The sequence below is a fragment of the Mus musculus genome, chromosome 16 (assembly GCF_000001635.26).
Source record: "Mus musculus strain C57BL/6J chromosome 16, GRCm38.p6 C57BL/6J".
Taxonomy (NCBI): domain Eukaryota; kingdom Metazoa; phylum Chordata; class Mammalia; order Rodentia; family Muridae; genus Mus; species Mus musculus.
The window spans coordinates 9521949-10098664 of record NC_000082.6 but is presented as its reverse complement, the minus strand read 5'-3'; the positions used below and the strand labels follow the sequence as shown (position 1 = coordinate 10098664).

The 576716-nt window shown below is 43.9% G+C and overlaps 1 protein-coding gene, 1 long non-coding RNA gene and 3 pseudogenes across 4 annotated transcripts; 3 read left to right on the top strand and 2 right to left on the bottom strand.

Moving 5' to 3' along the window:
* Gm3890 (predicted gene 3890) lies at nucleotides 52650-52908 on the top strand (annotated as a pseudogene).
* Nucleotides 52912-53706, bottom strand: Gm7572 (predicted gene 7572; annotated as a pseudogene).
* Gm30668 lies at nucleotides 92677-101456 on the top strand. Of its 2 annotated transcripts, none has more exons than XR_384651.2 (3): nucleotides 92677-92751; nucleotides 93679-94512; nucleotides 101215-101456. It is a non-coding gene; the product is annotated as a predicted gene, 30668 (long non-coding RNA). The 2 variants fall into 2 exon arrangements; XR_875899.1 differs by lacking the exon at nucleotides 101215-101456 and having other exon boundaries at nucleotides 93679-93811; nucleotides 94331-94705.
* A 1125-nt stretch (nucleotides 101457-102581) lies between these two features.
* Nucleotides 102582-530764, top strand: Grin2a (glutamate receptor, ionotropic, NMDA2A (epsilon 1)). 2 transcript variants are annotated; one of them, NM_008170.4, is made up of 14 exons: nucleotides 102852-103842; nucleotides 104416-104606; nucleotides 106114-106545; nucleotides 336682-337274; nucleotides 390947-391061; nucleotides 428755-428960; nucleotides 435058-435226; nucleotides 435331-435484; nucleotides 440866-440991; nucleotides 445040-445269; nucleotides 454406-454566; nucleotides 485908-486095; nucleotides 513401-513639; nucleotides 519039-530764. In NM_008170.4, exons 3-14 carry the CDS (start codon nucleotides 106132-106134, stop codon nucleotides 520836-520838), a joined length of 4395 nt encoding a protein of 1464 aa, NP_032196.2. In that variant the 5' UTR covers nucleotides 102852-103842; nucleotides 104416-104606; nucleotides 106114-106131; the 3' UTR covers nucleotides 520839-530764. The 2 variants fall into 2 exon arrangements, with proteins under 2 accessions (XP_006521858.1, NP_032196.2); XM_006521795.4 differs by lacking the exons at nucleotides 485908-486095; nucleotides 513401-513639; nucleotides 519039-530764 and adding an exon at nucleotides 472778-477390 and having other exon boundaries at nucleotides 102582-103842.
* Gm19143 (predicted gene, 19143) lies at nucleotides 278097-278772 on the bottom strand (annotated as a pseudogene).
* Nucleotides 530765-576716: the final 45952 nt, after the last annotated feature.

The window sequence follows — 576716 nt, the reverse complement described above, 5'->3', positions numbered from 1 at the left end:
GGGAACTTCTGCCCGTCCCTCTGTGCGTGCTGGCTTGGGGCAGTGGAACAGGCAGCATCCCTGCCCCTTAGCTGCTTGCTGCAGGAATCACAGACTTCTACCACGTGAGCTGTGCTGCCCTAGTCCAACCTGTGAGACTAGCTTCTGCCGGGCCCACACCAACCACTCAGTTCCACGTTTCCATTTACCAGTTCACTAAAATTCTCAAACAAACACCAGCACTTTGATTGTTAACGTCGGTCAGCACAAGGGCTCTTAATTTCCCAGACAGGGCCTGGCCAGCTTTTTTTTGGTTGCTAAGGGGTTGGCACTTTACAGCCATGCCTCCCAGCTGACTTATGAGTTAGGACATTGACCCTTTGGGTAACCATAATCCTTGAAAATGGCTCTCGTTCCCCTCCCCCTCTGGGCTCTTGCAGCCACTTAAGGAATCCCTGGGCCCAGGGTAGAGCCCTTTCTATGTAAGTCCGGGACTTAAGGTGTAGCCTCTAGGGCACCCTAGTGATGACTTGGGCCTCCTTCCTCTTGGACACTGGGGCTATTTATTTGGTCTTGATGGAGTTTTGGGAACTCAATTCTACTTCTCGTCTTCATATTGTCGGAGTAGGAGGACAGCCTTACTTTTCTCACCAGACCCCACCACTTAGTTGCATTTTTAGGGGGGGAACCTCTCACCCATTCCTTTTTGATAGCGACAACATGCCCTGTCCCTTTATTGGGAAGGCATCTTCTAGCTAGGCCAGGAGCATCTATTTCCTTTGCTCCCCTCATTTGCCTAAACCCAAGCTCGCCAGCAGTTCCTCTGCTCCTTCTAGCCAGCCAACTACTAACACTACCATGTTATTTCCTTTACCAGCTTCTCAGGTCGATCCCTGAGTCTGGGATGTTCAGAACACCTCTGTTGCTAAACACCATTCTCCTTTAGTCATCCAATTTTTGGACTCTACCAGGTACATAACCCAAGCTCAATATCCTTTCTCTCTCCAGAGCCTCTGGGGACTTAAGCCTATAATTTCTGACTTCTTGAGAAAAAAACTCCTTCGCCCCACCTCTTCCCTCTTTAACACTCCTATACTAGCAGTTAAGAAACCTAATGGTACCTATCACCTGTTTCAAGACCTCAGGCACATTAATTCTGCAGTGGTTCCTCTCCATCCTGTTGTGGCAAACCCTTACACACTTCTTTCCACTATCCCCTCAGGGACTTCCCATTTCTCAGTCCTAGATCTCAAAGATGCATTCTTCTCTATCTCTCTAGATGCTCTGTCACAGAACGTATTTCCTTTACCTGGACAGATCCTGTTACCCACTTTTCTACCCAACTTACCTGGAATGTTCTACCTCAGGGATTCTGGGACAGCCCACACCTATTTGGTCAGGCCCTGGCTTCGGACTTACTATCTCTGTCTCTCCTTAAATCTAAGATTATACTTTATGTAGATGATGTCCTACTCTGTAGCCACTCTCTAGAAATTAGCCAAGCTGACACCTCTGCTCTTCTAAATTTTCTCTCCAGTTGAGGCTACAGGGTCTCACCTTCTAAAGTCCAACTGTCCACCCCTCAGGTCACCTATGTGGGACTAACAATTACCCCAACTCACAAGGCTATTATTACCTTAGAAAGAATCTGATTCAGTCTCTAACTGTTCCTTCTACAAAGGAAGAGACTTTATCATTCCTAGGCATAGCTAGTGTTTAATGTTCCTGGGTTCCTTCCTTTCCCCCCTTTCTCGTCCCTTATATGAATCAGCATTAGGCCCCACCCATGAACCTCTTCTCAAACCTATTCCATGCCCTTTCGAAGGCTCCAGCAGGCTCTCCTTAAGGCCCCAGCTTTACATCTCCCTGACCTGACTTATCCTTTTTCCCTCCACATAACTGAAAAAGAGGGATTTGCCCTTGGAGTCTTAGGTCATCAACTGGGACTCTCTTTTGCACCCATAGCATACTTGTTGAAAAAAAAACTAGATCTACCCATCCAGGGATGGGCACCTTATATCCGTACATTAGCAGCCACTGAACTTCTTATTTGAGAGTCAAAAAACCAAACCTTTAGGTCTCCTATAACTGTCCTCCCTTCTCATAACTTGTCACAGCTCCTTTTTACATGACGGGGCCAGAAGAGCTGGCTATGCCATAGTGTCAGACACTGAGGTGGTGGAGGCACAGGCCCTTCCTGCTCATACCACCAATTAACAGGCTGAACTAATAGCCCTTACTGCTGCCTTTCAACTAGCACAGGGAAAATCCATCAATATCTACACAGATTCCAAATGTGCTTTCCATATCCTCCTGCCCTGTGCTGCTATCTGGAAGGAGCTCAGGGTTCTAACCACAAAAGGAGGATCAGTAACTAATGCAAACCAAATTATGACTATGCTAAAGGCCTCCCATCTCCCACACAGCTATTGGGATTTGTTGGGAGAGATTCTGTTTGAATGTTAACTGACTTGTCAGCCATAAGTGCTTACTTACAAAGTCTTGGCCTTAGTGGAAAAGTACTAGCTTAGTTGAGATTTCTGTGGGGAAAGTTGAGACCTCTGTAGGAAAGTACTAACCCCAGTTAAGAACAAATAGCTATAGATCTTGTGGGCAGGTACCTAGCAACCCACTCTGTTCTGTTCCTCCTGCTGAACTTTTTACCTAGCCAATATCCTGCTTTGGGGAACAGGTGCATTCCTCCAGAAACAAAGCAATTCTGTGTCATCCCCCTCCCCATATCCTGCTTCTATGGGAATTAAACCTGCCTGGGAAAAATAAAATTTGCCAGCTTGATCAGAATTTTTTGACTTGCTGTACGCTCTTTGTGTTTCTTGTCCCCCATTCTTTCCACAGGTGTTCCTCAGACCCTGTTTGACTGTTCTGCGGGTTGGGACAGGGATTGTCCACTGCAGATCCCACCAGACAGATGATTCCATTGTCTCCAAGGGAAACAACTGAGCTGATGAGGCAGCTTGAGCTGCGGCCCTCAGGGGCCTGGACTTGTCTCATCCTCCCCAGGACACTCTTACACTACAACCTACATCTCCACCTTCACCCCCTGACACCCGCCAAACTCTGCCCTATCTTCACCAACTCTTTCATCCTAACAGCCAAGCACTGTCCTCTTTTAAGACCCACCTACAGCCTACTCCAGAGGACTTACACTTCTTAAAATTTATCACTGCTTCTTGCAAAATCTGTTAGATGTCAGACTTCAACTTGAGGTATCATAGCATCCCTTTTCCTATCCATCAGGCTAGAGGTTCACTTCCTGGAACTGCCTGGCAACTTGACTTTACCCACATGCCCATTGTCAGATGTGCCAAGGACCTCCTGGTCTTGGTGGACACCTTCTCTGGGTGGGTAGAGGCATTTCCCACAACTAACAAAAGGGCTCAGACAGTCTCTGATTGCCTCCTCTGAGAGATCATCCCTCGATTTGGTGTCTCAGCTTCCCTCCAATCAGACAATGGTCTTGAATTTACTTCCCAAGTTTCTCAAATTCTATCTAAGGCCCTAGACATCCCCTGGCATTTTCATATTCCCTACCACCCTCAATCTTCATGTAAGGTAGAAAGAACTAGGCGTTCTTTTAAAACCACTCTTGTTAAGCTGTCACAAGAACTTCACCTTGATTGGGTAAAACTCCTACCTCCGGCTCTTTTCAGGCTATGAGCTCTCCCCAAGCCACCTCTTCTCATTTCATCCTTTGAACTCATGTATGGATGTCCAGTCCTAACTCCTGGTCTTTCACACAAATGCTCTCCCCTCCCAGACCATCTACTCACCCTATTACTTTGCCACCTCCGTTCTCTCCTATGGAACTTTGCTGACCACCATCTACCACAGCCACACACTGTCACCTGTCCATTGCCTGTCAATATTGAAGACTGATGGTTTGTATATTCTTGGACCAGGGAGTGGCACCATCTGGAGGTGTGGCTTTGTTGGAATAGGTGTGACCTGGTTGTAATAGGTGTGTCACTGTGGGTGTGGGCTTAAGACTCTCACCCTAGTTGCCTGGAAGTCAGTCTTCCACTAGCAGCCTTTGGATGAAGACATAGAACTCTCAGCTCTGTCTGTGCCATGACAGCCTGGATACTGCCATGCTCCCACCTTGATGATAAGGGACTGAACCTCTGAACCTGTAAACCAGCCCCAATTAAATGTTGTTTTTTATAAGACTTGCCTTGGTCATGGTGTCTGTTCACAGCAGTAAAACCCTAACTAAGACAAAGACCAAGTCCTTCTATCTCCTCCAGATCATCAGTCCTTACCCCACCCTCCCAAATGGCAGGGCCCTTTTAAGGTAATCCTCGTGACCCCTACAGCTGGTAAACTCCATGGACTCTCTCATTGGGTCCATCTGTCTCACCTCAAACCTTTCATCCCTCCACCTAAAAATGACTCTTCTTCATACACATCGACCGTAACAGGACTGTGTTCTGTTAAGCTCCAAAAGACATCGAGACTGCCCACCTTTCCTACTCTCTCATCTGTGAGATTTTAGTGTATCCTGTTTTATGTGGAGGTCTTTGATCCACTTGGGCTTGAGCTCTGGGCAAGATGATAAATATGGATCTATTTGCATTCTTCTACATGACACTGCCAGTTAGACCAGCACTACTTGTTGAAGATGTTTTTCCCCCATTGTATGGTTTTGGGTTCTTTATAAAATGTTGGGGTCTAGTCTTGGCACAGGATCAGAGTTCTCAACTGGAAGCAGGGATACCTGGAAGGTGCATAATAAATAGACACAGACTATTTTCAGGTACAACCTGACAGGCAAATTTTCAAGGCTTAAAGTTGCTTTCTCTCTTTTCTCTTCTCTCTTCTCTCTTCTCTCTTCTCTCTTCTCTCTTCTCTCTCCTCTCTCCTCTCTCCTCTCTCCTCTGTCCTCTCTCCTCTCTCCTCTCTCCTCTCTCCTCTCTCCTCTCTCTCTCTCTCTCTCTCTCTCTCTCTCTCTCTCTCACACACACACACACACACACACACACACACACACACACACACTTCTCCTCACACTCTCTCACTTACTCTACACTCACCTTACACACACATTGTGCACACCTCACTCTCTCTCCACTCACTTTCTCGCCTTTTTCTTGCCCCCAGCCTTTTACTGTTACTCCAAAAGCAGGTAGAAAAAAAGGAGACATTGTATAATTATTCCCAAATCAAATTCAAAAGAATAACCACATCCCTCAAAGAGTCAAGATTTACAATTGTCCCACAAATTTTCCAGCTTCCCCTATTCCCAGGCCTGTGGTCAAAATAATAATAATAATAATAATAATAATAATAATAATAATAATAATAGAAAACTTATCATTATTTAAACTTTAACTTTTGACTTATTGTACTTCAGAGCTCAGAGCTCCGAGGTCAGCTACTTGCATTTTCCTGTGAATTTCTAATGACGAATGACATGGGCAAAGCTGCCAGGCAGTGGCCAGAAAGAATCAAGTTAACCCTTAACTCAGCAGTTCTGCTAGCTTTCTGCTTCTGCACATTGCACACAATGACTCTCCTAAGAGTCCTAAGAGTGCTTTGACTTAGTTTCACTAATATATAATTTTGTGTATTCTATACTTGCTTATCCACAATCCATTCTCAAATGTTGTACAAAACTTATTCATAACTTCAGTAGCTTTTTCCTTTCTTGGTGTCCCAATGTTGGCTTTATTTTATTTTCTAATAATTTCTCAAAACTTTCTTTGCAAGTCAAACATTAATCCTGAACTACCATTGTGCAGTTATTACATTGTTTCCAAGATGAGAACACACAGCGTGCACCTGGGCCATAAGGACTATGCTGTACTGTGCCCTATGCCTCAATTTTTAATTGTTTAAGAATCATTCCATCCAGGAACATCTAGTTTCACAGAATTCACTAGAGCAGAAGGAGAAAGAAATAGGAACGTCAGATATAATAGAATAATTATGCACACCAAGGCCAACTGAAAAGCAATCATGCACAAATGAAATCTACACAGCTGTTGTCCATGGCTAAGGTTAGGAGAAATGGGAACAACTGTTTTTTACAAAGAGCTTCCACCGGCTTCTAAGATGTCTCCATCCCAGCCTGCTGCAGGCAGTCCCTGTATGCTGTACTCAGCAATAAAAAAAAACCAAGTGTCCATAGGTGTGTGGGTTTATTTCTGGGTCTTTGATTTGATTCCATTAATCAACCTGCCTGTACCAATACCATGCAGTTATTATTACTATTACTCTGTAGTATAGCTTGAGGTCAGGGATGGTAATTCCTCCAGAAGTTCTTTTATTGTTCAGGATTGTTTTGGCTATCCTGGGTTTTTTGTTTTGTTTTGTATTATTTTATTTTGTTTTTTTCCCTATGAAGTTGAGAATTGCTCTTTCAAGGTCTGTATAAAAACCATGTTGGAATTTTGATGGTGTACTGGCTGGTTTTGTGTCAACTTGACATAGGCTGGAGTTATCACAGAGAAAGGAGCTTCAGTTGAGGAAATGCCTCTATGAGATCCAGCTGTAAGGCATTTTCTCAGTTAGTGATCAAGGGGGAAGATCCCATTGTGGGTGGTGCCATCTCTGGGCTGGTAGTCTTGGTTCTATAAGAGAGCAGGCTGAGCAAGCCAGTAAGGAACATCCCTCCATGGCCTCTGCATCAGCTCCTGCTTCCTGACCTGCTTGAGTTCCAGTCCTGACATCCTTTGGTGATCAACAGCAATGTGGAAAGTGTAAAGTGAATAAACCCTTTCCTCCCCAACTTGCTCCTTGGTCATGATGTTTGTGAAGGAATAGAAACCCTGTCTAAGACAGATGATAACTTTATTGAATCTTTAGATTTCTTTTTTGATAAAATGACCATTTTCTCATGAAACTCAAGAAGAACGAAGACCAAAAAAGTGTGGACACTTTCCCCCTTCTTAGAATTGGGAACAAAACACCCATGGAAAGAGTTACAGAGACAAAGTTTGGAGCTGAGATTAAAGGATGGACCATCTAGAGACTGCCCTGGGGATCCACCCCATAATCAGCCTCCAAACGCTGACACCATTGCATACACTAGCAAGATTTTGCTGAAGGACCCTGATATAGTTGTCTCTTGTGAGGCTATGCCAGTGCCTGGCAAACACAGAAGTGGATGCTCACAGTCAGCTATTGGATGGAACACAGGGCCCCCAATGGAGGAGCAAGAGAAAGTATCCAAGGAGCTAAAGGGGTCTGCAACCCTATAGGTAGAACAATGGTATGAACTAACCAGTACCCCTAGAGCTCCTGTCTCTAGCTGCATATGTAGCAGAAGATGGCCTAGTTGGCCACCATTGGGAAGAGAGGCCCCTTGGTCTTGCAAACTTTATATGCCTCAGTACAGGGGAACGCCAAGGCCAAGAATTGGGAGTGGGTGGGTAGGGGAGTGGGAGGGGAGGGTATGGGGGACTTTTGGGATAGCATTTGAAATGTAAATAAAGAAAATACCTAATTAAGAAAAGAAAGAAAGAAAGAAAGAAAGAAAGAAAGAAAGAAAGAAAGAAAGAAAGAAAAATGGCCATTTTCACTATGTTAATCCTACCTATCCATGAGCTTGGGAGATTTTTCCATCTTCTGATATCTTTCTTCAGGGCCTTGAAGTTTTTGTCATACAGGTCTTTCACTTGTTTGGTTAGAGTTATACCAAGATATTTTATATTATTTGTGGCTATTGTGAAGGGTGTTGTCTACCTAATTTCTTTCTCAGCCCATTTATCCTTTATATAAAGGAAGGCTACTGATTTGTTTGAGGTAATTTTATATTCAGCCACTTTGCTGAAGGTCTTTATCAGCTGTAGGAGTTCTCTGGTAGAATTTTTGGGGTTTTATATATATGTATATGTTATCATTTCATTCACAAATAGCAATACTTTGACTTCTTTTCCAGTTTGACCTCCTTTTGTTGTGTAATTGCTCTGGCTACGACTTTGAGTACTAAATTGAACAGATAGTGAGAGAGTGGGCAGCCTTGTTTTGTCCCTGATTTTAGTGGAATTGCTTTAAGTTTCTCTCCATTTAGATTGATGTTGGCTATTGGATTGATGTATATTATTTTTATTACTTTTAGGTATGTGCCTCGTGTCCCTGGTCTCTCTAATGCTTTTGACATGAAGGGATATTTTGTTGAAGGTATTCTGAGCATCTAATGAGATGATTGTGTGATTTTTTTTCTTTCCATTTGTTTATATGGTAGATTACATTGATGGCTTTTTGTATATCAAACCATCCCTGAATCCTTGGAATGAAGCCTACTTGATCCTGATGGATGATGTTTTTGATGTGTTCCTGGATTCGGTTTGGGAGTATTTTATTAAGTATTTTTGTATCAATGTTCATAAGAGAAATTGGTCTGAAGTTCTTTTTCTTCCTTTTAAACTTTCAAACCTGTTTTTTTCTATTAAAAAACCTGTCCTAAGAACAGATTGGCACTGAGCAGTGGTGGCAATTGCCTTTAATCCCAGCACTTGGGAGGCAGAGGCAGGTGGATTTCTGAGTTCAAGGCCAACCTGGTCTACAGAGTGAGTTCCAGGACAGCCAGGGCTACACAGAGAAACCCTGTCTTGAAAAACCAAACCAAACCAAGCCAAACCAAACCAAACCAAACCAAACCAAACCAAACCAAACCAAACCAGACCAAACCAAACCAAAAGAACAGATTGGCATCACAGTTTGGCTCCTGAGTATTCTGTGATCCTGACTGATCAGTCTTGGGGTGTGTATTCAATAAACTATTCTTGATTAGCTGAGACCAGTGTTTGTATGGTTTGTGTGGCTATTCCTGAACCCCCCAAATGGTTGTTATTTAAAAACATTTGTTTTCCTAGTAGATCTATATCTTTCTGTCTATCAATTTTTAATGAGTTGCATCTATGTTATATGCACATATACCCTAAACAATAGTTGGATCACATATACAGTTATCCATGTATAGATAGATTTTTTAATGATAACCTTTTTGTTATAAGTTGAAAGCCAAATTTTGTTGCAGATTATATAGATCTTAAACTATATCCAAGGAGAAACTTACAAATCCTTAGATAAGAGTTTACACCACAGTCTAAAATATTTTCTATTTTCTTTTAGAGAGCAGATTAAAAAGAAATTAGAGATAAAAGATTTGAGAGTGGGGATGCAGAACCCTCAGGGCTGAGTGAGTTTAGATATGAAATATTTCAGAATCATTTGTCCGTGGCAGTGGGAATTTGGAAACCAGGTGTGCCAGTTTCTGGCCTTAGAATGGCACCAAGACTGATGTAATAAAATCCAAGTTCATGAAGGAAGAGAGAGCATGCTTAGTTTAGTGCAGTCTGGCTGCAGAAAGCCAATCACATGGTACACGTGGTAGGCTATAAGAGCCAGTGCCACTTGTAGGTCACAGCAGGCTACAGAACTAGTCTCTAGAACTTGGAATCAAATTCACAGACAAATGCTTCATACATATCTCAGGAGTGGTTAGATTAAGGACTTGGTCGGAGCAGCCATTAAGGTGGGGCACAGGTGTGTGTGTTTCGTACAAGCAGATAGAAGGTTTGGGAGCCAAGTCTTCGGAGACAAGGAGATCTCTTAGCATGACCATCCCTGCTAGTAGTACTTGAGCTATAGAATATTGATTCTGAGCAAAGGAACAGGAGCGTGGTCCCCCCCCCCCCAAAAAAAAAACCGGAAATAAGGAAGTTCAGATTAATTGCCTGTACTCCGGTAGGAATTTTCAGGATCAGGGGGCATATTGAAGTCTAGAGTGCCCTCTGGTGGCCATTTAGACTACCTACTGAGGCCAGGCTACGGAACAAAGGAAAATCAGGCATTATGGGCACAAGGTCTGGGACAGCCACAATTTGAATAAATTTTGCTGCAGGTACCCCAGGGGCGTCTGAGGATTGGGGTTTACACTCAGTGGTGACCATTTTCCCAGCATGTACTAGAGACCCAAACGATGGCGTTCTATGTGACAGCCTTGTATCAGTTGTCTCTGGATCCAAAGGTTCCCCGGAACATAGATTGTCTTTGTTCTGGAACTGGCTTGCTCTGGCAAGGTTGGGGATTGGCAGGGGATCGACCCAGAAGTTATCTGGTATTTCTAGGCAATGGCTAGGAAAGAATGGGGAGCGGAAAGGCTTATCCCGTTGAAAGTCGATCACATCAGACAGAGAGAAAAAGGGGTGGGGGGCGCGCCACATGGCTGGGTTGGCCTGGCTACTGGGCTAGGGGCTCAACATCTCCCAGGACTTCAACACCAAGAAAATAGGTTTTCTCTGCTGACGAAGTAAGCCAGTTCAAGCTAGATTGAAAGCATAAAAGCAGGTGTATTGAGGAGCAGCTCTTTGTACGAGTTCACTCGTCCCCAGGAATTGGGCAGGGGCAGAAAGAGAAGAGAGATTACCCGAAAGAGAGAATGGAGAGGGAGGGAGGGAAAGAGGGAGAAAGAGAAAGAGACAGACAGACAGACAGACAGACAGACAGACAGAGACAGAGAGACACACAGAGAGACATAGAGAGACACACACACAGAAACACACAGAGAGATACACACAGAGAGACACACAGAGAGAGACACACACAGAGAGATACACACACAGAGACACATACAGAGAGAGACACACACCAAAAGAGAGACACACAGAGACACACAGGGAGAGAGACACAGAGAGAGACACACAGAGAGAGACACAGAGAGACAGAGAGAGAGAAAAGGACAGAGGGAGAGAGGGAGGGAGGGAGGGAGGGAGGGAGGGAGGGAAGGGGGAAGATCTAGCAGCACATACTAGGCACACCAATTGGTGACAGGTGATAGAATTAGCAATTGCTAACTAATTTCAGTGGAATTGCCTATATATTAATAGGGTTAATAGGGTTTGAAATCCAACATGAACCACCATCTCTGACTATAAAATTATGTTTGTTAGTTTGAGACAGGATTTCTCTGTGTAGCCCTGGGTGTCCTGGAACTTGCTAGCCTTGAAACAGAGATCCACCTGCCTTCAGAGTGCTGGGATTAAAGGTGTGCTGGGCTATGAAATTTTGTTTTGTCGCATTATTAAGGATCTGGCTTTATCTGAATGGTAGCCCCTGAATGGTGGTGGGCCTCCTTGGGGCACTAGTGTTGGGGTTTGGCTGGGTCTTCCTCCTGTAATTGACAATACAGTTTGTTGTGTTTCATTTACTTTTTCATCTTTAAAAAATATAGATATAATTCTAACAATATCTCACTGAAAGAAATTGGAGCTGGGTGTCCAGTGTTTGCACAGTAACCCTGGCACTGAGCTGGGTGTCCAGTGTCTGCACTGTAACCCTGACACTGAGCTGGGCGTCCAGTGTCTGCACTGTAACCCTGACACTGAGCTGGGCGTCCAGTGTCTGCACTGTAACCCTGACACTGAGCTGGGCGTCCAGTGTCTGCACTGTAACCCTGACACTGAGCTGGGCGTCCAGTGTCTGCACTGTAACCCTGACACTGAGCTGGGCGTCCAGTGTCTGCACTGTAACCCTGACACTGAGCTGGGCGTCCAGTGTCTGCACTGTAACCCTGACACTGAGCTGGGCGTCCAGTGTCTGCACTGTAACCCTGACACTGAGCTGGGCGTCCAGTGTCTGCACTGTAACCCTGACACTGAGCTGGGCGTCCAGTGTCTGCACTGTAACCCTGACACTGAGCTGGGTGTCCAGTGTCTGCACTGTAACCCTGACACTGAGCTGGGCGTCCAGTGTCTGCACTGTAACCCTGACACTGAGGAGGTTAAGGAAGCAGGATTGTCTCATGCTCAGGGTTATCCTAGGTTGCAGAGTAAGACATACTACTGAAGTAAAGAAAATCAAAAAGAAACTCAAAACTACCCTTTGACATTTACCAGCAAAGGACTGAAGCTGGGACTGCTTGCAGTTATGTAAATATTATGATATAGTTCATAATGAACTCTTTTGGGTGCCCCCCATTATCAAAGCAAGTTCAGGATTATTGAATAAAACGTACACCAAACAGAATATTCCATCTAGGCTGATTGCAAAAGAGAAAGAAACTCTATAGTCATCACTGACTTGCTAATCAGCAGCACAGCAGGAGTTCTTCAGCTCCACAGCCAAATGTCAGAGCAGAGCTTGGAAGAGGAGGTCTCTGCAAAGGATGCCTGAGACTCAGAGTCACCCTCATCCACCCTGACTGAGGCATCCACCCTGACTGAGGCTCACAGTCACCCTCATCCACCCTGACTGAGGCTCACAGAGTCACCCTCATCCACCCTGACTGAGGCTCACAGAGTCCCCCTCATCCACCCTGACTGAGGCTCAGAGTCACCCTCATCTGCCCCAGGGTGATGCCCATAAGGCTGGGAGCTCTCAGCTGCTTATTCCCAACCCTTGAACAATTATGTACCTCGGAATTAACCACTGCCCATCCCCAGACTCCCCCCAAAAGCTTCTCAGATGAAAGCTGAGAACAGCACTAATCTATAGCTCTCAATGTAAAGATTTAGGAGGCAGTTTGATAGAATGAGCACTTAGTGAAACAGCAGGCATGGATGCCCTGGAGGACCACAGCCAGGGTTTACAGTGGCAAGCAGGAATTCCTTCCCATGGAGAAGGCCTCAGATCTAGTGAGAAGCCAGTTGGTGGCCCCCATAAAAACCATGGCACTGTTTCACCCAAGGGCGTGCCTGGCAGGTTGGTGTTACCTGTGACATGCAGGCCCCAGCCCTGGGTAATACTGTTGCTGACTTTTCTCCTTATCTCACTAGCCCATGAATAAATTCTGTTGGAGTTAGTTAACCAGAGCCTGGATGCTAGAGATAAAACAGGAATTTAAAAGTGCTTAGACTCCTTCCAGTTTTTAGACATTTTGCCTCTCTTTGTTCAAGGGTTAATTAATTAAGATCATCATCACATCAATACTAAAACAAATAAAACAGGAAGTGATAGCTTGGGCTACCAGAGATAGCTTGAGTTTACAATGAATGTCACAGAGACTCCTCCGGTTTGGTTCTCCCCTTTTGTGTAATACATTATCTACATGACACCTACGTGTGTGCATTTATATCCTGTGTGTGATTTAAAACACAAAACGGGATTGTGGCAGGCAGACGAGTCAGCTACTCTTTCCGTCCTCAGCTTGGGTTATGAAGAACTTCCTTTAACTCCTTTCCAATTCTATTTTTTTCCATTTCTGACTCAACCATATTCTCTGTATAGTCTGAGTTTACTCACTGTTATAAGGGAAACACATCTGTATGACACTTCACAGAAGAGGGACATCCATGCTTCAAGGCCTCCTTTCTCTTTGCAGTATGGTGCGTTCTCCAGGTGTGGTTCCAGGAATTAAACCTTCAGCATCCAGTACACTGTGCAGACAGCTGTCACTAGACTCTGTTGTCACTTTTGCATTGATTCTTTCTTCTACGCTAGGAGGGAACTGACTTCCTGTACACCAGGCAAGCTCTCCATCCCTGAGCTGCAGACCCAGCCTTAAACATCTTATTTTTCTGGTATGTGCATACATGTGTGTGCAGGCGTGCATGCCTGAAGATGCTGAATGCCCTGCCCTATCACCCTTCAGTATATCCCCTTGAGGTAGGCCTCTCCCTGAATGTCGAGCCTGCCAGTTTCTTGATAAATTTAACTCAGGTGGGAAGACCTTCTCTAAAAGTGAGTGGCACCTTCAGTGACAGCCTAAATAAAAGAAGGGCCAGGAAAGAAAAGCTTTTGCCTTTTGCCTTCCTGTTGTGCATGCAAATTCATCTACTCTGCTGCTGCTGCCGCTGCTCTGGATGTGCCACAGTCATCCTGTGATGCCACCAGAACCAGCTTCCAACATGGGCCGAGGCCTGGGGACTCCAGGAGTCCTTGAGGCCTACAGCACTGGTCTGGCAGTGCTGAGGTATCTAGCCTGAGGGACTCAGCAGCCACCAGGTTCTTGGCTACTCCAACCAAGACAGCCACTGTTGGGTTGTCCAGACACTATTGTGTAAGTCAGTCTGATATCTCCCCTTTTAATATACACTCATTCTCTTTCTCTAGAGAAACCTGACCAACAAAGGCATGTTGACTGTCATGTGCTCCTTCCTAGGAAACATCTAAAAGTCAGGGTGGCTTGCTGCTATGTACGCACCCTGTCAGACTGTTGTGTGTTTCTTGTTGTTGTTGATTGTGGTGGTGGTGGTAGTGGTGGTGGTTTCTGAGACAACACCTTACTGTGAGGACCTGTATTTTTTTTTTATGTACATTGGTATTTTGCCTGCATGTATGTCTGTGTTGGGGTATCAGATTCTAGAGTTACAGACAGTTGTGAGCTACTATGTGGATGCTGGGATTTAAATATTGTAACACAGTATTTGAAGTGCTGTGGACCCTGGGCAGGGCTTTTAATGAACCTATTGAGAAGCTGGTACTTCCTGGGGCATAATGAGTGAACATACACATACACACATAGATGCATATACACATGCACACATACATATACACATAGACATACACATGCATAATAAATGCACACACATACATACATTTACACATAAACATAAACACACATATAATACATAAATAGATGCATGTATACACATACATACATAGATGTATATACACATACATATATACAGACACGTACACATATACATGCATACACACATATACATACATACATACATACATACATACATACATACATACATAGACACACAACCCCCAATCCCTGCTGCATATTTGTGTGTTCTGCACAAAACACATTAAGTAATTGCTGAGAGCTGATGGCCAAGCAGAGTGGAAAGAGAACATTAATAACAGAGCAGAGAAAGTGCAGAAAAGAACAAACTGTAGACTGGGGGCCCCTCTCAGGCTGCCAGAACACTTAGACTTGGCTCAGCAGATGCCCCTCGGAGACCACTGGAGAGAGATTCAGGGACGGTGTAGGAGGAGACAGAGTCATGGCCAGCAAAGGCCAACCCAGCAACCCAGCAACGTTTCACATTGCCAAGTAATGACAGACAAATCTTGCACTGGAAATCCTACACTGATACCGGCAATAAACTCTATCCTGGAGGTAGCTATCTCCTTCCCAAGAGGTCCTAAAGTCTGTCTGGTTATTCAGTGTTCTCCAGAAGTTTACTGCCCAGTTTCTGAGAGAGAGAGAGAGAGAGAGAGAGAGAGAGAGAGAGAGAGAGAGAGAGAGAGAAAGAGCAGTGTACCCCATGCTCCTCAGTTTGATCTTACTGTAATGAGTATCCAAGGGAACAACTTACCAAGATAAAAAGCTAACTGTGGCTCACACAAGTGATCACCATTGAGGCATCATAGCATGTCAGGGTGGGAGTCTGTGGTTGGGGGGGGGGCATTTGTTTCATTTTAGTAGAAAGCAAAGAAGAGGAGGGTTGGGGTCTCAGTGACCTTTCAAGAGCATGCCCCCAGGACCTCTTTCTTCCAAAGGCCCACCTCTTTTTTATTAAGAGGTCCCACGACCTGTCTTTTATAAGTTATTTTTATTTTATGTGTATGGATGCTTTGCCTGCATATACGTCTATGTACCATGCGTGTACCTGGTGCTTGAGTAGGCTGGAAGAGGATCCCCTGGAAATGGAGTTTCAGAGAGTTGTAAGCTGCCAAGTAAGTGCTAGGAATTGAACCCAGGCTCTCTGGAACCAGTGCTCTCAACCAGTGAGCTATCACTACAACCCCTCTACTGCCTCTTCTTTTTCCCTTTAGTCTTCTCTGATACAATACATCCCAACTGTAGCCTCCCCTCCTGCTAGTGCCCCTCCCCACCCCAGAGCCACTGCTCCTCCATTTTCCTTCAGAAAAGAGCAGGCCTCCCAGGGATAGCAACAGAACATGCACAACAAGATGCAGCAAGATTAGGCATAAACCCTTATTATCAAGTCTGGACAAGGCAACTCAGTCAGAGGTAAAAGGTCTGTCCCATTACAGACAAAGAGCTGGAGACTCCCCACCTCCACAAAAAACCCAAGCTAAACAACCATAGCAATGCACGCAGAGGTCCTAGTGCTCCTTGATTGCTACTTCAGTCTCTGTGAGCCCCTATGAACACTGTGTAGCTGATTCTGTGAGGTCTGCTGGTGTCCTCAAGCCCCCTGGTTTCTACAGCCCTTCATCCCCCTCTTTGCTGGGTTTCCTGAGCTCCACCTAATGTCTGGCTGTGGGTCTCTGCACCTGCTCCCAACAGCTGCTGGAGGAAGCCTCTATGATGACGACGGAGCTAGGCACTGATCCTATGAGTATAGCAGAATATCCCCTCCACCACCTCTTAATAATGCCAGCGCAGGGCTTGTGAGCCTTTGAGAGACATGTGCACAGTGTATATTATTATGCTAGTACCGTAATAACACATGGCAGATGATCAAAAATATTTATTAGATGAAAAGCCTGAAATATTGTCACTATTAGTTCACTTTCATTGTCTGTCTGTCTGTCTGCTCTGTGTGCGTGTGCGTGCACACACATGTTATGTCCACACACATAGGACTGTGTGTGCATATTGAGGCTGAAGAACAACCTGGGGTATCATTCCTGGGGTGTTTGTTTTTGAAACAGCATCTCTCAGTGGCCTGAACTCATCAGATAGACTTGACTGCTCTGGCCACTGAGCCCTAGAGATCCATCTTTTTCTGCCTGTCTCTGCCTCCCAGATGCTGAGACTATAAGCAAGAGCTTCCACATCTGACTTCCGGTGGTGAAACTCATGGATGCAATGCAAGCAGTTTCCGACAGAGGTGTCTTCCTAGCCACTGGGTTCAATCTCCAGCTGTGCAAACTGGCTGTATGGAATTCAGGAGGAGGAGACTAATAGGGTCAAAAGCTTAAGGTCAGCCTTAGCTACACAGTGAGATTGAGGCCAGCATGGTGTGCTTAAGACTGTCTGAAAAATAAAATAAAATAAAATAAAATAAAATAAAATAAAATAAAATAAAATCAAGCTGGGAAAAGTTCTCTTTGCCCGGGGGAGTCATTGTGGGCCATGCCTGCCATCCGATGTCAGAGGCAGCGGGGCTGAGGAGAGGCAAGGCTGTGTGCTACTGCCTGCTACACCTGAGGGACTCTCTTCAGAGATCTCTGCTCAGGTGAAACTGAGATCCCTGACTTTGCCACAGAAAAGCGTTTCAGGATGAGCTGGTGTGAAGCAGAGCCGGAATTTATCAGGAAGAGTTTTGAGTACAGGTTGAAGCAAGAAGCTCGTCAGAGCAGCGCAGGGGAAAGAGTCCAGGAAGTTGGGCGTGGGTGCGCGCTTCTCCAGAGTCTTCACAGCATACGGGCGCTTTAGTGGCTCCAGAGGCTTTGCTTGATAAACTGGAGCCTAGCGTGGTCCAGAGGAGCTTGCAGACGGTTATGTGGCTCAGGAGGTCACTGGGGCTTTGGCTGTAAGTGGGGCTTCTTGTGAGATTCCTAGAAAGTTTCAGGTTTACAGCATTCCTAGAAAGTTTCAGGTTTACAGCTGGGAAAGGACAAAGCTATGTGTGGTCCTGTACACTCAGGCCGTTGAGCGTAGACCATTGCTATTTTAACATTGTATCTGAACAACTCAGGTAAAAGAAATACTGTTCCTATAAAGGGACCATCTGCTGCCAATGGTAGTTATGTTTGCATTCATTATTCTCAGGTGGCAAAAAGCTTCAAAGCTTCAACCAGATGCCAGGACGAGGAACTTTTTTCTCTCCCTACACTACCCCCTCTCCCAGTTTTCTTTGTCTCTCTAGCTGGCTTCATTAAGATGCGCGGAAGTTCAAGGTCATCTTCAGCTACATTAACAAACTCAAGAGCAGTCTGGGCTTCATAAAACTCTATCTTTAAAAGGTAGAAAACAGTTCTCGGGTCATTAGGATGGCTTATGAGTAAGGAAGTTTGCTGCCAAGCTTGATAACTTCGGTTCGAGTCCCAGGATGCAAACAGTGCAAGAGAGCTGTGATTCAGGCAAGGCGTCTTCCGACCTCTACGTCTGTGTGATAAATCACAAAGGTCTCCCTGCCTCCAATAAATGTAACTTAAAAAAAGTTCTCTATCACTTTCAAAAAATTTCAAGTAGGTTTCATGGGGCATGTGTGTGTGATATTTCCTTCAAAAACTTTCTTGGCACAGAGAGTTGCCTTGTCAAGTTTAACTTGTGAAACACTAAACTGAACCTACAAACAGAATTGAAAAGCATATGTAAGACACAAACTTGCATCCTGTTATAGAAGAGCCGGGTCTGTCAGATGGAGCTGCCTAATTGCTCAGAGTTAGTTTTGGATTGATCAACGAATTCCCAATGATGGGTGTGAGTCATCACCTCCTGGAGCAGTCAGTTTGGGGCTTGAATCTTCCCGTTTTTATCCTCTAATTACATAGACTGAAACAAATATCTCCATGGTGCCTTCTCCATTCCCAAACACTTTAGGTAGGCCAGGTAGATTCTACTGAACGCGTTTTAGATGCGGAGCCCCTGGTGACTTGATGCTGGCTTTCAGAGTCTGGTGGAAACATTCCCTTCCAGCTTTACTTTGGTTGAGAGGCAGTGAGTCACGGCTTTTATAACTTTTCTTCCCATAAGCCATCTGGAAAGAACAAAATGTAATATACAGGAGAGGGCGGGGATTACCATATTTTTTATAATGATTGTTCAAATGCAATTCTCAAAATGTTATGAAGCATACTTTTATACAAAGGCACCATAATTGTGCCAGAATTCCATTTGACTTATTAATGAGGGAAGCAGGAAGATGCAGAAAGCTGGTCCAAAGGAATATACAAAAGACTGGGCAATCTGGGGGTGTGCCTGAGGCTTTCAGAGACTGCAAAGCCTGTGACCCTACACTGAGGAGTGGCCAAGCAGGTGTGGGATGTCCCCAGCCTGAACCAGAGAGGAATGAGGGAGGCTCGTGAATGAAGAAGTCAGCCATACGTACTTGGTGTTCAAAGCCCAGGGAGTGGCACTATTTGGAGGTGTGGCCTTGTTAGAATAGGTGTGTTACTGTGGGCATGAGCTTTAAGACCCTCATTGTACCTGCCTGGAAGTCAGTCTTCCATTAGCAGCCTTCAGGTAAAGATGTAGAACTCTCTCATCTCTTCCTGCACCCTGCCTGCCTGGATGCTGCCATGCTCCTGCTTTAATGATAGTGTACTGAACCTCTGAACCTGTAAGCCAGTCCCAATTAAATGTTGTCCTTAAGACTTGACTTCATCAAATGGTGTCTGTTCACAGCAGTAAAACCATAACTAAGACAACCTATTAGTAGTAACTTTTGAGAAGTCTTTCTTAGTTTGAAGAAATGTGGATTCTGAGCACCAAACATGGATTCTAATGCTTGTGTGGCAAGCATGTTACCAGCCATTGCCTCAAGACCACTTTCTAATGATTTTGATTGACCTCTCATCTCATTAGATGACTCTGCCCCTAGACACTATGGAATTGGACCCCTTGCCTTGAATACGTTTGATCTCAAGCAATTTATACTCGGAGCTCTACGGAGGGGTGATGCCCTATGAGATTGTGAGTGCAGCTACAGGAGGTTGGGTGATCCTGGTCCCTATGAGGAAATGCATCTTTGGGACAATGTTGTCTTCTCAGCTCATCAATAGATCTCCAGTTCCCTAAATAACAAGTGACCTGCAGGAGCTGTGCTAGTCAGGCTTCTTGATCCTGTGATGCGATATCCAGGGGGGGGCAGCTTAAAGGAGGAAGGTTTTATTTTTCCTTAAGACAACTTAAGGAAGAATGAGTTTGGCTGGGCTTACAGTTTCAGAGGGAGAATCCATATGGCAGAGCAAGGTGAATATTGCAGCAGGTGTCAGGGCAGGAGGCTGAGAGGCCCCATTTACTCAGAGCACAGAACAGAGAGCAAACCATAAACACTCAAGGCCAACCCCAGTGACATACTTCCTCCAGCAAGGCAGCATGCTGCAAAGGTTCCAATTAAATGTTGTGTCTGAGTGTCCAAAACCTGAACAAATGGGGGTTTCTCATTCAAACCACCACAGTGTGTGAATGGTTTGAATATTCTTGGCCCAGGGAGTAGCACTATTAGGAAGTATGGCCTTGTTGGAATAGGTATGACCTTGTTGGGGGAAGAATGTCACTGTGGGGGATGGGCCTTGAAAGCTTCTTAGCCACATGGAAGCCAGTCTTCTGTTTGCCTTTGGAACAAGATATATAACTCGCAGCTCCTCCCACACCATGCCTGCCTGGATGCTGCCATGCTCCCACCTTGATGATAATGAACTGAGTCTTTGAAACTGTAAATGTTGTCCTTTGTAAGAGATGCCTTGGTTTCCTTACAGCAATGGAAACTCAAAGGCAATGTGCCTTCTCCTTTGTTACCTTTTGTCCCCTCTGGACTTCCCAACCTATGGGATGTAGCCACCCACACCCATGCAGCTCTCTCTCCCTTACTTAATCCTCCCTGGAAAGGTCCTGAGACACACACGGATGTGCGCTTTATTAGTCTCCTAGGCACTTCTTGGTCCAATCAAGGGAAGAATCAAGATGACGCACCATGGGAGCTATAAGAATGTGTTGAATAGATGCAAAATAGAACGATGAACTCTCTGGATATGGGGCACCATGCATCTGCGTGCGCTCGGAGGATCCAGTGAGTGCAAATGTTAATTTTCTTGCTTTTGGAAAGTGAGTTCCCTTTGATATCAGGGAATTAAAGAGACGTATTTTATTTTATCTGTATGAGTGTTTTGCCTGCATATATGTCGCTGTATCTTGTGCCACAGACAGCATTGATTCCTCTGGAACTGAAGCTGCAGATGGTTATGATCCACCACATCTGCGCCGGGAATTGAAACCAGGTCCTCCGGAAGAGCAACTCCTTAACCGCTGAGCCATCTCTCCAGCCCAACATACCAGAGAATTTTGCATGTTCTGGATTTTTCTGAGACTTTCCATAGGATGAGTCCTGTTCCATGCCATTGATTTTCTTTCTCTTCCTCTGTCTCTCCCTCCATGTCTGTCTGTCTCTCTTTCTCTTTCTCAGAGAGAAGGTCTCACTGTGTAACCGTCTCTGACCTACAACTCATTTTGTATACTAGGCTGGGCTTGAATTCACAGAGATCTGTCTGCTTTTGCCTCCCAAGTGCTGAAATTTAAAGCACGTGCCACGGGCCTGGCCTTCCTTTTTTGAAACAAGGCCTCATGTACTTCAGGCTCCTCTTGAACTACCTAAGTAATTGAGGATGACTTTGGAATTCTGATCTCCCTACCAGCCGGCACCTTTCAGTGCTGGGTTCACAGATGTATACACCTCCATGCTAAGTTCAGACCCAGGACCTCTTGCATGATAGGTAAACACTCTGCCAGCTGAGTGACATGCTTAGCCTGTGTCATTGCTTCTATCAGTATAATGTTGTTTATCACTTTTTGGTTCAGAAAAGATGGCCACTGAACTGTACCTTAGGTAGCTCATCCATAAAACAGGAATACTGATGTAAACTTTTCAGGGTCCTTGGGTGCACTCAAGATTGCCCACGGCATTTGATGTTTGGCTCACATCAGGCAGTGGCTAATGAACATGTAAACAAAGATGGAACTTGCACAAATCAATGCTCTTCAGTTTAGCTGATATTTGTTAATTTGTTAATGGTCTACAAATTGTTCTTGTACTTGCTTTAAAAGTCAGTTTGCTAAATTGTTTATCCTATTTATTATAGTCAGCTGTTCTTGGAGATCCTGATTAGTCAACAGGGTGATCCACAGGTGTTTGACAACTCTAGAGGCTTTGGAGGTTTCTGGATCCCTTAAAAGCGTTTCTTAAGACCAGCTCCAGCTGCCAGTTACTCACCACAGTGAAAGGGAGAATTCATGCTTTCAGATTAGAAATATTCTTACTTGTTCTTGCAGGGGAAATCATGCTATGTAGAACTTCTGTAATGAACACTCTGTATGACAGAGAAGTAAGTTTGCTCCATGTGACACACTCACCAAATTCCAACAAGATATGTCTTAGGGAGACCAGGGAGGTGGCTCAGTGGGTCAATGTGCTTGCTGAACAAGCATGAGAAACTGAGTTCTAATCCTCAGCATCAGGAAAAAGCTGGGAGTGACAGCACACCCCGTACTCCACCTCTGTGGGAGCAGGCACAGGAGGCCATTGGACTTTCTGGCTGCCAGACTAGCTTCGGGTTCAGTGAGAGACTCTGTTGAGGGAATAAGGGAGAGAGTGACAGAGCAGGACATCCAGCCTGTGCATGTCACATGTGAACACTAACACATACACAGAGCAGGACATCCAGCCTGGGCATGTCACATGTGAACACTAACACATACACAGAGCAGGGCATCCAGCCTGTGCATGTCACATGTGAACACTAACACATACACAGAGCAGGACATCCAACATGTGAATGTCACATGTGAACACTAACACATACACAGAGCAGGACATCCAGCCTGTGCATGTCACATGTGAACACTAACACATACACAGAGCAGGACATCCAGCCTGTGAATGTCACATGTGAACACTAACACATACACAGAGCAGGGCATCCAGCCTGTGCATGTCATATGTGAACACTAACACATACACAGAGCAGGACATCCAGCCTGTGCATGTCACATGTGAACACTAACACATACACAGAGCAGGACATCCAACATGTGAATGTCACATGTGAACACTAACACATACACAGAGCAGGACATCTAGCCTGTGCATGTCATATGTGAACACTAACACATACACAGAGCAGGACATTCAACATGTGAATGTCACATGTGAACACTAACACATACACAGAGAAGGACATCCAGCCTGTGCATGTCACATGTGAACACTAACACATACACAGAGCAGGGCATCCAGCCTGTGAATGTCACATGTGAACACTAACACATAGAGTGAAAGAAAGATGAAATTTCAAGACCTGTAAGTCATATAAAGTACTCAGAAATTGCTGGTTGTTTGTGAGCCTAGAGGCTGCCTGGGGCTGAGAAAAGAGAAAAACAAACCTGGGTATGCCTCGTAGTTAAAACATTCCTGGGAACATCTTGACCATAAGATAAAGGGGACTGTGAAGACATAGCAGGGCTATATTATCTGAGTCAACACCATCTGGCCGGAACCTCCCCTCTGTCTATTGCCCCTTGGCGCCGGGTAAAAGTCATACATCAACTGGTTGCTATGTGAACAAAGATAAGCCCCCAGCCCACAGGAACAAAGTCCTGATGCACTGTGTTCTTTCTGTTAATGTTTGAATAAGCCAATAGTGTGTCACTATGCTGAATTCCACATCCCTAAGCCCCTCACCCCATAAAAGCCCCTGGCTTTTGAGCCTCGTGGCCGACATCCATTATCTCCTGTGTGGGATGCATGTCGGCCCGGAGCTCCGTAATTAAACGTCCTCATGTAATTACAGCGAGTGGGTCCTCGTGTTTCTTTGGGTGCTCTCACACTCCCGAGACTAGAGTGGGGGTCCCCGAAAGGGGGTCTTACAAGAGCAGCCCTGTGCATGTCACATATGAACACTAACACATAGAGCAGGGCATCTAACCTGTGAATGTCACATGTGAACACTAACACATAGAGCAGCCCTGTGCATGTCACATATGAATACTAACACATAGAGCAGGGCATCCAACATGTGAATGTCACATGTGAACATAACACAGATACAACAGCAACCAACTAAACAAACAAAACAAGTCAAGGTGGATGGATGAGTCACAGTTCCCAGAAAGCAGGACCTCTAATTTAATAACACCTAGACTATTTTCAGTTCCTCTGAGATCTGTCTTTCATCCCTGGCTTCCCTCTCTAAGGTTAGTTGGAGGGATTTTTCTGGTAATTCCACCTTCCAATGTGTGAGGCAGTAGATCCTGGAGTTCTGAAGTGGAGGCAGGACATTTAGATTTTTCACTGTGTCCTTTATTTGTGACATTGGCCTCAGTCCACTGCTCTATAAAATGGTGGCAGATGCCTGCTTTTCTGTTAAGGCCAGTGGAGAACTCACATTTGAAGTTCATAGTCCTGCATTTGTGAAGGATCAAGGAACTTATTTTAATTTTCCTTTTGTTATGTGTGTTTTGCTGTATTTGTGTGTGTGTGTGTGTGTGTGTGTGTGTGTGTGTGTGTGAGTCACCGAGGACCCGTCCACTTTATTTTGTTGAGACAGTCTTTCACTGAACCTGGAGCTTACTGATATTGTGTTAGTGACGCTGTCTGTCCATCGAGCCCCAGGCTCTTCCTGTCTCTACCTCCTCACACCAGTGTTACAAGTGTGGGCCACCCTATCCAGTTTTTAAAGATTGTCTATTTAAAAAAAATCTACCCACCCGTCTATTTATTTAATATGTATTAATAATATTTGTATTAATAAAATATAATACTACTTAGAAAAATAAGAAGCAGTTCACTAAAATCAAGCCTTTGGGTTTACCAACTGAAAACGAAGGCCACATGCTCATTCCTTTAAACGGTCTTGGGTTGCCAGGGAGGAAGCCACACCTGTGTCCAGATTCACCAAGGCTGACAGAGTCAGGTTCCTGTGATTGCCAAAAGCTGGAAAGGTGTGTGTTGGAGACAAATCGTCTTGGGCTGTCATAGGTATTCCTTGGCCACTTCTGTGTTCAATCCAACGTTGGTCTTATGGCTCCTAGGCAAATCCAGTTGAAATGTATGACCCCCTAGGTTCCACCAACCCAGAGGCTAAGAATGTCTTCAGAAGGTGTCTGAGGTCGATAACATAACCTGCCCACCCAATGCTCCCACCAAATACAGTCAATACCTGGCAGTTGTTCAGTAAGAGAACCAGGCACAGAGGAGGGCCTTGTCTGCTCCAGGTCCCCTATTTGGGAAGTGGAGCACCACCGCAGCCTTAGCCCGGCAGTTTTGCATCCCAGGGAACACTGGCAATCTCGGGAGACATTTTGCTTGCTTGTTGAGATGGGAGAGAGCTACTGGTCTCGCGTGGGTGCTGCACCACATGCCAAGGACGCTCCACAATGTCCTAGGCCATGCAGAACTCATCTGCTCAAATATGAGCGGCTCTGAGGCTGGAAAGTGCCGCTTTAGCCAGTGCGTTTTACATGGGTTCACCCCTTCAGAGCAGTGGTTCTCAACCTTCCTAAAGCTGTGACCCTTCCCTTTAATACCTCATAGTGTGGTGACTGCAATCATAAAATTATTTTGTTGCTCACATGCATATATGCACACATGCACGCATGCACATACAGGATAAAAAGCACGTGAATTTTTCTTATGGGTCCCATTCAGGCCTTCCTATCTCTTTATAAACCCTTATTGTCACAGAAGCCTTCTAAGTCACTCAGGGCCATTTTCTGCAGTTCCCAGCCTTGACTCTATCGCCCCCTTGTGGCCATGAGAGAAACTTCGGCCTCCTCAGAGATCCTGGGAAGAGGCCCTACACCTCCATCTGCCAGAGGCTGTCAGAGTTCCTGATCGCTTTTGTCCCCAATTGGGCTCCTCCTCATTTTTCTTTTGTGTTGTAAATTCTACTTACTATTTTAGAGGATGCTTAAAGCCTTTCTCCTCCCTAATCCCTTCCTAGCTTTCTCAGAAAAGCGAATTTTAGGTCTTGGCTTCTGTTTCCCTGGGCCTAGTTCTGAGAGTTTTTTACGGATTTTTTTTTAATGATATTTCATTTCTCTTATTTTCCCTCACTCTGGTGTTTGAACCCAGGGCCTTGTGAGGGCTGGACCAAGTGACACACACACACACCAGCTCTCATGATTAGTGTTAGTTCTGTGCAGAGCACATCCTGCCATCTGATTCCTTTCTGTGTTTCCTTTTTCTTCCTTTTTTTCTGGTTTCCTTTGTCTTGACCCAGGGTCTTGCTGTATGACTCGGGCTGGTCTCACGCTAGCAGCCACCCTCCAACCCCTTGAGTTGTGAACCACCATGCCTGGCCGTGTTTCTTGTCTCTTTGGACAGTCAGTAGGGATGTTGAGTAGCATGAGAGAGTGTGTAGGTTCTAGCTGGGAATGTGGCTCAACTGTGTGCTTGCCTGGCATGCTCAAGATTTTGGATTCAATTCCCACTACTATCCCAACCAACTAACAAACAACAAAACCAACAAAATTGACAATATCAAAACAGGAGAAAGCAAGCTGATGGGGACCTCAGCCCACCCCTGACCAGCTGAGGAGTTTGGTTAATTTGTTTGACAACTCCAGACCTCAACTACCCAGTCTGTGAAAGTTATAGCCACACTTAAGACATACAAAGTGCTTAGCGACGTGGCAGGAGTGTACAGACCTGTTGTGTACATGTGGGAAGAGTGTTTACTGAAGTATATGCTATGTGGGGCAAAGGCTATGACTACTGATGTCACTGCTCTGCTCCCAAGTCCTTGAACCACACTTGGCTTATGGTAGCGCTTGTCCAATAGTTCCCTCACAGGTAAGGGATTGACAGGAGGATAGGTGAGTGAGTGGATGGATCAATGGACGGATGGATGGATGGGTGGCCATATGGGTCTGTGGGTAGGATGGATGGATGGATAGATGGATGGGAGGGCAGATGGGTAGGTAGATGGATGGGTAGATGAGGAATGAAGAGGGAGATGGATCGATGGGTGGGCAGACATACAAGTGGATGGATGAGTGGATGGGTTAGTGGAGGAACTAGACATGACTGTGAAGCCTTGGAGCAGGACACTGTGACCCGTGCATTTTTTTCTGTCGATGCGGTAGTACTGGAGATTGAACTCAGGGTCTCACACATTCTAGGTTAGCACTTTCTAGTCATAGCTTGTGAGCTATCTCCTTATAAGTAGCTAGTATTGAGCAGCCCAGAGTAAGTATTTAGGATGTCTACTAGGGCCTTTGTTTGTTTGTTTTGTTTTTAGGACAATGTTTCTCAGTATAGCTCTGACAATCCTGGAACTCACTCTTAGACCAGGCTGGCCTTGAACTCAGAGATCCACCTGCCTCTGCTTCTCCAGTGCTGGGATTAAAGGTTGTGTGCTACCAGTGCCCAACAGGAAGGACACGTCTATTGAATGAGTATATGAATCCATGACTGGGCCAGCAGAACCTTGGGGGTCTGGTGGAGAACTCAGGGCTTGTTTCTTCAGGGAGTGTCTGCCTGAGCTCTGCATTCACTCTGGGATTGCGCTGTGAGGTCTGGCCTGGCGCTGTGTGCTACTGTGCAGCTTGGGTCTATTGAAGTTGGTCCCTGTTTTCTGTAGTATTATAGGCAAGGTTGATGAGATGGTCCAGGCTGGCCTCAAACGCTCTAGAGTCTCCCACCTCTGTCCCTACTGCTAGGATTATAGGTGCAAGAAACCACCACACAGGGTTTGAAGAGGCCATTCTCATGTAGAGGAGTCACTAAGGGGATTTCTTCTGGAGGAGTCAGGAAAGGAGGGGAAGAGAGGGGATGTGAAGGGAAAGGGAGGGGAGGGGAAGGGAGGGGAGGGGAGGGGAAGGGAGGGGAGGCATTGAGATTGTCTCTCAGCAGTCAGCCATTGTCCACTTGTCCACGAGGAGGAGTCTCCCAGGCATGTCCAGGCAAGGCAGCTGAGGATAAGCCTCTGTAGTGGCCTGCTGGTGTGCCCCGTTGGGTTTGTGAGTCCCCAGCCTGGTGACACTGTCCCCTAATGGTCAGGTAAGGTCTCCTGGAGGAGAGACCTGACAGCTTCTTTCTCCCAATAGGCAGATGGAGACAAAGCTAGCTGTCCCACACAGGGGACAGGATGACAACAGTGCTCCAGCAGGAGTGTGCTTGGTGTGTTTTCTATTAAAATTTAAATCACATTATTTAATTGAATGTGTTAAATCATTTACTACTTTAATTAATAGCTGAAATTAATATTTAATTTTAAAGAAAGCAGTGTGGTTGGAGTTTTCCGAGCCAAGGGAATCCCAGCTCAGCAGGGCTGCTCGGGGCTCAGAAACAATGGTGATGAGCACTGGGGATTGTCAGAGTGGTTTTCGTGGAGTGGGTTTCGTCGTCGTTGTCGTTGCTGTTAGTTTTGAGGCAGTGTCTCAAGATATAGTGCACGCTGGCCTGGAACTCAGTCTCCTGCCTTGGTCCTGTTCCCCCCCCCCCCCCCCCCCCCCGTGCTGGGATTCCACATGTGGACCTACTGCACCAGGCTTTGGGAGGAGTTTCAGGAGAGAAATTGCTACGATTCAACTATGATTCCATTCATTTATTTGTCTGTTAGTTTGTTCATTTTGGGGTCAGATTCTCGTGTAGCCCAGGCTAGACTCTTACTAGCAGTGTAGCTCAAGGTGAATTTGATCCTCTTGCTCCCACGTTGGAAGTGCTGAGATTACAGGCCTGGCCCTCGCTCAGTGCTGGGGACTGAACCCTAGGCTTCTGGATGCACTCCACTCATTCAGCTACAGCGTGCGTTTCTCTGCTGCAGTTTGCTTGCAGAAGAAAACAGATAGGATGAGAAAACAGCTGAGGGAGACGTCACAAGTGAGCACTGTGTGAACTCTGCTGTTTTTATCTCATCTGAGTGAGGTGATTGACTGGCTACAGCCAGGAGACTCGGCCCAGTCTGTCACTGGACGAAGTCAGGGCATAGTCATAGTATAAGGGACAGTCGAATACAAAGCACACACCCTAACTCCTTTGTGGCTATTTTCAGTCATGGTCTCACATGTAGCCCAGGCTGGCTTTGGGCCATCATGGGGTCTCTAGATGTCTTTTCAGTCCCATTGCTTTCTCCAAAGAAACATTCGTTATTTTTCATTTACCAACGTTGAAAACTTCTTACATGTATACAATGTATTTTGGTCATATTCATCCCCCTTTCTCTCTATTCCACTTCTCCCAGGATCCCCCACAGCCTCCCAAGTTCATAGCCCACTGAGTCCAGTTAGTGCTGCCCCTATACTTAGGTGTGTGGGCATCCACTCGAGCATGGGCAGCCCAGAAAGGCCACATGGGAGAGTACTGTCTCCCCCTGTCCCAGCAACCATCAAGTACTAAAAGCACCGGATCGAGGGGTGGGGCTCTGAGCCCTTCCTCCTGGAATGTTGGCCTGGCTTGATGTAGTGCAGGTGATGCAGCAGCCTCTGGTTCAGGGGATTGACAGAAGCAGTCTCATTAAAGTGGGGACACTTGCCTAGGAGCAGACAGACAGATGCTCAACTCCATTCCACAGGACTTGGCTTTCTTTCTCTTTAGGTGGCTTGGAACTTGATGTATAGACTAGGCTGGCCTCAAATTCAGAGATCCCCCTTTCTCTCATTGCAAGTACTGGAATTAAAGGCACACACCACCTACCACATTCAGCTTCAGCTTCTGCAAAGAGAGGGTATAAAGAACTCTCATTCAATCAGTCAGTCACGTTTGCTTGTCTCGGTTTTGGGTCAGGGTCTCACATAGCTCAGCCTGTCCTTGAACTCCCCGACCCTCCTCCTTCCACCTGTCAAGTGCTGGTATTGTGGGAGCACAGCACCATGGCAAGTTTATATAGTGCCTAGGCTCTAACCCAGCTTCCTGTATGCCAGGCAAGCATCCTACCAATTGAGCCGGCCACAGCCCCTAGCCGTGTTCACTTACTCTTCATTCTTCTGATAGAGCACTCAGTCTGGCCCATACAGCATATCTGTCTGTGATATCATGTAGCTTAATTCTGGTGGAGAGATGGACTATGAGTGAATACTTCCATAGCTCTGCATCATGAAGTAGACAACAGAAAGAAGATAATGCAGAGTATGGAGAGAGAGAGAGAGAAAGCAGGTGGCTAGGGACCTTTGCAAATGTGTGGCTTGTAGATGTTCCCATATTTGCCCCCAAAGAGAACAATTATGGAACTTCAGCCTTAATACACCTGGATGATGGGGATCCAGTCCAAAAGTGGCTGCAAGCACTGGGCTGTTGCTTACTGGTTGGGTATTTGTCTGACAGGTATAAGGCCCTGGCTCCATTCACAAGCAGAAGGAACAAACAAGAGGGTACTTAGAAGTTTGGGATACAATGCCCCTCTTTCTCACTGGTTATATGATATAATGAAACAGAGGCTCAGAGAGGTTCAGTAAGCCTGAACTCACAGAGCTGGGAAACAATAGGACTGGGATTTGAACCTGGACAACTGCATTTAGGCACCTGTAGCTGTCACTACTGGGCTCCCACACTCTGTTAAGATGTTAGGGCTGGAGATGTAACTCAGTATTAGAATGCTTGCCTAGTGTGCATGAAACCTGGGTTAGTGCTTCAAAACTACATGAGGCATGGTGGCACAGACCTGTAATCCTAACACTCAGGAGGTTGAGGCAGGAGGATCGTAAGATCAAGGCCATCCTCAGGCCCATAGTCAGCTTGAGGTTGGCCAAGGATACATGAGATCTTGTTTCAAACCAAAACCAAACAAAAACAAAGGCAGTATCAGTAACTGTTTTGTGGATGTCAGAATATGGAGGGTACTTTGTGTAAAGTCCAGAGAGGTGATGTCCCTCCCAAGGTCACACAGCCAGGCGGCCATAGAACAGGATCCCAAATGGGAAGACAGATGCTTCTAAGAGGGTATGACCCTGTCTGTCTCCAGCCCGGGGCTCAATGAAGGTGGCTCTTGTCAGCTGATGTCTCCACCTAGCAGCTGGCCTCTATGGGTGCAGACATTTTTTATGCCCTTTATCCAGGCAAAACTCATTCCAGAATCTGAGTAACTCTGCACCTGGGGACACACTTCACAGAGCCCCAGGCGGCTCAGTTGGCTCACACTGGGTAAGGATGAGTCACTTTTATTGAGTCTCTTTCGAGCCTGTGCCCGCTTTGGATAACCTTGCAGGAGGCTGCAGCTGTCCTGGAAGATGTCAGTGGTTTTCCCATGCCCACCTCACGGCCTACAGCAGAAGTCATGTGCCACTCTTCTCCTCTGCCATCTCCCCTCTGCCCACCTTTCCTTCCAGTTTCCGAAATCTGTTCCCTTGGGGAAAGGAAACCTGCCACCATTTGGGCCAGGTGAATAATTGATTCTTAGAAGCAAAACAAGGTGCAGAACGTGTTCACATGCCTGCCTGAATTAGGCTGGCATTCTTTCTGAGCCGAATTTCATGTGGCCCCAGTGTTCCAACTTGTTTTCTCAAGCGTCCGCTTCCACAGTGCTCCCTAAGCTGGGAGCAAGTCATCCATTCTGGAATCTGAGTAACTTTACACCGGAGGACACACTCCTTGGCTTTGGAGCACAAAAGGGTGAAGCTAAACAGGCGGTGAGAAAGATGACTCGGAAGTATGGAAATGATGCCACCTGGGTGTCAGCCATCCTCCAGGCACCTCAAAAGCCAGCACCCCGGTTCCTGGTTCTCGTAGTGTGGTCATCACAGATAGTGGGCTCTTCATCTGACAAGTCACATCTCCTCTTACTGCAATGGGCATGACTCCCAGTGTCCAGTCAAACTCTGGGACAATTCTAATTGTCATGGAATCACAGTCACACCAGGCACCATGCTGAACACTGGGGCGTGCAAAAACTGCAACCCAGCCTGAGGGGTCATCATCCGGACTGCTCCTGTACCTCTTGGGGATGCACCCCTCCCCCTCCCAGCCTTCCTTAAGAGGAGAGCGAGATGAGCTTACAGTGTGGCGGATGCAGCTTCATCTGCTGCCTAGTGGCTGAGCCTGAGAAGTGGTCGCGGTTCTTTCCTGCAAGGGTTTATAACTTGTTCTGGAATGTGCTTGGTCCTCAGAGGAATGGAAGATAGCAGTGCTCTGGCACAGGTTATCATTATTATCATTCCCCTCACCTTTCCATGTACTACTTCTTCTTCTCTCTGTATAGTTATAGTTATAGTTATAGTTATAGTTAAAGTTAATTTTTGTCCATCCATCCATCTATCCATCCATCTATCCATCCATCCACCCAGCCAGCCAGCTACCTAACTAACCATCTGTCTTAGGGTTTCTATTACTGGGATAAAGCATAATGACCAAAAGCAATTTGAGGAAGAAAAGTTTATTTGGCTTAACTTCCACATCAGAGACCATTATTGGAGGAAGTCAGGGTAGGAAATCAAGGGCAGGAACCTGGAAGCAGGAACTGAAGCAAAGGCCGTGAAAGAACTCTCCTTACTAGCTTGCTCCCCATGGCTTGCTCAGATGCCTTCTCCTTCCCCTCCCCCCTTCTTCCCCTTCCCTTTCCCCTTTCCCCTCTCCTTCCTCCTCCTCTTCCTCTCCTTTTCCTCCTCCCCCTTCCCCCTTAACCTCCCTTTCCCCTCCTCCCTCTCTCATTTTTTTTTTTTTTGAGATAGGGTTTCTCTGTGTAGCCCTGGCTGTCCTGGAACTCACTTTGTAGACCAGGCTGGCCTTGAACTCAGAAATCCACCTGCCTCTGCCTCCCGAGTGCTGGGATTAAAGGTGTGCACCACCACGCCTGGCTTCTCAGTTTTTGAGATAGGATTTCTCTGTGCAGTCCTGGAACCCCCTGTGTAGACAAGTCTGGCTTCAAACTCACAGAGATTCACTGGCCTCTGCCTCCCAAGTGCTGGGATTAAAGGCAAGAGCCACCATGCCTGGCACTCAGCCTTCTTTATCCTAAACTACCTGCCCAGGGGTGGCACTGTCCACAGTGAGCCGGACACTTCCATATCAATAACTAATCAACAAAATGCCCCACAGGCCAATATGATGGGACACTTTCTCAATCAAGTTTCCCTCTTCTCAAATGACCCTAGGTTGTATCGAGTTGAAAAAACTAGTTACAGCACCATTAATCCATCTGCCTACCCACTCATGGGTCAACCACTCACCCACCCGTTCCTTCACTATCTACCCATCTATTAAGTCAGTCACTTGTTTCTTCCTTCTTCTACCCTATTGCAGTTTTTTTAAAAGTAAGTGTGTGTGTGTGTGTGTGTGTGTGTGTGTGCGTGCGTGCACGCGCGCACGCACACATGCGCTCCTGTAAATGCCAGAGGATCTTGAGAGTCAGTTCTCTTCTTTCTCCGTGTGGGTTCCAGGGATTGAACTCAGGTCCTCAATCTTGGCAGAAGTGCCATTATCTGCTGAGCCATCTGGCTAGTTCCCTTTAGCCCACTAAAAACAACAGACAAACAGCCCCTAAACCTACATGCCTTTGGACTGTAATCCATGGTTTTTCAGACAGGACTACTGCCATCAGAGTCAGATAAGTCTTTGTCACTCGAGAGGGTCCTATGCATTATAGAATATGAGCCCCACCCCAGGGATCCGCCCACCATATCTGTCTCCCACACCAGCGTGATGAACAAAAGATGCCTAAGACTTGGCCAGTCTAGGGTCCAGGAGAGACGGCTTCCTCTCCCAAAGCCTGCCTCCTGCACACTCATCTCTGTGACCTTCCTGCCGCTGAGTTTCCTGATTGGCCTCTACTATATAGTCCCCCCCCCCCCCAATCTCAATCTCCTCTTGTTCTTTCATAGACCCTGAGGTTCAAAAGATGTTTTATTTTGGGCTAGAGGTTCCTGGGGTGAGCTGACCCTTGGGCTGGCCTGGCTCAGTGGTGCACACTGAGACTCCAGAGAGTCACATGTATCTGAGAGCTTCCCAGCAGGTGTTTGCCCAGCTCTCTTCCAGCCCCATCTTTCCCCTTCTCCAGGGACCATACTGCTTCTCAGCTTCCCACACTCCTTAGAAATCCATGTGACACTGGAGATTTCCCAATTTTTAAGGGAGCTTTTGTGACTACAGGAAGTCCTTGATACAAAGTTATTTGTTCTATTAGATTCTCAGGGAGCTTGATGGGATGTGGAAAAGAAAGGCATATGCCATGAAGATAGGGAAGAGCTTTGTTTGGGGCTTGTGTTAGTCACTTCCAGTTCCTTAACAAAATACTTGAGGAAATCAGCTAAAGGGGGAGGGGAATTTATTCTGTCATGGTTGCAGTCCATGGTCACTTAGCTCTGTCATTCCTGGGTTGTGTATGGCACTGAAGATGCTTTCCTTATGAGGGACAGGAGACACACAGACAGATAGGAAAAGGTCAGGTACAAGTTAAATCCTTCAAAGTTGTACCCCAGGAAACCTACTTCCAGGCCTCACTTCCTGTTCGTCACACCTTCTAATAATGCCACCGGACTATGAATTCATCTATGGATTATTCCTTTAATTAGGTCAGAGCCCTCATGGGTCAGTTGGCTCTCAGTGACTGGACTTGATCAGCAAGAGTCCAACTCTTCTGCACAGGAGTGTTGGGTGGTCACTTAATAGCCCAATTGAAAACTGCCAGATCTTAACACTGCTCTTTCCTGGGTCCCCGTTCAGCATCCAGCTCCCCACTTCCACTGCCTTTCTCTCAACATACAGTTACCTTCAAGCATGAGTCTGGCCTGCCAGGCTCGGCTTCAAACCCTTTCGTTAATTGTACATTGTGATTGTCATTATTGAGTTTAAATTGTTCCTCCTCCTCCTCTTGCTCCTTTTCCTTCCCCTCCTTTTTGTCTTCCTGCTCTACTTCCCTTCTCTTCCTCTTCCTGTTCTTCTTGTTCTCCTCCTTCTCCTCCTCCTCCTCCTCCTCCTCCTCCTCCTCCTCCTCCTCCTCCTCCTCCTCCTCCTCCTCCTCCTCCTCCTCCCCTCCTCCTTCTTGAAACCAGGTTCTCTTGTAGTCTAGGCTGGACTCTCCCTCACTAGTTAAGGAGGACCTTGAACTTTGGATCCTCCTGCCTCTACCTTCCAAGTGCTGGGATTACAGGCATCTGCCACCACATTTGGACTATGAGTTTCTAGGGACGGGACCAAGGGCTTCAAGTATGCCAGGCAAGCACTCTGCCAACCGAGCCATGTCCTCAGCCTTGGTTGTTCTGTGAGTCTGTGGATCTTTATAGAGCCTACTGGAGCTTTGCTTTGCTCATCTGCATAAATGGGAATAATAACAGTACCATCAGAGGTCGGCTGAGCTGGGATGGAGTAGCTGCTCAGACCAAGTGAGGTAGCTGGTGCTGATGTTACAAAGGCTCCCTGTGATCATGGCTGCAGAGCTTTTCCTCCTCAGGGGCCTGCTGTTGGGCAGAGCAGGGAGGCTTCCTTCCGCCTCCCTGAACTCCCTCTCTCCATCAGTTCGCAATTCTTCAGCACTTGTTCTGTTCTGGAAACTTGGCAGGTAGCGTGTGCAGTTATTTTCAGAGGAACGAGTGGGTAAGTCAGCAGCGTTTCCCCCGGAATGTCTGTGCCCAGGGATTAGGAGTTGATGGTGCATCTGCTTTGTGTATAAAAGACTTCTCCCTCCCCCAGACAGCACCACCTCTGCCTCCGAGGCAGGAAAGCCGGGATCCAGCTTTTGCCTGGTTCTCCCTTCCCTTCTCAGGGGTGTGTTTGCTGATGGGCTAACTTGGTCAATAGCAAGAAGATTGCTTTCCTTCTAAGTGTCTGCAGGAGAGAGGGAAGAAGAGGCCATTTCTGGGGCCAAACACTTTGGATTGGGGTTCAGAAGTTTTTTCATTCTGTGATCCAGCTTGAGATGATAGTGATGATGGCAGTGGAAAGGTGGCCCTTGCTCGCCTCTGTCTCAGCTGAGAATCCCCAGACCTCATATAGGGTGGGGTCTTTCTCATTGCCCGCCTTGGTGTCCAGGGTTTGCTTTGGATCTTCCGTCTGTCTGGGTGATGAGGTCATGCAGCTAAGAAGGCAGTCTGCTTGTGTGTCTGTGTTTGGTGCCCTACCTACTGTACCAGCAGGCATGTGCCATATTACCTGAGCTACACCTCACTCCTGGCAAGTAGTCTTGGTGCAGCTACACAGATTGAAGACCTCCATCTGGGCAGAGGCTACTCCTGCCTGAGACAATTAACTGAGGAGGGTGCTGGGCAGGGCAACCTCTGGCCAGCAGAGGCCTTGGCTGTCTCTCTATCATTCCCTCCCCTTTCAACTGGGCACTGGTTCTACTATAATGCTGCTCTGGGCTCAAGGCCCCTCATGGCGTGTCCTCCCTCACTGTTTCTTCAGCCTGGCTCCCCTACCATGTGTCATCCTGTCCCCCTCATTCCCAGGTCCACATACCATTCTTGTCTGAGCACTAATAACAGAATCTAGGAAACTGACATAGAGCCATAGAAAGAGTATCCCTGTTCCCCAAAGGGGAGAGAAGGTCCAACCTGTTCTTTCTGAACCTCAGAGCTCTTCGTAACCACCAGGCAAAGATCCTCACTTAAGTCTATATTCAGGTCAACTTCTTCATTTTGTGGGGGAGGAGACAGAAACTCAAAGCGGAAGCTAGCTTGTGTAGGTTGGTACACCCCGACTAGACAGACACAGTTGGGTTTTGATTCTCATGTTTGTATGTTTTTGGGTGTTTGGAGGCTAGAGGTCTCTGCTGGGTATCATCTAAGTTTTTAGAGTTGACTTTTCTTTCTATCCTTCCTTTCTTTTTTCCTTTTGAGGCAGGACCTCACATGGCTCAAGCTGGCCTAGAATTTGCTATGCAACCAAGATTGACCTTGAACTTCTGATCCTCCTGCTTCCACCTTTAGAGTGCTGGGATTGCAGGCATGCACCAGCACAGGGGATCGAGCCCAGGCCCTCAGGCATGTTAGGCAAGCATCCTGTCAACCTCTGAATCCCCCGTCTCTCACGGAACCCAAACTTGCTGATTCTGCTAGGCTGGCTGGACAGTGTGTCCTAACGATCTTCCTGGTTCTGTCTGCTGTGATGTAGGCTGCCACATCTGGCTATTTTACATCAGTTCTGGGGGTCAAACTCAGGACCTGATGCTTGTGCAGCCAGCAAGTTGAGCCATCTCTTGAGGAATCAAATAGACACTGGCAATCTGATGCCAAGTTCTATGTCTTTAACCAGTCTATTCCCACTCCCTTGTGACCTTGGACGAGGCAGCCTGTCCATTCCCTTAGTTTCTTCCATGGCTCCAGGAGATTATATGTGCATCAGGACAGTGACACTGGTAGTAATAACACTGGTTGTGTTGGCAGAGGCATGCATGTTGCTTCCTGTTTGTCCCTTTCTCGGCAGCTTCTCCGTGTTGACAAAACAGTCCTGTGATTGGGTAAAGATGGCAGATAGCAGGACTTTAGGGTGGTGCTGAGTGCCCAGCACTTGACGCAGGTGGACCCAGCATCACTGTGATTAGTAGAGACCTGAGACTGAGCCAGTCTTGGGCTTGAAAGGTCTCACATAAGCACTGCCTTCCGCAACTCAAGCTTCTGCCTTTTGGAAGCTTTTCTAGCACATTCTCTCCAGTTCGGCTCTTGCTTTCTTGGCATCTTCTAAAACCTAGGCAGTTGTAGACAGCAGAGATTCTTTTTCTCTTTAAAGGGCTCAGCTCTCCTCTTGGCCAGAGTTGCATTTCCCTGCCTGCATTGGATAACAGAGCCTCTGAGGGCAGCATGAATCTGGGGCACTGATGGATTCATACTTCTTAGTGGAGGAGCCAGGAAGAGAGCATATTCTGGGATAGAGGAGCACACTTAGGGATCCAGTACCCGCTTCAGGTCATACAAGTGACCAAAGAGTGGGAAGCTAAGTAAGGCCCCTTCTTCCCTGGAGCTGCTGTGACCTCCTGCATCATTGACCCCCTCCTGCAGGGAAATGCTGGCATGCTAAGCCTGAAGCTGCATCTCACTGGTTTCTGAGCACCAGCTGGTGCACTGGGACCAGCTACAAAACTTCAGTTCTTATTTCCTTAGGATGGGGTGGGAGGGAATCTGGGCCTTCAGCAACATGGGTGGGAATAATAATGGTGACCTCAACAACAATAACAGCAGCAGCCACTCTCACTTAATGAGTTCTACCGCTTGCCAGGCATTACAGCCATTATCAGGTTGGATCCTCAGCAGCTTCAAGAAGTTGGGATTGTTCTTCCCATTTCACAGATAGGGAAATATGAAGTATGGAACAGAGACTGTAGCTTAGTTGTTGGAGTGCTTGCCTAGCATGCATAAATCCATGGGCTCCATCCCCAGCACCTCAGAAACCTGGGCAAGGTGGTGCTGTAATCTCAGGAGGTAGAGGCAGGAGAAGCTCAGGGTCATCCTGGGCTACATAGTGAGTTTGAGGCCAGCCAGGGCTACAGGAGACGCTATCTCAGAAACACAGAACAAGGCTGGGCATGGTGGCACATTCCTTTAATCTGCACTCTGGAGGCAGAGGCAAGAGAGTTCTGTAAGTTTGAGGCTAGCTGGGACTTCATACAGCAGCGGCTTCAAGGTCTGGGGAGATAGCTCAGAGGGTAAAGTACTTGTACAAGCATGAGGGCATGTGTTCAGATCCCCAGAGTTCAGGCAAAAAGCTGGGTGTGGTTGTGTGAGTCTGTAACTTCAAGGGAGTGGAGCTGAGACGGCTTGTTGGTCAGCCAGCTCTACTGATGTGGCAAACTTCAGGTTCAATGAAGAAAGTGATTGAAAAAAAAGAGTGACCTCAAACTCTGGCCTCCACAAGTACATGTCTATGCATATACATGTATAAAACAGCAGTGTGTGTGCACACACACAAACACATGTTCAGATAGACATGCATGCTGTCCTGTGTACCAGAGGCTTTCCACGGAGATCTCTGGCCCGGCCTGGTGCAAGAGTTCCAGGGAGGGGAAGTCGCTTCTGCTGCTGCTGCTACAGTCTCTGCAGTGCCTACTCCATGCTGCCCTGCATTGAGTCAGGTCAAGCTGGGCTGATTAGCCAGTGAGGAGTGCGGCCGAGCTTCAGGGAGAGCAGACCTCTTCCCGCATGTTACAGCTCTTAAGACAGAAGGCTTGGCCGACGGAGTAGCTCTCCCACACCTTTAATCCTGGATAGGATTCTTACATACAGTTTTGGGGATAATTCGGGGTTTGGCAGCAGGTACTTCTCATTGGTTTGGTCTGAGAGCTTTGGGGAAACCTTATTTGCATGTGGGAGGGCTTGGTGCTGCTCCTATGTGACTGATGGCCACAGACCTCTCTGCATGGGGCTGTGGGAGGCTGTGGGAGTCTATAACAGGGACCCAGGAGGCGGTAGCAGAACACCTGCTGTTCCATGCAGGTGGAAGACACTACCCACAAGGTCTCCAGGGTTCCAGACCTTTGCTCGACCGGGAACCAGGCTGTCTGTGCACAGCCCACTCCCCACCCCTCACATACACATACACAGACACACACAGACATACACACATACATAGACACACAGACACAGACACACACATGCACACACACACACCAACACACACACACACACACACACACACACACACACACACACACACATATACACACAGAGACACACAAACAAAAGCAACCCAGAGACTGGAAGTAGAAGCTTAGGGAGTCTCTAAGACCAGTACCAAGGCCACACAGCTGTGGAATCTCCGGTGAGGTTCTGCCCAGGTCTAACAGGGTTCATTGTTTCATCACACCAGCACAGGTGTGCATGGTGGCCATGCTGTGTAGGGTCTGGGTGCAGATCAGCTCACTCGCCCCTTCTGCTGTGTGACTGGGCAGGTCATAAAGCTGAGCTCCAGCCTCCTCATCAGCTGCCATACTGAGGGACAGTGAGGGTAAGCATAGCGCTTCACTCATGTTATCCCAAGCATTAAATCAAAGTTAAAACTCCCTGCCTTGGTACAACTTCTCCTTCTGTGTTACTAATATTCCAGGTAAGATGCTTCCCTGTCAGCATATGTGTTTACACGTGCCCACGTGCACAAGGAAAACGCATGCGTGGAGGCCAGAGAACGACGTTGGGAGTTGGTGCTCTGCTTTTACCATGTGGGGTTCAGAGACAGAAGCCAAGTTGTCAGGCTTGGTGGTGAGTGCCTATACCCGATGAGCTGTCTTGCTGGGTGATTATTTAATGCACGGGGCCACCTTACACTGTAGCACCCGTGATGTGGATTAGCAAAATGAACAGGTTCGTGTGTGGGAACACTTGGCTCCTAGATGGTGGCACTGTTTTGGGAGATTGTGGAACATTTTACTTTAAAATTTTAATTTAATTTAGTGTGTATAGTATAGCCTATTTGTGTAGGGGTGGTTGCCTGTGACTGTGCATCAGAACTCAATGTTGGTGTCTTCCCATAGTGCCATTCCACCATATTATTTTACCATTTGAAGGACAAGTAGATAGACTCTCCTTCAGAGGCAGGACAATGACTCCACAAATTAGGGAGGGTCTTGAAAATCAGCTGCCTTCAGTGAACCTGGTTATCACTGTTCTGGCTAAACTGGCTGGCCAGGGAGCCCCGTGGATCTGCCACTTCTATAAAATGAAGTAAAGAACGTGTCCAGCCCTCAGAATGTTCATAGGTTGGGAAGGCAGCGAGGATGAGGATGAAGATGGCCCCAGAGCAGTGTGGTGGGAGACTGAGAGCATCTGAGTAAGGAAGAACAGCTCCTAACGGGAGGCTGAGCCAGCCTCACGGATGGTGACAGAAGGGGCGGTGCTGGGTGTACTCCATGGATTGAATGTTTGGAATCCTAATGTCCAGAGACAGAAGAGTGCAGCATATGTATGGCAAACTCAGACACATCCAGGACAAGAGTGTGTGATGAGGAGCATTGGGGGATGGTGCTGGGCTAGACTCTAAAGACACCAAGGGGAAGAGCTAGCCAGAGACCCACAGGCACCACTGGAGGAGCTGGGCAGTCAGCCAGCCTTTAGTTCTTGTGACATCTCCTGGGGAGTGGATGGCAGAAACAAATGAAAGTTACATATGTTAGGTTGGAGGATGGAAAACAGCCACTGTCCTTGGAAAGTTAACTGAAACGTTATAGAAGGAGCTGAGATGAAGTCAGGATACTTGCTTTGTTAGGCGGGGCTGTGCTTTATCTGTGCGGCCCAAACTCAGAACCGTGTGTGTGTGTGTGTGTGTGTGTGTGTGTGTGTGTGTGTGTGTGTGTGTGTGTGTGTGTCTATGTGTATGTGTCCCATATTCACAATTCTCCTTGTGTGTGTGTACTGTGCTCACATATAGAAGCTAGAGGACAACCTTTGGTGTCATCTTCAGAGATGCTATCTACTTGGCTTGAAGCTCACTAGATTAGCTAGCCAGTGAGGCCCAGGGGTCTTCCTGCTCCCTCCCAGTGCTGATTGCAGGCCTGTGAAGCCATGATTGGCAGGTTCTGGGGGTGGAACTCAGACCATCATGCTTGCTTGGCTGAGCCCTGTCCTCAGCCCTGTGTCGTCACTTCTGATAGCTTCTAGTGACTACAATGTTCTTGGAGTGTCAATAATATATCCAAATTTTAGATTTTACTTAATTAAAAATAAAAACGTATCGAACTGAGGATGTATCTCAGTTGGTAGACATCTTATCTAGTGTGCCTGAAGCCCTGGATCTGGTATAAACTGCACATGGTGGCACACACCTTTAATCCCAGCCCTTGGATATGAAGACAGGAGGAGCAAGAATTCAAAGTCAATTACATAAATTTGAATTTCAGCTTCAATTGCTGCCTGTGTTTAGAGGCGTTCACTTGGACAGTGTGTCCCTGGGGTATCACAGTGCCCAGTCTGTCACAGTATGCTTCAGAACATGGTTATTTTTCTTTGTGTCACTGGAACAAATTAACAGGCAGCTCAAAGATAATTAATGGTTTGACTGATGCAAAAAAGCCAGAAGCAACCAACTAACAAGCCAAACAACAAACAAACTCAAATGATCCGTCATTGAGAAACTTGTCACTCCTGAAGGTGGTGGAGGTGGAGAGGGGACCCTGTGGCTAACTATACAGGAACATCTGCCAAGTCCTGTATCTGACTCCCACTCCGTGCAAACATCTTTCAACTAAGGTGAAGACTGTTTGCAAATGGTGCGAATGTCCTCTTAACCATTGTGCTATTTCTCCATATTTTTATGTTCTTTTAGACACACACAGGGAGATCTTCGTAGAGGAACACACAAATGCCTGTATGAGCAATCTTATTATACAAGCCCTAACTTCTACACGATTTAGTTCAACATTGTATGTAACAGTATTTCATTACATCCTTAAATGTTGCCTCAGAATATGAATTTTAGCAGCTGCATACTAATATTCTATGGTAGAACTGTAATGTGTTATATCTAATGGTTCCTTTCTTCTGGATATTTCAATTCTCTGCAATTTGTTATTGTTACAAATGGTCTGCTGTATTCTTCTCTGCCCATAACTCTAAGTGTGGCTTTGTGATTACTCCCCAAGGCTGTGTTCCTAGTAGTAAAATTCCTTGGTAAGAGGCTCTACGCAATTTAAATAAGGTGTTTCCAAGTTGTCCCCAGGAAGGGTAATTTAGAGTCCCACCACAGGAATAGGAAAGAGGCAGATATTGCCATTCACCCAGAGGCACACTGGGGAGATATCAAGCCAGCCAGGCAGGGTTGGAGTCTCCTTAATTGTGGTTAGCACAGGTTCATGAACTCACAGTTGTATAATCCCATTAAACATGATGTTAAGGCCTTAGGAGGTAGCTCACTATAGTGCTTTTATCCACAGAACCCATAATAATAATAACAATAACAAATGATAATAATAGTAGTCGCTAAAATAGTAAGTATATAATAATAGCCGAGTGTGGTGGTGTAGTTGTATAATCTCAGTGTTGACAAGCAGCCTAGCCTGTACTTGATGAGTTCCAGGCCAGTGAGATGGATGACTCCTAAAGAATGACACAGTTGTCCTTTGGTCTGCACATGCGTGTGAAAGACACACACACACACACACACACACACACACACACAGAGCTAACATTGGGAGGTGACCTAGCAAAGAACTGGGGGATGTCTTTGATCCTTGTTTTCACTGACAGACCCCATTGCTTCTCACTGTGCAATTTCTAAGTCTTAGTATGGTCATTATTTTTCAACTGGTAATAAAACGAATGGCATCAAGCATTTGAGACACACACTCTGACTATAGCCTCAGGTCCATGTTCTGCCTTTGGTAGAATTGTGTAAAGAAAAGAGTGGATATGATCTTATTGCTTGAGGGTATGGCACAGCAGAAGTCTTGTTTGACAGTGCTGGCCTCTATGGACCATCCAAGTCACTGAAGGGCATTCTAGGCCCATTGCTTTTGGGTTATAAAATTTTGCCAATGAGGTTAAAAGTGTAATTTTTTTTTCTGTCTACATAGTGAGTTCCAGGCCAGCCATGACTATATACAAACAAAACAAAACAAAACAGAACAGAACAGAACAAAAACTAACTAACACCTATGTTCAGTCCCCAGCATCCATTTTGGGTGACTGGAATCTACAGCTTCAGGCTATCTATCACACACCCTCTCTGGCATCCACAAGCACCTGCACTTATAGATGTACACTTCTCCTTGTGGACACAGTCAAAAGTAAAGCGAATCTTAAAAAAATCAAAGGAAACAAAAACCAAACCAAAACATAAACCACACACAATAAAACCCTATACTATAACATTCTCAACAGCTGGGATATAATTCAACATTCCTCAAGCTGTGACCTATTCCTGAAGGAAAACCACACACTCAGCTTGTCAGGTTTGTGCTACGAGCCAGCATTTTACCACTGAACCATCTTGCTGGCATAGGCAGTGTTTTTTTGAGCAGTTATTTTTAATGAGGTGATATAAAGCAAGGCATGCTTACCATAAATGAAAATATAACACACCTTGGCCAAAATGTCAAAAATAAGAATGAAGCAAATAGAAATTTTGGATTGAAAGCATATAATATCTAAAATGAAATGCTCATAGGAGAGTTAACAGAGCAAAGAAAAACCGAGGAATGGCTCAGTGACTTGAGGATAAGTCGATGATGCTTTGTACGATATCAGCTGCTATACTCCTCCCACCCCCTCAGCCTATCCTCTCTCTATACCGACCTAAACAGATGCCTGTGCAACCTCAGGGCACAGAAGAGGTAGGATAAAGCTCAACAGAAGCCCGGTGTGGTGGCACATGAAGATAAAGGAAGATGAATTACAAGGTTAAGATCTCAACTTGGATCAAAATTGAGGGTTGAAAACAGTGAGGTGATTCAGTGGGCAAAGGCACTTCTGCCAAGTCTGACAACCTGGATTTGGTCTCTGAAACTTACAGGGTTGAGGTAGAGAAGCAGCTCCTGCAAATTGTCTTCTGACCTCCCCATACACACATACCATGTCCCTCCAGTAAATAAATGAATGTTTAAGAAACTCGGGCCTGGCCGGGCGGTGGTGGTGCATGCCTTTAATCCCAGCACTTGGGAGGCAGAGGCAGGCGGATTTCTGAGTTCGAGGCCAGCCTGGTCTACAAAGTGAGTTCCAGGACAGCCAGGGCTACACAGAGAAACCCTGTCTCGAAAAACCAAAAAAAAAAAAAAAAAAAAAAAAAAAAAAGAAAGAAAGAAACTCTGGCCTGGGGTATGGCTCATTGGTCACATGCTTGTATAGCATGTGGAAGACCCAGAGGCTGATCTTTCAACACCTCCAGTAGACAAAAGCCAGAGAACATCTGTAAGTGCTTGCTTCTGGTGTCCCAGAGCCCAAGCCCTTGGGGAAATTAAAGAGAGATTCTCAAATAGTTTGAGTTTGGAAAGAGTGGGCTTCTCTCTACATGGAGGGCTAAGGGAGGGGGCATTAAGCAGAAGCAACAAAGACAAAACATTCTGGACAAGCGATGTCTGGTCTTTCTTGTTATTATATACTCTTAAGCGACACAGCTCACTCCGCTTACATTCACTGGGCAGAACTTGTCAAATGGTCTTCGGCTTCATTACAAGAGGGCCAGGCAGCACTACCCCAGCACGAGTCTAGAGAAGCAGATAGTGATGATAACTGCAGTGAGCACCGTTCCAAGGCTTCCTTCGCTGGAATTGCTGACCATGCCTCTTTTATTGACTTAACTGATTCATATTTTGAAATACCAGCTCCCACTGTGGCCAGAGATAAGAATTGGGGAGGTAATTAAAGTTAGATGGGTTCTTGGGAGTGGGGTCCCCAAGATGGGATCAGTGTCTTTGTAAGTAGAGATATTTGAGAGCTTGCCATCTCTGCTGTGTGAAGGCATAATGAGAGGCAGCCATGCCTGAAGCTGGAGAGAGGTCCTCACCAGACCCCAACCATGCTGGGTCTTGATCTTGGACTTCCAGCCTCCAGAATGGGGAATGGACACAAATCTATTATTTAATAGACCTGGTCTATGGCCCAAACTGAGAAATATACGACCTATAGGGGGTCAGTGTCTCCATCTCCTGAGTGCTAAGCCATTGTCAGTTTAATTAGCCAAACAGACCAGCTAATTCTCAGTAAGCGATTAGGATCTAAACCTCATTAGATCTTTAAGAAGTGTTTTTGAGATGAGCTCTTCCTATGCAGAGCTCAGGCCTGGAACTTATACTCTTCCTACAACAGCTTCCTGAGTGATTACATGTGTGCCCCATCATGCCTGATTCTGTGACAGGTACCTTTATTTATCAACTTTATATTATCTAGACTCATCTGGACAGAAAGTCTCAATGAGGGACTGTCTTTGTTAGCCTATGTCATGTCTGTGAAGGATTATCTTAACTAAGTCAATTGATTTGGGAAGATGAAGATGAAGCCCATTGTTGATGATACCATTGCCTAGTGTGGGGACGAGAGTCCTGAATTTATACAAGAATGGAGAAATCCAGCTGAATGCAAGCAAGCAAGCAAGCAAGCAAGCAAGCAAGCAAGCAAGCAAGCAAGCAAGCAAGCAAGCAAGCATTCACATCTCTGTTTTTGACTGTGGCTGTGATCTGTCTCAAGTTCCTGCATTTGTAACTTCCCTGAAGTAACTTCCTGGAATTGTGAGATAATTGAACCTTTACCCTGAGTTGTTTTTTGTCAAGATATTTCATTACAGTAACAGAAATGAAACCAGAACACGCCTGTTTGTTTGGGTTTTGTTTAGATTCCTCCCTCTAGGGTGATGGGCTGCTGGTCCCACGGATCCAGACTTAATGCTGAGTGCAATTCACTGTTGCAAACAGTTATCCACTCTTCCTGTATCTTTTGCCTTTTTGACATACGAAGGTTCCCTCTCATTGGCAGCTACAAGAATCTTCCCTTGTCCCTCCCACTCTGTCTCCTTTCTTTCCTAGCTCAGTGTTGTGCATACCAAGGAGAACTGGAGGGGTCTGCCTAGTGAATAGGGTAAAGAGTAGGTAACGAACAGCCACCTAAGCGTCCTATCTCCCTGCACCTCCTGCCTTATCTCATTTTTTGGGGGGGGGGGTAGACATATTTTGTTGGTACACACGGTCTTCCAAGTGCACCGTGTCTTCTAACTTTGCAACACCCCCCTCCTCCCTGGCAGGTTTTCTCTAATCAGTTCACCAAAAATATTTACTGAATACTTACTGGGTGCTTGAACCAGCCTAAGTATTGAGGATGAGGATATAGTCTCTGTTCCCATGGATGTAGTCCAGTGGGGAAGCCAGACTTTAAATAGAGAATTCTCCAAAAGTTGGTTCTAAGAATGGCTGAAATGGAATACTAGAGAGAGGACTGGGCTCAGGTCCCTGATAAACAGCCCAAGATGGTCTCGGATATTCCCATGGTTCTATACTTCCTCCTGGCTGGGATGGTGACTGCTATCTCATGCCTATCTGTACCCCTCTCCAGTTTTAACACTACACCATTCCTTATTGCTATCTTGCTCAGTAAGGTCACACACACAGCTGTGAAAGCCTGGCTTGTCTGACTTAGAATAGCGTCTAGACACTTCTAACTTCATGTGGAGCTCAGACTGGCTTCCGTATGGAGCACATATTGCTTTCTAGTGTCCCACATCAGCTTCCTGCCTTTCTGTCCTGCACTTGACTTTGTACACATGTATGTCTATAATCCCAGCTACACGAGGTGCCAGGAGGCATAACTTTTGGGGAAGTCACCAACTGTTCCTTGGCTTGGTGGCTTCATTTGTGCAATGAGGGTGTTGATCTTAATTTCCAGCTTTCTGCAGTGGAAATGTAACCCCCACCCCCATTGTGAACACCTTTAAATTAACCATTTTTGGGGGATGGGGTGGGGCACAGGGTTGCTGCTAGCTTTGATGAGATTTTTCTGGCTGGGCAGCCCCTCCCCTTGCCCTGATTTTCTCAACTCCAGCTGCTTCTGCAACTTTGGGGAGTCTTGTATTCTCTGAGCCCACTCCCCTCATTCCACAGGGGGCTGCCTCCCAGATCATTCCGCTTAGCTTGTTGTTTACAAAATGCTAAGTCAATCACTGCTCTCTTTCCTATCGGGTTGATATCACAGTTTGCCCTCACTTAAATCACACGGTTTTAGCTCACCTTCCGCAATTATTTCCATGCACCCTTAGGCTCATGAATAGTTGTTCCAAGTGGTGTGCACCTATTTTAAGAACTTAATTTGTTTGTAACGCACAGATCAGCTTTGTGATTTGTTTTTTTATTGTAATTAACTTTTAAGCTAATATCAATCCCCCACCAAAGATGAAACTCAAGGCAAAGTTGGTGAGATTAATCTCCTTGCTGCAGTCAGATGTTCTGACATCTTCCTTGGACTCAGCAAGGTTGCTTATGTGTGTTTCCTTCCATGCCCACCTGTCATCTTTCTGATCTTGGAACCAATGCATCTGTTAGTGGGCTTGACTCTGATGCCTTTGGTTTCCGTACCAAGACAGGCAGACCTTTCCTCCAAACCCTCTCACCCTTTGCAACTGGTCTTTCCTTGGGAGAACCCCTGGGTGTGAAGGCAGCATGAATCAGGAGTCATGAGCCTGTTGTGTTGGGCCTCATGGCTTCCCTTAGCCCTGTAGCAGTCAGCTGCTAATTTTCAAGGTCTGCTATGATTGTAAAGTTTGAAGGGAGTGCATGTGTCCAGAAATGAGCTCATAGCATACTTTCTGACAATGAGATAAAATTCAAGCTGTGGTGGTGCGGATAGGTATGGTCCCCAGAGATTCATGTGCCCATAAGGAGTGGCACTATTAGAGGAAGTGTGTCACTATGGGGCAGGCTTTGAGGGCTCCTATGCTCAAGCTACTCCTGGTGTGGCACATAGTCTTCTGCTGCCTACGATCAAGATGTAGAACTCTCTGCTCCTCCAGCACCATGTCTGTCTGCACACTGCCATGCTTCCCGATATGATGATAATGGACTGAACCCCTGAGCTGTAAGCCAGCCCCGAGTAAATGTTTGCCTTTGTAATAGTCGCCTGTCTCTTCAGAGCAATAGAAACCCTAACTTAGAAACCAGTATTCCTCAGGAACTTGTGAAACAAGAGCTGTCTAACAAAAGGAGTAATTTTCCTTGCCTCTGGCAGAAGGGACATATAGCTCTCCATTGATTTATATATCAGTGGTTGCATATCAAAGCCCATGCTGGCCTCCAGGCTCTCTCAGTCCCTGTACATATGCACTTGTTATGCATTTCAAAGCCCACACTAGCATCCTGGCACTTCTCACCTTTTCTTCTACCCTAACGTCCTGGTCTGCTCCAGTTCACTGCTACCCCTGCCCCAACACACACACACACACACACACACACACACACACACACACACACACACACACACACACACACACCATCCCAGGACCTCAGCTTCTTTATAACCTCCATAAGTTTCCATACCCCACTTCTCTAGCCCTAGCCATGTCCAGTCTGTTTCTTTTTCTCTCAGCTCTGGACTCTTCCAGAGGCCTCTGGATGTTCCTGCTCTCTTATCCACAGTAAAAACCACCTCCTTCCAATTATGGAGTGGCCATCTTGGCTATTTCTTTACTGTGCCCCCTCACAGTCAGTGGGGGGAAGTGATCAGATGAATATAGATATCGTCATCTCATTTAGTGTGTGTGTGTGTGTGTGTGTGTGTATGTGTGTGTGTGTGTGAGAGAGAGAGAGAGAGAGAGAGAGAGAGAGAGAGAGAGAGAGAGAGAGAGAGAGAGAGAGAATACAGGAACCGTGCATCTTGTTTTGGGAGACAGAGTCTCTCTTTGTATAATCCTGGCCTGGCCTGGCCTTGAACTCTGAATCTTTCTACTGCATCCTCTTGTGTGTACTAGGTGTGTGCCACCTCACCTGTTTCAGAGAATCTGTGAGTTGAAAAACTCAAACCCAAACAAGACTAATTTGCTGACCCAGGTTTACACTGTGAAAAGTAGGCTCTGGGTTGACAGCCTCAGGAAGCCTGGAACTGCTTCTGCCTTTATTTTGATTGGCCTGATGACTGAATGCAGGATGCTCAGAACTGTAGATGACACAACTGGAATGAGCTTGTGGAAATGAGATATCTTCCTGCATAGTCTCCACATTAGCAAAAATGGAAAAAGTAGTAGTGATTTTATATTTTCCCAATTAGGAAAGGCTAGATGTCACATGCAGATGTTTCTTTTGCATATATATAGGGTGTGGGGTACACACACACACACACACACACACACACACACACACATTTCACTTTTGGAGAAGAATTTATAGTAACACACTGCTCCTCACCAAGCCTCCCTTCTAAGTATAGCCTGCCTCCTTCCATCGGAAAGGCCTGCTGCACAGAACCTTGTAATGCAGAATTCCTTATTCCTGTTGAAAATCCTCACAATTGATGGCTTCCCTGCAAAATCTCTGACTTTCCTGGTTCCTCCTGCTGTCAGATTTCAGCAGGGAAGGAGCCGATTAAAGGCTGACTTACTTCCTGCAATCCTCCTCTTGGATACCTTGATGCTTCTGTTATTATTTTTAAATTATTACTGTTGTGTGTGTACATGGTGTGCATGCACATGGTGGTGTGTGTATGTGTATATGTGTGTATGTGTGTTGTGTGTATGTGTGTGTGTGTGTGTGTGTGTGTGTGTGTGTGTACATGTCAAGGCACATGTATGGGGTCAGAGGACAACTTTGTGGAGCTGACGTTTTCTTTCCTCTTTTCTTGGGTTCTGGCACTGGAACTCAGGTTGCTAGACCTTTACACACCAAGCCATCTCAGTGGCCCTCCATCATTTTAAGAATGTTTTCATTAGCACATATTGATTATACTTAATAATGGGTTTCATTATGACATTTTATAAATACATATAACACATATCAATCTTTTTAAAAATTAATTTCTTTATTTACATCCCAAGTGCTGCATCCCTTCCAGGTCCTCCCTCCCAGAATCCCGTTCTCCTCCCCTTTGGCTCTGAGAGGGTGGAGCCCCTCTGGGTATTCTCCCACCCTCATGCATCATGTCTCTGCAGGGTTAGGCTCATCCTCTCCCACTGAGGCAGGACGAGGCAGCTCTCTGCTGCATGTGCTGGGGCCTTGGTCTAACACATGTAAAGCATTTTCATCTTATTTATTCTTCATCATCCTTTCCTGTCCCAGTCCCTGCCCCTTGTTGATCACATGCTCCTTACCTAACAAGCCCTCTGTTATTTTTTAAGTACAGTGGATGTGTTGATATAAAAAATATATTTATTTGTTTATTCTTGTATATATGTGTGTATATGTTTGTGTGTGAGGGTGCATTCATGCCACAGTGCATACGTAGAAACCACAGGACACTCTGTGTTTTGGTCTTCCTCTTCCACCTTGTTTTTGAGTCAGGGTCTCTCTGGTTTGCTGTTGTGCTGGATACTCTAGGCAGCTAAGGCATTTTTCTGCTGCCATCTCTTTCTACACAGACACACTCCACTGCCTCCTGCTTTTATCTGCATTTCTCATACCTGAAAGCAGGTTGTCAGGCTTGCATCTCTCTGACCCAGGTTGGAGTAACTCTTGATGAGGTCATAATCTTAAACACGCATACACACCCACACATTCAAGCACACACACATGTGCATACACACTCAGTAGTTTGTAAGGCACAGACATGCAGTCTTTCTAATAAGGATGTCAGAAAGAGGCAAAGGAGTGACATATTTTGGCAATTTAAAGACAGATGTCATCTAGCTTAAGATGGCCCTAAATTTGGCTATGTAGCCAAGGCTAGCTTCAACTCTTGGTCTTCCTGCATAAACCTCCCTAGTTAGTGCTGGGATCACAGGTGTGTGCCACGAAGCCTGAAGGGCAGAATAGGGTGAGTCTCTTCTATGGTAGGTAGTGAGTATATTGCTGCCTCCCCTACCCCCATTCTGGGACTCTTATGGACCCCTGGGGGATGCAGGCCCCCTCCCTGTGGATATGATTCACATGGAGAGGCAGAGCTGAGGAGGCCTCCTGGCTAGGTCATGGGAGTTACACCCCATAAACACATCCTGAGCCAGGGTTTATGTATTTAGTTTTTGTTATTTTGTTTTTTGAGACAGGATCTTACTATGTAGATCAGGCTGGCCTGGAACACACAGAAATTCTACAGACTTTACATTCTGAGTGCTGTAATGTAGGTTGTGTGTTACCATGCCCAGCCTCAGAGGTGTCCCCCTCTCCCAGGGTAGGGTAGGGTAGGGTGGGGCTATTTATCCAGCACATAAACACACATGCAAGTCATAGAACATATGTATAAGTTCTTGCCTTCTACCTTGTTTGAGGCAAGATCTCTCTTGTTTGTGCTGAGAACTTTAGGCCATTATCCTTTCTGCCTCCCTCTCATCATAGGAAAGCTGGGGCTGCATATTTGTGCCACCCAATTGGGCTACTTTCTGTAGGTCTCTGGTGTGTCAGGTCTGCTTGTCAAGAGCTTTTGCCTGCCAAGCCACCTCCCTGGTCTAGTGGCTGTTAGTAATCAGGAGCTCTCCCAGCCTGTCCCTAGCCATTCAGTGCCTGCAACATGTTATCACCAGCTGCCAAATGGGACAGACATACCCTTTAAAAGGTCCCCATCATTGCAGCCTGCTCTCTCCTCTCTATCCATCTGTCTGTCTGTCTGTCTGTCTGTCTGTCTGTCTGTCTGTCTGTCTGTCTTGTCCCTGCTCTGAGGCAGCCTTTCACCTGTCCCTAATACATCTTTCATGTGAGAACTGTTGCATTGTGTGCTCTTTGCCACATACCTTGGCTTCAATCTGCCAAGGTTGTCTCACCACAAAGCCCCTATCATTGACAGTCTTAGCTTCCCCATGCTTCACTGTCTCAAACAGTGTGCCCAGGGGTCCTTTGGAGACCTTGTTCAAAGGCAGATCTGAGTCCAGAAGTCTACAGTAAAGCTGTGGCTACTTCCCCACTGTGGGCACTTGGATGATGCTGGTGCTGTAGATTGCTGAGTTCTCGAACCCTTTGGATCTCACCTTCAGCAGTATCTGGAATTGCCTGGGAAGCTTCACAAAGCTTGTTTTCCTCAGCTCAGACTAGATGCTCTGACTTAACTGCAGCTGACTGGGCATCGTGAGTTGTAAAAGCTTCTTGGGTGACACACACACAAAACAGAGCAGAGGACATGGCATTAATAATTGTCTAAGGGTTCATCTGTCCTAGGGATTCGTCCCTGGGACCCCAACCCAGCTGCAAATCAGCTCATCCTCTTTTGTCAAGGAAAACCAGACAAGGGAATACTTTGGCTTCACTTTACTTCTACCCTGTCCTTAGCCAGCTCTTGGACCCAAGGAATTCGGGTACCATGCAGTGTGGAGCAGGCAGGCATAGGCTGAATCTGTCAGGGAACCAGGAGAAAAGGAGGGGAGGTCTCCCTTGGCTAGGGTGGGGGGGCTCTAGACACAGCTACTCTTTCCTAAAAGCTCCCTCTGCTAAGTAGAAAATCGCTCCCACATTGCTGAGGAGGCTTCCAGGGGTTCCCTTACTGCTGGGTCAGTGTAGACCACCAAGTTTTAGGCAGGTCAGTAGCAATGGAATGCTGTGTAAGGAGAAGGTTGTCATGCTGATTCAGAGCTTCTCAACCCATCACAGGCTCATGGTGTGAAAATTCACGATGACCATGAATTTTCCATGACACGTGTGGGTTTCACTGGTGAGGTTGTAACAAATTTCCATACTCAGAGGAGCTTAAGGAACAGATGTAGGGGCTCTCTGCTCCTCCCTGTTCCAGAGACAGCCATACCTTCTTGTGCAGTGCCAGCCTCATCTTGTAGACAAGATGGTGAAGGTCGGTGTGAACAGATTTGGCCGTATTGGGCGCCTGGTTACCAGGGCTGCCTTCTGCTCTGCACTTGGCAAAGTGGAGATTGTTGCCATCAACAATTCCTTCATTGACCTCAACTACATGGTCTACATGTTCCAGTCTGACTCCACCCACGGCCAATTCAACAGCACTGTCAAGGTTGAGAATGGGAAGCTTGTCATCAAGCTTGGGGTGGGTGGTCCAGGGTTTCTCAGTCCTTGGAGGCCATATAGGCCATGAGGTCTACCACCCTGTTGCTGTATGTAGCCATATTTATTGTCATACCAGGAAATGAGCTTTACAAAGTTGTCATTGAGAGCAACGCCAGCCCCAGCATCAAAAGTAGAGGAGTGGGAGTTGCTGTTGAAGTCACAGGAGACACCCTGGTCCTCTGTGTAGCCCAGGATGCCCTTTAGTGGGCCCTCAGATGCCTGCTTCACCACCTTCTTGATGTTATCATACTTGGCAGGTTTCTCCAGGCAACATGTCAGATCCACAATGGATATCCACTGGGGGTAGGAACACGGAAGGTCATGCCAGTGAGCTTCCCGTTCAGCTCCTTGCCCACAGCCTTGGCAGCACCAGTGGATGCATGTTCTGGGAAGTCCCATGGCCACCATACCACAGCTTTCCAGAGGGATCATCCACAGTCTTCTGAGTACAGTGATGGCATAGACTGTGGTCATGAACCCTTTCACACTGCCAAAGTGTGCTTAGATGACCTTGGCCAGGGGGGGCTAAGCAGTTGGTGGTGCAGGATGCATTGCTGACAATCTTGAGTGAGTTGTCATATTTCTCATGGTTCACACCCATCACAAACACGGGGGTAGAGATGATGACCCTTTTGGCTCCACCCTTCAAGTGGGCCCTGGCCTTCTCCATGGTGGTGAAGATGCAAGTAGACTTCACAACATACTCACCACTAGCATCACCCCACTTGATGTTAGCAGGATCTGGCTCCTGGAAGATGGTGATGGGCCTCCAAGGACTAAGAAACCCTGGACCACCCACCCCAGCAAGGTCACTGAGAGCAAGAGAGAGGCCCTTAGTTGCTGAGGAGTCCCTGTCCCAACTCGGCCCCCAACACTGAGCATCTCCTTCACAATTTCCATCCCAGATCTTCATAATAACAGGGGGGGCCTAGGAGGCCCTCCTTACTCTCTTGAATACCATCAATAAAAGTTCACTGCACACCCCTTCCCCCCAAAAGAAAGAAATGTAGGCCAGGTGTCTAGTGCTAGGCTCCCGGCACTTGAGGCAGAGACAGACTTGTCTCTGAATTCAAGGTCAGTCTCATTTACACAGGTGCTCCAGACCATCAGTGGCTCCATAGTGAGACTATCTCAAATGAGGAGGGGAGGGTAGAAAAGAAACCCATTATCCTAAATTCTGGAGGTTGAAAGTTGGGCTCAGGTGCTAATAGAACTGAAATTGAGGTATTGCTTTTTTTCCAGAGACTTTACAGGAGTCCATTTTCCTTGTCCCCCTTTATTTAGCTCCTAGAGGCTGCCTACAGACCTTCATTTGTGGATTGAGTTACATCACATCACATCACATCAAATTGACCTTTTCTACCTTCCTCTTTCAATTTTAAAGACTTTTCTGATTAGCCTAACCTCAACCAGATAATCCAGGGTCATTTCCCTATTTTTCACATTTGTCAATTAGCCAGGCCTAGTGGTTCATATACTTGTACTTCTCAGGCAGAAGGTCAACCTGGGCTACCAGTCTCAGATACCCTCCCCTCAATCTATAGTAAATTACCTGAAACCTTATTCTCCTTTCTAGATAACAACCTACTTCTATGTTCTGGGGGTTGTATCAGGACATAAGTGGGGGACATGAGGGTCATGTTATATTTTGAGTGAGAAGTATATTTCATAGTCTCCTGTGTTTGAATGCTTGGGTTTGATCTCCAGCTATGTGAACTCTGGGAAACCCTGGAGTCACTATTATATGGGGGCTTAGCTGGAGAAAGTGGGCCATTGGGCATATGGGTCTTAGGATAGTTATTCTGTGGCTCAGTTCCAGCCTGATCTTCTGTTTTCCTTCCTTCCTGTGGAGATGTGAGCTGGTGAGTCCCCATGTACAAGCTCCCGTCACTGAGGAGTCCCAGGGACCTGCCTGTCTCTGCTCCACCCCCTCCTTTGTCCCCCAGTGCTGGAGTTAAGTGTGTGTCACCACACTTAACTTTTTATTTAAACGTGGGTTCTGGAGACTGAACTCAGGGAAGCATTTTACCAACTGAGCTGTCCCCTCATCTGTCAAAGTCCCCCACCCACACTTCCTGGTCTTGTTCATTCTAGTTGAAATAGGATCCTTCTTAGGCCAGCAACAAAATCACTGCTTGCCTGACCTTATCCTGAAAAACAAACAAACAAATAACAAACAAACAAACAAACACCACCACCATCAAACCAAGAGAACCAGGCTTAGCCCTCCAGCCCCACTTCACAGAGACTCTCAGAGTCAGAGGTGAAAGGGACAACTCTACAGTGTCCAGGCATGTGGGCACATGGGCTTTCCTTTCCTGTGTCTCTCCCTGACAGCTGTTCTGTCAAATCCAGGCATGGACTCCTTAACTGAGGAGTCCTCACTCCAGAGACATCACCAAGCGCCATGTCTCTTCACCTCAGTTTCCTCTGGGAGGTTCTGCCTTTCTTCCCGAAGTGCTGGAGGAGTCTGTAAATAGTTCCCTGAGATGCTGGAAGCCTTGGGTGGAGAAACTCACTATAAATACCAGACATTTATAATTAGTCTTCCTGGGGCTCAGCAACACATATGGAGGAGGCAAACACCTGCAGGGTAGAAAGTCAAGACTCAGGGCCACAGGGCTCTCAGGAGCTGCCTCTAGGCGAGAGGTGAAAAGTGACCCATGGGGAGACAAACAGGGATGAGGCCATCTTGCTGCAGCCTCATAGACAGTGGGGGCTGGTAGGGTATGCATTCCATTGCTTCCTGTTGGTGAGGCCTCTGCCAAGGAGTGTGATGCCCTGAGCCTCCACATCTAGGGTTATAGAGTGATGTCATATACTGTAAGAGACTCAAGGAAGCTATAAGATTAGTGACAATCAGGTGTGGTACTACACATTTGTGATCCAGGTACTCAGGAAGTAGAAGCAGGAAGATCAGAAGATAAAACTCATCTTTGGTTCCCTGATTAGTTTGAGGCCAGCCCGGGATAAATGAGACTGTGTCTTTAAAAAAGGGGGGATGGGGAGAAGGCTCAGTCTGTGAATTGTGTGTGCATGAGGATCTGAGTTCAGATCAGTGTAAAAGGCAACACTCACCTATGACCTCTGAGAGGACAGAGACAGGAACCTGACCTAGCTGGGATTTCTTTTGTTGTGACAAAAACTCCATGACCCCAAAAGCAAGTTGGAGAGGAAAGGTTTATTCAATTTACACTTCTAGGTCATAGTCCATCATTGAAGGAAGTCAGGACGGGAACTCAAGCAGGGTTGGAACCTGGAGGCAGGAGCTGATGCAGAGGCCACAGAGGGGTGCTGCTTACTGGTTTGCTTCCCATGGCTTGCTCAGCCTGCTTTCTTCTAGAACCTAGGACCACCAGCCTAGGGATGGCATCACCCACAATGGGCTGGACCCTCCCCATGGAACACTGATTGAGAAAATGCCTTACAGTTGGATTTCATGGAGTCATTTCCTCAATATAGGCTCCTCCTCTGATGACTCTAGCTTGTGTCAAGTTGACACAAAACCAGCCAGCACAGAAGCCCCGAGGCTTGTTAGATAGCTGGTCTAGAACAATTGAATTGTCACACACACACACACACACACACAGAAGAGAGAGAGAGAGAGAGAGAGAGAGAGAGAGAGAGAGAGAGAGAGAGAGAGAGAGAGAGAGCCATCATGCAGTCTCTCAGGCTTTCTGTAGAACTGCCCTCTGTGTCACTGAGTAGTCTTAGACGACTTCCAGAAGATGGGGCTACATCCAGAAGATGGTGCTGCCTCTGCATAGATTCAGCCTTCAGAACCCTTCCAACACAGCTCACCAGGATGGATTCATTTCTATTTAGGACAGAAGCCCCAGAATGTACTCAGGTATAGAAACAGGAGCCCTCGTCCTCACAAAACCTTTGAACATATTTTCTGAATGGAGACCTGTAATCACACAATTTTCTGGCCCCCTAAAGCGTGCCTGGTCCACACCTCCTGTCTCCTCCCTGTATGCATCTTTCGTGGTGCTGCCAGAAGAAACGCTTCATCCTCAGGTGGTGCCTGAGGTTCATCTCTAGGATGAACTGAAACTAATGGGTGAAGGATCTCCCAGGGAAGCTGGCTAGGAGTGGGAGTGGATCTCCTGAGCCGTGTGCTGGGAAGTCTTGCTGGGGAGTACTTAGGTCCTGGTATTGGGGCATGGGGAGTCTTATTCCCTCTCTGTGCACAGCTGAGCAGATGTCATCTACATATTTTAGAAAATAGCCCACCAAGTCCATTTAGTGCTTCTGTATGTATGCACAGGAGCCCACATATGGGGGTCATCTGCTGGGTCATGGGGAGCCACGCAATGGCAACAGCTCAGAGAACTGACTCTACCTTTCCCTGTCGGGCCCCAACACAGAGTGGGTCTCAGGAGCCTCTCCCCCATCCATGCTGGACTTTCCTACAGGCTTGACCTTGAGCAGGTCTTGGTTACCTGCTTCTCCCTTTCCTAGGGACTGCTGATCACTCCCTGGACTCCTTGGCTGCTTTGAGTTCATGAGTATAGCAGCCACGTGTGGTGTCCAGAGACAACATTTCACAGTATCCCATCCCCCAGCTCTTACATTCTTCCTGCTCCCTCTCCCATGATGCTCTCTGGGCCTTGGGGTGGGTATTATATAGATGTTCCATCTATGGGTGAACAACCACACTTGCTTATTCTTTGCACTTTGAGTAGTAGTAAGTTGTGAATTTCATCTAACTTGCAATCAGATGGGCCTCTTTTACCTGAAGACTGTCAGAGGCTCCCCACTGGTAGCAAAGCTTTCTACACCTCAATGTTGATGTCTGACTCTTGCAACCCTCTTCTGAGCTGAGGCTCAACTTTCTATTACAGTGGCCACTACTAGAGCATGTTTGCCATATTTCTGCTTTTGTGCCCTGAATCTTTCTCAGATGTAGCTTGAACTTGGTCAGCCTGTGCAAAAGTGAATTCCAGAAATGACAGTTTAGCCATCCAGGGAGTGATCAGCAGTCACTAGGAAAGGGAGGTGCAGATAAATGTCCTGTGGCTTCCTCCTCAGAATGGAAGGTTCAAGGCAGCTTCATGAACATTTCTGGGAAAGTCCTAGCAGCATTGCCTGCCTCGCATCCAGTGTGGTGGTTCCAATGATGAACCCCCTGAATACATTTCCTTTCCTTTGTTCTCTCTTCTCAAAATAACCTCCTGAATGATTAACTACACCCAAATCCTTGTCTCAGGCTCTGTTTTTGGAAATCCCAATCACTTGGAGTCAAATCCAAACTGACTTTGCATGATGCCCTCCTGTTGCCCTGACTTCACCAGCCCTCACTTTCCTCTCCACCATGTCTGCCATCTTCCAGCCATACAGCCTTGACCCAGTTCTCCTAACTTGCCAGGCCTTTCCTCCCTCTGGACTTTTGCACCGTCACTCCCTCTGACTAGACAGCTCTTCCTCTTGACCTCTGTGCCATCATCTTACAGTCTCAGCTTCTATTAGAGAATGCTACTTCCTCTTGGGATTTTCTTAATTAGTGATTGATATGGGAGGGCTCAGCCCATTGTGGATGGGGTCATCTCTGGGCTGGTGGTCCTGGGTTCTGTAAGAAAGCAGAGCATGAGCAAGCCATGAGGAACAAGCCAATACGCAGCACACTCAACGGCCTCTGCATCATCAGTTCCTGCCTTCAGGTTCCTGCCCTGCTTCAGTTCCTGTCCTGACAGGATGATGACCAGGTGGAGCTGGAGACGTGACCCAGACTCTTTGGAGGAGCTGGGTCCCAAGCTTGACACTGTGAATCCTAAACTTTGGACATTGAAAAATTTCCCCCACAGTTGGTGTTTTGCTTTGATCTGTTTGTGACTGCCCTGGTTTCTCTTTCTTGAGGTATTTAACTTACTTCTTATTTTATAGAAGCCTGCAGTTGAGTGACTTTGGATTTTCTAAAGGAGCTTTTAACTTAAATGTTTGAATTTTTAAAGACGGTGGGCGTTTTAAAACTTGGAATATTTAATATTATCGTCATATTAATGTGTGATCTTGGCAATGAACAGGAAAGGACTGGTTATGGCTTAACAGTGAAATGTGTGTGTCAAATTGACGAGGGATCAAATTGGGCTGGATATTTTTATGTCAATTTGGCACCTATAGTCATCTGAGAGGAGGGATCCTCAACTGAGAAAATACCTCCAACATATTGGGCTGAAGGCAAGTGTATAGGACATTGTCTTAATTAGTGATTGATGGGGGAGGGCCCAGCCATTGTGTGTGGGACCACTCCTGGGCTGGTGGTGCTGGGTTCTATAAGAAAGCAGTCTAAGCAAGCTGTGATGAGCAAGCCAGTAAGCAGCACCCCTCTGTGGCCTCTGCATCGGTTCCTGCCTTCAGGCTCCTGCCCTGTTTGACTTCCTGCCCTGACTTTTCCTTCAGTTATGTACTATGATGTGCAAGTATAAGTCAAACAAACCCTTTCCTCTCCAAGTTGTTTTTGGTTATGATGTTTTGTTGCAGCAATAGAAACCTCATCAGGACAGCTTGCATATATAGTTGTGTGTGCAGTGTGTCCATGTGTGTGTGTGTGTGTGTGTGTGTGTGTGTGTGTACAGTGCCAAGAGTCTAGAAGAGAGTGCCAGATTCCCCTGGAACTAAAGTTCCAGACAGTTGTAAGTTGCCATGTGGGTCCTGGGAATGGAATCTGCATCCTTTACAAGAATAACAGGTGCTCTTAACTGCTAATAAATCACCCTTTAATTAATTAACTAATTAACTTTAAAAAAAAAAACAAGGCTTCACTAAATTTAGAATTTGCCATAAGGGATAGAGTTCTTGGCCAGCAAACTCCAGGATCCCTCTTGTCTCCATCTCCCAGACCTGGGATTTGAGCAGTTTGCTACCATATTCAGATTTTATAAGGATGCTGTGGATCAAAACTCAGGTCCTCATGTTAGTGCTTAAGGAATTTTACTGATTGAGCTGTTTCCCCAGCTCCTGTTTGTTTATTTCTTAATGATCTGTCTCTCACTGGTCTTTAACCACCCCATGACTGAGGATATCCTCTGTCTACTTCCTGAGGTACAGAGCACCCTGAAAGCTCCTGATATGTGGGACACAAACATTTATTGAATGAAGGTGAAATTCCTGTTGGCTTGTTCTTCCTGCCTCCCATTCTGTACTCTGCATTGCCAGGCTGTGGACTCTGGCAGAAGGCTTGTGTAGAGTAGGAAGCGAGATGACTCAGGCATGAGAAAAGTGGAAAAAACATGCCCCAGTTTGACCTTCCCCTTCCCCACTCTGGGATCAGAGCATCAGTGGTCCCTGGGTGAGACATGCTGGGAGGATGAGCCAGGGAACTTCCTCCAGCCCTAGAGAGGTGTCCTACATACCTGGCACCCAAGCTTTGAGATACTAAGATTCTAGGCAGTTGCCTGAAGTGACCCTGAGGGAGCATGGCTGATCTCCCACTAGCCTCTTTGGGCAAAGAGCCATCCATGTTGTAGCCTAACTATGCAGTCAACTCTAAGGTGCCAGAACCATGGTCCTGCCCAAGATCGGATGGGATGTACTGATCTATGATTTGTGACAGGCTCCATCACTGCCTGGAGATGCCTTGAGCCAAGTTGCTACATGGTTTACTGGGGAAACGGGTATATGGGTTGCACCTGGTTGCAGTTGTTTATGCCTGGTTACTAAAGCCAACTGGCTTTGGCTCTGTGAGTGGTGGCAAAGAAACCGAACAAACTTGCATCCTTGTGTCAGTGAGGCCCAGCCCCCTCCAACCATCTCTGTGTTTCAAGGCCTGAGGCCAAGCAAAGCCCCTTGGGACTGAGGGGTTGATTTGGTGCCTGCTTATGGATGTTGTAGATCTTTCTGAAGTCTCTCTGGCTTCTCTACTCTTATCCTTCCATGTCCTCTGCTTGTGATAAACTTTGTATGATTTTTCTGGAGCCTTGTGAGGTCTCAGAAGGATCTGGTTCAGTGTAGCTGTAATCCTCTCTGGAACCCAGTTGTTGGCTCCTGGCAGTTAAAACAGATAATCCAAGATGCCTCAGTCCTAGCAGCTTCTTCTCAGGAGAAGAAAGGAGGAGAAGAAGAAGATGATGATGTAGCTCACATATCCTAAAGAAGCAGAGACATAGCCAGAAGGGCTAAAATTCCCATGGCTGCAGAGACCCTGACTGACTGAGTTAGGTGCTCAAAGATGCAGAAACTCAGCCTGAAGGTATGAGATATCCAGAGCTGCAGAGACCCAACCAGAAGGGCTAAGGTGCCCATAGTCACTAAAATCAATATCAATTGCAGTCCGTTACCTATGGGATAGGTGTATGTGGGTGTATATGTACGCACAGTTGAGTTATACTGAATAAACCATGTATATTCTCTTTTACCTCATCAGTACATTATATGCGTTGATTGATAATCTTTTGAAGGATTCAATTTCCTTGTTTGTAAAATGGGAATTACAATGATAACTCTGATGTTGATAAAGCCTACATGGACCTACATTACAGGGTTATTGTGGGGATTAAATGAGATAAAAAGCACACAAAAAGCTTTTAGCTCAGTATGTGGTATAGTCTAAGAAACAAAAATTATTATTTTAATAAAACTCCTTAAAGTTGCAAATGGATGTAAGTACCATATGAATGGCTGTAGATCACCACCTGGAATGCCTGTAAATACCACATTGAATGGCTATAGATCAGCATTCTGAATGACTGTAGAATACCACACTGAATGATTGTAGAATACCATATTGAATGGCTGTAGAGTACCATATTGAATTGCTGTAGAGTGTCATATTGAATGGCTGTAGAGTATCATAATGAATGGCTGTAGAGTACCACACTGAATGACTATAGAGTACCATATTGAATGGCTGTAGAGTGCCACACTGAATGGCTGTAGAGTATCACATTGAACGGCTGTAGAGTACCATATTGAATGACTGTAGAGTACCATATGGCATACAATCCCAGCATGCAAGAGATGGAGGTGGTAGGATCAAAAGTTCAAGGTTATTCTAGGTTACAAAGTGGAGTTGATGTCAGTAGGGGCTATGTGAAACTGTCTCAAAATACACAAAAATCAGCAAGCAATCTAGGTATTTTAGTTCTCAAGTCTGGGTTTTCCTATAAGGGCCTATATTATTGTCTAGAGACATAAAATGTCAATGTAGAAGTTTCTTGAACTCATGTACTTGCTTTACAATAATAACAGCAATGAAAGGGGGGATGGGTGGAGTGCAGGGTTCCCAGCCCCTTGTGACTGAGAGACAGTACAGGTCTACACACCTTTCTCACTCAAGATGTGAAACTGGATGGGCCACTGCACAGATTTTGTTAGCAGAGGAGGGGAGATAAGATCAAGGTGTCTGGGAAGAAGGTCAACGATGACATTCTGAGTGAGGAACTGAGATTGGGGGGGGGGTCACTAGGCACATGGCCTAGTGCAAGATACAGCAGGTAGAGTGGATCTCAAAACAATGAGGGACCCAGTAGATGGTGTTAAAAAGTGTGGCAACTGGTTCTTTGTGCTTCTAGAAACCATGGAGATCAACTAGAACAGGCTTCAGAACAGGCCTCTCCACGGGTTGACGAGTGAAGGTTGCCTAGGGAAGAACTCTGCAATCCCAAACTGCCCTGAGTGTGGACACTAAAAATGGGATTCCACAGTTCTGGGAAATATCCCAGGAGAAATGGGGAAGGACAGGAGGGCTGAGGAGGAACCGTGGCTATGATGTTTCCTGACTCAGCACAAACCTTCAGTCAAGTGGGAAGGCCAAGGAAAGTGAGAGTGGTCAGAGATTGGGTTCGTAAACTGAGTGATTGGTGCTGCAGAGCCTAGCCTCTCAGTTCATGGCTTCCCTGAGCTCAGAAGTGTTCCTTTCACATCTGTAAATCTGCCTTGCTTCACTTACTTCCTGCTTCCTCATCTGTGAGGCTAAAAGGAGGTGCAGAGCAGCTGCCCACGGCCAGAGAGAAATGCTCGGGAAGCTACACAGATTCTTGGCAGCCCAATCCACTCCATTCCTTTCAGGCTAGACAGTGCTCTCAGGGAACATTTCTCCTTCCCTCACTTTCGCACCCTTGATCCTTGCCCTGTGCTCATTAGCCTGCACCATTTGGGAGCCCCAGACAGGCTAGATTATTTACTGCATTGGGTGGTCCAAAATGGAATACCCTCTGTGTAGGTATGTGCCTGTGTGTGTGTGTGTGTGTGTGTGTGTGTGTGTGTGTGTGTGTGTATTTATGCATGTATGTTTGTATGCATGCATATACCATGTGCTACTGTGTTCATCTGTGTGCGGAGGCCAGGGGTCAGCCTTAACAGTTCTTCCTCACGAGCTCCCCACCTTATTATTATTATTTTTTTGATATAGGATCTCCCACTCAGATCTGGGGCTTATCAATTAAGCTAGACTGGCTGGCTAGGGAGTTGCAAGGACCCTGCCTCCATCTCGTCAGCACTAACATCACATGCATTTGCCACAATGCCCAGCTTTTATGTGGGGATTGAGCTCTGGTCCTCATGTTTGCAAGGCTAGCTCTTTACTTATTAAGGCACCTGCCCAACTTTTAACCCTACCCCAATCCTCTATCAGAGAAGTAGCTGATGCCTTTTTTTTTTTTTTTTTTTTTGCTGGAAAGTGGGGCCCAAGTGAGGTGCTCACCTTGTCTTGTTGATTCTTATAGCTGTTCTCCGTGCTGAGGTCTCCTAACACACAGTTCTCTGAGGAAATGGAGGCCTAGGCTGTACCATTTTCTATAACTGGACTTCAGTCCTTGGCCACTCTGTGTGCACTTCTTGAACAGATGCTGAAGGGGCTGCCTCCAGTTTCTTCTTGTAGTTTCAATGAAGAAGACTGGTACTTGGTCATCTTACTGACTGGCTTGGTATGGAGGAGGTGCCAGCTTTAAGCGTAGGAAAATGACAACCAAAGTAACAGTTGTAACTACTGTGCTCTGAGTGACCTCTATTCCCACTGGACAGATGAGGGAGCCTGGGACCAGAGCGGTGGAGGTGTGGGCAGCAGGGTTGGAACTCAGGTTATTTGATTGCAAAGCTCACAAGATTGCTGCTAGCATTTATTGGGTACTGTCTTCAGGGTGGTCAGGAACAAGGATCAAACAGTTTGTTTTCCTTTCCCTTCCCTCTTTTCCCTTCCTTCCCCCGACCTCTCCCTGCTTCTCTTTTGAGGCAGGGTCCTATGCAGTACAAGCTGGTCTCGAACTTACTATGTAGCTAAGCATGACTTTGAACTCCCGATCCTCCTGCTTCCTACTTTCTGAGTTCTGGAATTACAGGCATGCGGTTGCATGCCTGGTTTATGCAGTGCTGAGGATGGAACCCAGGCGTCAGGCATACTAGGCAAATGCTCTGCCAACTGACCAATGTGCCCCAACCCCAGCTGTTTTATTGATGTTGAAGTGTGTGCTCTGACTCGGTGATGCACCAGGCAATATTGTTAGCCATCTTGACACAGGGAGCAAGAAGGGGCTATGGTCACAAGTGACTCTCATAAGCTCTGGGCTGTGAAAGTGATAAAGGAACTAGAGCTGTTTGAACCAAGTGTAACCAGCATATTCCTTAGAAGGAAACACATTGGCAGGGCCCTGGACCCACCACCAGCTTACTTCCACCCTCAAACTTAAGTATAGTCACTTTCAGGGTAGGGAAACTGAGGCCAGGAGAAATATCCAAAAGTCTAAGATCCCACCACTATTTATGGTATCCCAGGGAGAGACCCTCTGTCCCCTGGTGCTCTGCAACACACACACATAGGAGACTGCCTACCTACAAGTCAGGAGCTTCCGGGGAGATTCCGGGACCCATGGCTCCTCTCCCCACCCCTGCCATGACTGTAGTCTGCTCCCCCTCAGTTCTGCTCTGTGACTAAGAGAACTCCTGAGGCCCCATTTCTGTGAGGCCCTATTTCTGCCCAGCCCCCAGCCACCCCCTTGCTTTGGGAGCCCCCAGGCTTGTGAGCCATGGTTCCTAAGACAAGCAGGGCCGTGGGTGGGGTATGTGGGATAATTATAATCTTGGATGGCTTGACTCTGAGGCTGAGAGGCAGGGAGGCAGTTACTCCTGCAGGCTCAGGGAGTTGAGTCTGAGTCAGAAACCAGATTCCCCCAGCCCCTCCCCTTGAGGGTCTGGACCAGCGGTCTTATCTTGCCCATCTACCCTCTGGCCTGTGGTATGTTAGTTTCATCATGCTTGGCAAGGTTTTCTGAGATGCTGGCTACTTACTGATGCCTGTACTGATGCCTGGGCATAGAGATTTTGGGGTGTAGATGGGGCAGAGCTGGCAGGGCCTAGAGTGGTTAGCTCATCCTGTCAGCCAAGCTCTAACTTGGAGTCACCATTAGCTGCAGCACAGCCTTCCCCACATCCTTGGAACATGTTGTGCTTTCCTTTCCTCATCTGAGAGGCGATTATGATAAACATAACGTTCTCTTGTAAGATAAAGGAGGAAACGCCCCATTGAACTTCACTACCTTGAAGTATGTTAGGTTGTTGCTGTTGTGGTTGACATTTTAACGCTATTCAAGAGATGCAAGGGCCACTCTGGAAATCCTCACCACCCAGTCAGGGGACAGCAAGGGATTTTATCCCATATGGCAATGCCTGATTGACAGAAACTGCTTCGAGCACTGTATCAGGTAAAAGGAAGCTAGACCTGCTGATGCAGGCCTGTCTTTCTGGCTACTAGGAAGGTTGAAGCAGGAGGATTGCAAGTTAAGAGCTGTCTGGGCTATGAAGTGAGTTCAAGACTAGCCTGCATAACCAAGTGACATTGTATCAAAGTAAAGACTTAAAGGAGGGCTAGGGAATATAAGGACGTGGCAGAGCTCTTGCCCAGTGTGCGCCAGGCACTAGATTCAGTCCTCAACATTTCAAAAAGGGTCGAAAGAAAGAGGAAGGAAGGAAGAAAGAGAGGATAGAAGAAAGGAAGGAATGAGGAAAGGAAGAAAGGAAGAAAGGAAGGAAGAAAGGAAGAAAGGAAGGAAGGAAGAAAGAAAGAAAGAAAGAAAGAAAGAAAGAAGGAAAGAAAGAAAGAAGGAAAGAAAGAAGGAAGGAAAGAAAGAAGGAAGGAAAGAAACAAAGATTGATTGATTCTGAGCTTTGCTCTAGACTCACAGGAAAAGGAGCAGTGGTCATTTGCATCATGTTCTGGAGGAGAGAGAGGGGGAACCTGCTGTCTCCTGTCTTGAATTCAAGTTAGCTGTAGAGAGGAAACAGGGTGGAGAGGAACAAGGTGAGAGGGCATGGCAGAAATGATGGAGGCAGTTGGACTCAGCATGTCAGGCCCCCAGGCTCATGCTACAGGCACAGCTGTCCTATGGTAATCTGTCAGCATCCAGGGGATAAGGATGACTGTCACAACAGAATGACAGGAATTTTCCAGAAGTTGCAAATATATGTCCTGACTCTCATGCTGCAGGTTCTGCAGCTCTGGGCAGGCAAATCCCCAGACCTTGATTTCCCAGTCTGTTCTCATTTGCTTTCTATTGCTGTGATAAATACTGTGATCAAAAGTAACTAGGAGAGAGTTTATTTTATCTTTCAGCTTGATCCAGTTCACCAGGGGAAGTCAAGGCAGGAACTGAAGCAGATGCCATGGGGGAGTATTGTTCACTGGCTTGCTTCTCATGCTTTCTCTGTCTGCTTTCTCATAGAACCCAGGACCATCTGGCCAGGGGCAGCACAGCCCACATGGAACTGGGCCCTCCCCCATCAATCATTAACCAAAATGTGCTCATAGGCCATTTGGATGGAGGCAATTTTTCAATTGAGGTTTCTCTTTTCCAGATGACTCTAGCTTGTGTCAAGTTGTCAAAAAATTAAGCATCACACTATGTGAACCTCCATGCCACCTTGAATTTGGGTGAGAATTAAAGGAACTCATAGAGATGGAGAACTAGATTCAGCAAAGAAGCAGTCAACAGAAGGACCAGGCAATCTGTATCATGAGAGAAAATATTTGCGAAGCATGTCGTCAATCCTTGGTATTTTCTGGTTCCACAAACGTGAACTCAATAAACCTTGGATTGAAAATTGAGAATGTATGGATTTTTTATAACTATTCTTTAAATAATACAACTATTTATATTTTATTTACTTTGTGTTAGGAATTAAAAGTAACCCAGAGATTTTTTCTTATTAGATATTTTCTTTATTTACATTTCAAATGTTATTCCCTTTCCTAGTTTCCCCTCTGAAAATCCCCTATCCTATTCCCCCTCTCCCTGCTCCCTAACCCACCCACTCCCACTTCCTGGCCCATGCCTCCCCTATAATGTGGCATAGAACCTCCACAGGACCAAGGGCCTCTCCTCCCATTGATGACTGACTAGGCCATCCTCTGCTACATATGCAGCTAGAGCCACGAGTCCCTCCGTGTGTTTTCTTTGGTGGTTTAGTCCCAGGGAGCTCTGGGGTTACTGGTTAGTTCATATTGTTGTTCCTCCAAGGGGGCTGCAAACCCCTTCAGCTCCTCTGGTAGTTTCTCTAGCTCCTTCATTGGGGACCCTGTGCTCCATCTAATGGATGACTGTGAGCATCCATTTCTGTATTAGTCAGGCACTGGCAGAGCCTCTTAGGAGACAGCTATATCAGGCTCCTGTCAACAAGCTCTTGTTGGCATCTGCAATAGTGTCTGGGTTTGGTGGTTGTTTATGGGATGGATCCCCACCTGGGGGATTTGGTGACCCATTCAGCAGGTCCAGTTATTCGAGGGTCTCGAGGGGACCTTCTCCTAAGAACCAAATGGGGGAAGGGAGAGACGGAAACCATGTGCAAGAACGACATGGAAGCAGTTTGAGTAGCATCAAGGTCTCTCTGTATTCAGCAAGGCTCAAGGCTTAAATGGACAAGCAAAAGGGGAAGTACTTCTCAGCAGGAGGAATGGGGCAGTGGAAATGCACAAGCAAAGGAGGAAGTACTTCTCAGCAGGAGGGATGGGGCAGTGGAAATTTTTCTTTTGGCAACTACACGGGGAAGCAGGAACTTGGTGGTATTAGGGTATATCTTGTGGTCAGGACATCTGGCGCTGACTTAGGGCTGGAACATTCTTTGGTTGTTCTTGGGATGGTGCGTCGGTGGCCCACTTTTGACCCCCTTTTCTTCTCCGGGGGAGAGGCCCAATTCGGAGATCAAGACAATAGAGTTGTCTTAATAGCTCCCAACAATTTGGATGGTCATTCCTTTAACCCAGAGATTATGAAAGTACAATGGAAAGATGAGCATATTATAAAAGGCAAATAACATATCATTTTATTTACTTATTTACTGGGTAAGATCTCATGTGGCTCAGGCTAACTCAGCCTTGAACTCATTATGTAGCTGAGGATGACTTTGAACTTCTGACCTTCCTGCCTCCACCTCTGTAGGGCTGGGGTTATAGACCTGCATCAATCTGCCTGGTTTACAAGATTCTGGGAATGAAATCTAGTACTTTGTGCTTGCTACAAGTATTCTACCAACTGAGTTGTGTTCCCAGGTAATGTGTCACTTTACATAAGACACTTGAGCATCTGCAGGCTTGGGGACCTTTGGGAGGTACTGAGGCAAATCTCCCAGGCTCACTAGGGAATGACTGCATTTGATAAGGGAATAACATGTATAATCTATAAAAATATTCCAACTTAAAAATTATAAACTCCCCAGTAACCTGATTTTTAAAATGGACAAAGGACTAGACTAGACATTTATCAAAGAAAATATTTAAATAGTTAACAGTATTTGATAACTTAGTCAATATTACTAATCACTAAAAAAATTAGAATCAAATCTATACTATCACCTCACATGTGTAATGATAACACATATATCTTTATGTTTATCCCATTGTATAACTATCCACTTATCTCTATTATCTACCTATTTATCACTTATCTGCCTAGATAGCCATCCATTTATTGCCTAGCTGTCATCTATCAATCAATCAATAAATCAATCTATCTATTCACCCATATATCATGTATCTGTCTATCATTCCACCCATCTATTTATCTCTTTTTCATCCCTCTCTCTATCATCTATCAGCATTTGGGAAACTGAGGCAGGAGAATTATGAATTTGAGGCCAGCCTAGATGACAAATGAGTTCCTCTCTCAAAAACAAAAACAGAATAAAAACCAAAACAAAATAAAAGGAAAACAACAATATCAGAAGAGAAAAAAGAAGCAGTCACTAGTGGGATGTGGGAGAATTAAAAAGCCTGGAGCATTGTGGGCAGGATTGTAAAACGATTCATATGCTATCAAAAACAGGGTAGAGATTCCTCAAAAATTAGTCATAAATGACCAGCTGTTGTAGCAATCCACTGCCACACAAATGCCCTAAAGAACTCGGCTGATGAACATCGGAGTGAGTACCACAATCGTCGTGGAGCCTACAGTAGGAGCTACACCCATGGACTCCACTATGGAAGGAAAGAACCGATCCATGAAAGCTGTCCTCTGATATATCTGATATGCCTACAACATCCCCCCCCATAATAATAATAAATAAATAAATAATTCCAAAAGAACCAAATACAGGTCTCAGAGGAAGACATTTATACCGGTGTTCTTTGCAGGTTTGTTCCCAGTGGTAAAAAAGTAGAAGAAACCTAAATGTTGACTGAGGGGTTAATGGCCAAAGAAAGTATGGCAGAGAGTGCAGTGGAGTGATATCCCACTTTTAAAAAGAGATTCCCTTCATGCTACAACATGGGTAAGCCTTGAGGGCAGTGTACAAAGTGAGACAAGCCAGTCACCAAAAGGCAAATTCTGCATGCTTGTACCTACAGGAGTGTTATAAAATAGTCAGGCTCCTGGAGCAGATAGAGCAGGCACAGTGGCACATGCCTATAATCCCAGCACTCAGGAGCGGAGGCAGGGGGATCTCAAGGCCAGCGGAGTGAGACCTTGTCTCAAGAGAAAATGTGTCATTGGGGCTGGAGAGGGAGAAAAGGGGAACCACATGACACTTTACACCTTTCTAAGAGGAAGGTTCTAGATATGCCCAGGGACTGTCTGGCCATAGGTGTTATGTATACAGTTATGGTGTGGAGCTGACAATCTGCACATGGTAATTCTGTCAGCCCTGGTCAGGCTTTTTGACACTAGGCACGGATTTGAGAGCACAAACCATTTAGAAAGGAAAAACTTGTATTACCCGAGACTTTAAAGGCTTCAGCCCATCCTGCGGGGGAAAGCGTGTGATAGAGTAGATAGAGTGGAGCAGAAAGACAAAGCAAGAGACATGCGGGGGAGGGAAGGAAGGGGACAAGGGGGAAGGGGGAGGGGGAAAGGGGAGAAGGAGAGGGAGAGAGAAAGATGCAGTTTTCCTCTACCCCTTGGGTCCAATAGTGGGACATACCCACACACCCTCAGGGAACGTCTCCTTAGTTACTCCTCCCTAAAAGACCCTGACAGACACTCCAGAAATGACTTCCCTAGTCTCTGAGACATTGCTCGAGTCAATCAACTTGACAATCAAAGTTAACTGTCATATTCCATAGTTGAAAGGAAAAATCAGAAAGATGTCGCCACACAGTAAGCACTCAGAACCTGGAAGTGACTATTTGATTTGCCCTCAAGAGTGAGGAGGTGGAGTACAGGGCTACACCAGGGCCAGGAAGCAGGAGTGGGTGGGTTGGGGAGCAGGGCGGGGGGAGGGTATAGGGGACTTTCGGGGTAGTATTTGAAATGTAAATGAGGAAAATATCTAATAAAATTGTTTAATAATAAAAAAAAGAGTGAGGAGGTGGGAGGATTTCCCCTTGTAGTCCACTCTCAGCCACGTGGTTCTCCTCTGCAGGGGAGGAAGAAAGCAAGCAAGGATTCACTGGAACAAAGTGTTTTTAAAACTAATGGATTATGTGGAAAGAGCTTACAGTTAAAATACTTGGTGAATGCTCGAGTTGTGGCAAGGAAAACATTGTGTAAAACAGTGCCCCCCCTTCTTCTTATTTAATGACAAATGATTCCTTTGAGACCAGAAACAGGTTTGGGACTTGAACACTTTGACCTTGGCAATGATGATTCTCAGTTGTGAGTTGTGAGCATGTCTGAAAGAGGATGAAGATGAGCAAGAAAGCAGGATGCTCAGAGGACACTGAGGTGCTGTGGTCCTCGGCGAACAGCTCAGCGTCCACTCATGGGCTTCCCTGGAACCTGGACTCCCTTGCCACCAGCCAACCGGAGAGCTCCAGCTTGCAAGGAGTCGTTGTTCCGGAGGTCGCACCGACAGACTTGTAGCCACCATGACTCTTGGATGTGGCTAGCCCAGCTCTTTACACTTGACAGAAGCCCAAGAAAGAGAATTCGTAGAACTCTTTGCTGACAGTTCTAAATCGTGCACAAATGAATTTGTTCAACTTTGACTCTCCTCTCAGCCTGAAGCATTCAACAGCGGCGTATACCTTCTTAGTCCAGTTCACGGTGGTCCATACTCTCAGGAGAGAGGGCTCGATGCTCTACGTGGTCCTTCTCACTGCAGTGAGATCTCCCCATCGTCATTGAGGACTGATTCCTTCCAGCCTTGGTTTCTTTTCACAGACAGCTGTGCGATGACTGTCTGTTCACCTCAGATATGGTACTGATTCCAGCCCAAAGAAACAATCCCATTCCAGTCTAGCTCGGTGACCTAGTGGCTTTCCTTGGGTTATTTACAGGAGCATGAGGAATTCAGAAACACCCCTGTCTCCAAAAAGCCCACTCCAGCACGGGTGCAGCACATCACTGAAACTCCCTACGCAACTTAAAGGCTGCTCTGGCTGATTAGTGGCCTCTTCCTGGTCATTGTTTACTGCTTTGTTACAATGGGGGCGGGGCTTGTGTATTCTGTAACTTCCTGAGTCTTGTGAGTATCCTGATTCTGTGCCCATCTTCCCTCCGGGAATGTCGGGACTTGGAGGAAATTGTTGAGACCCAGCTATTACCTAGATCATTAGACCTTTGTTGTATCTTGTAGGCAGGAGCTTCTAGCACAGAAGGATTCTGAAAGGTAGAGACTCCAAGTTGAAGTATAGATGGGACTTCACAGGCATGGATTGAATGGGGGAAGAGAGAAGGCCAAGGCTGCTCTGTGACTGAGATGCGTCAAGACAGGACAGGGCTGCCTTTCCTATCATGTCAGTGATAGACCAAGCACACGCATTCCCAAACCCACATGGTGCTCAAACACCTCCACTTTGGGTTTCATGAGCAATGGCTGCTCTCGATTAGTTACAAATTAAACTCCCCGTCCTTCTTCCTGTTCTCCCCTGACCTCCTTCCCTTTCTTTGCTTTTGCCTTTCTTCTTAGCTAACTTTTATAAAGATATCCTGTCACTACCACCACCAAAACCACAATCATTGCCATCACCATCATCATTATTACCACCACCACCACCACCACCACCAAGTCATAGTGCTGGTTTGAGGACTAGATGAGACCAGGGCTAGCAGTCAGTAAATGTTGGCAGTGTCCTATGGTGTAACCCTTTCTCCAAGTTCAAATGAAGAAGAACTTTAAGCCCCTCTCATGCAGTCTTTCTGGACTGGCTGGGGCGTGGTGGTCCTTGGATCCTTCACAGCCCTCTTTCTCTCCGGCTATGACACTCCATATCTGTTTAATATGTTTCCCCCACTGGACTGAGAGCATACTAAGAAGCAGTACTGTCCAGGCTTGAAGGGTTGTCTCCTGCTGGAGTAACAAAGCTCCCACCCCAAACAGGTTGTCGCCTCTTCCTCCAGTTGCAGCCCGTTGAAGGCTGGCAGTGGCTCTGCTCTTTTCATAGTCACTCTGGGATATGGCAGATGGTCCAGTCATTAAAAGGAAAAACTGCATTCCTGTAGCATACAGAAGAGAGGGCAGGGAGGAATTGCTGACTGTTGAATAGACTGAGAAGGGACATGGGTCTGAGAAGGGCCATGTGTCTGAAAAGTGACAAGTGTCAGTTCCTTTCATGGTCAAAGCAAGTCAGGTGACCAATGCTGAGTTCCACAGATGGAGACCTCCAGAACATCCTCTAGATGTTAAATCAAACATGGAGACTTTAAATGATCCTTTTTAATAACAACAAGGTTAATAGTTGCAGAACCATAGGAGGAGAGCTGAGCTCATCATCGTACAACCCTGGGAGTAAGGAACTTTATTTTACAGACAGGGAAACTGAGGCACCATGTTAGAATCTCAGGCTCAGATTCTAGCTTCATAGCCGCTGTGATAGGAACAGAGTAAGGACCAAAAGGATTCAATGGGGCTGGAGAGGTGGCTCAACCGTTAAGAACACGGGTTGCTTTTTCAGGGAATCACAGTTTGGTTCCCAGCACCTAGGTTGGGCAGCCCACAGCTACCTGTAACTCTAGCCTCAGGAGATTCACCACGGGCATCCATACACACGTAGAAATAAATAAGTTTAAAAAACGGAAAAAAGAAAGTCTCCATAGCACCAAATTCTGAGTTCCAGGTAGAACCATGGAGCTTTGCTTACCTCGGCCTTGCCCAGTGACTTTGCTCTGTGTGCAGAGGTTTACATGGCCATCCAAAACCCTCATTCTTATACAGCTTCCCAGCTGAAAATCTAGTGTCTCAGGCCTGCTGAACACCATAAAAATGTCAATTAAGTTGATTTAAAATGTTCTCAATCTCATTAACAACAAACCGTTGGCTCTGGTGCAGCCAGACTGGGCTAAGAATAAATAAGATGAATATTAAAAGGCTCCTGGTGTCATTAATATGTCAATAGTATTTTACCCCACCACCAGGGAAGCTTCTTTTCCTAACAGAAGAGTCTTTAGGAGAAGTCTGAGGTCTAGCTTGTCATCTGCTGTGTTGAAGGGAGGAACACATGCACTGCAAACTCACGCTTAAGGTACCCAGCCCCTGCAACCTCTTGCCTGAGTGCGCTGTCTTTAGTAGTCCTATAGCAGTGAGACTCTGACCCAGGGAAGCATCTGGCCACTGATGAGTGAGAGATTCAGCTTATGTTTATGCCTCACAGTAGAGTATGTGCCTGTGGTTCTGCTGCCTGCAGATGTGTCACCCTGCATGTACCACTTGATATCTCTGAGCATCAACTTTTCCTGTGGATGATAATACAGTGACTACTGAGGCTGAGGCCAGGGCACAGGGCTCATGGATAAAAGCACCCATTGAGCAGCCCGGATGCCCCGAGTTCACTCCCTAGAACTTGTGAAAAGAAAATCAAATGTAGTGACTGTCTCTGTAATCCCAGGTCCAGCTCTACAGTGAGACTGGAGGGTAGAGACAGGAGGATTGGGTGGGGGCTTCTATAAGCAAAGTAGAGCAGGAATTATTAGAGACACCATCTCAGAAACAATGTGGGAGGGAAAAACCAACTCCAGAAAGCTGTCCTCTGGCCTTCAAGCAAACAACGAGCTGATGTGCCTGTTCCTGCATCTACACTCACCCAGCCACGGACACATTAACCCATACATCTGAACACAGACAATAAGCAATAAAAGGTCGAAAATTCACAGGTTGCAGATATTCAAAGAGATGCTCCAGGCTGAGTGTGGTGGTGCACACAGGAGGCAGAGGCAGGAAGATCTCTGTGAATTCTGCCAGCCTGGTCTACATAGTAAGTTCTAAGGCCAGCCAGGGCTGTACAGTGAGACACCCTGGAGGTGTGTATTCCTGGGATGGATTAGGACTGTCAGCCTTGGTGGCAAGCATCTTTACCCGCAGAGCCACTTTGCTGGCCTCAGAATGTTTTCTAACTATAGCTCAGGCTAACTTGGAACTCACCATGTAGCCCAGGCTGTCCTTAAGCTGGATCTTTTTGCTTTAGCTTTTGGGATGCTAGGCTTGCATTTGTGAGTCACCATGTTTGGCTGAGGTTTTTAGGGGAAAAAGTCAATGGCTTCAGTGAATATTCTAAACTTCTATCTTTGCCCCCTTTTTTGCCCTTGACTGTTTTGGGGGATGTATCTTACTATGTTGCCTGGTTTGGCCTTGATCTCCTGAGTTCAAGTGATGCTCCTGTCCAGCCTGCTGAGGAGCCAGGAGTGTGGGTGTGTGCCCTGGTGCCAGTTTACTAACATGAAATTAGTTTTGTTTCATAATATGAAATATGTTTTCCTAATATGAAAATAAATCTGATGAAAGATAACTCTTGGGCTATGGGTGCTGCTTACTTGTGAGAAAGAGAGAAGGAGAGGGAGAATGGGAGAGGGGAAGGGAAAGGGAGAGGGAGAGAGAAGAGAGGAGAAAAAAAGAGAGGAGAGGAGAAAGAAGAGAGAGGACAGAGGAGAGAAGAGAGACAGAGACAGAGCACTTTGCTAGCATGCCTGAAGCTCTGGGTTTGATTCTCAGTGCCCCATAAAACCAGACATAGTGGCTTATGCATGTAATCCAGCACTTGGGAAGGGGAGGCAGGAGGATCAGAAGTTCAAGGTCATTTTAAGTATATAGCGAGTTCAAAACCAGCAGTTTAGCTGCACCAGACTCTTGTCATGAAAATCAGCCAAGCCCCAGAAGAAAGAAAATGAAAGGAACTCCCTCCTAGAGCTCCTAGCCCCTCTCTCAGCTGCATAGGCCATGTAATAACCACACTCTGAAGAGTACTTTACTACCTTGCTTAATTCTCACAACAACGATATAAATATTCTAATCAGTGATAGGAACAAAGCACAGAAGTAGAGTAATTTGTTAATGAAGGATGGGAAAGAGATGCTGTAAACAGCACAGGAAAGGGAGGAGTCGCTGCCTTCCTGTGATGCTCAGTGAGGCCAGAGAAGAGTTCCTACAAGGAGGAGAGGGCTAAGGGAGGCCTGGACGCTGTTGGTGAACAGTTACATCTGCCAGAGCTCGTAGCCATCTCAAGCTTCCCCTGCCTCAGATTCGATCATTCTCAGTCAGGTACAAGGATCCCTAAGGAACATGTGCTTCACTCTGGCTGGGTATGACAGCCCCAAGTTTGCTGTTACAGGCTAGAGGGAGACCTCACTTACAGAGATCCCTCTGTAAAGGACCTTGCTTGAATGCTTCAGCAGCCACAGGGTGGGCACACATGGACTCCCCAGTGATTATACACTCAGGTCTTCATCCATGGACTTTTGGGGAAAACCAGGCACAGACATTATATATTTAGGTAATGGACCTTGGTAATGCCTCACTTCCCTCACTTTTTAGCTTGACCGGCCTCTGTCCCAGGCAGGCTGTGTATTTTTGGTCACACGCTATAGGAAAAAAAAAAGTGTAGGAGAATCCAAAGGTAGAAGGTATAGAGAGACTGAAAAAAGAGTCAGAATAAGTCAGTACATACAAAGTATATACATACATATTATTTTATGTGTATGGGTATGCACCATGTGTGTACCTGGTGCCAGCAGAGGCCAGAAGGTGTCAGATGGCCCAGATCTGGACTTATAGATAGTTATGAGCCACCATGTTCATCCTGAGATTTGAAACCAGGTCCTTAGGAAGAGTAGTCGATGCTCTTAACCACTGACCCAACTCTCCAGTCCCCTCCGCCAATATATTTTATCAGGGACTCACAAACAGAAGTGCATCATAGTCAGTAAGACAGGAGGATCCCCCACATTAAAGGCAGAAGGAAAGAAGTCATATGCAGAGCTAGCAATGGTAGACCACAGCCAGTTGAAATGTACCTAGGCTTTTAAAAAAAATCTAACATGCTGTATTAGTTACTTATTGCTATGATCAATACTTAAGGGGCAGGGGAGGGCTTATTTTGGATTATAGTGTAAAGATATATAGTCCCTCATTGAGGGCATGGCACGTTGACAGGCAGCTTACATGGTAGCTGTAGTGTACAGCTGGGAAACAGTGTGTGGGAATAGGGTGGGTGAGCCTGCTTTCTCTGACCCACTTCCTCTGACCAGGCTCCATCTCCTAAACATCCCACAATCTCTTCCAAACAGTGTCGACAGCTAGAGACTGTGTGTTCACACATGAACCTGTATGAGACTCAACCATAAGCCAAGCCAAGCATCAGTGGGGAGGTAGTCCTTTCAGTTAGCAGCCAGCCATGTGATGGCTAGTTTTAGTTATTCACTTGACACAGTCTACAACCCCCTGGGAAGAGAGTCTCAGTGAGAAGATTGGCTGGAACAGGTTGGCCCTGTGGGCGTGTCTTTGGGGGGTGTTTTTTTGTGGGGGTTGCTTTATTGATGTGGGAAAGCCCAGGCTGAAAGTGGTCAGCCCCATTCCTTGGTTTGGGGCCCTGGATTGTGTGACAAAGCTAGGCAGGCATGTGTTCCTTTCTCGATGCTCTTGATTGTAGATGTGATGTGTCCAGCTGTTTTAAGTCTGTGATGCTTTGACTACCTGGCTACGATGAACTGTAACCTGAATTGTGACCTAAAATGAACCCTTTCTCCTCTCAGTTGCTTTTTGTCATGGCAGTTTATTGCAGCAACAGAAGTGAAGTTAGAACAGTAAGAATAGCTAATATGGTTGCCATTAGGTCAAATTCAGCTCCTGCTTCAACGCTTTCCCAGGCCACGTGCCTTTCTGTATTGCATCGGATCTAAGGCAATCAGTGTTGTTCCCATTGTGAGTTCATAATAAGATTATATGAGGGCAAGAGTGTTTTTTAAAACAACCACAGAGGAAAAAGACCTGCTCTGTAAGCTGTTCTGCCAGACTTGTGAGTTCAGAAGTATGGCCTGGTGAGGTGGTGAGAGCTATCAAGGTCCAACATGACTTCCTCCAAAGCCACTTGGCCTTGTTAGTCAAAGAGTTGGCAACTGATCCACAGGGCCAGTGAATTTCTGCCCTGAGAACTCAGGACTTGGGAAGGCAGGGAAGCCAGTCACTCTCCCTCACCTCTTGTTGGGTCAAAGTTTAAATTGCAAATGGGAAACATTGGATGAACATTCTGACTATGGAGGAAGTCAGTTGAATGAGTGAGGGTGACTGCTAGTATCATCTGCAGGGGGGGTGGGGAGGGAGGGAGAGAAGAAGGGGGAATAGAGGGAGGGAAAGAGGGAGGAAGGGAGAGAGAAAGAAGGAAGAGGGAGGGGAGGAGGGAAGGAGGGAAGAAGGGAAGGAGGGAAGGAGGGAAGGAGGGAAGGAGGAAAGGGGGAAGGAGGGAAGGAGGGAAGAAGGGAAGGAGGGAAGGAGGGAAGGAGGGAAGAAGGGAAGGAGGGAAGGAGGGAAGGAGGGAAGGAGGGAAGGAGGGAAGGAGGGAAGGAGGGAAGGAGGGAAGGAGGGAAGGAGGTAGAAACCATGGAGAAGAGTCCAGTTGTCGTTAGATCAAGCTGGATCCACCATGGAGTGATGAGTCATTTTGGTGATCAACAATTTGTGTCTGGGAAGAGGGACCCCCCAACTGAAGAGTTGCCTCCATCAGCCGGATATGGGAATGTATACCTTTAATCCAAGAACTAAAGAGATAGAGACAGATGTGTCTATGTGAGTTTGAGGCCAGCCTCATCTCCATAGTGAGCTCAAGGCCAGCCAAGGCTATGTAGTAAGACTCTACTTTAAAAAAAAAAAAAGCCTCCTTCAGATATGTCTGTGAGGCATTATTTTGTTTGCCAGTTGATACAGGAGTGACCAGCCCACTATGGGCAGTAGCATCCCTAGGCAAATGGACCTGGGCTATATAAGACCATCTGAATATGAGCCTGGGAGCAAGCCAATACACAGTGTTCTTCTGTAGTTTCTGCTTCAAACTCCTGCCTTTGTTTCCCTTGATTAGACTGTAACCTGTAAAAAGAAATCTCTCCCCCACTGAGCTGCTTTTTTTTTTCTTCTTCCATGATTTTGTCACAGCAACAGAAACCTAACTAGGACACTGGGCTTGATTGCCTAACCCCAGGTTTGGATTCTTCGAGTCAGCTATTTCTCTTATCTTGGCAGAGGTTCTCTTGGGACTTGTTTCTGCAGTCCACTGCTAAGTGCTTCTGGTAGACTAGGCAATAGAATCCTTAGCAATCCGAAGAAGGGAGGCGGAGAGGCTCTCTGAGTCCCCCAACAGCTGAAAAGTCCAATATCATCAAGCACCTTGCTTCAGGTAACCAAGAAAGTACGTGGCAAAACTCAAGTGACACCCAGAACTCATGGTTCTTCACTCCCGTCTCCAGGCCCTTCTCATCTCTAACTTTCCTCTTTTATAACCCAGGCAGTGTATAATAATAAAAACACATTGAAGGCCAGCAACATTTCTGCTTATTAACCATATACTTAGCTCTTCCTGTACAAAGTCTCTATTACATTATCTATTAATTAAAAGTTGATTAGAAATGATGTGTGTGTGTGTGTGTGTGTGTGAGAGAGAGAGAGAGAGAGAGAGAGAGAGAGAGAGAGAGAGAGAGAGAGTCTCTGTGTCTGTGTGCACGTGTGTGCATATGCCTTTGTGCTAGAGCCTGTGTAGAGGCTGACGGGCAGTTCTCCTACCCTGTGGTAGGACTGGAACCCAGGCAATCAGGCTGGCAATAAATGCCTTTACCCACTGAACCATCTCACCAGCCCAGCTGTCTTGTTTCAAGAGGCTCTCAATCTCCTGCACAGTGAGAAACTGGAGTTCAGAAAGTTTTAATCAGCTCGCTGAAATACATGTAATAAGTCACTGTCAAGAATGAAGCTCAAGGTATCTAGGTCATGAATGCTCAGATTTGATAAGGTTACCCAACCCCACCTTTGTATCCTGCTCTTCCTAAAGCTACAGTACCCACATGCCATGAGGCAGTGCCTGGCTGTTGTTTTCTGCACTGTGGCTATTGGTCTGGGAATAACGTTCTTGGACTTATGTTATTTACCCAAGAATTTGCTAGGCTGCTTTTTGCTTAGGTAGCAAATAACCTCTGCAAATATGGATGGGAAATTGGATTTGCTTATCTCAAAGTGGGGAGAGACATTCTGGAAAAGGAGCTGATGAGGCCATGTTGGGTAACAAATCATGCTCTGAGATTCACTCTGGATGTGTGTGTGTGTGTGTGTGTGTGTGTGTGTGTGCGCGCACATGCATGTGAACGTTTGTGCACATGCATATGGAGGTCAGAGGACAACTTCAGATACTTCCGCTTTTCTGCTTTTTTAAGCCAGAGTTCCTTACCGGCCTGAAAGCACACAGGCTAGGCTGTCTGCCCAGAGTTCCTGGATTCTCCTTTCTTCACCTTTCCAGTGCTGGGATTATAAACATGTCCACCATGCTTGGTGTTTTTACACAGGTTCTAGGGTTGAATTCAGGTCTTCATGCTCTCAAGGCAAGCCCTTTACTGACCCAGAGAACTCCTCAGTCCTGGGTTTCACTTATTAACCTAAAGAGAGAGAAAGCTTTCTCCACTTCCTCTTCTTCCTCCTCCTCTTCCTCCTCTTCTTCCTCCTCCTCTTCTTCCTCCTCCTCTTCTTCCTTCTCCTCCTCTTTTTTTTTCTTCTTTTGTTTTTTTCCCACCTTTGTTTGTTTGATTGTTTTTTGTTTTTTGAGACAGGATTTCTCTGTGTAGCTGTCTCTGGCTGTCTGGCTGTCCAGGAACTCACTCTGTAGACAAGGCTGGCCTGAAACCCACATTGATCCCCCTGCCTCTACCTCCTGAGTGCTGGAATTAAAAGTGTGGCCACCACACCCATTCTTTTTAAAAATTGGCTTTATCAATATATAAGTACATGTTTAATGTACGTAATTTGATCCATTTGGGTATATACACATATCTTCAATATTATCACCATAATAAAACAATAAAAATCTGTGGAAAGAATTTTTACTTTTTGATATGCACGGGGTCTTGTGACAGACTTGGTGAGTGCTCTAGTATGGAGCTGTGTCCATCCTTGGCCTAGGGGCTTTCAAGGTCTTGTCACCACTGTGGATGAACAGAGCTTCCAGGGAGCTATCCTCCAAGGATAGTAAACTAATCTTTCCTCCAAGTTCACAAAGAGGTCAAAGAAGAGTCAGTCCTAAAGTTCCCACTGGGATCAGCCTTAGTGGTGTTGCTTGGGGAGGCTTCTTGAAATGCTGTGTACCTAGTGGGAATGCAGGCAGTGAGTGAGCTGTGGCACGGACCTTCAGTTCCAGAACTAGGAAGGCAGAGGCAGGCAGAAATCTGGGAGTTTGAGGCCAGCCTGGTATACAAAGCAAGCTTCAGGAAAGCCAAGGCTACACAGAGAAACACTGTCTTGAAAAATAAAACAAGAAAGCAAAGCAAAACAAAACAATGCAGTGCACACATTGTCTACCCACGTGTGACAGTCTCAGTAGCGTCAAAACAGCAACCACTTCCTTATGGAATCTTTAATTTTTTAATAAATAATTTCCTTTATTTTAAAATTCTGTGTATTTTAAACGTGTATCTGCATATATGTGCACATGTACATAGGTGCCCTTGGAGCCCAGAAGAGAACATCTGATCTCCTAGAACTAGAATTCCAGGTGGTTGTGAGTTGGCCCAACTTGGCTGCTAGGAGCTGAACTGCAGTTCCCAAGCACAGTCCTCTATCCCGGAGCCATCTATCACTCCAGTTCCGGAACTCACTCTGGAGATGACTCATTTATATAGCTGGGATGTTCCATGGTTTATCTTGACTGTTGATGTGAGGGACTTGGAATCACCTAAAAGACAAACTTTTGGGCCTGTCTGTGAAGGTGTTCCCAGAGAAAGAAGACACGTTCTGAACATGGGTGCACCATTGCACGCTCTGGAGTCCCAGACTGAATGAAGAGGAGAAAGCAAGAGAAACTCCAGCGTTCATCTCTCAGCTTCCTGCCTGTGGATGGAATGTGACGGGCCACCTCGGTCTTCCCCTCCATGATGCACTGTATCCCCTTGAACCATGAACCAAGACAGACTTCTGTTATATATGTGCCTGGGGCCTCAGTCCAGCCTGTGTATGCTCTTTGGTTGGTGGCTCAGTCTCTAAGAGCTCCCAAGGGTCCAGGTAAGTTGTCTCTGTAGGTCTTCCTGTAGAGTTTCTATCACTTTTGGGGCCCTCAATTCTCCCCCCACCAACTTTTCCATAAGAGTCCCCGAGCTCCATTTAATGTTTGGCTGTGGGTCTCTGCATCTGTTTTAGTCAGCTGCTGGGTGGGGCCTCTCACAGGACAGTCATGCTAGGCTCCTGTCTGTAAGCATAACAGAGTATCATTAGTAGTGTCAGGGATTGGTGCTTGCTCACGGGATAGGGTCTCAAGTTGGGGCAGTTGTTGGTTGGCCATTCCTTTAGTCTCTGGTCCATCTTTGTCCCTCCATTCCTTTTAGACAGGACAAATTTTGGGTTGAAAGTTTTGTGGGTGAGTTGGTGTACTTAGCACTCCACTGGGGACCCTGCCTGGCTACAGGAGATGGTCTCTTCTTCCATGTCCCCACTGTTAGGCATCTCAGCTAAGGTCATTCACTTTGACTCCTGGGAACCTCCTGCATCCCAGGTCTCTGGGACTTCCTAGGGATTCCTCCCTACCCCTCACCCCGGGCAGCTGCAGATTTTCGTTAATTTTCCTGGCCTCAGGCCCTGTCTCTCTCCACACCTGATCCTGAACACCCCCATTCCTCTGCCCATCCCCTCTCTCACCCAGTTCCTTCTCTCCCACTGCCTCCCCTTCTAAGTGAGATTCAAGCATCCTCACTTGTGCCTTCCATCTTGTTTAGCTTCTTTAGGTCTATGGAGTGTAACATGAGTATGCTGTATTTTATGGCTAATATCCACCTATTAGTGAGTATATACTATGCATGTACTTTTGGATCTAGGTCACCTCACTCAGGATGATATTTTCTAGTTCCATCCATTTGCCTGCAAAATTCACTATCTCCTTGTTTTTAAAAGGTGAATAGTATTCCATTGTGTAAACGAACCACATTTTCTGTATCTATTCTCCAGTTTCTGGCTACTACTGATAAAGCTGCTATGAACATACTGGATCACATGTCCTTGTGGTATGGTAGAGCATCTTTTGGGTATATGCTTAAGAGCAGTATAGTTCAGACTGGTGGTAGAACTATTTCCAATTTTCTGAGAAACTGCCAGATTTATTTCCAGAGTGGTTGTCCAAGTTTACAAACTCACCAGCAATGGAAGAGTGTTCCTCTTTCTCCACATCCTCACCAGCATCTTGAGTTTTTGTCTTATCCATTCTGACTGGTGTAAGATGGAATCTCGTGGTCATTTTAATTTGTATTTCTCTGATGACTAAGGATGTTGAACATTTCTTTAAGTGTTTCTTGGTCATTAGTGGTTCCTTTGCTGAGAACTCTCTGTTAAGCTCAGAACACCATTTTGTAACTGGATTATTTAGTTTGTTGGAGTCAAACTTCTTGAGTTCTTTATTTATTTTGGATAAGCCCTCTGTCAGACATGGGGTTAGTAAAGATATTTTCCCAATTTGTAGGCTGCTGTTTTGTCCTATTGACAATGTCCTTTGCCTTTCAGAAGCTTTTCAGTTTCATGAGGTCCCATTTATCAGCCATTGGTGTTCTGTTCAGGAAATTTTCTCTGATACCAATGCATTCAAGGATATTTCTCACTTTTTCTTCTATGAGATTTAGTGCATCCAGGTTTTATGTTGAAATCCTTGGTCTGCTTAGGCTTGAGTTTTGTGTAGGGATAAATATGGATCTGTTTTCATTCTTCTACATGCAGATATCCAGTTTGACCTACACCATTTGTTGAGGATGCTTTCTTTTTCCATTGTATAGTTTTGGGTTCTTTGTCAAAAATCAAGTGTCCATAGGTGTGTGGGTTTATTTTTGTGTCTTTGGGTTGATTCCATTGTTTAACCTCTTTGATTTTGTATTGATACCATGTCGTTTTCATAATTATTGCTCTGTAGTACAGCTTGAGGTCAGGAATGGTGATACTTCCAGAAGTTCTTTATTGTTTGGAATTGTTTTTGCTATCCTGGGTTTTTTTGTTTTTCTGTATGAAATTGAGAATTGATCTTTTCAGGTCTGTAAAAAAATGTGTTTTAATTTTGATGGGAATTGCATTGAATCTGTAGATTGCTTTTGGGAAGATGGCCATTTTTTTTTACTATGTTAATCCTACCAATCTATGAGCATGGGAGATCTTTCCATCCTCTGATATCTTCTTCAATTTCTTTCTTCAGAGACTTGAAGTTCTTGTAGACTTTTCACTTGTTTGGTTAGAGTTACACCAAGACATTTTATATTATTTGTGGTTGTTGTGAAGGGTGTTTTTTTACCTAATTTCTTTCTCAGCCTGTTTATCATTTATACTAAGGAGGGTTTGAGTTTATTTTATATCCATCTACGTTACCGAATGTCTTTATCAGGTATAGAAGTTCTCTGGTAAAATTTTAGGATTCTCTGGATAAATAATCAAGTACTATATTGAATAGATAGGGGGAGAGTGGGCATCCTTGTCCCTGATTTTAGTGGGATTGCTCTAATTTTTCTCCATTTAATTTGATGTTGGCTATTGGCTTGCTGTATATTGCTTTTATCATGTTTAGGTATGGGCCTTGATCTCTCCAAGATGTTTAACATGAAGGGGTGCTGAATTTTGTTGAAGGCATTTATGGCATCTGTTTTATTGAGTATTTTTTGCATTGATGCAAAATTGGTCTGAAATTCTTTTTGTTGAGTCTTTGTGTGGTCTAGGCATCAGGGTGAATTAGGAAGTGTTCCTTCTGTTTCTGTTTTGTGGAATAGTTTGAGGAGTGTTGGTATTAGCTCTTGTTTAAAATTTGGTAGATTTCTGTGCTTAAACCCTCTGACCCTAGGTTTATTTTGGTTGGGAGACTTTCAATGACTTCTTCTGCTTCCTTAGGCATTATGGTACTATTTAGATCACTTACCTGATTTTAATTTAACTTTGGTAGTGGTATATGTCTAGAAAATCATCCATTTCATTTAGATTTTCTAGTTTTGTGGAGTACAGACTTTTGAAGTAAGATCTAATTATTATTATTATTTTTTAATTTCCTTAGTTTCTTCTGATTTTCGTAATTTGGATACTGTCTTTGTGCCTTTTAGTTAGTTTGGATAAGGGTTTGTTTATCTTATTGATTTTCTCAAAATAAAACAAAAAAACCCAGCTCTTGGTTTTGTTGATTCTTTGTATCTTTCTCTTTGTTTGTAATTGATTGAATTCAGCCTTGAGTTTACCTATTTCCTTTTGTCTATTCCTCTTGGGTGTGCTTGCTTCGTTTTGTTCTAGAGCTTTCAGGTATTCTATTAAGTTACTAGAAAGAGATCTCTCCAATTTCTTTATGAAGGCACATAGTGCTATGAATTTTTCTCTTAGCACTGCTTTCATTTTGTCCCATTAACTTTGGGTATGTTGTGCCTTCATTTTCATTGAGTTATTGAAAGTCTTTAATTTCTTTCTTTATTCCTTTCCTAATCAAGTGAACATTGAGTAGAGAGTTGTTCATTTTCCATGAGTATGTGGGATTTCTGTTGTTTCTGATATTGTTGAAGTCCAACCTTAGTCCATGGTGACCTGATAAGATGCAAGGGTTTATTTCAATCTTCTTGTATCTATTGAAGCTTGCTTTGAGCCTAATTATATGGTAAATTTTGGAGAAGTGCTAAGAAGAAGGTGTATTATTTTGTTTTGCAGTGAAAGATATCTAATCTGTTAGGTCCATTTGGTTCATAACATCTGTTAGTTTTATTGTTTCTCTGTGTATTTTCTGCTTTGATGATCTGTCTATTGATGGAAGTGGAGTGGTGAAGTCTCTCAGAATTATTGTATGATGTGCAACATGTGATTTGTGCTTTAGTAAAGTTTCTTTTACAAATGTGGGTGCACTTGTATTTGGGGCATTAAATGTTCAGAATTGAGATGTCATGTTGCTGGATTTTTCCTTTGACCAGTATAAAGCATCCTTTCTTATCTCTTATTATTACTTTTTGTTGAAAGTCTATTTTATTAGATATTAGAATGGATACTCTAGCTTGTTTCATGGGTTTGTTTGCTTGGAAAACCTTCCAACCTTTTTCTGCCAAGGTAGTGGCTATCTTTGTTGCTGAGGTATGTTTCTTGTGTGCAGCAGAATGATAGATCCTGTTTACATATCTAATATGTTAGCCTGTGTCTTTTTATTAGTGAGTCCATTGATTTTTGAGCGATATTAGTGGCCAATGATTGCTATTTCCTGTTATTTTGATGTTGTTGGTGGTGCTGTGTATGTGATTCTCTTCTTCTGGGTTTGTTGTGAGGTGATGAATCCCTTGTGATTTCTTGGGTGTAGTTACAATCCTTGATTTGAAGTTTTCCTTCTAGTATTTCTGTAGGGCTGGCTGGTTTTGTCATAGAATATTTTGGTTTCTCCATTTATGGTGATTGAAAGTTTTCCTGGGTACAGTAGCCTGGGCTGGCATCTGTGGTCTCTTAGGGTCTGCAAGACATCTGTCCAGGATCTTCTGGCTTTTAGAGTCTCTGTTGAGAAGTTAGATGTTACTCTGATACTTCTGCCTTTATATGTTACTTGGCCCCCCCTTTTTTTAATAGCTTTTAATATTCTTTCTTTGTTTTGTACATTTAGTGTTTTGATTATTATGTGGTGGGAGGATTTTCATTTTTGATTCAATCTATTTGGTGTTTTGTAAACTTCTTATACATTTATAGTCATCCCTTTCTTTAGGTTAGGGAAGTTTTCTTCTATGATTTTGTTGAAGATAATTTCTAGCCCTTTGAGCCGAGAATCTTCATTTTCTTCTATTCCTATTATCCTTAGGTTTGGTCTTCTCATTGTGTCCCAAATTTCCTGCATGTTTTGAGTTAGAAACTTTTTACTTTTGCTGTTTTCTTTGACTGGTGCATCAGTTTCTTCTATGGTATCTATGGTATCTTCTATGCCTGAGATTCTCTCTTCCATCTCTTGTATTCTGTTGGTGATGCTTGTGTCTGTAGTTTCTGTTGTCTTTCCTAGGTTTTCCATCTCCAGGGTTGCCTTCATCTGTGTTTTCTTTATTGTTTCTTTTTCCATTTTTAGATCTTGGACCATTTTATTCATGTCCTTCACCTTTTGATTGTATTCTCCTGTATTTCTTTAAGGGATTTATTTGTTTCCTCTTTAAGAGCTTCTACCTATTTGATTGTATTTTCCTGTATTTCTTTAAGAGGTTTATTTATATCATTTTTTGAAGATCTCTAACATCTTCATGAGGTGAGATTTAAGGTCACAGTCTTGCTCTTCAGGTGTGTTAGGATATCCAGGCCTTGCTATAGTAGGAGAGCTGGGTTCTGATGGTGCCAAATTATACTTGCTTCTGTTGATTATGTTCTTGGACTTGCCTTTCGCCATCTGCATGTCTCTGGTGTTGACTGGTCCAGTAGTCTCTGGCTGTCCTGGGGACTGTCTGTACCTTTAATAGGGAGGGTCAGAGCTCAAGGCTGCTGGGCTTGCTGGGGTCCCAGCAGACAGGGAGATTGTGGTGTGGCTATCTCACCTGGGTATCCCAGATTGGAGCAGGCTTTCTGGGAGGCAGGCAGAGTGAGTAACCTGCCCAATTTTAAGAGCTCATGATTTCAATCTTATGTGTGCTCTATATATGCATATTCACATGAGCATACTCACAGGACTCAGAGAACAATGTTGGGTGCTTTCTTTCTCTCTCTCCATTTTACTCCCCCGAAGACAGCATTTCTCACTGTCTCTGCCCCAGTCCAACAATACTGACATGACAGGCATATGTATGGCCATGCCTGGCTTTTTACATGGGCACTGGAAACATGAACCCAGGTGCCCTTGATTGCCTGGCAGTCATTCTTACTCACTGAATCACCTCCCTAGGCTACACTCATAAACTCTTCTTTCCCTTTTCCTTCTTTCTTTCTCTTTCTTTCTTTCTTTCTTTCTTTCTTTCTTTCTTTCTTTCTTCCTTCCTTCCTTCCTTCCTTCCTTCCTTCCTTCCTTCCTTCCTTCCTTTTCTCCTCCTCCTCCTCCTCCTCCTCCTCCTCCTCCTCCTCCTCCTCCTCCTCCTTCTCCTTCTTTTATTGTTTTGAGACAGGGTTTCTCTGTTTAGTCCTGACAGTCCTGACCAGGCTGTTCTTGAACTCACTCAATTTCCTGAGTGCTCAGCCTACCTCTGTTTCCTGAGTGCTTGGACTAAACTCTTGCATGGACAAGTGATAGGATAGTGAGTGGGCTGGGTGCTGCCATTTCCCCTTCCACAGCCTTGGAAGGTCAGTCTGCTAAATACAAATTCTCAGATCCCACTGCCTGGGCAGAGTTTGTAGAGACCAAGCCAAAATCTGCATTTCATTGTTTTGCCCTTTACAGCTTCTTTGGCGTCTGGAGTTTGAGAGTAGCTGTGTTGTCTGTAAGATACAGGAACAGAGCAGGTGGAGGAGCTGGCCAGCAGCTAGGAAACAGGTTTTTGTGCTGGCTATGCAACTGGTTTCTTGGGTGACTTTGGCAAGTGATTTACTATTTCTGGGTTTATTCTTCTTGGTGGTAATAATTATGCACAACTCAAAGAACTATTCTGAGGTCTGGGTGGCAGAAAGCAAATGACGTGTATAGCTGGGTACCTGGTGCAGTTAGCATTCAAGAGGTGTTGTCATTACTGCAGAAGTCTTTGTAAAGAAATCCATCAACTTTCTTGCAGTAGTCAGAGCTACAGTTATAGTCCTCCCTCAACAAGGCCAATTGTTATTTGGAATTTATGAGTTTTAACAGTTCTGTTTCACTGAGGAGGAAACCAAGGTTCAAAGCTTACCTATCTTGTCCGAGGGTTCATTGTGACTTGCTTATGAAACCTCTGTCCACCACACCATACTGTTCCCAGATATAGAAAATTCTGGTTGTCTTGTTTGCTAAATTGAATCTTCTCGCAGTTTACCTTTAAAACCAGGTTCCTAATATCTTATTTGCTCAAAATCTGGCACCTTGGTTTGTTATTTTAAGTGTTTGGGTTCTGGATGCTGCCCTCTACCAGTCATGATGGGAATTGCAATACTAGGAGCTGGGCTAATATACTTTGTAGTCAAAAGGGTCAGGTCCATTTGCCAAAACCAGCACCACCATCTTCCTGAGGAAGAGTAGCTTTCTGCTGATCAGTGTCTCTGAGGCTCACTGGCTCACCCTCAAATATAAGCTCTATTCACATGTGGACCCTGGGTAATTACCAGGGAGACCCCTGACACTGCTTGGAGCATCCACGTTCACAAACACAACATGAAGATGCCTACTCCAATCTGTGCATTTGCTTTCAGTTTTCACTGAACTCAGGCAATACAGGCATCGGCTAAAATATTCTGTACATGGAGAGCTGGGATGTCCTTACCATCACCCAGAGCCTCGGCCCTTTCAGATAGGTTGACTCTTTTCATTTGGAGAGATGGAACAAGGAAGGCTGCTCAGTATCCTCCAAAGAACCCAGAGGCATGGACAAATTATAACCCAAGACCTTGCCTTGGCTCTCGAGGCCAAGAAATATTATATTCCTTCCTTCCTTCCTTCCTTCCTTCCTTCCTTCCTTCCTTCCTTCCTTCCTTCCTTCTTTCCTTCCTCCTTTCCTTCCTTCTTTCCTCCCTCCCTCCCTTCCTCCCTCCCTCCCTCTCTCACTCCCTTCCTTTCTTCCTTCACCCATTCATTCATACATGTAGTCCAGACTTGATCATGTAGCTGAGGACATTGAAATTCAATCTTCACGACTCTACCTTCAAAGTGCTGGGAATTACAGGTATGTGCTACCATGTCCCTTTCATTCAATCTCTGAACCTGAGGCTGTGTATATGACAGGGACCCTAGCAACTGAGCTTCCCCCATTTGCTTTTTGTTGGATTCACTTAAAATACTGGACCATATAGTCAACACTTGTGAACATACCCACCTCCTTCTCCCTGTCTTTACTTATTCCTCAAGCAAGCTATTATACATCATGTCAAAGCCAGATTGAGCCCCACAGTGAGGCATGATTCTCTCACCCTGCTGTCTGTCTGATGCCCTTCACCCCATCCTCTGTACCTCAGCTACCTGTTGTCCCTATTTCCAGATAGCCACTGTTACCAGTTCCTTTGGGGTCTCCCAGAAACATTCAATATATATATATATTGAAGGAAGGCTGCTCAGTATCCTCCAAAGAACCCAGAGGCATGGACAAATTATAACCCAAGACCTTGCCTTGGCTCTCGAGGCCAAGATATATATATACACCCTTCTAGAATCATTTGCATTTTCCTTTCTGTTATTTTATTTCTTTAAATTTGTATTTATTGTGCATGGTGTGTGTGTGTGTGTGTGTGTGTGTGTGTGTGTGTGTGTGTATGTGTGTGTGTGTGTGTGTGTGTAGAGTGCCTTCTAGAATCATTTGCATTTTCCTTTCTGTTATTTTATTTCTTTAAATTTGTATTTATTGTGCATGGTGTGTGTGTGTGTGTATGTGTGTGTGTGTGTGTGTGTGTGTGTGTGTGTGTGTGTGCGTGCGTGTGAGACCATGGTGCACATATGGAAGTGAGAGGACAACCTCGGGAAGTCAATTCCCTCTTTCCTTGTGGAATGAAACAGGCCATCAGGCTTGCAGAGCCAGCACTTTTGCTCGCCGAGCCATCTCTCTGGCCCTAGTTCTTTTTTAAAAAATAAATTCCTAAGGTAGCAACTTATACGACTCAGGGACAGTTGTTAAAAATGAGAAATGAGCAGTGTTACATTGTTTGCTAACCAAAGTCCAGGCTAGGAGCCTAGGGATGCAACTTAGTGGGTAGGATGTTCATCTAGGATGCACAGGGCCCTGGGTTCAATCCCCAGCCCACTGTGAATCAGGTAAGATGGCATGTACCTATTACCCCAGCACTTGGAAGTTGAAGCAGGAGGAGTAGAAGTTCAAAGCTATCCTTGGCAACATAGCTGGTTCAAGACCAACTTGGGCTTTATGAGAACCCATCTCAAAACCAAACCAACCAACCAACCAAAAAACTTCAAGCTTTGTTCTGATGTACAGGATTTCCCATCAGTACCCTGCTGGAGGATTCAACTCCCAATTCTATTTCTTAATTCATATATATCTTCCCTCCCTTCCTTCCTCCTTCCCTCCCTCCTTCTCTTCCTCATTCCCTCCCTTCCTCCCTTCCCCACTCCTTCCCTTTCTATCTGGTTTTCAAGACACAGTCTGGATACAGCCTAGATTTGAACTCACAACCCTCCTGTCCCCCCTCCTGAGAGCTGTATTTGAGGCATACATCACTGTGCCAGGCAGCTGGTATGGTTTTACTTAGATTGAGAACATACCCAAAGAAGACCATTTGTTACTTTTAAAGACCAAAACAAAAAATACAAACCAAAAATACTATGGCAGTGAGCCCACAAAACCCATACCCAACAAAGAAAACCATGAAGTCAAATACTACTTATTATTTGTTGAATTACTTATAAAACTCTGGTGGACATATGCCATACACTTCAGTTTGCATGGCAGACCCATGGTTGCAGATGGAGAGACTAAGGCTTGGGAAGGCAGGTGACTAACCTGGCATTGCTCAGCTAGAAAGGAGGTGTGTACTTGGAGTTCCAGCCTGTTGACCCCATCAGGGTGTTGAACCTAAAAGCTGCTTTCTTTCTCTGTAGCAACCAAATCCTTGAGCAGCTTTGTCTAATGACCAGAAACATTCTTTATGTGATTTGGATTGGACTATAGGCCTCAGTGACAATTTATTTTGTGACTTCCTGATATAAATGGAGTTCTTTTTTATAGGAACCAGGGCTCTCAAAGTGCAGATCCAGGGATTTTAATTGGGTAAGAGAGAGCATCAGATAGCAGAGTATGTACTGAATAGAGTCAGTAAGCACCTGCTTCAATCCTGATCGGCTTTGGAAACAATCCCAGCACCCATTAACAACAGCAATCACCTCAATTTAGTGACCTCTTATCCTGTGGCAGGTGCTGCCCAACTTAAGCTAATCTTTTTGCAGTATGATGCTAAGTCACAAACAACATGCCCATTTTATTGCTGAGAAGACAAAAGTTCTATGCACCAAGCAACTCGACTTGCTCAAGAACATACAGCTAGGTATAAAACTTTCCTTGTGTGTGTTTGTGTGTGCACGTGCATGTGTTGTTTTTTATGGTGCTAAAAGTCTAACATAGGGGCTTTCACATGCTAGGCAAGGGAACTACCACTGAGCTATCATCTTATCTCCTATATTCCAAATTTGAACCTGGATGGAAAATTCCAAAACCTGTATTGTTTAAACTGTATTGTTATACTATTTGCAAATACAAATATATCAGGAATGCGTGAAGTGGCTAATATTTATTTTCTATGTAGCATACACTATTCCAATTTCTGTGTGCAATTATTAAATCCCATGATGATTTTGTGAAGTCAATATAGTCGTCCCTTGGTATTCATGGTGGGAGTGGAGTTAGATGTAGGATACCTGTAATACTAAACTCTGAGGATGCTGTAGCCCCTTGGTATCTATGGATGGTTGGGTTCAGTATGCTCATGATTTCAAATTCTGAGGATACTTTTATCTTTATGCAAAATGGCATGGTGCCCCACCCTACACAACTCTCCTGTATGCTTTGAGTTGTTTGTGTGCTGAGTGTAATGCAGGTGCTAGGTAAATAACAGTATGCAGTCCTGCTGAGGGGAGGATGGCAAGAATGAAGGTGGTACGTGGTGAGTATAGTCAGTTTTCCCCCTCAGATAGTCTTTCTTTGCCAAGAGTTCAGTCTGCAGATATGGGTCTGGTGGATTGAGAGGGCTGACTATTATCAATCAAAACTTCCATTGTCCAGATGGACAAACTGATCAGGGAAAGACCCATTTCCTTTTGGCTCTGTGCTGTGTTCCAAGAGCACACAGTTTCAGAGGAAGGACTATGACACACGTAGACTCAGGGGTGACTAGCCTATGTACCTCTCAAGCTTTGGCATCTCTTTTCTCTAGGAAAGAGGCTACAAGAGCATCATAAGCTTGCGGTTGGATAAATGCCTCCTCTGGGCATCCTCTGGAGGTTGGAGGTCTAGGGTAAGTTCCTGGGATCAGCCATGCCTGTCTTCCATAGGCCCTGGCAGGGCAGCCTGCCTCCTCGGGAGAACAGGCTGCAGCCTCAGGCTTCTGAGCACCGTGTAGCTCTGTAAACTGAGCAAGGAAAGGAGGCTTGCCAATGTGTCACAGGCCAGCACCCCCGTGGGCACCATCTGGAACCCAGTGAACTGAAGAGCCAGCATCGTCCAATGGCTGTCTCTTCCACCTTCCTGAGTGCACACCAGATCACTTGGCCTAGCAAAGCTGTCAGAGTACTGGGGGACAAAAATGTCTCTGTGGAACCTCTTTAAGCTCCGAGAGGCTATGGGGCAAGCACCAGCCTATTAACATCCTTCTCATGTTCCATGCTTACTTTGACCGGACACTATGCTAAGCGATCTGTGCAAACCGTGCCAGCCGATTAGTTCCACCCTGGCATGTAAAGTAGTGGTAACATTATTGGGAAACATTATAATAAGCACATTATCTCTGTTTTATGGCAAGAGATTTAGCTGGGATCATGAGGTCAACACCTTTCAGAGCCAAGGTCAGAGCCTAGGTTTTCACATCTGGTGAGTGGTCTTTTCTGGAGTCTAATCTCTGTTCATTGTTTCGATGATTCTCTTCAGTCACTTGCTCTTTGTGGTCCCCAGTAGCAGGACTGGCCCGTAAGTTCCAAATACACTCATTAGAATTTCTAGGGTCACACCATGAGCTGTGGTGCAGGAAGAATGGACAAGAAGAAAAGATGAGGAAGAAAGTGGGGGTATCAGACTCCTGCCATCTTACCTCCAACCTGAGCTCAAGCCGCCGAGTTTAGCTGCTCCCTGTGTTAATGAATGAGAGTTGGCTTGCAAAAAGGGGTCCTGCTGCTTAAAGACAAGTCTGAACACCAGGAATTATAATTTGACATTCTTCAATCCACAGGGAAGGAAAATGAACCTCAGAGAGATCACCTGTCTAAAGAGGCAAAGTCATGACCAGTACAGGCCTGGTAATGTACCATTTCTGGTGCTTGCAGGCGGACATCTGTAGATTCAGATCTGAACCTGGAACCTGGGTAAGCTTCAGGAATCTGCCTGTCTCTGCCCTTCCCTTCCCCCATGCTGGGACTGCGGTGCTCTGACACCATACCTGGCTTATTTTTATATGTGTGCTAAGCATTCAACTCATGCCCTCATGCTTCCAAAGACAGCTTGTTATCTGCTGGGCCATGTCCTGGGCCTCTTCTTCTCCAGTTGTTTCACTTGGTGTTTGTTACAGTGACACCAAGTCCAGGGTACTCTCCCTGAAGTAAACATTTTTAGTCGTTTTCTATTTGGCACCATCTTCTGGAATTGAAGTGCAAGGGAGGAGTCTGTTCTCTGAACAGGGACAGGGTAGCCTTCTGACAAGACAATGCAAACAGAAGGTTGTGTGTTACTCTTAGCAGCTGGGTGACCTCATTTCACAGCTCCCGACTTCACTTCAGAGAGTGGCCTTAGGGTTTTGATGATCCCCAAATGCCTCTGAAACTTCAAGGTGGCAATCTCTGACAACCTTGGACACCAGAAAATAAGATTATGTCCTTGGCATCCAGACATTTCCCCAGAAAGTCCTCTCTGCACAGACCCATGAATCAGACAGAGTCATCGCTCGCTGCTTCTGCTGGCTGACTGATGAGACTCTGGAACACTCCCGGCCCTGGGAAACTGGTCTGCTAAGACCTGACACCAGAGCCAACCATCCTGACCCAGTCATGGCAGAGCCAGAGAGCCTCAGGTAAGCCAGGGTCTATATGGTAAAGGGTAAACCCTATTAGGAGACAGTTCCCAGCAGAGGCTACTCTTCAGTCATGACTGTGAACAAAGCATCCATGGTACTTGCTGGTGGCAGCAGCTTAGCTGAAACGGGTTCTGAAGCGACCCCTCCATGTCCTTGTCACTGGATGAACAGCTACTAATTTGGTAGGTCAGAGCGCAGAATGCTGACAGTCACATTTTAAAAATTAATTTTATTTTAAAATCATTTATTTGTGTGTGTGTGTGCGTGTGTGTTTGCGCATGCGTGCACATGTGTGCCATGGCTCAAATGTTGGAATCAGACGACAACATTGGTTTTCTCCTTCTACCATGTAGATTCTAGGGTTGGAACTGAGGTCCCCAGTCTTGATGATAAATGTTTTTATCTACAGGGCTAATTTGCTGGCCCAATTTAAGTATTTGTAAGTGTGTGCACATGTCTCTGTGTGCACAGGTGCAGCCACATGCTTGTATATGTGGAGGGAGAACTTTGGATGACTCTCCAGATACCATCTACGAAAAACAGACTTTAAGACAGAGCCTCCCAAAGGCTTGATTAATCTGTGCTGGCTGCCCAGGGAGCCCTACAAATCTGCATGTCTCAGCCCCAACACTGCTGGGATTACCTTGTCTTTTGTTGTTGTTGTTTTTTTAAAGGTAGGTTCTAGGGGCTGAAGTCAGGAACTCAAATTTGCAAGCCTTTTTCTGCCTGAGCCATCACTCCAGCCCCAGGGTCCTGATTAGCAGCCCCATGCAAACAACCAACTCCCCTGCTTGACAGTGAAGCCTTAGGGGTAGAAGACAAGGCTTCCTTCTCTCCTCTGTCTCTTACTGGTCAGGTACTGTGTATTAGACAGTCACCCAGAGCCCCACAGACATCCCCTGGGCCCACTGGAGGCATCTTAGAAGCGTGCCATCAGGCCTGGAGTGGCTTCCTGCTTCCCTCTGAGCACAGCATTGTGCATAAGCATTACTTGTCCTGGATGATCCTCACCTGTGAGGGGGTAGAGTGGACAAACTGACAAGGCACCAACTTTCTAAAGTGATGACATGCAGGGCCACTGCCTTCCAACTCCTAGTCCTTTGCTCTACAGGGTGTCTAGGTGTCCCCTAGGCTCCCACCTGATATCAGAGGGGACACCAGGCTGCATCCCATAGAGAGCAAACAAAGAAAGAAATCTGCCCCTGTGGTGGCCATGGGCTGGGGTAAAGAGCCTTGCCCTCTCTCTTTTTCTTCTTTCTTTCTTTCTTTCTTTCTTTCTTTCTTTCTTTCTTTCTTTCTTTCTTTCTTTCTTTCTTCCTTCCTTCCTTCCTTCCTTCCTTCCTTCCTTCCTTCCTTTCTTTCTTTCTTTCTTTTTTTTTTCCGAGACAGGGTTTCTCTGTGTAGCTCTGGCTGTCCTGGAACCCACTCTGTAGACCAGGCTAGCCTCGAACTCAGAAATCCGCCTGCCTCTGCCTCCCGAGTGCTGGGATTAAAGGTGTGTGCCACCACGGCCAGCAAGCCTTGCCCTTTCAAGGCACACTGGGATGGGCCATGAGCTCTCTGGATAAGATAATATGGAATGAGAAATCCGAATCTTGGTTGAGCCTAGATTCTAGCTCTCCGAGAACAGCCACAGAATCCTAAAGTACCAGAGAACATGGCAACTTTGAGCTCGTTTGCAGTCTAAACTGTTCTCTTAGATCTAAGTGGGGAAGGCCAAGCGGATGACTTACAGGCTGGGGCATGATGGAGCGTAAAGTAAGTGCTCAAACCAGGAACCCGTGAAAGCTTAACAAGGCTCAGAGTGGCAAACTGAGGCTGCGCCTGTTTGATTGATGGGGATGGAAGAACACAGAGTGGAGCATGTTTATAAGGTCTGATCTGAATTGTGAGGCAAACAGTTAATGAATCAATCAGTGATGTCTGTCTTGGCAGGGAGTTGAACCTAAGGCTTCACAGGTGCTAGGCAAACAGTTTACCCCGAGCCTTATTGCTAACCCTAGGACACTCTGGTTATCTGCCCTCAAGGTAAAGAAATCGATCAGAAGGCCAGGGCGGGGCTGAGGCAGTGTAGGAGACTCTGGGAGTTAGAGCATGCGGGCCAGAACTGGGAGGGATGGTGAGGCGGCCACCAGGATCAAGGCAGTGCTGGAGGAGCCTTGACTAGTCTGCTCTGCAGGCAGTGTAGACACCCTGACCATAACCTGCCTTTGCTCTAACCTGGAGCCTCAGTATTGCTTTGTATTTCTTTGGAATCTTACTAACCTACAAAGGCACTGCACTTTACCCAGCAATTATATACTAAAGTTCTGGATCTTACTCATTTTCCCTCCACTCTTAAACCAGATTGATCCTGCTTGAGCCCCAGGGTTCTCATATGCAAAATAAAGATGCTATTCCAACTGGAAGCTCTCAGAGAAAGAGCAGCTCTGCGGGTGGGTAGCAGCTCAGGGAGTGGAGTACAATAGGTGTCTATGATGAGAGCTTTCTCTCCTTTCCTTCCTTCCTTCCTTCCTTCCTTCCTTCCTTCCTTCCTTCCTTCCTTCCTTCCTTCCTTCCTTCTCTCTCTCTCTCTCTCTCTCCCTCTCAATCTCCCTCTCTCTCTCTGCCTCTCTCTCTCTCTCTCTCTCTTTCTTTCTTTCTTTCTTTCTTTCTTTCTTTCTTTCTTTCTTTCTTTCTCTCTCTCTCTCTCTCCCTCTCCCTCCCCCCTCTCTCTTTCTTTCTTTCCATACCTCCATATTTAAAAACACCCTTTTAAGCTGCAGGACTTATTTTACCTAAAATTCATTGTCTAAAATTTTTCATTGTACATGGTTACTGTGTTACATAAAGAAATTTCCATATAAGTTAAGTATATTTTCTCTCTCCTTCCCCTTCTTACCATCCATCACTCCTCTTTGTTTCTTCTGATAGTTTTGCTTCAAATTTCATGTCCTACATACACATGAGAGAAAACATGATAACCATCTTCTGAACCATATGACCATCTCCAGCTGTATCCATTCTTCTGTCAAGGCCGTAAGTTGGTTTTTCTCTGTGCCTGAGAAAACTTCTCTATCCATGTCTGTGTCCGTGGGTATCTAGCTTTGTTCCCTGACTTAGCTGCTGTGAGTTGTTCTGCAGTGATCACTGGTGCGTGGGTATCTCTTGATATGTCAACTTAGAGACCTCTGAGTAAATACCCAGGAGAGGGTTATCTGGCTCCTTTGTAGACCTATCTTTTGTTCTTTGAGAAACTTCCATATTGACTTCTGTAGTGGCTGAACTAGTTCCCACGTCGAGAGATGTGTGGGCACTGCCCTCTGTCCATGGCTTCCTGTGTTAGGAATATATCTTAAAGCAATGTGAGCAGGCAGTCTCTTAGACAGCAAATACACCAAGCAGGGTAGATCAACAGTGCTCTTCATTTCCAAGTGCTGTAATCCAGTATCAATTTCTCTTGTAAGTAGAGACATAAAAAGAAATATATTCCATACCTGGCTAACTTTAGCTCTGCCTCATAGACAAGATGAGATGTCTGATCTTTAACAATGGCCTTTAATCAGCTGAAAACAGCAATGGGAGGGTCGTTTTTGGGGGGAGAGGTGTTAGAAGATAAATGAATAGGATTGAAAACAGTTAAAACAACTTGTTCCTAAGCCCAGACTAGGTAATTCAGTGGCTTTAACGATGTGAATTACAGTAAACTCAGTTGGGACAACTGGCTGAAGAGTGGTACTGATCTAGGTCTCTCCCTTTCCTTTCTGCTTTCTGAATGTGGCCTCGTTCTTCGCCCATTGTCTTAGTTAGCATTGCTATTGTTGTGATGAAACAACCAAAAACAAACTCAGAGGAAGGGCTTATTTGGCTTATGATTTCATATCACAGTTCGTCATCGAAGGAAGTCAGGACAGAAACTCACACAGGGCAGGATCCTGGAGGCAGGAACTGATGCAGAGGCCAGGGAGACTGCTGCTTACTGACGTGCTCCTCATGGCTTGCTCAGCCGGCTTCCTTATAGAACCTAGGACCACCAACCCAGGGATGGCACCGCCCACAATGGGCTTGGCCCTTCCCCATCAATCACTAGTTAAGAAAATGCCCTACAGGCTGGCCCACAGCCAGACTTTTTCTCAGTTGAGATCTCCCCCTCTCTGTCAACTCTAGCTTGTGTCAAGTTGACATGAAAGTGTCCATCATGCCCTTTTTGACTCCTCTCCTCTCCTCTCCTCTCCTCTCCTCTCCTCTCCTCTCCTCTCCTCCCCTCCCCTCCCCTCCCCTCCCCTCCCCTCCCCTCCCCTCCCCTCCCCCCTCCCCTCCCCTCCCCTCCTCTCCTCTCCTCTCCCCTCCCCTCCCCTCCCCTCCCATCCCCTCCCCTCTTCATTGTTCCCAGCCTTGGTGAGGATGGCTCCTGTGAAGGCAGCCTTCCTTCCATCAGAATCTGACTTGCCTCCTTAAGCTTGGAGTGAGCTAGCTTTGTAGTGTAGCACAGGGTCAGGTCCTCATGAGCCCATAACCGTGTCAAGTGTGTGTGGAGGAGTTTCAGTGCCTGACCCAAGGCATCTCTTGCACCAGTGAGATGCCTGACTCCAGGAAATGTCAGCTTTTGTGGCTTTAGACACAGGCTGTTTCTTTGGATAATTGTCATCTTCCTTTATTTACAAGGGACAGCATGTATTCAATTCAATCTTTTACAAGTTAGACACCAGCCCTTTAGTTTTTAACAAATAAAACTCAGTTCTAGGCTCAGCACTGATGATGAGAGAGGAACATGTGAGGATAGCATCAGGGTCATCCCAGATGTAACTCCAATTTCTTCAACCTCTGTTCACAACTGCTAAGATGTGGAATCAACCCAGATGTCCACCAGTGGCCGAAAAGAGACTGTGGCACAGATAAACAGCAGAGCAGTATTTGTCCACAAAGAAGGATAAGATTTGGTCATTTGTAGCCAAATGGAGGGGACTGGAGGACATTACATTATATCAAATAAGCCAGACACAGAAGACAATGACTGCATGTTCTTTACCATACATAGAGGCAAAAATTTGTCATGAGTAGTTAGGAGGTGGGAAAGATAGAAGGTAAAGCAGGTAAATGGGAACCCAGACACGCTTGGGTAGAAAACTATGTTCTGGAGCTATAAAGTGGAGGGGCTACTGTAGTTCAGAGTAACCTGCTACACACTTCATGCAGACACCAAAGACAGGAGCCTGGAGGTTCCAAACATGGAGAAGTGCTAGGGAGAGGAGAATTCTAGTTAGTTAATTTGATCAGCTTATGAAATAACATGTGTTACAATAATGTCCTGGGTTCCATTACATCTGTAAAGATTGCATGGCCACAACAATCAAATTAAATAAAAGTATGGTTGAAGTGGAGCTCAATCGGTCGAATGCTTACCCAGCATCACAGAACCCCATGTTTAAGCCCTAGCCTTACATAAACCAGATGTGGTGGCACATGCACTTGTAATCTGAACACTTGAGAGGTGTGAATAGGAGGGCCATAAGTTCAAGGGCATCCTCAATTATATCTGTGAGTTCTAGGCCAGCTTGAGATACATGAGGCTTCATCTCTTTCTCTTCCTTCCTTCCTTCCTTCCTTCCTTCCTTCCTTCCTTCCTTCCTTCCTTTCTTCTTTTTCTTTTTCTTTTTCTTTTTCTTTTTCTTTTTCTTCTTTTTTTTTTGAGCAGGGTTTCTCTGTGTAGCCCTGGCTGTCCTGGAACTCACTCTGTAGACCAGGTTGGCCTCAAACCCAGAAATTCGTCTGCCTCTGCCTCCCAAGTGCTGGGATTAAAGGCGTGCGCCACCAACGCCCAGAGAGACTTCATCTCAAAAACCAAACTCAAACCCAAAAAACCTAAATAAAATAAAACAAAAACAAAAATATGTGTTTGTGGCCCCACATCTGGTGTTCTGATAGAATAAGGTAAGCATGAATATTTTTTAAAGTTTTTTTTATTTTAAATTTTTACTTTAAATTTTGTGTATATTGGTTGTGGGTTTGTGTTCCTGAGTGCAATGCCCATGAAGGCCAGAAGAGGGCATTAGACCCTCTGGAGTTGTCATTAAATGTGATTGAGAGCTGCCTTCCATGGGTGCCAGGAACTGAACCCCTGTCTTCTAGAAGAGGCTGAGCCATCTCTCTAGCCCAGCATGCTAAATTTAAAAGCCCCACAGTCTACAGCTCACATCTGTTTATTAGAGAAGACTGGGCACCAATGTGTTTATTTGTACAGAAAGCTAGCAATCCAGTAATTGCAAATAAACAGGGACCAAAGACATGGTCCCATGGGAAAAATTACTAACCACACAACCGCACAAGCCTAACAACTCAAGTTCTGTCCTTGGAACCAATGTAAAAAGGCAGATATGGTGGTATGAACCTGGAATATTAACACTTTTCCTGTGAGATGGGAGGCAGACACAAAAGTAGCCCCTGGAAGCTTAGCTGACAGCCAGACTAAGATACACAGCAGCACAGTACAAGACAGACCCCGCCTCGGCAAGGTGCAAGGAGCAAATGATTTCTGAAAATTGCCCTGTGACCTCCACATGGCATGGCATGTGACACTCTCTTCCCATAAATAAATCTTTTTAAAAGTACAAAAAGAAAGAAAGAAAGAAAGAAGGAAAGAAAAAGAAAGAAAAAAAAGAAAAGAAAGAAAGAAAAGAAAAGAAGAGAAGAGAATAAAAAAGGCTTTTGTTTTTTCTCCAGGCACTTGAAGAGAGAAGGGTGAGACTCTGAGCCATCCATTGTCATTAGAGAACAAGCCAGTGAACAATGCAGTGACCACTGAGTTGCATTTGTGTGCAGCCAACAGAAGGAACACAGCTACTATGTGGCATTTGAAGTCAAGATTACAGTTTCTGCCACTGGAGCCCCCTCTTTAGCCTTGGTTTCACTTTTCACTCTGAGGCAAGGTCTCAATAAATTGCCCATGCTGGCCTTGAACTCACTCTGCTGCCCGTGGGTACCCTGCACTTGATTTCCCCACCCCGGTCGCCACATTGGCCACACCACTAGGCCTGGTTTTCCCACTGTGTTCATTCTTTATGATTTATGTTTCAGGCCTTTGCTTGTTCTCTAGATAGCTTTTAAAGATGGGGCTTGCTCTGCCTAGGCTGCACAGCCTCCTTAGTAGCTGGGGCTGCAGGTGTGCATTTATCTGAGCTAAGGCAGTGTAACATTCTCAAGTTCTCAGGTCAGAGTCTTGCATGATATCCATGCAAGAGAGAGGCCCAGCTTAGCCCGGCTCAGTCCAGCCCATTCACAGCCCCAGTAAATGGACCATTGCTCCAGTTTCTGCCTCTGTTGTATCACATTGCCCACCCCCATCCCCTTTTCCTTTACCGTCCAGATTCTGTCTGCTTCCTTGTTTTCTTTTGTGTAAAACCCCAGGGTATTCCACACACAACATCAGCTCCACAATAAACCCACGGGTCTCCAGGACCAGGGGCTCCTTTCTGTAGCCATATCGATCCCCCCTGGATGAGTTACTTTAGAGGGCTCTCATTTTTTCTTGGGTACCTACTACGTGTCAGGTTTTGTTAAATCTTTGACCATTGTCTTTTTATTGCAAAATAACCCTGAGAAATGGCATTTATTTATTTATTTATTTATTTATTTATTTATTTATTTTTACTGCTGTTGCTCGCCTGCTTTTTCAGATTATCAGTCATTAAAGGAGGAGGGTGACTCCTGAGTTTGGCAGACCTGCAATAACAAAAGCTACTACTCAGTATAGGAGTCCAAGAAGTTTCTTACAGTTGGTTCTCTGAACAAGGTGAAGTAGGCTCTGTGTTTGTTAGGGGCAGCTTCTGGCTGGGCTAGGAGCTGGCTAGCCGGCTAGCTGGCTAGCTCTCTGAGATTTTTTTTTTTTTTTTTAAATAAAGATCCGGATGCAATTCTATTCTTATGACTTAATCACTGTGGAGGCCAGTACTCTTAATACTTAGGATTTTAACATATGCATTTGGAGCATAAACATCCAGGTGACATGAGGCATCAAGGGAAGGGAAGAAAGGCAGAGACAGGTGTTGGGATTCAAGTGACTGACCGTACAAAGGTCAAATGTAGACATCTAACAAGGAGCCTCATGCCCAGCTGCTAGAATTGGAGCCAGTCAGTTTTCACAGCCAGTTAGCCCCAGGCTCTTGGCTTATCCGTTCTGGTGACTTAGAAGAGGCAACCACAGGGTTACGTTTTGTCTCGAACAACTTAGAGAAGGAAGCAGCAAGTGTGTATGTGTGTCTGTGGGTGCGCGTCTGTGTGTGTATGTGTGTGTATGCGCGCGCGCACGCGTGTCTGTGCTTGGAGAGAGTATATATGTTTCTGATTTTAAGCTCCCGGCTCTCTGACATCAGAGTGGGTTCCCATATCAGGGTGGTGAGGCATTGAGAGAAGCATCCTGGGCGGGTGTGTGCGTGTCGGCGTGCCTTGCGTGGAACAGAGATTGCTGCACCCAGCGCCAGGCACTGGAGGAGGAGGAATCCGTAGCAGAGATCTGAATAATTGATTCTTCAGCAGCACCAGACGCCCGGGAGCGGGCGGAGAGCGTGGTTTCAGCACCAAGGTTGCGCGCCACCGCAAGCTCCCCCCGTCACCAGCCAGACACCTAGGTCGGCCTTGTTCCGCTGCCGCCGTGCGCTCCAGAAGAGGGTGGCCGCGCTCCGCGTCGCCGCCTAGGGACTGCGGGGTCTGCCTTGGCCCGCCTCCGGGGTGGGCGGCTGCAGGCGGACCAGAGCTCCAAACAACGTCGGATTGCGCGGGGGTTGCTGCGTTGCGTCTCGCTGGCTGAGAACAAGTCCTAAGTTGCTGTGGTGGGCGCCTCTGCTTTCCTCTATCCTCCTAGGCGACCGCAGCAGAAGCGTGCCCTAGGATCCTGGCTTCTCCAGTGTTGTGAACCGCGGTGGCCAGGCTCTTTCCTGGGCTCCCGCTGACCAAGTGAGGAACCGAACGCCCAGCTCGGAGCTGGCCCTTCAGCGAAAGGGCCAGGAGGGAGCTGCGGTCCTCTGCCTGCGCCCTTCTCCGCCAGGGACCGCGGGGATCCCCGGCCACACGCGCGCGCGCGCTCCCACACTCACTCACACACACACACTCACACACTCACGCACGCCAAGCAGGAGCAGGACTGCGGAGAGGGTGTCCAGGCGCGCTCAGAGGACCTGGCAGCCGCTGTCCGGAGTGGAGCATAAAGCTGAGCCAGGGCTCTAGGAGAGAGGCTCCTGGGGTGCTGTGCCTGAGCATGGGGCCGGATGAGCTCTGAGAGTCGCGGCGGCAGCAATCAGCCCTGGAGATGACCAGGGGTGGCCACTGCTGAGAACTATGTGGAGAGAGGCTGCGGTGAGTGCTGGCGCGGGACGCCGAGCCTGGGAGGGCCCTGTGAGAAGCTGGTGGGGGGAAGGTATGGATAGGAGGGGGCGGCAGGACGCACAAGAGGGTCGCTACGTGGGAGTGATCACACCTCCCTCGGGGATCCGGGACCGCGGGAGCCCGCGTCCTTCCCTCCCCCTCTTCTCCTCCCGGCTCATAGCAAACTCAGCCAGCGCCCCCTCCTTTCCTGCCCCCCACCCCCCACCCCAGGCTCAGCAGCTCCTGGTCGCACAACTCCCAGTAGCCGGGCGCCGAGGTGGTGGTAGGGGGTGAGGGTGGAGGTTCCCACTAAGCTTCTCGTGGGTGGCCAACCTGGGGCTTCCACTCTCCGGTGCGTCCCTGAAAGGAGCTCTGGTTATCAGCCACAGGAAGTGAAGACCCGCACCGAGGGTGTCATAGGCACCAAGCTCCAGCTCCCTCTCTGGTCGAGCCCCCAGGGTGCATAAGGGGGCTGTGAGCACTGCAGACTGCATCCCTCCCCCCACCTTCCCTTAGCACTGGTGGGCTGACCCTGCCTCTCCATCTCTCCTCCGCCCCGGTTAGAGCCCTGCTGCAGAGCCTCCGGCTGGGATAGCCGCCCCCCGTGGGGGTGATGCGGACAGCGCGGGACAGCCAGGGGAGCACGCAGGGGCCGCAGCATGCGGGAACCCGCTAAACCTGGTGGCTGCTGAGGCGGCCGAGATGCTCGTGCGCGCAGCACGCCCCATTGCATCCTCCACCTTCTCCGGCTACAGGTACGTCCTAGTTGGTGATACGGACTTCCCGGGCCTGGGAGGATATAGGCTCAACCGGTGAAGAGAGAGGAGAGGGTTCAGTAGGGAGATGGGGGGAAAAGAGCGAGGGAGAGAAAACTGGAGAGGGAGAGCCCAATGGCGAGGCGTTGGAGGAGCACCAGGTGGCGCTGCGGCCCTGCACTCCACCTTGCTCACCCTAAAAAGCCAAGGCTGGAGTTTGCCCCAACTTCCCCCGGGGTGCAACAACACCCGAGCCGAAGGGCGCGCGCTTGTACACGCGTGCACGACCGTACAGGCATTTTCAGGCAAGCACTGTTGTGCACCTGGCACAGTGCTTGTGTGCACACCGTCTGAGGACGTTTGAAGGCTCCAGCTGGCCGTGGGCATCTCTAAGGCGGCCTGGGGATATGCGCAGAAAAGCGCGCGTGTCTGTTAGCGTGTGCAGCCCACTGCCCACGTGCATCTAAGATTTGGCTCCAGGGTCTGCAGTGGAAAGACTGAGGAGGGGATGCACACTCCTCATCTATCTGAGAGCTTTTTGGGAGCCTACCCCCACCCCCGCACGTTCTTTGCCAGCTCCCACGCGCTGGCCCACTTGCGGGGTGTTAGGGTGGGGGTGGAAGGCAGAGCTCCTACTCTCCAGAATTCAGCATTTCACACGGCATGAGATTGTATGTTGCTTGTGCGTACCCGTGTGTAGGGGGCGGGTCCAGGGAGGCTTGACATAGAGCTTCTCCCAGCAAGGTAGTGGTGGGGAGTCCGGCCTCAAGTTCCCCTGTGCACCTGAGAGCCCGGGGTCACAAAGAGCACCTACACTTTCAAGCGCTTGTTGTAACCCTCGCATGGGGGGGGGGTGCGGGATCTGCAGCTGGTGGGTGCCACTAAAGGAGCAAGGTCTGTGGCGCACTGGGCGAGCTCCGTGGCGCACTGGGCGAGCTCCCAGGGGGTGGGGTCAGTTAACCCTGTAGGCTCGCCACAGACTCAGGCTGCAGTATGCAGGCACCGCCTCTCACGCTAGGGCTAGTCCGGAGTTCGCTGCTCCTGAGCAGGGGGCGGGGTCGATAACTTGGTCCACGCACTTGCGGAGAGAGAGGGTTGCAAAGAGGGCTTGGCCTGGGCTTCTGATTGTGGGTGGTAGTGGGGTTCATGGCTCTCTGGGAGCCTAGGAGCTGTTGTCTGCGTCAAATTTGGGGAATCTTGTGTGGAATTTGGACCCAGATGGGATTGAGGGAGTCAGCTGGAGACAAGAGAGAAGGAAGGAGGATGCCAGGATGGGCTTGGGGACAGGGATGGCAAAATAGCTCGGCTTGGACTGATACGTGGAGATGGACATGGGTCGAAGAATGTGGATGGCATCAAGGATGAGTATTCTAAAGAGTGACAAAAACAGTCAGAGCTGGTGTCGGGTTTCACATTCGACTCTCAGAGCGGGTGCAGGGGCAGTCTATCCTGTTTCCTGGGCCCCTCACTGACCACCACCTGCCTCTCGCTCTCCTCCACCTTACAGGGACCCTAAGTGGCGACCATGGGCAGACTGGGCTACTGGACCTTGCTGGTATTGCCGGCCCTTCTGGTCTGGCACGGTCCGGCGCAGAACGCGGCGGCGGAGAAGGGTACTCCAGCGCTGAACATTGCGGTGCTGCTGGGTCACAGCCACGACGTGACAGAACGCGAACTTCGAAATCTGTGGGGCCCGGAGCAGGCAACCGGCTTGCCCCTGGATGTGAACGTGGTGGCGTTATTGATGAACCGCACTGACCCTAAGAGCCTCATCACGCATGTGTGCGACCTCATGTCCGGGGCGCGCATCCATGGCTTGGTGTTTGGAGATGATACGGACCAAGAGGCTGTGGCTCAGATGCTGGATTTTATCTCCTCACAGACTTTCATCCCCATCTTGGGCATTCATGGGGGTGCATCTATGATCATGGCTGACAAGGTAAGGCCAGGAGGAGATGGACTGCCAGGGTCCTGGAGGGGTTGTTCTACAAATGGCAGCCACCTCGCGGGGGTGGGGTGGGGTACATCTCCTATTCAGTTGTACACATATACTCAATTCGAAAGCAGGTTAAGTGGCCTCTGACCTTTGTGAGAATTGCTCGGTGTCTGTCTGACCCAGACATGATGGAAACCCTTTGCTTTTGGTTTTGAAGATGGGGTACTCAGATGCTCCTTGGTGTTCCAGGATGAGGACAGAAAACACAACAGTAGGCCAGTGGGTGGTGATGGAATGTTTGGATGTTTTCAAGGAGCTCAAAGACAAGTGTGGGAACACTCGGGTCAATATGGCCCCATTCCTACAGTGCCAGGTTTACCAGAATCTCCACTTTTCTCTCTTCGGTAAAGTGATTAAACCTGCTACTACTTAAACAAACAAAACCTAAAGATGGGTATTGAGGTTTTTAGAAAAAAAAAAAAACGCGAAAGCGGACAGATTTGTGCTAGCCTAGACTTAAGGAGTGGAGGTGGGAGACCAAGAGCCCTAGGGCTAGAGGCATGTGGGCGAAACTCTGCTCTAGGGAGAGGAATGTGTGCAGAGAAGTAACTCCAGGCCCAGGATGTTGGAGAGCCTGGAGGTTCCCTTCTGTAGCTCTTACGTGGGCTGACGAAGTCACTACAGGGCTTCCGAAGATTTTCAAATGGAAAGTTTTGGAAGATGGATCTTAGTATGGAAGTTGACTTTCAGAGATGAGAGAAAATGTGTCTGACTTTCTTGGCTTTCTTTGGGGCACTGGCTTGGAGAAGAGGTTTGCCGGCTGAATAGGATGTTAGGAGAACTTGCTAGGAATGATGCTGAAGGCCAGAGATGGAAGGAAGCTGTGAGGGAGAAACGAGAGAGAGAGAGAGAGAGAGAGAGAGAGAGAGAGAGAGAGAGAGAGAGAGCGCCACAACCCCACAGATGCCTCAGGAGGGCTTGGGTGCTTATATTTAATGCTGGCAGCTGGAGAGGGCTCCCTAGGTAGCAGGCTAAAACTGGAGAATGGGTGGATATTTGTCACAGCACTTTCCTTTTGTCTGTCTTAAAACACTGCAGTTCATCTCTGTTCAGTGCTCAGTGACCCTCCTGGGTCTCCTGGGCTGTGGCACAAGCAGTGAAAACACTGCTGGTCCAGTATCTGATTGAACATTGATTCCAAATAGCCCTTGCTAGCAGGACCTTCATGGGAGGGCACAGTCCCCTCTCTGCTTCAGAGGGCTCCTTCACTGGTCTAGTGAAAGCAGGGGATGACTGGATTCTGCTTACAGTGTTCTGGTCATATCAGAACTGCGTAGGACCTTAGCATTGCTAGAACACCCGAAACTCTCAGACAAAGTGGCCAATGCACAGGGCTGTTAGGCAACTTCACCAAGACTACACAATGGGTGATGAAAATAGATGCCTGTTCATCTGGTCTCTAGCTGTGATACAGGAAAATCAAACCTAACCTTTAACATCATCATTCCTTATTTAAACGGAACAAGACATGAGTTTGATTACGTATGAGGTACCAAGCCATGAGGAGAGACAGTGAATCAGCCTAGAGTGCTTATACAGTTGAGAAGAGACCGCCCTTCTCAAGAGGCACCAAGAGGGAGCATGGTGGTTCCTATTTAGTAGAGGGGAATGGGATTGGATGGTGAGACCTAAGTATCATCATTGACCTTCCATTTAAAGGGTTTAACTATAGAAACAGCACATAAAATGAATAGGTCCAGCAGAATATATATATATATGAAAAGGTGCATACCTTTGATCCAGCATTCAGGAGACAGATCCCTGAGTAGAGCCAGGGCTACACAGTGAGAGTCATCAGAGAATTCTGCTCCCAGGTGACCTGGGAATGTGGCTTGAGATTGGGAGGGCTGTGTAGCCTTTGGATCTTTCTTCTGACTATGAGGTGGCAAGTATGCTGGGAAGGGTCTCTCTTGATTCACCGGACCCAATGAAAGCACACCTTGGTATGTTATGGCCTTGGCTACCAAGCAACCTTGATCCATAAAATAGTGGTCTCTGATGATCTAGCTGTCATGGCATCTTCTTAAGAGTGCTCTTTAGATGAAAAAAAGGACCAGGGAATGGCAAGAGGGTGATGTGTAAGGCCATTTCCAGAGAAGACAAGACCAGAGAGAGATCGGACAGCAGGAAAGACGAGAGGATGGAAGCACCTATTGTTCAAGCACACCAGAGGGCCTGGCTTCTCACCAAGCTGGGACTTCCCAGAGTTGGCCTAGGAGAGATTTCCACAGGTCTGATTGTATTAGACATGGAGGGAGATGAGTCAAGATGGGAGGAGATCACTCAAGTGGACAGAGACACCACTGGGTATGTGCTGGGTCTCATGTAGAGGAGGGGCAGGTGGCACAGGGAGGAGTGGGTTTGGAGGGTAGTATTTGGAGAAGCCTGGATGTGTTTAAAAAGGAAAGAAGTGTCTAAGATGCAAACAGCCATTCCTTCATTAGGAATGCATATGTTTGTCATATCTCTTTACCACCTGTTTGTGTTACTGCTTAACATTCAGTGGACTTTATTTAGCTTTATGGAACTAGTCATGGGATGTTGTCTAAAACTGCCTCACTTAGGTGTTCTCCCAGTATTGTGACCAGAAAGCCTCAACCTCCCCACACTAAAAAGACCCGATAAGGAGACTCCAGTTGGGTAATGTCCCCCAGAACACACCTATGGTCTTTACGTTTGACAATGTGATAACAGTTGGTTATCAGATAAAAGGGACACACACACACACACACACACACACACACACACACACACACACACACGAGCACATGTGCGCATACACATGGACAGGTTCAAGGTCCAGGCATGCGCCACTTTGACCTTTCTCTCAGTCTCCTTCACCCTTGAACAAGGTTTTTAGCAGTAGTTCTTAACCTACCTAACTCTGTGACCCTTTAACATGACTCCTCATTCTGAGGCGACCCCAACACTAAAATTAATTCTTTTATTTTATCTATCTATCTATCTATCTATCTATCTATCTATCTATCTATTCTCTATTTACATTTATTTATTATTATATATAAGTACACCATAGTTGTCTTCAGACACACCAGAAGAGTGTCAGATCTCATTACATATGGTTGTGAGCCACCATGTGGGTGCTGGGATTTGAACTCAGGACCTCCGGAAGAGCAGTTGGTGCTCTTAACCGCTGAGCCATCTCTCCAGCCCCAACTAAAATTATTTTTGTTGTTACTTCACAACTGTAGTTTTGCTAACGTTATGGATCATAATGTAAATATCCATGGCTTTCAAGTGAAAGGGTCGTTCAGGGTCTCAACCCACAGGCTTGTGACCATACTAAATGCAGTGGTGTCAAGTGACAGGTGTTTGAGGTATTAATTTAATTTACTCCACAGTAAATGCATTGATTTGGGCTCTATCAGTGGGCAGGTAGGCTTGCAATATCATTAAGTTAGAGATGAACATTTAGCTTGGTGTAGATATAGCTCTCATTGCATCTTCCTTTGTCCAAGTGAGACAGACTCATGCTGCACAGGAAACCCAGAAAGTTGCTTAGACCTAGACATCTCTGCTCACCATCCCCAAATTCTTCTTTTCCCGGCCCCCCGGCAGAAAAGGCTGTGTTCATATTTTATCTACTTCATCTCTCCGTGCCAGTCATTGTTCAGATTTTATTTGGTATGCTTATTTTTAATTATTCACTTTATGTGTGTGTTGTGCCAGCATGTATGAATGCTCGCCACAGGCATGCCTGCTGGACTCGGGTAATGGATGCTTGTGAGGCATCACGTGGATGCTGGGAACAGAACCTGGTTCCTCTGCAAGAGCAACAAAATGTTCTTAACTGCTGAGCCATCTCTCCAGCCCTTGTATGTTTATTGTGTGTGTGTGTATCTGTGTACACACACATGTGCGCATGTGTGTATCTGTAGTCGTGTGTGCATGTGTGTGCTGCATGTGGGGACCAGAGGAACCCTTGAGTATTGTTCCTTGTGTGCCATGCACCTGATTTACTTAGAATATAAGTCTTTGAGGGCAGATTAAAAAAAAAGTGTTTATGTATATATGTGTTTTGAAATAATGAATTCTCCTCCATAGACACTATAAAAATAATGTCTTTTCATTGTAGAACACTTAGAAAGTATGTTAAAGTTTAAGGAAGGAAATAAAAGCTCACTGTAAATTTTATCAGCGAGATTAACTGAGGCAAGATGTGGGTATGTTTCTTCTAAGAACAGTGTGCTGGGTTGTAGTCTGAGTTATGCTAGGTTTACTTTATTAGTTCTTGTGCTCTATAATCCGAGATGTTTGACCAGAAGACTCAGTGCTTTTAGTTCTGGAGAACTCTTTGGCTTATCTGCTGGATACCTTCTCTCGTATTGCTTCTTTCTACTCTCTTGGACTGCCCTCTCTTCGTCACACACATGGCTTTATGCTGTACTTTCTCAACCAAGCTTCCCTATACTTTGTATTTTCTTTGTGAGCTTATTTTCAGAGCAAACGTGTTTTATTTTGAATTGAAATAGAATTACATCATTTCTTTTCTTTCTCTAACCCTTGCCAATTACCTTCTGCCAGCCCTTCCCATACACTCCCTTATATAGATAGCACTCTTTACTTTGGTTTTGTTTGTTACATACATATATACGTGTGCACAAACATATGTAACTAGAACCTGTGGTGTTGGGAATGAAAGTCAGGGCAGTATGTGTGCTAAGCAAGTGCTCTCCCATCAAGCTGCACCCTTGGCACAGGATACATGTTTCTTTTCCCATTTCCTTTGTATCCCTCCCCTGCTATTCCCCCCAACCCCACCCCCTGGCACATCAAGTCACTGCAGGACTAGGTGATTCCTCTCCCACTGAGGCCAGACAAGGCAGCCCAGTTAGGGAAATGGGATCCATAGGCAGGCAACAGATTCAGGGACAGCCTCCTCTCCAGTTGTTGGGGGACAGGGAACATCTCTGTAAACCAGAATTCCTATCAACAGCTCAGTCAGGAATGTTCTTCTTTCTCTTCTTGACTTACAGTGTAGTCTGGACCCATCGGTGTTGGTGACTTTCTTATGGTTCCTCCACACAGGCAGGGGCCTCCTGGGATGCAACTCCTGGGGGATGGTGCAGATGGCCCAGTCTTGTTTGTGGGTAGTGACACAGTCTTGCTGCCTCCTCTCTGTGGAGGAGTGTCTCTTGCACCCACCTTTCTGTGGGTGTTAATACCTGTGCTCACATGGTTTGTGTTAGAGCCATCTCCCTGTGGATCACATGGCTTTGATCTTCCTCCTTGAACCTGTGGATCTTGCTTCTTCCCTTCCCTTTCTTCTGTGGTCCCCCTCCGGGGGTTGGGAATGGAACCTGTAAGTGCTCTCTCGGCCTGTGCTCTGCATGGAGCTGTACCCGGGTTCCCTCTCTAATCTTTCAGTTCATGCATTTTTAGGGACTCTTCTCTATCTTTAGTTTTTAATTATGTAATATTTTTGTGTTTGTGTGCATATGTGTCTATGTGTGACTGTGTGTGTGTATGTGTGACTGTGTGTGACTATGTGTATGTGTGACTGAGTGTGACTGTGTCTGTATATGTGTGACTGTGTACACATACATGTCACTGTGTGACTGCTGGGTGTGTGTGTGACTGTTGGGTGTGTGCGTGTGTGTGTGCGTGCGTGTGTGTGTGTGTGTGTGTGTGTGTGTGTGTGTGTGACTGCTGGGTGTGTATATGCGTGTCTGTAGAAGTCAGAGGACAACTTTTTGGAAGTCGGCTCTTCCCTTCCACCTGGCTTCTGCCACAGTGTCCCCATGGCAGTGACCCTTGAGCTCAGATGATGCTCTTGCCTCCTGTCTCCGTTCTTTACTTCACACCTTCCTGTGGGAGTTCCGGGATTGCCAGTGTGCACACCAGGATTTTCACGTGGTTCTGGGAGAGGGAGCTCAAGTCTGGCTGAGCCATCTCCCTGGCCCAGTCCTCTGTTCTTTTGATCTTTGATTTCTTGTTTTTCTTTATTCCTAAGAAATACTGTATAAATGAAAGCAAAATGGAAACACCTGTATACATTTTGTGTCTCAGAGGCAGCAGGAGGAAGAGACTGGAATATGTTTTCTGTAGTTTTGAGCTAGTTTTATTTCCCAACCTGCTTTTATGTTTTTAAAACTTGATTACATGTTCTTGGGATGCTTGCGTTTGATTTTAAATGGCTGCCGTCTGTTCAGACTGTACTTGGCTGAGCTGTCCCTCCATTCCCCCATGTCTACACACTGTCATGTTGGGTCATGGGTATGCCTGCTTGGACAATGCCCTTCACTTTGGTTATTTGGTAAGTGCTTATTGATTGAATTCATGAAGTCATTGTTCTGGCCCCAGTTCACTGTAGTTTCTGGATGGACAAACCTGTCACAGTGTGCTTCAGGGCTCTTTTTTCCCCTAAGTGTGGACTGATTTCCTGCATGTGTGTCAATCCTGTTTCTCTCTCGAACAGGAGATAATAACTAGACACCCTGGGTACTAGCATGAATTAGGGGTTGCACATGAAACCCCTTGAAGAGTGTTAAGTGACAGCTCAGTGGTAGGCAGGGGAAGTTACTGCTCTTGCAACCTGGCAGCTCCTGAGTTGGATGTGAGTGTGTGATTGGCTGTCACCATTAAATACCCAAGGCTCAGGGAAAGGGCAGACATGCAGATCTGAGTGTCAGAGGAGCCCACTCAGCGGCTGCTGCGGCATCCATAGGGAACTGGGGAGGGTGGGAAGCCTATCTCTAGCCACATGGAGAAGCCATGTCAGAGGCAGTCATCCACTCCCTCCCACACAAATCACCAGGGAGCAGCAGGCAGCATCTCAGAAGGCATGAGTAACTCTCCAAATAGTTCCCAGGCTTCTTGGGAATGGCTTTGACCCTCTGTGGCTGTGGTGTTATGCTTTGAGGGCTGTGCTAGTCTTCATTCTGGTAGCCTCGGATGGAAACTGCTGCTCCAGACTGAGTGAATGGGAAAAGAGGAAGGGAGGAGAGAGGGGTGGAGTGGAGAGGGAGGGGGAAGGGAGGGGGCAGGAGTGAATCTTGGGTCTGTGATGAGAGTCACTGCCATCTACTGACTCATCTTGCAAGGAGGTCATCACGCAGAGGAGGGAGCTGTCGTAGGGCCATTAACTGGGTGTTTTGTTACATTCAGACCTCCACAGCCTTTATCTTTCCAATTTCAATTAGTTACCAACACTTTAAAGTTTAAATCATAGCTTAAAAAAACTAAGGCCTGGCCACACTGCCACTTCTCCATGGCAACTGTTCGCTGAAGATAAGTCATTCCCCCCACCTATCATCTTTTGACAGGATAGGCTCTCTCCTTCTCTCTCTCTCTCTCTCTCTGCCCCACCCTTACTGCTACTTTTGTAGTGAGATTGGTTCTGAAGGCTTTGAGAATCAAAACCTCTGGTGCTTGTGAGTAAAATAAATATCTATACTCTGTTAATAATTCCTTCCTTCCTTCCTTCCTTCCTTCCTTCCTTCCTTCCTTCCTTCCTTCCTTCCCTCCCTCCCTCCCTCCCTCCCTTCCTCCCTCCCTTCCTTCCTCCTTCCTGTTTTCCCTTTCTTTACGTGAGAGTCTACTCAAGTGCAAAGGCCAGAGGAGACAGTCTGATGGTCTGCCCTATTTGTCACCTCCTCACAGGATTCCCCTGAGACTGGTTCTCTTGCTGAATCTGGAGCTCACAATTTTGACTAGACTGGCTTCATCAAGCTCCATCAAGCCTTGAGTCTCTCTCTGCCCACCTCCAGTGCTGGGGTTACAGACACTGTTATTTAGGTGCTGGGGACTTGAACTCAGGTCCTCACACTTACACAGCAAGTGCTCTTATCCACTGGACCATCCCCCCGGGGGCTACTCCTTCTTGGTTCAAGTGTTGTCATGCGCCAGTGTTATTCTCTTGAGACATTTGCCTGGCTATGTGCAGGCCTTCTGCCCTGTTCTGCACAGCCCTCTGCATACTGTTATTAAGTAGCTTGAGTTGGAGGAGCTCAGAGAACCTCTAGCCAAGAGTCAGAGGACCTGAGTTCCATCTCCACATACCTGTGTAGCTTTGGGACAACTACTCATCTTTCTCAATCCCCTTCCTTCTTTTGGCAAAATAGGAGTCTGGTTGATATCTTCTTTAAGACCCCTTCTGGTTCTAGGAATTTTCTTGGCCTACAAGGAAACACTGGCAAGAAGCTTATCAAAATGTGAATAGTGATATTGTAGGCATAAGATGTCTTAATGTTTTCGAGAATGCCATGATCCAATGGTTGGCTCTTGAGTTAGACCACCTGGCTTTAAATTCAGGCTTCACCACTTGGTAGCTGGGCAAATGTGGAAGTCATTAAAGAATGAACCACAGTGTCTTCATCTGTAAAATGGGTGTATCAGCTGCTTTTTTTTGCCACTGCAATAAAAATGCCATTATAAAAAGCAATTTAGTGGAAGAAAAGGTGTCTTTCACATATGATTCCATAGGAACCAAATTCATCATGGCTGGGAGGCATGACAACAGTTATGCTTTTTTGGTGGCAGTAGCTTTAGGCCAGGCTATAAAACCTCAAAGCTCACCAGCAATGACTCACTTCCTCCAGTTAGGCTCAGCCTCCTAAAGGTTCCATAACCTTTCCAAATAGCTCCACCAACTGGGAACCAGATGTCCAAATACTGGAGTCTGTTGGAGACAGGCTACTGCACTGGACCAACGTTAGCATCTGGGTCTTAAGATTTTGAGTGTTGATCCATTCTTAACTCCTTGTACAAAGCTCAAGTCTAAGTGGATCAAAGACCTCCATATAAGACCAGAGACACTGAAATTAATAGAGGAGAAAGCAGGGGAAAGCCTCGAAGATATGGGCAAATGGGAAAAATTCCTAAACAGAACAGCAATGACTTGTGCTGTAAGATCAAGAATTGACAAACGGGACCTCATAAAATTGCAAAGCTTCTGTAAGGCCAAAGACACTGTCAATAAGACAAAAAAGCCACCAACAGATTAGGAAAGGATTTTTACCAATCTTAAACCTGATAGGGGACTAATATCCAATATATACAAAGAGCTTAAGAAGCTAGACTCCAGAAATTCAAATAACCCCATTAAAAATGGGGTTCAGAGCTAAACAAAGAATTCTCAACTGAGGAATACCGAATGGCTGACAAGCACCTGAAAAAATGTTCAACATCCTTAATCATCAGGGAAATGCAAATCAAAACAACCTTGAGATTCCACCTCACACCAGTCAGAATGGCTAAGATCAAAAATTCAGGTGACAGCAGATGCTGGCGAGAATGTGGAGAAAGAGGAACATTCCTCCACTGCTGGTGGGATTGCAAGCTTGTACAACCACTCTGGAAGTCAGTCTGGAGGTTCCTCAGAAAATTGGACATAATACTACCAGAAGATCCAGCATTACCTCTCTGGGGCATATACCCAGAAGAAGTTCCAACTGGTAATAAGAACACATGCTCCACTATGTTCATAGCAGCCTTATTTATAATAGCCAGAAGCTGGAAAGAACCCAGATGTCCCTCAACAGAAGAATGGATACAGAAAATGTGGTACATTTACACAATGGAGAACTACTCAGCTATTAAAAACAATGGATTTATGAAATTCTTGGACAAATGGATATATCTGGAGGATATCATCCTTAGTGAGATAACACAATCACAAAAGAAGTCATTAGATATGCACTCACTGATAAGTGAATATTAGCCCAGAAACATAGAACACCCAAGATAAAATTTGCAAAACACAAGAAAATCAAGAAGAGGGAAGACCAATGGGTGGATACTTCATTCCTCCTTAGAATAGGGAACAAAATATCCATGAAAGGAGTTACAGAGACAAAGTTTGGAGCTAAGATGAAAGGATGGACTATCCAGAGACTACCCCACCCGGGGATCCATCCCATAATCAGCCACCAAACCCAGACACTGTTGCATATGCCAGCAAGATTTTGCTGAGAGGACCCTGATATAGCTGTGTCGTATGAGGCTATGCCAATGCCTGGCAAATACAGAAGTGGATGCTCACAGTCATCTATAAGATGGAACACAGGGCCCCCACTGGAGAAGCTAGAGAAAGCATGCAAGGAGCTGAAGGGGTTTGTAACCCTATAGGTGGAACAACAATATGAACTAACCAGTACCCCCAGAGCTCGTATCTCTAGCTGCATATGTAGCAGAAGATGGCCTAGTTGGCCATCACAGGGAAGAGAGGTCCCTTGGTCTAGCAAACTTTATATGCCCCAGTACAGGGGAAGGCCAGGGCCAAGAAGCAGGAGTGGGTGGGTAGGGGAGCAGGGTGGAGGGAGGGTATAGGGAACTTTTGGGATAGCATTTGAAATGTATATAAAGAAAATATCTAATAAAGAGAGAGAGAGAGAGAGAGAGAGAGAGAGAGAGAGAGAAAGATAGATTGATTTTGAATGTTGATTGGAGTCGAGGCTGAGGAGTGCCACTGGTCAGTGCCTGGCTCATCCCAAACTCGTCCTAACATATAACATACTGTGTTTACATTTGTGCTTGAGTTTCTCACCAATGTGTATTTTTAGCAACTACAAATTGGGGATTAAAAGTAATGCAGGGCTCTAAAGATGTTTCCTGTGAGACACTGGAGCTGAGTCTTCACAAAACTAAGAGGCCAGCATAGAATGGGTCATTTCTTCCTCCGGAGGCCAGACAGGAACCAACCCTGCCCTCTTAGGACTCACTGTGAACTTCGTCTTGGTATGAGAAGCAAAGATTCCCCACTTCATGATAAGAGCACTGGGCACTCAGTAGGGAAAGGAAGTTTATCCATGATGTTGCCAAGTTGAGATACCAGCCAAGAATGGCTGGGGCACTGCTTGTGTGAAGAGAGCAGTTTTGAAGCCTTCTTCAACAAGCCTGCCTGCTTCCTTCTCAACAAAACCCCATACCTGTGGGCTCTGTCTACACTTTGCTGTTTATTGTAAAGCCTGCTAGGTGAGTCTTCAGGTCGTTAGGCAAGCTTGGCTGTTGGTAATTTTCTCTAACCTTTTGATTCTCTTGTGAAAGGAGTATAGAGTTAGGGTGCGTGGGAGGAGCTCAGGCTTGTCAGCAGGGGTCTAATGCTTTCAGATCATCTGTGTCTGGACCTAAGCTGGCTTGAGGGCCCTCTGAAAAATGAACCATCAGATTCTATTCTTACACTGGTAAACCAGCAGTGGAGTGTGGGTGCTACAGAAGCAGCTGGAGGAGGAAATGATCTCTTTGACCTTTGCACTAAATGCCTCCCCCAATTGGACCTTATGTCTGCACTGGGTATCGGGGCTTGCAGTGTAGAACATTGCATAGAATTTCTCATGTAACCCTGCCAGGGATTAATGACTCAGTGGGAACCTGGCAGCCCCAGAAACATTTGTTCAAAGAAACTCTATGCTCAGATGAGGAAATAAAGACCCAGAGGGCTGCAGGCTTTGTTGAGAATCACACAGCTAGAATGTAGGTTTGTTATCCTTATTCTTTTGTTTATTTTAGTTCCCTTCTAAGTACATGATTGTGAGTTCAGTGCGTTTTTGGGACTAGCATCAACACACACAACTGCCAATATGGACAACAGAGTTTAAAAAAAATTGGTTACTTATCTTTCATGATTAAGATGCTGGTGATGAAATTAAAATCCAAACCCTTTTAAAAATTATGAACTTATGCCATAGTCTATACTTCAGGGTCATCTCCAGCTTTACTGATATAGAACTGATAAATAAAAATTGTGTATTTGAGGTGTACATGGACACACACACATACACATATGGTGAAATATATATGTATATGTATAGTCAAGCCAATCACACACACAGACACACACACACAGACACACACACAGACACACACACACACGTAGTCAAGTCAATGACAGGTCCTTCTATTCACAGTTAACTTTTTTTTTTTTTTTTGTAATTTTTGTAGGTGGTTACCTCATCTTTACTTACAGAAAATTCAACACATTAAGTGTTTAATAGCTTATCTATCTATTATCTATCTATCTATCTATCTATCTATCTATCTATCTATCTATCTATCTATTGTGTGTATGTGCGTAGGCACACACCTGAGATGGTCAGAAGACAGCTGATGAACTTGTGGGAATTACTTCACACTTTCTACCACGTGGGTCCCAGGGATCAAACCCAGGTCACCAGCCTGGGGAGCAAGCACCTGCTGAGCCCTGAAATCTTTCTTGCTGACCTTTTAATTAACTGTAGACACCATGAAGGACAAATACCAAGTCTCTGGAACCTGTTCAGCTTATAAGTGAAAGCTAGTGCTTTTGCTCAACATCTTCCGTGGGGTTAAGAAGAATTTGCACCGGTTTTGGAAAGGGCGAGATGGCTTTTCCAACTCATCGGGACCACGAACACTGGACAGTGCTGAACCTGACTTTTAGATGTACTGTTCACCAATGCAGTATTTTACAAATGTGTAAAGTCTAGCTGCTTGTAGTGGCACACACCTGTAGTTCCAGGACTTGAAAGGTAAAGGCAGGCAGATGAGAAGTTTAAGATCATCCTTGGATGCATAGGTTAGCCCATGCTGTCTGAACCAGCCTGTCTGGGTAACACTCAGCTAACAGTGACTGTCAGGAATAGGGTAAAAGCTGGGGCTGGGCCACATCTAGGGTTTTTAATTTTTTTTTACTATATTTACTTATTTGTAATGTGTGTGCATGTGTGGGTGGGAGTATGTCACTGGAGGTTAGAGGACAACCCATGGAAGCCCTTTCTCTCTCTCTCTGCTGTGTGGGTCCCAGGGAGTGAGTTCAGGTCATCAGGAAATAAAGGCGCTTGCCTTTATTTCCTGAACCTCTCACCTGCTCTTGTTCCGAAATTCTGCATATCTCAAACTCATTATATGTTTTTAAATTAGGACTTGGGATATGGATGAAATCCAACACACTTTCTGAGATTGAGGCCAGCTTGGACTACAGAGTGAGTTCCAGGACAGCCAGGGTGTCTTAGTCAGGGTTTCTATTCCTGCACAAACATCATGACCAAGAAACAAGTTGGGGAGGAAAGGGTTTAGTTGGCTTACACTTCCATACTGCTGTTCATCACCAAGGAAGCCAGGACTGGAACTCAAGCGGGTCAGGAAGCAGGAGCTGATGCAGAGGCCATGGAGGGATGTTCTTTACTGGCTTGCCTCCCCTGGCTTGCTCAGCCTGCTCTCTTATAAAACCCAAGACTACCAGCCCAGAGATGGTCCCACCCACAAGGGGCCTTTCCCCCTTGATCACTAATTGAGAAAATGCCTTACAGTTGGATCTCATGGAGGCATTTCCTCAACTGAAGCTCCTTTCTCTGTGATAACTCCAGCTGTGTCAAGTTGACACAAAACTAGCCAGTACACAGGGCTACACAGAGAAACCCTGTCTTGAAAACAAAACCAAAACCAAAACCAACCAAACAAACAAAAGTAGTAAATGCCCTCAACTGCTGAGCCATCTTTCCAGCCCACTTCATAGTTTTGAAACTGCATTTTGGGTGAAAATGTTCTGTGGACATGAGATGAATGTTTGCTTTGGTGTAACCCATAACCCGGTTGGTAGAGATTTAGAACTACAGCACAGCATCATGTGACACATCAGGGTAGCCCCTGGCTACAATCAGGTGGCAGAGCAGAGTGGGGCTGTTGAATCTAGAAATCTCTGAGTGTGCTTAGAGGTAGACTGGAGAACTGATGCCAAGCAGGCTGCTGTCCCCTGGGGGGTCACCTTCTGCTTTGTACCCAGGGATGTGCAGCAGACAGAGAAGGCTGGTATACTGTAAGTTGATTTCAGCTAGAGCCTTTCTCTCTCCTTACCCAGCTTCCCAAGGCTGCCAGGCATGAGTAACATTTGATAGCTTTCAAGTTTTCCTCGGGATGGCATTTCTTCCAACCAAAACCACCAAGCTTTAGGCTGCTTTCTGTTGTTACAAATAGCGGAGTGGCTCCTACTCTATCTTCTCTTCACATTAGGATCACCCTGCTTGAAGACTGGGTGCTATTTACAGTCCACACTGCCTTATATGCCCCGAGTCCAAGGGCTGAGAAGAGGTCAGCTTTGCCAGGATGATCCTTTCAAAGCTGAGATTTCTCTAGGGCCAGGGGATGCAGTGTCAGTTGAAACCAGAGCCATATGCAAAGGCAACTGATCTCCTGGGCCCTTGTATCATTGGCCATGCATGTGGTGAGCCCCAGTAGACTCTGAAAATGGCCTTGGAAAGACCAGAGTTTATAGTTAAAATGGCAGTTTAATAAACCAATATTGGTTTTGTTTTTGTTAGTTGGCACTAACTTTTCCCCGCCTGCCTTCTTTCTTTCCTTCCCCCTCTTCCTTCTCTCCTCTTCTTCCTCTTCCTTTTCCACTTTACTCCACTTCTTCCTCCTCTTCTCACCCCACTTCCTTTCCTCCCTTCTTTCCTATTTAGCAATATTAAAGCATACTTTTTAAAAAAGAATCATGGACGGTTTTGAACCCATTTCAGAAGCAGAGAGAGTGGAATGATGTGACCCACGTCCACAAACAACCACTCTGACTCCATCTGCACCTTCAGCTGCCCTCTCCACGCTCCTACACAGCGGACCCTGGTATCATGGTCTCACTTGTAGATAGGCAAGAGTGTACCTCACGACAATAAGAACTTTAAGCACTGATTATCCTTTTTTTTCTCTTCAGAGCTGGAGCTGGAAGACAGGTGGTAAGATGCTAAGTGAATGTCAATGTCCACCCACTGGACCACCTCCTCAGCCAATTGTGGTTACGGTCAAATTGCAGCACCAGCCATGGTGTGTTTGCCTTACTTCCAGGACTAGTACTTTGGAGGTGGAGGCAGGAGAATCACAAATCAAGACCCCATTTCAGAAACACACATACACTAGAACAACCTACCCCTCCAAATCAGGTCACAAAAGAAAAACTTCACAACCTGCCAATATAATAATCAAACATAGAAGTTCAGAGAAGTATAAAGACGATAAACGTTGTTTAAATCCTACCATTTACAGATAGCTGGTACCACTCTGCTACATTTCTTTCTAGTCTTTCCCCTTATACCTCACATGCAAAGCACATGCATGTTGACATATACAGTCGTGGGAGGCTCTGCAAACAACAGGGCCAGAAAGAGATCAGTCCAATATGACTCAGTAGCCAGTGTTGGTTCAACTTCTAGAGTCTGACCCAAGGCAGTTTATCGTAGGTATACGAAGTACAGTACACTTTGGGAAAAAAAAAATTCCTGGTGTAACACAGTCCTGTGTGCAAGAGGATGTTTACATTGAAACTCTTCTCTAAGTACGTGTCATTTCTTCTAAGAAGATAGGTTCTAGAAATAGGCTACATGTGCTACCTTAAGGGTCTGGGGAGGGTCTGGTCTCAGTCAAACAGATAGTGAAGAAATTATCTGGGCTACTAGACACCTCCTGACTTGGCTGTGGGAGCCTGGGAGATCCAGGTATAGCCTAGCCCTACAAATAGCACTGGAGTCGCCTAGGCTGTGGACCACCTCCTTTCCTAAGCCTTCTGGGTGAAAAACAGGTTATACATGTCTTCCTTTGAAGTGACAACCCTATGTGTTCAACATTCCTGGGTTCCCTTGTGCTGTCTGTGAGCACATGGACCTCCTGGTGCTTCTGCCTAATGCACAGTTACAGAAGTTCCCAGGTTGTTTGTAATCTTTGTCACGCCAATCTCAAAGTATTACATACATACGTACGTACGTACGTACATACATACATACATACACATACCTGTGTGTGTGTGTGTGTGTGTGTGTGTGTGTGTGTGTGTGTGTTTGGAGGCCAGAAGATGTTGTATATCCTAGAACTGGAGTTATAGGTGGCTGCAAGTTGCCTGATGTGGGTGCTTGCCTGACTCAGGTCCTTTGTAAGAGCATTATGTGATCTTAGTGGCTGAGCCATCTCTCCAGTACCCAAATAAGAACCCATTCAGGGGTTTCCAGAACCCTTGAACATCTGGACATCTCATCTCCATTAATGATGTCTTGAAGAATCTGCCATCTTACTCATAAGTGCTTGAAACATAAGACATCTCTAATTGGCTAGATGAAACCGTTATCCTATGATTTTAATTTGCTTCTCCAACACCTGCGTGATGTGCATTTTCATTTAGTTTTTATGTTCCCAGGTGTCGTGTGTTTCAATCTCTTTGGCAGTTCTTATTGTGTGAATGGGGGGAAAACCTAAGATAATGATGGATTCCAAGTACAGTGAAAGAATTTCAAGCTTTAAGAACTAATAAATATTTTGAAGGCTGTCAGGGGTTTTGTGGCTGCCCATCTTAGTACAAGGTCTTGCCCAGCTCTTGTCTCTGCTGTAAAATGGATGGCTTCCCAGCAGGGGACTGGACAGGGGGCCAGATAAAGAGTCCTGTCCCAGTGGGCTTGCAGGGGGCACAGGTTACAGGCCTTGTGGCATTTTGTGAGGATGTTCTTGGCTACACAGCAAATTTGAAGCCAGCCTAGAGCACAAACAAGCAAGTAACAAAATCAAATAAAAACAACAAAAAACCAAACTCACCAAGTATAGCCAATGAGATGTAACTTCCAGAACCTCACAGGGTAAATGTGGCTGGGAGTCTTGGGTAATTATGGTAAAACCAGGTCATGTGCATGTGTTAGTGTGACACATTAGTCGTGTGACTCCATGTTTCTGGGCCTGTGGTGAGTCGGTAGTGAGGTTGGGTTTGGGAAGCATGCTCATGGTGGATGGGCCACTGAAGAATGGGAAATACCACCACTTAGCTGGATGTTTCTTTTCGCTTTTTATCCCACTGGGCACCTAGCCTGTAGGATGGTAGTCCTCTCTCTTCAGTTAACTCTCTTGCAATGCTCTCACGAGCGGTTTTAGTTACTTCTCTATTGCTGTGACAGAATAGCATAATCAAGGGAACTTATAAACAAAGCTGTGATTTGGAGCTCACGGTTGCAGAGCTAGGTGGGCAGATAGCAGCAAACAGGCATGGTGGTGCTGGAATGGCAGCTAAGCGCTCACATCTTGAACCAGAGTCATATCCAGGATGCCCGTGCTACCAGATGCTGAAAGAGCTTTGTTGCCCATGGAGGGTCTGGGGATGTGCAGATTTCTTACAGGCTCTGTAGCATGTACATGTAAGCCTCCCATGTGCCTTAATTTCTCTGTGGATGACTTACATGCAATACCCAAGCAACACAAAGTGTATGCATAAATAGTTGTCATGCTGTCCTGCTTAGGGGATAACAATAAGAAGGTTTCTATTTATTTAGTACAGATATATATTCCCCCAATATTTTTGACCTGCAGTTGGTTCAATCTATGTATATGGAATCCATGGGTAGGGACGGCTGGCTGCCGTTAGTGAGGACCACTCAAGGGTATGGAAGATGATGTTCAGAGAAAACCAGGGGTTTGCTGAAGTGCATCCTTCTCAGCTCAGGGGTCTCTTGTATCATCAGGTGTGGATTACTGCTGCTGGTGACAACACCAGCAAGAACACTCATATTCTATAATGGGGGATGGTCATGAAACGTCCCACTGAAAACTCATCAAGCTACTACACTACCCTCAGGGAAAGTGTAAACTCATGACCATACACGTATCCATTTCCTCTGATATATATCTGACTCTTGATGACCTATCTAGCCTCAACTCAGTCCTCTCCCTGCTGTGTAATGTGTGCTAGCTTTGCACTCCCAAGGGCAACTCTGGACGGTTCTCTTCTACTCCAGAAAAGCGTTTCAACTCTCTACAGAGTCTCGGGGGTCTGAGACTATGAACCTCTTAGGTATTTCCAGGGCATGGGATCTGGTCAAGGCTGAATGTGCTACTGCCCAGTGTTGTTTAATATAACATCCCAAATCTGTTTGATAGAAAAACTCTTTTTTTTTCATTCGTATGTGTGTGTGCACACATATACATGTGTGTGCACACATGCATAGGTCACAGGTTGACTTTAGGTGTCTTCATTAGTTGCTTCTCATCTTTTCTTTTTGAGACAAGCTCCATCATTGAACTTGAAGCTCACTGGTTAGTCTAGGCTGCTGGGCACCCCAGGGCTGGGATTACAGATAAGCACTGGCACATGTGGGTTTTAGGGCACATGCTGGGGGGCTGACAAACGTCCTCCTGCTAATATGGTAGGCACTTTATATTTGCCACAATTGATGAGTATACAGTAATGGGACATGCCACCCAAAGCCCATAGTTTTCTTGAAGATTCCTTCTTGGTGTTGTATCTTTCATAGGTTTCGACACATTTACAATGACACACTCATGATAATGCTGCAGAGAACGTTTGCATCACCATAAACATCCTCTCTGTGCTGCCTGTAGCTGGTTCCCTCCTCCCTGACCTCAGTGGACATTGAGCTTTAGACTGCCTCGCCTTTTCCATAACAAAATAACCTTTCAGATTAGTTTCTTTTACTGGTACACGTGTTAGATCCCTTCATGTCTTTGCAAGGTTTGATAGCTAATTTGTTTTTAATGCTGAGGAACATTCCAGAGTCTGGATGTACCATCTTTGGAAGCATGACAGTTTCAGGACGATTTTCTTGTCAAGAAAGTAAAGTGCATTTGACTAGGGGAAGAGTGAGCTTGTCTGGCAAAGCCTTTTACAAGCTGACGATCAAGTCAAGAAAGGTGATGGAGCTCGAGGATGAGCAGAGAAGCTAAAGCAGAATGAAGTCGGTGAGAGTCTGGGAGGAAGAACAGCTTGATGGACAGCCAGGTTTAGAAAGATTCCTGCTTGGGCATGTATGATATGTGTGTGAGAATGGGCACCGATGTGCCAAGAAGCACATGAAGAGGTCAGAACCTAGTTTGCCCCTGAGCTCCTGAGGATTCGCCTGTCTCCACCTCTTATCTCCCTATAGGACTGCAAGGCCTATAGATCTGAGTGGTATTGTGTCTGGCTTTACATAGACTCTAGGAATTTGAACTTATGTTCTCATGCTTGCACAGTAAACACTTCACCCATTTATCTGTCTTTTTAGCCCTCTGTAGGGTCTTTAATAGTGGAGATAACCAGAAAGATTGACACATGATATCCATGGAGTTGAATGATAATTATATCCATGTTAAATGTTAACTTTGGCAAAAACAAATAATTTCTCAGAGCTTCTACAGCCGGAGAGAACAGCATGAATAAAGACATGTGGGCGGCTGAGTACAGGGTGCGTATGGGGAACCATATGTAGATGATTGTGGTTGGAACATGGGGTGTTTGCATTTTAACCCCAACTCTTCTTGATGTGGATGCTAATTTGGGGTGTATGGGAATGGTGTGAGCCACATTCTTGGCTTTGCCAGGTGTCTTGTTCTAGCAACTTGTCTCAATTTTCTCTTCCATTCTACTGCCCTCCCTTCCACAGACCAGCACTGTACTGGCTGTCTTGGTTGTCTTTGGTGGGGTGAGAAGGGATCTGAGATGGGTTTACCTCCGATGCATTGTGACGTCTCAGGATGGAGGGCAGATACAGTGTCTTTCTGGTGCGGTGTTTGCTTGGCAGGAAGGTCTGGATGTGGAGCCTCAGCATTTATCTACCTGCTTGCTTGGATAAAACTTTTACTTGGGAGAAGGCTGGAGGCCATTCTGTGACTGGGTTGTTCCATTGAAAATCTGATGAAGCTTTGATGTCTTCAGTTCAGGGATCTTGTGGAGCTTCTAGTTAATGAATTTGAAGACTTTTTGAAAGGTTGAAATTACCAAGCAAATCCAAGATTGGCTGCGGCCATTGTAGTAACCATGACAATGAGAGAGGAAGCTTGGAGTTGTGCCTGGCTTGACTCGAGGATACCAAAGTGGAAGCTGATGACCGTTGCTGGTCAAGCCTCGATTTTGTAGAAAAGGTCTAATTTTTCTGTATATAAAAGACAACCTAAGTGGGGTGGAGCGCTGGCGAGGCAGTTAGGAGAATATGCTGCTTTTCCAGAGAACGGGCGTTCAGTGCCCAGAACCCACACTGCGTGGCCCAGAAACCCTGTGGCTCCAGCTCCAGGGCATCTGACCCCTTCTCCTGGCTTCAGTACACACACACACACACACACACACACACACACACACAAAGAGACACACACACACACAAAGAGAGAGACACACACACAGAGACAGAGAGAGACAGAGAATATTAAAAAGATAAAGTAAAACTTTAAAAACAAGACACCCTAGGAAAATTATTCTAGCATTTGAACCACGTCTTATGCCATCTCAGAATTCTGCTAGACTATGTCGGAGGACATTTGCTCTCCATACATTATTGTTTCTTGCTGCTGCATATCTTGCTGCTGTATCTTGTTACTTCTATCCAGACACTGAGCAACACCAGTCTTCCCTTGCTTTTATGTCCACATTCTTGAGAACAGAGTTGAAAAGGGAGAGTTCATAAAAATTAAGAAGCTCTGACAGGGCAAGAGGAGGCAACTGCTCAAGTTAGAGAAGCTTAAATTACTCAGAAATCCAATTAGGACTTTGGCAGGGCAAGTGCTGCTAAAAATTAAAAAGCCTTTTAAATGCAACTTGCATCTTGTGTCTCAGCCCTTGAAGGAAAAAGGATATTTAATACATCTTCCAAGATGGCAGCCAGTCACTAGGAGACTGGTCAAAGTGTGCTAAAGTATTTTTCGAGGTGGCTTTACAGCAAAGGAAGTAAACACGCACTTATTTCATTCAGATTTCAGGTTTCAGCTGAACTCTGATCTCCTCTGGGGAGCAGCCTTGACTTTCCCAGGGTAGATTTTATTCAGTAAATGATGTTAAACAAATGGGTGTTTAACCTTTGATGCCTTTAAATCAGACCTTAGTGGAGCTTCTAAGTGAGTGGATTTAAATGACCTTTGAAAGCTGAATTTATTGAGCAAGGCCAAGATGGCTCAAGGTACCACGTACAGCAACACAGAAGGTCTCTAATACCAGGAGGCTTGTTTCCTAAGTGGGACTGTAGAAGACACGATGAGGGACAATGTAGGATGCTTTCAGGTGGTGATATGTACCAAGCAGAGATAGATGAGAGGCCAGCCCTGGGGATGGGAGAGTGGAGTGTCTCCACAGAAGGGCCAGGGAAGGTGGGCAGGACCATGATCGTGATGACATGTGTTTGAAGCCTGGGTGGGTCAGGGGAGGTGAGCTGCTCAGGTTTGTGGAGCAGTAGGAGGAGCAGGGTGTCCACAGGAGGTCAAAGTAGGGAGAGAAAAGGAGGGGTGGGGATAGGAGTAGAGAGAGAGGAAGGGAGGGAATGGGAGAGGAAGGGGAAGAGAGAGGAAGAGGAGAGGAGAGGGAGAGAGGGGCAAAGAGGGTAGGGGAGACAGGACGAGACCTGTGGCCAAGGAAGACATTTGCATCTTATTCTAAGTATGCTAGGAAAACATTCCAGGGGTTTGAGGAGAAACAGACCTTTACTTATTTTTTTTGTTTGTTTTTGTTTTTGTTTTTGTTTTTGTTTTGTTTTGTTTTGTTTTTAAAGCCATTGTCCATGCTATGTTGACAGAAAGGAGCGGGGAAGAGATGATTTGGAAGATACAACAGTAGCCTAGGTAGAGACAGGATTGGCCAGCTGTATGCACTGGAAGGTTCTCTTGGAGGTGGTGAGGAGAATCACTTTTGGGATGTTCTTGGAATGGAGAATGTTCTGGACTTACTGACTTAGGAGAAACTAGAGGAGAAGTTAACAGTAAAAGAGCAAGGTTTTCATTTAATAATCTTTTACATTTGGGGGTAAATTAGCAGGCAGGTGTGTTGTTGATCACGTGGTGGCAACTAGAAAGTAGAGAGTTCCAGCTTGAAGTGAGCCAAACTCTAACCCTCAAGGCCTCGAGGTAGCGCTGTACTTCAGCCAGCTTGGCCCTACATCCCAAAGGTACGATAGCTTTCTAAAACAGTGCCACTGGCTTGGGCTCAAGTGTTCCAGCACGCATGTGGGTAGTGTTTCACAGTGGAGATACATGGTGAGTTTTGCTGCTCTTTCCCCTTTGGTGGTGCTGAGGATCAAACTATGCTTTCCCCATGCCAGGCAGGGACTCCACTCGACAGCTTTGTTTGGTTGTTGATAGTTTTTGTTTTTGTTTTGTTTGTTTGTTTGTTTTCTTTTGTTTCCAGACAGGCTTGCTCTGTGTATGCCTGGCTGTTCTGGAACTCACTCTATAGACCAGGCTGGCCTCAAACACAGAGATTCACCTGCCTCTGCCTGTGCCTCCCAAGTGCTGGGAGTGAAGTTGAGTGCCACCGCTCCATGGCTTACAGCTCTGTTTTTAAGCTCTTGGTATATCAAATTCAATCTTCTCTCTTTACCTCAGGTTCTAGTCTTCTGAACCCACTTTTCTCTTATTCTTCACAGCATCAGTGATTAAATCCCGTGTCATTCAGTCTGGATGCACTCATTTCTTAGGTCACGTTACCCCTGGTCAGCAACCACTATTTTATCAAGGATGATTGGCAGTATCCCGCCTTTATTCACTAGATTGTGGCAACTAAAAAATCCCCAGAACTGTCTAGTATTTTCTGGGCACCACTGTTCCCAGCGATCACCCAGAAGTGTGACCCTCTCACTCTCTCCTTTCTGGTCATTAACATCATGCATAGTATTCTCTTAGATGCTTGGGAGCCATTGTGCTGAGTGAATGGATCACAAAACTGGTTTTTTTCCCCCTTTGGTAATCTGGTATCAAACCTGCCTCATCCCTGGGTAACCCAGTGGGGGAAGAGCAGGGGAGTTCAGTGGGCTTGATCTTTGCTGGGGGGCAGGAGTTTGTCATTGCATGTGAGAAGGTCCTGTGATTATTAACTGGGTAATGGCCATGCTCAGCTGTCATTTCTCCTGCAGTTTCTGGACTATGAGGGCAGGGCATATGTCTCTCACATCCTCACCTCCTTCATTCACCAGAGAATATTGCTGTTACCTATCAGGAATATATGGAACTTTTTCAAGCATAATCATTAATGTAGAGTCCTCAGACTTGAGCTGCCCAGAGAGTCCCTGGAGACAGCTCAGCACCTGTCCTTCACCTCTCTTCAGGAATTCAGAGTTGAGGGGTCTTTTCCAGTGGAGCAGGAATGATGTTACTAACTCCCCCTGTGAAACAGTCATGCCAGTTCACACTCCGTGGGAAGTCTTTATCCTACACTGGTACCAGTGTTTGAGCGGGTCTCAGTGGGAGCCGACATGGTGAGGAAGAGGTGACCTTGCTTCCCCCTTTACCTCGGCACTTAAAGGATAGCTCCGCCCCCCGGGGATTCTATGGAATTCTTGTTCTGATGAGTAAGTAGGCAGCCCTTCCTGCACCCATCAGCTGCTGCCTTCTTCCAGTCCTGTCTCTAGGCAGCATAGGGCATACCCTGTGGATGCCTGCCAAGGAAGTCAGAGCTGATGAGGAGCCTCAGGGTCCCTAGCACTGAACATGATTTTATTACATCATCTTCATGATTTTCGTTGTATTTGGGTGGCACTTTTTGCAAAGGCTTGCAAACCAAGGCCCATGATCTGACTTAGTACATAAAGTTTTATCGGGACAAAATTGTACACATTTGAGAATGTAGTTGATGCTTTTGTGGGCAATAGTTGAGTCAAGCTGTTGCCACTGAGACTGTATGGTTTGCAGAGTCTAAGATACTCCATACTTATCGTGTAAGGAAAAGCATACTGACTGACCCTTAACTTAAATTATTATTCAATTTCTCTTTAAATTGACTTCATTTTAAAATTACTCCATTATTATGGAAATTATCAAACACATAGAGGGAATACATAAAGTTTCTTCATATTCCATTATCTAGCTTCACCTCATGTTCAATCTTCTATTTTATATTTCATATTATTTTATTTTAAGCTTTTTGAGATTGGTTCTTATTATGTAACTCAGACTGGCCTGGAACTCACCATCACCCTAACCTAGGCTCCTGAGTGTTGGGATAGCAGACATGTGTTACCATGCCAACTGCTGTTTGTTTGTATGAAGCAGCGTTGTTGATGTGTAATTAGTATGCAAAGTCACACACAGTTTGAGCACATTCACTCACCTCTGACCCCATCACCATAACTGAGGTGAGCATTCCTCATGCCTCTTTATGCTGGTTTGTAGGTACACCTATCATGAGTTTTCAAGACTCTTAACAGCACAAGACCCTGATGTCGACTATGCACACAATGTGTCCAGCCCTCCTTCAGAACTTCCTCATCTTACAAGGCTAAACTTTACCTCCTTGCTGCCTAGAAGCAGCTGTTGGAGCTCATCATGGTAATCCCTACTGCTGTAGGCACAGGTACCTTAGGTGTCTTGTTTAAACGAAATCATGTAGTGTTTGTCTTCTGTGCTTTGTGTATTTTGCTTAGCAAAAAGTCTTCCAGGTTCATTCATGTTGCTTCAAATAGCAGAAATTTGTGGTAGAGCTTGTCTTGTCTGAGCAAAGCTTGGGGTTCACTCCTTGGTACCACATAATACTGAGCATGGTGGCACACATCCGTGACCTCAGCACTTGGGAGGCAGAGGCAGGATGACGAGAAGTCCAAGGTCATCTTCAGCTACATGGCAAGTTTGAAGTCAGTTTCAAGTATATGAGACCCCTACATCCCCTTTAAAGTGCAATAGTGGGAATCCAGCTCAGTGGCTGAATACTTTTTTAACATGTACTTGTGTTCTGGGTTCATCCCCAGTGCTACAAAATAAGTAAAGGCAAACCAACCAACCAACCAACCAACCAACCAGCCAACCAACCAACCAACCAACCAATCAACCAACCAACCAGCCAACCAACCAACCAACCAACCAACCAACCAACCAACCAGCCAACCAACCAACCAACCAACCAATCAAAAACAGAAAAAAAAATCCTTGCACATTTCACTTCAGAACATACTATGTTTTCTTTTTCCATCCATCTCTGGTGTTCATACTGTGACCTATACACATCAATTTTTCTTTTGTCAATTACACTAAAATGAAGCTTTTGCACAGCAAAATAAACAGTCAATAGAATAAAGGGCATTCTATGAAAGGGGTGAAAATAATTGCAAATCATATATCTGATAAGGGCCATTATTCAAAATAAATCAGAAAAGCACTAGGACTCAATGGCAGAAGACAAATAGCTCAATTAAAAATGGCCAGAAAGAACTTACATAGAGGATTCTCCTAGCATGCAAGTGTCAACATTATGACCAGCGTTTTCAGTGGATGATTGTGAGGGTCACCCCATATTTTTAGGATGGCCCTTATCAAAAAACTAAAATGGGGCTGCAGAGAAGGCTCGTCAGTGAAGAGCACTGGGTGCTCTCCCAGAGGATGTCGCTTAAGTTCCCAGCACCCGTATGGTGGCTCATCACCATCTCTAACTCCAGTTCCAGGGGATCCGATGCCCTCTTCTGGTCTCTGTGGTCACTGAATGCAAATGGTACATAATACATACAGACAAACCACATAAAATAAAATAAATTATATAAAAAAGTAGCACACATTGGCAAGGATGTTAAGGAGTTGGGGCTTTTGTGTCCTGTCACTGGGACTGTGAATGGTGCAGCTGCTATGTGGACTTCCTCTGGAAATAGAAGGACCATCTGATTCAACACTCCCAGTTCTGGGTCCATGCCCAAAGAATCGGAATCAGGGTTCTGAAGAGATAGCTTCATCTCTGTGCTCCTTTGCCATTCATAGCAGCCCACATATGAGTAGTCTTGTTTTCTTTGTATTCTCTAACTGGTATTTTCATGAACACATTGGTGGCAGTGACATAATGGGAGGTGAGCAGTTGCTTTCTGACTGGGTGTAAGAGCTTCTTCACGGGAGGAAATCCACACCTACTACAAATCTTTCTAAGAACCCATAGTCAAGAGTCCGAAAGCATCAGGGGTGAACTATTTTGTTAAATGGACATAGTTTCAAACTGTCTTCTAAGCGTACATGTTTATACCTATAGATTAGTGTAGCTTTCAGTTCTCACCAGAAAAATAATAATTTTGTGCAGTTAATAGAGACTCTTGACTAGCCAAAATGCAGAGAGTAAGTGTCTGTGGCATTCTCAGCCATAAATGGTACAACCATATTACCCTGTCACTCAAGGCTCATCAACATCACCAAAGAGGGGTCAGAGAGATCCTGAGGTCAGGGAAGACTGGAGAAACACTGTCTTCTGGACATAGCAGGGTCTCTGCCCTCGTGAACTTACAGCCGCTGTGGTTGTCTGCACATGACCAATCCAGTCAGCAGAGAAGTAGTCTCTCTTAAGCCAGGTGTGTGACACACAACTTTAATTCCAACACTCAGGAGGCAGAGGAAGGCTGATCTCTGTGAATCTGAGATTATCTTGATCTACATAGGGACATTTACGTAGCCCAGGGCAGCCAGGGCTACACAGTGAGACTCTGTCTCAAAAACAAAACACAGCAACAAAATAATTTCCTCTTGCTAACACTTTCACTATCCTCCTAATTCCTTCAGTGTGAGTGTAATGCATTATATGATTTACTGTAAAACATCAGCAAGTGTCTGCAAAGGACTCTATGTGCTGATTATAAACACAACTTCATCACCACACTTAAGTAATTTATTAGCATCAGCTAGTCCCCAACACATCAAGATTTGCTTCAGCAGTAATGATTTGGATATGATACTTATATTTATTTTTCTCTCATGCAATAGAATTACTATTGGTTAGTTAAAAGTTTAAAAGGAAACTGTATTCATATACTCTCTGAACTTAATCTTTCATAACACTGAATTGACCCAAGTTGGAACACTAGGTTAAGGGGTTCACGCACGTCCTCCTTTGCTTGGCATGGTGAGTCTTACGGTATTCATGCTTTCCTCATTCCCACAGTTAGCCAATGTGTTCAGCAAACAGCAGGGACACATAGTCCAAGCACGAAATCTGAAACAGCCACAGCTATACAGTCACCTCCATCAGCTCAACAGGATTTACAATACGATTGAGGCCGACAGATATAATTGGGTAAACAGAAAATAGAATTAAGGTAATCTATCCTCAGTGTACCAAATTCCTGTAATGAGTCGCTTTCAGCAGTTGTGGAAACATATAATTACCAAACAAATTACATGTTATTTTTATCTAAGAAGCTAATTAAGTGTTCTGTGTAAATTATTATGTGGTGGCACAAGAATCTGAGTTGTATTAAGTACCTAATTGGAAAAGGGCCGAGACCCGAGGAGTTTTTGTGGGAATAGGATCGAGGGAGATGAGAGCAAGTGGAGCCGTGAGATTGCTGGGTGTGAGTGGAGAGGGTTTGGGCATCTCAGCTTGGCTTTGCTTCTCCCTGGGTAGAAATTCGCTTCAAATTTGGCTTTGAAATTAAGTCAAAGTTCAAGTTTGTCCCTTTTCCCGACCTTGAGTGCCAGAATCTACTCGTCGCAGCTTACTGACTCTAGGTTCTGACTTGTGGTTATGTAACTTCCTGTCTTGGCTTTCATTTCCTGTGACTCAGTAAACCTCCCAGAATCTCTTTGTGGGCTGGTGTCCTTTTATACCCTGACATGTAGGAAAGTGGGCATTTGGGAACAGACACATCTTCCTTCCTATAGCTCCAAACAGATAGCCTAAATGAGTATTTCAATGAAGCTTTTAAGTGGTTCTAGCCTCACCACGACATTCCCGGTAAATATCCAGCAGGACCACTTGGCTTTGTGCAGGGGAAAGCAAACCGGAGAAGTACAGTGTATCAGAAGATACCATAAAAACGAATATTGTTCAAATCCCAAGAACAATAAGATATCATGTCCATGAAATAAGAACAGAATATTTTCTCATTTGAAAACATCAACAACAAAAGAGCTCTTATAAATTAAAAACATGGATGCACAATGAGAAAAAATAGATATACAATGTAATATTAAGGAAATATCAGAGTAGTTGAAACCTGAGAGAAGAGACATACAGAGTTAGGTCAGCCAGGCATGGTGGAGCATGTCTTTAATCCCAAGGATTTTGATGGAGAGATTGAAGGGCAGACATGGAACCAGACAACAGGGGATCTGGAAAACTCATGTTCATAGATGTAAGGGCTTGAGATCAAGCCCCTTGCACATACATCAGGCACTTTACCAACTGAGACATCACCTTAGCTCCTAGTCTCAAAAATTTTTTTGTAAGTTCTTTGAGAATTTTATACATATTTATTCCCTCTAGTTCTTCCAAGATCCCTTCAGTTCATGCCCTTTTATATAACTTACTGGGTGCAATTTATTCTTTTCCTGTCCTCCTGGGTGTGTGGCCTACCCTAAAACATGGTTGACCAATCAGGGGTTATACCCTTAACAAAGACAATACTTCAACTTCTATCTGCCACCATCTCTTCACGGTATCTCACTTCGGGGTGGGGGCTTGTGGACCCTTCTTCTTCCATGCTAGAATGCCAGCTGGCTGGATTTTGTGCAGGCATCTCAGATGCTGTGAGCTCATGTGTGCAGTAGTCCTATCATGTCCAGAGGATGCCATTTTACCCTGGTCCTCGCTGACCTCTAGTCTTCTAACCTTCCCATCCCCTCTTCCACAACTCTCCCTGAGTCTTGGGGAGTTGGTATAGATGACCCTGTTGTGGTTGAGAAAGTAATAAACATGTGTTCTCTGTACTTTGACCAGTTATGAGTTTCTCTGTTAACTACCATCCCGTGTACAAAGAAACTGCTCTGATGAGGCCTTTGGCTGCCCTTATCTATAAGTATAGAGATGTGAATGTATAGAGCAGTTGGACACTGTTCATTTAACAGATTAATAGTAAATTAACCCCTGGAACTTGAGAGTTTCCTAACTATGGGTTCTTGACAGATTTGCAGTGTTAGACATTTGCTTCCTCCCATGGAACAGGACTTAATTCCAGTAAGAAAATTGTTGGTTACCTCCACAACATTTGTGCCACTATTGAACCCATGGGAATATCTTGCTTTGCAGGTAATTACTGTGGTTCACAGAAATCTGAGTACGTCTGTTGGTGACTCCCCTAACTGCCCCACAGCCTACACAGCACCCTCTACTTCTATGAAAGCTAGACAGCATGGAGAAAGCCTCCTGTTCTGCACTAAACCTAGTTTATTATGGAAAGGAAGAAACACCCAATATCACATTCCTGTTGAGTGTTAGAGGACAGAGAAACTTCTCTCCTAAGTAGAGGAGGAAGGGGAGAGTGGCATTGCTATATTTCCTGTAGGTTATACTGTAGCAGAAAGGGTGTTGAATTGGAGTTATAAGACCAGATTTATGGTCCCTGTCTTGCTGTTGGAGAACTGTGTGACCTTCCACAAAGCACTGCTCCTCTTAGCCCTGGTATCTCATCTGTAAAATATGGAAAAAAGGCCCTTGGCATATTTAACTCCTAGAGGTGCTTTGAAGGTGATATGCCACATTGTAAATGAACACCATTAATACAGCCAGGATCTGATTATAAAAAGACACAGTGACAGTCACCACTAACCAGTGACAGCTGCACAAAGACAGACAAAGCATGTGATGTCACTGGGGGTCAGGAATTGTCTCCGGCATTGGCTGGATCTGTCTTTCAGTTTGGTCTTCAGTGGATCAGCATCATTTTCATGGGGGATACCTCTTCACCTCCACCCCCAGCATGCTCAGGGTCCATCAATGTCCTGACCTTCATTTTTTATTTTTAAATCAGATTGGTGACTTTGAAGTAGAGTGCAGTCTCCTTCCAGTAGCACTGTCAGAAATCTCAGGACAGACCTGGCGAGATGGCTCAGCACGTAAAAGTGCTTGCTGAGCAAACCTGATGACCCGAGTTTGATCTCTGGAAGCTAAGTGGAAAGCAGAGAACTGACTCCTGAAAAAAATTGCCATCTTGTCTCTACATGCGTGCCATGACACACGTGTGCCTTCACACTCAAATTTCATACACTCACAAATTAAATGAATAAATAAAAACTCAAAATTGTGGCTGATGAGATAGATGGCTAGGTGGGTAAGGGTACTCGCAGGCACGTTTGGCAATCCAAATTAGATTTTCAAAACCTGTGGAGAGAACTGAGTCCTGAAAAGTCCTCTGATAATCACACATTCTCCACACACACACGCATGTACAATCACACATGTGCATACTCATACATGCACACATATGCACATCCACAAATACACACATGTACTGGCATACATGCGCGCGTGCGTGTGCACGAGCGCGCGCACACACACACACACACACACACACACACTAATAACCATGAATAAAAATAAAAAAATTCCTGGCACAAACTCTGATTGAATGATTCTGAATTAGGAGCCCATAACTGAGCCAGCCAAGGGGTGGAGCCAATTGACCAGGCTGGCCACATTGCATATTTTCAGGGCTTCGGGTGCTGGAATTATCTCTGAAACTAGAGAACAAAAAGTGAATTCCATTGGCTTACTGAACATTCCAGGAGAAAGAATATGCTTTGGATTGGAGAAGATGAAAGACCGTATTTGCCATTGTCTACATAATGAGCTATGACAGAAAAATTCACTGGGCTGGGGGTCAGGGAGAACTAGGAGTCTTGACGGAGATAATCCACTCACTCTGTGAGTTTGGCTGTATCTTTCCTGGAGCTCGATCACCACATCTATGAAGCAGATTTGTACTGAGTCATTCAGGAATCCCTTGCTTTTCCTTCCTCAGACACTTTTAAAAAATTATCATTTTGCTTTTTGCTCTTTATGTTATGGTATGCCAGGGTATGCTATGGTATGCTGTGCTATGATATGGTATGGTATGTATGTATTTATCAGCAAAACAAGATAAGTAAAAATCTCTTGTATTATAAAAAATTCATCAACATGTAATTGTCATGGAGAGATGCCAGATCAACAGGACTACAGTAGCTGGTGTAGCATTGAATTAAGTCTGTTATATCCAAAGCCAAGAAACTTAATACTGACTTAATATACCTGCATCAGTTAGAACGACCTGTTATAGCTTTATTTCTGTTGGTGTTATAATACATTCAACAGAGCCTGGGATCCCTATTTCTCATCTGTTGGATCCCAGGCGTCGCAGTGATCATCTATAGATGTATTTTATTTTCTACATATAAACATCTACAGCACAACTCTTGCTGTTCAGGCTCAAGGATCACAGTGAAAGAGGGGTGGAATGACCGCAAGAGCAGAGGAACAGGGAGTTTCCTGTGAGACTGTATTTTGTAGAGATTTCAGAGAGCCTACACCCATGAAGTCTTATCAACATGCCGTCTAAACAGGCCTGAACATGGACAACACCAAAAGATATGCTAACAAGGAAGGGAGAAATATCACAGAGCTTCAATCTTAGACAAAGAGTCATAGGCAGCTACAGAATGTGGGAAGCAGGAGAAATGGTCTTCTGAGGGAAGAGATCTCACATTAGTTATCCAATGCCAAATGTGTCTGAAATCTATACATACATACATACATACGTACATACATACATACATATACATGTGGGCCAAGCAGGTTGTGTTTATATATTTGGGAGTGTGTGTATGTGTATAAAACAGCAATTAAAGAAACAGAGGCCATGAATTTGAGAATTAGCAAAGGTGTGTGATTGTGTGTACCTACCTATGTGAAGAGTTGGAGGGAGGAAAGGGAAGGGGAAACAATGTAATCACATTTTAATTCCAAAACCTAAAAACCATTTAAAAATAAACAAATAAAAATAAAGAAAAGGAAAGGAAAGAGAAGAGGAGAGGAGAGGAGAGGAGAGGAGAGGAGAGGAGAGGAGAGGAGAGAACAGAACAGAACAGAACAGAACAGAACAGAACAGAACAGAACAGAACGGAACAGAACAGAACAGAACAAGAAAACTGGCCAGGGCTGGGCAGTGGCTCAGGCTAAGTGCCTGATGTGTGCAGGCCCTTAGCACCTAAATAAAGCTCTGAGCGTGGCAGCACAACATACTTAGCTGTACTCCCAACAACATACCTGTATCCCCAACATTGAGGATGCATAAGAAAGAGGAGTTCTGCCTCACCAAATTGCTGGGCAGTCTCCTCAATAGGTGAGCGCTGGCTCAGTGAGAGATCCTGTCTCAAGAACTAATGTGGAAAGTGATTGAGGAGGGGACACACACACAAACACACACACACACACACACACACACACACACACACACACACACACACACGCACGCACTCTATTAGGATATATTAATGGGAACAGTTGAATCTAGGATTTCTGTTGAAATTCAGAGATGCATACAGCTTGGATTTCCTGTGACAATATCTTATTTGAGCAGAAAAATGGCTGTCTCCTTCAGCTTTGTCACACTGATTCAATCTTATTGATATCATTTGAACAAAATTTCTGTTCACCTGCCTCTCTTGTCCAAGGGCTTTCTACAGCAGTCACTGTCCTATGTTTCCCCACACCGAGGGTACAGTAGAGTCAGGGGGTGCTCATCTCTCACCTCCATCACCAAGATGGAACAAGGCAGTGTTCTGTGCACAGCCTGAGACCTGGCTCATCAAGGGAGACAGGCTGGTGCTCCAGTTCCTGCATCTAGGTCTTGTGCAGAAGAAAGTTTCTGTAGGCTTCAGATCTGCAAGCCTGCATGTTTCATGGTCTTGACTTTGACTTGGCCAGATCCCTGCTGTCTCCACCAGGTGTTCTGAGTGGTTTATGCATGGCTGGGTTTAGGCAATCGGGCCAGACCTTCCCTGTTATTTTTTAGTTTACTTAATTGCAAGGCTTTTTTGTTTCCCCAGTGGAGAATGTCTGTGTTCTCCATTAAAGAAGGATTCTAGACCCTTGGACTATCAGGGCTTCACAGCATTCTCTCAGCCTGCCTTTTTGCCTTTTTGCCTCCCTCCCTCCCTCCCTCCCTCCCTCCCTTCCTCCCTCCCTTCCTTCCTTCCTTCCTTCCTTCCTCCATCTATCATTTAACAAATTTCTCTTAAGTAATTCTATATTGAAAGCACTCTGGTAGCAAGGACATAATGGCAACAATGGTGAGGATAACAGTTAACAAATACTAAAAAGGTGCTGTGAGAGGCTGGGGAGATGGCACAGTGGGTAAAGTGCCTGCTGTTCAAGTGTAAACATGAGGACTTGAAATAGGATCCCTGGATCCTACATAAAATCAGGCAATCCCAGGCACTCTCACAGTGAGATGGGAGATTGAGTTAGGAGGACACAGGGAAGCCAACTGACCAGCTAGCCTGGCATACACAATGGTGAAGAATAAGAGACCTGCACCAAACAAAATGGAAGGTAAGGACTGACCCCCAAGATTGTCCTCTGGGCCTCACTGACCCCAGGTTGCCCTCTGACCCTCACATGCACATCATAGTATGTATGTATGTGCAGGCTCCTCCAGCGAATACTATATTATGCCAGAAACTATGCTGTACTTTAAATAGTTCATTTAATTCTTCAAGTGACTCTGGAATGCTATTGTTATCCCTTCCTTATACCATTTGATATATAGAAAAATCTAAGCAGATAGAATTGAGTCACAGTGCCCCATGTTTCATAGCTGGTAAGTAGTTGGAACTGGATTCCATCCAAAACTCTCTGATTTCCAAGTCTTTATTGTTGACTAAGACCCATGAGAGTACAAATTCCACTTGAGGAAGAGAACTCTCCAGTGGTTCATCTTGCTCACTGGCTTAATTGGCTTGAGGAGCACCTAGAGACTTGCAAGGCACAGCTCTGGGTGTGTCTGTGCTTCTTGGGCGGATTAGATCATGAGGCTAGATCATCCTGTGATAGACTCCTAATGTGACAGTCCTGCTGGGAGGGAGTGAAAGCTGGGGACAGGCCTTGTTGAAGAAGTAGGTCACCAAGGACATGTTCCCAGGTAGTTGTCTTACCAAGGCTCCTTCCTGTGTCTTCCTTTTAATCTGCTTCTTGGCTGTCATCTATGAACTGCCTAACTGTGCCCTGTCTTCCCTATCCTGGTAGACTTGTTGATAGCTCTGAATCCATGAGCCAAAACAAATCCTTTCTAATTTTATCTTCTTTTTGTTTTTCCTTTTTGAGCAGAGGAACCCAGGATTAAATCCCCAAGTCTTAGTCCTTCCTATTTTTAAATTATCTTTTCAGGTGTTTTGGTTAGAGCAATGAGAATATGAGTATTAATTAACTACAGATCCTTTCATTCCTACTATTGATGTGTGAAAAGTGTTGTATCTACCCTGATAATGACAAAAATGAAGACAGGGTAGACTGACATGTTTACATGCCAAGGGTCGTCTGGGTTCATATTGGAGCCATTCCCGTCATTGCAGGTCTATGAGTTTTCTTGAGGGACTTTCTCCCCAGGGAGGGAGTTGATGAAAAATGCTGCTTAGTCCATGTTTGGAAAGGGTGAGGGTTAATCTTTGGCTTTATTGTTATTGAGATGTTTCTTACGTAGCTCAGGCTGTCCTTGAACTGGTTGTGCAGTTGAGAGTGCCCTTGAACTTCTGACTCTCCTGCCTTTACTTCCCAAGTGCAAGATTCCACCATGCAGGTTTATATAGTATTTTTCCAGGGCTTGGTTCATTCCAAGCAAGCACTCTACTAGCTGAGATATATATCCAGCTCCCAAAGAGTGGCTTCCAGCTAAATTCATGATTAGAGCAGTTTATACTGAGTTGGGAGCATTTAAGATCAAGCTACAGCAGGGCTCACAGACTCTCACTCAGGCTTGATGATGAGGGGATTTTTATTGAAAAAGAAGAAAAATAGCATTTGTGCAGATTAAGGAGGTGATTTTTGACTATGAGGACAGCTCCTGGGAAGAGTTGAATGCCTGACAGAATTAAGAAGTTCACAAAGAAAGATGCCCGACATAGGAAGACAACTGCAAAACTGTAGCTGCTGCCATCATCGTCATCACATGAAGGGTAAATGAACTGATTTAAAGAAAGATATTACCATTGACAGATAAGTCTATCCCAATTACGACAAAAAACGAGAAGGAAAAGATCACCAGGATATATGAAGCAAAATATTGCAATGGTTTCTGTTTTTGATAGGTTATTAATTTTTAAGCAGCAGGTTTAACCTTGTGTGACACCATGCACAGCAGGTGTACAACTCCTTATGACTGGCAAGTGCCTCCTACTTCCTAAATTGGTCATTTTGAGTTACCAGAGCTGGTTTGTGTGGAAGAGGAACTGGCTTTATTAGCACCAGTTGCAAATGAATGTCACTCTTGAAGTTCCTGTTGATATTCTATCTTGCATTTCTAGCAAGAAATGGCAGGAGAGAGAATTACTCCTAGACTTTGGCTGTTTTAGCTTTCAGTTATTGAAGAGGTAGAATTACAGGTGAATGCTGTAGGATATTATGTTCCAGTCTATAGAATATAGACTTCCTAGTGTACAACTTGATGTGTGTTCTGCGAAGGTGGGACACCCAGGAATCTTCAGGTGGTGTGGGAGGGTGGAGGGAGGATTGTGTGATCCAGTTGAGGGAGGGACCAGTTTATTTGCTTGTGGATCTGATCACTTGACATATATGTCCTTATCAGGACCTGGGATGGGCAAGAAGGGGTATAGAAAATCATGGGGAGAGGGGAAAGAGATAGCTCAGCTTGTAATGTGCTTGCCTTGCAAAACAATGTTTTATCCCCAGAACTCATGTAAAAAATACAGGCATGGTGGCATGTGCTAGAAATTCCACTGCTGAAGAGACTGAGCTAGGTGGATCTCTGGGGCTCCCTAGCCAGTCAGCCAGTGTAACCTGCTCAGTGAGTTCCAAGACATTGAGAGACCCCGCATCCAAAGGGACAAGGTGGATGGCACCTCTGCAATAATACCAAAGGTTGTCTTCTGGGCTCCCCATATATGCACATACATGTGCACATATACTCACACACATTTTAGAGCACACATGTAGACACAGACACACAGACACACAGACACACAGACACACAGACACACAGACACACACACACACACACACACACACACACACACACACACACACACACACACACACAGTGGTGCAGGGGCATTATAGATATGCCATGACAATACCTATGTAATGAATAGTTTCATGTGTCAATTTGACTACACAACAGTTCCCAGTTGTTAAGTTTGTCAGTACTCCAGCTATGGCTGTGAAAGTGTTTTGTTGATATGATTAAAGTTTACAGTTAGTTGGCCAGTTGGGAAATCGTAGTAACAGTGTGGATAAGCCTCACCGAATAACGGCAAGGCCTTCAGAACAAAGCAGAGGAAAGAAAAGGAAGTTGTATCTGGGGGTAGACACCAAGGCTTATGCTCTGCAATTCTTGCATGTACTATGGAGTTCAGATTAGCCTTATCTGTCCCTACAGTCATGGAAACACATTTTTTTTTTCTGTCATGAGTCTCTTAACATAACATCTCCTGTCTGTTTCTTTGATGAATTCTAATTGATTAGTTTTGAGAGCCAGAAATGGGGTGCTAACTTAAGAAAACACTACAAAGTAGAACAGGTCTTGGACTTGAAAGTAGACCAGACTTGAACAAAGTCAGAGACTCTTTGAAAAGTCAAGATTTCCCTGGCTTGATTATTAGAAGTATGCTTCCGATCCTGTTATTGAGTACTTAGAGGGAGCAAGGGGTATTGTAGAGAATACATAAATCATTCAAGAGAACATCTCAGAATCATGGGCAGATGGTTCATGGACGTGTGATGTTAAAATCATCCCACTAGGAATTACTAAAGATGGAAATGGACATATCTTAAAAAAACGAAAGAGAGGGTCTTTGTAGGGTGGGGAATCCCGTCCTCTGGTTCTGTGGTGAAGTGAGCTTGTAAACAGTGAGTGTGGCTGTCTGTCTGTCCAAGGAAACTACTGAAGGCTCAGCCAGACTCTTCCTGCTTCACTAATGCTAAAATAATAGACTTGGCTTGTTTTAAGTCATAAGTTTGTAGGCAACATCAGCCTGTTAAATGTCAGATCTTATGCTACTCTCTCGATGTGTCTAATTATTTCTGTGTTCTTCTATGAGGCAGGTGTTATATTCCTATAGCATGGTGGTATGGAAGCCAAGACACTGAAAGTTCAATTGGCTTGCTGCAGCTGGTTCTCATAGCTTCAGACTAGGTCTTAAAGGAAGGGGGTGGGGTGGTGTAGGGAAAGAGGTAGCTTAGAAAGCCATGGACAGATGTATCTCAGTGTGGGGTTTGCAGATGACATGGTGAGGTAGTGGGAAGTGGACTCATTGTTGCTTAATGGTACTGGGGCTTTATTGAACCATTCAGAAACCAGTCGCAGCTGGCTAAAGTTTGTCTCTGTAACTCTTACTGCTCATGTTTTTGGATCAGCTATTTCACCGCTCTGGATCCTACCTGTCTCACCTATAAGTGGGGAGCAGAGCAGCATCTTTCTCCTAGAGATACGATGCTTCAGTGTAGTGGTTAAGTATTTTACCGGGGCAAAATGTTGAGGGTAGTACCTGACACCTAAAAAATGCTCATAAGACACTCTTCTGTAGGCTTATAGCACCCAGTGCTTTCCTACTTCAGCCTTGGCGTGTTTGAGGCTTCCCAGAAGCCCAGAACCTCTCTGGGGCATTAGGGTCCCCACCAACTCTCTCATTTATGGCTATACTTTGAACATACTAAACCCAAAGAGCCTGGGGTGGTAACCTGGACCTCACAGTCAGGCTCCTTCAGATCCCTGGCTTCCCTAGCTGTGTCTCCTGGGTTACTTTGTTTTCTTTTTGTTAGCAAACACACCCTAGGGGAGGCGTGGACACCGGATTTGGAGGGATGAGTTGGGCTACTTAGCATCTCCATGGCCCTCCCCACACAATCCACTGTGCATGCTGTTTCCTGGCCTCATTAAAACCAGCTCCCCACCAGCCTCCGTGGTTGTTTAATATTTATTGATCTTCTGCAGCTTGCAAGCTGGTCAGTCGGAGTGTTCAGGCACCTTGTTCCTCGCTTCTCAATGGGCTCCTGATGCTCTCTCCTTTCCAGTTGAGATCTTGGAGCCTTGACTTTTCCTAGTCGCCTTTATAATGAAGTCCCAGCCATGGAGGCGCAGTAGCTGAGCTTCCGTTGCATTTGCCTCCCAAGGAATAGGGCACTGTTTTTTTATTTTATTTTTTATTTATATACCTGTCTATTTGCTCCTTTTCCTTCTTTCCACCTTCATTCCCACACTTCAGAAACACTGGGTGGGGGCAGGAGGCCAGGACTAGTCTGTAGCCCCCTGTGCTAATGGTGACTGCATTAGCACAATGCCTTTCATTCCCGAGCAGTTTGCTTTCCTGAGGATCTGCCTGAGCAACGTGGCTCTTGAACCTAAGTAAGGAAGGCTAGGCAGTGGGTGGCTGGGGATGGGAAGCTGGAGAAAGAAGGGGAGAGAAAGTCCCTCGGGTTAGATTCCTGTTACTCAATATTGTTGAATCGTATCTTCAGCATTCCATCATGTGATATTTGGATGCTGGGAGGGGAGTTAAATATAGAATTCCTCCTTTTGGCATTTTGGAAGGTTTATATAATGTCCTGTTCCTTTTTGACAGCAGGGAGAAAGTGAATAGGTTGCTCAGAAGATTGGTTTGGGTCTAGAGCGTCATTCAAAGCAAGGTCTACTCAGCAGCCTGACCCATCTGCCTACTCAGGGGTGCTCTGTGAATCATGTTTGCAAAGGCGCAGGTGCCCTTTTGAGCCTAAGGATCGGCTCAGCTCAGAAATTCTATTAATTCTGTGATTCTACAAGTAGCCTTCACAAGAGTGGGCGCTGGAAATAGATCAGCTGTGTGGCAGGCTCTGAGTCTGCCTGGTTTGCTGATTTGATTCCTCCCCCAACTCTTCCCCGAGCAGGGCTTCACGATGTTGCTTGCGTTGTCATTTGAACTCTGGTATCCTAAGGACACCAGTGTTCAAACTGTTTCAACCATTCCCCAGCCATGTGACCTAGAGTTTATCTTCCATGAGTCTCATTTTATCTTTAATTTGTCTTTGGATCCTTGTCTCCTTCTTCCTTTCCTCTTAGCAAATGACCCTGCTTTTTACTTTCCTCTTCAAACTGCAGATCCAGGAACCTTACGTTCATCAGTTGTTTTAAACTGAGGATTGAACCCAGAGCATTGCACTCCATCATTGGGTTACATCACAAGCCCTTACATTTTTAAAATTTAATTAATTGTTTTTTGGGACACAGGTTCTCATAACCTAAGAAAGCTCAAACTTCCTATATACTGGAGAATAACTTGAATTTCTGATCCTCCTGCCTTTACTTCCTTGGTGCTGGGATTACAGGTATACTTCATAAACTAGGTATGGTCGTACCTATTTTATAAAGAGGATTGAACCCAGGGCTTCATGGATTTTACCAAGTGGGCTATACCCCCACCCCTTAACAAGGTCTTGTTAGGTTGCCCAGGTTGATCTTGGATTTTCTTTGCAGCCCAGATTGGCCTTATACTTGCCATGCCCCTGCCTCAGCCTCCAGAATAGTTGGAATTATAGGTTTGGGCCATTAGGTCCGACTCCCTAGGACTAATGCAAGTTCTGCCTTTGTCTCTGTCTGCTTGCCCCCCCCCCCCGCCCCCCTCTCTCTGCACCAGCAAGTGCTGCTAGCTCTACTTTCACAACATACCTAGGAACCATTTCTCCATCTTTGATGCAACTGCTCCTGAAAGCCACTGTCAGCAAGAGCAGTGTCAACCTCAACCTCACTGGTCTGCATCCACTTTGATGTTTTGCCTTCAGTTTGTGGTCCAGCTGCCCAAATGATTAACAACAGCACCACAAATCACAGCTCCAACCTTCATTAATCCTTATTAAAGTCTTCCTTTCCATTTCACTAAGAAGTAAAATCCATTACTTGTTGGGATCTGAGAGGCTTGACATGATCTTTGGCTCATATTTTAGACCTTTTCTCACCTCCCACCCCCATTCCCCATGGGACACCAACGCAGGGTCTTTCCACTTGCTGTTTCCTCTGCCTGGGAACTTTTATCATCATCTTCATTTTAAAGTTAATTTGAAGCTAGCATGCAAAGTAATGGATTTCATTAAGGCATCTTCATACATATATGTTCTCATATGTCTTTGTCATTAATTTCCCTCTATTGGACTTTTCTGTGTCTCTTCCCTCCCCCAGCTCCTTCCCTGACTCAGCTGCTGCGCTATTACATATATTCCATCATCTTCTCTGTTTCTACTGTTTCATTTCTATAGTGTCACGACCTCCCTCCCTCCCCCTCTCTATATATACACATGTGCACATACAATTGTATTTTATATGTACATATAGAAACATACACACATGTAACTATTTTATTTTGAAATTTTCGACACAACATATTTTGATCCCATTCTTTTCTGTTCCAACTTCTTCCAGATACTCCCTCTACCAGCTCAACTTAATGTTTTCTCTCTCTCTTAAAAACAAACAACCCCAAACCAAAACAATAACAAAAATGTGCGCACACACCACACTGTTTTGTGGTGGCCAGCTACTGTGTTTGCTGGAACAGTTGAATGTGGTTGATGTACCCAGTGTCACTGCATTGAAGAAAGCTCATTTGCCTTCTCCCAGCAGGGATCACTTGTAAATGGCTTTTTGGGTAGAGATGGGAGTTGGTGCTCACTTCCATTTCTCATGCTGGGTTTGTTTGGTCTGACCTTGTGCAGGTCTTGTGCATTCCATCACAGTCTCTGTGAGTTCATAACACATGCAATTTTAATGTAGGTTCTGCAGAGGAGAGGAAGCTTTTGTTGTTTATCTTTCTGTCTGGAGCTGCCTTCTCTGGACCATCTTGCTCTTTGAGTTGCATCTCTAGCATTATTGCCTATGATAGGCATTTTTTCATGTATACATGTCTGTGGGGTATGTGTGTTAACATGTATACATGAGAAGGTCCAAGAGGGGCATCAGGCATTTTCCTCAGTTTTTCTCCACTGTGGTTACTGAGGCAGACTATCTCATTGAACCCAGAGGTCACCATAGGGCTGTTCCAGCAGTCCCAGGTTTCACCTGCTTCAGGGCTTGTAGTTGGACTGTCATACCTCCTGGGGATTATGTGGTTTCCAGGGATGCAAGCTCTCGTCCTCACCCTTGCCGCTTTCATAGCTGTAACCACTGAGCCATCTCCATAGTCCACAGATTCTCCAAGTTCAAGTTGCTGCCTCCCCACTGTGGTCACATCCATTGGCTCCTCTCCTTCCACAGCTCTGTCTGAGCATGATTTCCTTAATGATTTTATCTGCGTGATGGCAGAGCATGTGCTCTTTGAAAGAGACGGATTTGTCTTCCTTACCCCTGTATCCTAAGAAGGGTGTATGCAATAGGTGCATTAGTGAAGACCTGGAGTGTATAAAGCTGTAAAGAAGGAGGAAATAATGACAGTTGTGGAAAGATGGATGGAACTGGAGATCACAGTGGTCACTGAAGCAAGTCAGAATAAGCTCAGAAAGAAAAATGTCACACCTTTTCTTGTGTGTGTGTGTGTGTGTGTGTGTGTGTGTGTGTGTGTGTGCTGGAGCATGCCATTAAAAAGAGAGAGACTATGACAGGGAAAGAATAGATGTAAAGGGAAAGAGCAAGAGAAAAAATGGGAATGTATGTGAAATGATGGCAGAAGGAGGAGTGTCCAGGACCTCTAAGGGAGGAGGGGGACAGGAGAGGCCAGTGGGAGAGAGACAGAGTAAAGTATGAGGATTATATGTGCAAGAAAATGCTGCGACTAACCTCAGTTTTCATGCCAACTTAATTTAAAGAAAGTTAAAGAAATGAGTGTATGAGGATGGAATGAACACACATGCATATGCATGCAGGTAGACAAACATTTGCACATATGTGTGCACACACACATAAACACAATACAATGTACACACAAACACGCTGTAGTGGTTTGAATGAGAATGGCTTCCATAGGCTTGTATGTCTGAATGCCTGGTCCCTCCAGTTAGTGAAACTGTTTGGGAAGGATTAGGAGATGTGGCCTTGTTGGAGGAGGTGTGCAACTGGGGTGGACTTTGAGGTTTAATAAACCCACGTCAGGCTCAGTCTCTCTCACTCTGCCCGTGGATCAGGATGTAAGCTCCCAGCTACTGCTCCAGTGCCATACCTGCCTGCTTCCCTCCATGATGGCCATGGACTCATTTTCTGAAACTGTAAGCAAGCCCTCAAGTAAATGTTTCCTCTTAGAAGCTGCCTTGCTCCTAATGTCTCCTCACAGCAATAGAACAGCGACTAAGACACAACTTTAACACACATACACAATACACACAAACACATGTAAACACATCTAACACACAAACACACATGCACAATATATGCAAACATACACAACACACACTACACAAACATACACATATGCACATATAAACACACTACATATACCACACACACATGCATTCATACACACAAACCACACACACACACACACACACACACACACACACACACACACACAAACCATACACATACATAACACAAACACATTCTTACAAATGTACTGAAACAGCTGTGGTACATTTTTCTTTTGGTGCTAGGGCTCAAACCCAGGTTAAACTCCCCCAGCTCCCATGGAGCCACTGGCTGTGTCAGGCAGTGCTGTATGGTCGGCCAGGAGGCAGGCTTCCTAGAACTTTGGAGCTGGGTCAGGCCTCCCCAGTCACATTTTGCTCCCAAGCAACTCCTGCCTGATGTCGAATCCAAATCCTTCACTTCTTGGCTCCTTGGGAGTCTGCATCTGCACGGAGTATGTTTCTTAGCAGATGAGCTTGGCACATGGTGCTTTTTAGAGACATTTAGCATGTAAAGATATTTATAAAGGAGGGATTCTCTTCTATTTTTGTCCAGTCATCTGTTGGGGTGGGGGTAGCAGTAACCAGGCACCTATGAGTCATTCTGAAGTCTGAAGAGGGCTGCCTGTCTCCATCCTGAGTGGACAGGGCTGCTTGGGACCTGCATCCCAGGCTCAGATTTAGTGAATGAAATATCCTGTAGGGCACCCCATGGGTCATATGACCTTTGCTTTCCAGATGGATTATTGTTATTTTAGTGTATATATATGTGTGTATGGATTATTGTTATTTTATTATGTGTATGTGTTTGTACAGTGGTCGGAAGTCAATCTTGGATGTGTTATTTCTCAATCACTCTTCACCTTGTTTGGAACAGGAGCTCTCACTGAACCTGGAGCTCATTGAGTCAGCTCAGCTGAATGAGTGGTTAGCTCTAGGGATCTGCCTATGTTGTCCCTGCTCCACTGCTGAGCTTCTGTGTGTTACTGGACTTGGCTCTGGGTGTTAGGGACACAAACTCAGGTCCTTGTGCTTTTGTAGCTGGCATTGGCTGAGCCATATCCCAGTCCCAGATGAGTTGTTACTATGGTCACTTCCTTCATAACATCCTTAGGTGTATAGGTGTGATGCCAGAGGACAGAAACCCACCACATCGCCCCTGTTTTGGGCACAAATGGCAAATTTAAGGCTCTCTAAGGCAATGGTACAACCTGAGAACTCAGAAATCACTGATGGTTACAGTCAGGTACAGTCATGGTTGCAGAGAGTAATGGCTTGTTACAGCAAAAGGAGATCTATGGGGCTGGAGAGATGGCTCCACAGTTAAGAGGACTGGCTACTCTTCTAAAGGATCCAGATTCAGTTCCCAGCAGTTCACAATAATTTGTAGCTGCAGATCCAGGGGATCTGATGTACTCTTTTGGCCTTCATGGGTACCAAACATGCGCATGGTATATATATAGGTGGGCAAAACACCCATACACATAAAATTAAAATGAATAAAGTAAAAAAAAAAATACAAAAGGTTATTTGCTAGAATCAGCCAGCAAAGGGGCACATGGAGTCCAAGAAGTTGTAAACTTGGATTTCCAATGTGGTGTGGTTTCCAAGCCTTTGAGGTTTAACAGCCATGGGACACCAGCAACTTTAGGGTTTGCAGTTGACTGCTTGCATAGCTGACCTCTTTCTCCAGGTCTTCCAGAAGCTAAAGTCTCATTTTAAATCACAGTGTTAGACCAGATGTACAAAATACTTTAATCCAGGAACAAGATTCCTAAGGCTAGTGAGAAATCAAGGACAAACGGGAACCGCCTTGGGGCAATTGTTTACTTTGGAAGAGCTGAACCCAAGACCTTTAAATGGATTAGTTTTGCTGCTAGCAGAAAAGGCTGGCTGTTTCTTAGGTTCTAACACCGCAAATTATCTGTCTCTGTCTGTCTGTCTGTCTCTTTCTCTGTTTATGTGTGTACAGGTGTGTGTGTGTGTGTGTGTGTGTGTGTGTGTGTGTGTGTGTGTTCACAAGCACATGCAGAGACCAGAGGTGAAACTTTGGTGATTGTTTCTTCTATGAGTTGCAGCTTGTGTTTTTGAGACACAGTTTCTCTCTGGCTGAAACTTGGGAAATAGGAAGGTGGGCTCAGCACTGAGTCTCAGAAGTCGCCTGTCTGCTTCTACAGCATTCGGATTATAGATGAATGCTACCATGCCCATGATTATATATATCCATGAGGAGACACTGTGACCAAGGCAACTTATAAAAGAGAGAATTTAATTGGGGCTGGCTTACAGTTTCAGAGGCTGAGTCATGACTGTCATGGTGGGTAGCATGCTGGCAGACAGACTGGAGAAGTAGCTGAGAGTAGCTCTCTAGCTCTGAGTTCTGCATCCTTGGGTCCAACCAGAAGACTGAAAATACTGAGGAAAGGGGTTGAGCTGTGTTGGAAACACATAGACATCTTCCCTTGTTACTATTCCCGAGACATCACAGCAGAACAGTTATTTCCATAGCACTCATGTCATATTAGGTATTACAAGCAGTCTAGAGATAGTCTGAAGTGTACAAGAGGCTGTACTCAGGCTATGTGAAAATCCAACAGTACGGCACAGAAAAGCATCCTTGAACTTTCTTAACTGTTCTGGAACTGCCCCTCCCATAAACTCTGGGGTAAGACAGTATTGATTTGTGATCTGTAAGTTTCATACTAGCTTTTGGGTGATACATAGTTCAGGCTTTCCAAAGGCTAGGGAGATGGGAGGCAAACAGGAAATTGTACTTGGATGCCATGACTCTGTCATGGTACAAGAGGTGATGCCAAGGGTTTCTGGTATGGAGGTGTCTGGTCTGGTCTGGCTGCTTGGGAGCCTTTTCAGAGGAAAGATGGTAAAGTTGGTATTGGAAATATAATTAGAAGTTGTACCGTGCATGGAGGATAGTTAGGGGAGGTGGTGTTTTTAGGGAAAGAATATTATGGTGGCAGGAGTTCTTATTGGGGTGAGGAACCTCATGTTTTCTTGTGTGCCACCAAAGCTTACCTATAAGTAACACCAAGTAGATAATAGGTCCTCCAGCCATCTCTTGTCTTGTTTCAATGCAGTTGGCTTTTGAAACCAAGAAATGGGATATTTCTCTCAGGAGCTTTCTAGAGAAAAAAGAAATTAGGTAAAGAAGGGTGTTCAGTGGAACCAGAAGGTGGCTTTGTGTGCCTGAGGAAAACGTGAGCCCTAGAAGAAGTGATCCTGTTTTTGGTGGCATCAGAGGGCTTTAGAGTGTGACTCAGAAATTCCTCAGATCTTATTACTGTCTCTTCAGAAGCACGAAAAGACTAAGCTGGTACACAGGATGGGTCTTGATAACAGCAGCAGGGATCCGAAGCCATTGGGACCTGTGAGTGAGGATGTTCTCAAAAACGGTATTTCAAAGGCAGACAGCATTCTGAACTCAATCAGGCTGGCTGGCTTTGTTATCCTTACAGACAGTTCAAGAAATAACATAAAGGAAATGAAAAGAAGTTGAGGTGGAAGCCCAGGCTTGTAATTACAGCTGCGCAAGAGGATGAGGCAAGATCATACATTTAAGATCTCTCCTCACCTATAGAATGAGCTCAAGCCCAGCCCAGACAAGTCAGTAAGACCTTGTCGCAAAATAAAAAGCAAAGAGAGGGTTGGGTTTGTGGCTCAGTGGTAGAGGGCTTGCCTATTACATATGAGGCTCTAGATTCAATCCACAGCACTGAAAACTAAATAAATACAGGAATTCCAACAAAAGTGAGTGATTTTTGATGAAAGGTCAACCACTTTAATATATAAAGGACACACACATACATGCACACAAACATACCCACAAAAGGACAAAGACAACTAATAAGCAGTTAGAGAATAAAGAACACAAAGGTTAATAAATGCCTGAGGAAATGTTAGATCCTGTTAATAAATTACAAATTTTCAAAGTAAAATTATGACATTGGTCAGGGAATATAGGACTGCTAAGGGGATCCTGTATTGTTCTTATAATTAATAAAAGCAAACCAGGCATGTAGTTCCAGCTCTTGGGAGGTACAGACAGATGACTCAGGAGTTCACAGCTCTCCTTCTCACCTGTGTGGTGAATTCTGGGCCATCCTGGGCTAAAAAAACAAATGGAAAGTAGGCAGTGAGAAGATGCTTTCTCCAAAGCTCCTCTGCTTCATTCTGGAGCTGGGTGTGGGTGCTGAGAGGCCAGTGCTTTCCGTCTCTGTCTTCTCTGCGTCTCCAGCCCTGGTCCTTGATCCTCTCTCCAGATGATAGTATGTCAGAGGTAAGTGGGAGTTGGAGAGAACTTGCTGGAAAAAAAAAAAAAAACCTCTGTTTGTTTGTTTGTTTGTTTGTGTGTGTGTGTGTGTGTGTGTGTGTATGTGGCGCTCGCATTTCCATTCTGCTAGTCCTGAGTGCTGCAGCCAGCTGCACTATTCTCTTTCTCCCTCCCTCCTCCTTCACATGTGTATGCATGGGTAAATGTGTACTTGGAGGCTAGAGCTCAGCTGGACATTTTCCCTTTAGGCACCACTTTCCTTTTTAAAAGACAAAATCTGTCACTGGCCTGGGGCTCGCCAAGTCGGCTAGGATGGTTGGCCAAAATGGACCCCAGTGTCTGTCCCTGCCTTCCTGATGCTGGGATTTCAAGTTCACACCACAGCACATGGTATATTTTCCATAGGCCTTGGTGATCTAAGCCAGCTTCCTCCTGCCATCCAGGCAAGAAACATTTCCTGAACTCAGACTCAATATTCTCTCATAAGCTTGAGTTCCTAGAAAGCCTTTAAGCATCCTAAGGCCCAGCTTCCTCCTAGCCTTGCTCCCTGCAGGATAAACGATTCTCCCTGGCCTTTCCTTAGTAGGAAGAAAGCCCTGTACTTTGAACCATCTATCTTCAGCTTCGGGGCGGGCCCAGGGCTCAGCTAGACACCAGGGACAGAAGGCTCTGCCTGGCTGCTTCTCCATGCTAGGGCATGGCATGGGGATTATACCTAAACTCCCGCTTTGCTTTCAGCTTTCAAACTTGCTGGAGGAGAATCTTTACTGCGGCTGGCACTGTCATGTCTTGGATTTGTGCATCTGAGGAGGCTGGAGGGGGAGATTTCTGTCAGGTTTACTTATCCCTTAGGAATAGGGAGCTGACAGTGGTGGATTTCCTGGGCGCTTCCTGAGGGTCTTTGGGTGTGGTATTGCTCTTTCCGGCAGCATTTAAACCCTCCTTGTTTCTCATCTTCCCTCAGCAATAAAGTTCTCTGGGTTGTGTTCCTAGAGAAGAGAGCCAAGGCCCACCCATGTCTGGAAGGAAGCAGAGGTCTCAAGGGTTAGTTTTGTGACTCCACAGTCTCAGGCCACAGTGACACTTGGTTCTTGGCAGTGTATAGTGAACAGTTATACAATCTAGATGAGTTTAAAGCTTCATGGCATCTCCTGGCCTTTAGAATACAATGCAGTACAATTCCTATGGCCTAGGAGGCTGCTTCTGACTTAAGAATTCTCTGGTGATTTCATACATGTATATTCTGTGTTTTGATCATACCCCAGTACTCTCTCTTATTGTCTTTCCTTCTGTTGAACCCCTTCGTCTCCTATGTTTCCCTTTTATGCTTTTTTTTGTTGTTTTAAACAGCTGACTTTAATTCGTGTTGCTTGCATGTGCAAAGGGGAGTTGTTTCCTGAACAGGAGTGAACTGATCCTTAGTTAAATCATTGAAGAAAGCAATGGCCCTCCAGCAGCCATTATGCCCCCCAGCAGCCATTAGTGCCATGCTTAAGGAGGGGTGGAGCCGGCTGCTTTCTATTCTTTCTTCCGGAAGCTCTCCCATTCTCTCTGACCTCAGGCTTTGCACTTTCCCTTTCCTATACCTGTACTATTTTCTCCACTGCTCTGTGCCCAATCCACTTCCTCTCTTCTCCAGGATTTGGTTTAAGCTTTGTTTTAAGAGGTTTCCTGCTGGTCCCCCGGCAGATTTCGACTTTTATCTCTTTCTTCTGTCTCTCAAGGGTGACACTTCTGCTCTGTCTTGTTGAGCATCAAGTAGGTGTTGACATAGGGTCCAACCTGAGCATATGAATATGGCTGGGGCCTGGCTCCATGGGTGGGGCGCTTGCTGCTTAAGTGCAAATGCCTGAGTTCAGTCCCTCAGACTTCGTGTGAAGATGACTGTGGTGGTGCATGCGTAAGCCCTGGCCTCCTGTGGTGAGAGGACATGCATAGATAAGAGAAGCCAGGAAGCTCATGGGCCAGCTAGCCTGGCAGATGAGACTCTGAGCAAGATGGAAGGAGAAGACTGTCACCTGAGGTTGTCCTTTGACCTCCATGGGTGCACTGTCACACACCCATTCCCACACTCAAACACAGAAGTGTGCACGCATACACACACACACACACACACACACACACACACACACGAGAGAGAGAACGAGAGAGAGAGAGAGAGAGAGAGAGAGAGAGAGAGAGAGAGAGAGAGAGAGAGAGAGAGAGACACTCGGCAGACAAGATGGATGCTCTCGGAGATCAAGTTGTACTCGGGGCACCTGCCTCAAAGACTTTTACTTTGTTAAAAATGGCATTGAACATAGGGCTGGTACCACTTAGTCATGACCCCAGCTCCTCACTGGCAGATTCTAGGCAGTCTTGTGACTTCCAATTCTGAGAAAGGATCTCACTAGGTTTAGCCTTGAACTCATTCTGTAGTTGAAGCAGACCTTGCTATCCTCTTGCTTCTCAGCCTCCTGAGCAGCAGGGATCACAGTGTTTGGCCATCAGACCTGGTTTTGTGTTCTTTTCTTACACTATGTGGCTTGCCTTTTGGAAGACAGAGAGAGAGAGAGAAAGAGAGAGAGAGAGAGGTGCATGTGTGCATACATGCGCACGCATACACACACACACACACACACACACACACATTCATATGGTATTGGCATAAGCTTCAAAGGCTGGCATTAAAAGGCAAACACAGACCCACCCTGAGCTGGTATTTACTATGAGGTCAGAAACCTGCAGTTTTGCTTCCCCTGTCTCCAGGATTCCCCTAGGTTCTTTGGCTGACAAAAGGATAAGTGCCCTGAGAGAGGGTGGCAGCACACAGCAGTACCCATGCCCTGCGTGTTCATGTGCCCCATGGTGGTGCAGGGCCCTGGGCATGGCCTCATTTCACTCTCCCAGAATCTCTGCAGGGTTATTGCGAGGCACATTTCACAAGGTAGAAAGCACAGACCCAGGAAAGAAAGACCAGATAAGTGGTGGTGGCTGGATACAGGCTCAGCTCAGTGGGTCTGGCTGCAGAGCTTCAGGCTTAAATTGTGGGCCACCAGGAAGCCACTGCTTGGCTTAGCAAAGCTCCTTTAGATCCTACCTGCTCAATGTGTGGCCCACAAAACAGCATCTGCAGTGTCCTCTGGACTGACTGTGACTGTATCAGAATTTGCATTTTAACCAGATGCCTAGTGCCTTATTAAAGTTGCTCCAGAAATTCTGCAGACACAAACTAAGTGCCGCTTTACTGAGGGCCAAGGGGGCTCGGGAGCAGCATGTGGCTTCAGCAGGTCTTATGAATGGTGGTGTCAAAGAGCAGTCAGTACTTTTGTTTTCTTGAGGAGGTGGGTGCTGATAAATTAATCTATTGGCTTCTATAGAGTCAAGGAATAAAGCTATTTTTGTAGCCCATAGGATACAATTGTGTATGTGTGTACGTTCATTGTATGTGTACAAGTATGAGCATATGTGTAGAGGTCAGAGACAATCTCAGATATCACTCTTCAGGTGATATCCATGTTTTGGGGACAGGGTATTTCACTGTTCAAGCCTTACTCACTAATTAGGCCATGCTGGCTGGCTGGAGCCCTAGATGTTACCTGCCTCTGCCTCCCTGTGCTGGATTACAAGGATGTTTCATTTGGGAATGATCCTGCTTGAACTTTAGCTGAATCATATCTCTGGTCCACGGGACACAATTGACAGACAATCCTAGCATCTCAGGAGACATGAGACCACAGAGCCAGGACAGTGGACATGGCAATTTAAGGCTTGAACAGGTGACTTCCATCTGCCTAAAACAGACACACGTGTAAATGTGAAGGGGACAAAGGGGCCTTTGATCCCAGGAGGCTGGCCTTATTTCATTGTGTTAGGTGAAGAACTTTGATTTTTCTCCTTTGATGGGAAAGGTTGGCTTTGCTAGCTTTGTATCCGATCCAGGCTCTGGGCAATCACCCAGCTTTCTCTCTTCCCTAAGTCCCTCCCTGTGGATGCTCTCTTAGATACTCATGTCTTTAAACAAGGAAAGGCTTGTAACCTTTTACACCTAGAAACATCCCCCAGGCTCCAAAGTGTCCCCGTGGGCTTCACCAATGATGTGTGTGGTCGTGTTACATCCAAAGGACGACTGGTGATTGATGCCCATGTCTCTGAGTCACCTCCTTTCCCCAGGAGGATCTGCTGACTTTGCACCACGTCTCTGCCATCGACCTTCCAGCAGGGGGCCTGGGAAGGTCCATCCCATCTTCGTGCTGCTTTCTTCTTCCTTTTCATCATGCCAAGTGAAAAAAATTTAATAGCCCTTATATATGGTATTAAATTATTAAATCACACACACACATACACACACACACACACACACACACACACACACACACACACACACACACACACGATCCTTTTAGGAAATAAGTACCAGGAATGAGCTAATCAAAGCAGAAACTTCCTGGGAGGAACCTGACAGCAGCAGTCTTTAGTAACCTTCAGGAAGACCACATGCTCCAGGCAATTGTGGAATTTGGGAGAAAATAGCTTTTTCTAAATGTCCTAACCTGCTGCTGGTTCCTCACTTTGTAGCTACAACCCGGACGCCCCCCCCCCCTTCCTCTGAAGTTCTCTTACCAAGAGCCCCTGGAAGAGATTTTTACATGGATCAAAACTCCCCCAGCTTCATCAAACTGCAAAAATGGGCAGCTCAGGCTAAAAATGGGCATTTTTTACATGGTGCCAGGTTTCCTCTAAGGCTTTTGGCTCTGCCTGCAGGAGGTGCATAATACATTCTGATACAGGGCCAAATATTAGGAGGTGATTTGGCTGCTCATGCTTCGGAGTTTGAGTGTATCTTGGGAAATACGCTATATCTCTCTATAGCTTATCAATTTCACAGCTGTAGACTCAGAAAGGAAGGATATGGAATGAAAAGCCCCGGTGGAACTCAAGGAACCCGACGTAGAACCTTTGTGTGAAAGACATTCGGGAGCCTTAAGGCAACTGTTCATTTTAATGAAACCACATCTCTCTTTTGTTTGTAGGGCTGTGAGATTTGATGCAGGTTCTGGAAATGAATAATACTAGTGTTTCCATGATGTGAAACTTTAAAAAAAAAGATTTATTTGTTTTTTTTTCATGTATATAAATACACTGTTGTTGACTTTAGACACACCAGGAGAGGGCATTGGAACCCATTACAGATGGTTATGAGCCACCATGTGGTTGCTGGGAATTGAATTCAGGACCTCTGGAAGAGCAGCCAGTGCTCTTAACTTCTGAGCCATCTCTCCAGCCCAAAACATTTAAAAAAAATTAAGAGAATCTAAGTGTATATGTGTGTTCACATATGTATCTGAGCATGCTTGCTTGTTTGTGGGCTGGGCACCAAGGTTGAGCGTCTTCCTCAATCACTTTTGACACAATGGGAACTCCCTGTTTTGGGTAATGAGCAGACACATGCAGCCACACCTGGCTTTTACCTAGTGCCATGGATCCGAGCTTGAGCTTGTACTTGTGCAATATGTAATTTACCCACGGAACCATCTCCTAGCCTCTGTGTGAAGTTTTTCATACTTAGAATGAGCCGGCCGAGGCCAGTTCTGTGCTGAGGTATGGAGGTGTCAGCATCTGCTTGTTATGATGTCCCAGGGAGGTCGGTTTCCTCTCCGAGCTTGTCTGGATGCCTTGGTGTATGAGGCATGGCTGAGAACCCCATGCTCCTGCACACTGAAAGAAGCTTTGTGACTACTTGAGCTCTGGCACAGTGGCTTGGAATTCAAGACGTGCTGTTGCTGTTAGCTGCTGCTCAGTGTGTGCTGGCGTTCCAGGGATGGATGGTGAGCTGCCTGCTTTGTGCTCCTGGGGAAGTCTTGAGCATCCTCACTTCTATGGTCATAGCAATCTACAGCCTGCTGGGCCAGCTCTAACTGCGCTGGATATTCTGGAAGGGTGCTATCTCTGGAAGGATCTAAGCAGAGTTCATTTGAAAGTCCACCTTCTTTCTTCTGAATGGCTTCTGAGGCTGAGAATCTCTAAACAGGCCTTTGCCAACAAAATATGAGATCTTTCCCTAGTGTTAAGAAGGATGTGAGCTGATAGACAAGGCCAGACATTTTTGGTGACCCCCTGGGCATCGGAAGTAGGTGATCTAATCCAGACAGTAGATGAGCTTCAGTTGGTCTGTGTTATTTCTCAGTGTTAGAGAATAGGAATGTGGGAATCTGAGTATGTCAATCATATGGTCTCTCTGCCCATAGTCCCTGCTTCTTGAGGCTTCACCTTTTAAATTAAATATATATTTTGTTATCTGTATGTGTGCATGTGCTCACACACACACACACACTTAAAGATCTTTTTAGGAAATCTAATGAGCTAATAAAAGCAGAGACTTCATGGGAGAAACCCAATGGAATTGTGTCTCTAATAATCTTCAGGAAGACATTTCTGAGCACAATGAATGTGAGCAGGAGCTTCACTCACAAGGTGCTCCTAATCCCTAGGCTTTTGGTCCTTGGTGTTGGTTGTGTTTGAGAACCTGTGTTCAAATGTGGTACTTTGAAAATAGACATAAGGAATTGGATCGTGTAGGAGACACAGTTTTACTGTGTTGTCTAGCCTCTCCCTGTTATTCATCTGAAGTTGGTTTTGAACTTGAGACCCTTCTGCCTCAGTCCTCTGCGTGCTATAATTGTAGGTTTCACATTTGCACTATTCTTCTTCTTTGATGATATTTTGTTTGCTTCTTTGTGAAAGATACAGAGATGACTAAGGCACAGTTTCTGACCCATATGAACCCATATATTCCTGGAAAACACTGAGCATGAGAACATTTTATAAAGAGAAGCTGGAAAATTCTTTTTTTTTTTTTTGTGAGAACAGTGTAGATATTTGCCTATAAAGAATGGGTAAAAATGTATACCAGCTCTCGTGTGTTAGGGTAAGTATGGATGCTGTATTAAATATGTACCAAATGTCAGTACATTAATACAATGTTGGTTTCCTGCAGATGTAATGGTATCCTGGTTGGCAAACAACCTTTTTGTCTGCAGTAATTCAGGAATCCAGGCATCTGCAATGTTGTGTCTCTTCTAGTCCCAAAGATCTTATCTTACCTTCCTCTGACTCCAAACAGAAGAACATACTAGAAGACATTTCCTTTTCTTAGGAAACCTGCTCTGAACAGAATAGAATAAGGGCTTAGCTCAAACTTGAGTAAAAGGGATTTTTTTCCACATTAAGTTTTCGTCATGAAAATTTCTAATACACACAAAGATAGAGGTGTCGGTACAATGGACAGAGCTAATTTCTATATGCCCACTCTCCAGAATCAGCGTGTATCAGTTCAAGGACAGGCTCTCTCTATTCTATCACCACCCACAGTAGATTACTTTGGAGCAAATTCCCAATGCCATATCTGTTCATCTGTACAGTTTTCAGTATGTGCCCCTAAAGATAAGAGCCCTGGGGTAAATGACTTGGTATTTCCTATTAAAAGTGAATCTGAAAAGATACAAGGGATACAGTCATAGGCACCATCTTGCTCCCAGTGAGATCTGGGAACAAGAGCCTTCAGAAAGGCAGCAGAACAAGAAAAAGGAGAGAAATGGAAACTCAATGCCATTTTTGGTCCTGAAGCTCACTATGCAAGAAGTGGGTCACCCTCCCTGCACCATTCCAGTTCAGGGAACTAGAAGATGTTCCCTGTAGTTGTGTTGTTGGTACATTGCTCAGATCTTCTTGTCAGTTCTAAGGGGCATCTGAGACTTGGATGGATAATTTCTGATAGCATCTATGGTTTCTTCTCTTAATCATGATTGCCTCCTTGAATAAAGGCATTCTGTGGTCATAAGATTGTGCTTTGCTCTTTTATATGCAGACCAGAAGTGTCAGGAAATGAATGATCTCTAAAGCTACCTTCAGCCATAGGGACAAATGTCCTAGCTTCCATGAGTTGGAGGTAGGGGGAAGACATGGAAGTGTGTTCCACACTGCTGGAGACCTGGCTGGGTTGAGCCTTGCTTCAGTGGTACCTGTCCCCTAACTATAACTGTAGATGGCTTTTTTCTTTCCTTTTATATCTCACCAACCCTTCCCCAAATGTCACAACTAAACCATCTTCTCTAGCCCTCTGGTTCCCTTTTATTTCTCCGTTGCTTAAAACCTTCTCATGCACTTCCGGTTTCTGTCTGAGCCCAGAGCTGATCCTGTGCCACAGTGTTCCACACACAAATACTTCCAGGAGAGAGCTGGTCTTCCAGGAGTGCAGACATGCCAGTGAGCACAGTAAGACCACCACTTCTGCTCAAATTTCTGGCCCAAGAGGGACATCCACAGAGTGATCAGGACATGGGAACCAAGGAACAGTGGGGGACAGGATCCTTCAGGTTTCCATCTGTACCTCAGAGTTGACCATGTGACACAGCTCTTGATATCTAAATTCCTCCCAGAGATAACTGATCTCCCAGGGTAATGACACACAGGCTTGCAGGATGGACAAGCCACAGTCTGAGACAGCAAGACCAGCTAAAACCAGAGATAACCAGATGGCGAGAGGCAAGGGCAAGAAAATAAGCAACAAAAACCAAGGCTACTTGGCATCATCAGAACCCTGTTCTCCTACCACGAGCCCTGGATACTCCAACACACCAAAGCAAGACTCTGATTTAAAATCACATCTCATGATGATGATAGAGGACTTTAAGAAGGACATAAATAACTTCCTTAAAGAAATATAGGAAACCACAGGTAAATAGGTAGAAGCCCTTAAAGAGGAACCACAAAAATCCTTTAAAGAATTTTAGGAAAAAACAACCAAACAGGTGAAGGAATTGAACAAAACAATCCAGGATCTAAGCATGGAAATAGAAACAATAAAGAAATCACAAAGGGAGGCAACCATGGAGATAGAAAACCTAGAAAAGAGATCAGGAGTCATAGATGCAAGCATCACCAACAGAATACAAGAGATAGAAGTGAGAATCTCAGGTGCAGAAGATACCATAGAAAACATTGACACAACAGTCAAAGAAAATGCAAAATGCAAAAATCTCCTACCCCAAAACATCCAGGAAATCCAGGGCACATGAGAAGACCAAACTTAAGGATAATAGCTATAGAAGAGAGTGAAGATTCCCAACTTAAAAGTCCAGTAAATGTCTTCAACAAAATTATAGAAGAAAACTTCCCTAAAGAAAGAGATGCCTATAAACATACAAGAAGCCTATAGAATGCCAAATAGATTAGACCAGAAAAGAAATCCCTTCCATCACATTATAATCAAAACAACAAATGCACAAAACAAAGAAAGAATATTAAAAGAAGTAAGAGAAAAAGGTCAAGTAACATATAAAGGCAGACCTATCAGAATCACACCAGACTTCTCACCAGAGACTATGAAAGCTAGAAGATCCTGGGCAGATGTCATATAGACCCCAAGAAAACACAAATGCCAGCCCAAGCTACTATACCAGCAAAACTCTCAACTACCACAGATGGAGAAACCAAAATATTCCATGACAAAACCAAATTTACACAACATCTATCCACAAATCCAGCCCTTCAAAGTATAATAGATGAAAAATGCCAAAACAAGGAGGGAAACTACACCCTAGAAAAAGCAAGAAAGTAATCTTCTTTCAGCAAACCTAAATGAAGATAGTCACATAAACATAAAAATAACATCAAAAATAACAAGAAGCAATGATCACTATTTCTTATTATCTCTTAACATCAATGGATTCAATTCCCCAATAAAAAGATATAGACTAACAGACTGGATATGTAAACAGAAACCAGCATTTTGCTGCATATAGGAAATGCATCTCAGAGTAAAGGGCTGGAAAACAAATTTCCAAGCAAACAGTCCTAATAAACAAGCTGGAGTAGCCATTCTATTACCGAAAAAAAAAATCAACTTTCAACCAAAAGTTATCAAAAAGGATAAGGAAGGGCACTTCATACTCATCAAAGGAAAAATCTACCAGGAATTACTCTCAATTCTGAACATCTGTGCTCCAAATGCAAGGGCACCAACATTCATAAAAGAAAGTTTACTAAAGCTTAAGGCACACATTGCACCTCACACACTAATAGTGGGAGACTTCAACACCTTACTTTCATCAATGAACACCTCATGGAAACACAAAGTAAACAAGGACACATCGCAACTAACAGAAGTTATGGACCAAATGGATTTAACAGACATCTATAGAATATTTTGCCCTAAAGCAAAAGAATATACTTTCTTCTTAGCACCTCATGGTACTTTCTCCAAAATTGTCCATATAATCGGTCACAAAACAGGCATCCAGAGATACAAGAATATTAAAATAATCCCATGCATCCTATCAGATCACCACGGACTAAGGCTGATCTTCAATAACAACAAAAAACAATGGAAAGAACATATACACATAGGAACTGAACAATGCTCTACTCAACGATAACTTACTTGGTCAAGGAAGAAAGAAAGAAAGAAAGAAAAAGAAAGGAAGAAAGAAAGAAAGAAAGGAAGGAAGGAAGGAAGGAAGAAAGAAAGAAAGAAAGAAAGAAAGAAAGAAAGAAACAAAGACTTTTTAGAATTTAATGAAAATGATGACACATCATACCAAAACTTATGGGTCACAATGAAAGCAGTGCTAAGAGGAAAACTCATAACTCTGAGTGCCTCCAAAGAGAAACTGAAGAGAGCACACACTAGCAGCTTGACAGCACATCTTTTTTTTTTTTAATTTTTTATTAGGTATTTAGCTCATTTACATTTCCAATGCTATACCAAAAGTCCCCCATACCCACCCACCCCCACTCCCCTACCCACCCACTCCCCCTTTTTGGCCCTGGCGTTCCCCTGTACTGGGGCATATAAAGTTTGCGTGTCCAATGGGCCTCTCTTTCCAGTGATGGCCGACTAGGCCATCTTCTGATACATATGCAGCTAGAGTCAAGAGCTCCGGGGTACTGGTTAGTTCATAATGTTGTTCCACCTATAGGGTTGCAGATCCCTTTAGCTCCTTGGTTACTTTCTCTAGCTCCTCCATTGGGAGCCCTGTGATCCATCCATTAGCTGACTGTGAGCAGCCACTTCTGTGTTTGCTAGGCCCCGGCATAGTCTCACAAGAGACAGCTACATCTGGGTCCTTTCGATAAAATCTTGCTAGTGTATGCAATGGTTGACAGCACATCTTAAAGCTCTAGAAAAAAAAAGAAGCAAATACACCCAAGAGGAGTAGATGGCAGGAAATACTCAAACTCAGGGCTGAAATCAACCAAGTAGAAACAAAAAGAACTATATACAAAGAATCAACAAAACCAGGAGATGGTTCTTTGAGAAAATCAACAAGATAGATAAACTGTTATCCAGACTAACCAAAGGGGACAGAGACAGTATCCAAATTAACAAAATCAGAAGTGGAAAAGGAGATGTAATAACAAAAACTGAGGAAATTCAAAAAATCAGATCCAAAAGCCTATATTCAACAAAACTGGAAAATCCTGATGAAATGGACAATTTTCTAGATAGATACCAAATACCAAAGTTAAATTAGGATCAGATAAACAATCTAAACAGTCTATAACCCCTAAAGAAATAGAAGCAGTCATTAAGAGTCTCCCAACCAAAAAAAAATAGCCCAGGACCAGATGGGTTTAGTGTAGAATTCTATCATTCAAAGAAGATCTAATACCAATACTCTTCAAACTATTTCACAAAATAGAAACCGAAGGAATACTACCCAGTCCATTCTATGAAGCCACAGTTACACTGCGTATTTTCCCTTCCAGATGGAATGGTTTTTGTCTAATCAGGAACTTATCACAATTTCCTTTCATAGAGGACTTCATAAGAGATTTTTTTCTACTTCTATCATGTTTAATGTTCCAAATAGATTTTAAAAACTGGTTGAGTGCATCTTACTTTTATCTTCAGAAAATATCATGCATATTTAAGAGGTATTTAACTATTATAAATTATTTTGATGATTTAAAAATGTCAATACTGAGTTGTATATTTTAAAATAAATTTTATTAGTTTTTTTAAAAAAGAAAAAATCCTTCTCATGCTTTAACACCACACAGGCTCGTGGTCCCCAGAAGGTGGTACCACTTTGGAAGAGTGTAGAACCTTTAGGGGATGGGGCCTATTAGAAATTGATCATTAGGAGTGGGCTTCTCAAGGCTCCGCTTTCTTCCTTTGCTGCTCCACCATCACATAACCAACCTCTGCCACATGGTTTTGCCACCATGATGGATCTGCTCTGCCATGCCTTCCCTGACACTGTGGGCTAAAACTCTTGGGAATTATGAGCTCAAATAAGCCTGTAGTCTTTTACATTGCTTTTTCAGATTCATGTTTACCACAAAAAGGGTCCTAGGCATTAAGTCTTATATAGTTAATCTCCAATTAATACTATTTCATACTAGAGACATGAAGCAATAAAATTTTTTGAGCAAATGTATGCCTACATTCCTTAAAGGATTACCAGCCTGGGGTCATGCCTGAGGGCTTGCTGAAGCCAGTGAGGTAGCTTCTGTAATACTTCCAGCATCAGAAAATTGGACATAGTACTACCGGAGGATCCCACAATACTTCTCCTGGGCATATATCCAGAAGATGTTCCAACCGGTAAGAAGGACACATGCTCCACTATGTTCATAGCAGCCTTATTTATAATAGCCAGAAGCTGGAAAGAACCCAGATGCCCCTCAACAGAGGAATGGATACAGAAAATGTGGTACATCTACACAATGGAGTACTACTCAGGTATTAAAAAGAATGAATTTATGAAATTCCTAGGCAAATGGATGGACCTGGAGGGCATCATCCTGAGTGAGGTAACCCAATCACAAAGGAACTCACACAATATGTACTCACTGATAAGTGGATATTAGCTCAGAAACTTAGGATACCCAAGATATAAGATACAATTTGCTAAACGCATAAAACTCAAGAAGAACGAAGACCAAACTGTGGACACTTTGCCCCTTCTTAGAATTGGGACCAAAACACCCATGGAAGGAGTTACAGAGACAAAGTTTGGAGCTGTGACGAAAGGATGGACCATCTAGAGACTGCCATATCCGGGGATCCATCCCATAATCAGCTTCTAAACGCTGACATCATTGCATACACTAGCAAGATTTTGCTGAAAGGACCCAGAGAGAGCTGTCTCTTGTGAGACTATGCCGGGGCCTAGCAAACACAGAAGTGGATGCTCACAGTCAGCTATTGGATGGATCACAGGGCCCCCAATGGAGGAGCTAGAGAAAGTAACCAAGGAGCTAAAAGGATCTGCAACCCTATAGGTGGAACAACATTATGAACTAACCAGTACCCCCCTGGAGCTCGTGTCTCTAGCTGCATATAAATCAGAAAATGGCCTAGTCGTCCATCAGTGGAAAGAGAGGCCCATTGGTCATGCAAACTTTATATGCCTCAGTACAGGGGAAAGCCAGGGCCAAGAAGTGGGAGTGGGTGGGTGGGGGAGTGGGTAGAGGAGCGTGTGGGGGACTTTTGGGATAGCATTGGAAATGTAAATGAAATAAATACCCAATTAAAAAAAAGAAAAAAAATACTTCCAGCATAAACCTGGGAGCAGTTATCATGGGTGCTCAGGGCTCTGAACAAGCAAGGAGCACTGCTGCTTCAGGTAGTGATTTAAGATGGACGAGGTTCTGGGTATTCACATGAAAGTATGATCATGACTGTCTTTGTCAAGATAGGCTACAGGCATCTCCCACAAGGAGGGGCCGGGGACAAGGACAGCATTGTCTCTATAGGGCCTTTGTATGTATCTGTCTTCCTGTGTCAGGGCTACATGCATGAGTGTGTATGCAGGTGTTTGTGCACATATATGTGCTCTTGGAGTCCAGAAGCTAACTTCAGGTGTTGTTTCCCACATTCACGTTGTTTTCTGAGAGTCTCTTATGGGCACGGAACTTGCCTATCCAGATGAATTGGCTGCCCACCGAGCCTCAGGGGTCTTCCTGTCTCTGTGGTCCCTGCTCCGAGACTATAAGCATGAGCCAGTGTGCCCAGAGTTAATGTGGGTTCTCATGACTAAACTTAGGTTCTTATATGTGCAGAAAAGGCAGCGAGAGTGCCCCTCACAACCCAGGGAAGCCATTATTAAGTGTGGCTCCTGTAATCTAGGGAGAAAAACCATAAAACACAAGTGAAATAGGTAGCTTTAAGGAAGGTCCCAGAAGCACTCCACGAATCAGAAGAGTTTAGCACCTCGGACTCATAAGGAAACCAGGGAAGAAGAATGCAATGGAGCAAAACCAAAGAGAAAGCCAAGAGACCCAATGAAAGTCAGCCTCCAGGCCTCAGGCTGCAGGCTTCAGGCCTCTGCTGCTCAAGCTTTCATTGCAGTTCTGACAGAACATGGGAAACAGCACATGCGTGTGTGTGTGGGGAGATACTTTCAGGAGAGGGGTTGCCAACTAAAAACATAAGTGGGCCACACAGGAATTATAGATGGGTGCTGATGACGTCAGTCACCTGAACCACACTCTAAGAGAATGTGGGCTGAGTGTTGTCAGTGTAAATATTTAGAAAAATACTGCAAATTGGGATTTTAAGTAAATAGTCCTTCTTTTGTACATAAAATAATAGCACAGACAGGATGTAAGATTAGTACCGTAGGGCCCGACTTGGTCCATCCAAGGAGACATGGCTTTTCCCTTCTGCTGGTTTTGTTCCCACAGGCCATTTTATCTTCAATTCCTTGGTCTTTAGATCTCTGTATTTCTTCGTCTGAGTCCAGGGTCTGGGTTTTGTTTGTCTTCCTGAGAAATAGTTGTCAGAGAAATCAATGCACACATAGTCATTTGCAGAAGTCACTTCTATTTTTAGTGTGTTCTCAGCTGCCTCAAAGCGAACTAGCCATGTTCATCCTGAGATGGGTGAGGCTGGGCCTGGGGGCTTCTGGGGACACGGCTGATAAGCCTTTTCCCTCTTTCTCATGTGTTTACAGAGTCAGCTTGCAAAGGTTATTACTCCTCTGTGGGTGGCTTCTAGCATCTTCTCTCTACTTTGCTTCAGTTTCATTCAGCCTGGGTCCTGAGTCCAGAGTTCTCTGGGTTTTGCATATAAACACCATCTTGGGTAGATAAGAAAACCTCCTTAATGTTTCTTAAGGATTTGAGTAGCTTCTCTGTGATGCTTTCCCAAGAGAATCCTAGCATTAGCAGGACACTGTGAGATTCAGTTCTGTTGTGTGACATCCTCAAAGGACCAAATTCATTCTCCTATTAGATATGTTATTCAAGGTGCTGTGTCTCAGGTTCATGAGATGTTTTTTGAAATGAAACATATGTGTTTTATTCATTTTGCTTTAGTCTAGTTTAATTCTCAAAGAGAAATGTACACATAGATTTAGAAATATATAAAGAAGCAAAGATGATCGGTATGCCTGTCATACATATTAAACATAACTTGCATTTATTTCCTATTTTTCTCTCCCTGTCTCTGTCTCTGTCTCTGTCTCTGTCTCTGTCTCTGTCTCTGTCTCTGTCTCTGTCTCTCTCTCTGTATGCATATCTGTATTAGACTATTGGTGTCTCTCCACAATTGGGCATTGTCAAACAGGTTTTTTACTTACTATCACATTATCTGTAAGCATCATGTTTTATTTTGCTTATTCTTTGGAGACAGAAGTAGGCAACCTACTCTTATTTCAAACCCATGATCCTCTTGCTTCAACATCTGCGTGTTGCTGATACAGGTGCATGCCACTATGTCTGTGAGTCTCATTTTTAATACTTCTGTGAGGAGATGTTGCAATGATGTTCATTTACCAACTTGCCCAGTGTTGGATGCCTGGGTTATTTTTATGGAAACTGTTACCAACATTAGTAATGCTGTGATAAACAGCTTGTGTATGAACCTTATTTCTGTTATTTGTCCCTCTGCATAGTTCCTTTTCAAATTGCTAGGAACCTCTTTAGAGCTGGCAGACTGTCTTATGTCAAACAATTCTTTTAAGAGATGAAGCAAGAATATTCCCACCTTATTGGCTCAGCTTACAATTTTTGTTTGATTTAGCTCTGTGTTGACCAGGAATAGTCCCTCTGATATTCAAACACTTGACCTAAGCCAGTTAGAACTCTTTTGCCCTCATCTGAAGGCTGCTGTGGCTGTTGATGCGCAGAGGGTCTTCTTTGATGAATGAATTCAGGAACTGGAGTGTTTTCCTCCCTTCCTCCTCTGTCTTCTGGAGTCTGTGCTGGTGCCTCTCTCTACTTCTTCTTTTGTGCTTATTACTGTTACTTATATGTATAAATCAACATATCTATCTATCTATCTATCTATCTGTCTATCTATCTATCTATCTACCTACCTACCTATCGATCTATCGATCTATCTATCATCTATCAGTTATCTGTCATCTCTCTATCAATATCTACCTATTTGTCATCTATCAATTGTCTGTCTATCTATCTATCTATCTATCTATCACTCATCTCAATCATTTAGTGTTATCTGTATGTACATATGTTTAAGGATGATCTATTGGGATTGGGTAATCTATCAGGGAGCCATCCCTGAAGAAAAACAATTCTTCTCTGAGAAGTCATTGACTGCCTTCATATATGGAGGTAGTCTTGTAAAATTTCCCCAACTACCTTGGCATATTGATTAGTATTGTCATGATACAAGTTTTATGTAGGCAATCATGTTATTAACATAGCATGGTGCAACTTCCCTGTTATATATAGAAGACACTATTTCACAGCAGATGTCCTGGTCCTCTGGCTCTTCAAATCTTCCTGTTCTCTTTCCTGTGATGTTATCTGAGCTTGAGGTGTAGGGCTTGGGTTGAAGATATAACAGTTGGGGCTAGAAACCCCATAGCCATATATTTTCTTTACAATTTGACCAGTTGTAGATCTCTGTAGTAGCCTCAGAGTACAAAAAAAAATGCTCCTTTGATAAGGGGTAAGAGCTATGCTTAACTGTGGGAATAACTATTTAGAATAAACTTAGAAGCTGTATTGGTTTAGGAAAATGGAAGTCGTAGATTCTCCTCCAGGGTCTGTTTCCTCTTTCTCCATGGGTTGCTGCCTAGGTTTACAGTACAAGGCACTGTGATCCCCAGATCTGGGGCTTGAGTTCTGGCTCTGCCACTTGATAGTGGTAACTGTGATTGTGACTTAACATTGCATCTCTTTAAGATGCTCTGACTTGGTATATACCTTCCATGCAGTCATTGGGAGACTCCCGTGTGACACACGTGCAAAGAATCTAGACTGTGGTCTGTGCGCAGTAAGCAGAGAAATTCTTCAGGAACCATGACCCCTCCAACACTGGCTGTCTGCATCAAGGTGCAATGTCACCAAAGCATTCATTTGCATGAACCATAAAAACTGCCTCCATCTGGGCGACTGGATATAAGATTCTTAAAGGCAGCTCTTCTGGGCTGGGGATGTAGCTCAGTTGGTAGAGCCTCTGTACACACATGGGGCGTTGAGTTTGATCCCCAGCACTGTACATGCATCTGACAAGTAGAAGCAGGAAGATCAGAAGTTCAGGGACATTCTCAGCTACATAGTCAGTTTGAATCCAGTTTGAGTAACTGGAGGCCATGTCTAATATAGAGACTTTTCTTGTTATTTATGAACCTGTGCCTGTGACTTCAGCATCCTAAAACTTCACAGGAAAACTAATCTTAAGAGGCTGGGCCATATTGGAGCTGGCATCTCCTTGTCGCAAAAAAAGTTACTTATTTTCCTTCCAGGAATCTTCTAGCCTGCTGGGATCTCTAAGGGAGGTACAAGACCTTCAGGCATCTTGAGAATAGAGCATTATATCAGTTCTCATCCATGGGGGTGTGTCTACCTTCCCCCAGTGCCAGTTTGCAAACTCCAGATAAGGCATTGTGCTATTTGCTAGGCCAGCCTGGCAGGATCCTGGGTGCCATTCAAGGGTTCCAGGAGGCTGATATAGAGTAAAAGAGACCTCACAGGATGCTCTGATTACCCTCCATGCAGTGGCCTGCTGTGAATTTAGAGCCAGTTCTTGGCAGTGTTGATTTCAGGGCTGTGTGAATACTTTTCTCCTGGGGTTTATGCTGTTATTCATGCCCTGGGGTCTCCTTCAGTGGAAACTGGTCCACTCTGCTGTGCTCTTGCATCTCACTGTGTTAATAACTGTATACATACATTTGTAAATGTGTGTGGGTGCTGCAAGCATCTAGGCACATGGATAAGATGAAGTATGCACATATACCACCAGAACTGACCAAGATGGAAAACATCATATGGAAATAAATGGGTGGAAGGAGCTCTTGGTTTGTATTTAGATGTGTGTGTGTGTGTGTGTGTGTGTATGCAATTTTTTCTTTTCCTAGAGCTTGTCAGCAAGCTTGTCAACTTGTGACAGGAGTGCAGGCATGTGCCACCATGCTAGGGAGCATCTACACAGCCCCATCTGTGTCTTTTAAATACTGCTGCCATGATAGATCAGGATGCCCAGGGAAACACCTTACAGGCCATGGCACACTCATGCAGTTGTGTGGTTTTCCCTCCTATTTCCCCATGTCTACAAATGACCCATGCTCATTATTACTTTTGGAGGGTTTTTGTAGTTTTGCTAAGTGCCCAGCTTGGGAGTTTTCAAGATTAACATAGGTCAGATGTTATAGGTAGTGTTACTAGAGAAGATGCCTTGATGGCCAGGGACTCAAAACTTTTAGCTTCACCAATATTCTTTCTCAGGAATGTCCAGATGAAACCAGCTTCTTTGGGAACCGCATCTACAGGCCCATCTCCATATCAAGACTGGCCCTGTTCTAATATAGAACATTTAACCAATTAAAAGTCTGTAGGTATCTTGTCTTGTGTGTTTCTGTGACACTTAGCTACTGCCCTCGTCTTGTTCACCACACTGTGTTGTTAGTTGTTTAATTTTGGTTTTCTTCTAAGTCTCCTCAGATGCCTAGGGCCCCTAGGGATACAGAAATCTGACTCATTTACATTTATTTATTTTTAGCTGTAGCTCCCCATTTTTCTTTAAGGAATCAGGATTCAGTGTAGGGACTTGGCATGATCATATACGTAACCTGAAGAATTGAGTAATTGGAAAAGAAAGTGTATATACAAGGAGCAAGGGAAAACACACTTTCGCAAGCTTCTCACGTAAAAAATGCTTTTTAGTCTAATTAAAGGAGAAGCCAGTAGCAAAAGTCACTGTAACTTACATATTCCTGGCTTAATTATTTCATTGAGTCATTGGCTCATTTGCTGGACTCCTATGATGTTCAGGGCCCTCTGCTAGGCATTGCAGATATAATTCTTTTAAAGTTATCCTCTCAATTTTATTCAGCGCTCATATCTGTGGTCATTTATGTATCTGTTGCTTTTTAATGTTTTGGGCTTGAACCCCAGTCATCTTGGAAGCTAGGCAAGTGTTGTATCACCCAGCAGCAACCCAGCAATTTGTTTCATTTAACAAATGCTTATCAAGTGCCTACTATTGTCTGAGGTGAGGGAGTTGCATCAGTAAGCAAAACAGACTAAAAGCTGACTCTTTAACACTGAGAACACGGAATGATAAAGATTTAGGTCATCGCTTAGTGCCAGGTTCTCAGTGGAAGCACAGAGAACACAAATCCATCAGCGAATCTACAAACAAATACCAAGTGTGGGCTCTCTTCTTCTTCCATGGTATTTTCTTCTATTTTCCCTCCTACCACTTTTCTACCTTCCCCAGAGCTTGTGAGAGGACATGGGGAGAAGACAGTTTCTTCTGGAACCATAAAAAAGACTTATACTGCTTGCTTAGATGCACTTGCGAACCTGCATTTGGACTAGAAATGCTTTGTGCCATGTCCTGCTCTCTGCGCAGGCTTATGATTCTCTACATAGGTCCTTACACACTTTCCCTTTACTGTCTTACGGTGGCTTTGTGTCCCAGCTGAGCTGACTTCGGTGGAGTTCAACCACATGGACTTTTCTGTTCATAGTCGCCATAAGTGTGCTTTCTGACCATATCTCTATTATTGTAGTGATCACCTACAAGAGACTAGTTAGGAGTGCCAGGCAGATTGCCTCAGCCTTCAGCAAGTTCTCTCAAAGAGGTAAACACCAAATAATGAATGGTGTGCCACTCAGCTCAGGGACCTGGGCACGGGGTGCTGCTAGAGCATGCTTCTCCAGCAGTGGTGTTGGGGTCATTAGGAGAGATAGCAAGGCGTTGGTTAGCTCGATGAAGGTTGGAGGAGAGAGCAAAGGGAGAGGAGGGTTCTCTCTTGCACGACAAGAGCCCACACCCAGAAGGCCAATGGTTCCTTTAGAGAACAGAAAGAATGTTTTCTAGTTTAATTTCTACTGCTATGATAGAACCCTGACCCCAAACAAATTGTGTAGAGAAGGGCTCCTACTCCAATTTTAGTCAATCATTGTGGGAAGTCACAGTAGGAACTCAAGGGAAGGACTTGGAGGCTGAAACTGAAGTAGAGTCTATGGGACAGTGCTGCTTCCTGGCCTCTTTCCATGGCTTGCTTAGCATGCTTTATTATACAGCCCAGGATTGTTTGCCTAGGGTTGGCACCACCCACAGTGGGCTTAGACCTTTCACTTCATTTATCAACCAAGAAAATTTCCCATAGACCTGTCTCCAGGCTAGTCTGATGGGGGCATTTTTTTCAGATGAGAGTCTCTCTTCCAAGATGACCTTCACTTGGGTTAAGTTGACAAACCTGGCAATACAAACAAGCAGTATAGAAGGTAATGGTTATCCCTGAAGATCACGGGGGTGGTGATGGCAAGGCAGAAAACAACCAGTCTATGCAGGGCTAAGTGGACAAATCTTGGGAGATCATCAGAGAAAGACTTTAATTCAAGCGCATGATAGACATTTGTCAGTTAAAAGACCTCTCTGTCAGATAGGAGAAATGAATTATAAGAGACAATATTGGAATCAGAAAGAAAGGTTAAGCTGTTACTGGACTTGTGGAGGTGATGAATGACAAGGGACCTGGGTTAAGAGGGAATAAAGAGAAGTGGATGGGTATGAGCTGTCCACAGGACGCAGAGGGGAGAGGTATAGGGTGCATGGGAGAGTCTTAGCTTGGGTGTCTGGAAGAGGGTGGTGCTGTGTCCCAAGAAGGAGCTTAGCTTATGGAGCAGGAGGCAGGAGCTTTTGATGGACTCTGGATTATTCTGAAGGAAGCACCCATTAGATGGCCACATGGATGGCTTCAGATCTGGGGCTGGATCAGATCCTGCAGGGACAGAGAAGAAAAGGGAGAGGAGGGCATGGGCCGAACGTGATGTTTGATTAAACAGATTGCTCTTCTCCTAGGTCATAGAATCATTTTAAATTAAGGTTTTCATTAGCATGTGACATTTTCATGCATGCATATGTTATATTTTAATTATATGACCCACTGTTACCATCTTGTGTTCCCCAATTCTCTCTTATCCCCTTTCCACTTTTATACCTTTTAAAGTGACCCAACAAATTGCACAAGGGATGCTTATGGGAACATGAAAAAGTGAGAGGCTATGTTCAGGAGCATGGGCAACTGGCCAGTTGCTTCACTAATGAAGAAAATATTTTTCTGTCCCCCATCAAGCATTAGCTTCCTGCGGTTCATCAGGGAGGAGGAGTCTCGTTTTAGAATGATCATGTATGTGTGAAATAGATGCACACTAAAATAAAGGGCATGCATGATCATTTCTTTCAAGGCCTTTTTCACCCAAAGAACTGTATCGTTTTGTTCTGTCCTATGGAGAAAAATTGAGTTAGAAACAGTGGCACACAGCTGTCATCCCAGCACCCAGGAGAGAGGGACAAGAAGATCATATTCAAAGTCACCCAGGCTCCATAGTCAGACCCTGTCCCCCAACCAAAAATAAATAAACACACATGAATAAAAAATTAAAAATACTCTGCTGCAGTGTAGTGGTTTTCAAGCTTTTCATACACACCACCTTCCTTGGCTCTGTTCATTCTGGTGTCTGTTGTAAGAGAGATGTTGATAAACTGGTCCCCCGCAGAGAAGGGCGAGGAGGGGTGTACAGGCTGTTGGGAAACAACTCCCAAGGTCATCAGTGGGACAGTTAGTGTCTGTGTGACTGAAGATAGAGAAAAATAGGGATGAGAGAGGGCTTGGTTCGTTGCTATATGCAATTATTTGGAGGCCTTTCTTGTGTGCATGTAGGACAACTAACTCTGAGTAACATTTTTCAGGCACTGTCTACATTTTACTTTAATTTTGTGTAAGTCTCAGTCCACCTGTCTTTGTGCCCTTAGTGCTAGAATTATAAACCTGCCTTTTGAAATCCTTTTGGTTTTTAACAGAGGTCCTGGAGGTTGGAGCTCAGGCTCTTGCACTTTTCTTTCAAGACCATCTCTCTAGCAGATGGACAGGTGACCTCTCCAACCGCAGCCCATAAGAAGGGTTTTCATGTTGGACACAGAACAGCTCCACATTGTTCTAGAATAAAAAAAGAAGGCACTAGAGCCCATAGGAAATAAAATTTACTTCTAAAATTAATGAGAAGGAGCAGCACACTAACTGATTAAATTTAATGACATGGAGCTGGGCACAGAGATGTAATGTCTGCAGTCCCAGGAGGCTGAGGCTAGAAGATCTCGAGTTTGAGGTCAGCCTGGACTATATCATGTCACAAAGAGTGGTTTGGAGTGAGTCTGACTTGGGTGTGTGTGTGTGGGGTGGGGTAAGTATATGTATATATAATTCTCTTCACTCCTTGGAATTTGTGATGTTACAAGGATTTCTGTAGTGTTTCTTTCACTGACCTTATATCAGTTGCCTGTGTCTCTGGGCCTCTGTGGGTCTCTCCAAACTTCTGAGCCCCCAGCACGACTTCCGGGAGGGCCATATAGCTACCCTCTCTGCAGCCAACTCTGCTTGCTTCTATTCTGGTCTCGTCTGGTGTGGCTGAAATGACTGATCACTGCCCTTCAGAGGCTCACATATTTTGTGCTCTGGGTAATGTCTGCAGATCACACCCTGCTGTGTGCAGAGAGAGTCTGTCTCTGTCTCTGAGTATCATTTCCCTGGATACCAGGGGCTCAGAAGCTGTGGTCACAGGGTTCCCTGAGAGGGAGCTTTGGCCTCATCAGCACTGGATGCAGGTCTTGGGGTAAATATTAATCTTATCTACAGGGTCTTCATTCCTCAGCCAAGGCAGTGCTGCCACTGTGGATTCTGTTCCTCATGGAGAATGTCAAAGGGATTGTACCATCGTGCCTTCCCTTAGCTTCCCCACACCACATATGATGAGCATCTTTCCCAGAACCCAGAAGAGAACATGAAAAGAGCAGATAATGAATGCTTTTGGAATGGTGTACGTCTAAAATGTGCATCTCCTGAGTCTCAGCATCCCTAGGAAAGAGTCCAGAGCCATAGAGCAAGGGATCATACATAGCCTGATTCTGGAGAGATTTACCTGTTTCCCCTCCCTCCCTCCCTCCCTCCGTCCCTCCCTCTCTGCATGTTCATATAGATGCATGAGTTTATGTGGTGTATTTTCACATCTGTGTGGCTGATCATGCTCTTGGGCACTCATGGAAACCAGGGGGCTATTCTACCATTTTCCATCTTATTCCTTGAGATAGCATCTCTCTGTGAATCTGGAGCTAGGCTGCCAGCCAGCAAGCCCCAGCTTCCATCCTGTCTGTGCCCTCCACAGTGTTGGTGTTATAGGTGAATGTGGCCATGCCCAGCTTTTTAGTAGGTACTGGGAATTTGGGCTTCCTGAATGAAGCCCAAAATTCAAATGTTCTTTGTATGAACTAGCTTTGAAGCCCAGATCCTACGCTTGCGGACTCTGTGGCTTTAGGCAGATTACTTCACCTCTCCAAGCCTTTGAGTCTTCATTGAAGAAGGAGAACAACACATATCTGGAGAAGTCTGTGCTGGCAAGCTGGTCTGAGTGTGAAAAATATTTTGCACAGCGTTGAAAACATACTCATTGCTGCTACACCCTTTTACACTCTTTGCACCAGTTATTGTCTTGATGACAGTATGTCTGACAAAGGCAACAGAAGGAATGAAGTATGTATTCTGGACAATGCAGGGTAGGGAAGTCATGGATTGGGAGCTTGAAGCAGCTGATCACATCATGTCCACAGTCAGGAAGTAGGGAGAGATGAGTGCTGGAGATCATATCTCTGTTTGTCTGTCTGTCTATCTGTCTGTCTGTCTCTCACTCAGGACCTATGGGATGGTGCTGCCCACATTTAGGGCAGTTATTCAGTTAACACAATTTGGAAAGTTGTTCACAGATACACCCAAGAAAGACTTGGGAACGATTCTTTGAGAGATGTAATCCTCGTCTCAGGTTTATAATTAGTATCTAAAGTAAGGGATTGTGAGGTCCTGGCCAGAAGGAGGAGGAGAGATGGTAATATCACATCCCTAAAGGACCTCTGAGGTTCTATCCCCAAACAGGCAGTGATCTCTCTTAGAAGTCCAACATTGGCTATTACTCAGAAAGCTTCCTGGTTATTTGAGCCAATTTAATTAAGTAGACAATTCTCTTTCTTTGGAGCTTTTATTCCTTTGAGACAGTGAACAACTCTGAGTCACTTAACTTCCTGGGTTTGTCATGCTGGCTGCTGCTGCTGCTTCTCTTCTCCTCCTCTCCTCCTCTTCCTCCTCTTCTTCCTTCTCCTTCCTCCTCTCCTTCCTCCTTCTCCTCTTCCTCCTCCTCTTCCTCCTCCTCCTTCTCCTCCTCCTTCCTCTTCCTCATCCTTCTCCTCCTTTCTCCTCTTCCTCCTCCTTCCTCCTCTTCCTCCTCCTCCTTCTCCTCCTCCTTCCTCTTCCTCATCCTTCTCTTCCTTTCTCCTCTTTATTTTTCCTCTTCTTCCACCTCTCTTTCTTCTCTTTCTTCTCTTCATCTTTCTTCTGACTGTATAGTTCCTAATATATACCTCAGGCTGGCCTTGGCCTTATGATCTCCCCACCTTGACCTCCTGGGTACTGTGATTGTAGGTGTGCATCCACCATGCCTGGTTTATTGGCTTCTTTCTAGTGCAGACTTTGGTGTTTCTTCTCCCCAAGTTGGTCCAAGAAGTAGGAGATGTGGTGGATTTGGAGTTCAGGACATTACTGGGGGGAGGGAGGGAGGTTGCACACCTGTGAGATACAGAATGGGGCCAGAAGAAGCAGAGCAAGGCCTCAGGCATCAGTGGTTTGTTTCTATGCCTTGGAAGCATTGCCCTGCTGATCCCTGCTGACCCCTGTGCCTGCTGGTCTTATACTCTCCATACAGCATCTGCTTTCTAGCACAGCCCTTCTGCACTCTTCAGCCTCTTCCCACTCTGCCTCCTTGTTGAGTAAACTCTTTTCAAGTACGTGAATAGTGCTTGCTGCAACGTGCAGTGTTCCATTGTCCTCTGTGATTGTTTGACTGACTCCTGTCCTTGTGAGAGCTACAGCTCTCCATAGGGTGTGAATTGTCTGCCTGTCCTTGTGGTTGTAGCTTGTATCCTCAGGTCCCAGCATGGTGCCTCATACATATCAGGTGCTTAAGACAGCTATAACTGAGCACATCTCAGTATAGTACTTGAAACAAGGGGAGCATCCTGCCTTTAGCGTCATGAAGGTTGGCACCTTGCCTTTAGTGTCATGAAGCTGAGCATCCTGCCTTTAGTGTGGTGAAGGGCACTTTCTCCTAACTGTAGAGAGAGGAGGGTCCTACAGACATCTAGATGAAATGTTTAAATTAACCTCACAACTAGATGCCTCTATTTTGGCCCCAGCTGCAGTAAGATTTATTGTTTAATAAATCAAGACTTTATGGACATAACTTGGATTGTAGAGTGCTTGCACACAAAACGCAGCACTGCATACACTGGGTGTGGTAGTGTATGCCTGTGGTCCTAATACTAGGGATGTGGAGATGGGCATGGGGAGTTAGAAGTTCATCCTTGGCTATATAGCCTGCTTGAGGCCATGGGCTAAGTGAGATCCTGTCTCAAAAGCAAAGCAAAGCAAAGCAAAGCAAAGCAAAGCAAAGCAAAGCAAAGCAAAGCAAAGCAAAGCAAAGCAAAGCAAAGCAAAGCAAAGCAAAGCAAAGCAAAGCAAAGCAAAGCAAAGCAAACCAAACCAAACCAAACCAAACCAGACATAACCAGACATAACCAAACCAAACCAAACCAAACCAAACCAAACCAAACCAAACCAGACATAACCAGACATAACCAGACAAAACCAGACAAAACCAAACCAATCCAAACCAAACCTAACCAAACATAACCAGACATAACCAAACCAAACCAAACCAAACCAAACATAACCAGACGTAACCAAACCAAACCAAACGAAACCAAACCAAACCAAACCAGACATAACCAGACATAACCAAACCAAACCAAACCAAACCAAACCAAACCAAACCAAACCAGACATAACCAGACATAACCAGACAAAACCAGACAAAACCAAACCAATCCAAACCAAACCTAACCAAACATAACCAGACATAACCAAACCAAACCAAACCAAACCAAACCTTAGCGGCATCTAGACCAGGTAGTAGAGTCTTACAGGTCATTCTGTGCCTGTCCTCCCTGGAGAGAACAGTTTCCGTGTCTCTTTTGTGAAAAGCACAGATGCCTATTGGTGAGCAAAGGAAAGCATGGGACAGAGAGGAACACGTCCTGTTTCCATTTCTGGGTTGTTTCCCTCAGTGCTGAGTCTGGGTACTCAAGAGACAGGGCCTTGAATTCTGAGCTCTGATTATTTGCATTTATCATGGAGGATGGTCTTGTCTTATAAAATTCAGAAGTTGATCTGCAACATTCAAAGAAATTCCTATTGGGATAAAAACATGAAGCATAAGACTTAAGTACCTTTCCTGCTGGAGTTCTTTAAAAATAGGTAGGTTGTTAATGCTCCAAGGTCAAGAGAGAAATTATTGGTCAGATTTACAAGGTCAGGGGAATGCTAAAAGCTTCTTTGCTTTGATCTGAATTACTCTATGTGAGGGAGTTTTACAATCTTTCTTCATGTGCTTGCATGTGCTTCTTCATGGGGAGAGCAGAAGTCACCGTTCTCTGTTTCCCCCAATCATCTCCTTCCTTAAGCAGTCTCACTGGGCTTCAGAACTTGCTGATTAGGCTAGACTGGCTAGCTGGAGAGCCCTCAAGGATTCTCTTGTCTCTGTCTCCTTGATGCTAGATATTCACCACTGTTCGTAGCCTTTGCACATGGGCGCTGGGTAGCCCAACTCAGGTCTTCACGCTTGTGCAGCAACACACTTTATTGACTGAGCCATCTCCACAGCCCTTGGTGAGGAACCTGAAGACAGAAAGGACGGGGAGCCTGGGTATGTATGGGGAAACTGTCCACATTGATTGACTATCACTGCCCACCACTGCTGTGTACCTCTGTTTTGCAGAAACAAGCATGTGCCAAGGGCTGCAGGCTTGGTTAGGGTTGATTTCCAGCCCCCATGTTTTAGGGCTTACATTGCTCATCCACTGCGGCTGGTCCTGTCTAAATGGTGGCTCTTTTCCCCACTCAGTTCCCCACAGAAGGGCTATAAGATGGTCCCAATATCAGGACTTCAGAGCGATGCAAGTGAAGTGAAAATTCCAGAGGGAAAGTAACCTCTCCCCTCCTCTTGTTTCTTCAAGCACCTCTGTAGTTATTTGTTCAATGTGTGTCTTTGAATCACAAACTTTTAATATAAGCATATACACTTTAGAGAAATAACTTGGCATCAGAGTCAGATATGAAAAATCAGTATCACTTCCCACAAATAGAAAGTAAGTGCAAAATTAACACAGGTAAAAGAGACCAGATAGGATTTTCCCTTCTGTCTTCAGCTCCTGTCAGAGGCTTTGAGCCACATGCCTAAGCTCTTGCTCAAAAAAGGAGATAAGCAAGATGTTGTAGGGGGTTGGGACTTTCTGGTTGAAGCTGCAAGGACTTGAAGTAGAATAACTCTCTGACCATGTAATTGGATGCTGTTTAATTCTTTACCGTTGTACCACTTAAAGAGCATCATGGCTGGCCCCGGGGGGAATGGTGCTGTACAAGAGAAGACACCTGGGAATTCACTCTGTAGATTATTTCTTTTTTTAATTAATTAATTAATTTTTTATTAGATATTTTCTTTATATACATTTCAAATGCTATCCTGAAGTTCCTTATACCCTCCCCCCACCCTACTCCCCTACCCAGCCATTCCCGCTTCTTGGCCCTGGCAATCCCCTGTACTGGGGCATATAAAGTTTGCAATACCAAGGGGCCTCTCTTCCCAGTGATGGCCGACTAGGCCATCTTCTGCTACATATGCAGCTAGAGATATGAGCTCTGGGGGTACTGGTTAGTTCATATTGTTGTTCCACCTATAGGGTTGCAGACCCCTTCAGCTCCTGGCATGCTTTCTCTAGATTCTCCACTGGGGACTCTGTGTTCCATCTTATAGATGACTGTGAGCATCCACTTCTGTATTTGCCAGGAACTGGCATAGCCTCATACGAGACAGCTATACCAGGGTCCCTTCAGCCAAATCTTGCTGGCATATGCAATAGTGTCTGGGTTTGGTGGCTAATTATGGGATGGATCTCTGGGTGGGGTAGTCTCTGGATAGTCCATCCTTTCGTCTTAGCTCCAAACTTTGTCTCTGTAACTCCTTTCAAGGGTATTTTGTTCCCTATTCTAAGGAAGAATGATGTATCTATCCATTGGTCTTCCCTCTTCTTGATTTTCTTGTGTTTTGCAGATTATTTTTTTTTCTCCCCAGGTGGATACAGAGGCAGGATACTTTTACATGATGAGTGGTGGTCTTTTGGGGACCATGTACTCAGTACTTATTGGTAGGGAAGCACAAAAAGATGGGGGTATCTGTTGGGAAATAAGGCCAACAGTCAGAAGTGTTAGGGCTTGGAATATATAGGGGAAAGATACACTTGGAGGTTGTTTCTGGATTTTGACCCTTGGGGATTTATGGCAAAGGTGATGGAGGATTAAAATTGTGTTGATCTATGCTGTATAGGAACTAGGTAATTTATAAGGAAATTGATGGAACTGGACATTAGTATGTTACATGAAATAAAGCCAAAGTCTACTTGTGTGTGTGTGTGTGTGTGTGTGTGTGTGTGTGTGATCACAGTATGAACCACTGTAGTTATAGATTTTACATGGGCACTGAGTATCACAACTCAGGTCCTCACACCTGTGCAAGAAAGCACTTTATTGACTGAGCCATCTCCCCAGCCCAGATGAAGAAGCTTGAGGAGACAAAGTGCAGGCAGCCTGGATACAATTTGGGACGTCTGCCCAGATTGATAAGCTACCACTGCCTACCACTGCCACCCACCTCTAGCTTGTAGAAACCAACATGTGCCAACAACTGCAGATACATATCTATGAAAACCTATCATTTTTACAATGCATGTGTGTACTGGCTAGTTTTGTGTCAACTTGACACAGCTGGAGTTATCACAGAGAAAGGAGCTTCAGTTGAGGAAATGCCTCCATGAGATCCAACTGTAAGGCAATTTCTCAATTAGTGATCAAGGGGGAAAGGCCCCTTGTGGGTGGGACCATCTCTGGGCTCATAGTCTTGGGTTCTATAAGAGACCAGGCTGAGCAAGCCAGGGGAGGCAAACCAGTAAAGAGCATCCCTCCATGGCCTCTGCATTAGCTCCAGCTTCCTGACCTGCTTGAGTTCCAGTCCTGATTTCCTTGGTGATGAACAGCAGTATGGAAGTGTAAGCGGAATAAGCCCTTTCCTCCCCAACTTGCTTCTTGGTCATGATGTTTGTGCAGGAATAGAAACCCTGACTGAGACAAATTGGTACCAGCAGAGTGGTGTATTCCTGTGACAACCTGACCATGTTTTGGGGAGGACTGTGGAAGGACTTTGGAACTTTGGACTAGAGGAGCCATTCGGTGTTAAGAGCTCTGTCAGATGCTGTGTAGGAGCTTGGAAGATACTGTTGAGAACAGTGCAGAACATGGAGGCCTGGCTTGTGAAATTTCAGAGGGAAAATTAAAGACTCTTTTCAGGGCCATTGCTGTTTTGATTGTGAAGATTCTGTAGTTCTGGTTAGCTGGGGCTGAAGAATCAGCTGTGATTAACAAGATACCAGAACTACTAAAGCAAAACCTTTGGATTACTGGGACTATTGATGCTGGTTAGCTGGAGCTAAGAAATTAGCGGTGATTAAGAAGAGACCAGCATTGTTGAGGTGACATCTTCTGGGAAGTGTTTTCTGAAAGCACAAAGAGGCTGTGTTCCAGAGATAGCCAAGGTTATCCTCCTGCTGCAGCGGGACTTGGTCATGTGTAAGGGTCACCCAGGTGGTACTGATTTTGAAGGCATGACGGGGTCACACAGAGCAGCTGAGGCTCGGCACTGTGAGAGGCCATAGAAGGCCATTGGTGAGGGTGCAGCCTCAGTTGCAATTGATGGCCCAGGACTGAAGGGGTCGTGCAGTGTTTTGGAGATGCCAGTACCATGAGATGACCACCAAGAGCAGCATCAGCAGTGGAGTACAGGCATCTGGAGCCTAGAGGACGAGTGTGCTACAAACGGCATGGCTGGAGAAGTGACCCAAGCCCTTGGAGAAGCCCAGAAGATCGTGAGTTGGATCCCAGACATTGGATGGTTGGAGATTGATTTTTGCTTTTGATTGTGACTGTTCCCTGATATTTTCTCTCTTGAAGAAAGAAACTATTTTAGTAGAGCCCACAGTTAAGAGACTTTTAATTGTAAAAAGACTTTGGATTTTAAAAGAGATGGATATTTTAAAGAGGTTGAAATTTTAAGAATATGTAAAGGCTGTGGGACGTTTAAAGTTATTTAGACCTTGGGGATGAATAAGAATGTAAGGGTTGAGGCTTACTAGTGAGGTGTTTGTGTGTCAAGTTGACAAGGGGTCAATTGTACTGGCTAGTTTTGTGTCAACTTGACACAGCTGGAGTTATCACAGAGAAAGGAGCTTCAGTTGAGGAAATGCCTCCATGAGATCCAACTGTAAGGCATTTTCTCAATTAGTGATCAAGGGGGAAAGGCCCCTTGTGGGTGGGACCATCTCTGGGCTCATAGTCTTGGTTTTATAAGAGACCAGGCTGAGCAAGCCAGGGGAGGCAAACCAGTAAAGAACATCCCTCCATGGCCTCTGTATCAGCTCCTGCTTCCTGACCTACTTGAGTTCCAGTCCTGACTTCCTTGGTGATGAACAGCAGTATGGAAGTGTAAGCCGAATAAACCCTTTCCTCCCCAACTTGCTTCTTGGTCATGATGTTTGTGCAGGAATAAAAACCCTAAGACAATGTACAATAATAAAAAAAAAAAAAAAGAGAAAGACAGCCCTTTCCCCAGCAGATTGGTATTCCCCTGTTTTAACAGTCACTTGGTTGTGGTTCCTGGCTGGAGACAAGTATAACAGCGAGACTGATCTGAGCTTGTAGAGAGATGTTTGCCCAATACTCTTACACAGGCCTGAGCTTAGTGTGGCCCAGAGAGGTGGGGCAGTCCAGTGGAATGCAGAGCACACATCCAGTCATGCCTCTGAGGGCTAAGATGCTTGGAAAGGGTGGCTGTTCCTCTCAGCACTTACATTAGCATAAAGTTCTAGTTTCCTCTGGGAACTTCAGGCTGATAGAATAACTGAGCCCATCCCTACCTGCCACTGAGATACATCACTCTGTCTGCAGTTCAAGAAATGGGACTTGTAAGCTCCAGTGTCTTTTCTGTTGGCCTCACAGGTGGGAGTGAGAGGTAGCATGAGAGTTATTTTTCTTTTTCTTACCTCTTGAGACGTAGCACCTCTGTGTGCCAGTGGTGAGGATCTAGATTTATCTGCTTGGATTGGATTCTGGCTTCTACTGTTCCTGTGTTATCTTGGCTAATTCATAGAACCTCTCTGTGCTTCAGTTCCTGTAGAAAGAGATGAGGTAGAACTGAACTTAGAGCTTATTGTGAGTGTAAGGTCAGGAGACACATAAGGTGCTTGAACACATAGTAAGGAATCTATAAGGACTTGTTATAATGATAAAGGACCAAGACATTTCTAATTCTCCTTCTGATATTCCTGGGACACAGAAACCTTACCCGGCACTGTCCTCTCTTACTGGATGTAGAGCCAAGTCCTATTGCTTGTGAGTGTGTTTGTGTTTGTGTCTATATATATATATATATATATATATATATATATATACATACATACACACACACACATATATATACAGACATAGATATAGATATAACAATATATAAGTAGATAGATTATGCTAGTATTTGGGTTGTTTATGCCTTTCGTTAGCCATGAAGTCATATGAATATCCATGCACAAGTCTATCTAGACAAAGGTTTAATTTCCCTTGTATAGACACCTAGGGACAGAATTCTTAGGTCATACATGAGTTCATGTTTACAGTTTTAAGAAATGGACAAACGGTTTACCAGGGTATCCATAGCATTTCACACTCTCATTGGCAACACGCAGACAGACATTCCAGTTTACCCATCTTCTTGCCCAAGCTTGTGTTTTCTGTCTTTTTACAACAGTTGTTCCAGGGAGAGCCTGCTCCCTCACCATGTCCTGGTGTCCATTTCCTTAGTGCTGAATAATGTTGTGTGCACTCCAACGATCCATGCGCTGCCCCTCTGAGATGAGCACTAAGCTTCCCTACTTTATGAAATTGCTCCTTGTCTTATGATAGATTTGTAAGAACACTTTATTTTATTTTGTTTTTATTGCAGTACAGGGATTGAGTCTAGAGCCTCACACGGGTTCAGCAGGTCTCTGTCACTGAGCTACATTCTCAGCTCAGGCATCTTTTAGGTGGTTTGTACATGAGTCTTTTATCATAGGTGTGGTCTACAAGGATTTTCATCTAATCTGTGGCTTGCCCTTCCATTTTCTTAACAACGTGTCTGAAATGTGAACATTTTTAATTTTAATGAGCACTTTATCCATTTCCCCTTTTATGGTTCATAAAAATAACAATTAGTGCCATTACTAAGAATCTTTGTCTAATCCAAGGTCATGACAATTTAGCTGAATTATTTTTTCAGAAGTTTTATAGTTTGCTTCTCTACATATGAGTATAAAATTTCCCCAGAGTCATTATTGAAACAATTCTTTCTCTGTGTGTACATGTGCATGTGTATGTGTGCTTGTGTGTGTGTATATTCGTGTAGGTGCACATGTGTGTAAGTGTGTGTGTGAAGACCAGAGGCCAACAGTGGGATGTCTTTCCTCAGGTGCTATTCACTTTTTTTAACATTTAAAACTGTTTGAGATTATAACATAAATACAACATTTCTTCCTTCCCCTTCCTCTACCCCAGCCCTCCCAAACACTCCTGCCTTCTCTCCTTCAAACTCAGTCTCTTTTGTGATAAATTGTTACAGCATGCATATATGTATGCATATATACATATAAGTATCCATATACATTCCTAAATATAACCTGCTCAGTCCATATAATGTTATTTACACACTTGTTTTCAGGGATGGCCATCTGGCCCTGGACTACCTATTACTGTTTCATTCCCAACTTTCCTCAATTACCTATAGTTTTTGTGTAGGGTTGAGGCCTCATGGGCATTTCCTTGTCTAGTTTGTCATGTCCATTGATGGCATTCTTGTTTATGTTTGTACATTCATATTGGTGAGACTTTATGGATGTACCTTCTGACATTATTAAGAGAGATAATCTCCTAGCAAACTCTCTGGTCTTTTGCTTTTACAGTCTTTCTGTCCTATCTTCTGCAATGTTCTTTGAGCTTCAGTATGGGAGTGTTTGTAGATATATCCACTGTAATTGGATTCTACAACTCTGCATTTTGATTGGTTGCAGTTTTCTGTTTGCTACAAAGAGATATTTCCTTGACAATTGGTGAAAACTGCACTTATCCACATGTATAAGGACAAAGGTTTATAGATTATTAGGAATTGTGCTAGTTTAATAAAGTAATGATTGTAGATTCTCCTTCAATAAATTTGATTACACTAGCACTGATTAGCTAGCTAGGTTTTCAGTACCAAGCACATTTCCCCTCTTGTTGAGCAGATCTTATGTCCAATTAGAGAGCTGTTGGTTACTGCCAAGCTATGTGTGCTACTACTGTACTCTCAGGGTTATTGTGGTATGCTGGTTGTTGGTGTGGTCAGAGGCAGCATAGCTGGTTAGAACTTTTGGTTGTCTACCTCCTTTAGAAGCTTGTATGGTGCTTTCTGGTACCATGAAGGGTAACTCCTTGTGGAGGGGACATTCAGGTCAGTCCTAGATCAAGGGGCCTTGGGTCTCTGTTTCCAAAGTGCATGGGGTCTTCATCTATAGGAACTTTCCCCTCCCCAAAGTGCTTCCTTTTTCCACTTCCCTGATCAGATTGCTTGTGCCCTGCTCATCCTCTCTCTCTAAGCCTCTGATCCTGGCAATAGTCCTATTTTACTCCTTGGTTTCTATATTTACTTCAGGTTGGGTACTTTCATCTGAGGATTTGGAGCTGCCACCTTGGTTTTTGGGACAGGGTCTCTCACTAATAAATCTCAGCTGCTTGGCCTGTCTCCATCCCCATCGCTGGAATCACAAGCCATCAAACCAGCTTTAAAAGTGGGTTCTGGAGAACGAACTTGACATCTTTGTCAAAAGTCATTTACTATTAACGCACAACTTTAATTCTCACCCTTTGCTTGGATTCCATCCATGTTTATGTTCGTCTTTACCTTGTGCCATGCCATCCTGGTCATTCTGACTTCAAGGTGAACTTCAGAAAAGCTAGTGGGAGTGCTCAGAATTGCTTCCCAACTTCAGACTCAGTCTGCCTAGTTCACATTCTGTGTTTTTCCATGTCAACGGTGGAATCATTTTCCTCTATTTTGAGCATAGACAATCTGTTGAGAGTTGGCCGAGGGCTACAGTGAGTATATTTGGGATAACATGTACAGACACTAGGTTTTCAAGCCATGAATATGAGATTTCACTATTTTTATTTAGATTTTCTCTCATTTCTCTCAGCAATGCTTTCTAGTCTTTGACTATAAACATTTTACTTTCTTTGTTTCCAAGTAATTTTTGTCTAGGTATTTTAAGGTTGTTGTTATTGTATAAAAATAACTTTCTTAATTTTATTTTAAAGGGGATAATTAATTTAAATTTTGAGAAAGGACTTTGTTATATAGTTCAGGATGGCTTTGAACCTCCAATCTTCCTTCCTGAGTCTCCTGAGTGCTGGGATTACAGGTATTCATCACCATCCTGACTTTAAAAAAATTTCCATAAAAATGTTAAAGTATGCTACAGGATGCTTTGGTGTGTGCATGCATGGTATATGCATGTAAAGTTTATCTTTATTTTTATTTTTGGGATTTGCCTCTTGTAAGCTTTCTAAACTTGTTCATTTTTCTAATGGTATTTTATGGGTATATGTGGATCTTCTACATGCATGATTGTGTCATACACAAGGGAAGACACTTCTACCTCCTTTCCTATTGGGATAACACTAAGTTACTTTCTTTCTTTTTTTTTTTTTTATCAAATTGCACTGACCATTTGACTATTATACAACAATGAGAGAAGTTAGTAAGAATGAGAGGTCGTATCTTCTTCCTGACTTTAGAGGGGCTATGCTTACTTTGCTATTAAGCCAGGCATTCACTGTGGGTTTTGTAGAGGCCAATAACTAGGTTGAAGTATTTCTTCCCCTTCCAAGTAGGTTTATTGTTTGTGTGAAGAGGACTTTCTGGATTTTAAGTGTGTGCTTTGTGACTTTGTCAAATCCTGGTGCTTTTGTTCAGTTCTTTGTCCTATTACCATGTTGCAGAGGGGGAACAGGGACCATTTGAACAAGAACAAAATCTAAACTCTTTATAGAAACCAGTGCTGTCAATCATGACAGTTTTGTTTTACATAGACGAGGAAACTGAGGCTCAGTGATATTAATTTTTCTCCTAGGGCTGCTCAGTCATCAAGTAGTGTTTCCAAGGTGTTCATGGATACTGCTGAAGCCAGGCTCCCACATGGTTCTCTCCTGATGCCCACAACTGTGGAGCAGCAGGTGCCTGCTCTTCTTTCTGATTGTGGCCTTAGAATACACCAATTCTCCTCAAGTGGTACCCATCTTTTAGGGATGGGAAGTGAAAGTCCCTGACCTAGCTGGGTTCTGTGTGCTCGCTGTCCTCAGTCTTAGGACTCATTCTGGACAGTGCAGCTAAGCATTTGTTTGGCACTGAGAGTTTACCATTTGTGGCCACATTGGGAATGTGCTGAGTATTTTTAGAGCTAGGCAGCCTAGCAGGACTGCTTGCTCTTCCCCGAGGTCCATGGATTAGCCCAGGTGTAGCATATGCCCATGCTTTGCCTGCCTGGTCCTGGAACACAGGACTCTGCTGTTCAGAAAACAGATTGTCTCAAGCAGAGATGGGGACAGCTTTTTCCTCGCTGCTTCCCTATTTACAGAGCTGCTCCTCCCCTTTGTACGACACCTCTCTGGGACCCATGGTGATGGTTCAGCTGCTTCTGAACCAGTGAGATGGTGGGGCTTGCTCACTTGTTACTAAGACCACTTGTGGTTCTTCCCACTAACATCTTGGGTGATTAAAAACTTCATCTACCCTCCTGAGAGGTCAGAATGCACATTCCTGACGGACTGGATTGAGAAGGCTCAATAAACTACATTGGTTTTGCATTACAGTTCCTCCAAACTCATTATTCACATGTGTTAAAAAAAAAAAAACTCACCCAGTCCAGAAATGGATGGTAGCACCATGAGCCATCCTGGTTTCTGTTTGCTTACTGTCAAAAGCTCTCAGTAAGATCTTCAAATGGCACCAACAGTACACTCTTGTTACATCAGCATTGTGACTGTACCTAGGAAGGGGAGCTGGAGGTTTTTGTGAGAAAGTATTGAAATTTTCCAAAAATATCAACTCAGATGAGATCCAGTTCAGCAAAACCTTGCTGAATACCTACTATGAGCAAAGCATGGAATTTTGTTTTATGTAGAGACAAGCACCCACTTCCCCAAATGGTTTTCTATCTACTGAATATGATAGGTAGGAAGCCCATCCATCCATCCATCCATCGACATCCATTGACATCCATTCATCCATCCATGCATCCATCCAGTGTTCTTGTAAACACTAAGTTTGGAGTCAGGCTGTCTAGCTTCAATCCTTTAACTCACTGGCTACGGAACTAGGCAGAATCCCAGAATTCTTTCTCTCTTAGCTTCTTCTGCCCTAATTTGGGGTCAACCACAGTAGCCTTGTCCAGTAGTGAGTAAGCAGAATACACACACTGATATACAAAGTGCAGGGCAGCTGCTCTTCCCAGGACATGCCATTGGTCTATCAGGAAGCCCACATTGCTGTGATCATGCATTCAGCAGACAGTTGTGGAGTGTCTAGCATGAACCAGTCAGTGCCCCAGGTCCTGGTGACAGAGTGAAGCCATATCCACACCTGGTCCTAGTGTCCCCAAGTGAACAAATCCATAGATAAAGAACCAGATGGGGTTGAAGACTTGGGGACAAAGTCAGACTCTAGAGAAGTCAGAGGGTAGGGTTCCCCACCTGGTGACAGAGTAGAGGACTTTCCCAGAGTAGGAGGTGCTGAGACAGGAAGTCTGTGAGGGGCAATATAGCACTCACTTCCAAACACATCTGCCAGGATGTGACACAGGCATGTTCTCCTCAGGAGTAGTGTGGTCTTACCTTCTGTTTTCTGCCGAATTTTAAATGGGTCTCATTTCTGTACTTAACGAATGCTTTGGATACTGGCTTCTGGGGGTCATTTTACCCCCTTTTCTCTTAGTTCAGTGTATTTTGTGACATTTTCACATACTTTCTGGCATTAGTCACTTCTCTCATTGTGACACAATGTCTGGCAGAGGTAACTTGGAAGAAGGAGTTATTTATTTTATTTTTATTTTTTGCCACATTTACTTATTTTGTGTGTGTGTGTGTGTGTGTGTGTGTGTGTGCATGTGCGTGCATACATACATGTGTGCCATGATGCACCTGTGGAGGCTGAAGCATGACTTGAAAGAATCGGCTCTTTCCTTCCACCATGTGGATTCCAGAGATGGATCTCAGACCATCAAGCTTAGCACCAGACTCCTTTGCCTGCTGAGCCCTCTCTCCAGCCCTGAGAAGGATGTATTTTGATCTGCTATGAACTGCAGTCAGGGCATGGTGTGGAGTTTGTGGCTGGGGTCAGGGAGTTGATGCTGATATTCCTCACATCCAAGGAGATCAAGATGGAGAAAGAAGATAGGAAGCTGGGCTGGACTGTAAAGCTCAAAGCCCACTTCCCAGAGGCTCACTTCCTCCCTCTAAGCTCCACCTACCAAATGTTCTCAAAACACCAGCAGCTGAGGACAAAGTGTTGAAATGTATGAGTCCGTGAGGCATTTTACATACAGACCATAATACACATACATCATGTATTTGATTAGCCTCACTCCTAGCTTTCGCCTCTCTCCCTGATCACCTTCCTCTTTTCTAGTTGTCCCTCTTGCTGAAAGCTTTTTATTCCTGTGACAGATTCTAGGGAATGATTCACTTTTTATTTTTAATTTTTTAGCATTCATTCGTTCACTCGTAGTATCATGTAGCTCAGGCTGGCCTTGAACTCTCAGTGTAGCCAAGGATGACCTTAAACTTCTGATCCTCTGTCTCTCAAGCTTCAGGATAAGAGAGGTACACACCACCATGCCTAGTTTACATGGTGCTGGTTATTGGACTCAGGGCTTTGTGCATGCCAGGCAAGCACTCTATCCATTCAGCTACATCCATACCCCCAACGATTAATTTCAAACTTTGATTGACATGTATTTGTACATATTTATGAGTACAATGTGATGTTTTAATTTGTGTATAATTTGAATAATGATCAATTCAAGGTAGTTAGCATATCTAACGCCTCCATTTTTATTATTTCTTTGCTGTGATAAAACACTACAACCAAAAGCAGCCTAGGGGAGGAAAGGGTTGATTGTCCATTGTTGAGTGAAATCGGGGAGGAACAAAAACAGGAACTTGAAGCAGAAGCCATGGAGGATCAGTGATTGTTGGCTCGCTGGCTTGTTCACAGGCCTGTGCTCAGTTAGCCTTTTTCTACAGCTCAGGATCATCTGCCCAGCAAATGGTACCACCGAACGTGGGCTGGCCCTCCTGCATCAACTAATCAAGATGATCCTCCATAGACATGTCCACAGGCTAATCTGATTTGGCAGTCCCCACAACTGAGACTTCCTTCTTTGGTGACTCTAGACAGTAATAAATTGACAGTTAAGCTAACTAGGACAATTACATCATGGCTAGTTTTTCTGTTAATTTTTTTTACACTATTAAATACCAGATCGTATACCTCCTATGAGATTGTGACATTGTACCTGTTTAACCAAGTTTTCCACACCTCCTCTTCCTTTTCCCTTTCCCCATCTTAGCAGTACTGTTTTACCCTTAACTTCTATAAGACCAGCTTCTCCTCTTCCCCTTCCCCCTCCTCCTTCTCCTTATTCTAGAGATTCTACATTGGACTGAGACATTTTGAAGATTGACATGAGAGGGATTTGCTGTATAAAAGCTTTGTCTATGCTAAGCTCTATTGCACTTTCCATAAGGGTATGGTCTGTGGTTCTTTTGTGTGCCAGTGGCTAACACAACATTTGGTTCTTAGTACGTGCTCAGTAAACAACAGAAACAGTTCCAGCATGTTCTTTCCTGCTGCATGTGTGACCAGACACTTCTGAGTCTCTTGCTTCTGCCTACACCGTACTCCATCACGCCCAAGGTTTGTGGTGCTGGAACTGAACACAGAGATTCATGTTTGCCAGACAAGAACTCTACACACTGAACTGCATCATAGTCCAGTACAGAGTCTTTGAAGGTCAAATATCAGCTCTCCAGATAGGATGGAGTAGGGGGCAGAGCATAGCCATCTTCTGAGAAGAGAAGCAGCTCACTCAGAAAGCCCCTGGGTCTGCAGCTGAGCAGCAGAGCTAGGGAACAGGCAGGTGGAGAGCATGATGTGTCGGGGTCTGGTGCTTGACACAGATTGTAACTTGGCAGGGTCTAGAGTCACTGATGAGACAAGCCCCTGGGTAAGTCTGTGAGGAATCATGTAGATTAGGTTAACTGGGGGCGGGGGGGAATCCAGCCTGAATATGGGGGGTGCAGTTCTCATATTTGAGTAAAAAGGAGAAAGAGAGCTTAGCACCACTATCTATCTATCTCTGCTTCCTGGCTATGGGTATAGTATGACCCCAGCCTTCTGCTCCTGTTGCCAGACCTTCTCTGGACAATGGACTCTGTCCTCACACCGTGACCCAAATTACCTTTGCCTTCCTTAAGTTGCTTTGGCTGAAGTTTTGTCACAGCAAAGTAACATACACGGGCTGCTAGCCCTGGCTTCCTCAGGGAGAGCCCATCTTTTGTGTATTGGGTAGCCACACAAGGAATTTCAGACAGAGAAGTGCCCTGTGATCCAAATGGTTGTATGCAAGTGAACAGCTTAGTGCTTAATGCAGTGCTGTCTCTCCATGTTTACTGCCACCTCCCGGAGCCAGGGTTGGAATAACTCACATAAGGTGTTGTGTCTTGCACATCTGTCTGAGATTTGCATGCCCGGCCAGGCTCCAGCTCCTGAAAATGCCAAATGGTGGGAGTTTCTTCTTGGCTGAAGTTTTTGTTGTTGGTTATTTTATTTTATTTTATTTTTTGGTTTGAGACTTGAATGTTTCTTTAGAAAACAGGTCCCCCTCCCATTTCTGGCTAAGAGCAACCTGCCCCAATCCCTCCCCGACAAGAGGGCCCTCCTTCTTCTGCTCTTAGAGGAAGCTCGTTTAATCACTGTGATCAAGTCGGCTCAGGCTGCCCATGGCGGCCTTTAATTTTTAAAATGCCTATGGCAGGAGAAAGAAATGGGTGAGGTAGGTTTGCAGGCTTTCCTACTTTCTTATCACTAACGGAGGCCACAGGAGAACACAGAGTGCCTGGTCGCTGTCTTGGTACTGCTGATGTCATCTCCAGCTGAACCTCTTTAGAAATAATTGGTACTTCACTGGTGTATCAGACATCCATGGCTGTGTGACAGGTGACACCCACTTAGCGGCTGGCTGACACCCGTTTATCATTTCTATGTAACTCATGGGCTACCATTCTGTTGCCTGTTTTTCAGACAGAGTCTGAAATGAAGATGGTGTGGTACTGCGTGTCTGGGACCCCAACAGTGAGATGCTGGGCGGGAGAAAGATGAGTTTGAGGCCAAGGTGGGCTGCACAGTAAGACTTTGTCTTCCCACTCTGGTCTAGACCTGTGACTACTCTGTGCATTAGGATGTGTGACTTCCCTAAAGCCCGAGGGTCTGAGGACCTGCTTGTCTTAATTAGTTGCACAGAGTGACTCAGATACCACAAGCACTTGCTTTAGGACAGGTGTCCTTATGAATGAAGTAGGTATTGAAGAGATGTGGCTGAGCCCAATCCAATCCAGATACATTTCTTCTCAAAAAAAAAAAAAACATAAAACAAACAAACAAACAAAAAAAAACCTCTCTACTAGAAGCTTGGTCTGCACCAAGATATACTTACAGCTGCCCCAAGCTGTCTTCAAGAATGCACAGCTTCAGGGTCTCCGTGGGTCACAAACTTTCCTTTTTGTAAATGTTTTAATTCTTCTTCTAATCAGAACGACTTTAGAGAATTAATCTCCAGCGCTCCTTCCTGCCACTTCTAGACACTCCATACTTTTTCATAAACAAAGTGACAGTTTGATTGAATGTGGTTTTTTATTAGCTACTTTCACCTGAGGCATCTTTCTGCGCATGTGTAGGAATCAGAGCTTACGAATGTGCATGGAAACAGTGATTGGGATGAGCAAGCAGGGAGGGAAGTAGAATTCACGAGGCCATCCAGAGCATCAGCTGTCCTTCTGTCCCAGCTGCCTCTGACCCTTGCCAGTAATCTGGATGGCTCATATCTGGATGCAGGTGCCTTCCTCAGAACTCGGGACAAAGACTATGAAATCATAGAAACTGCCCATGTTAAATGGGGCAGATTGTCATCATTTAAGAACATGGCCAACATAAGAAAGCAAGGGGTTTGTCACCCTTAGCCCACATCTTTAGGAGCCATGGTGGGTTCTATCAGGTGAAGATGGGACAGAACACAGGTCACAGAGAGAAACTAATGGGCTGCTTTAGCCTAGAGAGGGGAGCTGTGGCTGAGAACTGCTCCACAGGGCCGGAGAAGGCCTGGGGATTTGGTATAAGAGAACAGTGTAGCTGACCTTGCTTCATCTCCTTCAAGGTGGACTTTTAGTTAGTGACAGGGTTCTGGGCACCATCCTGCTGTAATGGGAAGATTTGGGGACAGAGACACTGATTTAAGAAGCACTGGGGCAGAGCTCCGATCCTCTTTTTGTTCTGAGGTGTACAGATCCACTCCTTTTCACAGAGAAATCAAGCCTTCAACCCGGGCATGACTCATTCTCCTGTGGCAGGTGAGGGCTCGGCTTCCAAGAATAGCCTAGCCTGAGGGATCCAAGCCTGGAATCCCTTCCAACTTTCTGGGCTCTGAAGTTTGGCACCCACAGAGGACTCTGCTTAGGTAACGGGGTGCAGATGGCTAGGCGTTTGCAGAAAACAGTAGCTAATAACTATTTCTCTTCCATCTTTTATTCTGCAAAAAAAATGGTAAAGCCTGCCTAGGCCCCTTGCTTCCAGAGGAAACCTACTCACAAGGAGGTATATATACTTCAGTGGCTGAAAGATAAGGCAGTGAGCAAGCCCACACATTCATTTATTTGCTTATTCATAAATATTTGGCTGAAGGCTTGTAAGTGAGAACCATAACAGGAGACTCTACAGGGGACTCAGATCTCCCTGCACTGGGCTGAATCCAGGCAACTAGGTAATTGGAAGGAGGTTCACAAATAAGAGATGGCTTTGTGTAACATTTGCTGTAGATCATGCATTTATTCAATAATCTATTTGTTAAATTATATTATTTTATTTTATACATATGGTTGTTGGGCCTGTACATATATCTGTGCATCACATGCATGCTGGGGTTGGGGTTGGGGGCCAGTGGAAGGCATCAGATGCCCCCAAACTGGCATTGTAGACAGTTGTGAGCCACCTGGTCTAGGTGCTGGGAACCAAACTTGGGTCCTCTGGAAGAGCAGCAAGTACTCTCAATCAAACAGTTAAAATGATGTGCCGACTTCAGTAACTTCACACTGCATGTTGAGTTCCGCTCCATGGTCATCCCTGTGGACTGGTTGAGATGAAGCAGCTCACACGGTGATGTGCTTAGGCTCTGGCCAGTCAGGCACAGAGTCAGGGTTCTCTGACAAGAACTCAATCACAAATCATAAAGCTCATGTTTGGGCCTTGCAAGTTCAAGGTCACAGATGCAGTATGTGGTGAGGGCTGTTTCTTGGTTCATAGGTAAGTGTCACTTTCTAATGTCCTCACATGAGAGATGAGGTAGGGCTCTCCTAGGCCTCTTTGATAAGGACAGAAGTTCTACAGATAAGAACTTAGTTACCTTGGAAAGTTCCTGACTCTCTGGACAGCACCTGAAAGTGTAAGATACTAATGTATACATGCCAAAGGTATCCAATTGGTGAGACCACAGCACCTCTGCATAGGCATGGTCTTATCCTCCAGGACTCAGCTTGAAGGCTAGCACCCTAGCAGGTCTCCACTGGGCACCTAATTTAGTGTATTCTCTTCCTGTCTAGCTCATCAACGCATTACACTGAGACATCACTGCATTCACTAACCCCTTATCTTCAAGTTCCACTTGAATTTGGGCTACTGAAGTCCTGAGTCTTGTGTCTCTTCTTTATAAGGTGTGTGTGTGTGTGTGTGTGTGTGTTCGTTCATGTATGCAAGTGCTAGTATGTGTGTAGGTGCATATGAATGTATGTGTTCAGAGGCCCATGGGCAGCATCAGATGTCAGTCCTCAAGTGCTGTCCACTTTAGATTTTCAGGCAGGGTTCCTCCCTGGTCTAGAGCTCTCTAGGTATATTAGGCTGGCTGAGCAGCATGGCCCAGGGACCTGCCTATTCCCACCCCCATAGCACTGGTGTTACACTTACCTGCCACCATACCTATCCTTTGTGTTTCTTCAGTCCAAAGATGGTTCTGGCCTATGGCATGTGTCCAGGGAGCATTCATAACTGCAGGAAAGACAGCTGGGGCTGTCAGTGCTCTCAGGTATAGAACACACTTCTCAGGCTGCCACTGGGGGGTCGTTTAGATGAACTAAACAGCTGTGGGCTGTGTGGCTTTTGTTTTTACTGTCATGCTTTTACACCATGGTTGGGGAAGAAGAGAGCTATCAAGGACCTGAAAAGCATGGCAGGATGCTTGTGATTGCAAGGCAGAGTCAGGGGCCTCAGCCTCTTACGGGAAGGATCTGTCTTTGGAGAGCATTGTGCCCTAAAAGCAGTTCTTTTGTAAATGACAGTGGGGGTAACATTGTATTAGGCTCCTAATCAGGACATGAGCAACCACTTCTTGTGAAACCAGGTTTCCCAGGATGCTGGCAAGGCCATGGTGACCCAGAGAGGGAGCTGAGAATGCGGCTGTATTCTTCCTGGGCATATCACTTTGTGGCCTGGCTCCTCTTTTGTTGTGGAGTCTTTGGCTTAGTCTGGCCTGAAACTTGCAATATAACCAAGGATGGCCCTGAATTCCTGGTCGTTCTGCCTCTGCTTCTCAAGTGTTGGGATCACAAGTGTCCATTACTACTCTTGGCTTATGCAGTGTTAGGGGACTGTACCCAGAGCCTGGTACATAGTAGGCAATACTCTGACAGCCCATTCAACCACATCACCAGCCTCTCTTTTGTGGGTTCTTTTTATTTCTGCTCATGCCTGTGCCTTCTAGGGGTATGTAGGAAAGAGAACACTCTGTGTTCTAGAGCATTCTACATCTATGGCCTCGGTGTCTTGCTTTGCTCATCAGTGAAATGGGAACTAGATCACCTGAGGTGCAGTCAGGAAGTTGTCCCTTCTCAGCTCAGTTCTGGGCACATGGTAGGTGAAGCTATGTGGCATTTGTCCTATCTACTGATGATGGCATCTCACGTTTAATGAAGGGATTTCAGGCACTGGACTAGACTTTGTGTGTGGGTATATGTGAGTACATATGTATGTGCACTTAAGTGTTTGTGCATGTGTGTGTGTGTTTGCATGTGTATGTGGGTAGGTGTAGGCTAGAGATCATCTTGGGGTATTCTTCTTCAGGGTGCTGTCTATCTTGTTTTTGTTTGGTTTTTTTGACAGTCTTTCATTTTTAGCTGGAGTATGCCAACTTGGCAAGGCTGGCTCATGAGCCCCAGGGAGCTGCTTGTCTTCTCAGCTCTAGGATTATAAGAGTGGCATTTTCATGTCTGTTCCAGGGATATGAAGTCAAGTTAGCATGCTTATGCAGCAAGCACTAGAAGTGAGCATCTCTTCAGCCTCCATCTCTTGATTATTGTTGACATTATTGCTGTTAAGCTCTTGAGGTCTAGCAGCCACAGCGAAGTATACCCACAGCAAGGTATACCCAACAGCGAGGCATACCCAACAGTGAGGTATACCCAACAGATAGTGAACACGTGTTTTGGTCACTTTTGAAGGCTGCCTGTATACATCGACTCAGAGTCCTTTCCTTCATCCCCATCTGCCAACTTCTCTTTGCTTTGTTTTGTAGTCACATACTTTTCAATGAAGACCAGGGAAGGTGTACCATCCCTAAGGACATGGGATGAGATTCGCTCACTCAGATAATTTGAGGCCATGTCTACCTGTCTAGATCCTTACCTTAATCACTCATGTAGCATCTTCTGTCGTGAAAGGAACATATACACAGGGACCAAGAATCAGGAGGGGACCCTGTTGGGTGGCATTCATATATTCATACATTCATACACACATGGAGATGATGTTGGATGTTTAAGCCTTGATACCATGCAAGAGCCTTGGCTGAAGGTACAACTTTGGGGAGCTTGCACAGCTGCCCCCAGTAATGTCTGGCTGGTGTTCAGGTCCTGTAAGTCTCTCCCCTCCTGACTGTGAGTACTTTGAGGTATGAGCAGGGCCTGGAGTTTTCATCTTTGTGCTTTTCCATATGTACATATCAGGGTACAGATATGTACCCCAAAGAGTACTGTGGATGGCATGTGATATGAACACTTTATAACAATTTGGTGTTCTGCAGGCATTGCCTTGTGAACATTCTCTTAGAGGTGGGTTTTTTGGGGGGGTGGGGTGGGGCCTAAGGCCTAGGGGCAGCCCGCTGGATGCCATCCTGAGTTAATTTGCAAAGCCTGGCAGCCCAACACAGCAGGGAAGGTAAATAACCATGACCCACAGGACAGGCTTCCCACCAGTGGCTGTGGGCGGGGCACTGCTGACCCACTTTAGAGGAGAATGGTTTGCTCAGCTCTCTGTTGGTGTGAGGAATATTCTGGTTCTTCTGTGCCTTCTCATGGTGCAGCAAGCATGCTTTTCAGTCTCTCAGGTGGTCTCAGAAGCAACTTCTGTTGTGATTTGAATCTGATGTTCCCCAGAGACTCACACTTGGTTCCCAGCTGTTTGGTGATGTTTCTGGAAGGCCATCTTGGTTCCTACTTTGATTTTGGACTTTTGGGAGGTGGAATCTAGCTGGAGGAAGTATATTACTAGGGGTGGGCCTTTGAAGGTGACCTGGCTCCATTTTGAGTCTCTTTCTCTGCTTCTTGGTCTGCCATGATGTGAAAGGCCTCTGCTACACACTCCCTCTACTCTGAGTGGGGCGGCACTAACATCCTCAGAAACCATGAGCCAGAGTGACCCTCTCTTGTCAGGTCGTGGTCACACTGAGGCAAACAACTGACACAATCTCTTTGCATTGAAAGGGGAGTAGTTCGAACTTTCTCTTTCCATGGTGTGAGCCACCATGCATCTTATATTTCCTGAACCACCCAAAGAAACCCAGTCAGGTTAGTGGTCACCCCACATTATTCTGACACTTGGAAACTGGTAATCTATACTCTGCCTCTATGGATTTGCCTGTTCTAGATACTTTATATAAATAGACTCACATCATACATTTGCCTGTTCTAGATACTTTATATAACTAGACTCACATCGTAGAATTGCCTGTTCTAGATACTTTATATAAATAGACTCACATCATACAGTATGTGGTCCCTGTCTGTTAGTATAACATCTCCATTGTTTAGCCATGCTGTAAACTATACCAACATTTCATTCTTTTTTTCTGGGTGAGTAATATTCCATTGAATGGACACACAGGTTCTGTATATGCCTCTGTTGACTGATAGGTGGAACTTCTGGCTATCACAGATGACATTGCTAAAAACATCCATGTGTAAGTTTTTGTTTGAACAGATGTTTTCAGCTCATATAAGAGATTACATTCTATGGTAATTTGGGAAGAGTGCTGGCAGTAGTTCTGTGGTTGGAGTTTGGAACTTCCAGGCTGTTTTGCACAGCAGCAGTGCTGTTTTGTATTCCCACAGGCAGTGTAGGGTGTTCCTCTTTCTCCATATTTCTATTCTGTGGGCATGGTATACAAGAGCCCCGTCGTTTAGCTTGCATTTTCCCAATTACTACCGTGGCAAGCATCTTCTTATGAGCATTTTGGCGATTCAAATCCTCTTGTCTGTTATTTCAGTGGATTTTCTTTTTATTGTTGAATTGTAAATACTCTTTGTATGTTCTGGGTATTAGACATCAGTTATGAATTGTAATTTTTCCTTTTCTGTGATTTGTCTTTTACTTCTTCATAGGGTTGTTTGATAAGGGAAAAATTAAATTTTATTGTCTATAATAACCTTTTCCCATGTTTATTTACTTAAAACATTTTTAACTCTCCATGTCTATGCCAGGTCATGTGTGTGACTGGGTATACATGTGCCATGTCACACATGTGGTGGTCAGAGGACAGCTTTGGGTGTCAGTCCTCACCATGTTTGAGACAGCCTTTTGCTAAGCCTGTCCTGTGAACTTCAGGGCATTCTCCATTCTCCTGCCTCCCATCTCACTGTAGTCATGGTGGATTCATGGACACACACTGCTGTGACCAGCTTTACACGTGGTCTGGGGATCTGAACTCAGGCCCTTGCATTTGCATGCAAGTAGCTTATTCCCATGTCCACAGCTCCCTTCTACTTTAGATACACATTTTTGCCTTCACTCACATGGTGGCTTATATTCCACTAATGAAACATTGGTGTTGGGAGTTTGGAAGTCAGTAGGGCCAGCCCAATATTTGTTTGTTTGTTTGCTTTTGAAGGTTCTAGGTTCAGCAGAGAAGGCAAAAGGACCCTTCAAATGATTTATCTGAGCTAAGGCGTTGCAGGCCGCCTCTTCCTCCAATCCCATAGGACCCTGCTGTGCAGAGAACATTCCTCGGTGGCTTTGGTGACTTTGTTTGGGGATGCCTCTTCATCCTGGGCCCTTGCCTGTACACCTTCTGTCTCTCCCTGTTCTTCAGGAAGGTTCATAAGTCACCAGATCTTAACACAGATTCCTCAGTCTGTCTTCACAGCAGAACTGCCAGAGAGCCCGAGACTTCAGACAGTGTCAGAATTTCACGGGGACTTTTTAGGTATGCAGACTCTTGGGGCATCTCCCAGAGTTACAGAACCCAGATTTCTGGGGTTCAGCCCAGGGTTCAATAAGCATACTGAGTAATATTCCTAGGTAATTCTGATGTCAAGAGCCTCAGGACATGAGGTGCTACTGTGTTCTAGAAGCATCCAAATGCAGCCCTGTTCTGAGACAGCTGGAGAAGCACACAGGTTGTCTCTTATACTAGGTTGCATGTTAGAACACCCTGGATGAACTTAGCTACCCCTGGGTGCAACCAGAAGAGATGCAGGTCTGTGGTAAGATTCTGTCTCCCTGCTGTCACCCCGACTGTGGTTGTAAGGGTATGTACTCTACCTGATGTGTTCAGCTTGCATTCCACACATCATGTGCACAACAGCACATTTGTAAGTGACAGAGTTATGTTGTATTGTCAAAAAGTTCTGCTCCCATTCTCTCTCCTAGTCAGCATCCCACAGCACATTTCTGTCCACACCTTCTTATAACCTCTGCATGATTCTCTATCTTTATGGAAGCCCTAGCCACAAGCCTCAAGGTTGCTCAACAGTGTTCAGCATTTCTATGCAACAGGGTTGGGGAAAGGAACCTTGCTGTATGAGCTGGAGGACCTAGTTCAAATCCTCACCACCCATGTAAAAATCTGGGCATGGCTGCATGTGTGTGTAATTCCAGTGCCGTGTGGACAGAGACCAGAAAATCCCAAAGACTTGCTGGCTGGTCAGCCTTGTCAAAATGATGTCTGGCCTTTGTATACACATGCACAGCCCACACATACTCATATACTACACATACCATACATACCATAGTCTCTCTCTCTCTCTCTCTCTCTCTCACACACACACACACACACACACACACACACACACACACACACACACACACACACACACACACACACAGAGCTACATACTAGGCACAGCTCTTTTGTGTATATGTTATTAAAATTAAATCCCCAACTTGAACAAAATGGTTTCTTGTTCTTTTTTTTTAGGGGGTTCTTTTTGTTTGTTTATGGTTATTGTTGTTATTGTTATTATTGTTGTACTGTTGTTGTTTCTCCTGAGCAGTGATCATCATTGTCTAGCTTGAGGAAAGTGATGAGAAATGACTATCATTAGTGAATGGGGACTCAGTGTCCTCTTGCTGACTTGGCCTAAACAGTTACCACGTTGGTGCTGATCACTTCTCCAAAGGAAAAGTAGGGAGGGGAGGCGGGAATGGAATTTGAAGAGACAGACGGGAGCAGTATATTTGGAGGGCAGTGTGTCCCCCAAAAAATATGGGCAGAGGAAAAAGATGCCTGTCTCCCCTAGACACTGACAGATCCAGATGGCTGGTACGAGATGGTTTCCAGAGCTGACAAACTCAACCACTGAACCAACCCACAGCCAGTTCCTAAAACCTTAGTGAGCTGTCTAAGTGTGCAGGCAGGAGCAAGTGAGAAAGGCTGCCTGAGGTGCAGCACTTGGTGATCGGCTGTAACAACTGGGGTCGGAAAACACACAAGGGGGACGCTCATAATATTTTGATGTCACTGGCATCTTGGGTCCTGAGCAGCCCTTGAGCTTGTTGGAGAGGAATGTTAATGGCAGCTGGCTTTAAGCTACAGACAGAGCACAGCTTCTTGGGCTCTATTGTGCACAATGGAGGGGTAAGCTTGGTTGGAAACTTGCTTGCTGTGTGTGTTCAATCCCTGGGCTTCATATTAAAAACAAGCGGCCGAGGCATGACAGTGTTTGCTTGTATTACCGTTGCTGGGGTGGGGATGAAGACGGAAGGTCCTTAGGACTCACTGTCCTCTGTCTCAGAACCCCTGGCTCATTCCGTCTTCTGCAGGAAGAGCCTATCTGCCTTTGAAATGGCGCTGCTCATTGGTGGGTGGAGAACCCCCTTTACTCATGCTCCACACCCTATGCAGTGCAGTTTGCAATCAAGCACACCTCTCGACCCCTTCTTCAACCCCACACCGTCACTGTCAGCACTGGAGTGGTTTCTAGCTGGTCTCCAGTGCCACCTGTGTCCTGTCTGCCCAATTCTAAGACAACCAGAGGCAGGTGGCTCAAGCCACTTCTCTCCTAAAAGGCTTTCAGGGGCTTCTAAGTACATCTTGGCTTGAGCCCAGATTCCTTCTCATGGCCTGAGAAACCCTTACCCTCTGCCCTGTGCCCTGTGCCCTGTGCCGTGTGCCCTGTGCCGTGTGCCCTGTGTCCTGCACTCTCCACCCATCACCCTCTACCATCCTCCCTGCACCCTGCACCCTCTACCTCTACCTTTTACCCTCCACCCTGCACCCTTTACACCCTCTACCCTCCACCCTTTACTCTCCACCCTGTACCCTCTACCCTCTATCCTGCACCCTGCACCTCCACCCTGCACCCTCTAATCTCCACCCTGAACCCTGAACTCTCTACCCTCTACCTCCACCCTGCACCCTCCACCCTCTACCCTTTACTCCACCCTGCACCCTCTACCCTCTATCCTCCACCCTTCACCCTCTACCCTCCACCCTCCTCTCTCCTTTTGCTACCTGGGCTTCACTTTGAGCCCGTTATCTCTGTCAGAACCAAACACACTCCATTTTCTCCCTTTCCTTACAGTCTCAGTTTATTCTGTCCCTTCTGCTCCAGCCAGAACTCACAGGACTAAGGATACCTGACCACCCATCCTCTGCCTTTGGACTTGGCCTTGATGGTGCTAATTATATGCTTGGTTTGTTATTCTGTGCATGTGTGTACCCTGCCTCTCGTGTGTGTGTGTGTGTGTGTGTGTGTGTGTGTGTGTGTGTGTGTGTGTGTGTGTAAACCAGGGACCAGGTTTCTAATTTGGGCTTGGGGCTCACTCATTAGGATAGATGGGCTGTCCAGTGCATTGAACAAACATCATCTTCCTAAACCTTCTCATCCATTGCAGCCAGGGGCTTCTGCAGCATAGAGGTGTCCACCCATCATCACTACATTGCAGCTGAGCTGAGACGCTGCTTTATCTTATACTAAGGGATTCTGGTGTCATTTGGTACCAAATCATCCTTTGCTGTAAAGGATGGCCACTCTGCGACATCTGCTAGGACAAGTCAAATCTACAGAGCATCTGTGTGTCCAGCTTTAAAAATTAAATAATTAAACATATCTTACAAGTCTCTCTATTGCATTCTTCCTGTTCCCCTTTCTCTCCCCTCTCCCTTTTTCTTCTTTTTCCTGGGCAATTTCATGTCTCCTTTAAAAAAATGTCTATATGTGATGTTACATAGAGCCTACGAAGCACATATTAGAGAAAACACTCACTGTTGGTCTCCCTGAGACTCTCAGTTTGCTTACTATGGTTGTCTTCAGTTCCATTCATTTCGCTGCAAATGATGTGACTCCATTCTTCATTGTGGCTTAAAAATCCCACCGCGTATAAAGCATATTTTCTCAGCTATTCCTCTGATGTTGAACAGGTTATCTATAACCTAGCAACTGTTACTAGTGCTACATGGAACATTGGATGGTTAGTAATTTGTGTCACACACTGACTTGGAGTCCTTTGACTAAATTCCCAGGAATGGTCTAATGTGTTATAGGGCAGACCTATTTCTACAATGGCTGGATAATGTACATCCCTACCAGCAATGCATACAGGTTATCATTTGCCTACATCTTCCTCAGCATTAATTGTTATCTGTTTTCTGAATGACTACTATGTCCAGTATTGCAAATGTTTCTAGAGATTGCCAAGTGTCCCTCAGGGGTAGGCATTCTCTGGCTGAGAGCCCCTAGCTTAACCCTGTGGATAACTTCAACCTCCCTTCTGCCCCTCTGCTCTGGGTCCTGGTCCTCTGGTCCTCTCAGGGAGCAGATGCTCCCTTGTAGACATGACCCATCTTCCCTGCTGTCCTGCCTCCCTCGGGGACATTGATGAATGATCTAGGTTCCAGGTTGCAGTGGGCATCTGCTCTTCTGGCTTAATTACCGTCAGCTCATGTCCCTAAGCATGTCACTGGCAGAACATAAACAGGCTGACTGGAAAATATACAATGTGTACTTTTTCCCCTTTCCTAAATACATGGCTAAGTGTTTAACATGAGATAAACTGGTGTGTTTGCAGGAAAATGACCTGTCAAAACAGACTCATGGTTTCTCTACTGAGAAGCCTCATCCAGAGCTGGAGTGTGGCTTTAAAATAAACCCAATTCTCTGATGTATGCCTTACTTTTTGTGGACAGAAAGGTGAGAGGGAAAGCCTTCAGAAAAAGTTCCACATGCAAGTATCTATAGGCATTAGAATGAGAGGAGAGAAAGAGAAGAGAGGCAGGAAAGGAATGTGATCAAGTCTCTAGCCAGGGAAACAAAGGTGGCTCTCCCACTGTGTCATCCATCCATCCATCCATCCATCCATCCATCCATCCATCCATCCATCCATCCATCCATCCTTCCATGCATCCATTCATGTATCTATCCATCCACCCACCCACCCATCCATCCACCTACCCAACCATCCATCCTCCATTCAATGCCAGAGCCTGTGCTGGGAGGAAGCTGGGCTGTGGATACATTTGTGTCCTCTTTCCAGGTGTTTTGGAAACAAACCAAGCACAGAGGATGGAGAGCCATGTGGACCACTGCTCAGCTCAGTCTTGAGTCTGTGATGGTTAATTATGATTGTCAGCTTGACAGGATGAAGAGCCATCATGGACACCAGTCTCTGGGACATGCCTATGAGAGAGTTTTTAAGATAGTTCACTCAAGGTTAGAAAACCCTGAATGCAGGCAGCACTCTTCCATGGGCTGGCGTCATGGGTTGAGTAAGAAGAAAGTGGGCTGAGCACCAGTGCATATCTCTTTGCTTTCCGGCTGTGGATGCAGGATGACCAGCCACCTCAGGTTCTTGCCACCATGACTTCCCCAACACAATGGACTGTGCCCATGTGGATCATAGGACAGAATAAAGCTTTTCTTTCTTAAAGTACTTTATCAGCTATTTTATAACAGCATCTGATAAAATAACTACACAGGGACGGAAGGGGATCTGTTGAAGGTTCCCAGAAGCCCTTGCCCTTCTTAGTTGGCATGAATGCTCATTAGTGAGACAGGGCCCACTTGCAGCAGGTGGCTAGGATGGAAGACGTCTGCTGCGAACATGCGTGGCCTCCCATCACCTTCTCAGCCTTCCCAAGGTCAGAGCTGTTATGTGGTGATACTGTGGTCCATAGAGGTCTAAGCAACCCCTTCTCAGGGTTGTTGAAATTAGAGGTGGCATAGGAAAGTGCTGGCACCCAGCACCTGCTTTATGCTGTTACTATTGCCTGAGGAGATTCCTTCTGTAAACACCAGGACAGGTGCTTGGCTCCTGGCCAAGTTGCTCTGAATGCCATCTCTTCTGAGGGTGGAAGCTTCTCCCTTTACAGTCTTCAGATAGCATCTTGGAGCATCTCTGGACTGGAAGATCTGGGTGCAATCGATTTGCTCCTGTGTGATGTGAGCTGTCAAATGGGATCCATCCAGCCTTGCCTGCTGGGTGCATGCCTCACTCCTGCCTTAGATATCTGTAGCTTTTTATTTTTTAATGCATGGGCAAGGTCCTCTTTGCCTTGGAGCTCGAAGTAGGAGTGGAAAAAGGAGAGCCTTGGAAAGCTGCATAGACCAAACCCCAGTTCTTTGACAGTGAACAGAGGGTGTTTCAAATTCTTTGTTTTTCTAATCTTTCTAGCCCTCTGTGTGTCCTAATTATACATAACAGTGGGTTTTATTATAACATTTTCATACATGATCTAATGTATCTTGATCATAGTCACACTCCTTACCCTCTCTTGTCCCCTTCTTCTCCTGCTGATCTCCTTCCTCTTCCCAACCAGCTCCCTGTTAGGTGCTGGTGTGTGTGTGTGTGTGTGTGTGTGTGTGTGTGTGTGTGTGTGTGTGTGTGTGTTTAATTAGAGTTATTCACACATACATGGGTCAGGGGTTATTTACAGGGACTCAGGCACCTTACTAAGTGCTTATACCACGAGGAAAATATCTCTAACTTCCTATGAACTATTATCCACCTATACGTTTTCCATGGAAGGTATAGCCTTGTGCATCCCTCTCTACCCCTGCAGGATGCTAGTGGGCCCAATCATGTGCACATCTTGGCCAGGTAGTAGCAAATGCTGTGAGTTCAAAAGCGCAGCAGCTAGTTCATACCCAGAAGCCAGTTTTCCCAGCACTCCTCCCCCACCTCTGGTTCTTGGCAGAGGAGGGCAACTCATTGTTTTATAGATATAGTAAGTGATTGGGAGTGGGGCTTATTCAGTGACTAAGTGGCATAGCTGGAATTTCTGTCCCCATTGACATCAATCCGTACTGTGTTATGAGTGGCTTATTTTTTAGCACACATCTGCCTTCAGCACACCACTTCTGCTCGGCAATCACTGGCTAACCTTGAAGTTCTCTGCTTCTCTTTCCCCCCCTCTTTCACTATGACAGGGAGATAAATAAGTTGGTGATGGCCCTGGAAAAAGGACATGATGTGACAGACAGGAACAGACTTTGGGAAGGACCCTGAGGCTACATCATGAACTCACGCACAGCCAGCCCTCCCCAGATGTGCAATGTAGCAGAAATAAAGACCCCAGGAGGCACTAAGAGGGATGACAGGGAGACTTGCCCCAAACTCACAAGGTTGTCAGGCACTGCCTGCTTCTGGGAGACTTGAGATCCTGTGGCAGGGAAGGCTTCACCTGCTTCCTAAAGCCCGAAGTACTTTTGCGTTGGGTTCCCAGGGCAGGCTAGCGGGAGAGGAGATCCCTGGCCATTGAAGCCATGGTGATTAACTCAGCTTATCAAAGCTCTACTCTTTCTCAGGGAACCATATTTATTTTATATTTTTTGTGTGTGCATGGGTGTAGATGAGTGCACATGTATATGTATTGTCAGTGTGGAGGCCAGAGGACTGACCACCTCAGGTGTCATTCCTCAGGAACTACACACATTATTTGGGTCAAGCTTTCTCTCAGGCTTGGAACTTGCAGAGGAGGCCAGACCAGTAAGTCTGAGGGATCTGCTTGGCTCCACCTCTCCACACCGCCATGCCTGGCTCCTCCTGTGAGTGGTAGGACCCAAACTCTGGTTCTTGTATTTGGAAGGCAAATAGCTTATCAGCTAGCTATCAGTCATCTTTAAAAGCCTCTTTGGAGACGTGGCAGATAACCTTGGACCTGTTGTTACCATAGTCTTGACTCGAGATGGCGCTGGATGACATAGACAGTGGTCTTCTGGTCTACACAGTCTTCCAATTCATTGACTGTAGTACTGAGCACCTGGGATGAACCAGACCCCAAGTTGGGCATGTCACAGCTGTGTTAGCTCAAAATCCCTACTTACAGATGAGAAAACTTAAGTTAATGAAGCTGAGGTCACAGAGGAGCAGATGGCTGTCATAAATATACATATTGTATGAGTTAGATTTTCATGACTGTAACAAAAATACCCGGCATGGTTGTATTATAAGCAGAGGCTTATGTGGCTCATAGCAGTGGAAGCTCAAGAGACACATGCATTGACTAATTCTGGTGAGGGCCTTTCTGCTGAGTCTCATGGAGGCCTGCTCAGGGCCCACTGCTCATATCTCTACATGAAAGACAGAGAAAGAGTCAGGACTGGCAGGGTGGCAGGGAGGGGGACAGGTTCAGACTTTTGGAACAGCACCATTCAGAGGACTACCAAAGGGTTTAATCACTTCCAAGGGCCCCTCTTCCAATTGACCTAGAGACCTCCTATAAGGCCCCCATCTCCCAAAGTCCACACCACCACCCAGGAAAACAAAACTCAATACTTGAAACTGGGAAGCTACCTTCAAATTATAGGATATATGGAGTACATTTGGGGGGCTAGGTTCATCCTGGGTTTACCTTGAAGAGATGAGGAATGGTTCATCTGGAGTAGCAAGAGACCTCTGTTGTCTGTTTAATTTCAACAGCTGGAGAAAGAAAATGGAAGCCATGACAGGGAGCCCAACCAAAAAGCCATGTGTAGATGTTCTAAGTCCCTAACATGGTTCTCCTACAGACCATCCTCTTGGGTGGGTAATGGTGGGAAACTGCTCTGTTGATGGCAATTAATCATGTTTGCTTCACAGTCCTCTCAAGCAGCACCAACTATGCAAATGACTTTGAAATGAGCCCCGTGGAACTTGAGAGAGGGATTGAGTGTAAGGACCTGAGTTTGCCCCTCCCCTCCCCCCAACCCATGTAAAGGAAACTCGGTAGGTCAGATAGTGCCCATGATCCCAGCACAAGGAAGGCAGGAGGATCCCTGGGCCTCACTAGCCAGCCTGCATAGTCAGATCAATGTACTCCAGGTTCAGCGGGAGACCTTGTCTCAAAAATAAGGTGGAAAACAACCAGGGAAGTGACCAGACATCAGGCTCTGGTCTCCACAAACATTCACATTCACACACGCACACAAACATGTACACACAAGCATGCATACACAAAGGAGACACAGTCTTTAATGGCATTCAAGAATCTACAGGTTCCTGGGAGCTTAATGAGGGTTTTGTCTGTATGAGATGCCATGTGGGACACCTCCTTCTTCTGTGTTGCCATCAGAATTTGCAAAACTTCCATGTGATTTGTTGCTGCAAGGTCCTAACTCTTCCCTTTCATTACATTTAAACAGGCTGTCCAGTTAAGGAGCTTCCTGGTCTGTTTGCCGGATGGAGATGTTCAGAAACTCTTACAGCTGATGGGGTGGGGGGTGGGGGTGGGTGTGGGTGGGGGTGGTCTCTTTTACTACATGTATTGACCAAATGGATAACTGGTTGGATATCAATCCTGCCCAGAAACAGTGGGGATTCTTGCTCAGTTAGTTTATGGAATCAAAGAGTTTGTGTCTTACTGGAGCATTCAGAGGAGTGAGCTCAGAGTCAGAATAAGCATGGCGTGCTTTCTTGCTGTGGCTGGGTATCCAGTCCAGAGAGCTGTACCACTGAGCATCATCCTAGCCCTTAGAGAAGAACACTGTAGGCAAAGACTGCTAGTGGAGACACGTGTGAATTATTCCTGGGATTGGTGACAGCTAGTGTGATTGAACAGTAAAACCTTTTGATATATTTCAGCCATATAGCAATTTGTCTAGAGACTTTGGATAATATTAGAGGAAACTGTGAAGCAAAGAGTGTGTGTTAAAGGGACAATTGGTTACAAATGCCCGAGGGTTAGCAATAGAGAGGACAGATAAAAGAAAATACAATAAGTTTGGGGCTGGAAAGGCGGGTTATCAGGTGACGGTGCATGCCACCAAGCCTGATGACATGAGTTTGATCCCTGGGACCCACATGGTGAATGGAAGAACTAGCTCTGGAAGGTTGTTGTCTGACTTCCACATGCATGGCATGTGTGTGCATGTGCACATACACACACTACACACACACACACACACACACACACACACACATCTAATAAACTATAAGTTTGCTGTAAGACTGGAGTATGATGGTGGATTTTCATAGCTCCCTTGATTGGATTAGGAAATGCCCAGGACATTAGTGGCATGTACTGTGGGGTATATCTATAGGGATCAGAGAGTGTTAGACTGTGTGGGCTTTGATTTAACCAGTGGGTACATTCTCTAGGGGATCATAAGAGGAAAACATTATTGGGAGGTGAGACCTCAGTAGAAGAGACAGATCACTGGGGCCCTGTTCTTGGGGCTATAGCTCATCCTGGTCTCTTCCTGTGTTGCTCCCAGTCCAACATGAGAGATAGGGTGCCATCTTCTACCCACTCTCCACTGCCATGATGACCTTCCTAGCCTCATGCAGGTCAGATAGCTCTGGACGAGTGCCTCAAAACCATGAAAACAAATAAATCCTTCCCTTTAAAAATTGATTATGTAATGTATTTGATGACAGAAATACATGGACTAATGTAGAGATTGCTCATCCTTTGTGTATGTGCAAACATGTGAGTGTGTGAGAGGTGGAGAGGGAGAGAGAGGGGGAGAGGGAGAGGGAGAGGGAGAGGGAGAGGGGGCGGGAGAGGGAGAGAGAGAGAGAGAGAGAGAGAGATTGAGAGAGAGATTGCCAACTAGGCTAGGCTGACTGGATAACAAGACCCGAGATCCTCTCATACCTCCCCACTGATAGGATGACAGGTGGGAGCCACTCTTGGCTTTTATTTTACAGGGGTTTGGAGGTAAACTCGGGTTCTCTTGCTTGCAAGGCAAGCACAGTGCCAACTAAGCCATCTCCCTAGTTCTCATCATGAGGAGATAAGGTCCTCATTCAGGATGCTTGAGGGTCGATGTCACAGGGCTTGGGAATCATGCCAGACTTCCACTGTGGGAGGGAGGAGGACTGGGACCAGGGATGGTGCTGTCACAGGGCATGCTGGGCGGCATTAAGCAGGTTCCATAGGCACACCTGCACATTACTGTGGCTGCCTAGGGCCAGTCCCAGCTGTCTACAGGGATTCTGTTGTAGCAGGAGAAATGGAACACTGGCTGATGACATCGGTTCAATTCCACAGCTATCGATTGAGAGCCTGTGTGGGTAAGAAGAATTCTCTGCCTCTGCAGCAGCTTGAGGACCGTTGCAAAATGACAGATCAGTGTGACTCGAGGAAGCAGGGCAGAGCAACCCTCAAGTCCCACAGAGGCAGAAATCCCAAAATGCTTTGCGCATTCTAATCAGGAACTGCTCCAGGGAAGAAGTGACTATATGGAGTTGGACACTTTAGCTACCTTCCTAGGGAGCCTAAGAAGCAGCTGCCCCACCATCAGCCTGGCTATGTGTAGCACAAGAGATACAGGCAGCCATGTGGTCAGAGGCCCACCCCTCCTGTTGAGGCTCTCTTTATTACTTCAGCCCTTGTGAACCTGGGTAGTTTGTAATGAATGCTGTCTGTTGAAAGCCGACTACCTGTAAACTGTAGCTATTAAACTGAGGCCGTAGCACTTGGAAGGCTTACCCGGAGGATTGCCTCATGCTTGGGGCCAGTCTGAACTTGATATTGAAACTTTACAAAACAACCAGAATACTTACATTGAAAGCAGAGTTATTTTCTGAGATTATCAAAGAAAATGTTTAAAATTTAAATGGATATATAAAAATATTATTAAATCTAAATGAATATAGAAGTATTGTTAAAAGGAGCAAAAATTAAAAAAAGGTCCCAGCTTTTAAAGCATGCTTTCTCCTCTAAGAGTAATGAAAGGAGCTATTATTCAAGGAAAGCTTTTCTTTTAAAGCTTTCTTGTGTGTGTGTGTGCTTGTGTGTTCTATTAAAAACAAATTTTATACAATATATTCTGATCATGGCTTCTTCCCCTCCCTCAACTCCTTCCAGATCCTCCTCCCCTCAACACCCAACTCCTCCTCCTCCTCCTCCTCCTCCTCCTCCTCCTCCTCATTTTCTTCCACTTTTTGTTTAGGATTTTTTTTTCTTAAAACAACAAAACATAACAAAATAAAATAAAGTAAAATAAAAAATGCACATCAAAGTTGGGCAGGATAAACAATGGAAGGAAAAGATCCTCAAAGAAGGCACCAGGATCAGAGACCTACTTGAGTGTTCATGTGCTCAGGAGTCCCACAAAAGTACTAATCTGAAACCAGTAAGATATATGCAGCAGACCTGGTGTAGACCTGTGCAGGCCCTGTGCATGCTGCTTCAGCCTCTATGAATTCATATGAGCTTTGCTTTGTTTGCCTTGTTCTTCTTGGGTGCTCTGTCCCCTCTGCCTCCCACATTCCTGCCTCTTCTATGGGGTTCCTTGGACTCTGTAGGGAGAGTGTTAATGGAGAAATCTCATTTAGATCTCTGTGTTCCAAGGTCTGTCTGTCTCTCTCTCTCTCTCTCTCTCTCTCTCTCTCTCTCTCTCTCTCTGTGTGTGTGTGTGTGTGTGTGTGTGTGTGTGTGTGTGTGTGTGTGTGTGTGTTGCAGGCAGAATCTGTGCTGCAGGCAGAAGTCTCTCCAACGATAACTGAATAAGACACAGATTTATGAGTTATAGCATAACATAATTAGGGAGTCATTTTATTGGTCCTTTTCCTTTTTTACTTTTTGGTCAATAGAATTTGGTTTTATTCTAGGTCTCTAGTTTCTGGCTCCTGGTACTCAAGCAGTACTGGAAGTAGATTCCACCTTGCTGAGTGTGCTTCAAGTCAAATCAGACTGGCACCACAGCTTTGTGCTACCATTGCCCTAGCATATTTTTCAGGCAGAACAGACTGTAGATCAAAGGGTTTGTGGCTGGGTTGGTACAGTCTATACCAAAGACTCTAGAACATGAGGGTGAAGGTTCTGTGTAGGTACCAGCTCTACCTTTCCATGTTCAGTGAGTTGTGCTGGTATTGTCTTCATCAATGGGACTCTGCTGTTACTTTGTGGAGAGCAACCTATTATCTTGCTGATGTTCTGGGTTATTTGGGATTTCTATGGGAACACTTTGTCTAACAACTCAGTTTGATGTAATCCACTGGAAGCTTCTTCGGTGATAAGAGATCGCCAGTTGGGGCTCCATGTGAGCATTATTTAGTGTACTCAAGACTGATGCATTCCTTCAACAAATATTGGATACTGAGTTTGTTTAACTAGGTCTGGTGATATAGGAAAGAAAATCCAAATCAACAATAGCTTGCTTAGGTAAAGTAAAATTTTATACTCCTCTTAGTAATAAGAGTTTAGCAGAACAGTTGGAAATCACAATATACCTGTAAGGTGGCACAATGACACACTGACCAGAGTTTAATTACATGGCAGTACCTGTTGGGATGAGCTTTTGGGGAGTCATCCTTATTCTTGGCATAGAACTGGGTAGGTTTGGAATTCTCCCAGAAAGGACGAAGAGGGAATGGAAGCCGGAGCTTGCTGTCATAGATGCCTCCTGGGAGCCAAAAGCTGGTGATGTGCTTGAAGTAAAATTGACAGGAATGGCTATGGAAGACAGGGAATTGCTAGAATCTCAGCCCAGTGCTTTCCATTTTCATGTATGTATGAGTCATTCAGTGGGATTTTGATGTAGATGTTTGGAAGCCATGCCTGAATCTTCTGATCAGTTAAGTCTGGTTGCTAGGGGGCTAAGAACCTGCGCTTCTAGACATTTCTGGAAACATCTGTTGATGCTGCTTCCAGTTGTGATGTAGGGGCCACTTGGATTCAAAGGCTGGGTCAAGACAGGACAACCTATAGCTTGCAGGTTAAGCCAACTATCTGGTTTTGTTAGCAATTATTGGGCATGTATGTATAGAGCAGAGTTCTCCCTTCGGTACTGTTCCTCATTCACTGTCCTCCTTGTTCTTTCAGACAGGGTCCCTCACCTACCTGGGGCTCACTGATTACTTCAGACAGGGTCCCTCACCTACCTGGGGCTCACTGATTACGCTTGGCTGGCTGGGGAATGAACCCTAGGAATCCACCTGTGTCTGTCTCCCCAGTACTTTGATCACAAGCATTAACCATCCCACCCAACACTTTGTTTTTGTTTTAATGTGCTAAGGTTGGGGCTCAAGTCCTTGTCTTTGCAAAGCAAGAACTTTATTTACTGAACAATCTCCCCTCTGCTGTAAATGAATTTTCCTGGCACACCGCTACATGCTTGCTTGCTACTGCCCATGTGCTGTTACCCCACAAAGCTGCAGAGTTGAGTTTGTGACCTAAACTACTGATTCCTGACCTTCTACAAAAGTTCCTTTGGCATTAGGTTAAAGTGGGGCCTCATACAACCCGTAGAGGGTGTGCCCACCAAAGGACGAGGCAATAAGAAGATCTCAGTTCCCAGCCTGGCCCAGCTAGCGCTGTGCTGCGTGCCTGCTCTGGCTGGTATATGACAGCGCCTCAGTTGGGTGATGTACATAACCGACATCAAGGTAATGATGTCAGCAGTACCTTCCTGTGATTCCCTGGCTTCAGCAGAAGAGCTGATGGAGTGACCTGTTGTTGTCTTACAAAGTGACAGGTTCCACTGAACACCACTTGTTTTGCTTTAGAGGTGCATGTGTCCTTGTGCTCTGCTTATGGTGGTGCCACTGCCCTGTCTGCAGGGACCCCTCTCCATTCCCTGCCTTTGACTGACACTTGACATTTGCAAGAACTTGTACCAATGAATTTGTTTTCCTCAACTGCTTTCCAACTTATCTTATTCATCAATGTGGCTTCTATTTTATTTCTTTGCTACTTCTGACTCTCTAAGAGTTCAGAAAAGAGGCTCTTAGAATACCACACCACCTCCCTCTGTCCCAGAATCAGTTCATTGTGAACGGGGAAGCCCCTTTTCAGAGGTGCTAAGGGAGACATTCCTGCTTTCTGTGACACCCAATCAACCAAGTGAGACCCACAGTTGACTGAATCACAGCGAGTGTGTGGAATGACATATGTGAAGAGTCTCTGCCTAGTCATTTCGAGTGTGATAAGTATGGTGGAAAGGAATTGGCTTACCAGTAAATGGTTCTAGAGACAGATTGCTAAAATTAAACAGGCTTATTTCTGGTAAAGCAATCTGGAGGTAGGTGGCCAGCCCGGCAAGGTGGTTTTATGATGTCATCACAGATTTTTTTCTGTATTTCACTTGTAATCCCAAGCAACCAATTTTTGCATTGTCAAAGTTGCTTCATAATCCAAGAGAGCTGCTGGGGCTCGAGCCAATACATTCATGCTCTAGGTGGGAAGCAAAAGGAGGAAAAGAGCCAAAAGAACTCATTTTTTGCTATAGATGCATTCTTAACGAACTCAGAAAATGTCAGTTTACATATCATTGGCCATCTCTAACAGGAAGGGAGGCTGGGGACGATAAATTCTACCCAGCAAAATGGCCTTTAGAATTAAAATAGAGTTGTGTTACTAAGGAAGGAGAGGAGAGGAGAGGAGGGGCTGAGGCTAGCATGTTAGGAGCCATCTAGGAAAGGCAAAAGGCAAGCAAGTGAGGTTTCTGGAGATGGCCCGCTGCTTTGCATGACAGCAGTGGCTAAGCGTTGAATTGCAGAGCCTTCAGAGATTTTCATTCCAGGATTGCTTCTTGCTACTCATATACCTTTCTTGTCACTAATACATAGTCTCATGATTCCTGGGCAGTAGCTCACTCTATTGGGCAGATTTTCTGCATATCAACAAAGATGTACTATCATAGTAATGCTATGTAGACAAATCACTGATTTCATAATTCCTAATAATGATTTATAGAACTCCTAGATTCATACAAGTACTTTCCAGCCTCTGAAAAGTAACAAATAGGGATCTGTAAACCTTCATTTGTCACAGGCTAATTGCAGTAGGATAAGAAAGCAGAGCTGGAAAAAAAATTTACAACCAGGGAAAACATTCCTTCTAGGATAGGTGACCACTATCTGCTAACTAAGGGCCGTAAACTCTGAATGGACAATTTATTGTAGGAACAAGGACAGAAAATAAAATATTGACTGGTTTATCTATACAGGTCTTCAAAACTAATGAGATACAAGGCAGATGATTTGTCTCTTGACAAAACCATGCTAACTTATGAAATAAGAATTATTGTTTTAAGCTTTTAATGAACTTATGGAGCTAGTAACAGATAATGAATGTTCAGTCAGGTTCTAGTCTTAATTGAAACATATGTGAACATTTCTGCTGTAACTCTTTATCAATTTATGACTTGAATTAATGTCTTAAACTTGCTTTGAACTTATGGATAAAAGATTATTGGAAAACCACATGAACAATTATCCTGAGAAAATGTGAAACTAAGAACAGCAGTAAGAGAAGGGATGTTTTCTATTCTCTCAGAAATAAATGTTGGAGCTTCCTTTTCACTCAGAAAGAGTGAGTTTTGTTTTATTTTGTTTGTTTGTTTGTTTTTGCATTGTAGCTTGCTTGTTGGAGCTTTTGCTCTATCCACCAAAATGTATATATGCATATGTGTGTCTATATGCATGTATGTACATACATATGCACATATAGGTATGTATATGTAAATATACATGAACACTTGTGTAGTTGATGGGACAGGTGGTTGAGCCCAACCAAAATGTGCATGAGTATGAATGTGTATGCACAAGCTGCTTGTGTTAAAGATTCTCTTTATTTTCTTTGCTTTTCTCCTTGGTTCACAAAGAGCTAATGAGTTCCAAGCCTCTTGCCTGGCCAGTGAGGGCAATTTGAGCTAGAGAGAAAAGAGCCTAGTAACTAAGCTTTTCCCCCAATCCCCTGGCACTAACAGAAGGAGTTTATTACCAGAAACCAGCAGCATTTAGCCATAGAATGGTAAGAAACCAGCACGTGTTAACACACAGAATAGTAAGAAAGAGTTACAGAGAAAGAAACCAACAGTTATTAAAGCACAAATAGTAAGATTATAAAGCCAGCCAGTCTTTAGCCTTCATGTGCCTCTGTGTTCCACCTCAGTATCAAATAAGCTACCAAAGTCAGAGCAGGTTTCCAGCAGTGGAGGCCATTGTTTCTGCTTCCGTGTCTGAGTTGCTTTGCTCTGGGCACCAGAGAATTCAGGTGCAGGAAGGTTGGACACCAGCTGCTGTGGGTATGCTCTGAATGGGAAACAGTGTAGCTTGTAGCTCAGAAGAACCCACAGGGTTTGCTCAGCCAGGATGGCTCCAGGTCTACCCTTTACTAGGTGTGCAAACAACTTTCTATGTTTTTCATTGTGTGTATGTGTGTGGGTGCATATGTGTTCATATATTCATGTTTAATATCTCCACCTATTGCTACCCACGTTATTTACCGAGACAGTGTCTTTTGCTGACTCTGGAGCATGGAGAGTTGGCACATCTAGCTTCTCAGCTTGCCCCGAGGATTCCTATCTCCCCTGAGTACTAAGATTACATGCAAGCTGCCATGCCTGCTTGATGCTATCTGGGATCTTAGCTACCCACTCATTGTTGTGATAAAATATTCTGATCAAAGCAACTTAAGGGAGAAAGGGCTTATTTTGGTTCACAGTTCTAGATGGATAGAGCCCATTGTAGCGGAGATATAATAGCCATCAGGTAAGGCATGGCTGCCATCAGGGAAGGTGTAGTAGCAAGTACAGGAAACGGTCATACTACATTATCACCGAGCAGGCTGAGACTGAACAGGAAGTGAGATCTGGCTATGAAATCGCAAGGCCCACCTCTAGAGACCTACTTCCTCTAGCAAGACTCTACTTCTTAAAGGTTTCTCAACCTTCTGAAATAGATCACCAATGGGGACCAAGTGTTCAAACACTTGGGGCACTCCACATTCAAACCGTAATGTTCAGCCTAGCTTCCATAAGCCCATGGGCATCTCTTGCTATAAAACAGAGCTGCACATTGCTCTCTGCTTCCTGATTATGACAGTCTCACTAACTAGCCAGCTGCTTCCAGCTTCTGTTACCTTGACTGCCCTACCTCTCTTGGTCCTGTCCATCTTCTGGGCTGTTATCAGTCCAGTGCATAAGCCTTCTTCCTATGCCTCTTACACCCAGGTTCCTCTCACCTTACAGGGCTTTTGTCTAAGTCTCCTTTCCCTGTACCCACAATGTTGTACCCAAAATAACCTTTTCTGTCTTAAGTTGCTTTAATCAGAGTATTGTATGACATCAGTAAAAGGAACTAAGGCACGTGGGTTCTGGGGATTTGAACTCAGGTCCTCACTGAGCCACTTCCTGAACCCTAGCTGTACAGTCTGGAATAGGTTATTTAACCTTGTGGAGCTTCAGTCTTTCTCATTTGTAAATTGAGAGTGATGACAACATTTTAGACATGATGGTGTCCCAGGTGGGACAAATCATCAGGATTTTCTTCTGGAATGAAGACTTGGTTGAACCCTGAGCACTAAGAACAGTGTTTAGCATGTCATTAGCACTTAGTGCACAGCAGACACTGCTCTGCAAAGAATGGTGGTATTTAGAGGGAAGAATATAAATTCTAGAGCAATCGAGACATTGGTTTAGATGCCTGCTTGGCAGCTTACTAATGGGGGAGCTTTAAGTACGCTTCTCAATTTTGCTGAGCCTTAATTGTCTTTAAACAGAGGATTTATTTTTAAATTACGTGTGTATGTGTGACTGTCTCTGTGGGTATGTGCAGAGGTCTGTGGAGGCCAGAAGAGGACGTCGCTTTCCTGGGAGCTGGAGCTACACAGGGAGCCGTGAGCGGTTCAGTGTGGATGGTGGGGGCCCATCAGGTGCATGCTGCTAACTGCTGAGCCACCTCTCCAGATCGCAGCCTTCCGTTTCTATTTGAAAATAAAAGGGGGGGGGAGCTCAATGGTACCCATTGTTCTTAAAATACAGCCCACACTGTTCTGATCACCATAAGGTCTACAATGATCTGGCAACTGCGCCTTCTCTTTGTCCTGTCCTCAGTTCAGTACATAGGCTTTCTCCTAGGCCTCTTACATCCAGGCTCCCCCCACCTTATGGGTCTCCCAGCCCTCCAAGAGATTGCTCCTGATTGGGTCTCAGCAAGTGAATGTCCTGTCTCTGCACCACTGCTGATCTCTACAGTGTCTCCCCTTGACTCCCTTCCTCCACAGCAGCAATCAGAATCTACCTGTGTGTTGACTGTCTGCCCACTTTGAATCCAGGCTCATTTGGGAGACATCACATCTGTCTTTTTGCCTTTCTGGGAACCCTTAAACAGCCAGGATTTAAGGGATAGTATGCACATAAATGACCAGATAGAGCCATGAGTACCTGAACACATACATCACAGAAAAGGGCCTTGTGGGATCTGACGACAGAGTATAAAGGGAAGGGAAAACCACTTTGCCTTTTAATTGAAATTTCCATGTCTTCCCATTTCTAATGGCAGCAATAAGCTGCACAACTCCAGGTTCTCCACTAAGAGAATCTCATACATTCTATGTCACATTGCCATGGGTGCAGACCCTCCAGAATCATCATTTCCTAAATTTTATTTTGAAACCATGGCAATTAGTAGACACCATGGAGATCTCGTGATTTAGCACATCAACGCCAACCTACATGGTATGCAAGTTTAGTTTAAAAAATGTGTATAGCCCAATTTAATCTAATCTCCCTTTCTTGTGATGCATTCAGTTTTCAGGTAGTTGTGCCCTAGGTGGGAGTCTGAAGCCTCCTCCATGGTCCAGTGGTGGGAAGTCATTGAATGAATGGATGGGGTGGGAACTCATTGAGTGGTTGGATTTGGAAGTCAATGAATGAATGAATGAGTGAATGAATGAGGTGGGAAGTAATTGAATGGATGGATGGGGTTGGAAGTCAGTGAATGAATGAATGGGTGTTCTGTGCACTTTTGTTTATGAAAGGCTATCCTAAAAATAGCTATATCACTATGCCCCAACTACTTTAGTCTCCCGGTCCCCCAGTGCCTACAGTAGCTCAGAGGAAGACTTGGTACAGCTTCCACTTTCTATGCACAGAGAGACCTCACCATCTCCCACTTCACTCATAGATTTAAAATTGTAACCTCACCAGATGAGTGCACTTCTGACATGCGCAGTTGCTTTCGTTATTTCAGACTCAACAGACTTAACAGAAGCTGAAACAATGTCTGTAACTCCAAGGTCCCGCATATTTGTTTCCTTTGGAGGTCCTGTTTTACTTGCCCAAGGACGGGCATGTAGGAATTGAGAAGTGCCATCTTAGTGTCAGCTACTGAAGTGCTTGGGTTTGCTGGGGCTCTCCGCTGCCAGCTGGACTCTGTGTCAGAGGGCTCCTCAGACAACCTGTCTGCTTGGGGCATCCTTTGGAGTAACTCCAGTGATCCTGGGTGAACTCTGCCATGTCAGAGAAGTCGTCTTATTACTGTGCTTGGAAACTTTCCTCTTCCCTTTTAAAAAGAAAAGATTCATAAATGCTGGGATATTTCAGACACACTGAGAATAAAATAACAAACACCCATGTACCAACTCTCCAGATTTAACAAATGTTAACATTTTTGTCACATTTATTTCAGATTTTTAGAATATAAAGAAAGATGTTGCTGAAGCCTGTCAACCCCCTCCCTCACCACAGGAAATGGCCAACCAGGAGCTGAGCAATGTGCTTTTCCTTAAGACCCAGAATGACCTTGTCTTAGTGTCTTGAGATTTTTACTTTTAAATTAAAACTATTACCTTTATTTTTAAATTAAAAACATTTTTATTTTCATTTCTCTGTGTGTGTCTTCATGTTTATGTCTCTGTCTGCATGTGTGTATGTCTTGGTATGTATTTGTGTATGTCTTTGTGTGTATGTTAAAGTACATGTGTGTGAATGTGTATATGTCTGTCTCTGTGTTTGTCTGTGTGTGCATGTGTGTGTCCAGTACATGTATGGATGAATATCTCTCCCCCCCCCCACCCCGTGTGTGTGTGTGTGTGTGTGTGTGTGTGTGTGTGTGAGATCCCCTGGAGCTAGAGTTCTCAGAACTCACAACAGGCAGCTCACAACTGCCTATAAATCCAGCTGCTGGGGATCTGATCCTGGATTCTAAATTCGGTGGATACCTGAACACATATGGCATATGTCACATGTATGTATAATTGAAAATAAGAATACATCTTAAGGAACCTCTTTAACATAGTTATTCATCAAAAAATTTTCTGAATGGATATTGCTCTTCACTTCTCGAAAGAAACCATTTTCTAATCTTACAACAGAAGATATCACTTTTAACCTTTGACCTTTAGACATTGACCCATTTGAAACACAGTTTGCATGCATTATGAAGTAGGGAGCTAAGTGCGCTGTTTCTTGAGTGTTCCTGACTGGAGGTCCTGCCACTCCTCACAGTTACCAGTGGGTCTCACATGAGGCCATAGTGCTGAGCTGCACTTTGTCCCATTGAGCAGTTATCTCCTTTCTGCCCACCTCCCTCTGGTCAGGTCCTTTACACTGATGCTGCTCTCTGATGAGGCTTTGCTCCTTTGAGGGTAAGTCCACACCCCTTTATAGTAACTTTCTTTTTTACTTCTATTGTTTTATCTTTAGATTTACATTTCATACACTCTATCTCACAATCTAGGAAATTTTCTATTGATTAATAAAATTAAAAACTGTTGTAGATTTAGTGACATGTGGCAAACTAACATTTGGTAAGAAACTCCTCTGAGGGAATTATTGTTTTCTATGTATTGATGTTCAAAAGCATTATCAATTCTTATTTTCTCAGCATTTATCCTGAGTTATCCTGGGTAGATATTTTCATGTAAACAATAGTATTGTCTGGGAATGGCTTCTTTCTAATGCTTTTTTCTTAAACTACATTGGTAACATTTCCTTTATCCTGTAAGGCAACACACATATGAGTTCTTGGTATTAGGCATCTTTGAGGACCGTTATTTTGCCTGTCTGGTACAATGGCATGAGTATACATATGAGTGTGGGGGTCAGGGTTGCTTCTCCACTGTGCTATGGGAATGATACCAAGGGCTTCATTTATTTATATGTGCACTTGACAAAGATGAATCAGATGATGCTCTAGCCACATACAACTTCATTATTTTCAATATATATCAGCAAACACACAAGTCATATCCATTATCAGAAGTGATGTAATGATGAAGTGATAGAGAAGACCCAGGAAGAGAGAGGGTTGGGGGAGCTGGACAGGCACAGCCCATCAGAACAAGGAGTTGCACAGGCTGTCCTAGAGAATGAGATTCTAAGGCAAGCAAGGTATTGGCTTTGCATAGGCTATGGACAGAACACAGCTCTTAAAGGGTAAGCTGGGGACAAGCTAAAATAAACAGATACTTATCTGTTCATTGTCAGTCCATGCTCATACGACAAAATCTCTTTTATTTTTTCAAATTTATTTATTTATTTATTTATTCATTCCATTTTTTTAAATTAGGTATTTTCTTATTTTACATTTCAAAAGCTATCCCAAAAGTCCCCCATACCCTCGCCCACCCACTCACCCAACCACCCACTCCCACTTCTTGGCCCTCGTGTTCCCCTGTACTGAGGCATATAAAGTTTGCAAGACCAAGGGGCCTCTCTTCCCAGTGATGTCTGACTAGGCCATCTTCTGCTACATATGCAGCTAGAGACACGAGCTCTGGGGGTACTGGTTAGTTCATATTGTTGTTCCACCTATAGGGTTGCAGACCCCTTTAGCTCCTTGGGTACTTTTTCTAGCTCCTCCACTGGGGACCCTGTGATCCATCCAATAGCTGATTGTGAGCATCCACTTCTGTGTTTGCCAAGCACCGGCATAGCCTCACAAGAGACAGATATATCAGGGTCCTTTCAGCAAAATCTTAGCTTAAATTAGTGCTCGAATGTGCGTGCATGTATGCATGTGTGTGTGTGTGCCTCTGTGTGTGTGTGTGTCACTTGCCACAATATGTGTATGGGGAAAGGAGGCAGAGGAAAACTTAAAGCTATTGCTGTCTCCTTCTACAGTGTGGGCCCCAGGGTTTTGCTGGAGATGCCTTTACGTACTGAGTCTCCTCGCCTTCTTTCAATATTTTCATGAGTGGAACTCAAAGGACCCTTACCCAGAGGCTCTCTGAAGCTTGGAAGGGTTTTTCCACTGCGGATTGTGACATAACAGGTAAAGAAAGTACTGTTGGAGGATTTCCCTCCCCTCTGGGTTTCTTTTGAGGTACCTACCAACAGCCAGAGAATAAGTGGCTCAGAGCAGGTAGAAAAGTATTCTCTGTTGCAATAATTTGGATGGTTTTGTTCCTTCTCCTTCCTCCAACTCAGAAGGAAAGAGACTTCTGGAAAATGGCACTGAGACCCCAGTTGCAGTGTAGAAGGGTTCTGAGGACACAGGAATGCTACAGGCAGAGGTAGATGGAAGGGATGGAGAGAGAAATCTGTGAGGAATTGAAGCTGCTGAAGTGTGAAGGGATGGTCTTGAGGGCCTTCAAGGGCCAGCCAGCGTAACGTCCATTTCTACAGAGCTGGGCCTGGCTCTTGTTGGTAGCTGGGATGATGATACCTCTCCTGTTCCCAGGACTGAAAGGATTCTTCAGCAGATGCAGATCTCTGTGGACACATCCGAGTGTTTCTGCAGGGTCAGGAATCTAGGCAGTTTGAGCAAAAGTGTTGCTACATATATCTCCTCAATAAAGCAGTAAAATTGTGCTCTGGGAAAGTGGGAGGAACTTCCATCTTGCTGTTGTCCATTTTAGGAAATCAGATTCTTCAACTCCTGATTAGGCTGGGAAGTAGCAGTTCCAGGGCTGGAAACTTGACTTGTCTTCCAAGGAGAGAGGGAATTTAAAACATAAGCACTTCTATGACATGGCCAAGGTGTCAATCACATTGTTAATAGTTTATATTAAATATTTAAATTTTAGGTAAACATTAACTGAGTTTTGTCCTTGAAAAGCAGATATTATTTAGCAGATGTTAACCACACACTTAGTTTTTGTGAAGTTATTAGCTCCTTTTTAATTTAAAGTCTTTATTCCTTGATAATTTCATATAGGTGTAATATATTTACATCATTTCTACCTCTCCATATTAAATTCATGACCTCTTTTTCTTTTATAACTATTGTTAAACACACACACTCCCACACACCATACCATACATATATGCCCTTACCCACCACACATACACACACACCATACCACACACAAATACCCACATACACACACATCATATACACTCCTGCCATACATACACACACACACACACACACACACACACACACCACAAAATCTACTGAGCCCATTTATTGCTGCTTGCACTAATATGTTTTTAGGGCTGGCATTTGGGATTAGATAACTTTTGGAGACATTATCATCACCACCATCATCATCATCATCATCATCATCATCATCATCATTATTATTAGTTTTGCTTTTTAGGGCCTCATTATTAGATGTTCTTTACATGAATCAGACTAAGCTACAGAGACGTTAAGAATTTGTCCAGATCACAAAATTAATGTGTTGAAAGAAATGACTTTTCCCAGGCAGTCATGTGCTAGAATCCAGACCGAGTGACAGGAAGAGAGAGGGATAGAGTCAGGTTTCTCTGGAAACAGACCCCACCGCAGGTTGAGTGCAGATTTACTGGGACACTGGCCAGTGAGGGGAGCTGGGATACTGAGGGAAGGAGACTGACTCTGAGGCCAGATAACAGGCAGGCTGTTGAAATGACCCACAGGGATTCTCTCAGCATTGGAGTAAAACATACACATGAGAATTATCCCTGCCAGTGTGGGAGAGAGCTGAGAGTCACACTCTATACCTGCTGGGGCGGATGAGTGAAAGGCTCACTTTCTGCAGACCACTCTAGGGTGAGGAGAAGTATGCTAATCTCTAGGCAGTCTCTCTCTCACACATGGGGCCCAGAGCAATGCTCTCTGACCAGGATGCATGCGGAAGTCAAACTGACTTTGCTGAAGTGGCAAAAGAACATAGGATGAGTCAGGTTGAACAAAAAGATGATCATGTTCAAAGCTGGTATGCAGCTTGAGTCTATAAAACATCAAAGCACAGTAAAGCAGGTTAACGGAGCCTCCTGTAGAAAACAAGCTCTGAACGAATAACAATAAAGGGGACTGTATTAGTCAGGGTTCTCTAGAGTCACAGAACTTATGGATAAATTCTAAATAGTAAAGGAATTTATTGATGACTTACAGTCGGCAGCCCAATTCCCAACAATGGTTCAGTCGCAGCTGTGAATGGAAGTCCAAGGATCTAGCAGTTACTCAGTCTCACGCAGCAAGCAGGCGAAGGAGCAAGAGCAAGAGCTAGACTCCCTTCTTCCAATGTCCTTATATTGTCTCCAGCAAAAGGTGTAGCCCAGATTAAAGGTGTGTTCCACCACACCTTTAATCCCAGATGAAAGGCATAGCCCAGATTAAAGGTGTGTTCCTTAACTCGGAGATTCAATCTTCTGGAATCCATAGCCACTATGGCTCAAGATCTTCAAACCAAGATCCAGATAAGGATCTCCAAGCCTCCAGATAAGGGTCACTGGTGAGCCTTCCAATTCCGGATTGTAGTTCATTCCAAATATTGTCAAGTTGACAACCAGGAATAGCCACTACAATCCACCCCTTGTCAACTTGACACAAATAATATCTCATGTTCACATGAAACAATAACAAGGTTGTAAATACGCCTAACATGATATAACTATCCCTCGTACAATCACAAACGCATTAGTAAATTTACAATGGGCATTCATATTACTTTATAATCCTCGTTTCTGCAACTGGTTACGTGGCCTTAATTGGTATTTATAACTACCTTCCTCTACTACCCATTCTGTATTTCCTTCACCTTCAGCCAGCACCTCAGCAGGTCTTGGCTCTTTTCCTGGAGGATTGACCCATACCTTCATTCCTGATGGGTCTGCGTCCTTTGTCATCCTGCTTGGATTAGGCTGTTGTAGTTTCCCATTGACTTTAATCACAGGACATGGTAGTACTAAGAGACGCCCTAAGGGATCTCCTGCACTCCAGACATAATCTTGCTTACCACCATTGTGAAGAGGTAATCCAATTTCCCCATGGTAATCTGGATCTATCACCCCTCCTAACACTGTTATTCCTTTTTTAGCCTGTTGGTTTAAGGGCATTAGAAGCCCAAAATGACCAGGGGGAAGTCTGAGCTTCCAGTTCAATGAAATGTTTGTTGTAGCTCCTGGTAGGAGCACTCCCCTCTCTGGAGCCAAAACTTCTAAGCCAGCAGAACCTAGAGTTATGGGGACAGGAAGCAAAAATTTTCCTAGAGGGTCACTAGGAGTGATAGTAAGTGGAACTATTCCGTTTTCCACCCCTTGATTCCTGGACCCATGAATCCTGGCTATGGGTGAAACTGTACCATATATCGAGCGCTGATTCAAAGCATATACTGCCTTCTGAAGAACTCTGCCCCAGCCTTCCAAGCTGTTACCACCTAATTGGCGCTGTAACTGCGTCTTCAAAAGGCCATTCCATCTTTCTATCAGCCCAGCTGCTTCAGGATGATGGGGAATGTGGTAAGACCAGTGAATTCCATGATCGTGAGCCCACTGTCGTACTTCTCTGGCTGTGAAATGAGTTCCTTGGTCAGAAGCAATACTGTGTGGAATACCATGACGATAGATGAGGCATTCTGTCAGTCCGTGAATGGTGGTTTTAGCAGAGGCATTACGTGCAGGAAAGGCAAATCCATAACCAGAATAAGTATCTACTCCAGTAAGAACAAAACGCTGTCCTTTCCACGAAGGAAGTGGTCCAATGTAGTCAACCTGCCACCAGGTTGCTGGCTGGTCACCTCGAGGAATGGTGCCATATCTGGGGCTCAGTGTTGGTTTCTGCTGTTGGCAGATCTGGCAATCAGCAGCAGCTGTAGCCAGGTCAGCCTTGGTGAGTGGAAGCCCATGTTGCTGAGCCCAAGCATAACCTCCATCTCGACCACCATGGCCACTTTGTTCATGTGCCCATTGAGCAATGACAGGGATGGCTGGGGAGAGAGGCTGATTGTCCACAAAACGGGTCATCTTATCCACTTGATTATTGAACTCCTCCTCAGCTGAAGTCACCTTTTGGTGAGCATTTACATGGGACACAAATATCTTCACATCCTTTGCCCATTTGGAGAGATCTATCCACATACTTCTTCCCCAGATGTCTTTCTCACCAATTTTCCAATTGTGATCTTTCCAAGTCCCTGATAGTGGCAGTAATTTCTGCAATGCCTCCAGGAATACGATACTGTTTTTGATTCACTATTTTCTTTGGCAGAGGCAACTCTAAAGGCTTCCATTTGGCCTTTCCAACCATAATAGCCCTCACTCTACAGTTCAGGGAACCAATATGAGAATTCTGCCAATTTCTGAGTATATCTATCCCAATTATACATTCTGGAACTGGGGAAATCACCACAGGATGTGTCCGGGGACCTACTGGACCTACTGTGAGTCGGACATCAGTCAAAACTCCATTAATCACCTGCCCTCCATAAGCCCCTACTTTAACTGGAGGGCCACAATGTTTCTTGGGATCCCCTGGGATCAGTGTCAACTCAGAACCAGTATCCAGCAGACCCCGAAAAGTCTGATTATTTCCTTTTCCCCAGTGTACAGTTACCCTTGTAAAAGGCCGTAGGTCCCTCTGGGGAAGAACTGGAGAAAGGGTAACAGCAAAACCTTTGGGTGTCTTATCAAGATCCTTCCTCAGCGGAACCTGGCCACCCCTTCATTCAAGGGGTTCTGGATCTGCAAACTGTCTCAAGTCTGGAAATTGATTCACTGGCCGAGATTGCTGTTTACCACGATCTAATGTAGCCTTTCTTTCATTGGGCTGTTTACCACGATCTAATGTAGCCTTTCTTTCATTTGTTTGAGAATTTTTCTGCTTATACAGATCAAACAAATATGCAGTAGGCTTCCTATGTATTTCATTCCTGGAAACACCATGATTGGTTAGCCAGTACCAAAGGTCCAATCGAGTCATGCCATTATAAATTTCACCTCTCCTGTGCTGACCATTACTGGGTATGTTATTATAAACATTCTTTTGTCTACGCTGTCCATTATAATAACTAGAATCACCTTGTCTCCGGCGATTCAATGCTGCCACCTGGCCCTTGTTACCTCGGAATCCAACTAAACCCAGTGAATTTAATTCATCTAATTGAGCAGAAGCATCTCCAATGCTAAGATCTGGCACAAGGAAAAGGGAAAGAACAAAACCCTTCAAATGTGCTGGTGCCCCTCTCACCAATTTGCGTCTTATAGAGCTGGTGAAAGGCATATCTTCTGGACCTTCCCATTGTGGACAATTATGCTTTACACAATATATCCACTCTAGCATTGCAATTTCCCTAAGTCTTAAAATCCCTTCATCAACACTAAGCCACGGAATATCAGGCATCTCCAAGTCATTTCCAGTAGGCCATCTTTTGATAAACACCTCAGCCAACCATTCAAACAAACTTTTGACACCTTTTTTAACTATGCGAGCTTCTGTATTAAACCTAGAATCTCTACTCAGAGGACCCATGTCAATAAACTCAGCCTGCTCTAGTTTTATGTTCCTTCCACCCTTATCCCACACCCTTAAAATCCATTCCCACACATATTCACCAGGTTTCTGCTTGAATGAATTAGCAAACTCATTAAGCTCCTTAGTAGTGTAGCGAATTTCCTCATGGACTATACTTTCTACCTCCCCTCTAGGAGCCTGTTTTGCTTTGAGTCTGGTTACAGGTCTAGAAGAAACTATTGGTGGGCCGTGAGCAGACTCTGCAAAATTAATTTCCTCATGTGGGGAAGGCATTATTTCAAGAGGTGGGGCTGAGGGTACTACTTCCTCAGGTGGGGCAAACCCTTGAGAATCTGAGGATTCAAAATTCTCAGCTTCAACATGGTCTTCCCACACATCCCCGTCCCATGTTGTAGGATCCCATTCTTTGCCAATTAGAGCCCTTACTTTAACTGTCGACACACTCTGAGGCTGAGACTTGAATTTTCTCTGTAGTTCAGCCAACCTTACAATGAGAGTTTCTGTTTGATTTTCTGCAACTTGAGCTCTATTGCTACAAGAGAGAAGATTCTCCTCAAGGACACACTTAGCAACTTTTAGATCGTTTACTTGTGTCTGGAGCCTTTCGATTTTATCACACAACTCCTTCCTTTCATTCATCATTTTTTCCACAGATACTAAGAGCAGCCAGCCAGTAAAATCATTTTTCGATTTTTTCCCCATCTTGTAGAAAGCTTTGTGCACTGAATCACCTAATTCATTAAGAAAATCAAGGGCATTAGCTTCTTTAAGTTCGGAATATAGTTTCAACCATGGGTCTTCAAAATTCTCTGAGCTCCCAGGAGGGAGAGAATCTGGAGAGGTTTCAATATTTGAAAGTGCTGGTGGATCAACAAGCCAATTCCAGTATTTTAAAAGATTCATCCTTGTACTTCTGTTACTCTAGAACCACTCCTGGTACCAACTTCTGTATTAGTCAGGGTTCTCTAGAGTCACAGAACTTATGGATAAATTCTAAATAGTAAAGGAATTTATTGATGACTTACAGTCGGCAGCCCAATTCCCAACAATGGTTCAGTCGCAGCTGTGAATGGAAGTCCAAGGATCTAGCAGTTACTCAGTCTCACGCAGCAAGCAGGCGAAGGAGCAAGAGCAAGAGCTAGACTCCCTTCTTCCAATGTCCTTATATTGTCTCCAGCAAAAGGTGTAGCCCAGATTAAAGGTGTGTTCCACCACACCTTTAATCCCAGATGAAAGGCATAGCCCAGATTAAAGGTGTGTTCCTTAACTCGGAGATTCAATCTTCTGGAATCCATAGCCACTATGGCTCAAGATCTTCAAACCAAGATCCAGATAAGGATCTCCAAGCCTCCAGATAAGGGTCACTGGTGAGCCTTCCAATTCCGGATTGTAGTTCATTCCAAATATTGTCAAGTTGACAACCAGGAATAGCCACTACAGGGACATTTGAGATGACTCATCAGGTAAAGCTTGGGTGGAAGAAATAAAGTATTAAACAAACAAACAAACAAATAAAAACACACAGAATCAATATAGCATTTGTGGAAAACTACAGGTAAGCTGGGCATTTTGTTAGGTCTTTCTGGACTTAGGTTACTTTAGCTGAAGAATGATCCAGAAAGAGGGGCTTACCCCCCCCTTTTTTTTTTATCCTTATCCTATCTTCTGCATCAAGATATGGAGATTGGGCCAGTAAGGGCCACAGGCTAGTGGGGATTGAAGTCAACATCTAAAGTTAGATTTAGATCCAAATGTAGATTTAAATCTATTACCGTTAGATCAAATAATGCTTGTGGTAAGCCTATGGCACAGCAAAGATTTCTTATATAAGAAAGCTGGTGCCTTGAGAATAGAGAACAAACGTTTTTATGTCTGATCATCCTTAGAGACTCCAGCAGTGTTTTCAGTGAAGATAATTTTACACGAGGCACCGCCCACAAAGGGCGGGGCTGAGCCCTTCCACAGCAATTAGCAATCAAGAAAAAGCTTATGGACATGTCCACAGGCCAATCCGATAGAGATGATTGTCAACCAAGGTTTCTTTTTATCAGGTGACTATATTCTATGTCAAAAAGACAATAAAAATTATCCAGTGTAGGGAGTCATGGCTTAAATAGATCAAATTCTTCATTTTTAATGTCTTTTTCCTTGGTTAACTCTCAAAGTGGTTTGCACGCTGCATTCCATAGCCACAGGTTCAAGAGCTTGGCATTCCAGCAAGATGATTCACATTTACGTCTCATTGGTCCAAATGAGATCAGCCCAGTCACTAACTAAGGCTGCCATCTTGGCTTGGAGCAGTGATTTTCAGCAAGGGGCAACATCGCCTCCCTTATCCTCAGGAGCGATGTCTAAAGATATTCACAGCTGGGGTGTGTGGTGGTGGGTGCCGCTAGGATCTAGCATGCAGGGACCTTGGATGCTACATGATATTCTCCAATGTCTAGGACCGTCTTTGCAGCAAAGAATAATCCAGTCCAAAATATCGGAAGTGCAGAAATTAACACGAGGCAGAAACTTAGTCCCAGACCCTACCAGAGACGCACAAATACACAAAGAAACCGGAGTCACCATCAGCATGGAGGGGACACAGAAACTGTGTGGAACACCAAGAGGCTCTGCCACAAAAGGACTTTGCATGCTATTTGGAGCTCGAGGTCGCAGGAGACACAAGCAGCTCCTTGCTGTCAGACAGAGCCACGGCCTGAACGGGCCATCGGTCTGACCCAGTCTGGCATTTCTTACCTCCATCGGGCTTGCCGCTAGACACTGGGGAGAAGACGTCACTCTGGCAGAAGACCAGTCAGGATTAATTGATGGTGAAGCTGTGTCCCACTTTAACCTCATTCTTTTATGCAGTTGAGTGCTGCAGACCTGTTGGAGGGGGCCTGGCATGGAGGCTGCTAAGCATAAGTCTGTGAACTAGCTCTAGGCTCTTGGCAAACATCAGCGGAGGAAGACATTTCCCATGTTACCTCTTTTGTGGGGAGGAAGATAATCTGTGGGAGACCACCTAGAGTCTTTTCAATACCTCTGAGTGCTGACTGCTTGAACTCCTGGAATACATTTCCCTAGGCTAATAATAATAATAAAACGAAACTCCGGTTCAGGTCTGAGATGGGTGATCTAAGGCACTGAGGAAAACGTTAGCTGATGTGCAAGAAGCCGTGCCCAGCTTGGAGATGCTGGTGACTTCAACCAATGGTCACTCAAAGTAGTATTTCATTTATTTAAAATTTTGGTTAAGATACAAAGAAATGATTTTATTTGGACACTTTTATACATTTATGTTGTATATTTTAATTTATTACTTTTTAATTTACTTGTATGTGTGTCTGTTATGTGCACTCAGTACATGCAAGTACCCCTAGGAGCCAGAAGAGGGCAGCAAAGGTCCCAGGGTCGAATCAAGTGCTCGCAATTGAGGAGCCATCTATCTCCCCAGTCTGTTCTTAGCCACTGCCTTCCCCCAGCAACCATTCCTTCCTCTGCTCTCTCCTTTCCCCATGTGGGTCTTGGGGACTGAATACAGGTGTTAGTCTTGGCTGCAAGCGCTTTTATCTGCAAAGCTATCTCACTCGCCTGGGCCAACATTTACCAAGCATTTACTCTGCACCAGCTGCTGAAGGTTAGGGAAGTTAGTGTGATTTTTGTTACACTTTTTATCTCCTGTGTACTTTTCAAGTGGTCTAGCAGAAAGCAGAAAGATTCCCCTTGTATTAAAGACAGCTGGAGAATATTGTGGTAGCCTAAATGAAGAGATTTAATTTGGGAATGTAAGGGTAATGCTGGCGAAGACTTCATAGCACTGAGCAAAATTGGAGGAAAGCACATGCAGACAGGCACCACAGAGCCACATGACACCACTTAACCTATGAACACAGGCCTCCCCATCAGTGGACAGACAACAGATTTTGCTAGACTCAGTGACTCTGAGGGCTGAATGAGAGAAGCGCAAAGCACAGGGATTTGGTCTCAATAAGCTCTCTGGCAACTCCATGATGGGCCAGGTCAGAGTGCTGGAGCTGATTTGCAAACCCTTAGGCAGCCGCTGTGGGGATTCCAGGCAGGGTTCCTACACTGTGGGTGGGTGGAAGCCTTGGCTGCAGAAGCTTTCGCAGGAGATAACTGAAGTTTAGAGTGTCTTTGCAGGACAGTGAGAACTTGTCCCTTCAATAGTTAGAGGTGGGGAAATCACAGCAGACCCGTGGGCTGACATGAAAGGAACCCATAGGCAAGGTTTGGGCTTGCTGTTGCTGGCTGCCTTACTGAGGGAGTCTCAGGAGGCCTTCAGAGTATCTGTGACCACATATTCAATGTTTTGATTATATGTGCTCCCTCATGCTCTCTCATCTCTTCTTCCCAGCAACCCCTTCTGACTTCCATGACTTTCTTATGACCCACTGCATTTAGTTAGGGTTGTTTGCAAGAGGGGATAATTCTCTAGAGCATGAGTGACCACCCACATCTTTCCCAGGGGTCATTAACTTTCTCTGGCTATTCAGAGTGGGGTGTGGCCTCCCAAGCCTATTCCCACCCCTCTCCACTCAGTCACCGATGATTGCCAGGCCCTATCTTGTGCAGGACATCACAGATGCTATGAGTTCTTGAGTGCAATCACCATGTCATATGCAGTGTTTCGAAGTCCTCCACCCCAGGCCCCAGCTCTCTTCATGGTGCTCTCCCCTGTCTCTCTTGTTCCAGCAAGGAGTCAGGCAGGGACCCAGTGATACAGAAGAGTGGATACACACTGAGACTATGTCACCAGACATATAGACCAAGTGCCGAAAGCCAACTGTAGGTTATAGGAGGAAATAGCATGTTCATGTAGATGCTTCTCCGGGTAGGTGAGACTTGACCTGCCCTCTGCAGAGTGGGCTAGGTTTACAGTCAGTGTGATGATCAGTTCTAACTGTCAACTCAACACAACCAGAATCACTTGAGAGTCTTAAGAAGGAATTAAGTAGATCAAGTTGACCCAAGGGCATGCATAATTCAGATTTCTACTACTGTGATGAAACATCATGACCAAAAGCAACTCAGGAAAGGAAAGGGTTTATTTCACTCACATCTCCATATAAAAAAGTCATTCTCAAAAGCACTCAGGGTAGGAACTCACAGAGGGCAGGGACTCAGAGACAAGAGCTAATGAAGCCATGGAGGAATGCTGTAAACTGGCTTGCTCCTCACTTCTTGCTCAGCAGGCTTTCATCCATCCCTCCCTCCCTCCCTCCCTCCCTCTCCCTCCCTCCCTCCCTCCCTCCCTCCCTCCCTCCCTCCCTCTCCCTCCCTCCCTCCCTCTCCCTCCCTCCCTCCCTCCCTCCCTCCCTCCCTCCCTCTCTCTCTCTGTCTCTCTCTCTCTTTCTTTCTTTCTGTTGATTCTTTTTTATTAGATATTTTCTTTATTTACATTTCAATGCTATCCCGAAAGTTCCCTATACCCTCCCTCCACCCTGCTCCCCTACCCGCCCACTCCTACTTCTTGGTCCTGGCATTCCTCTGTACTGAGGCATATAAAGTTTGCTAGACCAAAGTTTGCTCTTCCCAATGATGGCAGACTAGGCCATCTTCTGCTACATATGTAGCTAGAGACACGAGCTCTGGGAGTACTGGTTAGTTCATATTGTTGTTCTACCTATAGGGTTGCAGACCCCTTCAGCTCCTTGGGTGCTTTCTCTAGCTTCTCCAGTGGGGGCCCTGTGTTCCATCCTATAGATGACTGTGAGCATCCACTTCTGTATTTGCCAGGCACTGGCATAGCCTCATACGAGACAGCTATACCAGGGTCCCTTCAGCCAAATCTTGCTGGCATATGCAATAGTGTCTGGGTTTGGTGGCTGATTATGGGATGGATCCCTGGGTGGGGTAGTCTCTGGATAGTACATCCTTTCGTCTTAGCTCCAAACTTTGTCTCTGTAACTCCTTTCATGGGTATTTTGTTCCCTATTCTAAGGAGGAATGAAGTATCCACATGTTGTTCTTCCCTCTTCTTAATTTTCTTGTGTTTTGTAAATTGTATCTTGGGTATTCTAAGTTTCTGGGCTAATATCCACTTATCAGTGAGTGCATATCTAATGACTTCTTTTGTGATTGGGTAACCTCACTAAGGATGATATCCTCCAGATATATCCATTTGCCCAAAAATTTCATAAATTCATTGTTTTTAATAGCTGAGTAGAGATCACATTCTCAGTGGTGGCCCTGCCCACCCTGCTGCATGCCCTTTTATGTCACTAAGTAATAAAATGCCCTACAGCCAGCTGTTAGAAGGCCATTTTCCATCAGATGACTAGAACTTGTGTCAAATTGAAAGCTGACATGAAAATAGCAAGCACAGCATGTCTGTAGAGGGTTGTCTTGATGATGGAAGATGACCCAGCCTGTTGTGGGTAGCACCATTCCCTAGACAGGGGATTCTGAATTATATAAGGCAGGAGAAAACTAAATGGAAGTGATTGAGTAGGCAGCATGGGCGAACATTCTCTCTGCCTTTGACTATGGTTGTAATTAGCTATCTCAAGCTCTTGCTGTGTGAGGTCCCCACAGGACTGTAACCCAGAATTGAAAGCCTGATAAACACTTTCTTCCCAAAGTTGCTTTTGGTCAGGGTATTTTATACTGGCGATAGGAATGCTGGTGGTACACACTCATCACAAAGATGTTGGCTATCATTTATGGAACACTGAATGTGTGCCAGATAGAATACCTACAGTGTGTGCTCGGTACTATACCTATATTAGTTTTAACTCCTATAGTGTTCCTGGAGATGTACTCTGTGTTCCCCATTGGACTGCTGAAGAGCAAGCCTGGAGACACTACAGGAAGTGACCCTTCTGAGACCAAGGACTGCTGAGGGTCCCCACCGAGAGCTCTCACTGAAGAGCTTCTTGTACTTCAAAGAACTTGGGACCAGGATCTTGCCTAAAGGAAATCTCCTGGTTTGTTCAAAGTGAGGCTTTTATATAACAATTTAGCTTCGGGGAACAGGCACAGAGAATGAATTATCTCTTCACAAAAGAATTTGTCATTTTATTGAACCTTTACAGAAGATTCTCCTTAATTATCAAGCCTACACCCTACCCAAGACATGGGAAATATGATTCAAATTTTATTAAGATTTACTTTGTGTCCCTTCCCCCTGGAATTCCTACTCTGCATTGTGTCTTTTGTATAATGAAATTGTTCTGGGTTGTTGGATGAATTAGCTGCTTAAAAGCTAGCTTGTGATACTGGGGCGGCTTTGGAGAAGGGAGGCCTAAACTTTCATTTCTCTTTAGTTATGATGAAGGTTCGGTAAGAGTCATTCTTTGTTGCTAATTCGCACCACTCACCTGGGCAGCCAGCAGCTCCTGCGTTGTGAGAGAAAGCTGTTTCTGCTCAGGTAGAGGCAGATGGGGAGGGCTCCTGGGAAGCCTAGAGCAAAGCCTCTGGACAAGTGAGGTCAAAGGGAGATTCTAGGCCGTGGCAGCTCCTGCACATCACCCGATGCCCAACCAGAGCAGCACAGGGCCAGCGGGCTTGCCCATGCTCACATCTCTCTCAACTCAGAATCCTCTGTACCTTTGCCTCCCACAGCTCTGTGCCCCCACATGTGTTCCCGTAGCCATATCCCCCACACCTTGCACCCCACATTGCATGTTACCCTCACAGCTGCTTCTTAGCCTCTGCTATGGTTTATAGAGGCAGATGGGCAACAATTGTGTGCTTATTTCTATGTGTGTATGGTTTACCTGTGGTATGTGTCATGTATAAGCCAATTTTTTATGTGGTTTTATAGTTGGAAGTAGCATGTGTGTGCAGGTTTGAGTGTGACATGTGTGCACAGTGCTGATGTACTTTGTGTGTTTGGAAATCCATATTTGTGAATGTGTGTGATATGGATTGCTGTGTGAGTGTGTGTGTATGAGTGTGTGTGTATGTGAGTGTGTGTGTATATGAGTGTGTATGTGTGTGTATGAGAGTGTGTGTGTGTTGTGTGTATGAGTGTGTATGTGTGTGTGTGTGAGTGTGTATGTGTGTTTGTGAGGATTTTTTTTTGAGTATGATATAAATGCATGTGGCTTGGGGACACTACTGGCTTGGTGTGGAGTGCTGGAGACACTTCCGTCACCTCTGTAGGTGAGAGAGTGGTTTCTGCTGCCAGTGACTGTCCTCAGAGCAACTGCTGAAGGAGGTCCTCCATGGGTTCTCCCCTGCATCTCCATGGGTTTCTGTATCCCACGCTGCTGCCCCTCTGTACTGTAGGTGCAACCTTGGAGAGCCATGCTCTGTTCTTACCTGGGTAGCCATGCTCTGTTCTTACCTTTCGGGGGTGTGTTTATTTATACGTGTGTATGGTTTATACATATAAAGCAATCCACATCACACACTTGTAGACATATTTTAGAATGAGTTAAAAAAAAAAACCCAAAACTGTCTATCCGAATGAATAGGCAGTGTTAGTATTAGTATTAGAGTCAATCAGCAAACATTGGTATTAGCAAATGTCTCCTTACATGATAGATGCTGTGTTAACTCCAGATCTATAGACCAGAAACAGGCACATCTCCAGCTTGAGTGGGGAAAACCAGGGAAAATAACAGAGAATGGACTGTGAGAGTGGTCAGGCACAGAGGAGGAGCAGGGGAGCTTCCTGAAGGAGGAGACTCCCCCCTTGGTGTTTGTTTTTTTTGTTTGTTTGTTGGTTGGTTGGTTGGTTTTTTGAGACAGGGTTTCTCTGTATAGCCCTGGCTGTCACTCTGTAGACCAGGCTGGCTTCAAACTTGGCAATCTGCCTGCCTCTGCCTCCCAAGTGCTGGGATTAAAGAAGTGCACCACCACTATCTGGCTCCCCTTGGTGTTTAAAGGACTGGGTGGAATTATTTACATGAGGACCATTTGCTGAAGTTTAGCAAGATTAGGTGGGATTTGCCCCCGAGAAGGCCAGGAGTGCTTCCAAGTCTCCTGCAGGATCAGTTCCATGTTGGAGACCTCCTTCTCTGCTCTTAAGTGCCTGTCTGTCTGTGTCCCCACTAGAGCTGGAGAGCTGTGAAGGGTGAAGCCATCCATCCATCCCTTCTGTATCTTCCGCATTCATCTTAAGCCCTGTGTTTGTGATGTTAGGAGCAGGGACCGTGGGGAGGCAATTAGGTCAGAGGGCCAAGTGAGACTAAGGAGCCCTCCATTCCTCCACTTCACAAGAGAACTGCAAGCAGGTTCCAGTTATGAACCAGGAAGTGGACCCTCACTGGAGACCACACCCACTGGCACCTTGACTTTGGACTTTTTACCTTTAGAACTTTGGTAAAACATAATTCTATTTTGTTTTATTTTTTTTAAAAGCCCAGTGTATGGTGACTTGCCTTAAAGTATGGCTGGCAGAGGAAGGCCTTCTAGGGGACATGAGCTGAGAGCAGCTGCGAGGACAGCAGGGCTGTGAAAGGCTTAGGAAGGAACAGAGAAGTTGCTGGCTCCAGAGACAGGGAGACCGTTGAATTGCTCTCTGTCTTGATCAGAGATCAGTAGGGGAGTAGCACACTTTGTCTTGGCTCCTGTGCAGCTAAGTAGGGAAGATTTCATGTAGGGACCTGTTATTACATGTGAGGAGAGAGGAAGATTCAGGTCGGTTAACTCAATGCACAGGACGGGATCTTGTCTATCTTTCCAGAAGAAAGACAAGGAAGGGCGTTGGAGTCTCCACTGTTTAGCATGGCCACCAAGGCAATGCCCTCTTATCATTTACATCACCAGTCATGTCAGCATGCTGCATGAGGAGCTGAGCAGCTTACTTTTGCTAACTAAGCAGAATTCTCCAGGCGCTCAAATTGTGAGGTTTGAACTGGTGATGGGACATCTGCTCAGATGACAGGTCATGGAGAAAAATGGTTGTTATCTCCATGTCGTGTCTCCTTCCTGGAATAAAAAGATGTCATGAGTTGACTTATGTCACACTCAAAAATACGTGCCAAATTCCCAACCCCTGGCATCTCAGAATGTGACAGGGTGTTCAGAAGTGGGCTACCAAAGTGATTGTTATCCATTTTAAAAGGGAAACATTGGATAGACATGCACAGAGAAAAGATGATGGGCAGAGATGCCATTAATCTCTCTTTCTCCATATCTCCCCATCTGTACATTATGTGCCTTGCATCTATCTATCATCTATCTATCTATCTATCTATCTATCTATCTATCTATCTATCCATTGATCAATCAATCAATTGATTGCTCTATCTATCCACTATCCATCCCCCTAGGAATTGAATCTAGAGCCTTAGGCATTCTGGGCAAGTGGTTTATATTTGAGGTATATGGCCAACCCCACAACCCTATTGTGATTTTGAGGGGGTTGGTCTTGTTCTGTAGGCCATTCTGGCATCAAATTCCTGGAAACTCTCTTGATCACTAAATGCTAGCATTGCAGGTGTGAGCCAACTGAGTGTTATAGTATAAATGATGAAGCTGACTACAGGCCAAAGAATAGAGAGAGTCCTGGGATAGACCATCCTCCAGTCTCTCCATTAGGAACTGACTTCCCAAGAACTTGAATGTGGCCTCCAGAACTATTAAAACAATGCATTCCTGTTGTTCAGCTTGCTAAGGTAGTAGTGTCCCATTATCCATACAAGTGGTCAGGAGTGGGGAGGTCTGGTAATGTTCAGAGGGACCCTTGATCTCAGTGACTCAAGAGAGAGAGTGCTTGTAGCAAATGACCTCGTAGATACCACCTTTCCCTGGAAGCAGCAGTCAGAAGTCCACCGACCCTGAGTGCAGTGGTCCCTGAACATGTTTCCAGGACTGGCAGCATCAACCATGCCCTGGGATCACAAAGCCTCAAGCTTTCCTAAGATCTCTTGACTGAGAAATTCTAGGTGATGCTAATATGAGTTTCAGTTTGAGAGTCACTAGCTTAGGGTGATGAGACCTTAGAGGAGGCAGGCATGCTAGCCAGCTCTCCAGGGCTTTGGCAAAAACACTTTAGAAAAATGATTTAAGGGATGGAAGGTATACTTTGGTTCCTTTCAGTCAACCAAAGTATTGTGGTGGAGATCTGTGGTAGATTGGAGAAGCCAGGAGGAAGGAGCAAGGTCCCCACATCATCAAGGGTGTACAACAGAGGCCTGTTTACTCTGACTAGGGCTCAGCTCCTAACATTTTCATCATCTCCCTGTTTGTTTGCCAGCTGGGGCAACCAATGCCTTCCACACTGGGACTTCATGGGGGATAGTCTACATGCTGTCTTGATGGAACTGAACCCTGAGACACACCTTGAAGGTTGAGTTGGCCTTTAACAGGAAGCTAAGGAGAAGGCTGCTCAAGATACCAGGCCTGTGGCGAGCAGTGTGAGAAGGGAGGACAGAGCCAAGATGCCATTTGGCGATCAGGGTGTGTTCATGCAGCACAGAGCTAGTGAGCACTTTCAGGATGAGTGTTATTGGAGAGGGCATCAGTGTATATGATGTCTGCTTCTCATTCATGGAATCTGACATGATGCTTCCAGTCAGCCAAACAACCAATGAGTACAGTTGCTCCTTTTACCTCCCCTCCCTCCTCTCTCCCTCCCTCTCTCCCCTCCTTCCCTCTTCCTACCTCCCCATTTCCTCTCTTTTTTTCACAGCGTCTCAAGTAGCTCTATCTGACCTTGATCTTGTTATGTTGCCTGTGTAACCTTGACCTCTCAATCCCTTTGCATCACCTCCTGAGGGCTGGGATCACGTCACAGACCTCTACATGCAGCTTTCGATTACTTTATCTCAGGGTAGCCTTCAAGTTCTCTGTGGTTTTCAGAGAAACCAGAGAAGGGGAAGGTGTCACCTTAATCCCAAGAGAAACCTAGACTTTGGGAATTTTTAGTGTTTTTAAGAGCCAACAAAGCTCTGTGTAGATATGCCTGAGTCTCCCAAGACAAGTAACTCCTTTGCTCTTGGTTCATAGACTAGCCAGTTAGTCTGTTCTCCCTGGTGCCTGGCTATATCAGATCTGAGCCAGTCTTGACCCATTTTGCTGAATAGTTGCTGACCCAGCCTCAAGGCATAGACAGTCTCTATCTCTGAGGTCATATAACTCTGTCAGAAGGAACACAGACCTTTCTGTTTGCTTACACTACTAACTTCAGCTCTTCTGGTGGCCTGGCCTGAAGAAAATATTCACCTCTGCCATGGTCTGCACTCTTCCTACAGTGCTACATTTAGATGGGTTTTGCTAGTTTGTTTTGGCTGGACATCAGGAGGAGCTGATGAGAAAGTAGGTCTATATGCCTTGAGTGTCTTTGTTCAGTGACCCAAGAGGCAGGAGATGAGAGTGTTTTCATCTGCATTACCCACAGAGGGTTGCTGAGCCAGAAAAGCACTAATGCCATGCTGTGGTTCATGCCCAGGAGGCTATGTCTAGAGGGAATGGGGACAGAATGGGGGACAGCAGTGGCTGTGCTTTGATAGAATACATGGGGTTACACCACTGTTCCTACATCTGGACCACATAGGCGTGTTCACACTCGCTTGTCTGGCACCTAGGCTCAGCAGCAGTGTGGCTCAATGTCTGAGTATTTCAAGTACAGAGTAGATTCCTGTCCCTTTTGCAGATTTGGAAACTGAGGCTTGAAGGGGTATAAAGCTTGTTCAAAGGCATAGCTTTCTGGAGAACTGCCCACCTTTCCCTTCTCACGTTCATTCTATCTCCCAGCTTTTATCCATCATAGCATGCATCTCTTCCTTCTGGATGGACTTAAATGTCATGATGTCTGTTTTCCCCACCAGGATCTAAGTTCCTCTGTCTCCTGGGTTCATCTTGGTGCCCTGAATGCACAGCACAGGGCCATAGAATAGTTAGGGCTCTATAATACTCAATGGAATAATAATGGCAGAATGAATGAATGAAATAAATGAGTGAGTGAATGAACTTAGAACTGTCTGAAAAAAAAAGCACCTTACATTGTTCTCAGCAGACATCTATGACATAAGACTTCATTTGGTAAATGAAAACTTGGCTCTTGGTTGAAGTGGCAGGTGGTGGTCTCCACAAATAAGAAACCAGAGAATTGTTCTTTGATAAAGGTGAAATCTTGTCCAGGAGTGCTGTGGGAGGCCTTGCATGGTGATGAACTAGGAACGTCCTAAGGGTCCAGGCCACTGGAAACTGCTCTTCTCACAGAGCCTGTGCAGAGCTTCTCCTTCCTCCGAGGGGAGGACAGATGATGAAACTCACCTGTGCTTCCTTTTCTGCCTTCAGCATTTGCTGATTTCCTCACTGTTGCTTGATGGCTCAGAGTGTGAATGGCCTGCCTCTGGTGTGCTTGGGTTACACCCTGAACCACCCTTTCTAGTTGTGCAGCTATTGGAATGCCTTCTTCTTAAAATCAATCCTGACAACATTAAACACAAATACAACTCACTAGATCATATTCAACCCTGCTCTTCCCTTCCACTTCTCCCTAATCCTCCACACATCCTTCTGCTCACTTCCCAGATAACCCCCTGAGGCCAGCTAGTGCTGTCTTTCTGGGCATAGGGGTAGGGCCGTCTTTGACAGAAGGGCAGCCTACCACAGGCCACACCATGCAAGGAAAATGACACTTGCCTTCAGTGATCACCAATCACCGATATTCCTCAAGTAGGTGTGGATCTCATGAAGCCCTTCCCTCACCATGCCAGAGAGTTGACTGGCTTGACCTTGTGCAGGTCTTGTGCTACCATCCATGACAGTTGCCATGAATTCATGAGTGCAATGGCAGTATAATGTCCAGATGACACCATTTGCTGGCAATCTTCCCCACCTCCAGCTCTTATAATCTTTCCAGTCCCTCTTCTATGATGGAACATCCTCTTTCTCAGTCTGTCATACCTCAGTCTCCTCATCTGTGAAATGGGGATGATGAGGCTAATTATGAGGAAGGAACATGTTAATTTAGATTAAACTTTGCAGGGTACCCAGGAAGTTCTCGGGCTGGTGGTTTTGTTAGAAGATCCAACTACATTCTGACTTTTCATAGTAGAAAAGTCTTTAAAAAAACTCAGTAAAGGTAAGATTTGGATCCAAGTTTTGCTGAAGTGTGTCAGAGTCCTGTGATGAGATGACAGTTGTATGAATGTATGGAGTAGAACGTTCAGACTGTCATTGTTTGTATAGTGTGTCAATAGTCACAATCTACTGTCATCATTTGTCATGAGGGCCCCTGCATCTTTAGAGTACAGTTGTCATTAACCCAGTAAAGCCACAGCCCCTTATTTGGAGATCAGGGTCCTTGGGTTCTTTTCTTTGTTTGTTTGTTTTTTGTTTTTTGTTTTTGTTTTTGTTTTTGTTTTTTGTTTTTTGTTTTGTTTTGTTTTGCTTTTTTGAGACAGGGTTTCTCTGTATAGCCCTGGTTGTCCTGGAACTCACTTTGTAGATCAGGCTGGCCTCAAACTCAGAAATCTGCCTGCCTCTGCCTCCTGAATGCTGGGATTAAAGGCATGTGCCACCACACCCGGCTTCCTTGGATTCTTTATTTGAGTATTTTTTTCTTGTGTTTTTGGGTGTGACATGTGCACATGTATGTGTTTGTATGTGTAGGTATGAGTGTGTATGCATGTAGAGGCTGGAGGTGCATGACTGGTGTCTTCCTCTATCCTTCTGCATCTTATTGTTTTGGGACAGGGTCTCTGATGGAACCATGAGCTTGCTAATTCAGCAAGATTGGCTGGCCAGTGCGCCCCAGGGATCCTCTTGTCCTCTCCTTCCTACAGCTGAGGTTACAGGCACCTGCCACTGCACCTGGCTTTATGTAGGTAGAGTTGGGGATTTGAACTTGGGTTCTAGTATGTGCAAGACAAGCATGGTACCATCTGAGCAATCTCCACAGCCAGGTTTTCTTGTTCCATTATTAATTTTTTTGTAATTAGTAAGCAAAATAATGGGGTTCACTACATTTTATATGTGCATAGCATTGTGCTTTGCTTAGATTCACCCAACTACCCTCCTTCATCCCATCTCCTTGCTCCCCCTTCCACTTAAATATGCCTTCTTTACTTTTATTTCATAATATACATATATAGTTCTTGATTCCACATTAGAGAAAGCATGAGAGACTTTATTCCTAGTCTGATGATCTTCTCATTTTTTCCTTTCCATGTCCTTAAAACTTCTACCATACAATCTTGTAGTCCCGTATGTGTGTGTGTTTGTGTGTGTGTGTGTGTGTGTGTGTGTGTGTGTTGTGCGTGTGTGTGTGTGTGTGTGTGTGCTCTCGTGCACAGACATTTGACCTGGAGCTCATCAGTTAGTCTAGCTGCCAATTGGCCTGTCTCCCTAGCACTGAGGTTACAAGCATGTGTACTGCACTCGGAATATTTTTGTGGGTGCTGGTGGTAGAACTCAGGCCCTCATGCTTGCAAGTGCTTACTGACTGAGCCATATACCAAAGAGCATCCAGAAACTGTGAAGACTTTTAATCCAGGATTGGTCAGCTGAGTATCTGATTACATGCTCAGAAGCACTCACCGGAGTCCAAATGGGAGGTCAGCCGGAGAGAAAGAGAGCAAGCAAGAGATTATAGATGCTGGGTGGGAGCTGAGTATCATTTTGCAGAGACAAGTGATCATTACCTGTCTACACAGGGAACAGGCTGGGCACAGGGAACACAGTGGCTGATGGCAAGGCTCCGGATACTATCTTGGAGGGACACAGACAACAGAGATACCAGCAAGTGAGGGGCTACATGCCTGCCAGGTGATAGTGCCTGGAGGGAAGCAAGGCTGACATCATCAAGAGAAGTGAGCTGATGGATGAGTGTAGGGAAGGCTCTAGGGCTGCAGTGTTGAAGGGAGCAGACAGCTATGTGGATAGCTGCAAGGGGGTTCTGAGGCATGTCAGGTACTGCACAGCTGGGTGCAGAGGCAGGTTTTTGGAAACAGCCAGGAAGTCAGTGTGTCTAGGGATGGAGAGAGGAGTAGCAGGCAGGTGGGAAGGAGCATTGAAGGTTCCTTCTCTATTCAAAAGTCGACAGAGAGCTCAAAAGACCATGGAGTAGTGGGAAAGGACATGTATAGGGTGGGGGAAATTCATGTTTCTCCTTTCTTTATTTTTTAAGATTTATTTTATTTTTTAGGCGTGTTTGTATGTGTTGCATGTGTGTATAGGCAGAAAGGGTGGCTGGAGTCCCTGGAGCTGGAGTTGTAGGTGGTTGAGAGCTGTCCTGGGTGCTGGAAACTGAACTTGGGTCTTCTGGATGTGCAGCAAGCATTCTTGCCACTGAGCCACTGAGCCAGCCCCCATGTTCCTTTGTTCTAACCCTTGGCCTTCCCACAACACTCTCTCAAATTCTGGTCCCTTCCTGGCTTCCCATTATTATTATTTTATTATCAATTATTATTTTATGTTTGAGCATGCAGTGAGTGCAAGTGTGTCCGTTGTGTGCATGTGTGTGTGGGTGTGTGCATGTGCATGTAAATGTGTGCATGTGTGTATAGGTGTGTGCATTTATGAGGGTGTGTGCATATTGTATGTGTACATGTGTGTGTGAATGTGTGTATGGGTATGTGCATGTGTGTGTGTGAGTGTTCATGTGTATGTGTGCATGTGTGTGTGTAAGTGTGTACATTTGTGTGGGTATGTGCATGTTGTATGTGTACATATGTGCATGGATGTGTGTATGAGTGTGGGCTTGTGCATGTGTATATGTGTGTGTGCATGTGTGTATTGGTGTGTGCATCTGTGTGTGGGTGTGTGCATGTGTTAATGCCTCACAGCTAGAAAGGAAAGACTGAGCAAGGAAGCAGAGTATAGGGTGGACAAAAGTGAAGAGAAAGGAGCTGAGGGTGGACAGCATTCTTCCTTAGCATTCCTGAATCACTGGGCAGTGACTCCCAGCACTGCATACAATAGCATGGTGGTGCATACCTGTAAACCAAGCACTGCACACAATAGCATGGTGGTACATACCTGTAATCCAAGCACTGCACACAATAGCATGGTGGTACATACCTGTAATCTCAGCACTGCATAAAATAGCATGGTGGTACATACTTGTCATCCCAGCACACAGGAGGTAGAGGCAGGAGGATGAAGTATTTAAATGATTTGAAGGTATCTTGGACTATGTGAGACTCTGTCTCAAACAAATACAGGAACAAAAGTAAAGAAAGAAAAGAAAGGAAGGGGAGTCGCACCTATTTCATTGTTATTTATTTATTTACTTACTTACTTTCAGTGCTGGGAATTGCACTTCATGCCTCAAGCTAGTCAGGCACTCTGCTGCTGGGCTAGATTCTCAGCTCAAGAGACTCCTTTTTCTAATTCTTCAGTATAAAAGCACAAAATAACAAGACCTAATACAAACAGAATATACCAACAAGAAAAACTTTCTTGTCAGGCAAATGCTTGGTCCTTGTGTAGACCTTCCTGGGATATGTGGATTTCTAGGTACCAAATTATGGGCATAGCGATACACCTCCTTCTCTATGTGGTGAGGACTCCCCCTCAGCACAGCAGTGGCAAAGGCCTGAGCACATGGCTGAATCAGGAGGAGGTGGTACCTAGGTTGTATGGATGCTGCCAAAGCAGTTGCATCGCGTCTGGCACAGAGGAGGAGGGGAACTGAGCATGTGTCTATTACATTTTCTGCCAGAACTGACAGCAACATTGAGTGATGAAAGAAATGTCATTGTATAACATTTAATGATTTTAAAAACAGATCTTCCCAAGAACACGAAGATGACTTGGAGAGTCTCTGAAAAAAACAATCGCTTCCTGTCCGTGGCAGTGCGACCTGCCCTTAGTCCAGGCTCCTGTCCCATGCCTGCTACAAGCCTCCAGGATGCTGTGGCTTCCATTGAGTCCCTGCTTTAATTGGCTGCATTCTGCAGCTCCTGCATGAATAAGGCAGGGGACGCTTTAATTGCAGATGAGGAGAAACATATGCCGGATCCCCCAAAATAACTGTTGGGGCATTAACTCCTAAGTGCGGTGTCAGGAGCCTCCGTGCAATGTTTTATTCACCATTTCTGTTCTCTTTCGAAGGTGCTGTTTTTCATTTGCATTTACATGAGTGCAGCCATGGGGGAAACATGTGACTGGGCTGGGGAGGCACTGTTCTTAGGAAGATTCTTCTTCTGGTTTTCCACAGACTTTGCAGCCTATGAGTGGGGCTTATGGCCTGCTCCAGCTTTGGAGAGGAGAAAGTTGGGTTGCAATAGTTGAGATCCCTACTAGCACATTTTGGGGACCATCAGGGAGAGGTAGCATCCATGTTTCTTTTCCCACTCAAATAACACAAGCAACAGTGACACAGGAATGGCCCAAGATGATCCTCTGGTGAAACTGGCCCATTGTTTGCTTTTATAAATAAAGATTTATTGGAACATAGTTGTCTTAGTGTTTTACTGCTGTGAACAGACACCATGACCAAGGCAACTCTTATAAAAGACAACATTTAATTGGGGCTTACAGGTTCAGAGGTTCAGTCCATTTTCACCGAGGTAGGAACATAGCAGTGTCCAGGCAGGCATGGTGCAGGAGGAGCTGAGAGTTCTACATCTTCATCTGAAGTCTGCTAGGAGAAGACTGGCTCATGGGAGGCTTTCAAAGCCCATCCCACAGTGACACACTTCCTCCAACAAGGCCACACCTACTCTAACAAGGCCACACCTCCTAATAGTGCCACTCTTTGGGCCAATCCTATTCAAACCACTGCAATAGTCATACCCATTCACTTATAGAACACATAAAGATGATCTCGTTTTCATGCTCAGTGACAGAGTTGAGATACTATGCACATTGCTTGTTTTGCAAAGCCATGTCCTTTGCTAAAAATGCTGAACTCGCCTATCTGGTTTTCTGAAAGGCACGGCTCTTGATGTGGTAGGGGGTTGGAACCCAATGGAAGAGGAGGATGAAGAATTGTAGGAGCCAGTGGGGTGAAGGACACAAGGAGAATTTGTCCCACAGAAGTAACTAAGCAGGACTTATAGGGGCTCACAGAGACTGAAGCACAAATCTTGGAATCTGCATGGTTTACACAAGGTCATTTGCATATGTGTTATGGTTATATAGCTTGGTGTTCTTGTGGAACTCCTGATAGTGGGACTAGGGAATAGAAGGTAGTTTGTCTTCTCTTTTTTTGTTTTTCCTTCTACTGGGTTACTGTGTCCAACTTTGATATGAGAGTTCATGCCTAGTCTTATTGCATCTTGTTATGCCATGTTTGATAGACATCCATGGGAGGCCTGCTCTTTTCTGAAGGGAAACAGTAGAGCAGTAGATCTAGGGCAGGGCGTGTGTGAAAAGGGGAACGGGGAAGAGAGGAGGGAAGGGAGGCTTTAGTCAGGGTGTATTGTATGAGAGAAGAACAAATTTAAAATTTAAGAAAAAATAAATGGAGCTTTAAAAATTTAGGCAACATTTAGATTAAAAATCATCTACTTGGGAAAAAATTCTGTACTGGGTTTAGTGGCACAGGGTTGTCATCCCTGCTTCTTCGTAGGCTGAGGGAGGGGTCACAAGTTGAAGATCTGCCTGAGCCATAGAATGGATGCAAACCCAACCCAACCTAAGTTAAACCAAGCAACCAACCAAGCCAACAAATAAACAAACAAAATGCATGTTGAGCTTTGGCTTTCTAACAGAGCTTAGTTCTTACTCATCTGTTAGTTGAGTGTACCTACAACACTGCAGTGGCAGTAACTGCTGGGACCTTCAAGCATTTATGAAATACTTCAAGTCTCACTCCCTCCACAGTCTTTGAAGTGCATGGTCTTAGTGGCTGTTTCTAAAGTTGCTGTGAGCAATAAATGACATGTGCTCAGTGAGGGCTTGTTTGCAGCAAACAGAACAAAGGCCAATTGTCAATGAATATGATATTTCCATTGAGTTCATAAAAACCAGAGGTACCCAGAACATCTTTTAAGGTACTTCTCCATGGGAAGCCATGTGGATGGACAGAGTAGAAAAGGATGAGGATGCTCCTCTGGAACACCTTGGAGGAAGGAGTGGAACATGGCTACCAACTAGCATTTGGTTGGCAGGTGCAGTGTCATCTCTAGCTCTGAAGTAGTGCAGTCAATATTGCCTTGGGCCAATTGGAGAAGCAAGGTGTGGTTGACAATGTGCAGGGGTCCTGGAGCAGAAGAGGACAGGCTTCCTCCTACAGATGGTGGAGGGGACAGAGGGCTACATATGCAAAAGCCCAGAGATCCTTACATTTGATAGGGAGATTCTAAGAACACCCACTTTTGAGTTCTCCAGCTCTTTCCTTTTAGAGATGTCTCTATTGAATGGCATTAGTAGGTCTTCCAGGGGTCAGTGCTGAGTTGTCATGACTGTCCTTGTGGCTGGACTTCATCTCTCATAGTCTTTGCTGGCCCACTTGTGTAGTTTCTGGGGCACATCTTTCTGCTCTCATCTGACAGAAAGGAAGGCTTAGAGGGCTGGAGAGATGGGTCAGCAGTTCAGAGCTCTTGCTGCTCCTGCAGAAGACCAGAGTTCAGTCTTGAGCATGCTGGGTGGCTCACAACTTCCTGTAACTCCAGGTCTGTGCTCTCTTCTGGCCTCTTGGGATACCTGCACACACAACACACAACACACACACACACACACACACACACACACACACACACACACACACAGAGTAAGAAGGGGCACTTAGAGATTTGCTTTAGTGATTTTATTAAATCTAAGGGCAAAGTGATCTCAAATTTGAGTCTAGAAAGTGGTTTTGGCTTTATATTAATGGCTAGGCAAATCCTTCAGGCTATGCTGGTTTCGTGGTACACACAATTCTCATTATGATGAATGTGGTTCCCTCTATGGACTACATTTAATATACAGAGATAAGAACATGTTGGAAGGAAACTCATGTTATGTTGAGAATAATGATAAACTGCAGCAGTGGCTTTTTATGCCTGTGCACATGGAACACCACACACTTTATCTATACATAGTAATCATCCTAAGAGCAAAGTGAGGCACTCTCTATTACTTTTGGGAGTATAGGGAGGTGATATGACCTGGCCAGGCTGTCCAGTTAGGAGGAATTCACACCTGAATCCAGCTCTTGAACAGCCACAGCTCCTGCTCTGTCATTTGTCTCTGGGCATCTTCCTCATTTCCTTAGTCCTTGATATTTTTTTCTGTAGAAAGCACCTGAGCTTTAATAACCAGTAAGAAGACCAAGGACAGGGTGAGAGAGAGCCAGGGAAGGTTGCCTAGGAGCTGACTCTAGGACTCTGGCTATTCAGTAAGCTCTGCCTACCTTCTTGTACCTCCAGTCTCCTTTGGAGAAAGCTTTGCCTGTCTTGATTTCACAGCATCCTGCACAAAGGCCCTGGCCTACAAGTCTCAGGTTTGTCTTCTGGTTTCATCTCTGCGGTTTGGTGTTTCCTCTTCTTCTTGTTCCCAGATGACCCACTTGGGGGTGGGTGTATGCAGTGTCCTCAGGTGAACACTGTCCCATCGGCTGCTCTGTGTCCTTATTTTCAGCTCTGGGTCAAATGGCTCCTCTCTGGAGTCAAATGAGGAGTTGCTTCAGCACCCTCCTGAAATGCGTTCCAAAGACCAGGCTGCTCACAATCTGGCAAGTTTGAAGCCTACACTTCCTTTAAACCCCAAGGCCAACCAAGATTTCACCAACAGGAAAGCTTGATACATCTGCTGTTCTGTAACAGCAGCAGCAGCAGCAGCAGCAGCAACAACAACAACAACAACAACAGGAGGGTTTCTTTCTGCACCTGGAGCTGATCCTCTGCCACAGGGCTCCATACCCAGGTGGCACCAGGAGAGATCTAGCCTCCCAGGAGTGCAGACAAGCCTGTGAGTGCAGGTGGAACCATCACTGCTGCTCAGAGGAACCCTCCTGGAACCCTCAGGACACAGGAACCGAGGAGCAGTCTGAGACAGGAGTCTTTCGGTCACTGTCTGTGCCCAGAGCTGATCCTGTGCTACAGAGCTACATACATAAATACTGCTAGTCTCCCAGGAGTACCTACATACCTGCAAGCACAGGTAAGACCACCATTTCTCTTCAAATCCCTGGCCCAAGAGGGACCCTCCCAGAGCCATCAGGACATAGGAGCCAAGGATCAGCTGGGGACAGGATCCTTCTGGTTTCTGTCTGCACCCCAGAGCTGAACCTGTTATCACAGTTCTCCATACCCAAATTCCTCCCTGAGAGAACTGGTCTCCCAGGAGTACTGACACATAGATTTGCAGGATGGACAAGCCATAGTCTGAGACAGCAAGACCAGTTAACACCAGGATAACCAGATGTAGAAAGGCAAGTGCAAGAACATAAGCAACAGAAACCAAGATTACTTGGCATCATCAGAACTCAGTTCTCCCACCACAGCGAGCCCTGGATACCCTAACACACCAGAAAAGCAAGACTCTGATTTAAAATCACATCTCATGATGATGGTAGGGGACTTTAAGAAGGACATAAATAACTCCCTTAAAGAAATACAAGAGAACACAGGTACACAGGTAGAAGACCTTAAAGAGGAAAATTCCTTAAAGAATTTTAGGAAAAAAACAACCAAACAGGTGAAGGAATTGAACAAAACAATCCAGGAGCTAAGCATGGGAATAGAAACAATAAAGAAATCACAAAGGGAGGCAACCCTGGAGATGGAAAACCTGATCAAGAGTCATAGATGCAAGCATCACCAACACAATACAAGAGATAGAAGATACCATAGAAAACATTGACACAACAGTTAACGAAAATACAAAATGCAAAAATCTCCTACCCCAAAACATTCAGGAAATCCAGGACACAATGAGAAGACCAAACTTAAGGATAATAGGTATAGAAGAGAGTGAAGATTCCCAACTTAAAGGGCCAGCAAATATCTTCAACAAAATTATAGAAGAAAATAACAACAACAACAACAACAACAACGATATTTAAAGGCCTCTCTGTCTCCTTTCTGTTTTTTTCTCCCCTCTGTCCCTTTTCTCTTCCCGCCCATCTTTTGCCTATGTCCTCCCCAGCTTTTCTCCTTTGTTTTATTTTATTTTTAATTATTTTTATTTTGCTTCATTTTATTTTTCAGCAAGCTCTCTCCTTGGCCCAAAGTCATCTTAAGCTCTTATGACTCTCCCACCTCAGACTCTCCGACCATGGGAATCACCTCTCCTATCTTGTCTTTCTCCTTTCTGACATCCACACAGCCTTTCTTCATTCACCCTCTCATCCCCCTCAGAGTATTTTGTGGGAGGCTGTGTCTGAATTAAATGCTCATTTCATATGCTCAAAAAGATAAACAGCTAACGAAGCGTTGAGCTCTTCCGTTTCTATAAGTGGCCTCTCCTTCCTCTCTACAGCTCTTACCGGATGTGAGCTAATTGCTGAGTGGGAAAGCCACTTCGCCTCCCTCTACAGCAAGGCTGTGCTTGTATGCAGACCTCTTCTTAGAGTTCCCTTGTCTTATCTCAAGGCTGCTCCAACTACAGGGCTCTAGTGGGATTGCAAACAAACAAACAAACAAACAAACAAACAAGCCACAGTCACTGTGGTGTGATGTGTGATTTCAAACACGAAATGGGAGACAGACGACCAAGACATAGTGTCTCGATAACTAGAAGCTATGCATGTTGTGTATGACAAAAATAAGGTCAGGGGTCTGAGGAGACAGCTCAGTCATCAAAGTACAGTGCTAGTCACACAATCAGGAGGACTTGAGTTCAGTCTCTAGATCCTCAGAACTCCCACAGACAAGCTGGGCATGGTGTTACATGCTTGTAATGAGACTTTGGGAAGCAGAGACTGGTACATCCCTTAGAAAACCCTGGACAACCAACCTTACCCAACCAGCAAGTTCCAGACTAATACAAGACTCAGCCTCCAAAATGTTTAAAAAAAAAGTAGACTGTCCTGAGGAATGACACCCAAGGTTGGCTTCTGGCTTTCACAGGCAAGGGTGCACACATGCATGTATATCTGTACACATATGTATACCCATGAACACATGCATGTGCATGCACTGATAAAATTAACTGACATTCAGAGCAGCGGAGTGAAGCCAAATGAAAGACTCTGACAGGGATTTGATAGCTTGGTTTGCACTGTTCAGAGTGGTGTGAAGCGTCTGTTGTTCAGAACACACCTTAGGGCTCATGTTCCAACACATGAGTTCTAACACAGACGACCAAGCCAGCTTTCTGACATCGGGTTAATCCTTTACCTTTCCAAGCCTCTGTCTTCGGATCAGTGGATCCTGTGTCTCCTCACAATGCTTACACACGTGACATGCCCATAGGAAATGTACGTGGGAAAACGTTTGTCAGGATGCTGCCATCGTGGTCATGGTTGTTGATTTGTTTCCTTTCAGGAAGCATTTTATGGCATAGGCCAGCCTGGTCTCAAACTCAATAGTCCTTCTGTGTCAGCTCTTCTGAACTTGGAGATGGCAGGTAGGCACTGTGCTCCACTGCACTGTTACTGAAGATGCTACACCTTGTGTGGGAAAGGATACTCATGCCCACCTCCCAGAGAGGCTGTGGGGAAGAACATTGGTGGAAGGTCTGTGGGAATGAATGGACTTACATTATTCTAGTATGTGGGCTCACCCCAAGACACCAGTGTTCATTTGTTTCAACACATTCTGAAAAGTTCTGTCTTTGGATGGCCTTGGAATCAGGGAATGAAGAAACCCTAGAGTTATTTCTGGTGCTTTAATTTCTCTCACCTCTCCCTCTCCCTCCTTCCTCCCCCCTTCTCTCCCTCCCTTCCTCCCTCCCTCCATTCCTATATTCCTCTCTCTTTCCTTCCCTTCCTCTCTTTTTCCTCCCTTCCCCTTCTATTCCTCTCTCCCTCCTTCCCTCCCCCATTCCTCTCTCTTCCTCCTTTCCTCTCTCCTTCCCCTTCATCTACGTATTTCTCTCTCCCTTCCTCCCTCTCTTCCCCCTCCATTCCTCTCTCCCTCCTTCCCTCCCTCTCTCCTCCCTCCCTTCACCCTTTATTCCTCCCTCCCTCCCTCCCTCCTTCCCTCCCTCCATTCCTCTCTCCCTTCTTTCCTCCCTCCCCCTTCATCTACTTGTTTCTCTCTCCCTACATCCTTCTGTCCATTTATCCATTCCTCTCCCCTCCCTCCCTCCTTCCCTCCCTTTCCCCTCCCTCTCTCCCTCCTCTCCCCTCATTTCCCTCCTTCCCCTCCCTCCTTTCCCCTCCCTCCTCTTCCCCCTCCCCTCCATTCCTCCCTCCCTTTCCCCTCCCTCTCTCCATCTTCTTCCCTCCCTCCCCTCTTGTCCTTTCCCTCTTTCATTCCTTTCTTTCACACATGTTTCCTGTATTCCAGAGTAGCCTCATATGTACCGGCTGTTGACCTTGAATCTCATATCCTCCTGCTTCCTGGATGTAGGGAATGTAGCCATGAGGCAGTACTCCCGATTCACATGATGCTATGGATTGAACCCATGACTTTGTGCATGTATGTTAGACAAATACTTTCACAGCTGAGCCACATCCCCATACAATGCTCACATCAGTGGTGACTGCAGAAAACATGTTCATTTAGTGTTTACATCTTGATGTGTTACTGCGTTTAAGAGTCATGCCAAGCTTCCAAACCTTGTTCTCACCTCTAAACCTGAAATCATAAGATGCATTATGGAGGCTGAGAGTGGTGGTACAAGCTTTTAATTTCAGTGCTGAAGAGCTAAAGCAGGAGGATTGCTGCAAGTTCAAGGCTAGACTTGGCTGTATAGCAACATTCTATCCCCCCAAATCAAAGAAAACAAGAGCCAACCAACGAAACAAACAAATGACCTTGGAAGAGTTGTTGTCAAAAGCATGCTTGTTATTTGCAGACCCACACAGATGCAAGCACTGTAGCGATCAGGAAACACACTATGTAGTTGTTGTCCAATGTATCTTTCTTGGCTTCGAGAGATGTTTTTGGAACCCCTGCCATAGCTGGCTGAATTATCTCTGCTTTGGAAAAGCCTCATTCTCTAGCTTTGGAATGCAACTGGAGCACCAGGAGCAGCTTGCGGTCCTTTGTTGATGATGCACACCATGTTTAGCCTACAGAGTTCATTTGGAATCCGAAGCCTCAATATGTGGTGGTTGTTCATTGCTCATAGACAGAGCCCTTTTCTTCCAGGCATGAGAATGCTGTTGGCCACCCTAGTTTGAAGATGCACATTTCGGGAAGTGTAAGGGGGCATCCTGGCTTGTCTAAACATAAAAACATAAATGTTCTGTCATCTAGCTATACTGATCATATATGGCGAGAAAGAGGTGTGTGTGTGTGTGTGTGTGTGTGTGTGTGTGTGTGTTGGTGTGTGTGTGTGTGTGTAAAAATGGAGCCACAGTATGTATTTATCCATCTGATCATATGTTGTATAATCATGGATCCTGCTCAAGATGTCAACCACTGGGGACAGATAAGAGATAAGAGAGGGGACAAATATATGGTGTGTGTGTGTGTGTGTGTGTGTGTGTGTGTGTGTGTGTGTAGGATTCTGCATCATCCTCTCCTTGACAGGATTTATCTAGGAGTCCAGCCTGATGACTATCGCACACTACAGATGATTAGATTTTAATGGCTTAACTCCGAGGTTGACAGTGAGAACCCCAGAGTATATGGTGGAAAAAGTGTAGAGCACCTGGGTAAAAACCAGGACAGCTCTGTATCGTGTCCCATCATTGGGCAGGGGACTGCACGCAGCTGTGGCTACTGCAGGGAGGACCCCAGTTTCAGCAGGGGGCAGCAATGATATTAATGCTGACAGCAATTATAGTAAATTAACACTGCCTATGGAGCCCTCAAGGGGGCAAGCCCTGGCTCCAGGGACAAGCCCTGGCTCCATGCTTTCTATGTACTTAATCGTATCTCCTCTTTACAACATCATAGGCCACTTCATGACGACTTACCCTCATTTTGCATTACTCATTTCACGATTTAATTAATTCACTTTGCATTACATGGTTACTGAGCAGCCAAGCACACATTTGATCTCCTGACTTCAGAGCCTGTGTTCCTCCTTGGTGGTTCAGAAACTCAATTTAGAAAACTCTAGTTTTACATTTATTGCATGCACAAAGACTCCCATACCTTATATCAAAATTATAATATGCAAAGATTCAATGTTATGTTTCTTCATCATTTGTACTATCATTGTTTGGTACCACTGGTGTTTGAACTTCTTAAGAATCAAAGGAAGGGTGGAGATGTGGATTCACAGTCTCTAGATGGAAGACACTGAGCCCGTGGAATATCAGTGGATGGGGAAGAGTATGCAGCTGTGGAGAAGCAGAGCTGGAATCTGGTGACCAAAGTTCTTGAATGGCAGTAATAGGACAGATGTCTGTGTTGAAACCCTTTATTGTCAGGTAACAAGAAAATCAACACTGAGAGAAACCTCTTGTGTTTGGATGTTGCATTTGATACTAGGCTGCCATCTGTTTCTAAATAGTTACTCTTCAAATTTGTGTTTATCTGCTGTGGACAGCCACACACATATCCATGGACACACAACCTCTCTCTGCTGGCTGGTTTGTCTTGACATCTGTGGCCTCTAACCCTTCATGCACCCCAGCACCCCAAAGAGCTTGCTGACTCAGTTGCTCGAGACTGGGGCCCTGCAGCCTCTGCTTTTAAAAGACATCTGTGTGATGTGGTGGTAAAGACTTGTGGAGGCGGGCTGTGACTATTTCCATACAGCATTTCAGCTGGAACAGTGCTATCTTGAAGAGAGGGCGACTGGTCCCAGTTCTTGCTGTTTCTTACAGCCAGGAAGCTCTATTGGAGGCTGGATTGTTGATAGAGCAGGATCCAGTGCTTGAAACAACTCAAGTCACAGCCCCCCCCATCTGCCTCCCCTTCCCTCCTCTATTCTTTCTCCCTCTTTCTCAACCATTGCCCTCCCACCCTTCTCTTCCTTCCTCTCCTAGTCTCCCTCTTTGTCTTCCCCCTCTTCCTTTCTGCTTTTTCCTTCCTCTCTCTTAGAGTAAGGATCCTACTATGTAGCCCTGGCTGGCTTGCAGAATTCTGTAGCACAGGCTGGCTTTCCTATTTCCTTACGCTCTATACTAGCCAGGATTTTCAGCCTGTACCAGCAAGACTTGCTAACATTGTGAATTGCTACCCCCCCTTTCCTCCTCAATCACCCGAGAAGAGGTTTCTTTACCTATGTAGCCTATGTTGGCCTCATATTTGTGGCAATCCTCCTGGCTGTGCTTTCAAAGTTCTGGAATTATAGATGTAAACCACAATGTCTGGCTGAGGTTGTGAAATTGTTATTGCTACTTAGTTAATGAGCGCTTTATCACAAGGTGTAGTTCCCATTGTGTGTTCATGCATGGATGTGTGTGTACATGAGTGCATGTGTGCCTGTGTCTGTCTATCTTCCTGCCTGCCTAACTACTGTCTTTATACATTTCTAGTAGATGCTATGGTATTATTGGCTATAGTCAATGGTCTGCTCAGGATCAAGATCTGAATATATTCTTCTTATAGTAGAAAGCTTGTAACCATAGACTATATCTTCTCTTTGTTCTCCTATGCAAACCACTCTGGGAGAAAGATGAGGTAAATTCAGGACAAGAAATTTCTGGCTTTGGTAGTTCCAAGTTCCATCCAGGCTGGGCTCAAAAAGCCGCAGCTATGTTCTCAGAAGGAATAAGTTGCCACTAGCACTGGGCTAGAAGGCTGGGCTGGTTCAATTATTTTGAGAACTGTTTTCTTGCCTTGGGTGGGGGTTGTTTATGTGCAAATGTTGCTGCTGATTGCAAGTATGTTGGGTGTTTGTACTGGAGCTGATTTCATCTGTTGGAAGTGCCCAAGAACTGTGCATGTCCTGTGCACAGCCTTCGTTTCAGTGTCTGCTGTTGATGCCCCAATCAGTGATGCGTGTTTTGCATTCAATCTTTAGGATCTAATGACAATCATGGAACAATAACTATAAAGTAGTCATAACAAGAGCTCTCATAGGTCAAAAAATGGTCTTGTGCCAAGTAAACAGTATTTATTTAGGTGGATGGGAGGGTCTGAGACAAAGTCTCACATCATTTCTCAGACTGGCCTGGAACTCATAGCAATCCTCCTGCCTCCACCTCTCATGTGCTGGTGTGAGTGACCACATTTTGCTACTGAACATTTTGCTACCTGCACCTGCTCACCTTTTCTTCCCTTGCTGCATAGAAAAGTAGCATGGATATATTTTTGTGAACAGTGAAGTGTCCTCTCATTTTTTGGTGTGTGTGTGTGTGTGTGTGTGTGTGTGTGTGTGTGTGTGTGTGTGTGTATGTGTGTGTGTATAGGGGTAAGGTTCTCACACTGTAGCCCACAGTGACCTGGAATTTTGACAGTACCCTAAAACCTGTAGCTTGTCTTCTGCCTCCACTGGGGTTATAAGTGCTAGCCACCTTGCCTAATGGGCACAATTCCTTTTTTACTTATGGGTTTCATCAAAGACAAAGAAATCCAGACACTTGCTCATGGTTACAAGTTTACTCAGGGATTGGGGGCTTTCTCAGCAATTTCTCCTACCTTGAATTTAATGGGGTCCTCACCTCATTTACCCTTAATGAAAAAACCAAGTCTTTGTTTAGCCTGGGTATGCTTTCCCTGATAGTTCTTCCTCTGTGCCTACCCACACCACCCCCTCTGTTCTGCTCTGTGGCTTCTGCTGTGTGGCTGCTTTCAGAACCTCCATGCCTATCTCAGGAAGGCATGGCTTTCACTCTTTCACTCTTTCTCTCTGCTATCTCTGTCCTCTGGGCAGTTACTAAGATTTACAGCTTTCTGCTGTTGTTTTTCTTTTAAACTCCAATAAACATCTACCCCAGACCTTCCAAAAATACATTTTCAAAAAGAAATAATTGTTCCTTGTGGTTTGGAGGAATTGGAAGAATTAGCAGGTACAGTTTGAAGTCATTGTGTGTAGGTGACAGCCTTGGGGCAGAGGGGCGTGGCTATGGTTCTAACACCACAGGTTGTCCTTGAGCACCACAAGGGAGTCCGGTGCCCAGAGGCTAGAACTTTGGGAATCAGAGCATCCCGGAGTCAAGAGGCAAGTTTGCTTCCTGCACCACCCCCCCATGGTGCCTGTGGATGAGTGGCCCTGCAGGCAAGCAAGCTTGGTGTGGGGCCCCAGGAGAGTTAGGAACTCTTCTCTTGCAGCCATGGCACTGGCTAGAATAGGAGCTCCTCACTCACTTCCTTGGCAAAGTGTTCCTTTGTGTTAGCCAAGAAGAGCCTCTAGAATCTTCTCACCTGCTCCTCTTACCTGACCTCATGTAAATGTGATCATGGGGCTGAGCAGAGAGCTGTCTGCCTGACTGTTTCTTCTCACATTTGGGAAAACCATTGTCTTCAGGTTGTGGCTCTTATGAAACATCACAGGATGGCTGTCTCACCTAGAGGTGTTTCTTATCTCACTGCCTTCTGTCACAACAGTCACTGATGTTATTTCCTAATAAGTTTGTAACACAGTTTCACATCTAAATTTTTTTGAGACAATTTCATGTTAGCACAAGCTGGCCTCCAAGCTTGAGCTAAGATTACAGGCTTGTATCACCATGTGCATCTCTACGGAGTGCTGAGAACTAAACCCTGGCCTTCCTGCAGGCCTGAGAAGACTTCTATCCCAGAAGCAGCACTCTCAGCCTGCCTTTGTGTTTTATCTGGCCCACACATGTGCTCTTCACCTCCCAAGACACACTGACCTTTCTAGTCATCAGCCTTGTCTTACTCACTCATCTCTCCAGAGAGCAGTAACTTTCCCTGCTTTCCTGCTATTTTAGGAACGTTACACACCTGAGGCAAAAAGTCAGAAGTGTATCAAGGCTGGGACAGCAGTGAGCGAGGAACTTTCTTTGAGTACAACTTTTCCTAAGTTTTACTTCGTAATTAACATATATTTATTATATGTATTTATAGGGTACAATATGATGCTTTGATACAGTATATGTTGTGTAATGATCAAATACATGTAATTAGAGCATCTGTCACCTTTTAACATTGTTTTCCCTTTGTGGTAGTAACACACAGAATACTCAGGACTTATCTTCACAGATATATTGGAATACATAATATGTCTTTGGGTCATCACTGCAGAATTCCAGTGGGTGGCCAGAGCTAAACTATCAAGATAAATATTATTCTAGGACAATATTTTAATGAAGTGTTTTGTTTTTATGAATTTTTAAAAGTAAAAAAATCAATGCAAAGAATTCTGTGATTAATAAATTGTGGGGTCAAAAGTAATCGAATTAATTTATTATTGCTACTAGAGCAGTTACATGTGTCATACTGTCTGTGTGTGTAGGTCAGATGCCAACTGTGTGGAGTTGGTTCTCTTCGCTCACTGTGGTGTTGGTGCCAGGGACTGAAATCAGGTCCTCCGGCATGTGTGATTTACCCACTGAGGCATCTTACCGCGGGCATGTGCTACTTACCCGCGGTGTCATCTCATTGGCCTCCAAATATGGGGTTTTTAAATAGAGAGCTGAGTAAGTCTTGAACTAAGCAAGTGGGGACTAATCTACTTCCTTATTTCACATTTTGATTTTTCAATATAGATTGTTTTGCTTGCTTCTAATTTATATAAACGGAGTGTTAAGATCTTGCTTACCTTATAGGATGAAATATTTATGTCTGTCCTTATGTTTGGCAACTAATACAAGTGCTTTACTTCTTGTCTAGGCTTAGTTCATAGTGACCATGAGTTCCTTGAATGAATGAAAACCCAATGTCTCCTAGTATGTTAGAAAATCTATAAAGCCATGAGGAGGGCACATAGAGGAGCCAGTGAAATCAAGAATCAGATGTGGGCCACTGACCTGCAATGTAAAATAAAGTTATAAAGAGATAAAAATACTGGAGACATGAATTTAGGTTGTGGCATTGGACAAAATGGAATATGAGCATCAAGTGGAGAGGTGGAAGCTTTTGTCCCCTGAAAAATGAGCAGAGATGTTCATATACTGTGATTCTCACTTGTGTTGACTGTAAGTGGAATATTCACAGCTAGACCCCTGAATTTTCTTACTGTTTATTACCTGGGTATCAGGCAGTGAATGCAGACTTCAGAGTTGTTTCCACAGAGCCTATATGCTGGAGGGAGGCGGCATATGGACACTAAACAGTAGCCAGGGTAACTGCAGAATTACAGTCAGTGATGGCTACTGAAAGCAAATGCTCATACAGGTCTGCCCCTGGTTAAAGGGTTCCCCAGAGGCCATGTCTGAGCTGAATTCAGGATGTGAAATAGAAGTTCACTGTGGCTAAGAGAATGAAGGATGTGGAAGTGGAGGAACAGGAGCAAGGAGTTAGTTGCTTGAAGCACTTACAAAACTTCTTTTAGAGACATGGTATCATGTATCTCAGGCTGTCTCCTAACTCATTATATAGCTGAAGATGACCTTGAATTCCTGACTTGCTTTCCTCTGCTTTCTGAACGGCAAGGTTATAGACAGGTGTTACCATGTCTGGGTGGAAGCTAGGGCTTCAAGAATGCTTGGCAAGGGCACTTCCAACAGACCCACAGCACCAGTCCAACTTTTTGCTGTTTTCATCAGGGGAAAGACGCTATGGCTTTAAGCACCCTTTCTGGGTTCCGTGGTTATGACGCAAAGCATGGTCATTTGCTTTCTCTGTCCATGGTACTGACCTAGGGCGTGAGGCTACTGCTGCGTAGCACTCACTACAAATCGGAAGGGCCAGACAACAGACAGGTACTCATTCTGGGAAGGGCTTCAAGACAGCAACAACAACAACAACAACAACAACAACAACATCAACAGGTCTATGTGAGTAGTTTTCGAGAGTCTGAAGGGCTGTCCTGCATGAGGTAGTCAAATCCTTGCTGCCCTAGGGGAAGGGTTGAGGAAGAGATGTTAGCTCTGCTTCAGAGTAGGTCTTGTGAAATGTTAAAGGCTTCAGTTATGGGAAGGATGATTATGAAGTCTGTCAGCTGCCATCATGGAGCACACTGAGTGCAAGCCAGGCTGCTGCTCTGTGGGTTAAAGCTAAAGAAATGCCTTCATGGGTGTCTTAGATAGGGTTTCATTGCTGTGAAGCGACACCATGACTGTGGCAACTCTTACAAAGGAAAACATTTAATTGGAGCTAGCTTACAGTTTCAGAAGTTTATTCCATGCTGCTGAAGAAGGAGATGAGAGTTCTGTGTCTTGATCCGAAGGCACCAGGAGACTCTATGTTACACCAGGCTTAGCTTGAGTATAGGAGCCCTCAAATCTGGCCCCCATGACATACTTCCTCCAACAAGGCCACACCTCATCATAGTGCCATTCCCTGTGGGCCAACCATTCAAACACACATGTCTATAGTGGCCATACCTATTCAAACCACCACAGTGGAGTACAGCCAAAGTCTGAAGGCAGCTGGTGGGCTGAATCCAACTCATGGAGATGCTATGGGTCTTTAAGTATTATAAGAATCAAGTTGCTTTTCACTAAACTATCTACATTTTTAAAAATCTAGAAAAATTTGCAATTCGGACCTCAGTCTGAATCTGTCCTGATTGTTTGCAATGGGTATGTGACACATGGTTTCCATTCTGATAGTGTGACACATGGTTTCCATTCTGATAGTAAGCCACCACAATCCTAGTGGCTTAGAACAGGAAGTTTTTCTTATACCTCTGTAGGCCAGCATCCTATCTGAGTCTTATTAGCTTAAATCAAGGGAGTAGCAGAGCCACACACTTTCTGTAGGTCCTGGGTGGCAGTCTCTTCTTCCTTCCCTAGTTCCTAGAACTCTCCTTGAGGCCTTTGCTCATGGACCCTTCTTCTGTCTGAAAGCCAGCATCATAGCATGGTCCAGCAAGCCTCCTTCTCTGATTCCCTTAAGGAGTTCTGTGATTACAAGGAACCTACCCTGGTAACCCAGAGTCATTTCTGCATTTTAGGAGCCCTACTTGTACCTTGTTGGTACAAGTCTGTAATTCCAGCTGCCTAGAAGGCTCAGACAGGAGGCCTTAAAGACTTGCTTCCGCTCTAGAGCAAGTTTGAGGTTACCCTGTGCTACTTCATGAGACCCTGTCTCAAGGTAAAAGGTAAAGAGAGAGCTGGCGATATAGTTCAGTGGGTGAGAGCTTGCCTAGCGCTTGTGAAGCCTCGGGCTCACTGTCTACTACTGCAAACACACAGAGAACTACAAACAAAAGCCACAACAAGCATTTTAGTTTAATAATTGCCGGCTAGTTTCTATCAAACAGATACAAACTTAAAGTCACCTGAGAAGAAGGGACCCCTGTTGAGACATTGCCTCCATCCACCAGTTGGCCTATGGGTATATCTGTGGGGCATTTTCTTGAGTACAGACTGATGTGGAGAAGCCCAGGCCACCGTGTGTGGTTTTACCCCTGGGCAGACAGCCCTGGGTTGTATTAAAAAATCAAGTTTAGCAAGGCAGTCAGCACTGGTTCTCCTCCACTTCTGGCCTCTACTTCAGTTCCTGCTTTAGGTTCCTGCTGTGAGTTCCTGGCCTGACTTGCCTTGATGTAGGACTATGATCTGAGAGTTGTATGATGTCTCTTTTCCTCCCCTGGTTTTAGTTTTGGTCAATGTTTCTCTCAGTAACAGGAGGCAAACTAGGATAAAGGACACCTGCCCATTCCCTTTTACCATGGAAAGTAACGTAGTCACAGGCTCCCAGCTTAGAATGTAGATATCTGTGGAGACCATTGTCCTTCCTGCACCTCTAGGCTATGTATTTCTGGTCTACCCTCTAGGCCTCTGCAATGTGATTCCTGAGCTGTATGGCTCCCAGCCCACAACAATTGTCTGTTCTTCCTCTGGTAGCTTTTAAATAGAAAAAAGTTTAGCACAGGGGAATTAAAGCACCACCAAAACCTTTCTTGAGAAACTAGAGGCCAGGAATAAAGGGAGAGAATTTTAAAGGTCACTTGGGGGCCATGATTTTATTGTTCGCCTGATGTCACATGACCAGGCTGACTTATGACTCATCATGTGCTCCATTCTGAACAGGATTAGAAGTATGTTAAAACAAAGCATGAAACAGTAGACACCACTTCCCATTTCCTCCCGCCTCTAGCCAACATTTCCATACAGAATTAGCAAGAATGTTTGAGTGGAGAAATGACCTTGGATGGGCAGTAACTCATGAAAAAACCCAAATAGTTTTCAAATGTCACTGTTTCAGTTGGGAATCTAATAAACGTGTCCAACCTCATAACGATGAGTCACTGGGACTGAGGAGCTCTTGTTTCTGAGATCGTCTCTGGTCTTCAGAAAGATGTTTGCAGAAAGAAGAGTTATGTGGCCAACTAAGAGCACCAGGGCATATTGTATGACTGACTGAATGCTCACATGTGGCTTTGGAGGGTATCACAGCCATCCAGTTCTGAGAGAGGTCTGTGATCATCACTCTGCCACAAAGGAGGTGATTTCTCAATCTTGCAGTAGGGTAGAGAGGGAGAAGAAACAGCCCTGAGTAACTTAGACTACTGGAAATTCACATGCATTAGAAGGTTTCCAGGGTGTTTTGGAAGAATGTGCTTCAAGGGCAGGGAGAAAAGCCTCACTGGGCATGTAGGAGACAGGGCCTGATAGTCAGGTCCTTCATCACATGGTAAGTCAGATTCAACCAAGAATCCTGCTCTTTCTTCCATGGGCTTCCTAGAGGGTGCCAAATTGGTTGATCTGAGTCCCCCCATGGTCCAGGGATAGCAGAGACCTTGACTGATGTTTCCCAGCAATATAAAAGGTAGTGGGATGCTGCTAAATGAGAAGGTTTGGCTAGTGATGCTATCTGTGACTTTTTATTTAAAACAATTCTTATAGTTGAGATTCAGGCAGCTCTACAGGCTCCTCATGGGAGACTTCATGCTTTAACACAGTGAGCACAGCTGCTAAGTCCCTGAGTCCATTCTTCTTTGGGGGTTCGAGTTTCGCCTCTAAGAAGAGGGTATCCTAGTGGGTCTCTAAGTTCCCACTCTACTCCAAATGCAGAAGTCTTCCTAGGATAGATACCTTGGAAAGACAGTCTTAGCAATAAAATGTTAGTGCGGTGAAATCACAGTTCATGCTCAGGGCTGCCTTCAGAGTAGAAACACAAATACCATCCTATCAGTTCTTTTTTAATACATAATTTTATATATCAGATATGTTTCTTAAAAGATTATTTTTTAGGATTATTCTTTGACAATTTTGCACATGTATACAATGTATATTGGTCATGTCCATCCCAATTCTCCCCTCCCACTCCCCCCAGACACATCCTGACAGGTCCTCCTCTTCGTGTCCTCATTTTTTTTTCTTTATAAGGAATTCACTAGATCCAATAAGCATTGCCCGCTGGAATATCGACCGGCATGGCCTTCGGCTGCAGTGAGTTCATGGCTGTAAAAGTAATCCTGCTATTTCAGAAGACAGGGTTTCAAGGCACTCCTCCCCATCTGTCCTCCTGCTCTTCATTCTTCCTGTTTCTTCTCCCATCACATGCCTAAGCCTTGACAGAGTTGATATCGATGTTTCACATAGGACTGAGCACTCCCAAATCAGTTATTATCAGTACTTTGACTACTTATGAATCCCTTCATTAACTGTTGGCCACTATGAAAAAGCTTCTTTGACTTGGAAGGATGAGAACAACACTTATCTACAGATATAAATGTCAATATTTAGAATGCAGTTTGCTCCCATGTCCATTTAGCAAAAACAATGGTAGTGTGTTTCTCCCTGCTCCAGGACCTATGACTTCTGCAGCCACAGTCTTTGACAAGATTCGTAGTGCTAGGCATGAATTCCTTCTTGTGGAGAAGGTCTCAGATCCAACCAGGAGATGGTTGCTTATCTCTGTACCATTTATGCCACTATTGCAGTGGTTACTTCATGCCTGGCAGTATGGAATTGTAGCATGCAGTGTCTACCACTGCATAAGATCCTTGATCAATTTTCTTCCCCAGATGTCTGCATATAGTTTCTGGCATTATGAAAGGTGGCTACCAGGGAGGGAGTTTGCAGGACAGTTACAGCTCTATTTTCCTGTATCTTGCAACAAAATGTGCTGTCTTTAGCAATAGGGACCTACCTCTAGTTGTGGTGGGTAGCCAAGAGTAATGACAATGGCTTGTGTTGTCTTGGGGGTCCCTGGGGCTTCCCCCAATGCCAGAAACCAAGAGTCTTCATTTAATAATCCATGGTTTCTGGGAGAAGCATTCAGGACACCTCTAACAAAGCTACATCTTTTAAACAATTATAAAGACACACACACACACACACACACACACACACATATACACAGAGAGACAGAGACAGAGAGACAGAGAGACAGAGAGACAGAGAGACAGAGGGAAAGAAAGACATTGATGGAGAGACAGAGAGATGCAGAGACAGAGACAGAAACAGAGACAGAGATCCACTTGCCTCTGCCTTCCAAGTACTAGAATTAAAGGTGAAATTAGCTTAGCAAGCGGTGGGTTTCTATCAACTTCCTTATAATTTGTTAGCTTCAGTTAATCCATTCTCAGCCTTTCTTCCCTTGTGCCTACTTAAGACTTTAGCCTCCAGTATTTCCCCCTCTCTTTTCTCTTCACATATTAGAGCATCACATCATGTGCTTTGGGCCTCTTCCCCTCCCTGCTCTCACCTGTAATTCACATTGATTCATAGACCTGAAAAAGAGGGGGATGGTATCTAGGGCTGCTGTGGCAGTCTGCTGCTGAGCAAAGGTATGGCTGTAAGGGTTAGAGATGGCTATCGAGAAGGTGAGGAGACACCAGGGAGACAGATGCTACAGCAATAACCCCACAGGTCTGATCTTTAAGTCACGAGGTGTCATAATCCCCCTGGCTCCCTGGTGGAATGGGGAACTCTGCATATGGGGTATGGAAGGGATATCACCTCTGCAGGTGCATGGCAGACACCAGGAGATTGTACACAACATCCTTGGAGAGGCAAAGCAAGAGAAGTGAGCACACTGTTTGAGTAGCATCTCCTCTCTGAGCATCACTCATTAATGCCAGATGTATAATATTCACAGATTATTGATTCTGGGGGGCATCTGAAAACCTATGAACTTTTGGGAATGCCATCAAGTACTTCCCATGTGTTGTCTTCGTTCATTTTTGCAGTACATTTTAGAGGCATATGTATTCCTAAGAGTGGATCTGTCACCCTATTTTTATTATCAGCATTTATTATAGGTACAACACGCTCATTTGTTATTACCTTTGGCATGATGTATTCAATATATTAAATGTACTCACCGCTCTTCATTTTTATTTAGCTTCTCAGTGAACTATGCATTATGGGAGGCTTTTGGACAGGTGCTGCAGCTCGTAGCTACTTTGCAGACACATTTGCTTCTGTTCAAACAGCTTAGAATTCTGCACTTTCCCCAGCGTTTCTAATAGAGGGTAAAAGTGCCTCGTTTTCTTTGCTTGAGGTAGAGCGTAGGGCATTCTGGACACTAGGCAATGAGTCCTTTACCACTGGGACCTGATATCCATGAATGAACCCCCTTTACCATGTACAATATGTATGCCATTTAAAAATTAAAAAGCTATGCTTGTTTCCTGTATCTCACCATCCACTCACAGAGCACAGGGGTCAGTGCTCTAGTTTAGCACAAGGGCAGGGGCTGCTCAACACTAGGCCAGTACCTGTGGGAGTCTCAGGCCCAGTGTGTGCATTTGGCTGTCTGCCTGCCTGTTTTTGCCTCTTGCTCATCTCTGCCCTATGTAACCTTTCCCTGTTGGGGGTTATCTTTGGCCATGTGACCTGGCTACTTGGACACTTCTCTGTTCTGGGCTGGAAAACTCTATGGCTTCTCATTTTCTGCAGGAAAGAACAAGTTAGCACATCTTGCTCTCAGAGATGACGGAAAATGGAATTTTGCAATCCACAATTGTCTAACCAAACCCAGATCAGGATCACAGATAAGCCATGGCACAGAGAAGCATCCAGATGCACAGGTGAGCCAAGCTTCACACAGGTGCCTGGAAGCACAGCTGAGCTGAGTTGCACATGTGTGGCCAGGTACACAGGTGAACCCAGGTGCACAGGTGTGTTCAGGAGCATGAGTGTGCTAAAGAGCACAGAGTAGAGTGAGGCAAGGCCTGTCCACTGCAACAACTGCTGCTTGCATTCTCCTTCTTGTCACCTCTGCTCTCATCTGTCTCTTCTGGGGCTTATGTGGTCCTCAGAGACCCAGAGACTGCGATGCACACACACATACAGCTTTGAACTGGGCATACCACATCACCTGCCTACTTTTGGGTTTTTAAAAACTCCACCTCCTCTTGGCTTTGAATTCTGACTTCATCCTTGCTGTTCACTGTATGAAGGTTCCTTGTCCTGCTATGCATATATGTACTTTTTAAAAAAAAATTAAGTTGTTTTGAGTAGGTAAAGCAAGAACATGAAGAAAACATTGATCATCTCAGCATGCATCCAGCAAGTATTTTCCCTCTTAATCTTCCTTTCAGGATCAGAGTCTGTGTATTTCTTTTGTATCGTGTTCTCAGGTGTGTAGTGGGTTAGATCCCATGAAGGTCCTTGGTTCATAGGTCAAAATAGCCACCTATTGGCTCACATGGCTCAGCCAAATTCCAGCATACCTAAGGGGCTAATGTCTATTTACTGCTGTTATGTGACACACTCTGTCTTAGTCTCATAAGCTTCTTTGAGCCAGCCAAGCATTCTTCACTACTGAATTGCCATTGTCTGGCATCAAAACAGCTTTTCATAAATAGACACACCACTGTTTTTAAAACCAATACTAGCAAACTCTACACACTGTTCTTAGTCTTAACTTGCCCCATTCGGCAAATGGTTATTTCTCAGTACACATAAGTACACGCTCTTTTCTAATGGCTCCATGGGATGTGTGCTCATAATGAGGAGATATTCTAATGGATTTGGCCAGTCCCTTTCTAATGGCCTCCTAGATTCTTCCCAGCCTCTTGCCATTATGAACACAGTTGACTTGAGTATCTTGGCTCAGGTATTTGTGCTCACATGTGTGAGAAACTGTGAGAAAGTTTCTTCCACGAGGACCTGCTGGGCCCGAGGCTCTTTTGCTAATCTTGAGTTGCTGTTGTCTAATTATTTTCTTGTACACCCAGGGAGAGAGATTGTTGTACAATGCTTGTGGCATTGGTCTTTTGACTGTTACCCTGGGAGACAACTCACTTTCCAGGGCTCTGCTGAACAGAGGCAGTGGGGAGTGGCCACACACCATTCTGGCTTCATGAAGCTTGTCTTGCTGCTTCCTGTGGTCAGCAGCAATCCATCCTTTGTGTGTTAACCTGTTACATCTGTATGAGAAGATGGATGTCTCAGCACGACACAACCAAATTAGTTTTGCTGTGGGAAGCCATTATAGACTGCTAGTTTGGACACAGTGGCACACAGGTACGAGACATAAAAACAAAGAGAAGGCATTACTGTGACATCATAGTCTTTCTGGGGGAGCTATCAAAGTGCTAGAGAGTGGGTCATTTTTTTTTATCTCTATCTCCCACTTCCTATAGAGCTGCCTCTCCCCTGACACTGTGTTCAGGTTCATAGAGAGCCCACTACCTCCCAGGTACTTCCTGCCCCATATCTAATTTAACAGCCATTCTTTCTTCCATATATTGTAGTTGTGGTGATTGAAGCCAAGGCCCCACTTGAGGTGAGAGCTTTTCCAGATGTCGCTCCTCAAAACCCTTCACTCTGAAATTCTTTGTATGTTTTTCTTCAGCATTGGAAATACCAAGTAATGAATAAAAATAACAATAAAAATGATGTGTTCAGTTTGTTAATTTGTGTGACTGCCTGGGCTTGCCAATACAAAAACCAGAGGGCTGAGGGAGCAGGCGAAGGAACATTTAAGGCCACATTGGCTCTGTATGTGGGTAGCTTTTCACATCTAAATCTGCTCACCAATACTTATTTAAAATAAATTCAGGCTAAAAGGGAACATCTTGAAATGATCACACAGAGTGATGCCACGCTGCTGGCTTAGACTGTTCGCAGTGATTATTTTAATTCATCTGTGTGGGGGACCTGCATTTACAACAGTGCCCACTGTCGTCCAGTGTCAGACTTGGGTCAAATTCAGAGAAACACAGTGAATGTTACTGAGACCCCTTTGCTCGCTCTCCCGTGTCTGTTGGTGTCTTGCCAGCAGCTTGAGTGAGGTCTAATCTATCACTCACCACAGGGTACAGTTCTCCATATTGTCCTTTGTATTTCTTCCCTTTTACCCAGTGTAACAGGTTATGAAACAGGAAGCTGGGCAGTGGTGGTGCACACCATTAATCTTAGCACTCTGGAGGCAGAGGCAGGGGGGTCTGAATTTAAGGCCATCCTGGTCTACATAGTGAGTTCCAGGACAGCCAAGGCTTCAGAGAAACCCTGTCTTAAACAAACAAACAAAAAACAACCAACCAACCAACCAACCAAACAAGAGGTTATAACAGACACCAGAGTCCTAACTTCTAGACTCTGAGATCTTATTTCTTATGATGTAAGTGTAGATTGTCAGTCTGATAGATACTAGGGCCACCTTGGAGATGGGTCTCTGGGTTTGTGCTCTGTGGTACTGTTCCTCAGGAGACAGGCACAACATTTACTCACCCAGGATAGACAACTGACAACAGTTCCAAAGTATGGGTATACCCCACATCTAACTTGGTGAACTAGTGAGTTTTATTGTGGGAACTCTCAGGAGGATTGGTGAGGGGTCACTCACAGTAGCAGAAATGACTCAAAACAGCTGTGTTACCAAAGCCTACCCCTGTATGGGTGACAGCTCACAAAGCTGGAAACCTAAAGAAAACTACAGTCTGCAGTCTTCAGGCAGCTCAACAGGTTGGAGAGTGTCCATTTAGGTGGCACAGTTGGTTTGGGCCACTGTCAGGCAGCTCATCTGTTATTTCTTCTAGTAAGGTTGGTTGTTCCTTGCTTCTCCCAGGAGCCTGGGTTTGTCTGGGAGTGATTCTCAACAGGCTTTACTGTTAATATACCCTTGGGAGGAGAGAGACCTAGTGAATTTGGTCAGTTTCATGGACTTCCTAAAGCTTTTTTGAGTTTTTTTTACTTCCTGTTTTTATAGGCTTTCCTGTAGTGTTCCATTTCCCCTTAAAATATGCTACTGTTTCACTGTCTGTAACTACCCTGTCTTAAGATGAAATTCTTAGACAAATGGATGTATCTGGAGTATATCATCCTGAGTGAGGTAAACCAATCACAAAAGGACACACATGATATGCACTCACTGATACGTGGATATTAGCCCAAAATCTCAGAATACCCAAGATACACTTTGCAAAACACATGAAACTCAAGAAGAAGGTAGACCAGAAAGTGTGGATACTTCAGTCCTTAGAAGGGGGAACAAAATACCCATGGAAGGAGTTACAGAGACAAAGTGTGAATCAGAGACTAAAGGAATGACCATCCAGAGACTGCCCTATCTGGGAATCTATCCCATAAACAGTCACCAAAACCAGACACTATTGTGGATGCCAACAAGAGCTTGCTGACAGGAGCCTAATATAGCTGTCTCCTAAGAGGCTCTGTCAGTGCCTGACAAATACAGAAGTGGATGCTCACAGCCATCCATTGGATGAAGCACAGGATCCCCAATGAAGGAACTAGAGAAAGTACCCAAGGAGCTGAAGGGGTTTTCAGCCCCATAGGAATAACAACAATATGAACTAACCAGTATCTCCTGAGCAACCTTGGACTAAACCATCAGCCAAAGAAAACACATGGTGGGACTCATGGCTCTAGATGCATATGTAGCAGAGGATGGCCTAGTCTGTCATCAATGGGAGGAGAGGCTCTTGGTCCTGTGAAGGTTCTATGTCCCAGTGTAGGGGAATGCCTGGGCCAGGGAGTGGGAGTGGGTGGGCTGGAGGGAATGGATAGGGGATTTTCGGAGGGGAAACTAGGAAAGGGGATAACATTTGAAATGTAAATAAAAAAATATACTACTACTACTAATAATAATAATAATCATGATAATAATAAAAGATGTTCCCTTTTAAGAAGGTAGGTTTTAATCTTGGAAGAAGCTATTACAGAACAGCATGCCTATGGGAGATTGATTGCTGAAGTGGGAAGACCTGCCCACTGTGGGTGGTACCATTCCCTGGCTGGGATTCCAGACTCTGTTTCCTGGTTCTGGAGTGATTTGACCTGCTTCTTCAAGCTGCTGCTGCTCCCTTAGCTTGCTTAGGTCAGAGTACTTTGTTTCAGAAACCAGAATAAACCAAGACATATGTCAAAAAGACTTTTTGGACATGATTAAGGTAAAAATTTTAGGTTGAGATTATCTTGGATTATTCAGCTGGCCTGAGTGACACAGTCACAAGTGTATGAATAAGGGGAAGACAGGGAGGACATATAATATAGGAACAAAAGGCAAGCTATTCTAGGAAATAGCTTAGGAGGACTTGCTTGAAAGAAGGAGGAGCGGTGAGCCAAGGGCTGTGAGGAGCACAGCTTCAGGAGATGGAAATGAGCTTCCTCAGAGCCCTTGGACAGAGTGTGGCACTATGTATACAGCCCAGTGCCACAGATGTAGAGTTTCTAGCAGCTAGAACATCAGAAGAATAAATGCATGTTGTTTTAAGCCGTGTCTAGTAATTTGTTATAGTAACCATAGGCAACTAATACATCTCATGGGTTGCCTCTTTCCTAGGTCTCTCCATGAATCTTGTTCATCCCACCTCTGATTCCTCTTTATGTATAAAGAGAGGCATTGCATGTCTGAGACCAGCACATTATGTCACCTTCATCCCTTATCCCAGAATTCCTTCCCAGGAAAGACAGAGGAAGATAGAGTGGATGAGAGAATGTGGACACATGACTACAGGCTCTGTCACCCAATTGTGACCTAAGTTCGTGGAAGGCACAGGCTGAAGAGGTCTTTCCCTATCACTCATCCATTTTATTCCTTACTGTCTCTGCTCCTATGACTTCATTCTTTGTTGTGTAAGCCGACCTAAGTGATCCCCCAACTTTGCTCTGACAAGGCCCTAACTAGGCTTCCTGAGGCTCTGCCTGTAATTACAATGTGCTTCATTTACATGGGGGTTACTCATTCTCCTGTCACTGGGATACAGTGGGAGTCTCATTGCCAAGGCAACCAGAAGTGGGAGCATGTACAATTTCAGCCTTGTCCAAGAACTCAGATCAACTTGGTATACTCCCACTGCATTCTTGAGTTTTCTGGTCTTCCATAGCTAGACTAGTGCAAACCTCTCCGTGATCATCTCTGTCCATGCTTTCTTTTTTACTTTAGCAGGTATATAGATTTGTGTTCTGAGTTTACCAACATGGTCCTTTAATAGTTCCTTGAGACTTCTGCATTTTCCTGTGTGGATTTCTCCTCTGACACCTCTGTGGTAATTACCATCTTCAATACTGTCTCTTCCCTTCACTTCCTTCTTGTCTCCGTGCCTCCCCCATTGGAACCACAGTCTCAGATTTCTGTTTCTGCCCTCCATCTGGCTGGCTCTCTCAAAAAAAAAATGGATGAAGGATCATGTTCTCCATATAGAAAGACATATGGAGGCCTCAACAAGACATAGTTCTAATTTTACAACGCATTCTTTATAATCTCTTTCCTCTGAAACATGCCTAAGAAGCTAATGTGACCCCTAATGTCCTTAATGATCAGCTGTGGCACACATGATGGAGATTTGTTATGCTTTTACAGTGGTTAATGTTTAAATGTTTATTGCATTGAATGAGGCAAGAGATTGCTCAGTGGATAGAGTGCTTGTTGCGTAAGCAGGAGGACCTGTGTTAAACCCCCAGCAGCCACCTTTTAAAAGCTGGCCATGCCTGCATGTGGCCTCACATGCCTGAAAGCTCAACCTTGAAGAGCTGAGAGAGGTGAATTGCAAGGGCTCACCAGCTAGGCAGATAACCAGAGACGGTGAACTTCAAGTGTAGTGATAGACCCTGCCTCATGACAATAAGACAGAGAGGGATAAAGGACACTAATTCTTCCTCTGGCTTCTTTCCTCACAGGTGCACAGATTTGCACAAACTAATTGCATGTACCTTCCTCACGTATACGAGCAAACCAAGTTAATTCCACTTACAGATATTGATGAATTTTGAAATGAAATAAATAGGTTCATGACCTCATGTAGGGAAATTGCTCTTCTTATAAAGTTCACTATGTTATGTCAGTTGAATGATTTTTATTATTTTGACTTACATGTGACTCGCAATTTGAATGTGTTGACAACTTTTAGAATAGGGAGATTCTGCAGGAGAAGAAAATTATTTCTGGGCTAGAATGACATATAGGGAGATCGGGAAACACCATGTGACTGATTCTCTTCTGACTATATACAATCAGAGTCTAGTAGTTGCTGGGCCCTGGGATGGAGTGTTGATGCTAGGTTTATCTTAAGCTGTCTTCAACCTTCCCATGGTTTCCATATTTCTGATTTCCACAGCATGGAAATCTTCAACTTTTCTCACAGAGCCCTGCAGCTGCAGATTGGATGTTGCCTCAGGAAGCCTACTGTGACTGCCTCCCTTATCTGCCCACACACCTTGTCCAGAAATGTCCCTTTGTACATCTAAAGTGGGTCACTAGCTTCAGGGCTGAAGTTTTTGATGCCTTCCTTCACTCTCATTCCTTCTGAAAGCATCTTTCTCTCTGGCCAGAAGTATTTCTAAGGACTGAAATAGCCTTTAAGTCTCTTAGATTCTTCTACTCCTTAGTTGGAGAACTATGAACAAACATCTATCTGGATTTTTCTATCCTTCCCAATCTTGATTTCCATTATGTTCTCAGGGTCTCATGTCTTGAAAGGGCTTGCAAGTCAACTTTTGCACCTCAGTGATTGCAAAGTGGAAAGAGCTGCACCTTCTTATAATATTCTTGTGTGTACACATGTGTGTCTGTGTTCTATGAGACAGGGTCTCTAGCAAACCTGGAACTCACCAGTGAGGTTAAGCTGGCTGGTCAGTGAGCCCCAAGGAACAGCCTCTCTCTTGCTGTGAAGGCATGAGGAGTTGATTCCAGTCTACAGAGCCTACATCCAGAGCCAGGCACTGTGGTCATGCTCCCAATCTGAATGCTGGAATGCTTTCTGCCTGTTAGTCAATAGTGAAACTGTAACTCCAGTCTAGATTTCTCTGGGAAGAAAACATACATCATTTCTGCTTTCTGATGCTTAGCTTAGATGAGTTTTCTTCAGGTAGACTCATAAAGAGGTCAGCATGGGGAGGGACCCATAGGATTGTGATTGTCTCATCACAATCTCAGCAATCTTGTCTGGAGAGGAGACAGGCCAAGGAGAGAATGGAAGCTTCCCTCAGTCAACTGTCTCTCAGGCTAGACAGGAGGTCCTAGAGTATGATTTTCCTCACAGCACCTTTTTGCTGTGCTGTTTGCATGTGATAACTGAACCCATCCTCCCAGGAAGGAGGAGTCACAGCCACAGACTGTGGTGCAGGCTCGGAGGTAGCAGTGTCTGCAATCCATATGTGAAGCACCTCCCAATACACACCACCCACTTTCCCCTGCATCAAAGACTAGAACTAAAAACCCAAGAAGAAGTCAAGGAACTCAGCAGGTCCCTATTTCCTAGAGAACAGGAGGGTAGAGAAGGGAGAAAATGAAAGGGACACTCAGAAAAAAGGCAGTCATGGGATGCTGTCCATAACTAAAGAGTCAGGATACTTAGAGGAGACTTTGCCTCTCTCTTCCCAGATCAGTGACTTCTGTGTAGACTACATCATCCAAGGTAACTTTCCTTTGATTTTAATTTTCTGGTCCTAACTCCTTTAAGGACACAATGCTTAGGGCATAACTCCGTGCTTCTTCCAATAAGTAGCTCAAATGGTAGAAAAGGGAGAGTTGTAAGTATTAAGTAACTTAGGTTCTAAGAGAGGGGGGATATTGGCTTTTACATTAACTCTGGACAGCTGAGATACGATAGCCTTTAATTTTCTTTTCTGCTTTCCATGGAAAGATTCTGCTTTCCCTGTGGCAGTCAACGTGGTGCAGAGGAAGGAACACTTTCCCCAGGAGGGCTCTTTTGGTGTGGGTAGATGGGATACCTCTCAAAGGTCTAAACGAATTCAAATAACTGGAACCTGATATGTTTCCTAGTTGCGATTAAGAGTCTTCAGATGGATGTGTTATCTTGGCTTACCTGGGGTTGGGTGCCATGTAATCGAAAGGCCCTTGCTTGGTGGAGGAGGTAGAGAGAAAACATGACCACAGAAAACCAAGTTTGGAGTCATGGTGATAGAGGGAGTCATGAGAAATATGAGAAGTCTCTAGAAACTGGAATAGGCAAAGCAGTGAACTCTCTTCTGCAGTTTCCAGAAGGACACAGTTCTGCTGATATCTTGATTATAGACCAGGGAACCCCATCTGAAACCTACATCCTCCATAACTGTAAGATAAATGTGTTTTAAACCACTATGTCTTTGGCAATTTGTTACAAAGGTGAATGGATACATGGATACTGACTGATCCATAATGGCCCATGCTGAATGGTTTTTGTGCATATATTGCTTGGTTCCTCCAAAATATTATTCTAATAAAAATTTGTGTGTGTGTTCACATGTATGTGGGGGACACCACTGGCCTGTTCTATTACTCTCTGCTCTAGTACATTGAGCTGGATTTTCTCACTGACACTGGGGTAGGTTGATGGCCAGAAAGCCCAAGTGAGACTCCTGTCTCAGGGATCATGAGTTTAGGGGATGTCACATCCACACTCAGCTTTCTGTGTAGGTGGTGACTCTGACCCCAGGTTCTTAGGCTTTCATGGCAAGGGTTCTTACCCATGAGCCATCTTTCTAGTCCTCTTGAGTCTTCCCTCTTCAGTGCAGACATCACAGGCTGTCTGGAGAGTGCTCAATGACACATCATGTGTCAAGCAGGGGTTGAACTTAGTCAGTTGACACCCTTTTCTGTCCCTAGTATAGCTGGACACTCTGACATAAAAACATTGTTTTTGACCCAACGGTTGCCAAGGAAGCTACTTTGTGCATTTTTTTTTTGTGCTGTTTTGAGAGATGTAGCACACCCACATAATGGAAACTGTGGTTCATCACTTCTAACAAAATAATTTTAAAAAAAAACCTTATCTATATTTACCTGTAAATTAGACTATGCTTGGGCACTCTGCTAGAGAAACTTAGGGTTTTGTTCCCAGTACATTATTTTGGCAAACAAGCTACATGGGGGAATGCCTCTCAAGTTGTTTCTTGTCTTCCTACTTCTAAGACCAGCATGTGTAGAATTAACCATAGGGGATGAAAATTTTAATAGTAGAGTCTAGAAGATGAAACTTGAGCCATCTGAACAGTTTTCCCCACTTACACATGAAGACATATCTCAGCATACTTCAGTGGCAAAGAAAACACCTCAGATCACAAAGTTAATGACAGGCTACTTTATGTCTTATGACAAATCTTCTACCAACCTGTTGGATCAAGCCTGTGGTATCACAGTACCTGAATCAAGCCTATGGTGTCACAGTACCTGAAACAAACCAAGCCTATGGTATCACAGTACCTGAATCAAACCAAGCCTATGGTGTCACAGTACCTGAAACAAACCAAGCCTATGGTGTCACAGTACCTGAAACAAACCAAGCCTATGGTGTCACAGTACCTGAAACAAACCAAGCCTATGGTATCACAGTACTGCAGCAGAAACATCAGCTTCTCTGTAGTTCTCATGCCATAAAGATGTTTTAAATGTTAGAAAAAATAAACAAAAATCCTGGGAAATACATTACCAGAAAGAGGAAGATAAGCATCGAACATGTACATGGTTTTTCTGCTGAAGGTTAGTCTACCTCTATGGGTGATGTGCCATTATCTCCATCCAGGGCTGGTCTTTCTTCAGTTACAGCAGCACTGGTATCATTCACAGTAGGCTCACTCATCAATATCAAGTCCAAGCTTGATCATCCTGTAGGTCCTGTTAGCATGTGTCTGGGGATCTTCACTAGACCAAGCTTGATCATCAGGTTAGCATGTATTTGGGGATCTTCCAGCCTGAAGGCAGAAGATGAGAGGCAGCTCATACTCAAGGTGACCTGATCCTTCATGTACCCATCACTCTTGTTAACTTCTGCCTTTTGCCTTAAGGTTTCAGTAATGAAGTGGCCAGGGTTTATCTCCAAGTGTCACTTGTCATTGGGTTGTCTCTAAGGGTTTGTACTTCATTATTCTCTCCATGTCTGTTGTCCACCCATATGTGCTTGTCCACCCATACAGCACAGGGATGCCACCAATCAATTTGATAGAACCTCCTTTTCAACCCTTTTCTCCATGATGTCTCTCATAATTTTGTAGTTTTCAAGCCTTATCTTTTTCTCTTCATGTTCCTTTTTTCTCCTCTTCATCTTCCAGGTGTACTGGTCCTTCTATGATAACTGACATTAAGGCCTTGCCCTCAGATTCCTTCAGCTCTTGCACAGGACACTCACCAATGGACTTAATCATATAAATCACTCCTAAACTCCCCTTTGGATGGGAAGTTCTAATTTAACATGGTCTGCTCTGTTGGTTCAGATCTACTTAAACAGAAAATGCTTTTAAGTATGCTTATTGACCTCTGATCCTGGCACCATCACACATGTATGCTTTAGCTAGCCACCCGGGAAGTCATCCATGACCAGCCGGAAAGAGAAAGCCATGCATGTAATTGGATATGACACATCAGCTGAGAATCTCCTCAGGGAGGGACAAGGAGCCAAGACTGATGAACGTGTCAGAAGTATCCAGAGAGAGCAGTGTTTCCACTCTCTGGAGAAAGAGATAAAGTGTTGAGGAAGAGGGAAAGGGCAAGGAAGGGTGGGAGGCTTCTGCTGGAATAGGGTAAGAAAGATGAGTAGGAAGCATTTTAAGTAAGATTTTGTGGGGCAATTTGCCAATCTCTACTATGGCACACAGAGCATTGAATGTGATCTAGTGGATTTGTTTATTTTTGGTGTGTGTGCAGTATATACGTGAATGGTACACACTCGAGTGTGCATGGATGTACCTGTACACGCATGAAGGCCAGAGGAGGGATATGTGTGTGCTGCTCTATCAACACCATACTCTCTTGAAACAGGGTCTGTCTCTGAAGCTGTACCAGGCTGGTGACCAGTAAGCCACGGCAATCCCCCTGCATCCCCTTCCCACAGCACTGGGGTTGCAGGCACATGCATGGTCACCCCTGACATCTTGTACAGATGCTGGGATTTGGACTCAGGACCCTGTGCTTGCACAGCAAATGCTCAATACTCTGAACCATCTCCCCAACCCTCATTTTTTAAAAATAATTTTGGTAAGAAATCCACAGCATAAGACACTAAGTTTATCATTTAAAAGAGTGTATTTCAGCAGCACAAAGCATATTTATTTTGTACTGACATTTATATTATCTAGTTCTATTATATTACCTGACATGTATATTATCAAGTTCTAGAATATTCTGTCTCTGCAGTGGAAACATATCTACCAAGAATGGTGTCCCATTTCATCCCATCCCTGAATACTGACAACCTGTGTTTGTCTTTTTGGATTTGCCCACTTGGGATATTTTACTCAAATGGTATCATGTTACAGAATCATATCATAGAAATGTACCTGGCTTCTTCCATTCAGCATAATGTTCTCAGGTTTGTCCTTTTGCAGAGGGTGTGGAGACCCACAATTAGACATGAAAGAAAAGTCAATTAAAGCTTTGTGTCTGGGCTCAGACACATGTTTAAACTTGATTAGTGGATATTTATTTTACAAAATGACACTGTGGCATGTTTGTTATGTCACATGTTTTAACTGTGCCCTCTCTTCCTTGTCCCTTCCTGTCCCTGGTCATCACTCTGCAGTCAGGCTTCTTTTTTTCTTGTGCGTGTGTGTGTGTGTGTGTGTGTGTGTGTGCATGTGGGTGGGTGTGATACCAAGGGTCCACGTGCAGGAGAAAACATGCAGTGCTTATTTCCATTGGGCCTACATTTCATTTCTTAACATAATGCTTTTCAGTTCTATTCCTGACAGTGGTTTAGTTTGGTCTTTATGGGTGTGTGTAGAGCGCACACTTGTTCTTCCTTCACGTTTCTGTGCATGGGTTCCTCAGCTGGCCCCTCATTTTGGCTGCAGTAAACAGTGCTGAAAACAATGTGACTGAGTAGACGTATTGCCCACTTTCGCCACAATGGGAAAGCATCTGATTGATGAGGCAGGGCCTTCTACTGAAGTTGGAGGACTCAGACACACATTAGAAGAGAACAGCAAATGGTGGGACAGGCAGCAATGGCTGTGGTGTAGCAGTGAATTATGGTGCATTGCTTTCACCACTTACGTAACATATTTCTCTACATTTCTGAAACAAGGTTTAGACTTTTTTTTAAACTAGAAAACGCAGGCAATGTTATCACAAAAGTCACTGTACAGTGATTTCAAATCCAATAAATGAAGGCAATGCATGGCCATCCAATAAAAGATATCTAAGACTGGCCTGCATAGGCAGAGGTCCTGAGGCTGAATAACATGCACAGAACAGGACTGGTTGCTGCACGAGGATGACCTGGGATTAGGGATTGGGTTTAATAAGGCCTTAGTGTGTCTCAGTGATGGATTTGTTAGTGGAGAGTAGAGTCGGATGTTAAATGTGTCTTTATAAATGAAGCTCATTGAAAGAAAAGCAGAGAGTGGTTGAGGGCAGTGAAAAAGACTCTAACAATGTCAAGAAAAAGCAAAGCGGGCTCAAGACATGGCTCCATGTCTAAAGACCTGTACCTCAAGCTTCACTTCCCAGCATCCACACAGAAGCAGGGCGCAGTGCCCATAACTCCAACATGGAGGGCATGCAGAAGATGGACCCCAGGGAACTTGCTGGCCTGCCAGTCTAGCCCAAAGTGGGGTTCTGTTCCATCAGAGACACTGCCTCAAAAATAGGTGGAGAGTGACAAATGACAATACCCAGGGCAGCCTCTGGCTTTCACAGAAATGCATATGCATGTGTACTGCTTATTTGTGTGTGCACATACATATATACATACGCCACCATTCACACCTCCCACCTCCATCCTCCCTCCTTCACATGCAGCCATAAAGAAAGCACAGAGGCTTGAAGAAGGACCATTCTTTGAGAGAGAACTTTGGTGAAGACTTGACCCCATTATGGGACCCTTTGGAGGAAAAGCAACTGAATGGGGGATGCTGAGTGGGAGGAGCTTTGAGGCTCCACCTCCCCATTGTAAGCTGACTGCTTAGAACACCCTCATGCTGCTGAGCACCAGTTTGCTCCAGTGTGAGGAGGTCTGAAGCCAGTTCAGAATGGAGCCACTGGTCTGAGGCCCAGTAGGCAAGCAGTGTCTCCATTTTGATGAACGTTTCCCAAGTTTGCCCTTCCTGTGTTGTCAGGATGATAAATTCTGGGGGAGATGGTGAGAAGGCAAAGCTGGGGTTTACTGAAGTGAAGGAGAGGCTGCTTGTGGAATTATGTAACACTGGTGTTTCTTCAGTGGATCCTCCTCAGCCGGAAAGAAGGATGAAATGACATCATCACAGTAATGGATAGAGCTGGAGACCCGCACATTAGGGGAAGTGAGTCCCCACCAAAGACACACCATGTGTTTCTTCTCATATGTAGACTCTATATTTAAAACATGCGCGTCTTTCTACACACACACACACACACACACACACACAGAGGCCAGGCCAATAGAAGAGGTACTCTGTGGAGGAGGAAAGAAAGAAGCAAGGGAGCAAGGAGAAAAGTGAGCATAATGGGAGTGGGTGGGCTAGGAGCAAAGGATGCACACCTGTGAAGACGCCATAGTGAAACCCATTAATTTGTACAATGATTGTATGTTAATTAAAAGGAAGAACAAGTGGCTGCAAATATTCAGCCATAAATGGGACTTCTACCTCAATCTCTCCCTGCTGAGGCTCAGATAAAACATATGCAAAAGTGGAAAGAATGTAAAAGCCAGAGGACAGGCAGGGAGAGAGGGAGAAGCCAGACATGACAGGGTTGCTGCACACAAACTCACATCAGCTGTGGTTAGCCACACACAGTCAAGACAGTTGGAATTCCCGCATGGAAAGAGGCTGTCATTGGTTGATGGCCATGAGGAATGAGAGGAACTTTTCTGTGGGGGTGTAGCCACTGGTAGGTTCCCAGTGCCCAGGGGAATTTCTTATGGTAACAACCAAACTAAGTGGATTATTTTAAAAACTTTTAAAAAGGATATGATGTTGGGAGGGAGAGGTGTTGAGGATCAGAGGGTGCCAAAGGGAGAATTTGGGGTAGTTGGATATTATTAAGATATGTTGTATGTATGTGTATGTATATATATAATTCCTTAAGATTTATTTTTATAGACTGGGCATGGTGGTGCACACCTTTAATCCCAGCATTCGGGAGGCAGAGGCAGGCGGATTTCTGAGTTTGAGGCCAGCCTGGTCTACAAAGTGAGTTCCAGGACAGCTACACAGAGAAACCCTGTCTTGAAAAACAAAAAACAAACAAACAAACAAAAAGATTTATTTTTATGTGTATGTGGGTGTCTGTGTCCTCTCTCTCAGTCAGTCTGACTGTCTGTCTGTCCGTCTGTCTGTCTCTGTCTCTGTCTCTCTCTCTCTGTCTGTCTCTCTCTGTCTCTGTCTCTCTGTCTCTCTGTCTCTCTCTTTGTATGTGTGTGTGTGTGTGTGTGTGTGTGTGTGTGTGTATGTATGTGTGTGTAGACCTAGAGCAGAAGATGGCATCAGATCCCTTGGAGCTGCAGTTACAGTTGGTTATGAGCTTCCTGATATGGGTGCGAGGAAGTGAATCTGGAACCGTTGGAAGAGTGGAAGGTGCTGTTCACTGCTGATCCACATCTCCAGCCCCTTGCATGTATGAAATTGGCAAAGAATCAGTAAGAAACATTATTCAGAAAAAAGAAAGAAAGGAAGGAAGGAAGGAATAAAGAAAGGGAGGCAGCTAGGTGCTTTTAATAGTCACTAACTACTCAATTTATGAGAAATTGTATATTAATTTACAAATGAGACCAGAACTACACTGACCTTGAAAGAATCACATTATTAATGTAAACATTATATTCTGTTTTCCTTGTTGATAATTGAGTTCTGGTTTGAGATACATATCTCATTCATTTATTCATTATCAGAATTATTTAAAGAGTGCTTCTGCACTAAGATACTGTGTATTTTCTAAAAAAGTAGGCATGGCTTATTCTCACGGAGGTAATAACACCACCAACAGCCATACAACCACCTATACATGATTACATCCAGACAGGAAAGTCCATGTAGACAAATGGACTGGAATGTCATCTACATGTGTGCTCACAGCAGCCCCTTCATAGGCATCACTTGGGAGAAGTTCGATTAGGTTTCTGCTCTTTGTCCCCAGGCAATTAATTTTCTCTCTTAATGGTTATGGAAAAGGTAGGAGTATGTCTTCCAGAGGTGTTGTTGTTGTTGTTGAGCTAGGCTGGTTTCTGAGCACATGTGAGCCTGGAAGAACATCTGTGAGAACTTATGGAACATGTAGCACTGGAAGCTATAGAGCATGCAGAAACTTCCCATAGTGCAGTGCGCCCAGAGGAAATGCTTTCCCAAGGTGCACCACAGTGGAGGAGGCGGGTTTCTGTTCCTTAGGTCAGAGAGCAGCTATGTGTGTGGTGCAGGTAGAACTAATTGGAGATGGTTGCTCCTGGACTCCTTGGCTACTCCGCTAACTCATGCCCTCCCTTCCTCGCAGCCAGGTCATCCTTTTTTTTTTATTCTTCTATTTTCTCCCTTCTCCCTCTGTGGCTTTCTTTCCTTTGCAAACCTTATTTTTTGAGTTTTCCTTCCTTCTCCCCTTTTCCTTCCTTGCTGTCTCTTTCCCCATTCCTTGGTCTATAATTTTACCTCTCTAACTCATCTTGTTCAAGGAGACTATCTCTCCATTGTAAAAATGGTGTTTACTTTCCTCTGATCCCATCACCATGATGCTCAACTTACTGACTGTGCCCAGTGCTGGGATAGCTTCACTTTTCCCTTACTACACAGCAGTGAGAAACACAGAATACCACAAACTCTTTGTATGGGAAACTCCTCACTTCCAGATGTATCCTGATATGAGCTAGTCAGATGGTTGAGAATATCAAATGCAAGAATAAACACTATAAATGTGGGGTGCAGTAGGAGCGTGTGGAGCTGTCTTTACATGAACAGGCTCTTGGTGCAGTGGGGCGGGGGGTGTGGAGCCATCTTTACATGAGCATGCTCTTGGGAGAATTTATTTATTTTTTTTTACTTCATTCTGACCATGAGGGATGCTGGCCTGACTTGATCCCTCTCTTCCTGTGCTGGTTTGCATGGCTTCAAGACTTTGTCTTGGAACAGAACCATTATATTCCAAGAGAGCAGGCATACCCTGCAATGTCTGAGCCCAACCAAACATTTTTGTCTTTGTTGAATCTTCTGTGGCATGATCACTTTGGAAACCCTTGAAACTCTGTGTGTGCTCATGACTCTCTTTGTTCTAGTCCCCCAATTCTCTTGAATATCTCTGTCTCATGCTATCATATCATCTCCTCTCTGGTGCCATATCTGCTCCTGCAAGGGCTCTGGGTTCTGACCTGGCCAGCTTCCTCTTGTCATTCTGGTCACAAATGGTCTCTTCTCAAGACCAAAGCCTCCAGCCATTCATTTATGCAGTTATGTGTATAGTCTTCATGTATAGAGTGACACTTTGGAGTAACGGATAGAAAATTTCCATACATATGACACAGTCTTTAATACACACAGCAAAGTCTTTCATATACATGACAGGTCTTTCATACATACCACACAGTCTTTCTTTAAAGTGATTTTTCAGCAACTGGAGACTCATCCTTGGTCTTTGCAAGCGTCTGTACTACCAACTCAGTTTTCCCACAGACACCCCTAACCTTGTCCTCATGCTACAGCATTAGGGTTGTGTTTATTTCCTGCTTAGGCCTATTATTCGCTGCAGTGAGGCTGCTTATTTGCTTTTTTACGTCATCAAGATCCCAGCCAAGAATACCTCCATTACCATAGCAACTGTAGGTAACAGGAAGGACTTTCTGTATAAAACAAACCCAATGACATTGAGCCGTTGAGCCAATTTCATTCATTATTTTCCCATGCTGTGGTACTGTAGCTGCCTCTGGCCTAGAGCAGTCCAGAAACGGTTTCCATCTGTATTCAAATTTCTCGATGCCCACCATTCTCTCTTCCATTTGCTCCTTGTCTATTTTGATAGAAATCAATGGTCACCTTATCCTGCCCTGCATTTCAAATAGGGAATCGACTCTCCAATCTTTCTACTCCATTGACACAAAGAGGTTAGCATCTTGGGAACGTTGGTCCTCAGGGCACAGCGTAGTTAGAAGGTTTTCCTTCTAATTGATTGGATCTTCTTGCTGAGACCCTCTTATTCCTCACATCTAGGAATGTGCAAAGCTTCACAGAAACACCCCCAGCAATGACATTTTACTTTATTACCTGTGAGAGAAGGAGACACAAGGTGCAGGCATAGGCAATATGAGTCCAGTAACCTGACTCACCTCTTAAAATACACACACACACACACACACACACACACACACACACACACACACACACAAAGCCTAGCAGCCAGTAAGTGGACTCTGTGCTCTGACAAGCAAGAGCCCCCTTCAGCAGTTTACATTGGACACTGGATAAATGGACCTAGTAGTTTTATAAGTGGATCTAGATTTTTTTATTAATTTTTTTAAGCAAGAAGGAGATGTTCCACAGCATCATCCCCAGTGTTGTGAGTCTGTGCTAGAGGTCTAAGGTTTCAACTTGCAGGACTCTGGTGTTCTGTGAGCTAATCTCCTCTCTTGCTGGCTGTGGTGGACCATATCTGCCATCCCCGTGTTTCTACGGCACTGTGGGAGGAGGAGACAGGAGAATCTTTACATCTTGTGGAAGATCCTTTTTCAAACAGAGTTAGGTGACGACTGACACCAGAGTTTATCTGTGACCTCCACATGAGTACACAGGTACTCACGTGTACACTCACAGATATACCTGAAACACATCCCCACCCAACACATATGCACTCATACAGTGCAGTAAAACCAGGGTTACAGTGAAGCCTCTGAAATCTGAGACAGAGGGAACGTAAGGGCTTTGTCTTCCAGGTGAGGCACCTTCACCAACTTGTGATTCTTCCTAGGTCCTGCACCTATGGACTTGCAGCCTGAGACCTTTTTCTGGCCCTGCAGATGGGTAGAGTCTTTCCCCTTTAACAAGGCTGTTATGTGTACACTTTACTTTCTGTTTTCAACACAAGCCAGAGGTGTGCCTTGTGGTATGATGGATTTGAGAGGGACACTCTCAACTCTGAGGGAGAGCATTCTAAGGTATCCATCTTGGTTTTGCCTGGTGCTGGCATTGCCCTGGGAGTATGCTGTGTACTTCTTTCTGTACTTTATTACTTTATTTTGTCTTAGTCTTTGATTGTTTTCAGGCAGGTTCTCATGTATATAGGATGGCCTCCAATTCAATATGTAGCTGCAAATGGCCTCCACCTTCTGACCCTCCTGCCTCTACTTCCCAAGAACTGGGATTATAGGTATTCACTACTGCTTCCAGTAGATGCTGTGCTGGTTAATCAAATCCAGGGTTTCTTGTATGGTAAGCACAAACTCTATTAACTGAGCTATAGTCTCAGCTTTGCTTTGAGTCCCTTTTTACCTGACTTACTAGTTGGTTTACCTCTTGTAAAGTCAAGACCAATTTATAACCTCTCTGGATCAGCAAATATCTTAGACTATTAGTCACAGAAATATCTTTGCTGGCCATGTTTTCTTGCCTTTGGTTGATGGTGCCAAAGCAGGGGAGATGATTTTCACTGCAGATGCCTTCTCTTTAGCTACAGGAACTAAAAAGGATATTGACCTGTTTCTTATCATTGAAGGTACAAAAACAAAACAAAACAAAACAACAAGAAAAACCCAACAAAACATAACAAGCATCTTGCAGTCAACTGCTGGGGACAAAGCTGGTTCTTTCTGCTGAGCAAATAGAATCTCTATGTCCTGCTCAGCCTTCAAATGGGCACATCAGTTTAAGAGCTTACAAACTTTACAGTCCTCTCTCTTGTCCTCCTAACTTCCTCTCTTCCTCTCTGAGTAGCTTCCTGATAAGACTCAGGACTGCTACTTGAAATCACATTGATTTTTTAAATTTTTTATTTATTTTTATTTTTTATTTTTTGTTTTTTTTATTTTATGTATTTATTTTCTTTTTACCAATTGAGGCACTTAAGAATTCAGAATTGGACTCTGGGGCCAGATGGCCAAGATTCACCCATTTTTCTAATTTGAAAACATCATTTTTGTTCCCTGGGACAACATCTTAATGATGTTGACAATGGCTCCTCTCAGGAGGTTGTTGGAGCACTCATCCACATAATGTACAGAGCACAGCATCTCATCCACATAATGTACAGAGCATAGCATCTCATTAAGAAAGACCAGACATTTCCCCCTTTCCACTTTATTTTTAATGATGATGGCAACACCTCAGGAAAACCAGGTTATATATTTAAAAATAAAACTATTTTCCAAAATTTGCCTTAAAAATGCTGTTATCCAAAATTTCTCCTACACTTAATCTTCACAGAGGTTAAAAAAAAATACAAAGAAATGTTAAGAATGTAGCCAAGGAACTGAGACGATAGCTCAGTGGTTAAAGTCTTCCTGGGCAAGTGTGAGGACCAGAATTCTGATTCTATGAAGCTCAAGTGTGGCAGCCAACTGCATTCTCAATCTCCATGGAAAAGACAAGTGATCCCCAAAGCAAGCAAGCTAGCAAGATTAGTCCTAACAGGGAGTTCTGGGATTGATTCAAAGACCCCAAATCAATCAGTAAGGTGGAGAGTAATTGAAGATGACTCCCAACATCAACCTCAGTCCTCCACATCCATTCATACACACGTGTATTGTCAATATGCCCACACACATACAAACAATGCACACACACACATGAAACATGAAAAAAAGGACAGAATAGTTAAAACAGTTCACAGACAGCAAATAGGGTCAGCATCTACTTTGCTCAAGCTAAGGTAGAATGAATAAATATTCAGAGGGTATCAGAGCCCCTCCTGAGTCATGAAATCTGCATGCTCCTTTCTTGTGATGATAGTGGACCAGCACGTTAAATCCTCTACACTGACTTAAGGGAAAAACAGGGCTCTCTGAAGGAGCTCTGCTCACCATTCTGACCAACTAGGAGCCGGGGCGACCTGCATTCAAAATGGAATCTTGGATTCTTGTAGCAATCTGTGTATGAGTTGATGTGGGCTGGGAGTTAGCGTGATATATGCAAAACCAGCACAGGGTTACTTCCAGTACTGACAAGGAAAGCTATTGATCCTGAGTTCGTTCTTTCTCAAAACGAGACAGTCATGGCTCCTTCAGAAGGATTTTGTGCAGATTAAGCAAGCTAAGTAAAAGCAAGTACCACAGTGCCTAGTATGCAGAGGATGTTCTTTATTTTGAGTGACACATTAAAAATTGTGCATGGCTGTGGGTAGTGTGTGAGCCTTGGATATGTGCAAGTATTACAGTGCTCTAACTCATTGATTTGTAAATATCATTTGTCCTTGGTTAAAATAAGTGTGTGCGTGTGTGTGTATGTGTGTGTGTGTGTGTGTGTGTGTGTGTGTGTGTGTGTGTGAGAGAGAGAGAGAGAGAGAGAGAGAGAGAGAGAGAGAGAGAGAGAGACTTGGAAGGGATGGATGCTGCTGCTGTATATTTATTGGAGAGAAGGTCACATGAACATGTTCAAAAAAAAGATCATTGATTCCCCACTGTATTGTATTTAAAACTGTCACTAAGCTGTGTGTCTGTAAGACATGTCACACCCACACTTGTACAACTGCTAGCCTTTTTGGTTCTGTATCTACAGGAAATGCAACCCCTATCCCAGCCCCACCCCTACACTGCTGATTCATAGATGTAGTGTAGTCCTATTCTTCCTCACCAGATATTCTGCTGCTGCCTCTGGTGGTCACACGGGCTTTGGAAGGACAGAGGTCAGGGTTTGAGCCCTGGGTATCATTTGGGATGTCATAGATTTCCTGTGTGAAAAGTGGTTGCTGTGAAGACAGGTTCACCACTAAGCTTAGAGCAAGGCGTGCTTGGATATGAATTAGTTCACACTCCTATGGTCACCTCTGGAGTTGAGACCACCCCGACCCTGTTCTGGAAGTGTTGTGGCTGCTGTAATGTGGCCTCTTCATGTTTATTGGATTGCTCTCATGCTTGGGTGTGTCTGACATCTAGGGATGGGTATGCTTATCTGGTCTAGATCTGAAGCCACATAGACCTATCATTGACTATTTAAGGTCATTTCTGACTTGAAATTAGTAGAGTCAACAGAACCTGTGAGTGAGAATTCCCTGTCTGCTTTGCTTTTATTTAAGGCAAATATACAGAACTAGAACATCTAATGCTTTTTTTATTGAGGTCATTGATTTTATTTTCTTAACTTAAGGAAGAGATGAGTACATATATTTACTACACTGCTATAAAAATGTGTGTTGACATATTTATTTGCTTTCTTATGCCCGTGATTACTTTATTGCATTTGGACACAGAATAAACTGGCTGATATCATGTCCTTACTATTTTTCGTGAGTAGACAGAAATCCCACATCTGAACCTAATGCTTTCACAGAAGGCCACTTTACTGCAGGTGTTGTTCTCTCCCTTTTCCTATTTTAGAGTTTCAGGAGGGAGTGTGAGGGCACAGGCATGCACCTATGTCACTGTGGGGTCTTGATGTCTAAATGAAGACTTACCAAATCTTTGGATCATGTTTATTGTCCTGTTATTCAAAAATATTTAGAGTGTTCTGGGTTAAGCTGTGGCTGATTTCTGATCATTGGCACTCTAGTTGCAGGCACTAGACATGTTCTGCAGAACCCAGCACCTACACTTTCAGACATCAAATCATGTGGCACACCCAACTCAATTGTTCCAAGTAGGGCTAGAGGACAATGTCCACCATGCAGGCTGATTCAGCATGCAGATCTCTGCACATGACAGTTGAAGGTTCTGATTCAATGAGGACAAGATGAAATACACGAATATGTTATTTTAAATTTTATTCTTTGAAAACTTCATTCATACATATCTGTCCATCCATTCATGACCTCCAACTCTTCTGCCCTAACCTATATTTAATGGCCTTCTTTTTCTCCTTTCTCTCTCTCTCTCTCTCTCTCTCTCTCTCTCTCTCTCTCCCTCTCCCTCTCTCTCCATCCCTCCCTTCCTCCTCCTCCTCTTTCTCCCTCCCCCCTCTCTCTTTCTTTCTCTCTCTCTCTTTCTTTTTCCTTCTTTCTTCAGGACTACTGAGTCCAGTTACTGCTTCCCATATATTCTTGGGTATGGGGTCATCCACTGGTGCCTGGTAACTTACTAGTGGCCACACTCCTCAAACTCTCTCAACTGCTAGTAGCTCCCTAGTTTGAGCTGAGGCCCCAGTCACCCCTCCTCAGCACATGCTAAAATTTTGACTGACTTAGTCTTGTCCAGGTCTTGTGTGGTAGCCATAGCTGTTGTTGAGTTTCTGTATGTAGAAGGATGAATAACAGGATGTTATAATGTAATGATTGTGAAATTGTTGAAAGGTTTCTCATCTGAAGGAATGCTATGTATCTCAGATGAAGGGTATGGCCATTATCTAATTGTAGTCAGGGTATGGTCATTATCTCAATGTAGGTTATGCATATACCATTCTGTACTATATACCACACACACACACACACACACACACACACACACACAAATTTTAAAGACAGTCTTGAATGTATATTCTGTGCACAGCTTGAGCATCTCCCATGGTAGTACCTACTTATTTTCAGTTGTAGGATATTCATTTTTCTTGGTTATAGCATACTCTCAGATAGATTTCTTTGCTATCTAGTATATTTTGATATGCAGCCAGGGACAGTGCAGCTGATAATTTGTGTTTCTGAAGAAGGATAGATGCTTCTATTTCCCTTTAAAGCTGTTATCCCAGTCAAATGATGAAGAATCTTCCATTTCCCTAAACATGGATGACCATGATTACATATGCTTTGGGCCAGGTAATGGTGTTTTCATTTAAAACACTAATGAGTATGTATCAGTGCCTGATGTGAAAGGCAGATGGGAGCTAGAAGGATAAATTGCAGTTTCTTCCCATGCTGTATGGAGCTACATAGAAATGAAACTATAAATCATCTGGATCCATGTCTGGATGCTGTAATAATGCCTTCAGATCTCATCTTATGATGACAAAGGAACTGAATAACTTGGGTGTGGCCACAGCTCAACTAAGGAGCAAGCCAGACATGTTGGCAGCTTCTGGAAGAGCTGTAGTTTCTGACTGAATGATGAGTCGAGTTAAGTCTTTATTAATTAAATTAGTTCTTTGACAATTTCACATGTGTATTTAATTTACTGACCACCCCATTCTTCCTCTTGTCCCCAAATCTCTGTCAACACCTCCCTCCCTATAGGTACCTTTCCCACATACACACTCCTTTGCTTGTTTTGTGACCCACTGAATTTAACCATGGCCAACTATGGGGACATGAGCATGGAGCTATTCAGAGAAGCTTGGTGGGATCCACAGTGTATAATGACACTCCTGTGTGTGTCTCATACACATGTGAGTGCAAACAGGAGAGAAGGAAGGCATGCTGGTTTATGTGTAGCTGTAGTTGACAGATAGTATACACTAAGAACAGGCTATTGGGGCGCTCTGCAGAAGTCGTGCTTCCCAGTGACTTTGAATCCACTTTGCATAAAAATAAAGACAGAAAAAATGAATTAGTTAACAAAATAGCCAAGTAACTCATGGGTACTGCCATGTTCTGATGAATTGGAAGGGGGAAAATTCAACTCTTAACAGATATATAAAAATAACTCATTAAAATTCAGTACCTGATAGGTATATGAAAACAACCACCAGCCCAATAAAGTAGAAATTTCTGTAGAATAAAATATATATTACAAAATAAGATACTGTGCAAATAAAAGATATTCAGGGATAGAGTCTCCACTTTTATCTATAGACACTCATGGATGTGCATGTACATACAATGCAATTGTCACCAGTGGAACTGAGGAAGCAGAGCAGAGGAAATAACCGTATCTCATTGACTGTGGATGACCTTTTAGACCTGACTATACATGTTTTACTCCATTAAAAATTAAGACAAATCGTTTTCAAAGTGCCAGATATAAAATAAAACAATCTTAAGTTTTCAAGGACATGAGTCTAAGTGACATCAGAATAGACCTGGGGGTGCACACTCTAAGTATAAAAGGAACATCAAGTAAATTGTAAGCCATTGTCAGAATTGTAGAGGACAGGAAAAGAACAAGACTCCTTCCCTGAGGCTTGTGTGTGTGTGTGTGTGTGTGTGTGTGTGTGTGTGTGTGTGTGTGTGTGTGGTGTGTTTGTAACTATGTGGACAATGGCAAAATGAACATTTTGTCATGAGAGAAAGATCTGTGAAGCTAAGTTCTGATTCTGTATCATTGTTCTATACCAAAGTAACTTCAACTAACAACAGCTTGTACATTTTAAAATAGCTGAAATAGAGTATGCAGGCTTTCATCACTTAGGAACAATGGCATTCAAGGAGATGCACTGACTTTGATGTGATCATTATATATTGTGAGGAAGTATCAGATGGCTGCTCCATACATCCCAGAAAGAGGTATTTATATGTCCATTAAAGTATCAAGTTGAAAAGCATCAGTGTGAATAACGAGAAAGGGGATTTTGCACCACAAAGAAATGATAAATGCTTGAGGTAATGTATATGCTAACTACCTTAACTTGATCATTACAGTGTGTTTATACATGGAAACAATACATGGTACATTATAAATAGGCATGAATTGTATGTAACAATTGGAAATTTATCATGCATTTAACTCAAAATCCATATACCCCAGAATAATGATCAACTTGGTAATTTGAGATTTAAGTTTTATTCTCCACAACAGCAAACCAACCCAGAAAGCGGCTGATTCCTTTTTTTTAAAGATTGATTTATTTCCTTTATGTATGTGAATACACTGTCACTGTCTTCAGAGACACCAGAAGAGGACATTAAATCTCATTACAGATGGTTGAGAGCCACCATGTGGTTGCTGGGAATTGAACTCAGGATCTCTGGAAGGGCAGTCAGTGTTCTTAACCGTTGAGCCACCTCTCTAGCCAATTCCTAAGATGGGACTAGAAACACATACAGCACTGTTCCAGGGCTGTTTAAAGCGAAGAACAAAGTACCAACAGAGCATAGTTCACAAGGCCCAGATGTGGTGTTAGTTACTACTTGTTGCTATGACTAAACACCAGACAAAAACAACTTCAGGAGGGGGGACTGGTCTCCAAAATTTTAGGGACTGGGGCTTGTCTCCAGAGTTTCAGGGAGGGAGGCTGGTTTCCACAGTTTCAGAGAATTTGGTTTCTGGTCACATGTCCTCCCATGAGGTTGGATAGAACATCATGGGTGTGGGAGTTCATGGTAAAGGAGGTTGTTCATTTCACTGCTGATCAGGAAGTAGAGAAAGTGATGACAGGAAGGGAACACTCAAGGTCATGTCGCTAGTGTCCTGTTTCCTCCAACTTCCCAACTTCCAGTGTTCTACCACCTTTCAAAACGCTATTTTAAATTTCAATCCATCAATGGGTTAAACCATTGATTAGGTAAAAGGTCACCATGGAAACATCCAGACTCATTTAAAGGTATGTTTCTTAAATTGATTAAATGGCTTGCCTGCCAATCAATGAGATTAACCATCACAAAAAGCAACTTATAAAAAACAGGCTAAAGATGGAACATTCAGATCAATGAAGATGTTAACTTCATGGAGTTGAAACAGAAAAGCTATGACTGTATCATAATATATTCATGAGCTCATAATAAAATTAAAAGATCATTCATTAACCTTTGGGGAATGTTGGGAAACCAGCTTGTTGTTTTGAAAACTACACAAGAGCAAAGAACCAAGCATCGATTCTGACTTTCTTAGATCAACAATGTCTCAAGCTAATCAAATGGTTGATGAATAAAGCTTTCTCCCTGTGGCATCATTCCAGGTAAAAACTGATGAAGGAATTGGAAATTGGAAATCTGTTTTGTGAACTCTAATGCATTAAGGATTCAAGTAGTAGCCACCAGTACCATCTCCTATTACAGAAAAAGGAAGTAAGGTTGCAGAAGTAAATACAGCCTGCATTGCCCTCTAGACTGAATTATCATATTTCAACAAATGTGGGGTGAAGAGAGGTACAAGTTAAGTGTACGACTCCATTGGAGGGCACCCCCAAAGTGCAGGCTATAGGAGATTATAACAAATAGACCCAATTTTTACTTTCAGACCCAAATATAATATGATACATAAACAGGTGAAAGATGAATTTGTGTATTAAAGAGACTTGAGAAATATTAACTGCCCTTGTGTGGTATCATCTATTTATCAATCATAACAAATAAAATGATGTTTAAAAACATACCTAGAACAATCCAAAGAAACAGATTACAGATGAATATATTGGCACCATGGTGATGTTTGATAAGGGTAGCCCTTGGCTTTTAGAGATACAATCTGAAATATTAACAGATGAAATAATCTGACACCTGGTGTTTCCTTCAAGACAATTCAGGAGGAACCGGAGAAATGACTCCATGGGTTAAGAAGCCTGCTGTTAATCCTGATGGCCTCGGTTTTATCCATGGGACCCATGTGGTAGACTGAAAGAACTGACTCCCGCAAGTTGTCCAATGACTTTTAAATGTGTGACAGAGTATGTGCATGCAAACACACACACACACACACACACACACACACACACACACACACACACACAGAGACACCTGATACATAAATAGATGATAGATAGATAGAGGTTGAAAAGAAGAATCAAGGACCTAAGTTTCTGTAGCTACCTGAATAATGACAGAGCTGCTTATGAGCCAGTCTTGCAGATCGACAAAAGCATATATTAGGCCAGTTCCTCTCAAGCCTTCTTGGGGCCTCTGCAATGGCTCAGCAAGGCCCCTGGACATCACCAAAGGAAATCCACACAGTCAGGAAGTTACGCTCACACAGCACAGACAGCATGAGCTGATTTTTATTCTGATAAACGTTCTCTGTCTTCTTCTTTTGTCAGTGTCTTTGGGAGCTTGACAGCCCCAAGGACTGGAAGATTTTAAGTCTGGAGCCTGTGACAACTCCCTTTCTGCCTTTAAGTGGGTTCCAAGGAACAGAGAATGAAGCATTCTCTCTCTTTATAGAGAAGGAGGAGATGGCTCCATGTTACCAAAAGGAGCAGTATTTTCACTTTCTATTATCGTAGACACACTCAAAATGCATCCTGCATCTTAGTGTATATTGTCTTCTTTTTTTCTTCTTGTCACTGTGATAAAATACCTGACAGAGGTAACTCAAAGGGGAAGGATTTCTTTTCATTCACAGATCCAGAGAGATAAAGTCCATAATGGTAAAGAAGGCATGGTAGACAGCATGAAGCTTGTGGTAGAAAGAACAGGAGATTGGCTGGTCACATTCATCTGTACTCAAGAAGTAGACTGAACAGGAAGTGGGGACAGGTGATAGAGCCTTAAGGCAAGCTCTCAGAGACTCACTTCTTTTAGTAAGAACTTCTTGAAAGTTCTAAAACCTTTCCAGACACTGCTAACATCTGGGAACCAAATGTTCAAACCCATGAGCCTATGGGGAGCATTTCTCATTGACGTCACAAATAAGTACACACATACACACATACTCACACACACACACACTCACACATACTCACATATACACACTCGCGTGCACACACACACACACACACATATGTGCCCTCACCCTACATATGTATAGATAATTTTTTCATATGTGAATATGATGTATATAAACTAGTAGTTTCTCCATATATAGGGATTCCTTGTTCCCAAGTATTTCCACTTATGTTAACACACTCAATGAGTATTTTTCAAATGCTCAAGTGGCAGGAATTATACCAGATAATGAGCACAGTGTGTGAAAAGATTTAATTCTAACTAATGTCCCAGTGTAGGAAGACATCAGGAAACACATGAACATACTGATTATAGATTTTGAATCTGGTACCTTAATCATTTGGTCATTCAAATTTGGCATCCAAATTAAAGACTTTGAAAATAGTATTAAAAACCAAAACCAAACAAATGAAAAAAATCTAAGCTGTGAAGAACAATGTTGATAGGCCTCGCCTTTCACAAAGAGGGCCTCTCAGTGTTTGAGCCATTTAGATGAATTGTGGCAGATAAGAAGGAGCTTCTAACACTGGGAAGAGCAAGGAGAAAGCTCTCATGGTACAGGGACAGTGCAGAGAAACTGAGGCAGAAGAAAAATGACCTCAGTGTGGAAAACATGGAGAGCAAGTGTATTCAGACTGTACCGATGAAGCAGGACTGGGCCCAATGGATGAGATCTAGTTAAAACCAGTTATCCAGCCAGCCACGTGGGAACTGCTCTCATTGTTCTTCCTATCTCACAGCTGACAAAATAGATGGCTGCTTATGTCATTTTGAGTAAATCACAGAACAGAAGAATGAATCACACTCCAGACTTGGAGTCCCTTTTAAGCAGGAAGATAAACTACTTACAGCTTTAGTCTCTTCCACCTTTACCTTTCTCACAGCCAGTGGGGCCATTGGCAGGACTTCCTGCTGCAATCAGCATTGAGGGATTTGCACTGAGGAGAGAGGCACAGTGCCATGCGCTCCGAAAAGTGACATCAGGAGTCCCTCACAGGCTTTGACGTGGGAAGAGGAAATGTGAGCACAGTTTCTGAATGTCTCAGAAAGTGTCCGTGGGCACAGAACAGGACTCACTCCACATCCATCTGCCGCTCTCCCCGTCTTTCTGCGTAACCTGCCATTTGAGATGCAAAGCCAGAGCTAAGTTTTGCCATTCAAACAGCGTCTATTAAGACACCACTCTGGTCCTGTGGAACAGAATGCACCAATTCTGCATGTAGACCTTTTTGGGGGTACATCTTCTGAGGATACCAATAGTTGCTGGCCAGCTTGCTGTTCTTCTAAGGGAGAGAGAATCGAAAGCCTCCTGGGGGAACTTTCCATCTCATAGAAAGAAAGGGTTTCACAGTAAACTTGACCCGAGTGAAAGAGTGGGAGAAAATCTTGTCCTGAAGAGGAGAGAGAGCCTTTCTTGATGAGGGATGATCGAGGCAGGGAAGATAACAGTTCTGGATCAGACAAAAGGACTTTTCCTGTGAAAATCCAGAGAGAGAGGGCTGGGGGAAGATGGCTTCGTCAGTAAAGCACTTGCCATGCAAATATACAGACCTGAGTTTGGTGCTCAGAACCTATTTTAACAGCCAGGTGTGGTGGGGTACCCTCATAGTTCCAGGGCCAGGATAACAGAGGCAGGGGGATCACTGGGTTTGCTAATCCCAGGACAGTCATAGACCATGTTTTAAAACCTAAGAGAACAGCCCACTGAAGAAAGAGTGGTCCCTGAGGTTGACCTCTTGTTTCCACATACATGTGCAGCACATATATGTGCAGCACATACATGACCTCTGGCTTCCACATATATGTGTAGCATCTCCAGCATGAGCACACATGTGCATGCATGCAAACGCACATATGATAGATGATAGACAGATAAAAGATGATAAATGATAGACAGATAGATCTAAAGATAGAACCAATGCTAGAAAGATAGATGATAGATAGACAGACAGAGAAATCACTGAAGACCAGGAATTATCACCACTTCAAAATGAACAAATTGAGGCTCAGCAGAGGCCAGATTCTGAGGATCCATGTCTCCAATCACAGAGCTTCTACACAGACTCTAAAATAAACATCCTTTGCTTTTCAGTCTAACCAAGCAACTCACAGGTCTAGCTCATGTTGGACACTGGCCAGACACTGCCTTTTCCTTTGCTATCAAAGTGGCCTTTATGCTTGTGTTCATGTTGCAGTGTTTCAGAAGCACGTCCAACTGCCTTCTCTCACATGTAGGAAAAAATATCAGAGAGGTGAAGGATGTGTCCAAACTCATGCAGCCAAGGGCAGCAGAGCCAGTTCCCAGTCTTCACTGCACATCCCCTGGGTTCTCAGTGCAGCACTGCCTTCCTCTTGCTTGGAGTAAAGATTTAGAATAAGATATCCACCCAAGTATACTTCCCTCAGAAAACCAACCCACTGAATAGAAGTGTGTGTGTGTGTGTGTGTGTGTGTGTGTGTGTGTGTGTGTGTGTTTTCATGGGGTATAGAGAGTGAGGTGCATTGCTGTATGTACTCAAAGCTTTGTGGCAGTTTCCTAAACAGGTACTATGGTTCTTGCTTTCAAAGTGGCCAGTTAACTATACACTGACCAGGTGCACGAAACGCATTTCAAAATATTTATTTTATTACATTTAATTCTGTGTATTTGTGTTACTGTGTATGGATGTGTGCACATATGTTCTGGTACATTAGGATGTGTATTTGTGTTTCTCTTCATGGGTGTGTGCGTACATGCTCTTGTGTGTTCTGGTATGGTGTCTTTTTTTATGAAGTAAAAGAGGTTGTGGTATCCCCTAAATCTGGGAGTTACAGGAAGTTGTCAGCTACCTGAACATATTTCCTCAGCAAGAGCAGTGTGTTCTTAACCACTGAGCCATTTATGCAGCCCTTAGTGCACATCTGTGTGTCCTACATATATAGCCCAAGACTTATGAAGGCTCACCATAGTATAGGACAAATGGCATGTGATAAAATCAAATTTTATTGTACCTATCTCATTTAGGATACAAATAAGATTTGCTCAGTTTCAGAGGCTACGACTCCAGGATTTAGAATCTTAAATAACTTTTTGCAAATCAGTCAGTTAGGAAACAAAAGAGCTGGTGCTCACATCCAAAGTCTGTTTGATTTGAGGCACTGGTGGTCGGTTGCATGCTGGCTTTGTGTCAACTGTGGGCCACGTAGCAAACTGAGTGATTAGAAATTCATCATTGTAGGGCCAGCAAGAGGGCTCAGTGGTTAGGAACATTTGATACCAAGCCTGGTAGCCTGAGTTCAAATCCTGGAACCCACATGGTGGAAGGAGAGAACTAAACTCACAAGTTGTTGTCTGACCTCCACATGCCCCCGTGATATGTGCATTCACAAAAATTAATGAGTGAATAAATCAAAATTTTAAATGAAAATAAATAAATCACCATGACCAGTGAGGGAGATGGAGTATTGTCTCTTTGCTGGGAGAGCCAGAACCAGAGCCAGAGCCAGAGCCAGAGCCAGAGCCAGAGCCAGAGCCAGAGCCAGAGCCAGAGCCAGAGCCAGAACCAGAACCAGAGCCAGAGCCAGAGCTGGTCTTCCCTGCCCTACCTCTGGTCTTCTGTGATCTGCATTTATAGCTGTGAGGCAGTCCCAGCAGGGTGAGCTGTTATGTATTTCACAAGTGTGACAGCCTTTGCCTGATAAACCTTGCTTCCCAGATCTTGTTTGTCACCTGATATGGGGTCTGTTTGGCCACTTGATGGATAGTGGCTTCCCTCTGAGGGAATAAATAAATAAATCTACAAGTCTTGCTGGCTGGCTGGCTTCAGAGAACATGTATCATTTGTGAACTTCTATGGAGAGTTTTGGACATGCTTTCCCATGGTTCCAATCCTGGCATTGCAGGGCTGGTTCCTGTTTTCTGGAATGCAAGTGATGACATCAGCCATGTTAAAAAGACAGTACAACCTTAGTGGTATGGTCTTGGCTGATGACGGCACCCAGTATACCTAACTCTTTGAGTTGGCCCAGAACCCCATAGTTTAAGTTTTCTGTTGGGTTCTATATGCCAACCCAGAAGTAGGGGCAGATCCTATTTTTAGTGCTTGTAGGGAATTCAGTTGTATGAAGGAACACTGTACCTTAAATTTTGGCAGTGTTTTGCTTTGTGATGTATGATCAGTTAACATATTCCTTTGCATATATGAGATTTGAGCTATATCTTCATTCCTAGGAATATAGAACACATGCCACCTCAGACAATCCAAATGTTTGTAGGTGGTACACAGTCATAGTTGTAGAGAACAGAGTTACACAGTAGGCATGCCATGGTGTCTAGTTAGGTTTTAATAATATGGTTTGATTTAATTTTGTGTCATTATTTATGGAATCACTTCAGCTTCCTTTTTATGTGAGCAATAAAATTCCTCCTAAATAGTTTAATTGCATTTTTAAAAAATGAGTTGATTTACAGACTACTAATAAATGATGGCAAACATCTGCGACTGAGGCCAAGAGCAGCTGCGGACAGCGCTTCCCTGCGTCTCTCAGTTCCATCATATTTTGGGGTTCTGTATCTATATTTACGGTCATGCCTGATAATTGGGCCTTGCTGTTCATTATGGAGTGCTCCACTGTTGATTCTGCTTGCCCGATGCGAACAGCGGTGCCCCAGCCTGAACAAGCTGGCTGGTGTGTGGTGTATCCTTTTTGACTAATTTGCTGCCAGTCTGTCTGTACCGTCTGCTAGGTGGTCTTGCGTTTTTACACAATCCATCTTGAGAACCTCCACCTTTCGCTTCATCGTCACTCAGTGTGGCGATGGATGAGTTCTGATTCTGCGGTTCTAATTTCTGTTGTTCTTGTGCTGCACCCTTCAGTTCTCTCTGTTTTCCATCCCTCTTTACTCCTTTTCTTGCCAAATCATTTTCTGTTGCTGCTGTAATGGATTGTAACACACTCAGTGGCTCTCCATTTGCTTGTTGTCTGAGGGTGGGCTAGCTTTTGATATGATGCCTACCCTCTATCACGCTATTTCTGTATACAGGGATTGCTCTGTATCTGCAGATTCCATTAATACCTCAGGTTACTCCGAGCTACTTCAGCTCCTCCTTCGGCCTTTGGACCTGTCCCATCTCTGCATGGGGTCTTTCTGTCCAGGCTTCTTTTCTCTGAAAATTCCAGGATAAACAAGTTTCCCATATTCTAGAGAATTCTGCACACTTTAGCATTCACTGCACACATGCTTCCACTTTCAAATAGATTTCTTTTTAAACCAACTAGTCTGGGTTTCTTAGGGGGAATGGACCACATTTGATGTGTCCACTATTTCTCTCTGTGAGGGGGTTGATCAGCTTGTAATGTCTCCCAGGCTTGGGGTTTTCTCGTTTCATATATTCCCAGTACCTGGCTTCATGCCTAGCTTATGAGAGGTGCTTAACAAACAGTTCTTTAACTCAAGTATTTTTTAAAATCATGCGATCTGTTAGGGCAAAACCAAAACTGGATCCCAGATTTATTTTCCTCCCACGTTAATTCCTTCTTAGACTTCTCAGTAGGTAAATAATCCTCGAGGCCTCTTTTCTTTAGTATATCCAGTTATATCTTTATCCCCATATCTCAAGAGCACTTCCTTTCAAATGCTTTAAAACACAAACTGAGCTGAAGAAAAGAAGTCGTGGGGATTTTTCCGGCTTGGTATCTACTCAGTCTCTCCAGTGGACAACAGAGCAAGCCCTGCTTCTTTACCTAGATTTAAATGTGAAGAAATAAGCTGTGAGCTTCAGGGCAGAGGAGCAGAGAGAATTCACTAAGCACTTGTGTATCAGACCAGGAACTTCCCAGTCCTCTCTAGGACAATTGTGTTAAAGGGGAATCTGAAAGTTATAATCTCACTATGTTGCACCTTGAAGTCTGAGATTAAATGTTTATTTGAACTTGAAACTTGAGCTATATTTTCTGTTTTATGATGGACTTGTTTGGCATAGATCAGAAGCCCAGTGTGTCCCTTCGATGTCAAAATAGACTCCAGAGGGGCTGCTTTTAAACTTTAGTGTGCACTAAGAGTCATGTGGAGGGTTGGGGAATGGAAAAGTGCTTATCATTGAGGCATGAGGACCCAAGTTCAGATTCCCAAGACCCATGGCACAAGCATATGTGATCCTAGTGCTTCTACAAGGGAATAGGAGGTAGGGTCAGGAGGATCCCCAGGAGCCAGTCTTGTGTACACAGTGCTACTGAGACCTTGTTTCAAGCAATGCAGAAGGTGAGAACTGATACCTAAGGTTGTCCTCTGACCTCTATACATGCACCATGGCATGTATGTATCCACATCCACTCACTCTCATGCATGCATGTGTGCACACACATGCATACACACACACACACACACACACACACACACACACACAGGATGGGAAGGAGAGAGAATTCCTTGGAGATTATGTTGAAACGCAAGTTCAATTCAGGACACCATTCTATGAAATTCTGATTCAGCAAGTTGTACATAATGAGGTCCTATAATAAGCATGTCTGTTAGTTTTGTGAGTGGTCCTGATGTTGTGAAGGACCAAAGGCAGAATTTTTTAAACAGTGAGATAGCTAGTTTGGGGGAAATAGACAAGCCCTTATGGGAATTGCTTCTGCATTGTTTAAACATTGCTAGGAATGTCTAGCACCATACCTAGACTCAAAGACTCATTAGACATTAGACATGCTCACCTCTGCTCTAGTTTGGACAGCTCAGTGTATTCCCAGGCAGTGGATCATGGTCACTGCTAAAGACCAGGGTGCTTGGTCTAGGAGGCTAGTAAACAGGTGGCTCATTTACTGAGCAGGTTTGGATGGATCACAAGGCTGTTTTAGATTTTGTGGGCTTTTTGTTTTACAGAGTGATGCGAAATTCCATTCTTTGCAATGGAAGACCTTGAGTATGATCAAACCTCAAAAGCTGGCTTTGAGAGCCATGAATGTGATCAAAGCCAAAGAGAAAGACAAAGCACAGTGGCATTTCAGACATCAATGGAAGAGAGATCAGGAGAAAACACAGCTGACTCTTAGAAGGGTGAAGTGTACCAGGTCCATAAGTAGCTCATTAAACCTGACTTCCAGGAAGACATCTTGACCTTGAAGGTCTGTGCTAGCTACCACCATGGCCACTGTCTTAGTTACTTTTCTGATGCTATGATACAGTATCATGACCAAGCAACTTAAGGGAGAAGGTTCAGGACATCATGGTGCATGAGTAGAGCAACAAGATCAGGGCAGAGAGATCACGTTTTATCTGCAAAGGAAGCATAAAGATGGGACAGTAAGTAGGGCCAGTCTGGGGAACTTCAAAGCTCACTTCCAGAGTTGTAGTTTTTGAACTTCATCCCCTAAAAATGTCATATGCTTTTCAAATAGCAGCAGTGACAAGGGATGAAGTACCAAAATGAAATGGCCATGGACCAAGAATGACCTTTGTGTCATCGAAGGAAGGTTGGTCTGGATTGAAATGTGCCTCAAATACCAGATTCATACTGGATTTCAGACTTAGAATTTTAAAAAGGAATGTAAAATATGCCAATAGTTTCATATTAATTATACTTTGAAACAAAACTAAAGTAATTGGGTTAAAGTTACATTGCTAAGGTTAATTTCAACGTGGTTTTGCATTTTAAACATAGATGCTAGAAAATATTGCATGGCCCATGTGGCTTGCCTTGTGTCTCTGTTGGAGAATTGTATCTGAGAGGGTGGTTGTGGGGGATAAAAACTGGGAGATTACGTCATACAGTACGGATGGACAATTACGTCATACAGTATGGCTGACCATTCGTGGACAGGACATGGAAGATAGATAATTTATTGTGAGCTAGTAGGGGAGACCTTCATGAAGAGCATTTATTTTGGGGGAGAGAAAGACCTAGGAATGCTAGAGGCTGAGTATACACCTTCCAAAATTCAAAACACTGCTTGCCATGGGAGAGACACAGAAGGGAAAAAATGAGGCTTAGGAGAGATCCTCTGGAAACCGGCATGAAGAGGAGAGGAGAGACACATTGTGCTCTGTCCTCATCTCTCCTGAGCCTTGAGAGTGAGCATCCTGTTGCATTTAAACAACGATGTCTTCCTGTGGGTCTGCACTGGTGTTTGAATAAGATGAAGAATAAAGCTTGGAGGTGATGAAAAGTCTTTCATTAAAGAATTTCAGGAGCTGGGGAGATGGCTCAGAGGACTAGCGTTTGCTCCTTAGCACCATAATTGTGTAGCTCACAATTGCCTGTAACTCTAACTTAAGAACATCTGTGTGCATGCAACACATGAGCACACACACACATGGACACTCACATAAACTCTCTCTCTCTCTCTCCATATATATATATATGTATTTACATACATACACACACATATCTTTTTAAAATAATTTCTTGAGACTACTTCAATCTAAAGGTGGAAAATCTGACTTTGGAAGCAGAGGATCAATTCTCTTTCTTCAAGAGAGGTCAACACTAGGAAAGACAGTTCAAAAAAATCTGTATCCTGGGTCCAGCAACCAACATATTTAAAAAATCAGAGAATAATTTTGATGAGCAACCAGGTTTGAAAATGGTCCACATAAACACCAGATAGCAGATGCTCTCGGCTTATCAAAGCACTATAGTGAAATCAGCCACAACTAAGATACTCAGGAAAGAGCGTGGATGTACACTGAGGATATTTACCATATACTTGGCTCATGGACCCTGGATCATCCAGCTCTGTTCTGGAATCTAAGCCTTATCCTTGGTTGTGACCTTAGTAGTAGATATTCCTATCATTATGATCCTGGTTTGCATGCCTTTGCACCACTGTGATCCTTGTTTGAATAAAAACCATCATGGAGATGATAGTCTGTGTCCAATCCTATCACTGTAATCCTGATTTGCACATCTTTAGTCATAGTGATCTTGATTTCCATACAGCTATCACTGTGGTCCTGATTTCTGTATCTTCCTACAATACTGTTCTGGTTTGCATACTGTTCTATCTTTCATAGCTTCCTTCATTCTTTGATGTGATACTTCTTCTTGGGTTACAGATATTTGCCAGAACCTGACCAGGCATCAGATGTTGACTATTGGCCTCGTAGAAAGATCCTTCCTCCCACACATTTCATGGTCTATCTAGTGTGAGGATAATTATTAAGTGAATTACAAGTTACTGTGGATTGTGCTTTAAATGAGAGTGGAGGTGGAGTCTGTATTTCACAGCCCAGCTGACATTCTGCGTTCTACTCTCTGGCTACCCAGACTACTCAACTCTTGTTGAAGTTGAGGCAACTTTGGGAACATTTCAGATTCCATCCCACTAGTTGACTGGAGTTCTTTACAAATAAATGGTTTATAGTGTTCTCCTCACCCACCACCAGGCTATAGCCATTTATGAGTCAGACCAGACCAGCTGGTTGTTATGGCACATGGAGCTGGGAGAGAAATCTGTTCTGGTTGTTGGGATGGAAATGCTGAAAGATGCTGCAAGGTTTATGCTGCCAGTATGGAGGTATGAAGCAGACAGTACTTAGCGAGGAAGTCTTTGTTTATTCAAAACTTTAAGATGATCTCTAGATATGTGCATCTTTTGGTGTTGTTCCTTAAGCCTTGAGCACTCATTTCCAAGTTTCTGACCAGTTTGGCTTACACTTGCCTGCTCCTGGGCTCCTGAAGCCTGAGATTTGACATTCTCTTCTTATAATCTTGATGGGACGCAAGAAGAGCAGCAGTAACACCGTGCTAAACCAGGAAGTGCATAATATATGCCAGGCATTGCATGCTCTGAAGAATAATGCTCTCTAAAGACATCCATGTGTTCATGTCTGGAATCTGTAAATGTATTACTTTACATGATAAGTGGGACTTTGTAGTTCTGATTAAGATTCGGGCTCTTGTAAAGTAAGGGATTGTATTAGGTCAGCCCAGTTTAATCCCACGCATACTTAAGAGCAAGGCGCCTTTCCAGACTTCAGAGAAAAATGTGAAGACAGAAGAATGGTCAGAGTCTCAACAGCCCTGGCTTTGAAGGCAGAGGAAGGGGCCAATGGGCCAATAGCTATAGGTGGCTTCTCAGCTGGAAAGACAAGGAAGTTCTTTGGAGCCTTCAGAAAGAGTGTGATCCTGTCACCACCTTGATTTTACTCTCTCTGAGACTAAAATCTTTTTAGTTCACATTTCTGAGCCTCAGTGTGAGATAATACATGGATATTGTTTGAGACACCACCAAGTAAGTGGACATTTTAATGGCAGCATTGGAGAGTTGACACATCATAACTGACCTCGCCAAGTCCTCACAAGACCCCAAAGTCAAGCTCTAACTTTGCTCATATGCTCAGGAAGATGAGCTCAAGGCTGACTTTTTGCTCAAGGTCACCTAGTTATCAAATGGGGCCATTAGTTTCAGAGCCACATTTGCAATAAGATAGAACAACTCCTTGATTCTGTGTTACTATCCCAATGCAGCATCTATGAATACTTCTCGTCAGTGGCTTTCTCTCTTTCAATTGCATCAACCAGGCCCAACACTTTACTATCCCTTTACTATCATGTTTACTACTCATGTGACTTATTGTTACTGTTTTCGCTCTCATAGAGAATGGATGTGGAATGCTTTACAGTGTGTGCTGACTTTGTGGCCATCTTTTTTTATATTGAATTCCATTCACTTCTTGCATGGCAATCATTCTCTCTCAAAGGCAAGCTCACAGGAGCTTCATCCAACATAGCAGCATTCTATTGTCTGGAATAGTGCATGATGCATTGTAGATATACTATAAATACTCATTGCATGAACGGATTAGTAAATGACATTCTCTCAATACTATACCCATGTGACCAGGGGCTCACATGCCTGTAGTGACTGTCTACAAGCCTCTACCCATACTTCAATTACCATTCACTTACAGAGATATGACATCATATACAAATGTCAAGTGTACAGCTATGTGACCACCCAGGTTAAGCATGTATTTCTAGTGCCCTGAATTTGCTATTGATTTGTTTTGCCTGTTCTTGAATATCAGCTAACATTTTCATTCTGCTTCATTGTTCATAGGACTGTATAGGTGTGCTCATTGTGCTGGCTTCCTTTGTATTAGCATGGCCCTTTGAGGGTCACCCATCACACCAGACATAGACAGCTCTTTCTCCCATTCAGTGTCTATGCTCTCCCCTCTGGATGAAGTCCTGTTGTAGACTATGTGACTGACCCCTGCACTACAGCTCATCATTTACATGTAAGTCAGACCTGGTCACTCAGGCTCAAGATGTCCTCCTCCTGGCCTAGACTTTCAGTGAGAGGGAGCTTCTAGTAGGTTGATAAGGATCAATGAAAGATCATTAAATTAATGAGCATACAAACCAGTGATTCTGTAATGATTTCCAAGTGCTAGACATCTCACGGAGGTATATTATATATGGGCACTGCAGTGCTGAACACTATATATCTTTTATCTCATTCAGTTAAAATGATACCAGTAACAACTAACTTGATGGTGCATACTGTTAACTCTAATATATAAACCAATATATTGGTGCTGAGGAAGTTACCTGTTGGACTGAGGTGATATGATTAATAATGGATGGAATGCCTGATTGCAACCATCTGTTCTCCCACCTGTTCAGCTGCCCATGAGCCATAGATTCTTAATGGTGATTGATGTTTCCTTAGAAAGGAAACACAGGTAAACTATAGGGCATTTGAGAAACAAAGAAATGCATAAAGAAGAAAACACAAGGCCCCCCGTTGTACTTTCACCAAAGGATAGTCACTCCAGATTTTAGGGCTTATTACCTGTTTGTATTAATTTCTGTGTATGGTTTGATATTTCTTTATTTGATATAGTGCATACAGAAGTATACCTTAGTTTCCCCAAACTTTAAAAAACTGTCCTTCAGCATATATTAATCATGCATGATAGATTTCATTATGACAGTTCACACACACACACACACATTATACATATATAGTGTTTTCCTACCCTCTCTTGCCCACCCAATGACCCCTTCCCTTCCCAACTAATCTTCACTTTACTTTCCTGTCTTTAACATATTTTTAGTGGCCCAATGTGTTTAATTAGGGCTGAGTACAGAAGAATGGGCAAGAAGCTTTGTGTATGAGGACCTTGCCAGTGGCTACACTTCTGAAGAAAACATTTCTCTGTCTCCAGAAACCATTAAGTTATACTCAATGGCTGCGGTCTTCTTCGTTCACCTGATATCTGTGAGTTGTGTGCTATGGACACTGCTCACTGAGCTTCTACCAAGCACCAGCATTATGCAGAGAATGAATTATCTTCCATCAGACTCTCCCATCTCCTCCCTGGCTTGGTTTCCCACTTGAGTCCTAATCAGGAAGTGACACCATCTCTACCTTAAAGTATCAGGGTTGGTGGATTATGTCTCTTGAGTAGCTTCCTAGACTTGCAGGTGCTCTTACTTTTTAATAAATAGAAGTAAACCACTAAAGCAGCATCAACAGCTCCCTGAAATTCTTCATACTTCTTGCTGTACTCTAGCAGGAACCTGTGGTAGCCTATCAAACAAGGACTCCCAGAATGTATTGTCCCAGGTGAGGAGTCAAGGGACAGTGTATCTGATCATAGTCACCCCCCTTTCCTCTCCTGATAATTCCCTCTCCTCCCAACCCACAAAAGGGACTGACTGGGATCTCAGTTTCATACTGTCATACTTCTGAGCAGACTTGAGCTTCAGAGTCAAGAAGAGCCTCAAACCCTTCCTAGCTTTTATTGGGAGCATGAGAGGTTTTATCAGAGGTTGAAGTGGGAGGAGAACTCAATGCCACAGTTGTTTCTCCTGGGGTCAGAAGTTTGCAAGCTGGTGGGTGGTCCTGAGATGGACAGGTGAAGTCGTTCTTTAACATGAGTGGGAGATGTTTTCAAGGGATGTTGAGCCATTTGGGGCTTCAGGGAGTTCAGGGAGGCACATGCTGTCAATCAGCCTGCTTCTCTGCTTCCCGGGATTACTCAGCTTTGAGCTTTCCAAAATCAAGTCTCAGGGGCTGGGAGGATGGCTTAATCTATAAAGTGCATAGCTAGCAAGCATGAGAACCTGGGTCTGATCCTCAGAACCCAGGTTACTATGTCCAGTGCAGTGGTGTAATGCTTATCATCCCAGCACTGCGGAGCTGGAGAGGGGAGGGCTCTTGGAGGCTCACTGGCTGGACAGCCCACCCTGGTCAGCAAGTTCCAGATCAGTCACCACAAGCAATGACATCTGAAGTTGACCTCTGGCCTCTACCTGTGCACATACGCATGTGTGCACACAGATTTGCTCACATCAGCACATGTATTTGCACACATGTGAACATGTAGACATGTTTGGACACCCTGACCCTCCCTTTAATTCTAAATTTAAATAGGTGGGAATATTATGCAGTGAGGTTGAGACACACCACACATGGAGGGCCCTGGCAGTTGCTGAGTGTCTTGAGGGAAAGATGCTATCAAACTGTATTCAGTGGGACAGAAACTGAACAGTTGTCGGAACGAACATAAATTAGCACCCATTCTGTTCATTCTAGGCCTTTCTCATACTGGAGCCTCTATGTTAATTTATTAATTCATTTTCCCAATAAATATTGATCCACACCTAAAAGACCAACACAGCAGATTCACCAGTAAGCAAGCCCCTCCTGGTGTGGGCTATGAGACCACCAGGGCAGCAAATCCTGAAGCATTTATGTAGCACTTAGAGATCCATGCAGGCCCAGTGGCACATCCGTCATCCCAGGTGGTGGCAGGCAAGGAGATCAGGCAGGGGTGTGGATTAATGGCTGCTTTGGGGAGGGAGAGACATTTTCTTCAGTAATGAAGCCATTGATGAGGTGCTTATGCCTTGTAAGTACTGCCCCAACCATACCTCTGTCAACGACCCTAAAGTTACAGGGTCCCAGTGCATTCAAGAACAGCCTGGATGACAGAGAGACAATGTCCCAACTAACAAATCAAAACGTACATATCCCTGGTCCATGCTTGATGGTGCTATACCAGATAAACACTGTGGGTACTGCAGACACAGGATGGATGTGTGTGTGTGTGTGTGTGTGTGTGTGTGTGTGTGTGTGTGTGTGTGTGCCTGTGACCATGCCTGGAAATGAAGATGTACCCATAGAATTTGGAAAGCACGCAGTCTTGGCTTGGAGACTTAGCCTAGCCAATCAGACAGGGTGGACCATGGTCCTGTGACAAATGCAGAACCAGAGAGGATGAACTTGGTCATGTTGGGAAGAAATGGCTGCATTTATTATATCCACAGTAAGAATGAACTGTTTTGAGTCAGGTGAGGTAACAAATGCCTGTAGTTCTACCCCTGCAGAGGTAGAAACCGAAGAATCTAATGTTCAAGGACAGCCTCAACTCTACAGACCTATGCTCATGAGACCCTGTTTCCAAAACCAAGTCAAACCAGGCCTTAACTAAATCAAATGTGTTGGGGGTCATTGCACCCCACCTTTAATCCTCAAATACTTAAACAGAGGATACTGTTCTTGTCTCAATTTGCAAAACACAAGAAAATCAAGAAGAGGGAAGGGATACTTCATTCCTCCTTAGAATAGGGAACAGAATACCCATGAAATGAGTTACAAAGTTTGGAGCTAAGACGAATGGATGGACCATTCAGAGACTACCCCACCCGGGAATCCATCCCATAATCAGCCACCAAACCCAGACACTATTGCATATGCCAGCAAGATTTTCTGAAGGGACTCTGGTATAGCTTTCTCGTATGAGGCTATGCCAGGGCCTGGCAAATACAGAAGTGGATGCTCACAGTCATCTACAAGATGGAACACAGGGCCCCCACTGGAGAAGCTAGAGAAAGCACGCAAGGAGCTGAAGGGGTCTGCAACCCTATAGGTGGAACAACAATATGAACTAACCAGTACCCCCAGAGCTTGTGTCTCTAGCTGCATATGTAGCAGAAGATGGCCTTTTCATTGGGAAAAGAGGCCCCTTGGTATTGCAAACTTTATATGCCCCAGTACAGGGGATTGCCAGGGCCAAGAAGTGGGAATGGCTGGGTAGGGGAGTAGGGTGGGGGGAGGGTATAAGGAACTTCAGGATAGCATTTGAAATGTATATAAAGAAAATATCTAATAAAAAAAATGTGGTGGAGAAAACCAGACAGAGAGGTTAAGTAACTTTGTCAAAGTCACCCAGCACGTAGACAGCAGACCTGTGACCTCTGAAGTTTATCACTATCCTTTTTCCTGGCAAAAGTGAGAGGAAAGAAGAGAAAAGTCGACCAAAGTACATAAAGAAGCCCATTCGCCCTTCAGTGTATTCCTCATATCAAGAGCAAGTGCTACCCAAAGACTGATCAGCATGGTGCTCCAGAGGAGGTTTCTGGAAGCCTCTAGAAAGAAGAAAGACAATGCTGCCCCGTCCAGGTCTGCAGACAGTTGTCAGGTTGGACTCAGGGAAATCCCAATGAGCTCCTCTGGATAGCCTAGACTCCCAAATGGCCTGGGTTACTCTTGTGTTGTTAAATCACTCCTTGAACAGAGTAGAGGCAGCATCTGTGTCTCTGGCCTGTGCTGTCAGTGGGGACTCTAGCCCATCACCAAGCACAGTGTGCTGGTGGGGTTCCCATAACGTTTCTAGGAGGTAGACCATCAGGGCTCTGCCTGCTCCTACCAGATGTGTGCAGGGTGCAGCTGTGGGCTGTGGTTTAGCTCTGGGTTACTTCTAAGAGAGGAAGTCAGGGCTTCATAAGGGAAGGCAGGAGGTGTCCTTAAGAAAATCCCCGAATCTCTGGACTGGAGTGAAAGATTGTCTTCCTCATTGGATAGGGACAATGGCTCCGTGAAAGAAGCCGTAGGCCTCCGCTCAGTCCTCATCTCCCCTCCATGTGCTGGGCCCACGAGGCTCCCTTCTCACCTGCGGCACCTGGCCTGAGAAGGTTCTGGTACTCTAGAAGAAGAAAGCCGAGGCAGGGAGCACACAAGGGCCATGGTGACAGACAGGAGTATTCCTGAGGAGGGAGGCAGGGCTTCTGTGATGGCAGAGAAGCAGACATTGCTAAGAAGGCAATTAGCACTTTTCTCTGATTAGCAGCCAGAGCATTATTGAAAGGGATTAGATAGAAACTGTGAAAAGAGACTCAGGCAGCTGAGAGGCAAGAGGAAGGTAATAAATAGCCTTTTGTCTGCTAAAGGAATAAAAACCTGCTTTATAAGCAGACAACCAACAGGTCTCTTCCACTCTCACCTCAGTGGCTCCCTTTCAGAAATGCATGGTCCCCTCTTACCACAGGGCATTTGCACATGAACTCCCTCATAATAAAAGGCATCTCCTTCTCCTGGTTGGCAGGATAACATCTCCAGCATGTCCTTTAGGGAAGTTTCTGGCCATCTAAGCAGTTCCATGAAGGACCCTTAAAACTCTATAAACTTTTCTGGTAAAATGCAAGCAGCAGAGGCAGTTTTGCATTTGGACAGCAGTTTGATCGATCAGTGCTGTTTCTTTCACAGCCATAAGCTCCGTGGGTGTGGGTACCATGGATGCTCTTGTTCAGCACTGGGTCTCCAGCCTCCGACACAATGCCTGGCACAGAGATGCAAAGAGAGTGGGGTAGATGAACATATGAATTAGAGGCAGATCCAGCTAAGCCATGCCTGGCTTCCAGACCTTGGTGTAGCTCTCAAGATGGGTAAGAGCACTGATCACCGTTCCCAGAAAACCCCAGGGACTGTAATATGAGGTGACTTACACAAGACCCCATGGCTCATGTCATGGCTCATGTGACGTCAGGACCCCTCTGGAACCCTTGAGAAGCTGTCTTCTCACCTTTACTTTAAATGAAGCTTTGTGGTAGAAGTTTCATCATCATCATCATCATCATCATCATCATCATCATCACCACCATTGTTGAAATTAAAACAGGGACAAAAAAGAAAGACACCAACCCCAGTGTAACACGGGGTTATTTTCAGATCTTCCACTTTAGGGCCACCTGCCTTGGAAGATAGTCTACCTGTCACTCTCAGATCACCTGGCATGAACCTCCGTGCTCAGCCAGGAAGGGTTTTATGTCTTGATCACTTTAAGCAACAGAAGCTGGACGGGTGATGCAGGAAGACAGGACTCAGCCCCTGGAAGACCTTGTCACAATGACCTCCCCAAGCCTGCTTGACGCTACCCAATGGAAGACCTGGTTACGATGACCTCCCCAAGCCTGCTTGACGCTACCCAATGGAAGACCTCGTCACGATGACCTTCCCAAGCCTGCTTGACGCTACCCAATGGAAGACCTGGTTACGATGACCTTCCCAAGCCTGCTTGACGCTACCCAATGGAAGACCTGGTTACGATGACCTCCCCAAGCCTGCCTGACGCTACCCAATGGAAGAACTTGTCATGATGACCTTCCCAAGGCTGCTTGATGCTACCCAATGGTGACAGAGATTGTTTTGTTTCCTGACTTGTTAGAACTGGAAATGGGAGAGAGTCAGATGCCTTCCCTGGTGCTGCTTGAGCCACTTGCTCACATGATGCCTCTGGGTTTGACCTCACAGAGAAGCAGCCATGTGGTACCCCATGCAGGAACCACACCGTCGTCTCTCTGTTTACATGCAAGAAGGTTTGATGCTGTCATCCTCTCATTTGGCTGTTCCTCGATGTGAAGATTAAATAGAACATGGGCCTAGAGAGAGGATGACTCTGCTGCTGTTGGATTCTGGGACTTGGACCGTAGCCCCTCTCCTTATTAATTCATTTTATCTGAGAGTAGAGGGCACTTGCGTGGTGAGCAGATAATTTTATTTAGAAGCAGAGGACTCATCCAAACACCAACATTTTTGTGAACTGATTAAATCTCTGCTTTTATTATTCATGGCCTGATCATTTGCTTGACCAGGGCTTAAAAAGATGGAGAGAGGCCAAGAACTTCTGCCAGGCGTCTGACGTGGGCTTCAGAAATGGAGGCACCTGGTAGCTTACAAACAAGCAGCTGCTTTGAGTTCCCCCAGTCAAAGGTGGTGTCGGGTTTATAGCGAACTCTGTTTTCTGCCTTGCTCAACTAACCCTCAGAAGATGTCACAGAAGGTGAAGCAATGCATGCGTGTCAGGCAGAGCCACCGTCCCTCGTGAAGCTGCTCTTCTCACCTACCTCCCATTGTAGACACACAACCTTTGCTCCCTCCTTGTCCTCTGAGAAATGAGGCACAGTTAGATTTATGCAGTTCAGGAGCAGGCGCTCAGGGAACGTCTGTGGTGAAGATGCCATGCAAGCATGTACTGGGAGTCATTGAAAAAGGAAACGTATCCTCTCTATCTTAGCATAAACAGGGCTGTGTAGGACGCCCCAATGTCTGCTCAGGAAAAGAGATAAAGAGACCCCGAGGCGTGGGAGGTGGAGAGGCAATCAGAAGCAGTCTTCTCTGTTTCTAGATGTCTTCAGGCTTGACGAGCCCAAGCTAGATTGGAAAGTGTCAAAAGCATCTCCTTTAGGTTCTGCATCTCTGGAACTTCCGTGCAATGCTCCAGTCTGGCTTCTGCTCTTTTGCACATTCAGGAACTTGTAGGGACTGTCCCGCTATGCTGTGCCATCCAGCCTGTCTTCCTCATTCCCTTGGCTTCTGAGCAGCGATTCTCCCCTGCTCTCCCCTCTCTCTCCCTCCATTTCCCCTTGCATACACTCTCCTGATGCTGGTCCCCATGTTCTAATGGCTCTCCTCCATTTCCAGACTCTTTTCACCCACTCATGTTATGAGGTGCCAGTAGAGCCCCCTTTGCCTCAGACTGCAGCTTTGATGTCTCTTTCTATGCTCCTGACGTGGAAGTGCTGGCAAGCAGGTAGCTTCTGACTTCCATGTGCATTTCCTTGCTGTCTTACCCCTGTTTTGGGATTCACTCTGTAAACATTAACAAGCTGTGCATTAGCTGTATTGCTGGGGGCCAGAGAGAGCTGAGAGAAAGCAAGCCTGGCATGTTCTCCACCCTCATAAGCATCACTGCTGCTCTTCACTGTCCTCCGATGGTCTGCACTCTCCTCCACGCCAACCCCCCTGCCTATCCTGTCACTGGGCTGCAGGGCCACTTGAACTGAGCCCCTGACAGCCATTATGCTTTTGTTCTATTCTGGCAGTTTCCCTTCTCCTGTGACCGACTCAGCGGCTCTAGGCCTGCATATCTGATGACCTGTCCGTTCCTCCTCCAGGACCGTCCTTCACATGCTAGCCAGAGAGATGCTTCAAATCTCTGATCACATCACGAGGCTTCTTAGACTTTCTTAGAGGACTCCGTCACATGCCCGGGAAACATGAAAACATTTGTACTTTTCTGCTCTGGGTCTCTTCAGACACCATTCCTCTCTCACTTTGCATCCACTTAGTCCTTTCCTTCCAAGACCAACTTCAATGTCTTCAATCAGTTCTACAAAGAAAAACATTGAGTTTTTGTCTGTGCTAGGTTCTGTTACACACGCTTGCAATACCTCAGTGCACAAACAAAACCACCTCTGACCTCTGGCACTTATAACCTGACATCTTACACAGCACTCGGACAGAAACAGGCGCACAGGCACCATCCAAATCATGTAAGAGTTAAGGACGATAACTCACGCAACCGATTTCTTGAACATTTTAAAGGGTTAATTTTTGTATGTTTATGTGTTGGTGCATGTGTCATCCATGTGTTTGCAAGTGGCCCTCAGAGGCCAGCAGAGGGTGGTGAAATTTTGGAACTGGTATTACAGGCCATTGTGAGCTTCCTGACTGGTGTTGGTAATGGAATTAGGAGCCTCTGGAAGAGCAGCAGCAGTTTAAACTGCTAAGCCTCTGTACAGTCTCACCAATTTCTTTCAAACCTCTTGATTAGCACACACACACACACACACACACACACACACACATGCACACACACGCACACACACATATATATAAAATCTCAAAGCTACAGGTTTCATAATGATATTTTTGTTGAAGAATACCAATCATTTTGATCAAATTTACTCCCATTAGCCTCTCCTCTCCTTCCTAGCCCCATCATCCTTACCATCCTAGTCCCAAATAGTCTCCTTCCTGTTTTCATGTCAAATGTGTGTGTGCATGTACACATATGATCCTTATCTTTCTCTCTCTCTCTGATAACTGATGCTGTATCTGGGAGACAAACACATGGAGAACATACAGTATGTAGGACACATGGAGAACATACAGTATGTAGGACACATGGAGATCATACAGTAAGTAGGACACATAGAGATCATGCAGTACGTAGGACACATGGAGAACATACAGTATGTAGGACACATGGAGAACATACAGTACGTAGGACACATGGAGATCATACAGTAAGTAGGAATCATTGAGCCTATTCCAGGGATCACAGTGGGAGCCAGCCAGACATGGAGCTGCCCTGAGCCCAGCTCTCTCCCAGACTCGGGCTTTTGTGTTCTTTTTGTGTTGCTTACCATTCCCAGTACAGACCTGATCTTCCCACTGCTACATCTGTACCCTGATCTCTGCTATCTCCAGAATGCTCTGCCATGTGTCTGGCTGCTCTCCATTCAAAAGCAACTCAGGGTTCCTCGTCTTCAGCATATGCAGCTTTCTTTGGATACGGCTCTCAGCATTCCTGTACTACACCTTGTGTGGCTGGGCTCCACGACTTCTTTCTTGGGCAAGCCCAGAGGCCAATAAGATTTCAGACTTTAGCCTCAGTTTTCTCATATATAAAATGAGAAGAAAGAGAGCTTTCTGTTGAATTTCCATGGCTGTTATAAAATTTTCAGTCTGTTGTGATGACTAGTGTTGCTTGAGAGGACCCGAACTATCCCAGAGGGTGGCCTCTGGCCAAGTATATAGGAAATTATTTTGATTATGTTAATTGATGTGGGAAGAATTTTAACTGGGCATGGCCATTCCCTGCTCATGGGATCCTGAAGTGTATAGCGTGGATAAAGAGAGGAAGCACTGGTGTACATGTATTGGCTCTCTGTTTCTTGACTGTGGGTGCCAGGAGAACATCTGGCTCAAACTCCTTCCATCCCCACCACAATGAACTGTACCTCAAACTGTGAGCCCAATAAACCCTCTCTCCTTTAAGTTGATCTTGTCAGAGTGTTTTATCACAGCAACCAAGACACTGAGACACAGAGGATTGCTAAGAGCTGGGACAACAGTGGGTGGGTTGTGTGTACGGATGTCAGTTGGTGGTGTGTGCATATCAGGATATCAGTGGGTGTCGTGTGTGTAAGAATGTTAGTTGGTGGTGGTGGTGGTAGTGTGTGTGTGTGTGTGTGTGTGTGTGTGTGTGTGTGTGAGTGAGCCTGTGTGTGTGTCAGGATGTCAGTTGGTGGTGTGTGTATATCAGAACATCAGTGGGTGGTGTGTGCATATAATGTCAGTTGTTGCTTTTGGTGGTGGTGGTGATGGTGTGTGTGTGTGTGTGTGTGTGTGTGTGTGTCAGGACTTCTGTAGCCTTTGAGGTTTCTGCTTACAGCAACACTTTCCAGCCTGAGGCAGGGTAGAGGGGAACATCTTTGGCTGACTTGGGCCCTTGCCTGATGCTATCTGTGAGTGTAACTATGAGCAGGAGGCCCCGGGGGGGGGGGGGGCGAGCACAGAGCACAGACAGAAAAGGAGCGTCATCGATTTTGTTTCTCTTTTCAAACAGTAATTTGGAAACCTTTGCAGAGACCAGCATCCAATTTCCCCATTTATATCACTTCTCAGAAAGACACTCAAACCCTCCATTTTTCTGTTAAAACCTCTCCCTTTCTATACCTTGTTCACACTGCTGGTTCCATCTGTATTCAGACTTGGGTTGTGATTGTGAACACTGGTCACAATTAGTCTCTTCTCAAAATCATCAAGTGGGTCTCAGATGAGCTGCCAGAATCAGCACATAATGGAGGGAATAAACAAATATTAGCTTTCCAACACATATGCAGGAATGCACATGCATGCACAGCACCTAAGTATGCACATGGGGAAACAGTGCTATGACACTAAATGGGAGCGTGGTAGTCTATATCCGGTCTGCTGGTCCCAAGGCTGTGTAGGAGGGATGCAGAGATATGACGCTCCTCGGGCTCTCAATCTCCATAAGTTACAGGAAGATGTGTGATTTGTTAGCATCAGTGGGAAAGTGAGTAGCAAGCAGAATATTCTGCTCAAGTAAAAGGTTGCTAAATTGGCTGGCTTTGGTTCAGGCTTCATTTTTCTTCCATGGATGCATGACTTTCAGAGGAAGAAGCTGGCAATGGCCAGAAACTGTGCTATAGAATGGGGAGTCTCCAGGTGCTATTTGAACATAAACACCAGGAGCCATTATTGGGCCAAGATACAGAAGAAAGTAGTTAGGCACTGATGAATGGGAAGCGTGTGCCCTGCCAGGACAAGCAGGGACTGTGAAGTCTAACAGCCTCCAAGCAACTGTGTTCTGTAATGAATATGATCTCCTTCATGAGGTATGTGTGTGATGAGGGCTGGACCCTCAGAACCTTCCCAAGTTGTTATAGTCAGGTATTTTCTCACAGTGACAAAGAAAGTGATCAGTACAGGAGTGCACTAAGATTAAATGAGATAACATGGAAGAAGTGATTGACACAATAAATATAAACAGACAGAAGCAATGGACATGAGCTTTTATATATGAGAAAACATATCAATGATGATAGATTTGCTCATCTTCATAGCCCAAGGAATGGAGGCTTAACGAGGTTGGCATCTTTTCTCAAATCCACCTACAGATGTAGTATGGGGAAGAACTGAGGTTAGGATTTAGTGTCAGCCCAGAACCTAGATGACTCCTACTCTGCTGAGCTACCTATGGGTAGAATCCACTGGGCATATTCTTGGTTCTGGCAAAGCAATTATAGCCCGGGCTCCTATTAATCTACTTTCCGTCCCCGTGGATCTGTCAGTTCAGGACATGTGGTACCCATGACCCCTATGTTTGCATGCTATTACTGAAGAAGAGAGGAAGGTAGTATAACCTGGGAGTGAGCTAGAGAAGGGGATATGGCTCCCATAGGTCCCTGTGCTATGGAGGCCCAGAGATAGTAGCCAGGACACATTTCTTGCTGAAATGAATTCCTCCAATCCGCTTCTAGGGTCCGATGGACAAGTAAACCTTCCTTGTCTGAACGGTTTTGGTTTTTGGACTCCTGAAGACCAAGTAACAAAAGTTCAGATAAAGAAAATATCCCCTTCAATATGCATTTATTGCTTGCTTTTGGGCCCTGTGGATTTGGGTAGCAAGAGTCCCATATTTCAGAGTCTCAGTTCCGTCTCTGATCTTTATCACCTCAACCACTCCTCTCCTCTGCAGCTCTTTGCACACCTCACTCTGATCCTCCTGATACACCCCTGACCCAGCCACTCTCTCTCCCTTGCTGAATGTTCCTTGTTCTTTCACTGTCTCATACTTACAACTTCATTGATTCATGAATCTATCCATGTACCCCTCCATCACGTATGCACCCCTCTATCATTGTACATACTCCTCCATTATGTATGCACCCCTCCATTGTCGTATGCACCCTTCTGTCATATATGCACCTCTCCATCATGTATGCACCCCTCTATCATTGTATGTACCCTTGTACCATGTATGCACCCCATCATTGTTTATGCACCCCTCCATCATGTATGCACCCACCCATCCATGCAGTCCTCCATCTCCATATCTACATATCCATACTCCTACCCTTTAATCAGTCCCTGCATCCACTATCTATCTATCCACCTGTCACAACATCCACCCACACATCCTTCAGTCTCTTATGTATCTACCCATCCATTCATCCATTCACTCACCTACCAATTTATCAGTCCCTGGATCCACTCAATATTAATTTCTCCATTCACTTATCACTCTATTCATCTATTCATTCATTCATTCATTCATACATACATCTCTCCATATGCTCTTCCACCCTTCTATACATTTATTAATTCATCCATCTACCTATTCATACATCTGCCCATCTGTGTTATCCATCATTTGTCCCTGTACACATCCTACATCCCTCCATTTTTGCATGCATCCATACATCTATGCATGTATCCGCCTATATTATCCTTGTGTATATCCACCTATGAATCTATCCACATATCCATCCACCTTCCCCTGATTTCACCAGTATATTCATTCCTCAATCCATCTATCCCTCTATGTACCTATCCCTGTATCCATCCATTTACCCACCCACTCATCTGTCCATCCCTCTGTCACTCCATCTGCCTCTGTATCTTTCCATTTCAGTATCTATCCATTCATCCACAGGCTCATTCATTCTTACATCTCTGCATCCATCCACTTTACCAATCCATTTACTTCTATCTCCAGCAAATAATGTTCCGAGCTTCCCCATGTACCAGCAGTTGGGCTGGGTATTGTTGCTGCAGAGATGAATTGACATTAATCTCGTTGCATAGAAACAGATATTTAAATAGACACTTAAACTATAAGATCAACAATAGAGGCCTGGACAGTGTGTTCTGGGAGCACCATGGAGGTAGAAAGGAGAAAGGAGATGGCAGCCTCTTGTCATTTACCCAGCAGGCTTCTGCTTAGGCCCCTCATTTAGCAGGTCACAGAATTAAGTAAGGCTCATCACCATGTCATGTAGGCTCCTGTACCCTTTGGATAACCAGGGCACCATTAACTCTATCTTATAGATGTAAAACAGAGGCTATTTTATAGATGTAAAACTTTACTTTCAAGAGTAACTAACTGCTCTAGGAGAAGGCAGTCATATCCTCTGGGTGTTCAAGAGCAGATGTGATGAGTCCTTGGCTGATTGGCAGTTATCTCTCCAGGCTCTTCCTATGCTGATTGGTTCAGGTTCTTCCAAGAGTAGGATGCTTCACTACAGGGTGGCCTCCCTTCCTTCCCCTTCCATGAAGCTGGTTCTAACTCTCAGCTTCTCCCCAGCATGCTTTGCTGGATGACACCATGGGGACAGATAGGCTGTGACATGCGCTGTCTCAGCTGGGAGTGCCTGATGGAAAGACAGGATGAGGATGCCAGGTAGTGGATGGAACCTTGTGCTGTCCTGTGCTGTTCCCTGGAGAGACAGAAGTCACCTGGTGCCACAGATCCAAACCTCCATGCACATAGACACTATCTGTGTGACCTTGATACGTGACTTAACCTCTATAGCTCACATCATGGCCATGGATCGGTAGCCTTTGCATCACTTAGAAGCATGTTAGCAGTGCACCAGATCTTGTATGCTGAACTGCATTTTCACAAGATTCCCACAAATGATGCTTGTGCTCCTTAAACTCAGGACACAGCCCCTTCGCTTGCTTAACTGAAGCAGGGTTTCAGTTCCCCTAAAGTTAGTGTGAACACGTTTGAGTCTTTCCCAGTGGTTTATCTGATCATTTCCAGTTGGTCCAGAGCTGAAGGGGATCCTGGGAGGTGGGGACTTGAGTTTTAACTCCAAGGTGAGTCTTCTTCCCATTTTGTGCCTAGTCCCTGACACACGTATGGCATCTACAACAGGACACATGGGAAAGAGTCACGGGGGTGGGGTGGGGGTTGTTTTGTATTTGCTGTTGTTGTTATGCTGGTGGGTTGTCCTGTTTGGGTTTCCTGTCATCATTGTGGTTGATTCTTTCATGATTACATAGCTACAATAATCACGGCTCTCATTAATGATGTTTCCGGTGTGTGAGTAGGAGTGCATGTGGTCTCCTAATCACAGCAACCTTTGCAAAGGGAAGAAATCAGAGCCTCTGAGATATGAGGACTTTATGGAGGCACATTCTATCTGGTGCCATCAGTGCCATTAAGAACTTGAGCCTGGGGCTGGGGAGATGTTGCTGGTGGGTGAAACACTTGCCAGACAAGAATGAAGACCCAAGTGCTAGGCCCAGGATCCACATGAAACCTACATGCAGCTATGTGAACATCTATAATGTCTGTGGTGTTGGATGCCGAGACAGGAAGGGAGCCCTTGGGTCATTGATCATGGTATCTACCTGGATCAGTGAGTTCCAGTGAGAGAGTCTGTCTTAAAGAAATAGATTAAGGAGGTGTGTGTGTGTGTGTGTGTGTGTGTGTGTGTGTGTGTGTGTGTGTGTGTGTGTGTGTGTGTGTGTGTGTGTGTTTGTATGTGCACCTGCATACACAAAAATGTACACACACACACACACACACACACACACACACACACACTCAGTTGGAGGGGAACAGAGAGTGAGAGAGAATTTCCTCTGGAAGCCAAGGTCTCAGGGTGGTTCATAGACATTTCCAGAGACAAGGGGGACATTTTAAAAGAGATCCTTTTACTCTAATATTAACCATCAGGTTTTCCCCTGCAAGAGCTGTGGGAAAGTCTGGGATGATGTCTTTCTAAAACTGAAGTGGCCTCCTTCCTTTCATCCTTCCACAGCCCAAGATGAAATTGTAATGAACACGACTTGCTTGCTTCTCCTTCTCAGTGCAATGGCTTAATGACAAGCCAGTATTGTTGCTGGTAACTTGTCATGTTTCATGTCTAGGTCAGCAGCTGTGGCTGTCAGACTGTCTGAGAGACCAATCTTAGCTGCATATTATGGATAAACAGAAATAGGGGAAGGATGAAGAGCTCCTGAAGGGAAGAGGGAGATGAGTGGAGAAGGCGGTACCTCTAGGGGAGCACGGGTGAGAAGGAGAAGATGGCAGAGGCTTGAATTCTCCAGATCCAAGGTCATCAAGATGAGGGAACACTAGTATATTAGTCTCTACTTCTTTGCCTATTCAATGTGGTATCAGGAATCTTCTGGATTATGGATCAGAAAAGCTAGTTCCAATTTGGCTTTGAGAAAGGAAGATAATACTTAAGGCATGCATTTGACAAGAGTAAGTTGGCTCCAGGTATGGCTTGACCAAGGTGCGCAAGACCATCAGGGTCTGCTAACTCTCCGTGTTTCAGCTCAGTCATGCCTCAATGGTTTTCTTTCTCAAGGTAGCATAGAGTAGGAGAACTGACGGCTGCCAGAAATTTCAGCTGAAGAACCTTCCAGATTAAAATAAAAAGAAACTATAGTTTTAATTTTTTTTTCTCTACAAACCTCAAGAGTCACTATGTCTGGACTGGTTTAGGACAAGTTTTTGGCCTAACATTAATTATGAGGACACTATGGAAATTAAATGAGCTCATTGGCTTGTCTGGGGAAGAGGAAATGATGGCTTCCTGAGAAAATTCACTGTTATCAGTAAAGGAATAATGAATACTTAGTGGTCAGAATGGCAGCTGTTCATCATGACTTCTAAAGCCACATGCTTTCTCAAGAAATGGTATCTCTGACACATGGCTTCAGAGAAGTCACAGCCAGAATGGCTAAGCAAAGATGGTCCTGGAAACTTGAGTTTCTCATCTCTCCAGATACCTGACCAAGTGGCCTTTGAGAATATAGACTCCTTTCCTGGCTTTGGGGAGAGCAAGGTTTTCCATGCTGATCACTGCAGATCTCCATATCTGTTAGTGACCCTGCTTGGAATGCTGGAACCAGAGGTTTACCTGCAGTTTTTCAGAGCAGTAGATGAAGCCAGCATGGGCCTTTGCTGTGTGTTAATTTAGAACAAAGGGCTTGCCTCCCAGCAGGCACCTGTGGATGATCTAGAAGCTGGTCCAGGAGCAGCACGGCCATGGACCTGACTGATGTAGACTATGTTGGGCTGTCCTAAATGAGTTTCAGCAGAATCCAAGAACTGTACCTCATTATGCATAGGTATAGCTTCAATTTTTTCTTCTTTTGAGACATGGTTTCACTATATAGCCTAGGCTGGTCTGGAATCTGCCTCTGCTTCCCGAGTACAGGCGCTAGGGTTACAGGTGTGCGAAAACAAACAAACAAACAAACAAACAAACAACCCTGTTTTCCCTTCCAGCCATTTAGTTCTCAACAATATCAACTCTGAGACAAATTTTTATTATTAAATACCTAGGCCATAAGCTTTGGCTCATTCCCTAACTAGATTATAACTTATTTAACCCATTCAAACTATTATATGTCTACCATTTGGCTAGTTACCTCTCTCTCCTTCAGTCCTGGCCCACTTCTTCCTTCGAGTCTCTTCATCACCTCCCTCAAATCTCTCCCAGTGTCTCTCCTTTTATTATCTCACTATTTCCCAGGAATCCTCTCTCTTTCTGCCAGTGTCCTGCCTCCTATTTCTTGCCTCAGCTCATTGGCCATAGGCTTTTATATTGACAGGTGATGTTTATCAGAGATTCTCTCTACAGAGATATGCCACCACGTCCTGCTTAGATGCACTCTCTCCTCCAGCCTTGAAGCTCTCATTAGAGGGAAAGCTCTGGATGTATCTGGATGGCACATTAAAGAAAGGCCCAGAATCCTCAGAAGGTCTGGAGCATTGAGCCATGGCAGTGAGATTTAGGTACCAGTTGATGAAGGGGCATAGCATGCAGCTGTTTGCTTGGCTGCTCTTCATTCTGATTGGATGTGTTAGAGGGAAAATAGAAGAGAGTCCAAGCATCCCTCCCAGGTACCTAGAGCACTTAAGCAGAGGTGTTGCTGGTAGTATCATCTACATAGGAAGTTGATACAGAGCTCTTTCCATTCAGTAGGGGGTGTTCTTTGTGCAAAACGGCTCCTGTGTCCTTCAGTGGAAGGATATGGGTCCCAGGACCAGGGTCAAAACTGCTATCCTTCTGTTGATACCAAAAGAGCTTGACTGACCTTTCCATGTTTCTTATTTATCACAACATATACAGTAATTTCTGGGTAGTGTGTGTGTGTGTGTGTATGTGTGCATGCACACACAGGGTAGGATGTCAGGTGTCCTGTATCTCTACCACTGACCTTGGGGCTCTCTGCTTTTCTGCTAGGCTAGTTGGTCAGCATGCCAGTGTGATCCTCTTGTTTCTATTCTTCTTCCTCCAGTGCTGGAGCTTCAGGGGTCATGGGTGCTGGAGATCTGAACTCAGGTCCTCTTGGTTACACAAACAACAATGCTCTTACCCACTGGGCCACCTATACAGCAGGTGGAGCTGTTTTTCTACTCATTTTTCAGATGTGACAACAGAGAGTTAGGATGTGGTCTGCCAGCCCTGCTCATGTCTGCCTATGCCTCCCCATTAGGTTCTCTGTGCTGTGTACTTTCTATATGATGTCCTGACGCAGACAAGGAAAGTACTCAGCACTGGATCAGAGGACCATGTTTGTGTTGTACCACTGACAGATGTGAAATTTAGTGTAAGCCAGCTAAGTTCGGAATCCTGAGTGTCCGTATCTAGCAAGTGAGAAAGCTGGATACTGGTTATGATTATGATTTGTGAATTAGGCATGCATGGGATAGCAAGACTTGCTGGCTTCAGATACGGCTTGACCAAGTTGTTCAACAAGGACACCAAAGCTTGAATAGGCCGCCATTCCCCTGCTTTGTGTGCCTCTGCTGGTTTTCTCTCAGATGGCATAGGGTGGTCCAATGGCTGCACAGATTCCCTAGATACACAGAAAGGGTGAGATTCTGAAACCTCAGGTTAGGTTTTTTTTTGTGTGTTTTGTTTTGTTTTTGTTTTTGTTTTTGTCTCCATTCCTGTTAGATTCTCTGATGGAATCACATAATGTTTCTAGTCTTTATCTCAGATCATCTTAAGGGTTAAGGCCAGCAAGGGTGAGAAAATATTGGTTTTCAAGTTCAAGGATATGATTAAGTGACTTAAGAAAGGATCAAGTTCCTTGTATTTAGATTTAAGTAGTCACACACAGCTAGTAGGTCCTGTTCTGGGAGCCCACCCTAGGCTGAGGCTGTGGGCTTGCTATGTGGAAGTGGTAATTATTTTACCCTGAACATATCCTCACCCTCTGCTCTGAAAGCCCACGGAACAGACTCTAAGTGAAGACTGTGTTCTTGCCTCTGTGTTAGAGCACTTCAGGAGGCACCCAACTCCCCTGTCTGGGAACTCATTGCTCACCAGAAACTGCACTTTTAACTCCTCCCTATGGCCAGCCATCTCCCCCAGTGTGCATTCAAAGGAAACCACCACTAGCCTGAAAATCTGTTATACAGTCACCCCTTGGTTTCCTTACAGGACCCTTATACAGACATCAAAGCCCACAGACTCCTTGGTCCCTTACATAAAAATGGGTGTATATTTGCATGTGATTTGCATAGACCAGCCCTACTACTTATAATACTGGATTCAAGGCAAATACTATGCAAATGTCTGCTATCTTGCACTGCTTAGAAAATAATGTCACAACAAGGCCCATTTGTTCAATATAGATGCAACTCTAAAATATTTTCAGCCCATGGTTGGTTGAATCTGTGGATGTGGAAGCCACAGGTACAGAAGATTGGTTGCACATATATAGGTATATAGGCAAATATTTGTTTGCATAATATCCTGTGAAAAGAGGAAATCTTGCTGTTTGTAACAGCATAGACTAATCTGGGGGACAGGATAATAAGCCAAAGACAAGAAGACAAATACTGCATGATTCACTTAAATGTGGGATGATCTCAGAGAAATAGACTACATAGATGGTTGCTGGAGCCCAGGGGACAGGAGGAGTTAAGACATGTCAGTCACAGGGCCCACATTTGCATTTATAAAGTTCGCAAGTGCTGGTGGACCTAGTGGAAGCATGGTTACTAATCATGTTTTGTGTGCTTGAAGTCTGCTGTGGTAAATCTCAAATATTCTCATCTCTCACACACAGAAGGTAACTGTGAAGAGATGGATGTGGTAATTAGCTTGATTATGGTAATCATGTCACAGTGTATACACATATCAAAACATTATTTTGTTCACCTTGGATATATACAACTTCTATTTGTTAATTATTCCTCAATAAAGCAGAGAAAAAGAAAGAAAAACTTGAAACTTCTGATTTGGAGAAAGAAGAGTTCAGGGGACAGTGGTGCTGGGTTTCTTAACAAGAATGCTGGGGCCTGGGGGTGGGGGGTGGGGGTGGCACTCAGTTGTTAAAATGCCTGAGGTGCAACCATGAGGACCCATGCAAGCCAGGCAGGCATGGAGGACCCACGCAAGCCAGGCACCATATGCTCGTTAGCCCAAAGTTTACCACACGGTTCTTAGGTTCCTTACCCTGTCCAGTGATCAATCTATCAGACCCCTAACCTAATTGTACCTAACCCCCCAGACACTGTAATAGATACTGAGTCCCGAATGCTTACAATGGGGCAGTTGTGAAGCACAATCTTGTTCTGAAGCTGTGGGAACCAGGAAACCATTTTCAATAGGCATGGGAGGGGACCCGTGCTCCTGTGTGAACTTTAGAATGGCAGGATCAGCAGCTAGTGGAGGGGTGGTTGAGCCAAGCAAGCTCTGGAGCATCCCAGAGGGAATTTAACCCCTGTGGTCTGACAGAGATTCACCAAGCTTCTGATGGCAGGCAGGTACAACCAGGAGAGCCAAAAGAAATAACCCCTGGGGGGATTAAGAAGCAATGGCTGCCCACCCCCCAGCTTGGGTGGTGGTTGGCTGCAGGAGTCAGCATGGGAAGGGACATTCTTTTTTTCCTAGCAGAAATGAACTGGAGGGCTGGATTCAGATCATAGACCAGTTTGATGAGTCAGGGTATCTTGAAGTAGAATTTGGCAGTTGTGATGATGGGATAGTATGATTTTAGGATATGACACTTGGATGTGATTTCATTCCTCCCTTATTTCAGTTTCCTCATTGAATCAATGGATGATTAAACGATCTGCAATTGTCAAGTTTTCTTTCCAGTTTCTCGGGAATCTTCTTTGCTGGGTAAATGCCTCAATAGGGAGTTGGTGTACACCTCTGTTCTGGATACCTGGAAGGAAGCAGTGTTTCAAGGGAGCAAAACCTTTTGATGCTGAGTTGAGAGATGGCCTGATCTTGACCCTCGGCTCTGCCATGTACTCTTTTAGATGGATTTTAGCACACTCATGTTTGGAGCCTGTTTGGAAATCTGGGATATAGGGATATGGGGACAGTAACAGTGCTTCCCATTATTGATACACTGAGCTGTGACAATGGCTGTGGAGGAGACACTGAGGAGAAAGAGGACAGATGTGATGGAGGAGGAGGAGGAAGAGGAAGAGGAGGAGGAGGAAGAGGAGGAGGAGGAGGAGGAAGAGGAGGAGGAGGAGGAAGAGGAGAAAGGGCAGGAGGAAGAGGAGGAGGAGAAAGAGGACAGATATGATGGAGGAGGAGGAAGAGGAGGAGGAGGAGGAGGAGGAGAAAGGGGACAGATGTGATAGTAGTGGAAGAGGAGGAGGGGAGGTAAGAAGATTCTCCAATGGGACTTGTTCATACATGTCCTATGCTCTTATCTGAATCTTCACTCTCATAAAGTTTAAAAACCTTATTTATTTTATTCTTTGAGAATTTCATACCTATATGTAATAAAATATTATATATGTTCCTAATTCCCCTTTCCACATTTTTCCATATCTACCTAATGTCTCCTCTTTTAACTTCATGCCTCCTCCTTCTTCTACTTCTTCACTCCTCCCCCTCCTCCTCCTTCTCCTCCTCCTCTTCCTTCTCCCTCTCCCTTCTCCTCCCTTTGATATCTTATGAAGTCAAATCAGTTCTGCCCCATATGTACACAGGGATGAGTCCATCCACAGCAACCCGGATCCTACCAGTGGCCACACCCTTAGAAAAGAATGCCTCGCCCCAGCAGCCATTATCTGCAAATAACTCTTCAGTAAGGGTGGGCCTGGAGAACAAGTCCCTCATCAGTGCTGGAGTTTTGACTGTTTTGGCCTTGTGTGTGTAACAGCTGTTGTGAGTCCGTGAGTGTAATGGTCATTCCATGTCCAGAAGACAGCATCTCACGTGACTCCTCTGCCAGCTCTTGCATCATGATCTCAGTGTCTTCTGCAATGTTCTCTGAACCTTGGTGGCAGTTACTCTCAGCACTGTGGCCAGTTGTGGCTCAACCACTACCCACTGCAGAGAAACATCCTCTGGCCAATGTTGAAGGCTGAACAGTATCTTGACGTTTTCCTTCTATCCAGAGAGATGGAGATAAAATCCATTGAAAACCTCAGTTGATCCACTAGGAGATCAATTACAAATAAACCAGGGATCACTGGGGCAGTCCCCTCAGAGAACAACTTCCCAAGTTCTGTCTCTGCATCTTTGCTGCCAGGCCTGAACATGCCCAGCCATGCCTCCCCTGTCAAGAAGCAGAAGAAAAGGTACAGAGATGGCTGTAGAATTGATAGCAATGATCATCCACGCCTTCTTCCTGGGGGCAGGCCTCTGGCTCACCAAATACTTATGTAGCTCTTTCTGTGTGACAGGCATATTTCTAGTCTCTGAAAAGACGCTAGTGGAGTAAAATTAATCCTGCCATTGAGATAAGCCAGAGGACAAAAAATGATTTGGCTTCTTTATTCTGATAACCTAGTCATAGGAACTGTATCTCCATTAGGCTGGCACAGGTCCAGCAGCATGGTGTTTTTGTTGGTGGTGGTGGTGCTGCTGTTGTTGTCATTTTATTTGTTTTAAAGATAACTCTACATGTGATGGTGATACACAGCTAGGGATGAGAGCCACTGATGTGTGTACACAGAGCATTGGATGGATCTTGCAATAACCAAGCTGTTATCATGGGACCATGAGACTCTTGGAGATCAGGAGAAGCACCATTTGTAAATACTGTTGTGTTGCCCTTGTCTTGTGAGTGGTTAGGATCAAAGCAAACATGAGGGGTTTTAACCTTGGTAAGTAGGTGAGTGGAATTATTTGAATCTACTAAATCATCATTTCTGGACCCATGAATCACATGTCTCCACGGGCGTTCAGTATCTCTGGAACATTCCAGAGCAGGATTAAATGTTTTAGATCTGATGGGATGAGACCTCACACAGCACCAGATGGAAACATGGTCTAGAACAGAAACCTAGCATCCTGAATGCCCCTGCCTCCCTTGCTATGTTTGAAACAGTTTGTTCTATAGTGAGTGAGCTTCAGGAGAGAGCTGCTTTTGCCACAGAACCACAGTGGGCGTGTGAGATCTGTTTCCCTTTTCTGACTGCACAGGCAAAGGAAGCCAAGTACCAGAGTGCCAGAGGTGGTCAGAGACAGACCTTCTGGGCCCTGAGTGTACAAGCAATGACGAGGGTGGGGGAAGGGGAGATGAGTGCAGGAGGGACCGCCTATACCATCAAGGCAGGAAGTGGGAACTTGGAAGACTGGACCATTTGGCATATCTGCTGCCTCCTGGGCGTGTAGCCAAATTCCCCATCGCCTTCTGCCAGTCCATAAAATCACCATAGACAAAAAACATCAAGACTAAATGTGAGCCTCATTCTGCAATTGTATTGCAAATGTCTCCTTATTTCTGTCTTTCTGAGGGATGTCTAATGTCTTTGGTCTAGAGTAGTGTGTGGGGGGTTGGGTAGAAGGTAGTTCTGAGGAGTGAATTCAGGGCTTCACGCATGTTAGACCAAGGCCAAGTCTACTCCAGGGATACATGCCTAGTCCTCCAGCCACATTGTGGAGGCAGCCTAGATGTCAATCAACAGAGTAATGGATAAACGTGCCTGTGTAGGGTGCTGGTGCCGATTACTCTCTCTGTAGTACAATATGGATACAGTGAGCTTGGCCATCCTGTCCCACTCTTAATGAAGGCTCCTGACTCAGAGGGCATGTGCTGATTTGCAGTGTGATCTAGATTTGAAAGCAGATACCAATGGATCTGGAAAACCCAGACTATGAGCTAGGGTAGAGACCATAAGGTTTCTGGCAGTTCCCACCCAGTTCACAGTACAGCCAGTGAAGAGGGAGAAACAGACTGGGAATCAGGAAGCAGAGAGAGGTGATCCTGGCTCTTCTCAGTTCATCTTGTTCATCTTCAGGAATACAAATAAACAAACACCAAAAGCCAAAAGCCAACCAACAAACAACAACAAAACCCTCAAACTCGGGAAGATTAAGTGCTTGCCCAGAGCATAGAGTCAGGATGTGAATTTGGGTCTGAAAGGTTCTAGAATCCACAATATGCTAACTTGGAATCTTGACTGGTGTACATAAAGGTGCAGGAAGGAGTCTGTACTTAAGGCAGTAGGCTATCACAGCCATTGTTGACTGCCCTGTAGTGGAACTATGAATAGTCTGAGCTGTTGAGGCACTTCAAGGCCACCAGAGAACTTTGGAGTAGAGGGGAAAAAAAGTTTCTTGCTGTGACATAATAATGGGTCTTGACCCCTGTGTAAATCTCCTAGTCTACTATTTACTGAATGCTTGGATCTGACCTCAGGGCATTGGATAGTTCTGTATGGGGTCGGGTAGATTACCTAATTCTTACAGCCCACCAGCAGAGAGACACTATTGACAACAAGAAAGCACAGGAGTGGATCGCTTGGCATGTTGGAAGAATCTCTGCCCATCTAGAGCTGTGCATAATATATCTGTATTTTTGTGTATATGTCTAATATATGGACGTATCTGTATGTGTGAGTGGGAGGACATACATGAATCAGAGTGTATAGATTCAGAGGAAAATCTCAGGTGCTAAGCTTTGCCATCCACCTTGTTAGAGAGAGGATATCATGTTGTATGTCTCTTCAATGCATACACCAGGCTAGCTAGCCTGCAGGTCAATGGATCCTCCTCTCCCCTGTGTTGAGGCTCACTGGAGAAACACTGCGGTTACAAATGTATGCCCTGAGCTTGGATTTATGTGGGCTCTAGGGACTCAGACTTTATCTTTACACTTGCATGGCAAGCAGTTTATACCCTGAGCCACATCTCTGGAGTCTTTGTTTTTTTATACCTACACCTATTATGCAGTTGAGGAAAGTCAGGCTTAGTAAGATTGAGCGACTTTTCCCAGGGGCATCTAGATAAGTTTGTAACTTGGCAGTCTGACCCCAAAGGTTCACTGTGATCTATCCACTGCAGGCAGGGTGTGAATGCGACTGTGGTAGTCAGCTTTCTATTGCTTTGACCAAAAGCAATGCGAACAAGGGAAGGTTTATTTAGGTTCGTAGTTCGGGGCTTTCAGCCTTTGATTACTTGCCTCCATTGTTCCTAGGCCTGGGTTGAAGAGAAAGAATATGATAACAGAGAGCATGCATGGAATAAATCACTTGCCTCCTGGCGTACAGGAAGCAAATGAGGGGAGGGGATGGACCAGGGACAAATTATGCTCTCCAAGAGTATGCTCGCAGTGACTTACTTCCTACAGTTAGACCTCCTCTTAGAGTTTCCAGAACTTTCCAACAGCCCAATAAGTTATAAACTCTTGACAGAGAAGTCCATCATGATGTCATAGCTCTGAAACAGTTGTTTCCTGAAGGCCCTAACTCTGACTTAATGCTATTTTATTTGGTAATACAATACACACAACAACACACAAGCCTCCAACACACAAGCTTTGTCACCCTTTTAAGATCCCAGCAAAAATGGAAAGTCTGAAAGAAGCTTGTCTTTCAGAGTGTCTAAGATCAGAAGAGGAAGTCCCAGGTCAGTGTTCTGCACAGACTTTTCCATGGGTGGCCAGTGCTGTGCTGGCCCTGGGCTGCTGAACTGCGCTCTGTGATTATCTTTCTCCATGAAGATCACAGTGCAGGCACAACCTTTTCCATCTAGGAAGTACAAGGCAGGTCTGCATCAGCACAGCTCTTGTTTGTGTATGGGGCATCTCACAATCACTCTGGTGATATAACAATGGAGTACTACTCAGCTATTAAAAACAATGAATTTATGAAATTCTTGGGCAAATGGATGTATCTGGAGGATATCATCCTGAGTGAGGTAACCCAATCACAAAAGAAGTCACTTGATATCCACTCACTGATAAGTAGATACTAGCTCAGAAACCTAGAACACCCAAGATACAACTTCCAAAACACACAATAATCAAGAAGGAAGACCAACGCATGGATACTTCATTCCTCCCTAGAATACGGAGTAAAATATCCATGGAAGGAGTTGCAGAGACAAAGTTTGGCACTAAGACGAAAGGATGGACCATCCAGAGACTGCCCCACCCGGGGTTCCATCCCATAATCAGCCACCAAGCGCAGACACTATTGCATACGCCAGCAAGATTTTGCTGAAGGGACCCTGATACAGCTGTCTCCTGTGAGGCTTTGCTAGTGCCTGGCAAATACAGAAGTGGATGCTCACAGTCATCTATAGGATGGAACACAGAGCCCCCAATATAGGAGCTAGAGAAAGCACCCAAGAGCTGAAGGGGTCTGCAACCCTATAGGTGGAACAGCAATGTGAACTAATCAGTAACCCCAGAACTCATTTCTCTAGCTGCATATGTAGCAAAAGATGGCCTAGTCGGCCATCATTGGGAAGAGAGGCCCCTTGGTCTAGCAAACTTTACATGCCCCAGTACAGGGGAATGCCAGGGCCAAGAAGTGGGAGTGAGTGGGTAGGGGAGCAGGGCAGGGGGAGGGTATAGGGGACTTTTGGGATAGCATTTGAAATGTAAATGAAGAAAATATCTAATAAAAAATGTGAGGGAAAAAACCCAAAAAACAATGTACTGCACAGAGTTAGTAAGAATCCTTTAGGATTCCAAATTCCAGCCACATCTAGCATATTAATCTCCATTTCTCCATCCATGGTAGCTGTTCCAAAATGTGTGCCTCTGTGGTTGTCTCAAAGAATTGTTTATTTATTTAACAATTTCACATGTGTATGTCATGCATACTTTCTACACACACGTATGTCATGTGTACTGACTACTCTCACCCCATTTTCCTACCCTGTTCTCCACCTTTCTCGCTTCCCACAAACTTCTGTCTCATGTTCATGTCTATTCCTTTTGTTTCGTGATCCACTAAGATGAATGAGGCTCTTCTTTGTGATCGTGGGCTTAGACTCTGGTTGTCTCAGTAGTAAAGTCAGTGATTTTTCCTGTCCCAGTCAAGGAAAGGGAAGAGGCTCATGGGGCCCTATCCTTCACTCTGGAACTGCTGCTATGACCTCCACACATGCACTATGGCCTGCAAACACTTAGCCACTCATCTATTACAAATAAAAAAATAAAAATTAGAAAAAATAAGGTAGTTAGCACTTAAGGAATGGCACCTGAGTTTGTCCTCTGGCCTCCACATTCATGTACATACAAATGCATGCACATATGCAGATGTACACATGCTCATAAATAGGTATACATTTGGGGTTTCCATTGGAGGAGTGAGTTCTTGGAATAGGTAGACATAGGTGGTGGTGTTAAAGGTCTTGCTTTGAACGTGACAAAGCATAGAATCTCAGACACTAACCTATCCCCATTTGAGCATCCTCTGTAACCCAAGGACATTCTTCTAGGGCCACAATTCACACCCATCTACTCATGCATGTCCTTGTCCTCCACTCCCTGGTGTGCCCTGGGCCAAGGCTACTGCCCGCTGTGGGGATAGTGATAAGGACAACAGCTTCTCTGTCCTTGGAGAGCTCACAGTCTTGTTGAGATGTGACTGAAAAAAAAATGATTCATCAATTCAAGAATATTGGATTTCTCCAAATGCTACAGTAGGGAAAAAGATAATTCCCCAAGTCTTTAAATCCATTACCCATTTTAATTGATTTAATTATGTAAAATTCATAGAACTGTAATATTGGAAGGAGCCCAGAAACCATTTATTTATTCCCATTTCTCCTCTTTGCCTTCAGGCCATGCTGCAGTGAAGTAATCCACCAAACCCATGCCTTCCAGAAAGAGTAGTGTTTCCAAGAAACATACAGAACTCATTGGCCACTAAGATCAAGAAAACAAGATGGAAAAAGTTGACATTAGTAGCTACAAAGTATTGCTTTGAAAGATGTGAATGGAATCACTCAAACACACACACACACATGAGTGTGTACATCATGAGTGTACACAAGAGGAGAAAATGAAAATGTGGTTATAGTAAGAGAAGAGCACTTTGGCAAGTCTTTGAGTTCCAGAAGAATCACACATAGTGGTGCCAGCATTGGTCATGCACCACTTTGTGGTGGCACGGTGCATCTTTTGTTGAGTTGGCATTTGTTTTGTGTTCATATGTGGACACATGTGTGCTCAGGCATGCATATGTACACATGCATTTAGAGGTCAGAAAAAAAAACCTTAGCATTCTTCTCCAGGAGCCATTTATCTTAGATTTTGAGAGGCCAACTAGGTTGAATTGGCCAGCTAGTAAGCTCCAGGAATCCTCCTGTCTCCACTTCACCAGCGCTATGATTGCAGCTACATGCCACATGCTAAGCTTTAAAGGAAACAAACAAACAGACAGACAGATAGACAAATAGAGCCATGCATTCCTGTTGTCATGCTTGCAAGGTAGACACTTTACCAGCTGAGCCATCACTTCAGTACCTATGAGTTGTCATCGTGCAGCACAGTAACTATGGATACATATGCATCCACAATGTTCTGATTGTAAATGACGCCAAGAGGGCTGTGGCTAGAGATAGAAGGGAGACTATCATGTGGTGTTCTCTGGACCCACTTAGGCTTGGATATTTGGTGACCATTTTGATCCTCAGTTTCCCTTTGTCTGTAGTACTCAAACATATACCTCATGGCATGCCCACCTCTTTCCCCCTTCCTCACTTCTATTCTACATGCCCACAAGTCTCTCTCAGTCTCCTGTTCCCAGAAACTGTTCTTTTCCAAGTTTTCCTTGCATCTCTGAAAGCAGAGATTCTGCTGGGCCTGTCCCAGGAATTATGGTTTCCCAAGATCTAAAGCACACAGCAATGTGTTCTACAAATGCTTGCCAATTGAACCTGTTGATGGTCACATAGATCACTGTCTGTGTTGTAAGATGGGGCAGCCTAAGCTGAAGGCACAGAAGCACCACTTGCACTAGCTCATATAAACACAGCAACTGCATGGCTTGTTTAGCTGGTGGTCCAAGGAAGATGGCTTCAGGAATGGCTGAGTCCAGGAGCTCCCAACTGTGCTCTCGTGAACCTCCTCATACTTCATGATGCTCTATTGTCTCCGTTGGCTTCATTACCCCAGGACTAGACCAAATTGGTGTTATTGAAAATGGGTGGTCAGAAAGGGCAGGGGAGATAGAATCTAGAGGAGAACGAGACTATATGATGCTTGAATAAAATAAATTATATCCTTCCTTGTGCCGGCCATGGGCTTCTGAGCATGAATCCTTTCAAGCCTTCATTTTCTGTGCCTGCTGTGGAGCCTGGCACGTCAGAAGGGTTTACTTTTTATTATTTGTGTGTATGTATGTGTATGTGCATGCATGAGTTCATGTGTATATATTCATGTGTGTGCCAGTGCACACATTGGCACATATGTATGTGCATATGTGTGTGGAAACTAGAGAAAAGCCTTAGGTATTGTTCCTCCGGAGCGGTCTACCTTACTTTAAAACAGTCTTTTACTAGCTTGTAACTTGCCATGTAGGCTTGGATGGTTGGCCAGCGAGCTTCAGGGATCCACCTGTCTCTCTTTTTAAATGTGACTTCTGGGAATCAAGCACAAATACTTGTGACTGCATGACATGCCCTTTGCCAGGTGAGCCATTCCCCGAGTCCAGTTCTTCAGAAGTATTTCTGAATGAGCTGATGTTTTTCTCTGCTTTCCAGAAAGGGCAGCTCTAAGTCAATAAAGACAGATCACTGCGTAGCCACTGCCTCTGGCCTCACGCTCTGCGTCTCTGTCTTCTTTCTTGGCAGGATCCGACATCCACGTTCTTCCAGTTTGGAGCTTCCATCCAGCAGCAAGCCACGGTCATGCTGAAGATCATGCAGGACTATGACTGGCATGTCTTCTCCTTGGTCACCACCATCTTCCCTGGCTACAGAGACTTCATCAGCTTCATCAAGACAACAGTGGACAACAGCTTTGTGGGCTGGGATATGCAGAACGTGATCACACTGGACACCTCTTTTGAGGACGCCAAGACACAGGTCCAGCTGAAGAAGATCCACTCCTCTGTCATCCTGCTCTACTGCTCCAAGGATGAGGCTGTCCTCATCCTGAGCGAGGCTCGCTCTCTTGGCCTCACCGGCTACGATTTCTTCTGGATTGTCCCCAGTTTGGTCTCCGGGAACACAGAGCTCATCCCCAAAGAGTTTCCATCGGGTCTCATTTCAGTCTCTTACGACGACTGGGACTACAGTCTGGAGGCAAGAGTGAGAGACGGTCTTGGGATCTTAACCACTGCCGCATCTTCCATGTTGGAGAAATTCTCCTACATTCCCGAGGCCAAGGCCAGCTGCTACGGGCAGACAGAGAAGCCGGAGACCCCGCTACACACTCTGCACCAGTAAGAGAGAGTTCTTTGATTGTTTCCCAAAGATGGGTCAGAGTTTTGTTGCTATGAGTGTTTGGGTTCACAGTCATTTGTGAAAGTGTAGACATCACATACAGAATGCATGGATTTACTTGGAGGGAGTTTCGTTTTGATTTTATGCTCATTTCTCTTTTCTTCTCTTCCCATTTCACTTTAAAAATAATGAGTAATATAATGCTGATTTTGAGTCAGAGTTTCATCATAGAGCCATAACTATTTTGGAATGTGTTATGTAGCTCAGGCTGGCCCTTCATCTCACAACCCAGGCTCCTGACTGTTCAAGTTACAAGCAATGCTATAATGCCTGGCTAATACTAAGAGATCTCAGCTGCTCTCTTCAACTTGCTTTTATTTTCTTTACTCAATAACACACCTTGTAGAACATCCACTTAAGAGTTTTCTTTTGTCTCTCTATCTTCCTCCCTGTCTCATATCAATTATCTATCTATCTATCTATCTATCTATCTATCTATCTATCTATCTATCTATCTATCTATCTATCAATCATCTATTTATATGTCAGGTAAATCTTTGCAATATCCATACCACACTCTTCCATATTCATCATTTGTTTATTTATTCTTCACATTCAAGAGAAATCTTTATTTTTTTCAGATTTTTTCCCATTAGAAGCTCAGTCACAGTGTTAAACCTGCCTCTTTTTGCTGTATGTAATTATGTGTCTATGCTGGTTCTAAGAGGTGGGATTTGGGGGCCAGATATGTGCCTAAGTATCCATTGCCAAACTCTTCTGCAAAGCAATGGCACCAGTTTATGTTCACGCCAACAGCTGTGGAACCATCCAACCACCCACATCCTCAGCAGCACCGCCTTATTTGGGAGAATTGTCCACACTGATGCTTCTGGTTCCTGACTGAGAATTTCTTTTCTTCTTATATTCCAAGTGTTTTTGTAGGTCATTGAAGAGCTTGGCAATCATCAGTCTTAAAGCCACATTCCATTCTGCTGCATGATGGTAGCATAATTTATTTAACTGTCCAATCATGGTGGATATTTAAGTTAGATTTTATGTATCTTGGAAGCGTCGTTATTCTTTGTGGTCTATCATTATGGCTCAGCTGCTAAGATTTAGAATTATTATTCAGACACCCATTCTTTCTGTTTTTGCCTAATGTTTGATGATGTAATCTGTGCTTCAGTTCGCACACAATGAACAGCATAGCTCTGTGATTAAAGGCTGGGCTGAGGAGGGAGTGGTACTGACCATGTTCAAATCCCATCTCTTTCACATTCTACAGAGCAGTGGACAATCACCTTCTCTTTCTGGGTCTCAAGTGCTTGTTATAAAGTGATAATTAATAACAGCTCCAATGTTAGCATGCATTGAGCTGTCTGGAAAGGCTGGCTCTAACACAGGCTCTAGGAATTTCCATTTTATTAGTACACCTTCAGTGACCTTGTAGAACTTGTATTCTAACAAGTTCCTGGATGCTGCTGCTAGTTCTGGGCTGGGAGCAGTTTTATGAGAACCAGAGTTCTTAGCAGTTGTCCTGAGTATGTAAGGAGCGAATATGATGTGTAAAAAGTGATGCTTTTTATGTGCTCACACCTGCTGACCATTCAATAAGCATTGGAGTTATTAATGAAGTATGGCCCTATTGAAGATTGATTGCAGTTAGCAGAGCATGTTGGTTGCCTGCAGAGTATAGCCATTCTAAAACATCTCTGGAAGACTGTGAGTTTGAATCTGTTCCCTTTCAGAGTTTACCTCTGAAACAGAAGTGTACTTGTGTGTGTGTGTGTGTGTGTGTGTGTGTGTGTGCATACATATAGGGACTCAGAGCACCTGTTAGCTGTCAATCACCCTCTTCTGCCTTGTTGGAGACAGTGTCATCATTATTGTCTCACTGCTGCGCCAGGCTAAAACCCTTTTGCACAGTCCTGAACCCTTTTGCACAGTCCTGTCTCCACCCTCGCTTTTTCCAGTCACTGGGATTGAGATCTTTACACTGTATCCTGCTTTTATGTGGCTTCTGGGAAACTGAACATAAGTGCTCCAATTGTGAGACCAGTGTCTTTATCCTCTGAGACCTTTTCCCAGTCCAGGGTGTACTTCTTCACAGCTAACACACATCCAAGGAAAATGGCCTGCTGAATTCAGACATCGAGCTCTTTTAACAATGCCCCCAATCCTGTTTTTACATATCCACTTTTAGCATCCTAAATAATTGTTCAAATATCAGGAAAGAATTGGGATAATTCAGTGTGAAGCACAGAAGCTTCTTAGGTCATCAGGCTCAACGCCAGCCCTGAGACAGGGCGGGGCTAATGAATTCTTACTGGCTTTAATAAGCTGTGCCCTGCAGCTGGCAGATTTGAAAATCTATTATTTTGTGGGAACCATAACTCAATTGTGAGGCAATTGAAATGTAATATATATAAGAAAAGGAATTTTGGAAGGATAATTGCCAAGACATTCAGATCCTTCCCTGGGACCACCCTGGACTCCATTCTTTAAGGAGAGAACAAAGCAACCCCCAGGCTGTGAGGTGCCACTGTGCCGGCTCCTCGGGCTTTACCTTAGAATGCATCAGCCTTTAGAATGTCATTTCTGCCCCAGAGAAACAACACACCAAGCAGACTAGTTCGTTGTCCCGGGCTCCCGGGCATGAAATGTCTTCCCATTCACTTACGGGTGGTGGTGCACACCCAGACGGCGAGGCTGGGTGGAGCCTCACAGTGACCCATCCTTCTCTCCTGGCCACACTCCTCTTCCCTCACATGCACCCCAGCAAGGAAAGAGCGGTGCCTCTCTGAGATGCCCTTGGCTGAGAGTCGGAGACACCCCAAGACAGTAACTCAGAATTGAGGAACTGCATCCTCTGGGTCTCAGCCATCTTGCCCCATACCTAGCAGATCTGTGTGGGCTCCTGGAATATGCAGTAGAGTTAAGTGTGACTCCTGTCCCCAAGGACCATATAGTCTGTCGAAAAGTGGGAGAATTGGCCACAAAGCAAACTCTGGGTCCAAGAACGCACTTTTTACATCTGTTTATTTACTCTCTCTCTCTCTCTCTCTCTCTCTCTCTCTCTCTCTCTCTCTCTCTCTGTGTGTGTGTGTGTGTGTGTGTGTGTGTGTGATTGTGTACACATATTCAGGTCAGCTTTCTTGGAGCTTATTCTTTCCTTTTTTGCATGCCAGGAGTTGAATCCGGGTCTTCAGGCCTGGCAGCATGTGCCTTTTCACACTGAGCCTTCATGCTAGCTCAAGAATTCTTCCTTTTTCAAATAATGAAAAAGACAGTGAATAGTACAGAATATGATAATATGTTCAACCCATTACTCACAACATAGAACAGGGACAGTGTGTCACATTTCTTTGAACATTTAAAAACAAACAGTGCATTAGTGATAGTGTAGAAGCCCCGGTCTCAACCCTCTTCAATCTTGCAGAGAAAAGGAAAGTTCTACAGTGAATTTAGTACATATGTGATCTGGGTGTGTGCTGATGTATTTTCACTAAAGATGCCTGTACAGCCACATGCCTAGTCCAGTTTTATTTCAAGGCATCCTAGTGACACCTAATGCATTCCAGACTGCTTGGCTTTAACCTTGCATTTTCAAGAATGCTGGGAAGATAATGGAATTCCAGTGTATTCATCTCAGCTGCCATTTTGCATTCTGCTAAGCCCACGCTTCATCTTTTATCTAGTCATCCCCAGTTGATGGGTATTTAGACTATTGATAAGGACAGGATCTGGCATCCAGTCAGTGGGCAGATAAGGCTGAACCCAGTATATGAGTCTGCTCAGTGGGACTCGAGACTCTGAAGTTGGTGGCCCCTTGCTTCAATTTACTTTTCCAATACATTTAAAGCTGAATGAAGTCTTAATTGGCAAAGCATCATGAGGACAGATAGCTTTCCTTAGTTTTACAGACAGTTGCAGCTGAATTCACACCTGGATCTCAGGAAGGCTCATCATGAACTGCTTTGGCTAACTGAGACCCCCTTGGTGCTATCCCAGCCCTGACTCTGCAGTCTACAAGGTTATTGCCTAGAATCTTAGAGTTCCTGCAGTTAGGGTATTGGAACAATGCACTGTAGTCCATGGTGTGGAGGGGGCAGCTTGCAGGGTATAGAGTATTCTGGAACTTACCCTAGACCCGTTTCTGTCTTTGTCATTTCAGACGGTGGGGTGTAGAGAATGGGGGAATTTTTGTTCATGTTTTAATATTCCTAGTTTTATAGAAGACACTTTGAAAAGAACAGTCAGCATTTTCCAAAGTTCAAAAATAGCTGAGCCATGTTATGCAACCTCTTCCTCCCTACTGCAAAGTTATTAAACATCTGTTCCTTAGCAAGCACGGAGCGCAGCACACGGAACTCCCAGGATTGTAAAGGCTGGCCATGACCTGTTTTGCTGGTATGGATCTCAGGCTGTGCCAAAGCCCTGTCCCATTCAAGAGCAGCCAGGGAGGCCACACAGTTAGGAGTGTGTTCCCTGGACTCAGGCTGCTGTGGTTCGAGTCCCCAGTGCGAGCAACTCCAGACCGATGGCTTTGGGAGAGCCTCTCAACTCTTCCACATCTTCTGTCTTAGATGTCATATGGAGAGAAGGAAGACGTGTGCCTGTTTGGCTAGTGCCTGGCATATGGACATGCAGGTTATAAATGGATGCTGTTATAAGTTGAGCAGCCCTAGCCCGAAAACACAAAATCTCAAACGCTCTGAATTCAAAACTTTGAGGGCAGATAGGATGCCACAAGTGGAACATTCCATGCCGACTCTCTTGGGAACACTAAAAGTATACAATTGTTTTCAGGCTTTGTGTTTAAGGAACATAAAGGAGGCTGGGGCTGTAGCTCAGTTGCTGAGGTACTTCTTTAGCATGTAGGCAATCCTGGGCTTCAATCTCCAGTGTAGCATGCACTATGTTTGCTGGTGGAGAACATCTCTAACTGCAGAATTTGGGAAGTAGAGGCAAGGGAGTCAGGAGTTCAAGGTCATCTTTGAGAGTGGGGGGGGAGAGAGAGAGAGAGGGAGAGAGAGAGAGAGAGAGAGAGAGAGAGAGAGAGAGAGAGAGAGAGAGAGAGAGAACAAATGTTGCCAAATTTGAAGAACTCTGAAAACCGCAATCCTTGCAGCCTCAGGCAATTCTGACCAGAGATTCTTTGCCTGTACACCTGAAGGAATAAGGTTTCTCGTGAAGCAGGTGACTCTGCTCACCACAGCCCGCAAAACTGTTTGCCCACACTGCAAGAAGCAGTGTGAGCCTTTGGTGCGCTAGCTCTAGTTCTCTGTAGGTGGAGGAAGCCAGAGACCACTGCAGGCCTCGGGGAACCAGGGAGGATTGCTTTGACCTTTGTCTTCTGTTAGGTCCTGGGAAGCGGTGCAGGGCGTAGTTAAGTCCAGCTGGCTAGAGCGGAGGCACGGGAGGAAAAAGCATGCATACTGAGCACAGCTTTTCATGAAGACAGCAGAATCCAGCCATGTGGCATTTTTCAGGCTACTTTTTGATAGTTTTAAAATTCATTCTGTTGGCAATCAAAGCTCTGCCCTTTAACCCCTGTGTCGTTCCCCAGATGAAGTCCCTGCCCCAGTTTGGACTGTAGTTCTGTGGTTTTATGGGATGGAGAGAGTTGTATTTCTGCTGTGAGTGTACACATATGTGTTGATTTGGTGAATGTCCATGTATGTGTGGCCACTCTATCAAATTGGTATGGGGACACCTTTTAGACTTAGGGAAACAGAAGACTTTAAAAGGAGATTGAGTGCTTTTCTGGCAAAATCTTGTCATGGTGGGAAAGACCCTGTGATTGCACTATGTGTGGAGCAGGCTGGACTTTGAATGTATTACAAACCCACCAAACGTAACATACCTACCACTCTGAATGCCAGCTTTCTTCTGAGGTTAGACAGCTCTGCCCCACTTTATCGCCTCTCTTTCTCGTGCCTACACACACACATTCTCTCTCTCTCTCTCTCTCTCTCTCTCTCTCTCTCTCTCTCTCCTGTGTGTGTGTGTGCTTGTGTGTATGTGTGTGCATATTATCTTTTTATCTTAGCATAATTAAATGGACCTTTACATGCAGACCGATTAGTGTGGTTCCTGATCAGTACCTGACGTCCACGAATATTCATCAAGCGATCACAGCTTTCTACAGTCATTCCTGTAATTTATACTGGTCATGCGGCAAGCTATGCACAAAGCAGGGGAGAGAGATGCCAGACCTGCCTGTCCTGGTGCCTTAAAATCTTATTATAAATATAAATGGGGTGTGTTTTTTATCTAGAAATCTGAAAGCAACTTTGTTAAAAGTGAGTTCTTGCCCCATGTTGGTTGGCCACTTTGTTGTAGTTGATATTTAATCTCAACTGGGATGGGGGCTTCTACTCAGCTTTTGGTCATTCAGTTTCCAGATAAAAGACACACAACCTTATATTTATAATAAGTCTTTAAAGCATTAGAGCTGGGCAGATATCCACCCTCTGTGCTATTAGAATCTATTTCCCCATCAGTATGATTTCCCATGTCCCATAGGCTGCTCTTACTCCCCAGTCAACCCACATGGCCAGTTCTCATGATCCCTTATCCCATGGTGTCTTTCCACCTGGTCCTTTCTCAGACCCCAAGCCAAGGAGCCCCGACCTCACCTACATGTCTTCTGCCTAGCTGTTGTCTGTAGGCATCTTTATTCACCAATCAGAGATAACCGTGAGAGTGGGGACAAGGTTACACAGCATACTTATGTGCACACAGATTCTCTCATCCCGGGGGCAACCAGGCCTGGGGGCTGGTGTTTAGCATTACAACACATAACAACAGACCAAACTTCAACACAGCTGCATGTCCCAGTTTCACTTTTTTAGGACTTATTTTATCTTTTCATCTTGTGCCTGTGTTTGTGTGAGAGTATGTGCACATGAGTACAGACAGGTACCAGTGGAGGCCAGAAGAGGGTGTCGCATCCCCTGGATCTAGATTCATAAGTTGTTATGAGCTGTGTGATCTGGGTGCTGGGAACTGAATGTGAATCCCGTGCAAGACCATGAACCACCTTTAACTACGGATGGGTCCAGCCTCAGGCTTTATTTGATAATGACTGCCTTACACCCTTTGTTGTGTGGCTGCTGTTTTAGTTGCTGCAGTGGAATGTGAAGAATTCACTGCATTGGAAACACTTGGGTACATCTCCAGCACAAAGGAAGGGGAGAAACACCCTCTACTGCTTTTATGGATTCGTATCTGAAAGAACCTTATCTGAGCGTCTCTTCTATCAACTACCTGACCCTGGAAATCAGGCTTCTGCTCAAAGCAAGAGCACTGTAAGTTCCCCTAACAGGAAAGGGGAAAGAGTCAGAGTGGTCCTGAGTTCAACCCCTGTCCAGGTAACACTAACACTCCCCCTTGATGCAGTCCAAGGAAGTGGAACAAAAAAAGGTTCCAGGTTTAATGGCCCACTGAAAGACTGCACTAAACCTGCTTGGCGTGTTTTTATTTGATAATCAGAGTTCTCACTGTTGGTTTCTTTTAAAATGCCAATAAAAGATCCTGCTTGGTTGATTCTCCAAGCTTGATGGCACTCAAGCTTCCCTGGGTGAATGTGATAACTCTTTGCAAATATTTATCAGTGGGATCAGCATTTGCTGCACAAACATTTCTGGCAATGCGCTAGCTACCCCAGAGAACACAGTATCCTGTGGGCCTCTGCTGTTTCTGTTGATGGGGACCCTTAATTCAGGGACAGGAAGTGTGACCCAGAGTAAGTCAGCAAAGAAGAGGTGTAATGAGAGAACACAGGGGCAGATGCCAAACTGAGACAAGGTATTCTGCAGCAGGCTCTGACTGTAGAATGTAGATCTCTAAACAGTGCCCTGCCTCTGCTGGGCAAGTGACTTAACTTGTCCGTCTCCTTATTTGCAAACGTGAGACCAACCGAAGCATCTGTGGGGAAGGTGGTGCCGATGACACATGTGTGAACACCCAGGGTACAGTTGGTACTTTGCAGGGTACACTTCTTGATGTTGCCTCCCTCCTGTGTCTTGCTGGACCCAGGACGGGTGGGTTGAGTGCTCTGGGTATCGAGTCCCGTAGCTTAGTCAGCAGCGTCCTTCCTGGAACCCAGCCTTCTCTCTTCTGGCTGGAAGTCAAAAGCACCGTATGCCAACCCCGCAATGGCAGTCAATCATTTCCAATTGGCATCCAGTGAATAGCTCGACAAATGGTGGAAACTTGATTTTGGCAACTCAGAAGAAGCAGCAGTTGGCTGCGACTTTACCTTGGTTAGGTGGCTTGGGTTATTGGTGGGGGAGGGTCACACAAGAGTACAAATACTCTTCAGATTTGCCTAAGGCCAGATGTAAGTCTTGGAACCAGCACACACCTAGCAAAGGAGACATATGGATTCCTTTCCTTCAGGGTGGAGTACTGGAGATACGGTCATTCTGAAACCTGGTCACTTAGTAATATATAGTGATGCTTGCTGTGGCCCAGCTCAGTGAGGAGATAAAGTAAATACAAGTACTACCTTCATTACTTGGGGGCCGGCTGGCAGAGTGCATATTGGGAGTGGGAGGTCTCAGTGTATAAACACGGAGACCAGCCAGGAGGCAATGGCAGGGATGGCAACTTAGAGGAGTTCCAGCCAAGCTTCTAAAAGGAAGTGATTCGCTTAGCGCTCACTGGGTACCAAGGTAACCAGCACTGATGGACGAGTATGACATAATGAAGAGAAAAGTATTTCAGACTTCGCAGCTGGGTGGATGGCTACGTCTTTTACTAAACACAAGAAGCTGACAAAGAAACATTGTGGGGTGGGTAAGAAGCAGAGATATGTACATTTCAGACATGTTGAATTGAATATGCTTTTGAAGGATTCAAGTGGAAATCTCAAGTAGGCAACTTAAGAGGAGAGACTGTATTCACATCAAAAATATACAATTCTTGGGCTTTGAGATTATCAATGGCTTTTGCAGTCCCCAAATTGAGTGAAGTTTCTGTTCTGCTTTGAGTGCAAAATGTCCCCTATAAGCTTGTATACAATGGGTCTCCAGCTGCTGGGGACCCACACTGTTTGGGAGGGTTGTGGAACCTTCCGGAGGAGGAGCCTTATTAAGATTTAATAGCCTGGCCTTATTTTCTGTCTCCTCACTGTGATCTGTGTGACCAGATGTCCAAGTTTCTTCCCTGCCATAATGGATAGTGTCCTTAAACTGAAAGCCAAAACAATCTTTTGCAACTGTAAGTGGCTACTTAGTAGGTATTTGTGAATAGCAATAAGAAAGATAACTAATACAATCACTTATGGGAAAATGAAAAATCCAAAGAGGATGTCCGCTCATATTAACATGTGCCTTCATATTCATTCCTGGGAAGGAGAGAAATGTTGCGTTGTGGCTTGCAGCTGCCCCTCCTCACAGGAGATTCTGGCCCCGTGTTTGATGCTGTGGAGGAGCCTGGTGGGTATCTTGTAGCATCAAGTACCTGCTCCACATAGAGGCAGGTACTGGGACTCTTTCAAAGATGTCATGACTGTGGCCACTGGTGACATATCTTGGCTCACTGCAACCTTGCAGAGTCACAGCAGGAGCTTCGATCAATACTAGGAGAAAATAAAAAGTCCCGTGCGGCGAACTATCAGACCGCTCATCTCAGCCCTTTGAGTCATAGGCAGCCAACCCCGTATCTTACCGACAGAGCCTGAGCTAGGTATACGGAGCCTGAGCTAGGATGCAGGTGGCAAGCCACATGCTTGATCTGGATTGATGAGGACGTGAGAGGCTGCGGAACTGGAGGGGATGAGGGGGATGAGGTTCAGGAGAGGAAAACAATCTCTAGCTTTGCTTCCATGTGGAAGTAGTTTGGAAAGTAACTGACACGCTGTGAAGTGGTCACATGAAAAATCCTTTCTACGGAAAAATATGGGCAAAGAGGCAGTGTGCACGGTGCCCTTGGATGGGTATCCTGGACCTGTCCTGGTCTCTGCACCTCCTCCTATTCATGGTGGAGACCCTCCCTGTCCCAGCCGGGTGGGGGAGCTAGAGAGCCAGGCTGGGTCTCCTCACCTATTCTTTGCCTTTGCCCTGGCTTCTCGCTCCCTCTTCTTGTATCACTTGGATGGTGCCTTCTGCAGGTGCCTCGGAGCCCTTGTCCAGTTCCTGGTGACACAAAGTCTGGCGTGGATCCCAGAAATGGAAGACTCGCTGTCAGGCCCAATGACACCTGCTGTGTTGTGCGTGGGCAGAGGAGACCAGCCACATTTCTACCCAGGCTTGAAGTTTGGTGAATGAGCTGACAGCTCTGCTGAGGTCTGGTGTGTTGTCCAAGTCACCTCGGTTTCCCGAGATTCACCTCATTTCATGACATCATGGCCAGCCACGGGAATAATCCATATAGTTTCCCAAAGGATAGTAAACAGCTCTTGAAGAAATATGCTCATTTTCTATATACTTTTAGCACTAGTAATACAAAAGAACCTCTAAAAATGTAATTAATACATCCTTACACTTGGAAGGAAATGGGGAGACTTCACTGCATATGTTCCATTAAGTAAGAATATGGATCTTAAAATATGATGTAATAGGAGTGTGACGGTGTCCTAACCATACAACCAGCATGCACTGACAGCTCCCTATGTGCCGGTAAGCTCTAGCGCATTACCTTTAATTTTCAGATGTGAGTCAAAATGTTTACTTCTTCCGGCAACAATAATTTTAATTCAATCCATATAAGGAAGTTTTTTCACATAATAAAATCCCAAACATGTGTGGACTTCAGGCACAGTGTGATCAAGGTTCAGGATCATTGTCTTATGACACTCTTTTGTGAGAACCTCCTTTCTTCTGTAGTTGGGTTTTATTATTATTATCATCATCATCATCATTATTATTATTGCTTTTTAGTTTTTTTGTGAACAACATCTGAGATAAGTTTTGTTCACATTTATCTGGTGGTTTGATCCTGGTTTCCTCACTCAGCCACTGAGAAGACTGACAGGAGTCAGTGAAATTGAATCAGAGCATCCTTTGTTGCGGGGACAGGGCTGGACATCCCGCAAAGCCAATATGCTTTATGTAAGGCATGACATCTTAAAATATATATTTCTGTTAAGGATGAGAGATACCTTTGGACAGAATACCTCTCTAGCATCATCATCATCATCATCATCATCATCATCATCATCATATTTCAGATGATGAAACAGGACCAGAGATGTTATGTAACTTCACAAAAGACACACAGCTTTTGGTACTTGAATCCAAATCTAGGTTTTTGTTGTTTGTTTGTTATCATTTTACATCTCACTATATGTTTTCTATGGCTGCAACTTTCCCTGTGTCCTGTTTTTCTCACTTCCCCTTTGTGTGCATTCTTAAGTAAGACCCTGTGATTAAGAGTGCTGGAGAGGGAAAGATGACTCCGCAGTTTAGAGCACTTGTTGCTCTTGGAACCGACCCAGGTTTGATTCCCAGCACCCACATGGCCGTTCACAACCACACCTAGCTCCAGTTCCAGGGGATCCAATGGTTTTTTCTGTCCTCCAAGGGCATCAGACATGCAAATAGTATACAAACATTCATGAAAGCAAAACACACATATACATAAAAAAGACTTTTAGTGTTTTACAAACACTGTGTGACTTACCTTGAGATGTACAAAGGGCTGGGGCCAGTGATCTGATGTTCCTGTTTGGTGATGCTCAATAGAAGTTTGGAAAGGCTGACATTATTAGCCAGGAAGGACCTCCCCAGGGAACCTCAGCTTCCTCATTCATATTAGCTTTGGCTTTTCAAAGCATTTTATTTGAAGAAAAATGTGCTAGGAAGATGGCTCAGTATGTGACATGCTTGTTTCAGAAGCATGAGGGTCTGAGTTTGCACAGTAGAGCCCACCGTTTTAAAGAAGCCAGGCATGGTGGTGTGTACTTGTAACCCCAGTGCTGGAGAGGCAGAGAGCAAGTCCCTGCTCAGCCAGGTGGCTAGGTCAGGTGGGCTCCAGGGCAATGGAAACTCAGTCTCAAAAAAAAAAAAAAAAGATGCAAAGTCGATACTGACAGAGGAATGACCATCAAGGTTGTCCCTTAGCTTCCACGTGCTTGTGCACATGTGTATCTGAACACACATGCACACACACACACACACACACACACACACACACACACACAAACACATCCTATTACTTTACCATTGTTTAAGTATTGATGATCATTACCCAAGGCCCTTATACAAATACAGAATGACCCTATCCCTGGCAGATTCCCAGGAGCAATGACCGGAAGTTTTCTGTTGTTTGAATTTGCATGTGTGCATGTGTGTGGTGTCTAAGTGTGTAGGTGTTTGTGCTCACATATGTGTAGGAGGCTGTGCATGTGGAGGCCTTCGATTGATGCTGGTGTCTCACTCATCACACTCAGTGTTGTATATCAAGGCAGGGTCTCCTGCTGAACCTCAGACTCGTGGTTTCAGCCACTCTGGCTCTCTCTCTCTCATGCTCTGTAGATTCATCTTCTCCACATACCTCTTGGGTGCCGGAACTATGGGTTGGCCACCATTGGCTTCTCCTGTAAGTTCAGAGGCTCGCAGCTCTGGTCCTTACTGCACACGATCAGTGGCATGTGCTTTACCCTGTGTCCACACAAGAAGCGTGATCTCTTGCTTCTAGGGAGTGTTATTCTGAGGTTAGGAAGCCAAGTCTGGGGCAGCCTGGCTCTGCTTTAAATCTATACTGACAGCATTGCAATACACAAATATTCCCACCTAAGCTGCTGGAGAAACCACGAAAGGGACAGCTGGTGCCTGGTTTCCTCTTACCATAGACTACTAGGTGAGATTAGCGAGTTAATGGCCCTTAGAGGTCTTGTTGAGGGTTTTCTGGGTCACAATCATCTGAGAGTAAGAGATTGTCTTGTCTTCCTGGTGCTGTGATAATACACCCTGATTAGAGCAGCTCCCAGGAGAAAGGGTTTATTAGACTCACAGGTCCATGACAGTGGTGTGGGTGGTTGTGTGTGTGTGTGTGTGTGTGTGTGTGTGTGTGTGTGTGTGTAAAGGCAGCAGGTGCTTGAAGCAGATCTCACACTTGAAGACCATTGTGCTTGCTGGCTTGTGCTCATCTTGTTTTTTCCACTCTAATACAGTCCAGGATCCTCTGCCTAGGGAATGGTGCCTCCCACAGTGGTAGAGGTCTTTCTACCCTAATTAACGCAATATAAACAATTCTCTATATGTAGGTCCACAGGCAAATGTGATCTAGACAATCCTCACTGAAACTCTCTTCCCAGGAGATTCTAGACTGTGCCAAGTTGACAATTGAAAATAACCATCAAAGACATCATTTTATGTAGTCATAGATCATGAACCATTTTCACGTAACTGAAAATTCCAATTGTTCATGCTGAGCTTGGCTTACCCTAAGTCAGAAACTCAGTAAACTCCCAAAGCTCAACTCCCCAACCCAAGAGAGTGTTTACTCATGGATTTTCTTCTAAGGGAGGACAGTGGGTGCCCTGCTTTTCTGCCATGCTATGACAGCTGTTCAATGGTGGGAAACGGTGGCGTCTGCTGTAACCACAACACAATCATCACTGCTGGGAAAGTCAAGTTTATCATTTAACTTGGCACGGTACACAGTTAAAATCTGATTTTTTTCTGCTTTATGATTATGGAGTTTTCAATATTTGCTATAAAAGACTTTTGGATTTATAAATTTTAACTGCTAGGGGAATATCAGAGAAACTTAACGGTCTTGCTCACCTTTATTAAATTTTCTCATACCAGAGACTGGTGAGATAGTAAACTGCTTGCTATGCAAACATGAGGACCCGAGTTCAATCTCTCATACCCACATTAAAACAAAACAAAATAAACAAACAGACAAACAAACAAACAAACAGGCATGTTAGCACAAGTTTTCCACTGCAGTGCTGTAGAGGTAGGTACGTTGGTGCCTGGGGCTTGCTGGCCAGCCAGCCCCACTGAATTGGTAAGCCCCAGGCCAGAGAGAATGACCCATCTCAAAAACAGCAATGCAGATACACAGAGAGATCTCAAGGAAAGCACCAGGGGTTGAACTCTGACCTCAACATGCATATGCACACATTGAAACACACACACACACACACACACACACACACACACACACACACACACACACACTTTTTTTCTCTAATATTGACTTATACTTCTCATCAAAGTGGAATGATATAGGCACTGGAGAAAACAAAATGAACCAAAAGTAAAGTGATCATTTTTGTGGCACTGGATATTAGGTAAAAGAAGGTAAGAAACAGCCGGGCGGTGGCGCACGCCTTTAATCCCAGCACGTGGGAGGCAGAAGCAGGCGGATTTCTGAGTTCAAGGCCAGTCTGGTCTACAAAGTGAGTTCCAGGATAGCCGGGGCTATACAGAGAAACCCTGTCTCGAAAAGCCAAAAAAAAAAAAAAAAAAAAAAAAAAAGAAAGAAAGAAAGAAAGAAAGAAAAAAGAGAGAAAGAAAAAAGAGAGAAAGAAAGGTCAGAAATGAGCTAGGTGACTTAGCACCCATAAGTGCCTGGAAGAAGTTAGAGGCTGAAGCAGAAGGATGGGGAATCCAGGCACCTTGGAGAGTTGTTGTGTTGGGAAGAAGGGGCCGAGTATAAGCATACAAAGTCCTCAAGAATCCCCAAAAGAGATGATCATGGGATTGAGGAGAGGCCTCATCAGTTAAAGTGCTTACCACATAAGCATGGTTCCCAGAACTCAGGTCCCCCAGGTCCCACGCTAGTGCTGGGCGAGTGTCATAGCCTGCACGTAGTTCCAGTCTCAGATGGCAGAGACCAGGAAAGGTTCCTCTGTTCTCAGATGCTCTTCATGGCAACACCACCAAAGTTAAAGAAAGCTGTAAATCTACATTTCAAGAGATTCCAAATCTTGAGATGATAGTGAGGGAGGCAAGCTACAATTAATTGTTTTAAAATCTGTGTTAGTTACCTGCCAGTCACTAGAGTTTAAAGGCACCTGAGGTGACTTTATTTTTTATTTTTATGTATGTATTTATTTATTGCCTTCTATTGCTATGGGGGAAGAAAGAGAAAGACTTCCACTTCCAACATCAGAGTCCATCACTGAGCAAAGTCCAGTAAGAACTCAAGGTTACACTCATGGCTTTCCCAGTCTGCTTTTCTGTATAACCCAGGGTAGTCTGCACTGAAACTCTCTTCCCAGGAGATTCTAGATTGTGCTAAGTTGACAATTGAAAATAACCATCACAGGCATCATTTTATGTAGTCATAGATCATGAACCATTTTCACCTTAGTGGGGTGGGTCTCCCAATATCAAGAAAGAAAATTAAGAAAATGAACCACTATCCTGCCTGTAGAAGATCTAATGGAGGTATTTTATCAGCTGAGGTTTCTCTAACCAGATAGCTCTAGTCTGTGTGAAGTTGAGAAAAAGCTGACCAATACAAGAGGAAGAAGACATTGCCTACAGAAGTACAAAGGCACAGCAGCAGACTTCTAACTCAAAACAATAACAGTTAAAACAGAATGCGGACTTTGATGTCCTGGAAGGGAAGAAAGAAATCAATGTCAGCCTAGAACTTATTTGTTTAGAATGGATTCTTACTGAGTTAGCCTGGCTGACTTCAAACCTTCAGCTCTCCTTTGAGTGCTAGGATTATAGCCGCAAGGCTCCACCAGCAGCAAGAGAGTGAAGAGGGCGGTGCTTTCTATTCTCACTGAGTATATAACAAGCCAATGTAAGGAAGCAATAGTGACTGGCAGACAGACAGAGGGACAGCAGAAAGCAAAAACTTCACCCAAACTCAGCTTTCAGCAGAGATGTAGACTAATTGACAAAGTGGAGGAAAGGTACCACCATCAAACTGAGCAAACACCCAGCTGAAGAGGGTGGTGGGGGCCCCTTTGAAGTCATCAGTTGGAGGCCCTGCTTGAGAGTCCTGAGCAGATCAAATCATTCCCTCAGATGAGGCTTCTGAGTAAAAGAACAAATAGTAGCAAGTAGCTGACATCATGAACTTGGGTACTTACAACCTCCAGCAGAAATTGAAGCAATCATATGGTGTTTCCAAGTCAGCTTTTCTCCATGAGCTTCTCATGGCTGAACTGGCTTCCTGTTCACTAAAGTTATATATATGTGTATATATATATATATATATATATATATATATATATATAGAGAGAGAGAGAGAGAGAGAGAGAGAGAGAGGGAAAAGATGAGTGATGTCCGTAAGAGACCTTTACCTTCTGGCTACTCTCAAGGATACAATATTTTGATTTTAGGGCTGACTTTCTGTTATCTTCCACTCTTGTCATTGAGTTAGAGCCCCTAGAAAAGGCATTTGAAATGGGCATGCAAAAGCCTGGTACAGAGAGCCCTCTTTACTCCAAAAATCTACTTTCAACCAATGTAAAGAACACATGTCAATTTCCCTATATAATGAGCATTCCAGATACCTAGACTATTTTGCATGATGAAGATACCTGTCCAAAGCGCAAGTGAAATCATGGTTTCTAGCACACAGGATAACTGTTCATCATCAGCATCATATCCAAACCGTGAGAAACACCCCAGGAAACACTTAGTGTGAAGGATGGTAATGTTAAATGGAAAACTGGATCATGTAACACACTGAAAATGCTTGCAATGGAAATGACCCGTCATGGCTATGTAGTTCTGTTAAAGAACTAATCACTCTAGCAGTTGCATGAGTTTTCAAATGAAAATATTAACTATCTCGAGGAATTTACAACTTGATAAAAAGTAAAATAGACCCAGTAACTACTGCACAAAAGTTGGGAGCAAAAAAAAGCATAGCATTTGAAGGTTTTTATGTTATATATAAAATGAAATATAAAGAGATTTTTTATATAATCAACAAATATGAAACAATGGACTATAAAGAAGCCATTAAATTATGAAGAACCATATCTATAGCTAACATGATAAAATATAAGTAAAGTATAATTGTAAAGACTGAAAAGAGACGGCTAGTAAAGGGGGCAGAATAACAAATGTAACAAATGTCTAATAAAAGCCACGCTGGAACATTTAAAGCCAGCTACACTATTAGTTCCATTAAGTATAAGTGGCACAAACATCTCATTTAAAAGGGAAAGGTCATGAAATTATTAAGCTGCTTCCAATTATAAGCTGCTTAGAAGAAACACAATGTGAATATGAAGGTAACAAGTAACAAAACAAGTGTAAATAATTTAAATGTTGAAATATATATATGTACCAATATGAACTTAAAAACGTCTAGACTAGCTACATTAATAACAGCCGGAGTGAATTTTAGATCGCAAGCATTTTATGTGAGAAAGAATGTCATTTTATAATGACAAATGAGTCAATGTATCAAGAAGACATTATCAGTCTAAATATGTATATATACAATAGCAGAGCTTCAAAATAATGAGGCGAAACTGACAGGGATAATGATAGAACTGAGAGGAGAATTTTAAAATTCACAATTATAACTGGAGATTTAATACGACTGTCTTCATAATTGATAGAACAAGCAGAAAATCAGTGAGCATCCTGATGATCCCACCATCAGAAGCGACAGAGCACGCAGCCCTCCAGCACAGCACAAAATGTAGGCATGGTCTTCAACCACACAGCATGCCAGAACTCTGCTGAATGCCAGGCTTTAGAATAAGTCTTGATTCATTTGAAAGGAACACTATCAGAGTATCTCAATGAATGTACTGGAATGAATTAGAATTCAACAAAGGAAAAATCTCTAGAAACTCATAAATATTTGCATATTAACTACCACACTTTAAAATCTCTCGTGAGCCAAAAAAGAAATTTTAAAAATTATCCAAATTGTCATTTGAAAAAGTTGTACAGCCTCCTAGAAACATAATTTTTCCCTCATTTTGGGACACATCGTTGATTTACTAGCTTGTGTGTGTGTTTGTGTGTGTGTAAGTGTGTATGTGTGTGTGTTTGTGTGTGTGAGTGTATGTGTTTGTATGTGCATGTGAGTATGTGTTTATGTGTGTGAGTTTTTGTGAGTATGTGTGTGTTTGTGTGTGTAAGTATGTATGTGTGTATGAGTGTGTCTGTATGTGTGTGTGAGAGAATGTGTGTATGAGAGATTTGTGAGTATGTATGTGTGTGTGTTTGTGTATATGTGTGTGTTTGTGTATATGAGTGTGTATTGTGTGTTTGTATTATGTGTGTGAGTGTGTATGTGTGTGAGTGTGTATGTGTGTGTGAGTGTGTATTGTGTGTTTGTGTATATGTGTGTGTGAGTGTGTATGTGTGTGTATGTGTGTTTGTGTGTTTGTGTGTGAGTGTGTGTGTTTGTGTGTATGTGTGTGTGAGTATGTGTGTATGAGTGTGTGTGAGTGTGTGTATGTGTGTTTGTGTGTATGTGTGTGAGTGTGTGTGTTTGTGTGTGAGTGTGTGTGTATGTTTGTGTGTGTGTGAGTGTGTGTGTGTGAGTGTGTGTATGTGTATGTGTGTGAGTGTGTGTGTATGTGTGTGTGAGTGTGTGTGTATGTGAGTGTGTGTGTGTATGTGTGTGTGAGTGTGTGTATGTGTGAGTGTGTGTGTATGTGTGTGTGAGTGTGTGTGTGTGTGAGTTTGTGTGTGTGTATGTATGAGTGTGTGTGTGTGTGTGTGTGTATTTGTATGACTGGTTCTTTGCTTAGCTGCTCTTCAGGACCATCAAGAGGAGCTGATGTGCACACAGACTGCTGCGGGCGTGAGGGCGCGGGTACTAAGCTTCCTTCCTGACAGAAGTGATGGGAAATGTGTCCAGATGGCTGTGGGTGTAATTCACGGGCAAATCGCAATCCTTGCCCTCCTCAGAACTTTTATGGTGTGATAGAAATAGTTCTAGATCCTAGGGATTAGGACATCAGGCTTTGTACCTAAACTTGTTTTTATAAACATCTTAGAAAACAGTTTAGACATTTTTGGGACTGCTTTTTCTCACCTGTACATCTTTGGTGTTGGATACAACGACCTGGAGTTGATTTTCAAAATGTCATAGCAGGCAGGATGCTGCAGACAACTGAGTTCGATGCTGTTTAATTATCTCTCTGTACTTTGCCTGAGGAAGGGTCTGATGTTTGTGCGATATCACCTCAGTTCCTAGAGTCTGTCATGAATCCAGCCTTTGTACCCATTCACCACACCAGCGTGCAAGTCAGTGATGACAATAACTTTCCTCTAATTTATGCTTCATAAATAATTCATAGAATCTGGCTAACATTAATAATAAAATATATTGCCAGTTGTAGCAAGTGATTTTCAACTGGTTTTACAACAGCAGTACTATACAAAAGTACTTTCTCTATGGATGGAGAAACTGAGGCCCAAAAGAAACAAGGTTAATGTTTTACTATTCAGTTAATGACAAATCCATGACAAAAGCCACAGCTTCTTTCTTTGAGAGTTAAGGATTCGACTCTCATCACACAAGTCCTATTCCCTTCCAAGTTGTTTGTGATTAGTAACAATTATTTGATGATGGTGATGATGATGATGATGATGGTGGTGGTGGTTGTGATGACCATGGTAATGATGACTGAGATGAAGATGATGGTGATGAAGATGGTTACAATGTCTATGATGATGATGTTGGTGGTGGTGCTGGTGGTGTTGGTGGTGATGACTATGATGAACTCTGGGGACCTTGTCCATTTTGCCTTTGCCTTGCCATTTTGCCAGTTAATAAATAGGTGTTGAATGGATTAACGAGGATAACTCCTAACCCAGTGCTCCTAAGGATTTTCACATGCACCTTGTTGCTTTGTCCTCAGAACTCTATGAAGTAGGCTGTATTATGATTCCCATTTTTGCATTAGGAAAATCTGAGAGTGCATGACTTTCCAAGTGTTGCTTCCTGCCCTCATGGAAGACACAAGATGAAAATGTTCTTTCAGACAGTGGCGTCCAATCCTCTAACTCTCCTCCTCATAAGGATGAGAGGGAGCACCAGGTGCATGCCAAGAGCCGCGACACAGCCAGATGCTGTAGAGCTGTGCAGAGAAAGCCTTCTTCTGGGAACCAGCTGTCTGCTTATCTTTGATTGATCACAAAACAGAATTGACCAGAACTCATACTATAAGCTACAAAACGATTCTGCAAATGTTAATGTTCTTGCTATCAGTACCAATAATTATTTTTGTCAGAAGGGTCTGAGTTTGGGCATTACTGAAAATAAAACAAGTGAAGAGAGAGGAGGAACTGGTCTATTCTAGGAGAATTGGAATAAAAATGGTTAAAGAAACAATTGCAGAGTGACTGACTCTCTGCCAATTCCTTTTAGAACCAGGCCCTTGGACTTGGTGAAGTCTAAGGAGGACTGATACATAGTAGCTCTGCAGGGAACTGAGAAAATCCTCAGCGAGAAACCTCAGCATACTGAAGAGGCAGAAAGAAGGAAATAAAAGATAGAAAGGAAGAAGAAAGCCAAGATTTACTTTTGATCCTGGATGCAATCCAGTTCATAATGGGGCTGTCTGCCTTGATTTTTAAAGTGTTTGATTCCCACACGGTATATGAAAGAGGCCAAAAAATTACTAGTAAACACTTCCATTCAGGGCAGTGGTGAGGGAGCCAGTATAATTCTGCACCAATGACTTGAGTTAAACTCTACCTTGAGTTTAATAAATATTTGGCTTTCAATACCGTGTGTCGCTGAAGCAGACTCAGAGTTCTGAATGCAGAAGTGGGAGAACGTGTTTGTCTTTATCCTATGGTGTGAAAATGAGACGCATACACTGTCCTGAGACATCTGCTAGCCACGGTCGTTCACAACCACCCTGGAACTTGTTTGCTTGTTTGTTCATGTGTGTGTTCATTTGTTTTCATTCACTCAACCTTTTGTGTGTTCAGAACTCAGCCACGGAGTGCATTGTAGTCATGAGCCTGTGTAGTAGATAAGAGAAGCTCATCTCCCAAAACTCCTATTTTAGTGATGAGACTAAGGGTGAATAACCGTGTACGCTGGCAAGTTGGTGTTGAGAAGACCATTTGATACGACCTAGATTCTCCAGGAAAGAGTCTCAATGAGGGGTTGTCTACATTGAGTAGCTTGTGGGCCTGCCTGTGGAGGATGGCCTTCGTTAAGTTAATTAATGTGGGAAGACACAGCCTACTGTGAACAACACTATCCCCTAGGCAAGGGCTCCTGAACTGTATCAAATGGAGTAACTGAGCTGAGCACTAGCCAAGAACCAAGTGATCCTGGATGCATACAGTTTTCTCGACTCCTGACTGTGGATGTGATGTGGCCAGCTGTTTATACTTCCTGCCTCGACTTCCACACTATCAGTGTAACTTGGAACTGTGACACAAGACAAGCCCACCTGAGTTGCTTTTTGTCAGGGTGTTCTATTACAGCCGCAGAAATGAAACTAGGTCTGACAGGGATGGGAGAACTAAGGAGATGGAGAATGCAGTGGGAGGAGCCACTTTAGATAGGTGGTTTGGAAAGTAAAGTTTTAGCAAATCCCTAGGTGAAATGACTGAGGATGTAATGTGAGCATCTGAGAAAGAGGGCTTTAGGTAAGGTGCTAGTGTGGGCAAAGGATCAGAAAAGGACTTGCAGGGTTCAAAGAACTGCAAGGCAATCAGCAGACACCAAAAGGTGAGCGGGAGTCACCTAGAGCGCAAGTCTGAGTTTGTGATGGCGCCGTGGGGTTAGGGCGTTGTCTGTGAAGCGTTAGAGGCAGAGTTGGTCAATTTTATCAGGGAAGTTGGACTCCTCAGCTCGCACCGCTGTGTGAGTGATTGTTTGCTCTTCCCCATCAAGAGGTCGAGATAAATGGGTCCTATTTCACCGCAGTTGATCATAAGAATCCACTTCTTCTCATTTCAGCAATTGGTTTAGGAATCTCAGTTGGTCCAAGAGAGAGAAGTTCAGGGTGACTTCAATGAGTGTGGGGAATTTCTCCTGACATTTCTCTGCTGAACGAACCTGGCAGAGAGTAAACAGACTCACATACTGGGCAGAATAAAGACGAAAGCCATAGAGAAAATGAACTAGTGCTGTGGCCAAACCGTACCTGAGCTCCTCGCTGCTGCTCCTTTCCCGGATGTTACTATCCAAACTCTCTCAGTGACCTAAGTAGATCCCAGTCACTCTGTTCAGTTCTGTAAAAAGAACTCTGAAGTATACCCACATCCAGCTGCTGTTTTGTTGTATTTTTGCTAATTGCCTGATCCACTGTACTCTTTAAGTTACATGACTGCATTTAACAAAGGAAAACTGACCAACGGGTGCATAGACAAGGATGATTTTTTACACAGGTCCCTTGACGTTTGATTCCACACAGAGAACTTGATGGACTCTGTTCAGGCTGATGGTATATGTTCTTGTGCCTTTGAAGGATTCAAGCTTGTGCATCCACGGGCTTTGGGATCAGAGTCCAGCTTTTTCTGCCGCTTATAGCTGTGGAACCTTGAACAAATTGCTAAATGTATGTAGAGCTTATTTTTGTCATCCATAAAATGAAAATAATACCGGTCCCCCTCATAGTGGGGGAGTCTGTGAGGATTAAATGTGCATGACAAGCATCTAGCTCAGTGCCCAGTACATAGTAAGCCATCTATGAATGCCGCCTCTTATATAATAGCACAGTCCTCAGAATAACCAAGGAAAGTGGGACAAAAAATGCCACCGAGATAGCAGAATTTCTCTGTACAGCTTAATTAAGTATGTTTCATTATTTCGAATCCCCAGGGCTTCTAAAAGAAAGCTACATTTTCCAGAAAATTTAGAAAGACAGTCTCATTAACCAGAGAGTAGGGTTGGGGCAATCTTCACAGAAGGAACTACGAGGGTCAGGGAGCACGTGGTGAAGAAGGGTGCATGGGGGTTGATGGCTGTCACCTTCCTTAGCCGTCAGCACGCACACACGACACAACTGTGCATCAGACACTTCTGTCTGTATCCTTGAGAATAACTTACAAGGCGTGGCTCTGTCAGGACAGTTCTTGTCTGCCAGGCTTGAGGTCCTGAATTTCCCTCCCAGAACCCATAAGGAAATGCTGCTTATGACAATGCATGACTGTAACTCTCTCATGGAGTGGGGCAGAGTCAAGAGGATGCCTGAGGCCAGCTGGCCACCCAGCCCAGCCTAACTTCTGAGTCCTAGGCCAATGAGACACTGTGTCAAAGACAGTGTTGGATAAGCAACAGCCTTCTCTGATGCCGTCGAAGGAAGACACCTGAGGTCATCCTCTCGTCTTCACACACATGCACACGCACACGCGCACGCACGCGCACACACACATACACATACACGCACACACACACACATACATGCACACACACGCGCACGCATGCACGCACACACACACGCACACACACATGCATGCACGCACACACACACACACGCACACACACATGCACGCACGCACGCACACACACAGATGACTAAAAGTGAGATGTTACCATGTTTTATTTAAGGAAAGACCCCAATTTCAAGATGATCATTACTTTTTTTTTTTTCTACAAAGTTGAACTGTGAAAGATGTAAGTTCTAGAATGAACCAAATAGGGAAGCTGTGTGTTGAGGCTCCTGTTCACATATCAGTGTGCAGCACTGGTAACTATAGTCACAGCTTCCAACTCCCACAGGGTATGCAACTGAATGAAAGAATACAGCCTTGACTTCAAAGCCAGCCCAGAATGAGACCTTGTCTCAAAAAACAAAAGAAAAGAAAAGAAAAGAAAAGAAAAGAAAAAAGAGGGGAGGGGAGGGGAGGGGAGGGGAGGGGAGGAAAAATGAAAGAAAAGAAAGAGAAAGATGCTGTGTTCCCTGTCTGCTGTGAAAGGAAGACAGGACTCAGTGAGAGCAAAAGCTCCTACTGTGTGAGAGATGCCTCTCACAGATGAGGGAGGGTGGAGAGAGATGCAGAGAGAACTCTCCAGGGAGCTGACACTTAAATGGAAAGCAGGAAGGTGCAAAATCAGCCATGAAAAGAACCAGAGAAAAATTGTTCCAGGCGAGGGGAGCTGAGCACAGAGTCCCTGGAGAGGGAAAGACTTTGGCATTTGTGAGTAATTGGCAGAAAAGGTGGGACTGGAAGATGCTTATTGACTCTCGCTGACCCCTAGGCACAATGGATGAGTCACCAAACTGCACTGTGGCAGGACACTAGGTGTCTCTGTTAGTCCACAGCAGCACAGAGGAAGGACCACTTCACCTTGCTGAGATAAAGGAAGAAGGGAACTGCCTCAGTTTATAAAGGTCTGCAAGTTAAGGGAGCACAGAGACCCCCCCCCCCCCCTCAGCCTCAGGGTCTCTTTGGAAGTTGTGTGACATGCCAGTGCTTTTTCCAGGGACATATGTCATAACATTTTGGGTCTGTGTCACATAACACAGTAGAATGATCATTTTGCTTCCTGCTACATAATTAATACATGTAATAAAATAGAGAGAGCAAGACACTTATAAACCTCAGCAATTCTGAGTCACATAAAGTTCTTCCTCGTTTACAGAGAAAGGCAGCAAAGCAGATACAAAGTAGCTAACATGCCTCAAAGACTGTCCCAGCTCTTATGCCTTCAGATTCAGAAAAGAAAGAAAAATCACATAAGATTGTAAGACTGAAGAGTCTCTGTCTCCTGTAGCAATCTCCGAGAGGGAGAAGAGATATTGATTAAGAATTAGTGGCATTGCGACAACATCCACGATTAGCATGTATGATGACCACTTAGCAGGGATCTGGAGTTTGAAACACTGTAGTAACATGTTCTGTTTACTAACTAGTTAAAACTTAATACAACCCTCAGAAGTAACAATTAATATTAACGTCTCCATTTCACAGAAAAAACGAGACAAAATAACAGCTTGCCCTCTTCTCCCTAGCTAGCTAACTTCAGAGGGCATTCACAAACTCTGGCAGTTTAACCTCATGGCCAGTGTTGTTCTTCTCTTGATGGTGAATTTCCTCTATTAAACAATGCCATCAGTGGCACCAATTCATCTGAGCAGAACTTATCTCTGTTTGGGAACCATAGCTCTTAACTGTTAAGGGAAAATGACAAAACCCAAACATGTTCGGAGTAGAATATTATTATGTTGTTAGACCGTGAAGCCTATCCCTTATGCCAAGATGGAAGAAAATGTATGCATTAGCAACATTAACCAAATTGTGCGTGTAGCTGTGTAGGTCCAGGCCACTTTTCCCAGGGAGAGAAAGTTGCTGTTCTCAAGGCTCATGGGCTCAATTTAAATCCTGAGTTTTTTATATCTTTTTTTTTTTCAGTGCTGGGAGTGCAAGTCTATGTGTACCCTAGGTAAACCATAGCCCTAGCATTCCCCCCTTGTTTATATGTATCCTTACCCAGTTGAATTGTATTTTTCATGACATATACTGCTTTCTGGTTTGGCTTCTTCCAACTGACTTATTAAGAATTCTGCATAGTCAATGGGATGCAAATCAATGGAACATATGTACCTCCCCGCAGATGGGAAATGTCGCTGTTGGCTGTGCTGTTGCTAAACTGCCTCTGTGGCCTGATGCTTCAGCTTCCAATTGAGACCCCGCATCTCCGGTGGCATGTCTGACTACTGTCATATCCATGTGCCAGAGATAATATTGCATCAGCAACAAGTTTCAATTCACTCACTTCTCCCTCAGCAGTGACTCTGTGGGTCCTTTAAAGGTCTGGCTTCTTTTCCATGCAGCCGTTTTCCCGTCTTCCCCGAGTACACACAGGATCATTTGCACACACATGGTGGGAACTTGTGTGTGGGAAATTACCCTATTTACAGTGGTTTAACATGGTGAGGAGAACCAGAATAGACCATGCTGCTCAGCCAGATCCATGGTGGAAAGCAGGTGCCAACCTGTCTGTCAGCCACACAGCTGGTTGAGTTAACTCTATTAGACCGTGTTGTCCAATTTTGTCCTCTGAAATACAAACTAGTATGGTGGCAGGCAGCCCATTTGCCAAATGGTGCCCCCTGCTGGGCTGGTGGAGGTCTGCTGTTCTTGTTGGTACATCTGCTGGGTAAAGCTGCCAACATGTTGGAAACTTGCACTTCTATAAGCTTGTATTGTCTATTTGCATGTTTTTCTTGTTAGGAAAATACCTAGATTTGCCATTTTTTCATTCTTAAAGATTTCTTTTCTTTTTGTCAACGTATTGGTATATTGTGTATGCCATGATGATGTTGTCTAAGGCCAGAAGAAGGTGACACATCACTTGGAGCTGGAGCTACACAGGTGCTGAGAACTGAACTCTGGTCCTGTGATGAACAGCAAGTCCTTTGACCACTGGACATCTCTCCAGCCTTGCCTGGCCTTTGTCCTTTTCTCTGATGACTTGGCAAATTTTGACACCCAATTTGTCTTCAACTAGATAAAATTAGTCTCTGATTTTAGGCTGATCCAGGGGTAGAGATCATCTTTTTGGCTGAAGAAGGCATTCTGGATTTATCCAGCCCCTGTGATCTGTGATCCTTGCACACCCCCTTCCTCACTTTCATGAGTTAGTAAATTATTTTAGTGAACTTTGAAGCTTAGCAGCAAGGGCAATTCCTGCATATGAATCCAGCATAAGAAGAGATGGGGGTTTAGATCTGCAAGTCCCTCACCCCCCTCATTCGGGTAATTCCTCCCCGTGTCTCTAGGGTGGGGATATCCCAGGAGTCAAGATCGGCAGCTAACTTACAGAGGTCAAAGACAAGGTCTGGCCACCAGGTATAAGGTGGGTGTTCCTCTGTAGTGGACCAAGCTACATCCCCAGTGGCTGAGAGTACTTGCCAAGTCACTTTGGTAGGGTTGTGGGGGTGCTGAGGCTCAGCTGGAAGGAAGGTACACCATAGCCATCTCATGGTTTCTCAGGCCTTGCAGAAAGGCAGGCGATCTTGAGCTTGAGGGAGTTGCTCAGGTGTCTGGCTGCTATCAAGTTGGTGTCAGGTGCAGATGCTGGTCTGACGTGAGTTATGTGAACATAGTCAGTTACTCTGTACCCTTTTACAGTGGTCAGTTGGGGTGATCAACAACACCAGGAACAGCCCTTTCCCATTTGCTTTCAAGTTTTCAGCATTATGCCTCTTACCCAGTCTCTAACTTGATACTCGTGTGGAACCTCTGGGGTACCTGCGTCATACAGAGCACTAAATTTAGGCCACAATTCCTAGTAGCTGATCTGGAAAGCTTGCAATTGAGTCATAAGATCCCTTTCAGCCTGAAAAGTCACTCTGGGGGGAGGGGGTGTCAAGAGCCGGAGTTAAGGGAGTGCAGGTCCCGTACAGGATCTCAAAAGTGGTCAGGTTAAAATGGTAGGGGATGTTCTGAGCTCAGAACAGAGCCAAATGAAGGAGCACCACCCAGTCAGCGCCAGTCTCTAAGGTCAATTTGGAAGGCGGGGCTTAGAGTGTGGACACCCGGAGTTGAGGAGTGTCCTGCAAGAAATCCCTATATATGTGCGCCCTGAGATGGGAGAAGCCAGCAGCAGGCCCATCAGTGGGGAATGGGGTGAGGAAACCTCTTTTTTTGTGCTACCTGGGGCTGTGAAACATTGGGAAATACATACTGGAGACCATTCTGGGGGTAGTTAAAGATTCAATGGCCAAGGTGAGAGAAGGGCTAGCCAAGCTGAAGAGAGAAAGAGAACAGAGTCAGGGCAGATTCAAGTCGTGGCTTAACTCCTCCCCTTGGTTAACCACCCTCATATCCACCTTGTTAGGACCCCTAGTTGTTCTCCTGCTGTTGTTGACCTTTGGACCCTGCATATTGAACAAGCTTATAGCCTTCATAAGACAGAGAATAGGAGCAGTGCAGCTGATGGTCTGAGCCAGCAACATGAGACGCTGAGGACAGAACCTGAAGAATATGAGTTACTTACTCAAGAACCCTGAGTGTAGCTCTAGAATTAGAGCTTGTACAAGAAAAAAGGGGGGAATGAGGGACCCTAAGGCCTTTTCCAGTCGCACACCCTCCTTACAGTTTTCCCCTCCCATTTGGGGTCAAGGCTATGCCAAGATTCATCCTATACTCACAGGAACATTTTTTTCTATTTATTTATTTTCTATTAGATATTTTCTTTATATACATTTCAAATTCTATCCCGGAAGTTCCCTATACTCTCCCTCTGCCCTGCTCCTCTACCCACCCATTCCTGCTTCTTGGCCCTGGCATTCCCCTGTATTGGGGCATATAAAGTTTGCAATACCAAGGGGCCTCTCTTCTCAGTGATGCCCAACTAAGCCATCTTCTGCTACACATGCAGCTAGAGGTACGAGCTCTGGGGGTACTGGTTAGTTCATATTGTTGTTCCACCTATATGGTTGCAGACCCCTTTAGCTCCTTGGGTACTTTCTCTAGCTTCTCCATTGGGGGCCCTGTGTTCCATCTTATAGATGACTGTGAGCATCCACTTCTCACAGGAACATTCTTGAGTAAAAAAATTCTCAGAAAAGCCACAGAATATACTGACTGATAATCACCTGATACTCTGGAAAGTCCCAGGTAGAGTTCAAATGTGTGTCATGCTTGCTAGCCAATAGATTTAAAGGCCAATATGCTTAGCTAATAAGTTTGAACTGTAACCTTGCTGATGTAACCTGTGTCCCTAAAAAAGTATAAAAACTGCTTGTAATAGCCATTCGTGGCCACCTTCTAGTCACTCGCCTTGAGGGACTAATTGAAAGTCGACCCCAGAAAATAAAGCTCTTGCATTTGCATTGGAAAAAAAATAAGAAGAGTTGGGGGAAGTTCTTTTCAAAGTTACCTGCCTTTTATATTGTTAGCAGGCTGAGCAGCTCTGAGTAATAGAGCTGAGAATGCAAAATGTGAGCTTTTATCTAGAGACCAAAGCTAAAATACAGGACCTCAGATATCAAGAAGTTCCTGCAGAGGGAGTGCTTTGATATGAGAGGTGTGAATGAAGCACAGGATGGGGACCCTTTGCTGGATGTGAAGGCCAGGCATGCAAATACTCTCTCCACTGAAAGTGGGACCTGCTTAGATGTAGGGTTATTGAAGTAGCCAAAGAAATAACTTATGTTAAGCACCCAGCATTATGCCAGCACATGGTAAACCTCTGCTTTAGCTCATATTTAATTATTCCTACATAGAGGTGAATCACTGCCCCGGATAGTTTTATGTCAGTTTACAAATTAGAGTCATCTGGAAAAGGGAACCTCAAGTGAGAAAATGTCTCCACAGGATTTATCTGTAAATCATTTTCTTAACTAGTAATTAATAGGGAAGGGCCCAGCATATGGTGGGTGGGGCTATGTCTGGGCTGGTGGTCCTGGGTTCTATAAGAAAGCAGGATGAGCAAGCCATGAGGAGCAAGCTAGTAAGCAGCATTCCTCCATGACCTCTTCCTGTTCTGACTTCCTTTGATGATGAACAGTGATCTAGAAATGTAAACAGAACAAACCCTTTCCTCTCCATGTTTCTTTGGTCGTGTTTCATCACAGCAATAGTGACCCAAACTAAGATCATCACAAATGGAATTTATTTTGATTAATTTTATGACATGAAATACAAGATTGGAACCAAATGGATTTCTTTATAAAATTCCTTGGGATGAAATCTCACTTAAAATTTCTAGACTGTCTCTGGAGAAAAGAGAAGGAATCTACGTGTGTGTGTGTGTGTGTGTATGTGTGTGTGTGTGTGTGTGTGTAGGCCAGACATCAATCGCAGGAGTTGTTCAGCTCATTTTTTATACAGTGCCTCTTATAATTCTGATATCACCGATCGGACTAGGTTGGATTCATTTGAAGACCTTAGAGAAATTTATCAAAAGCCTCCAGGGTCTGTTCATCTCCAAGCTGTAGAATTATAAGTGCATCACCACTTTTTTCCTGCCAAGTACATTTTAATGTTTAAAAATTTCCCTTTTTTGTTATTTTTACAATTTAAACAATTAAGGTATAATTATATCATCTTCCTTCCTCCTACTCTCTCTTGCCCCTTACCCCTCTCCACTTCCTTAACCCCACCCCCAGTTCTGAGAATTAAACGTGGGCCTCCTTTGTACAAGGCAAGCACTTAACCAACTGAGCCACCCACCCATCCCTATGCATGTGTTTTTCCATGTAACAGAGCACTGGTGAGTAACAGGCATGCCTGGTGAGGTAGCAGAAGGATCCTGTGAGGAGAGGCTGAAGGTGGGCCAATGACTATAGTCAGGGTTTTAAAGAGTTGTTCTCTGGACATAGGAACCTGCATCAGGTTCTTAGAGAGGAGCTTAGGAATCAGTGAGTGGAAGCTCCAGGGAGTGCATCCTGGCTCAGCACTCTAAAGCAGTGTTTTAAGCTGTTAGTAAAGGAGCCTTTTTAGGAGGAAAGAGATCTCAATCAGACCCTGGAAACCATGAGTGGAAGGCAAGTGCCAGGGAGGCTGAGGGAGGCTTCCACACTGTGTGGAAAGGATGAATGGTAAAAGGAGACGGTCCTCTCAATGTAAACAAATAACCTTGACAGTCCTTCTGCATGGAGACTGGTAGGATCTTGTGCCAATGAGTTCAAGCCTACTCCCCATTTTTTCTTCTGTCTAATCCCAAAACCTGAAAACCTCATTGTTCTTACAGTAAAGTCTCAGTTCCTAACAAATGCCAGCTAGAGCATCTCTTGATTTTTCTGCCCATTTTGTATGTTATTACTATACATTTGCTGTCTGTTTGTTTATTGATTGGATGGTTGGTTTGACAGCTATGCTAGCCTTTAAAGCCCTTTAGCCCTCAAATGGGCCCAGTATGCCACACCTTCCTCATGGCTATACCCTGCCCTTGTATAACATGTTTTCATATATATATATATATATATTCCTTCCTTAGAGCCTTGATAAACATAACTTTAGTTGTTTTCCTTCCATGTAACTAGGAGTAGAAGTGATCCCAAGTTAATGATGTACTTAGTATTATTTAACATATTTAATTCTGTCAAAGTAGAATAGAAACTCCATGAAGGTCCACTGTTCAACCTTATATTTTACCTACACTGGATACCTTGACATAACATAAGTATTTGTTAAATGAAGATCCAAATACTGGTAGAAAGAATTTACACAGAACACTTCTGTCTGTAGAAATGTAACATTGAGTGAACTAACTTGATTAATTTATCTGAATAACTTGGTCACTTCTCATAAATCTAACCCCAGATAAATACAAGGATTATACAAATGCAAATTAATTTGTAGAGATTTTTCACAGTGTAAATCCAACAGGATATATAGAGTATAGATATTGTGTTGGTAATTTATACCCTGGAATTCATTTTAGAAAACTTAAAGGTTTCTTAAATTTCATATAAGAGTAAGAAAATTAAGATATTTTACATATTCTCTGCTCTGTATTGTGTAATTGAGTCACAAAAGATACATCTATAAAACAACTCTCACACCGAAGGCTCAGGGAACATTCTAAATGAGGAGACAGAAAGAGCCAAAAGATCAGGGAGTCTGCTATGAGACTGTGCTTCCTAGCAATGTCAGAAGCTATACCCATGAAGTCGCACCAAGAGGACTGCCCAAAATCAGCTGAATATGGTTAACACCAACAGACATGCCAAATTGAAAGGGGAGGGGCCTCAACTCTACCAGAAGAACCACAGGCAGTTAAGGAGTGCTGAGGGCAGAAGAAATAGTCCTGCTGGGAGAAGAGCACACAGATTCGTTATCCAATTCCAAATTGTCATTCCTGAAAACATGTATGTGAGTCACAGTATACAGATTGTGCAGGTTGTATTTAGGATATGCATGCGTGCGTGTGTGTGTGTGTGTGTGTGTGTGTGTAATAACATTGAATGAAAAAGGAGGCCATGAATTTGAAAGAGAACAAGGAGAGTTATACAAGAGATCTAGAAAGAAGAAATGGAAAAGAGAAATGTAATTATAATCTCAAAAAAAGTGGAAAGACAAATTTTCTGCCTTTGGATTTTCACGTTCCTCTTGTCCAACATCCAAAGTTTGTCAGTTCCTATGGGTATGGGTTTCATTAGCATTTTCCTTTCAACTAGATGTTTCTCTTTAACAGCGCCCTTTAATGCTATCAGGAACTGATGAGTGGTGTTCAGTTCCCATGTTCTAGGTTTTGTACAAAGTTCTTTATGTACATTTCCCTTCAAGTCCTCACAAAAGCTGCATAATATGAGTGTGTTTACTATCTCTAGTTTGCTAGTTAGTTTACGTAAAGCAAACTAGAGTCACCTGAGAGGAGAGAACGGCAATTGAGAAAATGCTCCCGTACAATCTGGCTGTAGGCAAGCCTGTAGGGCATGTTTTTAAAGAAGGATTCATGGAGAGGTGACAGCCCATTATAGGTGGTGCACTCTAAGAAAGCAGGCCAAGCAAGCCATGAGGAGCAATCCAGTAAGCAGCTCCCCTCCATGGCCTCTGCATCAGCTCCTGCCTCCAGGTTCCTGCCCCATTTGAGCTCCTGTCTTGACTTCCTTCAGTGATGGACTACAATGTGGAAACATAAATTTAAAAAAAAAGGGAGGGGGGAGGAACCTTCCTTCCCCAAGTTGCTTTGGCCATGCATTTCATCACAGCAACAGTGACCCTAACTAAGACTCCCTATCCTACAGATGTAAAAATATGAAATCCACCTTATTCGCTATGTTTGTAAGATGGTTTTTCTTGTGACGAGACACATGCAACATATGAAGCCTCAGGTGAATCATTTAAAACCACGCAGTACAGTGGAGGTTAGTACATTCTACACAATGCCATTTCTACTTATGTGCCCTAAAGAATGGACAGCAGTTACTCAGAATGAATTTGTTCATGATGGTTGCAGTACCGGTCACAATAAGCCAAACTGTGAGCATCCCAGACGTTATCAACAGCAGCTTGACATAAAGTCACGGCTCAGCACCTGAAACTGTGAGGCCCAAATAAACTCTTTATCAGTAGTCTCTGTCATGGTCATATCACACAAATGGAAGAGTAAGACACTAAGTGAAGGAACCCAAGGCCCACATGTTATGTGACTCAAATTATGTGAAATGTAGTCATTGATTTGGTAAGAACTGTAAGTCTTCAGAGATTTTCTTTTTCATATAACAGCACTGCGCATTCCTGAGCAATAATATGTGTAAAATTTGGACTTTATATGCTAACTCCACTCTTCAAATGAAAGTGAAAATAATACAGCTTAAATTAAAAAGTAAGCAAAACCCGCCATGTACCCTCTAAATGAGTGTGTATCCTGTCCAACAAGTTTAAAGGACCACAGAAAGCAGCTTTTGGTTCCCACTGGAGTGGAAACCTTCCTGATGCATACTCTGTCCAGTAAAATAGCCACGTGCCTTGTGTGTGGCCGCTCAATTTGAACTAGATTAAAATTAAACCAAATTGAAAAATTGATCCATCACATCAGAATCTCAAGACTCAGTAGTCAAAGCTTATGTGCAGCTGTTCTGATCCCGTCACAGGTATGTGACATCATCACCACCATGGCAGGAAGTGCTTACTGGACAGCTTTGCGCTGTGGGTGGTTACATCCGGGCTCTGGTGAAGTCTGCTATGTCTTGGGTCCTTCTGTACACCTCACCCTAGGCGCGCTCACTTCCCACTCCTAGTCCTGGCTGACTGGTCACCTCCCTGGCCAGCTCTGAGTTTCCAATGTCACCAGTGAAAGCCTGGCACCAACCAACAGCATGCTGCCTCTCCTTCCGCTCCCCTTCCTGTTTGCTGCCTGCTCTGGACCAGATCCACCCTGCCACTCTTTGACTGGAAGGCCTCCTTTCACAGAGCCCCAGCCAGCTCTGCAGAGTCAGGTCCTAGTTCCAGCTCCATTTTGTTAGGATACATATCATCTTATCCCCACCTTACAACTCACCCCATTTTCTGTCTTGTCTCCCCACCCCTCCTTCTCCCCACATACTCTGCTCCCTTCTCTTTAAGGTTCTTCTTTCATCTCTTTTCAACTCCCTTGTCTCCTCTTCCCTTTCTCCTAGCTGTAAAATTAACCCTTTAAGTACTGTTTGGAAAACAAATAGGAAAAAAGCTATATATATTGTATATAAAATAATATGTTTTACAACATATTATATATAATTATGTATGTATTATAATTTATATGTTTATAATATTTACATAAATATAAAAGATTATATATTATATATAACTATATATAATTGTATATATTATAAAATATAATATTTCCAAAGAAAAACTATTTGGAAAACAAATAGAAGGAAAGCTATTATAAAATAAAAAGTATATTGTAAAAAATATAAAATACTAAGTATATATATATATGTATATATATAATTTATGTTGTAGCTGTCTTCCTTTATAGGAGAACTAGCCCAGTGATACCTAGAATTTCAGGTAAACTGAGTCCTTTGTGATTTTCCCCATATAAAGAGTTTAATTTAAAATTATGTAGAAGAAATTGACAATATCTAATAATAAAAGAGATGAATTATAGTTGTCCACTCTAGGAAAAGTTATACAAATGTGATTTCTTTCTCTCTCAGAAAATTATTTTAAAATTAAAAGTGTTTTGTGTTTGTGTGCATGTTTGCATATGTGGGTACAGACATCCCTGTGTGCAGATGTGTGTGTTTATAAGTGGATGCCAAAGGGCAGCCTTTGGAATGTTCCTCAGATACCATCCACTTTGAGACAGTCACTCAATGGTCTGTGCTCACTGAGTGGCTAGGCTGGATGGCCAGTGAGCATGAGGGATCTTTCCATCTCTGTCTCACTGCAGCTGGATTCTCATGTCTGCACTGCTAGGCCTGGCTTTTTGTGTTAGTCTAGGTATTGAGTATAGAATTCAGTATGGCATGCACTAAGCAACTGAGCCAACTTCCCATCCTCTATCTCAGAACACCTTTGTACTATTCTCACCTTTGCTTTTCCTATGATGATGTTACATGACACTGTGCCTCCTTGGTGAGATAAACTGAGCTGCGATGATGCAGGTGGGGTGGGGGTGGCACAATAGTTCATCATGCATGCGTGTGTGTGTGTGTGTGTGTGTGTGTGTGTGTGTGTGCGCACACGTGTGTGCATGCACATGTCTGTGACTCTGTCTACATGCATAAGAGACACATGGGGTGATCAAAAGATACCTTTCTCTTCTACCTTCCTGTGGGTTCTGAGGATCAAAGTTATGTAGCACAGTGGGCTTCTCACTTACTGACCTGCCTCACTGGTATGGTTGTAAATGTACAAAATCTGAGTGAAATTTCAACTTAATATATTCAGACTGTGCTTGGCTGCAGGCAACAGAAAACACTGACAGCGAAGTCACACAGAAGAAGGAACCCCTCCTTGATCTAGCCATTCTTTTGCCCATTGGGTGGCAGATGAATCATCTTCTCCAGCAACAGGGTGGCCTTTGCAATTATGGGTAGAGATGGATATCCAGGTAGTTCCTGCGACTGCAAAACTGGTCATTTTATAGGATGCATTTCCACAGCAGGAACCCATGGCAGGATGCTAAAGAGGGCTACTGCAGAATTTACACAGGGCTGTCAAGTTTCATTACAAGGCTGGGCAGCATGGAGATCGCTATCTAGGCCAGGACATATTTAACTCTATCTTGATGGCTCCAAGTTGCCATCCAGCACACCGGGAAATTCTCCACGCTGCTGAGGACTCTGGCACTGGACAGATAAAATTCTGCTCCTGTTCATACAGTAAATGGGCAGTGACCGCCTACCATATGCCAGATGCTGCTCTTCGTGGTGAGGATACACAGTGACAGCTCAGGCACCATCCCTGGTCCCCTGGAGTTCACCCTCCAGCAAAGGAGATGAGGGAGTGTGAAAAAATCTACAGTAGCAGGGTGGGAGGCAGATGCAGAGGAAAGGCCGAGACTCTGAGGAGCCAGGGAAGCTGGGGCTTGGTGAGCTTAATGAGAAGGCTTGGACTCCGCTCAGTTTGAAAGGACCTAGGTGTATAAATATGTGGCAGAGAAAGATCTTTGCATTTGAATGCAGTCTTCTGTGATGTTTTCTATTCTCTCTCCTCTAGCTCTGTGCATATGTGGGGGCATCATATATACATGCATGTGGATGTCAGAGGTTGTCATTGTTAGTTTTGTTAACCTGATGCAAATCTAGAGGAAAAGAAGTCTCAATTGAGTAGTTGTTTCCATCGGAGAGGCCTGTGTGGCATTTTTTGATGGTTAAGTGATGAGCAAGGGCCAAGCCCACTGTGAGTGGTACCACCATCCCTAGCAAATCGTCCGTTATGTATAAGAAAGCAGACCAGGCAAGCTCTGGGATGCGATCCTTAAGCCAAGTTGCTTGCTTCATTGTCTCTGCTACAATTTTTGCCTCCAGGTTCCTGCCTTTGCTGCCTTCAACAATGGAGTGTACCTTGTACATTGATATAAAAGACCTTTCTGCCCCAAGTTGGTTTTGGCTAGTGTTTTGTCACAACAAAAGAGAAGCAACGTTGGCTAGAGGTCAACTTCAAGGAGTTCACTCCTCAGGAGTTATCTACCTTTTATGAGTAGGTTCATTCACTGACCTGGACTCTGTGATTAGGCTACACTGGCAGGGCAGTGATCTGCTTGTCCCTGCCTCTTCAGTGTCATGATTACAAGCAGACACCATTATGCTTAGCTCTTGATTGATTGTTTGTTTTCAAGGCAAGTTTTTTTGTTTTGTTTTTTTTTTTGTTTTTTTTTTGTTTTTTTCCTGTGTAACAGCCCTGGCTGTCCAGGAATTGCTTTGTAGACAAAGCTGGCCTTGAACTCATAAAAGTCTGCCTGCCTCTGCCTCCTGAGTGCCGGGATTAAAGGCGTGCACCAAGGTGGCTTGCTTTGATTTTTACAAGCATGACTTCTGAGGATTGAACTTAAGTGTTCATGCTGGTATGGCAAGCTCATTAGCCAGGAGCCATCTCCCCAGACCCTGACTTGCATTTTAGTTATTATTTTCAGCAAAAACTTCGAATCTTATTTTTTAAAATAATATGTGGAATTGAGTATTGAATTGCGTGAGTATAAAAATCTCATAAAACACATGGATTTATAGTTTGAATATGAACTGTCCTTCACAGGTTCATGTAGTGAACACTTGTTTCCAGGTCCATGTTGGCAAATATTGGAACAGGTCACTGGACTTTCTTTGGAAAGTCATAGCTGGTTTCCAGTCCCCTCCTCTCTGTTCCCTGGCTCCACTGAATGAGCCACTTCTGCCATAGGCTGCCATGGCCTTGATGGTCTACCTTGCCACAGGCAATGGGATTGTATATTCCAAAATCATGGCATATGTATTCTGAAACTGTGAGCCAAAAGAAATCTTGTATTCCTTAAGTTGTTTATGTCAGGCAGTTTTGTTCCACTAGCAAATGGTGTGACTAACACACAAAGACAGACTTGGGCCATCTTTAGCACTAAAATCCAGTTAAAGAGTCCCAGTCTCTGCACAAGAATCTCTTATGCTCTCCGTGTACAGCTACATGCATCTCTGATGCTCTCCGTGTACAGCTACATGCATCTCTGATGCTCTCCGTGTACAGCTACATGCATCTCTGATGCTCTCCGTGTACAGCTACATGCATCTCTGATGCTCTCCGTGTACAGCTACATGCATCTCTTATGCTCTCCGTGTACAGCTACATGCATCTCTGATGCTCTCCGTGTACAGCTACATGCATCTCTGATGCTCTCAGTGTACAGCTACATGCATCTCTGATGCTCTCCGTGTACAGCTACATGCATCTCTTATGTTCTCCGTGTACAGCTACATGCATCTCTGATGCTCTCAGTGTACAGCTACATGCATCTCTGATGCTCTCCATGTACAGCTACATGCATCTCTGATGCTCTCAGTGTACAGCTACATGCATCTCTGATGCTCTCAGTGTACAGCTACATGCATCTCTGATGCTCTCCGTGTACAGCTACATGCATCTCTGATGCTCTCAGTGTACAGCTACATGCATCTCTGATGCTCTCAGTGTACAGCTACATGCATCTCTTATGTTCTCCGTGTACAGCTACATGCATCTCTGATGCTCTCCGTGTACAGCTACATGCATCTCTGATGCTCTCCGTGTACAGCTACATGCATCTCTGATGCTCCCAGTGTACAGCTACATGCATCTCTGATGCTCTCAGTGTACAGCTATATGCATCTCTGTTGCTCTCAGTGTACAGCTACATGCATCTCTTATGTTCTCCGTGTACAGCTACATGCATCTCTGATGCTCTCCGTGTACAGCTACATGCATCTCTGATGCTCTCCATGTACAGCTACATGCATCTCTGATGCTCTCAGTGTACAGCTACATGCATCTCTGTTGCTCTCAGTGTACAGCTACATGCATCTCTGATGCTCCCAGTGTACAGCTACATGCATGCATCTCTTATGTTCTCAGTGTCCAGCTACATGCATCTCTGATGCTCCCAGTGTACCGCTACATGCATCTCTGATGCTCTCAGCTACATACTTTTCTTACACTCTCCATGTACAGATACATACTTCTTTTATGCTCTCTGTGCACAGTTACATATTCTCTATGTTCTCTGTGTACTGTTACATACTTCTACACTTTTAACCTTTGGCAATCACTCATTTATCTTCTGCCCCTGTAGCTTGTCTTTTGGGAAACATTCTATAAAATAGAATTCTATAATATATTATAACATATGATGTTTCAAATATCACTCCTTTCACTCCAGCAGAATGCCTTGTTATTCAATTTCCTTTATGTTTCTGCTTTATTTTTATTTTTGTATAACCATATAGAATTCCATTTTATAGATTTCAAGAAATCTCACTTCAAGGTGTTTCATTTAAAGAAATAAAATATATCTTCATAATTGTCCCATGCTAAAAAATCTCTACTTTCTTTTATGGCTTAACAGAAAGAGGTGTGATTTTTAAGTGATGGGAAACAAATTGCTAACCTAAACAAGACAAACAAACAAACAGCCCAAAGGATATATTGGCTCACTCAATAAAAAGAATACCATGATCTTGGCAAATTGCATAATTCTTTCATCAGTATGTCTTCTTAAGTCCAGACAGCTAATAACTCCTTCCAAACTGCAGAAGAATGTTTCCAGAGAAGGAATCTGATTGGAGGTAAAATGGGCCAATCAGCATAGCCAGAAGCACTATGTGTAGTGGTTAGAAGTCTGTCAAGCAGAAACAGCCACCCCTGCTTTCTTAAAGGCATGAAGTGTAGGAAGAAGAGCTGCGAACCAGGGACCACAGTGCCTGTCAGAACGTCAGGGGTTTGTTTTGATGCATGGTATAGAAAGGACGGACGGATAGGGCAAATGAGGTTGGAAAAGCTAAGGACATACAGATTTGATTCTCTGAGTAATAGGAGGATATATCAGCCTTTCTATTGTGTATATTTGTGTGGTGTGTATGTGTGGCACACACACATGAGCGCATGCACACATGTCTTATTCCCTACAATACATTCACTAAACTTGGAGCTAGACTGACAGCCAACAAGTCTCAGCCATTCCTGTCTCCCCACAGCATTGGACTGAGCACATAGCCACACCGATTTTTTTTATGAGTGTGGTGGGGATTCAAACTAATGTTCTGCTGCTCCTACAGCAAGCACTCTTACGGAACCATGTCCTCAGCCCCTCACATCAGCCTTCTGAGGAAGGCTGCACATGATTTCACTGGAGATGCAGAACACTCAGCTGGCAGTGGGACAAACACCATTGTACAGTATGGTAGGAAGGGCATCTGGGAGCGGTTCTGTGCACCCAATCTCCAGGCAGGAGGATAACAACTATAACCCAGAGTACTTTTGGAGCAAGTGACAGAAATGGACTCCAGCTTACCTGTCTCTAAGTTTGTTCTCTCCCCTCACAAGCTGCCAGAATTCTACACACTGGACTGTGAACTATTATCTCCAAGAAGTTTAAGATCTGGCATAAGTGGTGTAGTCATATAGTCTATGAACCAGCAAAGACTGGGGACACATTTCATGTAATATCCATTGAGGGTGTGTGTTTCATTGTCATGGGTGTTCTGGCAAACGAAAGCAAAGGTCTTAGGCAAGCACCGTCTTTTCCAAATCTACCCCAAGTGGGTAATTTAAAGGGTGACTGTGTACCTGCAGAGAGGAGTGACTCTCCAGAAGTTAACAGCTTGAGGTGACTCACCTACTATGTCGTCAGGACCACTCCATAGAGAGGGTGTCATTTGAGATGGCCATGTAGAGTGATAATAAAGATGATGTAAACAGCAGTAAAGAAGTGTGGACAGGGCTGGGGAAGGAGCTCAGTGGTTAGAGCACTTGACTGGCATGCACAGAGCCCTGAGTTTGAGTCCTAGGACCGCATCAATGAGGCATCAGCAACCGCAATAGTCAGGAGGAGAAGACAGAGGGTCAGAATGTCAGATCATCCTTAGTTACACAGAGGGCTCAGGACCAGCTTGACACACACGATGTCCTGTCTCAAACCTCTCTATTTCCCCACAATCGAAGAGATAGGCAAGGACCAAGTCGAGTGGGACCACTGCAGTGGAGAGCAAGTACAGGTTCAGCCATCTGAGGCAAACAGGACATAGACTTTGACTTTCTGTTTTGTTGTCACCACTGTCTCATGCTTGGTGTGGAGTAAAAGAACATGGCCCGAGGTGAGCACTGGCACATTGTTGAAGGAGCCAAGGCCAACAGCATGACGACCCAAGAGAAGGTCCAATGTCGGCTTCTGGTCTATCCATGTGTGAAAATCTGAGATGCTTAGAGAGCATGTGGAGTGTGTTGCAGGAGTAACCCCAGGAAGTATTGGTTCATAAGAGCCAATAAAAGGAAAGGTTACCAGACAAGACCCTAGAGCATAAGTGAAGCTTGAAGTCAGCCTTGAGCTGAGGAAATGGATCTGCCGACAGAGTGTGTCCTGCTTAGTTTTATGTCACTTGACATAAGCTAGAGTCATTTAGGAAGAGAAAACTACAACTGAGAAAACTTCTCCACCGAACTGACCTCTGGTCAAGCTTGTGCTATTTTTCTTCATTGATGCTTAATTGGGAGGGCTGCAGCTCACTGTTAGAACTTGGGCCTTGGGGAGATGGTTCTGGGTACTGTAAGAAAGCAGGCTGAGCAAACTGTGAGGAGTGAGCCAGTAAGCAGTGGTCTTCCAGGGTTCCTGCTCCAATTCCTTCCTGCAGGATCCTGCCTTGACTTCCCTCAGTGAAGGGGCCTAGCATTCCTGAGAGTCGTGAGATGAAGTAAACCCTCTCCTTCCCAAGTTGCTATGGTTATGTGTATCATCACAGCGATAAATCACTAAGACAGTGCATGCCTTGCAAATATGAATGCCTAAATTTGATCCTCAGAACCCATCTAAACAATAATAAAAAAGCTGGTGTGTGTGCATTCACATACTCCACACCCACAATCAGCTTTATAAAACAAACAAACAAAAAAGATTAAAAAAAAACAGACAACAAAAAACTGTTGGGTTTAGATTGTATGTGAAGAGACAGGGGATATCTGACTAGGAGTTAGTTACCGGGGTGGGGGCAGGACCAAAGATTGGTGTTTGAGTTGCAAGTGAGGAGCTCAGGAGAGATGACCCATTATTGCAGAGCTGGAAGGAGACAAACAACTCGCTACCTTGACCCTGGCTGAGTCTAAACTGGGGCTGGTACAGCTTCATCCAAAGGCTTTGGATTCCAAAAGAGCAGAGTTCAGAGCATAGTCATGTCTCTACAGCTCAATTCTGCTAGAAAGTACTTTGCTGTTAAATGATAGAAAATGGTCTGAATATGTAGCTCAATGGAAAAACTCTTGTCTAAGGATTCACGAAGCACTGGGTTCCCCCACACTATAATCTAAGGAAAATCCAAAACATACGTAGCATATATAAGATGAGAACTGGCTTCTGTTTTCTGTAAAAGAGACAGAAGGTTGTCCCTAGCTGGTATGGTAGTCTAGTTATCTTTGTGACACTGTTACCTTAACCAGTGGCTTCTACCTCACAGTCCAAAATAATTACAGCTACTCCAACTATCACATCTGTTTTGAATCATCTCACTATAAGATACTTTCTATAACCTATGTAGTTATACTAATCTTCTCTCTTCCTATTGGCCTGAACATAGTTTAAAATTTCCAAGTTATAAACCTTATTATTGAATATTCTGTTTCTAGGTAAAATAGGACCTTCCCTTTCTTCCCCTTTAAAAAGGTCATTTTTTTCTTTTCTTTTCTTTTTTTTTTACTTTGTTAATTTATTTATTTTACCCCTAGAGATGGAATTCCTCAAGCATGCTGGACAAGCCCTCTTCTACTAAGCAGTATCTCCAGAACTACTCCCTCACTTCAATGTGTTTTATTTTGAGATGGGATCACACTATGTTGCCCAGGTTTGTCTTGCACTCCCCCTGTTGCCCAGGAAGAATTTGATCTGCCTCCTGAGGCACTGAGATGACTGGTCTAAGCTATCATGCCATGCCAGCCAGAAGATTTTCATTTCATTTCAGAAGAAGAAAAGGTATTGATGAGCAGTCAGTAGTCCCTGGCCTCCTGCACGGCCATTCCCACTGATTCAAATCCTCAGTGTCTCTCCTTTTCCTTTGCAGAAGGAGAAACTCACACTGGCCTCGTTGGCTGAGGTATTGCAGAGAAAGCATCTTGAACATCATGCAGTACTGGAGGTTAAGTGAATTGAGTCCCTCACCTTAAGCAGTTGGTTTTGCATAGCCAAGGAGCTGGGACAAGAACTGAGGCTTGAAAATTAGGATTCTTCTCTGTTGCACTATAGAGGAACACACAAATAGTTGCTCTCCAGTTTGATGAATACAAATAGACTTTTCCTCAAATGATTGAGGAAGTTTCAATGTATCAAGGAATTAAGAGGTGGTATGAACCCCAGAGCACCATTGGCTATGCCTTCCTTCTTGGCTTTCAAGCTATCTTGTTTGATTTTTCCACACTTTGTGAAGAACAGAGGAAATAGTGACCAGACTGATACATAGGGCTTGTTTACAGGAAAGGACAGAGATCCGTGACTTCCTTCATTCAATGCTGTGCTCTGAGCACAGGGCCACATACTGCTCCATGTTCTCCATGGCACACATAGCAGGTAACAAAGGCTGCTAGCAAGCCCTTATTTCTGTGCACTCATGTCCCATGGAGAGAGGGGAGGGTTATCCGGACATTCTAACATGAAGCTAACATGTACCACGTGACCACTGATCCACATCTTCTATGCAGTTCTTCTTTCCTCCTCTTTCCCCTCCTTCTTGTTCATGGAAACCAGATCCCATGCATATCTGTTTCCTTAAGATCTTGATTAGTTGGCAGAGTACTTGCCCGGAGTGCCTGACACCCAGGGAGTTAACTACAGCACTGCACAGAGCATGTGCAAAACCTTACTCCTGTAACCCAGTCCTCAGGTGGAGGCAGAAAGACAGACAAGGCCAGGCTAGGGCACAGGAGATCTTGTTTAAAATATACAAAGGAAATATCTCGAGTAGTGTGCAAGCATCGGGGTGAGCCACCTGCTGCCACACTGCCCACCTCTCAATGTCCCTTAGACCCCTTCAGAAGCTGGTTCTGTTGCCTTCCTCCAGCCAGTTCCAAGTGGAAGGGCAAGCCCTGGAGGTAAATAGGGGCACATTTGCGCTATTTTAATATGTTATTAATCGCATCAGACATTACAGATTCCCCCATTCTAGGTTTCCTGGCATATCCCACATATAAGGAACAGTAGCCAGCTGAGATTTACAAAGCTACTTTGTTGACGGTCACTCAGATGTCCAGTAACTTTCAATAAATAAAGGAGTTCTGGAAACAAAAGGCCTTAGACAATTTCTTGTCTGCAGCCGGTTCACTGAAAGTAGGCACTGAGCATGCCAAAGCCCCCAGACCATGCCCACTCCTGCGTTTGCTCCCTTGCTCAGTGGCATGAGGAAGCCTCGGCCAGAGGGTGCACACTCTACACCCCCAAAGTGTAGTGATCCAAAGACAACCTCCTGCTTTCTAAACTTTTATAATTCAATATTAGCCAGGGGTTGTGCAGATTTGCAATCCCGTTTACTTAGGAAGCTGAGGTAAAAGGATTACAAATTCAAGGGCTGCTTGGGTATAGAGTGAGTTCAAGTCCAATCTGGGCTGTCTGGGCAACTTAGCAAGACTCTGTCTCAGAATGGAGTGAAAAGGAAGGCTGGGGATGCAGCTCAGAGGTAGAATGCTTAGTATGTATTCAATCTCCAGTTTTATAGTGAAAGGAAACATTAAACAAAAATCAGTATTTTTTTTTTTTGGTCAAGATATTTTTCAATTGGCTGCAATAATAGAATAATAGAAGTTATGTTGTAGGATTGATTCTCTCTCTCTCTCTCTCTCTCTAGCCATTTAGAAAATTCATTTATGCCACTGTTTCTGAGTCTGTCCCATGTGAACTGGCCTGGACAACTCGGGCTGTGGGTTGGGCAGAAAACCTCCATCAAGCCAATGAGTTGAATAGAGGGGAGGACAAGTGGACAGCCATGCCCATGAGGGCACAGGTCACAGGAGATGGCCAAGGTGAGGGAGGTGAATGAGGAGCATAGGGTGGGGACGCAGGCTCAGGAGAAAGCACAAAGGCGTTCTTTCACGAGGGAGCAGGTTCAGGCTTGTTTTACCAATGCTGGAGAAGTCCAGATCAGAGGAACCAGTGCTGGGCTAGAGATTTACCCTGAGCAACCAGAAATCCCTAAGCAGAGAGCAGGGTGAAAGAGATTGCAGAGCACCAGGAGAGAGGGCGGGGAGGGGAGGAATTGGAGGAGCAGAAAAAAGAATTTAGAAAAAGTACCCAAATCTTGTAGAAATGAGCTAGAAAACATGAACAGATTTTAAAAAAAAAAATCAATGACTTCGATTTGCAAAACATGTAAATCAAATGACAAAAGGAAAGGCTGGGACACCCGAGTCTGCTGGAAGAGGCATTTACAGGCTGGAAAGATTCAGAAAGCAGCCCTAGGAACTTGGGAAATGGCAGAGCAGATGGGAAGTCAAGGGAAAATTGAGAAACACTAAATGGGTTACGGTGGCATTTATGAAAGAGTAAGAGAATTAAAGTCTAAAGGGAAAGGGTGAATAATAAATATGTCTAGAGAACATTTCAAATAATCAAATTTTGGAAGTTAAAAGAGACAACTGTGAGGCAAAAAAGACAAAGGAGGAATTCGAAAGAATGAGACATTTGGTGGACACAGCTGCTCACAGAGCACGCATACTGCCACTGACAGAGGTCTGAGGGACCCTTGATGTGACCACACTCAGGTGACAAGAAGTATGCCTGTAAAGAGACGAAACTACAGCATGGGAGTTCGAGTGTCCATTAGCCACTGTGTACTGGGCATGTGCAAGGCACCCTGTGTGCTTTGAGTTATGTTAGGTGATAAGGAATGATGCGGGTTAAGGGTTTTTGCTATGATTTATTAGTTATCACTATGATATGATTTCTTATGATCTTTTAATGCATGTGTGACGTAGTCTGGTTGTAATCTCTCTATTATCCTCTCTTGATCCCTGCTCTTCTGACGAACCTTTCTCTCCCCAAGTGTCCCCTCTCCCATTTTCAGTTTGGTTTTGGTTTTGGTGAGCCAATGGGTTTAATTAGGGTTACTGGCAGGATCATGGGAACATTACCAGTAGTTACACCGCTAAGAAAATGTCTCCTTCTGCCAATGACCGTCATTTGCCTATAGGTCCTTAGAGAAGGAGCCTCATTAGCCCTTCCCCACTAACTGGTAGGATGTTGGCCTGGTTCATCTTGCACAGGCCATCACAGCAGCTGAGCATTCAGGACTGCAGTGGCTAAGCCACGCCTTGAAGACAGAGTTCTGCAGCCCTTTACCCTTCCTCCAGCTCCTGTGCTTTCATGGTTTTGGCCCTCCTCTGTTCTGGTCTCTGAGTGCTGGTGACACAGATGTCCCTTTTAGGACTCAGCTTTCAGTAGTCATCAGTCTCAGCCCTTCGACCAGGAGGTACACATCTCCACAGTAACAGGCAGCAGCCCTAACTCACCTGTGGGCATAAACATGGTGATATACAAAGCAATCTGATGGTCACAATTTGGCATTTAGGAAAACAACAGGGAAGGAGGTGGAGGGAGCTCAGAGAGTGTGAGATGCTCCCCAGGTGGTCCAGCGGGAAACATTGGCATATCTCTCTGACATCATGAAACATCAACTCCTGCTCATGGCAGTCTCTGATCCGTCCTAGCTCTCTGTCAGGCATTACGTTCATTAGAAATACAACATTAAGCAAGCAAAGGGTGGGCAAGGGGCTTCCTTTATGATGTGTGCATTTTGCTTATTAGAAAACAAAGTAAAATAACCACAAAATACAAAGAAAACCTAACCCAACCATCCAATAGAAACTGAAATCTAGCTTCTGTATGTGAGTTCTGAGGGGAATCAAACTCAGGTTTCATGCCTGTGTGCCTATCTCTTGGGTTATCTTCCTGTACCCTCCTGTGACCTTATTACTTTATTTTAAACAAAATATTTTTAAAATCTAGGTTGTGGGTTGGAAGGATAGTTCAGGAGTTACGAGTACATGCTGCGCTTGCTGAGCACCCAGGCTCAGTTCTCAGCACCTATGAGGCACAGGTCACAGCTGCCTATAGCTCCAGCTCTAGAGGATCTGATCCCCTTTGCTGGCTTCCATAGATTCCTGAACTAATGTGGACAGCCCCACACATAGACATACATAGCTCAACAGCAGCAGCAGCAACAACAACAACAATAATCATCAATGTTAAAAAAATAAAATAAAATTCAGGGTTTATAGCAGACCCATGGCATATCTTGGTCTAGACCATCCACATAGCTAGTGCCCCATAATCTTATGCAGCTCATGCTTCCATCAGAGACACTGCTGGTCTAGAGTGAACTTGAATTTCCGGCCCAGTTTGTGACATAGGAAGTATGGCGTCCTTGTTCTCTCCTGGGCCTTTGCTATTAATAGATAAGAAAATGCTGTTAGTGGAGAAAGGGCCATTCCACGTAGTCAGCAGCCTCACATCCCCAAGTCTGTGGTGCGATGAGTCTACTACAGGAAGCTTCTGTGTACATGTGTTGCAAATAGTTCATTTTATTGAGTTAGTGCTATTTCGACCACTTTGCCATCACTGAATGATTGGAAGACAGAGGCGGACCTTTGCAGAATACCAGCGCCTTACCATCTTGTGTATTTTGCTAGCATGCTTTATTGTATTTATTGTTCCTGATGGAAATATTGAAGATATAAATTGAAGTTTAGCAGCCACCAGGGGTTCTAGTATTTTTATCTGGGTTGCTAAAGGTATGTAATCAGTTTTGATAAGCAAGACAGTGATATGATTTCACTGTTTAATACAAGTGCTCAACAGGTAATAATGGGAGCAGAGAAGAGCGGTATATAATGGTATCTCCTACAGTAAAGAACTTCGCTCTGGCATAAGCCTAAGTGGGAAGAAAGCCTAAGGAGCTATGGACTGCCCTTCCTAGAGGCTGGATGGAGGAAGTGGAGTTAATACATTCTCTCCTTGCTAACTTCAGAATGAAACTGGTGTTCAGCAGAAATTTCTGTTAGAGCTTTTTGTCTCTCCTGCAGGACTGAAGACAGGAGCGAGACGAAGATATCAACATTTAGTGCATGGAGTCACTGCTCTAGAGTACTGAATTTTAAGGGAACACAGTAAAAATCAGGACATGAGGATTTCTACATAACTGTTTTCATATAATCTGAAATTTGATTGGTCAAGTATGACTAATTACCCTGCTAATCCCACTTCATTTAGTCAGAAAACAGAAGGAAAGGAATGGTATACAAAAATCAAGATTATAAATTAGAGAGTTGAATAAATTCAACCAATGAATCCAAAGAAAGATGATGACTCATACATACTAGCCTATTGTTTAAAACCATGCGTGTGACCCATGAGTCACATGATATAACCTGCAAGTGCTTCTCCTGAAGGGCAGCTTTCTATGCCAAAACCTTTATCCACTGACCCATTGTGTCAGTCAGTTTCTGGCAATCAACGTGGAAAGAAGACATCCTTATTTGTTCTCAGGCTGGGAATCTATGATTGGGAAGTGGAGTTTTAGGTTCACAGTGAAGCCAAGTATCATGGCAAGAGTACAGGGAAGACAAAACTGCTTACTTCTTGCTAAGAAAATGAAAGAAATGGAAAGGACCAGAGGAACCACTAGCCCCTTAAGGGTACCCTTCAATGACCCACAGGCCTCTCAATGAGCACCACTTTCAAAGCTTCTACCTCCTGCCAACTGTAGCACCTGTGGGTCTTTGTGGGGGACAGTCAAGATTCAACCTATAGTACTTACCTTCTAAATAGAAAAAAAAAGAACAAAACCAAAATAAACAAAGTATTTCCATATCTTTTGATACAAACACATTTGTATTAATACAATTGTATCAATTGCATTGTCTTGATACAAACATCTTAATTATAAACATTTAGGTTATGAACTAGACCTTGTCTAAACGCCATTAATCCAAGAATGCTGGCTTACTTATCTCCATGAACTGGCCATACTAGCTATGGATTTGTGATATGAGGCACAGAAGGTCCTTGGGTAACTGATTTGTTTGTTTTTATTGTTATTGGTTTTTTTGTGGTTTTTGTTTATTTTTTACTAGTGTGGCTCATTGTTACAGAAGTTACACTGCAATTCAATAGTGTTCTGTTCTAACGGTTGGCCTGTTGGTGCAATAACTTTGCCCCAAAACCCATTTCCTTTGCTAGGTTTCTTGCCTTGATTACTAACTGGATCCCTCTGTTTTTCTGTGCCTCATAAACTCTCTCTTCCAGCCTCTATCCCCAGCAAACAGAATGGGTATAACCCCCTTACTACAGCTGATGTTTTTCTGTCTTTAGCTCCCCATCTCAAGCCCCTCCCCCTACTCCCAGCACACCCCATCTCCCAATCCTCTGACCTGATTCTATCTCTGATCAAATTCACTATGAAGCTTTATCTCTCTCTGCCTTTGACTATTCTGTTTGCCTCAAGCAAACTGTAGTTGCTATCTGCTACCATCTGTCTACCTGACCCTTGCTCTTTCTTCACATGACCCAAACATGCTCTACTTGGTTTCCTGATTCTAGCTCTGGAGTTACAATAAAGTTCACCACAGCTTGCCATTATCCATGCACATTATCCATTTAAGCAACAAACATATGTAATTGTGTATTTGTCAATCTTTGCTGTTATTTTTGTGACCATCTCCTTAGACATGAAAGCTGTATGATTGTTTCTGTGTTACTTTCTTAGCAGATTTCATGATGCAGAGTGTGCTTGATATATAGTAGGTCCTCAAAAGACCATTGGATGGAATAATGGATGGGTAGATTGATGAACTATTGATGGACTCATGGGTAGCTAATGTGTCAATATGTAGGTAGATGGGTGGATTGGTGGGGAGACAAAGTGTGAGACAAAGTGTATTGATGGGCATATCAATAGATGGATCAAGGTGTGTGGATGATGAATGTAATTATGCATAGATAAATGAGTGGATGGGTGGAAGGATAGATAGATATTGATGGGTGAATGGATGACTAAACATATTGATCTATGGATAGATTGATGCATTGATGGATATATTTGCATATGTATATATGGATGAATGGCATGTCTAATGATGATATGTCAATAGACATAGCTATCGAGCATCAACTGGGCTCCTACCATGTGCCAGGCAATTTGGAAGGACCAAAAATAGTTTTAGAAATGAAACCAAAACTTCAACTTGGAAGATAAAAGCAGCCTTATTTAGCTCCCAATTAGTTATATTGAAAGATCACTGACAATGAGGAATTTGAAGGAACTCCAATGTCCCTCTAATTCATTGGTCTATTCAAAATCTTTTCACGATCCCTTGGCACAGAGGGTGTAAAATGGAACATTCCTTAGATGTTTCTATTTAGGTATACTTAGCTCATCATACACTTGCCAAGAACCACCAAAGGGAAGGAAGAAGAGCAAACATGTCTCCACTGCCTGAATAATGAATGGTGTTCAACCCATGAACGAAAGTACTGAAGTTCCCTCTGATGCAGAGGCATTGCATGGCTGCCTCTGCCTGAGTGCTTTCCTGTTTACAGCCTTCTTTTCATGGTTCTCCATGGCCTTCTGAACAAATGTCCAGTGCTTTAGAATGCCATGCAAGGACCCCATGATCAGTTCTTAGAGCTCTTAGAATTACCAGCTCCTTAACAAGCTGCCTCTTGGTGTGTGTCAATCTCAGCTGGTAACCTCTCTGATTAGAACGCTTTCTCCTACCTCCCCCTTGTTCTCCAGCATCCCACAGAAAGTCTCCCAAGATATTCTGCATTGAGCTATGAGCCCCGTCTCTGCTTTTGTAAGTTCTCCCATTCTCTAGCTTTCATGCTGCCATTGGTGTGCCTATGGCTATGAATTATGAAAACTGTTGGTCAAAGGATAGAAAGGCAACGGACCTCTAGCTCTGCATCTACAGTACTCACTATAAGGACTCATATACAAGAGACTTGCAATGAATAGCTATGGAGTTTAGAAAATATTTTTCTAGGTCTGACCGGATGGCTTAGTTGGTAAAGGGCTTGCCTTACAAACACAAGCATCTGAGGATGACCCTGAGAACCCACATAAAAGTACCAACATTATGGTACCCTTGAATCCCAGGACTGAAGTGGCACAGAAAAGTGGATCCTTGGGATTTGCTTGTCAGCCAGCCTAGTCTATTTGTCAAGCTCCAGGCCCGTGTCTCAGAACACAAGGTGGATGACATCAGGGTTGTTCTCTGGCCTACACACACATACATCCATGCAGACATACACATATGCCTCCCCATGTACATACACCAGGCAAATGTCTTTCTAGCAAACTATCATGAACACCACAAGTGTCCCAAGTAGAATTGTGATTATTCTACTTTTGTTCAGAACAGTGTTTTTGCTGAATTGTAACAGTGTAACAATGCAAGTCATTTGAAGACTAAAAGGGACCCAGAGTAAAATGGAAAGTGGCTGTACTCCCTCCTCACTGGTAGGCTCCACTCTGTCTTCTTCCTACTTCTCTTAACATAAAGCATTCAGTGCTTTTTTCACAGAATTAGTGTGTTGCTAAGAACATGATGTTTAAAAATAATGATTATAGAGATGTGTATGCATGTCTGTGCTGCCTGTATATAGGAGATCTTGGAGGCCAGAAGAGGGTGTGTGAGGGCCTGAAGCTGTAGTGTCAGGCAGTTGTGAAACACTTGTTGTGGGTGCTAGGAACCAAACTCGAGTTTTCTGGAAGAGCATTGAGAATTCTTAACCACTGAGTCATCCAGGCCCGAGAGCATGACTTTTAGTGATGCAGATGGCCCATGTGATGGATACACACCCTACTCCTCACCATTTCCCCTGTGTTTTCCAATTGTTCCTGGAACTCTGGTCTCTCCTATGTGGTTACTTCTGCACTACAGAGGTCAAAGGTGGACCTGTGACCCACTAGGCCAGTCTCTTTCAGAGACTTTGTAGTCTCCTTCTTCTCCTTGAATATTCACACTTCTTTATCTACTTCTACATGCACATATGCCACAGTGTGTGGAAGGCAGAGGATAACTTCCAGGAGTTGACTCTTTGCTTCTAGCCTATGGAAGTTCTATCCCAGGAATAGAACTCTACTCTTCAGGTTTGGTGGCAAGTCCCTATTTGCTGAGCCATACTGCTGGCCCTTAGGACATAAAACATTATATTTATCTCAAACTTCATAGAGTCATTTTTCATCCCAGTTCTGGTGGATGGATGGTGCTGTGTATTCCCACTAGAGTCCAACTTGATCACATGTGAGAGAATTTGGAGAATCTAAGCAAAGATGGAACAAGGATTTTTGCTGCATAGACCAATGTCCCCTGTACTAAACATGCCCAGCCCAGCATTGATTCTACAGATAAGACACAGGTCCTTAAAGACTTGCTTCTTCACCATCTCCTCAAACCCAGCTCAGAATCCTCCTGGTTTTCCATTTTCTTTGTTCTCTCTCTGCTGCTCTTCTTCATTTTCTCCTTCTTTCCCTCTTCTTTGGCAACCACCAGGGTCAAAGCCATCTCTGACTTCCACCTTGATTGAAGAAACAACATCACCCTGTGAATAGTACTCTACATGCCTGCTAGTCTCCTTGTCCATTCTCTACATGGCTGTATGGTGATATTGTTGAAGTGCTACGCTACTTCCTTGATTAAAACCCTCCAATGACATCTCACTTTGAGATTAAGACAAGATTGCACACGGTCTACAAAGTTCTACACGATCTGCTTCATCCACCATTTCGGGCTTGCTGAATGTCACACTTCCCTTTCTGTCTGCTTCAGCATAATTGTCAGTATGGAGTGTCTAGTACATACCACCAGACTTGCACACATTGCTCCTTTAGCCTGTTCCCATCTTCTCTTACCTAGTCAATATTGACTTACCTCCATGGATAAAAACATATTTCCTGAGTCTTACTTTTCCTTTTTTGCTCTCCTGTAAGGTACCTCTCTCTCTCTCTCTCTCTCTCTCTCTCTCTCTCTCTCTCTCTCTCTCTCTCTCTTTCTCTCAGGAGAGAGAGAGAGTTGAATGCATGTGCTTATTATATATGTGCGTGTATCATGTATGTAGAGGCCAAAGAATGACATTTGGTATCTTCTTCAATTAATTTCCACATTGTTGTCATCATCATCACCACCACCACTACCACCATCATCATCACCACCACCACCATCAGCAGCAGCAGCATTGTCGTCATCATCATCATTGACAGAATCTCTCACTGAACCTGGAGATCATCAATTCAACCAGATTAGCTTGCCAGCAAGCCCCAGGGCCCATCCTATCTCTGCTGCTGCAGAAGCAGTGGCAGGATTACAGGGATGTGCCCACACACAGCCTTTTAGCAGGATGCAGAGACTCTAAACTCAGGTCCTCATGTTTACACAGCAGACATGTTGCCACAGGAGCCATTTCCTCAGCCTCTTTTCCTCTTCTTGTAGTGTGTCAGAGATGTGTGGTTAATCAGCTAAGATCTGCCCTCTCCTAGACTATAAACTCATGAGAGCAGGTCTCACATCTGTTCCCTTGTTTATCTCCATCCAACTAGCTACACCCTGATAGGTAGCAAATACATATTAGCTGAATGAGTAATAACAGATGGGCCATCATTGCTTTGAAGCCAGATATGTGTGGTTTGTTTCCTTCAGGAAAACCTAAGTAAAGAGAACAGAATACACAGGCCTAGGAAGATGCCTACATGATTAACAGTGCTCCTGTTAGGACCAGAATTCAGTTCCCAGCGTACACAGCAGGCATCTCAAGCTTCATGGAATCCAGTGTTCTTTTGTCTTTTAGCCTCGATGGTCCCCGAATGCATGTGGAAGCCCATGCTCACCTGCAGGCACACACACATGTACTTGTGCACTCACACACACACACAGAGTTGGGAGGAGGGAGAGAATGATATGCATCCAGATTCTCATATAAGAAGATCATGTGACTCCAGGTCAATGAATTTTGCTAGTCAAAAGTGTTGGGCAGTTGATTATTAGTGCCTAGATACAGGACTGGAGTTCTGAGAATGATTCCAGGCTGGTGGATCAGAGTGTGTGTAATTACCAGTGCTTCTGTAGATCCTAATAGGTCCAGAGTTGCAGGCTCTATATGATGATAAGCAATGGCTGTGCATGTTTACACTCTAATATTGTGCTGATAGCAGCACCCATGCCATTGTTGGATGCCTCTTTAAGTCATCCCTAATTGTGTCTTTGTCTTTTCCTCCATCTAGATTTATGGTCAATGTGACTTGGGATGGCAAGGACTTGTCCTTCACTGAGGAAGGCTATCAGGTGCACCCCAGGCTTGTGGTGATCGTGCTGAATAAGGACCGGGAATGGGAAAAGGTGAGTGTGTACAGAATGCAGGGGTGGAAGAAATATGGGCAAAGCAGAGTGGAAGGCACCTTCTCCCAGGGAACTTCCCCTGCAGGGCCAGCCTTTCTGAGACAGGCAAGTGCAGGAATGCACTTATCCCATGCTGTCCTCATAGCCCATCAGGGATGGTTCAGGGTAGATTTAGGACAATTTAAAGATGTTCAAGCTTCTCTTACAGAAGAGCAGTAACAAATGTTCACTGTGGCAAAGATCTCACTGACTTTCTTCAATCTTCTAAGCATGTACCATGTTCACCATTTGCCATATTGTGAACATCCTGTATTCTAATTTGCTTAATCTTTTACTTGAGTAAACTAGCTTTCAAAATGTCAGAGTATCACTTCTACGGCTGTCTGTAAACCATAATGGGAAGAGGAGTATAATTCTCACAAAGCACATGTTAAAGTCAAGACTCACAATAATTCCTGTCCCATGGCACACCCTCCTCCTCCTTATCCTAATTACCAAATCAATCACCACATAACAAATGCAACAGGAAGGTCAAGGCTTAGGAAACATCATGCAGGAAGAGGCAGAAGAAGTGTAATAAGGACTAGAAGATGGAGAATAGAGGTGTGAAGATAGAGAAGGGAGGTGTGAAGATGGAGAAGGGAGGTATGAAGATGGAGAAGGGAGGCATGAAATGCTGTTTTCTGAACATGAATCATGGCTTTTGTGCCCATGAACTCACAGCAGCCATGGTTATCTGTCTAAGATCTGCACAAGATCAAGCCAGTTAGATGTCCCGCATGGAGGAGGGAGAGGCTCCTGACCTCTTATTCCTAGCGGAAGAGCTATTGCCCTTGATGGTGGTTGTGGAAGTGGGAGTCACTTTTCTCTTGGAGTGTGGTCACTAGTAGCATGTCCATGCCCCAGTGGGTAGATCCACACCTACACCTACATACATGTAGGCTGCACGAATTGGGCTTAGCCAGTTACAATAAAAATAAAAATGTAAATAGACCAAAGTAGAAAATAGTACTGTTGACTAGTATTTGGCTAGATATGCCTCATTTCTAAAAAATATTAGCATCTTGAAGTTTATCATTGTTTTACACATCAAATGGAAGAGAGACCCTAGAGAGGAGGAATGTACCAGGGTTTAGTGTGGGAGGATCACACAGCTAACAGGAAATAGGAGAGGATGCTCTATAAACAGAAGCCTAGATTTGTGGGCCCAGGGATAGATTCCTAGAGGAGAAGGTGACAAGACAGCTCAAGGAAACTTGCCTGCTACCTTCACCAGCTGTGAAATGTGTATTCCTTCAAAAACACGTGAAAAATTCACCAAGACAGATTTATTTTGGAATGTAAAATGAGTCTTGTATTTGGAAAGGTCGAAATGGTATAGATTGAGACTTGTAATTCAGCAGTATTCAAATTAAATTCAGCAATAAATTCAGTATATCCAGAAAATACATGTTTGAAAATTATGACACACTTCTACATAAATCTTAGGTGAAAGAAAAAAATAAAAAGACATTAGACAATATTTTGAGCAGAGTGATAATGAAAGCACTACGTACTAAAACCAGGAGAGTAAAGCTGAATTTGTGTTAGGAGGAGAATTTATGGCTGCAAAGTCATTATAATTAAAAGGAATCAGTGGATGAAGAGATGGCTCAGCAATTAAGAGCACAGAGTCCTGCTCCCAGCATGCATTTTTTTGGTGGCTTATAACTGTTTGCAGCCTCAGCTCAGAGGACCTAGTGTCTGTTTACTGGCTTTCTTGGCTACCCACTCATGCATGGTATACGTTCACACAGACACAGGTACATGTACACAAATAAAAATAAAATCATATAGTTTTAAATTTAAAAGCAAAATTTCTAAGATAAAAATTTGATATATATATATTTTTGTTTTGTTTTGTTTTTTCGAGACGGGGTTTCTCTGTGTAGCCCTTGCTGTCCTGGAACTCACTTTGTAGACCAGGCTGGCCTTGAATGCAGAAATCCACCTGCCTCTGCCTCCCAAGTACTGGGATTAAAGGCATGTACCACCACCAACCAGCAATAAAAATATTTTTAAAAAGGCATATTGTAAAGTCCATAATTCTCTTGAAGTGCGGGGCGGGAGGGGGGGATTCCTGTCTCTATAATCTCAGAAGAGGGAGGCTGAGCCAGACCTTGTCTTTCTGTCTGTTCCTCTGTCTCACAACACATAGAAAGCTAGAAAAAGGACCCAAATAAAGCAGAGGAAAAATAATAGATATGCGATTAAAAGTCAATAGTGTAGAAGCCAACCTCTAGGAAAATATTTAATAAAATTCATAATTCATAGCAATAATAACTATGCAAAGCATAAATAATTAATATTAAATTCCAAAGGTGATATCACTATAAAAATCACAGATTCTAGGTAGTAAAGAAGAAAAAACACATAAAAGTTATGTCAACAAATTCGACAGAAATGATAAAATGGGAAAATAATCCAGAGAGGCATGCGTTTTCCAAACTGATACCAGAAGCAGTCAGTCTTCTGAATTTGCTAGGATGTTGAATGTCTAACAGAAAAATATTTATCCTTTTTGGTGGGAAAAAGTAATTTCTTTGCATTGCTTCCATTTTCTACCATGGTGTTAGGAATAAGGGGTTTTCATGTCTAGATGGCTTCACTGTGAATTCAATCAAATGTTTATAAAATCAGTAAAACCAATGTACACAAAATTTTTCCCCATCTTACTAATCACAGGCAATAATGGTGCCTAAAAGGATAATGCATTATAGATAACGGGTTTATTTTAGGAATGTAATATTGGCTTCACATTCAAAAAGTAAATTGATGTAATTTGCCATATTAACAGAATAAAGGAGAAAATTATATAGTTATTGCAACAGATACAGAAAACACATGCAACAAAAAACACTATCCATCTTGATAAGAGGGCCAATTAATTCCTTAATCTGATGAAAGCTATCTATGAAAATACTATAGCTATGTCTTTTTGAATATAATACTTTCATTATTTAAGAATTTTACACACGAATACGTTTTGATGATATTCACCTCTGCCCCCTGAAGCTCCTCCTAGGCCCTCCAGCATGTCTCTATCTCAACTTCATGTCCTGGTTTTAACTGTATTTTTATTTTAATTCTTATGGCCCATAGAATCCAATTAGTGTTGCTCCTATGCACATATATGTGTTTATGGGGCAACCTACCAGGTACCTCACTGCTAATGAAAGCAGCTGTATTAGCCCCCAGACACTGACTGTCAGCAACTCTTCAGCTAGGGAGAGAGGTCTGTGATGGGTTTTGGCCAGCTTCATCTTGTGCAGGTCTTGTGCAAGCAACCACAGTAGCCATGAGTTTGAGTGCACTGGGCCTGTCACATCCACAGACACTCTCCAGCTAACATATTTGATGCTGAAATAGTGAAAATGGATCTGTGAAGGTGAAGTGATCCTGATGAATGAGGAAGATTTTGTGAGCCTTCCTGATACACAGCATAAAGTCAACTCGAGGCCAGAGGAAAATAAATGTGTATGTGAAGTAAAAAAAACTACTGAGACAAATGATAGGCTATGTCAAAACGAAAATCAGGACATTTCTAGAAGGTGATGAAGGAGGATGTGGAAGGCCCAAGAGGACTTCATATTTCTTCCTTTTTTAAAAGACTTATTTATTTATTTTATTTATATGAGTATACTGTACCTGGCTTCAGACACACCAGAAGAGGGCATCAGATCCCATTATGGATGGTTGTGAGCCACCTTGTTGTTGCTGGGATTTGAACTCAGGACCTCTGGAAGAGCAGTCAGTGCTTTTAACTGCTGAGCCATCTCTCCAGCCCCCAGGACTTCAGAGTTCTTTTCTCTGCTTTTATATTTGAGATTATAATATAATTTTACCATTTCTCTCTTCCTTTATACCTCCAAACTCTCTCATATACACCATCCAGCTCTCTTTCAAATTCATGACCTCTTTTTTTATTAATCATTGTTACATGTGTATATAATATATAATATATGTACCTAAATATTACCTGCCAGTCTGACAATCCAATAAATATAAAAACTTCAGTCTTCCAAAATAAGTAGCATCTCCCTATATAAAAATTTAGAAATGAAAAAGACAAAGCACAAATTGGAAGAAATAATACGTGTGTGCTACAAAGGATTCATATTTAAAATACACACATGATTTATAAATCAATAATAAAAAAGATCAGGAATATTAATAAAACCAGAAATTATCTTAGATACGTCACAAAAGATACTAGTTAAATGTTGATGCATTCTGGGAAATGCTTACGATCAGTGGTCTCGAGGGTTGTGTAACTATCTGTGTGTGCATTGTCCTGGGGATCGAACCCAGTTACCTTTGCATGCAAGGCATGAGGTCTTCCCTGATCATGCCCTCACCGTAGGGTCATGCAAACTAAAATAATTTCTAGGACTCAGGTCACACCCACTTAGCGGTTATTCATAAAAAGAGTTTCAGAATTATTTTCTAGTGTGGGCATAGAGTCTCACACATTGCAAATGAGAACCTAAATTACAACCAGCAAGGGAAACTGTATGGCTATGGCTTTATGAAGAGAAATACACATAACACAGAGAGACCTTGTCAATCAGGAGTGCCATCCCTAGTTACAAATGGTAAGGAGATACATGCATATACCCAAGCACACACGTGTATAATGTTCACGTAATTTTACCCATACAGCAAAGTATCAGAAGTAACCCAAGGAAATGAGTAAATAAAATGTGGCATATTCACAAACTGACTACTTCTTATTAATAAGAAGGAAAGAACTATTAATATGTATATCGATGTGGTTAACTAACATATATTATGCTAAACCAAGGGAGAGAGAAGCAAAATATTATAATACATTATTCCTTTTATATGAAGTTCAAAAGGAGGTAAGATTTGTTAATGAGGTCTGATGGCAGAACACTGTTGCCATCTTAGGGAAGAACTGTTGCCAAGAGAATTTTCTAGAGTGATGGCAAGCTTTTCTTTCCTGAAGATTTCTCAGAATGCACCCAGCTACAGCAGGGAGGTCTGTTCCCTTATTTTGCCTCTTTGTACTTAATTTTAAAATGAAGTTCTAGGACCTGGGATAGTCAGCACAATTAACCAACAGATTTTCCTGAGGACTCCTATGTAATGATCCCTCCAGGAACTAACATCCCCTAGAATAACAACAGTTACTTCATGATCATTGATTTGGTCCATTTTTCCTCTTGATAGCTTATCAACCATATAACTGGACACACTGTTTATTCATTTAACAAATGAATGGGTTCCTACTCTCTTTCTGACACTTTTTGATCCTTGGAATTTACCACTGAGTAACAGGATTCAAATTTCTATACTCTAAGGAGCTAAAGAGTGTAGACCTGGGCCGGGCGTGGTGGCGCATGCCTTTAATCCCAGCACTCAGGAGGCAGAGGCAGGTAGATTTCTGAGTTCGAGGCCAGCCTGGTCTACAAAGTGAGTTCCAGGATAGCCAGGGCTATACAGAGAAACCCTGTCTCAAAAAACCAAAAAAAAAAAGAGTGTAGACCTGGATGAGGTGGGAGTCTGTACCTTCCTGTTACACCCAAGTGGGGTGGGCATTATTTTCTGGCTTCCCACCCCTGGGGTTTTTCCTCTCTTTCTTCTGATAAACTCTGCCACTCTTCATGTTAAGAGTCTTTTGATTCCATCAATGTACAGTGATCTTAATGCACTTAAGGACTTTGAATATTCTGTTTCTTTGTCTTGTGTATCGCTTCTTTTATTCAGTCACTGTTCCCAAGATTTTCCTTCTACAGACCCCTGCAAAACCAAAATAGGAAGGTTTGCTTTGTGTTCATAGCAAGAAGTGTGTTGTGGGGCTGGGAGGTCATTGGCATAATCCAGAGATCAGTTTTGAGCTACCACATCTCTCCTGGTTGACCTTCATGCTCCAGGCTTGTTTTGTGCTGCCTCTGGATTGGGGTCCTATGCTAAGGGGCCAGCTTAGAAGCAGGCCACTACGATACAGGTGGTAAGATTGATGAATAGAGATGCCTTTCACATCCTTCATTTGCAGATATAAATGTGCTTATGAATAGCTTGTATAGCTTCCCACTCCTGTTGAGTTACAGCCATCTCCCCCAAATGCAGCTCAGGGAGCTGCTGCCCAGTTGAGCTTAGCATGTACAAATAGTTCCTGTCAGTGGTCTATTCTCCTGGCACAGAGGGGATCCAGGATTTCAGAAACAATTCCCTGTGCTTCTTTCTCTAAGACAAGGAAGCCAGCGGAGCACGTAAACACCAGACATGCTATCTCCAAACTCTCAGAGCACCAGACATTGTTGCAGTAGGTCAGCAGAGGGGCAGGGCTTCCAGGAAGGGAGTTGCCATTCTGAGATTCAGTCACCCTCTTTTCATCTCAGGATCACCCAGTGATGTCACTGCCAGCAGAGCATGAAATGAGGGTTTTTATGAAAACCATGAAGGGCTCTCACAGGGTTGCTGGAACTTGCTGGGTCTTTGTGTGCAGCTGGTAGGGATTCTTCTACATCCATACACCTTTCCCCACGAGAACCAGAGCTAAGCAACCTTCCTCTGGCAAATCAGAATTTCTGAGTCATTGTCTCTATTTTTTCCTGCTCATCTTGGAACCTGATGGGTCCAGGGCTTCTAGGAATGTTTGAAAATAATATCTTACATGCAATCTAATGAGCAGCCAATACAGAACCAATCAACAGCTCATGTGCCCATTCCAGGGCCAAAATTCCATTAAATATAAGGGTTGCAGCCAGGGTGGGTAGGAAGCTATCCACATCCCCATGTAGTTTATAACTGAGACAACCTCAGTACAGTGCTACTATATCCTACTAAGTATCACAGAGAGGAAGGAGAGTTACTGGTCATCTGAGTCCCGTCTTTCTGAGGGTGGGAACTTTAGTGGTAATTTGCATTTTATCAGGATCAGGCTGAACCATTTTCTTATGAACAACTCCAAAGCCTTCAGAACAATTACATTAGCTACTTAAAGTTTGAATAGTTTTTAAGTAGAAAGACAAATATATGTATACTAGTTTTATAAATTATGTGTTTTAAAATTAATAAATAAAACTAGTCAGTGTATGGTGGGAAATGTGGTTTTCATCCTTGGGTATGTTGCAGAAAGACCAAACACAGCCAAGTTACAGATTTCAGGATAGATAGAAATGGAATGTGTATTGGAAGGGATTTAAAGCATTTTGAAGTTTAATGTCACATATAGAAAGGACAAAAACCAACACATGTTAAACTAAAGAAAAGATTCTGTTCCTTCCAAAAGAGTCAAAGATGAGATTTCTGAAAAGACAGGGGGACCTCATTACGAAAGGGGGAGATCCTCATTTGATAAAGGAGATATGATATGGGGTGAGCCCCTTTATGATGGGGAACACCCTTGTTTGACAGGGAAGAACCTCATCATGATGGAGGAGACCCTCATTTTGATGGGAGAGAGCCTCACTCATTTTTTCTGAAAGAAAGTTCCCATTGCCCTTTAGCTGATAGATCTAATTTCTCTCCCCATTTTCATTTTTCATTTCTAGTCTTGGCTTTAGTTGCCCTACACAGAGACACTTCCATATCATTCCCTCCTGCATAACTCTGTCTCCTACTCTATAGAGATGCTTATAGAATACACCTCAAAGCATAAATTTATGCAAAGCCAATGCTGTCACCTTACTCATCTCCAACAAGCTTGTTTGTGGAGTCTGCAAAGCTTTGTTCTTCACTCAGTGTTCAGCAAGCCATCATGTTCAGCTGCTGTCTGCTCCTACTGGACTCTCCAATGATCCTGCCCCATCAAACATGCTCTCTTCGTTGTCAAGGCTACCTCCTTTTTGCAACATCCTTGCATTTAGGTAGTTCAGAGTGAGTTAGGTCTTTTGCATTGTTTCTGAAGACCCACATACCAACTCTTAAAAGTGTTAGCAGTGTGTTTTGTGATTGTGTGTGTGCATATTCATCTCTACTTAGACTAGAAGCCCACTCAGGGAAAGCAATGTTCATTTCATCTGTTTCTCTAGCTCCATCAGAAGGATTTGTACAAGAGCACAGACAGATGGGCCCCTCTAAATCTGTTAGTCATGAAGACTGCACTTACCATTTGTTAAGAGCTATTCTATACCAAGAACTAGACTAAGAATTTTACAGTCATAATCTCATGTAGGTGTTTTAAAATCATCCAAAGTAGGTATTTTTAATTCTTATTTCAGACATGTAAGTTCATGATCAGAGAGGCTAGTGACCTGATCAATATCTTTGAGCTAGAGTATAACAAAACCAGAAGTGAATGTTGACCCCCAAAACTCTGCTCCCAAACACTATATCATGCCCAATAACAGGTAGAGGGACTTTTAGAGAAAGTGGGGCTTGACCTTTCACCTCATGCTCATTTTTCTTACCAGACGCAGATGATTCTACTAAAGCCAATTGATTGGAAAGTGAGGTATAAATATTTATCATGCCTCATAGCCTTGTATTTTCCAATTAGGGTCATTAAAGAAGGGGTCGTACCCTGTCTTGTATGTCTTACACTGAATAAAATAGGGGCCACTTGAAGAATTTCTAGTATAGACAAAGACTTTTTAAAATTTTCATGTGTACTTATTTATTGCATGTTTGTGAGGGTAAGTATGTCAGAGGTCAGTTATAGGAGTTGGTTCTCTCCTACCAAGGATCAGACTCAGGTCATTAGGCTTGAAAACAACTGCTTTTCTCTACTGAGACATCATTCCAGCTCCAGATGGGTTTTATTAAAGAATGAAAAAAAGCTGAGCTTGCTTTCAGTCTATGGCTCTGGTTTCAGCATGTTCACTTGCAGTCGCATCTAGGGAGGCATGGTGATGTATACAGTGTGGATAGTATTTTAATTGCTTTTTTGTGGTATTGAGGTTTGAACCTCAGGCTTTACCCATGGTATAGAAGTGCTATAGCACCAACTCATATTCCCAATCCATTTTTTTTTATTTTAAAACAAGGCCTCCTAGAGCTTAGGATGATGTCACCCTCATGATGCACCTGGCAGTCAAGCACCAACCACCATACCTGGCCTGCATGATAGTGTTTTGTTTTGTTTTGTTTTGTTTTGTTTTCTAGTACTGGGGATTAAGGTCAGGGCCTCACACTTGTCTAAGCACTTTACAAACCAAATTATATCCATAACTCTTTAAATTTTAATTGCTACATAATAATTCTGAGCATATATATGATGCTGAGTGATATTTCAAGACATATATACCATGTGTAATGATCTGATCAGGTAATTAACAAATCCATTCATCATTTCTATTTGTTTAGAACATTTCAAAATCCTCTTCATTAGCTATTTTGAAATACACAGTTAATTATTGTCAATCATAATTACTATACAATGCTACAATGTAATAGGTTTTCTTCCTATCACAACCACACCCCTGGTACCCACTACAGATCCACTCTCCACTTCCTCATCTTTCCCTTGTAGTTCAGGAGTGCTGTGGGTCTGCTCAACCACTGTGAATGCACTCCTCCATTCTGATCATCATTTTCATTCTCCACTCACATGGTCTTTCTAGTGTGGTTCAGGGAGTTATAGAACATATGATAGATAGATAGATAGATAGATAGATAGATAGATAGATAGATAGATAGATAGAGATAAGTAATAAGTAAGTAATAAGTAATAAGTAAATAGATGATTATAGATAGATGATAGATAAATAGATTAGATAGATGATAGATAAATAGATTAGATAGATGATAGATAAATCAATGGCAGATTGACAATAGAGAGATAGATAGTAGATGGCAGATAGGTAATAGATAGATAAAAGGTATATGGATAATGATAGCTAGATGATAGATAAACAGATTAGATGATAGATAGATAGATAGATAGATAGATAGATGGTACATAGATAGATAGATGATACAGTGTGTATACAGTCAATATTCTGCAACAAAACCATCTTGTTCAAGAACTTAAATATCCATGTAAATACTGTACTTGGCTTATACACACAAATATTGCTATGAATATTAAAAAAAATAAGTGTTGGATGAAAGTCTTCGTTGTGAAGACACCCATAAATGACAGAGGGTAGGGAAATCACAAGGAATGTGCTTATGTCAGCAACAGAGACTTGTAGGTCAAACCAAGCATTCTGATTATGTCAACACTAAAGACATCAGTGTTTATGTTTATATTTTTTGAACACCCCATCTTTGGTATGCAACTACAGATGTTCAACACACACTTACAGAATGGAGAGGAGACTGAATTGGACCCATTCCCAGGAACATCCCAATGAGGGTGTCATAGTGGTCATTTTTTTAAAAAAATATTTATTTATTTATATTCCGGCCATTAACTCCTTTCCTGCTCCCCTCACAGCTTCTCATCCCATTCCTCCTCCCCCTGGCCTCTGAGAAGTTGCTCCCCATCCCCTAGTAGGCCTCACCCTCTCTAGGGCTTCAAGTCTCTCAAGAATTAGGAGCGTCTTCCCCCACTGAGGCCAGACCAGGCAGTCTTTTGCTGTAGTGGTCAGGTTTTACAGGTATGGTTCCTTGGGCTATCTGTTTTAGAACCAGCCAAGGAAAGAGGTCAAGGCCTTAGGACTGTTGTCCCCCTTGTCCACATCTGCATCTGCTGTCTTCATATGCTCGCCTAGAGGGTTCAGTGGTTGCTAAAGATGAATAGCTACTATTGGGGGTGTGCACTTACTCCCATAATTCTAAGATTGTCTAGATCAGAACTCTTGTCAGGAACACTTGCATCTTGGCTTTTATGTCTTCTTTTGCACTGGAATATCCTGCTTAGCCAAAATGCTTAGGCCAAATGTGGACAAAAAAAAAGGAGGAAAATAATGAAATCTTGTTGAGTCTTTCTGTGTGTGGAGGGTACATGTGTGGGAGTGGGCACACATGCGTGTGGGTGTGCGTACATACTGAGGCCAGAGGTCAGCCTCTGGAGCTGTCCCTCAGGCACCACCCACCTTGTTTTATGGGACAGAATCTCACTAGTCTTGAAGCTCACCAATAAGCTAGTCTGGCTGGGCACTAAGCCTCTGAGAAATTGTGTGTTTGCCCAGTGGAATTACAAGCAGGTACCAACAACAACAACTTTTGTCACATGTGAAAAACACTCTGAAGAAGTAGACAGTTACTAATAAGACCCAACGAAGTGCTAGCTATGGCTGTGATTCAGGACCTAGGTCATCTTCAATGCATAGTAAATACTAAGTTATCAAACCATCCTCTCAGTTAAACCTTCCCACATAACGAGAAATGGCTGAATTGGGAGTATTTAACCCTTATCTATTTACATTCATTTTATCAAGAATTTTTCTTCTTGAATGGCATCTGTATGCACATCTTTGTTGAGGGTTGAAACATAGTAAAACATCTGGTCTTTAAGAGACTCGGAATCTAACAGGGCACTGGGGTGTGCTCAAAGCTTCAGCAGAACATGAGGCTGCTGCAGATGCTCAGAGTTGATGCTTGGGTCTCAGGGAAGAATGTGTGAGGCAGAAGAGGCATGAGCATCCGCTCAGAACACTTCTCTCCTGGACAGGGTCTCAGGGAAGAAGCAAGATGTGGACTTCAGAAGCTGCTAGGAGCCACGCACACAGCTGAAACACCCCAAACCCCCAAATTCATGTCTAGGACTTAAAGCTCTCAAACCCTACTTGGGTATGACTGGCCTATGTTAAACAGAAATTGTGACAAGGAATTCTAAGAATGGCTTAATAGCATTCACACTTTAAACACAGATGATAGCTTGCATGAATCTTTGAGCAATTTTCTAAAGAGCTACTTAAAGAAAATGGAGTTATGAAGAAGCCATGCTCTGAAAGACACACTGTAGGTTTTGGTTAGCTATTTACTCCTAGAATTCATGATTTTGATGAGCAATCAGTTCTGTGGTTGCATTGGGTTACATCTGAAGAAAGTATGTTTATTTGATATTGAATTTCCCAAAGGGAGGCTATCAAGACAATTATATAAGCTCTTTTGAAGGAGAGGAGTTTCCAAGCTACTATCACGAGAAAGACTTTTCTGTTTTACAGATTTAAGGACAGAAGGGTATCTTAATTTCTCTTCTTGCTGCTCTTACTAAACACTTTAATAAATGGAAGGAAGGAAGAGGTTATTTTGGCTTACAGCTCCAGGGCACAGTCCATTGTGGTAGCAGAACCATGGGAGCAGGAGCTTAGAAGAGCTGATCACACCATCTCTGCAATTACAAAGTGGGTGGTGGTGGTCGGGGGATTGGTACTCAGCCAGCTCTCTTCTTTTTATACAGTCTTAAGATCCTCAGATAGGGAATAGTACCACCCTCTTTTGGAAGGGTCTTCCCTCCTTTATTAACCTAATCAAAATAATTCTTTACAGGCTGACCAAAAGACCCCTTTCTTAAGTGGCTCTAGCTCCTGCTAAGTTGACAACATAACCATCACAAGCTCACTTTGTGAAACAGAATGCAGAAGTAGCCTGGGCACTGAGACAGCTAGACAAGTAGGACATGAGTCCTACGACCTCAAAAACCTGAATGTAGCTAACATTCTTGGAAAGTTCAGGAGTGTACCATCTCAGATGATCCAGAGCCCAGTTTTGTGGTACTCTGAGGTCCACGCTGTACTCTCCTGGATTTCAGACCTACAGTGCTATCAGACAATAAATAAATGGGTGTTGTTACAGATGGCTACATTCAGGGGAGTTTATTAAACAATAGAAAATACAAACTCACTAGAATCTGAATTATAGTATATAGGACTTTATTTAGTAACCTTTGAAGGCACTGTTGAAGATCTTGAGGTAAGAGGAGCACATATGAATAAAAGGAAAACTAGCCTGTATTTAGCCCTTCTGGTGTGTGTGCCATGGAGAGTGTTGGGTGTTGCTCTAACCCTCACAGCAGCACTGAGACTCCACAGTCTTTCTCTTCAGCATAAAAACAAAGGCCAGGAGAAAGGCTTCAGTTTGCTCAGGTCAGAGCTGCAAAGTGAGGCCATTTCACCCAACAGCCAGTATTCACAGACACAAACAGTGTTACTCTTTTTTGGGGGGTGGGGAGGGGTGGATTTCAAGACAGGGTTTCTCTGTATAGCCTTGGCTGTCCTGGAACTCATTCTGTAGACCAGGCTGGCCTCAAATTTAGAAATCCACCTGCCTCTGTCTCCCAAGTGCTGGGATTAAAGGCGTGTGCCACCACTGGCTGGCTAAACAACATGACTTACGCCAAAATGGTAGTTGCCATGAGTCTTTGAGAAGTTTCCTAAGGAGCTATTTAAGGAAGATGGAGTTGTGACGAAGTGGTTGCTCTGAAAGCACATAGCAGGGAGGGAGTGGGTAGCTGGTTTTTACAATTTTATTTTAGGTATAGGACTGAGTTAGTTATTCACAGATTAGGCAGCTCTAGAGCACATTTGTTACCTCTGTGCAATACTTATCATCTCTCTTCCTTTACTTTCCCCTCTCTTCCTTTCTCCTCCTTCTCTTTCCTTTCCCAGATCCACATTTAAAGTCGAGTGTTCTCTTTGTAAAATGACTTTGGTAATATCACCAACCTTAGCAAAGTCTTATGGAATTTAATTTGTTTCCTTATATAATGATCATTAAGTTTCTCAAATGATGTGAACCAGAGAAAGAATGTTAAGTCATTACAAAGACTTTAAAATTATCATCTGCCTTCCCCAGAGTCACGCACAGGAACTATTTTAAATGCCCACATAGTACAATATGTCAGGTCACAGGAAGGAAGGTACAGTGGATCTCTAAATTAACTTGTCCAGCTGGAATGAGGAATAGCATCTCCTAGTGGTATATATGTTTGAGTTTTACAAGTTGTAAAGAAAGTAAATGTTCTATTTACTTTCTTTATCCATTTTTTTTTATGCTGTTGAATGAGTGGTCTCCTGAAAGGTGACATTCTGCTAAAAGTTTTCTAGGTTCCAAAAGTTAAAACAGTAACAACCAAATGCAATTCACACACAAGGTGTCTCAATGGGAACACGCACTGACAGGGTTGTTAGTGGTAAGGATGGGTCATAATGTGGTAGCTTCGTGGTGCTGATGGTGGATAATGATGTTGAATGTGATGATGATGGTGGTGATGGTAATGTGTTTTGACGATATAGGATGTGTGAATGTTTTATTTTTATTAGTTCTTTAAGTATTTATATAATGATCATGCTTAACTCTTGGATATGTGGCCTTCCACAGAACACAATCAAGCAACAATGGGAATACCCTTAAAGAAAACAAAGTCTTCCTCTTTCATTATCAATCAATTGCCAATAGTTCCTTGGCTAAGGGTGGGACTTTGTGCTGGGAGTTTTGTCTAGCATGAGCTTGCATGAGTACTTTTCATGCTATCACAACCGTGATGAGCTCACACATGCAACTGCCCTTCTGTGCCCTGAAAACAATTTCCTTGGAGTCACCACACCCTCTCGCTCTTACAATCCTCCTGTCTCTTTTCTGTTGTGACTCTTGAGCAATGAGAGGAAGGGGCAGGGTATAGAGGAAGGGCCATTTCAGCCTGAGTATTCTTCACTCTCTTATTCTGTGCACCTTGAACAGTTATGTGTCTGTGTTAATCACAATCTACTGCAAACAAACAAAAACAAAAACAGACAATCCCCAAAACAAAAACAAACAAAACAAAGAACCCCTCTCCAGTAAGGATTTAGGGATGCACTAATTTATGGGTATAAATATGAGTCATTTGGAGCCAGTTTAATGCTATTTCTATTTAGCAATATATATATATATATATATATATATATATATATATATATATATATATATATATATCCTAACACTAATTAAAAACCTTCCAAAAGTCATATGGAAATCTACTACTGTAGAAGCTATTTAAAATGTTTATGTACTCAAATAAAATGAGTTTAAATAGGATTACTTTATAATGGGAGCAACAATGCCCTTACTAGGTACCACAGTCTAGCAAGTGAAAAGTCTAATGCCGGGAATAGAGTTGTTGGTCACTGAGGCCCCATAAACTTCTAAACATTACAGGTTATTGTGTTGATCTTGGTTGTGTTCCAGAACTTGGCAGTAAAACCCTGGTGCTGAAGACACCCATACACTTGAGTAAGAGAACATGAAAAAAAATCAAGCATATACTCACCTGGAATCTTCATCACTAGCAGTTAGCTTTCATAGTACTGGAATGTACTGTGTACACTACTGGAAGGGGAACACACAAACTACAGTAATGACTAACCTGAGAAGACATACCCACTTGTGCAACAGTGGCATGGATACCATGGAAGTCACAATGTTCTGATCAGATTTAATGTCTGCTCACATCTCTATCTGGAATCTATATTAGGATCAGGATCCTGTGTCTTCACAGGTCATGGCCCTGAAAGAGCATCTATAGTTGTTAAGCTTGATGGAAGTAGTCACCATGAGTGAAGCTCTACAATCTATCATGCGGAATGCTATGTTTTACCACAATATCTTGTTTTGATCTTATAATGTCCTCTTCTTTTATATCTCTAAGAGGACACAATGATAATACTCTTATCATAGAATTTTTAGAACAATCACCATATTAAATGCTTAGAAACTTGATCAGTACATAGGAGGCATTCAGTAACTGCCAGCTCCAATTGTAAGTAATTCTTTTCTACTGTTTTATAGGTGGGGAGATGCAAGCTACAAGAGTAGAACAGTTTGCCCAACGTCATAGAGTGGTAAAGGCAGACTTGAATCTTCTATATTGGTATGATCCTAATGTCCTGAGAGTGCTCAGAGACCATCTGAGGTGATGGGGGCACAGTTATGCTGACAGAAAGGATAAATGTGAGACAAAGCTGCTCCCTGTATAGTCTGCCAGTTCCATCAATTATGAAAATGAGGGAATAAGATTATTTAAATGACCCCAGATGAGTAAATTATTCAAAGAGTCTCTCAGTCAGAAGTATTTCTAGAAATTTCTGAATAGACAAATGAAAAGCATTTAGATTTTCTGACGTGGTCATCAACTCATCTGTGTAGAGAATAATTTTAAAGAACTAGGAGGAGCTGGTGAGGAATGGAGGGATGGGTGGATGGGAAAGCAGGAGGAAGGAAAGACAGAGACAGTATCAATACCATATTTTCATCACTATACCTGTGCTGGTTAGTTTTTGTCAACTTGACACAAACAGAGTCATTTTGAGAGGGAATATCAACTGAGGAAGTGCCCCTACCCAGTTATCCTGTGGATGTGTCTGTGGGGACATTTCCTTGATTAATAACTGATGTGGAAAGGTACATTCCAGAGTGAGCAGTGCTATCCCCTAGGCATGGATTGGATAAGGAACCAAGCTGAAAGGGCCCCTAAGCAGTATTACTCTGATTCTCTGTTTCCGTTCTTGCTTCCATGTTCCTGCCTTTGTTCTCTCTGTGATGGTCTGTAACCTATAAGCTAAAATAAACCCTTCCATCCCCAAGTTGGTTTTGGTCAATGTTTATCACAGTAATAGGGAAACAAATTAGAACAGTATCAAATACCTGAGACAATCTACTTATGAAAAGGAAAGTCTTGTGTTGGTTGGGTCATCATTGAAGGCCCTAGGCCATTACTGACTGGTCCTGTCTTTGAACTATCATGATGCAGTGCATCAAGGTGAGAGGACATGGTAGAACAAAATGACTCTACTCATGGTTAGGGAGTAAGAGTAGAAAGAGTAATGGACTAGGGTATCACCATTTCTATCAAGAGCACACTTCCCATGACTTTCAGAATTCCCACTATAGGCTTTATCCTTTAAATAAGGCTTTAACACTTCAAAGTAATATCATTCTGAGGACCAAGCCTTTAACACATAAGCCTTTGGGAGACATTCCTTATCTAGACCATAGAAGAAATGGGAGAGGAAGAAGAGAAAAGAAAGTGACAGGGAGAAGAATATCAGAAGTGGGCGAATAAGAAAGAGGGAGAGAAAAATAGCCACTGGGTTTTGAGTCAAAGAAATTTTTCTGAGTTCTCTGGGATGGGATGTTCATTCAGAGCTTAGACTGCTGCAGGGAGTTCTGGGTAAGTGAGTTGATGAATGTGGCACAATCTAGATTCAAGTAGAGGTAGTAAAGATCTATCAGGCACTCTCTTCTTAAGTTTCAAGTGAGTATCATTTAGAGAAAGAAGAGAAACTTCTAAAAGAAGTTTGAAAGTGAGCTTAGTCCCTAGGTTGAATTTAATGATCTGGGTCCTCAGGACAGAACAGGAACACAAAGGAAGAAGGTGCTGAGCACGGAGTCTATCCAAACCTTAAATAATGGGCTTTCATGTTTATGAATCCACTTTGCTGCACATGGGGAAGTAGGTGGCTGTCTCTGACTATATTTAAGTAGTGCCAACTTGAAGATACGACATTTCTTACCAACAGCTCAGGAAGTATTCAAATTCAAGTCTTGTAGCTCTCCAAGCTGATAGTTCTCAGAGATCCACAGACTCTCAGATTTCAGTGAACACAGACATCGAAGGCCTTTTGTTGCCTATGTCATTTCCTAGCTCACATCTTACAACAAGCACTAAGACCTCATTGCAGTTGTCTGGAGAAGCTCACCATGACTATACACAGCACCCTCAGCGTCTTATCACAGTTCTTACCACAGTCCCTGTCACTTTCTGTGATGTCCAACTTACATGCTGATCATGTAACAGGAAGAACATTTGTCCCCAAGGAAAGAGATGGAACAGTGAGGTGCTCCACCCCAGCGATCTGCTTCTGGCTTCAGGAGACTGATGGATTCCTTCTGGAGCTGCACTTGGATTTTCTCAGCTGAGCTTTGGACAACTACCCTATCCTCCACCGTCTACCCTGGCATTATAGCCTAGCTTGGACCAACAGGAGAGGCAGAAACAGAATTAAAGTACTCTCTACTAGACTCCTCTTAGAACACTATTTGATTAGAATTAGAATTAGAATTACCCTCTAAGCTTTGGGAGACTCAATATATGCACTTTAGATTCTGAAGAGAAGAGTTATGGCTACCCTAGACCTTTCCTTAGAAGTGTATTTAGTATATATTTGTTGGACAAATATTTGTTGTTAATATTTTGTTCAAGTATATTTTCATGTACTTTGACCAGATTTACTCTTATTGTATGTTCCTGCGCCACTCACTCCTTCCATTCTCTTCTCAAATAATAATCTCCCTTCAATTTTCATGGTCTCTGTGTGTGTAACATATAATAGCTCTACCCCCATGTCATATCTATAGTAAGATATATATATATATCCCCATATTTTAGAAAACAACAATATTGATACTAATCATTTTGCTTCAATTATGGCCCTTATATTATTTATTTTGATTACTTTTATGAGGCAATTAAGATGAATAGTAACACTGCTCTTTTGCCAGTTACATATAAGGAAACTGAGGGTTTAGGTGCTTGGTAACTTGACCAAGATTTCAGCTCATCTCTGTCAGACTCCAAAGTTCATTTCCTTCCCATGTCATTGCATAGTGCAAATGTGTTTTCCTTGCATATTGGTAGTGAGAGTAGCCAAAGGTTCATCAGGAAAGCCCACCTTGGGAGTGTCTGGTCCCTGTACAGTGGTTTCAAGGCTTTAAGGAAGGCTGTTAATAGCACAAGGTCCCCTGCTGTGCCTTGTCCTCTCCTCTTTTCGCCAGGATCTCAGTTCAGAGCTCTCCCTTGGGCTGTATGCAAATCAGTCTCCTAATCAGGTTCCTGCTTCTTCCCAAAGCCAATCAGCTTCTACAGTCTGACAAACTGAGGATGTAAATGAGTCCCCACCCCTGCAGAAACTGCTTCCTCATTGCTTATGGCCCCTCCATCTGGTCTGTCATCTACCCATTGTCTTTGAAAACTGTTACAGAACTCATCATTGCCACATCCTAGCATCTTTAGAGTCCATATTGCTGCCATCTGAATTGTAATCCTGCAAATTAGAAAGACAGAGAGGAACTAGTGAAGGAAAGAGCAGGGCTGAACCATCTGGATTTCTCTCTGTGGAAAAAGCCTGTTGGAAGCACAGATACCCAAAGTGGGAAAGACTTGGATAAATGGATGATGCTTATGCCCTTGAGAGCAGTTGTAGGAACCAGTGGCCTCTCTTTTAGCTGTGTTTAACTTTGAAGCAGAAACTCCTGGCATCAAAAGAACACTGATTCGTGGTGCTGGTTCCCTACCTTTGTATGGGCCAGCCAATTACATTTGACGGTGTGCCTGGTTCTTTTTATAATTAAAGTGTGCTTGAAGAAAAAGGAATGGGCAGATATGAAGCTTGAAAACAGGGCCACTATCAGTTTTGGCTATCAGATCCCAACAGCTGCTCTCAAATAATAGAAAACAGGGAACTTCACAGGTGATGATTCTAAGCTTCATAGACATCAAGAGACTTTCAGAATTCCTCTGCCAATACTGCTCATTTGCTTCTTGTAGAACACTGGTTCTCAACCTGTGGGTCGCCACTTCTTTGGGGTTGAATGTCTTTTTCACAGGGCTCACCTAAGACCATCTGCATATTAGATATTTACACTAATATTCATAATAACAGCAAAACCACAGCTATGAGGTAGCAACAAAAACAACTTTATGATTGGGAGGTCACTACAACGTGAGGAACCGCATTCCTCATGGCATACAGTGGCAGCATTCGAAAGGATGAGAACCAGTGGTTTAGAGCATTCAATATGGATTCTTTAATCCACACTGCAAGACTTGAGTTTCATTAGCAAAATATAACCTAAGGCTTTGTAGTCAGGAATTGTCATATAACTGAGAACACACGATTCAAAGGTATGGGTGTTGACTTCAATGGAGTGACACTTTAACCTATGGGGATTGGATGCAGAGACAAGGATGTACAATCCAAGTTAACATTAACAGAGAAGCAAGTGGTTATGTATACAAGTAGGGTAAGTGTGGAGGTCATTAGAGATCAAGGATCAGTAGCTTCCTTATGCATTCCACTGGTTAATAGCTGGGGTGGGGTGTTTGGACCACTATGCTCTGTTCCTACTTCAATCAAATTCAGCTGACACCTCCCATTGCTGTAAACAGTGGAGAATTCAAATATGAAACACTTTAGTGTTTCTATATAGTTCCTAATTATGGCCCTCTCCCCTTATCTGTCTGTCTCCCTCTGTTCTTCCCTCTCCCCCTTTCTCTCCCTTCCTCCTCTGTCTCTCTATCTCCATCTTTCTCTGTACATGTCTGTCTGACATTGTCTCTCTCTCCACATCTCACAATGCTAGGCAGTAAATATAGTTCATTTTAAAGATGGGAAAAGTGAAGAGTAGAGATGTTAATTAATTGAACATCATCACTCAACCACTTCATAGATTGTGAAAGTTGTAGGTAATTTATGCCAAATACCTAGTAGAGACCATGGGACTTAGCAAATGGGGCCCCTGTGCATTTAGAGTGCAATCTAGATTTTTTTAAATGGCACTCACTTCAGTTATTTTCTTTTGCTTTTTGCATTTTGAGTGAATTTCTGAGAACAACCAACAGCGTTCTTCTTTCTCACAGGCGCTGGGTGTAGACTCTAAAGACAAACATCCCCAGTGATCATTGGCCATTGGCACAGCCCACACAATAGGGTGACTACTGACATGCACACAAGTGTTGGCCAGAAAGCTCTGCCTCTCCTGGTCCACATTGTTAAATTAAACATTGGTTTACTGCTCTGAACAATGCTAGCAATTTACGTGACTGTTGTGAATGGCAAATAATATGTGATATTAACAGTAACTTATAATTCATAAGATCTTATATAGCCAGGCATCTTTGATATTATCATCCCTATAATAGCACAGCTTTCTAACTATGATGCTCTTCCAATGTACTACTTTCTGAGGTTTCTATTCATCTTTTCTCAGTACAGCTTCTTGGCCAGTCAAAAACTAACAAGCATAAGAATCCAAGCTCATTTGAGTTACATTTATAGTTATGAAGTTAATGACATGCATTAATTGTGCAAAACCTTCAGTCAGAAAAAGGAGACTACGATAATTTCCAGGCCTTTGGGTTTATTGGAGAACTAAGGTAATGGCAGGCTGCTTTTGGCAGGGCCTTCTCTGTGCACAGAATTGTATTAATAGACAATATGGGTTCTATTTAAAATAGTCAGTAGTTAAGTGCAAAGCAGAGCTGTCTCCTGTTGCAGAAGGAGAAAATGCCTATGTCCTTTTGGTAGATAAGCAATGGGCCTGGATTTTATAGTCGGTATCTTACTTTATGTTCTCTGGAGTTACATTTAGGAATCAGCCGTGACTGTAGGAGGATATACACATTGGAGATAGAAAGGAACACTGGCTGAAGGCTTTCTAAGTGCTGCGCATCGTGTTCAATGGTTCATTTGCAAGAGCTAATAAAATCATCCCAAGAGCCCTGAATAGTATGGACTAAGTCATATCAGTTGGGCAGTGATCAGCTACATGGAAGAAACTGGAGTCAGTCCTTTGTACTTTCATTGAATTGTGTTATTTATTTCTTTGTTTTGTTTAATTCTCATAAGAACCATATGGCATGATGACTCCTCTTATGCCCACTTCACAAATGAAGAAGCCAGTGTTCAAGAGGTGTCATTAAACAAGGTCACCTAGCCTGCAAGCACTGTAGCCAAGCACAAGTTCACGTTCAGCTGACTCAAGTCTACATTATTTCTCACACCTAAGAAAACAGTGAAGCTTATCACTGACTGCAGGGGGAGCTATTAGGATGGTCCAATTGGTTTAGATTGTTAATTACCTTATTTAATGAGCATTTAGAGCCCTGAGCTGAATACAAGAGATACAAAAGTAGGCAGATCCCAGTCCCTGAACTGTGGAAGTGTGCTAGAGCACACAGCTGAACATTTGGGTATATAGTTGATGACCTAAGGAGAAAAGAGGGTACCTCCACAGTCCTGTGAAGTTGGAGACTCTTTCCTTGGTTTGGGGGATCTGAATGACATATAGGGTGAGCCTGGAAAAGAGTCAGCAGGGGATTTTATGGACAGGGTAGATGGTGTTAAAATATGTTGCCGAGAGAAGAGCTGGATGCATCTACCATCCTCTGTTTAGCTCTCTGTGCTTTATGAATCCATGTGGGGCAACGTAGGACTAGGCATTGGCTGTCAAAAATGGTACTGGCATGATCATGTCCTAGAAAGGACAGCCTAGAGACTGTGCCATTTAGACTGTGATGTTTACATCTCATTCAGCTTTAATTGTTAACCATAACAGGGATCGTGAATGCTTAGATGGCAGAGATACTAAGAGTCATGGCCTCGAGGATTGATTGATGGGAAAATTTACCCCAAAGCAGGAATGTCTAATGAGACATTTCTTTGGAGGCCAGGACAGATTAAAAGCTCACACTATGTTGGTAGTCTCAAGACTGGGTACTTGTTTTAATATATACAGAGGAGATGGGAAGAGACATGGTCTAGGATCATTTGGATCATTGGGAATGCAATGATTCAGACTGGCAGTTGGAAGAGAACTTTCTCTTGTCTCATGAGACTCCTTGGGGGCTGCAGGAAGGAGCTGGAGAAGAAGTTGCATCTATGCCATTGAGCTAGAGTTGATAACTGAAGATTGAGGGGTAGGAGAGACCTGAGTGTGGACATTTGAGAGGTCAGGAGGCTGAGTAGTGACTTATTAGGCTTGCACCAGCCAAAAAGGTAGAAAATAGCCTAATGCAGGCACACTTGGGGGAGATGGGGTGGCCCACAGTGAAAATTCTTGGGACTGATATATGATATGCCTTCTATTTAGTGACTAACAATGCACTGAGATTTTTAGAGGGTCAGCGACTACAGAAAAGGGATATCCAAGCACAAGGGATTACTGTTAGTCTAGAGCAGTGGTTCTCACCCTTCCTAATGCTGTGACCCTTTAATACCATTTCTTATGGTGTGGTGACCACCCAGGCATAAAATTATTTTTCGCTGCTACTTCATAACTGCAATTCTGCTACTGTTATAAAGCATAGTGGAAATATATGATATGCAGATGGTCTCAGGTGAAAGGGTCATTCACCCCTCTCCCCCAAAACCAAAGCAGTCAAGACCCACGGGTTGAGAACCACTGATCTAGATGAAAGGCGCTCTTAAATTCTCAAATAGGAGAAGGGAGGCATATGCAGAGGCAAGGTAAGTTTATGGGTTACGTGGGTTGTCCACCTAAGCTGCAATAAGGGATAGATTTGCCAGCTGAGAGCAGTACTGCTGCTTACAGCCCTCAAGTCTTGTGGGCAGGTGCGAAGGTTTGAAATAGTTTCGAGGGGATGGTGAAGATGCACGCAGGAATAGAGAGAAATATGTCTAGTGAGAGGGGGAGTCCTGAAATTTGAACCAACTTAAGCTAGGAGGTCAGGTGATGTGTTCTACCTGTACAGCTGGCTTACAGGTGGAAGAGGAGTTCAACTGACTCAGAGATGGGGGTGACTGTGCCACATAGGCACAACAAGAGGACAGGTGCAGATGGGCATGTGTGCAAATGGAGAAAGATCTGCAGTTGTGAAGAACGGAAAGCATTGGCCAGGATGAGGAAGACGTGGAAGCTTGACGGGGTCATTCGGAAGAAAATACAGAGGTCCTGGGGCCAGCACAACACTGGAAAAGAGACATAAACTTACCCGAGTGAGCTTACAGCCTTTCTTAGAGTCATTGGAATTAAGTTTTTCTAAGTGGATTTATGTCATTGGGATAAATGGCTAAAGTGGACTGGAGGTGGTTCGTGGTTTAAAAAAATGGACCTGATGCCGGGCGTGGTGGCGCACGCCTTTAATCCCAGCACTTGGGAGGCAGAGGCAGGCAGATTTCTGAGTTCAAGGCCAGCCTGGTCTACAAAGTGAGTTCCAGGACAGCCAGGGCTATATAGAGAAACCCTGTCTTGAAAAAAAAAATGGACCTGTAAATGTAAACAAATCACCTGAGAAGTGTAAAAGGAACAGCATCAGTTATTAGCAAACAGGACAAGTTCAATATGGTGCATAGTGGTGTACATTAGTAAATACACCACACACAGTGTGCATGGGTTCTGAGCCAATCCAGAAGGAATCCAAAACAGATCACAGATGTAAACTCAAAAGCCAACAGATTCCAGTGAGCATGCAGGGACGTTAGCCCAACATCCACCTTTTCCTGCACACTGGTCTCAACCTTTCCTTCTAAATCTCTTGTCCTTCCCTACACACTCAGCGTGATTCATCCAGTTTGGATAATTCCCTGTCCCACAGTTGTGCACCTGCACCTTCAGCTGAGCTCCTAAGCCTCTGTCCACACTGTTCCTTCAGCCTACAAGTCCCTCCTATCTGTTCTGACCCCTCCTGTAGTCCCTCCTATCTGTTCTGACCCCTCCTGTAGTCCCTCCTATCTGTTCTGACCCCTCCTGTAGACTCTACACACCCGGAGCCCGCCACCTTTCCTGATCCTTCTTCATCATTTCTGAGGATTTTCTGCATCTGTGTCACCTTTGACCTATTTAATTATTTTTTGATGTATAATTCATTTGGAGGCCATTCTGTTTTATCTTCTTTACATTCCAGCTGGTTGTCCTTTTCTGATAGGGATTTAGTACAGTGACTATCAAACGTTTTATGTAAGAGGCATGTTTACCAATATTTTAGGCTTAGTGGACCACACTGCCTTCTTGACAAGCCTCATTAGTGTGACAACTGTAAAGGGCATGTAGAAAAACAAGCATGGTCATGTTCCATGTAAGCTTTATTGATGGACAAAAATCCAAACCACATAGAATTTTCATGTGTCATAAATATTATTCTTTCAATCATTTAAAATTAGAAAACTCAGTTATTTGTGATGTACTCACTTGTAGCCTCAGGACTCTGGAGATTGAAGCAGGAGAGTTGTGAGTGCAGGACTTAACTAGGTTACATTGGGAGATCCCAACTCAAAACAAAACAAAATGAAACAGGAAGCCCCATCTTTATCCATGGACTAAGCATCTGACCCCTGGATGATGCTTTGCTGATGTCAGGGTGAGAGGCCATTCACCCTGAAGAGCCATTGTATGGAAGGCTGCTGTCACAGAGAAGCCACAAGATATTTACTGAATGAATAAACCAAGACTTTAATACCATTTAACTCTAAAGAATGATGTCACTAATTAGTCAAGACACTAATCAGTAATTCTACATTTGACTATGATTTGTTCGCATTTAAAACCTTTTGCTTTAACAAAGACAACGTGACAGCTCTTACATGTATATCAATGCTCAACTTCATTCTTCTGGTAGCTGTAGGTTCTTTTCACCTGTTGCATTTGTGGTTTAACTTAGCAGGAATGGCAATCTGAGGCACTGATGGGCTAGTCGCTCTGATTTTAGTTTCCTCTCCGTAGCTCTACAGAGCACTGGACCTGGTGATCACTGTGGGTGGAATTGGACTGACAGTTGAGGGTTACTTAAGCTCTTTTATGAAATGATTCTTAGCTGTCACATCCCAAAGGGCCCCTTCTCTCCCAACACATCCTAATAATTATGTAGTGTGTGTGTGTGTGTGTGTGTGTGTGTATGAGGTCATGTACACATGTTACCTAGGTGCTCATAGGTGTAGGCGAGCATATATGCATTTGGAGGTCAGGGGCTTTTGTTGGGTGTCTTCCTTGGGTTCTCTCCACCTTATTGTTTGAGACAAGGTGTCTCACTGAATCTGAAGCTTGCTGACTTCTAGAGTTGTTGGGCATCAGGCGTTGGGGATCTGCCCATCCCAGATCTTCCCATCAGAGCTGGAGTTACAGGCATGCACTGTGGTACCCCTATTTTGTGAGTGTGCTGGGATTTTGAATCCAGGCCTTCCGATTTCTTCAGGGAGCACGTTAGCAACTGAGCTGCGTCCTCAGCCCCTGGTCATCATCTCTCCAGCTGTGGGCAGAATTGTGGTTAAGCTTATTACTCTTTCCTCACCATTAAATCTTCTGTTAGCTTTAGTATTTTAGAGGATCCTCTTGCTGGAATCCTTTAGGGCTCAGACAGAGCCTGGAGCAAAGTCATTTGTGGCCAGAGCTCAGCAAAGAAAAATGACTGTCAAATGCCATCTTATCTCCAGAGAACCGAGCTTCTGATCAGCAGGCATTCCATCATGGCCTTGGAGTTAACCCATGCACAAGGACTTGATTTGTGTCTTTGTAATAGCTATTGGTGCCTCTGGCATCGACCCTGACTCCCCTTCATCTTGAAGGAGAAAAACGTCCATCTCAAAGATTTAAATTTATTATTTTGCCCCAGATATAAAAGCACAGATGTCCATCAGACACCAAACACTTCAGCATCCACAGCCCAGTAGCTTCTCAGGGGCAAGTGGATGAAATGTCTTTCAAACAATCGATACCCTCAGGTCTTACAGCCTTGTTTTAAAACTTTGCAGACACTGGACGTGAGGTTAAATTTGAATTTTCAGGGCTGAGAGCCGGATGGAACTGGCTTTTCCCTCCTCTATAATGCTGAGTGAGGAAATCCATTCACTCCTGGCCTGTTACTTTCTTCAAGTCAGGTGTGATTGCTGATACCAGCTGCTTCCTTAGTCTGTAATTTGATTACACGGAAGTTACCTTCGTAGCTTTTTTAAAAAAATAAATAGTTACATTCTCAGACTGAAATTTTCCACTTTAAAGGTTTTCATTCAAAAAAAAAAATACTGAAGAGGAAGCATCTTATCTATATTCATGCTTTAGTTTTATCGATGTGTTCTCTTAAGCCTGGTAAGAGTGAAAGGCTCGGCCATTCTCTCAGCACCAGAACTCAACTCTTCCACTCTGTGGCCAATTTCTAACTCACTGGCAACATGGCCAAGGGGACAGAGCTATTAAATATTGTCTAGGTAAATGCTCTCTGGAAGAGCTGTTGACTCTGCCTGATTGCAAATGGCCTTTCGTTTGTTCTACAGTTGGAAGCGATGCTGATCTTTGAAATTTACCCAGAACAAAGTACATTAGAAGGTCAAGAGGAAACCTTTGCCATATTTCTAAACAGTCTTTGTGAAGGCATTTTTTTAAAAAGTAATAATGACAGCTGCATTGTAAGAGAGGACTGACCCCAGGGTGGCTCTCCTTTAACCGTGTGTGGGACTTAGTCTGCCCCCAGGCCCAGGCCCAGTCCCAGTGACTGTCTGCCCCTTTCACGCCTCCTCTGAACTGATTTGCAGACCTTGTTTTCTTTTTCAATCTAGAGTTACTGTGAAGAGCTCCACCCAATTTTGCATTTGGGTTTCAGTAAAAACAGATACAGCAGAATGGACAGAGAGTCTTGTTAAGCAGCAGCGTTTGAAGCAGGCAGACACAGCAGGAGGGCAGACCTTCCTTTCTAAGGGCCCTTATGTAACAGGGTAGAGGCTACTATGGAGGCAAAAGAGTCCAATCAGCTGTAGGAGTCTTAATTACATTCTTATTGGTTGAAATCCCCCAATTACCCAATTGTCACGCGGCTCGCATTTGAGCAGTGGATTCTTTCTCCCTGATCTCTTATTCTAATTGCCTTTCAGATGTCCATGTTCATAGTGCTGAGATTCAACCCCAAGGCCACAAAGCAGGGCTCACTAATAGCACTGCTGTTGGAAGCATTTACCATGGTAGACTTTAAAGCCGTAGAAGAGTCAGTTCACAGGAAAACTGGGCAAATAAGGCTGCCATGCATGGGAGCAAGCTACAAGACCACCTCAGACTATTCTCTCTCTCTCTCTCTCTCTCTCTCTCTTTCTCTCTCCCACCCTTCTCCCCTCCTCTTCCTTCTTCCCCTTCTTCCCCTCCCCCTCCCCTTTCTCCTCCTCTATTTCACAAGGAAAGCAAACATGGCTCCTCTCTAAAGGAAATAAGTTCTCCATACTGGGGCACAGAACCTGCGTATCCCAACCCCCAGACATCCCTGTGTCCATGGCAAGGAGCTGATTATTTCCTTTCCAGCTGAGTCGTGGAATACTCTTTCCATCAAAGCAAAGAACATATTACTTTCCTTGAAACTCCCGAAAGCAGATAAAACATCACCTTTGGAAGCCTTAGGGTCTGGCATCCTATCTTCTGACCCCAGATCCTCTCAGTGGCTGTTTGACATTGGGCAAGTCACTTACATTGTCAAGGTTTTCAGTTTGCAAAATGAAGGTGTTAGCTTCCCCGCCACACCCGCTCCTTGCAGAATGATGGCAATAAAATAAGGAAATGTCTATTGGGGTGACTATAGAACCTCAATAAATGCCGATGATTATACTTACTAGTCATTCAATAATTATTATTACAGCCCATGAAAGGCTGACTGATACAAAAATTGTACAATAAGGACTCCCAGGAGCATGTTAAAAAAATTAATTAGTGATTATGAGAGGTCCTTTTACATTTTCCATGAATTTTCAGGCCTCTGATGTTAGATCTTTGCAATGTGGAATCAAAGAGGAGGAAGAAAACACTATTAACTGCTTAGCTAACTAGAAAACCACATCACTTTTAATAATTAAAAGTACACCAAAGAAATAGGACTTCTCTCCATCCCTGGGGACCCAGGAACAGAGGAATTGGAAAGATTACACACAAGCTCCTAAAGAAAATGAAGTCAAAGACTTTCACTTTTAAATTTAAATTTCAAATGTGAACAAGCCGTGAGCTACTCTGCTGTTGACTGAGCCTGGAGAGAGGAATGCTACCACGGGATCCGGCTCCGCTGCTCCCGGGAATGCACAGCTGTGTCCATCTCTGCCCTGTTTGCTATAGCCCAGTTGCAGATTTAGTGTAGGTGAATGGATAAAGAAACCCTACTCCTTAGGCACGATGGCATTTTATTCAGTCATAAAGAATGAAATTACGTCATTTTCTGGAAAATGAATGCAATAGGAGACCATTATATAGCCAAATAAGCCAGGCACAGAAAGGCAAATAAGACTAATGCTGCATGCTTTTTTTCTTATTTGTGAGTTTTAGGCTTCTTTGTAGATATGTTGAACCACACACATGCACACATACATGTGCATACACACAGTGTGAACACAGAAGGGGAATCTAGGGAAAGGAAGGACACTAGTGGGAGGGGCTAAGGAAAGAAGAATATGAAACCCAACACAATGTAATAAATATGCTCCGATAAAAAAGAAAGGGCACGATGTAGACACCTGAGTTGTTTGTGGAAATGTTAAGGGTCAAAGTGCATCTCCATAGAAAATCAAATTGGTGCTTGGTTTTACAACATTTGGTGTTCTTATCTGTAAAGATATTAGATTAACCCAAGAACAGTTACAGAAGAAAAAAATCAACAGCTCCAATGTGAGCTGTGTAACAATTAGGCAATTCTGAAATTTCAACTGAGAGGAATTTAATTAAGGCTCTAATAGCTGATTAAACTCATTTAGATCTGCTGGCAATTGCCACTGGGTTATGTAAGTCGCCCAGGAAGAAAGACTTCCATCTTTTTTCTTCAGCTGCATTTAATTCTGCCTGTAGCCAAAGGTATAATCTTCCCAGTGCTGCTCAAAATAGGGTCCTTGGATGACCCATGGCAGACTACCCTAAGATGCCAGCAGAGGCATCAGTATCTCAGGCCTCAACCCAGACCAAGCACTGTGCAAATCTAGGACATACCTTCCTTCTCTCTCTCTCCCTCCTTCTCTCTCTCTCCTCTCTTCTCTCTCCTCTCTTCTCTCTCTCCCTCCCTCCTTTCTCTCCCTCCCTCCTTCTCTCTCTCCCCCCTTCTCTCTCTCTCTTTGTGTATGTGTGTGTATGGTGTTTAGGAATATGGTTTTTCTGTGCACACACGTGTGTTTGTATGTGTAGAGACTGGAAGCTGATGTCTCATGTCTTCTCCAGTCACTCTCTGCTTTATTATTTGAGACAGGGCTTTGTAGTGAGCCCGGAGCTCTTGCTTCTGCTTCACCAGGTAAGCAGCAAGATGAAGGGACAGATCCTTCTGTCTCTGCCTCCCCCATGCAGGAATTACAGAGCTACCCTGCCATTTCCAGGTTGTTGTTGTTGTTTTTTTTTTTAATGTTTATTTTTGGTGCTAGGGATCTAAACTCAGTTCCTTATGCTTATGAGTCAAGCATTTTGCTCATAATTCAGTATCCCCACCCTAGGAGTTCATTCTTTTAACATTTTATGTAACATTTATTTGCTCTGTGAGTGTGCACATATTCTCTCTCTCTCTCTCTCTCTCTCTCTCTCTCTCTCTCTCTCACACACACACACACACACACACACACACACATGCCTCTGTTTGAATGAGGAGCACACAGGACAACAAGCAGACAAGCAGGGGTTAGTTCTCTTCTAGCATGTGGGACCAGAAATCGAACTCTAGTCATCAAACTTGGCAGCAAGTACCTCCTTACCCATTGCGCCATCTCACTGTCCCAAGTCCTTCTGATTGTTTGTTTGTTTGTTTCTTTTGAGGTAGGGTCTCACTGTGTAGCCCTGGATAGTCTTAAACTCACTATTCAGTGTAGGCTGGCCTTGTACTCACAGAGCCTCCTGCTTCTGTCCAGGTTCTGAAATTAAAGGCAAGTGCTTCCATCCCCAGCTTCATTCTTAGCCCTTAAAGACTGAAGTTTTATAATCTCACCTCCTTTGATTGGTGCATTAAGACTTTCCATCCTCAAATGGCCACAAGGCCCCACTGCATTGAAGCAAGACAGGCTCACATGCAGTGATTCTCAGCAAGTTCCTTGTGGCGCTTGGTTGCTTAAAACTGTCCTAGAAAACTGAGTTCCCAAGCGGCACCTGACTTCCATGCACTGGCTGTCATAGGGAAGCTTTAAGTACTATCTTTGTTTTAAAAAATATAATGACTGAACCTTGCTGTGAAACACTCCAGCCGTGACACATTGCAACTTAGGATCAAGCTACAGAAGTGTCACAGACATGTGTGCTGTCCTTCCTTCAGCCACCAAATTTATACCTGTCTGGAGTCTGCAGCTGCCACCTCAGACACCAATGAGCTTGAAGTCATCTTGCCACTGCTTGCTTGTGCACAGATGAGCTTGGAGGAGTCCTGCCATTGGCTTGCTTGTGCACAGGTGAGCTTGGAGGAGTCCTGCCATTGGCTTGCTTGTTTACAGATGAGCTTGCAGAGTCAGGGGAGCAAGGCTAATGGATGATGCTATTTATGCAAAACATGGACACAAAATCATTTCACGGCTCCTTTGCAGGCTCTTTTCTCGTGCCACTTGGAAGAGTTTTATATTTCAGGTAGAGAGAAATTGGCCTCCTGTTTGTTTTCCTTTGCTTTGTAACTTCATCTTCCTGAAGAGCTCGTTACTCATCTTCCCTCCAGCTTGAAACTAACTACTGCTTATTATCTGGAGTGAAATGTTCTCTGATGTTTGTACAAGTGTTTGTCTTAAAGAGTTTCTCCTCTGCTTATGAAATTACCCCCTGAGCTACCAGGACCCAGTCAGATCAGGGCATACGTGGTGTGAGCTCAGCTTCTGTTGTCCTCTTCAATAAGCTCTGATTTTTTAAATTTCACAGTCTCTATTGTCCTGTCTCCAAGAAGAGGAGCTGGATAAACAGGCAATTTTCCTCTTTTAACTCTGAATTCTATGAAAAAGAATTGATGATATTTCTGTGATTCTGTTCAGCAAATTTTCAGTGAAGTGGCTGGTCATTGATCGCTCTACCACAGCAAATGTGGGGTTCATACTGTAGACTGACCAACTAGGAGCATCCACAGAACTTTCATTCAAAATATTTTCAACCTTTATTTTGCCCTTTAGGACTGGATGCATCTTTGAGTTCTAACAAGTCTCCTACTTTGAGATCCTGTGGGTTTATGCAATCTTACCGCTGAGGTCAGCTAGACTCAATAAGCTGCCTCCTGATGTATCTCTTTGCTGTCAGTCTTTGTGCCAAAATCTATCTCTCTACACTGGTGTCGTAAAATGTTCCTCTCACTAAAAATCTCCTCTAAGTTCTACCTGCAGCCTTTCAGATGTTCCAATTCTACCTGCAGCCTTCCAGACTTTCCAGTCGACCATAGGCTAAAGATAAAGCTATCCATGTGTTCCAGTCGTCCATAAGCTAAAGATGAAGCTAAGAGCATACACTTTAGTTCTCGGTCTGCTTTACATTTGTATGTCTAGAGCAGGAACTGCTCTTTCTCCTTAGTGCCCTATGGGAACCACCAGCCCAGCATTATCCTCACCTGTTGTTATTGGGTTAAATTATACTTTTAGTTGTAATACAGATGGGCTATGTACATGGCAGGCCATCCCTCTACCACTAAGCTGATCTGCATCCCAGTCCTTTAATAAGATGGAATCTCGTCCACTCTTCTCCAACCAGATAGGAAGCTCTGCAAAGAAAGCCAGTTTCTCTAAGAACTGTCACTTGGGCAGCCCCAGGGGCTTTGATTGTGAACAAAATGATGCATTCAATGTATGGGTGTGTATGTGCGTGTGTATGCATGTGTACATGTATGTGTGTGCATGTGTGTGTTTCATGCATTCATTTATATGCATGTATGTGTATGGTTCATGAAAGAACAAATGAGGAAAACAAGAATGGTTCAGAGATTACACATGCACACACATACTCACACACATGCACATGCATGCATACACACATGTGCATAAGCATTTCATATGAAGAGTCACCATCCACTGGAGAATTAGCATTGGAGGTGGCTAGACCTGAAAAGAACTGGTAGAGTTCAATAGGTGAGATGACAGGAGAGGGAATCTGGCTAGCAGAAGTTGTGTAGCTATAGGTAATAGTGCGGGTACTGTTCAGGGCAGGTGTGGTGAGAAATGTGTATGTCATCTACTATAGCTTAGCATCTTATCTCTATATGTGCAAACACGAACATGTGTCCGGAGGAGCACATATGTATGTATGTTTGTAAAGGCTATGAGCATGCATGTGGTCTGAGTATGTACAGGCATGTGCTTATGTATAGGTTCATGCAGAGATGCATCGGCTCATGTTGGCCTGTGCTTGTTTATTGGTAAGAGTGTGAAGGGTCAGTGTATATGTTAGACCGTTCAAAAATACAGTGTTCGATGGGATGACTGAGAGGCAGAAAGAGACAACGCTAAGGGACACAGCAGCAAGGTTGGCGCCAGCTGTTTGTAGATGGGACTCCAGTTTTACAGGCAGCCTGAGCGTTTGAGCAGGACTAGATTGAGAGCTTTAGGATCTTTGTTTATGAAGTATGGATGATCAAGCCCAGAGCTGTTTGCTTTCTATGTAGTCACTCTACTGTTTGAGCCACTTCAGCCTCCAGTTTCTGCTCATGTATGTTGAGCTATCGTCCCCCTACCTACTTCTGGGGTTCATATATGTCAGGTATGTGTTTTTATGGTTTGGAGATCTGAAAGCCAGCAATGCAGTTATTTTAATTGTCTCTTATAAGCATTTCATAAATAGATTAAATAAGATCAAGCATTCACAGCCCTCTGAAACAAGAGATGCGCACATCTATTAACCTAAATTCTCCTAGCTGCTTGCTGTCCCTGTGACACCCCCCTGAGCTTACCCAGACATGAGGCAGCAGAGACATTAACTTGAGACATGCAGTTTCTGGAGATGAAATTATCTCTGCTCTGAGAACATATTGGTTGAACATTTGCAGAGTAATCATTGCCCATTCACAGAGCACTTTCTAGAAGCTGAAGGGCAGTTAGCGTCCTCAAAGCACTGTATTTAAATTATATTAATAAGAACGGATAAAAAAATCCTTACAAAGTTAATTTCTCTTTTTTATAGTTCCTTCACTGAAATCACTTCTCTCCATCACAGGTCAATTGTTTTCATTTGTCCTCCAAACCTCAGTATATTTGCTGAAAATACCCCAAAGCTCTATCATCAAAATTCAGTTTATTTTGAAGGCAAAAGATTATTTTCTCCTCCCACACAGCTTATTTGGGTGAGTGGAAGCCTCTTTTTAAGGATGAAAAATATTCATGATAGAGTTTTTTTTTTTAATCTGCCCATCACATTCTCTTTTGTTCAGGAGGCATGTGGACATTAAAACCATACTGAGAGCAGAGCTTAATACTTGATAAGTGATTGGGGAACTTCAGCATTCAGGTTTAGAAAAATGTAGCTGAGCTGATGGTTCAGTGAGCAAAGTGCCCTGTCTATGTGAGGACCTGAGTCCCATCCTCCAGCCCAGTGGAAAAAGCCAGGGCTGTGCACTGTGATCCCAGTGCTAGGGAGGCAGAGTCCCATCCATCCCTGAGCTCACTGACAGACTAGGCTGGCTTAAGCAGTGAGCTCCAGGTTAGCAAGAAGAAACTCTGTTTCAAAAGGCAAGCCACAACTGTGCACAAAGAACAATGGTAGGAACTGGAGAGGTGGTATACCACTTGGTTGTCCAGCGACTAACAGTCAACAGGGAAAATGTTCATACAAGTCACATTATATGGACAGAACAGACTGTGGAATGTATATGCAAGCATTGCAATAACAACTAATGAAAAAAAAGAAGCCATGGATTTGAAGAGGGCAACAAGAGTACATGAGAGAGTTTGGAGGGAGAAAAGGGAAGGAAGAAATGTAGTTAAATTATAATCTCAAAAATAAAAACAAATGCTTTCACAAACAAAACCAAAACAAGCTTACAGTGCCTGGGAACATCCAACTCTGACCTTTGGCCTCTACTTGCAAGCATATTTACTTGTATTTGCAACCCTTCCCCAACACACACACACACACACACACACACACACACACAAGCACACATAAGCACATACATACATGCACATACAAGTGTACACACACAAGAACATGCACACACAAACACACTTGCACATACACACTTATACATACCACACCACAGATGTAAACACACATATGCACACAAAAGCACAATCTGTACATGTACACATGAACATGCATGTGCACACACAAACACACAAGAACACACATGCATTCATGAATGCACACACTCACATATATACAACACACATGCACAAACATGCACAAACACAAATATAAAGGATGCCTTCATTTTATGGTTCTGATCTTTCCATTATCTAGCTCAGCAGTCATTCTCTCACAGCTTGTTCCAAAGGTCATGACAGCTGTATGCTAATAGGCTGAGCACAATCTCCATGGATGCCTCTCATTGGCTTAGCTCAGATCCATATTCATATTATGTGTATTGGGAGTTAGGAAGCTGTGTCTGGAAGTCAGGATGGGAATTGATGCTATCATTTGGCTGTCGAGGATGAATGAATAGAAGCACCCAGAGAGAATGTGGTGAGACAGCAAGTTTGTGTCTCATAGAGCTACGAGCAATAGTTAGTTTTACTGGGTGAGATGGGATAGTTGCACAGCCTCTGTGTTGAACTATGAAGTTGGCACTATAATGTATATCATGAAGGATATGGGTCTAGAGAGGGCACACAGACTAAGTGACGGTGTTCCCCAGCTATGCAGATGTACCAATAATATGGAATGCCAGAGTGGAGACAGGCACAGGGTGAACTGTCTGTGGGGACAGCAAGGATGGCTTTTCAAATGAGGTGATGTTGGAGCTCTGTTGTACATGCTAACCACAGAATGAGCATCTGCTGTAGATGTTCATGCTTTTATGCTCCATGGATGCATTGTCTACATTTTTGTCTCATTTAGACCTCACTGCAGTCTTCAATGAGATTTCTGGTTGTTCTCTGAACTTCTGCAAACAAAAAAAGTGAAGCCCAGAGAGGTTAAGTTACTTTCCCAAAGTTACTCAGCTTAAAAGGTAAAGCTGGCAAGAACACACAAAAGGCCTTAACTGTCAGAGCTTTTGTCCTATCCACTCAACCACCTAGCCTCTCTTGAAGGTCCAGACCAAAGGAAAGGAATGGAAATGCACATTAAAAATGTGTTTATGTATGCACGTATGCATGTGTATGCATATGTGGGGTGTGTGTGTGTGTGTGTGTGCGTGCGTGAAAGAGAGAAAGAGAGAGAGAGAGAGAGAGAGAGAGAGAGAGAAAGAGAGAGAGCTAGAGGTAAAACTCAGGCCTTGGGCATTGTTTCTCAGGATGCTAGGATGCTGACTATTTGTTTGGGAGGAGAGGTGAACGTGGGGTTTTTGTTTTTTATTTTGTCTTCAAGAGCATCTCATGGTGGCTTGGAATTCACTGATTAGATTGGCTGGCCAGGAGGACCCAGGGACATGCCCCTTTCTCAGCAGCAGTGGAATTACATGGTGCCACCATGCCCTACTTTGTCACATGAATTCTTGGGACTGAGCTCATGTCCCCATGCTTGTGTTACAAGCACTCACCAGCTGTGCCATCTCTCCCACAGCAAGATTTTGCAATCTATTTATATAATTGGTATTATTATTTTGATCACTGTCCCTCAACTCACTGATAGCACCACAAAGGCAGGAACCATTCTGTTTGATTCATCATTACCCTTAAGCTAATACCAGCACATAGTAGGTATTCAATAAATCAATGCTGAATGAAGAAAGAATTCCACGGACTCTGCATTTTCCTAGCTTATATCAAACATCGGGGCTAGATGAGCATGTTTGCTTCACCAAATTAGTCTGCCAACCTCTGTGTCTAAAAAAGAACGCTATCACCAAAGCTAGACAATTTTGTAATTAGCCACATGGGATGTTTCTTTACAGCCAGCAAAAATTTTCCAGTGCAAATGATGAGGTAATCTCAGAGAGCAGAAATTCTTCTTCTCTTCCTCACCCTTATCACCTTCTGGTGCTCAGTGTGTCTGGATTCATTTCTGGTGACACTCACGTCACTGGAGGAGAGGTGAGCGGGTCACATCAACACAGACAAGCCTGTGCTCCTCACTTAGCTGGCTCCAGTGAGGTATTTTCCTTGAGGTTGCTACCACAAATAAAGCTCTGACCTGTGGTGTAGGCAGCTGCTCAGGAGGAGGAAGGAGAGAGCAAGGCGTGGGGGCAGCTTCCTCCCGGCGAGTATGTGAACAGTGCCAATAAACTGTCAAATAAAATTAAAGTTCAAAACACACAGCCTTCAATTTGATTTCACCGAGATGCTGGCTGCTGCTCAAAGGGAGTACAATCGATTCTATTTTGACAGGTCTTGATGCGTGCTAAGCAGTAATAGTCTCCGCTCTGTGGATTAATGAAAGTTCACCTTCATTTGCAACTTAAATGGGACCATATCAGGGCTTGAGATGGTGCTTCTAATTCCATCACTGGCTCTGGCCCCTTCGGTTTTCTCCCTGCTCAGTCCTGCATTTTGCTCATCCATTTCTTGTTACTCTTTTCTTCCATTCCTTTTCCCAGCACGGTTTGCTGCCTCCGTCTTTCTTTCCCCTTCTCTGTGATTGAAGTAGAAGCCCAAGGTCCTTCTTATATGCCCGGTACTTGCTCTGCTATGTATGCTCTGCCTGATTCTCCGAACATCATAGGAAGCTAGGTGGAATTGCATCATGGGACAGACGAGGAAGCAGATGCTCCTGTGATGAAGGGCTTGCACGACTGCAAAGGGAGAGATGCTTATTCAGACCTACAGCTCTGTGACCATCACAGTCCATGCTGTTTCCATGACACCCATGGACTGACCTTTGCCAGAGCATTGAGTCTTTCTGGGGAGCCTCCAGAAGTACACGTTAGTCATCACTATCAGATATGCACATACCATTCACCTCTAGAAGGATCTGGTGGGGGGGTGGATATCTATCCAACATCCAGGTCCTCACCATTTGTTACCTCCCCTGTCTCCTGTGAGAAAGACCTTCCTTTGCCTTTCTATAAGCCAGTGATGTATGCACCCAGTGTGTCTTTGTGTTTGTGATGCAGGTGGGCAAGTGGGAGAATCAGACTCTGAGCCTGCGGCATGCTGTGTGGCCAAGGTATAAGTCCTTTTCTGACTGTGAGCCAGATGACAACCACCTCAGCATTGTCACCTTGGAGGAAGCCCCCTTCGTCATCGTAGAAGACATAGACCCACTGACTGAGACCTGCGTCAGGAACACGGTACCCTGTCGGAAGTTTGTCAAGATCAAGTGAGTTTCAGGGATGCTCCTGGCTACATGTGTTCACTCCTACCTAAAAGCTCATGCAACAGTGTCTATAATCCAGTCACAGTCTCATACATATCCATTGCCATGGTCGCATAGTAAATCTGAACACTTACATGCCTGGAGATGTGTCATGTATGCATTTGTTTAATTCCAGTGTCCATATGGACAGGGTATGTTTTTGTCATGGGAAACTAATACTAATTATAGGCATATTAAGAAACTTGTTCAGGCTTATAAGGGTGATTCAGTTGGTCACGGGCTTGTCTTGCAAGTTCAAAGACCTGAGGTTGAGCCCCTGAACCAATAATAATATTGATGATGATAGTGGTGATGATAATGGTGGTGATGTTGCTGGTGGTGATGGTTTTGGTGATGGTAACGATGATAGTGATGCCACTAGTCAGGCATGGTTGCCCACTGGAAAGGTAGAGACAAATGGATCTCCAGGATTCACTGAGCAGCTAGCCCAACATTCTTTTTTTTTTTTTCCATTTTTTATTAGGTATTTAACTCATTTACATTTCCAATGCTATACCAAAAGTCCCCCATATCCACCCACCCCCACTCCCCTGCCCACCCACTCCCCCTTTTTGGCCCTGGTATTCCCCTGTACTGGGGCATATAAAGTTTGCAAGTCCAATGGGCCTCTCTTTCCAGTGATGGCCGACTAGGCCATCTTTTGATATATATGCAGCTAGAGTCAAGAGCTCCGGGGTACTGGTTAGCTCATAATGTTGTTCCACCTATAGGGTTGCAGATCCCTTTAGCTCCTTGGCTACTTTCTCTAGCTCCTCCATTGGGAGCCCTATGATCCATCCATTAGCTGACTGTGAGCATCCACTTCTGTGTTTGCTGGGCCCCGGCATAGTCTCACAAGAGACAGCTACATCTGCGTCCTTTCAATAAAATCTTGCTAGTGTATGCAATGGTGTCAGCGTTTGGATGCTGATTATGGGGTGGATCCCTGGCTATGGCAGTCTCTACATGGTCCATCCTTTCATCTCAGCTCCAAACTCCGTCTCTGTAACTCCTTCCATGGGTGTTTTGTTCCCAAATCTAAGGAGGGGCATAGTGTCCACACTTCAGTCTTCATTCTCCTTGAGTTTCATGTGTTTAGCAAATTATATCTTATATCTTGGGTATCCTAGGTTTGGGGCTAATATCCACTTATCAGTGAATACATATTGTGTGAGTTTCTTTGTGAATGTGTTACCTCACTCAGGATGATGCCCTCCAGGTCCATCCATTTGCTAGCCCAACATTCTTGATGAGTTCCAGGTTAGCAAAAGACCCTATCTCAAAATAAGGTGTATAGCTTTTCTGAGACACTATCCAGGTTTGTTCTCTGGACTCCACATATGCATACACACACACACACACACACACACACACACACACACACACACACTCATCACATTCACCCCAATTAAAAAAAACAAAACAAAACAACAACTACAAAGAGGAACCTTGTACAAAGCCATGCAGTGAGTAAACAGGAAAGGTAGAATTCACACCCAGGGCCCGCAGATGGTGTCACCCTACACCAGCCCTTCAGGGGTTTTCTTCAGTTCTGCTTCCCATTTTCTATCTCTTTGGGCTCCTTTACGAAGCTCCTTCTTCCTCTGTCTCGTTTTAGTTCCCAGGTGGCTACTTTTCAAGTTTAAATAAAAGCTTGCCTGAGCTTGGTTGATTCTGGCTTTACATATGACGATTAGGTGGGACCCAGGAAGGAATGGAAAGCATTTGTGCTGTTTCCTTTTTTTGTCACACTGAAGAGAAAGCTGACACAGTAAGTTTTGGTTCTCCGTCATATAGAAACCTGTTGGAGACTCAGATGAATTCATGGCTAAGGCAAAGATCTTGTAGGTGTGTGTTGAAAATGGCAGAAAGCAACTCAGCCAATGAAGGACCAGGACAAATGAATGCTGTTGGGCAGGCTGTGGGGTGGGGGAGGGGTATCCATAAGCCATATGATAGGAGAGTAGGATAGCCTGTGTGAGGATATTGCAGTTCACAAGGTAAGGTCTAGAAATTTGGAGGCCTGGAAGAAGAACACCCTAAGTGCAAAGGCCCTGTGGCTAGAAGAAGTTTAGTTAGCTTGAAAAACCAAAGGAAACCCATTGAAGGCTGGGAGGAGTGAGTTAGGAAAGGATCTCAAGCACAGGGGAGGGATTCTGTGAGCTGAAGTTGATCAGATGAAGCAAGCAGTGCCTGCCACAAAGAGCTTAACCTCAGCGGGATCCTCTGACCATCAGCACACTGCCTGAAACAGCCAGGCCGGGGCTTCGTGTGGTTCAAAATCTACAGGAGGAGTTGGTGTAAAGCCAGCAGCCTTACTGGAAAATGTTGGTAGAGGGTTTGCCTAGCATTCGTGAGGCCCTGGGTTCAATCCCCAGCACTACACACAGAAGCTGAATACTGTGTACAAGGCTTTCAGTCTAGAAGAGGAAAGGGAAGACCAGAAGTTCAAGGTTATGTTTAAATACATAATGAGCTTGAGTCCAGCCTGGAATACATGAGGATATGCTGTGCTGTGCTGTGCTGTGCTGTGCTGTGCTGTGCTGTGCTGTGCTGTGATGTGATGTGATGTGATGTGATGTGATGTGATATATTCATACAACAGTCAGTAGTCTCAGAGGCAAAACAAAGTAGATCACCAAGCCCCAAGTCCTACTTCTATGGAGAAAAATGAGCCCAAATAAATTGCTCTCTTTAAGAGAATTAACTTTTCTATTGAAGATTAAACAGCTTAAAACATTCAAGTTCATGTTTTGGGTTCTTGCAGGGAGATGGTAGCTTTCTAATTCAAGGAGCTTGCTGTGCCTCTGTGTCTAGGCAAAATTGTGTTGGATTTAACAGATCAATAGAAATATATCAGGATTCACTAATCCTGACATTATCACAGATGACATCAATTGCACTTCCAAAGTGGAAGGTACTGTACAGGGCTGCAGAAAGATCCCAACCAGATGACACCAGGAAGTTTATTTTCTTGGTAATTCTTTTGCAAGGAAGACCTTTTGTGCCTTCCCTCTTAAACAGTGGGGTCTTGAGTACGCTCAGAAGTCTTAAGAATCTGATAAATGACTTTCTGTCTGCTCTGCTAAATGTTGAAGGCATGGAGAGAAAATTAAAAAGATTGTTTGCCTTGAACTGCCAGGAGAAATGGTTATTCTACCAAGAAATTCCTTACCTGTCAAATCATTGGAGGAAAGAGGAGTCCATTTAAGACATTATAAATGTGTGTGTGTGTGTGTGTGTGTGTGTGTGTGTGTGTGCGCACACGCGCGTGTGCACGCAGTCCTCTTTTCCTTATTTTCATTAGATATTTCATCACAATAACAATACATTGAGGAAGGCATGGTGGTGGGTGTGGCTCTCGTCATGGTCATTTGAGACTAGAGATTGTTTTGATGTTTTTATATATATCAGACCAAGCAGCGGCTGGTGGACATGCAGTGAGACTGGGATCTAAGTCTCAGGATCCTCCTCTGAACAACCCACTTTCTCCAGTGAGGCCTCACCTTTCAAAAGTTCCCCATCCACCCATAACAGCAGCCACCTGTTGGTGACCAAATGTTCTAACATATGTGCCTGTGGGAGACACTTCACACTCAAGCCGCGCATGTTCCTAGTCGTCCAGTGAAGTGTTGGCCTCTCCATTCAGGAGTGAGGACACTTATCTGAGCTCCCTAGTCTGTACTAGCAAGCTCACACTCTACACACAGATCAGATCTGAGTTGGTTGTTTCCTGCCACTGGCCATACAAGAGAATTCCACAGCCACTGAACCACACATCTTATTGGCCCCCTTCCTTTGTATTTATGTCTATGAAGCATCATTTCTTTGAGTGGTGGTGGAGAGCCTAGAAATCCTGAATGTGATTTCCCAGACTTCTCTACGATTAAGCCACACCCACATATGTGTGTGTGTGTGTGTGTATGTGTGTCCAATTATGTGCAGAATGCATACTCAGTAGAAAATGTGGGGGGGGGGGATCTCGAATGTATGGGAAAGAAAAAAAATATCATGCCAGTTAGATTTAACCACATTTCCTATTTCATCGATTTTCCAGACAGTTATCTTGTAGAGATTTGGTTTTGTGGAACTATGCGTATGTTTGTATTTCTGTGTACCATACTTTTGTATAAGGTATATAAACATTTTCCTAGTTTGATCTTGAATTTCCATAAACATTATTCTGATGCTTAGTTAATAATTCCCTGTATAAAAACTAGAATTTTCAAATTGAGAAGGTATTTCATAACTGTAGGATTCACCTGCAGGACTGACCCCATAGGATGCTGTGGTACAAGATAGAATTGAGTATAGCATCAAAAAGGGACCTTGAGAGTCTGGGAAGACTGTCACAGCAATTTCCTACTTGGTTTTGAGACCGCAGTGCTTCCATGGGTTGTGAGGTACTTGTGTGAATGCCCTTAGACTCTGGCCTAGGGAGGGAAGAAAGCCAGGTGGCTGTAAAGAGCAGAGCCTTGGGAGATTATAACATCATCCTCAATGTGACGAATCTATATGAATATTTTCCTGGCTATGCATGTGTGTGAGTATATGCATGTTCAAATGTATAGGACACATATGCACATGCATATGTGATTGTATGCTTGTAGAGGCCTGAAGCTGACAGCAGGTGTCTTACTCAGTTGCTCTCTACTTTATTTATTGAGGCAAGGTCTCTTACTGAAGCCAGAGTTTACCAGTTCTTCCTAGTCTAGCTAGCCGGTTTTGTATCTCTGCCTCTCATGCCTGGAATAGGCAGCTCCCATGCCTGCCTGGCTTTTATGTGGCTTTGGAGATCTGAACTCTGATCCTCGTATTTATGCTGCGAGTGCTTTAAGCACTGAGTCTCTGCTGTGTCTTCCCAGGACATTTTTCTGTCCTAAGGTATTGTCCTTCAAAAGCAACTTTGTATTTCACGCCATGCGTTTACACAAAAGAAGGTTATTAATAATCCCTTCCTTGACTGGCAGCTCATTAATAGGTAAAATCCATAGCCTCAGTACAATAAAAAAAAAAATTCCAGTGTCCTGACTCTGAGTCACTTTCTTGGGTGCCCTCACATCTCCCTCTAGCTCTTAGACATCAGAAGCATAGAGTTACCCCACCCCACTCTCCTGAAGGATTTCAAATTTTCTGCTCCATTTTCTAATAAGTTTTTTTTTTTTTTTAGATTTAGTTTAGATCAGATGACAATACCATGGTCTAAAGAGATTTTATGTGTTCAAAATTCCGTTTTAAAAAAGTGTTGGTAACTGTCTTCTGGTAATGGGGATGTGAGCTGAACCAAATTTAGAGAGATGTCAGGGAGGTGAAGCCCACAGTTAGTATGCAGACTTACCAGAGCGCCTACTCAATAGCTGCCACTTAACACATGCCAGCTGCTATAAGTAAGAATTGGGCGCCTGCAGATGTAGCTCAGCTGGTAGATGGCCTGCCTAGCATACAATAGCCTGTAATTTTGGTGCTCAAGAGATAGTGATATGGTCATTGGAGGCTCAACATCATTCTCAGCTACATAAAGAGTCTAGGCCAGCCTGAACAGCAGGAAACTGTCTCACAAAGCAAGGAGTTCAGGAGGTAGCTTAGTGATTAAGATTCTCCAACACAAACACACAAACACCTGAGCTGAATGCTCAGCACTCATGCCAAAACTGGGCAGGCCTGGTTGTGCATGCCCGGAACACCAGCAGTAGGCAGGGTATGTAAAGAAACATACTCTGAGAGATGTTTGGCCAACCAGCTTAGCCAAAATGGGAAATACTTAGGCTCAGTTAAAGAGCCTATCACATGACATTAAAGTGGAGAGTAATAGAAGGCATGCAGTATTCTCCTCTGAGTGCTGCACTTGTGTGTGTGCTGTGTGTATGTGGAGAGAGAGAGAGAGAGAGAGAGAGAGAGAGAGAGAGAGAGAGAGAGACTAAAGAACACTTCTAACTTTAGCTTTCACAACTCTCTTCCCCTTTATGAGTTTCAACATCTCATCTAAAAATAAGATGTATATGTAGCCAAGAACACAGCCTTCCAAGAGTAACTTTCTGTGATCTTGGGATTTTCTTGGCAGCAATTCAACCAACGAAGGGATGAATGTGAAGAAGTGCTGCAAGGGGTTCTGCATCGACATCCTTAAGAAACTGTCCAGAACTGTAAAGTTCACCTATGACCTCTACCTGGTGACCAATGGGAAGCATGGGAAAAAGGTTAACAATGTGTGGAATGGAATGATAGGCGAAGTAAGTCATCTTTGTTACCTCCAGGTTCTCATTCCAACAGGGGGCTGTGGGGTCTCGTGGTATTGTGGGTAGAGGATGAAGGCACTGTTCTTTCTTCCATCCAGGTGGTCTATCAACGAGCAGTTATGGCCGTGGGCTCCCTCACCATCAATGAGGAGCGTTCAGAAGTGGTGGACTTCTCCGTGCCCTTTGTGGAGACAGGAATCAGTGTCATGGTCTCCAGGAGTAATGGCACTGTTTCCCCTTCTGCTTTCCTTGGTATGTGAACTTCACAGTAGTGATTGGTTCCCTGAAAAAATGAAAAATAAAACGAACAAACAAAACAGTGGTGTTCTGAGCTGAGGAGATACCGCCATTCACAAAGAGCTTGCTGTGTAAGAGTGGGAAACTGAATTCGCTCCACAGGTCTCAGGCAGGAGAGTCGACAGTGGTGGTGCACACCTATCATCCGAGCTCTGGGGAGAAGACAGCTAGCCTAGCCCCTGGGGAGTTCGAGACAATCGAGAGTATTCATCTAAAACAAACCAGGGGACACACAAGCAATGACATCTGAAACTGCCCTTCAGCGATGCCCCCCACCCCAAATGAAATCAGAAATGCTCAGTTGTAGATGCTTAAAAAATGGAACCAACATTGCACTTTGTTTGGCTTTATTTGACCACAGATGAACATTCCAAAGAATGCTACATTTGAACTTTCCAGCTAACAACTTCCTGTCCCCGCAGCTCACTCTCTTTTCATTTATCTTTAGCTTGGGCAATTCTGCTGATAAACACCATCACATATTTAAATGCCAATACCGACTGGGATTATGTACCATAAAAATATATTGCTGAAACCATGAAAACATTTAAAATAAATAAAGCTGTCTGTCCACAGTTAATTTTTAAAAAGCTTGTGAATCTGTTTACCATCCATACACACACACACACATCTTCCTTTCAGCAATCATTTATATACCAGAAGTAATGGAAACTACCCAGTGATTTATCCCAGGACTATAACAAGAAGAAGCAGTCTGAGGAATATACACTGATTCAGAATTAATGTGCTCATATTTTAAAGTGTTGCTACCTTTATACACAGGATTTGTAAAACAGGAAATGTTTTCAGGTTTCCTCTTAGACAGTTCATAAATGTGTTTACATGAAAGATAATCAGGGTGGAGTTATTTTTTCCATGTCCATGTCCCTGAGCACAGGACTGTATGCATGTGTGAATCTTGGTGAGAGTTGTAGAAACTTTGTGGCACACAGCCAAACATAATTAATTTCTTCTTTAAAGCAACTGTGTATTGTTGTTGTAAGTTATTTTCTAGAAGTTATCCTGTTGAACATCATGAAGTTCAGATTACTAACTTTTCCCTGACATTCCCATCTAAGTGAACTTGCTCGTATTTGGGAAGACAGAGAGAGGCACTTGTCTCAGGAGGAAAGCTGTGTGAGCTAGGGAAGGTGGTTTTATTAAGGTCAAGTAAATTTATGCTCTTCCAGAGACAGGAAAACATCATTAAAGAAAATCACAGGGGCTGGAAAGATGGCTCTGTGGTTAAGAGCACTTACTGCTCTGGCAGAAGACGTGGGTTCAGCTCCCAGCACTCACATGGTGCCTACAGTGGCTTGTGACCCTCGTTCCAGAGAATCTGATGGCCTATCCTGACCTCCGTGGGTGCTGCATGCTTTGGTACACAGAGATACATCCAGGAACAAACACACACATTGGATATAATAAACAAACCAACCAACAAACACTTGCAAAGGCATACCAGCTCCTCGGTACCAACTTCAAGCCTCAGTTGTGCTCCCCCTTGCCCCTAATTTATGTCACGTCAGCAATGCACATCCCTGCCAAGCCACTCTTCCTTGCATGCAGTGTTGACTAACAGGATTCTTGGAGACCGCCTTAATCGCAGCAGCATATGCAATGACTATTTTCATTTCTGATAATCCAGTTAAGCTGTTGAAATCTTTGCCGTTCACTGCATTTGATTTCTGTACTCGTTACTTCAATTCTTACAACCTTTGTTGGTCTAATAACGAGCTCGGGAAAGACATATCTTGTTATGTTCTCTCCTTTGTCGTTTTGTTTGACATGGATTCAGAGATCCATATCTTGAGCGAGCCTCATTACACCAGAACAAAATGCAACTGGCTCCTGCTGCCCGTAGTGAGGACTCTTAGTCAGTATGAGATGGATGTTCAGTCTTTAACTTCCTCTGCTTTCCTTTCCTGCATTGCCCACCAGACTGTTTAACAACACAGCTGCCCTGAGGGTTAAGGAAAAGTGGAGAAAGGACTGAATCCATGCAGTAGAGAGAAATGAGTCCCCTTTCACAGAATGCCCATGACCCTGAACCAAAAAGAACTCTTTTTCCAGTGAAATCAGAAACCAAGAAAATCAAGAGGCTTGTCTCATAAAAATGGGTCGCTGATATTGAATCTGGCCTCAGCCCAGTTTCTGTAGATTTTTTTTTTAATCTTACCTGCATCTGTAGAATATTTCCATAAAAAGTCAACTTTTTTTGTCAAATTTCACACCCTTTCTTCATACTGCTTCTTTAAAAATAAAAGAAATTGTATGAACAAGGAGCTGCTTTCAAAGCCATTCTCATAAAGTAAGTTAAGTATTTTTCCTGGTCTCCAGATTGTATCCCTGTCTCTCTGATTGTCTCTGCACTCCGTATTTACAACACTATTGGACTGGCTGTGCACATGTACAGACATCATGTGCAGGTTTTGAAAGTCATAATGATCCCAACTTCTATCATGGGCTCTGCCATGTGGAGAGCCTACACATGCAAAATCTGACTACACTGGTCTTCCTTATTTCCTATTCTCTCTCCTCCACAAACTCCGTTAACTCACACAGGAAATGGCTGGCCAAGTAATGCTGCTGAGCTTTTGTGTAAAAGCAAACCAGCAGCTCTTCAAGGACAGAGATGACATCTCTTGTAATATTTCCATCTAGTTAATTCTAAGAGCTTGCTGAGTAGGTCAGCTTCTTTGATCCATACAAATGCTAACCTGGAACCACCCGCACTGATGCTCCTTCCTGGATGAATGTTGAATCTGTTTTAAACCATTGGAGGATATAACTCACCATGTAAGGTATTTCTGAGTCACTCCTCAGATGCTATAGACTGATTCACTTATATTTTTTTTCAGTGTGTATGTGTGTGTGTGTTGTCTGCAAGTAGCAGGACACAACAGCTATTTTATTTATTAAAACAACACAGGGCCAATAACATCTTATTGATCAGTGGATAAAGGTTTGCACCACCAAGCCTAGCCACTAAATTCACTCTCAGAGACCCACAGGGTGGAAAGAGAACCAGTGGGTGCAAGTTGTCTGGTAACCTTCACAAGTGTCCCATGGCATGCACACACACACAAACACACACACAGACACACAGACACACAGACACACACACACACACACAGAGTCACATACCTTCACATACCCCCTACACATATGTACCATACACAAAGTGAATAGAAGTTCAATAAAATTTAAAATCAGACTCCTGAAGCAGTGCCTTTGATCTCTGACACATGATCACAAGCAAAGAGACTAATGACATCACCTTCCAGTAAGAAAACATTTGGATCAGTGGCTGGGGTAAGGTTTCTGACTAGTATGTTAGTGCTAGCATGTATTCTGCCAAGCCAACTCTGCTGTGGGTTTAACAATCCCGACATGTGAACCAAACGCAGTAGCCCCTAATCCTATGACATTCTCAGGTCTTATAGAGAAATGGGAGTTAATTAGTGAGTGTGCTTTTATTAACTGGGGGTTTCTTTTTCAGCACATTTCTGGTTTTAATTGTGGAATCTGTTATTCTGTCCATTATGTGGTATATATACACAGCATTTGAAAAGCAATGCTGAAGGTTTTCCCCAGGAAAGCGCTTGCACTTCCCAGTGCCTTGCCATTAGTACACCCTGCTTGCAGAATTACTTTAACATATTTATTTTTGATGATTAAATACTTTTTTTTTGATTTCTCAACCATCCATCTATGTATCCTCCATTCTGGACGTACCTCATTACCGAGTACTAGTGATTTCTGGAGTATAATGCTGTTTATGACTCCAGCTCAAATCCTCTAAGATAAACTTCAGTTTTGGGCTCCATTCCTTGAGCTCATTTTTGTGTTAAACAAGGAGGCTGTACTGTCATCACCTGTAACCCTTTAACATGTTCAAACCATTGAAACTTCACTACTAAACACTTGTTCTAGGCCTGAATTATCCAGTATCATTAAAGTTTACACATACGACTTCCTTGTTATACAATAAGAGCATCTCTCTGTAATCTGCCTGTGTCAGGACCACAGACTTTATTCTTGAGCAATACTACCAACTTCATACAACTTTTAAAAATAACCCAGTATGCACTATCAAGTGGTTTTGTCACACTAATTATGCTTTACTCTCAAAAGTGTTTTCTTCCAAGAAAAACGACTTTCAGTTAATTTGTGTCTGTGGGTGATATCAGCTGGAAATGTGTCCATTAAGTTTTTTTGCTAAATTCTCTAAGTAATCTATATCTTACATGATAACACAGCTTTAATCAGCTAATTCACATTCTCATTCAGGTTAAGTGGAAGTGTTCATTTATTTACAGGCTCTCTGACCTTTCTAGGATGTTGTCAGACTTAGAACCTGTGCCCCCACACTTCTGTGTAGTCAGATAACTGCCTGCTCCCCAAGTTATGTCCAGTGAACTGTCTACAACATGGAGGGAAGCAACCACTTACCCATCCCAGACTATATCACCTCTACTTAAGTGATGCTTTATTGAATTTCCCATAAATATACTATTCCATATGACTTTTGGCTGTATTCAAGCCCACTGCCCACATCAGTCTGATGTGTAGGTCATGGAGATCTCACTCATCTGCAGCAAAGGGTGGTAAATTATGACCTTCTAATATTCTTGTCAATGCCATGATTGTTTGTTTGTTTGTTTGTTTGTTTGTTTTTTCGAGACAGGGTTTCTCTGTGTAGCCCTGGCTGTCCTGGAGCTCACTTTGGAGACCAGGCTGGCCTCGAACTCAGAAATCTGCCTGCCTCTGCCTCCTGTGTGCTGGGATTAAAGGCGTGCGCCACCACGCCCAGCTAATGCCATGATTTTATAAACCTTTATAACAGGTGTTATCATTTTCCTTCTACTTCACAAATCCCCCATCCTCATCACTAGTATATAAAATTACAAATGAATGTAAAAATTAAAAGCATATATTAGTAGAGTCTATATACTAACTATTTGGATCTGGCTTGTTTCTCCTCATCTTTGGTTTTCTAGAACGTTCTATGATCATGTGGACCTTGTGACCTGTTTATTTGCAGCCTAACATTTTTCTTCTTATCTTATTATTCTTTTTAGCTCATATTATCCTTGACCTGGTTTGTATAATGCCACATTCTCTCCTCTATTTTTATCATCTTATGTGCCATCTTATAAAGTGTCTCACATAATTTTATAAAGAATGGTTTCACATATGAATCAAAGAGAACAGCTTCTTTTGAATGACCAGATTTTGTCACAGAAAGTTTTTGCACAAGCTTGCAGGTGGGTAGTGGGGTTCCTGCTGGAGGAGAGGAAGAACTGACTTCCTTTACAACTCTTCCCCCGCAGAACCCTTCAGCGCCTCTGTCTGGGTGATGATGTTCGTGATGCTGCTCATTGTCTCTGCCATTGCTGTCTTCGTTTTTGAATACTTCAGTCCTGTTGGATACAACAGAAACTTAGCCAAAGGGAAAGGTAAGGAAGCCTTCAGGAACCTAGGATAAAGTGGATGCTGTTTCAGGACTGGAAGGGTGGCTCAGTGTGCCATGTGCTTGCTGTGTTAACATGAGAACCTAAGTTCACATCTTCAGCACCATGTAAACACCAGAAACCATGGTGAGCATCCATAACCCAGCACTAAATGTAGAGGAGCAGAAACAGGATGATTCTGGGGCTTGCTCACAGCCAATGTAGTCAATTGGTGAGCTCTAGATTCAAAGCATTAAAGGTGGAGGCTGATATAGTGAAGATGCTTGACTTTGGATTCAGGCTACCAAATGTGCGTGCACATGAGCTCATAGCTGAGTGTGTCCACATACATATAGATGCATAACTCACACACACAGAGATACACAGACACACAGACACACACACTCACACAGAGACAGAGAGACAGAGACAGAGAGATAGAGACATGCACTTTACTGCACATTGCTGAGTCTTCCTAGGAGTAGCATTGCCACATTCATATGACAAGAAGGATTTACTCACTTGAACTTAAAGTGGATTTAAACATGAAACATTTTAATCTTGTTATAATTTGAAGTCAATAGTGGTTAGGTAAAAATCATTGATATTCAATTTGTTGAGAAAACAGAGTTGAAAAGTTTTGGCAATTTATTTTTAAAATGTAGATCAAAAGAAATGTTAAACCCACAGCAAGTCTCAGTTTCAGTCTATGCAAATAAAATGACCTTATAGATTCTACTTTAAGAACACTCTTCAAACCAGTGAATCATATTTGCATTAGTTTGACAATAAATGCAACTATGAAGTGGTGTATTTCCCCTGAGTTAAATTTTCCCCTTGATGTGTTGGATCATCATGTACCGTACTTGGTAAAAGCAGAATTGGTAGACAGAAAAAGAAATATAAAGATAAGCATTGGTTATAATGTACTAAGAGGCTTGCTAAACACATGACACCATTTTGAGTAGAGTTTTCTTAATGCATGGCACTTCCTTAAGTGGATGTTACCTGAAAGATGCTGGCATCAAATCCCTTTCCCCAACAGTGACTTGCTATTGCATAGAACAGGAGTCCTAGAGACCAGAAACGGAGCTCAGGGTTACAGCACCTACCCAGCATGTACAAGACCCACAAGTTTGGTACCTGCCCCCCCCCCCAAGAAGAAGACTTAGTATCTTAAATAGCCCTCCAGAATAGGTCATCTTTTAATTCAACATACAGCACATTTTACTTGAAACATTTAATACTAGACACAGTCAAGCGGTCATAAGAGGTCATGGAAGTTTACTAGGGAAATTGTTTCCTTCAAGTCCTTCTAGTTCTTAGCTGTTGAAGGGCAGTGTACACAGTGCTTGTCATCTCCTAACCCAGGAAAACTCTGTACATAACCATGTGTCTAAGTAAGGGATGAACTGTGCAGGAGCTTGCAACCCAGTGGAGGCTGAGGTCATTCCTTGTGACAATTACACTAGGGTAAAACAGGATTTTCACCAACAGAGTATGCAGTTGTGCACTCCACATTCATTGCATGGGTATTTACTGAGTATATTCTGTGTGTGAAGCCCCATGCGGGTGCAGGAGACAGCAAAGCGAATCAGATGGAGCTGTCCTGACTCTCATGGGCTTTAGGACTTAGCTGGAGAGACAAGATGTAAACAAATTAGTTATCATAGATAGTAGAAAATTGAAGAAGGCTTACAAATCAGACTCATGTGGTGGTGAGAGATGGGTACTGCTTTTAGATAGGATGCTAAAACAAGGAAGGGTGTTTCGTATCGACCATGTTCATCTGAGATCTAAAGGAAGCGTTTAGTTTCAAGAAAGACAGAAAAGACCATTCAAGTATCAACCAATAAAAAAGTCTGAAGTTAGACCCCATCCTGACGTGTCTAAGAAACGGAAAGGGAAACCAATGCTGGTGGTGTAGACCCATCAGTGAAACCAACCCTGGTGGTGTAGCCCTGTCAGTGAAACCAACACTTGTGGTATAACCCTGTCATCTCAGCCACTGGCTGAGGCAGGACACCTTCAAGGTCATCCTGTGCTACAAAGCAAGTTCTAGACTAGTCTGGAAGGCTTTAACAGGCCTTTCAGAAGGGCGGAAGCTACAGCTCAGTGTATGCAGGCTCTACTCCCAACAATAGAAACAAACAAACAAGGAATAAAAGATGAAGACCTGAAGTACGAAGGAAGATGCAATTGGAAGGGAGTCTAACCATGCACAGATCCGGAATTTCCAAAATGTCCCAAGGATCCCACTTTCAGCCCTGTCTCTGATTCCCGAATGATTCCTGTCACTTCTAGTGTGACTTCTGTACTTAAGTAGCTAATGAAGTTAGCTAGATTGACTCAAGAGTTCCTGACCTCTTGGGAGTAATAGTAGAAAAATCATAAAACTAGGCAAAGAGAATCAGGGGAGATTGGGAATTATAGGGGTATCTCCCTTCTTCACACATGGCATGCTGGGCTCTGTCTGTATGTGGGAAAGTGTCTGGCCTACAGTAGAGAAAGAGTCTTCTCTTAGGTCCCTACCCAGAGCTCCAGAGCTCGCATCCAACAGAACCAAACCTGGTACTTTATTTATTGCCTGCTCTGCTGCTTTTGCCAGCAGAGAACTGAGTGCATCATTTTGTCATATCTTCCTTTACTTAAACGACATAAAAATTAACCTTCTGCTTAAGAAGGAGTTTTTCTTTATCAGAGCAAAGACGTAAATTGATTTTTTGGGGTGGGGGGCTTGGTACAATTTGGAGTCTTGAAAACCATCACTTGACTGCTTTACCATCCTCATATGCCCCATCCCAATGAAGTTCCACATATTGTTCTGCCTCCTTAGTTAAGCCTGACACAAGGAACACTTAAGAATCTCAAAAGGGACACACTGCTGGGAGCACTGCCGAGTGATGTGCTGTCAGTTCATTTTCTGTGACCTGCCATGAAATGTCTCCCATTTGTGAAGTGTTGGAAGAATTAGGCTCTATTGTTCTGTTCCCGAAGGCCTCCATTGGGAAAGAGTGTGATTCCTGTATTGGTATATTACGGATACTCTTCGTATGAATTTGAACTGGAGCAATTTCCAGGGACAACTGCATTAGAATCACAAGCATACTCCTGCCAGATTGAATGGTTCTTAGGGATAGACAATAGTGAAGCAATCCCCCCCCCCACACTACTTGCTTCTGTAGACTTCTTTTACATTTACTTTATATTTTTTAATTATTTGAGAGTTTCATAAGGGCATATAATGTGTTTTGATCAAAACTACTGCTAATTCTCTTCCCTCTACGTTCTTCTTTACAGTTTTTTTAAAGTATAGAGTAGAGTTTATTCAGGGCATGGGGAGGGGAGTTGAAAGAAAGGCAGAGAGAAAGATTGAGAGAAAGGGAGAAAGAGAGGGGGAGAGGGGAGGGGAGGGAGGGGAGGGGAGGGCAGGGGAGGAGAGGAGAGGAGAGGAGAGGAGAGGAGAGGAGAGGAGAGGAGAGGAGAGGAGAGGAGAGGAGAGGAGAGGAGAGGAGAGGAGAGGAGAGGAGAGGAGAGGAGAGGAGAGGAGGCCAGCCATGAGCACCTGGAGAGAAGCAGGGACAATGGGGAGAGGGGTTAAGGAGCAGGAACAAGAGGAGAAGAGAAGGGAGCAAGAGCAAGAAGACTCCTTTACATTTTTAAAGGAGTTTGGTTTCCCCAAATGGAAATCAAATCCAAATTTAAAACCATGTCTTAGCGCCACTTTTCATGGAAACCCTCGTTTTTGCATAACTATTTTCTTTTTAAGAAATGTGGTAAAATCCAGTTAGATAGAAATGTGAGGAAAATGCTAATTATGTTAAAGCAAAAAAGAGGTTGACTGCAGTAAAGTTCCAGGACAACAGAGGAAGAGAACATTGGCATGCTTTTAACTTCCAGCCCTCTAATGCTACCAGGAACTGCCTAGTTCACACACACACATGCATACACACACACACACACACACACACACACACACACACACACACACACACACCCCACACGAGTGTACACGCTGTGGAAATAGTGTGACTGTTCTTTCTGCCACTTGCAGCTCCCCATGGGCCTTCTTTTACCATTGGAAAAGCTATATGGCTCCTCTGGGGCCTGGTCTTCAACAATTCTGTGCCCGTCCAGAATCCTAAAGGCACAACCAGCAAGATAATGGTATCAGTGTGGGCCTTCTTTGCCGTCATCTTCCTTGCAAGTTACACAGCCAACCTGGCTGCCTTCATGATCCAGGAGGAGTTTGTGGACCAAGTGACTGGCCTCAGTGACAAGAAGGTAAGGAGAGCCCATTTCCTCGTGCTAACTGCTATCCTCAACAGGGGTGACTCAACGGGCTAACCATCCATTCTATAACCCAGAAGCATGATATTTCCCCCCATACATTGCATATTTATCAAAGAATCAGAGAAGGCATCTTAAATTCCATGGCCTGGTGTTTAAAGGAGTCTCTTTCCCAGCTTCTCATATTTGTAAGATCTTAAGGATGCTCACCCCGCGGCTCTGCAGCTCAAGATCACTCTGTAGCACTGGTTGAAACTGGGATTTGATGATGAGGAAAGTTTACTGCCTAGACAAGAAAAAAATGCTGTAGAAGAGCTATAGGTACCTCCTGCCCCCTGTGAACTCCAATGGGTCTTGTATATATGACATGCCTTGGATTCCTGGCATAAGACATTTTAAAAAGCCATCTATACGTTCTAGTTTATTTCATCTATTCTTCATGGTACAATCAAGTCAGCCTAGTTAGCTACACTTCTAACTTTCTGGAACAAGCACAGAGGTTTCTATCACTCGATGTGTCCTCTTAGATGCTCTTCAGCACACCCAGCCTCAGTAAGCTGGCACCATAGCACCTGCTCTCCCCATTCTGCACTGAATCCCAGAGAGAACTGTGGGGTTTGAGTGACTATTCAGAAATCCTCACAGAGGATGAAGCGAGGTAAAGTGGCTTCATTCTCCTATTGAAATTTTAGCTCAGGAAACAGATCTTGACTTGCTAAACTCAGCAGTGCTGAGCCTGCAGCACAGCAGAGATTTTCTGTCTCGTGTGTGGGGATAATTTGTCTCTTTATAAAACCTCCCTGTCGCATCTTGTTGACACAAGTCTGCATCTACCCGTTCGGCATTCATCTACAAACTGCTGAGTAGAAAATCAGCTCATGAAAAGCCTCTGCAGCTTATCCACAGCATACACTCTTGGCGAAAGAGGTACATGGTGTCCTAGAAATGGAGAGACAGGAGAGGTCAAAGATGGAGTCACCTTCACAAAGGGGAGCGCCTGGCCTCTCTCAGAGGCCCAGAAAGCTACCCCCAGAGCTGGAGTAGATGTCTTTCCATTCCAGCCTCCTCTCACACATTCCCTCCATTTTGCTCACCAAAACTCCCTCCACCATTCCCACATTTCCAACCTCATCCCCAGGTGGTGCCTTTGGGTTTCCCGGGTCCTGTGTGGGGGCCATTTTACGCTATCTTCTTGTGGCTGCTCTCTCTTGAACTTCAGGTTGGAGAGAAAATGTCAAGCCTGCATAGAGATCTTTCCAGGCTACTGGGGTGAGTGTGACAGACTGAGCCAGAGCCCTGGAGAAGCTAGAGGTTTCACTAGGAATAAATAAACAGTGCATAAGGAAACATCAGAGACAAGGGAAGTCTTGGGCAGGGAAGGATCTTAAAGGGTTAAATTGATAAGACTAAAGTTACCTCAGGAAGGAGGAGCTCAGAATTGGCCAGTTTGTGTCTGCCCTCTGTCTCTGTCTCTGTCTCTGTCTTTCTCTTGCTCTCCCTCTCTCCCCCTCTCTCTTTCTTTCTCTCTCTTCCCAGTAGTCAGAATGAACCAAGGATAACTTACAAACTGCCACTGAGCTATATCTTCAGCCTTCCTTTTAGCTTCTGTTTTGAGACTGGATCTTACTACATGGCGCAGACTGACTGTGAACTCCTGTACACCAAACACATTTTGAAGTTGAAATCCTTCTGTTTCAATCTCTTGAGTAGTTAGAATTAGAGTCTTGCACTTCCAGGCTCTGGAAGAAATTTTGTTTATAGCATCATAGCACCTAGGAGGTGTTTGATATCACAGTGTTGGCTGAATGCGTAAATTCATACATGCTATGTTAGACATGTGGACTCTTCACTTGAGTCCACAGGAATCTTTCTAGATCTGTGTCCCCCACACCTTTGCTGGCTCTTTGCATGCATTGCTCGTGGAAAGGGTCTCCATCATTGCAGTGGTAGAGTTGAGGTCACAGGTCACCTCTAGACAACATGAGCAGTAGAAAAGCCCAGGTCCCACATGCTCTTCAGATGGACAGATGGAGGCATGTGGATTCTTCAGAGCTAGCCACAGAAGCAAACAGAGACCATTGGACAGAACTTTGGCCAGCTTCCTGTCTTTCCCTGATTGGTCTGCATTGAAGTCTGTCATCATTAAGTCACTTTCATCTGAAGTTTTGGCTCATGGTTTGGGTGGGAGAACCCCATCTGAAACAAGTGCCATCCCCAGGCCACTGAAGCATTGCACCTAGAGGCAGAAATGTTAGATCTGTGTTTCCTTTCTGCAGTGACTAGTCACACCATGTGACCTCACTGCTTGCTGGTTCTTCTCTGTGAACCCGGGATTCACAGTTTGGAGAAAAGTAAATGGTTTGCTTCTAGGCTCAGGCTTACTTCCCTTTCTTAGTTACAAAACCACCTGCTCAGGGTGAACTGGACCCTGCTTCATTGATTAGCAAGTAGGAAAATGCCTCTCACATTCCTCTTCCTGGGTTTGTTTAATCCAAGTTGATGAAAACTATGACAACTTTATGCCCTTTGAAGTCTTCTATAGGCACAAAGTACCATCCAATGACTCTATTATATGAAGGGTCAAAGATGCAACTCCTAGAGGAAGTGACTCAGGGAAGCAGTGGGGAACTCTACTCTGAATGGGAGGCTCTTCCACAAAATCAGTTGAAAGGCAGTTTTGCTTTCTCTCATGCTCCTGTGAGTGTAGTGGAGGTCAGAAGTCAATGCCAATTGTCTTTCTCAGTCAATCTCCACATAATGGTTTTGAAACAGAACCTCTTACTAAATCAGGAGCTCACTTTTGGAATAGACTGACTGACCAGCAAGCCCCTTGGATCCCCTTGTTTCTATCCCCTCTTTGCTCCCCCAGTCCTGTGGTTATAGCGGAATGCTGCCATCTCCAACTCGAAAGAGTTGGGTGCTGGGAATCCAGACTCAGGTCCTCAAGTTTGTGCAGCAGACACCTAAGCTACCAAACCGTCCTCCCAGGACTTTTATTCCTATTTTCAAAGACAAAGAGAAAGAAATCTCTTGCATTATAGTTTGGAGTCTAAATAATATGGCCACTTGTAGGAAAACTAATTTTAAGTACCAATCACATGCCTGACCTTTTCTGGTTCAGAGGTACCTGGTAGCAGATGCTATAAACCCTTGGGACCCTGCTCAGCTTCCATACTCAGAGCATCAAATGCAAACTGATAGCTCTTTTAATTAAATGTTTGATGCAGTTCGATAAACAGAAAATTTCTGAGTAAATAATCTAAATGTTCCTAGAAGATTCAGGGCAGCTTCTTTAGGAAAGTTTGCAAAATGTTAATCGGCACTGAATCAATTTGTTTTAATATGGCTCACAGGGGTGGTTCTGCTTCGTTGTTCTAATCATGAATACCTGAGTGACCCTCTGGTTTGAGAGTTTTTTTTTTCTTCAACCAGTGCTTGCTGTGAAAGACAATGTTTGGGGCCCATGGTGTGCTTAGATGAACGTGGGCTGAGGTTACAGGTTGGTGAATTTGTGAAGGAAGCTTCCAGAGACTATACAAGAAATCTGGAATTTTAGTGTGGACCCTTTCCAAAATACTGGGAATGACACTGACAGAGAATTCATCTCTTCGAGGAAGATCATCTTATTTGGGATCAGACAGACCTGAGTTCAAATGTGAACCTTGGTCTCTGTTGGCCATAAGGCTTCCCATACCTCAGTATCCTCAGGGTTCAATTTACAAACAAAAGGATATGCTAAGTCTGCTTGGCAAGGTGGATTCCAGGATTAGGGATACTCTTACCACACTTGTGCTATTTCCTCCTTCCCACTTCCTTCCACTCCCCCCTCCTTCCTGCTCTTGCTCCTCCCTGTTTCTTCTTGTTGTCATTGTCATTGTCATCCTTACTGCCCTGTTTAAACTTTCACTTCTGGAGCCTTGGAAGTTATTGTATGGATTCAGACTCTTGAAACCACCCATGCAAGGGTTTGGGACTCCCCAAGCAGGGGAGCTGCATGTTCCTTCTCAGGGTCATGGTGCTTTGGCAGGGGAGGGAGGCCACAGTCTAAGTAGGGATAGGTCCCTGAATGAATTGTCCTCCCCTGAAGGCCACAACATGTTAGTTTCTCATCGAGAAGCAAGTGCTGCAGAGATAGCTGAGCCTTTAAAGGGCTTGTCTTGAAGTGCACTAAGATCTGAGCTCTATTCTTAGAACCTGTGCCAAACAGGCCAGGCACGGTGATACAAGCTAACTATTCCAGTGTTGGTCTTTGCCACTCACTGGCCCATCCAGCCTGGCCTGCTTGGAGAATTCCAGGCTAGTGGAGATTCTGTCTTTAAAAAGGTGGATGGCCCCTGAGAATCACACTGACCACACTGAACATTCCCTCTAACCTCAACATGCGCTGCACTCACATACATGTGTGCTTGGACACACATGATTAACACACATACATGTGTGCTTGGACACACATGATTAACACACATACATGTGTGCCTGGACACACATGATTAACACACATACATGTATGCCTGGACACACATGATTAACACACATACATGTATGCCTGGACACGCATGATTAACACACATACATGTATGCTTGGACACACATGATTAACACACATACATGTATGCCTGGACACACATGATTAACAAGTACACACAGTTACTAGGTATTGTTGATTTACAGTCATGGGAGACACATTTTTTTTCTAATCTACAGCTTAGACTTCATAAGCATACAGTATGAAGAAATTTCCTGGTTAATTGCTGAATTTATTTTGCAAATTGTATTTCTTAGCTTTGTGTCTGTATCCTCCATCATAAGTGTACTCTATAGCTTAGTCACTTAGATGACTTTCAGACCTGTCCTCAGACTGGATAGAAATGAAAGATAATTAGGAAAAGATTCCGTGTTTTCCACACTGGAAAGAGACTGGCTAAAGCTAAGCTGAGTGATGACGGTCAGCAAGAACAACACACATGTGACCACTGTGGAACATGAAATATGATGTGCATGAAGCCATGGAGTTACATGCCATTTCAAGCATGTTATGACTATTTCCCAAAGCTATGCATAGTGTATAGATAAGAGAAGCAGGCTCAGTGGGCTTTACGGACTGCTCTAAACAACCCAGCTCCCAAGTGAGATGAAGAGCCCCAAGGAGCTGGGAGGAGCTTTCGTGATAGAAACTGTGTAATGATGTCGCTGCTCTGTGGTCCTACTGGCATGAGAGGCTCTGCATCACAGGCCCTACAGACATTGAAGCCACAACGATTGCTCTCTGCATGAATGGGTGCCTGGCTGGAGGGAAGTCTCACCAGAACCATTCCAGCAGGAAACATGAGCCATCTACAGAATAGATCTAGTTGAGAAAGAGGAGCCATTTGAGAAACTAACTTTTCAGGCTGGGGGTTGTGACTCTATAGTGAGCCACAACAGGTATGGAAAGGTTTGGAATCTTTGAAACACGTGGATGAATGGTAGTGATAGTTACACAAAGTATGTTTAATGCCAGTGAAGGATACATTTAAAATGTTTTATGTTCTATGTTTTATACATTCTATTTCAATTTTAAAATACATGAATGTTCTTTGAAATCCATAAAAATAGAGCATCGTGCCATCTGACTGTGTTACATATAGAAAAGTGTGTGTGTGTGTGTGTGTGTGTGTGTGTGTGTGTGTACAGGTAACAATGAAAAGTGCATGGTGAATTGTTTAAAAATGTGACAGTCTTGGATCTAGTGAGGAAGGGGCCTGGGTGTTAGGGCCGGTGCTGATGTCTGTGGATAGGGGACCTCCCGGAGACTTAGGATTTGTCTGTCTGTCTGTCTGTGCACAGCGGAGGAAAGCACATCTTAATGCTGCATCTCTGCAACGGTTGAAGAATGAAACAGAAGGCTTTTCCTCCAATAGACCATCGCTCCATGTCTCTGGAGATTGCAGGTGGCAGTTACAACAACTAGATTTATGAGTAGCGACACGAGTCCATTCCCCCAGCACCTGCAGCTGTTCTACAAGGCAGCCTTAGCTGTGTTTTCTCTTCTGGCAATGAGAAAGGTTGCTGTGTGGCAGAGTGAGACCACAGAGCCTTATGCTGTGCTCTCTCTCCTCTCTCTCTCTCTCTCTCTCTCTCTCTCCCTCTCTCTCCCTCTCACATACACATACCCATATACCTTTATGCATACATGTGCATATATGTATTCAATATCAATACATGCATTTACATACATATATGTATGTGAATTAACACATATATACATATGCACACATGCATATATACATATACATCCTTGCACATACATACACAAACACATATAATACATGCACATACATATACATATGTAATATACACATGCATTACATATATATTATATATACACATATATATGTATATATACATACATATATATACACACACACATATATGTATGTATATATATATATATATATATATATATATATATATATATATAGAGAGAGAGAGAGAGAGAGAGAGAGAGATGTAAGCACACACACAGTGCAAAATGCATCTAGGCAGGAAACTTTAAATGAGACAATGGATGCTCCCCTATCCCAGATCCAGTTACTGCTGCCAATCCTGTTGTAGCATGTCTCATTTAGGAAAAAATATTTTCATAAAGAAGTTTTAATTAACAGTAAAAAGAAGTGGGAGTTCTGGAAGCGAGCCTAGCACCTAGCACCTCTGTTTGGCCTCTGTCTGGAGGAAGCTTGGATACTCTATCTGGATTTCCTTGTTTTGTGTAAAGCAGGCAGACTTGCCAGTTGAAGAGACCCTGTGGACTGTGGTCCTAGGATTGACACTGGTTTGCTGGGAATTTTTTTACCCTTTCAGAATCTTCAGGTCCTCATCAATATTTCATTTACTTTTGAGACAATGCTTTGATGTGTGGCCTAGGTTAGCCTTGAACTTGTGACCCTCCTGCCTCAGCCTGAATCTATGATATGGATGTGCATCACCATGCCTATATTTTACACAGGTCATGTAATTGAAGCCTCAGTTCCCTTATATACAAAATGATGTTGTAAGATTAATCTCATACCGAGCTGTTGTGAGGTCACAGGACCAATACCTTTAGAAGTTTGGGGCACACTGTTATCTCCTGGGCAAACATCAGTCATTACAAAATAACTAAGCTGACAAAACATGGGTTGTCGTGATTAGTACTCTCTAGTTTCATAATTCATCACAGTCTGTAGAAAAATACATAAAATATCCATGGAAGGAGTTGCAGAGACAAAGTTTAGAGCTAAGACGAAAGGATGAACCATCTAGAGACTGCCCCACCCGGAGGTCCATCCCATAATCAGCCACCAAATGAAGACACTATTGCATATGCCAGAAAGATTTTGCTGAAAGGACCCAGATATAGCTGTCTCTTGTGAGACTGTGCCGGGGCCTAGGAAACACAGAGGTGGATGCTCACAGTCAGCTATTGAATGGATCACAGGGCCCCCAATGGAGGAGCTAGAGAAAGTACCCAAGGAGCTAAAGGGGTCTGCAACACTATAGGTAAACAACAATATGAACTAACCAGTACCCCCAGAACTCATGTCTCTAGCTGCATATGTAGCAGAAGATGGCCTAGTTGGCCATCAGTGGAAAGAGAGGCCCATTGGTCTAGCAAACTTTATATGCCTCAGTACAGCGGAAAGCCAGGGCCAAGAAGTGGGAGTGAGTGGGTAGGGGAGCAGGGAGTGGGGGAGGGTATAGGGGACTTTTGGGATAGCATTTGAAATGTAAATGAAGAAAATATCCAATTTTTAAAAAAGGAAAAAAAAGAGAAAGAAAAATACAGCTTGCGCTATTGGTTTTGCCCACAATGAACAGAGACACTAAAGAATTAGTTTCTAATGCTTTCTTGACTGCTGCTGTTTGGTGAATGTCCTAGTCTTTGGTTTTCATAATAACTCTATAAGGGAACTGCTGGTATGGTCCCTACTGCAGGTTTGAAAGAAAGACAGGAGACAGGATGGTGTGAAATGACTTACCCATGGTCCCTAGTTAAGAGGGACAGATTCTCAGCTAAGTCTCATGGCTCCTGCCTGTGCTATCTCTAGGGACAATTGTATTTTTAGAATGCAGGTTATAGCAACTGACTTTAATTTGATCAAATACTCTAAAACTTGATCTAAGTATACTTTGTACATAATTAAATGCTCTAACAAAACCTGTTATTGTGTACAATTCAAGTTAGCCTAATAAAATGTTTTAAGGCTGTGAACATGGGGCTGGAGTGATGTCTCAGTTAGCCAAACGCCTTGCATGTCTCATCTCCCAGAACTCCAACACTAAACTGTTGGAAAGTTCCAGGTTCAGTAAAAGAAACTGTGTCAAAACACAAGGTAGGTTTTGTTTTGAGGAATTATATGTAAGATTTATGTCTGCCCTGCACTTGCAGGCACATAACACACACACACACACACACACACACACACACACACACACACACACACACACATCCTATTAACAGGTAGTATCAGTCAGTTAGTCAAGAAAGAATCATGGAGCATAGAAAACTTTCATGAAACCTGAGTACCCAGGAAGTAATCCGTGGGGTCTCTGGATCATAAACTTACCCTGGGTCTGCCATGAGCCAGGCATTGTAGCAGGCGACTGTTAGGACTCTATAAATAAATACTGCCTGTGGAAATGACTGAATGGAGGATGAATGAATCCTAGCATATGACCATTTTTCTGGAGCTGAGAGCAAGGTATGATTGATAGTAATCACAAAAGGAAAGACTGTCACAAACCAGAGAACTGACTTTGGGTAAAGTAGACCCTTAACTCTTTTAGAATATCTTGGTGCCAACTATGTGCCTAGCATGGTGCTAGTCTCTTAAATGGCACAGGACAGCTATCCCCAGCAAATATTCATTGACCAAGCCCTGTTCTTGCTTCTGGGGCACAGAATAGAAAATGGAAACAAAACCACAAGCTAAATGCTGTTTTGCCATCTTAGAGATCGCAGACCCATGGAAGATGTGGTTGAGCACAAAGAGCCTGAGCAAATCTCTTTTGCTGTTCAACTGCTACATGTTGTGCCACTGTGCGAATGAATGCTCACTGGTTGCTTCTCTCTCTTCCTTTCACCTTTTCCTCCCCTAACTTCCCCCTCCAGTTCCAGAGACCTCATGACTATTCTCCGCCTTTCCGATTTGGGACAGTACCCAATGGAAGTACAGAAAGGAATATTCGTAACAACTACCCCTATATGCACCAGTACATGACCAAATTCAACCAGAGGGGCGTAGAGGATGCCTTGGTCAGCTTGAAAACTGGGTAAGAACAGTCATTTCTTCTCTGCAGACATCGGGTCTTTAAATCTGACAGAAACAGACTCTGCATGGCTTGGTGCTTATCTGTGAGAATTTTCTGGAGAGGTGCCGCAGGCTAGATGGCTCCCAGCAGAGGAGTGTTTGTGTTAATATGATGAACATCACAGGCTTCCTGTTAAGAGAAAGCAACCCACCAAGTATGGAAATGTGAATAACCCAGAGGCGTTCCTTAAACTGATAAGGAAGTTGATCCAATTCCATGGGATGTCTCTGTCAAGTAGAGAGACCTAAAAAGGTTGGGAGCTTAAGGAAAGGAAACCTAGATTTCCATTAGCTTGTTTTTGGAAGGGTAAAGTACTGGTAAGAGCTTGACAGTACAATGTTGATGACGGTGTTTGAGGATGATGCTCAGAGGCAAAGTCTGTGTCTAGAATGCAAAAGTCCTAATTTCCCCCACCAGACACTGAACAAAGAATGGTGCGAGGAGAAAGGAAATAGGAAAGGAAAGAGATAAGAACTCAAATGCTTTCTAAAGACACAGCCAGAGTTCTGGTCTATCCATTGACATGGGAGAATAAAGCTGTATTAGTCAAAGGTCTCTAGATTTCCACTCAGGCTGACTATCCTGACACCAACCCTGGCTCTGTACCACCCTCAGAGAATGTTTTCTGTTAATTTCAGGATGACTCCTTGGTTTGGGTATTTTCCTATCATGAGTGATTGACACTCATCATATATGTACATATTTATGTGTATATACATACACACACACACATATATATATATGTTTATATAAATGTATATATAAGCAAATACACATACACACTCATACACACACAGAAAATATTTTAAAATGGCTTACAGGCTGTTGTCCAGTTAATCCAACAAAGGTTGTCTACTAATGAAAGGTCCAAGAACAGAGTAGTAATTGTGCAGTCAGTGACATTGGACATCTCAGCTGGTCTCCAGTCAATGCTTGTTAGCAGGAACAAGCTTCTTTCTTCCATGTTCTTTACATAGGTTGCCAGGACAAAGTGTGGTCCAGACTAAATGTGTATCTTTCCACCTCCAAAGATCTGGATTAAATGTTGGTCTTCCTACTTAAAATTATTTAATTAAGAAATAAAATCATCACAGGGGTTCCCAGCCAGTTGGTGTTTAGTTAATTCCAGATAGAGTCAAGTTGACAACCAAGAATAGTCATTACAAATTAACGCTTTGTCAACTTGATGTACAACCATATCTCCTTATGTTATATTTTCATTTATGAATGAAAACAACCAGGCCATAGTTATGTCTAACATGATATAAGTATTACTTGTACAACTGTAAACACATTATACATTTTAAAATGGGTGGCAACGTCCCTTAAGAGACATCCTTTGAGTATCTAAAACTCAGCTATGATAACTACTAATATTCTCTTAATTGATGTTACATTACATGATAAAGAAGTTAAGGAAAGAAAACACAAATATTTGTACAAACATATACTTACCAATATAAGACAGAAATACTTAAGTCAATTATAACTCTTATTTCTGCAACTGGCAACATCCTTAGATGGTATTAATAACTAGCTTCTTCTACTACCCACTCTGTATTTCCCCACCTTCAGCAAGCAGGTCTTGGTTCTTTTCCTGGAAGAGTGTACCATACCTTGATTCCTGGTGGGTCTGTGCCCTTTTTCATCTTTCCAGGATTAAGCCCTTGTAGTTTCCTATTGACATTAACCAAAAAACATGCTGTGGCAATTGAATATGGTTGGCCCAGGGAATGGCACTATTAGGAGGTGTGACTTTGTTGGAGGAAGTGTGTCACTGTGGGGGGGTGGGCTTTGAGAGAACTTCCTTCTAGCTGCCTAGAAGCCAGTCTTCTGTTTGCCCTTAGAACAAGATACAGAACTCTCAATTCCTCCAGTTCCATGTCTGACTGGATGCTGCCATGCTTTCTGCCATGATAATGAACTGAACCTCTCTGTACCTGTAAGCCAGTCCTAGTGAAATATCCTTTATAAGAGTTGCCTTGGACATAGTGTCTCTTCACAGCAATAAAGTCCTAACTAAGACAGAAGTTGGTACCAGGAGTTGGATATTGCTGTGATAGTGGTGACCATGTTTTTGTTTGGAGGAATGTGGATTTTGTGACTTTGGATTTGGAAAGCCATGGAATGCTTTAAGTGGGGTTTAATGGGACATTTAGTAGGAATATGGAAAACATTGGTGCTGAGGGTGATTTGAACTCTGGATATTATTCTTATGATGTTTTGGTGAAGAATGTTGCTGCCTTTGCCTGTGTTTGAAGAGTCGACCAGAGGCTAAGCTAAACAGACAAATCAACCAAATTTAGACTGTGGCTCGCGCTTATGAAGGACATTCTAACAAAGCATAGCAAGCTCAAAAAGACAAAAACACAAAAATGTATCACGTAAGTAGTGAAGGGCCACCAGGAAGTGAAATGGAGCTGAATTCTGTGTTCAAGAGATAAACATATTAAGAAAGTGGTGACTTCGGGGCAAGATCCCTCCCAGCTAAGCTTACTGCTTATGTGTTTGCAGTTGAACAAGGAATAGTTATGTCATGTTAAGCATTATTACCTGATTATTGTTTTCATTTGTACTTTTATTCTGGAATGAACTGCAATCCAGCATGGAGGACACAGACTTTTGATCTGCATCTGGAGGAATAGTGACCATGAAAAGATCAGATCCAAGCATGGTAGTGTATACATGCCTTTAATCCAAGGAGACAGAGACAAATAGATCCCTGAGTTCAAGGCTAGCCTGGCACAGAACAAGTTCCAAGAAGAGAAAAGCTTAGGTCCAGGTGTGGTGATACATGCCTTTAATCCCAGCATTCAGGAGACAGAGCCATAGACCTCTGAGTTCAATGTCTGTCTGCAGAGCAAGTTCCATGACAGCCAAGCTTATGCAGTGAAGGAGTTGGAAAACAGAAAGCTGATGATAGTGTAATAGAACAAGAGGACTGTGTTCTAGCTCCAGTAAGCAGCAGAACTCAGTAGCTTTGGCCATGTGTCCCTGGCTTTATAGACAAAAATAGAAGGGACTATTGGGACAATTGATGCTATTTAGCTCTCACTAAAAACTTAACGATGATTAAAAAGAGACCAGTATCACCGAGGTGAAATCTTCTGGGAAGTGTTTTCTAAGAGCACAGAAAAGCTGTGTTCCAGAGATAGCCAAGGTTGTGCCTTGTGCTGCAGCTGGAGTTGGTAATGTGTAAGAGGCATCCAGGTGGTACTGGTTTGAAGGCATGAAGGGGTCATGGAGAGCAGTTGAGGCTTGGCACTGTGAGAGGCCAGGGAAGTACACTGGTGAATGTGCAGTCTCAGTTGTTGTGAAAGGGGTCATGAAAATAAGCTGAGGCTTGGCATTATGAAGAGAGCCTATGAGAGGCTATTGGTGAAGCCTAGTTGTGGTGGAAGACCCCAGTGTATTGGTCTTGATGCCAGTACCATGGGATGACCACCAAGAAGGGCAGCAGCACTGTAGTGAAGTCAACCATAGTCCAGAGTGCTACAGAGGGCAGAGCTGGAGTGATGACCCAAGCCCTTTGGAAGAGCCCAAGTGCATGACCATGAGTGCATCTCAGACACTGAAACAAGAAGCTGTGAAGTTGAGGTTGCTTTGACAACCCTGAGATGTTAGATGCGCCAGAGCCATGGGATACCTGCTGAGGAAAGCTGCTAACAGGGAGTGGAACCAGCCCGAGAGAAGGAATTGTATTGCAGCCAACAAAGCTGAAAGAAGTTGGACATCAGACATGGAGATGCAGAGTTTGGAGTTTGCCCAGCTAATTTTTGGTCTTGCTTTGGTCCAGTATTTCCTCACTATGAAAGTTTGAAGTGGTAATGTACACCCTGTGATGTTGGAGGTATGTGATCTGCCTTTTTGTTCTGATTTTATAGAGGATTACTGTAAAGAGATTGCATGAATCTCAGAAAAGACTTAGAACTTTGGACTTTTAACAGTGTTAAGATTGCTATAGACTATGGGGACTTTTGAAGTTGGACTAAATATATTTTGCATTATTCTATGACTAGATATGTGCCAGCCCTGCCCCCACCCCATAGATTCATGTGTTTGAACAAGCCTTTGAGGGCCAGGGTGTGGAATGTGATGGTTTGAATATGTTTGACCCAGGGAGTGGCACTATTAGGAGGTGTGGCCTTGTTGGAGAAAGTGTGTCACTGTGGGGGGTGGCTTATCAGTGGCCTTCCTCCTAACTGCCTGGAAGCTAGTCTTCTCCTGTTTGCCTTCGGAACAAAATATAGAACTCTAAACTCCTCCAGCGCTATGCCTGCTTGGACACTGCCATGCTTCCTGCCTTGATGATAATGGACTGAACCACCAATCCTGTAAGCCAGCCCCAGTGAAATGTTCTTTGTAAGAGTTGCCTTGGTCATGGTGTCTCTTCACAACAGTAAAGTCCTAACTAAAACACACCCTAAAGGATATCCTGGACTCCAAACATAATCTTTCTTATCTCCTTTGTAGAAAAGCAATCCAATTTCCCCTTGGTAATATGGATCAATCATCCTTCCTAACACTGTTATTCCTTTCTTAGCCTCTTCACTGAAGGACATCAGAAGCCCAAAGTGGCCAGGTGGGAAGTCTGAGCTTCCAGTTCAGTGGGATGTTTTTGTTGTGGCTCCTGGCAGGACCATGTCCTACCTCTGGAACCAAAACTTCTAGGCCAGCAGAAGATAAGGTCTCAGGAGCAGGAGATACATTTTAAGGCATTTACCATACCAACATGAGTACTTGGGTCTGATCCAAAATAATCTATGCTTGCTTGGTTGGTTTTAAGCCAGGTATGGTGGCATTTGACATCCTAGTATAGCCATAGTGGTGGTAGTGGTGGGTGGTGGTAGAAGTGGTGGTGGAGGAGATGGTGGTGGTGGTGGTGGTGGATAGTGACAGAAAGCTTTGTGGCTGGTCAGCTTAGTTCAATTAGTGAGCTCCAGGCCAGGGAGAGTCCCCAGTCTCAGCAAATAAGATGGAGAATACTCAAACAATCTGACAGTGGGCTCTGGCTGCCACATGTACGTGATGCATATGAAAGTACCCATCACCAAGTCCCCACATATAAGAGAAAGAAAACTATCCCGTTCAGTGGTCACGAGCTTAGGCTCTGGAGACAGGCACTGCTCTTCCTACTATTAATTCTGTGATATTTGTACTTGACCTTTATGTAATCATCCTGTGCCTCACCTTTAAAGTGGGAACAATCACAGAACCTAATTCATAAGACTTCTGTGACGAACAAGATGGACAAATGTGTTAGAGAGAGCATTTTGAGTAGCACCTGGCATGAGATGGTAGTTATTGTTATTGCTGTCATTTGTTACAAAGGTTAAATTCCATTAGCACATCTTCAAAAAGTCAGGAATGTGTGAAATACAATTTAGAAGGATTCCATTAAAATGATTTCATTTTAAATGAAGGAGTTTTATAATGAGAGAAGTTTTGATTATCTAGAAAATTAGCTTCAGTGGGGATCTCAGTCGTGTGGGGTTTCTGCGCCTGACACATGGCTGCAGGTATAGTCTCCTCACTCGTAGCTGCAGGTACAGTCTCCTCATTCGTGGCTGCAGGTACAGGCTCCTCATTCGTGGCTGCAAGTACAGGCTCCTCACTCGTGACTGCAAGTACAGTCTCCTCATTTGTGGCTGCAAGTACAGGCTCCTCACTTGTGGCTGCAGGTACAGTCTCCTCATTTGTGGCTGCAGGTACAGTCTCCTCATTCGTGGATGCAGGTACAGGCTCTTCACTCAGCCGCTTCCTCTTGCTTCTTACTTTGGGGGACTAAGAAACTCCTCATCTCTGTCAAACTAAACCCAGAGCTCTGCTCAGTTCCTCAGGAATACTGTCAGAGAGCATTCTCCCCTACCAGGCCTGCATCTTCAACTTAATCAGTGTCTTAGCACAGACAGGAAGAACATTTCTTCCGAGGTTAAGCCCATGACTTATGTGAAACTCACATATGGCTTGTTCTGGCTTGGAATGATTTTTAAAAACTTTCTAAATGCACAACACAGAAAGTTGGATATTAAATAAATTATTCGATAGCTCTGTACTACCTGGTGTTGTAGGTTAGTGGTCCATGTAGTCACCCACACCATCTTTAACAGTACCTTCCAACCACTCTTGTCACTTCCAAAACTGAAGGTCAGTTCCTGCTATTAGGACCTATAAATAACATCAATATGCTTGTTCCAATTTTCTGTCTGTCTTCATTAGCCCAGCGTTCTAAGTGAGGATCTTGCAATGAGTCCTAGGTCTCATTTGTCATCACAGTGTAGTGTCTCATGACCGTACATTTGACAAATGTATCTGGTCTTCTGTCTTGGTGGATGTGTGAGGACTGTCCTGCTTGTATTATGGGTCCCTCTCTAAGGATTCCTTTGTATGTGCCTTGTTTTACTCATGCTTCTCCTTGTGAAAATTACTGGGGCATGCAGTGTGTATAGATTCAATTTTAGCAAATACCACAAAAGAATTTTTATGACTTTAAAACTTAGCCATGGTGTGAGGTTTTTTCTAAAGTGTCTTTTCACAAATATCTATAGTATTGTTTCAGATGAACAGACAGACCATGAACACAGTATGGATGATGGCATTGAAGGCTGTCTGGATACTTGTTGTCCATTTGTCACCCAGAACTCAAAAAATGGGCTCTTTTCCTTCATTTTTAAAGAAATATGCAATATTACAAAAAAAGTATTATAGAAGCAGAAACCAGCCAAGGCTACAAATTGTTTCCTGAACGCCATATAATAATTATGACATCCATCTTGGAAAACATGGGCATATGGTGGTCTACCCTGTATTTGATTTCCCATGTAAGAGTTGCTTTGGGCTGTTCCGTCAAATTCAGAGGCAGGACCTAAAGGAATAGCAATTATCCCTTTGGTGATAACTGTATGCTAGGTCATTAGTGATGAGAGCTCATCAGGCTTCCACCGGGAAGACTTGCACTTACTGGGGTTGATGCTGGTAGAAACCACATGTGTCTTGAACAGACTCCATGGTTAATTGCTTGAATAAATTAAGGTTTGAATAGATAATACATTTGTATATTTCAAATATTAAAAATATCAATATTTGTGCCTAATGTTGCAGGTCTATCATCCCAGTTTTGCAGGAAGAACATAAAGTCGAGCCCTGCCTTTACAAAATGAGTTCAAGACTTCCCTTGGAAATTTAGTAATACCCTGTCTCCAGATAAGAAGTAAAAAGAGGGCTGGGGATATAGCTCAGCTTATATGGTGAGCATAAAAGATTCAATCCCTGTATCATCCAAAACAGAGAACACACATGAAAAATGAACAGTTAAATTCTCTTTCCATGCTGCTCTTCCTCTGCCTCAGACTCTCCCCCTGTAGTAACCAAATACATTTACTTTATCTTCTATTCCCCTGGCATCTTCCAGATTGTTCTATGTCAATGCATAAGCTTTCATTTGTAAAGGAGACATGTTTTATTTATCTGATGCCCTATTAATAGAGTTAAGTCATCTCCAATATTTTGCTACTGCAAATAATACTCCAGTGGAGACAACCCATGCATGTCTTGTGTAATGTAAAATTAATTTCCTGAAATAGTTGGTCAAACATTATATATAATTTTAACTTTGGCAGATGTTGATGAATTTCTTTCTGTTTAAAAAATATATATATTTACCCTGTAAGAGAAAGTCTATTTCTCCAAGATGGTTACCAGCAGAATTCCCAGTTAACATTCTGAACATTTCCTACTAAGTAAAGTTTGCACTGACATATATTTTAATTTGGACATTTTTATTATAAGTGAGTTTGACCACTTTTTTTTATATAACCAAGAGTCATCAGTAATTCATTTTTTGAAAAGAAAGATTTTTTTTTAACCAGTTCATCAATTTTGATCCTGTGGAAGGTGTTTCTTCCACATGTATCTTATTTTTTGTAGTTGAATATATTAATCATTACTATGGCTTTTGAATTTTTGAGTTGTAATTCAAAAATCTTCATTTACCCTGAAGTTACAGAATAAATCTCTTGCATTTTCTTCCATTTTAGTTTATTTATTTATTTATTTATTTATCTATTTATTTATTTATTTATTTTACTTAATTATTTTATTTATTTATATCCCAAATGTTGTCTCCCTGGTGTCCCCTTCCAGAGTTTCTTATCCCCTCCTGCTCCTATTTGCCTCTGAGAGGGTGTTCCACCCCCAGCTGGGATCCCCCTTCCCATGGGCATCTACAGTATTAGGCACATCCTCTCCCACTGAAGCCAGACAAGTAGTCCTCTATTACATATCTTCCCAGGGCCTTAGGCCAGCCTGTATATGCTCTTTGGTTGGTAGCTTAGACTCTGGGTGTTCCCAGGGGTCCATGTTAGTTGACACTGTTGATCTTCCTATGTGGTTGCCATCCCTGTCAGTTCCTTCAATTCTTCCCCAACTCTTCCACAGGGGTCTCTGACCTCAGTCCAATGGTGGGCTGTAAGCATCTGCATCTGTATGGTCAGGAGCTGATAAGAGCATCTCAGAGGACAGCCATGCTAGGCTCTTGTCTGCAAGCACAACATAGCATTAGTAATAGTGTCAGGCTTTGGTGCCCACCTATGAGATGGATCCGAAGTTTGGCTGGTCACCGGGAAGCCTTTCCTTCAGTGCCTGCTCCATTTTTGTCCCTGCATTTCTTTCAGACAGGTACAATTCTGGGTCAAAATTTTGGAGGTGGGTTCATGACCCTATCTCTCTACTAGGGACCCTGTTTACCTACTGGAGGTAGTATCTTCAGGTTCCATTTCCTCAACTGTTCGGCTAAGGTTATCCCCAATGAGTCCTGGGAGCCTCTCACATCCCAGGTCTCTGAGAATTTCTAGAGGTTCCTCCACCCATACCCCATCCCAGGAGTGGCATAATCAACCCACCAGATTGACTTCCAGAGTGGTTGTGCCAGTGTGCAATCCCACCAGCAATGGAGAAATGTTCTTTCTCCACATTCCCGCCAGCATGTGCTGTCACTTGAGATTTTTATCTTAGCCATTCTGGTTGATGTAAGGTGGAATCTCAGGGTAGTTGGATCTGCATTTCCCTGATGACTAAGGATGTTGATTTCTTTAAGTACTTCTCAGCTATTCATATATTCATATCAGTTAGTGAAGATCTTCTCCCAATCCATAGGTTGTCATTTTGTCCTACTGAGAGTGTTCTTTGCCTTACAGAAAATTTTCAGTTTCAAGAGATCCCATTTATCAATTGTTAGTCTTAGAACCTAAGCCACTGATGTTCTGTTCATGAAATTTTCCTCTGTGCCAATGCATTTAAGGTAATTTCTCACTTTCTCTTCAATTTGATTCAGTGTACCTGGTTTTGTGTTGAGTTTCTTGATCTATCTGGATTTGAACTTTGTGCAGGATTGTAAATATGGATCAATTTGCATTCTTCTTCCTACCAACTGCCAGTTAGACCAGCACCATTTGTTGAAGATGCTTTTTTGTTTGTTTCTTTTCTCCTACTATATAGTTTTGGCTTCTTTGTCAAAGGTCAAGTGTCCATAGGTGTGTGGGTTTATTTCTGGGTCTTTGATTCTATTCCATTGATCTCTATACCAAGACCATGAGGGTTTGTTTTGTTTTGTTTTGTTTTGTTTTTTTATCACTATTGCTCTGTAGTACAGCTTGAGTTCAGGGATGGTGATTCCACCAGAAGTTCTTTTACTGTTCAGAGTTGTTTTGGCTATTCTGGCTTTTTGTTTTTCCATATGAAGTTGACAATTGCTTTTACCATGTCTGTGAAGAATTGTGCTGGAAATTTGATGGGGATTGCATTGAATCTGTAAATTGCTTTTGGTAAGATGGCCATTTTCACTATGTTAATCCTACTGATTCGTGTGCCTGGGAAATCTTTCCATCTTCTGAGGTCTTCTTCAGTTCCTTTCTTGAGAGACTTGAAGTTATTGTCATGTAGATCTTTCACTTGCTTGGTTAGAGTTACATCAAGAAATTTTGTACTATTTGTGGCTATTGTGAAGGATCTTGTTTCCCTAATTTCTTTCTCAGCCTGTTTATCATTTGTATAAAAGAAGGCAACTGATTTGTTTGAGTTAATTTTATATTCAGCAACTTTTCTGAAGTTTATCAAGTGTAGGAATTCAGTTATAGAATTTTGGGGACCATTTAAGTATATTATCATCTGCAAATAGTGATACCTTGAATTCTTCCTTTCTAATTTGTATCCCCTGGAGCTCCGTTTGTTGTTTAATTGCTGTAGCTAGAACTTTAAGTACTATAGTTAATAGATAGGGGAAGATTGGGCAGCCTTGTCTTGTCCCTGATTTTAGTGGGATTGCTTCAAGTTTCTCTCCATTTAATTTTATATTGGCTGATGGTTTGCTGTATATTGCTTTTATTATATTTAGTAATGTGCTATGGATCACTGATCTCTCCAAGAGTTTTAATATGAAGGGGTGTTGGATTATGACAAAGGCTTTTTCAGCATTTAATGAAATGATTATGTGACTTTTCTTTGAGTTTTGTTATATAGTGGATTACATTGATGAATTTTTGTTTATTGAACCATCCCTTGGATGAAGGCCACTTGATCATGATGAATAATGTTTTTCGTGTGTTCTTGGATTCAGTATGCAAGAATTTTATTGAGTATTTTTGTATTGATATTTATAAGCTAAATTGGTCTACAGTTTTCTTTCTTTGTTGGGTCTTTGTGTGGTTTAGGTATCAGAGTAAATGTGGCTTCATAGAATGAATTACACAGTGTTCCTTCTGTTCTTTTTTTGTGGACTAGTTTGAGGAGTAATGTGGAATAGTTTTGAGTATTAGATCTTCTTTGAATATCACCTGGCCCTGGACTTGTTTTTGGTTATGAAGTTTTTAATCACTGTTTATATTTCCTTAATGGTTCTGGGACTGTTTACATAGTTTACATGATCTTGATTTAATTTTGGTACATGGTCTGTCTAGAAAGTCATTCATTTCATCTAGATTTTCTGGTTTTATTGAGTATAGTCTTTTGTAGTAAGATCTGATGATTTTTCAAATTTCCTCAGTTTCCATTGCTTTGTTTCCCTTTTCATTTCTGATTTTGTTATTTTGAATATTATCTCTGTGCCTTTTAATTAGTCTGGCTAAGTGTTTGTCTATCTTGTTTATTTTCTCAAAAAAAAAAAAACAGCTCTTGGTCTTGTTGGTTCTTTGTATTGTTCTCTTTGTGCCTAATTTACTGATTTCAGCTCTGAGTTTGACTATTTTCTGCCATCTACAACTTTTGACGTATTTGCTTCCTTTTGTTCTAGAGCTTTCAGGTATACTGTTAAGTCTCTAGTATAGGATCTTTCCAATTTCTTTATGAAGGCACTTAGTGTCATAAAATTTCCTCTTAACACTGTTTTCAGTGTGTCCCATGAGTTTGAGGATGTTTTTCCTTCATTTTCATTGAATTCTAGAAAGTCTTTCATTTTTTTTCTTATTTCTTTCATGACCAAGTTAAAATTGAATAGTTATTCAGTTTCTATGAGTATGTGGGTTCTCTGTTGTTTTTGTTGTTATTGAACTCCAGCCTTAGTCTATGATGATCTAATAAAATGCATGGGATTATTTCAACCTTCCTGTACTTGTTGAGGCTTGTTTTGTGTCCAATTATATGATCTGTTTTGGAGAAGGTTCTATGAGGTGCTGAGAGGAAGGTGTATTCTTTGATTTGGGGGTGAAATATTGTGTAAATGTCTGTTAAGTCCACTTGGTTAATAACTTATGTTAGTTTCCCTGTGTCTCTGTTTAGTTTCTGTTTCAATGACTTGTTCATTGGTGAGATTTGGTACTGAAGTCCCTCACTATTATTGTGTGGGGTTCAATGCATGCTTTGAGCTTTAGTAAGATTTCTTTTACAAATGTGGATGTCCTTGTATTTGGGGCATAGATATTCAGAAATGAAATGTTATGTTGGTAGGGCTTTCCTTTGCTGAATACAAAGTATCTTTCCACAGGTTGGTTGGTTTGTTTGTTTTTGATTACTTTTGGTTGAAAGTCTATTTTATGGGATATTGCAATGGCTACTTCTGCTTGTTTCTTTGGATAGTCTTTGTTGCTTAAGGTGTGTTTCTTTTATGCAGCAGAATGATAGATCCTAGTTACATATCCTATCTGTTAGCCTGTGTCTTTTTATTGGAAAATTGAGTCCATTGATGTGGAGAGATATTAAATGATAACCAATGATTGTTAGTTCCTGTTATTTTTGTTATTGGAGGTGGTAGTGTGTGGGTGTGTTTGTGTATCTGTTTGTGTGCTACCCTTCTTTGCGATTTGGATTAATTTCTTATGTTTTCTTGTGTGCAGTTACCTTCATTGTGTTGGAGTTTTCATTCTAGTATCCTCTGTAGGGCTGGATTAGTGGAAAGATATTGTTTAAATTTGGTTTTATCATGGAATATCTTTGTGTCTCTATCCATGGTGATTGAGAGTTTTGCTGGGATTACTAGTCTAAGCTGGCATCTGTGGTCTCTTAGGGCCTGCATGACATCTGTCCAGGGTCTTCTGGCTTTTAGAGTCTCTGTTGAGAAGTCTGATGTAATTCTGATAGGTATGCCTTTGTATGTTACTTGGCTTTTTCCCTTTACTGCTTTTAATATTATTTCTTTGTTCTGTACATTTAGTGTTTTGATTATTATGTGTCAGGAGGATTTTCTTTTCTCTTCCAATCTATTAGGTGTTCTACAAGGCTTCTTGTATGTTTCTGGTCATCTCTGTCTTTAGGTTAGGGACGTTTTCTTCTATGAGTTTGTTGAAGATGTTTTCTGACCCTTTGAAATGAGAATCTTCTCCCTCTTCTATTTCTATTTTTCTTAGGTTTGGTCTTTTCATTGTGTCCCAAACTTCCTGGAAGTTTTGGGTTAGGAATTTTTTAACCCTTTGCATTTTCTTTGATGTATTAATGTCTTCTATGCCTGAGATTCTGTCTTCTATCTCTTGCATTCTATTGGTAATGCTTGCATCTGTAGATCCTGATCTCTTCCCTAGGTTTTCCATCTCCAGTGTTGCCTCTATTTGTGATTTCTTCATTGTTTCTATTTTCATTTTTAGGTCTTAGGCTGTTTTGTTCAATTCCTTTACCTGTTTGATTGCATTTTCCTGTATTTATTAAGGGATTTGTTTCCTCTTTAAGGGCTTTTACCTGTTTGGCTGTGTTGGTTTTGTTTTGTTTTTTTGAAAGGAATTATTTATATCTTCCTGAAAGGACTGTATCATCATCATTAGAAGGAATTTTATGTCAGAATCTTGCTTTTCAGCTGTGTTAGGATATCCAAAACTTTTTGTAGTTGAGAACTGGATTCTGATGGTGCCAAATTACATTGGCTTCTGTTGTTTCTGTTGTTGTGCTTGCCTTTCACTGGCCTGGGTGTTAACACCAGAGATAACTAGATAGCTTTTTATCTATCTATCTGAGATAGAATTTTACCATGTTGCCCAAGCAACACTGCAGTATTTCATTCGCTTTCCCAAGTGCCAAAATTATAGGTATGGGTTATGACCTTGACTTACATTCTTATTGATACAAGGTCACATGAATCAGGCTGACCTTCAGCTCTCTATGTAACAAAATATAATTTTGAACTTCTGATCACCTTGCTTCCTCCTTTGAAGTGCAGAGTAACAAGGAACACACAACAAACTTGGTTTATCCAGTGATCAAGCTTAGGAACTTGGGGCATGTTAGGTTCATGCATTACGAACTGAGCTTCATCCCAGTCTCTGGCTTCCACTTTCAGTGATTTCGGATTTTTCTTGTAGTATAGTATGAGATCTGACTGCAAACCCTGAGATAATAAATTTCTGTCCTGAGACCAGATCTGCATCTGTTGTGTTTATTTCCACATCCTCTCACTACTGTCTTTTATGTATCAACCCTGCCTTAGTTAAAGACCCTTTTTCCTTCCTTTTGCACCATGTTTCTTAATTGTTTTCAGTATTGAATATATTAGCGTATAAGAAAGTAATAATAATAATAATAATAATAATAATAATAATAATAATAATAATAAATAGTCGTTTACTCACTTTTCATCTCTCTGGAAAATAGGTGCCCTATGTATTCTTGAATTGCTGAGAATTACGACCTCTCCTTTGCACTGTCTCCAGCACCTTGTAGTCCAGTAGACACTGCTTAGAACACCCTAAGCATGTAGCTCAGTTGTAGGCTCCTGTCCCTGGCTGTATGGTTCTCAGTAGCATCCAAACAAAACAAAACAAAACAAAACAAAACAAAACAAAACAAAACAAAACAAGTGCTATAAACATGGCTGAGAAGCACTGGTTGTCATTTCCTGAGAAAGCCTTGTACACCTTGGAGCTTCAGTTTAGGTTTGAGTCCTGGCTAGACCATCATCCAGCCAGACCACCTCTTAGTCTTAGGTTTTCCATGTAAAGAGCAAAGCTGATGACCATTTTGATCTCTAAAATAGCCCTGAGATTCTTTTATTTGCCTCAGCCACATACATAGAAAGAACTCAGATCACATTAAAAACCAGGACAAAAATCAGGAAGGATTAAGAAAAATAATTCTAACTTCTAGTGTTTTTTTCAAGCCTTGCTGATAAGCCAAAACTATACAAATCATAGGATAATTTGCTAAAATGCAGACTCCTGAGCCTTGTATGGGTTTTCGGTGTATATATGGTGAATCGTCGTCTTGATGAACAGCCCCCACCAGGTGCTGGTGGTTCTGAGTCATGGGAGATTTCAGAACAGCCTCTTTAAAGGAGTCTCATAAACACATTGAATTGAGACAGTTTTGTAAGCAGTAGACAAACCAAATGGTTAGGTTTAGAATGAATCAAGATGGGAAGGAAAGCAGAGAAAGGCTTTAAAATTATGTTTCTCTGTATATTTGAAGTTGTAATAAATGAAAGCAGAGATGTTATCAAGTAAGCCAAAAAAAAAAATAAAAAATAAAAATAAAGGACTTGATGTGTAAGCATTTAGCTGAGTAAGATTTTCAGAGATGGGCTTCAGAGAAGAAGCTGTGAGTGATCCCAGGTCTATTGACCAGTGTTCTCCTAACAGATCAGCCTGTTTTATGATTGTGTGACTTGATACCTACAGAAACAATCTGGGATGTCAAGATATTTCAGAGCTTGCACTTCATTTTGGGCGTGGCATGTGGCTGGGCTACCCACATCCTGGAAGCCAGGAAGCAGAGTAGAATTGAGACAGAAAAGGATGGTGTACTTCCTGCAGACAAACCTGGCCCTTAGTAGTTTCACCCTTTCCCAATGACCTCAAACCATTTAGAAGGGTTGAGTCCTGGTGATCTCATCCTGTCTGGAAGTCTGCTCATAGACCCACCCAGTGGTGTACCTGGTGAACTTGGTACATCTAATCATCATGTTGGTTATTAGAACTAACCATTGAAGTAGTCTAAATCTAAGTTAGCAGGGATGATAAAAAATAAGTTCCACTGAGCCAGGTGGGAAGGGCCTAGGAATACGCTCTTCCAGTGATGCATGCTGATTAGATTTTGAGAATATCTGCTCTAGAAGAGAGGGCAGGAGCTGAATGGGGCAGAGGGATCTAGATTTACAAATGCTGTGCCGTTCAACAAGTGTTGACAAGGAGGAAAAGTTCCTATATCAGATTTAAGTGAAACATGGTCCCTTGGACTCTAGAGAGCAAGTAATTTAAGACACAGTAGAATAATTGGTATTTTTATTTTAGTTCATTTTAATGTGCAGTTACTTGGACATTGATATAAAAGTGTAACTTTTCTCCTCTCCTTCCCTTCTTGTATTTAATTTTTTATTAGCATATAGTGTTCCTGCTAAGCCATGAGGTTCATTAAGACATTTCCATCCATAGATATATGAAACACTGCAGTCATGTACCTCATTTCCTGAGCTTAACTCTTCAGCTCTCAGACCCCACTTTCCAGTTTCCTGTTTGATTTCTTTCCAAGCCAACACCATGGGCAAATAGACTCTGTCTCCCTTCATATGCAGCAAAGTGAAGAATAACTTTAAAGGGGGGATTATCTTTTCTTTTGATTGTGATAGAATACAATTACCATGAAAATTATTGTCTTAGTTGTTTTCAGTGAAGAGGGTCAGTGATGTCAAGTGCGTTCAAGATGTGGTACCAGTGTCGTGACCACCTGTTCTGGTTTCATTCTGTTGCTGTGATTCAACACTGACCAAAAGAAACTTAGAGGACTAAGGGTCTAGTTGACTTACACTAATAGGTGACTTTCATCACTGAAGAAAGTCAGGGCAGGAATTTAAAACAGAAGTAATAAATAAATGCTGCTTATTGATTCACCGGCTGGCTTATGCTCAGCTAACTTTCTTATACACTCTAGGACAACTTGCCCAGGGAATGGTGCGGCCTATAGTAGACTAAGCCTTGCTATATAAATTAACAAACAAGGCAGGCCTCTTTAGACAAGCTCTCTGGCTAGTTTGAGCTAGGCAATCCCTTGATTAAAACTTCCTTCTCGGGTGATTCTGTGTTGTCTGATCATGATAGCTAAAATTCTCGTAAGAAACCATCTGTTCCCCAAATTCTTCATCTTCTAAAGATCAAACTTGGTATCCTTCAACCATAAAATCTATTCTCCCTCCTTTGACCCCAGTAACTACCATTCTAGTTCTTTATGATTCTGACCACTGCAATGTTTAAATAAAATTAAAAAGTGTGTGTGTGTGTGTGTGTGTGTGTGTGTATGTGTGTGTGTGTGTATGTGTGTGTGTATGTTTAGTTTTAAGGGTTCTTTATATCTTTCATGTGTTAATATATTAAGCTCTTACCACACATGTGATTTGAACACATGTTCTATTTTGTGAGCTGCATTTTACATCTCCCTTATGTTGGTGATATTGCTGATACACAATTTTTAAGCACTAAGTCCATGTTTTTACCTGAACTTATGTTTCTACAAAGCTCAGGTTGCTAGTCTGTGTGATTGTGTGTCTAGGTGTGTGTTCATGTTTGTGGGTGTGCAATGCACATGTGTACATGAGTCCATGTGGAAGCCTCAGGACATCCTCGGGCATCATTCCTTCTCACCTAGGTTTTGAGATGTGGTCTCTCACTTTGACTTGGGTCTTAGCTGGTTCAGGTAGGCTGGCTGGCTGGACAGCCCCAAAGATTCTCCTGTTTCTGCCTTCTCCACACTGGGGTTAAGAAGATGCACCACCACACTCAACTTTTTACTTGAGTGCTGGCAATTGAACTCAGGTCCTTCACTTGTTCAGAACATACTGAGACATATCTCTAATCCTTATTCTTCATGATTAAAAAAAAACAGAACTATGATTCCACATCCCTGGGGAAGAAACATCTTCACAGCAAAGCAAACACTGATCATTTAGTCTTTGGCACAGGTTTTCAAAGTCCATGGCATTCAGGGCAGCATATGTTAACCAGAAACTGGGTTAGTGATTCCAATATCCATGGTCCTTGGGCTTTTAGATGTTAATCTCTTAAATATCAAGAGATGGAGTTATCACTATTCTCAGGGAGATAGGATGAGGAAGAGCAGGAGAGATTCAGGAAGTGAGTACAGGGTGATGGAGATGTAGGAGAATGTTATTTTATGTCTGGATACATTGAACTAGAAGGACCTTTGGCCATTACCTCATGCCATATGCATCCTACCTAGATGTTCTGTTTCATGAGCTGTGCCCTGAGTGAATGGAATACATATTCTTACTCAGTCCTCAACACTCTTTAAGCTAGGTACCATTTTATTCACTTCCAAAGATGAAGAACATGAAGATCAGCAAGATGAACAGATGGCACAACAAGCTATTTAGCAAAATCACTGTATGGTAGAACTTCCAAGCATAGGGCTCAGTTTTGCCCCCCACTTGGCAATGCTGGCTAGAGAGTTAGATGGATAGGAATAGTGTTCAAGGCAGGATTAGAAAGTGGAGTTGTATGGTCCTATATAATATGCACATCTTATGTAACATACTGTGAGATGACCTTAGAGTTGATACAACACAGTATCCTTATTTTTTCTCTCAAAAGAAACTGGCCCAGCAATGCAGAAACAGCAGAGAGAAAGGTAGATGTGGGGTAAGTCAGGATGGTTGCTATGCCAAGCAAGTTCTTTCAAGGATACCATCTGAGTGGGGCTTATTTGCTATATTTTATCAGTCAGACAGAATCAAGCATGCATGGTTCATTTTCAGCTGCTGAGTTCGAAAGCGGGCGTAGACATCAGCGCTCAGCGAGCTGTTCTAAATGGGATCGCATCATCTCGAGAGAAAAGCAGATCGACAATGACCTGGTTTCTGAGATCCACCCCCACGCTGCAAATACAGCTCAAAAATAATTGCTACCACATCATACGGTTAGGGTTTTTTTTTTCCCCTTAATAAAAACTCAAGAAAGCAGAGACATCTTTCTTCTTTTTGTCCTTGGAATGACTTCCTGTTAAACTCCATCAAAAAGAATATTAAAAAATTTTCAAGGTCCTCCATAAAAAAAAGTGTTTAAAAATAGGAAAACTGGAGGAGGGGGAGACATTGAATGAAGTGTATTCACGGTTCTGTAAACGCAGAGATGGAGACTGAGGGACGAGAAGAGGAAGAAAGGTGATGAAATGGAATTACATCCATGAGGAGACAGGTCAGTCAGTTCAGAGCTTGCCCTGTAAGCACAAGAACCTGAGCTCATCTCCAGAACTCACATAGAAAGCTGAATGTAGCCATGTGCACTGGGGAGGTCGAGATAGGAGAGTCCTTGGGCTCACTGGCTGGGCAGCCTAGCTAACCGTCCCAAGTCCGATGAGCCCTAGACCAGAGGAGGTGGGTGAAGTTTCTGAGGCTGTCCTCTGGCTTCATGTATATCTGCATGCGCATGTACGTACACACACACACACACACACACACACACACACACACACACACACACACACACGTGAATTAGATACATCCAGAAGCTTGCTGACAACCTTCTTGCAAGGCATTCTGCTGAGCTTGTCGTTTTGTCTCATCTCTCAGGCTCTGTACCATTAACATCTAAGTCAAACTTTTGCCTGTGGACAATGTGTGTCTCACAACTAGTAATGGTTGGCTTTACGCTTGGACTATGACTTGAAAATTCATAGTTCAATTTGTGATTCTCCTTCAGCAATTATGAGAGTGTGTGATGTGGATCTCGGTTTCCTGGCTTTCCCTGAAGCCTTTAATGCTGTTTCACATCCGAATGTACTTAACTCAAATTGTTTTACCCATTTGAAGCTCATTTTATTACATTTTGAATTGTTTTGGGAACTAAGTGAGGTATTTCTTACCGATGGGTAACATTTATTGGGCATTGACCTTGCATAGGTCCTGTTTGGGTATGGGGAGGGCTTGGTCAGCACAATTTTATTTACACCCTGTGTTAGGGCTATGTGACCATGACATTGCCATCTTCTATTCTGAAATAGAAGACACAGGCAGAGAGTGATGGAGCACAGTATCTAGAATAAGTCCTACTCCAGAGCCAAATGCTTTGAGTCACAACTTAAATACAGTAACAACGGTGGCCATCTCTTTGACAACGCACAGCCTGGCTGGCTCTAATTGCCCATTGTTATATAAAGCTGGTACAAAGTTTGTAGAGGTTTTCATTTCAACACATCTCTTCCCTTGTTTGAAATTTTCATTGCTATTTTTAAAAGAATAGCTCTCCTTCCATTGAGATGGAAAAGACAAATGAAGCCCCCAGATGAAACTAGATTCCTTAACTGTAGAACTATTCACAGATGGTTTCTCTTGAGAAACACAAAGAATTAAGAACTCCCTGGAAGATTCTGTATTCTTATTTTTAATCATGTGTGTGCATGAGTGCATTCTTCCTAGGAGCCCTGCCCACTGTGTTTTTTGAGACAGGATCGCTCACCAGCTTAGAACTCACAAAGTCAGGTAGACTGTCTGTCTGCCCATCTCTGACTCTTCAGAACTGAGATTATAATGGCCCTGGGTTCTGAGGATGGACTCAGGTCCTCTTGCTTACAAATCATACATTTTACTGACTGGGCCATTGTCCAAGCCCAGATTCTGTATTCTTCGGGTGTGTCTCCTGTCACTATTTGCTAAGCCCACATGGAAACTTCAAATCTATGGTTGTTTCTTTACTGCTGGATATGCGACCTCTCCATTTTGAAGAAGGGATCGAGGCTTGGAACTAAGTAAGCAGCAGCAAGCCCAAAGATCTGCAAGAAGCAGAGCCAGTATTCAGAGTCTGACCCATGGTCCCTCTTTTTTGCCTGCGAAGGGGATGATTTTGAGACAGGTCAGACTTGCCTGTTACAAGGTGCAGGATTAGGAGCAGAGCATCGAAGTTCTTGACCGTCTGTGTCTTAGTAACAGATTCTTTTTCTCCCAACAGCTAAATTGCAAACAGGCCTCTACTTGTCAGATACTTGAAATGGTCACAGTGCCAAGTGTCAACCTTGTGTGGTCTTTTCCCAACATCTCTTCTCATCAGCCTTTGGGAAAAGGAGCCTTTCATTAGCGGGGTTACCTCAGGCCATAAAATCATCTAGTGCACATTGTGCGATGAAGGGAGCCCTTGGTCCAACTTCAAATCCAGAAATGCCCCACCATCTTCCTCCTGTAGAGAACTTCAGGTGGGTGTTGGGCATTGTGACACATACCTGTGATCTAAACACTGGCTTATCACTTGAGAGGCAGACACAGGAGGATCATGACTTTGCAGCTATTCTTGGCTACACACTGAGACCCTATCTCAAAATAAGCACTTTTTCTTTTACAGAATTCCGGCTTTCCAGATAGAAAAGCATTTTCTTTGTTCTGGGGACCAAAAGTCCAAAGTCAAGGTGCCAGTGGGGACATACATGTTCCTGCCAAGTTCACAAGTGGAGACTATTTCTCACCTCTTCCAGCCTCTGATCCTGGTGTCTCCAGGTTCCATTGGCTTGTAACTTCCTCTCTCTTATGTGTTGTCCTGTCCACATGGCCTTCTCTCCCTAGGTATCTTTTCTTCTTATAACGATGAGGCCATTTAGCTTGAGGGCCATTATATACTTGATATTTTTTATGTAAAGATCCTCAGCTAATAACACCTTCAAAGACCTGGTTTATCACCTCTTGATACTGTTCATCCAATGAAAGTCACCAAAACCACAGTGGGATTTCAGCACTACCTCCTGGCAGGTTTCTAATGTCAGCCCATGCGGGGATACCCTTGGGCATCCTGGAACATGTACCATGTCCATGAGCCATGGTTCCCAGGCTCCGTCTGCAGATTCCCTGGAGAGAATGAGGTTGTATTTCACAGGGAGGCACAATGCATGTGAGTCTAGTGTTAAAGCTTGTTAGAGAGCCCCATCCTTGGGTGACAATTGTGCCAGCTGGTTTCCTGTTTCTCTCACTTGTAGTTGCTGGGTGGCTCTCAAGTCTTGCCTGAATGTAATACATGCACTTTCCCTGTCCCTCCTCATGGATTCTTCACAGCCACCTGTTGAGTTTGCAGATCGGCATGTCTGCTATACAGATGGGGAATCACTGGTTATGTTACTGCTCAAGCACAGAACCAGTGAACTTCAAAGCTGAGATGAACTTGTTCTTGGAGCTTTGCTCTGGACCATCATGCTGTCTGCATCTCATTATAAAACAATTCTCCAGCCAAAATGAAAAGATGACCGGAGATGAGTAATTACCACATTGACCATGCACCAACATCAAACCACCCCTGGCTGGATAATCATTGATTTGATGTATAGTCCATTTCTCTTAGACCTTTGCTGTATACATTTGCATCTATTTATGCGTCCACCTATAATTACACATTTTATTTCTGCAGATGCCATTTGACTATAACCAGTAGGTCAGGGTTTTCAATTACTTTGTTTTGATGAGCTTCTGGATATGTAGGTATTTTTGCCTTCATCCTCTTGGGCTGCTGGAAAAGCCTCCATGTTCATGCATCACAGTTTACTCGAGCATTTCCTTCAGCAGAGATTATCCAGGTAGCCAAGGGCCATCAGTCAGAGGCCTGTCTTAAACATTGTAATGAACCCTATGGTTTCTTCTGCAAGTCGTTCTTTGGGGATGAGGGCAGATAGAATCCTCAAATATTCATATGTTCCTGAAACTTTAGTCTTCTGTGGCCAACTGACTGAGATTTTTTAATTTGCCTCCTTTCTGAGTGGCTTCTTGATCGATTGTGGATTTAGGAATGAGAAAGACTCAGTTTTACACCCTGGCTCCAGTTACCATCTTTGCTATGTGCCTTTTAACTAATTGAATAATGATCTGAGCCTATTCCCTTTCTGTATCTGGAAGATCTCTTGACTTATCCCCCATGGAGAATTAGATACTTGGACTTAGGAGAGCTATCGGCATCAAGTCCTGCACCTTCTAGAATGTGACTGATTTATGTTCTTTCTTTCTTTTATGTTTGCTGGATGTACAGCTTCCTTGTCTTTCAGTCCTGGGATCTAACAAGTCTTCATATCCCATCACTTCTACAATGTGACAGGGTATCCAGAACTTAGTTTCCTAGATTTAAATGTCCTCTCTGCGAAAACTCAGTTGGGAGCTCTTGCACAAGTTAACTTACCTTTCAGACACCTTTCCTACTTGTAAAGTGCTGGTTGGTACTGGTACTGGTACTCCAGTACCAGGGCATCTGATGCCCTTTCGTAGCTTCTGCGGTCACTTGGCACTCACATGGGACATAGACACATTGGTAGGAATTCATATAAAAGCATAAGACAGGCTGGGGAGATGGCTCAGCAATTAAAAGCAGTTGGTATTCTTGAAAAGGACCTGGGTTCATTCACCAGCACCTCTATGATGGCTCACGACCATCTGTATCTCCAGTCCCAGGAGACTGATGCCCTCTTCTGACCTACATGGGCACCAAGCATGTGCATGGTGCACACATATACATACGTGCGAAAACAATCATACTCATAAAATAAATACATCTGAAAGGTTTTTCTTTTAAACAAAAGTGCTATTTAGCTCACTCAGTCCATAGGAATGTGAGTGGAAATTACTGGAACTTTCAGGCAAAAAGCATGACATTTGGCAGGAAGTAGCCATTGCAGAAAAGTCTGGTCAAGGAAAATATTTCTTGAGCTCAGAACTCTGAGCTCTAATTCCAAGTGTTGAGATTGATAATAAGAAACTCCCTATGACTGACCTTCCAAAAGGCATAGCACTTCTCCTACATCAGAACATAAGCTCTGGTGAGGAGAAAGAATGGCATTTGAGTAGTGTGTCATCTCCAGAGGAAGCTCTATGACTGCTATCTCAGTCTGTAGTGGTTTGCAGTAGGTGGATCTAGAAACAAGCACTCTGTACAAGTTCTTGAATGGAGAAGTCTAGACTTCTGTCCCTTTCCTTGAAAAATCCAAACACTGTTCTATGGTATCACCACCCTTTGGATGCAATCAATTTGTGTCCAATAAAATGAAAGCAGACATCTTCTATCATGCCAGTCTTTAGCTATGTCTGAGGTTGAGACCAGGAGTGTGGCCATCTTGTAACCTTACTCCCACTATCTCTCTTCTCCCTCCCTTCCCCAATTCTTCTTCTGTCTGTCTCCCAAAGTCTTCCTATCTACCTCCAGTCCACGTTCTCCCTCTGGGTGCTTGCATTTTTCTTTTGCCTCCTTTCCTGATGTTCTCTGCTGTCTGTCTGTCTGTCTGTCTTCCTGTTTCTCTTGGCATCGGTTCCTCTGCTTCTTCCTCTCTCAAATCCTTCCTAGTTCTCTATAATTTTTGCTGGATTTACAAATTTGCTCAATCGTCACAGTGAAAATAAGCATCAACTGTGAGTCTTTTTGTTTCCAATTCACAGTGCATGTTCTTGGTAGAAATAATATGAATTAAACTGACAACAGCAAAAAGCACACAGGATGAAATTTGATATTGATTAAAAATCCATAGATGACTGGAATCTTCTTGGCTAATTTTGTATTTCTGCACAATTTTGACTCAGGAGAATTGGACTTGGTGGAAATAATAACTACAGAAAAAAAATCCCAAATGGCAGGAGTCATAAATTAGTTGAATTTGTTGTGCTCCAGATGTTGATCAATGAATCAAATCTTTATGAAATTTGCAAAGAACTGACTCCAGAATAAACAGTTTCCAAAATACAAAGGGGGGTTGGACAATTTATTGATCTAGGAGTTAAATCAGCTTAATGGAATTTACTATAAAATTAATCAAGGCTAGTGCAATTCTGATTTCAATGTTTGCATTCACAAACTCAGAGTGAAAACTGTGAGCCTAGGGCTAGAAAGATAACATAGTGACGAATGCTTGATGTTCTTCTAGAGGACAGGAGATCTATTCCTAACACCCATGCTGAGTGGCTGCCTGTTACTCTAATCCCAGATCCAAAGCTCTAGTCTGTCTTCAACAGGCACCCCCATACACATGTGCACACACAAGCACATCCCCCACTAAAATAAATATACACTTTTTTTCTAAGTGTGAGCCTAGAATCTGCAAGATGGCTCAGTAGGAAACAGTATCTGCCTGGCTTTCATCCACAGAACCTATGTTAAAAGGAGAGAACCCACTCATGGAAATTTTACTTTTATCTCCACAAGGGTTCCATTACACACACACACACACACACACACGCATACACACACAATTAATTAATCAATCAATCATTTTACTTTTATCTCCACAAGGGTTCCATTACACACACACACACACACACGTGCATACACACAATTAATCAATCAATCAATCAATTAATGTGAGCCTAAACTATTTTCTTGAAGCCAGCTGTAGACTAGCCTGGTTGAGGTTGAATATAGGTTGACTGCCTCATTCCTAGTGAACATGTACAAAGGTCGCTAAGCCTCAGTAGAACCCTCTCTTCCAACAGTCCTATGTCTGATGCTTACTCACCTCCATGTACCCTTCTCTTCTTTCTTTATACATAGTCACCTTTCCAATGCCCCAAGTGTCATCAGGATCTGTAATTGCAAAAACCTTCTTTTCCATTTTACCCAAACAACATCCTGCACTGCAGAGGGAGGACTGCTTCCACCTTACATAAGGGAAAGCCAGAGGTCAGAGAGGTTCTGTGATGAGGCCTCATCTCCAGAGCTGATGACGAAGATCTGAATGGGGTGCACTATCTCACAGGTGTGAGTGTGTGTGTGTGTGTGTGTGTGTGTGTGTGTGTGTGTGTGTGTGCCACCACATATGACAGGCTATCTAACCCAGGAACATCTAAAGAGTTCTGCCCACCATCTTGATGTAGGAACACTGGAATTGCAGGCACGAGTACTGGTTCCAGATTTCACATCATTCTGAGAGTTTTGACTCAAGCCCTCAACTTTGAGCCATCTCCTCAGCCTGGACATCTCCTCAGCCTGGAATCTTCTTTTCATTCTCCTACCAAAGCTTTGACACGACCTAAAAAAATGCATTCAGTTACCATCAAAGAGACATTTCTGTTTTCATAACACTTGAGACTAGTCCTCCAAACACACACACACACACACACACACACACACACACACACACACACACACACGATTTATTAATTCATCAGAACAAGCCACTGTCTTGCTAAAGGCTTCTTGAATGTTAATGAATGAATAATTAACTTTAACTATATAATTAGCCTTTAAATGTGCTGAGACCCCCCCAGAGAGCATCTGAAAACAAGCATAAGATGATGAGCTAAAACCGGAAGCTTTTGATTAGGAAAGATCAGGCTGCCTGGCAACAGAAGTCCCATTCCCAGAAAGAACTCATGCCTCCTCAATGATGGGCTACAGTCTTTACTGGAATAGAGTGAATCAGATTCTCTAACAAATGGATTGGGGCTAGGAGCAGCCTTTCAAGGGCATTGTATAGATATAAGCAAGTTGGAACCACAGAATGGGGTAGGATCTACATGGCAGTGAAGGCTGTTAAAGTCACAGCAGGAAATCAACAGGTTCAAGACTCTCATAAGACCCCGCTGTACTTAGGTTGCTTTGCATATTTTCAAGGCTGATTTCCCCCTCTTCCTCTGAACTACGATCATTGATCATTTCTAATCATTTGTGTCCCCTGAGAACCAGCAGTTTCTCAAGGCGAGAATGGTAGCATCTACACAGATTCTATGGTGTCTGCTCTCTCTCTCTCCTCTCTCTCTCTCCTCTCTCTCTCTCTCTCTCTCTCTCTCTCTCTCTCTCTCTCTCTCTCTCTCTGTGTGTGTGTGTGTGTGTGTGTGTGTGTTGTTTGGAGTTCCAGCCTCCTCACTAAAAAGGAAGAGTTTCAATCCAACTGTCACAAAAGGGGAGGAGCTTCCAAAACAGGTGATATTGGCCTCAGAGTGCCAGATAGCATTCTGTCCCCACCCCAGGCAGACCCTGGCATTTGAGCCTCCTCCTGCCCAGTGGGAGAAGCACTTCATTGGGAAGGTGAGAGGGTGGTTTCCTCTTGTAGATGGAGAGCACTGACAAGCAGGCTCCCTCACCTGGGAGGCCTGTCCTATCTTGTGGACAGACGCTTAGGTCTGAAGGTTGAAGTACCCCAGGGCTGGCCTTTGCTCTGTGCTGCTCAGAGCTCAGCACTGCCAGTCTCCCCCCTTCTGTACCATCAATCTTGTCTACAACAGTCACAGCTCAGAGTCTTCAAATGCTTGTGGTCAAATAAGATTCCTTTCGGTGATCAACCTTGGTTTCCAGCAAGAGCCTGTGCTGCTCAGCAACAACCCACCAAACAAATTGAGGTATATTAAATCCTGGAAGAGTGTCTGATGCAGTTAACCTCAGACCTACATGCTAGATATCTGCTGGGGAACAGACAAAAGTGACATCACTTGCCAGACATCTCTAAACTCTTACCTTCTGCCCTGGTCTTGGTTTTTCTTTTGTATTTGGCTCAGTTTACAGTGTTAACTCCTCATCTAAATCTCCTGAACAGCACACAGAACTGGCTACACCTTCCTAGTCGTTAAGGCCTAGGGGCTCTGTGGCCTCAGCATCCTCCTAAATCTCAGCTCAGCTTTGCCCACTTAGAATCAGGAGAATGGTGCCAAATCAAGTTCATGCTCACTGCGTCAGCTTTCCCAGTCAGACAATCAGCAACACACACACAGAGTGGGCTCATCCTGGCACACCTAGATCCCTGGCTGCTGCAGCCCTTCAAAAAGAATGTCTGTTTAAGCGTAGGTAGAGATATAATGGTGGGGAAAAAATAGAAGGCAATGCAGGCAAAGTATTTGGAACTGGACTTCTTACAGAGGGTGCATAAAAGTTGTCGGACCTTTGGCCATAAACTGAACTCAACTGAATGTGTTTATGCATTTTAAGCATTTGCTGTAAGCCGGCCATTGCACACGTTTCACTTATATAACATTACTTTGTTCCCAACAGCCCTCTGAGGGCAGATACTGTCAGATCCTCATTGCAGAGAGAAAAAGCACAACCAGACCCATAACAAAACCAAACCTGAGCCTCAGAAACACAGGTGCAGCGTCCAAAGCCTCCAGCTTACAAAGCTCGCTTGCCAGTACATTGGCAGTTTAATTTCTTTCCTTTTGAGCAACACCACTGTTTTCAATTGAATACAAAGAGTAAAACTTTTTAGAATATTAGCAAGGAGGAGAACCCAGAGTCTGGATACCACGGCATTCCTCTTACCTATGACAGGATACCTGGTGGATGTTGCCCATTACTGTGGCTCTCTGACACATTCAGTCATTTTTATTAGTGTCTATATCAGTGCAGTTCAATGAAATTATAAACTCACTTCCTTGGCTGGTGCATCAACTGCAGTTCAAAGGCCACTACACACAGGAGACTACAGAAGCAGGACATTTGTATTGCTGCAGAAAGCTATGGACAGTGCTGGCACAGAGACTGCTAGGGTGCAGAATATGGAATACCACCACTGCACCCAAGACTGCCTTAGGTTACCAGAAGCTTGCATGCCTGCAGACAAAACAGGAAACAACTAGAATGACGTTTGTCCCCTGGCCAACTGTGACGTCTCAATACACGCCAAGTGCCATGTGCCAACAATGGCCCTGGGTTTGTTTTTGTTTGCTCTATTTGAGAATGTGTGTGGTGTCTGTGTACGGTGTATGTGCATGGTATTTGCATGTGTAGGCGTGTGCCGTGTGTGTACATGCGTGTCTACCAGTCAGAGAAGGACAGTTATGTGCCATGCTTTATTACTTTCTACCATATTCCCTTGAGACAGCATGTTCCTCTGAGCCTGGAGCTATGCTGGCAGCCAACAGGCCTCCAGTGATCCCTCTGTCTCTGCCCTCCACAGTGCTCAGATTATAGGCACAATCTTGGACACACCTGTTTTTTTAATGTGGTATGGGGATTTGAGCTTTGGTCCTTATGTTTGCATGGAAAGTGTCATATGCACCGAGCCATGGATATTGTTTTGAGAAGGCATGTATCTGTGTCCATTTGTACCTAGACCCCTCGTGCTCTGGAATCACTGGTGTGTGTGAGAGAGAAAAATCTACTTTGTGCAGCCTCAGTTTCACATGTTAAGGCTACTTATGTTCTGCTGTGGCTCCAGAAACAGAGAGTTGATCCGAAGGACATGTTCCCATCTGTGACCCCCTATGGCTACAGCCCTGAGGGCATGCTCCTCTGGCCCTTCTCACCAGTGTGTAAATGCTTTTGTCAGGACTGTCTCTACCTGGAATGTCTTGCCTTTTTTCTTTCTGTTCATCTGGCTGTTGCTCAGCAAAACATTTGTCATGGAATATGTTACCAATTTGCAGAATTCTGTGCAATACCAATGTCCAATACTCTAACAATATCAACTGTAGTTGCTGGTGAACAACTTGTGCAGGATGGCCAGCCTTACCTTTGATTTCCAACCCAACAGTGTATTAGACGGGTCTGGGGGTGAGATAAGATTCTAGATGCCAAGGAGAGCGATAGATAGGCTGAAAGCTGGACAAATCTGCATACACGGAAGTCTGTAGATGTGTGCATATGGTTATTTCTTGAGGAACTGAGAGAGTTTGCTTTATAAAACCAAGAGTCACAGAATCTTCACAACCATGGTATGTGAAGTTCATGACACCTCAGATCTTTTCTAGCTTTCCACTACTATCCCTACTATTCCAGTATAGCTGGTCTTCTGGAAAGGCTGTGCCCACTGTGCTAGGCAGCTCTGGCTTCCCTTTACTCAGCTTCCTCCTCCTCCTCCTCCTCCCCCTCCCCCCTCCTGCTGCTGCTGCTGCTACTGCTGCTTGGGTGCTCTGGTCACTTTTGAACTTGGCTGGAGTTAAATACCTAGTGTTTGGGGTAAACGTTTCAGAGTCTTTCTAGGAGTTAGCTAAACCCTGTAGTTTAGCCTCAGCTGTAATTTTTACAAAACCAAAATGAAGCCGGGTGGGGGGTGGAAAGGACGAACACACCTATGAAGCTTGCAAGCTGCTCCACAGAGAGCAGTTGTGCTCCTACAGCAAGCCCACCAGCAGCTGCCTCTGACAGAATGCAGGCACTACAACCTCTCCTGACACTTTTATTTTTCTTTGCATCAATGCTTTCTATTGCCTTGTTAGAGAAGGGCAATGAAGTGAAGATGGTGGCAGGAGGGCAAGTGATCTCTGGTGCCATTCCCATGCCTGTTTTAGAGTGGACACATTCATTCCTGCGCTTCAGGGGTTACAGTTTGGCCCTTTCAGATAACCTCAACTGTTTGAAATTATGTTTATATTCAGTAGTAGGGTTCTAGGTAATGGATGAGTTCTGCCACCTTATTCACACGATGCCATGATGCTTGCCATTGTGAAATTGGCAGTTGGCATTGGGAGTGGGGTGTTACATAGGACTGCTGAAGCAATTATTCCAAAGTTGTGTCCATATGCAAAAATTCCCACAGCACCTCAAAGCATAGATGCAATATTGCAATAAAAGTCAACTTATCAGCAAAGAAGAAAACACGATTTTTATTTGACATGGAGATATGCTTAGTATGGGTGAAATGAGAAAACAATCCGTGAAGTGATTTGGTGGGATCCATTTGGGGGATGAAATAAAGGCAGGTAAAGTACAGCGGATGAGCATCCACACCTGGTAAAGATGCTTCATTGGAACCGAATGGAGCTTGTTCATGTTCTAGTGTCTGATTCATAGGGAACTCTGTTGTTTCTTGAGGATACCCTCATTATGCAGCCTGACCTTACAGACAGAAACAACAGACATTTGCTGCCCTGGAGTTAAGGAGGTTCAGAGTCTGGGGTTAAGGTGTTCACTGGTCTTTGCCTTGTCTGAGAGTGGGAAAGAAGGCTTGCCTTAGAGCTCTCATTGTTCACAAGCTCTTAGCTATGTAATTCAACTCTTCACATACCACGCATCTCCCACATGCGTGAGTGGTGTGTGTGTGTGTGTGTGTGTGTGTGTGTGTGTGTGTGTGTGTGGTGTGTGCTGACTTTCTCCCTTTTGATAAGGGCATCAATCATCTTGGTGTAAGGCCTATTCAGTATGACCTTAACTGGTTATATCCACAATGACTTTATTTCCAAACAGACCACATACTGAGGGTTGGGACTTCAACACTATTTTTTTAATGGAAAAAGGGATAATTAATCCATAACACCCCACCACAGCGAAGTTACAGTTGCACCCAAGAACATATGGCTCACAAAACCTAAACTATCCAATTTGTTTTTACATAAAAACTTCCTAGCCCCTGTTATATATATTCATGTGTATGTGAGTGTGTGTGTGTGTGTGTACATACAAGCCTCAGAAGACTATCCATCAGTATGCTCATAGAGGTCACATCATAGTTACAGATTATGGGTTATAGAATTCATAACTTATTTAATCACATAATTTAAATTTTAATCGTATTTTAAAATCTTTCTATATTGTTTGAGTTTTAAAATGTTACTGTGTAATGATTTTATAACATAAACAGCAAGTGAATTTATGTAAGTATTTAAAACAAAAAGGCATTATTCCTGATTAATTCCTCTTTGCTTCTTGCATGCTACTACCTGGCTCTACAGTCCTTTAGTGGCTCGTGGTGTTCTGAGACAAGCCATTTAAACAGGCCACCACATCCCCGCTGCTGGGAGGTGTTAAGAACAAACACTTAGCAAACAAAAATCCGCCTGTTTACTCACTTGGGGATATGGAGTCTTCGTGTCTTAATTTAGCTGCCTCTTGTAAGTTGGAAAGGAAAGGTTCTGGCTTTTATCTCTTCATTAAAAATAGATTCTTTTATGACAAGGGGCTGGAGCAACCATGAGTCACCATCTCCACTTTGTGGGGTGCTGGAGCTGCCCGGCAGAGCAGGGCCCTGAAATGGCACCTGGCCACTCCATGACTCCCTGGTGTCTTGTCATTTCAGGAAGTTGGACGCTTTCATCTATGACGCAGCTGTCTTGAACTACAAGGCCGGGAGGGATGAAGGCTGTAAACTGGTGACCATTGGGAGCGGGTACATCTTTGCCACCACAGGCTATGGAATTGCTCTGCAGAAGGGCTCACCCTGGAAGAGGCAGATTGACCTCGCTCTGCTCCAGTTTGTTGGTGACGGTAAGTAAGACCTTGTAGTTGACAAGGTAAGCCTCAGGATGAAGGATGTCAATAGGTTCCTTAAAATATCCAGGCCGTTCCTCTTGTACTTTAGAATGCAGAATTGTGTGACCCCAAAGGTAGACTACGTTCAGAACATTTGCTGCTAGCATTATATAACTGCACTGTTGTGTGAGTCAGCTTTTCATCGCTGTGACAAAGAAACCCAGGATAAGCAACTTAAAGGACGAAAAGGTTATTTTGTCTTGTGGTTTCCCTCTGTGATCCAGTTGCTTTCAGGCCTGTGGTAGAGCAGTGCATTGTGGGGAAAGGTTATAGTGGAAGGAAGCTGCTGAGCCTGTGATGACCAAGATGGCAATGAGGGTTAGGACAATGTGCAGCCTTCAAGGATGTGTCTCCGGTGACCCACTTCTTCCAGTAGGCCTCACATCCTAAAATGTCCATCATCTTCCAGTAGCCCACTGACTTATGAATTCGTAAATGGGTTGATGAGCTGCATCGGGATCCAGTCATCCAATGTAAGAGTTTTGGGTTTGGGGCATTTAAGCTCCAACTTCATTTTTGTTTCTGTGATAAAACATCATGACCAAAATAAAGGAGGAAACGGCTTCTTTGGTCCACAGTTTTCACATTACAGTTCATCATTGTGGGAACCAAACAGTAGCTGAAGGAGTTAGCTCCATCATACAGGGGCAAAGAGAGGATGGCCCATCCTGTCTTGCTGGTTGCTTATGCTCTAGCAAGGGTTCCTCTCCTTTACACAGCTCAGGACTCTATTCGTGAAATACTACTAGTCACATTTCAGGGGAGTTTTCCTGCCTTAATTAACAATCACAACAACCCCACACAGACATGCCCACAGAACAGCATGATCAAGACAATTCTTCAGTTGAAACTCACTTTATTGGTGATTCTAGGTTGTGTCAAGGTAACTGTTAGAATGAACCAACCCAGGATCTAAGTCCCTGTGTGTGTTCCCTAAATTGCAAATTGTAGAAGAAACATTCCTCAAGGGTTTTGGACTAAATGGAGACTTTTCTGGACCTGTCAGCATCGAGGGCAAATCCATCTCCACTAACACGGTAGTTCTCAATATCCTGTGGAGATGAGAGGAAGTGTCTAGAAAGGGAGAATGCCTGGTTTCCACAAACTTCCCCTCCTTTACTGCCCAACATGCAAACTGACTACAGCTCCTCCTCACACAGGATTTACAACCTAATGGAACCAACTGGGGAAGTTGTGATCCACACTGCAAAACAGGCTGCTTGAGATTGTACAATCTTTCCTCCTGCCTACCCTTCTCCATTTTATAACTGGTGTTTTTTCCCACTGCTGTGATGAAATACCAGACTATAAGAAGCTTAAGGCCCATCATGCTAGGATTGTGAGGACAGCCACACTGCAGCTACACATAGGAAGCAGAGAGTGAATCACAAGTTGGGCTTGGCTATAAAACCTCCACACTTGCTCTAGTGATCCACTTCATGTAGCAAAGTTCCACCTCCTTGAAGATCCACAACTTTCCCAAACAGTGCTACTGGATGGGGACCCAGGGTTGAGCTACATGAAGTGTGTGCATTTTACTTATTTCACATCCAAACCACAGCAGCTGGTAATCTCACCCCATCCCTTAAGCATGATGAGATGCCTTTAAAGGGGTGAGGGGTGGGGCACTAACACAAAGACAGTAGGTAGAATGCCAACATAGACACCAGGCCAGTGTCAGGAATTGCTCAGTGTGACACACAAAATGGAGGGCATAAGACAGAAGCCTCACTCAGAATGAATCGAGGCTATAATCAGAAACATTGCAGACTGAGCTATGCTGTGTACAGCGGAGAGGGTAAAATATAGCAACCACTGTAGCCAGAGCTGATATTGAAATGAGCAAAGGTTATGACAGGTCGGTGTGGATTTGAAAGAAGTTTAGAACTCCTTTGTAGCTTTCCTTCTTTCCCAGCTCATAGAATTAAATCCTTAATTTTTACAGTGCCATCAAACATTCTAAATGGGTTCTATATTTACCTCTCAAACAAGGACATCCGAAGCTCAGGATTCCCTATGGGGCATTTGTTTCTTCCTCGGATCACCGGTCATGCTCTGTGCTTTATAGCTGTGATTTGTGGCCATGTTGGTCAGGTGTTGCTGTGAAATCCCAGAGGCATAGAGCAGTGGGCCTCTACTCTTCTGATGGGGGTACAAATGGAGTGGACAAGCCTGGCTTCAGGCCTGGATGAGTCTGATAGAAGTGATTCCTGCCACAGGTCAATGAGTCACGTGTACAACCTCTGCCACAGGCATGCTGGCTTTGGGTCTTAGGCAGTCTGTTGCTAGTCACCTGGAAGAAGGTCTTTTCAGATGCACAAAAGAAGCACTTAGCTGTACATGGACGTGTGAATCTTCTGCTTGGTGCTGTGGTTTTCTTCTAATATTCTCCTCCCCAAAACAAGTCAGGCAGCAAACCCCAAACCCAACATTGAGCAGATATTCTTTTATGGGAGAAGGGACAAGGGGAATGAGCACCATGAAGACTGGGATTTGGTGACAGTTTTTTGCTCCCCGTCACAGGCTGATCTTGTCAGCAAATGAGTTTTTGCTTCCAGTGCAAGCCTCAGAGAAACTCGGGCACAATGAGCAGTTGGTGGATGATGGTTTGAGTGCATAAATACACATATGAATGAACGTTTGGTGTCAGGGCCCATTTCACTTGACAGGAAGTGTTTAAATGTGGTAGGTATCTGTCAAATGAGCAAGCTTTAGCTCTAGCCCTGTTCACCATTGCCGCTCTTGTAGCATCTGTTATGAAGCCGCTGGCATCTTCAGCAAACAGGGCATGTCAGTCAGCATGGTCAGTGCACTACATGTATTCTTCAGTTTATTTTCAGATTCACCTGCTCATTTCTATTCTACAAAGATGGAAACCAATATTCAGGGGGCTTGTGGTGTCCCTTGCCAGATAACTGATGATATCTCTGCTGTAGGGAATTTTATCTATAATGGAGTCAGTTAGGCAAAACTCCCATTCTTTTTATTTTTCTAAGTTGTCTGGCAACATTGATTGATTGGACACTTGATTTTAATAGGCACCCCAGGAAAAAGTGATTCGGTGTGCATCTGAACTAACTCTGTGTGTGCTCTTCTTACAAAAACTTCTGTGACACCACCTATTGTGGTCTCCTTTACTCGCTTGCGCATAGGTCCAGGTGTGTTTGCATAGTAAGGATGGAAAATGAAATGGAAGGACACGTGGAAAGAGCTTAGCACAGAACCTGCAGTGTAATGATGGCTCCAAAATGTAAGGTGCCACCTCCTTCCTTCCTATCAGCATTATAATAACCTCATTACCATCTTCATAATAATCATCAATCACAAATATGTTGAGCTGAATATCCTTCTTTATCATTTTCACCATCAGTACCTCCAACAAAAGCACCGTCATCACCATTATTCACATTACCATCTTCTTCACCACCAACATAGCATCATCACCAACACCATTACCACCATCACCATCACTGTCATAATTCTAATTGTGTCAGCACCAGCATCATGACCACCAACCCCTTCATCATTATTATCACCACCATCAGTACCACCATCAACAACATCAGCATCCAAGTAGTTACCATCACCATCACCTCCATCATTGTTCCCATTGTCACCACCATCACCACTACCCACATAATTAGAGTCAGAAGCACCAGCATCATGGAATCGTCGGCTTTTCTCATCCTCTTTTTCCTTCCAACATCCCCCTTTCCCTCATCCACCATCATCATCTGTGTATGATCTTCATGTAGCTAAATCAGTGATACATTAGCCATAAGTTATGTCATCCCAGGAACAGCCTTGTAATGCTAAATGGGAACCATATTCTCTGCGGCATTTCAAGGTGCTTACATCTAGAGCATCAGGTTCTTACAGACATTTTACATCCTGGCTTATTGCTTTCCCAGCCACACTGCTGGAGTCTGGAAATGTGTCCCTTCAGCTTCATCCTCAGAGGCCATCTGGAAGCAATGACATGGGAGAGAAAATGACGTTGCTCCGGGGGGCATCTTAAGATAATCTTCCCGGAAAGCCATGTCCAATTCTGAATGTCTCTCTAGGAGTAAATACATGAATTAGCACAGCTGCATAAATATTTCACTTATCTTATGCAGTTTCAGCAGGATTAATTATGCTCTAAAATTAGACCTGCAAAGAGCACAGTGCCAAGCAGTACCTAATTATTATTCATCCTTTAGAATGGAGTGTTTATCTCTTGTTATAGAGTAGTTCCAGTGGACGATTATGAGTCTAATGAGTGTCAAAAGTATAAAAAATTTCCTAACAGGCTGTGTAAATATAACCTCTGAATGAAGTGTTTGGTTATAGGAGGATGACGTAAAATCTACCAGCCACCTTCCTAGGAAAGCAGCTACTCTTCTATGTCTAGAGATGAACAAAACCCCAATAGGACCTTCCTTTCCTTCTCTCGTCTCTCTGTGTCCCCTTTGGGACAATGGGGTGCACCGTGGTGTCTTTAGTTACCCTTGGTCCCATCAGTACCAATACTGAATGCTCGTGGAGGAACACCCTTGGTGATCCGAGACACAGGTATAATTGTCTTGTCTTATTTTCTTCAAAGCGCTCGCAGGTGGCGACTATGTATAAATTTAAAATATGTAAATTTTTAATAGAAACATATTTATACTAATCCATCTATGAATGGTTTGTAAAATATGTAGACTATACACACATGTACTTTTATTAGATATTGCAGATACATAAAAGATTCATCCAACACCTATGAAACACTATATTTTAATGAGAATGTGTGGGAAGAATAATTCATATAGGAACATAGAGCGGTGAGATCTTAGCAAAAGGGTAGAAGAGACCAGAGTTCAGAGAGCCTCAGTATTGACCTAGCATCTAGTAAGCTTCTGTGGCGCATAGTAAATTCCTGAAAGATGATGTAATTGAGCACCAAGGTTCACTGAGGGCACATGACAGCCAGGGCACATGAAGAATGGTGTTTCTAGCTTCAAAGTGGAGATGAATGGGAGACCTCTTAGTGCTTATACAGCTCATGAGGTTTGTGATTTTCATCATAATCTGGGATTTGGAGGGACAAAGGAATATTATTGAGGTCAAAACCCCAGGGTACACCCAGGCCAGTAAAAAGATCTTGAGAAGTCAGACCCAATGACACACATTTGCAATCTCAGCCCTGAGGCTACTGAGGAAGAAGATGGTAAGTCTGAGGCAGAGTCAGAAAGCAGGACTTAGAGTACAGCACAGCAGGAACACTGACTCCCAGCACAACCAAGGAGAAAATGAGCGTCAAGGGAGTGAGAACATATATTATTTAAAAGCAAATGGTGCTCAGAACATAGAAGAAAGCTGCTATCGGAGCCCCTAGTCTCTAGGGTCTAGTGAATGATCCAGTGTCATGCCAAATACATCATATGTAGACTAATAAGTCTAGAAAGCTCTGGAGTGGACTTTGTCTAGGCCTTGGCAGTATAGAAAAACGAGGCTCATGCTTCACTGAAAGAGGATCATCCAGAAGTCTCATTTAAAGCAAAGATTCCATTTGAGAAGGCCTGAGAGTCAGCATTTTAAATCATCTCCCAAGTAGTGATGCTCTGGGCAACCACTTGTAAAACTCAACCAAGTTTATTTGTCCCATCATGACCTATTTTCTTTAAAACATCCTGTCCAGACTGGAGAGATTGCCCAGTGGCTAATGCTGCTCTTGTAGAGGATATAAGTTCAATTATCAGTTAGACTTTTGTTTGGCAGCTCTGTGGTAAATGTTTTAAAGGTTCATCCATATTGTATATGAATTGAGCTATATTCTATATTAGCAAGAAACCCTACTGCAATCCAGCCATAGAGTTTTGGGGAACACTAACCCAGCATATGGATGCTCACAAATTTTGAAGTGAGGGACAGTAGAGGGGAGTGGACTGCAAGGATCAGTTTGTGAGTGGTTCAGGGCAGGGCAGAGAGCCGTCTTCTAGTTTGCTGATATTCTTCCTTTGAAGGGCATTGGGGTGGTGCTTTTGACATCAAGGGACTCCCTGCTGCCAGCTGGAGTGCAGAGTGTTCCTGTAACTGAAGATGTTCTTTTTGTAGCTAATTAGGATTTTCATAAATTGCTGTGGGCCACCAGATGAGCTGCTAATATCCTCCACACTGCCCCCATCCAACTTCCAAGCTTAATTTCCTTGGGTGGAGCTGGCCACCCTGCAGTGTGGCTGGTAATGACCACACATGCCTCTACTCTGAGGAATACACACAAGGTCTTTGCAGGCTGTTGCTTTAGCTGGCTGAGAAGGGCATGGGTACGTGGGCTAAGGCACCCTGAGAATCCATCCTCCACGCCCCATCACTCCTGATGCATCTGAAATGCTGTCATTTGGAATATTAGGCAAGCATAGATCCTTGATGCGGCATCGGTAGATGGAATTCCTTTTACCCTCTTCTGACCCTGTTCCTAGATTTGATGCAGCCCATCCTTCACCTTCTACTCCCTAAAGACTCCCTTAAAGTCAGGTACCTTTCCTTTCCACTAGCTGAGCTCCAAGCTCACAGCATCCTGTGGGACTTAGCAGTGCTTTGCTTACAAAGCAAAAGACAGGAGATGAAGTCTCCATAATTTACCAGCTCTGGAACATGAGTAAATTAATTTTTTATTTCCAATTTTTTTCATCTTTAAATCAGAGTTATTTAAAGGTTAAAAGTTAAAATAAGTATAAACTAATTCAATCAATAAATCAATAACCCATTTTTAAAAGGACTGTTAAGTCCCTTCATTTAAGACAAAAAACATTGACTAGAATCCATGGAGACAGCCAAAGCACTCTAGCAATAAATGCCTACACTTTAAGAAGTAGGGGCGGGTCATGAGGCAGTAGTAAGAGCACCTGCTGTGCAAGCATGAGGTCCTGGGCTATAACGCATCACCCACAGAAACGGCTTGTAACCCAAGTGCTGGGGTGAAGCCTAGACATAGGGGCATCAGTCACATGTATACACATGCATGCATGTATAGATGCACACACCTGCACTTGCACATCCATAACTCGCACACATGCATTCATACACACAGGATAATCTCAGCAAAACTAGCTTGATGCCTGGTGTATACTTGATGTGTTCTTATCCAGAACCTCTTTGTGTTCTCTGGCCCTTTGAAGACATCTGATTCTGGGTCCCTTGAGGGTAGAAATCATTTATGCCCATGGTTTTTATGCTTCCTTTCCTCCTCCTAAACTCACAGATGACCTCTGCACATCAGGCACTTAATTTAACTCCATTCGGTGAATTGGCAGTATTGTGGATGTGTGTTTCTCTTCTCTGATCAAAGTTCTTTTATCAAGGAAAGAAATTAGATGCCCATATTATTCATAGTTCTTACGACCAATATCTGACAACAAACTATGTCATGGAAGAAAGACTTTTATTTTGGCTTATGGTTTGAGAAGAGATGGGCCGTCAGGGTAGGGCAGCTTGGTGGCAGGAAGCTCCATGGAGTGAGGCAGCTTGTTCTCCTCTTAGTCTCCTGGGAAGCAGAAAAAACTGAAGGCAGATGCTGAGCTTGGCTGAAACTCTCCGAGCCATGCAACCGGGAGCAAACTAAAGTCTTGGAGTCCCTGCTTTCTTATCTTTAAATCAGAATTGTTTTAAATTTCTTAAATGTTAAACTAACCTACTTCCTTTACCTAGGCCTCACCTCCTAAAGGATCTAAGACTGTCCACTATGAAGCCAGCAGCCAGGGACCAAGTTTCAAGCCCCTAAGCTTAAGAAAATCTTTTATTCAGACATAACCAGTACCTGTAAGGGGAGAGATATGGGGAAATAATCATAGACCATGGTCCAATGTCACGGTCTTCTGGAACTCCTACATTCACTGTAAGAGAGGAACACTCTTTCTTTGTTTAATCTGTGCACAATGATGTCAAATATCCCTGGTTTATTTCATCCTTTCAATGCGATTCTCTTGATGCACAAAATTAGCAAGTCAAAGAATTGCCTGGCTTTTGGAACTGAAATGGCTTGTCAATTGTTGTCATGCCTGGGGCCCTGAAGCCAAGAAAGGCAAGGTGTAACTTGATGGGGACATTACGTGATGGAGTGGCAGATTTTAGACTAAATGGAGAATTTCCTGCCATGTAGGCCAAACAAAACACAGGGAAAAGAAGCCATGTAGCGATCCCTTGCCTTGTTACTTCGGAGGAAGAGTTGATGTCTGTGACACAAGCAAGGAGCATGTTTGGCACTGCAGTTTGAGACAGCCAGCAGCCCAGTTAGAATCCTAAAACCAGCAGTAGAAAGCAGTGCGTTGTTCTTCAGCCCCTTCCTGCCCCACTGCATAGTGGGAACAGATGGAAGAGGCACGTGGACAGAGGGTCCATCTGGATCTTCTCTGGCAAGGTGTCACTAATGGGGCAACAGGCAGGCCCACACTGAGTCTTCAAGCACACACAGGAGCCTACCTTCTCCTGCCCCTTTCTTCTTCTTTCACTATTATGTATCAATCCTATTCATCTCCCTTCCATTTCTGTTTTTGCCTCTCTGACGTATGGTTCTGTTCACTGATGGGGGCATCATCAGAGTAAGAACTGGGAGTGATATCCACAGTTTCAGTTCAGACAAACTTTCTGCTAAGCTGGGTCTAACTCCCACTATATTCTCTGCTGAATTCATTCCTGCAGTCCCTAAGAATAAAGATGCACTCATGTTTTCTTCATAATTCCTGCGTGTGTGCAGGCACATATGTGTGTGTCTCATCTATTGTATCAACCAAGACTTACTTTCCAAATTCTCTACTTTGGACAGGGATTTGACAGTTCCAACCTAATTGGTAGCTATGTAAGTCAGAACTTGTGTGTCCTTCTGTGTTCACAAGATCAAGGCTGGGTTCTGGGTAATAGAACCCACACAATCTCCTTAATTAGGAGCCTTAGAGGAGAGAGGCAGGGAGACTTTGATTTGTACAATCAGAACATAATGCGGGAACTTGTGCCTCTTCTGGGCTCTGATCAGGTTAGGAAGTGTCCATGGCCAAGTCCTGCCACTTTATAAAAATGGAGATCTATTGAATGACAAGTCCATCTGAGCATCAGGTCTTAGCCACAGCATTCCTCACACTACAGGAACAAGACCGGGAGACTTCAATGGAAACTCCAGACCCTACAGATTTATTCTTTAGCCTTTTGCAGATGAAGTTCCATGCACCCTGGCCTGGGTTATCTAGAGTCTCATCCCACTTAAAGATATGTGCAAAGGAAGCACGGAGTGATGGACAGAGGGTGAGGCAGTGCAGAGGGTGCTAGAACCTCTTCTCCATACTGAAGTGACTTACGGGAGAGTCCAGGAAACCAAAAGCTGAGTCTATCAGAAACTATAGAAAAACCAGAACTGTTAAAGGGAGGCCCAAAAGAGGACAAACCGAGGCCAGATGAGTGGGTAGGGGAGAAAGCACAGGTTCATGATGGGCAAAAAGAAAGGGGAGGGAGACTGTGAGGTCAGAAGAGAGTGGGCAGGGGAAAGGAATGGAAAATGAGATGGAAAGGAGAAGACAGATCAAGGAGAGGGAGCGGCAGAGAGGAGGGACTGGAGAAAGGTTCGCTGAGTGGCTAATTTATGTAATTTTTAGCCCAGGCTTGCTTTGTCCAAATGAGCAATGGCTGTGTGGATTCCCAACCCCATCCTGGCTCCCTATGTAGACCCTGGGCTGATTCACTCTTGCCTGTGAGATGTGACCAGTGTTCCTCTGGCTTACCCTGCCAGCAGTCCTTCCTGACACAGGTTCCCATGTCTTCAGATGACTCAACAGCAACCCACAGCTGTGGCCTATTTAAAGAGTGTATGTGCAAAAGGATGGAGTCAGGACTGAAGGGCAGGAGGTACAGGGAATGTGAGCACCCTTCACACTGAAGGGGCTTACCTGTTACTGTGATCCTTAGTATCTAGTGGATTCACAGTAACTAACAGTCACGGAGGTATCACTGTGTGACACGCATTCATCTAAGCCTTATATGCACCAGCCTGCTGAGTCCTCACAATAGAGTAACAAGCAGGTTAAATAAGGTGTTTCAAACTATCTGCTTCTACCAGCAGATCTGAGGGTGGCTCCTTTGTGAAAGCTTCCTAGGGTCTCAGCTTTAACTGTCTGGTGATATACAGCTGCTATAACTCCCACCAGCCTCTCATATCTTAGAAGGCAAGTTGTTTTGCCTGGAAGTGGTTGAGAGTGTAATTTGAACACAGAGGAGTTAGACCCCAGGCTCAGTCTACCTTCCTTTTTCACTGATGGAGTGGCAGGTGTTCTAGGGACTAACATAGCAACAGGAGAGGCTGTGGATGAGAAAGGGACCTGTGTTCCTATTCTGTTTTTTCATCATAGAGGAGGCTTGTTCCTGTTTCAGACCCCAGCACCCTGGAAATAGACCCAGTCTAATTTTTAAGATCATTCAAGCCCAGCAGTTTTGGGAGAGCTCAGGCCCCAGAAGCAAGAGATGAGAAGGAATGAAGCAAGGACAGAATGTAATTAAGAGAAGTCAGATGTTCGGCCATGATACAGGCACGCAGAGCTGCCTCTTCCAAGTTCAAAAGGCCCATTTTGATTTCGGGAATTGCTTGTTCCCCGCAGAGATCCTCGGTAATGCATAATCCTCAGCATTCTAGAATGTTATTGTTGCTCGCCGAATGTGTTTTAATCAAATCGAGACTTCAAAGGCTGGAATCACAGTTTTGGCTGAACTGTGTAAATCATGAACTTTTGAATCAAGTTAGCAAGGTCTAAATGCCATTGGCAGACACTCCTTTTGTATTTACACACGTTCGTCCAGTAACTCATTCATGCTCCCTTCCAGTGAAGCACACCAGCAGCTTTGAAACTCGGTGGTGGATAGAATGACGGTTAAACATTCCTGTTCTGTTGCCTTTACTTAAAAAGATGCTTTGGAGCCAGACATGGTGGTGTAGGTCTGTAATCCCAGAGAGGGCATCACAAAATTCAAGGATTGTTGAGGTTGCAGAGTATATGCAAAGTCAGCTTGGGTGATCTATAGAGAGACTGTCTCAAAATAAAACTCAAAAGAAGACTAGGGATATAGTTTAGAGGTTGAGTGCTTATCTAGCATGCATGAGACCCTGGGTTCAAGCCTCAGCCCTGGGGGTGGCATAGACCTTGGGTGTTTGTATGTTCAAATAGACTGTTTTAGATGCAACTATCTCCTGGGTCCCTCAGAGACCAATCTGCACAGGTGAGAGTGCAAACTTGATTCAACTATCTAAATTTCACTCTTTTGAAAATTTTGTTGTTGTTGTTTTGTTTTGTTTTTACATTTTCTCTATGCTGGCTCAAATACACAATACTTAAGAGTTACTTTTTGGAACAACAGCTTTTAACATTTGAAGCAATCTTCTCTGATTGGCAATCACTCAGCTGGTGTCCAAGATGCCAAATCTTGGCCTTGTGTTTTCTCCATCCTCCTACTCTGAAGGGGTCCCACTAACATCCTGAGATCTCCATGACAGTGAGAGCATCAGCAATGACGTCATTGGACCTCCAAGCATCATAGCAACCATAAAACAAACAACATAGGAGAATGAGGGCAGAGCATAGATGGATGGATAGAAACATCCATCTTTAGTGCTGTCTTTTCTCATCCAGAAACCATCAAAATAGGCATTGGAATCTTGACTGCTATTGAAGACTTTCCTTTCCTTTACTGGCCATAATAATGGTGCTAACAATAACATAGGCATGGCTGAAGCTCCACATGCAGGTAGAGATTAAGCCATTGATTGATAGGTGTAGAGCAGATTTTGAGAGAGGCCATAACTGCTCAGATTTCTGACCTGTATGTATGTGGTTTCATTAGAAGCCACACAATAATTGTGACCCAAGGCCATTATTGATGGACAGTAGTGTGACTGAGCCTGATTGTCTTGTATAGATCTCATTGTTGTTTGTGGTCAATATAGATGATGTATACATGCCCACAAACCCACTTAAATATAAAGAGCAGCTTTGGCTCTGTCTGTCTATATCTATCTACTCAAAGAGGGTGTTGATAAATGATCATTTTAATGTTCTAGCTACTGAGTCACTTTGACCTGTCTATGATCCTAAGCTGTACCCAGGGGAAAGTATTTATTCAGAAACACAGTACTTTCAGAGAAGAGATGTGTCAGTTCTGAGCATAGATTAGCAATAAAGGCCTTAATAGCTTCTATATTGGCCTGTGACCAGATGGTACCGTGAAAGGTACCATGAAAATTAGACTTGTTTATCTCCTTCCTAACTTTAAGTAGAGACATACCTGGGATAACAGTGTACTATTACTTATGTAAGAAACAGATAAAAATTGATAAATATCCAGGAGGGTCATTGACTCCCCCTGTGCTGAAGCTCGTGGAGTTTGCATCTATATGAGTTCCCCTGCAACTTTCCCAAGGGAACCTTTGGTTTTCAGAATCTCAGTATTTGTTATCAGTCTGACAGACAATAAGATTCAAAGAAAGTCAGCAGCAGCAAGCTTAATCTGACCCAGCAGCCAATCACTTAAACTAGGGAAAGTCAGGATAAGCATCAAAGACGAAAATAAGACAGAGCGAATGGCTCGTTGGTAAGTCAAATGCAGTGTCTCAGCCTCGTCCAAGCTTGACAGGATGGAAAACAGTGGACTCCAGTCCCTCAACTCCACACTGCTGAAACTCTTTTTTATATAAATAAGACAAGACAATGACAGACAGATGGACAGGTAGATGTCACACAACTATTTCCAATTTGTATATTACCTACTGGGTCCTGTTACATAGAGTACATTTCTTTAAATAATTATTAGTGACATACACATTCAGATATTTTTATGTTCACTGATTTTAAACATTGTCACGTGTTTACATCATGTGTTAGTAATTGTTTTATTTTTTGGTGAAATGACACACTCATTCTTAACCCAGGAAACATGACTTGGTTTAACTTGTTTTGCTGTGTTGGAGGTTGAACACAGGACCTCACTCCTGTTAAGCAAATGCTCCATCACTCAGCTAGATCCTTGCTGTAGTTTCCTTTCCTTTTAAGCTATTTTAAAATTTAGACTAAAACAGAAATAGAAAAATTTATATATGACTACTGCATTTACACAATTTCTACCCTGTCCTCTTCTCCCTTAAACTCCTTCTGTGTCTCCCCAACTTCCTCTCAAGTTCATTACTGTTTATTCTTTGTTTTTTCTGTTTCTTCATATACATATGCATATGTATATGTATATGTATATGTATATGTATGTGCACATGTATATGTATATATGCACATATATGTATATATGCACGGATATATATATGCCTATAGATGATCCTTGGGTTTAGATAATCTTATCAGGCATCTCATCCCTGGAGACTGGTTTTTCCACTTTCAGGAGCCATTAACTGCCGGAAACACTTTATATAGGGTAGGGACCTTGTGAGATTTCCTCCACTTTCCTTGGAATGTCAACTGGTGATATCATTGTGCATGCCTTAATCATGTGAGCATATTTTTGATATTACATGAATGTAGCTGTCCTGTCATATATAGATGACACCATCTTATACCAGGTGCCCCAGCCCTCTGACTCTTACTGTCTTTCTGCCTCTTTTCTCTGGCATAGTGTAGGAGTTAACTTTTGATATATCAACTGGGATCATGCACCTCGAGGTCAGTTGTTCTCTGCATTTTGATCAGCTGTAGCTTCTGTAATTGTTGCCAATTGCTCTAAAGAGAAGCCTCTTTGATGAGGAATGAGAGCACCACTCATCTGTGGATATAAAGATAGATATTTAGAAAGGAGTTGGGAATTAGACTGGTTTAGGATAGTGACAATTCTCTTGAGTCTATGACCTCACCACCCATGGGTAGTTTGCTGGCATTCCAGTATCAGGCTTGAATTCTCTCCTATTTGAGCAAGCTTAAAGTCCAATCAGATGGCTGTTGGTTATCCTCAGAGAGAAGTGATACTATTGCGCCCTGGGAGATATGTTCTGGGCTGCTCATTGTTGTGGTTCACAAGCTTGTCTACAGGCTAGGACTATTGGCTACTTTTTTCTCTTGGCAACTTGAATACTACCGCAGCTGAGTCCCCTTTCCCTAACCCCATATTTGTCAGATATTCAACATTTTGATGTATTATTTGTATAATAATGATGGAGAAATTTTTTCATGCAATTTTTTAAAAACTTATTTACAATGAACTCTTAAATGTTGAACCAGAGGGTTATTGACCACAAATATCTCATATATAATGTGATATTATTATCCCAAAGGTTTATTCTCATGCATGTGACTATGAACAGTGACTCAGTGCATAGTTTGTACATACTGACTCTGGGTTTCCTGACTTTGAATTTCACTGGGGCAAATATATATGAATCAACTGTTTATTTTACCATTTAACTTTTTATATGTGAAGTTTTTGAGGCAAGATTTTAGTATGTACTCTAGCTGATCTGAAAATCATAAGCTATATAGACCAAAGTTTTCTATGTTCCTTTCTTGACTAATTCACTGATACTACCTGTTAATAGGGTGTGTGTGAGTGTGTGTGTGTGTGTGTGTGTGTGTGTGTGAAAGAGACAGAGACAGAGAGACAGAGACAGAGAAATGTTCCATTTATGGATGAACACGCCATAGCCATTTATTCTCTGCATGACCAACTATTGGTCTATGTTTTGTTAAATTGATGTTCAAGAGACTGTGCCTTCTAGCTCAATACCCACTCATTGCCACCCAGCCACACATATCACCTAGAACTCAGTGACACCAGGACAGAGTGGAACTTCAACAGTACAACAGTGTCATCAGAAAGCTGCACACATTTACTAGTTGGCTTTTTTCAGACAAAAGATTTCTGACCTCTGGTTTAAGTAATAAAAGTTAAATTTTCTTTTAAAAAATTCTAACAATATGGAGTTTAATAAAACAGTACATCCCCCCTCCTTTCCCTTGAAGGATTCCTCTCTCTTTATAAAGAAATCATACATTAAGAAAGAAGTTTTGTTTTCTCTTATAATGTCTCTTTTCTTATACTTCCTTTACTGTCTCCTCTTAACTTCCCAAATATAAGACTACCTTATACCTTGGCTGTGACACTTAGTCACTTTCCTTTTGGTCAGTTGAGCAATATGATGTGTACTCATCATACAGCACAAGCCCCAAATCCTCATTCATTTTTGTACAGTTGTGCAACTGCCTCCCGTTTAAGATGTAGTTCATGACCCAGAAAACTTTCTTAGGAGCCCGTTCCCCTAAAAAAAAAAAAAAACAAACAAAAAAAAAAAAACAACACACACTTCCCTCCACAATTGTGGGTGAGCTTTGGCTATTTTTGACCTTTTAAATGAATGGTAGGATCAAATAATGTGCATAAGGTTTTCAATTTGATTTTCTTATTTTTGCTCATTCTTTTGTAATTTCACGTACAAATGTGATGTTAGATGATGTCTATGCACCACTCAGCCCTGCTCCAGCTCCCCCTTCATGCCTTTTACAACTCAGATCACTCTTCAGCTTTTCATTGGTGTGTAGTATATTGGACAAAATTTTCTCCGTGTGCTTTCAATGTTGGTTCTAATGGCTCTTTGCAGCATTTCTTCCTTGACTATTTCTATACATTTTCCAGTGAACCATTCACTTATGTGCTTTGGAATTTTCAAATGAGTGATGTTGATGGTACGATGGTCATCCTGTGCATAGAGTAAGTGCTGGTAGATCCATCCTGCAAGGTTTCTGTCCATATGCAACCATTCACACTTCCACCAGCAATGCCTGCCACTCCTCCTGTGACTTACTGCCTACAGTTGAGGCAAAGTAGATTCACTACATTGGAAGTCCTAGTGTGTACATCCATAGCCACATGGCTGAAAGTTGTCATGTGATCCTAGCCAACAGTCAGGAAACCTAGATTTCTTTTCAAGCATTGACCTTAGTCTATAGGACATAACCTCAGATCAATGGGGTGGGCACAGGGGATCATCACCATTGTGTCTGCCTTATTTACTGATTTGGAATCTGTATTTAGTGACTCCCTAGTCACTTCACTTGCTCTAGCAGTTGTCTGCAGCAATAGTGTGACCTCATTTGGCTCTTTAGACATGATGAGGGATAGCTAGCCAGAGGAACAACCCCATCAAAGGGAGCTGAAAGCTCTGTTCATACTCTAGCCTTCTTCAACGACTTTACCACACTACACACTAAGAAAGATTTCTCTTTCTGTTTTAACTGTGGATGGCACTGAAATCAAACCTGGTCCTTCCCACAAGGGGGCTGCTGCATCTCTTCCGTCCTTATCCCTTTCTGGTTTCCCTTAGTCCCCCTTTCCTCTTCTTTCTCTTCCCTGCCCTTCTGTCACTTCTTCTGCCTTCCCTCCTGTTCCTTTCCCACCCTACTCTCTCCACAACTTCATTCCACAACTGAGCCTTGAGTCTAGCTTAAGCTCTTTGCACTGCCCTGGGAAGTGAGGAATACAGATACAATGGAAGAGGTTCATTTTACTTGTGGATTTTACAGCCTCAGGGAACTGGTTGTCAACACTTCAATAAAAACAGAAATGAAAAGTAGTGAGGTCATTTTATTTGCTGAAAGAAAGGATATATTTCTTGGCAAATATGAAATATGAAATTACTGCTATCATTTCTTTTCTTACAATCTTTTAAAGCACTAAGTCCCCTTTGCGATATTAAAAATCCTCATGGCCTCATAGAGTGAGTCATAAGATTTTGAGGACACTGGATGGAGAAAATGTGCAATGTCAAAATGTTACTGTGAATTCATTTGTGTTCCATATTTATACACCTTTTAAGTCATATTGGCTTGACCGTCTGTGTGCGTGTGAGCAGACCGGCTTAGGGAGTTCCAGAAAAGCCTGGTCCATGGCTTATGGACTTCCTGCAAGCTTTCTTCAAGGCTGGCTGTTGGCAAAGTACTTGCTGTTCAAGCATGAGGATCTGATGTTCATCCCAGAGGCCGTGTAGCATGATGATGTGTATATACTTATAATCCTTGTGCTGTGGCAGGGCAAGCAGGAGAGTTGCTTATGGACCAGCCAGACCAGCCAAACTGGCAAGTGCCAGGTTCAGGGAAAGACCTTTTGTTTTCATTTTTAAAAAGGTGGAGAGTGACCAAGGAGTGATGCCTGATGTCACCCTCTGTGCCCTCTCATCATACACACACACACACACACACACACACACACACACACACACACATTTATACATATTCACACATACATATGCATACATACAGAGGCACACACATACACACATTCATACACAGATAGATACATATACACATAGACATAAATACATATTCACACACATTTACACACACATACATCTGAATATATACACACACATCCTTACTTCAGAAAAGTATCTCCAATTCTGCCCTCTGTGGGAAGTTTTGACCATGTACATTATTTGTTTGATAGACCTGCCCAATCTCTTTCATCTTTACTATTTGTATTTTCCAGGAAGATAAACACTGGGAATCTATGTACATTTAAAGGTTCCAACTCTCATTGCAAAGTTGATCGCCTGGTCTGTGAACCTCCAGCCAGATGGTGCCAATCAAAAACAAAATTTGCCATAGCCAAGTTCTGTCCACAGAGCAGAAACCTCAGTTGGAAGGTGGTGGGTAAAGAATTTGTGTCAAAGACAGCTTATCTCTGCATCTAACTGGATACATTTAATTCTAGTCTGATTTTTATTTTGTTTGTCACTTCTTAGCATTATGCAGAAATGGAATATTCTGACATTTAAATACAGACTATTTGTCTCCCAAATTCAGTCTACTTGTATCCAAAATCTTGTACTATTTATCATCATACCACCATCAAAGATACCTTTGCCTTTTTAGCAGATATCTCAGTGAGCCTTTACATTCACAGGTTGAGTGATCACATACAGAATGTTACTTCTATGCCTCATGCTGCTTAGTGTTTCTTTCTTTCTTCTTTCTTTTTTATTGGATATTTTCTTCATTTACATTTCAAATGCTATCCCAAAATTCCCCTATACACCCCCCCACCCTGCTCCCCTACCCACTCACTCCCACTTCTTGGCCCTGGCTTTCCCCTGTATTAGGCCATATAAAGTATTCTAGACCAAGGGTCCTCTCCTCCCAATGATGGCTGACCTGGCCATCTTCTGCTACATATGCAGCTACAGACACAGTTCTGGGGGTACTGGGTAGTTCATATTGTTGTTCCACCTATAGGGTTGCAGACCCCTTCAGCTCTTGGGTGCTTTCTCTAGCTCCTACACTGGGGGCCCTGTGTTCCATCCTATAGATGACTGTGAGCATTCACTTCTGTATTTGCCAGGCACTGGCATAACCTCACAGGAGACAGCTATATCAGGGTCCTTTCAGCAAAATCTTGCTGGTGTATGCAATAGTGTCTGTGTTTGGTGGCTGATTATGGTATGGACCCCCGAGTGGAGCAGTCTCTGGATGGTCCATCCTTTCGTCTTAGCTCTAAACTTTGTCTCTGCAACTCCTTCCATGGATATTTTATTCCCTATTCTAGGGAGGAACCGAAGGGCTGAGAAGCACTTGAAAAAACAAAGAATAGCATTTCTTTCTTACTTACTTGTCAGATGAGTTGGGTTAGGTTAAATTTAGAAGAGTTTTTTGAACTCTTCTGTGTGTGTGTGTGTGTGTGTGTGTGTGTGTGTGTGTGTGTGTGTGCTCGAGTGTATGTGTGCACATGTGCCTATTTGTGTGCAGGTGTGAATGCAAACATGTGTATGGTGTACACATATGTGGAAGGATGCACACACTTAGGCAAGCCCATGTGCATACATCTGGTCTCTTCCTCTTTTACTCTCCACCTTATTTTCTGAGCCAGGGTCTCATGCTGAACCTGGAGCTTAACAGTTTGGCTAGACTGGCCACCTAATCAAGAGTGGCTTGCTGATCAAGGCCTTGGGGGCCTCTTGTCTCTGCCTCCCATTACCAGGATTACAAGTGCACCCTGCTATACCTGCCTTTTCATACGGGTGCCGGGGTCCAGCCTCACATCTTATATAGCAAGTGCTTTGACAAGTGAGCCATCACTTCAGCCATACAACCAGCCCCCTTTCCTATTAAAAACACCAACAGCATTTGGAGTCACTACAAGGAAGAAAGGGATTTTAATTTTTTACTTCTACATCCAAGAAGATGCACTCGACCTACATGATTCGGAGTCTAGAGTGATTAGTAAATCAGTAAGGGCTCCAGATCAGCAGTGAGACACTGCCCTGACCTTTACTGACGATCGTAGATGACACCCACATTCTGACTGGTGTCTCCCTTCCACATGCAGAGTCCCTGACTGTGTAGGGCCCAATCTCTTCTCTCTCCCAGGGCTGCAGCTTCCCCAGAGTCTGTTCTTGTTGAAAACATGAGTGTGCTGTGACTCTGAGCCCTAGATTTTCCATGAAGAAAGCTGTGGCCTTGCCATTTTCAATTCCAATTGGGCTTCTGAGAAGCCCAAGGTGCCCAAAGCCTCAGCAAGACATGAAACGAGATGGAATGGGGTCAGTTCCCCTCGTGGTGCTCACAGGAAACCCTAATGGGATCAGCAACAACATCATGCTGACGTCTTTGGGCTATAAGTGGAAGCCTGCTCCCCGTGGGAACCACCATCTCCATGTCCAGAAGCTTTGATGGGATTGTGTTTGCCCTGAAAGCCAGCCCTCATTTCTGCGTTCCATAACAGTCCTTGACCCTTTTGCTTGGGGATTCAGAATCTAGTCTCTTCAGGGCTCTTGCTGGTCCTTATATTGGTGGGTCACAAGATAGGCAAAAAGTGAAGAAACTTACACTGTCTATGGTTAGTAAAGTAAGACCTGCATTGTGTATTGGGAATACCAGAAGCAAAGAACAAAAAACCCACTTTGAGTGAATTTACCTCCCACTGATGAGGACATAGGCACAATTATACTCTACTGTGAGTTTATATGGACACAATACCCAGGATGTTATGGAAGGAGAAAAGGTGACCTCTTTCTATATTAGCTACACTGTGATCAAATTCCTGACAAATGGCAGTATCAGGGCTCACAGTTCTTCGGGAGGTAGTTTATCACAGCAATGCAGCAATCTCCTTCCAGGCTTTTCATCCTTTGGCTCACAGACTGTGTCAGTAAGAAGGGCTCTACTTCCGAGTCTACATCAGGAAGCAAAGAAAATGAAATTCTCATGCCCACCCACTTTCTCTTACTTACTCAGTCTAGGACCCCACCCTATGGAATGGTGCTGTCCATTTTCAGGCCATTAATCCAGTCTAGAAACCCTTTCACAGACATTCCCCAGTGTGCACAGAATGAAGCACAATTGAAATGTCCAGAATAAGTTATTATGGTGATGTTGACAATGATGTCATCACATGGTGAATCCAGTCAGTGTTTTTTTTTTCCCAAGTTTCTCCCAGTGACAATCCCTAAGCAGGAAAGCCTGGTGTGCATGTTCTGTTTGCCTCTGATCAAAGGACAGGACTCTAATAGTGATTATGTCACCGTCATAGGCTTTGTTAGTGACCTTCTGTCATACTTAAGAATTATCATCAAAATTTGAATGAGCCACAGTGCATGAGTATGCGCAAGCACATATGCACATGTGCACATGCACACTAGCGCGCGCGCGCGCACACACACACACACACACACACACACACACACACACACACCACTCCAGCTGGCCTTTCTTATATTGCATGCAAGGAAACACTGAGTTTCCTGTCATGGGCCATGAGTAGAGAAATATGGGCAGCAGCCAAAGGATCTTGAGCTACAAGATCATCAGAGTGCTCACTGGAGAGAGTTCAGTGGCTCTGTTGTTCCTAGGGTACCTGAGACTTCCTTTTGGTTTAACATTCCCGCTCTTCCTGTCCCTGCTTTGAGTCCCCTCCCTTCTTCCCCCAAATTCTAACCTACGTCCTGATCCATAAACACTCCATGTTTCTCCTTGCCTCTAACCTTATGAAGACCTAATCTTACCATGACATAGTTACCAATTTGCATAACAGTGTCTGCTGGAGGACTCAAGTTCATAGCAGCCAAAAGCAACAGGCTACTTGTCACTAAGGGAAATATATATATGCCTTAAAATGTGTGAATGAGTAAAGGAAATAAAAAAAGTCTCCAGAAAATGAAAATTATCACCTCTATCTCTTTTCATGTCTTCTCTGCTGAGGATCAAGAATGCTGTCTAGAATCCAGTAAAAAATAAATGTAAGATTTCTGCCTGGAAGGTTATATGTGAAAGATGACAAAGCCTAAAGGTACAGGTTCAAAATGGGTCGTTTTTTTCATAACTGACTTCAGGGGAGACATGCCAGGGGAAAGCAATCACAGTGCTTGCTATAACATCCTTCCTGTAGCAATCCCTTTAGTTCATAGGTGATTTTACAGAATAGAGTATAATGGGATCTGAAAAGCCACTGTACTCCTGGAAGTGTTGAGGACTCTTAGGGCAAGTGAGAAACTTTAGATGTCACAGAGTCTTCTGGAGAGCCCAGTCTGTACTGGGGCTGGGCATTCCTGGATATACTGAAATATATCAGTTAGGAGGGCTCAGGTAGGCTTGAATGTTCCACTCTACTTCCTAGCTTCTCTGATGTCATGCAGGAAGAATACTATCCCCTAGAAACACAAAGTCATTAGCATATCAACAGTGTACAAGCAATATCATTTAATTATAACAAATTTCCTACAGAGTCAATGCCCCTGTATACTCACTTAGTAGGTGCCAAAACTGGAGGGCAAATGGAAATCCTAAAACTACTCTACCTTGACTCTCAGCTGCAGATGACAATGGTGATGAGATCAGCCACAGTATATCAATATGAAGGCTATGAGTTAGTTCTTTAAAATAAATAAATAAATAGAATAAAACAGGACAGTAAGTTTTATGTAATATTGTTAAATTAAAAGATTCAATGTGGACTAAGGAGATTGTTTAGCCAGTAATGTTCTATCTAGGAAGGCCCTTTGTGGGGAACCTGAATGTGATTTCTTGAACCTACATAGCAGGAAGTCTCACAGTGATACCTGTACTTGGCAATGCATCTCTGTCCCTAGAAGACACAAATACAAAGAACCCTTGAGGTTGGTACAGTGTTCCATGAGTCACTGTCATTAGAGGTGTGAACAGGGAGATCTTTCCTGGGTACCACTATTCTCCCAGGAAGAGAGAAGATACTGTGCTCTGGCCATAGCTCAAGCTTCCACCTACCCCTGGGAGAGTCCAGTTTATCCCCAGATAAAAGTGAGGACCCTGTGACCTCTTTGTGAGGTCTCTGACAACGGGATGCATGACGTCAAGCTTGGCCTTATGAAAATGATATTTGATGTTGCATGTAGCTCAGGGCATCCTCATTACCAAGGCCCACTCTCCAGTTCCCCACATTTTCTGTTTTCCATCTATTTATAAGCCTAGAAAGTAGCAAAAAGATCCACACAGTTTTGTAGACCTGCCCAATTTAAGCTTGAGAATACAAAGAAGAAAATGAAACAGAAAGTATGGATCTGATACTTAGTATGCACTATAGGCTATGAGAAATACTCAGATCGTACGGCGTGGATCCTGATCTCCCAGGAGGAGATTATAATATACTCAAGCAAATTAAAACTGGGATACGAAAGCACTTGAAACACAGTTCAGTACACTAGGAAGAGGGCCACAAGGTAGGAACTATCTAACTGGAAAATGATTTCAACAGGCTGTAGTTGATGCTGAGAAATATGATTTCACTGTCCTATTGGAACCCTGGTTGGCTTTACCAAGTTGGTTTAATTCTATAGCGAGGTGTGATATGCTCAGGTAAGGGCAAAGACAAACAATCCCTTGTATTTGCGTCTTAAATAGAATTCAGTCCATGTTTATTTTAGCCAGACTGCCAGTGTCACAGGCTTACAAACCTGGCTCTTTTTGAGACAACTCTAAAGAGGAGATATTTTTGGAATTAGATGAATCCTGGGAAGAAAGACCCATTTTTATATATGCCCCCACAAACTCAAGGGAGGGGACACTCAAACTCACATTGTGTTGTGGTTTTAAGAAGTGACATTGGTGGCTATATAGAAAGAGAAGAGGCGTTTATGTAAGTCTCCAGGCTCATGATGGGCAGAGGGATTTGGCTGAGTCTATGGTGCTACTGGGTGGATGGGAGAGAACATTAGCCTTCCACGACATCTGTGACTGTGTTCCTTCAGGGCTGGAGTGTGTTGGAAGGTAAAGATTTGGGCCAATATACACCTTCCTGCCACTCTGACTGCAATGCTGAATTACCATGTCTGACATCTTGGGTGATGAACTTGCTGGGAGACAGAGTTCTTAATATTTTTCCTCTCATAAATATGCATGGTTTCCATGAGTCATTTTTATCTATGAAAAGGAAACTGGGGAGATCTCTGTACATGAAAGCAAAGCATGCAGGGAGGTTTTCTTTCTGCTTGGAGCTGAGTGAGAAGCCAAACCTGGATGACTTGGAGAGTTCATATGTACATCACTTACAGGGTACAGTGATCATGTTCAGTCTTTTCCATACAAAAATGAGTGCAGTAAGAAGTCCTAGTACTGGAATGGAAGCCAACCCTAAAACCATCTCTACAGGTATTTCTGTAACCCCATGATCTTGGGGGAGTTTATGATATTTAAAGGGCAAATAGCTCTGCAGAGGATTAGCTCAGGATCAAACAGTAGAGAGATATGCAACAGGCAGTGGTTAATAGCGTGACCTGAAATTGGAAAAGTGATAGGGCATACTTACTGCCAAGTGGGCATCTGTAACACCCTGCATCCTTCAGGCTCAGAGGACATGCTGGAAAAGGGAGCAATAGACAGTTAGAGCCAGAGGTCAAGAGAGATAGCTAAGAAATGCTGTCTGCTGGACATGGCAGGGCAATAATCCTCTCAAATTCAACAACTATGCTTGCTGGGACAAGACCAAGCTGGTAATCATTCACCATGGACAGGGGAGGGGCTCACAGAGCTCCACCTACCCCTAGCTGAGTTGCCACTGGCAGCTGATGGCCAGTGGGGGAGGAAGAGTCTGTTTTCGGCCGTGTGGTTGCCAAGGTAGGTTGCCAGCATGCTTCAGTCCATGACATCTTGTACCTGTGCATAAAGTGGCAGCAGTTATGGGACTCAGTTATTACAAAGTAAAAAAAATATGAGTTTTGGAGGAGATTATAGGGTGCACTCAGGAAGAGCTGAAGGGGGTAAACAGAGGAGATATGATCTAAGTACATTGTATCCATGTATAAAATCGCCAAACATTAAGTCAATTAAAAGGTTGCAGCTGATTCCTGTGAGTGAGAAGATAGAGCAACCAGAAGAGTGAGAAGCCTGAGAATGAGTCCCTTCAGTGGTAGCGCACTCCTTCAACCCCAGAATTTGGGAAGAAGAGGCAGGCAAATCTCAGTTCAAGGCCAGCCTGGCCTACAGAGGTACACAGAGGAGGTAAAACATCAACAACAGACAAAGAGAGAATCATCCCCTTGACTGTAGATTTGAAATTACCAAAATAGAAAAGCTTTGAAAATCCTAATGAAAATCATGGGTGAAGCTAGGAAAGAAAGAAAGAACTATCTCATGTAAACTAAATAGATTAAAATCAAAGCATAAAGTGACATATTACCAACTAATAAATGAACTGGAGAATGGCTCTTCATGTGGATCAGCCAACTCCAACCCACAGAGATAAACAAACTTGAAAATAAGGTTAATAATCTAAAGGTTAGACTGAGAACACTCTGTCTTAAAATATTTAGAACAAAATGAATTATGATAGGTCACTAGGGAACTGCTAATTACACCGACCAGGTAGTACTCTCAGCCTATGAAAAGAGCAAACGTCTTGCACAAACACTGACAACCTTGACAACTGCTGTAGAATGTGTAACAGTCCCGTTGATTTGGAGGACAGTTTGGCAGTTTCCTAAAAAGGAGTTAAAAATCTCCACACCCAAATCTCCACTAACCAATGTTTATTTGTCATGGTGAAAATTTGGGAATAACCCACACCAACATCATTAGGTGAACAGATAAACAAAGTGTATGCACGGATTGTGGAATTCAGCAATGCAGAGAAATGAACTCTGAGATGAATATTGCAAGTGCTACGAATGCATATTATCTAGTGAAAGAAGCCAATCTGGAAAGGCCACACACCATGTATTTCTGTGTGACATTGTGGAAAAGAAAACACCATAGACCAGTAGTTGCCAAAGTTGGGGAAGAGTTAGAGGAATAGATAGCTAAAAAATAAGGTAAGATGGGGGAGTTAATGTCTAGAGCAGTAGTAGATGAAGTTTTTATTTTTAATATTTAACTCTGTATAAGCACATGTGAAGTCAGTACACATATGTGGACATCAGAGGACAACCTGCAGGACCCTGTCCTCTCTTTACACCATGTGGCTCCGAGGGATTGAACTCAGGTCAGCAGCCAGCGCTCTCACTGACCGAGCCATCTCACTCTCCCTAAGGGAGACTGTTTTCTGTTTGTTTGTTTGTTTTTTCAGAATTAAAGCTTAGCACTATAAATAGGAAAATAACACTGAGATCAAATTTTAAATAAATAAAGCACATTCACATGTAGATTCTACACCAAAGTCAAAGTGGAATTCTCAGAAGCGATTTGGGAGATCTATACTTTATAGATCACGATACAAGCAAGTGACAGCGAGCAGACCATTGACTGAACAACAGCAGTTCACATCAGAAGAAAACAGACCTTTATCAAAGGAAATATCACTACCAACCTGCATTTAAAAACGAGAATAAACCAAGAGTCATAACACATTGATCCTGCAAAACTTAAAGCAAGACCTACTTAAAAACGACAATGGTGACTGCCTGCTTCAAAGGCAAGTCAACACAACTGTTTAAAACTGCTTCTTCATTTCCCTTCAGATGCCTCCTACGCAGATCAGAGATCACACACACACTCATACACACACACACTCACACACACACACACACTCACACACACTCACACATACACATATACACACATACACACACACACACACTCACACATACACATATACACACACACACACTCACACATACACATATACACACACACACATACACATATACACACATACACACACACACACACACTCACACACTCACACACACACACACTCACACATACACACACACCCTCACACACACACTCACACATACACACACACACACTCACACACACACACTCACACACACACACTCACACATACACACACACACACTCACACACACACACACACTCATATACACACACACATATACACACATACACACATACACACACACACTCACACATACACGAGTCATGATTTGCACTTAGCATATATGTCTTCTTTGATGATCAGTGCCTTTGAGATAGAATTCTTAAGACTTATTCATTAAGTAAATGCCAGAGCTTAGTGAACTGTAGATCCCACCTGGAGTAATTACTAGACATTGAGATCATGGAATTTTATACTAAATGGGCACTGGATAAAATCCAGAGAAGAAATGGTGCTAGGCCCGCCTCCTTTTTATTTCCAGTGAAAAGTGCACCTGTATCTTTAGTTGCCTGTTGAAGTGAGGAAGATGTTCACTTTGCAAGCGACCATTCAGAGCCAAGATAACTTTTCCAACAAGTGTTTAGCATCTTAGGTCCATTATTTGTGGGTGAATTTTTGGAGTTGTTTGGGGTGTTCTAAACACGAGAAAGAAGAAGCTAATGTACCTGAGGACCACCATCTGCCAGACACTGCTCCAGGCATTTTCCTCAGGATGATCACTAGCTATTGATTGAGACTCAGCTGGCCCTCACCACAACACCCTCAAGTATGACCTCACACTGTACATGCTCCATAGGCAGGAGAGCTGGGACTTCAGCACCACACAGCTAGTAAGTGAGGGATAGGCAGTTAAGTCTTTCTGCTGCAGCAGCCTGTCCTGCATGAGCTTGGGTGGATGGAGGCTTGGGTGTGTGGAAGACAAAGGATATATTATAGAGAGAATGCAACTATGGTCAAAACCATCCCAGGAACTGCCAAAATCACCATGCTATTAATACCATATAATTTAGTCCTGGATATTATGGTGGCAGGAAGGTGTTATCTTCATCACCTGAGAGAAGGCCAAAGGCCAGCAAAGCTCAAGAACTTACCTTAAGGTCACACAATTGTAAGTCACATACCTGTTCCTAATTCAGAAGTGTCTTCACCAAGGCATGTGCTCGGGACCTCACTGCCTATGGCTGCTGTGTTCTGTTCAGGTGAGATGGAAGAGCTGGAGACACTGTGGCTTACGGGCATCTGCCACAACGAGAAGAATGAGGTGATGAGCAGCCAGCTGGACATCGACAACATGGCAGGAGTTTTCTACATGCTGGCTGCAGCTATGGCCCTCAGCCTCATCACCTTCATCTGGGAGCACCTCTTCTACTGGAAGCTGCGCTTCTGCTTCACAGGCGTGTGTTCTGACCGGCCCGGGCTGCTCTTCTCCATCAGCAGGGTCAGTATCCCAAGAAGCTCCTTTCTAGTGAAGCAGGAAGGTGCAGAACAACACAGGGCAGTTCAGAGAATCAGGCACATGGGCATTTTGATGACATGTTTTATTATCTACCAATCATCTATAAATCCCCTATATATCTCTATCATCTATTTATCTATAATCAATCTGTCTCCATCATTAGCATCTATGTATCTATAATGTATCTATCACCTATCAATCTATTAACCACCTAGCATCATGTATCAATCTATTTGACATCTATTTACCCATCAATATATCTATCATCTATCAGTGATCTATATTATCTATATCTATCATCTATCTTCTACATATATATTTGCATACAAATCAGTCATCTATCATATATCAATCTACCTTCTATCTGTCATCAATCTGTCAATCTATCAGTCTATTCAACAGCTCTCACTATGTATCTATCTGTCATCTATCTAATGTCTGTTATCCTGTTACTTATCTTTCTATCATCTATCTTTTCTTTAATTTATCTCCCTATTTCTTTCATCTTCTCACCTTAGTGGTAAAAAAAAGAAAACATTAAGACATTAAGTTTTATATGCTGATCTTTATTGGGGGATGAAATAATAAGCTTAAGTGAATCTGTGTATTGTTAGCCTTGGGTGACTTTGAGAACTTTGGAGATTCAGAAGGTACACATTAACTTAGTGAAGAGGATTTATTTTGCCCATCCAACTACACTTGACTTGGTTCTGTGGAAATCCATATTTCCTAATTAGCTTGATGGCATCTAAACACACAGATTGCTTAAAAATAACAACGTGCATGCATATAGCTAGGAATTATGCCAAATTTAAACTAATTCCCCCAGCCAATTACTAAAGGCTTTTCGTATCCAAATGGTTCTGGGATTATGTTAAGCAAATTCACACTGTTGCATTTGCTTGTAAATCCAGCTTCATTTTGGAATAGGCATCCAACTTGATAGGGCCATCATTATAAGAAATGAACTGAATCCTACATGCCTTTCCAAGCATCTTATGAGTGGAAATGAAGAGAATTGGGTTTGTGTAGGAGAAGCTGTGCCAGTAGAATTTAAACTTTTCCCACCCTCCGGGGGAAAGGAGGTGGGCAGGTCCCAGGCACTACTGATGCTGTATCCTGATGCACTACTGATGCTGTATCCTGATGCACTTCTGATGCTGTATCCTGATGCACTTCTGATGCTGTATCCTGATGCACTTCTGATGCTGTATCCTGATGCACTTCTGATGCTGTATCCTGATGCACTTCTGATGCTGTATCCTGATGCACTACTGATGCTGTATCCTGATGCACTTCTGATGCTGTATCCTGATGCACTTCTGATGCTGTATCCTGATGCACTTCTGATGCTGTATCCTGATGCACTTCTGATGCTGTATCCTGATGCACTTCTGATGCTGTATCCTGATGCACTTCTGATGCTGTATCCTGATGCACTTCTGATGCTGTATCCTGATGCACTTCTGATGCTGTATCCTGATGCACTTCTGATGCTGTATCCTGATGCACTTCTGATGCTGTATCCTGATGCACTTCTGATGCTGTATCCTGAAAGCTTCAGGGAGTCCAGAGGAGCAGGGGCTCTCCTTCCTCTTTAATATGATTTGTCTTCTACTCAGAACAGCCTGACGAGAGTGAATAGGAGGGCGCCATTATTTTCCTGCCTCTTTCCCGTACTAGGGAGACACACAGAAAGTTCGGCTTCTGATGCTGATTGATTTAAGAAGACTGACAGCTGAGGATTGCCAGCCATGGCAAGGTGCAGCTACTGTAAGGATAATGATCAGAGCCACATATGCTTTCTCTCCTGTCTCTATTCGTTTCGAAACCTCTTATCACACCCATTCTGTGGATGAGGAAACTAGGGTCTTAAATTGGCCTTTTTTTTTTTTAACTTTCATCTTATATTTCCCTGAAATAACAGGTTTCCTCCCACTTTATCCAGTAGGTCATAACTGACATACAACAGAGGAGTTGAGGAGAAAGCAGATACCATGGAACAATATCCATGCTTGTCTTCTGGCCTTCATATGTGTGTGTGCATAGTTGTATGCACATGGGTTGTATGCACACACACACATAGACACACACACACACACACACACACACACACACACACACACACACACACGCAAACATGATCTTATACAGAATAGGGCTACATACATTAGTCAAGATCAGTATTTACGTTTCTTTCTAAGGATGCTGATGTGTGATGCTCTGGATTCTCCCAAGGCAGGTATCTGCTCCACAGAGAATGTATCTCCTCCTCAGTAGTTCTTTCAGGACACTGACTATGCAGCTCACAGACAAAAGCAATCGCTGTAAGCACATGCAGCTTTCTTTGTTGGCTCAGTGTCTCTGGAAAGCTCTGGAGATACAACATTAAAGCCAACCTGAGACTGTCAGTGGAGATTTGAAAGCTCAAAAGGGGCATTTGTTAAACACTGAAACCAAGCTTTTACAATGACTGTCCCTTGTCTTATTTTTATCACTTTCACAAATACATCTTCTAGTCTGTGGGATGGTCTTAATATCAGTTTTCTCTCTAAAGTGTTCCTCCCCCAACACCCATCGTTTATTTTTTTTTAAATTGCTTGTTATTTCCAGTCGAAAAACCACCTTGATTGTCTCTTAAGGTGTGAGCAATAAAAGAAACCAGGGGATGGGAGCTGTAGATGTCTTCCCACTGTGTTCCAAAGTGAAGCACTTAAAACACAGAATGAAGGATGCTTTTCACTAACATTAAGGCCAACAGAAGTCAGACAGTATCAGGACTATTGCAGGATAAATGGGACAAGGAAGGCTTAGAGCCTTACTTGTAACTTGAAAAAGAATTCATTCAGGAGCCTTGAGAAGCAAAGCAGGCTGACTAGAAGTTTTGTATCTCACCAGGTACACTAGGAAAATACATTACTTCTATAAGTTTGAAAGGTATTCAAAACCTGTGAGCAAGAGGGCGGGGAGCACAAGTAAACTAACAGGAGCCAAGGAACTTCTAGCAAGGGGATTGTCGGGCTCCACAGTGGACTTACTAACCAGAAGGCAAATGTGATTTCTGGACAAACTTTCTATAGCAATGAGTAACATACATTGCTTTGTGGCTTTGACAAGGTGGGCATTGTGAGTTCAAGCAGGTTTGAAAGGAGAACATACAAAGGCAGGAAGGAAAGGGGAAAGGAAGAAGAAAGGAAAAGGAAAGAAAGGGAGGGGAAAGTGATAGAATTAGGGAAGGGAAAAAGGGAGGAAGGAAGAGAGAAATAGAGGAAGAAAAGATGAAAATGGTAAAGAGAAGGAAAGGGAGGAAAGAGAAGGAGGAAGAGGAAGTTGGCACATGCTAACTTCCAGTGTCTGAAATTAACCAGGAAACTTAGGCTAATACAATCCCAGCAAGGGCTGCTTGGACTTGATATGACCATCTTTCATGTGTAGCATTCCTATGAAGCTGGAGTGGAGATTGTCTTCAGATAACAAAGTGCAGCCATAAAGACGAATAAGACTTCACAGTTCTGAGAGCATCCCTCTTTGGTTAAGCATGATGCAGCCATGGGGGTCAGTAAAGCCACCATGATCAGAGTCACAATGGCACAAACTGTTTACTGCTTTATGCCGAGGTCAGCAACAGAGCTGCCCCCTGAATCCACTCCAGGATGACTTCCTAACAATCATAGGAGGAGAGGGGTCAAATTTTCATAGGATAAATCCAATTGCTTCCATTAGGCATGTTGCCAACATCTGCATAACGATCAGAGAAAGCCAGGGGGCCACAAATCCAAAGATTACTGATGGGCTACCTATGACAGCAGCATGAGCAGAGAGCCCCTCCCCAGACACCAGGAGAACAGCAAATTTTGAGTGAAAGAGACAATATATATTAACAAAGGAAAAGGGTATGAAAGATGTGGAGACTTTGAGATGGCAATGTCCATGTCTCACTTCCCCAGGATTCCCTGGTCTCATTATTCATGGATGGACTTACAGATATGCCACTGTGCCACAGAATCTGCCCTATCAACAAGCAGTGAAAATGCAGTTCTAGCTGCATGCAATGAACAAGTAAGAAGCCTAAGAAGACAGCTGTAGCACTATAGACCATGAGTCACTCTAGCCCTTGGGTCCTTTACCTCACTGAGATTGGCTTCAGCCTTAGGCTAATATTCTCATATAAAGGCAAGACCCATAACATCTCTGACCTGAACACTCTTACATGGACCAAATGCTTCCTTATTTTTATTTTACTTTTTAAAAGTTTTTTTTTGCTATCTTTTTATACAAATTCTCACTATATAGCCCATTATGACTTTGAAACCATAATCCTACTGTCTCAGCTTCTGAGTACTGGGATTTCAAGCCTGCATGAATTTCCATGGCTGTCTTCCTCGAAACTACTCAATGTACCCAGGAAGGAAATATTTTCTGATTGGCTTCTTGTATAGGTCACATGCCTTGATTGATAGCTTTATCACAGTGGTAGAGGTCATCCTGATAATTTGTGAAAATAATTAACAACAGTGGTCCCTTTGTGGTGATTTTGTCAATAGCTAACCCTCTAACATTTAAACTTCAAAGGTGATAAAACCTTCAGTAGATCCATGAGCTGGGTCTGGGTGCTGGGAAGGTCAATAAGGTGTCCTTATTGCCACTATAAAGGCACCAGGGTGTTGATTGTTACACAAGTATTGGTTGATACCACTTCTTAAACTTCATGTATGTATACTTTTTGCAAAGGTATCAGGTTATACTGGGACAGAGCAGTACTATAACAGAGCATACTATAGGACTGATTGTTGTGTGGCTTTTTCTTGAGATATGGAAACAAATGTTCTGTTCACCCCACGATAGGGCATCAATGACAGGGAAAAAGAAACAAGTCTAACTTAGTGAACAAATGAGTTTATGGCTCAATGACAGCTACATCATCAGAAGCCCACCCTGGCCTGGGCAACAAATGATGAAAGTTTCATCATCAGACCTTTCTGCTGACATGCGAGCAACTCCGGTTTCTGAGAGTCTCTCAACCCTGATGGTCATGGAGTCTCCTCTCCTGCCAATTGTTACTGCTTGTATTATCTGGGAGATGAGTCTTGTAAATTGTGGAAGTTTCAGGAGATGTCTGAAACTTATGACTTATATTGACTTTCTGGGTCTTAATTGAATGTTTATGCTAGGTAAGTAGTTACACAATACTGGTGTATTACGACTCACCTTGCTTATTGAATGAAGTATGATAATCAGGATTCGGACTGAATTCCACTCTTTCTCTCTCTCTATGACTCTCTCAAGAAATTCATACTTCAACTTTGCAGGTAAAGCTCAGATGGGCAAGCAACTGCACTCCAGTGTCTGCTGTTGATGTATGCTTTTTTTGTCCCTCACAGGGCATCTACAGTTGCATCCATGGAGTGCACATTGAAGAAAAGAAGAAGTCTCCAGACTTCAATCTGACTGGGTCACAGAGCAACATGCTAAAGCTTCTCCGCTCAGCTAAAAACATCTCCAACATGTCCAACATGAACTCCTCGCGAATGGACTCACCCAAAAGAGCTGCTGACTTCATCCAAAGAGGCTCACTTATTGTGGACATGGTTTCAGACAAGGGAAATTTGATATACTCAGATAACAGGTCCTTTCAAGGGAAGGACAGTATATTTGGAGAAAACATGAATGAACTGCAAACATTTGTGGCCAACAGGCACAAGGATAGTCTCAGTAACTATGTGTTTCAGGGACAGCATCCTCTCACTCTCAATGAGTCCAACCCCAACACAGTGGAGGTGGCTGTCAGCACTGAATCCAAAGGGAACTCCCGACCCCGGCAGCTTTGGAAGAAATCCATGGAGTCTCTACGCCAGGATTCTCTAAACCAGAACCCAGTCTCCCAGAGGGATGAGAAGACTGCAGAGAATAGGACCCACTCCCTAAAGAGTCCTAGGTATCTTCCAGAAGAGGTAGCCCATTCTGACATTTCTGAAACCTCAAGCCGGGCCACATGCCACAGGGAGCCAGATAATAATAAGAACCACAAGACCAAGGATAACTTCAAAAGGTCAATGGCCTCTAAATACCCCAAGGACTGTAGTGAGGTTGAACGTACCTACGTGAAAACCAAAGCAAGTTCTCCCAGGGATAAGATCTACACCATCGATGGTGAGAAGGAGCCCAGCTTCCACTTAGATCCTCCACAGTTCATTGAAAACATAGTCTTGCCTGAGAATGTGGACTTCCCAGATACCTACCAAGATCACAATGAGAATTTCCGCAAGGGGGACTCCACACTGCCCATGAACAGGAACCCACTACACAATGAAGATGGGCTTCCCAACAATGACCAGTATAAACTCTATGCCAAGCACTTTACCTTGAAAGACAAGGGTTCCCCACATAGTGAGGGCAGTGATCGATATCGGCAGAACTCCACGCATTGCAGAAGCTGCCTCTCAAACCTGCCCACCTACTCAGGCCACTTTACCATGAGATCTCCTTTCAAGTGTGATGCCTGTCTGCGGATGGGGAACCTCTATGACATTGATGAAGACCAGATGCTTCAGGAGACAGGCAACCCAGCTACTCGTGAGGAGGCCTACCAGCAGGACTGGTCACAGAACAACGCCCTCCAGTTCCAGAAGAACAAGCTAAAGATTAATCGACAGCACTCCTATGATAACATTCTCGACAAACCCAGGGAGATAGACCTTAGCAGGCCCTCTCGTAGCATAAGCCTCAAGGACAGGGAAAGGCTACTGGAGGGCAACTTATACGGGAGCCTGTTCAGTGTCCCCTCAAGCAAACTCTTGGGGAACAAAAGCTCCCTTTTCCCCCAAGGTCTGGAGGACAGCAAGAGGAGCAAATCTCTCTTGCCAGACCATACCTCTGATAATCCTTTCCTCCACACGTACGGGGATGACCAACGCTTAGTTATTGGGAGATGTCCCTCGGACCCTTACAAACACTCATTGCCATCACAGGCAGTAAATGACAGCTATCTTCGGTCATCCTTGAGGTCAACAGCATCATATTGCTCCAGGGACAGTCGGGGCCACAGTGATGTGTATATTTCAGAGCATGTTATGCCTTATGCTGCAAATAAGAATAACATGTACTCTACCCCCAGGGTTTTAAATTCCTGCAGCAATAGACGTGTGTACAAGAAAATGCCTAGTATTGAATCTGATGTCTAAGATCTTCCATCAGTGTTTATCTATAAGGAAACATGTAGAATGGCCAACATTATAGAGGGTAAACGTTGGATGTCCAATAGCACCCTACTAGGAGGAAGAGGATATAGGGAGGTATTTTTTTGTTGGCTCTTTTGCACATGGCTCCATGCCATAATCTTCCACTCAAGGAATCTTATGAGGTATGTGCTGAGCACAGCACATACCAGATAGGTGAATCCTTAACCAAAAACAAATGAATACATGTGGGCAGGTCTCCCAGACATGGTGACTGGGTATGGCGGCAATAATGGTGCATCAGACGGTGATGGTTATATTGTGGTTGCCTATATTCCAAATTCCATGAAGATCAATCCACCATGTAACTTCCCCATCAGAAATGCCTCACAGTTTCTCTAATACAGAATAAGCAATATGGTATGCATGTAAGTCTGACCCAGACAATAAGACAGTTAAGAATGCATCTGCACTGTAATAAGATTGACATGTGCAAGGTTTAAGAAGTTTGGCTTGTAACAGTTCTCAGCTTTCTTGTTATGCCTTCCATTACAACCCTGGATCAGCCCCCACAAACTCCAGGTTCCCCCCCAAAGAATAGCAAATCAGTGTGTTTGTGGTACCTACACTACTTTCATTGTAGTCTTCCCCCAAGACACACCTGGAACAAATAGCCACAGGGACTCTCAGGTGGAGAACTGTAAGAATCTCTTTGGATGTTAATGTGTGTGTATCTCTCACCCTCAGCTTCAGTGGTCTTGTTCGGAGCTGCATAAACACTTTTATGTCTTCGATATCTAAGTGTGGATCTTCTGTCTATGACATAGTGGCCGTTGTAGTTTATCTTGAAGACTCTTATGTACGTAAGTTTGCATTCCTCCCTTCTGGTGATGACTCAGGGTTGTATAGTATCTCTTACCCGATCCCTCCCAGAGTAATTGTAACATGTTCTGTCCCCAGACAGCCACGATGGTGTCTAATTAGCTATGTGTTGTGTTCCCAGAGTCGTTAATGTGGTGACATGTGCCAGCAGCCATGTGTAATCTAGAAGAAGTACAATGCCATCTGTGTGCCCCAGGCTAGCATGGTTTTACATTTATGTCCCTTAATGTCAGGAAACTCTATTAGACACTTATTTCTATACAAATCACCTCAAATCAAAAGCTTTCAGACATCAGCCACTTGTGCATCTCCCCACCCCCAACCCCAGCACCCTCCCAACTATGGATAAACTCAGTTTTAAAAAGGGGGGATTTCTTTCCTCTGAAATGTGCACCTTCTTGGAGGTGCACCTCTTGCCCAGCACCAACAGAAACCAATGAGAAGTCTTCAAAGCATTTGTCATTCCTGAGCTGCCTGCGTTGTCCTCTTCTTGGCCCACTAAGCCTGCGCATATATGATAGAACAGATAGTCATTAGTTTAAAAAAATGAAGCCAGTGAGGGGAATATTCGTGCATGGAAAATTTCTTAGCACATAATTTTTTACCACATTTTTAAAAAGACTCAAAATGTAGTTATGATACTTTATTATACAAGGACATACCACAGAAACAGAAAATAATATGAATTAAACATTTTATATGGTTCTTTTCTAGCATTTAGTATATTTCAAACGCACTATTGTCCTTGAAATAGCCTGGCTAGCTGGCCATGGTATTTTGCATGAGACTTTAGTCAGTTGGGTAACTCTCTCCCATGAAGAATTCTAACCATTTCTTGTGTTTTCTCTTACTGAATCCTAGGTTGGGTTCTTGGAGAAAGGGACAGCGTGACAGGTTGAAATTTCATCACATTTCTTTTCCTCATGCTGTAATGTTTTGTAGGTGGAATTATCCTGTAGTTGAGCAGGGAAGGGTCTCTTAGATCTTGGGGCTGCTTCAGACGAAGCTAGCAGTGGAAAAGTTCATTTGACCTACAGTGTTCTACAATGACAAAAAGTGAGGCAATAGACTAGAGGGCCAGTGGTGGAGTGGCATAGGGGTGAAGCATCTCTCTTCCTGTGCTCCTTCAGAACACAGAGGGGGCTAGGGTGGAGCTAGAGGGCTTGGGTGGAACTTGAGGTTGATAAGCTTTAAAGTCACATTTTATCCCTTGGATGGAAGCATCTTTTCCTTCCCCAAGTCCCAGAGATGGAGAAATGTGCGTTAGAGAACCTGGAATAGTCTCCCCAGTTTTTTACCTTAAAACTGGGCTTCAGTGTTTGTAGTGTCTTTTAAGCCCTTCACTTTGTTTCTCTATTGCATCCCAAACTGTATTTCTGTATTCCTCCTGCTAGGGCCACTGCTGTGTCATCACAGAACTGACTCTTAAGCCTCCCTGGAATACAGAATGGTGACTTGTCACAAATCCTCGAAGCATTCTGCTTTTCTAGATTGTCCTCACAGCCCAGGGTGCTGGTGAATGCCCACATTTCAGTGGGAGTACAGATGATCCTCCTACTGCCTCCTCAAACCCTTCTCTGGAAAATTCAGAGATCATTTCTGCTATTACTTCTATACAAAAGAAGTTAAAATGAGGCTTTTGGAAGAATCAGCCACATAATGGGAAAGAATGCATTTGTTATAACACCAAGATATTTACAAAAATAAGTCTTGGTCATTAGGGGCTGTATGATAAACATTTGCTTTTCCCCCTCCACTAATCCACTGACTCTTATAATTGATGATTTCAAAGAAGAAAACGAGGTGGTCAGGTTCCAAGTGAAAGGTAACCATGTGGGCTTGTTTGAAGGAGTCCTCTCAAAAACTAATCCAGGGAGTGGCAAATGGCACCTAAGGTGGTGATGAGGACTGGACAGGAGGCCCTGGCCTGAGCATCAGGTAGAGGACCCCTGTGTTAGACCCAACCTCTGAGTTCTTAGACTCACAGATGCTAAGAAGCCAGTGTCTTTGAATCCAAGGCCTGACCTTTCCCCGGACTAAGTAAGGGCAGCTGCTCTTGGCAGTTGTCTTGGCAGCTCTTGTGCTTTCCACTTTGGAAAGGAGCAGCGTGGTCCTCAGATGGGAATACGTGGAGGCAAATAGCCATGCTTCTGTCCTTACACCCGAACTGATTTACATAGTCTGCATAAGCGAAGCTCCCCGAGCGAGCATGACCCTCACTCTGCCAAGCCTCAGTCCTCTGGGAAACGGGTCCACCATCCTAACACCTGTAGGTTTTAATATACTTCTGGCTTCAATGCTGCAAGAAGGCAAGCCCCTATGGCTCTGTCTTCCTGCATGTGACTCAAGGGATGATGACCTCAGCACTGGTGACAATTTCCTGCCATGCTCTGGGTTCTTCTTTCCCTGCCTCAAAGGATTCTTGAGAAGAGTTAATACTTAGCTTTCTGGAGGAAGCATCAAAATCTATCCATTTCAGCAAAAACTGTCAAACCAATTCTCACTTAGGTTCTGGGCAGAAAAAAAGAAAATTACACCTTGTTTACAAATGAAATAGTTTCATTTAAATGGGACTTTAGGCAAGGCAGTTAATTAGTCAAAAGATCCATGGTAGTCACAAGTCTCTCGGTGTTTATTCCATTTGGTATGTCTACTGCTGTTATGTATTTAATATTCTGCATCCTTCTCAGGAAATGACAAATGCCCTGAATTCTTTGCAAATAGAATTGCTAATGAAAAAGAAAGTTGGTGTTAATTAAATGATGATTAAAAATTTATTTCCCTTAAACCTAAAAAGTAAAGCTTTAATAATTGCTTGTCATATAAATAAATACCTTGCACTGAGGTTTCTTGTGGTTTAAGACCTAAATAGATACTGATTCAAGAAACCAAAATCTCTTTCAAAGGAGTTGAAGGCACCCAATAGCATTATGCGCATTCCTGGACTGTTTCTTTGTGTGGAGCTGTCTTGTGTGAATCCTTCAGCAAAGGACAGAAGCTGTTTCAAGGTGGAGCTGTTTGGCACTAACGTTGGCTATAATAGACTTACCTGGACTTCAAGAAATAAAATTTAAACAGGAGGAAGCCAAATTTATCGGTCCATATTTAATAGTAATTCAAGCTCTAAAGGAAAGAGCCCTAGGGCTGGAGAGATGGCTCAGTGGCTGCTCTTCCAGAGGTCCTGAGTTCAATTCCCTGCAACCACATGGTGGCTCACAACTGTCTGTAACTTTAGTTCCAGGGGATCTGGCACCTCACACAGACACATATGCAGGCAAAGCATCAATGCACACAAAAATAATAAATCTTTAAAAAACGAAAGAAGAAAGAAAGACAGAAAAGAGACCTTCCTTCCAAAAGCATTGTTCAGTTGCACTTGAGTCAAGAATTGGCCTGTCTGTGCCTCCCTCTTCCTTTGGTTAAATAGGGTCAAAATGTTCATTGAGAGTTTTGGGGTCTCTACTTGAAAAGTTTTTCCAATGCAGAGTTGCCCTTTTTCAGTCAGCCATTTTCCTATGTACTGTGTTCATCTCTAATTGTCTCTGATGAGGTCAGCTTGATACAGATCAGAGATGATTGAATGCACTTCTGTGAATACAGTTGCTCATGTACACATGTATATATTATACATGCTTGATTTCTACAGCTCACACTTAAGTGTATTATCCAAGCAAACCTGTACATATTGTAAAGTTTATGTTAAAAATTAAATGGTGGCGGTGGTGTGAACACACAGGAAAAAAATTCTGATTATTTTGATAGGAGGGTATTTATGTAGAGAAGGCATTATATTTTTTTAACTATCAGCTCTAGGAAGGATGATAGGGCTCAGGGGGATTTGAGCACTGATGCTCTTTGTCCCCTTAAGGAACAAAATTATGGGGAGAAGAGTGTGCAATATATGCTGCTTATGTTGGCTTTGGAATATGATACTGGTGTGGACTTATATGTGACTTGTGTAAACCCATCAAAAGACATAGATTTTCTATTTAAATTTCGTTTCTCTTTTGGCTCATTCTGTGCCTAGAAGTGCTATCAGCATAGAAAAAGTTCAAGGTACCTTCTTGGAAGGGTCTTAGATTAAATGGATTTGTGGAATGATACCAAGACTTTAGGAAAGGGGAATAAGGGAGGGTGACAAGGGACAGGAGTCTGTCTAAGATGAAGTCAGAAAGCATTGGAGTTGGGGCTGGAGCCCAAGACTCAGTTCTGATTCCTAGCTTGGTACCCTTTACTAGGCTGACCTATGTCTGTGTTTCTTTTAGGAAAACACCCGCCATGCATTCCTCTGGAGTAAGAGTCAGTCACAGAACTGACCTGGCTCTCATTGCCTCCTGCTCTTTGCCGATTCAGGCATGGCTCTTTGAATTTGGTTTTTCTTTAAGCTCCTTTGCGATCCCTCATTCTCTCAAGATCTCGAGGAAGAGGGGATCTTTTTTCAGGGATCTATCCTCTAGATAAGATCCACAAAGGACACAGTTTAAAGCTTCAAACCAAAGATTTTTTAAAAAGCTGTCAGCCATCAGTGATTATACTGTGCTGTTGGACATGTGACACCAATCTGCCTGTAGGGAACGGGCACTGTGACACTTTCCTCTAATGTCCAGTTTGGCACTGAGGGCATGCAAATGGACTGGAAAGTAGAACCTCTTTCTGTAAGCAGTCCCTGGTTTGAAAAGTGGATTCCAAAATACAAAAGATAAGCCACAACTGTAAAACAAAAACAGATTAAATGCTGAAAATTAGAATCAGACTGTAATGCTATTGTAAGGAGACCAAAAATTAATTGATACTGAAATCAAACACCTTTGAAAAGTCCTTTCCTGAGTTTTCAGGGACTTTGGAAAACGCTGTTAGTGTCACTGGAAATAGTCTTGATTTATTTAAACCTTCTGAGATGGTGAGGCAGAGCACAGGAGCAGCTAAACAAAGGGGGAAACCTCATCCTTCCTTTTTTTTTTTTTTTTTTTTTTTTTTTTGCATGAGTAGTCTTGGGTCTGGCTCCAACCAACCCTGCATGACTTACCAAAGCATGCCTCAAATGCTTCAAAGGGTTGAAATAATCCTTCAAAGGACAAAGGATTGGAAAATAGACTGTGATGTAAGAGAAAAAGGGAAAAAAAGTTAAGGGAGGAAGATGAAGAGGGGGGGAGGAGAAGGAGGGGGAGGAGGAGGAGGGGAAGGAGGAGGTGGGGGGGGAGGAGGAGGAGGAGGAGGAGGAGGAGGAGTATGGAAAGCTTTCCCAGTTGGGTCATTTATAACTTGTAAAAATGTTTAATACTTCAGGGTGTGGATACGTCAGGGGAAAGAGTAGGAAATGCACTTTGTAATGTCCCAAGTGCCTATGTGTGGCAAAAAGAAGTGTCAGGTTCGCTAGTGAAAACAGAGGTCAGGAATGTACAGAAGAGAAGGGAAACCGGTGTGTGTCTGGAGGACAGAGGGATGTAGATGGTGTGGAAGATGTTCACACACTGTGTGTGCCAGTCTGTGCATATGAACTTGTTGTAGCTTCTGCTTGTCACAAGTATGCACCATGATCAGCATCTGAATCTTCAAATACCCAGCTATGTAAACTCTGAATGGAGTTTAGAATTTAAGTATGATTGCCCCCATTTTGAAGATAAGGGGACTGAGGCTAATGCTGTTATAAGCCTCACCAGCAACAAGGACAACAAGGCTGATAAATACTCATGTCGCATGTACCCTAGGAATGTCTGCTCTTCTCCAGGGAGGTGAGACTGGAAGCAGAAAGAGATTTGCTAATTTGAGGTCCCCAGGACTTTCCCTAAGTGTCCTATGCAGGCTGCCTGGTTTGGGGTATATCAAGAGCTCCTGGGGACCCCTTGTCTGTCGCAGTCCCTTCACAGACTAGAGCCTGCTCATGCCTCTCCCCGCCTGGTGCTTGCACTCAGCAGTAGCTTTTCATTTCTTTTTTTTTCCTTTTTTTTTTTTTTTCTTTTTGCTTAGGAAACTTACCTTCTCTAATTAGCATGTGCCTAATCTTAAATATCTCTTTCCCAATCTCCTTTCTTCTTTAACAGTTGGCATCAGGGCTAGTACCATTAAACGTATGTATATAGTATACTTTCACAGATGTGTGGACACAGTCACACACATACATATGCACACACTGCCTTGTGGTCCTCAATCAAAGCTCTCTTAAACACCATGACCCCTTTCTAAAAAGGATGCTATTTGCAAATTCACTGGTCCTCCTGCTCATCTGCATTGGTTTATTTTTGCCAGGCAGACAGAATGAGGTTCAGAGATAGGGCAGGGAATGGGGAGTAGTTTTGCATACATGATTGAGTGCTTTAGTGTCAGAGTGATTGAGGGCCAGCTATTAAAATGCTGTTGTTGTAGTTGTTGTAGTTGTTGTTGTTTCATTTGTTTAATTGCCTTAGAGATGCGCTCCTGGTCATTAGCATCAGGATAATTGTTGATGCACCAACATTTGTTAACTTTATCCCTAGGAAGAGTGTTGATCTGAGATGCTTCCATAGCACTTTATAGGAGCAGAGAGTGGCATGGTGTCTAACATGTCACTCAGGTGATGCTCCGAAGCACACAAGTGTCATCTGTGTATCCCCTCCCACCCATGTTCCAAACCACACTTCTTTTCTGGCATTTATGTTTACAGTGAGGTGGGACACACTAGGCCCATTTTGTAGATGCAAAGATTGAGCTGGGATCACAAGGGAGGTTGTTTTGGAATTACATTTTCATAGAAAAATCCAGTCATTGTTCTCAATGCTTCTGAGGAGTCTTCAAACAGTGCCCGCAGCTTGATTTCTGAGAATAATTCTCTTGGTATTGTCAAGCTGATGGTCAAAAGCCTCATAACATAGAGGTTACTAGAGCTAGGGATACAGCTCAACTAGTAGAGTGTTTGCACAGCACACGTGTAGTCTGGGTTGCATCCCCAGCATGGCAAGCATAAACCAGGTGTGCTAGCACATGCCTGTGATTCTGGAACTCGGGAAGCAGAGGCAGGAGGATTATGAGTTCAAGGTTATGCCCAGGCAATATTGTGAGTTGGAGGCCTACAAGAGACCTAGTCTTGAAAAACTAAAACAAACCACAGAGGTCATTATTATATAATAGCTATTCTGAGACTATGTGTTTCTGCAAGAGGCGAGGAGACTCCCAGGGATGCTGAACTATGCAGAAAGTGGAGTGCCTCAATCAACAGGGCCAGGAGCTTCACCTCTTTGGAGCTGTATTTCAAAGCACACAAATCTCCTGTGAACCAGAACCAAACTATTCACAATGGACTCCTTCCTCAGATTAACTTCCCAAATAAGGCATCAGCAGGCTTCAGGAAGAAGCAAGACAGAAGCAATCACCCCTCACCAGCTCCTTTTAGATATCATATCAGCAGATCGATGAGTCTGCATTTTTACAATGCTAGATCATTTCTCATCTCCTGTAGCCCTGGGTCATGGCCTCTTCCACTTAATTCTCTTTCACACCTTTGGGAAGGATTGAAAATGAACCTTCAAAAGGATATTAGCATAACACCTAGCCAATACCACAGATGCCTTTTAAATTAATAAGGTTAATTGTTCTCCAGCTAACATAAGTTTGTCTTTGGCATTTTCAATATTTCTCATTGATCTGACATTTTTCTGTTTCAAGCTTTTAAAGGGCTCCAATCAAAGACTATTGATAACAGAGCAAATAGCGAAGGTTCAGAAATGTACTAATACATTGTCTGTTTTTCCATGAGAAACAATTACAAACTTTGAATTCATTGACGGTTTTTCATATTAGCCATGTATAATACATTGAATTGTTTCTCTTCCCAGTCAGGCTAATTCTAATGAACAAACAGTATTGACTTTTAAAACCTGTTTTCCTTTTTAAAGTATCTTAAATGTATTAAGTCTGTAGACACAGCTCTGAGGCCGCGGCCATTAGGGAAGAACCCCATGTCAGAACAGAAGAATCAGACAGGGTTTTGTGGCTCATCTGAGCAATCATCTTTGGAAATTTGATGGATTTGGAAAGCTCAAACTGACAACTCTAACATTCACATTACCCTGATATTTTCACTGGGTAGGATGTAAATGAATAAAAATTTTTAAAGAAGATATTAAGTCAGGGTTATGTAGGAAACATGGTTGTTGTAAAACACAAAAAGAAATGTGGCTCGGATGCTTCCCAAGCCTGAGGGTCCCCAAAGATGTTTTTATGGTTGTCTTCAGAGTATGAATGTTAGCCTTGTTCATTCCCCTGATAAGACATATTAATCGGTAGAATTCATCATAGTTTATATGGTCCTGGGACATTTGTGTATGTGTGCTTATTATATTTTGAACTGAATATCAGACAGAATTAGGTGAGTTAATTGGTGGCTTGAATAAGAAATAGGTCACAAAAGTCATAAATAATGTTCTTCTCAAACAGTAAAAGAAGGTAAACTATTCATTTTCTAGCCATGCTTTAAGACTCAAATTATGTACAAGCTACCCATTGCCCACAGGAGAGTTATTGAATTAGATAGCTTATTCATAAAGGGTTTCCATATGAGTCCATCTTTAACCCAGTGTGAATGGGATTGAACTCATGCAGAGGGCTTCCATCCACAACTACATTAATCTGCATCTAAAACTCACGTTAGGACTGCCTTGACGCCGTGTACGATGGATCCAAGGATAGCTGTGTGCTCCATCAGTGGTCCTCATTTGGGAGTAGATATTCACCTCCATGTCACAGCAGTTTATACTGTCATGTCTGATCCGCTGCATGAGGAAGTGCTAATGACTGTATTAACTATTTCCAAGCATAGCTACAAAACTACACGTTTGCTTAACACCTTTCGATGATAGAGGAAGTATATACTATGGTTGTCTTCTTGTAGTATGTCTTTTTAATTTTGTTCAATGTGATATCAACTGTTTTAAGGAATGGGATTTGACATGTGTGTGCAAACTGATATGTACATAACTCCCGGGGCAACACAAGTGCCCATCATACAGTGTAAAAAATGTAAATAGAGGAAATTTCATTTTTCTAATAAAGATAATTTCTGCCACTTGATATGAAAATGAGGAATGGAGCTGTGGTCTTTGTTGTGCTCGTTGCTTCTGCTGCTGCCTGTACTTGGCAGTTCCCCTTGAACTCAGCACTATTTACTTTGGCTACTGGGGAAGGATTGACGGACAGAAAATAAATCCACAGTTTAGATCAGAGGAGAAAAAAAGTTAAGTACACTTCAAGAAGAAGCACTCTGGCCAGTGCAGGGGGTGGGGGTTTGTACACTACGGGCAGCACAGGGTAGTGGGCTGAGGTGGATATAGCCATTTAGGGAAGTGCTTGTCCTATTAGAGTAAGTTTGCTTGTGTGCAGTTTCTTGGCATGCAATTTATGCCCTATACACAAGGGAAGTCTAGATTGGTGTATGTGTATATACAGTTTTGTATACACAAATGAGATGTTATGCATGGAGATTCCAGCTATGTAATCTCTGGCATACAAATAAGGGTCATGCAAATCAGGAACGTGCAAATTAGGGCAGTCCTGTTTGAGCAAAGTTCAGTCCTGGTCATAGGCTTGGAGCAAGGCTACAGCTCTCTGGGGCTGTGTTATATGGCTCCTGGTTCAGTGGTCTGGCTGCAGGGGACAGTTCTTTGTCTTTGTTTGAGATACCCTAAACCAAACAAACATTTTTATAATATAGCACCCCCTTTCTGTCTGTCTGTCTGTCTGTCTGTCTGTCTCTGTCTATGTCTCTTTCTTCCTCCCTCCCTCTTTCCTTTTCTCCCTTCCCCTTTTCCTTCCTCTCTCTCTCCCTCTCTCTCTCTCCCCCTCCCTCCACCCTCCCCTCTCCTTCTCTTCCTACTCCCTCCCCTTTGTGAGTGTGTGTGTGTGTGTGTGTGTGTGTGTGTGTGTGTGTGTTCAGGTATGTTGGTTTTTTACTAATGGTCTTCTCTGCAACAAACTTGATTTTACCTGCTTTTGGGGGGAGGGGCACAGCAAATCATGGAATTGGGGAGAATCTTCAGGATTTCAGCTGAAATCTTTGCCTTTTATCATTTGCCCATACCATATCTCCCTGGAAATTTCCCACACTTACGGCTTTGATTGTGATGTTGACCTCTACTGAGACCCATTTTTTATGTGGCTGTGGGTATTTCTCAGCCACATTGCTGTTGACCAAAGTCAGACACAGACCATCCACAGTCCCATCCTTTGGCTCATGAAGAATGAACAGATCTGCTTGTTTCCTGCAACCGATAAGAGCACGGTGCTGAGTAGCACATCTCCGCATTCATTCCAGGAAACAGCTCTGCTACAGATCTGGTTTCTCAGGCCAGCTGTGCAGTGGTCATCTCTCACCCCAGTACCCTTTATTCACAGTCCATCAGGTAGCTCTGTCTGCACAACCCTTGCACTGTATTCAGGATCTGTCTGCTTTGTCTGACCTCTACCACTGTTGCACAGTCCTTCAGCTGCTGTTCAGCCAACTGTCAAACCCTCCTCAACCTTCCCCTTGCCTCTGCTCTTGCCTCCATCTTGACTTGATCTCTAGCAGCAGACAGAGTCATCTTGCCAAAACATGGATTAGATATGACTCACTTGACTCCTGCTTCCAGTGTCTGTCTGTCCATCAGAGTCAGATGGAGACCTAAATCCTCACCCCCACGGTGGCAGAGTGCTAACTGGTCTGCCTTTTCCCACCTCGTGCAAAGCCAGTCTGCACTGTGCTTCCTGGTACCCTGCCAGGATAAACTCTCCTTCCAAACACAGGAGACTCAGAGTCTTTGCCTTTCTAGTCAGTTCCCTCCAGATCTTTTCATGACCTCATCCTTATCATATTTAGGGTCCTGCTTAATGGCACCACTAAGTAAGGCACTCTATAGGCGCAGTACCTCAAATAGAACCTTCCGCATTACTATCTCCTTTCTGAACTTCTGTGGGTCCTCACAGCACTTACTTCTTCTGAAGTTTTTTCATAGATTAATTTTATTACATTTGTTTTAATTGCAACTTTATGGGTTTTTTTTTTGTTGTTGTTGTGTGCAAGAATGAGTTCTTATCTCATTCGTTACTGATTTCCCAGAATGTGACACAGTGCTGTGCACGGTATCTGCTATATGGTAGGCACCCAACAACATGTGTCAAGTATAGGTATCTCTGGGTATAGAAGCAACAGACCCTCAAAGAAGTGGCTGAGACCTGGGATGCAGCTCAGTGGGGAAGTGCACGCCTAGCATCCACAAAGCACTGGGTTCAATACCCAGCACCCCAAAGAAAAAGACAACAAAATCAAAAGAAGTGGATGGTTTTATAGAGTCTGTGCTAGAAGATGCCTGGCATCTTAAAAATCCCCTTTCTTGTGTTTCTCCCTGGCCCCGATCCTGATGGGCTCTGACCCTTCTTATCTTGCTTGTGTGTATTCTTGGGAGACTTGAAGGTGACAATCACAGGTAACAATCACAGGTGACACACCAGCCAGGTGCAGCTCTTGTTAGTTAACACTGCTGGAATGGGTAGAAAGAGGATTTTCCATGTGCCTTGTCCCAGACTCTGAGATACCTCCACAGATACCGTGTTAATGAACCCTCTGAGCCACAGGAAAGCTCAGGTCTTAGTCTCTTGATGATACAAGCCACTCTAAACCACAACATGCCATATGTAACCCAAGAGCCAGTCGAGTGATGTCCTGAGACATTGTCATTGTGAGACAGAGAACACTCCTTCAATCCCCTGATAACTAAATCCATAGGCAGTAAAAAACTGTTGGCCTCAGAAGTGCACAGCAGAAACCAATACTTCCTTGCTTCCTCTGATGCTGTAGCAGACAGCTCTGTGTGTGTGTGTGTGTGTGTGTGTGTGTGTGTGTGTGTGTGTGTGTGTGTGTGTATGCACATGTGGGGGCACTGAATGAGCATGTCTGTAGGGTGTACATCAGAGGACAACTTGGCTGCCATCCTTCTGGAGCTCCACCTCGTGCTTGCAGTTGGTTTCCAACTGGCCTTGAGCTCACCAAATAGGCTCATCTAGCTAGCCAGAGAGCTCTGGGGTCTTCCCATCTCTGCCTCCCTGGATCTGGGATCACAAACACCCATCACCACACCCCACATTTTTTTAAACATGAGTTCTGGCAATACAATTCATGCAAGATCAACCCTTATCATACTAATTCTATTTACCTCCATTTTACTAGTAAAGAGATGGAGTCTTCCAGACAGACACTTGATCCAGGACCCCTCAGTGCACTGCTACCCAGCCCAGGAGGGGCTTGCAAGATCAACCCTTATCATACTAATTCTATTTACCTCCATTTTACTAGTGAAGAGATGGAGTCTTCCAGACAGACACTTGGTCCAGGACCCCTCAGTGCACTGCTACCCAGCCCAGGAGGGAGTCTACAGAGCCAGGTGCCTGACTCTACACCATGCACTTGTGTGGCACTTTTCTTTTCTCTTGTGCTGTCCTCTGTCTTCTGAGCCCCACCCTCCATGCTACAGCCTTTCCTCTGGAGCAGTGGAAGATGGGCTGTGTCCAACCCAGTGGCACTAAATGCTATTACTGCTACAAAACTAATTGGCATTTTGTGAGTTGCCTTTATATCCATGTAGCCCCATTTAGGGGCATAATTATTTCCTAATGAGGAAGCAATTTATACCTAGTACTAGGGACACTACTTCTGCAAGTGACATTGCTCCCTGGAATGGCTCAGTCCTTTTCTTTTCCTCCAAGACTCTGCTGACTGAAGCCAAAAGAACAGACAGCCACTAAACTTAATTAACAGACAGTCCAGGTCCTGCAAGAGGGGAATGCTGTCACTTGCCAGAAATATTTGCAGTTAGTCCCCTGATAAAACCATTTTTTCCCTTGAAGAATACCATAGTCTTCTGCTAGTAATAGTATTTTATTGGGGTTATTTTCTTTTTTTCTGAGAGTTCTGACAAACTTTGATGAAATACACTAAGTAAACCTATCTTCATACAAGACCCTCTGGCCACCCCTTAGAGCACAAAACACACACACACACACACACACACACAGAGATTTATACATACATATACTCACTCACAAACACAGATGTGTACACAACATACACACACTCACATACAACACACACATACAAGAATATTTGATTAATAAAAAATGATTTTGATGAGTCTAAAAAAATAAAAGGACACAAAATTACATGGGTAGGGAATGGGAGTAGAGCTGGAAGCACTGGAGGCAGTGAGATAAATATGATCCAAACACAACATAAGGAACTTGAAACTTTAAATAACTAATTTTAAAAAATAAATGAATTTTAAGCCACGGAGACACTGAGCCAGGATCCATGCAGCCTCTCTCCTAAGAGCTAGCAACCTAGCTGCTGTTTCTGTGCTGTCCATACTGAATTGCATTCTGTGCAAACCTTTTGGTGCTGTGCCCCTAAACCAATGTAGAGATCTCATACATGTAGAGCTATATTCATCTATATAGAGTTGGTTTGTAATTTTTGTTCCTGAATCTTTAAATGCTGAAAGTTCTGGGGTGTCTTATGAACCCTCTTATCCATGGTCTAGCCCAGCGAAAGCTTTCATTGAGCTTTCCTGGAGGAGCAAGCCAGATGCTGAACTTACTGAAGTTTTCCTTTTGATCAGTTCTTTCCCGACCCCTGAAGAAGAGCCAGCTTCTTCCACTTCCTGTCCCCTGCTGACTGCCAGAGCATCAGAAACTTGTGCATCTCTCTTGCCTCTTTCTCCCTGTGTCTTTGTTTCTACTTGAGGAAGAAACTGACCAGGCTCACTTCACTCCAACAGCTCCTCCCCATCTACTTCTTCCTAAATCTAAAAGAAATACTAGGCACCATTTCAGAGGGAGGGGGCAGAAATTCTGGTGGTAGTATATAGACTTATTTGTAGTCATCTGGTTGCCTGGGACCACACACGCTGGCAGGAGATGATGGAGAGGGTTGAATAGCTGAAGACAGGATGAAGAACAGACCTCCCTCACCAGCTAAGTTCAGTGCAGAACAGTGTATAAGGCCCAAGGAGATGATTCAGCTGGTAAAGTCCTTACCACACAAGGATGAAGAACTGAGATCAGAGTCCCGGCACCCACATAAAAAGGTACAGTGTGGTGACATGCTCCAATAATCTCAGCATCACAGATGCAGACAAAGGAGGGTCCATGAGGCTTTCTGGCTAGTCATTTGAGACAATAGGTGAATTCCAAGATCAGAGCAAGACCATGTTCCCAGAAACAGCAGAAAGCAACCACAGAAGCCACCCAGTGTGAACCTCTGGCATCCACAAGCATGGGTGCACATACATATGCACACCCACATGCGAATGTGCACACAAACATAAGAGAGCACACACTGAGATACATGCATGCACTACATGCATGTGCATACATGTGCATGCACACAGAGGCATGTGGAATTTGACTTGGAAAATGGAAAGAATGTTTTAGAAAGATTGTTGCTCATGGCCTTTTTAGCATGCTCAGAACATTGGGGGAAAAGTTGGGGCCAGCTTACAGAACCAGAGTACATTTTACTGACTTTGAGTGTCACAGCTCCCATTAGAAAGAGGAACACGGTGAACCATTTTTTTAGCATAATCAACATAAGTGTAAGGCTTTATAATCCAAAATCCATCACCAAAAGATTAAATCACAGACCAAAATCTATACACACCCAGCATCTCCCTTTATGCAACCTTAGCAACCCAAATCTACCCGAGCTCCAGATGAAACTAATCTAGAGGGAAAATAGTCTCTACTGGTGTTGCCTTCAGGCCTAGGAAGAACTCTACTGGGCTTGGCATTTCTCTGGTTTAACAGAAAGAATAAAAGATGAACACCACAGACCCATAGTTATAAATAATAGGTGATAAAGCAAGTGCACTGCTTAAGCTCCACTTAATCTCCACTGCCAATTTGATGCCATTTAGGTTACCATGGAAACATGCCTTGAGGGAGTCTCTAGACCAGATTAGTTGAGGTATGAAGACAGATGTTGAATGTGGGTGGCCCCATGCTATGGGCTAAAGTCCGAGACTTAATAAACAGGAAGCACTCTAAGCACCAGCATCCATCTCTCTCTGCTTCTTGACTCCTGATGCAGTCAGACCAGATAGCTGCCTGTGTTCATACCACCATGCCTCTCCTATTGTCCTGTGCTGGGCCATCAGACAGAAAGCCAATATAAATCTTCCATAAAGCCACCTTTTTCCAACAATGAGAAAAGTAACTAATGTAGCAAAAGCAAACAACTCACAACAATAACCAGCACACAAACACCCTGTTTGCTTGTCTCCAAGATTTGTTGAAGACGCAGTTTGTCTTCAGCCCAACTCATGAAAACACATATACCTTCCTCCTTCTGCCACAAGCACTTTCTTGTTACCAGAACTTTCTTGAGCAGAGCTTCCTCAGCCTCCACTCTCCAGCATCAAGTACCAACAGTCACAGCGACTCTTCCTTTCCCTCCGTTGCTCACCTGGACCTTCTTGCATGATGTTGCTCTCCATCCACAGCTGATTTTACCTCTTGTCATCGCCTACATGAATTATTGTGACAGTCTAATAACAGGCCTCTCTGCCTCTAATATTGACTCACCTTTAATTTTTTTCTCAACATACTTGAGAGTGAGGAAGTTCTAAAATAAATTTCCAACCATGTCATCATCCAGCAGAGAAGCTTCTGACAGCTTCCTATTGGTTGGAGAGCAAAACTGAACTCTCTTCTGTCTGCCAGAGACCTTTTCTGTCTGTTTTTGGTGATGCTACAATTGTGCCACTGTTCCGGAAAAGGAGATGCCTGTCCCACCACAGCAGTGACAAATGTTTCCTGTCTTCCATTGATCCCTGAAAGCACCATTTTATCTTCTTCCTTAAAGACCCTCCAACCACCCAACAAACAAGTGAACGTCCTGTTACACTGATTCCTGCATTACTTTCAGAGATTCCTTTCTGCTTCCCTCAGAGTTTGTGACAGCTGCTACTGATCTCTTCGTCTTTCTGAAAACCATCTCCAGGGCGGCATGTCACACGTGCCTCGATGTATGACTATGCCTTCCCACTGCGGCTTCCCCTTTAAAAGGTGGTTTTCACGAGGTTTGGGGAAAGGCTTGAACTACAGACAACTTGGAAGTCACCAAGATGTCTATTTCAGTTGAAAACTTGAATGTGGATGGAAGCAGAAAGACAGGATGCTGGATTTCTGCTGTGTTGACTCTCCTTGTGAGGTGGCTACAAGAGATCCTTTCACTGGAGACCTGAAGGAAGATATCAAACATTATCATTCTTGATAAAGCCAGGCAGAGCTTTCTACATATTGTATACTGGCTAGTCTCTGAGATAGAGTCCTTGACACTGCTCTGGTATCTGCTGGATCCTCTTTCAACTTTTCTAACTCCTGGGCCAACTCTGCATGCTTAACTCCATGACAAAGGACATCCAGGACAGGATGCCCATGCTTTTAGGGTTGGAAGCAAGGAGAACTGGCAAGACTATAGTGACTCATCATGAGTTCTGCCTAATTTTCAAAGGCTCGTGGTTCTTTGGGTCTCCCTTCCCTCTTTGTATCAACTTACTTCACACTGAACAGTTCAAGCTTCAACACTGGCCACAAGGGCAAGGCTGCACAGATACCATTTAAGCAGATAGCATCTTGATAAGGACATAGCCTTGTAGCAAATTTAGCACCTCCCACCTCCTCTTTTTTTTTCCCTCCCTCTCTCCTCATCTATTGTCCATCTGTCGTCTGTTGATCTACCATAGATCCTTTATGTAACTATTCCCTGATGGCACCCTGACTGATACAGGTAGATACTATGTTTTCAGTTGCTACAAAACTAACAACCCCCCAAACTTAGCTTCAAACATTTGCTATGTTAAAGTAGGTCAGGACCTAAGAGGCTCCTCTGAGTGATTCTGACTTAAAACCTTTCAGAGGTTCACAATTGAGATGTTACCCTTGACTGCAAACATTTGAGGCCTGGATTGCTGTTGGAGGATCTGTACCTAAGAGGGAGAAGAAGAAAGAAAAGAAGGAATGGAAGAAAAGGAGGAGGAAGAGATAAACAGAGGAAGGGAAGAGAAGAGAGAGTGGAGAGAGGGGGCAGAAGGAAGGAGGAGGAAAATGAGAAAGATGCTCTAATCTTGTGTGGAGTTTCAGAATCAAACCCCACCTTATCCATCATATTTTCTTTGAGATAGATACATATGCTGCATGGACTAGAGATGAAGGAATTAAATTCCACCTTTTAAGTGAAGGGCCATTACAAATTTTGGACCACCATGTAGATAACTGAGCAGCAGAAAAGGTCAGTATTTCCCAGCTCATTTATACAAGGTCATTCAAGTCTTTCAGTTTCTCTCTGTGTATTTTGGTACATATGAGTATATCCAGCATCCACTACCCACAAACGGTGTCTTTTCTCTTTCCTGTCCTTACTCATCTTCCTCTGTCCCTCTTTGCTCTTCCCTCCTCCCATCCTTCCATTTGATATTTCTTAAGCTCGAAAATTAGCAATTGCATTAAATTTAATCCCTCTGTTGTAACAACCAAACTGAAATAGAGACTCGGAAAATGCCTATTTGTTGAATGAATAAAGTGGCCACATCGTTCAAATGCTTGCTCATTAACTCATTTATTTATTCATTGCATATTCATCGAGCATACATTTTGTCCAAAGCTCTGTACTGGGCTGGCAGAAATACAAATATGGACAAAATGCAGTTCCTTTCTTTCCAGAGCTTTTATGTTGCTTAAAGGTCAAGCAATTCACCATACACAATCTCCAGAGGCCTCCAGGATTTACCACAATCCTTAAGAGCAGAGACCCGTTTTTGTTTGTTTTGTTTGTTTGTTTGTTTGTTTCTTTTTTTACTGTGGGGACTGCAAAGAACATTGACAAGGGTGGGCTAAGTGATCCTAAGATGATTGCTCTGGCCAAAGTCATGGAGTCTCCTTGGGAGAGTCATGGAGTCTCCTTGGGAGAGTCATGGAGTCTCCTTGGGAGAGTCCACAAAGCTGTATCTCCAGATCCAGAGTGAGTGACAGGAATGGCTTCAGGTGAGACACTTCAGAAGGTCAAGGGTGGACCAGAAAAACTCTATCTTCTAGTCCTGGATCCTGTCTGGCCTTGAGAGGTACAAGAGGAACGGGTCAAGGGGAGGGTGATGTATGCCCAACCCACCCCCTCCCTCTGTCACACTGTGGTTATTTTTGGAACAAGTGCCCTAGATTTACTCCACATCACAAACAAACATCTTCACTTTAGAGCCATTGTGGGAGGGAGAATCAGATTCTCATTATGAAGGTTTATAAGGGTTGCATAACTCAGCTTGATAAGCAGGTCCTTCCTCTGTCATCTCTATGTGTGATATCCAGCCCAATAGGCCAGTTTTCATGCTTCCAAGCTAGCCCTTTTCAAGGCTGTTTTTGCCATGGTTGGTCAACTTCTTAGAAGGTTTATGTCTCTTCACTAAGGTGAAAACAACATATCTACAATGTCAACACACACCCCCACTGCATCTCTGGATTCACTTAGAATAACTTCAGTTTCCTTTAAGGAATATCAACAACAGTAATAGTGATAACAAAAGCTAAGGTTTCATCACTGTGGGGCTGTGGAATCAACCTAGGGACTAATAAAACAGAATGGAAAGGGAAATGTGGCATGTGCCCAGAATGGGTGCTACTCACCATAAAAAACTAAAGAGGAAAACTTGCAGGAAATGTAAAGAACTGGACATCGCCAAGTTAAATAAGAAGACTTCACACAAATAAATCTCAGGCTTTTTTCATATGTGGAACATAGGGAGAGAGGAAAGACATGAGAGTAAAGAAGAAGAAAGAGTAGGAAAGGCGAATCGGGTTCGCGTGCTCAAGGTAGATGACATGCATGTATTAGGATGTCATTGGAAAACATTTTACTTTGAACAATAAATACTGATTTTAAAAACTTGATATTTTCTTTTGATAAATGTTCAGAGTTAGTATACTTAATAATGGGTTTTACTGTGGTATCCTTAATCCTTATGAAGATAATTCATTCATCCTGGACTGTTCTCTGCCTTTCCCCATCTTTCTGGTCCCCTTCTTCTCCCAAGTAGTCCTCCACTCTGCTTTCATGCCATATGCCCCGACTCTCTATCCTTCCACATCCTCTAAGATTGCTTCTTCCATTCTTGCTTCCCTTTTTCCTTTCATCATCTGCATGTACACACACATGTATACATGCACACACATATGCACAAATGTACACGCATGCAGACATACACATATGCATATGCACACACAGGTACACATGCACATACATATGAACATGCACACATGCTCACATGCCCATATGCACACATACATGTACAAAATACACACACATATGCAGACATACACATGTGCACATGCATGCATACATGCACACATATACATATACATACATCCACACACAACACACACATGCATACATACACACACTATGCACAACCACACACATATATACACATACATACATACACACATGTATCCATGTACACATACATACACACATACACACATACACACAGAGTTTAAATCTAGATTCTGTGGGCCAGTGGAATGGCTCAGGTGATTTCCACATTTGATATTTGTTTGAGAATGGCTTATTTCACTTATGTATGACTTTCCTTTCATCTATCATTTTCTACAAATACTATGATTTTATTATTTGTGGCTGAAAACTTCTGTTGTATATAGGTAGCTAATTTTCTTTCTCCATTCATCTGTTGGAGGATATCTTGTGTGGTTCTATTTCTTGTACTCCGTGAATAGTGCACAAATAATGCACACATCCCTGAGTCATGCTAACCTGGAGTCCTACTTGAAGGTAGAGCTGAGTCATGTGATAGATACGTCTATTTTGAGAAAACCTGACATTTCTGAGAGACTGTATTTGACGTGACCCTGGCCTCTTACTTCATTTTGTTGCTCACCAGCAGCACAACTCACCATTTAAATACTGTGTGCAGATGCATGCACAAATGACTTCAAATACTTTCATTCTAGACAAAAATGTTCTGGCATCAATTTCTTTGCCCTGTATCAGTCTTTCCATGCAATCCCATACTTTTCAAGGCAGAGGCTTATGCCTCACCCTGTATACTACCTTTATTTACTTCTATATCTGGGCCAGTTTGAGATACTTCTGGAAAATCAATAAATACTTGCTATATGTGAATGTGAACTGTTGAATACAATAAATCTATCTTCTGGAAGATCACATTTTCTTTGCTTCTTATTATTGCTTTGGGGGGAGGATAGGGGGAATTGTTTGTTTATTTGTTGCTACTGTTTTGAGATGGAGGTCTCATGAAGTCCAGGCTGGCCTTTCAAACTTGCTATATAGCTAAAGATGACATTGAATTCCTGATCCTCTTGCCTCCATCTCTGGAGTTCTGGGACCCAAGGCATCCACTACCACACCTAGGTCTAATGGATGCTGGATATTGAATTTAGGACTCTGTGTGATCTAGGTAGATCTTTACCACTTTACCAACCAAGCTACATCCTCAGGCCTTAGCATGGGTCTTTGCACTCTGTGTTTATCTGTCTACTTAGAGCCTAGGGTAGCATGTGTCTTCATATAACTTTGCTTGTTAGCTTTCAGACACACATTTGGTGTTTTGGACATAGTATAAAGAAACTAACTCCAAGGTGGGAAAGCTGAGACTCAAATTCAAGTTCGGCTAACTTGCTACCTTTGAGTCTTCATATCGGTCATTCCCCCTCTTTGTTCTTTAGCTTGGAAAAGTTGAGAAAGAGAAGACAGCATGAAAGCCTTGTTGTATGCATTTAAATAAGATGTCTGCTACTGGTATTTGTGGGATAGCCACACTGCCCCTACTAAAATCATTGATCTTTCACATGCAACATTCTATAGAATCCTCACAATAAGACACAAGGCATGGATATTGCTTCTCTAGACTGCCCATGAAGGCATGGAGGCTGAGAACAATTAAGCATCTACACACAGAAAAAAGGAAAAGAAAGACCACTCTGGAGCCCAATGATCCTGAACCTGAGATCTCAACCCATCCTCTTCTGTTCCTCACACACAACCTTCGAGAAGTGCCTGGCTCAGGTCAGGCCTCGGAAGAGCTTAGCAGAGGATGTTGATGTTGAGGCAGTGCCTGGATAGCGTGCAGTGGCACCACACAGTCATTCTCAGTCTCTCCAGCAGCTTCCAAGCACCGCTGACAGCATCACAAGATTATCTCCTGACGTCATGAACTATCAAATAAGCATCAGGGACTAATCAAGAGAGAGATTGCCTAAGAATAGCTTTTATCTTCTCCACACCACTGGCTAATATCATCTGCATCTGCAGAATCTAATCAGGATACTTGCTGATTTGAAAGCAAATATAATAACAATAAGAACACCACTTATTAGAATGCAGCTTAGGAAGTGGCTCATCCCAAATAGTCAGTTTTACACATGAGAAGTTTTGAGATTGCTCGGATGAGCCAGATATTACTGGGGGCAAGATATCTGAAATCAAGAGATCCCACAGAGAGGAGCAGTTTGCCTCTGCTGCTGGGGGGTCTGGGATGAGATTAGGAAGCAATGTGACAGGAATCACGGAAACTGCAGAACTGGAGAAATGGGCTGGGAGAGCAGGAAGAGTCTGGAAGGGAAACCCGTCATGAAGCCTACTACCATAAGCCACCATCTCGAGACGTGACTAGAGGTTGGCACATATAATTGCTGAACTCCTTGGCAACCTCAGAACACAACAGAGCCCGCTTTTATGGGCAGTGGAAGTAGGCTCAGGGAGATGGAGTGACTTGTCTAGAGTTACCAAAGTTATAAAGATCAGATCCAGAGTGCAAATAACTATAATCTTCCATTCATAGTCCACGGTTTGTACTTGCAGTCATGCATGCACATGCATGTGAGATACTGAGTATTTAATGTTAGAGTATATATAATTCAACCTCATTTTTCTCAAATGGTTCTTATATTCTATCTAGACTCCCTCTCAGTCTCATGGCACTCAATACAATCTGAAGTCTCATGGCTCAAAGTCTTATAATTCTAGCCTAGACTTTCCTATGAGGTAAATTTGCAGTGCCCATTTGCCTAGGTGACATTACCACTTATATACCGAGCTCTAATCTTAGCCTTAACACCCAGTCTAACCCTGGACCTCATTCTCAAATCATTAACTCATCCTGCAGTCTCCCTTACTACAGAGTTTGGGGTTCACCACTTTGCTGGCTCAAGTCATGCTTACCACCTTGCTCTCTTGAACACACAAATAGTAATCTCATGCCTGGGTCTATCTAACCCTGTCACCCATTTCTACCCAGATTATTACAGAAGCTGTGATCATTCTGCATTGATTTCTACCCTCCCATTATATTATCCACTTAGCCCCTGTAAGGGGAATCTAACCTCCTTTGATGACTTTTAAGACACTATGATTTAACACAAACATTACAGGAACGGCAAGTAAGATATCTACCACATGACTGAAGGGTAAGTAACATATACAGTGTGGATACTGTGCTTAAACATGATTTGTGTCCCATGTGGGACAGTGTGAGAGATATGAGATGTCATCATGTTGTCTACAACATTATGCAATTGAGCACTTAAGATTCACCTTTAGAATTTTTCACTTAATGTTGTGTATAAACATTGGCTATGGGTTGCTGAAACCTTAGAGAGTGGAACTGTGGATTAGAAGGGAGTCTGCTCCATTGTCTAAATGAGCTGTCACCAGACAGGGCCTGAAGCATAAGCTGTCAGTGAGCATCTGTTTGGGGACAAACACTAAGTCAGGCCTGTGTCGTTGTGACAGTTATGATGAAGCCATCCCACCCCATATCATGACCTCAGTTTACCCTCTTTGTGGCATTTTCTCTTACATTATGTTATCCATGGGTTTTGTGAAACTCACTTATAACTACTTCTGTCTCGACACTTGGAACCTGAGGGTAAAGTCAAGTCACTCTTACCTACAGTGAGTGGCCTCACTGTACCCAAAGCAGTGTTGAAGAGGCAGTATAGAGCTCTGAAGGAGAGGGGTACTTCTCCAGGGTCAGTATATACAGTGTATGACCATGCACGGGATACAGGTGAGCATCAAACCCTGCACTAACACTGGCTGTGTTATGTTCTGTGTCTCCTCATCCCTGTGCTTACTAAGTTCTATGCAAAAGCACACATTTCACTGTTCAGAGTGGGCTTGCCTTGCAGATGGATGGCACCAATATTGGCTTTTAACATGAGTTCTGGGCATCTGAACTCCGATCCTCATACGTGAACAGCAAGCACTTTATCAACTGAGCCGTCTCCCCAGCCCTTAATTCCTCCTGCTTTAATGATGAGAACACTCACTCCTAGAGGAAGAAAGATATTTCTCAGGGACACAACCAGGAAATAGTAGCATCACACAGCCATCCATTAGACAGAGCACAGGGTCTCCAATGAAGGAGCTAGAGAAAGAACCCAAGGAGCTGAAGGGGTTTGCAGCTCCCTAAGAGGAACAACAATATGAACTAACCTGTAACCCCAGAGCTCCCTGGGACTAAAACATCAATCAAATAAAACACACAGAGGGACTCGTGGCTCTAGCTACATACGTAGCAGAAGATGGCCTAGTCAGTCATCAATGTGAGGAGAGGCCCTTGGTCCTGTGAAGGTTCTATGCCCCTATCCTGGGGAATGCCTGGGCCAGGAAGCAGGAGTGGGTAGGTTGGGGAGCAGGGGGAGGTGGGAGAGGACAGGGGATTTTCGGAGGGGAAACTAGGAAAGGGGATAACATTTGAAATGTAAATAAAGAAAATATCTAATAAAAAAGAAATTATAATTTCAACTTAGTAACAACTAAAAAGATATGTGCCAAATTGGAAAAAAGAAAGAGAGAGAGAGAGAGAGAGAGAGAGAGAGAGAGAGAGAGAGAGAGAGAGAGAAAGATCAGTCAGGAGTTCAACTCCCAGGCCGATGTCTTCTTTTCGGATAGCATCCTCAATGAGTAGTATTAATTTACACTTCTGGAACCCGTTACAACATTTCCTGTCCTGGCAGGCTTTTCCCTCCACCTGCTTTGTCTTCCCTACAGCATTCTCTGCTTGTGACATTTTTGCATAATACTGTCTTCTCAAATTTGACCATAAGCATTATAAAAAGAAAGACCATCACTTATCTCACTTACCTGTGTTAGGACCTCAGCATCCCAAATAGTACCTGGTGCCTAACAGATGCATAAGGTACCTCTGGGATGTAAACTGAGTCAAGACCCAGGCAATAAATGACACCATTTTGTTTCCCAGAATCTCCATTCGAGGTTTCACAGAGTGAAATCTTGCAGGAAGTACTTAGGGAAACAAGATATTGCATGTTCCAGTGTGGGTCTACCCAATGCCTTGGTAGATTCTGCTGCCTGAAAGCTAACTGGAATCCACACAGAAGGAAACATGCTCTTTCTACAGTGTGCTCCTTTTGCACCAGAATATAAGCGAGTAGGAACAAAGCCTGATGCTAAAGCCCCAGACAGAAAACCATGGCGACAGTACCCTGGGCCTAATAAAAGTGTGATGACTTAGTAATTGAGTCTGATCATTTCCATTTTCTAATGGCCACGTCTCAACCACATTGGTGTACATGAAAATTGTCCCATAGACATTCCTGGCATCATTTCGCACAGCCAACGACTTATTAGAAGCAGCAGGAAATTCTGGGTGTCTTCTCAGGCATGCTTGCTGTGCAGTTGTGAAATGTGAAGGTCAAACGTCCTTTCACACCATGTTTCCAGGCCCCTGTGGTCACCACGTGGGTGGGTCAGACAGCTCCGTGGAAGTGACACCTGGTGAAGTATCTTCTAGCATGTACAGTGCTTGAGACCAGGGATGTAAAGTCTCCAGGTGGAAATGTATGGTCATAAATGTGATTGTGGGTGGCTTAAATGTGAAATGTCCTCCACAGGTCCCGATGTGAAAGCTGGAATCCCTAACTGGTAGTATAATTTTGGAAGGCAATGGAAACTCTAGGCAAGTGGGGTGTAACTTGGAGGAAGCAGGTCTGTAGATGTACAGGTAGGTCCTTACCTGTACATCTCTCTCCCCTCCCCGTCTTCATTTCTGGTCAGCTATTAAGTGAAAGGTTGTCTCCTGCCCACCTTCCCACCACCATGATACCCTGATGTTCTCACCCTTTTTTCCCTGGAGCTGGGCAACCATAGACTTAACCCTCCAGGACCCGGAGCCAAGATCAACCTTTCCTGGGCTGTACTGTCATGTGTCCTACTGCAGTTTGCACAAGTGATTAATACAAAGGCCATTTGCTTTGCCTCAGCCTGGTTGAGTCTCAGTTTGGACTCTGCCTCTTTCTAGCAGTGTGCTCTTAGAGCAACTACTTGACCTAAGTTCTGAAATTCATCATTTTTAAGTTAATTAATAATAAATGAATAAATAAATAAATAAATAAATAAATAAATAAATGTTCATTTTTTGTGGTTATTTGTGATGTGATAAAAGTTGCATGGATCCAGTGGCGGAGTAAACAGCTTTACATTGAGTAAGGGGCACTTTTTCCTCAGATTTTCATTCTATCTGAAGAAACTTTCTGTTAGCTCTCAGCCTCCCAGGTTCTTGGTGACTCTGGCTTGAGGAGCATCTCTGAGAGTCAGATAACTTACTCACCTTCTGATTTAATATAGTGCCAGAAAAAAACAGGTTCTGCAAATGTGAGAGTAACGGTGCAGGCCACTGATGTTAGTCTTCTTTATGTTCCATCCCAGAATGCCTACAAAGAAGGACCTCTATGGTTGACTGAAGGTTACCAAAAATTACAGTGTTTTGTTTTATTTTGTTAAATAGGAATAACTTGTTACCTGGCCACTCACCACCACATGGCTGAGGTGTTTCCTATTTGACATTTTTCTGTCTGATATACTAGGGTGAAAGTGGTCTTCAGAGATGTGACTTGAATTTCCTTTGCTATCTTCAATAATACATTGGGGAAGCATTTGGTGGAGAAGCTGAGCCTGGAGCTGCTGGTGTGGTTCAGAGAGAAGCTGAGAGAAAAGAAGGAAAGAAATGTGCAGAGCTCCTGAGCAGGAAAAACAGAGAGATAAAAAGAGCCAGAGTCACCAAGACCCTGAGAGGCCTAGAGTTAATGGAAAGTGTCTTGAAGCAGCATGGAAATCCGAGAAAAAATGCATGCCTCTTACCCAAGGTAACGTTCTTTACTTGGCTACTGAAGCCATGAAACTTTCATCACATTATAGACATTTTACATCTGTGGTCTATGTCTATCTGTCTGTCTTTGTGTCTTTGTGTGTGTGTGTGTGTGTGTGTGTGTGTGATGGAATGCTAGGCACACTGCTGGTGTAGGTAGCCACTTCCTTAAGCCATGTTCTTTTCTTTTAATGCTATGTACTTTATTGTTACTTATATTTGAGGAAGAAAAAGAATTAGGTTGGGATTGGATTGGTTGGGAAAGAGGGATGGGGCCATGATCAGGTGTCTGTTAGACAAGATGGCTGCTTTCAATGGGTAGAGACCACTCAGCTTAAATCTAATTTGTTCTTTCTTCATAGGCTCTTGTTTTGAATGCCAGTCCCCAGCCAACACTGATCTGGGAGGCTGTGGAGGCTTAAGAGGCTAACAGACTGCTGCAGGGAGCAGGACGCTAAGGGTTGGCCACTGAAAGTTAGACCCTATTGCTGCCTTGTTCTTTATTAGCCCACTGAGATGGGAATAGCCTCTGCCACATTTTCCCACCACCATGACCTGAGCTGTTCCACCCTACCTTCCCTGCCATGGCAGATAGAAGCCATGAACTAGCAATCTTTCCTTTGGAGTTGTTTCTATCAGGTCCTGTGGTCACTGCCACATGAAGATAACGAATACAGAAATGCACTTAAGCTCCCTGTGGTGCTTTGAATATGCTTGGCCCCTGGGAAGTGCTACTCTTAGGAGGTATGGCCTTGTTGGAAGAAGTGCATCACGGTGTAGGTGGGCTTTGAGGGCTTCTAGTGCTCAAGTTCTGCCCAGTGCAGAAGACTCCATTTCTTGCTGGTTGCCTTCAGATCAGGATGCAAAATTTTCAGTTCCTTCTCCAGCACCGTATCATACTGCACACTGTCATTCTTTCTGCCATGGTGATAATGGACTGAACTTCTGAAACTGTAAGCCAGCCCCACTTAAATGCTGTCCTTTCTAACAGTTGCCTTGGCCATGGTGTCTCTTCACAGCAAGGAAAATCTAACTGAGACACTCCCATAGGTGGAGAGGCAGTGCTTGCTGGGCTCAGTAATTCGCTCACGTGTGACTAAGAGATGAGACATGGACTGGCCAGTTGATATAAAAAGTCAGAGTCCCAGAACTCAAGGCAGGATATGAGACTGGGCAGGCAAAAACCACCGTGTGAGTTTTCACCCTACTTCTTTAGATTGAGTTCAGTTCCCTTGTTAGTCACGGAAAGTGTTATTCCCCTTCCTCTGAAAAGTAGAGGCAACCCTCCTGATTCCTATAGGTTCCCCAGTGGCAGCAGCCTGGAAGAGCTACAGCTAGAACAACACACCCAGCTCCTTACGCCATCATCCTGTACCCACCTCCCCAGGAGCTAAGTGTTGAGTCTTCCAGGGTAGTGAGGATGTAGCTCAGACCTTAGAGCCCTAGCCGAGCATGCATGGAGCCATGGGTTCAAACATCATATAAAGTGGTGTGTGTGTGTGTGTGTGTGTGTGTGTGTGTGTGTGTATACCTGTGTGGGAATATGTATGCACTTGCGTGTATGTGTCTTATGTATTCTTCTATGATACTTCTTATATCCTAGGCATAATCCAAAGTATATTCCAGACACCAAGCCACTTAATTCCTTAGAATATTACTAAGACACAGAAGTTGCTTGTGTCCATTTTCCAGGTTAAGAATAGGAGTGTTGGAGAAGCCAGCCTTCCTAGTTAGTAGTGCCAAGCTGGGACTTAAACCAGTCAGGATGGCTTCTGAGATGATGTGTGCTATGCTGGCGCTTTTCTTGAGTGAGAAAGGCAGCTTTGAAACTGGAGTTGTAATGCGATGCGATCCAATGTTTATTTCTGAAGCCTATTTCATTTCATTGTGTCTATATATACATGGGAATGAATGAGGAACAGGTCTGCATAGCTGTTCGCGGCATTTCACAGCAGTGATTCTGAGCGGAGGGGCTGTGTCAGATCTTACTTTCTCCTTTCTATGTTGTAAAATTGCTGGTTTATTTTCCACATAAGAGTGTGTTATTTTTATAAACAGAAAAGAAGTGAACAAGGCAGATTTCACTTTGGAGAAAGACTAAGCAAATCTGCTGCTCGCCTGAGGCTTGTCTAGAAGTTATCTCCAAGGCCAGGGGAATCAATCTCTCTCTCTCTCTCTCTCTCTCTCTCTCTCTCTCTCTCTCTCACACACACACACACACACACACACACACACACACACACACACAGACACACACACACACACACACACAGACACACACACACACACACAGACACACACAGACACACACACACACACACACACACACACACACAGACACACACAGACACACACAGACACACACACACACACACACACACACACGTCCTGCTGGGGGTCTCTGGGTTGTTGTTTCCTAGGGTCTCCAGAGATATACATTCTACACTCTGAGCTTCTCCAACTCTCAGGTAGGTTTCATAGATAAACAACCATGCTTTATGGCTAATTTAAATAGAGCTTTAATTTGCCATGTCAGACCTTTCTGGCAGATCAAATTAATTACCATCTGTCTTGGTGTTCTCAGGCTGCCATGGCAAAATATCACAGACCATCTTGAAGAACAGAGTTATTCACTGGAGGCTCACAAGACTACAGTGAACGTCTGCTGGAACTGGGTGTCTGGAGTACCTTCTCCTGTGTTGTAGAGGTTACCCTGTCCTCTCCTTTCATGGGTGTGTGTCTGCTGGAGCTGACAGGTGAACATTCTTGTCTCTTTTAAGGATAATAATTACTCTGGGGTCAGAATCAAACACTTAGAACCTCATTTATCTCTAGTTACCTCCTCTCTTAGCTAAAGTTTCCATTACTGTGACAAGACACCATAACCACAAATGACTTGGGAAAGGGTATAACTTACTTTTTCATGTGACAGTCCATCACCCAGCAAACACAGGTAGAAATCTGGAGGCAGGAGCTGATGCAGAGGCCATGGAAGAGTGCTCCTTAAAGGGTTGCTCTTTCTAACTTGGTCAGTTCACCTTCTCATTGCACCCAGGATCACCTGCCCAAGGGTGACACCACCTACATTGGACTGAACCTACCCATATCAATCACTAATTAAGAAACCACCCTATAGGCTTGCCCACAGCTGCATCTTCTGGAGGCCTTTTCTCAGTTGAGACTGCCTCCTCTTAGATGACTCTAAGCTTGCATCAAGCATATCAAGCTTCTATCAAGCTCATATACAAATTCAACCTCACTAGGGCTCAGAGAATCAGTGTACGAGGTAGTTTTGATTCTTTTTTAAAAGATAGTTTGATTGCAACATTTATGTTTTCCTTTTGTTTTAATTCTGTGTGTGTGTGTGTGTGTGTGTGTGTGTGTGTGTGTGTAACTGTGTGGTGTGTCTGTGTGTGGGTATGTGTACGTATGCACATGTTTGTATGTGTATATGCCAGCATGTGCATTGAGATATGTGTTGCAGCCCACCAACACTGTGTTGGTCATGAGGGACATCACCTCCATCTTGCCTATGAGCACTTCAGCTAGAAACTCTCATCCCAGTTTCTATAGCGTAGGCCTGGAGCTCCTTGGTAAGCCTGTAAGTGTGTTTAGATGCAACAGTTTTATTAAATAGTTTTTGACATTTTCTTCTTAGACAGAGGAAACAAATCAGTGAAATTTGTGAGTTGATTTAGTTAGCTTTCATCCAGAGTGACAGGATGAGGCTGAAATACATAGGATTGGGGACAGACAAAGTTCAGTCCAGGTCGGTCACTCATGTGACCTGTTAATGTCAGGTGTGTGTTAGCACAGTGATAACCACAGGACCTCCCTGAGTGCTGCAGAGTCTGGTTTGGCAGTGCATGGCAATGAGTGGTCACCCAAGCTCCCAACAAGAAAGGCCAGTGTCTAGTTTGTAGCACACAAATAACCAAAAGAATGAAACCTGCCGATAATGGATGAGTCTGGATGCAAAATGATCTTATTAAGCAGCAGAGGAAGGCATGCACCTGAGACCAGTGCTAGGGGACCTTGATGCAATGACTGATGGAGCTTCCAACCAAAAGGAAGAGTCCAAGGTGCCTCTGCCTGGTTCCAGTGTGAGACTGCAGGAGAGGCAGCCATGGGCAGTCCATCCGCACACTCTTGGTCATTTGCCTCTGCGGGAATCAGAGTGTCTTCAGCTGCGGCAGTTAGCAAGTGCAAGCCTTCCGGGTCAGGCGGCATCTTGACTACCAGGTGGGATATACCTCCTAATCTCATCTTCCTCAACCTCCATTTTCCTCATCAGTGAGTGTGGGCAACAAGGCAATGTCTCCATGAAAGTGACAAAAGGAAGAAATGGGGTCACAAAAGCCACAATGGCAGGTGTAAGGCCATCAGGTGGCACATGTGGCAAGAGCTACATCAATGCCAATTCAATTCAACACTGAGTGTCTGACTGGCCATCTAATATCAGGCAATTAGCAAAGCCCCAAGCTTGTTGGGGAGGGGGGACCTGGCTCAGATTCACCAGCATGAGAGCAAGGCGACCAACTCATGGTTTCGGTTCATTTAACTCTGTTGGAAGGTTCAACTTTCCACTATGTGTGTGGCTTAAGGCAATTTCAATACCTCACTGAAACTCTGGTCCTGTTTATAAGTGGGAACTTTAGTCACCTTAAAGAAGTATTGTAGGATTAAATTCAGCCACTCACATACCAGACTGTGATTTCACATGTGTTTATAATTATTATGTGCTGTTTTTCTTGTTTTATTATTCCAGAATTAAACTTCATGTCACCACTGTAAAGGGGAAAACACCACCAGCATTTATAGTAGCAGATGTCATGTGTGAAAGGCGTGCCTTATAAAAAGCAAGCTGGAATGAGGTGATGCTATTTAAAGTCAGGTTACGAATGTCACCTGCTGGTGGCTCTAAATTTGAGGTGTATTCTTTTTTTTGTGTTAATTTTTTAAAAAAAGACAATTTTTAGAGAGTATGTACCTAGCAGTGTGGTAGGACAGCAACTACAGGTGCCTTTCCTTCAATCTTGGAGGTACTTGAAAGAGAGGAGGCGGCCAAGCATGTAAGGGCTCCTCTAGGTCCTAGACTTAGGGTGGAGAAAAAGCAGCCAATCCCTGCTACAGGGATCTGAAGGCAGAGTAGAGGGGGCTTGTTGGAATGACCATGGGGTTGACCAAGACTGTGGTTACACTCTTTTTCCCCAGCACTTTCCTGAGAGCTATTTGCCCATCCTGTTTGCTACTGAAGGACAGAGATATAGCTACACCATGCAGAAGCTGTAAGGTGTCTTCAGGATAGAACCAGTTTAGGTAGGGACAGACTCAATTATAATGCTTGCAGGTGAATTATCCACTCCATGTTTATGATGATATTTCCCAACACATTTCACCCCTGTGGTCTAATCACCCATAGAGGACACTGCATCTGCGTCATCAAACTTGCCTATGGTGGGGATGCTGAATAATAACTTAAGAGATTTGTAAGAGATTGAGAAATATAACTTCTAGTCAAAGTTCCAACAAAAGTCTCAGCATATGGGTTGATCTTCATGCTAACTAAAATGAAAGTTTGGGTACCTGGAACAATGTTTTAGAACAAAAATCATACCTAAAGAAAGAAATATTGAAGCTAGAAAGGGTAAGTGTCCTAGAAATGGAGAAAATGGGAAACAGAGTAGCAATGTTTGTAAATGAATGCTTGAAATAATATGAGTTAGAGTTATGTGAGTCTGTGTTCATGGGTGGAGGGGTACATGGGTACATAAGTATGTTGGCAGGTCTATGGGTGCATGGATAACTGGATGTATTAATGGACTACTATGCATGTTCATGGATGAATGAATGATACATGGATGGATAGATAGGTGTGTGAATGGATGCATGGATATGTTACTGCATGCTAGACTGATGGATCCATCATTCATGTATGTATACCTGGATTTGAGGATGCAAGATTATTTACATGGATGTATAGATGAGTGAACTCTGATCATGTGGATGGATCCATGGATGAGTGAATGGATGGATAGATGGATGGATGGATGGATGATGGATGGGTGGATGGATGGATGATAGATGGATGGATGGATGGATGGATGGATGGGTGGGTGGATGGATGGATGGATGGATGGGTGGATGATGGATGGATGGATGGATGGATGGATGGATGGGTGGATGATGGATGGATGGATGGATGGATGGGTGGATGATGGATGGATGGATGGATGGATGGATGGGTGGATGATGGATGGGTGGATGATGGATGGGTGGATGATGGATGGGTGGATGATGGATGGGTGGATGGATGGATGATGGATGGATGGGTGGATGGATGGATGATGGATGGATGGATGGATGGATGGATGGGTGGATGATGGATGGGTGGATGATGGATGGGTGGATGATGGATGGGTGGATGATGGATGGGTGGATGGATGAATCAACAGATAAATGAATGGATGGATGGATGGTTGGTTGGATGGATGGATGGATGGAAGATGGATGGATGAAAATTATGATAGAATCCAAATGCTTTTTGCCATCACAGTCTAGCAGTAGTAGGTACAAACAGAAACATATATTCTATAGAAGAAAAAGACCACCTTTAGAAGAGTTTTAGCCTTTTGCACTTAATCTAGGAGAAATATTTTAAAGATGAAACTTCTGATACTCTTTTAAGGCATGACTGATGGGGGCCTAAAAAAATGTCAAGAACACATCCATGAAGTGTACATAGGTCATGTGAAGAACACAAACTCACAAACAATTTTTTAAAGGCCATAAATTTGAAAAGAAACGAAAAAGCTAAGTACATAGGAGGTCTGGAGGAACGAAAAGGAAGGTGGAATGATATAATTATGTTATAATAAAACTATATATATTTCAAAAAACAAAACAGTTTTCCTTCATTATCCCATATTCTACTTTGAACATCAAATATGAAAGCTGAAGTTAATATCTCAAAAAGACCTAGCCTGTCAATCCATCAGGACAGTCAATATTTTAAGCTGGCACTCACCAACCCACAGATGTTTATTTCCCTTAACAATGCCCTGATTCACATGAGCCACAGAATGGAAGTCCATGTCCTTTCTAGTCTCAATGAGCCAGCATCTTATATATATATTAAGGAGATAATGAGCAATTTCTAATAATTATTTGAAGCTATTAGTGTTAGTCCCAGTACAATTAGTGCTACTGTTGAATCTTGATAATACCGGAAAGATAATTTAAGCCTGGTACAAGGATAGCTGCCAAGATGTGCTCAACAATAGAACTGAATTTTCAAACATACAGATGTAATTTTTTTCGAACTATCCAAATTGAAGTGATTTGAGTTTCAGTGCAATGAGAATGTCTTATAAATTTCCTAGAACATTCAGAATTGAAAGGCAGATGTTCCCAGGAAGGGGACGAATCGGTGAGGGCTCTGGCCTGGTTCCCTAGGAGCTGGATACAGTGCCAATATAGAGTATCAGCTTGTAGGGGAACAACAGAGGGTTCCTGGAGTTGGGACTTCTATATTCAATTCCAGTGCAATCTTAAAAAGTTGTAATAAATGCAATGACTAGAAATATCATGTTGATTTCCTATCAATTCTGGAAACCAGAAGTCCATCTCTAAGTCTACCAGCATTGGATCCTTCTGGGGACTCCTAGGAGAATTCAATCCACATTTCCCCTTCATTTCTGTGGTTGCTATTCCTAGCATTCTTGGTCCTTACTCTAACCTCTGTTTCATTCACGCTGTCCTTTCCTCTTGTCTCTCTTCTCTCCCCTCCCACTTTCTCCTCTCCTCTCACATTGTCTTTCCTCTTCCACTTCTTACTTCATTGACCCTGACCCAGGATATGCTCATCTTGAGAACCTTTATTTTATATGAAAAGACCTTTTCTCAGAAAAGTTCCCATTAATTCATAGATCTGGACTCCTAGGATATGTATTTGGAAGCTCTCTCAGCCCATCACAAGGCCTAAGACAAATGCCCCTGTGTCTGTCTTTGCCCCTGTGAGGGTCTTTCCATCACACACCCATCACTGATTCACAGACACAGACTCCCTTTCTGTTCTGCAAACCCATGAGGCTTATGTTTAACCAAGATCCTGCTCTGCCTTGGACTCCTCACTCTTGTAACACCCGAGAGAAACAATTTAAGTGAAGAAAGGTGGGCTTTGGGCCATGCTCACTTGGATCATGAGTCAGAATGTCATGGTAGAAGGAAGTACAAGAGCAGAGATGCTCACCTCATGGCAGTCATAAAGCAAGAAACAGACAGACAGACAGACAGGCAGGCAGGCAGAGGAGGAGATGATTGCCTTCAAAGACACAAACCCTGCAATTTACTTCCTCAAAGCAGGGTCTTCCTCATTATAGTCTGTTGATAAAGTTAACCCCTCATGGTCAGTCACCTTCCAAGAGTACTCCAGTCAGGGGCCAAGCCTTCTGAAACACTTCACATCTAAACCATAGGGTATCAGGGATGCTGTGGTGCCATCCTGCCTCTCGGGCGTTCCTTCCACCTTTCCTTTCCACCAGTGGTCATTCTTGTCTACTCTTACAGACAGTCATGTCATTTTTAATTCCTCTCTAGCACATGATTCCATTTTCTCTCATCCACTGTATTGTCTGAAATTGTTGCAGGTATGTGTTTATGCTTTTCTTTTCTTTCACTAAATGATGAAGTTTTCCCCCGTGTGTTATCTACCAAAGCAAGATCTACAGTGATCTGAGAAATTTCAGCGAAATTCTGTTAAGTTAATGATTGACTGACTATATGATTCAACCCTTGGGCATCACAAAGTCAAGCTCATAATATAAGAAATTGTTTGACTTTTAAAAATTGAGGGGAAGTTTTCAGAATCAAAGCCACAAGATATACAAGGAGCATTCTCTTGTTTGCAGAGATAACATGGTGTAAAAAGGGCTTTTTCTCCAAAGCAAACTTGTAAACATTGTTGATGGAAATGTAAATTAATATACCTATTATTGCAAACAACATAAAATCTGAAAATAGTACTACCAATCAGCCCTATGATATGCAAGATGCAAACATTCAAGAGAAACAAAGGAATCCAAGCCTGGGGAGGTGGCTCAGTTGCTAAAGTGTTTGCTGTACAAACGTCAAAACCTGGGAGTCAGGGTGTATGCTTGCAATCTCACCTTAGGGCTTAGGGAGGTGGAGATGAGTGGGGCCTGGGGCTTGCTGGCCAGCCATCAGAGCCAAGTCAGTGACCTTTGTCTCAGTAAAGTTATGTGGATACACACATGCATGCAAACCTACATATACATATACCCGCACACATGTAAACATGCACAGAAAGAGACAAACACACACATAGAAACAGAGAGAGACAGACAGACACACACAGAAACAGACAGATAGACAGAGCAATAGAGAGAGGAATAGACAGGCAGGCAGGCAGGCAGGCAGACAGACAGACAGACAGACAGACAGACAGAGACAGAGAGCGATAGAGAGAGAAACAGGCAGAGAGACAGACACACAGACAGACAGAAATAGAAAGAGAGACAGAAACAGTCAGACACACAGAGTGAGACAAAGACAGGCAGACAGACAGACAGACAAACAGACAGAGACAGAAAGGCAGAGAGATAGGAGACTCCAGTTCCATAGTTATTTCAGCCCTATTTACAATCTCCCAAGATATGGAAGCATCCCAAGTGTCCAGCAGTGGATGGATGGGTAGGCATACACTGGAGTGCAATTCAGCACGAAAGCGTAAACTCTTGTTCTTTCCACACTGTGGATGAACATGGAGAACATTATATTAAGTGAAATAAGCCTGTCACAGGAAGAAGCATGTCTTACTTTCTTACTCACTGTCTGAAAGCTTAAATGGTTGTTAGCACCACAGAAGTGGAGTAGTGGGACCAGCAAGGGCAGAGTGGGTCAGAGATACTGAGATAAAGTTAAAGGAGATGATGATTTCCAGTGCTTGGTAGAACAGTGGGTAAATACAGTTAATATTTAAACAGCGAAGAGAGGAAACTTGGAATTTTTCCAACACAAAGAAATGATAAATGTTTGAGGCAACAAAAATGCTAATTACTTGGATTTGATCATCCAAAATATACTCTTGTATCAAAATGTGGCACAAATTCCATGAGTGAATAACGACCCTGTTAGTGGAAAGTGCAATAAAATAAAAATTAGTGTAGTTCCGGTGTCTTTGTCCAGACATAGCATCCATCCCAGCTCCCCAATGACCAACAAAGATTTATTCAAGGTTTATTTGAGTTGTGAGTTCCTCCTCCCTAAGTCCAGAAGGGAAAAGAGGATGTGTAGAGCTGTGAACTGGTGCAAAGGACTGATGAGTTATATACAGAAGGCTCACTGTACCCCAAGCTATACTAAATTCATTATCTAGTACCAGGTCCCCCCACCCCTGCTTTCCAGTTAAATCCCAGCTGTAGTCCCCATCTCTTGAAGGAGACATAGGATTCTAAGTTTTAGCCTGTGGACTTGCTGCAGAACTCTGGAAAATGTTTGTGGGTCACAGTGGTTTGTGGCAGTACTCAGGTAGTACCATGAGAATTTACTGGGTAGTTGTCTTAGTCAGGGTTTCTATTCCTGCACAAACATCATGACCAAGAAGCAAGTTGGGGAGGAAAGGGCTTATTCGGCTTATACTTCCATACTGCTGTTCATCACTAAGGAAGTCAGGACTGGAACTCTAGCAGGTCAGGAAGCAGGAGCTGATGCAGAGGCCATGGAGGGATGTTCCTTACTGGCTTGCTTTCCCTGGCTTGCTCAGTCTGCTCTCTTATAGAACGAAGACTACCAGCCCAGGGATGGTCCCACCCACAAGGGGCCTTTCCCCCTTGATCACTAATTGAGAAAATGCCTTACAGTTGGATCTCATGGAGGCATTTCCTCAACTGAAGCTCCTTTCTCTGTGATAATTCCAGTTGTGTCAAGTTGACACAAAACTAGCCAGTATAGTAGTCAAAATTGAATATATGCTCATATAAGCCAGCTAATGCAATTCTATTCTTTGGGTAATTAGTGAGTATGGCCATCTAAGGGTCATGAGATGACTCAGCTCTAACGGTGCTTGCTCCCAGCCAGAGGGCCTGAATTCTAACCCCAAAACCAACATCCAGGTGGAGGGGAACAGGCACTGAGTGGAACATGGCTCAGGCCTCTTTGTATGACTGCAGAGAGACTAGACTCCTTCTGTAACTGTTCTGTGTGACTAGAAGTCATGCAGCCTAGTCAGTATTCCATCATCTAAGGGCATGGTGTCCTCTAAGCAACAGAACTGGTATATATAGTGTGGTGTGGTGTGGTGTGGTGTGGTGTGGTGTGGTGTGGTGTGGTGTGTGTTTGTATACCACCATGTTCCGTGTGTGTGTCACATATGTATATGGATGTCAGGAGCAACCTCAGATTTCAGTCTTTGCTGTCCACCTTGTCTGAAGCTGGGCATCATGCTGATCACTGCTGCAAACCAGGCTAGCTGGCTTGTGAGGCTCCTGGGATTCTCCTGGATCCATCTCCCTTCTTGCTACAGGAGAGCTATAATTATAGACACTATTGTTTGTTGTTGTTGTTGTTGACACTGCATTCAACTTTACCCAGCTCCTGGGGATCTGGACTTAATGTCTCACATTTAAGTGACAAATGCTTTACTTGTTGAGCCACCTACGCAGGCACGTCACTGTGATTTCTAGGGACTTCTGTCAGTTCCTTTCCATACAGACACATCATTCCTACAGCTTAATTATGAATGTCAGAGGTAGGATGACTTCAGGGTTGAGAAGTAAAGAAGCCTGATAATATGGGTCCATGTATTTGGTTGTAACTGACATCCTCAGATGGAATTCATTTCTAACTCATAGCCTCAAGATGGCTGCAGTCATCCCAGGAATCACAGGAAGGAAGACTGACACACAGGGGCATAATAGAAGTTCTACAGTTCTTATTTCCCTTTTCATAGAAGAGAGACTCTTCTAGTGTACATTTCCTGGTGACTTAGCTCCAGGGCCCATTGTCTGGGTTTATTTCTCATACATTGATATCAATCACTTGATAAAAAGAAACAAAGTTTCTAGGACTTGCTAAAGCCAGAAGTTCTCACTGAACTAAACAAATATTTAAAACTGAAGTAAACAAATATTTAGTTCTTTACAGTGTTCCAGGGCATTGGAAGGTAACAGTGTGAACAGAGGTAATTCCTGATGTCACCAACATGTACAAAACCATGTGTGCCTAGGACAAGAAAGATACAGAGACCCATTTTGGGAATGCCCTCTAAAAAGTGTTTTTTCTACTAGGACAAAAACAATATGGTATTTATGGTCACCATTCTGACCCTCATCAGCACCTGATGTCATTGCCTTCGTGCTGTGCCCAGAATGGTTGCCCCTCCTTGAGTCCAGCAGATAAAAGAATATGCTCATCAATCAGTGTTCACTGGGATAGTATTGCATATGGGACAGACCCTGGTTTCTTGTCGTGTATCAGCAATCAACAGACCTCTGCTGTAGTAGAGCCTCTACTCCGTTGTGAGAGGCAGGTTATAAATGTTGAACTCAGTATGTGATGTGATATGATGCAGGGAGTGAAGCAGGGTATGAGGTGTGTGATCACAGGCTGCCAGCTTAAATTGAGTGGTCATTTTAAATTAGGCAGCTATTTTTAATTAGGTGGTCATGAAACTCCTCTAGACAATGTAGAACAAAGACAGGAGAGGGCAAAGTGTTCTTGACACACTCTAGAATGGCTTAGGAGAGGGACCTTTCTGAGCATGGCTGTCAGGGATTCACTTGATTGTGTTGAGATGGGAAGACCAGCCTGCTGTGGTAAATCTCCTCCCAAATATGCCCCGGCAATGAAAACACAACTCAATGTGAATACACACTGTGCGCCTAGATTGGGCCGATCTACTGCTACACTACCATCTTCTCCATCTAAAAGACCCCTTAGAACTTGAGGTTTCTCCAGGTCTTGTGCTTCTGCTCTGCTTTTCTTCTTCCTCCTTCTCTGCCTCCTTCTCTCTCAAACCTCCTTCTTTTTATTTCTTTCTGCTCCACGTCCCCCTTTTCTGTCCAATCATCAGCTCTCCTTTATTTTACAAATTAAGGTGGGAAGAAGGTTTATAAGAAATCACCTGAGAGCTGACTCATTCCTTGTTCACAGCCTCTCACAGGAGAACGAAATTGACATCAAATATAATTAGCCCCAGGGCTATCCACAACACCAGCCCACTGTGGGCGGCACCATTCTCCAGCTGGGACGGGAGCTAAGTGGTGTGCATTCACCAGCATCTGCTTCCTGAGTGTAGGCGCCATCTGACTGGGCTGCTCAAGCTTCGGTGGCCATGGATTTGTCTCTGTGTTGGACGGTAACTTGAACTGGGAACTAAAACAAAATTCCTTCATACATTGCTTTTGACAGAGTATTTTATCACAGCAGAGGAACATCGAGATAAGAAACTAAGACAGAAGTGCACTGTGGAGAAAGCAGAAGACAAGCCGCTTGATAGAGGGAAGAGCAAAGCCCCAGGGCTGGAATCTGTGGAGACTCGGTGATGGAGAGTGGTCAGAGCGGAGCTTTCTAGGAGCCTCAGTCCATGGATTGCCTGTATCGTGGCAATAAGTGCACAGTTCTGTGTCACCCTCCCTCTGTGCTTGGCCATTCGTTCTTTGACTTTGGTTCTGCTGTTTAGCCTCCCCCTGTAGTTCACACCTCTCTTGATGACTGAGGAGACCCTCGACTCCATTCTGCGTTTATGCTATTTCTGAATATGAAGACTGTGTCTGGTGAGGAACTCAACGTTTGCATTTGGCATGTCAAGATAACACATATTTGGGGCCAATGAGAGGGTTCAGTAGGTAGGAATTCTTGCCATCAAGCTTGGTGACCTGAGTTTGGCCCACTGGTAGAAGAACAGAACCAACCAACCCCCATGGTTATCCTCTGAGTTCCACATCTGCACTATAGCACACACATACTCCTCCCATTAAGTAAAATAAAATGAAATTAAATTTTAAGGTAGCACATATTTGGACACAGTTTCTTTGATCAACAAACAGTCCTGCATACCTGAGAAGAGATCCACAGCTGGTGTCCTGAATTTGAATCCCAGCCCTGGCCACTGCCTGCTTGGGGTGGCCTTCTGGCTCTCCAGGTACAGTTTCTTCCTGCTCTCTCTGTCTTCATCGTCTTTGAGCCCCCACCGCCTCTCACCTGGAAGTCAGGACCCAGCAATCTGCAGTCAATGTTCTTCAGGGGCCTCTGACTTTTCCATGGAAAAAGCTTTCTGAGGTGTCAAAGGAAATGAGCCATTAAAGTGTATCAGGACCTGGATATGTGTTAATATTCTAGTTAGAAGCTGGGATCAGTCCAACCAGAAAGAGGTGCCCCGTCCCCGGCACCAGCCACCAAACAGCACACATTTTATTTTTCAAAATGAAGCTTTGGCAGACATTTAAGAAGGAAAGAGGGGGAGGCTTTTATTTGTTTGCTTGCTTATTTTTATCAAAACAGAGTCTTACAACGTAGCCCAGGCTCACTTCAAACTCACAAGCCTTTCCCGTCAGCCTCTTGTGGGCTGTGATTACAGCTGTGTTCCACCATGACCTTCTTGGGGGAATCTTTATTTCCTCTCTGTCCCAAACCCTGATCTGACTTAAAAGTCTTAAGTATTGCTAGGTGTTGAGACAGCAAGCAAAAATACTTCCTGGCTAGATGCTCTGACTGTTCATGCTACTGTGAAATTGTTCTCCAGAGGGATGTGGCTTCATTTGCCACGCTAGAACCTGAGCCACAGCAATTGGAAGGGATCAGCCTGGAGTCCAAGACCCTTCCTAAGGAATGACAGTCTAACCTGCTGGTAATTTTTAAAGAAAAGCATCTTTTATCTCCTGTCTTGGAATGACCCTATGTTTTAGATATGCCCACATGGCTGAATTGTTGGGGCTATACATACTAGATCTGACACATAGCCATCAAGGCCCAGACACTCCCCCACCCCTCAGTGCTCACAGATTACATTCACTGGGCTGCACCAAAAGTGGACAAGCCATAGGTAGCGCACATGTGCATTTGCTAGACCTAGTTCTATTCTAAGCACACTCATAACAAGGACTGAAACTTAGAGGGAGCTAGGCACTTCCTTTGAGTTGAAACACTCACTCCAAAAGGAAGGAGACCCCAAAAACTCAGGAGGCTCATAGGCTCTTAAGCAGGCCTCCCCATGGTAATGTGATATAAACCATGACATCACTGGGGTGGAGGAGGAGACTCTTCAAAGAAGCTGCCCATGAGTAACGCAAAAGGTTCAAGGATACAGATTTTGGGATCTTCATCCATGCTGGAATGGGCTCTTTGGTGATGCAGCTGTGTGAGTCACTCGGGCTCCTGAAAGTACCTCAGTAAGTTCACTGTGTCACTACGCTGGACTTGCATGGAATCATTTCTTTGGTCTTTTGCTGCCCTTCATCTGGATGAACTCACTGAGTCAGCTGACTTGCTTTGCAATATTCACGGGAAGCCAATAGATCTGTGGACATCGGTTTTAAATTTGTGGAAACTAAAGCTCAAGGAAACAGTGGTTCATCTAAGGCCCCTGGGTTAGTGGCACATTTCAGGTTTCAAATCCAGGCAGTCTGACCCCAGGGTTTGAGTTAGAGCCAGTTTTACAGATGTCCCACCGAATAGAAGCCATATCATCCAAATAGAATCCAGTATCATCATGACTGGATTCATCTGACCTACATGCTTAGTGTGTGCCAGACATTGTAAGATATAATTATTTATCTAAACCATAGGCAAAATTACATTTTATCTATAGGAAGCCTGAGGCTCAGAGCCTAAGTATGCTTTTAAGCCACTCAAGAGCCTGTTATTCACACTTAAGTCTTGAGGAGCAAAAAACTCCACTAACCAGAACTTCTTCCAAGTAGAGCTGATCTGATAATTCAATCAATCAATCAATCAATCAATCAATCAATTCTGAGAATGCTTTCCTGAGATATCTGTGTGTTACATGAATGAGTAGCAGAATTGAGGCTGCAAGATGGTTCTGAATGTTGACACAAATATTTATTTATTACATCCACACTAAGGTTGGGAAGACAGCTGGAAGGACACATTCATGTGCAACACGTGCACGACAAAGCAGAAGTCAACCTGCCCCACAGAGCCAGGCACGGAAGGCCACTGCTATACATAGGGTGAATGATATTACTTTTAGGTGGCCAGGGTGCTATTGAGGCACCAGGAAAGGCCTCACTCGGGCTTGATGGTGACATGGGATTGCTAAGTGCCTTATCTGTTGTGCCCTTAGAACCTTAAGTTAGAATTATGACTTTAGGCTGAAAGTTTCCTGTAGCTAGCCGTGTGGCTAGGGTTCACAGTGAGCTTGTTTGCTTCCAAGCAAAGGGGATGGGCACTACAGAGGAGTCCTGGAGCCCAGTCTGCTCCCTGGGGTTTCTTCCTTCCTGGTGATGCTAGCTGGCAGCTTTTCCATCGCTTTGAAGGAGGCTTTGCTAGGGAAGCAATTATTGTCTGTATGGAAGCCTGTAGGTGAAGAGACAGCAAAGACTCCCGAGGGAATGCTGAGATGTGAATGAGCGCAGGGTCTTCAAGACAGGAACTAATTTGAAAAGCATGCAGATTAAATTTGTGCCAGAGCTTGCCTGACAGGTTGGGGTTAGAGTGTGGCTGTGCCCCTTTATAATCTGTGCTGCCCAGGGAAAGATTTATTCTGGAAAGGAAAACAAAACAAAACAGGCCTTTAAGTCCTCCTCTGAAACTCTTAGCACGCTTTCTCTCCCAGGACGCAGATCTCCTGGCTCCCCAGCCCACTCCCCATGGCTGTGAAAAGCTGCGGGTAGAAATCTGCCCCTATTCCTGAGACAGCTCTGTTGCCCCATCTGCCTTCCTACGTCACCCGTGTCAGATGTTGTGACCTTGGTACATTGCCCTCCAGTGCTGAGACAATAGACAAGAAAAACAGAAGTGTATAGACTATGGGATCTCTCTGAGTTTGGGGGATGAACAGTGTCTATCAGGGAGTGACCTTGCTTGAAGTGGCATCATGGTTATTAACCAGTCTCCTTGGAGTCCAAACCCTCTCGTCACCATGGCAACCTAGTAACAAAGAGGATCAGAAGCAAGCACTCCTTGGATATTCTGAAAGTTTGGCACCTACTGCTATTTTCAGTGCTCTGCTTTGAAGATGCCTTGTTTTATATCCATGGGCCTAAGCAACTACCTGAAGAATGAGAGGAAAAAAAAAAGAAGAGAATGTCATGCCTATCTTCAAACAATTAGTAGTCAGTAGTATAAATGCCCCAACGAATGAAAATCAATTATGCAAGTAGATGACCATGCACTTCATTATCCTCCAGATGATGTCAACTCTCTGACTATGACAGAAAGCCGGTTACACTGAGTGTAAGGATATTGTCAGAGAAAATAGTATTTGGATTCCCCCATCCCAACCCTGCTTAGCTATTATTGAACCTTCTTGTAATTAATGCAATGCCCAACTAATGCTGGCTTATTAATATTCTTTAGCACATGGCACCTCTGGGAACTTTAAGTTCAATGTTGCCATGAGGCTTTGAAATACCCAGGGCTGAGAGGGCTCCTTTCAGGAATAATGAGCTTTTTGAGCCCAGCCTGCTTGCCTGTTTTCTGTATCCTTCACGATGGATCTGTCAGCTGCCCATCTCCCACCTGTTCCCAACCAGCTCTGCATCTTCTTTTAGTTGTGCACACAACATGAGCTCATTTGTCTCCACTGCAGGCTTCAGAGGCTTGGGCTGGCTTTGATGATTGCTGGCGATGTTATGTTTGCATGCTCTGTTGTAGTCTGACATTCCTGTCGCTGGCTCCACCTTCATTCCTCGATGTGGATTTAGACAGCCAGTGTGTCTGAAAAATAACCACTGGTGTCCCAATGACACGACACATATTTTCAGTAAAAGGGAAGAAACTCTCTTCATTTCATAATTGTCTAAGATATGGGAAGTTGGCAACTGGCCCAAGAAAAGAATGACCTTCTGAACATATGACTCAGGACTCTTAGATATCTGGTCAGGAAGCAGCAAGATGCTATGCAATCGACCAGGGTTCATAGTGCATGTAGACCATTAGACCAACAGTAACCTTAATTGGTTAATAGCTCAACATGAAGGCTTGTGGGGTTGATACAGATGTATGAATGTGAAATTCATCTCACGTAAGACACTTGAAGACTATAGTGGAGCTCAGTCAGCAGACGGCTTGTCTACCATGCATGCTGCTTTGGGCCCAACCCCAAGCACTTTATCAACTGGCTCTAAACTGGAGGCCATGGCTATAATCTTAGCACTCACGAGCAGGAGGCATGATGTCATCCTATTTGACATAGCAGGTTCAGTACTAGCCTAGGCTACATGAAATGATCATGTGTCAAAAATTAAGTAAGCAGTCGAGAGAACACAACATCTTAGTCTTCTTCCTCAGAGGCAACTGATATTTCCACGGATCCTGCTGACATTCCCTGCCTGCAGGAGCCAAGTACAGATACCCAGCAGAGAACGAGTCCCAAGGACTCACAATGAACACTATTCACACAATAGGCAGCTCAGCATAAGTCCATGACTGACCAGTTCAAGGTCCAGCAAGACTGAGATAGTCATTGTGAATTTAGGAAGCTTGTATAGATGCTAGGTTTGCCTTGTTCTTGTATACTGGCTGTTGCAGATCTCATGTGGGATGTGCTCAGCTAAAATCACAGCTTCCAACCCTTGTCTCCCTCCCTTCTCTCCTGTTCCTCATCTTACAAACTCCTGCTCCATTTGTCTCTGTGGCTGGCTGACTAGACCCCACTCAGCCTCGCTCTGCCTATGCCTCCAGTCTGGCTAATCACTGTAACACAGCTGCAGGTCCTTCTTCGCTCTCTGGATGTCTTATCTGGAGCTGAGCTGACCTCCCATGAGTCCATCAGTCAGATGCCAGAAGAAGGATGTGGGCTATGATGGCTGGTGCCTGTGGCTGTCTGTGAACTACAAGTTTCTTTTCAAATAGTTTCTGCTTCTGTTTTAATAATTTTATATGGACATATTTAAAAGGACACAATAGGGGCTGATGATATAGCTTAGTTGGAAGAGTGTTTGCCTAGTGTGAATGAAGCCCTGGCCTTGGGTTCAATCCAAGAACTACACATGCCACAGGTTATAGTATCAGCACTGAGGAGGTAGAGACAAGAGGATCAGAAGTTCACGGTCCTCTTCCCCTGCTATATAAGCACTTTGGGACCACAGAGGGCTACATGAGACCCTGTTGCAGCAGCTGCAGCAACACAATAAACATCCAATCATAATGACCCATCTTGTCTGTATTCCTCAATAGAATGCCTTCTTGCAAAGCTTTATATTGGCACACAAGCCCCCCCCCCCATTTAAACTTAATAGCAACATGAGAAATAACCCTGAAGCTTGCTTTTTTGTTTTCTTTAAAGCCGCTCCTAATAGCTGTAGTCATTACTTAATAGTCACCTCTCTGAGAACCCTTGGAGAAAGTATTACTGGCTTTTGGTGTGAGAGAAAGTGATGCATCCCTAGAGCAGCTGATGGGAGAGATGGGCTGTGTGGTGCCAAGGTGAAGCAGGCTCCTCTTGGAAGAGCTCAGACCTGGACATGGATTTGGTTCATCCTGCCTTGGGGCACTGCACACCCTGGGATCATTTTCCTCTGCAAAGTTTTCCACATAATACCTTGCCCATAGAGGTTCTGTGAAGTTCCAGTGGTGCAATACATATCTGTACTGGTCTTTATTTTGGTATTCAGTGTATGGCAGTTGCTACCCCAAACTGCTCTAATGGATGGATGCTCCATTCTTGAGAGAGACAAACCACATGACTCCAAAATAAGGACTGTTGACCTTATTTGGTCAATCAAAGGCAGGCACAGGGCAGCCTCTGTCCTCCTGTTTTTTCATAAAAGGACATCGAATTATAGACAGGAAAATGGGGCTGGAGATGCAGCTCAGTTGGTAGAAGGCAGAGCCCTGAAATTTGATCCCCAGAACCATGTAAACCTAATGTGACAGAACACAACTGTAGTCCTGGAACTTGGGAGGTAGAGGCGGGAAAATCAGAAGTTCAAGGTCACCCTTAGATACACAGCTACATGAGACTCTATCTCAAAGACCATAAAAAACAAAAGCAAGCAGACAATGGGAAGATATTCTGCTTCTCTATGAGTTGAGGAAAGGAATAGCAGAACCACACTTTATACACCCATCAGTCCAGGGATGTTTCTAGAAGAATCCATACCAAGGTACTTTCTTATATACCAAGGCACTTCCTTACAGACAGGATCTCATGGGTCTCAATTTTGTTCTGCAGCCAAGGGTGACCTCAAGCTCCTGCCCCTCCTGCTGTATTACCACACCACATTTATGTGCTGCTGATGATGGAGCCCAGGGCCTCATGTCGTCCATCACTCTATTAACAGAGGTGTATCAGGATAAACAGACTTTATCCTCAACTCACTTGCCTTGCTCTCAAGCTGCTGCACCCTGAGACTCAGCCTTTCTCCCTAACTTGTAACTGCTGTGCTTTGTTGAAGATGCTATACAGCCTGGAATTCTGAGTTTGGGGAACTCTCCTCATGGCTGTCTCCCATATCTAGACACATAATACGCTGGAATTCATTTCTCCATTTTCTTTTTTCAGTCTGTCTTGTAGGAGGAGTAAAGACAAGAACCTCATTTTCTTTTCTTACTACTGATTATCTTTGCTTTTTGTAGTTAAATCTGGGGAAGCAGAGAGAAAAATTTGCAGCTCAATTTTAGCAACCAGCCAGGACCATTTAGCACAAATTTTTCTGTGCAAATTTTTGATTTGGCTTATTCCCTCCATGTGACCATGTTCAGTTGGCCTTTGGGTGGTGGTATAAAACTTTGATTTAGTTAATTAGTTATTATAATCTATTGAATCTTTGCTACCTTTTATGTCCATTTGAGTCAAGCAAACACACATACACACATGCACACACACACACACACACAAAGAGAGAGAGAGAAAGAGAGAGAGAGAGAGAGAGAGAGAACCCAATGTTCGATTATAGGAAGAGACTGTCAGCCTGTAGTGCTTCAACTGTCAGTGGTCAATTTTTTAAGAGTTGGAAGAAAACAAAGATTGGTGTAGACGCTTCCAAGAAGATGATTAATGTGCAATCTTTAAATACGAATCGTTTCCATTCCCCTGGGAGGTTTCAGGAATACTAGTGTCTCCTTGTGAGTCTCTAAAGTTTAATTTCTTGGCACCCTATTAGTGACCTAAGCTGTGCCAATTGCCAAGATTTTCAGATAAAGATTACTTGGCTCCCAGTCTTGATCATTTACTCCCATTTCCCTCTTCTGGAGGCGAGCCCGGTCCCTTTCTACAGAAATATCCCAAGCCGTTATGATGGAGCTTAAAGGTCTTCTCAGTTTTTCCACCTCACTGAGAGGTGTGGGTTAGCCCTCAAGGAGCCTGGTTATGTCACCTAACCTCTCTCAGCTCACCCTCTCTAATTTCACTGTAACTTTCCCTGTAAAGTGAAGAGAGCAGAGGCTCAGGAGAGGCCCCCTCGGTGGATGGAGCATTTGCTGGGCAAGCACAACGAGCTGCGTTTGAATCCCTAGTACCCATGTAAATATTGGGTCGGTGAGGTAGGTCACCTGCAATCCTACTAGACTAGCTGAATACAGTTAATGGGGGGAATGGCAACTGAGGAAGACATTCAGTGTTAACTTTTGGCCTACACATGGATGAACCCACATGTACATTCACACACATGAATACAGACACACACACACACCCTGCAAAACCTCAAAGGGGAAAATTTCCCTGTTTATATTGTGATAAAAACAACTATATCATTACTATTAGAAAATAACACACTGGAGACTACCTGGCAGGTGCTGGAAAGCTCTCTTCTTAGCTTCCAAAGCCTGGATGAATCCAATTTTAGATATTGTTCTAAGTGGAGTTGTTTGAAGCCCCTGTTCTTCCTCATCCAAATGTCCTGATTGCTAAACTCAGGGACTTCTTACCACTGATACCCTGGACAGTTCCCATAAGCCTGAACTCTTTCTGCTGAAACTGGGTGATGATACATTGTATCTCAATAAGGGGCTCTAGTATTGCTGTTTGTCTGAATATGTGTCCCTGTGATGGAACGGTTTGTGTAGAAGTATTGCTCTAGATTAGAGTCTAGCCCAGCGTCTAACTCTGAAAAACACAGGGACATTAACACTACTCACCACCTTTGAATATACAACACCAAGCTTTTTCATTACAATATGAAGAATAGCAAACATTAAACACTTAAGACACTGGGCCAAGTCTGCACCTCTTTATCTTGCAAGGACCCAGAGAGTCTCTGGCTCCAGCTGACTGGAGTCTTGTAAGGTATGACGCCACCATATAGGGACTATCCCTCCTTCTTGGACATATTGTGTTGGCTGGAAGCAAGTCATGGGTTCTTCCTTGTTCAAGGGGAGGGGTGATACACAGACAGGACTATAGAGGCAGGAAGCAGGAAGCCCTGCCTTATCCCCTACCTCAGCTCTCCACAGTGGGTGCTTATGAGCCCCAGTCTGTGTGTCTAGCATCAGAACATGAGTTCTGGCAAGACTAACTGGCTCAGAAAACTGCTGTCTTCAAACCATTAGTTATGTGAAAAAGCTTCTTGTGTTTATCTAAAACGTCCCCCTTTAAGCCTCGTGTGGAAGAAATTCTGTTTGTGATATGAGATCCTAGAAACACCTGTGTATATGTTCTGAAATAAAGAAATATCTAGGACCTTAAATACACTGTATACTCTTTGTCTTGAAAAAGAAAGATAGCAAAAAAGTTAATATCTAGCAGAGTCAGAGCTAGACAATGTAGCAGACATTGTCTGTCCTCTTCCTCTCTCCCTGATTCCATCTGTCCCCTTCTCCTTTCCTTCCTGCTAGCCCTTTCTTCTCTCTCTCTCTTTCTCACTTCTTCTCATACTGATCAACTATTTCCTCTGCATTTATTTGACCACAAAGCTTCCACTTTTCTTTAAATGAAGATTCAGCCTGAGACAACTTTCCTGGGAAACTTCATAAATGGCTTTCCCAGCCAGGCAAGGAAACCCATCCTTGTGGCAACAGAACTGCTGAAAGTCTATATAAACCCTGGCTGGGAATAAAGTCTCACAGAGGGAAATTGACAGGTAGACGTCAGAAAAGTTAATTAATTAATCAATTAATCAATGAACTAGTAGAAGGCACAAGATAAGGGGAAAGAGCACCTGACCCCAGAGTCTGGTTAGTGTCACTGACAGTCAATGACTTTGGCCTACCAAAATCAAGACAAACATGGACTCTGCTTCTATTGGGCAACTCTTCCTGATTCTGCAGCCCGTTTCCAGGTGTGATTGATATACCCTGTGTTACTCGATTGAAGAAGATGGATTTCCCTCGCCCAACAGCTCTCAGTTGCATGCAGCTTCTGAGCTACCAGTGACTCCGTGTGCCACTTCCCTCCTTTGTGCTGTGGTTCTGTCTGGTTTCCACCAATGAAGCTCTGCGCATGCTGCCATGATGGGGGAAACATAATTATTACATTGAAAATAATTAACTTCTAAGACATAAAAATTTTGGCTTAAGTAACAGAATCTGCTGTGAAGATCTGCATAGAGCCAACACTCCTTTCTCATGATATTTCAAGTAAGAATTTAAAATAGCAGTGAGCTGCAATTACAGTCTATATGTGCATGACCTTTGTGTTTAACCTTTCTCTTCACTGGCTATGAACTTCAAAATCTGTGAGAATCTCATGAGCAAGATCACAAACCTTGTTTATAGTTAAGAGACCTCTCTGCCCTGTGCCTGGGCTTTGCCTACCAGCCTGGAATCCCACGTTGACGGTTTCCAGCTGTGATGGTGCACACTTTTAATCCCAGAACTCAGACAGGCAGATCTCTGAGTTCTGGGCCAGCCTGACTGATAGAGTGAGTTCTAGGACAACCAGGGATATGCTGAGAAAGCCTGTCTCTCTCAAAACTGAAACAACAACAATATCTTGATAACTAAGCCATGATGGCCCTGCTTGTCCTGTAGGAGTGACACACCTCTCTCATTCCTCTGGATATACTACAGCCTTTCTGGGTCTCAGATGAAGTGAGTGACGGGCTCCAGTGGGGAAGGAAGATGCTTGGGTGAGTTAGCACTTTTACTTCCACGGTGATATTCATGGAGAGAGTGTACTTTGGTCTGTTGCTAATGCTCACCCCCCTCATTCCCTCTCACCCCACTATTGCCAAACCTTTCTGGTTACTAACCATTCCCCTCCCTATTTTCAAGTCTTTTTTAAAAATTTTTATTAGATATTTTCTTTATTTACATTTCAAATGTTATCCTCTTTCCTGGTCTCCCTCCAAAAACTCCCTTCCTTCATCCCCTTCCCCCTCCCCTGTTCACCAACCCACCCACTCCTGCTTCCTGGCCCTGGCATTCCCCTACACTGGGGCATAGAGCCTTGGAAGGACCAAGGGCCTCTCCTCCCACTGATGACCGACTAGGGCATCCTCTGTTGCATATGTAGCTGGAGCCATGAGTCCCACTTTTTGGTTTTCAAGTCTTTTTAATGTAACTTTAAATTAAACCCACTCATTTTAGCTAAGCTTGTGTGAGCTAAGATGTGGGGATCCTAGCAACTAGGCAAGCTTCTTGCATGGATGGATTAAAATTAGAGGCTCTGGATCTCACCAGTCAGCTATATGACCCTCATTCTGGAAAATATAAGAATGGTCTGTGATCTGCGTCTAGAAAGATGGCTTAGAGGCTAAAGATACTTTCAGCCTCTGGCAAGCAACTCAGCTGAGCCTTACAACATAAATGCAATCCCTGGAACCCACACACTGGAAGGAAAAGACTGACTCCCACAGACTGTCCTCTGACCTCTATATATGTTCCATAACACATGTGTACTTACACCACAAATACACATGCATGTAAATGCATGCACGCACACACGGGCACACAGACACACATATGATAAAAATAATCAATGTATATAAAATGCTTGTGATCCATAAGTATATTGCCTGACATTAGAACAAGAAGCCTTGCATCTGCTGTAGTAATGATCTGTCAAACTGAAGCAAAGAATCAGCCTTCTAATGCTGCTGTATCTTCAAAAGACATGCTGCAGAGCAGAGAAGGTAGCCATTTACTTCACAAGTCACCACAGAGGAACAAGGGCTTAGAAAGCTATAAATCCTCTTGGGTTGTTATTGCTTTATTGAACAAAACTGTATTTGGACTTGATGATCCAATTCTAGCATGTAAGGGCTGGCATCAATCTCTGGTGTCTGAAGAAGGAAGCCACAGGCTGTATGCTTGTAAAATGGTTACATAAAATCAGCACATGGCCCAGAAAAGAGAGTGGGACTTGGCACTGGTGTGCAGAGTTCAAACCCCTCTTAGGCTGATTACCAATTGTGTGCTCATGGGGAATTTAACTCACATAAGCCTCAAAAATTCTTCCATGTATACAGGTCTCTCTTCCACAAAGTCAATCAATCTTAGATGGAAAATATTAGGGGGAAATTGTATTAACTGTATTAATTGTAAAACTGTAATAGCGTGTTGTCCTAATTAAGTTAAATATCAACTTCACAAGTCCAGGGTCATATGGAAGAAGAAGAAGAAGAAGAAGAAGAAGAAGAAGAAGAAGAAGAAGAAGAAGAAGAGGAGGAGGAGGAGGAGGAGGAGGAGGAGGAGGAGGAGGAGGAGGAGGAGGAGGAGGGGGAGGGGGAGGAGGAGGGGGAGGGGGAGGAGGAGGGGGAGGAGGGAGAGGGGGAGGAGGAGAAGGAGAAGAAGAAGAAGAAGAAGAAGAAGAAGAAGAAGAAGAAGAAGAAGAAGAAGAAGAAGAAGAAGAACAAGAACAAGAACAAGAAGAACAAGAAGAAGAAGAAGAAGAAGAAGAAGAAGAAGAAGAAGAAGAAGAAGAAGAAGAAGAAGAACAAGAAGAAGAACAAGAAGAACAAGAACAAGAAGAACAAGAACAAGAAGAACAAGAACAAGAACAAGAACAAGAACAAGAACAAGAACAAGAACAAGAACAAGAACAAGAACAAGAACAAGAACAAGAACAAGAAGAAGCTCAATTGAAGAGTTGCCTGATTCTGATTGGTCTGTGGGAAGGTTATAGGTGGTTGTCTTGATTGTTAACAGATGCAAAAGGATCCTGACCGCTGTAGGGTGATTGCATCTCAGGCCAGAGGCCCTGAGCTGTATAAGCTGGGCTGGATGTGGGTGGTACACACATTTGATCTCAACACTAGGGAGGCAGAGGAAGGTGGATTCTATTAGTTCAAGGCCAGCACTACATAACAAGTTCTAGGCTAACCAAGGCTACATAATGAGATCCTTTCAAAAACAACTGAAGAATGATAGCTAAGCCTGAGCCTATGAGCAAGCACCATCAAGCCTCCTCCTCCATGGTATCTGCTGTAGTTCTTTGGCCATGAATGTGAGCTCCTTTCTCAGAGGTGGTGCCATGTGCCATTATAAGCAGGGCTAGTTCAAGTGTTGACTTAGATACCCTCAATGACTGGCTGTGGCCTGGATTTGCACGTTAAAATAAACCTTGCTGCTTATAAGCTACTTTTGGGCACAGTGCTTTAGATAGCAACAGAAAGGGGCTTACATACTCACAGTAATTACTTTTCTGTCATCATTCCCTAAACATTATAATAAGTACTTCTATAATTGGCATCAGAATAGATACTAAATGTAATATAGTGATAGCTTAGACAGGAGTATCCATGTTGGCTGTATGGAAATGCTATGTTGGTTTATATAAGAAATTTATGTACATACATATATGAGAAGATATAGTGAAAACCACAACTTAGGAATTAAAACGGGAGAAGAAAATAAAACAAAAACAAAACAAAACAAAAACTCAAATAGCAGAAAAGAAGGCAGACAAGGGGAAACAAAGAGTGTGCCGAGAAGCAGAAGTAGTAAATAGAAAATGAAAAACAGAGCAGTATGTAGAGCCAGGAGATGGCACATGTGTAAGAACTCAAACTCTTAAATAGCAAACAACAGAGTAGTGCTGGAGAGAGGCTCCTGCTTGAGAGCACTGACTGTTCTTTCAGAGGGCTTGAGTTCAGGTCCCAGCTCCCTGGTCAGGCACCCACAGCCACCTGTAACTCCAGCTCTAGGGTGTATGGTGCCCTCTTCTGGTTGTTATGGGTACCTGCACTCATGTGAACAAACCACACACAGATATGCATATATTTTTAATAATTCTAACCAATAAAGGGGAATTAGCTGAAAAATACTTTTCAAATGAGATGAAAACATTTTCATTCATCAGAGGCATGTGAATCAGGACTACACTGAGAGTCTCTCTTACTCTAGTCAGAATTGCTAGCAATAAGACATTTTAAGAGTAAATAGGGTTTTCTCTCTCCAGTGACTGTCTAAGGAGGGACCACTCAGGAGCACACAGGCCTCAGAAGCAGCAGAGCAGCTGGGACAGGGTCCTACAGGCCTACATCTACACCCAGGAGGTGGAGCTGTTCTGCTGCCCTCTGTGCATCTTCCCTGCCAGGGAAGAGCTTGCCTCGAGGGAGTACTGACACGGGCATACAGATTCACATGAGGAACAAGCTCCAGCCAAAGACAGCAAGAGCATCTAACACCAGAGATTACCAAATGGTGAAAGGCAAACACAACAACCTTACCAACAGAAATGAAGACTACTTGGCATCATCAGAACCCAGTACTCCCACCACAGCAAGTCCTGGGTAACCCAACAAACCAGAAAAGCAAGATTCAGATTTAAAATCATAAAGCATCACCAATAGAATAGAAGAGACAGAAGAGAGAATCTCAGGTGCAGAAGATGCCATAGAAAACATTGACACAACAGTCAAAGAAAATGCAAAAAGATCCTAACACAAAACATCCAGGAAATCCAGGACACAATGAGAAGACCAAACCTAAGGATAATAGGAATAGATGAGAAGGAAGATTTCTAACTTAAAGGACCAGGCTGAGAAAGAAATTAGGGAAATGACACCCTTCACAGTAGTCACAAATAATATAAAATACCTTGGTGTGACTCTAACTAAGGAAGTGAAAGATCTGTATAAGAACTTCAAGTCTCTGAAGAAAGAGTTGGAAGATCTCAGAAGATGGAAAGATCTCCCATGCTCATGGATTGGCAGAGTTAATATAGTCAAAATGGCTATCCTGCTGAAAGCAATCTACAGATTCAATGCAATCCCCATCAAAATTCCAACTCAATTCTTCACTGAGTTAGAAAGGGCAATTTGCAAATTTATCTGGAATAATAAAAAACCTAGGATAGCAAAAACTATTCTCAACAATAAAAGAACCTCTGGTGGAATCACCATGCCTGACCTCAAGCTGTACTACAGAGCAATTGTGATAAAAACAAAAAACAAAAACAAAAACAAACCCTACATGGTACTGGTACAGTGACAGACAGGTATATCAATGGAATAGAATTGAAGACCCAGAAATGAACCCACACACCTATGGTCACTTGATCTTTGACAAAGGAGCTAAAACCATCCAGTGGAAAAAAGACAGCATTTTCAACAAATGGTGCTGGCTCAATTGCTGGTCAGCATGCAGAAGAATGTGAATGATCCATTTTTATCTCCTTGTACAAAGCTCAAGTCCAAGTGGATCAAGGAACTCCACATAAAACTAGAGACACTGAAACTTATAGAGGAGAAAGTGGGGAAGAGGCTCGAAGATATGGGCCCAGGGGAAA

Coding starts and splice junctions, on each gene's coding strand:
- Grin2a (NM_008170.4), top strand. CDS start 106,132: ATGGGCAGACTGGGCTACTGGACCTTGCTGGTATTGCCGGCCCTTCTG. Junction 428,961..435,057: donor CGGAAGTTTGTCAAGATCAA/GTGAGTTTCAGG, acceptor TTTTCTTGGCAG/CAATTCAACCAACGAAGGGA. Junction 486,096..513,400: donor GCTCCAGTTTGTTGGTGACG/GTAAGTAAGACC, acceptor TGTTCTGTTCAG/GTGAGATGGAAGAGCTGGAG.